The sequence below is a fragment of the Lutra lutra genome, chromosome 12, assembly GCF_902655055.1.
Source record: "Lutra lutra chromosome 12, mLutLut1.2, whole genome shotgun sequence".
NCBI classification, from domain to species: domain Eukaryota; kingdom Metazoa; phylum Chordata; class Mammalia; order Carnivora; family Mustelidae; genus Lutra; species Lutra lutra.
The window spans coordinates 52,224,548-52,801,263 of record NC_062289.1 but is presented as its reverse complement, the minus strand read 5'-3'; positions in this window follow the sequence as shown (position 1 = coordinate 52,801,263).

The window sequence follows — 576,716 nt, the reverse complement described above, 5'->3', positions numbered from 1 at the left end:
AAAGAAAAAGAAAATGTAGTGTTATATATACAATCCAGACTTAAAAAAGAACTTAAAAAAGAAGGAAATCTTCCCATATGTAACAACAGGGATGAACCTGGAGAACATTATGCTGAGTGAATTATAAGCCAGCTACAGAAGGTCAAATACTACATGATTCCACTTATATGATGTATCTAGAATAGTAAAATTGACAGAAACAGAGACTAGAATAGTGGTTGCCAGGATTGAGGGAAGGAGTAAATGTGGACTTGCTGTTCAATGGGTCAGTCATGCAAGATGAGTAAGTTCTAGAGATCTGCTGTACAGCATTGTGCCTGTGGTGAACAGTACCATATTATGCACTTAAAAAATTTGTTAAGAAAAGGCAGTACTAGGGTTGAGTATACTTATCAATGACAAAGTTAAAATCCAAATATAGATTTAAAAACTGATGCATAAATGCTTTTTGAACTGCAGTTTATATTGCTGAAAAACTAGAATCTACATAAATACCCCCAAATAGAAAAAAGATAATAAAACTCTCATATATCTATAAAGTAAATATTACATAAAAAATATTTGCATAGCATCTCTAATGTAAAAGTAGAATATAAATTTAAATGTGATAGTTTCATAACTATATAAAATGCATTTAAAATATAGAAAGAAATACACTAGAATATTCATAACATTTGGCTTTGGATTGTGGGATTATGGATATCATTTATTCTTCTGTTTACTTTGATGAATTTTCTAGATTTTTCCCAGGGGGCATTTGAAATTGTAATTAGGAAAAGTTAACTGTAAGAATGATCACGACCCTCTTTCTGTCCCCTTAGGTAAATTTTAACTTATTTAGTTTCTCTGACCTTTTTGGTAACATCCCACCTTTCTTTTTCTCCTTTATAATAAAAGTCATCTTTATTTATTTATTTATTTATAGATCTAGTTATTTATTTATTTCTTTGAGAAAGAGAGAGAAAGAGAGAATGGGGGAAGGGGGGTGGGTGAGAGGTGGGGACAGAGAGAGAAAGAGAGAGAGAGAGGAAAGAGACTCTCAGATAGACTCTGCTGGTGAAGAGCCTGAGGCAGGGTTCTACCCCAGGACCCTGAGATCACGACCTGAGCCAAAACCAGGAGTTGGATGCTGAACCTACTGAGCCATCTGGGTGCCCCATAAAAGTTGCTTAAAAATGCTTTTGTTCTTGAGGCATCTGGGTGGCTCACAGGTTGGGCATTCCACTCTTGATTTCAACTGGGCTCATGGGTTGGGCCCTGCCATGGGCTCCACAATCAGCACAGAGTCTGCTTGTCCCACCCCCTCTGCTCTGCTCCTGTTCATGTGTGCTTTCTCTCTCGCTGTCAAATAAATAACATCTTTCTTTTAAAAGTTGTTATTTATTTTTTTGATGCAGAGAGAGAGAGAGATAAGTAGGCAGAGAGGCAGGCAGAGAGAGAGAGGGGGAAGCAGGCTCCCCGCCAAGCAGAGAGCACATCGTGGGGTTTGATCCCAGGACTCTGAGATCATGACCTGAGCCAAAGACAGAGGGTTAAACCACTGAGCCACCCAGGCGCCCCAATAAATAACATCTTGAAAAAATGTTTTTACTCTTTCATTTCTTCATCAACTTCAGTTTTCTTTCCCTTTTTTTTCCCCCTTAGTCATTTATCCACCTTTTTGCTATGTTTTGTAATTCTTCATCTTTCCATCTTCTCTGTTATGTCCTATCTGGTCCTTTAAGAAACTTTTTTTTTTTTAAAGATTTTATTTATATTTTTGAGAGAGAGAGAGGGAGCACAAGAAGGAGGAGGGACAGATGGAGAGGGAGAAGGAGACTGCCTGCTGACTGGGGAGCCTGATGTGACACTTATTGCGGGACTCAATCCCAGGACCCTGGGATCATGATCTGAGCTGAAGGCAGAAGCTTAACCAGCTAAGCCACCCAGGTGCCCATCTATCTGGTCCTTTATTTCCTTTCTTATAAAAGGAATATTTCTTCTGGAAGATTCCCATTTTATTGCCTCAAAAATGACTTTGTCTCATTAGAAGGCTTTTTTTCTGTATGTCATATCTGTTAAAGTCTCTACATTATAAAAAGTTAAAAAAGTTCAATATTTAATAAATGCCTCTGTGTGATCTATCTTCTAGCAATTTAAAATTTTCATGTAAGGTTTTTCTATTTTCAGTTATCATTTGGCAAAAACATAATTTAATCTGTATCTTAACACTGCCAAATGTAATTCCTTCCTCAAATATAAAATTATAACATCAAACTTATGGAGGATGTTGAACATTAAATAAAATTAAATAAACAAAAAAAAACTAAGGGGTCACGGGGGCATTTGCCTTTGGCTCAAGTCATGAACCCAGGGTCCTGGGATCAAGCCCCACGTCGGGCTCTCTGCTTGGTGGAGAGCCTGCTTCTCCCTCTCCCTCTGCCTGCTGCTCTGCCTGCTTGTTCTCTTTCCCTGAAAATAAATAAATAAATAAATAAATAAATAAATAAATAAATAAATGGGGTCATGGTTATACATCTGTGTTTCATAATCTTTTATAGACATATTTGAAGAGATGATTATATATAGAATTTCTTTTGACTTAAGCTCTTTCTCTCTTCCCCAGCCTGTCCACATTTTCAATAAAATTTTCTTTGTTATTATTTTCCTAATTCAAATTCATTCTTTGTGATCACACTTAGAAGGTCAAGGAAACAAAATGAGCTTTCAAATTATGCAGCTTTCCCCCTTTGTGTTCCCTCTTTATAGTTTGTTTCCATAGGAAATATCAAGTGGACCTATGTAATATTTGGTCACGCAGTCAGAACTTTAGGGAAAGAAGATTCAGGCCCATTGGTTCAGGTTTAAGGAGTGGCAAAGCCCACCCTGCAGCCTGGTTTGTGATGTGAATACTGTGCAAACAACCTATGGAGCATAGGAGTGTGCTCCATAGGGTAGAACCTTCCAACCCTCCTTGACCTATTTCAGTATATTTCAGCCCAAAGATGGAAATTCACTGTCACGGTCCTCTCTGAAGGTCCGCCAGGGCAGGTCCCTGGGACAATGCAGGGCTAAGTGTTGGTGAAATTTATCTTTTTTTCTGTATTTGGTTTTGTTCATTGGAGGCTGATGGAACAACAGGACATCTTGCAGCTTAGATTTACTGACACACAGGATATTTCCCTTTGAGGGATACAGAGGTTAGGGAAAAAATATGAATTGAATTTATTTTGTTCCACATCTGCCAGTTTATAGCTACTGCTGTAAGAAAAGCCTTTGATAGACAATAGCCAGGGAAAATTCCTACACTTCTGGGCTGTTTCCAACTGGTCTCTTGGGGAGAGCTGTTAATAAATCCTTAGATAGGGGTGGGGAGGAGAGGACACTTCCCTGTCACATTAAATATTAATTTAAAAGTTGATCAAGGCAGTTCAGTAGCAAACGTGTTTCTCAGTCTCCTGAAATGTATGCCCTTGCTGCTGATATATTTTTTTCTTTTTTTTGTAGTCACTGAGAACTACAACATAATCACAGAATTCCTTTTTGTTTATATTCAGCAGAGTTTCTGGGCTTCTAAAGACCTGAATCCTTCTGTCCTCTGTACCTTCTCATATACAAATCACCACAAAACTAAATTTAAAAAATTAAAGCACTAAAAATAATCTGTGACTATGCAGTCTTAGTGGGGATATGAAGGCTGCCCCAGATAGGGGTTCTGGAGCTTTCTTCACCATGAGAACACTTCCTTAGGAAACTTGGTCTGATTGTGAAATATCTTTTCCTATGTCTTCTAGCTTCAAAAACTCTCTGATCCCATGGGAGAGATCAGCTCTGAAAGAAAGAAAATGGTTTTTGGCTTACTACAATCCATCTTCTTTTCTCTCTCATTTCTGTTTCTTTGCTCCCCTGCATGACTCTCCTGTTACACACACACACACACACACACACACACCCCCCTCATTGCATACAGACACACAGTTACCATGTACACACATATCATGTACCCAGACACCCTTGTAGACATCACCTATACATATATGCACAGATACCATGTACATACACATACATATCCTACAGACACACCCATATACATGAGTAAACCTTGGATTTAGATTTTTGATATATATTAATATATATTAATGGCTTTTACTGATAATTTCTATGTTTTGTGGCATTAATGTAGTAACATTACTTGGCAATATTTGATATCATCAGAGAACTCATATAGATCACACTATTTTCTCTAGAACTCCCTGGTTCTATATGACTTAATGCATATTCTCTATTAGGCCGTTATAATTAATCAGGAGGCAGGACTAAAAGTGGAAAAATGGAAAACTTGAGTAAGGAAGCCTGACTATATGAAGACTCTGTTTTATTATGGCTAATGTCCAATAATCAGAACTCTAATGAATTTCCTAATTCTTTCTAGTTTAACTCAGTATAGAAAAAAAGTATTCTGAGCTTGGATCTGTACTGCAAAATGCAAAATATATGGAATATAAGATCATTTGTGACATTCAAACTGAATGTTAACTGATTACCACAACCTTAATAAGGGAGGATCATTTCATTTCAAATATTGTTATTGTTCTTGGTGAAGGAATGCTAAAAAGAACTTGAAAAATAAATGTGTTGATTGTACGGTATAATAGAAGGTGGTTTGAAAAAAACCTAACAATGATAATTATAGATTACTAAACTGTAAGAAAAAGTTATAATGTGCTGTAAAAATGAGATAGGTAGAAAACTATCAGGAGAAGAAAAACAATATGTGAAATCTAATATAAACTTTAGAAGAGCAAGAACTTACTTGGGACCATTGTGACATATAAATAAAAGCAAACAGAATTTTACATCATCATCTCTTTTTAAGTGAGTGATAGTGGAATGAAGAAGTATTTCCAATTGGAATTAAGATTATCCTAGATTTTATGAAAAGACTGGAAGTAATGCTTTAATATAAAATCCTCAACGAAATGTGGTGAATTCTCTTTCAGAAAGAAATGGATATTTCAAATTCATTGAGTTTTTGCAATATCTGTATATACAGTTTTCTAAACTTAAAACATATTACATGAAGTTTTTAAAATTCTCTTTCTCTCTAAAATGCTGAAATGTTGGGGTTTAATTTTTGCTCTTGAATTATGCAAAGCTGTTGACCTTGGTTGCCAGTCCACAGAAATTTACATAATTTGCTAAGTAGAATAATGGTTGTCATTCAAATGATAATGTGGAGATTCTTCTATCTGATCACAATATTTTCAGAGTGAAAGAAACATTCAACAATTGCAGGTTCAGAGTTCTAAATGTGACCTTCAGTGCAGTGGTTTCATTCAGCTTTAGTGCATAAAGTTTTCCATTTGCTAGGTTTAGGTAGGTTTGGAAAAAAGCAAAAAGAGAATTTTAATTACGAAGTAAATTGAAAACAAGATTTTTTTTATATTATTAGTGCACAAAGCTCTTAAAAATCATAAATAGCAAAAACCAGGAAGAAAAGCCTATTCCATCTTGAACACATTTGTCTATATGAGAACAAGTGAGGACATAATTTTTGGTTGTATTCTTTTATTTTTTTCAGTCTCTGACTCTATATTTAAGAGTTTGGATTCCAATTGATTTTATGCTAAATTGGGGGAAAGTGTGTTTAAGAATGATGAGTGATTTTTGTTATATGAAGTCCAAAGAGGCTCTCACAAAACCCAGAAAATATGTTTCCATATTTTGGGGAGTTTTCTTTCAAATAAAATTGAAATAATAAAAGATAAAAACTTTCGAAAAGGCTTTCACTGATTGAAGAGAAGTTTGAGGATTGAGGAGGAGGATAGTAGAACAGTGTGAATCATATTTTGAATTGTGCACTATTACAAAGGGATACAAAGCAGCTAGCATGGGTGTTGCTCTTTGAGAAATTAGGAGAGCTGTATCCAAATCTTAGGTCCTTTGTTGAAGTTTTGGGGATATTTAAGAGGTAATCTAACTTTTCACTGTCTGAGTTGTAAATAATAATGCTGGTGTTGGAATGAGGGTGCTTTAACTGTGACATTTACTGCTCCATTGATCACCAGAGTTTATCTGGCAGATGTACCAAACGTGGCAGCTGTTCACAGTTTTCTGTGTGTAGGTCCCTCAGAACAGTGTCACATGCAAAAAGAATACATTACATAATCTTTTCTCTGAGAGAGTGTGTCAGTTTGAGTTAGCTAGGTTATGCTCTGGTAGCAAACAACCTTAGGATTACAGCATCCTAAAATGACTCTAACAAGGCTACTTGAGTGGAGAACGATAAAGTTAAGTTCAGTCAGAAGGAGTAATAGAATAAAATAATGGCAAGGGAACTTAAAGCAGCCAAGTGGTAGAGGATATTGAGTGCACTTTTCTTCTGGTGCCATTGGGATGACATTTTGCTTCTCTCTGGTACTTACTAGTAGGGTAAAATAAATAATCCCTAGTTTCATTGTCAATAGCCCAAAGTATTTTAGGGGCACAAGGGAAATATAATGGTGATGACTAGGGAAACTTGTTTATGATCATCATATAACTTTCATTTTTGGTCTTTAGAGTTAATTCTTAAACAAGATGTATTATATCAACTATCTTCTAGGAGCTGAGTATTCTCTTCCATGAAGTCAAAGGGATTTCTCAATCATTTTGAAATTCAAGTCAGTAATAAATGATTTCCTCCAAAGGACCCAGGGAAAGCCAGATTTTAGTCCTACCTTTCTTTTCCTTTTATATTTCTATTCTATGAAGTAAATCCCTTTATGGTAATGTGAACTAAGCACACACTATAGCTATCTCAGACTGTCAAGGGTATGAAATGGCAAAAACTAAATTCTGTGCACTGAATAAAAGCAGAAAGACGAATTTATTGCAGGGCTTTTCAGCTCCAAGCCAAGAAATTCAAGTCTATGGGAGCAATGAGTTTTGAGTTGCTTACAATACTAAGGGATTTTTATGGAGTAAGTGAAGTTCTTTGGTTTTTTCAGCTGAAGCCTAGGGTCTTCTTCCCTATTTGGATTGGGGTAGCTAAGTCAGGGAAACAGGAGATCCAGAAATGGTGTGGACGGATTTGGTGTTTGGGTCTTGGCTGGTGTCCTCTGCTGGTTTCTGAGAATAGCTGTAAATTTCTGTAGGGTTGGTTAAATTTCCTTTATGTGACTGCATTGACCATTTCCATTTGTCATTGACATAAGTAACTCCATTTTGGTTTGGTTCTACAAAAGTAACTAGGATCTGGACCAGAACATACTATGCATATAGCCCCAAATTAGTTTATAACATACATAATAAGAATATATTGACCTATCTGTATTTTCATTTTTTTTTTTTAAATAAAAACCACATTGCTAATGTCCTAGGAACTACCTCTTTCCCTATGCATTTAAAATGGATGGTATTCATATGGCTCTAACGTTTGAGTATGTTGGAAAACTGGTTGCATCCCATGTTTTCTATATAAGTGACATCTCTGTGTAAGTGTCTTTCTGAACTGCAGCAATTTCTCTCTTGCATTCTAGAAGAGAAATAAATTTGAATCATAAAAAAAATTCTTGAGTGCCTAGCACATACTAGGCAGTTTAGTTGGGATCAGGAATGTGTATTCTCCAGTTGCTAGGAAATAGCATTTCTGTACATTTGGTAAGGAGAAGGGATACAAAGGCATATTTGAGTGAGATTAACTTGATTCTGACTGCTTTCAATAAAAGTTGAAATATGTGTCACAGGCAACTTTATAATTTTAATAGCTATTCCTTAGTTTTCAGTTGTTTTAAATCATCTATTAAACCCAACAACTTGTTAGTATTTTACTGCAGTTCATTTCAGTTGCAAAAAACTTTAAAAAATTGGCAGTCTATTATGGTAAAGAAAATGATATCATTTTAATAATTAAATACACCAATCAATCAATTCAGTTCTTACAGAAGGTTAAAAAAAAAGAGTAAAACTATGTATATGTAATAGCCAACATCCTACCTAGAATAACTACTAAAGTACATATCTGGTTGATAATGGTCTTCAATAAATATTTTTAAAAATTTTAATTCCAGTGTAGTCAATATACAGTGTTATATTAGTTTCAAGTGTACAATATAGTGATTCAAGAATTCCATACATCGCCCGGTGCTCATCATGATAAGTGCACTCTTAATCCCTTTCACCTATTTCACCTATCCTCCACCCACCTCCCCTATGGTAACCATCAGTTTGTTCTCCATAGTTAAGAGTTTTTGGTTTTTCTCTTTTTCCATGCTTCATTTCTTAAATTCCAGGTAGAAGTAAAATCATAGGCTATTTGTCTTTCTCTGACCGACTTATTATACTTAGCCTTATACTCTGTAGTTGCATCCATGTTGTTGCAAATGGCAAGATTTCATTTTCTTTTATGGCTGAGTAATATTCCATTGTGTGTGTTATATATATATATATATATATATATATATATATATATATATATCCACCACACCTTTTTTATCCATTCATCTATGGATGGACACTTGGGCTGTATGCATAGTTTGGCTATTATAAATAATGCTGCAATAAACATAGGGGTACATACATCTTTTCAAGTTAGTGTTTTTATATTCTTTGGGTAGATACTCAGTAGTTGAATTACTGGATCATATGGTAGTTCTATTTTTAATTTTTTGAGGAATATCCATACTGTTTTCCAAAGTGGCTGCACCAGTTTGTGTTCCCACTAACAGTGCAAGAGGGTTTCTTTTTCTCCACACCCTCACCAATACTTGTTTCTTCTGTATTCTGTTTTTGATTTTAGCCATTCTGACAGGTATGAGGTGATATTGCATTATAGTTTTTTAAAAGATTTATTTATTTATTTTAGAAAGAGAATGAGAGAGCATAAGTGGGAGGGGCAGAGGGAGAAGGGGAGAGAAACTCAGGCAGACTCTGTGGTGAGCGTGGAGCCCAACGAGGGGCCCAGTCTCATGACCCTGAGATCATGACCTTAGCCAAAACCAAGAGTTAGATGCTCTACTGACTTCACCCAGGTGCCCCTCACACTGTAGTTTTGATTTTATTTCCCTGATGATAAGTGATGAGAAGCATCTTTTCATGTGTCTGTTTGCCATCTGTAGTCTTCTTTGGAGAAGTGTCTGTTCATTTCTTCTGCCTATTTTTAATTGGATTACTTATTTTTTGGGGTGTCGATTTGTATAAGTTCTTTATGTATTTTGGATACTAACTCGTTATTAGATATGTTCATTTACAAATATCTTGTCCCATTCAGTAGGTTTTCTTTTAGCTTTGTTGTTTCCTTCACTGTGCAGAAGCCTTTTATTTTGATGTAGTCCCAACAGTTTATTTTTGCTTTTGTTTCCTTTGCCTCAGGAGGCAGATCTAGAAAAATGTTGTGGTGGTTGATGTCAGAGAAATTACTGCCTGTGCTCTCTTCTGTGGTTTTTATAGTTTCAGGCTTCACATTTAGGTCCTGAATCCATTTTGAATTTATTTTTGTGTATGGTGTAAGAAAATGGTCCAGTTTGAATCTTTTGTGTGTAGCTGTCCAGTTTTCTCAGCACCATTTGTTGAAGAGACTATTTCCATTGCATAATCTTGCTTCCTTTGTCAAATATTAATTGACTCTATAATTATGGGTTTATTTGTGGACCCTCTATTCTGTTCTTTTGGTCTCTGTGTCTGTTTTCTTGTTAGTACTATACTGTTTTGATTACTACATCTTTATAGTATCTTCTGATATCTGGGATTATGATACTCTGGCTTTGTTTTTCTTTTTCAACAGTGCTCTGGCTATTTGGGTGTTTTGTGGCTCTATACCACAAATTTTAAGATTCTTTGTTCTAGTTCTGGTGAAAATGCTATTGATATTTTGATAGGGATTGCATTAAATCTGTAGATTGCTTTGGGTTGTATAGACATTTTAACGATATTTGTTTTCCAATCTATTGAGCATGGAATATCTTTCTTTCCCTTTGTTTGTGTCTTTCTTTTCTTCAATTTCTTTCATCAATTTCTTTCAATTTCTTCATCAGTGTTTTGTAATTTTCAATTTCTTTCATCAGTGTTTTGTAATTTTCACAGTATGGAAGTCTTTCACCTCCTTAGTTCAGTTTATTCCTAGGTATTTTCTTTCAATTTCTTTCATCAGTGTTTTGTAATTTTCACAGTATGGAAGTCTTTCACCTTCTTAGTTCAGTTTATTCCTAGGTATTTTAGTATTTTTGGTGCAATTTTAAATGGGATTGTTCTCTTAATTTCTCTACTACTTCATTATTAGTGTATAGAAATTTCTGTATAGGTCTTCAATAAATAATGAATGTTATTTTATGATAATATTAAATTTATAGAAAGAGTTTTCCTTTAATGATGGTAGATTTTTTTGAGTAGGCAAATATTTTTTTGTTTCAAAAATAGAGCTATTGAGGTATTCTTTCTAAAGTGCCCATTGTGCCCATTGACAGTCAATCTCCAAAACGGGAAACCACTGCTCCCATCCCCCAGCCCAGGAAACCACTGATGTACTTTTGGTCTCTCTGAGTTTTTTAAAAATGAAATTATTATTATTATTTTTAAAGATTTTATTTATTTGAGAGAGAGAGAGAATGAGAAAGAGAGAGCATGAAAAGTGGGAGGATCAGAGGGAGAAGCAGACTCCCTGCTGAGCAGAGAGCCTGATGCGGGCCTCCATTCCAGGACTCCAGGATCATGACCTTAGCTGAAGGCAGTCAGTCGCCTAACCAACTGAGCCACCCAGGTGTCCCTTTAAATGAAATTATTAAATTTATGATATAAATGGTATAAAACAACATGTAGTCTTTAGGGTCTAGTTTCTTTTACAAAGCATAATGTTTTTAGTGTTCATCTGTACGGAAGCAAAGTAGTTTGCTACTTTTTATTGCTGAGTACTATTTGATTTTATTTATTCATGCAGTAGTTGATAGACATTTGGTTTGTTTCCAGTTTTTGGCTATTATGAATAATGATGTAATGAATATTCATGTAAAAGTCTTTGGAGAAATGTTTTTATTTCTCTTGGGTGGATATCTAGAAGTGGAATTGTTGGGTTATTTGACACAATTATGCTTAACATATTTTTAAGAAACTACCAACCTGTTTTATGAAAAGCTGTGTCATATTGCATTCTTACTAGTGATATTTGAGGGTTCCCTTTTCTCTGTATCCTTGCCAACACTTGTTATTTCTTATCTTTTTGATAATAGTTACTCTAACAAGTGTGAAGTGATAGCTCATTGCAGTTATGGTCTGCATTTCCCTGATGATTAGTGATTAGTGATGTTGAGCATCTTTTCATTTAGATACAAACTGGCCATTTGTATGTCTTCATTGGGAAAATGTGTATTCAGGCCCTCTAACCATTTTTAAAAATTAAAAAAATTCTTTTAAAGATTTTTTTTTAAAGATTTTATTTTATTTGTTTGATAGACAGAGATCACAATAGAGAGGCAGGCAGAGAGAGAGGAAGGGAAGCAGGCTCCCTGCCGAGCAGAGAGCCCGATTCGGGGATTGATCCCAGGACCCTGGGACCATGACCTGAGATGAAGGCAGAGGCTTTAACCCACTGAGCCACCCAGACGCCTCTACCCATTTTTTTTTAATTGGAGTTTTATTTTATTTTTTCTACTGAGTTGTATGAGGTTTTTATATATTTTGGTTATTAACCTCTGATTAGATATGATTTGCAAGTACTTTTTCCATTCAGTAGGCTGCATTTTCATTTTTGTAATATTTCTTTTGCTGTAAATAAGCCCTTTAGTTTGATATAGTTCTAGTTTTTTATTTTTGCTTTTTTAACCTTTACTTTTTGTGTCAATTCCAAAAACTCATTGCCAAGATCATTGTAAAAGAGCTTACTTCCTATTTTTTTCCCTAGGAGTTTTATGATTTCCAGTCTTACATTCAAGTCTTTAATTATTTTGAGTTGTTTTTTATGTGGGTGTGGTATAAGATGCTAGTTCAGTTTCACTCTTTTGCATGTGGATATAGTTTTTCCAACACCATTTATTAAAAAGATTGTTCTTTCCACATTTATATTCTTGGCTCCTTTGTTTAAATTAATTGATCACATATGTGATTGTTTTCTGGGTTCTCTGTACTGTTCCATTGGTCTACATGTCTGTTTTTATGCTAGTACCATACTGTTTTGATAACTATAGCTTTGTAATATTATTTGAAATCAGGAAACATGATGCCTCTAATGTTGTTCTTTCTTAAGATTGCTTTGGCTATGTGGTATCTTTTGTACTTCGATACAAATTTTAGGATTGTTTGTTCTATTTCTGTGAAAAATGCCATTGGAATTTTGATAAATTTTGATAAAAGTTGATGAAGATTGTATTGAATCTGTAGACTGCTTTGGGTAATATGGGCATTTTATCATATTAATTCTAATCCATGAGCATGGGATATCATTCCATTTATTTATGTCATCTTCAATTTTTTTTCATCAATGTCTTAAGGTTTTTAGTTACGGATCTTTCATGTTTTGGGTTAAATTTATTCCTTAATCATTTATTCTTTTTGATACAATTGTAAATGGGATTAAATTTTTTTTTTGGTAGTTTGTTAATAATATATAGAAATGCAACTGACTTTTATATACTGATTTTGTATCCTGCTATTTCACTCAATTTATTTATTAGTTCTAACAGTTTTTTTTTGTGGTGTCTTTAGGGTTTTCTATACATAATGTTACCTGCAAATAGGGACAGTTTTACTTCTTTCATTCTGATTTGGATGCCTTATTTCTTTTTCTTGCTTTATTGCTCTCACCTTTGTTATGTTGAGGTACATTCCTATACTCACTTTGTTGAGAGTTTTATTATATTGAAATTTGTGAAGTGTTTTTTCTACATCTACTGAGATGATCTTTTTATCTTTCATTTTACATTATATTGATTGACTTGTGGAGGTTGAACTATCCTTGCATCCCTGGAATAAATCCCACTTTATCATTTTAAAATGTGTGTTAAAAAAATGTGTGTTAATTTGGTTTGCTAATATTTTGTTGTGGACTTTTGTGTCTATATTTATCAGAAATATTAGCTTATAATTTTATTTTCTTGTAATGTGCTAATCTAGCTTTGGTATTAAGATAATGTTAGACTCATAAGATGAGTTTAGAAGCATTCCATCCTCTTATATTTTTGTTAAATAATAATTTTTAGGGCTTCATTATACATTATCAATTTATTTTTAGCTGTCTACTCAAATTTTTAAATATTCACTCTGGAGTTTGTAATATGTATTTTTATTTACTATAATGTCTTTTGGTATACAATGACTTTTTCTATTAAAATACTACATACAAACATTTCTAACCAATAAAGCTTCCACTCGGTTGACTAATCTGATTATCGCGTGGGGAGTATATTCAAAGCTTATTTAGTTTTCTGCCCATATTTCTTGGGTCTTTCCTGTATCTGTGGTATCTCCCCAGCTGCCTTTTTATGCTTTTCTTATTTGAGGTTCCCTTAGTTAAATATCTGATTCACTGCTTGTTCAAACTAGGACTGCAACCTCAAGCTAGCAAGGTTGTAGGTTTCCCTAGCTTCTTTTCTTCCAGCTTTGCCATGTGTAGTTGATAAAATCACAGATTTTCTTCCATCCCTCAAGTTGGTGTTACATCCTCTATGGCAATAAAGCTGTGTTTTTTGAGACCTGTCTTACACTGGTAAAGCTATTGCTTTTGCCAGATGACCTGGGTGGGGGCTGAGAAGATGAATGAAAACAACCCCAGGAAGAAGGACACTGACTTTGGCTGTTCTTAATGAAAGTTTGAGTAGCTTTTCAAGAATAAGATCTTCTCAGTTTGTTTGGTTTTGATTGATTTTCAGAGCCCTGACATACTTGTATTTGTTCAGTTTTGCATTATAATTTTTTTTTTGAAAGGATTCACTGATCTCTTAACACTATTAAAGCTGGAAGTTCTGAGGTGCCTGGGTGGCTCAGCCTGTAAGTGTCTGCCCTCAGCTCAGGTAGTGATCCCAGAGTCCTGGGATCGAGCCCCACCTCAGGCTTCCTGCTCAGTGGGAGGCCTGCTTCTCCCAATCCCACTGTTTGTGTTCCATCTCTTACTTTCTCTCTCTCTGTCAAAAAAAAAAAAAGCTGGAAGTTCCATATATATTTTCTTTTTAAAAGATAGTCATATGCTTTAAAAATTATTTTTAGGGCCTTAAAAAAGATTTTAATAGTTTTTTTTTTTAATTTACTGCTAGTAACATTGTCTTTGGGGAATAATTCTATAATAGTCACTTGGTTAGAAAAAACTTAACATGAAATTTATTTTATACAAAGGCCATACTGGTGCTCTTATGTTGAAAGTTAAGAATGATAAAATTAATAAGTTCTTAAAATACTTTTGAAGAAATAGAGATTAGGACCCCCTAGCATATATGATACAGAGGGTTGTTTTCTTTTGACTATTCCCATTCATCTTTTACAAGAAGTTTATCTAAATCCAGCTTAGATGGTGCAGCCACTCTGGAAAACAGTATAGAGTTTCCTCAAAAAGTTGAAAACAGAGCTACACTATGACCCAGCAATTGCACAACTAGGTATTTACCCCAAAGGTACAAATGTAGTGATCCAAAGGAGTACCTGCACCCCAGTATGTCCACAATAACCAAATTAGGGAAAAGCCCAGATGTCCATCAACAGATGAATGGACAAAGATGTGGTATGTACACACACACACACACACACACACACACAACTGAATACTACTCAGTCATCAAAAATGAAATCTTCACAGACCTATACCCCTGGGGATAAAAAGATATTATATGTTTATAAAAAATAAAATTAAAAAAAAATGAAATCTTGCCATTTGCAATGTTGTGGATGGAACTAGAGGGTATTATGCTAAATGAAGTCAGTCAGTCAGAGAAAGACAGATACCACATGATTTCACTCATATGTGGAACTTAAGAAATAAAGCAGAGGATCACAGGGTAAGGGAGGGAAAAATAAAAAGATGAAATCAAAGAAGGAGCTGAACTATAAAAGACTCTTAATCATAGGAAACTGAGGGTTGCTGGAGGGAAGGGGGTGGGGAGATGGGGTAATTGGGTGATGGGCATTAAGGAGGGCACATGATGTAATGAGCACTGTGTATTATAAAGGACTGATGAATCACTGAACTCTACCTCTGAAACTAATAATACACTATATGATAATTAATTGAATTTAAATAAAAAATAGCTTAGAAATCATACAATTGAGTAAATAGATAATATAAGATGGTATGAAAAGAATGTAGAGGAAGATTTGGCAGTAATATCCAAGTACCCTAACTAAATAGTAAAATACTGATGTTATGCATACATATTAAATTTAAGCCTAATTTTTAGTGGGTTAAAATCTGAAAAATTTCCCAAACTAGGCTACATGATTTATGGGTCAGTTGCAAAGAGGGTTATGGGGTTGGGCAAATGGGTGAAGGAGAGAGAGAGAGAGGGAGATACAGACTTCCAGTTATGGAATGAGTAAGTCATGGGAATAAAAGGCAGAACATAAAGAATACAGTTAACATTTTGTAATAGTGATGTAAGGGGACATATGGTAGCTACACTTGTGGACATAACATAATGTTTAAACTTGTCAAATAACTAAGTTGTATCCCTGAATAAAATAAAATTTATTTATTTATTTGACAGACAAGAGATCACAAGTAGGCAGAGAGGCAGGCAGAGAGAGATGAAGGGAAGCTGACTCCCTGCTGAGCAGAGAGCCCAATGCGGGGCTTGATCCCAGGACACTGGGATCATGACCTGAGCCGAAGGCAGAGGCTTTACCCCCTGAGCCACCCAGGCGCCGCTCAAATAATTCTTTAAAAAAGATAAAACACTTGTGAAAATGAACCACACAATAAAAAATAGCTATCCAGTCAGTTAGAAATGCGTAGATAAGATATATCTCAGCTATGGAAACATAGTACAGTGAACATAGTTTGTAAAAAGGATCACACTGTCCTGAAGTGTCCTCTGTGAGTGTGTGTGTGTGTGTGTGTGTCTTGGACCTGATAGGTAGAACTGGATAATGAGGCAATCTTTCCACTCCTTGTGGAAAAAGGAAGAGATTTAAAAATAAAAAGTATAGTTTTATATCTCATCCTCATTGATTAATAAAAAAGTAATGTTTTGAATGATCCCTAGTGAGGTTTGAGAGCCTGATGTTATCCAAATAATAACTGCTATTTTTTGAACCTAAACATCACTTACTACCTCATACTATTATATGTTTTATTTTTCTGTAAGAAATGGATCAGCTCTTATGATCTGGGAAGTGATTTTTTTTTTTTTTACATTTAGAGAAATAGCTAATTTACAAATGGATTGATGGGAAAAAACTTTATATCATTTTCCAGTATTTACTTTAGAAATATTGTCTTTACAAGAACTTATTGCTCAGCTCTCTTGAGGGTTGGGATAACCTTTTTGTATGGTTTTATCAATTTAACTGTTGAATTCCTCTTTTAGTATTTTCTATTTTTAGATGCTCTTTATGCCTGTTGAATCATTAGTGAGTATATGGCTGTATTTATTAGGAAAAACTTTATGAAATTGCCAGTATTTTATGATATTTTTTCCACAAAAAATGTCAATTTTGTGAAGTTCAGTCAAGAACATATTATTTATCAACAAGCTCCAATCCTACTTGGGTGTTTTAACTTTCCCTAGGACTCAATCAAAGGCTAGAGTGTCTTTCATTATCTTTACTTACTCATCATTTTCCTTTTCTCTCAAATGCTTATGTTTAACTCGTAGTGTATCTTAGATCTGGTACAAATATACTTTATTTCACTAGGTATACATGGGTATAAGTTAAATAATTTATTTGTAATCTCACAATAGAAAATTCAAACCTTTACTTGAACACAATAACATTTTAAAAGTAACTTCCTTTGTGCATTTGTAATGTATCTTCCCTATTGTATTTCTTTTCTTTCTCAAATCAGTGCTGTCTGTCTTAGATTTTACATTTCTTGAGAGGAAGTCCTCTTCTATGAACTCATTCATACTACTGTAATTAGCCAAGATCCTTAGTGCCAACCAAATATCCAGGAGTCTATCAGGATAGTGTGTACAGAGTTGGGTGAGGCAGCTTAGTGGGAATAGAGAAAGGGGAAATTTGGTCCTGTTTCAATTCTTGGAGTTTAATACTTGTATGATCTAGTTGAGAAAAAGGCATACAACATGTAATAAGAAAAATCACCCATGAGAAGTCTTTGGATGAAAAACATTTTTGGAAATTTCTTAAGGGCTGAATGTACTAAGAATATGAGTTTTTAAGGAAGGAACAGAAGAGGTAGAGTTTCTTTTATGAAAAACTCAGATTTCACAGAAAAGGAAGCTGTTATCTGGTAAATTCACTGGCCACCATCTGACTCTGTTCATTAAAAGAGTAATCCAAGCAGAGGAACCTGCTGGTTGTAGCAAAGGTTGGAGCTCAGTGAGTTTTAGGTTCTTAGCAGGATGTAAGCAGTCATATTCCATGTTCCCAGACACATAAGGTCAAAGAGGGACATGTTTTGTTGATCTGCTCTGGTGATGCTTGCAGCCCGAGGGTCAGACTAATGCCTGGTTTTGGTTTTTGGTTTTCTTACAGAGAATCCAAATTTAAAAGAAGTTTGTGAAAGCACAGCTTTAACTGCAAGAGACAGATCAATATGAAGCTTGATCTGATTTGAGGAATTTACAGTGTTCTCATTTTTATTATTTTAAAATTTGTATGAGGGAACTTTACTTGGTTTCTTGGTAGGAAAAATTATATATATCTATGTATCTCATATATATAATCGGATATCTATAGAAAATATATAATAAGATATATAGACATGGATATATAAATGTGTATATGGTATACTGGAAACAATGAAATGGAGTTGATAATTCTGGTTTAATTTTTTAGTATAACTCTGCATTTTAGTTCAAATATCTTTGAACTTTAGCTTTCTATATCTCTGAAAAGTCTCATTTAATCATAGAGTTGAGTGAAATCAAATGAGATATTTATTTAAGAGGATCCTATATACAATGAGAGATATGTTAGTTATCCCTGATGCAATCTAGAGAATTTTACTAGAGATCTACTACTGTGGAACAAAAGTGGAATAAAAGATCTGCTACTGTGCTCAGAGTAGCTGGCAATATTTTTCTGTTATGCTGCTATAATTCTTGGTAGTATGAAAATGAAAATTTAGGTATTGTAGAGCTGCTTAATTGTTTCATACTTAGTCACTCCTCACTTTCCCCAACCACACCCACTGGAAAACTATAGCGATATGAGACATTTTCTTATCGGTAACTGGAAAGGCACATATCAAATAATTTAATTTGATTCAAATCAACATTTTTGAGTTTCTAATATAGTGTCACAAGCTACACTATTAGTGAGTTAGCACTTTGAACTGGGACATTTTATATGTAGTAGTCCATTATTAGAATTCAAACAATGCATCTTTTGGGTGAATAACAGTATAACCTGTGATTTGTTGATAATACTATGTGGAGAAGAAATAAGATTTAAGATGATATCATCCTTGTAACTTAGAGGTATGGTTACTCTTCTACCTAGCCTTTATTAATCTAAACCCTAATCTTGAGGTTTGGATTCATTAAAATAGAATGACAACTTTATATTATTCTAATATGATCACTTAGATACCAGAAAATAATATATAACATCTTAATATAATTAACTGTATCTTAACAGGTATTAGAAAAAAAGTGGATCAATTGCAGCAATATCTAGAAAATATTTCACTAACTATAAAATTTAATTAAAGTCTTCAATTTATAAACCCTTTGCTGTACTTTTCTCATATAGTCTCTTAAAGTAAATAATAAAACTTTAAGATTGGCAAACCTCAGAGCAATAATTAAGAATCTGAAAGCATTAGGAAAACACCTCAAATTAAAGTTGGTATGATATTGACGGAACATAATAAACCAAGTTTTTGCCAGCAAACTCAATGGAATATCACAAAAAGAGAAGTTCCACTTAAAATTTTCTTATTCCAGGGGCCACTGGGTGGCTCAGTCAGTTAAGCTCTGACTCTTGATTTCAGCTCGGATCATGATCTCTGGGTTGTGAGATTGAGACCTGTGTCGGGCTATGCACTGAGCTTGGATCCTGCTTAAGATTCTTTTTCTCCCTCTCCTTCTGTCCTCCCCCTGCTCTATCTAAGTAAGTAATCAATCAATCAACTAAGTAAGCAAGTAATCAATCAATCAATCTTTAAAAAGAAAAAACCCCAAACTTCCTAATTCCAAATCTCCTTCTACCAGCCTTATTTCCCTTCTTTTTCTTGCAGGCAAAAATACTTGAAAAATTGCTCAGACTGAGTTCTGTTCTCATCTTCCATTTTCTTTCAACACACTGCGATCTGCTACTGGCCCCATCACACTTACATTTATTGAGTGGTTAATATTTCCTGGGCATAGTCCTAAACAATTTACATGTATTATCATTCTTTCCTTACAGCAATCTAGTAAGTGTTCCATTTTGCTTATACTGAAATTGCTCCAGAAAAATTCACTGTATTTGTTAGTACTATTTGGTTACTGATGAGAGAAGTAAACTCAACCTTCCTTAAGTAAAGAGGATGTATTGAGTCTTGCAGCAGAATAGTGCAGGACAAGATTGTTTTCAGGTAGATCAGGAATTCCCCTTTCTCTCTAGGGTCTGCTTTTTATGTGCTGTTTTCATTCTCAAACAGGAACTCTCTATGCAGTAGCAAAGATGACTGATAATAGATACAAGCTTAAATTAGGTCAATTTATCAGTCTTGGTGAACAGAGAGTGCCTTGATCCCAGAAAAGCATCCAGATCTGAATTTTTTTTTTTAAAGATTTTATTTATTTATTTGTCAGAGAGAGAGAGGGAGAGCGAGCGAGCACAGGCAGACAGAATGGCAGGCAGAGGCAGAGGGAGAAACAGGCTCCCTGACAGGCAAGGAGCCCGATGTGGGACTCGATCCCAGGACGCTGGGATCATGACCTGAGCCGAAGGCAGCTGCTTAACCAACTGAGCCACCCAGGCGTCCCCAGATCTGAATTTTATTGGTCAAGCTGGCATTATGTGTTTGTCTGTGAAAACAGGAGAAAACCTTATGACATTGGGTTAAGCAAAACTTCTTAAATAAGATACCTAAAGAGTGATCCACAAAAGAAAAATGGACACATTGGAACTTTTGCTCTTCTCTTCATTCTAACTTACACCCATTCAGCATTTGGTATTGATGGCAATTCCTGCTTTGTTGTGACTTTCTCCTCTTACTTTACCAGTTCATTTTAAGAGAAGCTGTTATTTATTTTTGGGTCCCAGACACTATACCAGAGAGTGGGTAGAAAATATGTAGGACAGAGTTATGTTCAATTCCCAGCAAAAATTAGCATAGTCAGTTTTTAAATTTTAGCCACTCTAATTCGTCTTTCCCTAATGATTGAAGATACTGAACATCTTCTCATGTGCTTATTTGACAGCCGTATATTTTATTTGGTTAAGTGTCTATTGAAATATTTTACCCATTAAAAATTTGGGTTGTTTTCTACTTTTCAAAAATTTAACTGTAGTTGACATACAGCATTATATTAGTCTCAGGTATACAACATAAAGATTTGACATTTGTATATATTGTAAAACGATCACCCACTGTAAGTCTATTTGCCATCTGTCACCATACAAAGTTAGAAAAATATTTTTTTCTTCTGATGAGAACTTTTAAGATTTATTTTCTTAACAACTTTCAAATTTGTAAAATATCATTGACTGTAGTCACCATTCTATAAATTATATCCCAGTTACGTACTTATTTTATTTTATAACTGGAAATTTGTATGTCTTGATCTCCTTCACCAATTTCATCCACCTTCCCACACCCCTCTCTTTTGGCAACTACCAATTTATTCTTTGTATCTATGAGTTTGGCTTTGTTGTGTTTGTTTCTTCATTTATTTTATATTTTAGATTTTTTTTCACATAAATGAGATCATACCATATTTTTCTTTCTCTCTCTGACTGGTTTCACTTAACATAATATTGTCAAGGTCCATCCATGTTGTTGTTAATGACAAGATTTGACCCAGATTTCTGTGTTAAGCCATTATACTATATTGCTGATCTTTGTACCAAATAATAATTTTATTGCTTCTACACCAATAGGACACAAGTTTTAAACATAATTTCTTAGTTGTGAATGATTTATAGTCTTTATTAATCTTTTCTTGCTCAGTCCCCTTTGTGACCACTTGGACATATTTTCTGTGATTATGTATAAAAGGGATATTAATAAATGTGTTAGTTTCCCAGGACTGGTGTAACTAATTACTACAGTCTAGGTGGCTTATAACAATGAAATGTATTTTCTTACAGTTCAGTAGACCAGAAGTCCCAAATCAGTTGTCAGCATGGTTGGCTCCTTCAGGAAACTCCAAGGGAAAGATCTGTTTGATGGCTATCTCAGCTTATGGCATTCCTTGGTTTATAGCCATTATCACTCTAATCTTTGCTTCTATTTTCCTACCACATTCTCTGTGTTTCTCCTCTGTGTGTCTGTCTGATATCTCTCTGCTTTTCTCTTATAAGGATTTCAGTCACTGGATTTAGGACCCACCCTAAATCCAGGATAGTCTCATCTTGAGATCCTTAATCTAATTTTCTGCAAAGTTTCTTATTCTACATAAGTTCACGTTCTGAAGTTCTGGGTGGACCTTGAATTTTTGGGGGACACTATTCAGTTCACCACAATTGACCTGTATTGGACAGAAGTACTTAAGTACGTTTTCACTGGCATTTTTTTTTCACCCCTCTCGCATCCTGTTTTTTCCCCAAAAGAATAGATGGTCCATTTGATGGTCTCAAAAACTCTGCAGGGATGAGTGGTGAAGGACAGAGCAGGGTCTGGGCCTTTAGCAGACCTGTTGCCATAGAACAAACAAATAGCCAATCAGGTTTCCACCTGTTATACTTCATAACCACTCCCCCTTAAATGGCAACATGGAGTAAATGCTGCCGGTTGTTGGGCCATTTTTCTTCTGAGGAGGTACAGGTAGGATGGACAGGGTAGTTGTGTACTACAGAACAGATGTAGCTGTGGACACATGTCCTAAAGGAGTCAGTCTTATTGGCATTATTCAGAGAACCTAACTACAAACTTGCCTAAATATATATATATATATATATATTTGAATATTTATATATATTCTGAATATATGTATTCAGAATATATTTGGCTTAAAGCAACATTTGGGTCTAGTTATATATCTGTTGTCAAATTTCAGCTATCTTCTGAGAAATAGTAGTCATAGCTGTTAAGAAAGGGATTGTGACACTTTTTAGAACGGAAAAGGAACTAATAAACCTTATGTTACCATTATTATTATGATAGGATTTAAAAATTAACAGAGGAGCATAGACCTGAAAATATGATGCTTTGAAGACAAGGCATACAGGAGAAGAGAGTAATATAGATTAGGAGGATAAGAATGAAAGTATGAGACTATAAATGAAAGAAAGGGCCGTAGTGGATTTTTAAGATTATTTCAGTAAATATTTTGTTAGAAAAGTGAAAGGATAATAAAGAAAAATATACACATTTAGATAAATGTCTCCCCTGTTAATAACAGAAGCTATAGTTTTTTATGAACCTTTTTAGAAGTGAATATCAAACCGATGGTTTTTGGTGGTTGATATTCACTTTTCTGAATATATAGATCCACAAAATACCTTGAATTGTTTTCTGGCTCTGATTTCTAGTTTTGAGTATACCAAAGAATATTGAAAGTTTGTACAAAAAAAAAACAAAAACCAAAAAACAAAACAGAGGTGGGGGCTTAACGGCTGGTTCTAGGAAAGGAAAAAAAATGGGAAACTCCAGTTTCATAGAACTATCTACATCTTTAAGTTTGTATGTTAGGATTTATTTTATATCACAGGAGTCCTAGTGGAGCTTGATGTAAATTCAGCCCAAGATTCCTGTATGTGTGTTCTATTTCTATAGTAAGGAGAGGAAAAAAGTGTTAATGATGACAATTTACAAGGTCCAATAAGTGAGTCAGTGATATTTAGGAGATGAGTAAATGAAAGAAAATAGAAATGAAGGAAAGTATTCTCCAAATATGAAGTAGCTTAGTATTATTGTATCCCAAACACTCAAGATAGGAGAGATGACCTGGGAGCCTGAATTATTCTCTGATTTTTATCCTTCATAGAGGTCTGATCTTGGATGATATTATTAGAGAATACCCTCTGGTGAAATAAATATCAAACCTTTCAGTTACAATGTCTCCCACAAAAGCTATTATTCTCTTTTATTCTGTTGTATTTGTTGTTCTTCCTTTCTCATTAGAGTGGCTAACCATAAGCTCTCTTTGCAATTTACAATAACGATAATAATTTATAATTTCCATCAGGTGCATACTGATTGGGATGCAGGATCTTAGGGCATTTTCTGACTCTTGATTCTTTTTTTTTTTTTAAGATTATTTATTTATTTATTTGACAGACAGAGATCACAAGTAGGCAGAGAGGCAGGCAGAGAGAGAGGAGGAAGCAGGCTCCCTGCTGAGCAGAGAGCCCGATGCGGGACTCGATCCCAGGACCCTGAGATCATGACCTGAGCTGAAGGCAGAGGCTTAAGCCACTGAGCCACCCAGGCGCCCGTGACTCTTGATTCTTATGAAACAGAGATCTCAGCCTCAAATTCAAGTGAATCTCAGGAAATCTTTTTCTATGAAGAGTTGGGAGGAGAGAGTAATAGTATTTCAGGTACTACCACCCAAGGTTACCACCTAGACCCTTCATCAGCCTTTTTGGACTATAAGAAGGATTTTAGGAGGGCAACAGCCTCTTTCTCCTTATCTTCCTTCATTTTTATCATGTCAGTGGAAAGGAAGATACTATTACTTTAGAGATTGCTTACACTCTTTCACTGATTATTTTAAAATTCTTTTTTAACAAACATCTACATTATGCTCTTGTAATGTTTTTTTGTAAGAAGCAAATATTTAGATCCATATATTTTACAATTGTCTTTATTATGGTATGTTATTTTATTTTTACTTCTGAACTAAAAGCCATATGTTTATTAATTGTTCATTTTTTAAGTTTAAGTTGTTCACTTATGCTGTTGTCCTTAATGTAAATTGTATCTGTTCTTTAAGACACTTCTAGCATGTTGATGTTATATAGTTTCTAACAGGAGTAGAGACTACATCTTTCTTTTCTTTTCTTTTTTTTTAAACTATCAGTGTTTATTGGTCATCTCTCACGGCCATTTCACTATATTAGATGTAAACTAGAGAGGTGTACTGAGCTATCAAGGATGTGGTTCCACCTAAATCTGAAAAAACAAGTGACCTTCATGTACTTTGCTTTATCTGATCACCACTGCCATACCTGTGATTGTCCTCCCACTTCCTGGGACCCCAACCAACATTTTCATCGTGTCCACTAATACTTACCATATCCTTCATGCAGTCTATTCCTTTGTGCACATGCTGTACCTCTTTCCTGGACTGCTGGTTCCAAGAGGCAGGGACTTTGTTTATTTCCTCTTCCATTCTCTGTAACCTCTGACACAGGACCTAACACTAACTAGGTCTCAAAATACTTAGCGGATTATATCATCGTCAATGCTCTCCTTCCTGAGACTACGTCTCTTTTAAATGAGATCTGTCTTCAGTTGTAGAGAAGGCTATATTAGAAATGTCCATCCTTGGACATATGCTATGTATAGAAGGAAGTAGATAGTAACAAAGGAAATTAACTGGAAGGCTGTGAAGAAGATACATAGTTGGTAGGAGGCTGGGAGGTTTCTTCTGAAAAGTTTGTTCTTAGAGGTAGCGGCAACTGAGTTACCTTCTCCTCTGATCACAACTTTGTATTAAAAGTCATGGATATATATGGAAAATATAGATCAGAATTACTCAATGCCCATGAACCATTTGTTACTGGCCTCTGGCAAGATAAATAGAGAAATAATGAATAAACACTTAGAAAATTTTGCAGCAGCATGATGTTGCCATGATGTTCAATCTTGGCAGTCAAGCCTGTATCAGTGGCTGTGTCTCATTGAATGGGTGTACATTAGTTTGCATGTTAATATACTCACATGTGTGAACTGTGTACCAAGTCATGTGTAGTGACAGATTAGAAATAGTAATAAAAAAAAATACTGGTCCTTCCTCACAGATAGTTGGAAAACACAGATATTGATGACACTGTCTCTGCTTTGCATGTTTTTAAAATTTCTATTAACCAAAACCTTACAAGCATGCCTGAATCCAGCTGCAATTAAGTGGCTTGAAGAGTACCTCCCAAGGAAAGTAGCCACAAGTTTTGTTGACAAATCTGTATGTAAATAGAGTACTTAAGTACTCATTGAATCACCAGAAAAGAAGAAATGAGGACAGGGACTCACTGCAAAAAACAAAATGAAAGTAATCTGAAGGATGAAGTTTATGCCTAAATATGAAATTTCATAGATGACACATAGATAATATTCAATAATACAAAATGCTTTGAAAGTAACACAGAAAGTGCCATACATGATTAATTCCGAAGTCTTGATGCTGAAAGAGATTGTGGCATAGGATTAACCTGCCTCTCCAGTGCTACCTAAAAGAGAGGCAGTGTGGTGTAATGATGTCAATCTTAGGATAGAGGTAAAATTTTTTTCTTGTTTTCCGAGCTGCTTGGCATTTTCTTGTCTAGCAAAAGACACACTGTGGAGATTCTGCAGAAATTATTTACAGTAGCCACCTGGTTTGGTGACCTGAAACCAAGCATCTTTCTCTGACAAAAATGACATGAGAGAAACACTTCACATTGAAAAATGGTCGAAACCAGGTTTTGATCCTCTTACTAACTAAATTGGAAAAATGCAATCATTGCTTTTCAAGTAAACCAAGAGAAAACTTTGTACTTCTCCAGGGCCTGCTTTATGGGCAAAGGTTGTACATTTTACTTCTTGTACTTCATATTAATCTTTTAAAAAAACATACTGCTTATTATTTATTAGGCATTTAAAAGTGCTTCTTGTATAGATGATGTTATCAATGCATCATTAATATAGCAGAAAGACCCCCGGGCCATAGTTTAACTTCCCAGGCTCAACATTGCCAGTTGCTGGGTAGTGTGACTTTAGGCAATATTTAATCTCCTTTTCTTTGATTTTCTCATTTATAAAAAGATAACAGTCTTTTGCTTAACAATGGATTGCTTTGAAGAGTCAAGTTGCTTGATATTAATATGGGTTTTAAATAATAAAATATTGTAAAATATGAAGGAATAAAAACATGGGTAGATGGTTTTTTGCAATTTCATAATGCCCTCTGAAACAACTAAGTTAAATCATTCCATTCCAAATGAACTAGAGCTAAAATAGAATGTAACTGATAAAAAATAAATGCAAACCAAAGTAACAATGATTTTGCATAACATTTGCTAAACTTCTTTATTTCAGAACACTATTACTTTAGGAGTTTTTATTTTTATTTTTTGAGATAATTAAAGATCTTATATTGGGATGCTTTGCTCTAATTTAATTAAGTATGTCATATGGCATCCACATGAAAGTAATTAGAGTAACTCTTATCTTGCATCATGGTAGCATTAAATACAGTGAACCCTCTTCAGTAGAGAAGCACCAAAATAGAAATAAGTAAATAAACATATTTTTGATAAGCCAGAATAAAATTCTTCTTAGTATAAATGTAAACTCTACCAATAAAGGAAGTTGGGAGATTAAAAGAAAAACCTTAGTTTTAGGAATTAGTGAGTTTCTATTTAGGAACTAGTGTTTTCTCTAGGAAGAGACACTTTATTTAGCAAATTTACAATGATAAGGCATAACTTTTTATAGAGTAATTTTGACTTATACTTTGAACTTTGGTACAGCTTACATAAGAAACCAGAACGCCTAAAGTTGACAGTTTTAAAATGCCCATTTCTATTTCTAATCTTATAAAACTCTAGTACTTCAGGATAAGAGAGATATTTACATATGCTTAAGGTTAGTATGATGCTATTAGTCAAATATAAAAGTAGAACTTTACACTTCAGTAAGGAAGAACATCCAGAGATGATGTCTTCTAAATGTAACCACATTTTTCCCATTAAAAGATGAGGAACTTTTCCTTCCGTGGAAATAAGGTGGTTTGTGTAAAAAAAGAAAACCCGTACAAAGAAGTATAAAAATTATATGGTAGACAATGAAATTATTATAGGAAGTGGGAATACTTTTATTTCTCTCACTATCTATAACACTAAAATGAGCTCATTTTGAGCACATTCTTAATTTAGTATCTGCAATAATGGAAAATGATAGAGTCTTTCCTGCAACAAAAGCTCTTGCTGTTAAGAAACTTACATAAAAGGACTGCTCCTGACGCAAGTGTTGAAAACAAGAGCTACATTATTCCTTGGATTTGGGAATGGGGTATTCTTGTTAAAGTTTTTGGTTAGCTAAATTTGAAACTTTGGGCAAGGAAAAGTACTTGTGCATTTTAGATAGAAGAAAAAGGAAGAGGAAAGATGACAGAGAGATTGAGAAAGACCTATTTGTTGATTATGATAAGGTTAAATTTCCAGAGGCTTCTGTTTGATATTCAGTTATATTCTCCAAAAGATCCAGGTTCCTTGTGATTACTAAGTCATTGCTTTTGATTTGTTCTTATTTTATTGCTTCAGTAGGTCTCAACTGCCTTTATTCTCTGACTTTTAAAAAAAAATATAAAGTATATGGAAATAGTGTGAATCAGGTCAGAAATGTAGAGTAAGACTGTGAAAGAAATATTGATGCCATACAGAATCCAGAAGAATATTTATAAATGAATTTATTTGAATGTGTCATAAAGTTTTAACCTTCAGTTCTATTTTTAAGTATAGCAGGACACAACCATTAAAGAAAATAGCACCCAAGGCACACTAAATTTCTCCTACAAAGATGTAGCAAGTCAATAAAAATTTGAACTTGAATGAGATTGATCAGTCATTGGTCAGTGAAAAATAAAAACATCTCAAAGTTCTGAAATAAATCCCTAAGACAAGCAAACAAAAGTAAATTAAACTTTTGTTTTATATCCTAATACAAAGCATTTGGGGGGCACCTGGGTGGTTCAGTGGGTTAAAGCCTCTGCCTTCGGCTCAGGTCATGATCCCAGGGTCCTGGGATGGAGCCCCACATCGGGCTCTCTGCTCGGCAGGGAGCCTGCTTCCTCCTCTCTCTCTCTCTCTCTCTCTCTCTGCCTGTCTCTCTGCCTACTTGTGATCTCTGTCTGTCAAATAAATAAATAAAATATTTAAAAAAAATAAAGAAAACAAAGCATTTGGAATCCATAGACAACTAAAATAATTTTTTAAAAAAACTTTGAAACTTAATGAAGGTGAAAGAGCTATGTATGAAGCAGTGATGAAACAGTGGGGAAGGATTAGAGGTATTTAAGAATAATCTCTTGAGGTCTCATTAGTGTTTAAAGAGACCAAAATTCCTCTTAGTTTCCAGAAATCATGTGACAGAGCTTGAAACTGCTTAACTGAGTCTAAAATATGTATTATCAAAACTGCGATAGGGTTGTTTTCACTTTTATAGAAATATATTAAAAATGTTATATGTATTTACACAGACCCAAAGGAGCACTTGCTATCTAATTGATCTTATTTGAAAGGATGACCTGAAGAAAGGGCTTTACATTTCCTGATTTCCCAATAGACTTACATATCACAAATATTTTCTGTATGGAATATATTATTACTGGTTTGTGCCCAGGGGGATCATCATAGCATATGCAGGTGCTTTTAGAAAGACTGCTAAAAATTCAGCTGTGGGATAGGGTGGGGGATCACTCAGTGCCTAGGGTTAGAAGCCTCATGTTGTAAGGAAAGAGAACCTTCACCTGGTACATGTATTTAGGCAGAAGCCATTCTTAATTTGGGAGAGGTTGATATTTTGAAGTCCAACAGATACACATCTGTAAACAGCATACATCTGTACTTTGTTTTGGTGAATCCTTTCCTAGCATTTCTCTGTCTTTTCAGTTGTGTTGGTTCTTTTGTTGCTTTGTTAAGGGAGAGAGAATTCTTTTCTCAAATGTATGATTTTTGGTGCAAGCCAAGAATGTTTCCAGACCTTCCGGCACTCAGGATGCAAAGATGAAAACTGGCTCTGCTGACAATTCTGGCATGGCTAGTCAAGCTATTAAGTAGCAGCTTTTGGATCTTTGAAAATAATGTCTGTCTAAAAGGTTATATAAGAGGAATGCGTGATTTTTTTCCTTCCTCAGTGTTTTCACATCATGTAAAGTTGCCGTCAGAATCATATGATGTGAATTCATGATGCTGTATTGAAATGGTGTGGAGGCTGTGTAAAAATCCCACCCCTCTGTTTTAACTGTATAAAGTCAGAGTCAGAAGAAACAATAGTGAAATGTATTTTCTGAGCATGTGTATTTTATTCTTAGGTTTTGATATAATACAACTGCTAAATATTTTTTGTTGTTGTATTAAGTCTCTGCCTCAAGGCTCCTGTTACATCTATCTTATTTTGCCTTAGGTATGTATATAGAAAATACGGAAAGTTTATTTCATTTTTTCTTTTTGGAGACAGAAAACTATTCAATATGTAATATAAGTATAATGAAAGATGAAAATCAATTATACATTTGTTTAGTATGGTGATAAATCTGGTATAAAATGTTTGATGATTTAAATATCTCAATATTCTGTGTGGTCAAGAAAAGAATTATACAAAGTACTCCCCTCTTTTTTTTTTTCTGCTTTTGTTTCCTATAGTACCTGCTAGCTTTTTATGAGGGAATTGCTTTAAAAGTTTCTGTATAGGAATAATATATCTTTTAAATAACATTTACGTTCCCATTGAAAAAGTAATACATTCCCATAACTTCGGAAAACCCAGAGCTTTTTAAAGAAGAAAATTATAATTACACTCCTCCCACTGGGTAGATATAATCCTTGTAGTATTTTACCCTCTCTAGTCTTTTTAGTCACTTGTAAAATATAAATCTGTGTATAATGTGCTTTTTTATTCATAGAACGTATAAAAATTTATATGAATATTATATATCAGAGTTGAGTTTATATTTGTATATCTATATATTTTTTAATCTTTTTTTGTCCATTTAAAGTCATATTACTGTGGTGGATTAAAATGATCACAGATTCTCCTCCCACTGAGAGATACAATCTGTTTTCCCTTCCCTTGATTGGGGAACTGGTCCTGGAAATTGTTTTGACCAATAAAATGCAGCAGAAGTGATGTCGTGTAACTTTTGGAGCTAGGCTTTAGTGGATCTTAGCTTCCACATTTGCTGCTTGGAACTTTTCCTTTTGGATTCCAGTCCCCATTCTCTGAGGAAGTCTAAGGAACCTTATAGAGCTGTTCCCTTTCCCTCTCTCCTGGAGGAGAATGAAGGGCTAGGGATATGAGAGAGGCCACGTTGGCTCTTCCGGCTGTCCCAGGATCTCAGCCATATTTAACCTATAGAACTGTGACAGATATAAACGGTTGTTTTAAGGCATTTGGTTTTAGGGTGGCTTGTTATATAGCAACATAACTGAAGTAGTCATAAATATTTTTATGTCATTGAAAACTTTATAAACATAATTGTGATGGCCTCAGAATACTGCATTAATATATTCACTACAGTTTACCATTTCCCTACTGCTAGACATTTAAGGGGTACTCATTCTTCTCTATTATACATAATGCTACAAAATAGCATTTTTATGAATAAATCTGAGGAAGTAATTAGGATTATTTCCTTGACCTGGATGTCTGGAAAGGAAATTATTTCTTCAAATAATGTCAATTTATAAGAACATCATTGAAGATTTCCAAGTTGTTTTCCATAAATATTGGACAAAGTTGATGTTGCCTTAAACTGAATGCTTACAGTATTTCTTTCACTGTAGCTGAAAACAGGCATTTAGGAAACAAAGCCATAAAAATAAAGGAATAAAAAAATAAAAATATTTTGCTAATTTGATTGGAAAAAATGATATTTTGTTTTAAATTACAATTGTTTCTTATTGAGGTTAAAATTATTTAGATATTTAATAGCTCCTTTCAATTAAGTAATTATTGAATTGTGAATTAATATCATTTACCACTAAAATTGTGGTATTGGCATTTTTCTCATTGATTTGTAAGGGCTTTTTGTTTTTAAGGATGTTAATTTCTTATGTTTCTGGCAAATATTTTTTAAGAGCAAATTTTTACTTTATCATTTTGTTTGTTGTGCTTTTACATTTATGTAAGTTTAAAATTTTATTTATTTGTATTTATCCACTTGCTTTTATGTGGATAAATTTTATTTTCCATTGCCTTTAAATTTAAGTGTTTCTTCTAGCACTGCATTTTAATCATTTAGAAAAATATGATACATATTCCAAGTAGTTAGATATTTTTAAACTTCTGTTATTTCTCTCTTTCTATTCCTTTTTTGTTTTTTGTATTTCCTTTAGTAACTTGTTCTATATCATTTGTACTTTGTGGGAAATTGAAGTTTTCTTTGTGGCCTAGTCATGATATATTTTTGTAAACATTTGATTTATAGAAGCACTTTCCTTTTCTGAGGTTACAAAGTTTAGCATATTTAATGTAAACTTATTATATGGTTCAGTTCTTTTATGCCCTTATTTATTTTTTATTGAATTGATTTGTCATAGATTGATAGTAGTGTATTAAACTACCTCATGATTACATAACTGTCATTTCTACTTTCACTTATAAGTTTTCACTTTATATACTTGGATATCATGTTATTTAGCACAGAGGATTTGTGGGTTTGTCTCATTAATTCAACATATATCAAGAGCTAGAGATAATAAGATGTAGTCACACCTTTTGGAGAACTCACAGAGTAGTGGGTAAACATACCAGGAGATATGAGGACAATATAGAGAAGATTACAAGAGACATGAGGGGATGGGCAGAAACCTATAGGGGGAGGAAGAAGAGCATCATTTAGTCAAACAAACTCTGCCTTATTGAATGATTTCATCTTGAATTCAACTTCATTTCATAATTGTGCCACTCTTTTATTTCCATTCTTTTTTAAGCTGCATGTAACTGGATTGTCTTTTAAAACTCAATATGAAAGTCTGACTTTCAGTAAAAGAAATACTGAATTCATTTAACAAACATGTATTGAGTTCCTATAATGTGCCAGATACTGGACTAAGCCTGGGGATAAAATGGCAAAGACATCAATGCTTACGAGGCTTCACTTCACTGTAGGAGAGGCAATTAAATGAACTGACAAAGTATCAATGGAACGCACACAAGGAGTTCCTAACCTAGATATAATCTTGAATGCTGAAAGGTAAGTAGGAGTTGTCTATTAGGAGAGGGAGACAGCTGGGTGTTTCAGACAGAAAATAACATATCCAATGGCCAAGAGCTGAGAAAGAACATGACCCATTCTAGGACATGTAAGTAGCTGACTATGAATGAAATACCTTGATGGGAGTGTGGGAATTGAGAGGAGCTAGAGACAGATGGTCAGATCAGGGTGGACCTATAAGGAGGCTTGCTTCTTTCAGAAGATTCTCCAGAGCCATTTTATTTTATTTTTATTTTTTTTAAAGATTTTATTTATTTATTTGACAGACAGAGATCACAGTAGGCAGAGAGGCAGGTAGAGAGAGAGAGGAGGAAGCAGGCTCCCTGCTGAGCAGAGAGCCCGATGCGGGACTCGATCCCAGGACCCTGAGATCATGACCTGAGCCGAAGGCAGAGGCTTAACCCACTGAGCCACCCAGGCGCCCTCCAGAGCCATTTTAAGTTGTTGAGTGATATGACTGGATCTGCTTTTGAATGATTCTTTTGGTGATAGTGTGTGGGAATGGATAGGATCAGAGTTACTGGAAGTAGATGGGCCAATAAGAGATTGGAACAGTATTTCAGTAGGGGAAAATGATGGAGTGGCAATTAGGATGAAAAAAAATGGACTGATTCTAAAGATACCAAAAAATAGAATCATTAGGACATAATGATTGATTGGATATGGGAGGTTAGGGAAGACTGTCAAGGCTAATAACACCCTTTTCACCACTGTTTCTGTCCTCCAAATTTGAGAAACTGGGAGGATGGTGGTGCGATTCATTTCCATGACAAATATTAAAGGAGAAATTCATTTTGGTATTTTGGAAAAGCAGGGTTTGAGGCACTTGGAGGATACCTAAGTGGAGTTGTCTAACAAACAATTAGCTGTAGGCTCTGGAACACAGGATAGAGCTCTGATATGGCAATATAGGACTGTCTAGTCAGTGACACAGAAGTTGGAGCTGAGTCCTTGGAGGAGGAGACAATCACATAGGTGCAGACAGAAGGAAAAAGGACTGAGAATTCTAAACCACTAGTGATTTTTGTCTTTTATCTTCTTACTTTATTTTACATTTCCTACCTGATATCTTTGCTTTTTCATTTTTTATGTGGATCCTTAATAGATTTTGGTTGCATGGAATAGAAAACCATTCAAGGGGCGCCTGGGTGGCTCAGTGGGTTAGGGCCGCTGCCTTCGGCTCGGGTCATGATCCCAGGGTCCTGGGATCGAGCCCCACGTCGGGCTCTCTGCTCAGCGGGGAGCCTGCTTCCTCCTCTCTCTCTGCCTGCCTCTCTGCCTGCTTGTGATCTCTGTCTGTCAAATAAATGAATGATATCTTTAAAAAAAAAAAGAGGAAAACCATTCAAGTTATCTCAAATATATGAAGAGTTTTATTGAAATGAGAAAAAAATGGGATTCTTAGCTGTATAGGCAGTCCTCTGGGAAAAGAAGATATCCTGGTACAGCTGGACCAAATAGAGATTGGACCTGGATTCTGGAGGGTTTTTTTTTTTTAATATTTTATTTATTCATTTGAGAGAGAGAGAGCACAAGCAGGGAAAAGGGCAGAGGGAGAAGGAGAAGCAGACTCCTGGCTGATCCCAGGACCTGGAGATCATGACCTGAGCTGAAAGCAGATGCTCAACCATCTGAGCTACTTAGGCACCCCTGGATTCTGGAGGTTTTACAGACCCAAGCAGTAGAAAATCTAGTGTGGTCACTTGGATACTGCCATTATTGGGCCCAGCTACTATCAAAGTCTCTGCAATTCTTTGGATGTCTTCTTGCTTCTCTTCTTTTTATTAATTGACTTCCTTACTCTATTTTGTATCTTCTCTTCTCCCTAATAACTCTAACTATGCCTAGTTTATGCTACTCCATAACAATTCAGTTTTTACTCAAAGTCTCTTTCAGCACAGCTTCTAGATTACTTATTGATTAAAATTGCCTGAATATTTCTGTAATTTCAAATTGCCATTCCAGAAATCAAGAATCAGATAAATTCAGATTGTCCTTATTGAAACAGAGCTTTTGTCACTAGGTATCCATGAGGAACCAGACATTCTCATGTATTCATGGCCTGTCATATACTGGCTCTCAGTTTCTAGTTCCTTTTAAAATCTGTTAGTGAATGCTTACTCCTGTGTATATGACTCTTTATGAGAGAGAGAGAACATTAGGGAATATCAGGGTATTTTACAGAGAACTTTTGAAAGGTTAGTGATATTGTAGAAATAGGCTATATCCAAACTTAGACCTTACTAAGGAAAGTTTCAAAAAATTTTATATTACTAAATTTATGGCTCTTATATCTTATCTCATGTTCTCTCACTTACCCCCTACCATCTTCATAACAACTCACATTCCATAATGAGTAGTTATCAATTGTCAAAAGAAATAGGATAGGAGGACTCTGATATTTTGTCTTTTAGAGGTCTTAGATTTATTTTTTCTTCCATCATCACATAAGGATTATTTCACCAATTTAGGCAGTTAACTCCATGATGTGCAACTATTCTGGACTACCTAGGACGTACCAAAATATGTTAATCTTTACAGTATATATTAAAGACTTCAAATTGCTGAAATTTTATATACCAACCAGGGTCAAACTAAATAATAGTCAAGAGGGCCTGAAAACGCTACCGAGGGAAAATGCAAAATCTAGGAAAGGGCATTATAAGATAGAGAGTTGGAAAAAGAAAAGGAGATCATTAGAGAAATTAAGGAAGATATAAAAAAAATAGAGATCCTGTGTTCATGGATTAAAAGATTTAATATTTTTAAGATGTCAATTCTACCCACAATGATCTATAGATTCAGTGCAGTCCCTATGAAAATTCTAATGTTTTTTGCAGAAATAGAAAAATCTATCATAAAGGTCATAGGGATCTCAAGGGACAATGAATAGCCAAAAAAATTTTGAAAAAGAAAAAAGTCAGAGACCTCACACTTCCAAATTTCACTACATACAAATCTACAGTAATCAAAACACTAAGGTCCTGGCATACAGACAGACCTATGGATCAATGGAATAAAATAGCAAGCCAAGAAACAAACCCTTTTGTAAATGGTCAAATGATTTTTTTTAAAGATTTTATTTATTAATGTGACAGACAGAGATCACAAGTAGGCAGAGAGGCAGGGAGAGAGAGGAAGGGAAGCAGGCTCCCTGCTGAGCAGAGAGCCCGATGCGGAGCTTGATCCCAGGACTCTGGGATCATGACCTGAGCTGAAGGCAGAGGCTTTAACCCACTGAGCCACCCAAAAGCCCATGTCAAATGATTTTTGATAAGGGTGCCAAAACTCATCAATGGGAAAAGGACAGTCTTTTCAACAAATGATGTGTGGTTTAGAAATTCCACTTATGGGTGCACACTCAAAGGAATTAAAAGCAGGACTCAAACTGATATTTGTATACTCATGTTCATAGCAGCATTATTTGCAATAGCCAAAATGTGGAAGCAACCTAAGTGTCCATGTTTGGATGAATGAACAACCAAATTGTGATAATATCCATACAATGGGCTAGTATTTAACCTTAAAAAGGATGGAAATTCTAGTACATGTTACAACATGCATAAACCTTGAAGACCTCATGCTAAATGATATAAGCCAGTCACAAAAGGACAAATGCAGTAATGATTTCACTTACATGAAGTACTTAGAGTAGTCAAATTCATAGATAAGAAGTAGAATGGGGATTTCTAGGAGCTGAGGGTAATTGGGAATAGGGTTATTGTTTTAAGTGGATAGAGTTTTAGTTTCCCAAGATATAAAGAGTTCTGGAGATCACTGGTAGTGTGAAAATACTTAATGCTACTGAATTGTACACTTAAAAATGGTTAAGAGGATAACTTTTTAATGTATTTTATCACAACTTAAAAAAAGTTGTAAGTTAAAGCTCAATGACTTTTAGGTTTGGAGAAAGAATGTCAAATCTGTGGTTATGACACATAGAACAAGGAAGAGTAGGAAATTAACTTTTTTTTTTTTTTTGCCATTCTGTGTAGTTCATACTAAAAATCCTCAGAGTATTAAACTTTTCCATGATTAAATTAGCCCTTTCAACAAACAACAGAGAGTAACACAATTGCCAAATAGCAGGTCACATATTCTGCCAAGGGCTGCTCATCACAGGATTTTTGGCAGGGTGTATTACCTCAGAAAGGAAGGATGTGTGTGTCAGGCACCATGATGGGTGCACTGTGGAGAACAAGGCTTTTGGGGTGGGAAGGAAGATTAAAACATGTATTTTGGGGTGCCTGGGTGGCTCAGTGGGTAAGCCTCTGCCTTCGGCTCAGGTCATGAACTCAGGGTCCTGGGATGGAGCCCAGCATCGGGCTTTCTGCTCAGCAGGGATCCTGCTTCCCCCTGCCCAGCCTGCTTCTCTGCCTACTTGTGAACTCTCTCTCTGTCAAATAACTAAATTTTTAAAAATCTTTAAAACATGTATTTTAAAACAAAAGGTATTCAATATGGATATATTAAAAATATACATAGGCGAACATATTAATAAGAAAAAGTTACTCTCACATTCTTCACAGTCCAGGGAGCCTTGGTTATACATCCATTTAGGACCCCCCCCCCATTTATCATCTTTATTTAATAAAAAGATCTTAGTGTAAACCTCTAACTTATAAAAAATTTAATAATATATTTTTATTATCTTTCTATGTGAGAAAAAAGTTTTTAATATTACTATAATTGGTTTGTTCCACATGGTAGGGACATACCACCTTTTATGTAGTAAGTCTCCATCTTTGGACCTATAACTTACCTAATGGTTCACTGGTAGCATGATCTGCTTTGCATCTTAGAAAGATCATGACAGTGGTTTTTGGTCAAATACAACTGTGCAATGTCCTAACTCAGTTCATCTTGGGTAAATCACTTAACTTTACTCAGCCTCATTTTCTTCGTTAAAAAATCATCATCATCATCATCATCATCAAGCTAATACTTGTTAAAAGCTTATACACCAGATATGGGGCCAAGTGGTTTAACACGCATTGTTGTTTGAGCTTCAAAGCACATGAAGTAGGTTCTATAGTTATTACCATACTACAGGTGGGGAAACTAAGCTTAAGTTCTTACCCAAGGTCATACAGCTAGTAGAGTGGGGATAATGCTGCTACAGAGTTTCTGTGTAGACTGACTGAGTATATGCAAATGTACTTTAAAAACTGACTCTGTGTAAACACTGAAATGACTCTGATAGTTCTCACTAGGGAAATAAAATAGTGGCTTGAAGGTTCAGAACTTTTGTTTTTGTTTTTGGGATAAAAATGAAGTTTCTGAAACATATTTCATATCACTGCCTAGCTTAAATACAGGCAATAGCTTCCTGTGGTTGATGGGATTAAACATCTTTGTGGGAATTCACAGTTTGCCACTGAATGGCCCTGACAATTTACCTTTGTAATTGACTCACTTTTACTCATTCTTTATGTCCTAGCCAAAATGGATTCCTATTATTTTCTGAACATACCAAACTTTCCTTCATTGTCTTTGTGTGTGCCTCTCCCTGTTTCTGGAATATTCTCTTCCAGTCTCTATTAATATAATCTAAAATTTTCTCAAGTTCCATGGTTACCAGGAAATTATTTCTAATACCTGTAAGTGAATACACATTTCCACTCTTGTTATTATAAATTGACATTTACCTCACTGTGCCTATTTATGTCTTGATATGTAGGCTCATGTACAACCCATTTTTGTACTTCTTTTAGAGCCTGAGATTTAAAAATTGGAGGAATGTTTGGGTGCCTGGGTGGCTCAGTTAAGCATCTGCCTTCAGGCCAGGTCATGATCACTCTGGAATGCAGCCCCACATCAGGCTCCCTGCTCAGTGGGAGTCTGCTTCTCCCTCTCCCTCTGACTCTGCCTGTTTGTGCCCCATCTCTCTCTGTTTCCCCCCTGTCAAATAAATAAATAAATAAATAAATAAATAAATAAATAAAATGCCACTGTGAGGGTATGTATGTATATTTGTGTGTTGGGGAGTGCTGGGGAAAAGGATGATTCATTTAGTTAATTTCTTTTAACCAGTACTTTGATTATTAAACAATCCATCTTACAAATTTTGACTTAGGAATATTACTTCTTTCCACTAGAAAAATCAAAAGCAAAAAATACTGTCAATTTGATGTAATTAAAATTTAACCCACTTTAGCCCATCCAGCCCAACCCAGGCCAGTCAGGCAATTGGACTTGGTTTTTCACTAATTATCTTACAATTTGTAGCAGTAAGGTTCTATAAGAGAGAAAACTTTTCCAAGTTTGCCTATATCATACGGTAATGAATGGACAGAGCATGGGCTCATTACATTTGTACCACTTACACCAGCAAGCTTCCTAATTACTTACAGAGGATACATATGCTCCATTCCTCTTTGACCTGTAATTTTGCTCAAGGACACACACACATGCACCTTTTTCTTTCCCTATTACCTGCTTGTCTCAAAAACCCCTTTAGAGAGAATTTATTTCTGAATTTGGTAATGTGACATCTTTTTTTTTAAGGACTGAGGAGATCATTGTAAAAAGTTTTCTAGCTCTTAGTGGGGAAAGATAAAGGAAGAAAAAAATTTCCAAAACTGCATAGAATCAATGCAGGAAATAATATTAAGTAAAAATTTTTAGTATTGGCTATCTTTTCACTATGTGAATTTTTTAAAACATATTTGGTATATACATATACTTTAAGTTATTTGTTGTTTATCTGAAATTAAAACTTAACTGAGAATTCTGTATTTTATCTGGCTGCCTTAAGCCTGAGTGTCCTCCTAGCATGGCAGAGTATTATCTGAGAGAGGGAGAGAGCACACCCAAAACAGAAGCCACAGTCTTCTCATAACCTGGTATCAGAAATGACATGCCATCACTTCTGCCATGTTCCATTTATCAGAAGTGAGTTACTAGGGGTACCTGGGTGGCTCAGTGGGTTAAAGCCTCTGCCTTCAGCTCAGGTCATGATCTCAGGGTCCTGGAATCGAGCCCTGAATTGGGCTCTCTGCTCAGCAGGGAGCCTGCTTCCTCCTCTCTCTCTGCCTGCCTCACTGCCTACTTGTGATCTCTGTCTGTCAAATAAATAACTAAAATCTTTAAAAAAAAAAAGTGAGTTACTAAGTGTGGCACACACAAGAGGAGGGGAATTAACTTCTTTCTTATGAGAAAGGAAATATGAAAGAATTTGTGGATGTGCATTTAAGAACACAGCTGTGGTTTCCTGACTTGTTAATTTTAGCCATTCTGACTGGTGTGAGGTGATATCTTATTGTGGTTTTGATTTGTATTTCCCTGATGCCGAGTGATTTGGAGCACTTTTTCATGTGTCTGTTGGCCATCTGGATGTCTTCTTTGCAGAAATGTCTGTTCATGTCCTCTGCCCATTTCTTGATTGGATTATTTGTTCTTTGGGTGTTGAGTTTGCTAAGTTCTTTATAGATTTTGGACACTAGCCCTTTATCTGATATGTCATTTGCAAATATCTTCTCCCATTCTGTCAGTTGTCTTTTGGTTTTGTTCACTGTTTCCTTTGCTGTGCAAAAGCTTTTATCTTGATAAAATCCCAATAGTTCATTTTTGCCCTTGCTTCCCTTGCTTTTGGCGATGTTCCTAGGAAGATGTTGCTGCGGCTGAGGTCGAAGAGGTTGTTGCCTGTGTTCTCCTCAAGGATTTTGATGGATTCCTTTCTCACCATTGAGATCCTTCATCCATTTTGAGTCTATTTTCGTGTGTGGTGTAAGGAAATGATTCAATTTCATTTTTCTGCATGTGGCCGTCCAATTTCCCCAACACCATTTATTGAAGAGGCTGTCTTTTTTCCATTGGACATTCTTTCCTGCTTTGCGAGGATGCGGAGAAAGGGGAACCCTCCTACACTGTTGGTGGGAATGCAAGCTGGTGCAACCACTCTGGAAAACAGCATGGAGGTTCCTCAAAATGTTGAAAATAGAACTACCCTATGACCCAGCAATTGCACTGCTGGGTATCTACCCTAAAGATACAAACGTAATGATCCGAAGGGGCACGTGCACCTGAATGTTTATAGCAGCAATGTCTACAATAGCCAAACTATGGAAAGAACCTAGATGTCCATCAACAGATGAATGGATAAAGAAGATGTGGTATATATACACAATGGTATACTATGCAGCCATCAAAAGAAATGAAATCTTGCCATTTGCGACGACGTGAATGGAACTAGAGGGTATCATGCTTAGCGAAATAAGTCAATCGGAGAAAGACAACTATCATATGATCTCCCTGATATGAGAGATAGGAGATGCAACATGGGGGGTTAAGGGGGTAGGAGAAGAGTAAATGAAACAAAATGGGATTGGGAGGGAGACAAACCATAAGTGACTCTCAATCTCACAAAACAAACTGAGGGTTGATGGGGGGAGGGGGGTTGGGAGGGGGGTGGGATTATGGACACTGGGGAGGGTATGTGCTATGGTGAGTGCTGTGAAGTGTGAAAACCTGGCGATTCACAGACCTGTACCCCTAGGGATAAAAATATATGTTTATAAAAAATAAAATTAATAAAAAAAAAAAGAACACAGCTGTGGGAGAGCACACAAAGGAATGTAAGCACCATGCTCTATTGCACTAGGCATAGTGACTGGCCCAGTGGTGAGCACATGTCCAAAATTCTACCACATCAGACTATTTCTCTGGTAGACATTGAAAAGGAGAAGTTGTCTTTCCACTGGTTTGGTTAACGTGGGTTGTAGAAGACTGAGCTGTTGTTGACCATTTTTTATTCCAATTGTAAGACTGAGCTGCTGTTGACCATTTTTTTTTCCAACTGCACATCTGCAGTTGAAAGAGGATATGGCCGATACACAAAGGCAAGCATAGTGTCAAGGTGGAAAAAAAAAAAATGAAAAGAGCAAGACCTCAGTCAATATCATTTGATTTCCTGGATCTAGTTGTCTCTGGACATTGGAGTTTTATGTGTTGATTTGGCAAGAGTTTTAAGTGAAAACCAATGCTTTTAAAATTTTATGTAATAATAATAATTACAAATGTGAAAAAATAAATTTTTTTGCTAAAAATCACTATTTTTAAATTATTTATTTATTTTTTATTTATTTTGTTATGCTCAGTTAACCACTGTATAGTACATCATATGTTCAATGATTCATTAGTTGAGTGTAACACCCATGCTCATCCACAACATGTGCCCTCCTTAATGCCCATTACCCTCTTACCTCATCCCCCCACTCCCTCCCCTCTGAAACCCTCAGTTTGTTTCCCGGGGTTCATAATCTCTCATGGTTCGTCTCCCTCTCTGATTTCTCCCCCTTCAGCTTTCCCTCCCTTCCCCTATGGTCCTCTGTGCTATTGCTTCTGTTTCACATATGAGTGAAACCATATGATTATTGTCTTTCTCTGCTTGACTTATTTCACTTAGCTTAATTCCTTCCAGTCCCATCCATGTTGATGCAAATGGTGGGTATTCATACTTTCTGATGGCTGAAAAATATTCCATTTTATGTGTATGAACCACATCTTCCTTATCCATCTGTTGAAGGGCATCTCAGCTCCTTCCACAGTTTGGCTATTGTGGGCATTGCTGCTGTGAACATTGGGGTATGTGTGCCCCTTCTTTGCACTACATCTGTATCTTTGGGGTAAATTCCTAGTAGTTCAGACTCTGGGTCATAGAGTAGCTCTATTTTTAACATCTTGAGAACCTCCATACTGTTTCCCAGTACTGGTGGCTGTACCAGCTTGCACTCCCACCAGTAGTGTTAAGAGGGTTCTCCTTTCTCCACCTTACACCAGTTAGAAAATTGCTTTTTGAAACCACGCACTATTCTAGGCTCTGGGTTTACAGAAGTACATCAAACAGATTATTCTTTGCTTTCAGACAATTACAAGTCTGTCTCTAGCTGGGTTGTATCTTCTGAATCTTAAACTATCTTAAACTGGCTACTTAATATCTCATGTTGGATATCTCAAATTCAATGTATACAAAATTCAATATCATCTATTAAACCCAATTTTATTTCCCTCATATATTCCCTATCCTGATGACTGGAACAGTTATCATCTATTTAGCCATCAAATCCAGAAAATGGTAATTATCCTAGAATAAGTATCCTTTCTGTTACTTCCCTCCACTTTTACTGGTATTTTAGATTCTATGTACTTGGTATCTCTTGAATCTATTCATGTATGTTCCTTTGCTTCCGTCTGTTTGTGCCCTATTTAATTCTCATCTAGATCATTACAATAGCTCTCTAATGTTTCTTTTTCTTCTCTCTGATCTCTCCCCCTTCTCATCACTCAAACCATCCCGAGCACTGGTAAAATACAAGCCTGACCATGACACTCCACTTTTGAAATGGTCCAAAAACATTCCATGATTTTCAAGATAAAGTGTCTCTTCTGTTTAGCATGTAAATCTCTTTATTATCTGGCTCTTACTCACTCTTCCCTCATCTTTAGGTATCTGGAACCACTAGCATTGTTAAGATTAGGTCATCTTCTGTCATTCTCTCATGACTTCCCACATGCTCTTCCTTCCACTTGGAAAGGCTTTCCACCACCTGTTTTTTTAAATTAATGTGTACTCTACCACCAAATCCCAGCTCCAGATCACTTTCATTGAAAAGAGTAATGGGGCTTCCAGTCTGATTTACATACATTTTGCTACCCTAGTAAGGACTGGAATAATTACCTTACCTAACTGCCTACCTGAATAGATAGTGAGATTCTTGAAGTCAGGACTCTATCTTGTTCCAACTTTGTACTGAATGAATTGTTAAGGTTTAGTCACCAATAACTTTGTACTTGATACTTACCAACTAAAATATCTTAAAATTTTAAAAGTTCATGATTCAAAAATAATTTAAATAAATGCATTAACAAATACATGTCTTTTATTTTTTAAATGAGGTGCTTTGTTGTAAATAATTTAAAGTTATTCTAAAGTGTTAATCTGTGCCTGGTTTGGTGATTCCCTGGTTGCTCAATCCATTTTGTAGACATTTTCCCAATGTTTACTGATAATGTCTTCTAGCTGTCTGTTGGCACAAATGCTGAACATCATGGAAACAGGAACCAATGCTATAAGAACACAGGATAAATGACCACATAATAAATCACCTTATTTGCCTCCTACGCTGAGGAACTGGGGGACTAAAGGGAACTAAAGGTTGCAAGATGAATCTTAAGCTCTTTGAGCAAAAGGTAATATAGTAAAAGATGTTTTCTTTTACACTTTGACAGCAGAAAGTTTTTGTTTTCATTGAGAATTACAGTCATTATAGATAGCTCTAATATTCTTTATTATAAATTTTTAATCAGTTTTTGATCTGTACCAAATTGGCAAAAAATCTGCATAAACTTATTAGATTCTTAGGATTACCAGTAAGTTTGCAAGAAGTTTATTTCTGAGTTATGACTTTTTTTTAGGTGAGGTGAGCAAAATAAAATCTCTACTTATAGTCATCTTTACCAGAGTTGACGTGAATGGCATGTAAATCATATATTTATAAACCATGGGTGGAAGAGCCAAGGAAATGAAAGTGGGAGGACATATAAACTAAAAATGGAGAATTTTTGATATGCCAGAATCCCTCCCTTTTGCAAGATAAATGTACCTACTGAATCTTTATGTAAAATAAACAAGAATCATTTTAAATACTTTTTTTTTCTGTTTATGAAAATAACTCATACATCATTGGCAAAATGCGTATAGATGTTCTTTCCCATTAAAAAGTGGAAAATGCCATGGTTGGAGCTAAAGAGTATTATGCTAAGTGAAACTAGTCAGTCAGAGAAAGACAAATACCATACGATTTCACTCATATGTGGAATTTAAGGAAAAAAAATAAGCAAAGCAATAAAAAGAGACAAACCAAGAAACAGACTCTTAATAGAGAGAACAAACTGAGGGTTACTAGAGGGCAGGTGAGTAGGGGGAATGGGTGAAATAGGTGATGGGGATTAAGGAGTTTATTTGTTGTGGGGGAGCACTGAGTAATGTACAGAATTGTTGAATCAGCATACTGTACACCTGAAACTAATATAACACTGTATGTGTACTATGTTCTAATTAAAATTTAATAAAATTTTAAAAATAGGGAATGTACTGATACCATTTTTAAAAGTACTCGAGAAGAAATACAGCAATAATATAACATTAATAGTGTTTAGATTTCTGGAAAAAGAATTAAATATATTTTTTTAAAAAGACAAATATGGTTTTACTTGGGAAAATGAGAAATTACTGATGTCTTGCTCAACCAATGGAACCCAAATAGTATGAACATTGCTTCATCTAAGAGAGTAGTGTATTAGAAATCAGTTGACTCACAATTCTAGGTGGATCACATTTGGCCAAGCATTGACAAATGTCTCAAATACCAAAATAAAAACTAAATAATCACTTTTAAAAATATAATAATCACATTTTTAAACCACAGTGTTCCACCTTTATTGTTTATAGTTTGCAACTTGACACAAAATCATTTGGTTAGCCTTCAAGCCAAAGCTTTTAAATATATAATATATGTATATATTTGTGGGATATATATATATTCATATGTATATATGATTTTACATATACCACATATATTTTACATATAACACATTGAAAAAACTAGGCATAAAATAGTTACTGTTGATATTAACAGCAAATTGTGGTGTGTAAAAGTGAATCCCAAATAAAGTTTTATCCTAGAACACTCACAAAAATTGGGAAATTAAATGTTTTAAATGAGACGTAAAGTGATATTTTGAATTCAAATGAGTGTTCATATCCATTGAAATTGTCATTCAACACTTTTTACAAACTTTGCCCTAATTTTCTTTTCATCTGGATAATTATATTCACTTGATACTCTACTGAATATATTTAAAAAATAATATGCTGGATGTTCTTAGTCATTTACAAGAAGTATTATACCCTGTAAGACAAAAAATTTAATTACAAGTTAAACTTTAAGAAAGTAAATTCTCATTGTTTTATCATTGGTAATATAGTATTATGTTAGAATTCAGAAGATGAAAAATCAGAATATGTTTTATTAAAAATTTTGAGAAGTCTTTACATTTAAATAACTTAGAGATGACAAGCTGTTAATATACTTTTTTCAGACTTCTCTCACTTATGACTGTGACAGACATCATGAATTGATTATAGCACTCTTTTTCCTAGGCCGGTACTGAGCCTCACATTTTTTTCCCCCAGGATTCAAGGCATCATTACCAATCAACTGGATTAGGTACGTGAGATGAAACTTCTTTGCCATTCTGAGATAGGCAGATCTTTTTGGCAAAGGAAATGAAAAGTCACAGAGATGATATGAGTTGGCTCAAATCATATCACAACTCTGTAACTACAACCCAGATTGGCTACCTTTTGGTTTCCTGAGTCCTTTATTTCCCAGTTTATATTATATTCCTTTTGCTGTATTTACTTTTTAAGCGGTTTCATATAGAATTCTACATATAGCATTCATACCATAAGTATTTTTGAATGATTGGCTCAATACTAAGCATAAAGTCATTTTTTTAAAAAAAATTTATTTATTTATTTGACCGAGAGAGATCACAAGTAGGCAGAGAGGCAGGCAGAGAGAGAGGAGGAAGCAGGCTCCCCACCAAGCAGAGAGCCCAATGCAGGACTTGATCCCAGGACCCCAAGACCATGACCTGAGCTGAAGGCAGAGGCCCAATACACTGAGCCACCCAGGCACCTGCATAAAGTCATTTTTATTAGAAACTTAGTGAAGCATGTGGTGCCTGGGTAGCTCAGTTGGTTAAGCGTCTGCCTTCACCTGAGGTCATTATCTCAGGGTTCTCGGATCAAGCCCAGCATCAGACTCCCTGCTCAATAGTCCCTCTCCCTCTGCCCTTCATTCCCACTCATGCTCTCTCTCTCTTAAATAAATACAATCTTAAAAAAAAAAAAGTGAAACATAATTGCTAGGGTAGAAATCATCAGATGAATACACTTCTGGGTGAATACAGATTCTGAGATGTTGCTTATTACAGAAAAAAGGAATACTTTAGTGATGGACAGAGTGCTTACCTTTACTTCTAGAGAAAGTGAAGCTATGCAAATCTAGGAAGATTTTTTTTGAAGGCAAGAATATACAAAATGGGAAAGCCTAGATAATAAAATTTTAATTCATTTATTCAACTGTGTGCCGATGAAAAAAGTAGATAATAGTTTCTGTTGAATAGAAATGTAATGAATGGAAGAAAACAGCTTGGAGAAAAAAAGCTATTTACTTACAATATAGTTAAATATTTGTTGAATGGATGAAATATTGTTGAGGAGGATGTAAAGTAGGTGAGTGATCATGAGGGGATGGGGTTGGTTAGGGAAAATTTATGCTATTAAGTGGATTTTTAGCCGTAAGGTGATTGTTTTCTCAGGGAAATATCCGCTTATAATGAATGTTTATTGAAGCTCACATTGATGCATTTTCATGTCAGAGAAGCCATCCTTTCTCTCACCTAATTGCCTTGGCTAGAACCTTTAGTACAATAATGAATCGAAATGTCCTTGTCTTGTTCTTGGTGTTAGGGGGAAAGCATTTAGCCTTTTATCATGAAGTATGATGTTAACTGTTGGTTTTTAATAGATGTCTTTTATCAGGTTGAGGAAGTTCTTTCTTTTCTATTCCTAGGTTTTGGTGAATTTTTATTTATTTATTTATTTTTTGATTTGTGGCATTTTCTTTTTTTTTTTAATTAATTTTATTTTTTTTAAACATATAATATATTTTTATCCCCAGGGGTACAGGTCTGTGAATCGCCAGGTTTACACATTTCACAGCACTCTTGGTGAATGTTTTTATCATGAAAGGTGCCTAAACATTTTTCAAATGTTTTCACTGCATCTCATGTGATTTTGATTTTTTATTCTGTTGATACACATTAGCTGATTTTCAATGTTAAACTAACATTTCATCCTTGGGATAAATTCCAGTTATAATTTATAAGGATATAATTTTTTATAGGTTGCTGGACTTTGCTAGTATTTTGCTAAGGATTTCTACATCTGTATTCATGGATTTCTTGAGATGTCTTTGGTTTTGGTATCAGGGCAATACTGGCCTCATAAAATGAGTTGAGAAGTATTTCCACCTCTTCTTTTTTTGGAGCTGCTTATGAAAAAAGAAGTGTTAAATCTTCTTTAAATGTTTGATAGAATCTCCTTCCAGTTGCCTTTTATTATAAGTGGCATTGTTTCTGAGAGCTTCCTAAAGCTTGAACTTCTCCATGTTCTATTAAAAATGGAGTCATTTCCTGTGGGAAAAGATTAGAAGATATCTATTTTGTAGCTTCTTTCTTCCTGGAGGCAAAATTCATGAACTAGGGCTCTGAAACTGGGGGTATAGACTGTGGCAAGCTTCTCTCTGAGTGACACCCCACTCTATAACTGAGTGGCTGGTGGAGGGGTGGGCAGCAGCGTGCGATCCTTTGTCTGTCCTGGCATAGAACCATTGTCTTCTGAGCAGAGAAAGAGTGGTCTGGTCCCCAGAACTCTTAGAATGTTGTGGCCAAGATGCAACCTCTGTTCCACAAGTTGGCCTGGGTAGAAGGGAGCGTCCACCTCTCAACCACATTCACCTGTAATTTAGTCTCAGCAGTGGGTGGCTGGTGGCAGGATGAGAAATGTTGATATCCTCTTCTTCCTGGGAGAAAAGCCCTCTAACTAGGAGCTAGGGAGGGGGTGGGGAGGAGCTCCTAAAACATTTCAAACATGCGGAAAAATAGAGGGGGGGTTTCACATGTATTAACATTTTGCCAATAGGCTTCAGAATTATTTTTCATAAAGAAATAAAATGTCACAATAAAGTTGATGTTTTCTATGGATTTATATAGAGTATATTTAAAATATATGTGAAACCAAGAGGGAGAGGAACATAAGGTTTTCTAGCATCTGAGCTTTCTTTAGCATTACCATAAATGAGTCCAGTTTTTTAAATCTAACAAAAACAAACCAATTAGAACCACTCCCAGCTGCTAACACGTTGGCTCTAGGATCTACATTATTGTCCACCTATATCAATAAGTTCAGCCCTATCTAAAACCATGTTCCCCCTCCCTGGCTCATCCATATCCTAATGCTGTCTACTGAGAGAGACAAACACTCACTCACGAAGGCTTTGAGTACTACCTTGGTGAGAGGCGCTTCTGCATATTTAAAAATTCCCAAATCGTGGGGTTCTCTGTAGGCCAGGTGTATGTATAGGAAATGCTGCGTTTGAAATGGCATCCCCTATTTCAATGGTATATGGATTCTTAGTTTGCAGAGGTCATGTGTGTAATAGCACTTACATTGCTGGTGTGGTTGCCAAAACAACATCAGTGGGGAGTGGTAATGGAATGTTCTGACCTACAGCTATCTGTGTGGTTAACTGATTTTTAAGATCAAATAAGTAGACCCCCTGCTTAGTTCTCCTGAATCTTCATAACAGAAAAAATTCTCAGTCTTACTTGGGAAACAATGATAGAAACACTTGGCTTCTCAGCCAATTTTCAGAATTAAGTCAATTCACACACACTCTGAATAAAGTGTTGGCACTGTACCTTGAAGAAAGATCTTACAGTAATAACAGAAGTTTCTTCCCAGCCTTCCCCAAAGAGACCCATTTCTATTTACTAGAAAAAGTTTTCTGGGAAAACAAAAACATCCAGACCATTCACGGGTTATTATACTAAACAATTTCTCCAAGAAAGCAAAATTTTATGGGCCAGTGGTCAGATTGTGTCTTGTGGATCAGGTAACATGTGGAATCTCCTCAAGATGGGCCTGGCTTATTTATATGACAGCTGGGTCTTGGAGGATATTGTAACCTTAATCAGGTGAACTCCAATGGCTACTCCTAGAGGTAACCTTTTTTTTTTTTTTAATTTTAAAGAAACCAGCATTTGGTTCTTGACAATTGGTACAAAGTTATTGATCTCCCAAATGGCATTTGACATTCCAAATAGAGAACACTAGAATTTATTGTTTTTTTTTCTCTCTTGGAAGAGAAGCAGGACACCTTTATTTACTTGTCTCGGGGATTACATTAATGCTATGATTCTGTGTCCCAATTTAGTTCTTGGGGATCTTAATGATCTCACTCTTCCAATGGGACTTCCTCACAGGCTCACTTCATTGATGCTATCACATTTATAGTATCTTAAGCACAGGAAGAAGCAAATTCTCTGATTGTTTTGTTAAGACATACTCCAGCCAGAACCTAATAAATTAGTGATGCTACCCCATCAGTGAAATTTCTGGAGTGTTATTAGTTTGGGCATGTTGAAATTTGCCTTCCCGTGTGAAGTTTTGCACCCTACACCCCTATCACTATAAAAGGAAGCACAATACTTGGAGGCATCATTAGAAAGCGAAGATTATAAATAATTTGGTTGTGCTACTCTGACACATTTACACAATGACCTAAAAAGCTGCCAGCTTTGAATAGGGTCCAGAACTAGAAGAGGTACTCCAGCTTGTCCAGGCTACATTCCAAACATCTTTGCTCTTATGAGTTAGTGGATTCAGTGGTGCTAAAAATGTCCATGGAAGACTAGGTTACTGAATACAGTCAGTTGCTAGCTCTAATAATTTTTTTATAAGAAATTGAACTCTTTATTGAACATCAAAGCTAACATCAAATGTTTATTTAAAAAAATAATGGCACCTGCTTTGAAGAGGTTGATGATCTACACAGGATTTACAACTGTAGGCTGACATGGGACTACACAGTATCTCACAAAGTGGAAATTCTGCAAAAGACCTCGCAACAAACATTTCTAGTTTCCATTTTTGGAATGGAATTACAGTAGAGGTCACTATTAGAGTACTCACTATTAGTAGAGGTCACTATTACAGTAGAGGTCACTAGGGTTTAGATGAAAGGGTATGTCCTTTTTGGTAAGTAACTGTTTTCCATTTGAAAAGCTGCTCTTGGCTTACTGTTGGCCCATTCAGATAATAGGATTCAAGAATCCAAATTTGGATTCCAAATTTGGGACATCAACTGATCATACAGCTGATCCAGCCCATTATGATTAAGTGTTACCTGATCCCCAGTACCATAAAAACCAGCCTCCTAACTGCACTTCACCACGAAATGGATGTTATTACATACAGTACCAGAGTAGAGAAAGTCTTGAATTATGAATTACAGGAGCAGGTGGCTTATATTTCCAGCCCGACTACACTGCCAGTTCTTCTGTAACCCAAAGAATATTTCTCATGGGGAGAGGAATTGAGTGAGGAAGAAATAAAACCTGGTTTGCAGATGGTTCTGTCTGATATGCTGGTATTAGCTAGAAGTAAACATCTGTGTCTGACCCATGGCTGATTTTAAAATGAAGCACAGAAAGGAAATATCCCCAGCAGGCAAAACTTTGGTACATTTCATTGTTCAGTTGGCTTGAAAAGAGAGATGGACAGAGCTAAGGATCTGCATTGATTTATGGGCAATGATTAATGATTTGTCATGATGTTCATTATTAGAAGGTGCAATATTGGAGTAGGGTAGACAGAGAAGTTTGGGGAAAAGGTATATTCCTGGAGTTCTTGGAATGGGTTTACGGTGTGAAAATACCTGTGATCCTGTGACTTCTCATCCATAACACCCGTGAAGGAGGATACAGTGAACTGCCCTTTTGTTGTAGGTTATCTATTTTCCATTTAGTGCTTACTCAATATGCTATTGAATAAAGGGCTATGGTGGTGAGGACAAAGATTATACATGAATACAACGATATGACTATTCCTAACCAAGGCTTATCAGCTTCCTGATTATCTAAGACATTCAGTCCTGAGCTTCCAATATGTTATTACATGCTAGGATATGTTGAGCATACTAAATCCTTTACATAACTGAGGAGAAAGTTTGCTCTTACTGTTATAGACAATATATTTGGAAACTGAACTTACTTTCCCTGCCTACCATCTTCTGTTTGCATTAACATGGATGGACATACTAAATCACAATATCCTACAAAACACCGTTTTTGATCAAGAAACTCATTTTACAAAAGCAACAGGCTGATGCTCATGGTGTTCACTAATATTACCATGTATTCATCTCATCAGACAATTAGCCAGTTATGGAAACAGTTGAGAAGCTGGGTACTCTGAACCAGCAACCATTGTTCATGGCTGTTTCTGTTATAAGTAGAATATGTGGATTTAGAAATTAAGGGTTAGAAATGGAGTTAACTATCACACTATTATATATAATTATATATTTACAGTTTTCAACGTAACCTCTCGGCAACTCTTGAGTCCTGCAGGCTTAAGGGTTTTAGAACCAAGAGAATAATGCTTCCAATATCTTGTTGATGATTTAATTGAATTATAAGCTGATTGCTCTATGACCATTTTGAGATTGAATGCCATTGGAGAAATAGGCAAAACAGAATATTGTACTCTTGGCTGGGGTAACTGATTATAGATATTATGGGGAAATAGTTTCTCATACACAATGTGGAAAAGGATGAGAAATTACACAATCCAAGAGATTCCCTTGATGCTTCTTAGTAATGTTATGAACAGGAGTAAAATTTTCCATAATCACCTCCATACAGGTAAGGCAATAAAGGGCTCAGAAGCCTTCAGATTGAAGGTGTGATTCATCCCATCCTCTCTAGCCAAGGTGATACTTAGTGTAAAAGGAAAATAGAATAGATGGTGGAGGGAAATAGTTATAAATACCAATTATAGCCTTATGACTAATTGCAGAAATAAGGACTATAATATAGACATTGGATTTTTTCCTTGAGTGATTACAGACACACTCACACATACATTTAGTGTTTGATTTCTTTCCCATATCATAACTGATTACTGCTGTTGTAATTTAATTGTATGTTTAAGAATATAAAAATGCATAGTCATATACTGAGTGGAAGAAAGTATTACACAGAGATCCTGGAACTGAAACTGCATACAAGTTGAATGAGACTTTGGGAGTTGTGATTGGTCTTTTTGTTTGTATGAAGAATAATTTCAGTATGTTGGTTGAGAGTATTATTATTATTATTTGAAGTGCAGTATTAAAGAAGGGTGTATTCTGGGCGATATAGTGAATAGTCATCATTTTATTTTTCTGACTTCTAGTATTTTTTTTTGAACACTGTAGAAGTATGCTTTTGTTGTATAAAAAATCACCCCAAGATTTAATGGCTTAAAACAACAACTTTATTTCCTTACAATTCTGCAGGTTAGAAATTTAGATTAGGCTCAGCTGAGATGGCTCATCTCTGTTCCACACTGTATCAGTGGGAGTCATTCATGCATTTGTGCTCGGCTGGATGGTCTTCTCACTGCCTGGAACTTGGCAGGACCCATGTAAGTAACTTACCTCTATTTTACTTCCTGGCCAGCAGGCTGCCCTGAGATTATTCCCATGGTGGTGGCGGCAGAGTTTCCAAAAGCAGTAAAAGAGGGCAGTTGTTATGTATGAGCACATTTCCAGCCTTTGCTCGCACCCTATTTACTAATGTTTCATTGGCTAAAGCAATCACATGGCTAATCCTCAATTTGAGGGATAGATAAGTAGACTCCCGTCCTTAATTGCAGTAACAGTTAGTTATAAAATATTAGGAAGAATCTTTAGCTATTTTTGCTGTCTATCACAAACACACCCTCAGTAGAAATTAGAGGCTTTCTAGCCTTTCCTGTGCTGTGAGCTAGGACCGAGCCTCTTCCAGTTAGGTGCACCCTGAGCTGACTTTCCATCAGGCTTCGAAGATAGTGGCTCGAAGAATCAAGCAGCATGTTAAATCCAGTTTGAAAGGTGGAGGCATCCTCATCCAGTTTTCAGAGGCAGAAGTGGCTAAGGCTCTAGTGGTATCATTCCAGGGTCCAACTCTCGTGGTGGTGGTGATTTGATGTTTGCTGTCTGCTCAGTGGCTATAGAACTGTTGCCTTCTTTGAACCAGTTCCGAGCTGTAGTTCGAGGCTTTTTTTTTTTTTTTTTTTTTTTTGGCCTGCTGAGTATTCAAACCTGGTTCTAGGGTCTTCATGGAGATTTTGTGTGAATTACCTAACAAACTAATAAATTTCTTTTCTAAATATATATATTTAGATTGAATTGATTTCTACTGTTTCCCATTAAAAATCTTAACTTATATGATCCTTCCATATCCCGTTACTTATCTTCCTTCTCAGGGATAATAACCATCCTGAATGGAGTATGTTTTTATAGATTTATTACATAAATATGCATACATAAAAATATATAAATACTTTAGTATATGTCAAAACCTTATCTTATTAGTAAAATACTGTGTATAACATTCAGCAACTTGCTTCTTCATCCAACATCATGGTTTAAAGAATTATTCTTTTTGATATACTTGCTGGGTATGGTATCTCATTAAAATTTTCTTTTGTATTTCCCTGGTGATTTCCCTTTCCTTATGTTTATCAACATTTATTTTTATTTTTGTCAAATGGATAAATAAATGCAGTCTATGCAGATTATTTTTACTGACTTGAATGATGGACTAACATATTTAGATTTTTATCTTCTCCCATGTTTTTTCCCCATGATTCCTATTTTGCTATTCCTATTTAAGAAGATAGGTTTTTTTGGGTTTTGTTTTTGTTTTTTTTTTAAAGTGGGGGAAAGGGACAGAGGGAGAGATAATCTTAACCAAGCTCCACACCCAGTGCAGAGCCTGTCACAGGGCTCAATCTCAAAACCCTGAGGTCATGACCTGAGCCGAAATTAAGAGTCAAACGCTTAACTAACTCAGCCACTGAGGCACCCCGAGAAGATAGTTTTTATATTTCAGTCAGCTCTTAAGTTTTCCTCAGAGAAGGATTAATTTGAAATGGTGGATTGATTCTTACTGGAAGTGGATGTCTCTATATATTTATTAAAATTTTCATTTCTCTGATTTTGGTAATGCCAATTACCAATCTGTTCTCTGCACTTAAGAGTTTATTTTTTGTTTTTGTTTTTTTTTTTAGATTCCACATATAAGTGAGAGTCATATGGTATTTGTCCTTCTCTGTCTGACTTATTTCTCTTAGCTTTTTGAGAGTTTGTTTATAATGTATCTTAGTGAAGATCTCTTTGGATTGAATCTATTTGGGGTTTTTGAACCTCATGTTCCTGGATGGCCATATCTCTCTAGATTTGGGATATTTTCGTCATTATTTCTTTAAATAAGTTTTTGTTCCCTTTTTCTTCTTTGGAACTACCATAATGTGAAAATTGTTTCACTTGATGGTGTCCCACTATTGACATATGCTTCCGTTTTATTACTATTTCTTGTTTCTCCTTTGACTGGATAATATCAAGAGGTCTGTTTGCAGCTTTCAGGTTCTTTCTTCTGCTTTATTGAAACCTTGTTGAAGCACTCTATTGCATTTTTCATTTCATTCATTGAATTCTTCAGCTCCGGAATTTGTTTGGTTCTTTTTTATGATTTTTATCTCTTTGTTGAACTTCTCATTTTGTTCATGTGTTATTTTCCCGAGTTCATTGAGTTGTCTCTGTTTGTTCTCTTGAATTTTGCTGAGCATCCTTAAAATAATTATTTTGAATTCTTTTTCAGGTAGCTTGCAGGTCTCAATTTCTTTGGGATCAGTTATGGGAAATTTATTTTGTTCTTTTGGTGGTATTGTGTTTCCTTTCTGTTTCTAATGGCTTTGTACTTATGCCTATGCATTTTAGGGAAGAATTATCTCTTTCAGCCTTTTGGGATTGGCTTTGGTAGGGAATGGCTTTCACCTGATGTTATCTCTGAGGGCACCAGCTGGATAGGGTGCAGCATTTCTGGTTCCTGGAGGTCACCAAGGCATAGTCTCTGTGCAACTCAACTAGCCAAGGTCATTGTTGGCAAAGAATGAGGAGGTCTTCAGTGGCCAAGAATGTGGGGGTCCTGTGGGTCGCTGTGGTTACTAGGGCTATTGGGGTCCTCAGAGGCAAAGGCTGCTGGGAGCCTTCTGTTTTCCCTTTTTGTCTGTGGGAGGAAGTTCTTGCCAATGGGATCCCTTTTGATGTCAGGTCTGGCATGCTACCTAATGACTGCAGAGCCAGGGTCCTGGGATCAAGTGCACATGGAACTACCACAATGCCTGGAATCTGGGGCACAGGCATACTTGTTGTGGCATGGTGCCAGTGTCTGAGCTGTGGGTGTAAGCACATCTTCTGTGGAACTGTGGTCTGGGGCTCTGAGGCTCTCTGGAGTGATTTGGGCCCAGAGAGAGACATGCATCAGTAGCATGAGCCCTGGGATGACAGAGTGCAATGGTGGTTTGAGCCTAGGGGTCAGGGTGTAGTAACAGCATGCCCTGGGGATGGTAGGTGAGAGTCCTGACTTTGTCCTCAGCATGCAGAGTGCAGAGCAGATTTGCCTTTATTATGCTAAACCAAATTCCTGACTCATGGCACAGGGCAAAGGCACACTCTGGTGTTGATGGCTCAAATCCATGACTGAGACCTAGGGACAGGGTACAGAACAGCATCAGTGTAGCCCAGTTGTTTAAGGGCAAAACCCCAACTTGGGACTTAGAAGGTGTGATACACAACAGTGACAGCTGGGCGTTATTGTTGGTGGGTCAGCATGACTTGGGACCTGAGGACAGGGCACAGAGGAGGAGGAGAATGCAGCCCTTGTTATAGGGGATCCAAGCCCTGCTTCAGACCTCGAACAGGGTACAGAGCAGTGGTAGCTCCAGTCCCGTGGATGGTGAGGTGCTGTGGCATCCTGATCCAAAAAACCTGCCATAGTAGCTACTGGGGTCCCTGGAGCAGGTTTTACAGCAGTGACAGCTCTAGTCTTAAGAAGGAGGTACAGCAGAAGGAGACTCTAGGGGTCTTCACTAGTAAAGGCTGAAAATATCCACAACAGCGAGGCTTGCTGGGATTCTCCTGCTCTTCCCTGGGGGCAGAATTATTCTAAGGGAATCCTTCTTGGCACTGAACTACCATCAACTACTGGGGTATGGGGAGATGAAGGCAAAATGCTTCTCATGCTTTTCCTAGATGCCACCCCTGGTTTATGCTACCGTTTTTGTTGTTGTGGGGGTGTGAGTGTTGAGACCTCCTATTCTGCCATCTTACTGATGTCACCTCCAGCAACTCTGAATCTTTTCCCTATCTTTATAGTTTTGCCTTTTGAAGAATGTCATATAGTTGGAATCATACAGTAGATAGCTTTTTCATATTGGTTTCTTTCACTTAGTACACATTTAAGGCTCCTCTGTATTTTCCCATGGCTTGACATCTCATTTTTTTTTAATCGCTTAAAAATATTCTATTGTCTGGATGTACCACTGTTTATTCATTCACCTACTGAAGGGCATATTGATTGTTTTTATGTTTTGGCAGTTATGAATAAAGCTGCTATAAACATCCTTATCCAGGTTTTTATGTGGACTTAGGATTTCAGCTCTTATGGGTAAATATCAAGGAGCACAGTTGATGGAACTGTGTTTAGTTTTGTAAAAAACTGCCAAAATGCCTTCTAAAAGAGCTGTTCCATTTTTGCATTCCCACCAGCAATGAATGAGGATTCCTGTTGCTCCACATCCTCACTAGCATTTGGTATTAAGAGTATTTTGGATTTTGGCTATTCTAATAGGTATGTAGTGGTATCTCATGGTTATCTTATTTTGAAATTCTCTAATGACATGATGAGGAGCATCTTTTCATACACTGATTTGCCATATGTGTGTCTTCTTTGATTTGGTGTCTATTCAGATCTTTCGTTCATTTTTAAATTGAGGGTTTTTTTACTGTTGATTTTTAAGAGTTGTTTGTATGTTTTAGGTTGGTAATCGTCCTTTATCAAATATATTTTTAAAAAAGATTTTATGTATGTATGTATGTATGCATGTATTTATTGTGATGTTAGTCACCATAAAATATATCATTAGTATTTGATGCACTGTATTTGTGTATGTATATATGCATGTATGTATGTATTTATTTATTTTAAAGAGAGAGAGAGAGAGAGAGCAGGGGGAGGGAGAAATAAAGCAAACAATTCTCTGAGCATGGAGCCTGATGCGAGGCTTGATTTCAGGACACTGAGATCCTGAGCTGAGTTGAAACCAAGAGCGGATGCTCAACTGACTGAGCAACTCAGGTGCCCCATCAAATATATCTTTTGCAAGTATTTTCTCCCAGTCTGTGTCTTCTCTTCTCGAATGAGAAGAGAAGACACAGACTGATAGTGTCTTTTGCAGAGCATCAACAGGCTATATTCTGGTAATTTCAGCCAAAACATACAGTAAGTCTTCTGCACATTTAGCCTCCAAAGATTGGTATAAGGTGAAGATTGGTATTTGTGTGAAGGAATAAGAGATACCTGGCAGGTCTCTGAGAGACTTAGAGGAAAAGAGAGTGAGTAATGGGGACTTTTACCTTTATTTCATGTGAGTGACTTATATATCCAGGACATAGCAGACCTTCAGGTATTTCGGATTGAGAAAGGAGAAGAAAATGATCAACAGAATAAGGTACCAGCCACTTGGTGTAATTGGTTCAAACCCAGTACTTTCTGTGTGGCCTTACTGTGTGACCTTGTTACAACTTCTTCATCCCTACAGTAGATGGGCATTACCTATTTTCCAGGGTTGCTGTTGGGAGTAAATGATATAGATATGTAGTGGTACATGGTTCAGTGCCTAGGCTGTGACATGTGCTCCCCATGTTAGCCACTGCTCATCTTTCCTTCTTTCCTTAAGAGTCCTCATTGTGGAGAGATTCAAGGCTACAAAATGATTAGCCATTAAAGAAATTTATGAGTGATCCCATACCAGTTTTAAACATACATAGGGATTCTCAGTGACCATGTGTGTTATATACATGCGTGTCTTTATAAAAGAATAATTCTACTATATGTCCCTTCTATTAAATAGTGTGTGGACCAAAAGGTACATTTGGAAAGAACCACTGAGGATACAAAACCTAGTTTTAATAAAACAAGATTCTGGATGACTGGAAGGCTGAAACAAAACTAGTAGTTCCAAAGGTCATGATAAATGATTTAGGAAAGTAATCAAAATGGCTTAGCAAAGCAATGCTGTCATTCTTCATCTTAATGAATCTCTTAAAGAGTAAATAAAAGGAGAAAGATGAAAGTAATTATTGACTGTGTACCTAGTTATTGAAGCTGCTGGTATCTCCAAGGAATACAGTTCATAAAGCCGAGGCTGTAGGTGAATATACATATATGTCACACAGCTGCCTCAGCCCTGGGAACTACGTATCGTGTTTACATAGTGAGTGTACAAATACTTATTTGAATGAATATGTTATGTAGAACTCTGGCCCTCTGTTACACCCTGCTCAGTTTATACAGCTATTGTCTTGGGAGTTAGGAGGGCTAGAAAGAACCTGGCAGTAGGTGTCAGAGACTTGAGTTAGCTCCCATCTCTACCATTCCTTTCTGAATAAGAAGGCATCGAATGTCCTGGCCTGACATTGAACAACAAAAGGCATAGAGGAGACAAATGAAGGTAAAGTTTTTAGAAAGCGTTTCAAAAAAGGAAGATGAATGATCCACAATATTATTATTATGAGAAATATAATAAGCACTCTTTCTATGTATATTGTGTTAGAGGATGGCTTATTGGTGCTGATCTTTTTTTTTAAAGATTTATTTATTTATTTTAGACAGAGAGAGAGAGAGAGAGCGAGTGAGCGTGCGAGCGTGCATGAGTGGGAGGGGCAGAAGGAGAGAGAATCTCAAGCAGACTCTATGCTGAGCAGGGAGCTGACATGGGGCTTGATCTCATGACCCTGAGATCACGACCTTGTAATTGAGATCTGAGCCCAAATCAGCTTAATCAACTGAGCCACCCAGGCGCCCCAGTGGTGCAGATTTTATTTGCATCAACCCAACAGGACACTCTTAGAGCTGAGGGGTCTCTGATCATTTTAGTGGTTGATGAAGAATATACAGATCAGCCTTACCATTTTGTCACTTTGACCAGTGCAGCTATTAAATCATCTATTCTAGTAATTGTAACTCATTATATAATGATCATATTACTTTACATTTTTAATTTAAAGGCACTCATAAATTCTGTCATGAAAACATTATGAAGCCAGTATGGAAGTGTTATTTCATATATCAAGAAAAAGTGTTTTATATATATGTGTATAAATATAAATTATATAAAATAGGTTATGTAAAAAGTTATTTTATATATGCAATTTTTAAAAACAAAATGAAGATACAGTACTGTTTTGTTACCATATTTATTTTACTTACCAGTGTAAACATGAAAGAACATGAATAATATTCATGTTCTTGAGTATTCTCCCACATTATTGGTATAGGTTTTATAGATTCTGGAATGTGGATATACCAGATAAACCATACACCATATTTGTTTATTTAATTAAACTCTATACCTGGACACATAGGTCATTTTCATTTTTAAAATAAACCTGTGCCCAATATATTTATAATTAAATTTCTCTTTCCTAGAATTGACTCCTAGAAGTGATATTGATGAATGAAGAATCAGAGCAATTTTAAGGCGGAAAAGTTTTGGATAAACCTGAAACTTTTAAAGAAATTGATGTTAGAAACAATGAAGAATTAACAAGAACAATGGAAACTTTTTTTGAAGAAGGGACAGCTGTAAAGATCAGAGCAGGATTTCATGTGCCCAGAAAAGAGCATTGTTAATACAGCCCATAGGAATTACTCAGTCTAGGTTATGATTGTAAAAAGAGCATTTTTTTTTAGATCTTCTTGAAATTAAGGGAGTGGATTTAAGACTAAAAAAAAGGATGTGCTTTTCCCAGTGATAAAGCAACTATGTAGATGTAGCTTTTGTGGTGGACTAGAGGGCTAAAGGGGATGGTTTGGAAAGTTTCCTAGAAATCATGGGGCAACCTATCATGGGCTACATCTTTCCATACTATAATAGTTCTGACTCATGTGGAAGCTATAGGAAGAGGCATGTTTTCCTAGTGACTATGACTGTAAATTATTCTTTGGAGTAGAGATTTTAAGAAGCCGATGTTTCAGACCTTAACCACACAATGCAACAGAATTGACCTTTTTCAGAATGATGATTTTATTTTATTTTTGTAGGGGAGGATCATTTTAGGATTGGTTTAGACGTTATATATCCATCTTATTGCAGTTGATTCAATTCTGTTCTTAAAATGTTGTTTTGGATTGACTGTTCTTCAGGCATATTTCTCTGTCTAGACATAACCTAAATGGCAGACAGCAAGAGGCTCTGTAAATATCACTTGTATCTGCAAACCCGAAGGCAAGCTGGGGCCACATATCTGTCATTTCTGTCACACTTACACAGAAAGTATGTCAATTTCAGCTTCCCTCAGCCCATCTCAGAGTCAAGCCCTAAAGAATTTCAGCTGGAAAAGTGACTACATTCAGTCTTTGTGTCAATACTAACCAAATCTCTAAGGATATTTAGCACCTTACCTTCTCTAGGAGGTGAGATGAGGGATCAGTCAAATGTCTGCTGTTTGAACTTCTTGAGAAGCGACAGCCTCAGCCCCTCCAATATCCTCAGAACCCCTAAGTTTTATCCATGCTATATACTTGGGATAGAACTTGAATTCTATTTGTGGCCCTAGCAACCTTACCCTGAAAGACTAAACTTATTGTTCCAGAGCCTAGCTGTTGGCTGACATCTTGCTTTATTCTGGCACATAACCTTTAAACCAGGACTTGGCCACTTATAACCTGTCTTTAGGCATTGTATTGTCTCCTGCTGCTTTGATCTACATTCTCACCATATTAGACCCTTTCAATATTGATACTCACCTGTATTAGACCCAGGGCACCAGCACCGTGTTGATTAGTATCTGCTAAGCGGCCATAAAGACTTTTACTTTATTTCCTTTTGGTCTTTGTCCCACCCATTGTGATATATTCTTATCTCCCCTTCTGTTGGCTTTTGAGATTTCAACACACCAAGTAGCAGAGGCTCAGCAAGTTATACTAATGACGATAAGGGCATATAGTAGGAACAGCACACTGTTTTAGTTGCCCCACCTTGTAAATATGAAAATGAAAGATTAGTTTATTTATTGGAAATAATGCAATATTCATTTTAAATGACTGCATTTTCTGCATTATTTTCTATCACCAGTTTACTTTTCCATTGATGTTGGAAACAGAGTAGGAGGCTGTTTTTTTCTTTTTAACCCCCTTCTGTATAATTACCTTTTGGCAGGTTACAGCTCTTTACAATAGCAGTCTGGAAATGCTAAAGGTTTGGCAATGGAAAAAGTGTGAACTGTGTTTAATTTCGTTTGCTGATATTTATATATTTTTCCTAAAATGATAGTCATGAGGAGCTATTAAAGGGAAGTATACTATTCACTTGGGAGTACCTGAATCTAGGAAGTGCCATTTAGGCCAAGTTGGGTTTATACTTCTCCAGACCTTGCTATTCCATTTTATTTTAGTGGTAAAGTCTTTAAGATGAGGGGCAGAGGAGGAGAGAGAGAATATGATTATGTCTATATCTTATAAGAATACATTCATTGTTAAGTAAATAAAATCCAGATGATTAAAATAATTAGAATTTAGTGATAAAAAGCATTCAGATGTAGCATTTTACATTTTTATGCCTCAAATCAGTATTGCCAATATATTTTGTACTTGAAATTGTTTAAATTGAAGGTAAGCATAATAAAATTCTCATCACTTTCAGTGAACCCTGTACTTAGTCATGTACTCTGATTAGGTAATGCTTTCTCTATGGTAAAAGCAAAGTTTGACTTAATGGAAAGGGTGCTGGTATTAAAGTTGGAATATTTGGGTTTGAATCCAGGTGGCTCTACCTACTAACTGTCCATTTATATGGGGTAAGTTATTTAATCTTTTCATATCTCAGTGTCCTCATCTATAAAACAAGAACAGTAATAGTTACCTCACTAGGTTATTATGGGAATGAAATTTGAAAGTAACTCATGGTAGGTACTTTGTGTGCATTTCTTTTTTCAGTTTTTAGAAATGTTTAAGCAAAGATAGGACAACACAGAGCAGGGTGTAGTGGAAAATTTTTAGGTGACCTTGAAAGTCATAACGAACCTTAATATCTCTTACCAGTGGTTCCTAAATGGACGTTTGTTGTTAAACAGTTTTTCATTCAACTCGATTATCTGGGCATTTATTATGATACTCCATTATGTTCTTGGTTGGTATACACAGGGAATGTGTGTATGTGGAGGATGCATTTGCCTCTTTTCTGCATTGCTTTCTTGCTCCCACAGTGTACTGCTACCTTCTGTTTATCTCATTTGGGGCTTGTCCCTTATCTCTGTCTCCAGTGGTATATTCTCCAGTGTCCTATGGTTTTTCCTTACTAGGGTTCACTCCATAATCTCTGAAGTAATACCTAGCTCAGAGGTTGCTGTGAGGTTAAATGAATATATTAAAGCACTAGAATACATTAGAACAGTGTCTTGGGATTAAGTAAGTGCTTAATAGATTTTAATTATTATTGTTTCTGCCCAGTCTGCTTAGGATCGGGCTTATTCTATTGGGTTGGCCTCTTCTGTTCAGTTTTTTTTCTGAGCAGGACTCCTTGCTGTCTCTGACAAATTCAAGAAAGATCATAGCAAGATTAGAGTCTTGGTATTTGGGTTAAAAACATCATTGGAACTGTCCTTTGTTAGGTAAGAAGCTACAAAGTTATCCATTGGGCAAGCATATTCTATACATGAAAGTATTCATAAGTAAAACATCATTTTCACTTTGTCACAGGTATTTATTTTGTTATACTTTTCATATTTTTAAGTTTTATAATCAATTTGTATATCCATATATAAGATATCAAAAACAGAAAAACTCCAGAGAAAAAGCATCCATGCACAATAATGTTCTTCTCATTCCCCATATAATTCAGTTTATTTCTAACAAGAACATCAAAGTTTCTTACCATGGAAGAGTGACCTTTTGAAAAAAGACCCGACAACCAGATAAACTACACATCATTTACAGAAGGATTCAGTGGAATTTGCTCCATCTATTTTCCTATCCTCTAGAGAAAATTATTCATTCTAGAAGGGCACAGGTGATTGAGGAGGGAAGACTCAGATGGAAAAGAGACAATGCTTTGAGCTGTGGTTGTGAAAAAGTGTCTAGACCTCTGGATTTTCACCTATGGAGTGAGGCAGTTGTACTAGATCATTTTAAAGGAACTTTCCAGGTCAAATAGGGTGAGCTCTACTGTGCTAAGCTGTACCATGTCTGTGTTGTTTAGGTAGAAATTCTAAGCTCACTACAGGACTACAAGCATCTTATAGATGAGTCCAGGAAGTTCAGTTCACTAGTCCTTGGATCCTCAATATTAACTCAATGCCTGATCAGTCTTCTAGGCTTCATACCTGCTGAGATATTCTGTAGTAGAGGTGTCTTACTTTCCAGGGTTTCAGTGAGGGACAAGGTAATATATTTAGAAGTGCTCAGAGAGTTGCAAAGTTTGTCTGTTTTAATGTAAGGAGAAGTTGTAAAATGAAGGAACCTAATACACCAAGAATATTTGGAGCTGGAAGAAAATATTATTTATAGTAGAGGACACAGGTTGTAGAGGTAAAGTGACTACCCAGTAAGGTAGCTGGTGGCTGACAGATAACAGAAAACAGGGTGTTATGATCCTGAATTCATGAAATTGCAGCTTTCAATTAGTTAATATGAACATTTATAAAAGAGAATAAAGCAACATAAAGGAAAAGAGGTTACTTACACCAATATAACAGCTCAGTGGGAGCTATTGCAATATTTGCCCTTAAGAATTTTAATTAAATAAGTAATAGTCATTTTACACAAGGACACTGCACTGTAAATCAGGTGCTCTGTAAAAGTCAGAAATATGATTCCGAATGTGGGAATAGTTTTACTCTTATTATTTAGATGCTGACTTTTACCTTATCGTGGGGGCTCTTTGCTTTTATTTACCCTCACTGACTTGTTCTCATATATGCAGAAGATACCTTGGTTTTGTAAGAAATGAACCAGGCTCTCAATTTGCCTCACATATCAATGTGTATTTTTAGCTCAGTCACTGAGAAGCTGAAACATATTTACTTGTTATAAATACAGCTTATAAGTGAAATGCTTGAGAATGTTTTAGCTCATAGGGTCCAGAAGAGATTTTTTTTTCTTTAAGATTTTATTTATTTATTTGACAGACAGAGATCACAATTGGGCAGAGAGGCAGGCAGAGAGAGAGGAAAGGAAACAGGCTTCCTGCTGCGCAGAGATCTAGATGCGGAGCTCGATCTCAGGACCCCGGGATCATGACCTGAGCCGAAGGCAGAGGCTTTAACCCACTGAGCCACCCAGGCACCCTGGGTCCAGAAGAGATTCTAATAAGTTCAGGAACATGCTAGAAAAAGTGTTCATGTTGTATGTGGACATGTCTTTAGGGAGATCTGAATTTTCAAAATTTAACCACAGGTAATGAGCATTGGTGTTCATTATAGTCAAGCTGTCTTTGAAGTGTGGACAATTTAAGTGGGAATTGGCATTAAAGCGAAATAGCAGATGAACACTCAGAGATCAACTAGGAATAGAAAAGGGAAAAAGGAAGAATTAAGCACACTCTTCCCATGTATCTTTTAAAATAATGGCTTATTCTTATAAAAAAGCATGCTCATTTTAGAACATTTAGAAGATACCAATAACCACACAGAAAAAAGGAAAAAAAATTCCTGCAATCTTCTTATCCAAAGCTAAAAACGACATCCAATTTAGTGTGTAATCACTCCCCTGGTTGTTTTCTGTATATTTAAGCAGTATGTATAAACAAACATGAAATATTCCTCTTTCATAATCAGGTTTTTCTACCTACAACACCATGAGTCTACTTTCATGAAGTTAAGTACAGTATATTTTTTAAGCCGCATACTAAACAGGATGCTTTAGGGTCATCAAAACCAAATATCACATTTAAAACTTGATTTGTAAAATGCCTTAAATCTAATTCCTATCAAGGCCCTACTTTGCTTAAGAGATTTTACATAAGAGTGCGTAAGAGATTTTACAATGGTGATTTCATTATAATGTGGTACTTCAAGATATATATATATGTATATATATATATATTTTTTAAGATTTTTTAATTTATTTATTTGACAGAGAGAGATCACAAGCAGGCAGAGAGGCAGGTAGAGAGAGAGGAGGAAGCAGGCTCCCTGCTGAGCAGAGAGCCCGATGCGGGGCTCGATCCCAGGACCCTGAGATCATGACCTGAGCCGAAGGCAGCGGCTTAACCCACTGAGCCATCCAGGCGCCCCATTCAAGATATATATTTTTTAGGGTAATGGTTTGGATCCGTATTGGGACTGGTGATTTTAAATTCATAGCACTGGTTTTCAGGCATACTTATATTCAGAACCAAGAAGTAATAAACCTTTTTCCCGGAAGCATTCTCTTTATTGTCTTTCCTTCGTAAGATAAAGAGAAGTAGGAATTTTAGAACTTCTAGACAATGCATTGTATAAAGCAGGTTAATGGAGTTCTCTGGATTATGATGTAGGGCATATTGACTAAGGCACCTAACTCAGGGACTCCTTTAAAATGTCTTTATGGCTTTGAGGAACCGTGAATGGGCTGAGCCAGCACTATAAACACTAAAACTTTCCTATATTCAGGATACTATTACTGAGATAAAGCATCACATTTTTTTTTTAAAGATTTTATTTATTTGTCAGAGAGAGAGGAGAGCGAGCGAGCACAGGCAGACAGAATGGCAGGCAGAGGCAGAGGGAGAAGCAGGCTCCCTGCCAAACAAGGAGCCCGATGTGGGACTCGATCCCAGGACGCTGGGATCATGACCTGAGCCGAAGGCAGCTGCTTAACCAACTGAGCCACCCAGGCGTCCCAAAGCATCACATTTTTGGGACACCTGTGTGGCTCAGTGGGTTAAAGCCTCTGCCTTCGGCTCGGGTCATGATCCCAGGGTCCTGGGATTGAGCCCTGCATCAGGTTCTCTGCTCGGCGGGAGCCTGCTTCCACCTTTCTCTCTGCCTGTCTCTCTGCCTACTTGTGATCTCTGTCAAATAAATAAAATCTTTAAAAAAAAGCATCACATTTTTTATTAAAAGAACTAAATATCTGAAAGAAAAGAAACAATATGGTTTTAATTCTGATGCATGACATAGAACTCATTTCATTTTTCTCTAAGCTGGGAAATTTTTACTAAGATTCCTGCTAAAATAGTGAAGGAAACAATTATGTAAAGATGTAAAATAATTTTACCATAGTTGGGTCATCATGCATATGTTCAGGCATTTATTTATTCAAATATATTTATCCAACATCTAGTACATGTCAGGCTCAGCTCAATCTTTGAGTAACACACTTTAGAGAGAAATGACCCTCCTGTTAATGTATGTTTATAACTCTTCTTAGAGTATTGTGCTTATTGTTCTAAGCCATGGTATTTTGGTGACTGGGTGATGGAGGGAGCTGTTCTCATCAGAGGGTGAAATCTTTCATGGTGTCCGCTACCTGAGGAAGAAATGGTCTCTCAATTTGGTTGATCTGATGTGCCCTTTGGAAAACAGTCCTTAATCTTGAAGAAAGTAGTAAGATATTTAGGAGAGAGGGGAGCTGGTGAGTTGTACTTTGGGATGTGGTACACTCCCTTTGCTGAAAGATAGAATTGTCCACAGTGGTGAAGACCCATAAGCTGGACTCCATTTAACTTCCTCAGTAACTGTGACTGACTGTACTCACAGCATAAAATGAAACACCACTAATTATCCCAAGTGGCCTGCAAGGTAAGAGGCATTTTACTTATTTTCACATGAGGAAACTAGCTTTAAGAGAGAGAAAACAACTTATGAAGGTTCAGTTGCAGAATGTAAAAGTCATTCTAGCTATTTTAAATGAAAAGGGATTTAATAAGTTTAGGTATTTACAAAATTATGGAAAGAGCTAGAGCATCAGTCCCTAACCTGGGCCTCCTGGAATGACTCCCAGAACACTAGCATATGACTGTCTGACCAAGGAAACTGCTACCTCTAATACTTGGGCAACTGGGAATCAGTTGCTGCTTCAAAACTACAGTGTCTTAGCTGTGATTTGGGGGTATAGATGCTGATATCAGAACTAATAGCTCCAGAACCAAGCTGAGCCTTCAGCACCTATATTAGCAAAACTTATAACCTGCACCCTGTCTCTCAATAGTCACTAAGCTGGTCACTCAGACCCTTTGTTAATTTGGAAAACCAAATTCCTATGATCCCTATATTCCTATATGCTATCAGAAATAGTAGGAGCTGCAGAAATGGCTTCTGGAGATGCCTGTATTCCAAATTTCCCATGAATGCTTCATACTGGTAGAACCTAAAGCACATCCTGAACACTAGTTGCAAGGAAACCTGGGAGAAGAGGTTTTTAGATCAAGAAGTCAAATGGAAAGGATTGTAGAACAAATGTCCTGCAACAAATGACTATACCTATCACAAACAGGGAACTGTTATTTGGATTCAGGCTTGTCGAAGTTTGATGCCCTGGGTTCTCTTCACTATACCACACAGGCCAATTTGGAATGATTATGAAATTCACTTAGAAGACCCTGGGGACTATTTCTATTAATTTCTAGTTAATAAGAGGGAACCATTTGATCAGGAAGTACTTGAATCAGACCCAAAGAAAGTTACACAGCCTGTCTTGGAGTTGGAAGCCTATGGGTTAGACTCCTGAGTTGGAATAGACTGAGAAGCCATAATCATGGTCTGGCTGAAAGAGAGAAAGCATAATGAGGAAAGCTGGGATATTCTGTTTAGTCTCAAGGGGAAACACTTTCTGAGCATAGAGAATTTGTAAATATCTAGGGCCATTGGCAAGCCACTTAATACCATTCTCTACAGAAAAAGAAAATTCTATTTATGGAAAAGTCTTAGGAGATAGTGGGCAATTTGGCTTGCTCCATAAAGAGCTAGGGAGAAGCTGAGATCCTAGAGTATTAGGGTATTTCATTTACTCTTGAGGTCCAAATTTGATATAGTAGCCATTACTGAGACTATCCAAAGTAAAAAGAATAGGTACAGATTTACATGGATGGAAGCAGAGATTCTTCTAATATTTTAGTCCACTTATTTTAAGAAGGAGGACTCAAGGTGGAGGTATGAGTTCTCTTGTTTCCTGGTATTGTTGATCAATTCCCATTTACATAATGAACTATGCCAAATTAAAGAGATACTGCTTTTGGCTCACATCCTTCTTCTTCATGGAATACTTATTTCTTTACTAGTTCAAACTTTAGACCATTCAGAATTTAGCTCAAACTCACTGGATTATAACTACTTGCAGGACCATGGAGTTGATAAACCACATTTTCAGTGCCCAGCACAATATTTGGAACACTTATTACACATTAAGTATACTGTTCCCTTCAAGAATTCTGACCCAGTTGAGAAAGAGTAAATAAAAGAAGAAAAATTTATTACTTATAGAGGCTAAATTCATAGGTCATAGTGCATTGGGAGAAGCATATGTTCCTGCTAATCTTACTCTCAAAAGAAAAATGGGCAGAAATGAGTGAAGTATGGACATTTTTTCTTCTCAAATTAATTAATTAGGTAAGTCATTCTACTTCCAGGTATGGAATTGGGAAAAATCTAGGAGTAAGGGGAAAATGTTCTTCTTTTACATGGGTACTGAATAGAAAGTTTTAATGTGAGTGAATGAGTGAATGCATGCATTTCTGAATGAATTATGGAAGTATCAACAGCATCTCTTTCTCGACTCAATTTTTCCTGGGAAACAGTAAGCTAACCAGCCTTCAGGTGGGATGGTTGTTCTTGGGATCACCCTGGAACTGGATGATAGTCCCAAATCTCACTCACTTTCAGTGGCTGACCCATTTTTGCCCGAATCCCACTTGTTAATAGCTATCCAAAGCCTGGAACCTGGCTCTGAATCTTGGTCTCTGGACCAGGGAACTTGACCTTGTCACCCTGAGCATGCTGGGGGACTATTTTACAGTTTTATAGTTTCTAGGCTCTATAAACTTCCTCTAAATTACTAGATTTCAGATCTAATCATCTGATATTAAGTAACTCAGCTATCCTGAAATATTGGTATTGTTTCCCTATTCATTTTTACCCTGTAAATATGAACTTCTGTTATTATTACTTATCTTTTGGTACTTGATATATACCCCATGCTCTATGAATGTCAATATTGGACTTGACTCTTTTTCACACCATCCCATCCCTAGTTGCGGGATAATAGGCTTCTGTTGTTGCTTTTATTCAGTTTGTTTGGGTCTCCTAACTGCATTGCCTACCACAAACAGTTTTGGGTTGAGTCAATTATAATAGTTATCTTTAAGTTAGGTTTCAAGCTCCTGCAAAAGCAGGGATCATGTTTGATACTTTTGTAAACTCAGACACTTAATATTTGGTGTTATATGTATAAAGTAATGTTTGAGGAATTCTGCTACCAACTGCCCAATAACAGTAAATCCCTGAGTAGCCTTTAAGTAATGTCAAGACAAAAAGCCTTTAAGTGCAAGGCATGATGGACACAGCCAAGAGGAGCCAAAGCTAAGATGACTGAGGTAGATGATAAATCACTAACAGAAAGGTATACTTTCATTAATTTGCAAATGTTACTTATGTGGTATCTCTTTGGTGCTCAAACCAAGGAACAGGCAAGAAGAGATAAGGGAGGAAGGGAAGTGGTAGGGAAGGTAGCCACAATTATGGAGAGCCTTTACTTTGCCATATGTTATTTAATTTAATCTTTGCAATAACTCACTGAAGTAGGCACAATATTTATTTTTTCATTTAAAGACAAAGAAATTGAGGATTAGTGAGGTTTGGTAATTTGCCTGAGATCATCTTCACATGGTTTTGGTGGAGCTGATATTCCAGTCTTTATGTTTGGCTCATTTGGGGTTGACTTTTCTTTCTCATTGTTAATTGATCTGTATATGAGGATATCTACTGTTGTTATGTTTTTGGCCTTTCTATACCCCTTGCTTCCTCTAGAAGTTACTGGTTAATTCAGGAGCAAGATTTCAGTTTCTTTCTTTCTTTCTTTTTTTTTTTTTTTATTTTGGGAACTAGCTGCTTATAGGAAACAGAATTCTGCTTTGCTCCTCTGTGCTATAGCTTTTACAGGGGTAGTACCTAGAGCACAGCCTGGTATTGGGGAGTAAGTCTGTCATATTCTGAGGCTTGGTTTCAAGAACCCCATGGTTGTCAGAACCTAAGTCACATTCATGAATCTCAGTGATATCAATATTAAGACTGATATTTGATTATTCATTTATCTATACCTTTTCTGATTATTTTGGTTCAGAAGTAAGCTGAAAATAAAAATGGCTTATGTTTTGACTCCAAACCATATTCTTTTCCCTATATAAAGCTAAAAAAGTAAAATTAAACATAAAGATACAAAAAGACAGTAAATAGCAGACATGAAGTTGGAAAGAGAAAGAAAAAAATAAAACAGTTCAGCTGTTGCAAGAAATTCAGAGGAGAAATAATCAATTCCATATATCATGATCCCAGAGTGCACAGCATAGCACAATAATTAATGTTCATGATGACAATCCTTGATCCATCAAGATAAATTAAATTATGTCCAGCAGATTTTCTTTTCTTTACCTCAGCTGGGGAAGAATGTGTAATACATTTTAGAGAGATTGATTCTTTTGATAAAAGAAATGTCATTTTACTTATATTTGCTGGACTATCTAAGGAATACCATTGTGAAAATACTTAAATATAGAAAAGCGAAAGGAATTGTTTAAGATTGCTTCTTAAGAATACCTTGTCTTGGAACACTGCATCAAATACTAATGATGTACTGTATAATGACTAACATAACATAAAAAATAATAAAAAAAGAAAAATTATAAATAAAGTTCTCCAAAATACTTAAAAAAAGAATACACTCTCTTTTAAATTAAAGATTTTATCACAGCATCTTCATTTGCCTACTCCAATTTGCCTAATCAATATTAATTTTTAAAGTTTTATATTAATTGGTAAAATCAGCTTAAGTGCCTGCTTTTAACACTGTGGATGAGTTGTGCCTTGTTTTTAAGCAAAATGTGTAAAGCATCCATCTGGATTTAAATTAAGCTGAATCTTAGGGTTCAAGCTCATCAGACTTACATTATAATTAAATAAGTTCACAGTAATGGATAAACAATGTTATATTCATCCCAGAACATGGATCTTTTAGTTGGCACTGCAGGAAGGAAAGGCGATGTTTAGCAGGAGATGGTGTGAAGGGGATGTCTTCAGGAGATGGTGTGAAGGTGTAAAATTCACACTAAGAGACCCTGCATGGTGGCATTGTGTTGAATCTTGTCAGAGTCCTGGACTGGAGCAGACTGAGAGAGGCTGACCTCATGCTAATCATTCCCAAGAGACTAAAACACACAAAGCAGACTGCCAGCTTGTCAAATCACAATGGAGTAAGGGAAGATGAGGAGGAATATTCATAACCTTATATAGGGGTACCCACTCAGTTGCATTAGGATGCCTGGGGGACCAAATTAAAAATTTAAAGGTTTTTTGGTCAACATGGAATTAAAACAAAGGGAAATAGGTAATCTTGAAGATTTCAACCAGCTGATGGTAAGGCCTGTTGAATCATCCCTGAGCCACAAAGGAGTTACAACAATTTGTGGTAATATTTATTAATCATGTTGTCAGGCACATTATAAATGCTCTGATTATATTAATTCATAAATCCTTCCAGCAGCTCTAGGTGGTAACCTTCTAGGACATGTCCTCCCCACTAAGTAGTTGAGAAAATGTAAGAACCGGTTTAAGGAACTCTACTGGGGTTATACGGCAGGAGAGTTTCAGGGTTGGATTCAGACGTAGGAAAACAGAGTCCAAAACCAACATTTTTAAGATTTATGCTATTTTATCTTTCTAGGGGTACTTTGTTTTAACTTGCTTTTGTGTGTCTCTCTCAGGGTTGTGTTGAATAAACACTGCCAAGTTCTCATTTCTTCTACTTGCCATTTCCATGATCCAAGCTCTCCACTGTGATTTTGTTCTTAGAGTCTTCCTCTAGATAAATTACAACCACATGGATGTTACTGTTTACCAACTTATAATCACATTCTAGTTTTTTCAGTCTGAGTGTTCATCCAGTCCATTTGGATTGAGTGTTAGGTGTTTGCATTCATTTATACAATGATTAGATTACTCTCAAAGGAGCTGAGAGTCTTGAAGCTCATTTCTTTTTAACTGTGTGTATATTTTACAAGCTTTATTGAAACCTGATTTCTGTTACTTTTAAGTTCTTGAGAATCTAGTAGAACATGCTTCTCATTGTTGCTGTCATATATCACAAATAATTAATAGATAAAATATTGATGGAAGAGTCTCAGAATGGATTATAAAACTATTTAACTTTTGACAAGTGGATGTATTATTAAGAATCCCCAAATGCCCAAACTTTTATAACTTTATTGAATGTTAAGAACTGGGACTGACAAAAAATCTTGTCAAAATTTAATTTTTTTTTTAAAGATTTTTTATTTGTCCATTTGACAGACAGAGACCACAAGTAGGCAAGGAGGCAGGCAGAGAGAGAGAGGAGGAAGCAGGCTCCCCGCTGAGCAGAGAGCCCCATGCGGGGCTCGATCCCAGGACCCTGGGATCATGACCTAAGCTGAAGGCAGAGGCTTTAACCCACTGAGCCACCCAGGCGCCCCCAAAATTTAATTTTTTATTTGCACTTAGAGATTGTCTAAGAATAGCATGGAAGAGGATTTTATATTTGTGGGTTTTGGTATGATCAATTCCCCATCATTAATCATATGAATCATGGCTGTAAAATGAGCCTAAAATTCCCCTCCCAATGTATTTTATGCTCTCCTGTAAGTGTAGAGGTAACCTAATATTAGGTTGTATTTCAGATCCTCTGAGAAGTTCCTTGAGATCCTTGGAAGGAAGTTCCTTTATAAAGTCTCCTACTAAGTATTTGAGACAGCCACTTATGAATTATTATGTGCTGACAACTTTATCTGACTGTACCAAAAGATGTGGGGTGGATTATGAATCAGCTTATGGAGAGGCAACTCAATTTTCTAGACTGTCAATTATTTTTAAGACAGGTGAGGTCATATAACAAATAACCTTGCTCCTCCAAAATCCCATGTGGATGCTCTGACGTTCTGAAGTCTTTACTGGATTTTCCTGCCTTGGCAGTAAACTGTCAAATGTTCAGCAAAGTCAGTGTGTCTTGGCAGAGTGGCAGGGCTGGCTGACACACACACCAAAAGGAGGAACAGGAGGGGTTAGGGAGTTCTTTTTTTTTTTTTTAAGATTTTATTTATTTATTTGACAGAGAGAGATCACAAGCAGGCAGAGAGGCAGGCAGAGAGAGAGGGAAGCAGGCTCCTCACAGAGCAGAGAGCCCAATGCGGGGCTCGATCCCAGGACCCTGAGATCATGACCTGAGCCGAAGGCAGAGGCTTTAACCCACTGAGCCACCCAGGCGCCCCGGGTTGGGGAGTTCTAACCTTCTATACAGATGTGAGGCCTGGATTATGCCCTGGCTTCCATTCAATCTTTGGAGATGTTTCAATTCATAAATTATAAATATTGTATATTGCTGCACAGGTCATGAGAGAACAGCAGATAATAATTCTAAGACCATTATTAGAAGAAAGCAATCCTTTGGGAGAAGGGGAGGTTGGATGAGATACAAAGAGGGAGAATTAGAAATGCATGTAATCCAGAGAGGCTGAAGTAATGCTGATGACAGAGTTTGGAAATGTCAGCAGCAGATGGGATCTGCCATCATTTGCCAACTACAGACTGGTTTGGTCCCCATAACAAATGCATGATTCCCTTGGAGCAAAGGGTAATTTCACAAACCAATAGCAGAAATGTCTGAGGAGTTTGAAACTGCTGAATAGCTATTTAGCCATAAACATACCCTGTTGGGAGAGATGTTATATGAGAGTAAGATACAAACAAGGAGGATACACAATGGAGCTAGCTAAAGCTTAAGAATTATGTGAGTCTTGTTTAAAGGTTCCTCAAGTCACAATTATAAAATATTACCTTTTAATACTCTCTTGGGTTACCTATTTTTGAATGGAAATAATCTGCCTTCGTGTTTGGAGAATCTGTTTTCAAGCAATAGCCCATAAATTGGTTTCAAAATAAAAAATAAAAAAATAAACTCACAGTAAAAAAATGATGTTTTCCAAGTTGGAAGTATATAATTTTCACATCTTATGATATACCATCTTTTTCCAGGTGGATTGGTGATAGATAATGTAAATCCAACCATTATCTGCCTAAAGCTATCAACTAATAGGCAAACAAGTCGATCAGTAGGCAATAAAATTAAATTTTGTAGTTTGATTTGTTTCTAAAAGAGTAATTTTTTTCTGTTGGACCTAAGTTTGCTTGAAGAACTCTGGTTATTACTGAAACCATGAAATCAGGTGTTTCTATACATGTAGGAAAATGACCTCAAAGCCTAAAAAATACCTGCATTTTTGGTCAAGAGTCAGCATTTCTTTTATTATTTTTTTTAAATTTCTTTCTTCTCTTTTTCTTTCTTCCTTCCTTCCTTCCTTCCTTTCTTCCTTCCTTCCTCCCTTCCTTCCTTTCTTTTTTTTTGAAGTAAGCTCCACACCCAGAGTGGAGCCCAGTGTGGGGCTTGAATTCATAGCTCTGAGATCCAGACCTGAGATGATATCAAGAGACAGATGCTTAACTGACTAAGCCACCCAAGTGCCCCAAGATTCAGTGTTTCTTGAGTCCTGGATTAAGCACTGAAGCTTAATTCAAACTAGTTGAAATTAATAAATTTATATATTTTAATTGATTACTTTTACAATCAGCAAAGTGCTAAATAATGCAACTTATTCCCATATTACTGAGAGCAGGAAAGGAGAAGCTTTGGGGATGAGACTATTTCAACTTTGCTACTTCTTACGTTCATCAAAACTGAGGCAGACACTAGTGGCGACTCATTGCAGTTGTGTGAGAACACAATGATTTTCTGCCTCAGAGCAGACTAAATGGAAGCACAAAATTTATACTGATTTGTTCCAAAAAGAATTTGAGGGGATCGAGACAAATGTCACAGGAGGTTGATAGTGACATAGCAGAAGGGTATCTCAGACATGTGGCAAAACTCCATGCTGAGGGGGCGCCTGGGTGGCTCAGTGGGTTAAGCCTCTGCCTTCGGCTCAGGTCATGATCCCAGGGTCCTGGGATCGAGCCCGCATCTGGCTCTCTGCTCAGCGGGGAGCCTGCTTCCCCATCTCTCTCTGCCTGCCTCTCTGCCTGCTTGTGATCTCTCTCTATCAAGTAAATAAATAAAATCTTAAAAAAAAAAAAACCAAAAAACTCCATGCTGAGGAATTGTGGAATGGGTTCCTGGGTGAGGCAGGCAGTTGATAAAAGTGATCTTTCCTCATGGAAGCAAAATTCTTAGTCTCTTATCTGAGGTTCTAGGGGCAGAATTGCACAGTCTAGGGGGAATGTTAATTGTTGTCAAGGTCCCAGGTCACACAGGCCAAAGGACTACACAGATTGCAGGAACAATAAGTTTGAATAGCCCTGATATTTGTTTGGAGAAGTCTATTCTCAGCCCATTTAGTTTTAGGGGGGCTGATCCCACCATTAGTTCTTAGGATGGGCCTTTATTGGCAAAATGCTATTCCCCTGGTCACAGTTTAGGGATGAAAATGGGCCCAAACAGTGGGGCTTTTTATGAGGTTCTAGGATGAAAGCTACTTTTTTTCTCCTACACTCAAATAGGAGAATAAGATGGCTGCAGCTGTCTGGTTCCATGATTCTTTGCATGACATCAATAGTTTGGAGGACTTCGGAGCCAAAGAATGGAAAGCAGGAATCAGATCCTGGTCACGTTGTTGGAGCTCCAGCCTCAATCTTTGCTGAGGCAGGAGTAAAACAGGTTTGTTGAGGAGTGTCCCTAGTGAAAGGAAAAGAGAAGAAATAAGATTGGTCCAGGAAAGCTGATGGACAACAGTACAGACCTGACGAAGCCTCTGAAGCTCACTAGAAGAGTGTCCCATTGCGCAGAAATACCCAAGTCCTCGTAGCAACACTTTGCTCAGTCACTGACTATGGGCAAACCGGGGAAGAGCAGGACCTCTTCCTTGCTCAGTCATTGGCTAGGGGCATGCCTGGGGACATGGTCATGGCTCAGAACCTGAGGTTGACCTCACAGGATCCGACAGCTGAAGGTTGTTAACTGACCACATTCCTCACAGGTGGGCAGCCACTTCTTTCTCACGGGGTGATCAGGGATGGGCATCACTGTGTCTACCAAACAAACTATTGCAAAAGCAAAAGCCATCCATATAATTCAATGGTCCAGTCTACCCCCGTTAGGCTGGATACTGAAATGTAACTGAAAAAGTTCTGATTGAAAGAGAAAAGCTGGGGTTTCTGTTTTAGGGCAGCAGATCAGAGCATGCCTGTGCATCTGAGATTCAGGAGCTCATATGAACCATTGATGAGCCTGGGCAGTGAAGCCAGATATCACATAGGAAGAGGTTTAATGGTCAGCACATGATGAGAGCTGGGGAAAGAAGCTCTTGTATTTCCAATCACAGTCCGGTTGGCTTGGTCCCCTGTTCCTTTCTATGCCTATGTCTGCCTGGGTGATTTCAACATTCATGTGGATGACCTTTCCAAAAGCTAACCTCACAGCTTTGACCTCAGCTAATGTTAGTGGTTTCTACCTCAAATCCAATTTAGCAATTGACCCCTTAGCCCATGCTCTGAGTTTTATCAACTGTCACCGGCTTACCTGACAAATCTTAGACTCCCAAGAACTCATTTTACAATCACACCCTCTAATTCTTCCTTCTTTTTCACCCTTTTCATAATCATATAGACATATAGACATTGTTAGATTTCTGAATTATTCTCTCCTTTTTTCCTTCTTGTTCTAATCTTTAGGCTATTTTTGGCTTCACTTCATTTGGCCCAGCATGGAGTCCATGTGTACTTGTCTCTGCACTCCTTCCTCTCTCCAACTTCAAATGTGAGGCTGTCCAGAATTCCACTCTCATTCTGTTTGCTCTTCTAGTATGTTATGTTCCTATGGTTTCCACTCCATTTGTTCACAGATGAATTTCAAGTCTATCTTAAGTGTAGTTTTATTTTTTTATATATCAGATTGGCAAAAAATCCCAAAGCTTGATAGACCCTTAAAATGAGATTGTAGGACAGCAGTTTCTCTCATATATTTCTGGGGGAATGGAAAAAAAAAAGTACAACGCTTTTGGAGAGGAAACTATCACCATGTAGAAAAATTGTATATGCATTTACCTTTTAACCCCAAAACTCTACTTCTAGGTGTTTAACCTAAAAACAAAGGCTAGAATCAAATGCAAAATGACATATTCACAAGGTTTTTCACTGCAGCACCATTTATAATAATGAAAGACTGGAAATAATTCAGTTGTCCCTTGTTGACAGGAGATTAATTGCACAAATTATGGTATATAATGGAGTAACATGAAGCTATAATTTATTTCTCAGTTTCTTTGAAATGTTGTAGAATGAGTTAGTATAGGCTATAGATAATCATACAAGTAGTCATGTTTCTATTTCATATCACTCCAATGAGAAAAATTCTTTGACAGAAGTATTGAATTATATATCAGCTAAAGAAAGCAGAACTGAGGAAAAAGTAAGGTATGACTTGGGGTCATACATACATAAATCACTCATTTTCTGTGGATCTCAGTTTCCTTTACTGGCAAATGAGTGGGTGGGTCTATGTGATAGCTAAAGTCCTTCCACCTGTCAGATTCTAATATTTTGTGGAAACAATTTTGACTGAATGATTTAGATTTCAAGGCTGCTTTGGAAGGATGCAATATGGGTTAGTAAGATGAGAGAGTTTAACTAGTATGGAATTGAAAACAGAATCAGTTAAAAGTAGATACCAGGGCCCAAGAATACCATGGAATATACTCGGAAGAGGAAGCCAAAGTTAGAGACATCGTGGGAAAAATGAGAAATGAAGTGATAATTTATTTGGAGAGAACCAGGTATTACAGTAGAAAAAATAGAGGAGGTAAGAATAATTTATTTATTCCATCAGATATGTGTTGGGAATCCTTTATATACCAGAGCAGTAGGCATTGGGGATAAAAATATATTAAAGAATTTATCCCTTTCTTGAGGAGCCAATAATCTCATTATGGAGACACATTAACAAATAATTACCATAGTCTAACAAATGTTTCATTGGAATAGAGAGATCACTAATGTTGGATATTCACAAAGTCAAAATGATCTTATAAAGTAGCAGATTTGTGAAGGAACTTATATCAAAGATAACACTCTAGTCTAACTCTATAACTAGATTTACTCCTTAATGCTTTTGACAAGTTATTCACACCCCAAATTTATAAAACATGCTAAAATAGAAATTTCTATGATTAAATTTATTTACTAATTTAACAAAATGCATGCAATGCCAAATTTCCAATTTAGGACCGAACCTTATTTTAATTTTCTGTGAAAGATGGGAAGAGGAGAATAAAACCCTTAAAAATTAAATATAGTGATTGCTGGAACAATCTTCACCAAGCCCAGCCAATAACTTGTTATATTCTAAATACAACTTGTCATCTGTGACAAAATTCAATTTTGAGAATAAGTGAGAATCCATTTCAATTTTCAATTGTTTTGTAAACTTGAAAACCAAAAGTTTATGGAAGGTTTTTTTTAATATTTACTTTGTGTCAGGTGATAGGGAATTTTATCCTTTGTGTCCCTAGAAGATAGTAAGATTGATGAGTTGTTCATGCAAGTAATCAGAATCCAGTTCAGACACTATTAAATAACGCATTGTCTCTACTTGCTTTAGCTTAACATGATTTTACCCCTAGTCATTTCTGACTGATACCCACAAAGAAATTTAATTCATTGATCTTATGCCTCAAAGAGCAAATCCATATGGTAATTGTGTGATGGTTAATATATTTCTTGACTGGGGGCGCCTGGGTGGCTCAGTGGGTTAAGCCGCTGCCTTCGGCTCAGGTCATGATCTCAGGGTCCTGGGATCGAGCCCTGCATCGGGCTCTCTGCTCAGCAGGGAGCCTGCTTCCTCCTCTCTCTCTGCCTGCCTCTCTGCCTGCTTGTGATCTCTTCTGTCAAATAAATAAATAAAATCTTTAAAAAAAATATATTTCTTGACTGGTAATTGACTTATTATTACTGACTTACAGAAATTCTCAAATTTTTTTTGTATTTTGGAATTTAAAATGCAATATTTATTTTTCAATGTAAAGAATGAACAATGTTTAAAGTCTGAGGTAGAGGACAAAAACATAACGAAGAGAAAAATTAAAAGAACACAGAGATTTTAACAGTGTCAAAAACATTCTCTTACTAATCAGTGGTTAGCTACCTACAGCCAAGCAAAAATAAAACGCTTTAATGTAGCCAAGTTAATGTAATCAAATTTCAATTACAAAAAATGCAGGTGAGTTTAATTTGTCCTTGCCAACTGCCAGTTTTTACTAGACATGCTTCCTTTTTTAGGTTACAAGAAAATATTTTGAAAATTGTGTTTCTGTGACCCTAACTACATAGCTCTGTTATTCACCAAATAAAATAAGTAGGATTTGATGGCTGGAGGGGGGACTATCTGCTTTTATAGAATGAAAAACCAATTCAGTACAGTCATCTTTGGAGAAATATGTCTGAAATGAAGAGACAGATGAGATGAATCAGTTCTTAAACTTTGCTGGCCTCTTATTTTTGCATCTTAAATTAAGGTATAATTTACATGTAGTAAAATGCTCACATCTTAAGTATTGCCACTATAAGACCAAGAAAGGATAAAGAGAGGCGCCTGGGTGGCTCAGTGGGTTAAAGCCTCTGCCTTCGGCTTGGGTCCTGGGATCGAGCCCCACATCGAGCTCTCTCCACTGCAGGAAGCCTGCTTCCTCCTTTCTCTCTCTGCCTGCCTCTCCCTACTTGTGATCTCTGTCTGTCAAATAAATAAGTAAAATCTTTAAAAAAAATAGGATAAAGAATATTTTCATTATTCCAAAGTTCCTTTTTGTGCCTTTATTATTAATAAGACTTTCTCCCAAGAGATAACTATTTTTCTTGACTTCTGTCATGATCAGTTAGCTTTATCTGTTTTTGAATTTCATATAAATGGATTGTTCGGTTCTCTGATGATTACTTTTTTAAAAAAACCATGTCTGTATCATCAATACTAATTATTTAGGTGTTACTGTATACCAGACATAATACTTCAAACTCATAATGTTCTCTTTCCAATATTATATTTCCTGTATCATAATTAAAAGTGGATTACTTTTGTTTAAGTTAAATGATTCTGAATTCAAATGAGATGTGTATGAAACAGTTCATTTTGTTGGAATAGAGCACCCTGGCAGATCTGGGGCATGAACTAGGTTAGCTCATGGACAGAGGGGCTCCCTGTGCTGGGGGGCATTGAATCATGGATACTTTTCTGAGTCTGGGTCACTGGAACAGAGCGTGCATTAGGATTTGTTTCCAGAAATGGGGTCACATGGTGTGGTTTAAATTGTGGGAATAGGATAAAAGTCCATTTAAGGGTCAGGGATGAGTGGGCAGAATGCGATATGCCTCAGAACTGCAGTCTCTAGGTCTCCCTGTGACCATTCCTTCTACCAAATGTCGCTCTTAGTCCTTCTGCCTGTAATGGTTGGTACCAGCCTACAGGGGGAGGTCGTTGGCTTCATCCTCTGGTTCTGGGAGGTGACACACAAAAGTTAGAAAAAAGCAGGTCCAGCCTTCTTGCAGAATCTGTGAGATCTAAAGGCCTGGCTCCTGGATGGGGCATATATATCCCTCATTACCAGGCTGTGTTTTGGAGGCCTTCAAAGCCAGCATTCTGCTAGATGCATTCAAAGTTTCAGGCAACCAGAACTCTGTGCAAACTGCTTCCTCTGCCTGTATTGCCCCTACCTGTTTACCAACCAAAGTAAATAGTAATAATATTGAGAAAACAGGCTCGGATGATTGTCCTATGGACTTGCATCTGAGCTCTGTATCTCTCTCTCTCTGTTTTTTTTTTTTTTTAAGATTTTATTTATTTGAGAGAAAGAGAGATAGCAGAGCAAAAGATAGAGAGTGCACAAGAGTGGGGAAGCGGGGAGAAGCAGAGGGAGAGGGAGAAGCAGACTCCTTGCTGAGCAGGCATCCTGATGTGGGGCTTGATTCCAGGACTCTGGGATTATGACCTGAGCAGAAGGCAGACGCTTCACTGACTGAGCCACAAATCACATTAACTTTGTGATTTTGGGTAAGTTACTTTACTCCTCGAAGTCTCATTTCCACCATTTCTCAGAGAGTGAAAGAATAGTACTTACCTCATGGGGTTTAATGAAATAATCTTTGTAATTTGGTAGAAGTTCAAGCTGGTTACCATTTCCACTGGATGGAAAAGAAAAAGGGAACCAATTAAATTATGAGCCCTTAAAATTTAGCTAAAAATACTCTTTATTTGGAAGCCTTCCCAGTTCCCACCAGAAAGAGTAGTTTTCTTTTTTTCTCTGATGCTTCCCGCACTTTTTTTTTTTTTTAATAACAATTTCTTTTCTAACTGCTCCTCTGGACACGACTACCTGAGGATAAGAATTGTGTCTTTCACGTGTTTAGTTCTAGTACCATCATGGTTTCAGGCACATAGTGGACACTTAGAAAATATTTGTCAGATGCGTGAATAAAGTCCGTTATTTGGCAATTGTATGTTGCATACTGTTTGTGTTTAGTAGTTTTCCCTTGGTGCAGGATCCACGTTCAAGATTATTTTGGAGGGAAGGAATGATTTTCCATGAGTCCTTCAAATTTACCTGTCAAACTACTCTACCTATTTTAAATTCACTCAGCAATCAATATTGACACAAAATTACTATTTATGAAATTATTCTCCATTGGAAGGCTCAGCAGTGACACTGAAAATAGCTGTAACTTAGCAATTCAGTAGCATTTGTCTTAGTGAAGGAGTTACTAGACATAATAACCTTTAGTTTCAGCTGACACCACACAACCTGTGTCAGACTTCTGGGATGAAGATTCACATAGAAACCTGGCTATTAATTTCATGTTATACTTTCACTTTTTTCATGAAAATAAAAGTTTAGGTTCTGACTATAAGTCAGACATCTTGAGAAACGAGGCTAGCAAAACAGGAAACACTTCCACCCAGAACTCTAACTACAAGGTTCTTTTGGTATTAGATTATTTATATGGTGACCAAAAAAAAAAAAAAAAAAAAGCCTCCCTGTGTGCTCACGAACAAGGGAAGCAAAATGAATGCTGTGGGCAATTCCTGTAATATTGTTAACAGTCTCCACTCCTCCTTGGCTTTTCCTGATATTCTTTCTAATTGAGAAACACAAGTGTCCTCTATGTGCACCAACACACTAAATTCTAAAGAAAAAAAACACTGACCCCTGAACCGATAAAACTCTAGGCAAGTGTTAATGCAGCAACTCAGCCCTCAATCCCCATGGCAACCAGGACCTTATAGAGCTGATATCCCAACTATCTCTCTCACAGCATTATGTTTTATATTCTATTATATTCAGGATAAAAACACACTTCAGATCATGTATAATCATCCGTGCTTTAGGGGAAATTTAAGCAATCGCCATTTAAAAAACCGTTTAATACATTTTTGATGTAACAGTCATCTTAGTTCACTATGATTATCCTGGAGACATAAACTGGATGGAAATGAAAAAAGGAATCAGTTCAAATGATCTTTAGTTCTTAAAGAAGATACAGAGAAACTTAGAAGAGATTTATAAAACTTTATCTTGGTACCATGATGGCAGCTTTTCTAGAAAAAGATGTAGGAAGTGAGAAGAATTTGTGGAATAAAGCAGGAAGTCCCTTCTCTGCTTTGTTGTGATAAATTGTTCAAACTTGTCCATTTTAACTATAATTATTGAGAATTCTTGGTTCTAAGCAGTCTCTGTTTAAGAATTTCTTAACCGGTTGGTAATTACTTTTGAAATAAAAAGAGATTTACTTATTAAAATTTGGTTTAGATACTCCATTTTATCGTGGTAAAAGCTGCATAACATACAGTTAACAATATTAATCATTTTTTTAAAATTTTGTTTTATTTTATTTTTTTTCAGTTCCAAAATTCATTGTTTATGCACCACACCCAGTGCTCCATGCAATACATGCCCTCCATAATACCCACCACCAGGCTCACCCACAATATTAACCATTTTTAAGTATATAGTTAAATAGTAACCATATGCACATTGCTGTGTAACAGATTTCCAGAACTTTTTCATCTTGCTAAACTGAAACTCTATGTCTATTGATTAATAGCTCTCCTTTGTCCCATACCTGTAGCCCTTGGCAACCCCCTTCCTACTTTCTGTTTATAGGAGTTTGATTACTTTTGATATTTCATATAAATGGAATCATGCACTATTTGTCTTTTTATGACTGGCTTGTTTCACTTAGTATCCAAGTATTCAAGGTTCATCCATATTGTAGCATATAACAGGATTTCTTTTTAACACTGAATAATATTACCTTATATGTATAGACTACATTTTCTTTATCTATTCATCCATTGATGGATATTTAATTTACTTCATATACTGGCTATTGTGAATAATGCTGAAATGAACATGGGTGTGCAAATATCCCTTTGAGTTCCTGCTTTCAAATCTTTTAGGTAAATATTCAGAAGTGGGATTGTTGGATTATATGATAATTTTATTTTTATTCTTTTGAGGAATATCTGTACAATGTGTAAGGGCTTTGATTTCTCTATATCCTGGCCAAAGATCATTATTTTCTTTTTCTTTTCTTTTTGATAGTGATCATCCTAATTGGTGTGAGGCAGTATCTCATTGGTTTTGATTTGCATTTCTCTGATGATTACTGGTTTTGAGCCTCTTTCAGTATGCTTGTTAGCCATTTGTATATCATCTTTGGAGAAATTTCTATTCAAGTTCTTTGCCCATTTTTAAATCAGTTTATTTGTTTTTTGGGAGGTTGTTGATTTGTATGTGTTCTTTATATATTTTGGGTATTAATCCCTTAGCAGATATGTAATTTGTAGTATTTTCTCCCATCCTGTAGGTTGCCTTTTCACCCTGTTGATTGTATCCTTTTCCATGCACAAGTTTTAAAATTTTGCTGTAGAGCCATTTGTCTATTTCTGCTTTGTTTTCTGTACTTTAGGTGTCATATTTAGGAAATCATTGCCAAATCCAAGGTCATGAAGAATGCCCTTGTGTTTTCTTCTAGGACTTTTAGTTTCAGGATTTACATTTAGGTCTTTAACACATTTTGAATTAATTTTTGTATATGGTATAAGGTGAAGGTCCAGCTTCATTCTTTTGCATAATGCTATCCAGTTTTCCCAGCACCAGACTATCCTTTCCTCATTGTGTAACATTGGCATCCTTAGCAAAGATCATCTGACTATATACATGAGGTTTATTTTTGGGCTCCATATTCTTTTCCATCAGCCTACATACCTTTTTATGCCAGAACCATATTGTTTGATTATTATAGATTTGTAATATGTTTTTCAACCAGGAGGTAGGAGTTTCCTGACTTTGTTTTACTTTTTGAAATTTGTTTTATCTGCTTGGTATCCCTTGACATTCCATATACATTTTAGGATGGATTTATTTTTTATTATTATTTTTTTATTTCTGAAAAATATGTCATTGGGATTTTAGTAGGAATTGAACTGACTCTGTGCAAGTTTTAACCTCCTTGGTTAAGTTAATTCTGAGTATTCTATCCTTCTTGATGCTGTTGGAAATGAGATTATTTTGTTAATTTTCTTTTTGATTTGTTCATTGTTAGTGTATAGAATCGCAACATTTTTGTATGTTGATTTTATATTCTGCAACTTTGCTGAATTTGTTTATTAATTATAACATTTTTTGTGTATATGGAATCTTTAGTTTTTTTCTACCTTTAATATCATGTCATCTGCCAAAAGTGGTAATTTTACTTCTTCCTTTCCAATATGGATGCATTTTATTTATTTTTCTTGCCTAATTGTTTTAGCGAGAGATTCCAGTACTACACTGAATAGAAGTAGTGAAAGTAGACATGCTAGCCTTGTTCTTGCTCTTTGAGGAAAAGCAGTCAATTTTCCGTCATTGCATGTGCTGTCAGCTATAGTTTTTCATATGTAGTCTTAATTATGTTGAGGTAGTTTACTTCTGTTCCTAGATTGTTGAGGGCTTTTTAAAGAAAATCATTACAAAGTGTTGAATTTTGTTAAATGATTTTTCTGCATTAGTTAGGAAGATCATTTCATTTTTGTCCTTTACTTGTTAATGTGGTATGTCAGATTGAGTGATAGTCATATGTTGAACCAGGCTTGCCTTCAGAGAATAAATTCCACTTGATCAGGACACAGTCCTTTTATTTTTATTTATTTTTATTTTTAAAGATGTTATTTATTTATTTGAGAAAGTATGAGAGGGCACAAGCAGGGGGAGTGGCAGGCAGAGGGAGAAGGAGAAGCAGGCTCCCTGCTGCAGGGAGCCTGATATGGGACTTGATTCCCGGACCCTGGGATCATGACTGAGCTGAAGGCAGCTGCTTAACCAGCTGAGCCACCCAGGCATCCTGCACAGTCCTTTTAATATGCTGTTTTTTGATTTGCTAAATTTTGTTGAGGATTTTTTTCATCAACATTCACCAGGGATATTATTCTATAGTTTTCTTGTAGAATTTTTGTATTGGGGTAATGTTGGCCTCATAAAATGAGTTTTGAAGTGTTCCATCCTATTCAGTTTTTGAGAAAGTTAGATGAAGATTGGTGTTAATTATTTTTTAAATATTTGATTGTATTCTCCAGTTAAGCTGCTTGTCCCCCGGCTTTTCTTTCTGGGGAGATTTTAGACTAATGATTCAATCACTTTACTAACTATAAATCTGTCCAGGTTTTTTATTTCTTTTTTAAAAATTTTAACCTTTTTTATTCAAAGCACAATTAAAAATTTTACCTGGATTTTTTCTCCTTTTCTTTGATGTATGTTGTAAAGGTTTAAGGTGTAACATATAACTTGTTACATCATTATCTAAAAAGAATAAATGATAAAGAATAACATTATATAAGCCAAGAAATTTGTGCTAAGAAGCATCACAATCAGGGGTTGGCTAACTTTTTCTGGACCGGCAAGATAATAAATATTTTAGACTTTGTGGGCCTTAGAGGCTCTTACAGTTCTGTTGTAGTGCAAAAGCCACCATGGACAACAAATGGGAGTGGCTATATTCTAATAAAATTTATTGACAAAAATTAGGTTGACAGGCTAGATTTGGTGGTGGCAGTACTGGTTTACTGGACCCAAACATAGATATTTAAAAATAAACTTGTAGACGGAAAGATCACTTTGAGCTTAGATCATGCTATAAACAGTAGGAAAGAAGTTCAGATTTAAAGGTTATCTTCAGTAACAATGAAACTGATTGTAGTGAGCTCATTTTCTCACAATACCTTTTATATGATGTTGTACTGGCTTATTTTTTCACAATGCTTTTTATATGCTTTTTTTCCCTATGAATAGAAAAACCTGACCAAGCTTTAAATAAATGCCTCTTCAACATGTCTAAATGTACCCTTACCAAATGTCAGGTTAAGTGTCAGGAACTAGAGTAGGCTGATACCATATCAACTTCCTGTTTGGTGGATTAAAAAGGTTAGGGTGTTCTTATTTTAACATCAATACCCCAGATGCATCATCTGTGAATGAGGTTTCTCAAAAACACTAGTTAACAAGTAAAATTATACTAAAAAGAAAGCAAGTCTATTTCAAGTTTCCAGAAGTCAAAGTAAACATCATGAAGCTTTGCTTTAACCTGTTGCATGTTTGGTTCACATATTCACCCATTTCTGTACTCCAAGGAAGAAAGTGGACAGGGTTGGTTTCCTCTGAAAGAGGTACTGATAGATGAGATCAAACATATTAACTCTGTATTTGTATTTTTAAAGTTGGAAGCATATTAGAAAAAATGGATATTTTTCTCTGCTTCCCATCTTGAGCATTAGCAAGACTCAAAAGCCTGCTAGAGTTATCTGTTACTTTCCTTTCAAGTGGGTGCTTAATCTATGTTCCTTCTGGCTTCCTGGGTAAAGTTGGTTTAGGTATACGGCTGCTCAGAGTACTAACCTGGGATACTGTAACTTCTTAAATGGTTTCTGGACTTCTTTTACGTGCTTTTCAGATGGTATATTGTTGTTAAGTTGGTGTCACTGTGGAGGAATGAGGTTTGTGACTTTCAATTTTGCCATCTTGCTATCTGAAGGCAATAAACTTGACACAGACTCAAACTAGAGAAAATTCTAGAAGGTTGTAAATAAATGACTACCATTTAACCCTTCTAGCTTTATATTAAAAACAACCAGAGATGCTGTTATAGATTCACATGTATGCATAGATAGTAATGGAGAAGAATTATCTAACAGGGCAAAAGTGAAGTCTTTTCCATACTTACTTAATTTCTTTCTCAGGGAATCAAATGTCATACAAGCATCTTATAATTAATCTTCACATCTCTTGACTTTCCCTGTTATTCTGATTAACTGGAATCAACAGTGCATGCTAATTATATAGGCAGATGAAGTAGGCTGTATACCAGTGGTTAACAGTCATTATGAGTTCCCAGCCTGGCTTTAACATTTGCCACTGTGTGACTTTAGGCAAGTTCATAACTTTTCTGTGCTTCATTTTTTTCCATCTGTAGAATGGGTCTGGAAAACAATAAAACACATTTCCTTGCTGAGTAATAAAGTTTTTAATGTGTTAAGGTAAAAAGAGTTTGAAATGTAGAGATTAATCAATGAATCTGAACTATTATATTTTAGGAAAATCTGGTACAAGTAGAAAGGATTCAGTTTACTTAGGGAGAAAAATATATATTTGAATTCTTCTGGGAAACAGAATAAAAAGTCAGTAGGCCATGGTGTAAAATAAAATCAAATATTTCTAATATGTGAAAACACTTCAATGATTTTCAGCCTAGAAACTATTGAACCAGTATATTTGACTATAAATACTTATCATCTATCTAAATATAGGGGAGAAATCAAATCAAGCCTGTGCTTAGGCAATTACAGTCTAGTGGGGGAAGACCAATATGTTCTGAGAAAAGGTAAATAGAATATTAAGTCCCCAAATGAGTGGAAACTTGCAATAGGCATTCTGTGAAACAGAGAATATGGTGAGGTGGAGTAATATGGGATAGCCTCATGGAGGAAGACAGTTCTAAGCTTGGGCAACTTGATTAGAGAAGAGAAGATTCTTTATGTGAGGGGCACTGTGGTACAAATAAGCAAAGAGATTTATGAATATCAGTGAACATATTAATCACCTGGAGGGCTTGTTAAAATGTAGTCTGATGCCACAGCTTAGGAAGGACGCCAAGATTTTAACCAGATTTCAGGTGGTATTGAGGAACAGCAGGAAAAGAACTTGTATTTGAAAGACAGTGAGAAGAGATTACAGTGGTGTGAATATTGAGGATGCTATTTCAACAGTCTAAGCACAAAACGATGAGGGACTAAATTGAGATGGAGGCAGTGATATTAAGAAGGAAATAGCTTTCCTAAAAGATTATTGAAAAAAGAAATGGAAAATAAGTAATTTGCTAAACATATAGGGGAAAGTGAGAAACTTTAATGACATACTTTGACTAGGAGCTGAATTGACACAAGTGAAGTTAAGAAGAGAACTGGCTTGAGGGAGGAAGTGATCGACATGGTTTTTAAGTTATTGAATTTGAGGTAATGGTGTGGTATTTAAGAGGAGAATAGGCGGGCTGGAATTCATCTGTGCAGAGGTGATAGCTGGTATTATAAAGAGAGAATTTTAGTGACTAATGATATGGGCAGAAGAATTGAAGACTGTATTTTTGGAGATGGGCCCATTTGGTAAAAGGAAAAGGGAAAGGTGAACAACGAGCAGTAAGAATGGACCTTGGATTTCAGAATATCTGAAGATAGGGAAAAATGCTGTCAAGATTTTCATCACATGTTCTACCTGAAGATGAGAAACTAAGAGAAACAAATCAGAAGACAGAATTTTATTCAGTTTATTAAATCAATAACATTATTTTTGAATTTTTAAATTAAAAAAGTGTTTTATACTCAAAGGAGAAAAATTTGAAAATTTAGAAAAACAAAAACCACAAGGGCAAAAAAAAAGTGTGGAAGACAAAAATAGGAACAAAGAACAAGGACAACAAATAGAAAATAGTAACAAGTATGGTAGATAGTAATCCAGCTACATCAATTATTACTTTAAATGTTAATGGTTTAAACTCCAGTTAAAGGATGGAGATTGTCAGAGTGGATTAAAAACAAGACTCAACTCTATATTATCTACAAGAAACCCTTTAAATATATTTCAATATAAAGACACACATAAATTAAAAGTGAAAGATAAGACAAAGATAGACCATGCAGGCTATAATCAAAAGAAAGCAGGAATAGCTATATTAATCCTAGAGCAGACATTAGAGCAAGAAAAGTTATTAGGGATAAAAAGAGACATTACATACTGACAAAGTGGTCAGTGCTTTAAAAGACATAACAATCCCTCATGTGTTTGCCCCTAATAACAGAGTATCAAAATATGTGAAACAAAAGCTCATAGAATTGTAAGGGGAAATGAGCAAATCAACTATTAAAATTGATTATGAAGTTGGAGACTTTAACACTCTTCTATCATAAATGGACAGATCCAACAGGCAGGAAATCAGTAAGAAAATTGTTGAACTCAACATCACTGTCAATCAACTATATACAATAGATGTCTATGGACTACTTCATCCAACAACGGCAGATTACACATTCTTCTCAAGCTCACATGGAACTTTAATCATGATAGATCATTTTCTGGGCCAAAAGACATGCCTTAACAAATGTAAAAGAAGAGAAACTATACAATATCTGCCCTTGGACCAAAATAGAATTAAACTAGAACTCAATAATAGAAAGATAACTGGACAATTCTAACATACATGAAGAATAAACAACACAATTCTAAATAAGATATGATTCGAAGAAAAGATCTCAAAGCAAATTAAAAAACATTTTGAAGAAATTGAAAATGTGGGGCTCCTGGGTGGCTCAATGGGTTAATCAGCCTCTGCCTTCAGCTCAGGTTGTGATCTCAGGGTCCTAGGATTGAGCCCCACATAGGACTCTCTGCTCAGCAAGAAGACTGCTTCCCCTTCTCTCTCTGCCTGCCTCTCTGCCAACTTGTGATCCTTCTCTATGTCAAATAAAGAAATACAATCTTTAAAAAAAATTGAAAATGAAAGTACAGCTTATTAGACTTCATATGATGTACTCAAAGCAGTGCTTATAAGGAGATGAATAGCATTAAATGCAGAAAATAGAAAAGAAGAAAGATCTAATACAATAATCCACGTTTCCACCTTAGGACTAGAAAACAAAGAGCAAGTTAAGTCCAAAAGGAAGAAAGTAAATAATAACAATTAGAGCAAAAATCCATGAAACTGAAAATAGGAAATCAATAGAGAAAAATCAACAAAACCCAAAACTAATTATTTATAGAGAGTGATAAAATCAATAATAAAATCAATAATTCTAGTTAGGCTAACTAAGAGAATAGAAGATGCAATTTACTAATATGGAAAATGAAAGAAAGTACATCACTACAGATCTCATGGACATTAAAAATAGTAAAAGAATTCTATGGACAACTGTATACCCACAACTTTGATAACTTAGATGAAATAGGCCAATTCCTAGAAAGACACAATCTGCCAAAACTTATGCATGAAGAAATAGGCAATCTAAAAGAAATTGAATTCATATTAATAACCCAAAATAGAAAACACCAGGCCTAGATGAGTACATTGAATTCTACCAAACATTTAAGGAAGAAATTATAACAACTCTGTAAAATCTCTTTCAGAGGATGAAGGCAAAGGGAGATTTCCTAACTAATTCTCTGTGTTCAGTGTTACCTTAATACAAAGATGACAAAGACATTACAAGAAAATTACAGACCAGTAATATTTCTTGAACATAGATACAAATATCTTCTCTACAATATTAGCAGAATGAACCCAACAATGTGTAAAAGAATTATACATCATAAATAAGTGGCAATTATCCCAAGTATACGAGATTGGTTCAATGTTCCAAAATCATTTAATATATTCTATCACATTAATGGGCTGAAAAAAGAAAAATGGCATGTTCATATCAATAGATGCAGGAAAACACTGAAAAATCAAACACCCACGCATGATTAAAAACTCTCAGTAAAATAGGAATAGAAGGGAACTTCCTCAACTTGATTAAAAATGTCTATGAAGGGCGCCTGGGTGGCTCAGTGGGTTAAGCCGCTGCCTTCGGCTCAGGTCATGATCTCAGGGTCCTGGGATCGAGTCCCACATCGGGCTCTCTGCTCAGCAAGAAGCCTGCTTCCCTCTCTCTCTCTCTCTGCCTGCCTCTCCGTCTACTTGTGATCTCTCTCTGTCAAATAAATAAATAAAATCTTTAAAAAAAAATGTCTATGAAAAACCTACATCTTATATCATGCTTAATAATGACAAATGTGGGAAGCTTGCTACCTAAGAATGGGTACACTCATCACATCCTCTCATCACTCCTTTCAACAAACTGGAAATTCTAGCTAATGCTACAAGACTAGCAAAGGAGGGGCGCCTGGGTGGCTCAGTGGGTTAAAGCCTCTGCCTTCAACTCCGGTCATGATCCCAGAGTCCTGGGATCGAGCCCCACATCAGGCTCTATGCTCAGCAGGAAGCCTGCTTCCTCCTCTATCTCTCTCTGCCTGCCTCTCTGCCTACTGTGATCTCTGTCTGTCAAATAAATAAAATCTTTAAAAAGAAAAGACTAGCAGAGGAAATAAAAGATATACAGATTCAGAAGGAAAAAATAGTCAAAAACTGTATAGGTGACATGATCATCTATGTAGAAAGTCCAGGTCCTCTTGGAACTAATAAGTGATTATGGGAAGGTGGAAGGATACAAATTTAATATACAAAAGTCAATCTCTTTTCTATATAGCAGCACTGAAACAGTGGAACTTAAAATGAAGTATATACTATACTTTTTACATTGGGGCCCCTAAAATGAAGTATTTAAGTATAAACATAGCAAAATACATAAGGTCTATAGGAAGAATACTACAAAATTCTGATAAACTAAATCAAAGAATGACCAAATAAATGGAGAGATATTCCATGTTCATGGATAGGAACACTCAATATTGTCAAATTGTCAATACTTCCCAACCTAACCTGTAGATTCAACAAAATTCCAGTGTAAATTCCAAAAAGTTATTTTGTAGATATCAAAAACGGATTCTAAAGCTTACGTGGAGAGGCAGAATAACCAATTTGGTATCGAAGGAGAAGAACAAAGTTGGAAGACTACTACTCAACTTGAAGATTTACTATAACGCTACAGTTATCAAGGCAGTGAGGTATAATAGACAAAGAAATCAATGGAACAGAATAGGCAGCCTGTAAACAGACTCACATAAATATAATCAACTAAACTTTGACAGAAGAGCAATGCAATGGAGAAAAAAAAAAAAGGAAGGAAGGAATATAGACATAAACCCTACATCCATCACAAATTTAACTCTAAGTGGATCATAGACTTAAATGTAAAAGTAAAACTGGTATTTCTGGAAGATAATATAGGAGAAAGCCTAGATGACTCTGGGCAGGATGATATCATTTTAGATACAGCACCAAAGGCATAATCCATGAAAGAAATATTAGATGAGTTTGACTGTATTAAAATTCAAAACTAATGCTCTTGAGAGACAAGGTCAAGAGAATGAAAAGACAAGTCACAGACTGGGATAAAATATTTCCAAAAGACATATTGATAAAGGATCATTCAAAATGTAAACAGAACTTTTGAAACTTAACACTAAGGAAACAAACAACTTCATTGCAAATGGGCTAAAAATCTGTACAAGCCCCTCACCAAAGACATAGAAATAACAAGTAATCATTTGAAAAGAAGCTCCTTGCCATATGTCATCAGGGAATTAAAAATTAAAACAACAATGAAATACTGCTTACATGTCTCCTGAAATGGTCAAGATCTGGAACACTGAGAGCACCAAATGCTATTGTGATGTGAAGCCATAGGAAGTCTAATTTGTTGTTGTTGGGGATGCAATATTGCCACTTTGGAAAACAGTTTGGCAGTTTCTTATAAAACTAAACATACTCTTACCAAAAAATTGGTCAGTTATAACTCCTTCGTATCCAACCATAGGAATCAAAATACTATGACTACATAATAACCTAGACAGCAACTTTCTTCACTGCAACTTTATTCATAATTGCCAAAGACTTGGAAGCAACCAAGATGTCCTTCAGTAGGTGATTGGGTCAATAGCCTGTGGTACATCTAAACAATGGAACATTATTCAATGCTAAAAAGAAATGAGGTGTCAAAACATGGAATGATACAGAAGAATGTTAAATACGTATTTAAGTGAAATAAGCCAATCTGAAAAGGCTACATATGTATGATTCTAAGTATATGACATTCTGGAAAAGGCAAAACTATGGAGACAGTGAAAAGAAGGGTTTTCTAGGGTTTAGAGGTAAAGAATGATGAACAGGCAGAACACAGAGGACCTTTAGGATAGTGTGAATAGACTCTATATGCTATTATAATGATGGATATGTCATTATACATTTATATAAACCCATAGAATGTACAACACCCAGAGTGACTCATCATATAAACTGGAAACTTTGGGTGGTAATGATGTGTCAGTGTAGGTTCACTGATTGCAATAAATATACCACTGTGGTGTGGGATGTTGAATATAGGGGAGGCTGTGTGTTTGGGAATAAGAGGTATATGGGAAACCTCTATACTTTCTGTTCAATTTTGCTATGAGCTTAAGATTGCTCAAAATATGAATTAGTTAAAAAATTTTTTTAAAAATTGAAAATATAGAAAAGCATGAAGAAAATAAAAATTAAAAAAGATTTTAGAGAATTGTTATAGTGTTCAATTTTTTCTTTTTTTAAAGATTTTATTTATTTGACAGAGAGAGAGAGGTCACAAGTAGGCCCAGAGGCAGGCAGAGAGAGAGAGAGAGGGAAGCAGGCTCCCTGCTGAGCAGTGAGCCTGATGTGGGGCTCGATCCCAGGACCCTGAGATCATGACCTGAGCCGAAGGCAGAGACTTTAACCCACTGAGCCACCCAGGCACCCCTATAGTGTTCAATTTTAATACGCAGGGGAACCTGCCTCTCTGTCTCTTGGTATCTCTCTTTCTCTCTGTGTACAGTCTTCTATACCTTTTCTCTGCAAATATAGATATTTTTCACAAAGTTGGAGTCATGCTGCCCATACATTTTGTGTTTCCCTTTAAAATATATTTTGAACATTTCTTCCATGACATTAAGCATTCTATTATAAAATGCTTTTATCCCTATTATAAATATGCTTTTTAGCAGATAAACTCAGTTTGTGTGAAAAATGCAGGAAAAAGAATCTAAAAAGGCAATAAGATCAAGTAAAGATTTTGTTCAATTTAGGAGTAACTGGGACATGTTTATGAACATGTTTATGGGACATGTTTCTGGGAAAGAATCCATAGGGTGATTGAAGAGAAATATTTATTTATGTATTTATTTGTAAAAAGATTTTATTTGTTTGTTTTTCAGGGAGATAAAGAGAGGGAGAGTGAGCAAGCACAAGCAGAGGGCGTGGCAGGCAAAGGGAGAAGCAGGCTCCCCGCTGAGCCAGGAGCCTGATGTAGAACTCGATTCCAGGACCCCGAGATCATAACCTGAGCTGAAGGCAGACTCTTAACTGACTGAACCACCCAGGTGTCCTGAAGAGAAATATATATTGAATGAATAAACAAAAGGCAAAGGTGGGAGGGGAAGGCAGAGAAAGCTTGGTTATAGGACAGTGGGATTTAGCCTTGGGAGGCAGCAGACATATTTTCAGATGGAAACAGATGTACTTTGAGTGGCATAGTTGGAGAGATGACCAAGGTAATGCTCGCTGATATTGATATTTGCAATTAACTAAGGGTAAAGTCATCTTTCAACAAAAGGAAAAAGAGAGGGCACCTGCGTGGCTCGGTTGGTTAAGCAGCTGCCTTCAGCTCAGGTCATGATACCAGGATCCTGGGATTGAGTCCCACCTCAGGCTCCTTGCTCAGTGGGGAGCCTGCTTCTCCCTGCCTGCCATTTCCCCTGCTTGTGCTTGCTCTGTGTCTTGCTAGCTTGCTCTTTCTGTCAAATAAACAGAATCTTAAAAAAAAAGGGGGGGGGGAAGAGAAGCTAATTTCAAATGATAATTCAAAGTTGGCATTGTTCCTGATGGTGGAAGATTAAATAATTAAAAAGGAGATGAGGCCATCATAATATTGTATTACTTCACATGAACTTAGAGCACTTGGAAATATAAATGTTTCCATAGGTGTTGCGGAGCATTAGTGACCACAAAGATTTTATTTAAATACATTATTTGAACTGGCTTGTCCTTTTTTCACACTACAGGTTCCTAAAATACTCTCAAAATGTATCTAAAGTAGAAATTCTTCATTTACTGGTATAGTTATGAGGAAAGAGAGAGAAATATGTTTTATTCTTGTGTAACTTTTAATTTTTATTTTCTCTGTAGATGTGTAATATTCTGCCCTCTTATCTCTACATAGAGTCATAAGGCTCAGACTTTTCAAGGAAATTGTTATTTAATTCAAAAGTTTTAATTTCTTACTCAGAGCTACATAGCAACAGACTTAAATACCAGCTGTTTAATCTTTTTATTTTTTCACTTTAGTTGGTATGTAGGAGTTAATAATGAAACATTTCTGCACTTATTAATTAAATATAAGCTGAGAAGAAATGGGTATTTTCCACTCATTTCTCTGTAATTTAAAAATTTGTGTTTGTTTTTGCTGTATGCTTATGATGATTCTGTAGTCATGGTAGTAGAATATTTCTGGTACAATTTATTCTGTAAGTGTCAGCCCAAACCATCAACTATGACCCATCCACCACTGACATTGAAAAAAGGAGACTCCTGTTCTATTCTCAGTTCGGCCTCCAATTAGCCATGTGGTTTTGGGAAAGTTATTTATTTTCACTTGCTGCTTTGCTAAATGAAATGATTTAACTTGATTGTTTTTATAACTTCATTCAAAGTCCTGAATTTTGTATATGTATTTAAATTTGTGTAGTGGTACATCAGAATAATTAGAAATTGTGGTAATAGACTGATTGCCATGATCCTACTGTGTAGATTTCATCAGTGGGTGTAGTGGAAACTGACCACTGAAGTGAATCCTGAGGTGGCTTCAAGAGTACATTACTATTGAGAGTGTTGGTCTTGTAAAGGTAACCTGTGGTTTTAGAGGTCAACTATGCAAAGTTACTTATATTATGAATATGCTTCTTTCCCTGCCAGATAATCTTCGTATGATACTCCTGAATATAATTGAAAAAGATCACATAGTACCCAGTAATCCTACGAAACGGTCACACTGTACTAAAGGAAATTAAGGCAACAAGAGCAATTATTGAGTTACAGCAGTGAAGTAGAGGAAGAGGTTGAAATGACATTTCCAATTTAGAAATTCTATTTATAGTCCCTGGAACCTTCCAAGACTGCTCAGTTTTGGACTTACATGTTTTAAACATATTCTAAACTTCAAAGCAAATTTTTTTGAAGAACATTATGTAGTTCTGTTCATTCATTTGGGCTTATCCAGTATTCAGGGAAAACATACTGATATTTTTGGGGAGAATCCCCTAAAATATTTTCCCTACATATTAAGGAATAGCTGGATGTTTTACTTACATTTGGTGACTTATTGACCACATGATTCATTTCAAACAAAGAGCTCAGTGAGGCAACTCTAATTAAGTAATTTTAGAATACAATCCATATTTGAATATATTTCTGTCTATAATTTCTCTGGAACAAATGCTATTTCTGTTGTTAGTATGAAAACAGATGCCTCTTTTATTCCAGGAAGATAAGCTTGCAGAGAAAAGTGATCAGATGATGAAAGACGTGTTTTCTAATATGCTACTGTAATAAGGAAATTCATGTAATCAATCAGTGACATATACTGGGAACTCTTACATCTATTAAGGAACAGGAGACCAGCTGCATATAATCCCAGATTACTCCATAAATACTTAATAACACGTTATATCATCTGGCTATTTTCTTCACAACTGGTTAGTCTGGATCTGATTTGCAATTGTGTCACAATTTTAAATTCACATCTGTCAGAACAAAAGTGCCTTTGTCTTTAAAAAATCAAAGAAAATAAGGAGCCCACCAGAAATGGATGTCTTACCATTTTATAATTTTAGGAGGTAGAATAACAGGGAAAGCTCCTCTGTGGAATTTCTTTCAAAGGAATTGAAATAAGATGTAGAGAATAATTTACTTATCAAATTATTATTGTACATGCTTTCAGGAAACTCCCATGGTAAAATGAGTAAATAAATGAAAACAACTATTTTTTTTTTTTCATTTTGTCAGTGTACCTACTCCACTGGGATTGCCCTCCAACCAGTCAGCTTGTCAGGAAATAGAAAGGAAACAGGGATAGGAAGACTTACAGACTTTCTTACCATTTCTACATCAGAGTAGTGTTATTATTAATATTTAATGTCTGCAAACTGTGGAAATGCCTGGTCTCTTAATACCTCACTGTAGTGCCAGGAAAACTCACAAAGTCAGTATCATTTGTCTCACAAAACTCTCATTTGATTTTTGGAGGTTAAAAAGCCCAATGGAAGCAAAAGTTTCAGAACCTTCTACACTTCCTGGAATTTAAATCATTTAACAATATACAAATTAAATTACTAAACAATAATGAAGGCAGGGAACCCAGAGTAATTGATAAATTGCCACTCATTTAGTTTGTTCCATCCAGTTAAATCTAACCAATCAAAAAACTCAGACTGAAACATTAGTTTGCAAATTACCACAAACCAGCCAGCTGGACTTGAAGGAGCATCATAAAAATTTGTCTCATATATTTTCCTGTGGGTCTAAAATGTTTTCCTAACTGCTTGGTAAGCCTTGGGACAGACTCTCCAGAATCTAATTGTCTCTTTGTGTTCCTTTTAAAGTTGAATGGAGATCTGTTTGTCCAAGTACCCAGAGGGACATTTTGCCAGGGGCATTAAAGTTCTGCCGCTCATGGGCCATGCTTGAGGAATAGTTAGGCAGTGGGCTACCAAATGGAATAAAGATGTACTATATTTATGAAATAAACAGTCATAGGCTGGAGAGTAGAACATGTGAGGGCATTTGGCACATACCTGGGGTGGAGGCTCAGTGAAAAGCAAATGTTATATCTAGAGTTTAGTGCTATCAAAATTTTTTCACTTTTTATATATTTTTTTCTCCTTTTCTCCCTAGTGGCTCCAGTTGGAAATTAAATCCAGTTCTAAAACATGCACTGAGTACCTCCTGTTCAAATTGCATCATGGTTGATACAAAGTAGAAGAAGCCTGCTCTTTGATTTTAAGGAGCATGCAATCAAATACAGGAGCAAGTGCTTATTTAAGTGAATAGAAAGGGCAGTGACTAATCATTAAGTTGTATGCAGTCTTGATGTTTTAAAAATGGTCATGTGATTCAAGCTAGGCCAATGAGTTGCTTTCCTTGGAATTTAGACTTTGTACTTGGATAACTCAAAGGATTTGACTGAAAGTCTTTCATACTGACTGTACTAGTTTTCTGTTGATAGTACAACAAATTACCCAAATTTGGCAGCTTAAAACAACACAAATTCATTGTTTTCTAAGTTCTGGAGGTTGGAAGTTTGACACAGGTTTTGTTTGGCTAAAATTAAGATGTTGATGGGGCTATGCTTCTAGAACCTGCATGCATTCCTTGGCTCATGGCTCTCTTCCTCCCTCTTGTAAGTGAAGGGCAGGACAAGTCCTTCACATGTTGCATCTCTCTGTCTGTGCTTCCGTCATCACATCTCCATTTTTGACTCTGCTCTTCTGCCTCTCTTCCACTTTTAGAGACTCTTGTGATTACCTTAGGCTCAAGTGAATAATCCAGAATCATAGTTAAGATCAATTGAGTAGCGATCATTATTCCATCTGCAACCTTAACTCCTCTTGCCATCAAAGGTAACATATTCACAGTTCTAGGGAATAGGACATGGGTAGGCTTTGATAGGGGCATTATTTTGCCTACTGTATCAACCCTGTGGCCTCACCAGCCCTTCTTCCCAGATGCTACCCTGATTGTTGTCTTTTCTGAGAACTGGTTTTTGAATTTTCTTCTGATTCTGTTTAAACTACTTCTTGTCCTTCCAATAAATATGTTCTTTTTGCTTATTTTAGCTATAATTGACTACTTTCACTTTTGAACAAACAACCCAAATTGATGCACATGCTCGTTACACTCTAACTGGTAAGTAGGGCAGTTACCAATGAACTAATTTCAGTCTTGTTTTCCTTTTGTTCTTCCTTTTCAATGCTCTCTTTTCAGTAAAATTTTCCACATTAAGGTGATGAAGAAGGCTGAAGCTTACCACACATCTCTTTTAAGTTTCCATGAACAGGACTTGATAATACTTGTTCATGCAGAAAAGATGGGCTAAATTAGGAAATATTAAGAACCAAGAATAGAAAATAGTCTTATTCAAGTTTAAAACCTGTAACTGAGTACCTAGAGTACTGAGGAATTTAGAAATTTCTGATTGTGTATCTATTGGATTAAAAGAGATATGAACATCAAAATTGATTCAGCAACCCAATATCATCTTGATCTTATCTGTTCTTAATTTTATGCTGCACTGCTTACCTATGATACTAATATAGCCATTTAACTCTCTTTTTATTAACGTTAGCATAATATATCATTTTACATTTTTTTGTGGTATCCTATTTGTGTTTATTTAAAAGTGATTCTTATAAGCAGAAAGTAGTTGAGTCTTGCTTTTTTAAATCTAATCTAACAAATTCTGCTTTTTAATTGGGATGTTTATACCATTTCTGTGTGATGGGATTATTTATATTATTAGGTTAAGTCTGTCTTGTTATTTATTTTCTATTTGTCCCAGCTGTTATTTTTGTTTCCCTTTTTTTCTTTTCCTACCTTCTTTTGGACTAATTGATTTATTTCTATAATTCACTTTTTCTTCCTTTATTGACTTATTAACTATAACTCTTTATAATAATGTTTTATCATTTCAATGGTTGCTTTAGAATTTATAGCAAATATGTTTAATTTATGATGGTCTAACTTCAAGTGACATCGTGCCACTTTACATATAATATATGAATGTTATAGTAGTATTCCCATTTTCCCACTCCTGGCCTTTATGATATTGCTATCACACATTTTACTTTTATATATACTGTATACTGTAAACCACATATTACATTGCTATTTCTTTTTAAAAGAGATTTAAATTATAAAGAAATACTTATATATTTACCCAAATAGTAAATATTTTCAGTGTCTTCATCCTTTGTGTAGATCCATTACTGCATCTGCTGTCATTTTTCTTCTGTTGAAGAATTTTCTTTACTATTTCTTCATAATGAGTCTACTAGTTATGAATTATTTCAGTTATTTGCCTTTGTTTTTGAGAGATACATTTCCTAGACATAGAATTCTAGAGTGAGAGGTTTTATTTTCAGTATTTTAAAGATGTTACTTCCCTTTTTGTTTCTGCTATTTCTGATGAAAAATCTGCTGTCTTCTTTTTTCCCCCAAGTTTTTATTTAAATTCTAGTTAGTTAACATACAGTTTAATATTAGTTTCAGGTATAGGATTTAGTGATTCATCTCTTAAATCCAATGCTCATTGTTCATCACAGGTACTCTCCTTAATATGCATTTAACCTATCCCCTATCTCCATCTCCCTATCCAGTAACCCTCAGTTTGTTCTCTATAGTCAAGAGTCTGTTTTATGGTTTGCTTCTCTTTTTTTCCCCTTATGATTGTTTGTTTTGTTTCTTAAATTCCACATATGAGTGAAATCATATGGTGTTTGTATTTCTCTGACTTATTTCTCTTAGCATAAGTCTCTAGCTCCATCCACGTTGTTACAATGGCACGATTTCATTCTTTTTGATGGCTAAGTAATATTCCATTGTATATATCTTCTTTATCCATTCATCAGTCTGTGGACATTTGGGCTGTCTCCATAACTTGGCTATTATAGATAATGCTGCCGTGAACACTGGGGTGCATGTATCCCTTCAAGTCAGTATTTTGGTATCCTTTGGGTAAATTCCTAGTATTGCAATTTCTGTATTGTAGGATATTTCTATTGTTCACCTTTTGAGAAACCTCCATACTGTATTCCAGAGTGGCTGTACCAGTTTGCTTTCTCACCAACAATGTAAGATGGTTCCCCTTTCTTTACATCCTCACCAAGATGTGTTATTTCCTGTGTTGTTAATTTTAGCCATTCTGACAGGTGTGAGGTATTATTTCATTCTAGTTTTGATTTGTATTTCCCTGATGATGAGTGATACTGAGCAACTTTTCATGTATCTACCGGTCATTTGTATGTCTTCTTTGGAAAAATGTCTATTTACCTCTTCTGCTCATTTCTTAACTGGATTATTTGTGTTTTGGGTTTTGAGTTTGATAAGTTCATTATAGATTTTGAATACTAACCCTTTATCAGATATGTTTTTGCAAATATCTTTTCCTCTTCCAAAGGTTGCCTTTTAGGTTTGTTGATTGTTTCCTTTGCTTTGAAGAAGTGTTTTTTGTTTGTTTGTTTTTTTAATCTAGATGAAGTCCCAACCATTCATTTTTACTTGTTTCCCTTGCCTCTGGAGACCTAGCTAATAAGAAGTTTCTATGGCAAATGTCAAAGAGGTTACTGCCTTTGTTCTCCTCCAGGATTTTGATGGATTCCTGTATCACATTTAGGTTTTTCATCCATTTTGAATTTGTTTTTATGTGTGATCTAAGAAAATGGTCCAGTTTCATTCTTCTGCATTGTTGCTGTCCAGTTTTCCCAATATTTTTTGTTGAAGGATATTTGATATTCCACTGGATATTCTTTATTGCTTTATCAAAGATTAGTTGACCATATAGTTGTGGGTCAATTTCAGGGTTTTCTATTCTCTTCCATTGAACTATGTGTCTGTTTTTGTGCGAGTACCATACTGACTTGATCACTGCAGCTTTATAATATAACTTGAAGTCTGGAATTGTGATGTATCCTGCTGTTCTTTTTTTTTTTTTTTACAAGACTCCTTTGGCTAGTCAGCCTCTTTTGTGATTCCATATAAATTTGGGGATTCTTTGTTCTAGTACTGTGAAAAATGCTTGTGGTATTTTGATAAGGATTACATTAAATGGGTAGATTGTTTTGAGTAGTATAGACATTTTAACAATATTTGTACTTCTAATTTTTTTGTGTCTTCTTCAGTTTCTTTCATAAGTGTTCTATAGTTTTCAGAGTACAGATCTTTTCCCTCTTGGTTTAGATTTATTCCAAGGTATCTTGTGTTTTTTTGATGCAATTGTAAATGGAATTGATTTCTTGATTTCTCTTTCTGCTGCTTCATTATTGGTGTACAGAAATGCAATAGATTTCTGTGTGTTGACTTTGTATCCTGCAACTTTACTGAATTCATTTATAATTTCTAGCAATTTTTTGGTGGAGTCTTTTGAGTTTTTTATATAAAATATCATGTCATGTGCAAATAGTGAGTTTGACTTCTTCCTTGCTGATTTTGATACCTTTACTTCCTTTTGCTGTCTGATTACTAAGACTTCTCGTACTATGTTAAAAATAGTGGTGTGGGGCACCTGGGCGGCTCATTTGGTTAAGCATCTGACTTTGGCTCAGGTCATGATCCCAGGGTCCTGGGTTCAAGCCCCACTTTGGGCTCTTTGCTGAGTGGGAGCCTCCTTTTCCCTCTCCTTGCCACTCTCCCTCCTTGTATTCTCTCTTTCTCTGTCAAATATATAAATAAAATCTGCAAAACAAAACAACAAGAAACCCCCCAAAGCAGTGGTGAGAGTAGACATCACTATTTTGTACCTTTGACCATAAAGGAAAAGCTCTCAGTTTTTCCCATTGAGGATGATACTACCTGTGGGCTTTACACACATCACATTTATGATGTCGAGGTATATTCCTTCTATCCCTATTTTGTTGAGGGCTTTTATTTATTAAGAATAGATGCTATACTATGTCAAATACTTGGCTGCATCTATTGAGTAAATCATATGGTTCTTATATTTCTTTTATTAATGTGGTATATATCATATTGATTGCTTTGCAATTATTGAACAACCCTTTCCACCCAGGGATAAATCCCACTTGATCATGGTAAATTATTGTTTTAATGTATTATTGGATTAGATTTGCTAGTATCTTGTTGAAAATATTTGCATCCATGTTCATCAGGGATATTGGCTTGTTGTTCTCTTTTTTAGTTGGGTATTTGTCTGGTTTTGGAATCAGGCTAATGTTGGCCTTGAAGAATGAGTTTGGAAGTTTGGAAGTTTCCCTTTCATTTCTATTTTTTGGGAACAGTTTGAGAAGAATAGGTATTAATTCTTCTTTACCTGTATGGTAGAATTCCCCTGGGAAGCCATCTGGCCCTGGACTTCTATTTGTTGGGAGATTTTGTTGCTTTTGTTGTTTTGTTGACTATGGGTTTACAGTATAGCTTGAACTCAGGCATTATGATACCCCCAGCTTTGGTTTTCTTTTCCAACATTCCCCTGGCAATTTGGGGTCTTTATTAATTCTTTCAAAGAACCAGCTCCTGGTTTCATTGATTTGTTCTGCTGGTTTTTATTTTTGTTGTTGTTGTTATTTCTTTGTTTCTATATCATTTATTTCTGCTCTAGTCTTTATTATTTCCCTTCTTCTGCTGGCTTTAGACCTCATTTGTTGTTTTTTCTAGCTCCTTTAGGTGCAAGTTTAGGTTGTGTATTTGAGACTTTTCTTGCTTCTTGAGGTAGGCCTATATTGGTATTTACTTCCCTCTTAAAACTTATTTTGCTGCATCCCAAAGTTTGCGGACTATCATGTTTTCATATTCATTTGTTTGAATGTATTTTTTAAATTTCTTCTTTAACTTCCTAATGTTTTTCAGTTTGCTGTTTTTGCACTGCCTGTGTCCAGGTTGCTTGTCTGGAGCAGTTCAGGTTGGCTGAATTTTAGAACTCTGAACTTTAGGGACCTAATATAATAGGGACCTATGACTGTCTTCTGAGGGAAGGTCCTGCTTCAGAGGGATTGATGCAGGTTTGATCTAGAAGGGCAGTCACACCAGAGCTCAAAAGTGTGGGATTTGGAGCAGAGCACACTAGTCAGTTTCCAGGTTATCTTCCTTCAGCAGGTGTCTCTGTACCTATGCTAAGGGATAGAGGAGGGAAATGGCACCCACTGGCTCTTTTATCCCTGCCAAGGCATTGCTGCCTCTCTCAGATATGCTCCAAGAAGAAGGAACCATCTCTCCCAGCTTCTTAGGTGATCTTCAGATCATGCGGTCTGCTCCAGGTTACCTGCCATCCATCTCTACAGGAGCCCTGCTACCACCCTTATGGCTTTATACTATAGCCAGGTCATAGTCCTCCAAGACTCCAGTCTTTAGTCCTGCTGGTTGCAAAAACTCATGAAAATCAGTCCTCTTGTTTTCCTAGTCAGTAGATTTGAGTAAATGTTTTCCTTGTCAGTAGCTTTGAGGAAATGTTTTCTTTATGCAATCCTCTGTGCGCTACTCTCTCTGTCTCTCTGTCTCTGTCTCTCGTGTCCCAGGGGCCTGTCTCTGCAGTTAGAGCTCCCTCCTCTCCACTGCACCCAATTGTGTGTTTTTTTCTGTCAGTTCTCAGATCAATTTCTTGGGCATTCAGAATGATGTGATATTCATCTAGCTATGTTAGAGGGACAGGCAAGCCTAGGGTCCTCCTACTACTTCACCATCTTAGCTCCTCCCCGCTCAGTCTGCTGTCTTCTTATCCTTCTTCCACTTTATGTAATGTGTCCCTTTTCTCTGGATGCTTTGAAGATTTTCTTTTTTATCAATGGTTTTGATTTGATTCTCTCTATAAATGGTTTTGACTACTTGTTGTTTTCTTCATGTTTTTTCTTCTTGGAATTTGTTGAGCTTCCTGGATCTGTTGGTTTATAGTTTCCATCACATTTGGAAAATTTATAACTATTTATTTATTTATTTTAAAGATTTATTTTTTAAAAATTTATTTGACAGAGAGAGGGAGAGAGAAAGCACAAACAGGGGGAGTAGCCTGCAGAGGGAGAAGAAGAAGCAGGCTCCCTACAGAGCAGGGGGAGCCCAATATGGGACTCCATCCCAGGACCCTGGGATCATGAACTGAGCCGAAGGGAGCTGCGTAACAAACTGAGCCACCCAGGCGCCCCATGGAAAATTTATAACCATTTAAACAAGATTTTATTTTTTAGAGAAGTTTTAGGTTCATAGCAAAATTGAGGGTACATATTCCTATTTATTCCTTGCATCCCTGCTCCCCCGAGAGCCTCTTCCTTAATCAACATCATTATTACCGCCTCCCAAGAAGTTGTACATTTGTTATAATTGATTAACCTACATTGATACATCATAATCAGCCCAAGTGCATAGTTTATGGTTTATTCTTGGTATTGCATATTCTGTGGGTTTGGGCAATATATAATAACATATACCCATCATGATGGTATTATACAGGTATTTTAGTGCCCTAAAAATCTTTGTGCTCTGACTATTCATTCCTGTACTTCCCTTGCCCTCCCCCCACAATCCTGGAAATCACTGATCTTTTCACTATCTCCATAGTTCTGCCTTTTCCAGAATGTCATATGGTTGAAATCATAGAATATATAGCCTTTTCATATTGGTTTCTTTTCCTTCAGTTATATAGGCATGTAAAACTCATCAAACTTTTCATCGCTTGAAGCTCTTTCTTCTTTTTTAACATTGAATTTCATTCCATTTTTTAACATTGAATTAACACCTAATATATCTATTCACCTACTGAGGGATATCTTGGTTGCTTCCAAGTTTTGGCAATTATGAATAAAGCTGCTATAAACATCCATGTGCAGATGCAGGTCTTATTTAGAAGTGTGGTGTTTAAGGTCCTCATGTTTGAGATTTTTCCAGTTTTCTTTCTGTGATTGAGTTCTAGTTTAATTTCATTGTTGTCTGAGAGCAGACATTTTATAACTTCTCTTTTAAATTTGTTAAGATGTGTTTTATGGTCCAGAATGTGGTCTACCTTGGTGAATTTTCCATTCAAGCTTGAGAAGAATGTGTGATATGCTATTGATGGATGGAGTAACCTATAGATGCCAGATATATCCAGTTGGTTGATGATGTTAAATTCAGCTCTGTCTTTACTGACTTTCTTCCTGCTGGATCTGCCCATTTTTGATAAAGTGGTGTTGAAGTCTCCATCTATGATAGCCGATTTACCTATTTCTCCTTGAAGTTTTTGTTTCATGTATTTGATACTCTGTTTTTGGGAGTGTATACATTAAAGATTGTTATGGTTTTTGGAGTACTAACTCCTTTATGATGGTGGGATGTCTATCTATAAATACTTTTCTTCCATTGATGTCTTTTCTGTCTGAAATTAATGTCTATCCCTGCCTTCCTTTGATTATTGTTAGCATGGTATATCTTTCTTCATCCCTTTATTTTTAATATTCATGTGTTTTTATATTTAAAGTGGGTTTCATGTAGATAACATAGATGTGGGTCCTGTGGGTCCACTTGACAATCTCTGTCTTTTAGTTAGTGATTTGGCCAATGATGTTTATAGCGATTATTGACATAGTTCGATTAATATCTACCACATTCATTACTGTTTCCTTTTTGTTGCCTATGTTATTTTTCTCATTGTCTTCTACTAATTTTTCTGCCTTTTGTTATTTTAATTGAGTATTTTATATGATTCCATTTTCTCTTAGCATATTGGTTATACTTCTTAAAATTTTTAATGGTTGCTATAAAGTTTATAATATATATTTATAGTTCTCCAAGTCTTCTTTCAAATAATACTATATGTCTTCATGGAGAGCATGAGTACCTTATATTACTAAAATCATCCTAGTTTCTCCCTCCCTTCTCTTATATCATTGCTGTCATTTATTTTATTTATATAAAAGCATATGTAAATATCCATTAAAATGTACAAAAAATGCATAATCAAATACATTTTTAGTATTATCTTTTAAAAAACTTATCTGTTAGATAAGTTAGGAAAAATAAGAGTTAAATTTTTTTTTGTTTAAGTTCAGTTTAATTAACATATACTGTATTATTAGTTGCAGAGGTAGAATTTAGTGATTCATCAGTTTCATACAACACCCCATGTTCATTACTTTAAGTGCCCTCCTTAATGCCATCACCCAATTACCCCAAACCCCATCCCACCTCTCCTCCAGCAACCCTCAGTTTGTTTCCTATAGTTAAGATCTCTTATAGTTTGCCTCCCTTTCTGTTTTCATCTTATTTTCTTTTTCCTTTCCTTCCCCTATGTTCATCTATTTTGTTTCTTAAATTCCACATAGCAGTGAAATCATATTCTTTGATTGATTTATTTTGCTTAGCAAGAAAAATAAGAATTTTTATTTTGCTTTTACTTACTTATTCTTCATTGCTCTTTCTTATTTTATGTAGGAACTGTACTTGATGCATGTACTCTCTGACCTATAGTATTTTGTCTCTTTGAAGAACTTCTTTTAATATTTCTTGCAAGGCAGGTCTACTGGAAACAATTTCTATCATTTGTGTTTTTGAAAAAGTCTCTATTTCTTTTTCTCTTTTGAAGGATAATTTCACCAAGTACAAAATTATAGATTGGTGGTTTTTCTTTATCAATACTTTAAGTATTTCATTCCCTTCTTGCATTAATGATTTCTGAGAGGTCAGATGTAATCCTCTCTTTGTTCCTTTCTATATAAGGTCTTTTATTCATCTGACTTCTTTCAGAATTTTATTCTTTATCTTTGATTTTCTGTAGTTTGAAAATGATATGCATAGGTGTAGTGTTTTATGCATGCATCCTGTTGGTATCTTCTGAGCTTCCTGGATCTATGGTTTGATGTCTGACATTAGTTTGGGGACATTCAGTATTGTTTAAAATATTTCTGTTTTTTCCTCTTCTCCTTCTGGTATTTGTATTACACATATGTCATTCCTTTTGTAGTTGTCTCACAGTCCTTGGATATCCTTTTCTGTTATTTTTTTTTAAGATTTTATTTATTTATTTGACAGAGAGAGAGAGAGAGAGAGAGCACAAGCAGGGGGAGTGGCAGGCAGAGGGAGAGGGAGAAGCAGGCTCCCATGGAGCAGGGAACCCCATGAGGGACTCCATCCTAGGACAACAGGATCATGACCTGAACTGAAGGCAGTCGCTTAACTCACTGAGTCTGTGTTCTGTTTTTTGTTTTCAGTTTTTATTTTCTTTGTTTTTCAGTTTTTGAGGATTCTTTTGATATATCCTTTAGCTCAGAGATTCTTTATTCAGACATATTTAGTGTACTAATAAGCCCATCAAACATATTCTCAATTTCTTTTACAGTGTTTTTGATCTGTAGAATTTCCTTTTGGATCTCTATTAGGATTTCCATCTGTCTGCTTCCATTGCCCATCTGTTCTTGCGTGCTGTGCACCTAATCCCTTAGGTTCCTTAACATATTACCAACAGTTGTTCTAAATTACTGTTCTGATCATTTCAACATCCCTGCCATACCTCTTCAAACTGTTTTTTGCCTTTTGGTATGCCTTGTAATTTTTTCTTGGTAGCCAGACATTATGCACTGAGTAAAGGGAACTATTGTAAGTAGGCTTTTATAAAGTGATGGTGAGGTGTTGAGGGAAGAGAAACAGTTTATAGTCTGGTGATCTCAGTCTTTTAGTGAGTCTGTGCTTCTGGATTGTGAACTTTGCAAGTGTTTCTCAGTTTTTTTTCCTCTCCCTGTAGGTAGAACAGGATGGTTAGTGTGAACTAAATTTGGGTATTTCCCTTTGTCCAGGTCAGTTATGCTCTGATAGTTCCCTAGCAGGTTAAGCTCTGGTTAACTGTTTTCTCTTGAGGTCAGACCCTATTGGGAAGAACAGATTTCTCTCACATATTTCAAAATGGTTTCTTTTCCCCTCTCTCTTCTGAAGCATGAGGATATTTTTCTCTGAGAATCTGGTCAAGTCCCTGAAATTAATCTCATAATATTTTGGTCTCCCTCTTATGACTAGATCCCCATTTTAGCTAATGTTTCTTAAAGATTTGTTTATCTATTTTTTTTTTTAGAGAGACAGAGAAAGAGAGAGCACACAAGTTGGCGGGAGGGGCAGGGGGAGAGGGAGAGAGAGAAACTCAAGCAGACTCCTTGCTGAACATGGGGCCAGATGCCAGGATCAATCTCATGACCCTGAGATCATGATCTGAGCCAAAATCAAGAACTGGACACTTAGCTAACTGAGCCACCTAGACACTCTGAAGTTTTTAACTCTTAAACTTAACTCTTAAACCTAAACTTCTTTTAACTTTTAAACTCAGCCTCCAACAATTCATCAATTGTGGTTCAGGTTTTCCTACCCTAGCCCTGGTTCTTGTTGTGGTTTCCACTTATGAGTCTCTGCTATGATAATCCACAACCCCTTATATTTTCCTGTCTCTCCAATTTTGGGAGCAGTAGCTTGCCTTGTGTCCTTCCTTCTTTTGCAGATCCAGGAAGAATTGTTGATTTTTCAGTCTGTACAGCTTAGAGGATTTGAGGTAAAGCAATGATTCATGCCTCTTATTCTTCCTTGAATCTGCTTTTAAAAAAATGTAATAGAGGAATATTTAGAATGACAAGTGTTGCTGTTGAAATTTGGGGCCTCTTTAAATATGTTATGGCCTTTAGGGGGGAAAACTTTTTTTATTTCTGTAATAAAGAGACATAAATCTGAGAGGGGCTGACCTTAGTTCCTGTGGTTCTGGGGGTCCCTCTTCTGTACCTTCCTCTTTGGGAAGGAAGAGTCTGTGGGGCCAGGAAGCCATATCCCCAAATAGAATATACCCAGGGTAATCAGGACCCTAAAATCCTCTGATCCAATGGCTCTGAGATTCCAGGGCCTATGTAGGCTCCTTACATCCATTCATCTCCTAAGGGTAGACCACAGCTCTGGTGTGCACACATGCTAGGTCTGAGAGACGGCCAAGAGCTAACAGAGCTTGAATTTGAGGCCTAGCATATGCATACTATGGGGAGTCTCACAGTACTGGGTGGTATAGGAGGAGAAAAAAGTAGAAGAGCTGATGAAAGTCTTCTCTTCCCACACCGCCATGTTCTACTGAGGGAGTCTGTGAAATCTAAATTTAAACCTGGACTGCCATATTATGAAAGTATGTTTTTAAAGATAGGTTAATGGAAGCTCTTTTATTTAAAGTTCTGTTAGTTATAGGGATGCCTGGATGTCTCAGTTGGTTAAGCATCTAACTTCAGCTCAGGTCATGATCCCGAAGCCCTGGGATGGAGCCCCTAGTTGGGCTCCCTGCTCAGTAGGAAGCCTGCTTCTCCCTCTCCCCACTCGTGCTCTTGCTATCTCTGTCACAATCTCTATCTCCCTCTGTCAAATAAATAAATAAAGTCTTTAAAAGAAATAGAATTCCGTTTTAACTCTAAGATATTCAGACATATAGAAATGGGCCTTTATTTGTACCCTTGTCTTGGGCTCCACAAAGGTTAGGTGTGATCCTCCTAGAATAAAAATCAAATTTCCAGAGCTTTCTTTCAGTAAAGAATTTCAGAAAGGAAGATGGATGGATCCTCTAGTGTTCTTCCTCTTCTTGCCATTAATAAGGGTTGTAGGTAAATGGCTAGACCAATAATCCTGAATACAGTTAAGTTTAGTGAGTGGGTAGCCTTTCTCTAAGCTTTTCTCTAAGAAGATTTTATAAAACAAGATTTTAATGTGCTCTGAAAGTGGTCCAATCAGTTTGTGTTTGCCATATTTTCACTGGGAATGTGAAGGAAAGAAGGGATCTCCAGTGAGGGGTGCTACAATAGATAAAGAATGCTATTGATCACTTCAGGAGGTTCAAAGTAACTTTTGAGTATGTTTTGGCTATATTTCAAAGGACTGCTCTTTTATTTTAGCAACATGATTATGCTAGTTTTTAGCTGTTCTTCTGCCTTAAAGTAGCTTAAAAATTCAGACCATTTAATAATCTGACATAGCAACCATCTGTTAAAAGCTACATAAATGTATGTGCATAGTTTTGTTCCAGTTCAATGGCTTACCACTTACTATTCTTTTTTTTTTTTTTAAGATTTTATTTATTCATTTGACAGAAAGAGAGAGAGAGATTACAAGTAGGCAGAGGCAGGCAGAGAGAGGAGGAAGCAGGCTCACCGCTGAGTAGAGAGCCCGATGCGGGCCTCGATCCCAGGACCCTGAGATCATGACCTGAGCCGAAGGCAGAGGCTTAACCCACTGAGCCACCCAGGTGCCCACCACTTACTATTCTTAACACAACACACACCTACTTACCAAACAAAAGAATTTTATGAAATCTTATCCAGAAACTTCAGATATCTCACCTGATCTTTAACTGAAAAATTAGTAAGAAGTATAATATCTGGCCTAAAAAAATTGGTAGTATGAAATGAATGTAATTTATTTCTGAGATTTTGCTTCCAGTTAGCTTGATGCTTTGTTGAAATGTAAAAATAAAGAATAATTAGTAGTAAGTTTCAGTGACATTTAAGTACTTAGGTAAAGGCAAGGTTAAAGTAATTTTAGTATAGTAACATCAGGGCCTTTCAAGTCAAGAGGATCAGTTTAAAATGACAGTATGGAATCTGGAAACAGGAGATTTGGAATAGATTCCGGACTTTGCCACTTAGCTTCTCTGTGACCTTCAGTTTCTTTCTCTGAGGTTAATAAATACAGCCTATATCTTAGGATTGACTTAAAGATTAAGTAAGACAATTGTTTAAAAAGTACTTTAAATTTTGAAATTTACATTATATTATACAAATCTCAACCTTAATAATGCTGCTCTTTCAGGTGAGGAAGAGAAAAGAAAAAACTTATAATAAGCACTATCTGTGGGATTATTTTCCTTATTTAATAATTGAAGACATAAAGTAATCTCAGGATCACAGTTTGTGAATCTGTCTAATTCTGAAGTATGTATGTTCTCTCTCAGTACCACTTAGTAATTTATATTTTCATGTATTATCTTTTCTTGGACTATATTCAAGAGAAATCTCCCTTCCATCTTCCCTTCCTTCCTTCCTTTTAATATGTCCAGGGTCAAAAATACCTTTTTAAAGTAGACTGAGTCTTAAAGGATGAATATGTTACCAAGGCGACAGAGGATGAGAGAGAATTTAAAGAGAAGGAAAGAAATTTGCAAATTCAAAGACTTATGAGAGGTCATGTTGTATTCAAGGGATTGTCAGCAATTTAGTATGATTTGTGCTCATATTCTGTGTATGTGTGAAAGGAGGGGCTGAGAAGTAGAAGGAGTTATAAGGGATGAAGCTCAAGAAGCTGGGAGGGGCTCAATCAAGAGGAGACTTGTAAGTCATTAAAACTCGAGAATGGATCCTTTTAGGGCTGGGGAGCCAATAGGGATCCTCCCCGCAAAGTTCTTCAGAAAAAGGTCATTGCAGAGTTATGCATTTTAAAAAGTATTATTGGAGGGGTATTGATTACATTTCCACTATTAATTCTCACAAAGTGAATTTACTAAAGCTTACCACATCTGACCTAGAAAAAGAAGATACAGAAGATACAGTTTAAAGGTCATTATGCCCAGTGGTCTTTTTAGGTTTCTACTGTGTGGTCTCTGTGAAAGTCTCTCAGCCTCTTAGTATTCAATTTCAGTTCTGCCAAGAGTACACCTCAAATTCATTTTCTGGCACCATAGTTCTCTTTTGTAGTCAACTTTCATTTCCTTCAGCTTTTTTTTTTTTTTTGGTTTACTTCATTTGAATTCATCCTGGCAATGATGGATCATTTTGGCATCAAAAAAAGTAAGAAATCATTGTCCCAGTGAAAAATGAATTCCTATTATTGGAAATAAATATGAATAGTTGATGAGTCCAGTTGCGCAGGGGATTTGTAGCATACTCAAAGGCTTGAGAGGCTAAATATACAAATGAACAATGGTCAGACATCTATTAAAATAGAACTCTGGCTCACAACCTGTAGCAACCAGTCAACGATGCCAAATCACAGCTTCTGTAGCAATCAGCCCCAAATGGCCAGGATTTGATCAATAGCTGACAACTTCTCTAATTTTTAATCCCACTTTCAATGTAATAAATAACTGGAGAAAGGCTATATCTGTTCTCCTACCCAATCTCATAGGATCCCCCACTTCTAGTTAGCCCATCCTGAGCTTTCCCATGCTAACAGCTTCCACTCAGGGAGTGCCTGACACCTCCTTTTTCCTATGTTCTCCCACTCCTCTGTCTGCCTTTGAGTATCTGTCAAAATGCAAATGATGGAGGCTCTCTCCTTTGCTATATCAAGATTGAAGAAAGAGCCTTTGCTCCTTCTCATTTGGGTGGCCTTCATTGACTTCCATAGGCTCCTTCAGTAAAGGGATATTTGCTGACTTAGGTGGGTGGTTCTGGGCACAGAAAGCTTCCCTGCAGTCTCCCTGGTTACAGTATCTTATGTAAGTATTTGAAGGGATTCTTTAAATTTAGGTCCTGTTACAAAATGATTAAGAGAGACAATTTAGGGTGATACAAACTTTAATACTTCATGAAGCATATAGCCTCCTTTTAGAAGACTGCAAAATGAGGTAGAAGACAAGAAGCTTTTGCAGGATAAAGAATAAAGAATAAGGAAGAGAGAAATAGAAATACATGATTGGGTGGGGTCAAATAGTCAGCTTTGTTTGGGATGACAAGGCCCAGAGCTGGCTTGGTGTTTGGAGATTGGCTGACTGGACATACAGTTGACCTTTGAACATGGATTTGAATTGCACGGGTCCACTTACATGTGGATTTTTTATAGTATAATACTGTAAATGCATTTCCACTTCCTTTGACTTTTTTAGTAACATTTTTTACCCTCTAGCTTATCTTACTGTAAGAATACTGTGTATGATTCATATAACATACAAAATACGTGTTATTTGACTATTTATGTTATTGATAAGGCCTCTGGTCAACAGTAGGTTATTAGTATTTAAGTTTAGGGGTAGTCAAAAGTTATATAGATTTTTGATTCCCCGGGGGATTGGTTCCCCTAACCACTGAGTTGTTTAAGAATAAAATGTACTGGCTTTCTGGTCAAACAAAGCATTTACAGGGACACAAAATTTATCAAGTTACAGTTTGCTGATGTGGTACTTAAAGTAGGAGCAACTCCATCTTGGGGCTAGAAAGTTATTCAAACAGCTTTATAATCACAACAAAAAAGAATAAATAAGACTGAATTTATACTTTGAAGTAAACTGCATGTGTCAATCAAATATGGTAGTAACCCTAGTCCAACTTCACTAGGGGATTAGAGAATTGCTAAATTTCTACCCTGTTCTGTCTTGATTCTTTTCTGTCTTTAATCTGCTCTATATTCTCTGTTGGCCTTCTGGCTGTCTTACACCAGATCTACTCTCCTTAGGTGCTCTCTGGCAAAATGCTGCTCCCCTGCCTTGTGCTTAAGAATGGCTTCTTTCTGTGACTGATGGTAATAGTGGTAGGGTTATGGAAAAGGAAAAAAAATCAACATTAAAAACCTTACTGTTTGCTTTACCTAAAAAAAAAATTGTTTCCCCACTCTGTAGAAATAACTGATAATTATTTATTCTCTGGCCCTGTTAACTGTGGAATTAACTGTAGGATTCTGAGATTTTAAAAAACTCTCCAAGGAGGGCATGTGTTATGATGAGCACTGGGTGTTATATGCAACTAATGAATCATTGAACACTACATCAAAAACTAATGATGTACTATATGCTGGCTAACTGAACATAATTAAAAAAATGTCTACCCTTTGTGGGTTATAATATGGGTTTCTCTAATTCTAAGAGATCCTTATCGTCCTCATATGATTTTATCATTTCATCCCCCCCTCCTTTCTTCCTCTACCCTCTGGTTCCTATTTCTGTCTTTTCTATCTCTCCTCCTAATTCATCATATACAGATGTTGTATTAGAAATCTGTGTTCTCACATACAGCTAAAAAGTGTCAGTGTGTGAAATAGGGTATTCTACTTGACCTAAGGCTGACAATTCTGTGATAATTAAAACTGAAAAACATTTGCCAGAGGAATTTAAAAAGCTATAATAGACTATTATTCTGTGCTCTTGACAGTGAAAATGTGGTTGGTACTTCTAGCTATTGAAGAGTTTTCTGGTTTCTGATTACTTTTTTTTTTTAAGATGAGAGCCCCCTGAGGGCAAAGATTGTGTCTTCTAGGCTTAAAGAAGGAGTGGAATTGCTAAGAATATAGAGGACATATGCTTTGCTTTCTCAACATGTCTTTCTTTGACAAATCACATTTTACCCATTTTTTGGTGCTTCTTGTAAGAATTGAAAACCAGTAACTTTGTCTTTATTCCTAACAGTTATCACCCTTTCCCTTATTTCAGCCACAGGAAAGGATACAGGACAAGCTTTGGCCAATCAGAGTATCCCAGTCTCTTGCCACAGTCATTGGTCCTAGGGACAATCTGAAGGACAGGCAGAGGACTGGTAGCTCCTGAGGGCAAGGCCATGTTAGCCATTCATATGTATATTCATGGTATATAGTGTGGCATTTGGTACAGAGTTGGTACCACATGAATGTTTAAGGAATAAATCTTAGAGATGACTGGAAGCTGTAGGGGCACTGAAGTCTCCCTCCCTGGCACCAAAGTATTTCTTTTCTCATATTTTCTCCATATCTGCCTACAGTGTTTTTTACATTGCTCATCTGAATTGGCATTTTTGCTAAAATCTCAGTTTAGAGACAACTACATTACTTTACATTCTTTTTCCCTTGTTGCTGATTGAAAGAGGAAAAACTGCTGAACTTAGAGGTTTGGCTCTTAACCAAACCAACATTGTTGGCCACATTGTTGGTGTTCACTCAGTGACTGCTCTCTTAGGTAGGGAGAGGCTCCTGACATTTCCTCCCACCCTGTCCAGTTCTAAACACCAGCCTCATTGTCTCCCAAGCCTTGGAGTTTGCTGGTGTCCACACACTGCCTCCCACATTGCTAATCAAACTGAAGATAAAGTCCTTTTGTGGCTTCTACTTTTTTACCTACATCACAGATTAAATTTGTTTGAAATTTTAAGAATAGAGATTATTCTTTTCTGTTTTTAAAATAAAGATTTATTTATTTATTTTAGAGAGCTAGAGAATAGGCAAGCACACCTGCACATGTTACTGGGGGAAGAGGCAGAGGGAGAGAATCCCACACAGACGCATACTGGGCTTAGAGCCTGAGGCGCTCCATCCTATGACCTATGAGCTGAAACCAAGAGTTGGGTGTTTGACTGAGCCACCCAGGTGCCCTAGGAGAATATTCTTTAGCACACAAGGGTACTTTTTATAATTTCTTACTAACTTCCTACTGAATCCAATTTCAGAATGACCCATTTGAATTTTTTTTGTCTCTCATCTTTATGCATTCGATAGAAATTTCAAGACTGAGAAATGGTCTAGAATTATGGAGGGATGAGGAGCTGACTGTGAGCCTGTTGTTGGAGAGAATTAATATCTAAGGTTAGGGACTGTTGTAATCCTTCATTTTAACACTGATTCCCAGGGTCTTGCATAGTGCCTAACACAGAGCTGATGCTCAGTCTTAGTCCTCATATTACTTAACAGGTTTTACCATATACACATTTTATAGCTGAAGATACCTGGGATTGGAGGGGGTATAAATGGATGCTGTGGAAAGGCTTTGGATGTAGAGATGCTGGTGGTGTATTTGAATTCTGCTGTGTTCTGTGACTGTGATATTAGTCAAGTCCTTTAACTACTCTGTTGCAGTTGGCCTATTTGTGAAGTTGAGATAATAATAGATAGTTTGCAGGATCATTGTGAGGATTAGGAATAACAAGTGCAAAGGGCTATATTAGACAATAATTGGGACTTTTAAGGTCATCCAGCCACTGAGTAAAAGATCTAGTAATCAAACCCAAATTTATCTAGCTCCAAAGCTGAAAGAAAGACTGAGGTCTTAAAGATACCACTATCTTGTTAATACAACATTTAAATTTAATTTGTGTGGTCCTGCTGGATGAGAATGTTTTGCAGAGATCATGATATTTACATTCATGGGCTGTTTATCTTAGAGGATAATATAGATTAAAGCAGCTCTTTGTGTTGTGGTGCTCTTTTAGGACTTCATGTTTTTTAATTATCATTTAAATCATGTAGGTCTATTTTCTGCATATAGCGGTAAATTAATCTATTGTTTTCTAATAGAAGCATTACAGAAATTAACTTCCTTTTTACTCTCTGGGTCCTATGTCTGAGTTCAGTGTTTTCTTGGCATTTCCTTAGAGAGCCTAGGGTCAACTAAATGGAAAACCAGTTGAGTATCACAAATTGAGACAGAATGCTATTTCTTTGTAGTATATGTATACATTTAGGAAGGGATAATGACTTTTTCCCAAATAAAGATTATAAATCAATATCCATTAGGATACAAAAAAGATTTTCTGGTTATGCTAGATACCAGTATAATTGTTCTCAAAGATAATTTAATAAATAACTAAAATTGAATCTGTGCTGACTCCTAAAACCTTACTTGGTGACTTGGAAGGCAGATCTTTAAAATTGTATGAAACAATAAAGACTCCAGTGTTCAAGCAATAAGCTTGTCAGATAACTACATCATATAAAACAATCAAGATAAAACAATTCTTTATTATAAAATTTATTAATCAGGAAATAGGTTTTATATGCATAAATCAAAGATTCACTTTACACATATTTTGATCCTTCATAAATTCTTTGTTCCAGAAAATATATTAACCCTTTTAAGTTTTTCCTGACTGAATTCTAGGAAATGTTTATCCATGTGATCTATTGACATTTAAAATGTAATATTAGGCACCTTTCCCTTTTTTAGGCACTCTTTTTATTTTATTAGGCACTCTTCTCTTTTTTAACCCACGATAATTATCTCAATGGCTGGAAAAGTCTACAAGGTAAAGTAGGAAAGAGTATCTAAAAAATAAAAGAAGTTATATATAATATATATGTCATATATATAATATATATAATGTTAATATGTATAATATATATATTAAAAACCATTAGTTTAATGTAAGTTGGTGGAATTTTCAGCTAACAAATCAGATTACAAATAGGAACTGAGGACCTATTGTATGCAATCCATTGTGCTGGGTACTGTAGCAATAAGAGATGAATAAATTATACTTATTGTCCTCGTGAACTTTGATCTAGTTTTAGGGACAAGATGTAAATTTACTAAAATATGACTGTGTAGTAAGAAATTTTTCAATGCAAGAAATGTTACAAAAATTGGATAAATATGACAAATTGCCAAATGTGTGTATGACAGCAAACAAGAAGGATATCCAGTAAGGCTTTACTATGAGAAGTCTTCTTGAAGAGGAAGAATTTGAATTAATTTGAAGTGTAGTTGGGTTCCAGACAAACTGAGAGGAGACATGGTGATGGTTAGATTTAACTGTTGTGTTTTGATTAGGCAAAGGTTCTTGTTACCAGCATAAATATACCTAAACCTTTACCAAAATTTTATGACCAGATTTTGACATTATTCTATTAGCAAATTATAATTTCTCTTAGGTGTGATTTAAAAATATTTGAAAAATTGTGTTGCATGCTTTTTTGTATATTTTTTATCTGATTATAAAAGTGATTTGTGCACATTATAAACTATAAAATACTGAAAATCATAAAGAAAATGTAAATACTCTCTCACTTCTACCACTTAACATTTTGGCACATTTTTTCCTGCTAGTTTTTCTTCGAAAATATGTATTTTTTTCTGATAATAAAAGTAATAATATATTCTTATTATAAAAACCCGTTACATAAATAATACACAGAAAGTAAAAATTTCATTTGATGACCACACTGATATTCCTAGACTGGTATTAACGATTATAGGACAAAATTTTTATTTATTTTTATTTGAAAGATTTTAGTTATTAGAGAGAGAGAGAGAGCACGAACCAGGGGAGGGTTGAGAGGGAGAAGCAGACGCTCCGCTGAGCAGGGAGCTGAACATGGGGCTTGATCTCAGGGCCCCGGGATCATGACCTGAGGCAAAGGCAAATACTTAACCGAGCCACCCAGATGCCCCTAGAACAAACTTTTTAAAGGTTGCAAACTCAGTGCAGCAGATTTTACAGTAACAGGGAGTGGTGGGGACTTCAGGATGCTTGAGAATGCACACTCCATCTAAGGTGCTTGATTTTAAACTTTGCTTAACAATGACCAAATAAAATACACAACTAGGCTAATTTGGTCCTGCAGTACCCTGTTTTGGAGTACCAATGTAGATAAAACAGTATCAACATTTTATAACTTTATCCTTTTGAAAATTATATAAGAATATCTCACATCATTGAAATTTCCTTTGTAAATGTATTTTTTAGCCTTATATTTATCAAATCATTAAATTATTATTTACTTAAATGTTTTCATTCTACTATTGTTAAAACATTTCTGTTTTTCAGATATAATTATTAATAAAACTTTGTATACCTGGCTCTATAGCAGGAACCTCAACAGCCTCAAACTGAATATATTACCATTTCTGCTTAAACTGTTCCTTTATCAGTGTGTTAATGTATTACAGTGTAGTGGAAAACCTACCATATAAGTTCCTATGCAGGTTCTGGAACCTTTCTGAGGTTTATTTTTTGGGTGGTGAGTGGATGGAGGTAGTACCTATATTTCTCCTAAATCTATTAGAAAGCAGTCCATTTGTGCTGCGTGGTTCCCTGTTCTTTGTCTCATCTCCTATGGCTACGTTACACATCCCTTAATTTACTTCCTTCTCTCCCTCTTCATGCAGTGCCACTCTTCAAGAGCATTATTACTCATAGCAGGTTTTATAGCACAATAAATACTTTAAATTAAATATTTGGACATCTCTATTTTGCTGTGATGTGGCCTTACCTGCCATGGGTATTTCCTACTGGTAGACTTTCCCTTTAAGCCCCCATTCACATCTTTGCTCTTGTTGCTGTTCCCAGATTCTGTAAATACCATCCAACAAAGTGCCCGAGGATAATCTAAATTAGTCTTCCTTCCTTGTACATTGGAATTCAACGTTTCTTTGTTTTCCTCTCTCTCATTCATAGTCAGATGCTATACTAGGCTTGGGGAGAAAATCATGAGTAAGACACAGAGCCTTTACCTTATGGAGTATATACCTATCTCCTTACCTCTCTTGGATCTGTCTTATTACCATTGCTTGTTTCTAAGTCATCATCCTCTCTTTGTTTTGGTAAGAAGCCTTCTAGGTGGTTGCTTGTTTTCACTCTTGCTCTCCTTCAGATCTTTTCTTTTCTTTCCCTTTGCTTTTACTGTGGCAAGGACAATCTTTTAGAAATGAAAACCTACCTTGAATCTCTTTGATGGTTTCCCACTACATTTAGGATCAATAGTAAAACTGTTTAAATGATTTTCAGGGTGCTCTGTGATCTACTCTTGTCTATTTTGCCTGACTCATAAAAGTCATTCTACACTTGTCTCACTCAAAATAAATTGGATATTTGTTAATGCCATAAATCTAAAATCTGCCATATCCCTCCCCCCACCCCACCTGGCCCCACTATGCTATCTGCACATGGTTCTCTTGATCTGAGCTTTCTTCTACTGTATCTTTGCCTGGCTGACTCAAGTCCAGTTATGAACTAGATCTCCTCCAGGAAGTTTTTCATCAAAGCCTACATCCCTCTCCTATAGTCTCTAAAATAGTTTATATTTTCCATTTCACACTTAAAATTGTTTCCTAAAAACATTTTTAAGATAATGTTTAGATTTGGCATTTGTCTGCTTAAGGGTTTGAATACTTTATTAACTCTTGATACACAAAGTTAAATGATGTTCAAATGATGCTCATCATTAAATGATTCTCAAGAAGATACATTTTTTAAGGAGGATTTTTAAAAACTTGTATTTGATCTTGGGATTTTTTTTAGATCATCTGTTTCTTGTTTAATACTGAAATCACTTCTTGCTGCATTTGTATGTATATGAGAACATTTAATATATAGATATATGATTTATAATGTTTTAAGAAATGCAGTTTTTCTGTGAAGTAAGCTATAGTTGCCCATATAGCAATAGAAACGAAGAATAGATTTTCACTTAACACACATGTCAATTAAAAATCCTTCATTTTGAGCAAAATAAGTCAATCAGAGAAAGATAATTATCTGATATGAGGAATTTGAGAGGTAGATAGGGGGGTTGGGGGTAGGGAAGGGAAAAATGAAACAAGATGGTATCAGGAGGGAGACAAACCATAAGAGACTCTTAATATCACAAAATGAATTGAAGGTTGCCCCCAGGGGAGGAGGGTAGGGAGAGGGTGGTTGGGTTATGGACATTGGGGAGGGTATGTGTTGTGGTGAGTGCTGTGAAGTGTGTAAGCCTGACGATTCACAGATCTGTACCCCTAGGGCTAATAATACATTATATATTAATAAAAAAAATCTTTCATTTTTCATTAACTTAATTTGTTATACCTATGGGTGTAAGAATAGAATTTTGTAGCTGTTTTCTATAACTTTTTCAATGTTGCTAGTCTGTTTTCAAAAATATAATTTTCAAAGACTGCTTAATATTGCTGGTGGTCAAAATAATCAAAATTTATTGCTTCATTGCTGAAAGATTAGATTGTTTCTAGTTTTTACTGTTATATATAGTGCTGAGATAAACATCTTCATGAATATACATATCAATAATTTTGTATTCTTGTCTAAATATAATTTCCTACAAGTTAGATTGCCAGTTCAAAGAGCATGGGTATTTTTATTCCTCTGGATTTATTTTGTCAAGTGACTTTCCTAAAAGAAGTGAAAACATCATCATGGTTAAAAGCCCAGAACCTGGCACCAGATAGCCTAGGTTTAAATTGTTTTCCCAACTTTCTAGCTGTGTGATCTGAGGCAAGTTAATTAACCTTGTCTCAATTTCCTCATCTGTGTGTTACAGATTTGTGAGGATGAAATATGTTAATATATGAAAAGTACTTAGAAAACTCTTGGCCTTGCACCAGTAATATATGAAAATATGAATTTCATTGAATTTTTACTCATCTGGGTTTTACTTAATAAGCCCATTTTTTTAATAAATGAAAAATGGTTCTGCTTTTGATTTACAGCTTAAAAAATTATTTTTTCCCATTAAGAGTTTTTTTTTGAACATCACTTTGGGGAAAATGAAAATGGCTAGGTACTGGACATTCCTAAAACTTGTGAGTTTCACTGAAATAAAGATCTCCTTTAACTTTGATGATGAAACCCTTTGTGAGCTCTTGAAGGTCAGTTCCTTAATAGGGAGCACGGAGTGCAAAGGTATTCTTGAAATCTTATTTACAAGTAAGTTAAAAGCAAATCATGTCTTTCTGTTGGAGTTAATGTAGAGCAGGAAATCAGCCATAATACTTGGGTTGCTAAAATGTAACATAGAGGCTGCTGGCTGAGATGGAAGGTTTTGGAGAAGGGCAAGGCCTTTGGAATGTTGAGGCCTTTGAGACCACTTTGCTGTTGAAATGTGTTGGGGAGTTGCCTTCCCCAAGTCTTTCAACTGCCTGGTGATCTAAGAGATGTATGCATTGTTCCTTAGGCTATGTTTAGCAGAATCTGCAGATCAGCTTATTTTTATCTTTCCCCTAAACAGTTCCTCCTAGTTTCAATAAGACCCCTTGTCACAAACTGTGGGGGAAAAAAAAAATCCCTTGTCACATTTCACTGTGCTTGAGAAACAGTGATAAGGATTTGTGATTATCCTGAAGGACCAATAAAAGCGGAAGCAAAGAAGAGAAAGGGGTCTTCAACTCTGAGCCTTGACCCCCTTGCCTTCTCCTCTCTTTCACAGCAAAGTTTGGAGTAATCTTTTTTTCTTTGGTACAGGGATTGCTGCCCATTTCCGGCATCTTTCTAACCAAGTATTTGTGGAATAATGTTTACAGGAACTCTTGGTAGTTTGAGCTTTAATAAATCTAACAGATTGAAGGAAAAACTAACAGAGATTTAGAAGAAAAGACTTGGAGATGTTGTGGGAAAACAAACAAGTCAGTTATTTTAGTTTGATTTTTATATGTGCTCTTAACTTCTCCCGTGTATTTGTGCTCCTACTGTATTGTGTTTTGTGTGACTTGTTTTTCTCCCCAACTGAAGCATTTAAAAAAAACTAAAGATTTTATGAGGGAATAATGGAATCACAGTATTTGGTAGTAGAATTAGATAGCTATTTAGGAAGAATGTAGCCCAGTGGGCTATAACAGGGCCTGCAGACAGGATAGGAGGAAAAAGGTAGAGCATTTTTTTTTTTTGCTAAAAATCTCCTCTGAGCATCAGTACACAGAGAAAAGACATGCTATCATTTTAAAGTGAATGTTTGGAAGGCAAAAGCAGTCTGCAAGGTGATTATCATAGACAATGAACCAAGATGAAAGGAAGGAAGGAAACAAAGAAGGAATGGAGGGAAGGAGGAAGGAAGGAAGCAACGGTTGTCTTCCATATTATTATGTATTCCAGAAAAAGGTGAGGAAAAATGATAGGGAGTTTTATAGATTTGTAGAATGGCAACGTCAAATTGCTCTCTAAGATCTTGTGAAAATTTTGTCTGAAATGTCCTAGTCTGTAGCTTAAGGAATGTGTTACCAATCTGGAAAAATCTTACTGAGGCAGTTCCTATGTTGCTAAATACTCAGTGGGGCAGCATCACTGAGTGATGATAGGTTCATAGGTGAACTTTACTGTTCTATGGCATAAATAACAACTTCAGGTATTGAAGGGGTTTGTTCCAGGTTTCCTGAGATTCAAATAGAAGATGAACTCTGTTTAAATGGGGGAAAAGCCCGAAAGAGTTTCAGCAGGTTGGGCCACAACATCTGTAGACTTGGTTTTTCCTTTTTGCTGTCTTATAGAAGAAAGAGCAGGAGTTGCTGGGGCTGGGTGCCATGTCTCTGCAGTCCTGAGAGAATGAGAAGTGAGTGTGGGAGCTTAAAGTGGAGGAGCAAGTCAGGAATCAGAGGAGGACAGGCACATAACTGGGAGAAAGCATATTTTAAAACCCAATGGCAGACAGCAGGGCAGTGATGAAAGGGATTGTAAGTGTTGTCCACCAGGATAGACAGATCACACATTCAAGGCAGGCAAGAGAGTTGGAGAAAGCAATCAGCGGTGGAATTGTCACAGGACTTTCTGTTCCTGACAGGGTTTGATCTTGCCAGAGGCTTCTGCACATTTTGTGCAGATTTGAGGGAGAGCACAAGTGCCAACAGACCTTTCCTCAGAATATCATTTGAGCATTATGAGATGGCCATTGTAAATAGAGGAACTATTTCCAAAACTATGCTGCAGTAGGCAGTCTAGCAGGGGCACTCTGAAAGGAAGCGTGGTGAGAAGACAGCTTGTCTTGATGTTAGAAAGCCTGGGTCTGGTCCTGCACTTGCCACACACTAGCTGTATGACATGAAGGTGAACTCTGAATCTCAGTTACTTAGTTTTCAAAATAGGGATATTAATATACCCACACAATAGATTGGAAGTAGTATGGGGGGAAATGTTTTATACTACTATGTTATTAATAGTAGCATACAATACCTGATCTTGGATTTTAGTGACCAGAGGTTGAATTTATTTGATATAAATTTTTATTCAAGGTATGTCTAATTGCTACTTAATCAAGTTTAAATGAAGGAAAAATGTACAATGTGAGGGGGAGTGCCACATGTGAAGACAGGGCCCAAAGGGTCAAAGATCGGGGTTCAAGTTCTAGCTCTGCCACTTACTAGGTTGAGGGGTGTTAAACATGTTGCCTAACCTCTGAGATTGAATTTTCTTCATCTGAAAATAAGGATAATATATGGGTTGACAAAGCAAGCACTTGAAAATAAGAATAACTATAAACCCTTTAAATACTTTGGGGGATTGCTGATGGGCTTTCCAAGGTGGGTTTTCTAAGGGGTTATTACAATGGATGTTACCCATGAGTCCCTGGTGGAGTGAGGTTTATCTGGATTTCCCTAAACACAGGTGAGAGATCAATTGCCAGAGCAAATAGGAGGCTTCAGCAGCAGCAGCAGCAGCAGCAGCAGCAGCAGCAGCAGGTATAATGAGTATGTGCTTAGGTACAAAGAGCAAGTGGCTAACTTAACTCTTCCTTGGCTGATATCATGCTGTATTCTGCTCTGTCCTCTGAGATCCTTTTGCTGTAAGAAAACCCGTCTTAAATGGAAGTCCACCTTTGAATAAACTCAATTTTTGCTTTATTAAAAATCTAACTGCTGTATACTTAACTTACCACTTAGTTTCTCACGAAGTGAAATTTCTGAAGACCATATATTTTCTAGGGTTAGCCCAAGGTATATACTGCCCTTGATTTAAAGAAATGAGAAACAAAGCCAAAGTCAGAACAAACAGAAGCAGGGCTTTCACTTCTGTAGGTTTAGAGTATCCAATTCCAAGATATTTGTTCATTCATTGCTAACTTCCCTTGCTTATTATTTGGTTTCCTGGTGAGATTCATAGGGTTGTCCTAGCTTATTCCCTGAAGGTTTACATTCTCTTTTTTTGGTTGAGCACATTTATTTCTTTAGAAGCATCTCTTTTGTTTTACATAGCTTCAAATGGTATTTCTAACTGTCTTCTGATCTGTTGCATTTTTAAAGGAAAGAAATATTGTGTTAAAGGTGAAGAGACTCGGAAGCAACAGAACATACGTAATTTATATCAAAGAGGGGTTGGTAAAACCATCTCTGGGACCAATAGATTTTAATGTGTCTGAGAAAGCTCACATGTTTAGAATGCAACTGCATAAATGTTCTTTTAGATTTGCAAGCTCAATCAATTTGCTTAGATATTTTTAGATAAGAGAACTATATGTGTCTTTCATTTCAAAAACACAAAAGTAAAATCAAAAGTGGGTGCTTGTTACTTTGACTTTTTTTGTCTTTTAGTGGAGATTAGAGCAGACACTGTGTGGACAGGACTGATTGCAACTCCTGGCAGGGTCTGTGCCCAAACCCATATCTACTTCCTGCCTCAGGACTCTAAACAGAGAAGAGTGGCACAGAAGCAGTCAAGGAGATTTCACATTCCTCAGCCTGTGGCCCCAGTAGAAATGACTGAGAGTAGCACTAGAGAGGATTTAAGAACTCATCTTGGACAGAAATTGAGCTGGAGATGAGGATGAGTGTGTGTGTGTGTGTGAAGTGGGTGAGGAGTTAAACACTTGCTCTCAGAGGTCATTTGCACTGAGTACCTACTAAGAGTGTTTTATATGCACAATTTCATTTAATCCTCATTATAACCCTGGGAAGTGGTTTTTATTCATCTGTTGAGGGAGATGAAGCCCAGGGTGATTGAGTAACTTGCTCATGGTCACACAGCTAGTAAATGACAGTGTACTAGTTTCGGACTTGTAAGTCCTTGTCTTTCTGTGACACTGCTTTATGGAAGCTCAAGAGCTGTTTGTCCTTCTCTAACCCTTGTGATACTTTTCAGATTAGAAGACAAGAAGTGGATTTCCTCTCAGGCAGAGGAATGGGTCTTCCAATTATACATTGTCAAGGTGTTATCACCAAACATACAGTCTCCCTTATGATAGAGAAGGTACCTCTGGTATAGTACTCAAGGATCTGAACTGCCATGATTGATACAATGAACTTGTCATGCCATCTTCTTGCTTCTCCTGGCTTTGTCACCTGAGCCCTGGAAAGTCATTTTTCAATTCTCCCCTATCTGGCAGACTACCCCCTACTTATTCTTCAGGTCCAAGTTTAGATATAATTTCCTTGGTTGGTACCATCTCCAATACCAGTCTGGTTTAGGAATGTCTTTTACTTTTTTACTGTTGTCCCAGGACATCTCACATCCTATTATAGTTACTTACTTTCCTACATACCCTGCTAGCTTTTTGGAAGAGGAAAAATGTCCCTGTGCTCTGTTGTAATACCAGGAACTAACATACTGCATGGCATATCACAGACATGTAGGGTATCTGAATGTAGGCATAACAGTGTCAAGACTAGCTGGGGAAGAGGTGTCAAAACCTTGCTATGATCCTAACCATTCCAAGTGATCATAAGATCTGAGTAGAAATAGTGTGATCACTAAGTTAACACAGTGTCAAGACAGATTCCCTACTTCTCCTTCCCACCAGATGGCTACCCTAAACTCAGTAAATATTGAATGACATGAGGAGCTGTTTAGATGTACAGGGAGACAAAAGTATGGACTCCGTCACTGAAAATTCCTTTATCCCTTCCCTCCCCTCCCCTTTCTCTCTCTCTCTCTCTTTTTTTCCTTTTATAGGACAACCCAAAAAGAGACAGGAAAGAATTATTGGTTCTGACTTAAATATTTATTAATTTTAACTTAGAGATTATTTAAAAATATCTGAAGACAAAAATAAAAACCAGTATTAATGCCAATATCCTAAAATGGGTACACATAGATTTTTATTTGATGCAATTAACAGCTTCACTTGAACAGGGATGATTATTATTATCAATAGATGCCCTCCCACTGAGCACCGAACACCACTAATGCTAGCAAAATAATTACTAAGAATTAAATTCTTTGGGTATTAGAATTAGTGTTTTGGCCCTAGTTAAGTGGTTCTAGTTATATGGTTCAATAGTCTAGGAACATTTGGGATTCTTAGTTTTGTTAGAGGTAATATCTTTATCTCCTATGTACAAATAATAGTTTATATAAAAATTTCTTCAGTGAAGAAATTTATAAATAGTGTCTATGCAACTCAGTCCCACTCATTACCCTAGATTAACTGATTTTTCCCCCCATGCATCTTTAATGTTCTCTTTCTGTCTTCAACGTTAAACTTGTGAGAAGATCCTTGTCATTTCCTAGTTCAGAGAAAGGTAGTTTACTTTCTGATAGTAACAGAAATGCAGGAGCTAGTGCATGGAAAGAATAAAAGGAATAGGAGAATGTAGAAACAATCTTTAGGCATTAAGATGCCATCATCTTCGAATAACAGTTGAATTACTGCAAAAATCAAATCCTCAGCAGAATGGAGGGCTATGAATGGATTTTATTACACTGCTGGTACTGCCAATCATAGTTTTATAACATAGCTTTAAGGTCCTGTTTAAAATTGTTACTCTCTTAAACAATCTATAAGAGTGCACCTATAATGTACATATACAAATAACATAATACATGAAATTAATGTTACATAATTTAATTCTCAATATTATATACTTATAAATATAAAGAAATTTTATAAAAGTAGATTTTGCTTTAAAGAAAATCCCATGAATAGAGTAACCACAAACATTCTCTTGCACTGTATACTTGCTGTAAGTAAAGAATGAAGGACAGGGCATACATATCCTCAAAATTCCTAGAGAGGCTGTAGAATCCCTGAGCCACAGTTGTTCACTTGACCAGGTTTTCTTTTCTACCCATATCAGTATTCCTTTTAGAGTTATCTATAGGGACAGTGATATCCAAAGGGTTAATGTTCAGCAGGATGTGCTAATTGGTGCATCTATGGATCTGGGTATTATAGTCTCAAGGGTTTCCTCATCAGTCTTCAAGATTGAAGGTCTGGGGAAAATCAGTACTCTTCTGACAGCACCACCATCCCGCCAGTGGGGAGAGGAACAGTAAACAGAGGTGAATTTGACCACTAACACTGGGGTTCAGAAGTGGATGGAAGCAGAATCAAGGGGTAACTGCCCCATGAGGACAATGAGAGTGATCTTAATGATTCAGAAAACCATGAATTTTGATTTTGTAAATTGAAGAATTGACTTTTTTTCCACCTTGGATTCAGAACATGGAAATTGATAATGTTAATGGTCAATTAGGAAACTAACATCTATCATATTTCCAGAGATGTGGAGAAATGACATGAAATTTTACATGCCATTAAAAATTCTCAGATTCAGATGTCCCAAGACTTCCCCTTGGCACACCACCAATTTTTCAGAACATGTTTTTCCTTCACTGACTTTGTCAATATATTGGCTTGAATTTTATCTGGTAGAAGCTTGTAACTGCAGGACAGTGTCTCCTTTACTTTTATAATATATTGTCTTCCATTTTTTCAGTTTTATTATTATCCTTGAATGGTGTACTATAAGATTGATTCAGAATGCCACAGCCAATGGATGGCATCCTTTCAGTTTGACTTGGTATGGCATAGCAGAGCACCCTATAAAAACAGAGTGGTCAATGTCTTCCTAATTCTCTGCTCAAATGGGGCTGTCAGTTAAGGAATCTAGTTACCACTTAAGAGACTATGGTATGGGGGTCAGGAGCTGGTTCTTGGGGGTTGATGTGTATATGAATATAATATCCCAGCTCTGTGTTTCTTTACCCATCTTCCATAATGGGGCACACACTGGATCCTGGGACCAGTCAGCTTAGTCTACATTTACCTCTGATGGCAAATTTCAGTGGCTTACAATGTTCAAGGTTTATTTCCCACTCTCATTTCATTGAACATTGGCTGCAGCTTTGCTGTCCCAAGTCACCATTCCAGGACTCCCAAGTTATAGACAGTTCATGTGTGGCACATAGTGGTGTCTTGGCATAGAGAAGGAAGATGGAGTAAATCCATGATGGCTTTTAAAGTGCTGAGATGTGATTCATGTTACTTTCTCTCATTTCATAAGACTTGGTCAGTGTGGGAAGAAGTAGCCCTCTTGTACAGAAGGGCCAAGAAGGCAGCAGTTATTCACACAATAAACTACCACAGACTTTCTCCAATCTTTTAATCTCCCACCTCACTCTCATGTACCAAGGATTCTAGTACTGTGTAGCTACTTGCACTTTGCGGGTGCACCGTGTTTTCATGACATTCCATGCTTCTCCACTGTCTAGGATCACTCTTCCCTTATTCATCTGGTATCTTTCATTTTCTTTTAAGTGTGATCTCTCCTGGGAAGGCTTTCCCAATCCTTTCAAGGAATGTGAAGTACTCTTTCCTCTCTCCCACTGGTCCTGGGATGCAATTCTATCCTACTGCTTTTTAACCATATTGGATCTCTTTTCCTCAGACTGTGAGATTCTTGAGGACAGGGTATATGTCTTGTTCACTTCTGATCTTCAGTACTTAGCTCAGAACCTGTCATGCATTTGGCACTCAACATTTTATTGAAAATTAAACAAACAAATAAATACATACAGTAATACAAAAACAGATGTAGAAAGAAATTTTCCACCCCAGTTCTTGTTTACACTAGTGCTCTCAAACTCTCTGTGATACAGGACTATGTTTAAAATGTATAATTTGATGCAAATCTGTACTTTTGAAAACACAGTAAAAATAAAATACTGGAAGAATGACCGAGTACATGTTAGATTGCTATCAAAGTTTCCAAATGCTTACTCTTGGTTTCTCTATTTATCTCCTTGAAGACAAGTAACAAACACTTCGTGGTCTGTAGACTCTGCTTTGGATAGCACTGTAGCACTGGTAGATTATTTTATTGATTCAAAGGTATTTACTGAGTTCCCTTGTGTACCAGGCAATGTTTGAAGTGGAGGACATTCAGCAATGAACAAGACAGACAAATATCCAGCTCTAAAGAGCCTACCTGCTAATAGAAGAAGTGGACACTATGCTAGCAGACAGTTCAGTAAATGATTGTATGATTAGCACTATGAGGGAAGCAAAATAAAGTAATGAAATAGAGAATGATTGGGTAGAAGGGACATTTATGAGTGGTCAGAGAAAGTTTCTCTAAGAAGGTAGCATTTAAGCAGACACCTGAGCTTTCTAGGCAGAGAGAACAAATGATGTTAAGGTCCTGAAGGAGGAACAAGTCTGAAGCAGCCAAGGAACTGAACGGACAGGTGTGACTGGTATTAATAAACATGGAGAATCCTGTCAGAGAACGAGTCTGAGAGTCAACCAAGGCCGATCACACAAGACTTTGCAGACCATAGTCAGATGTTCTGATTTGATTAAAAGTGATATGGAAGCCATTGTAGGATTTTAAACAGCATATATCATGGTCTGGTTTGCATCTCAAGCAAATTTTTCTTCTTAAAATTAGTAATCATCAGAAGAATGCAAATCAAAACCACAAAGAGATTTCACGTCATACCTGTTAGAATGGTTATCAGCAAAAGGCAAGAGAAAACAAGTGTTGGCAATGATTTGGGAAAAAGGGAACATTTGTGCACTGTTGCTGGGAATGTAAATTAGTTCAGCCACTATGGAAGACAGTATGGGGTTTCTTCAAAAAATTATGGGATTCCTGGGTGGCTCAGTTGGTTAAGTGTCCAGCTCTTGATTTCGGCACAGGTCATGATCTTGTCGATCTCCATGCTCAGTGGGTAGTCTGCTTGAGATTGTGTCTTCCTCTCCCTCTGCCTCTCCCTCCTGCTTGCTGTCACTCACTCACTCTCTCTCTCCCCTAAATAAATGAATGAATGAATGAATGAATGAATAAAATATAACCACCTCATAATCTAGCAATCCTACTTCTTGGTATATGTCCAAAAGAAATGAAATCAGTGCCTTATTCACTGTAGCATTTTTGACAATAGCTAAGATATATAAACAACATAAGTGTCAGTCAGTGGATGAATGGATAAAGATGTGGTACATATATACAATGGAATGTTATTTCAACCATGAGAAAGAAGGAAATCTTGCCATTTGTGACAACATGGATAGACCTTGAGGACATTATGCTAAGTGAAATAAGCAAGACAGATTCATATGGTATCACTTGTATGTGGAATCTAAAAAAAAGTCAAACTCATCGAAATAGAAGAAAAGTGGTTGCCAGGGGCTGGGGATGGGGGAGGTGGGAGAGCTTGGTGAAAGGATACAAACCTTTAGCTATAACATGAATAAGGCTTGGGGATTTAATGTATAACATGGTGACTGTAGTTGATAACACTGTATTGCATGATCGAAATTTGCTAAGAGAGAACTTAAATATTCTCTCTCACATACAAATAAATAAATTAGTTAAATATGTGAGTTGATTGATGTGTTAATTAACTAGATGGGAGAAATCCTTTCACAATATGTACATATATAAAGACATCACAATGTACACTTTAAATATCTTACAAATTGTCAATTGTACCTCAAAAAGTGGGAAAAATAAAGCAAATTACTCTATTTATGTGGCAAATGGATTGTATGGAGAAAAGGAGACCAGTTATGAGGTTCTTGCAGAAGTTCGTATGAGTGATGGAGAAGGCTGCTCTTGGGCAGTAGGTGTGAAGGTGAATAGACGTTGACAGATTCTGGATGTATTTTGGAAAGAGAGAGGATGAGACCCACTGAAGGATTAGATATATTGGGTGTGAAGGAAAAGTAGAAATCAAAGATGACTGCTAGAGTTTTAGCTTGAGTAACTGGGTGAATGAGTGAGGTAGGGAAGGTGGGAAAGATACAGTTTAGTTGTTAGCAGGCATTAGGCCTAACAGAAATTCATGTGATGTTTCTCCATTAAATATGTTTGCAGTTAGGTTTTAGAACATGGCCTTCATCAAGTTACAGAAATTTCTTTCATTTTATTTTTCTGAGTGATATTTTAAAAAATTATAAATAGATGTTGAAGTTTATTTATGTTTCTTACAAATTTTGTAAAGAAGTGATTTTTCTTTTTTTTTAGTTGAGACAAGTTTTCTGTTACCTTGAATAATTTTGTTATGTTGAATCAACATTGCACTTCATGGTAAACCCTCTTAGTCATGATTTATAATGACATGCTGTACAAATAATTGGAATATACACATTTGAACACATACAGAACTCATTTATAAAAATTGACCTCATTTTAGATCATAATTTTAAAGAATGGCTATTATTCATTTTGTAATGACAGTGCATGTGGATTTGAAAAAAAAACAAAAAACCCAAAATGTTAATAGGAAACTCCACTTTGGTTTGAAGAGATGCTTACAAATAATTTAAATGAACATTGTAAAACAGAGATGAAAGTACTACACATCAACATTTGTGCAATGTGGTTAAATGAACAGTTTATGGAAAATTTATAGCCTTTAATGCTTTTATTACAATTACTGGCTTGTTGATTTTAGACTCACTAGATATCAAAGGTTTAGGCCTAAAGCATTTGTAGGTGGGCCTGCAACTTGCCATAGATTCTAAGGGAAGCCTTTATTTGATTAATTAATTTGTTTATTTAAACCTCTATAGAGAGGGCTTTGTAGCAAATTCTCCTTGCTGTCTTCCTCTGGACTTTTTCTTGTTATTTTTTCATCTTATCTTTTCTCTGAGAGACTAGTTGGTCCAAATATCAACTTTAGCTAACGTGGTCTCTAACCAGGCTGGGGACTTGCTTAGGGCCTCCCACACCGAACCTAGATAATTGGTGGGAGGGAGCATATATACATATATATGTATATACTCTTGAGATAGCTGATGGTTTCAGTGTTTATTTCTCTGGACTGATGTTCTGGCTTCGTACCTGGCCTCATATTTTTTTCTTTCATTCCTTGCAATCCCATCCATTTATTTAAAAAGTTATTTTCAAGATTTTTTTGAACACATAAAAGTGTTATGTAGTGGGAAGGTTTCAATAATTCTCTTCTGCCCTATTACCAGAAACTTCAGTCTACCCCAGTTTATTTAATACATACTGTCTTTCAGTTCTAAATATTTTATTATTTTCATTATGATTTCTTCTTTAGTGTATTTCACAGTGTGACTGCTTTTCAGCATGTGAACATTCCTCCCCCCCTTTTTTATTGGATTTCATTTTTATTGCATTGTGACAGTATAATTTGGTTTGTATCAAATAGTCCCTTTGGTATTCATAGAAATTTGATTTAAGGTTAGTGTGCTGTCAGTTTTTATAAAAATGTAATTATTCACTTCAAACATGTTTTCTTAATTGTTAGGTATAGAGTTATATACATGCAGAGCTTTTTTTTTTTTTAAAGATTTTATTTATTTATTTGACAGAGAGAAATCACAAGTAAGCAGAGAGGCAGGCAGAGAGAGAGGAGGAAGCAGGCTCCCTGCTGAGCAGAAAGCCCGATGTGGGGCTCGAACCCAGGACCTGGGATCATGACCTGAGCCGAAGGCAGCGGCTTAACCCACTGAGCCACCCAGGCGCCCCCATGCAGAGCTTTTTAATAATGTGCTCAAATCTTTATACATGTTCTAATTTTTGTCTTCTTGATCTAACAGTTGCATAGAGACACATACTAATATTTCCCTATGTGATTGTGGATGTGTTAATATCTTCTCTTTTTTCTGCCATGTTTTCATTCATGTATATGAGGCTTTCTTCTTAGGTCTCTTACTGGACATTTTTGATAATTTTACTTCAAAGAAACTGCATCATTAACTCATTTGCTATTCAATTTCCTTTTCATTTCTGTCATTTTTAATCTCTTAGATTTTAATTTTAATTTTAATCTCTTAGAACCTTGGTTCATATATTCTACATGATTTTGTACATTTCTGGAGGTTTGAAATGGAGGGTTTTCAGATTCTAGCTTTCCAGAACCTGAAGTTTGAAGATTCCATTTAACCTGTGGAACTGAATGAGATCACTTAGGGAGATTGTGAAATTAAGGATAGTGGAGGGCTGATTCACAGAGAACCTGTGAGGATGGAGATACACCTGAGTATGGCCTTCTTCTATTCTAGGATCTCTGCCTACTCTTCTCCTTAGAGGGTTCATAAATTCCCAGGCATGTAAAAAACAAATTAAACAGAAGTAATAAAACAGAGGTGAGTCTTCCACAAATACTCATTAGTATCTTACCCAAGTATAAAATGTAATAAAAAGAATATTGAAAAGTATTATGTATTTTGTGCACCAAGGCAGCTTGTTTTTTCTTGTTTATAGAACTGTGTCAAAATCATTCTTTCTTTTATTGAGTGTTAAGTTTAAGGAAAACTTCTATTGCTGGCATTTTATAAAAGTAATGTGATGCCTACTTTCATTTGTTTTATATTGAACCCTCTGGCAGAAGACAGCATAGTCATTGTTTCATGTCAATCTTCAAATAGGCAGAGGAAAAAGCAGAAGGATTTTGAACTAGTATTCTCTGAAAGAAAGTGATAGAGAAAATGGCAAAGACATAAAAGAAGAGCAGATGTGCAATTTGGGGATTTACATTTTACAAACTTTAGGGATGAGAAAACTTGAAAACATTAGGGTATATCTGAAAAGTTCTGAAAGATTTTAGAGATCTACCAAACTGCCTGGGCCAAAATAAATTGACCAGAAATGTTATGATATTTTCTTTTACAGTATCTCAAATGCTTCTGGAATTCCCCAGATGTATAATCACATTGTGAGGAGACAGGATTAAAGACAAAAAATTTTCTAAGGACGTAGAGTCAAGGAATAATGAATAAGTGAACTTTGGAAAGAGTTGAGGCAGCCAAAATGCCGTGATTGATAGTTTTTCTAATGGGAGAATACCTACAAGTTGCTTCAAAAATTAAAGGAACTTTTTTTTTGCATTTTGCAATGGCTGAGTTTTCAGGCAAACAAATCAGTTCTTCAACATTCTTAATATATTAGACCCAATCTGCATATGGTTAGTATCAAAACAAATTACTGAACGATAATTAAAATGTTCAATTTGGAATGTGTGCAAAAAGCCATCAGGTCTAGAAAGCAAATGAAACATTGAAAAAATGGTAATTCTACCCAGGTATTATAGTCTATTACAGACCATCTCTAAAGAAAAACAGTATTCTGAATTTTTAATTTTTCTTAGCTTGACATCTGAGCTGCTAGTATTTATTTCACTATTAAAATATTTGCATGGTCAACTCATATTTGACAAGGGAGTGAGCCAACAATAATAATCCATGGGAGAAAAGACAGTTTCTGCAATAAATGGTGCTGGGATAATTGGGTATTCACACATAAAAGAATGGAACTGGGTCCATATCTTATACCACTCACAAAAATTGACTTAAAATGGGTTAGACTTAAATGCAAGACCTGAAACCATGAAATTCCTGTAAGAAGTCAAAGCTTTTTGTCTTAAGTTTTGGTAATGATTTTTTTGGATATGAAATCTGTAGCACAAGCAACAAAATAAAAAATAAAGATAAAAATAGAGATGGCCCATTTTAACTAGGTATACGCCGATTTTTTTGTGAAATGAGACCTGATACCGCTGCTGCTAGAACTGAGGCCCTGCAAATTCCTAGGTTGGGAGACACAGTGTAGGCAGGGATTTTGGCTGGTCTTCCTGGGGAGGGGGCCTGCCAGGCTGGGACTGAGGCAAGTATGACTGGGAAGGGCAGTTGCACCAGAGTGCAAAGTGGGCAGAGCTTGGTGTGAGCAAGTTAGGTAGTGAGTGTTGGTCATGTGCTTGTTCCTGCAAGTGGCCCCATGTGTATGCTATGGATGGGGGAGGGAAATGTTGCCTGCCAGATCCTTTGTTCTCCAAGATGTCTTTCCATGAATGCTGTCTCTCTGGGAAAAGCTCCAAGATGAGCAAATAACCTCCAACGTGTGCTCCAGGTACTCTTCAGGTTGCTGTTTCCATGGTGTAGGTGTGTGGGCTGTTTGCCCTGCCTTCTCTCCAAGAGCAACCCCAATGCCCTGTGGGCTGTCCCATAGCCAGACATGCTGATCTTTAAACTCCATGCTTTAAGCTCCACTGTTTGCATGATCTCACAAAATTTGGCCCTTCTCGCTTTCCAAGTCAATTGCTGTGGGGAGTCATTTTCCCTGTGGGGGCCCACCTGTGTGCTAGTCTGTCCTTTACACTTCTCTGCGACCAAGGCTCCCTCCTTACCATGGCAGCCATGATTTGTTTCTCTCCAAAATTTCTCTCACATTCTACCTTCTTTGATGTGGCCTCTTCTTTGCTTTTAGTTGTAGAGTTTGTTCTGCCAGTCTTTAGGTTGATTTCTAGGATATTTAAGGATGATTTGATAGTTATCTACTTATATTTGTGGGACAAGGCAAGCCTAGGGTCCTCCTACTCCACTGTGATCTTCCTCTCCAGTAGTCAAAGGGAACTCTTGTGCACTGTTGGTGGGGATGTAAAGTCATACAGCCTCCATGGAAAACAGTAATGGATGAAAGACCTCAATGTGAGACAAGAATCCATCAAAACTCTAGAAGAGAAAATAGGCAGTAACGTCTTCTACATTGGCCACAGCAACTTCTTTCAAGACAGATCTTCAAAGGCAAGAGAAACAAAAGTGAAAATCAACTTTTGGGACTTCATCAAGATAAAAAACTTCTGCACAGCAAAGGAAACAACAAAACAAAGCAGCAACCCATGGAATGAGAGAAGATATTTGCAAATGACATTACAGATAAAGGGCTGGTATCCAAGATCTATAAAGAACTTCTCAAACTCAACACCCCCAAACCAAATAATCTAGTCAAGAAATGGACAGAAGACATGAACAGACACTTCTCCAAAGAAGATATACTAATGGCTAATAGACACATGAAAAAATGTTCAACATCATTAGCCATCAGGGAAATTCAAGCCAAAACCACTCCTTATCCTATATTCTCTCAGTGAATGATAGCCTTTTCTGCCTAAATTAAAAAAAAAAAAAAAAGAAAACCACCTAGCTTTCATCATTAAATCTTGCTTCTCTCTCACTTCTGCCCCTGTCAATCATTAGGTATGTTATTAACTCTGAAATATACTTATTTTTCTCCATTTTTGACTTCTCCCAGTGAAGTAGGTACCATTACTTTTGTGCCTGGACCACTGCCAAAATTTCCTTATTAGTCTTCCTTAATCCTGCCTTCCCAGAATGGTGCTCTACTATGCATATCTGGTCATGTCACTTCTTTGCCCAAAACTGCTCATACATTTTTTAAGGTCGTAATGTAAACAACAAAACTATTAAAGAAATAAAAATAGAGAAGAATATTTAAAACATCTTATAGTGATAGAGGCTTTAATTTTTTATTTTTTATTTTTTTTTAATTTTTTAATTTTTTTTTTCAGCATAACAGTATTCATTATTTTTGCACCACACCCAGTGCTCCATGCAATCCGTGCCCTCTACAATACCCACCACCTGGTGCCCCCAACCTCCCACCCCCCACCCCTTCAAAATTCTCAGATCGTTTTTCAGAGTCCATAGTCTCTCATGGTTCACCTCCCCTTCCAATTTCCCTCAACTCCCTTCTCCTCTCCATCTCCCCTTGTCCTCCATGCTATTTGTTATGCTCCACAAATAAGTGAAACCATATGATAATTGACTCTCTCGGCTTGACTTATTTCACTCAGCATAATCTCTTCCAGTCCCGTCCATGTTGCTACAAAACTTGGGGATTCATCCTTTCTTTCTTTCTTTTTTTTTTTTTTTTTTTTTTTTTTTACAGCTTTATAAACATATATTTTTATCCCCAGGGGTACAGGTCTGCGAATCGCCAGGTTTACACACTTCACAACACTCACCATAGCACATACCCTCCCCGATATCCATAACCCCACCCCCTCTCCCAACCCCCTCCCCCCATCAACCCTCAGTTTGTTTTGTGAGATTAAGAGTGACTTATGGTTTCTCTCCCTCCCAATCCCATCTTGTTTCATTTACTCTTCTCCTACCCCCTCGACCCCCCATGTTGCATCTCCTCTCCCTCATATCAGGGAGATCATATGATAGTTGTCTTTCTCCGATTGACTTATTTCGCTAAGCATGTTACCCTCTAGTTCCATCCACGTCGTCGCAAATGGCAAGATTTCATTTCTTTTGATGGCTGCATAGTATTCCATTGTGTATATATACCACTTCTTCTTTATCCATTCGTCTGTAGATGGACATCTAGGTTCTTTCCATAGTTTGGCTATTGTAGACATTGCTGCTATAAACATTCGGGTGCACGTGCCCCTTCGGATCACTACGTTTGTATCTTTAGGGTAAATACCCAGCAGTGCAATTGCTGGGTCATAGGGTAGTTCTATTTTCAACATTTTGAGGAACCTCCATGCTGTTTTCCAGAGTGGTTGCACCAGCTTGCATTCCCACCAACAGTGTAGGAGGGTTCCCCTTTCTCCGCATCCTCGCCAGCATCTGTCATTTCCTGACTTGTTAATTTTAGCCATTCTGACTGGTGTGAGGTGATATCTCATGGTGGTTTTGATTTGTATTTCCCTGATGCCGAGTGATATGGAGCACTTTTTCATGTGTCTGTTGGCCATCTGGATGTCTTCTTTGCAGAAATGTCTGTTCATGTCCTCTGCCCATTTCTTGATTGGATTATTTGTTCTTTGGGTGTTGAGTTTGCTAAGTTCTTTATAGATTTTGGACACTAGCCCTTTATCTGATATGTCATTTGCAAATATCTTCTCCCATTCTGTCAGTTGTCTTTTGGTTTTGTTCACTGTTTCCTTTGCTGTGCAAAAGCTTTTGATCTTGATAAAATCCCAAAAGTTCATTTTTGCCCTTGTTTCCCTTGCCTTTGGTGATGTTCCTAGGAAGATGTTGCTGCAGCTGAGGTCGAAGAGGTTGCTGCCAGTGTTCTCCTCGAAGATTTTGATGGATTCCTTTCTCACATTGAGATCCTTCATCCATTTTGAGTCTATTTTCATGTGTGGTGTAAGGACATGATCCAATTTCATTTTTCTGCATGTGGCTGTCCAATTTTCCCAACACCATTTATTGAAGAGGCTGTCTTTGTTCCATTGGACATTCTTTCCTGCTTTGTCGAAGATGAGTTGACCATAGAGTTGAGGGTCCATTTCTGGGCTCTCTATTCTGTTCCATTGATCTATGTGTCTGTTTTTGTGCCAGTACCATGCTGTCTTGATGAGGACAGCTTTGTAATAGAGCTTGAAGTCCAGAATTGTGATGCCAGCAACTTTGGCTTTCTTTTTCAATATTCCTTTGGCTATTCGAGGTCTTTTCTGGTTCCATATAAATTTTAGGATTATTTGTTCCATTTCTTTGAAAAAAATGGATGGTACTTTGATAGGAATTGCATTAAATGTGTAGATTGCTTTAGGTAGCATAGACATTTTCACAATATTTATTCTTCCAATCCAGGAGCATGGAACATTTTTCCATTTCTTTGTGTCTTCCTCAATTTCTTTCATGAGTACTTTATAGTTTTCTGAGTATAGATTCTTAGTCTCTTTGGTTAGGTTTATTCCTAGGTATCTTATAGTTTTGGGTGCAATTGTAAATGGGATGGACTCCTTAATTTCTCTTTCTTCTGTCTTGTTGTTGGTGTAGAGAAATGCAACTGATTTCTGTGCATTGATTTTATATCCTGACACTTTACTGAATTCCTGTACAAGTTCTAGCAGTTTTGGAGTGGAGTCTTTTGGGTTTTCCACATAGAGTATCATATCATCTGCGAAGAGTGATAGTTTGACTTCTTCTTTGCCGATTTGGATGCCTTTAATTTCCTTTTGTTGTCTGATTGCTGAGGCTAGGACTTCTAGTACTATGTTGAATAGCAGTGGTGATAACGGACATCCCTGCCGTGTTCCTGACCTTAGCGGAAAAGCTTTCAGTTTTTCTCCATTGAGAATGATATTTGCGGTGGGTTTTTCATAGATGGCTTTGATAATATTGAGGTATGTGCCCTCTATCCCTACACTTGGAAGAGTTTTGATCAGGAAGGGATGCTGTACTTTGTCAAATGCTTTTTCAGCATCTATAGAGTATCATATGGTTCTTGTTCTTTCTTTTATTAATGTGTTGTATCACATTGATTGATTTGCGGATGTTGAACCAGCCTTGCAGCCCTGGAATAAATCCCACTTGGTCGTGGTGAATAATCCTTTTAACGTACTGTTGAATCCTATTGGCTAGTATTTTGGCGAGAATTTTTGCATCTGTGTTCATCAAGGATATTGGTCTGTAGTTCTCTTTTTTGTTGGGATCCTTGTCTGGTTTTGGGATCAAGGTGATGCTGGCCTCATAAAATGAGTTTGGAAGTTTTCCTTCTATTGCTATTTTTTGGAACAGTTTCAGGAGAATAGGAATTAGTTCTTCTTTAAATGTTTGGTAGAATTCCCCCGGGAAGCCGTCTGGCCCTGGGCTTTTGTTTGTTTGGAGATTTTTGATGACTGTTTCAATCTCCTTACTGGTTATGGGTCTGTTCAGGCTTTCTATTTCTTCCTGGTTCAGTTGTGGTAGTTTATATGTCTCTAGGAATGCATCCATTTCTTCCAGATTGTCAAATTTGTTGGCGTAGAGTTGCTCATAGTATGTTCTTATAATTGTCTGTATTTCTTTGGTGTTCGTTGTGATCTCTCCTCTTTCATTCATGATTTTATTTATTTGGGTCCTCTCTCTTTTCTTTTTGATAAGTCTGGCCAGGGGTTTATCAATCTTATTAATTCTTTCAAAGAACCAGCTCCTAGTTTCATTGATTTGTTCTATTGTTTTTTTGGTTTCTATTTCATTGATTTCTGCTCTGATCTTTATGATTTCTCTTCTCCTGCTGGGTTTAGGGTTTCTTTCTTGTTCTTTCTCCAGCTCCTTTAGGTGTAGGGTTAGGTTGTGTACCTGAGACCTTTCTTGTTTCTTGAGAAAGGCTTGTACCGCTATATATTTTCCTCTCAGGACTGCCTTTGTTGTGTCCCACAGATTCTGAACTGTTGTGTTTTCATTATCATTTGTTTCCATAATTTTTTCAATTCTTCTTTGATTTCCTGGTTGACCCATTCATTCTTTAGAAGGATGCTGTTTAGTCTCCATGTATTTGGGTTCTTTCCAAATTTCCTCTTGTGATTGAGTTCTAGCTTTAGAGCATTGTGGTCTGAAAATATGCAGGGAATGATCCCAATCTTTTGATACCGGTTGAGACTTGATTTAGGACCAAGAATGTGATCTATTCTGGAGAACGTTCCATGTGCACTAGAGAAGAATGTGTCTTCTGTTGCTTTGGGATGAAATGTTCTGAATATATCTGTGATGTCCATCTGGTCCAGTGTGTCCTTTAAGGCCTTGATTTCCTTGTTGATCTTTTGCTTGGATGATCTGTCCATTTCAGTGAGGGGAGTGTTAAAATCCCCTACTATGATTGTATTCTTGTCGATGTGTTTCTTTGATTTTGTTATTAATTGGTTTATATAGTTGGCTGCTCCCACGTTAGGGGCATAGATATTTAAAATTGTTAGATCTTCTTGTTGGACAGTTCCTTTGAGTATGATATAGTGTCCTTCCTCATCTCTTATTATAATCTTTGGCTTAAAATGTAATTGATCTGATATAAGGATTGCCACTCCTGCTTTCTTCTGATGTCCATTAGCATGGTAAATTCTTTTCCACCCCCTCACTTTAAACCTGGAGGTGTCTTCGGGTGTAAGATGAGTTTCTTGTAGGCAACATATAGATGGGTTTTGTTTTTTGATCCATTCTGATACCCTGTGTCTTTTGATTGGGGCATTTAGCCCATTAACATTCAGGGTAAGTATTGAGAGATATGAATTTAGTGCCATTGTATTGCCTGTAAGGTGACTGTTATTGTATATTGTCTCTGTTTCTTTCTGATCTACTACTTTTAGGGTCTCTCTTTGCTTAGAGGACCCCTTTCATTATTTCCTGTAGAGCTGGTTTGGTATTTGCAAATTCTTTCAGTTTTTGTTTGTCCTGGAAGCTTTTAATCTCTCCGTCTATTTTCAATGATAGCCTAGCTGGATATAGTATTCTTGGCTGCATGTTTTTCTCATTTAGTACTCTGAATATATCATGCCAGCTCTTTCTGGCCTGCCAGGTCTCTGTGGATAAGTCTGCTGCCAATCTAATATTTTTACCATTGTACGTTACAGACTTCTTTTCCCGGGCTGCTTTCAGGATCTTTTCTTTGTCACTAAGACTTGTCAATTTTACTATTAGGTGACGGGGTGTGGACCTATTCTTATTGATTTTGAGGGGGGTTCTCTGAACCTCCTGGATTTTGATGCTTGTTCCCTTTGCCATATTGGGGAAATTCTCTCCAATAATTCTCTCCAATATACCTTCTGCTCCCCTCTCCGTTTCCTCTTCTTCTGGAATCCCAATTATTCTAATGTTGTTTCGTCTTATGGTGTCACTTATCTCTCGAATTCTCCCCTCGTGGTCCAGTAGCTGTTTGTCCCTCTTTTGCTCAGCTTCTTTATTCTCTGTCATTTGGTCTTCTATATCGCTAATTCTTTCTTCTGCCTCATTTATCCTAGCAGTGAGAGCCTCCATTTTTGATTGCACCTCATTAATAGCTTTTTTGATTTCAACTTGGTTAGATTTTAGTTCTTTTATTTCTCCAGAAAGGGCTTTTATATCTCCCAAGAGGGTTGCTTTAATATCTTCCATGCCTTTTTCAAGCCCGGCTAGAACCTTGAGAATCGTCATTCTGAACTCTATATCTGACATATTACCAATGTCTGTATTGATTAGGTCCCTAGCCTTTGGTACTGCCTCTTGTTCTTTTTTTTGTTGTGAATTTTTCCGCCTTGTCATTTTGTCCAGATAAGAGTTTATGAAGGAGCAAGTAAAATACTAAAAGGGTGGCAACAACCCCAGGAAAATATGCTTTAGCCAAATCAGAAGAGATCCTGAATTTGAGGGGGGAGAAAGGGGATAAAAAGGGGCTCAGAAAGAAAGGAAGAAAAAAAAACTATTAAAAAAAAGAAAGCCGATAAAGAAATAAATATAAAAAGAGGAAAATATATATATATATATTAGATAAACTATTTAAAAAACGTTAAAAAAAAAGTAAACGGTAAAAGTTAAAAAAAATTTAGCAGAAGAAGAGAAAAAGAAAAAAAAATTGAAAAAGAAAAAAAAATTAAATTAACTGCAAGGCTAAAAAATCATGGGGAGAAAGCCATGAGTTCCGTGCTTTGCTTTCTTATCCTCTGGAATTCCGCCGTTCTCCTTGGTAGGTGAACTTGGTCCTGGCTGGGTTTCCCGTAGATCTTCTGGGGGAGGGGCCCGTTGTAGTGATTCTCAAGCGTCTTTGCCCCAGGCGGAGTTGCACCGCCCTTACCCCGGGCCGCGCTGAGTCATCTGCTCGGGTTCGCTTTCGGGAGGTTTTGTTCCCTGAGCGCTTTCCGTAGAGTCCGGAGGACGGGAATAAAGATGGCGGCCTCCCGGTCTCCGGCCCAGAGGAGCCGAGAGCCCGGGGCCCCACTCCTCAGTGCGCCCTCAGAGAACAGTGCCAAATGACTCTCGTCACCCTGGCCTCTGGCCGCGCTCCGAGCTGACCGAGCCTGCGACCGGTTCAAGGCAACCCTGAGCTGAGAGTCACTCCTCGGCTCTGTCTCTGCAGCCGGCTTCCCCGTTCTAATACCGGTAAGCTCTGCGACACTGAGACACCCCCGATCCTTCTGCGACCCTGCGGGACCTGAGGCCGCGCTTACCCCGCCTGGGCTTCACCCCAGTTAAGCCTCTGGAGCGATGTCCCTCAGCAGAACAGACTTTTAAAAGTCCTGATTTTGCTCCGTTGCTCCTCCGCTCGCCGGGAGCCGGCCCCTCCCCCTGCGGTCTATCTTCCCGTCGCTTTAGATTCACTTCTCCGCCAGTCCTACCTTGCAGAAAGTGGTTGATTTTCTGTTTCTGGAATTGCTGTTCTTCTTCTCTTCAATCTCCCGTTGGATTTGTAGGTGTTTGCAATCTTTAGATAAGCTATTTAGCTGATCTCCCGCTACCCGAAGTAGTCTCAGCCTGCTACTTCTCCGCCATCTTGACTCCTCCCCCTGATAGAGGCTTTTAAAAGCAACCTAAAAAACCAAGAAGTCAGAGGAGGAATGTTAATTGTATTAAGCATTCCTGATTCATCTTTTGTTATTGTCTGTTAGCAACACTGCAATGTGTTGGCTCATCTTTTTTCTCTGAAGGAGTATGCATGCCATTTGTGGGAAAATATAGTGGGAATCAGACTACCTAGGCTCTGTATGGGCATATTATTCTTATCAGAGTGATGAGGTAGGTATATTAGTAAAAACTAACTACCTCTTAGTAAGAGTTACTCTGTGCCATATGTTTCATGCACACGAAGAACTTTGTATCACATAACAAAGTCAGGTGTACATGTTATTATAACAGGTCAATGAAGCTGAAGGAGGTTAAATACTTTTTCTAGTCACCTTAGCTTTTCTGTGCATCATTTGTCACATTGTTTCCTGATGATGACTGTTATGAGCTGGATTGTGTTCCCCAAAATTCCTATGTTGAAGCCCCATTCCAAACCTCAGAATGTGATTCTATTTGGAGATAGGGCCTTTAAAGAGGTGATTAAGTTAAAATGAGGCCATTTTGGTGGGCCCTACACCATTCCCACTGATGTCTTTATAAAAAGAGGAGATTAGGGTACATAGAGAGACACCAGAGATGTACAAACGAAGAGGAAAGATCATGTGAGGACACAGTGAAGGAAGTGTCTTCTTCACGACAAGGAGAGAGGCCTTAGAAGCCAAGCCTGCCAACATCTTGATCTCAGGCTTCCAGCCTCTACACCTGTGAGAAAATAAATTTCTGGTAAGCCACTTATGGCGCCCTGACAAACTAAAACAATGATGAGCTGATGTTGATTTCTAAGACAGTATTCATCATGCTTCATTTTCTGAGGAGGCCATATCCTCCATGCTGCATTTTTCTCAAGGAGGACAGGATATCCTCCTTGTTCTATCCACTCACCTGCTCCAGGATGCTCATCTACCTTACACTCCCCAGGACTGCAGTCAGTCAGTACCCACACCCATTATTGTTTTGTCTCTGGGACCAAAGGTGATATAGTTTAAACAAATACTGAAAGGATTTAGCATCAAGTCCTTTTTGAAGTCTGGGAGTGGGAGCTTCTGCTAATAACTGCTATTTTTCTAATGCTCCTGCCTCTCTGAGTGATGAATACTTTCACCCCATGGTTCTGAGCTGCACTCACTTAGCAACACTCTCACTCCTACTCCCTAATATTGTGGTCATCAGAGATTACATCTGCTGTTTCCTGAAGTTGGGCTTACTTCCCGGCCTTTGCTTTAGCCCTGTGAAACTATGTCTTTCTAGGTTGCAGGCTCTTCCATTCTGCCTCATCCCACTGTCAACAGTCCTGGGATTGGTCATGTTTTTAGATGAAAAGCCTTTGCATTTCCTAATCCCTTTGGTCAGAAGCTTGTTCAGCCCCTTCTTTCATTAACACCAGCTCTTCTTTTAGATCTAAGCTCAAATTGCTCTTCCCTATATCCCTATCCCTCTCCCAGACAAGGCTTGGTTCTCCTACTGCTACTTTCCTTCATAGATCTTATCTCCATTTTTGTTATACATTTCTTCAATTATTTGATGTATATCTCTTTCCTTCAGTAGGCTGTGACCTCAATAAACCCAGTGATGAATGCCATCTTATCCCCAATGGTTACCACCAAGGCAGCCATATAGTAGGTAAAAAAATTAATTGAATGATGGGGTGCCTGGGTGGCTTGGTGGGTTAAAGCCTCTGCCTTCAGCTCAGGTCATGATCCCAGGGTCCTGGGATTGAGCCTCACATCGGGCTCCCTGCTCAGCGGGGAGCCTGCTTCCTCCTCTCTCTCTGCCTGCCTCTCTGCCTACTTGTGATCTCTGTCTGTCAAATAAATAAACAAGATCTTTATAAAAAAAACTAATTGAATGAAATGGATGAATTAGGACTTTTATTATTGGCCATTTACATTGTATCATATAGACTTATAATTCTAATCTCTTATTTCCTAAGATCTCTAACTCACCTTCTTTTCTTTTTTTGTCATCTATTGTCACATTGTGGCACATCTCCTTTGGCCAGCTACTACACTACATCTTGATTGAAATATTTCAAAAGTTTATGCTCAGAAGATGATCTATAATTTTCTATTGCAAGCTTCTACTTAGGCTGCTACAGTCATTTACTCTCTTGTGCCTTTGGAGTATTTTTTCCCCATAGAGCAGATTCATGAAGGAATTTTATTAGATTTGATTTTACAAGGGGAAACAGTTCTATTTGGTTTGCAAGGAAGCCAGTAGACTCAGGTTGATTAAAAACCTCTTTTACAAAGTGCAGTAGCAAGAACGGAAAATGTAATAAAGCTGAAATCAGAGACATAACTTTATTTTTACTTTTTAGTATCACTATAATTTCCCTCCTGGAGATTGCTTCATTGAAGAATAGTTTAATCTACTTAATATAATGACTGATTCAGGCCAAGATGGCTGACATGTTCCTGCTACTCTCAGTAGCAGAGTAGAAGCATATTACGATGCAAGCCGGACCACTTAGATTTACTGTGTGGCAAAGGTACTAGGCCCAACAGGGCTGAACATCAGGTTGACACTGAAGGCTGTGTGGGCACTGCTGAAGAAATTAATTTCTTAGCTGACCAGAGACCTCGGAAAAAGCTTTCATTGTTTTCTTTCTGCGTGTGGGAGAGAACCTTAATTATGTAAGCCATCCTGAACTGTGGGCAGTCCCCCAGGAATGGCCACATCCTGATCCCTGTGCTATAGACAGAATGTTTGTTTCTTCAATACTCACATGTTAAAATCCTAACTCCCAATATGATGGTATTAAGAAGTGGTGCTTTGGAGAGGTAATCAGGTCATGAGGGTAGAGCCCTCATCAGTGGGATTAGTGTCCTTATAAAAGAAACTTCAGAAAGCTCCCTCACCATTCTTTCTCTCACCTACCCTCACTGTGAGGACATAGTGATGTAAGGACCTATTTTATATTTTTATATTTTAGCAAGAGGCTTTCATTGAGGTTAAACAAAAACCTTGGTTTTTAACTCTTAAACTGTCCCTGCTTCCCTTCACCCAGGGGATTCACTTAAAAACAAGTCCCGGAAACCAGCTCCAGGTAACAAGCCCAGATACAAGGGTGGGTCAGGCCAGGTGGAGACATCCGATCAGTGGGGGGATGCTTACTGTCTCCCTGGTTACCAAGGAGTATGGGCCCTGCCCTTTGGGAGCCTTTTGGGGGCCAATCCCAACCAAGTGATAGGCTGGGTCGAATGTCTACTAGGGTAAATTGTAACTCAATTGGTCACCTAGCATCACTGTGGAGTTTCCTGTGTGTGTTACAATCTCATTGGTCACCTGTGCGTGGCCAGGCCTGACTGCATGGCCTTTGCCCTTAAAAGCTAGACTGAAACAGAGAAGGGTTGTCCTCTCTTGTAAGAGGTGTGTCCCCAAACGTTCAGTTAGATTCTTGATGCTTGGCGTGAAATAAAGCTTTGCTTGACCTTCGCTTTCTATCAGTCTTGTTCCTTTAATCATGGACCCATTATTGGGGCATAACAGTGAGAAGATGGCTGTCTATGAACCAGAAAGCAGGCTTTCACCAAGCTCCTGTATGTGCATTCCTCTTCACTCAGTTTGCCCATCTCCCCCTATTTATGGGTCTGTTGTTGTCATCTCCTCTCTATTTATGGGTCTGTTTCTACTTTTTGTTTGTTTATTCATTTGTTTTTTAGATTCTACATATAAGTGTAATCATATAGTGTTTGTCTTTCTCTGTCTGACTTGTTTCACTCAGCATAGTACCTATCAAGTCCATCCATGTTGTTGCAAATGGCAAGATCTCATCCTTTTTTTTTTGGCTGAGTAATATACCATTGAATATATATGCTACATCTCCTTTATCCATTCATCTATTGTTGAACACTTAGGTTGCTTCCATATCTTGACTCTTATATGTAATGTTGCAATACACAAAGGCTGTATTAGTGTTTTTTTGTATTCTTTGGATAAATAACCAATAGTGAAATTACTGGGATCACATACTAATTGTATTTTTAATTTTTTTCAGGAAACTTTATATTGTTTTCTACAGTGGATGTACTAGTTTGCATTCCCACCAATAGTGTACAAGAATTTATTTTTCTCCACATTCTCGGCAACACTTGTTATTTCTTGTTTTTTTTTTTTTTTTTTTTTTTTTTTTTTAATTCTTACCATTCTGACAGCTGTAAGGGGATGTCTCACTGTTGTTTTAATTTGCATTTCCCTGATTAGTGATGTTGAGCATCTTTTCATGTGTATGATTACTGATTTTATTTATTTATTTTTTAAATATTTTATTTATTTATTTGACAGAGAGAGATCACAAGCAGGCAGAGAGGCAGGTAGAGAGAGAGAGAGAGGAGGAAGCAGGCTCCCTGCCGAGCAGAGAGCCCGATGTGGGGCTCGATCCCAGGACCCTGAGATCATGACCTGAGCCGAAGGCAGCGGCTTAACCCACTGAGCCACCCAGGGGCCCCTGATTACTGATTTTAAATGTTAATTTTGTCTTGAGTCTTATCAGTATGACACTGAACTCGGTTTTTTTTTTTTTTTTTTTGTCCTATTGTGCTTGTAGCATGGTTTCTGCTCATAATTCTAAACATCATAGTTTCTGGTTAATATGAATGGTTAATATTTAGTTACTTTGGACATAACTGTAGGAGATGGACTACTGACTTAAATCTTACCTGACTTGAATATCATTGTTATTTATGAAGGGTACCTATTTATGAAATCGTGGCATTGCATTTCAAGGACTCAGGATCCAGAATTACATAGACCTAGGCTTAAATTCCATATTGCCATGTATAAGCTATGCGAGTTTGGGAAACTTACGTCACCTCTCTTGCTTTTTTAAAAAATATGATTAACAAGGAGTGCCAGTTCTATAAAGGATTTGTTGGGAGGATTAAATAAAACAATGCATTTGAAAGAATTAGCACAGAGAAAAAAGTACATGCTATCTACGATGATGTGTGAAGATGATTGCATAGACAATGCTCAGTTACAAAATAATAGGAGAGGCATGTGGCAGGAAGTGCTTTATGTCTCCCAGTATCTACCCCACCTTTTTAGTCAAATGAACTTTGGTTTTTGGCTGACACATTGCTATTAAATTTTGTCCAGTATCCTTTGCACATAAGAGTTTCTTTGAGTTGGGGGAGGTAGAAGAATATTTTTATTTACTTTCTTCCTTTTGCTAATTTGAAAGACATGTAAGATGCCTGGAGCTTCACTTTCTATCTTGGGGTATTTGAGCAAGGGCTATGCTTGGAGATAATCACATGCAGAGGTAGAAGCAATGGGAATCCTTGACTGTCTCAGTAAACTTTCACACCAACCAGGACTTAGAGAATGAAATAAACTTCTAGATTATTTAAGCTACTGCTTGAGTTTTCTTTCTTCCTTTTCTTTTTTTTTCTCTTTTGTTACATGCAATTGAATAGAATCACAGAACATTATTACTTTTTAAATCAAAAAGCAGATTTTATTCCTCTAAGACATTTCTCAAATCTCCAGAAACATCTTTTTTTTTTTTAAGATTTTATTTATTTATTTGACAGAGTGATCACAAGTAGGCAGAGAGGCAGGCACAGAGAGAGGAAGGGAAGCAGGCTCCCCGCTGTGCAGAGAGCCTGATGCGGGGCTCGATCCTAGGACCCTGGGATCATGACCTGAGCCGAAAGGCAGTGGCTTAACCCACTGAGCCACCCAGGCGCCCAACATCTTTGTTTTAAAGACAGAAATTGACCATGGTGGGAGGGCTAAAATAAGGGTGTAGATGATATTGAACAAATTGGAAAAAATGAGTTTCCTAAGAAGGTAAATTCAGTTCTAATGATGTGCTGATGGAGTCCCTCTGCAAGTAACACTGGGGACAAAGAAGGAAGGGATGGGGAAAACCAACACAGAAAGCTTGGAGAGTGAGAAGGTAGCATAGGTCAGATGAGTTTTGGCAGGAACACTCTATAGAGTACATGTCCAGTTGAGAATATGAGTGTAACGGTGTGTATTCATTTCCTTCCTATCATAGTGTGTTTTTTTCTTTATCTCTGGGGCTTAGACAAAGCCCTGGTTTGTGTGCATTATTAGTCTCTTATAAGATGGTTTCTGGGTTTTTTTTTTTTTTTCTTGTTTATAGACTTGTTTTTTTTCTTGTTTATGGTACTGACAAAGGGCATATTTTCATTTTTTCAAGTATCTTTTTTTTTTTTAAGATTTTATTTATTTGTTTGTCAGAGAGAGAGAGAGAGAGAACACACACAAGCAGGCCAAGTGGCAGACAGAAGCAGAGAGAGAAGCAGGCTCCCTATCGAGCAAGGAGCCCGGTGTGAGACTCGATCCTAGGATCCTGGGATCATGACCTGAGCCAAAGGCAGCCACTTACCCAACTGAGCCACCCAGGCGTCCCTCATTTTTTCAAGTATCTTTAAGGGATCAGGGTGGATGAGTTGTAGGCCACATAATGTAGGTAATGCCAGTAAGCATGAACCGGCTGTCAACTGGAGCCTGGTTATTATAGAAATAAATTCCATATGAAAGAACAGAAAATCTTTAAAATTGAGAGGTAATTGGTGGATAATTGTAATAGAATACTGGGTTTTATTTAGTTGAAAATGAGGTGTAGAGACAGGGATGTGGAAAGTAGACCAGCTCTCTTTTTTATTTCCTCTTTCTTTCTTTCTCTTCCTTCCTTCCTTCCTTCCTTCCTTCCTTTCTTTCTTTCTTTCTTTTTCTTCCTTCCTTCCTTCCTTCCTTCCTTCCTTCCTTCCTTTTTAAATTATTAAGCTTAGAGTTTAAACAAAGGAAAAGAGAAAATAAGCTTCAATTCTGGATTTTTGTGTCATTTTTTACCATGGGTAAATATATCTACTTCAGCTGTAATGATTGAGTCATAGTTTGAGCTTCCTTTGTAGCTATTTGTAAACAAATAGAATTAATTCCCAGCTTCCAGGAAACTATATATAATTTCTGAAGAGGAAAAACACATCGGCCTGTTCTTACTATATATATATATATATATATATATATATATATATTCCCCCCCCTTCAGCCTCCCACCTCTCACCCCCCAAACATTATACAAGTAGAAATGATAGTTCTTCCTGTTATAATAGCATGGACTCTAGGTCACTCAATTTGTGCTTTCTTTCAGAAGTGACTCTCCAGGGGAGCTAAAATTCAAATATTTGTACAAACATTTGAAAAATATTGATGGAGAAATTTAAGCAAGGATGTAAGAATATATGATTTTACAAGCTTTCAATGATAGTGTATATCATTCAAAAAATTTAAAACACAAGAACCAGTTCCTTTCCCTTTTAAATGACCTATGTTCCAGTTTTCCCCAAGATAGCCTTTTGTGGTCCCAGTTTCTCATTTTCAATTCACTCTACCATTTTTATATTGCCAGTCTCAATTTCCACAATGTTGTCAGCATGAACACATCTCAGAATCTCTGATTCACTCTCCTTTTTTTTTTTAAATAGAACTTTTATTTGGGGATTAATAAATATTCATTAGACATTGCTCATCTACTTGTTTTGATGCTTTGAAGAAGTATACCTTGGTAAGTGGACTTATGATGCATTTCTTTTGGGGAGTTCCATTTGAAATCAAGAGTTATTGAACAAGAGGGATGACCAGCTTTCACGGAATTAGTCTCAGTTGTTATTTTTCATGTGAGGATTATTTATTTTTTTAATTTTTTAAAAAAATTTTATTTACTTATTTGTGAGACAGAGAGAGAAAGCACAAGCAGGCAGAGGCAGAGAGAGAAGCAGGCTCCCTGCTGAGCAAGGAGCCTAATTTAGGACTCGATCCCAGGACCCTGGGATCATGACCTGAGCTGAAGGCAGCTGCTTAACCAACTGAGCCACCCAGGTATCCCCCATGTGAGGATTATTATACTGACTTTGTCATCTGTGCCTTTTAAGGCTTAGAGCAATAAATATTTTAAAACAACTTTATGGAAAATGAAACTATGGAACTCCCCATACTGCATCTGAGAGCTGATATGGCATTTTATAAATAGGCATATGATGTCTAAATTACTTGTAATATAAACTGAAAGCATACTTGGCTTTTATAATGGTTATATATGATCTAGAATTATAATTATGAATAATGTATTGAGTTTTGTTGTTCTCTATGATTGCCTACTTTGTTATGCAGGGAGGGATTTCCACTATAGTGTCCCACATTTGAATTGTTTAGTATCTTTTTGTAGCAGCTGTCCCCAGAATTATATGAGCTCACTGAGAATATTCATAGAAAATATAAAACCTTACTCTCTTTGCTTAATGAAGATATAGTCTAAGAACTTTCTTCAAGCATTGGCTCATAAAGTGTATATGACCTGGATCTCCTGTTTTAGACAAATCTTGGTCAAATCACAACTTTTTGTATCATTGATACTTTTTCAACAAAGAAGAAAATATTTTATTCATCACCTGGAGTTGAGCAAAGTTGAATTTTTATAAAAATAGGACAAAGCATTAAAAAGGGTGGGGCTCACTATATGAATCACTCAAACATACTTTGTACAGTATTTAAGCCTTCTAGGTTCCACATATATCTGTGTTATCCTTAGTCTCTACTAGGTTCAGGGCAAGAGTTGGTTTCGAGGACTGTGTAAGAAGAGAATAGACTTTGGAACCACCATGCTAGGTCAGGTGGCGGACAACATTAAGGTTGGCTTATGGCATAACACTTTATATCTTCTTTTCTTTATGGCTCAGTAGGCTCCAGAATCTGGACCAGTGCTAGTGTATAGGTAGAATTGGATAGCTCCTGCCATGGAGGTTGAAGAAACACAGGGCAGGAAAGTAGTCTAGTGATGGTACTTTTTGGGATATGGGATGGTGGTGATGGTGGTGAAAAAAGAAGTAAATGTCTTCTGTCCCCCATCCTCTTCCAGGCCACAATTGCAATTAGGTACATGTAGATCAAAGCATTAGATTTATTATTGACAACCTGGGTTAGAGAAAGTGGTTTATGTCTTCAGACAAATGAGATTATTAATGCTCCTCTGCATTAGATTTGAGGTGGATTGGATATAGAAGATGGGTGGGAAAGAGGAAGCAAGAATAATTTCTAAGATATAACCTTATACGTCAACTATACTTCAATTGAGAAAAAGAATAATTCTGAGGTTTTTGGCTTGGATAATTGGATAGATGCTGGTGGTGTCCTGAGATAGGAAAGGTGTGAGTTTTAGAGAGCATGGGAAGCAGCAAGAATTCTGTTTTGGTTATGTTAATTCCAAGGTGCCTATATAACTAGTATGTGGAAATATCAAGCAGAAAGTTAGCCTTTGATATGACAACTTGTGCTAGTTCTTTATGGTTTAAGGAATTCATGAAGTGCAGAGAATAGCTGAATTTCAGAACCTGAAAAATACCTTAGAAGGCATGTAGTTTATTTTATCTGCATTCAGATTAGTGCATGTCTCACTGAGTATAGCCAACATGCTAAGATTATGACCTCAGTTGTAAGATATCTAGCTCCTTGCTGAGCAGAGAGCCCCATGTGGGGCTCGATCTCAGGACCCTGGGATCATGACCTGAGCTGAAGGCAGAGGCTTAACCTACTGAATCACCCAGGCACCCCTCAATTATGAATTTTTAATGGACACATTTTCTCCCCATATGCCAAATTATCTTCTAGTAAGCATTTCAGTCACTGTTTGAAATCACAGATAGCAAATAGTAGTTTAGGCATTAAGAGATGATGTAATAAGACAGTAGGAAGAAGTATTTATTTTTAATTCTTACTTCTAAGGTAGTTTCTCCCATCTTCAACGAACTATTCCCAGATTAGAAATGAAGAAAGAGAAAATAAGAATATGTGATATTTCTCTTACTTGATAACTATATATTTGTAGCCATTATATTTTGGGTCTGCCCCCATGAAACCTGTATATTTGAACCAGTTTTCCCTAAACAATTAACCAAATATTTGATTACTACTTCTTGCAAGACAGTGGACTAAACATACTATTCTGAAAAGCATTCAGACTTTGATTAGATGGCTAAATGAAATTTGAAGACTGAAGAAGAGAGAGAAAGATTATGAATCAGCTATGAAGTAAGGAAGTATTCTTGGTATACCTAGGAAGCTGGGAAGATGCTTATCCCAAGAGGACATGGTTGTGCTCCACTCCTCTGCCCCATCTTATGTTGCCTATTTTGTAGGCAAAAGATAGGACAGGCTAGTTGAAGAGCAAAAAGTAGAGAGTATTTCTTTTGCAATAAAGAGGAAATTCTGAGACATTTTAGTGTCAGAATGATGACTGAATTAGAGAGAGATGAACAATTCAAATGTTTTCCCTCATAAATCTCACTCGGAGCAGAAATAGAAGACAGATAGTTTCACTTAGAGACAAGACTACACCAATCCTAAGAGACAGAACACATTGATACCAAAGTGACAAATGCAATTTCAGCTATAAGAAAGCTCTGTCATATGCCAGCTGAGCCAATGACTTGGCTAAAATATGGGAAAGAGTAAAAAATTGAAATGAAAGCTCTAGCAGAGGGGGAAAAAAAAGGTTTGCTGAACAAAAGGTGAAGTTAACTCAAGTAATAAAGTCCTGGACTAGTGCTTTCCCCCTTAGTTGCTTCTAACTCTCATGTAGCACAAAAAAGCACCTTGCTTTTTTTTTTTTTTTTTTAGATTTTTTCAATGTTTTCTTTTCTTTTTTTAAAAATTTTGTATTTCTTTTCAGCATAACAGTATTCATTGTTTTTGCACCACACCCAGTGCTCCATGCAATCCGTGCCCTCTCTAATACCTACCACCTGGTTCCCCCAACCTCCCACCCCCCGCCCCTTCAAAACCCTCAGCTTGCATTTTATACTGACTTGTCATATAGCTGTTTTTAAGGTAGAATAAGAAATTTTTAAAAGGATGAAACATATAGAAAATTGTTGTGAAGTTATATTGCCTGCTTCTGCAAAGGATCAATCCTTGACATTTAATCTCTATATCAGTTCAATGTCACTGTAGGTCATTTATACCTATCTTTATCAATAATACCTGTCTTAGGTTGAAGCTACATGGTAGAGATTTTTCCTACTGCCAAATTGTGAAACAGATACAGTTTTGTTGTGGTTTCCATTTCTTCTTCACTGTCTTTTGGATGCCAAGTGCCTCATTCATTCATTTATTTGTTCAGTCATAAAACTTTTATTATGGCTATGTGCAAGACACTGTTGATTGTTAAGATGCAAATTGAGAGAGGTAATGATATGATGGATGTATATAGCAAGTGCAGGAAAACATGAAGAAGGAAGAAATGAACTTGCTTATGATTCTCACAAAACTGGTTTCATTTGCACTTTGGTATAATTCCATTCACTTCTGACAATTGACAGAAAAGGACTCTAACAAAATGAGACAAAATGTAAACTATTAGGGATGCTGCTAATTGCCTTTCTCACTGTACTTTTTATGCGGCTCCCTAGAAGATATTCCAATTGCTGTTAATACTAAGAACAGAATAATTGGTAAAATTTTATTTTATGGATAACAAAAATACCGTAATTGACAAGCTTCCATTTACCAAAAATCAAGCATAGTATATAGGTGATTTGTGTGTCCGCCTATCTGTCATCTCTCCTCCATTTTTATCTATCTCAGTCTAGATTCACTGAATACCTTCATATGTTTGTCTTTTATTTTCACTTAAAGTATGACATATATGTAGAGAAGTACCTGTGGTAAAAATAAATGTCAATGAATTTTCACACCGTGATTTCACACTAGGAAGTCGCCCATTATATCTACAATTTTACATATTGTTATAGTCTTGTTCAGGCTGTTAAAATACCACAAACTGTGTAGCTTATACAGTAAGAATTTATTTCCTATAGTTTTGAAGGCTAGAAGTTTGAGATCAGGGTGCCAGCAGGGGCAGGTGATGGTTCTCGTCTGAGCTAGACATTTCTTGTATCCTTACATGGAAGTAGGGGTAAGGGATCACTGTGGGATCTCTTTTGTAAGGGACTAAGTCTATTCATGAAGGCTCTACCCTCATGACTTAAGCACCTCCCAAGGCCCCCACCTCCTAACATCATCATCTTTGGGGATTAGTTTTTTTTTTTTTTTTTAAGATTTTATTTATTTATTTGAGAGAGAAAGAGTAAGCGAGAGCAAGGACAAGCAGGGTGGAGGGCAGGGGGGAAGTAGGCTCCCTGCAGAGCAGGGAACCCAGTGTGGGACTTGATCGTGGGTCTCTGGGATCATGACCTGAGCCAAAGGCAGATGCTTAACTGACTGAGCCACCTAGCTACCCTAGTATTTCATCATATACATTTTGAAAGGATGTAAGCCTTCAGACCATGGCACATATATTGACATAATCCTTTTCATATCTTTTCAGTGTATTTAGGTTCCCTTTCTATATTTGGTTATTTATGTCTAGAATTCTAATTTTTGTTTTAACTAATGCTGTTAGGAACTTACAAATTTTATTTGTTCTTTCCAAAGAAACAAGTTTTTACTTTATTAAATGTTCTCTGGTTTATGTTTGTTTCCTATTTAATTTCTGTTCTTGTTTATTTCGTTTCTTTTTTGGGGGGGAATAAATTTGCTATTTTTTTTTCTTGAGATGGATTTAGATCATTGATTCTTCAGTCTTTTCTATTACAAATGTATTTAAGTCATTTTTAAGTTTACTGTTAAATAAACTTTAGCCGAATTTCTCAAATTTTGATATATAGTGTTTTCAATATCATGATTTCAAAATATTTTAAAATTTTATTGCAATCTGTTTTTTGGCACATAAGTTATTCAGAAGTGCTTAATTTCAAAATATTTAGGAATTTTCTGGTTAAGTGTTGTTGACTTTTAGTTTAAATTTCTTTTGGTCAGAGAAAATATTTTATATGATTTCAAATTTCTAAGTTTTGTTGAGGTTACTTTAAGAAATAGTTTATGGTCGATTTTGGTAAATAATCTGTGTGCACTTGAAAGGACTATTCTGCAGTTGTTAGAAATATGGTCTCTACATGTCAGTTAGGTTAATTTTTAAACTATGTTACTAAATCCTCTATATGTTTATGAATTCTTACCTCTTTTACTATTGGATACTGATAGTGGTGTATTAAAATACACTACAATGATTATAAATTTGTTTGCCTTTTTAATTCTGTCAGTTTTGTTTTAATAATTTTGAGGATATGTTAGGTATATACAATTTATAATTTTACCAATGGATCAAAACTTTTGTCTTTAGGAAATTATAGGCTTAAAGAGAAGATTTCCCTATAGTAAAAAAACAAGTATTACAGTTAGGCTGTTGCATAGAGTTCACAGGAGTGAAATGTGGAGAGAATAAAAAAGTTATTGGATATTTTCTGTGAGGGGGTGATATGAGCAGAGCTGAGTTTTAAGAATCTTAATGTGGCTGGTTGTGTCATGCAGCGTGGATTGCATAGAAGACAGAAGCAGAGTGAGGGTGTTGGAGCTTGTTGTGGTAGCTTAAGTCAGTGTTGCCCAACAATGGTTAATAATTCACTAGGTGGCTCATTCTAAAGAAGATGTTGGACTCTATTTATATACATTAATGGAGAAGTTAATTATTTGAATTTTTCCTTTTATGTGGATCAGTTTGAAAGCCTCCGAGTTTCTATCTACTGAACATGTGAAGAAAGTAATGGAAAGCAGGTAAACATGTTTATGACTCAGTTACTCAGATTTGTCATTCAGTTTTATCCTTAATCATATGTTGATTAATTCATACCCATAGTTGACCATTGCTTTAAGTCAGGACACAGAGAATGTTTACATTGAAATATAACAGTTTAGTGAAAGGCATACATTATAATATGCAAAGTCATTGCAAGGTGATTTTTTACAGATCTGTAATTTCATGAATTTATAGCTAATCAGAGATTTTATGTTGGAGATCAAAATCTCAACATTTCACTAAACAACATGAAAAAAAATATAGTGATAATTACATTTCATTTATCATGTCGATTATTGGGAATAATGACTATTCACTGCCTTAACATCTTATTTGTAGAGAAGTTCTTATAAGCAGGATGCTGAGAACATATTTCTCATCTTGCTATATAGAAACAAAATAATTATGAAAATGAGCCAGTTTATTATTTTAAATATGAGATTTACAAAAGTGATATCAGGAACTATTTTAAAACCTATTACTGATATTATACCACATGGTACATTTCAGTGCAAAAATTTAAGGTACAATTCATTCCCAAACTAAGTATAATTATGAAAAATTGACTGTAAATTTCATCAAAGGCCCTGTTTGTAACTATATTTCTTAACTCAGTTGGTGGAATAAGGGCAAAGGTCTGAGAGTTGTGCTGTGCATAAAATGCACTTGTTCCGGTATTTACTGGTCTGGGACAGCTGTATTTCTTAGTATACTTTACTCTTTAGGTTTGGAAGTTATATACAATATATTGGTAATACAGAGGCTGATGATATGTCCATGATGGAGACAAATGGTCCTTGTCACATATCCACTTAGCCTATAGCCATTCCTTTGAAAGGCTTATCTCCTCTAGAGGGATTAGCTAACTTTTGCAAAAAGTCTGTTGTGACCCTCTTTCTTCAAATGTTATCATTTACAACCACATACTTCTTGGTGAGATTTCTGTTCTAGAGTGTATTGCTGATCTTTCTGTTGTGTCTGGAAACGTCTTATTTGCCAGGTATATAATTACAGGTTATAGTAATATAACAGTTGTATATATAGTATGTATGTAGTATATATAACATGTATATATAGTATATATATATTATTATATATATATAATATATATAGTAGTATATATAACATGTATATATACATAATATGTAGTATATATAACAATATATAATATTGACAGTTTTAGTCTTCCATTGTTTTAAAGATATTCTTCCACTGTGTATTTGCCTCCATCGTTTCTTTTGTTTAGTCAGCTGTAAGTCATATTTATGTGCCTACAAAGTAGTGTGTATTTATTTTTTTTTTGGCTACCTATGAAATCAGTTTGTCTTAATTTGTAGCAGTTTTACTCTAATATGGAAAGGTATGTTTATCTTATGATTTATCCTGATTGTAGATTATCACACATGTTGAATATTTGCCTTGATGTATTTCGTCATTTTGGGATAACTTGAGTTCATTATCTTCTCATATTCCCTCAATCTCATTATTTATTACTGTTCCCTTTTGGGGGTTCCTTTACATATATGCTAGAATTTCTCAGTTTCTTTTGTATCTGTAATGTTCTCTATTATATTTTAGTTTTCTCTGTGCTTCAGTAAGGATATTTTATACTGCCCTATCTTCCAATTCATTAGTTCAGTATTCCACTGTATTCTATCTAATGTTATAATTTTTATTCAGTTTAAAACTTAGTTTTTCACTTTTAGAATTCCAATTTGATATTTTCATGCATTCTTCATCATATACTTCTTTGAAACTTTACCTTTTGGCAGGTAGTTTAAACAGAAGAAGAGCACTTTATTTTAACCAGGGAAAATTTGATTCAGTGCTGTACTTCAGTCCTTTTAAGGCATGATATATTCTGGTTTGCCCTTACTCTTATGGTGTAGTCTTCTAGGGGTCCAAACTGAAAATCTGAGATAATAAACCAGGACCCATTTACCTTGATGGGCCCTGAATTCCAATTCTTACCTCTCCAGCTCCACGAGACTATCAAATGTTTTATTTAGTTTTTCAACTTCTTAGCTAAGTTATTTTGGAAGGACATCTCCAGCACACATCCATGTTGTTTAGAAATAAACAAATGCTTTAAAGAGAAAAGCAGCAGTAAAATGTCAGTGGTTAACTTTAATGTTTTTCTTTTCTTTTTGGATCTTGGCTTCAGGCTGTTTTGGTAACTTTCTGAAGGCTTCAAATATATTTGTGTGTGTATATGCGTGTAGTTGTTCTTGATAGATTTGTATGCTACTAGAACCGTCACTGTCTTTTGTGTCTTTTATCTGTCCTTGTGAGCTACCTCAAATGTTTTCTCTAACAGAGTTAGATTGTAGAAATGCAAAGACAAATCTATAATAAGTAAGACAGTATAATATTGCTAGAAGGATAGGCAGGTAGTACAGTAGAACAAAATAGGGTACAGAAGTAGATTCATAAAAACAGTTGATGGATTTCTGACAAAGGTGTCATGGAAGTACATTTGGGAAAGGATGATATTGTCCATAAAAAAATGCTGTGTTAATTGGTTGAAATAAATAAAAAAAAAAGTCGACAGTTACTTCACACCACACACAGAACTCAATATTAGAGTGTAGACATAGTTTTTACAGATATAACTATAAAAATTCTTCTTTTAAAGATTTTATTTATTTATTTGAGAGAGAGAGCATGAACGGTGGGTGGGGAGAGGAGCAAAAGGAGAGGAAGAAGCAGGCTCCCCACTGAGCAGGGAACCTGATGTGGGGCTCAATCCCAGGACCCTGGGATCATGACCTGAGTTGGAGACAGACACTTAACTGACCGAGCCACCCAGATGTCCCTAAAAATTCTTGAATAAGATATCTAAAAATTCCTTCATGACCATGGCATAGGCAGTGATTTCTTAAGCAGAACACCAAAAGCCTAAATGATGAAGGAAAAACATTGTAAAACCTCTTAAAAACAACAAAATGTAACAAAAAGGAGATGATATTTGTAATGGATACAAATGGATATTTATAATGATAAGACTTGTATCTCAAGAGTAAAGAAGTCATACAAATCAATAAGAAAAAGAAGAAATACAATGAATAAATTGACTTGAATGGGAACTTCACAAAAGAGGATATCCAAATTGCTAGTAAACATATGTAAATTGCTTTACGTCACTAGCACCCCAAAAATCCAAATTAAAATTATGCGAACTGTGCCCTCAAGAGGATCAATAAAAAGAAAAAGATGGAAAACATCAGGTACTACCTGTTGAAAAAGGTATGGAGCAACTGGAATTCTTGAAATCTGCTAGTTGGAATATAAACTGCTAAAATCACTTGAAAAAACTGGTAGCATCTCTAAAGCTGGATTCCATTTAAATAAAATAAAGAACAAGTAACACTAACTATTGTGTTAGAGGTCAGAATAGTGGTTACCTTTGGGGTATAGTGTTTTGGAGGGGGCATATGAAGGGCTTTTGGTACTGATGATGGTCTGTCTGGATCTGGGTGCTGGCTATGAGGGTCTTCACTTTGTGAAAAATCACTGGGTAGTGAACTTTAAAATTATGTTATTTTGTTATGTATGTTATACTTCAAGAAATTTTATTCAAGCACAGATTATAAATAAGTACCATTAACAGAAAATAATTTCAGTAAAGTTTCAATATAGATTTGACATTTGAATTATAATTTGAAGAATCCTTCTGAGTTCTCCAGGCAGATCATTTCAAGCAAAAGGAAACATCATTGTAGTAGTGCCATAACATATTGCTACTTTCTCTCCCTCTTCTCTACATTCCATCCTCCCTTTAAATTTACCAAGCTAGTATATTTTTTCTTTGGAGACCACTTACTCCTACATAGTTTAATATGTTAGTATACATATGTGGGTTGTAGATTTATTATATTCTAAAAATTAATTGATTTGGAAATTCTGATATCTAGGCAGACAGGTGGGGATTTTTTTTTTTTTTTTTAATACAAGAACCTCTTTAAAATAACACAATATAGGGCATGGCCTGTTTAGCTCACATCAAGGATGAATTTCTACAGTGCCTGACGTGTTGCCATACATAAATAGACATTTTCAAATACTAAAATATACTAAATAGCATTTATCATCATTAGCTTTCTCTCCAGAAAGGTCTCAACATATTATTAAATGAATAAATTTTACCATTAGGATCATCACAATGTTTACTTCACTTGCAATGACTTATTAATAAAATCCAGATTTTTCCCAAAGACAGTTTAAGGAAGTAAAGTAATAAAGCCCTATAGCTCTTGTTTAAAAATTGCAAAGGAACATTAACATCATATAATAGAATAGATCCTATTATGGAACCTATTGATGGTTTTGAATTAACTTGATTTTATTAATAATTACAGAATTGTAATTATTACAGAATATACAGAATAATTACAGAATTGTAGGAATGGAGAGTTTTGTTTTGTTTTGTTTTTTCTCAGTTTGTTTTCCTTGGTTGGAAATAAGGGCATTATGTAAGACAACCAGGTTCATGGTGTTAGAATTAAAGTGTCAAAGCCGACACTTTGATCTAGTTAAAGAGCGATTCATTTAAAATAAGCTTCTTTAGAGCTAAGATTCATTAAATAGAAATAACCTCAAATGGGATCCAGAGGTTTGTAATATATATCTGCTTTTCTGTGCATACTTGCTGTACTCAGTTTACTTTTCTTCTAAAGAATCTAATTTTGCAGGGTAATTTGACCTGATGGGGGCAGTGTGGGCCTTTCAGTCTCGGAGTCTAAATCCTTTCACAGGAGAAGTTTAAGTGAAAAATGCCCTATGGTGCTCAGAGAAAGGCTGTAATAGGCTGCTGAGGACTTTACAGGCACTGATTTGGCAACTCACTTATGAACAAAACCAAAAAGGGATCAACATGAAAAATCAAAGTTTTGTCAGGTTTTCCACAGTCCAGTCGAAGAGCTGCTTGTCAAAAGATTATTTTGTAAAGCTATCTAATAGGCTTTCCCAAGCCTTTCTTAATGCCGTCAAAACAGAGATAATGAAGTCTCCCCAAAGATCAGCTTTAAGAGTAGTTAATGGATTTTTAGGCATTCCCTGTAGTCATGATTTGCTTATTAGAAATATATAGTTCTTTGCACATGTGCTTGTCTTTATCTTAACTTCTTCGATTAGAATGTGAGCAGAAAACTCTCTGTTGCATTAACTTGGGAACTTTGCTTTTCTGAGCACTATCACTCCAGCCAGGGCTATTCTGAGTGTGTGTGGGAAGCTCTAATGATCAGTCTGGAAAGCTTGTTTTTTTGCCTTTGTCTAAGACAAATATATTTTCTTTTTCAGCTTTTTGGGCATGAGGTAAAAAGGAAAATGGACTTAATGTAGGCAGCACCAGGCACCTCTGTGTCCTCATATTCCCTTCTTATAATGCCTTATTACCATGGTTCACACTGGCCAGAAATGCCCATTTGGAGTCCACTAATTTTATTTTCTGATGCAGAAAGGACAAGACATTTACTGAAATGAAATGCTGTCTCTTACTCCAATTCCTATATACTTTCTGAAATAATTTTAACTTTCAAATGATTATCCTTATCAGGACTCATCTGTTTATAGGTTAAGGGTATATTTAAAAAGAAACAAAAACAAACTTTTTATCGGGACATCTGGGTGACACAGTCTGTTAAGCATCTGACTCTTGGTTTCTGCTCAAGTTGTGATCTCAGGGTCACGAGATGGAGCCCCTGTGTGGGGCTCTGCACATAGCACAGAGTCCGCTTGAGACTCTCCCTCTCTCTGTCCCTCCCCACTGTGCACTCTCTCTCTCTCAAATAAATAAACAAATAAATCTTTTAAAAAAAAAACCTTTTTGTTGTGAAATAGAAGAGATGTGCAAATGCATAAGATAAAGATATACAGTGTAATGGCTTATTACGAAGGAAACAAATAGGTTAGAAAAAAAAAAGAACATTATCTGTATCCTAAAAGCCTACCTCATGTGTCTTTCATATCATTAACTCCTTTCTTCACTAAATGTAACTAATACTCTGTCAATCACTTCCTTGCTCATCTTTCTTCTTTCTTCCTAAGCATGCACTCTAGGGATTCTTGTCCTGTAATTCTTGGCAGTCTTGTGGCTCTCCAATGCCTCTAAACATTTTAAGCATTTAAGTTTTCTAGTTGTCTTTAGTTGAAGGGTCAGTTTGTACTACCCAGCCCAACATTCTGGGAAATCAAACCTCGTTTATTTTTTAATTCAACAAATATTTACTAACTGCCTGCAACCTGGGTACTATGCAAAGAGCTTGGGATATAACTGGGAATAAGAGAGATGTCCTTCCTGTTCTAGATGGGAGTTGTAGTCCATTTGGGGGGTTCATACAAGTAACCATTACAATGCTGAACTTCTGAGTTCTGCACAGCTATGAAGTGACATTAAATAAATCATACTGAAATAGATAGGGATTCTGAGGTGCCTGCCTAGAAAAGCATATCTTGGGATAAAGTCGCCCTAGGTCTTTAATCTCCTTACAATTTCAACCTGTTTCAAAATGGAAGCTCTTTTAAGTATCGGTTTCTAGTTCTCTTTCCTAAAGCATTTCTTTTACAGAAAAGGAACTTGCAGAAAACCTTGGGCCTCCTCAGATAACCTGTTTCTATAGCCCACCTTGCAAGTGCATAAAATCAGGAAGTCAAAAGCCACAAGCATGAAACCGAGTCCAGGGCCCAAATTATAATTGGTGCTCCTGCAAAGACTGGACCAGACCAATCAGAGCCACCATGGACCCCAGTCCTGACCTTTCATTCTCCCTCATTATAATGCTAAAGATCATGACCCAGGTGGGATACTTAATTTGCAAAAGAAACGGTATGTAAAGAAGCATGTTCTGTCAACTGCACCTGTGTGCCCAACTTCCAGTATTTCTCCATCCCTTCATGCTTAGATGTCTCTCCTGTCCTGCCTCTGCTTTCAAAAACTGGGGAACAGCTTACTACCTCTCTTGCTGACTCCCTCATGCCTAGGCTTGCAATAAACCCTATCCACACCATCCTGGGCCTCATGTCTGTTTCTACATTCATGAGTCAGAGAACCTCAAGGTCGGTAACAATTTCATGAAAATAAATATTAGACAATACACTAACGTTGATTTTGCAGTAACACTTCCCTTTATAATAAAATTCATAATTGGATTTTTTACAGTGTTTTAGAATTTCAAAATACACACACAGACACACACACACACACACACCCATTGGGACTATTTAGAAACACCATTTCGAGTAATTCTAATATTATAATCAGGATGTGTTTGAGCTGGGAGGTCTTCATTGCTATGCCTGATGGAGTAGTAGGGTTTGTTGACTGTGATTTCCTCTCTTAGCCTTGCCATTTCACTTGCTGTCATTTTCTTTTTAATTTTAATCTCTTCAGACTTCTTTAGTATCCACTGTCATTTATCCCCTTAAACCCTTTGCCAATCTCCAAGTCGATCCTGCAGAAGTCCCTGTGATTTTTGTGAGTATCTGGGTCTTGATTTTGGTGTTTGTGAAGAGCTGATAATTGTTTAAGCTCCATGTCAGTTTCTTTCTTACTAATAGCATTCTCCCTGAAATTATGCTCTAATGTTTCTCTCTCCCACTATGTCAAGGTTTCTCAACCTAGAATCAGTTTACCAGTCATGTGAACCCCCTAAAATTTTGTGCAGAATATGACTTCCATTTGAACTTACTAATTTTCCTAGAAATGATATATTTTTAAGAGCATTTTTTTTATTATGGAAAACTTTGAACAAACAGGAAGTAGAATATAACCTTTCCACATACTCATTATGCATGAATATTTGCCACTCACTTTTTTTTTATAAATTTAACTTCTTTATTTTATTATTATATAATTATGTTTACTTTTGTACATAGATTATTAATGTCAAACATTTACAAATGCATCAGGTTGACATTGCCACTGTTATTTCACCTATCACTATTTTGTTTTTCTGGAGTATTTCAAAGGAAATCTCTGACATAATCATTTCTTTCACAGAAACAAGTATGCATCTCCAACCGTTAGTTTTTCTTTTCTTACATAACAAAATAGACACTGATTCCTTAAACTCATCTAATTCTAGCCAATATTCAGATCTCTTTGTTTCATTTATATCTATTCAACTTTTTTTGAGTGAAATATTTTTAAAAATTATTATCAAGCAACTTTTTAGGGAAGATTAAAGTTCACAGCAAAGCTGTCAGAGATTTCCCCATGTATCTCTGGTGTCCCCTTTATCAACCATTAGTTACAACTGGTGAACCTATGTTGACACATCATAATGACCCAGAGTCCATAGTTTATATTAGGGTTCACTCTGGGCGTTATACATTCTTTGGGTTTTGATGAAAAAAAAAAAATATCACTATGGTATCATACAGAGTATTTTCACTGCCAAAAAATTTTCTGTGATCTGCTTATTCATGTATCTCCCCTTGTCTCCCATGTGGCCCTGCAACCACTGATCTTTTTACTTCTCCATGGTTTTGCCCTTTGCAGAATGTTATATAAGTTGGCATCATACAAGTATATAGGCTTTTTCAGGTTAGCTTCTTTCACTTAATAATAGACATATGTGGTAACTCCATGTGTTTTCATGGCTCAATAGCTCATTTCTTTTTAGTGCTGAATGATAGTCCATTGTCTGAATATTGCACAAATTATCCATCCACCTACTGAAAGACATTTTACAAGATTTGGCAATCATGAAAAAAGCTGTTATAAACATCTGTGTGCAGGTGTTAGTGTGGACATAACTTTTCATCTCCATGGGGCACATAAGGAGTACAGTTGTTGGATCATATGATAAGAGTATATTCAATTTTGTAAGAAACTGCCAAACTGTTTTCCAGAGTGGCTATGTCATTTCCCATTCCCACCAACAATGAATGAGAGCTCCTATTGCTCCACAACTTTGTCAGCACTTGATGTTGTCATGTTCCATTCTAAAAGTTGTTCAGTGGGTTATTTCATTGTTGTTTTAATTTGCACTTTCTTGATGACAAATGAAGTGGAGCATCTTTGCAAATACTTATTTGCCATCTGTATAACTTTGATGAGGTGGACTATTCTATTTTATAGTCCAGTTGTTTAAATTAGAATTTAAACATAGTTTACCATTTGTCTGATAAATATGTGAAGTCTCTTTATTTTGTAACTAATCACCTCCCCCCCCATTTTGCTATTAAGTTGTTGGAGAAACTAAATTATTTGTTCTATACAACATCCCATAGCCTGGATTTGAATGACTAATATCTCGTATTGTCATTTAACTTCTAATTCCTCTGTCCCTGTATTTCTTATATACTGTAATCCAGTTGTAAACTGGTGGATAGTGTCTAGGCTTGATGTGATTTGTGTATTATAATTGCTGCTTTTAAAATAAAATTTTACCAAAAATATTAAAATCAAATCAAATTTTAAAAATCAAATTTTGACCTTCAAAAGTTTAAAAACACTGTAATAGATGCAACTATAGTTGATATTCATTATTCTATTCTTTTTTAAATAGTCAAGTAAAAATACTTACTTTTTCAGAAAAAAAGGATAAAAAATTTCATAAGCATGTCTGAAATGTATACCAAAATTAAAAAAACCAGCAATTATGCTTTTAGATCTAAATATTATCCAGTTCTGGAGTCTTTTGTGTTTTTCATTTTCCTTTTTTTTTCAGCTTTATTGAGGTAAATTGGCATATAAAATTGTAAGATATTTAAAATGTACATTATGGTAGTTTGATATACATATATATTATGAGAGGAGTCCCTTCCCCCTCCCCAATCTAGTTAGTTAATACATTTAATACCTCACATACTTTTTTTTGTGTGTGTGTGAGAACAGGTAAGCTCTTCTCTCTTATTTCATATTACAATACAGTGTTATCAACTATAGTAACCATATTTTACATTAGATCCTTGGGTCTTACTTATCTGTAGCTGAAACTGTATACTTTTACCAGTCTCCCTATTTCCACCACTTCCCAACTCCTGGCACCAGTTTCTGCTCTGTGTTTGTGTGAGGCTGACATTTTTAATTCCACATATAACTGGTACTATGTAGTATCTTTCTCTGTCTGATTTATTTCACTTAGCATAATGCCCTCAAGGTCAGTCATTTTGTTGTAAATGATAGGATTTCTTTTTTTTCCCCCATGGCTGAATAATATTCCATTGTATATATAAACCACATCTTCTTTATACATTCATCCTTTGATAGACAATTATGTTATTTCCATATCTCGGTTCTTGTGAATAATGCTATAATAATTATAGGAATGCAGATATCAGTTTAATATTTAGTTTTATTTCCATTGGATATATACTCAGAAATGGAAGCTGGGTCATATAGTAATTCTATTTTTCATTTGAGGAAACTTAATATCATTTTCTGTAGTGGCTACAGCAACTTACAGTCCTACAACAGTGCAAAAGGGTCCCTTTCTCTCCACATTCTCACCAACACTTATTTGTTGTCTTTTTGATGATAGCCATTCTAATAGATATGAGGTGATAGCTCATTATGGTTTTGATTTGCATTTTCCTGATGATTAGTGACGTTGAGTATGTTTTCATGTACCTGTTGGTCATTTGTTTGTCTTCTTTGGAAAAGAAGACTATTCAGTTCTAGTCAGTTCTTCTTATCAGATACATGATTTGCAAATATTTTCTCCCATTCTATAGGTCGCTTTTAATTTTGTTAATTGTTTCCTTTGTGATACAGAAGTTTTTTAGTTTGATGTAGTCCCACTTATGTTTTCTTCTAGGAGCCTCATAGTTTCAGAGCTTCCATTAAAGACTTTGATCCATTTTCAATTTTTTGTGTATAGTGTAGGGTAAGTGTCCATTCTTTGCATGTGACTATACAGTTTTCCCAACACCATTTATTGAAGAGACTATTCTTTCCCCATTGTATATTCTTGGTTCCTTTGTTGTGAATAAATTGACCATATATGCATGGGTTTATTCTGGTCTCTGTATTTTGTTCTATTGATTTATTGTCTGTTTTTACACTGATAGCATATGATTTTGATTGCTATATCTTTGTAATACAGTTTGAAATAAAAAAGTGTGATACCTCCAGGGTTGTTCTTTCTCAAGATTGTTTTGGCTGTGGGGGTTCTTTTGTTCCAGAATTCATTGTTTATGCACCACACCCAGTATTCCATGCAATATGTGCCCTCCATAATACCCACCACCAGGCTCACCCAACATCCTACCCCCACCCCTCCAAAACCCTCAGTTTGTTTCTCAGAGTCCACAGTCTCTCATGGTTTGTCTCCCCCTCCAATTCCCCCCAACTCATTTCTCCTTTCCATCTTCCAATGTCCTCTCTGTTATTCCTTATGCTCCACAAGTAAGTGAAACCATATGATAATTTACTTTCTCTGCTTGACTTATTTCACTCAGCATAATCTCTTCCAGTCCCGTCCATGTTGATACAAATGTTGGGTGTTCATCCTTTCTGGTGGAGGCATAATACTCCATTGTATATATGGACCATATCTTCTTTATCCATTCATCCATCCAAGAAGGGCATCTTGGTTCTTTCCACAGTTTGGTGACTGTGACCATTGCTGCTATGAACATTGGGGTACAGATGGCCCTTCTTTTCACTACATCAGTATCTTTGTAAATACCCAGTAGTGCAATTGCAGGGTCATAGGGAATACCCAGTAGTGCAACTGCAGGGTCATAGGGAAGCTCTATTTTTTAATTTCTTAAGGAATCTCCACACTGTTTTCCAAAGTGGCTGTACCAACTTGCATTCCCACCAACAGTGTAAGAGGGTTCCCCTTTCTCCACATCCTTGCCAACACATGTTGTTTACTGTCTTGTTAATTTTGGCCATTCTAACTGGTGTAAGGTGGTATCTCAATGTGGTTCTGATTTGAATCTCCCTGAGTATTCACAGTTGCTAGTTTAAGGATTTTAGTCTTTGTCCATTAGTCCAACAATTGTATTATCTTGTCAGTGATGTCTATTGAATTTTTTTCATGTGAGTTAAAATTTTCTTGGTTTACCATATGACTGGTATTTTTGGATTATATAATGGAAAATTTGAATATTACATTTTGAGGCTCTGATTTGGTAAAATTTATGGAGAATATAGCTTTTTTTGTTTTAGTAGGCAATTGATTTAATTAGATTCAGGCCACAGATCCCTGTGTACATTCTTGGGGTACGGTTTCAATGTCAGTTTAGTTTTCAAAGCCTTTGTAATACTCTTCAGATACGTTCTGGGTGTATACCACCCAGTGGTCAGTCTGGAGCCTATGCAGTGTTATGCAGTAACTTCTTTGGTGTGCTAATTAGAATTTGAGCCATACAGGTGCAGGTTAGGAATGAGCTCAGGAGTTTATATGAAGTTGCTTTCCCAAACTCTTTCCTCTCCATAATTTTGCAGGTGCCTTTTGATTCCCTGAGCCCCTTTTCTTGGTTCTCTGTCTGGGGCTTTAGTGACACCTCTCTGTCATGTACTTTTGTGATTGGGCTCACATTCTGGTCTAGTAAGATGGAGGACAGAGAAAGAAAAAAAGCAACATGATTTTGTCCTATGCTCTTTTAATTGCAGGTTTGCAGAATAGGGAATAAGGTTTCTTGCTTTAGGCATTTGGGCTCTTGCAGGATCTTATAACAATTACTGTCAATTCTGCTATGGAATTTTTGGGGGGCTGAAACATGGCAGAACAAAGAAAAATAAACTTTTTGCCACCTTGAGCCTTAAGAGTTTCCTTTCCCACTCTTCAGCCAGTTTAGAGTGCTTCTCCTGGAGCTCATTCTGTTTATGCCACAGTGCTTACTTGTGGGGTTTCAGGCTTCACTGAATTCAAGTCATAGGCTGTTAGAGAAGAAGAATGGTAAATTCACCACTGATTCTGTAGTATTTCACATTCTGGTATTCTTCTTTGATGTGCTTGCAACTATTTACTTTTAGAGTCTCCAAATAGTTGTCCAACATATTCTTTCTGGGTTTTATAGTTGTATTCAATATGAAAGAAAGTGAAGCATGGTTATTCCTTTTCATATTTATTTACTTATTTATTGAAAGATTTATTTATTTATTTGACAGATTATGAGAGAGAGAGAGAGAGGGCCCATAAGCAGGGGGAGCAGGAGAGGGAGAAGAAGGCTCCCTGCTGAGCAGCTAGCCTGATGTGGGGCTTGATCCCAGGATCCTGGGATCATGACCCAAGCTGAAGGCAGACAGTTAACTGACTGAGCAAACCAGGCACCTTCCTTTTTATCATTAACTACAACAATTTTATTTACTTTTAATTAATTTAAATTTAAGTAGCCACTGTGGGTAACTATGGTAGTGGCTACCATATTGTATGGCACAGTTTTAGAATGACTAATTATAAAAGCAATTATGAATTTCCCAAATTCATTAAACTCCACCATTTGAGTTCTCTAGAAGAACTAGAATATGCCTAGTGGTCAAATTATTAATCAAATTCTGTCAGGAGACCGTGGACATCATTTCTAAAACAAAGATGAATGCTTTAAAAGCATGAGACAAATTTCATGATTTTCATAATATCATGTTTATAACTAGAAACATCAAAATCACTGTTACTCTTAACTCAAGAGTATATAAAGTATAGAGAAAGCAGGAAAATTTGAGTTATTCATTTGCATTACCAGAGAACAATTTGATAATAAAGCAGCCATCTAAATGGCTAGATTTTCATGTAACTGAGCAGAAGAAACCATTCAGTATTTTATTTGATAAGATTTTAGTAGTTTCCTAGTTGTTTCATCTGTAACACAAATCTGCAAATACATATAAAAAGAGGCAGTGAGTGTTTATGTGCCCTAATTTTAAACCTAAACTTTGTTTTATGTAGAAATTTTAGTTATAAAGGGAATTGCTGATTAAATGTAGATACTGTTACAATTCTGGTTCCTAAACCCATATTTCCTATAAAATAAATTTTCCTTAGCAAATTGCAAGGTGGCCATAAAACATGGTAGATGATAGAATTCACTTTATTTTTTGGATGCTGCTTAAATTTTTTTTTTTCAATATTGTAGCCATGCTACAGTGTTTTGGTGAAGAATAAAACTGAAGAACTGTTCTATAATGATTATTATGTACTGTTAGTAATTAACCCCTGAAGGAATTGATGGCAAATCCAGTTATGCTGAATTCTGGGCCATAATTTCAGGCATTCTGGTACAGTTTAAGTATTATATTTATGATTGTATATTCCTTAACTATAGTCATGTTTTATTATCATATTTATTTTCCTGTTGTTTAAATGGAATCAAATACATAATTAAAGTCAGTGATGATTAAATATCCATCTCTACTGTAAGTGATTTAGGTAAATCTAGGAGGAATAGATGTTGTCTCCTCCTGGATATCCATTGTTTTCATTTTGATGTTGAAAACATGTCCCTATTTTCATTTCCATTTGTCTAATTTAATTTTGTATAGAGAGTTTGGTAGAAGTAATAAGAAAACAGAAACCTTCCACAAATGTTGATTCTCATTTTGTTTCTCAGTATTTCTATATTAATCAAAATTTATTTTATAGTGATATATAAATTGCCTTGACAGTTATGGAAGCCTAAGTAATACATATATGGGAATGATTTTATGGAGCCAAAAGATGGTCCTGTGAATCATAAGTCACACTCAAAGATTTTTCTTGGGAATGATTAAAGAAGTTTCCAAATTTTGGAGCTTTGGAAACCTGAAATTACCCATAACCAAAATATGCCTGTTTTCCAGGAGCACTACTATTCTCTTCCATAAGTATTTGCTGAGTGACTACTCTCTTGTAGACACTGGGGATATTACAATGAACAAAACCTGACAAAATTTTGTTTTCATGAAACTCACACTATAGTTTCTCTGCAATTTATGCCTTTGGGTAATTTGAGATTGATTGTTGAACGTGATTGGACTGGGTACCATAATTACTAATGATCTGGGAAAAATTGCTACCTACATATGTGTATTACAACTCCTGAAGATTAAGCACATTCTCCTTACTACATGTTTTGGATAGTTTCAATATAGATGTTCTTGAATATATTTTGTTTTATTTTAGTACAGGTCATTTTACAAAATGACCCAATGTGACTCTTTTGGTCTCTCTCATAGCCACAGATCTTTCTGATACTGAAGGACCTCATGAAAACCCATAAATAAGGTGTTTTTTTTCCTTAATACTACACAAGTAGTATGTGTATAAATATATAGGTACAAGACAAGGGAGGTACCATTACTCAAAATAAAGTGGTCCTGAGAAATAAGAGATGCAAGAGGATGAGAAATTCACATAAGGTAAACTATAATCATTTTTGCTTTTATTCATCTAAAGGGTACTTGTGACCCCAATTTACAATATGAGATGGATGGGGGATATTTCAACACACATCCACCAGTTCTCTGGACACCTGTGGTTGTCTTGTAATTCAACTCAATTCTGACGCTATCTACCCAATAGAGGATCAGATTCCACAGGTTGAGGGCTCGTCTCACTGTCCTCCCTCCATACAACCCCCTATCACCCACTTCAAACGCCAGTTGCAAGACCAGGTTGTCATCTATATTTCTGACTGACGGGCTATAAATCAGAGGTTCCTACAACCCCTTCCTTGGGTTTGATTAATTTACCAGAGTGCTTCACAACACAAAGAAACATTTTACTTTCTAGATCATTAGGTTAATTATAGAAGGATATAACTCAGGGACAACCAGATAGAAGAGATATATATGACAGTGGTTGGGGAAAGGGTGAGAAACGTCCATGCTCTTTCGGTGCACCACTTCCCCCAAATCTCCATGTATTCACCAACCTGGAAGCTCTTTAAACGCTGTCCTTTTGGATTTTTATGGAGGTTCCATTACATAGGCATGAATGATTAAATTTTTGGCCATTAGCCTTTGACTCAACCACCAGACCCTCTGCTCTCCCCAGAGATCAAGGAGGTCAGGTTGAAAGTTCCAACTTTCAGATGACAGGCTTGGTTCTCCTGGCAGCCAGCTCCCATCTTTAGGTGACCTTGGGGGATTCTGAAAGTCACCTTATTAACATGACAAAATATATCTTTATCAGTCTCAAAACTTAGAAAACTCCAAGTGTTTTAGAAGCTGTATACTAGAAACAAAAACTAAACATATATTTCTAATCATAAATCACAGAATCACACTAACTAATGGTGATTGTCCTTAGGTTTTTAGGACACTAACTGCCCCTAAAAATGTAAACACAGGTGCGCCTGGGTGGCTCAGTGGGTTAAGCCTCTGCCTTCGGCTCAGGTCATGATCTCAGGGTCCTGGGATCTAGTCCTGCATGGGGCTCTCTGCTCAGCAGGGAGCCTGCTTCCTCCTCCTCTCTCTCTCTCTCTCTGCCTGCGTCTCTGCCTACTTGTGATCTCTCTCTGTCAAAAAATAAATAAAATCTTTAAAAAAATGTAAATGCAATATAGTGCTCTGTCAAGATGTCTATGTTGTTTTTTTTTAATAAAAAAAAATTTTTAAAGATTTTATTTATTTGACAGAGATCATGAGTAGGCAGAGGCAGGCAGGGAGAGAGAGGGAGAAACAGGCTTCCTGCTGAGCGGAGAGCCTGATGTGGGGCTCGGTCCCAGGACCCTGAGACCATGACCTGAGCCAAAGGCAGAGGCTTTAACTCACTGAGCCACCCAGGTACCCCAAGGTGTCTATGTTTTAAAGTCAGTTTATTCCTTTGGTATGAAAAGTAGTGAATCATGTGACATTCTAGAAGTTTGCTTAATTCACTAAATCCTGACATGGAAGATAGCTTATTAATATGTATGCCTACAGGAGAGCCCTGAGAGGTTAGAGAATTGGAGATGGTGTTACATCATGTGGGAGTGAAGATGGTTTTCTCATTGCTAGCCTGCCCCTTTGATCTCAAGATGACAAGGAGGCTGTGTACCCTTCTTTTATAATCTGTACATTAAAAGGAAAAAAAATGAGCAGATAAATCTGGACTTGGACATTAGAGGAAGGTTCAAGCAGATAGGACGTTCAGGTCAAGAAGCACTGATGGCAAGTACCAGTAAGCTGGCTGTGTGGTTTTGAGGACTAGGTTAGGATGCACATTTTTGGAAATCTTTGACTAGGGAAATAAGGTAGAATTCTTAATGTCGGTCTTATAGAGGTATTGGGCAAGAAATGAAGGCACAGACCTAGGGCAAAATAACAATAACTTCCAATAATCTGGCTACTAGAAGGAGGGTATGATATTCCAAAAATATTATTTTTGGATATCTATCCTATACCAGATACTGCTTTACTGAAGAAAATAGGCAAAGTGACTGGCCCCATGGAGCTCAGTTTTAGTGAGGGGAGACAGAAATTAAACAAGATGAACTTTTGAAATAGTTGGCATTTTTGATGGTGCTATAGAAAAAAAAAAACACAGAGAAGAAGATAGAGTGCCATGAAAGAGATATGTACGCAACTTCAGTGTGGTAAGGGAGGTCTTCACTGCAAAGCTGATATTTGTGAAGGGTACAAGAGTAGAGAGTGACCAGCCTTGAGGCAGATCATGGTAAGCTTCTTTTGGGCTTTTTAACAGTTACTTTAGTATAGATAGGAATAGTCTCAGTGTTTGGGGTAGTAATGAATCTTGGGGTTCTTAAGTGGTTCCAGCTTTGAAGATTAGAAGCTCTGATTCATGGAATTGAGAAATACTGCTTATTACACAACTGTGAAGAAGTGAGAGGATTTAAGAATCCGTTTGAGGATCTGCACCTGTTCAGATTAGGATCTGGTTTCCCTGGGAAATGAAGGACCTGGAAAAAGGATACTAGGCAAATCATTGAGATTTAAGTTAATAGCTGGGATGAAGGAATGGCTAAATCAGAAAGACTAGAAGCAAAATGAATAAAAGGGAATCTGCAGGAATAGCTTCCTGTGCTCAACTTGTTACCGAGGTTATTAATCTTTGCCCCTCCCTGCCCCAGATAGATCTTTCTGGAGTATAAAACACAAATTTTTGACATTTATGGGTTATACAATCATCTCTTAGCAGCAGATCCACATGCTTGAGTCTGTGGGTAGGGTTGGCAGATAAAGTATAGGATGCCTAGATAAATTTGGATTTTAGATAAACAATAAAAAATCTTTCACTAAAATATGCCCCAAATATTACATGTGGTATATACTATAGTAAGTATACACACACTCAAAATTTATTTTTTATTTTTCTGAAATTCAAATTTAATTGAACATATTTTCTTTGTTAAACCTGGCAGCCCTTGATTTGAAGCTCATCTAGAGGTCCAGATCTTGGTGGGCCACACTTTGAAGTATGTGGTGGAAAGCAAGACCTCCTTCTTCAGTAGCATTTTGGTTCTTAGAAATATTAGCATCCTCCACATCTGAGGTTTTAAAATGGAACTTAGGGACTTTTGAAAACTGTAATATTTATAGCAGTGGTGTAAGTAATGACTGGTGATTAATTCTATTCCTCTAGAGCAGCATTTAAACTTTTAACACCCTATAACTTATCTAGGAAATATAAAATCAGAGTGGTGGTAAGAGTCCTGAGCCATATCTAATGGGTCTCCCCTTTATCTTCTGTGGTAGCTCCTAAGGCATGTCTGTGAAAACCTGGGACCCCTTGGTATTTACTTGGAAAATCACCGCTTTAGCATCAAGAATTGTCTAAAAAGATCATCATTAAAGAAAAAAAATCCTTTCTACTGAATTTGGGATCAAACATTCTAAATACTTGGGGGTGGGGGGTGAAGGACTCTAAAGGAATGAGACAATTTTTATAAAGAAAAGAAATTTAAGTGGAATGTATTTCTAATGATAAGAATGTCTGGGAAAAATATATTAACTTGGCAGGGAGGGGAGCTCCATCTCCCCACCACCCACACTTTTTTTTTTGCCATGCTATCTCTCATTATAATGCCCAAGTTATTTTTTTCATAGGGAATTAGACCCTATTTTATTCCTAGCACAAAAGATGTAGCATGCGTTTTCATTTGCTTTTGATTAAAGTCTCACCCATTTTGAGATCTGCAGATAATTACTGGAAGAGTCAAAGGTCACTTAAGAATACTGAAATAACATCCAGACAATACATATGATATTTTAATTAATTTTCTATCAGTTCTTTTCTTTGTGCTGTTGTCATTGTTGGACAGTTTAAAAGCCATATGAATGTACTTAATTATAGTTGGCTGTGGAGTGGGCAAGGCTATGTGGAAAATGCTATCTCGAGGAGTCAGATTTATATTGTGATTCTTAGAATTCACTTTGAGAATAATGTGTTAGAATCAAGTGTACTCCTAAATCAGAGTTGCCATCTTTATTTCTGACTAATTTTCAAGTTAAAATGCTATGTAGATTTGACATGGGATGTATTATCACAGGATAGGCCTTGGTGATCCTAATTTAGGCAGAACTCAAGCTTTGGTCCTAGGCTGCCCCTTGCCAGTATTCCTCCTATATTCTTTCCTTCTCTACATATTTCTTCCTATCCTGTTCTGTCCATTTCTTTTCTTTTCCTTTCCTTCTTTTCTTTCTTTCTTTCTTGCTCTGTAAGTGGTCTTATCCATTCCTATAAATGTCCCCTTTTTCTCCACCCAAAATTAATATCCCTAGTACTTGACTTACCCTTACTATTAGCAACTAGAGTATGGGCAGGTGGGCTTGGCAAATCAGATGCTGGTGCCTGGATTTGAACTGGAGATTAGTGACTCAAAGAAGCAGGGATAGTAGAGATTTTATGTGGGTGGGAATAAGCAGCATCCGGATATATATCCGGGGGGCAGTCTGAACTGTGGTACCAGTGGCCATATTCAGCATCTGGGGCCAGCAATGGTATCTACCAGGGCCTCAGAAGAGGAAAATTAGCATGATTTTTACTGTTCTTGGCTGACCAACATTTTGTAGTTTTTTTTTTTTTTTAATTTTCTCGGTGTGTTTCTGCAAACTTCTTAGAAATTCCATGAGCTGTCCAATATCTTTTCAATAAATCTCTTTTCTACTTAAATTAACCAGAGTTGGTTCTTATTGTTTATTGATTGCCATGATACTCAGATTCATAATTTTACCCCAGTATTCTTTTCTAAGCTTCAAATCCAATGCCAACCTAAACTTTTCACTTAATATCTTACATTGGAGTTATCTCACATTAATGTGTCAAAATATGAACTTGTATTCTTCTCCCTGGCCTAATATTTTCTCCAGTCTTCTGTGTTCTACCCTTGACTCACTCCAGTTAGGTTGGCATCTTTTGGATGGTAGATTGTTCACTTCTATGTAGCTGCTCCAGGCCGGAGACCAGCAAATAGCCAGAACAACTGAGTGGGAGAATGAAGACCCTCTGAGAAGGGATCAAAGTTAACTTCTCAAGTTGCTGCTTCAGTTGTATCTGATGATGTGTCTGTGTCTCTCAGTGTTACCCTGCAACACCCACGCACACCCCTCCAGGATGGCTTCATGTGACGCCTGTCTTTGCTGACTGTGCCGCAGACCCATTGGTCATTTTCAGGTTCTTGAACATGCCAAGTTCTTTTCATTATCAGGCCCTTACACAGGCTGTTCACTGTTTTAGAAAGCTTTTCTCTTCATTTCACTAACTTCTTTCTATCCTTTAGTTTAAATAGTATTTATTTGTCTTCTCTGATCCCTAAACCTAAATTGTCTTCCTGATATCTTTTATTTTCCCCTACACAGTAACTAGAACAAGCTTTACAGATTTTTTTTATGGATTACAGAAAACATAGTCAAAATATTTTATTTGAAAGTCTGTATTTATTTGGTTCTATATTTATTGGTTTAATGTCTTCTTCCTCCACTAAACTACATGATTCCTAAAGGTAAGGACATTGTTCATTCTATTCATTGTATCCTTAGCACATGCACGTGTGAGGAACATGTGGTAGATACTCAAGAAATATTTTTTGGAACAATATAATAAATAAAGGAAATGTTGGGAGATGTTGAGGAGGAGAGGATCAATTACCAACAGGAGAGGATAAATTACAAGGGAAGTGTCATTGTTCCTGCCCCTTAATTAATTGATCAAATTATGTCCTTACCTCATGAAGAGGATTCTTTTTGAATGGTAGCATTGCCAGTTCAAGGCAAATATAATCTGGTCTATCATTATATTGTAAACTTCTTTGCCTTCCTTAGCCCTGTCGTATGGTACAACCAAGGAATGCTAGCCCCCCAGGAGGCCTCCTCTCTTAGCCTCTCTCAGTGTTCATTAACTTATCATCATTTCTGCTGCTCTTCTTGTGTGCTTATTTGTCTAATGTTGCTGAGGGCAAGGTTTTAGTTATATCAGCTGGGTATTTCTTCCGCAGCTACTACCTATTCACTACCTTGCACTACTATCATTCTTAGCAGCCTTCCTTCTCAGGTTGTACTGGGGTTCATTTTTCACCTTCATAAATGCTTTTACTGATGTGGATCTTTCCAGAAATGCCAAGGACCCTTCTTATTTATTGGAAAAGGAAAAAAAAAATCTGTTGATGGTATACAGACATCTGGGTTCTGCCAGTTTCCTTCCTTTTTTCAGATCCATAATGGACTTAGAAGACAACCCACTTGTGTCATGGTCTTCCTATTTCCCATTATGGGTTTTTACTTTCTACTCATTCAGGAATAGGTAAGAAGAAGAAGTGTGAAGTACGGTGTCCCCTTGATTCCTCAGCAATAAAGCTTTCTCCATGAGGTAAAACATTGGTAAAATTGTCTTTGGGCAACTGCTCTTTTGGGAAGCCACAGTATATACCTATTTGCTAGTCATCCTAATAGTCTGACCATTCTGAAATAGGAGAAATCCTCTTTGCTGCCATATTTAGCCTTGTCTTATGCTTTCAGTTTCTAGGCAAGCATGTAGGTCACCTGAGGCCTTTTGAAACATAGCTCCTTCAATCCCTGAACAGCTCCAGAGAAATGAATTATAGGTATGGACAGAGAGTTTAATTTATCAGATTCTTGGAAGCTTGTTGTCCTTTTACAACATAACTCAATGACTTCTGCTACTTTTTTAATATGAAGAAAAGAATTTTCTGACAAAGAACTTGTTAGGAATGTCCAAAACCTATGGAAAGGCTTAGACTGAAGAGAGGTTCTTCTGATTTAGTTGGTTTGCAAATTGTTGGGGCACAGCTCTCTCTGATGATTATCCAAATGTTGGAATCTCACTAATGCCCACTTCTTAAAAATTGTAGTGATATACCCTTTAATACTCAGGATGATGATTTGAATAATTGCCTTGAACAGAGAGTACTTCTGAGGAATGAGTGATTGTGAATTTTAAGTCTTGAAGCTCCTAAAACTAAAAAAAAAAAAAAAAAAGTGATCATAATACATTTTATTCTAACTACTCTAATCAGTATTTTTATGGATTGTATTTTTTTTTGCTCATTAAAATTGTGATTAAGGGACCTGGGTTGCTTAGTCGATTAAGTGTCTGCCTTCGGTTCAGGTCATGTAGTGACCTGACCTCTCTGTGTGTCATATAAATAAAATCTTTAAAAAAATTAAAAAAATAAATAAAAGTTTAAAAATAAATAAGTAAATAAAAGCATGTTTAAGTTTGTGATACCGACACTGGTGGGGAAGGATAGTGACAAGGACCACCCAAAATAATGATGTACTTTAAAATCACTGAGATGAGATGTTTTCCATCTTAGAGTATAGCAGGCCTAACCTATCTTTTATGTTTTGCTTGGGCTGACATTTTTTTTTTTTTTTTTAAATATTTTACTTTTCTTTATTTATTTGAGAGAGAGAGACAGAGAGAGCATGAGCGAGGAGAAGGTCAGAGGGAGAAGCAGACTCCTTGCGGAGCTGGGAGCCCAATGTGGGACTCGATCCTAGGACTCCAGGATCATGACCTGAGCTGAAGGCAGTCGCTCAACCAACTGAGCCACCCAGGTGTCCCAACTTGGGCTGACATTTAAACAGTTAATAATCTGGGGTGCCCAGGTGGCTTGGTCAGTTAAGTGTCTGCTTTCAGTTCAGGTCATGATCTCAGGGTTCTAGAATCAAGCCATGCATAAGGCTCTCTGCTTAATGGGGAGTCTGCTTTTCCCTCTCCCTCTCCTTCCTCCACTTCCCCCACTTGCGTGCTCTATCTCAAATAAATAAATAAAATCTTAAAAAAATTTATAAGCCTTGAACTTATGCTAATGAGTGCTAAAGTAAATGTCATGCAGGTCTTTTGTGTTCTCAACTCACAAGCTCCCCTACTTTTTCCTGTGTTGAGCCTTTTACCATTTCCTCATCTTTCTCATAAGACTTTGACTATCAACCATTCTCTCATTGGTCTTGGCATATTCAGTTTTTACTTTCTTTTGATTATTTCTTCTAAGCCTATGAATATACACACTCCAATATCCCCAAATCTGAAACATTACACACACTAATTCTTTTAAACCTGATTTCTCTTCAAGTTATCTCAACTCTCTCATTTTTTTAACTGCCAACCATTTTGAGATCATGATATATACTATCTACCTTCACTTCTTCATATTTTACTCACTTTACAAGCATTTAAAAATTATTTTTGCCCTTACTTCTGTGTTAATTTCCTAGGCTACTATAACAAATCACCACATACTTGGTGGCTTAAAACAACACACATTTATTTTCTTACAGTTCTTAAAGATAATGTTCCAAAATCGGATTCACTGGGATGAAAGCAAGTTGTTGGCCGGGCCTTATTCCCTCTGGGGACTTTAGGGAAGAATCTGATTCATTTCATTTTCAAGCCTCTAGCACTGTATTCTTTGCCTGTTGTAGCTCCTAGTGGCCATCTGTATTCTTTGGCTCTTGGACTCTTCTTCCATCTTCAAAGCCCATAATGTAGCATCTTCACATCTCTCTCTCTCTTTCTCTCTGTTAATGTCATTGCTTTATTTTCTCTCTTCTATATTAGCTTTCCTTTTGCCTCCATTCTCTAAAGATTCTTGTGATTACATTTAGGGTCCATCCAAAGAACCTAGGATAATCTTCTCAATTAAAAATCCTTAAATTAATCACATCTGGAATTTTGGGGGACCATTGCCTGCTACACTGTTCAAAAAATCAGTTAATCAGATTCCTGATCACAAACGTGATGGCATTACTCACCCTTCTTTTCTGTCTCTGTGTAGCGTTTAACAGTGACTCTGGCTTCTTGAAGCACCCCTATGTCTTGCTTCTGTATCAATACTCCCATTTCTCTGACAACCATGTTATGTCCTTCTTTTCCTCTCACTTCTAAATGTAGGTTTTCCTAAATATTCTCTCCTTAATTTCTCCTTTCTTGCTTTTTTTATTACCTTCCTTGACCATCTCATCCATACCCATGACTTCTTACTCTTCATATCCTGGTTAGATCCTCTTCAGGGCTCTGGCTCTCATTTATAGGTGCATGCTAGACTTCTTTCAGGCAGACAACCCCAAGGTTTAGTAATGAGACTGAATTCATTACCAAGTTCTCTAAATGTCTTTTGCCACCTTAATCAGCATTGCAGTTAAGGACTCTGGCATTCAGAAGAATAACCAAACCTCTTTCTCTTTCTTTGTCTTGGCCCTTACCTTATTTCAGGTCCTAATTGCTTCTGATATGAACTATATCAGTAATTTCCTAGCAGATTTTCCTCCCTGTGATTTTTAGCTGTTCTTTGCTTCTGGAATCAGGTTTCTAAAGCCTGACTGTAATGAGTGTAAATTTTGCATTAAAAATTCTCCCCTTCTCCCTATCTGTATGTTCTGACTAAAACCCAGATTTATGAGGGATGCCTGGATGGCTCAGTTGGTTAAACATCTGCCTTTAGCTCAGGTCATGATCCCAGGGTCCTGGGATGGAGCCCTGCATCAGGCTCCCTCCTTCTCTCTTTGCCAAAGGCCCCCCACCATGCTCTCTCTCTCTCTCAAATAAATAAATAAATAAATAGAATCTTAAAAAAAAAAAAAAGCAAACCAGAGTTGTGGCCTTCAAGGCTATCTCCAACTTGATTTCAAGTTGCAGATATCCTCACTTATGCACATATCCTCCAGCTATGTATTCACTTTAGGTCCTGACATAACCTGCCAAATGTGCAGAGTTCATGTCTCTATGTCATTGTTTATTGTATCCATTTCCTCATTTTTCTTTATGACAATCTCACAGTGCAGTCCTCCAGGCAAAAATATGCATGATAGCTAAGTATATTTTAAATTTAAATAATTATTCAATATTCTCCTTGCTTTGCCATTGCATAGAGCTAGAATTCTCTAATGGGCTTCAGTAAGTAATGCCCTTATCAAAATTAGAGGTCTTATCTGAATTTTCTCTTAGTGAAGGGATGGTGCCACTTAGCTAAAGGCCTAGTTTAAATCATTCATTTCATTCGTTCATTCTTACTCTTATACATTAATTCTACAACTCTTTATTGAATGACTACTATGTGCTGGACACTGTTCTAGGCACTGGGGAATAAAACAAAACAAAACAAAAAACGTAATATGGTCTCTGCCTTTCTGGAGCTTACAGATTAGTGAGGAAACAGTATTAATGAAATACACCAAAATAAAGTCAGTGACATCTGTGTCAAGTACTAAGAAGAGGAGCACTTTTGCTGGAGTGTATCAGTGGGTGCTGACCTAGTCTGGGGTTCATAAAAGGCTTCCTTGAGGAAATAATGAATGAATAACAAAGGGGAAGAAGACATTCTCAAAAGCTCTTATCCACATTTTTTTAAGTTTCTAGTTTTTATTTAAATTCCACTTAGTTAATATGCAGTGTAATACTAATTTCCGGTGTAGAATTCAGTGATTCATCACTTACATACAGCACCCAGTGCTCATCACAATCAGTGTCCTCCTTAATACCCATCACCCATTTAACCCATTCCAGTACAAACCTCCCCTCCCTCAATCCTCTGTTTGTTCTCTATAGTTAAGAGTCTGCTTCATGTTTTGCCTCTCTTTTTTCCCCTCTTGTTCATTTGTTTTGTTTCTTAAGTTTGACATATGAGTGAAATCATACGGCGTTTGTCTTTCTCTGACTTACTTATTAGGCTTAGCATAATAGTCTCTAGATCTATCCATATTGTTGCAATGGCAAGAGTTCATTCTTTTTGATGGCTGAATAATATTCCATTGTCTGTGTATACCACATCTTCTTTATTCTTTCATTGGTCTGTGGACATTTGGCCTCCTTCTGTAATTTGGTTGTTGCAGATAATGGTGTTATAAACACTAGGGTACATGTATCCCTTTGAATTAGTATTTTGGTATCCTTTGGGTAAATGCTTAGTAGTGCAATTGCTGGATAATAGGGTAGTTCTATTTTTAACTTTTTGAGGAGCCTCCATACTGTTTTACACACTGGCTGCACTGGTTTGCATTCCCACCAACAAGTGTAAGACAGTGCCCTTTCTCCACATCCTCGCCAACATCTGTTGTTTCTGTAAAAAATTAACAAATTTTAGCCATTCTGGCAGATGTGAGATGATATCTCATTGCAATTTTGATTTGTATTTCCCTTCTGATGAGTATAATTGAGAATCTTTTCATGTGTCTGTTAGCCTTATGTACGCCCCAATAGACATTGGAAAAATGTCTATTGCTGTCTTCTGCCTATTTCTTAACTCAGTTATTTGTTTTTTAGGTGTTGACTTTTGTAAGTTCTTTATATATTTTGGATACTAACTCTTTATCAGATATATCATTTGCAAATATCTCCTCCCATCCTGAAGGTTGCTTTTAGTGATTGTTTCCTTTACTGTGCAAAAGCTTTTTATCTTGATGAAGTCCCAATAATTCATTTTTGAATTATTTAATTAATTTATTTCCCCTTGCCTCTGGAGATCTATCTATTAAGAAGTTGTTGTAGGCAATGTCATAGAGGTTACTGCCTGTGTTCTTTAGGATTTTGATGGTTTCCTGTCTCCTATTTAGGTCTTTCATCCATTTTGAATTTATTTTTGTGCATCGTTGTAAGAAAGTGGTCTAGTTTCATTCTTCTGCTTGTTGCTGTAAAATTTTTCCAACAACATTTATTGAAAAGACTCTTTTTTCCATTGGATATTTTTTCTTTCTTTGTCAAAGATTAATTGATTATATAATTTTGGGTCCATTTATGGGTTCTCCATTCTGTTCCATTGCTATGTCTTTTTTTTTTTTTTGTGCCAGTACCTTACTATCTTGGGGATTACAGGTTTGTAATAGAGCTTGAAATATGGGATTATAATGCCTCCCTCTTTGCTTTTCTTTTTCAGCATTACTTTGACTATTCCAGGTCTTTTCTGGTTCCATACAAATTTTCAGATTGTTTTTTCTAGTTCTTTGAAAAATGCTTGTGTTCTTTTGATAGGGAGTGCTTTGAGTGTGTGGATTTCTCTGGGTAGTATAGACATTTTAACAATATTTGTTCTTCGAATCAATGAGTATGGAATGTCTTTCCATTTCTTTTGTCTTCTTCAATTTCTTTCATAAGTATTATATAGTTTTCGGAGTGCAGATCTTTTACCTCTTTGGTTAGGTTTATTCCTAGGTATCTTATTATTTTTGGTGTTGTTTTACATGGGATCAATTCCTTTATTTCTCTTTCTGCTGCTTGATTATTGGTATATAGAAAAGCAAGGGATTTTCTGTATGTTGATTTTGTATCCTGCAGCTTTATCGACTTTGTGTATCAGACCTAGCAATTTTTTGGTGGAGTCTTTTGGGTTTTCTACAGAGTATCATGTTGTCTGTAAAGAATAAAAATTTAATTTCTTCGTTGCCAATTTGGATGCCTTTTATTTCTTTTTGTTTTCTGATTGCTGAGGCTAGGACTTCCAGTACTATATTAAATAACAGTGGTGAGAAGGGCCATGCCTGACTTATTCCTGACCTCAGGGGAAAAGCTCTCATTTTTCCCCATTAAAGATGATATTAGCTGTGGGTCCTTCACATGTGGCCTTTATTATGTTGAGATATTTTCCTTCTATCTCTACTTTGTTAGGGTTTTTATTGTGAGTGCATGCCCTACTTTGTCAAATGCTTTATCTGCATCTATTGAAAGGATCATATGGTTCTTGATTGATTTGCAAATATTAAACCACCCTTGTAACCATTCTTGTAACCAGGAATAGATTCCACTTCATCATAGTAATTCTTTTAATGGACTGTTGGGTTTGATTTACTAGTATTTTGTTGAAAATTTTTGCATCCATGTTCATTGGGGATATTCGCCTATAGTTCTCTTTTTTAGTGGGGTGTTTGGTTTTGGAATCAGGTAATGCTGGTCTCCTGGAATGACATTGGAAGTTTCCCTTTCATTTCTACTTTTTTGGAACAGTTTGAGAAGAATAGGTATTAACTCTTCTTTAAATGCGTGGTAGAATTCCCCTGGGAAGCCATCTGGCCCTGGACTTTTGTTTATTGGGAGATTTTTTTTTTTAAGATTTTATTTGATTTTTATTTGACAGACAGAGATCACAAGCAGGCAGAGGGGCAGGCAGAGACAGAGGGGGAAGCAGGCTCCCTGCCGAGCAAAGAACCTGATGCGAGGCTTGATCCCAGGACGCCGGGATCATGACCCTAGCCGAAAGCAGAGGCTTTAACCCACTGAGCCACCCAGGCGCCCCTATTGGGAGATTTTTGATTACTGATTCAATTTCTTTGCTGGTTATCAATTTGTTCAAGTTTTCCATTTCTTCCTCTTTCAGTTTTCATAGCTGATATGTTTCTAAGAATTTATCCATTTCTTCTAGATTGTCCAGTTTGTTGGCATACAATTTCTCATAATATTCTCTTATAATTGTTTGTACTTCTGTGGTATTGGTTATAATCTCTCTTCTTTCATTCATGATTTTATTTATTTAGGTGCTTTCTCTCTTTTTAAAAAAATTTTTTAAAGATTTTGTTTATTTGTCAGAGAGAGAGAGAGAGAGAGAGCGAGCGCACAAGCAGGCAGAGTGGCCAGCAGAGGCAGAGGGAGAAGCAGGTACCCCGCTGAGCAAAGAGCCTGATGCAGGACTCGATCCCAGGACCCTGGGATCAATGATCTGAGCCAAAGGCAGCTACTTAACCAACTGAACCACCCAGGCATTCCTCTCTTCTGTTTTTTTGTAAGTCTGGCTGGGAGTTTGTCACTTTTTAAGATTTTTTCATAGAATCATTGATCTGTTCTACTGGTTTTTTGTTGTTTCTATATCATTTATTTCTACTCTAGAAATTATCTCTTTATTTTTTCCCTTCTGCTTTATTATTTCCCTTCTGCTGGCTTTAGACTTCATTTGTAGTTCTTTTTCTTTCTCCTTTAGGGGTAAGGTTATGTTATGTATTTGAGATTTTTCTTGGCTTTTGAGATAGACCTGTATTGCTGTATACTTCCCTCTTAATGACTGCTTTTGCTGCATCCCAAAGGTTGTGGTCTATTTTGTTTTCATTTTAATTTGTTTTCATGTATTTTTGAATTTCTTATTTAATTTTCTCATTGACCCAGTCATTCTTTAGGAGAACGTTTTTTAGCCGCCATGTATTTCTGGTCTTTCCAATTTTTTTCTTGTGGTTGACTTCAAGTTTCATGTGTTGTGGTCTGAAAATATGCATGGTATGGTCTCCATCTTTTTTGTACTTGTCGAGGGCTGATTTGTGACCCAGTATGTGTTATATTTTGGAAAATGTCCTATGTGCAGTCAAAATGAATGTGTATTCTATTGCTTTAGGATGAAATGTTTTGACTATGTCTGTTAATTTCATCTGGTCCAATGTGTCACTCAAAGCCATTGTTTGCTTGTTGATTTTCTGCTTAAATAGTTTGTCCATTGATGTAAGTAGGGGTGTTAAAGTCCCCTACTATTATTGTGTTATTGTCAATAAGGTCCTTTATGTTTGTTATTAATTATTTCATATATTTGCGCACTCCTAGTCGAGGGCATAAATATTTACAGTGTTAGATCTTATTATAGGATAAACCCCTGTACTATGATGTAGTGCCCTTCTTCATCTCTTCTTAGTTTTTGGTTTAAAATCTAGTTTGTCTCATAGAAGTATGATTGCTTCTATGAGTATGACATCCATGTGCATGTTTAATATTTCTCCATTTTCTCACTTTCAATTTGCAGGTGTTTTTAGGTCTAAAATGAGTCTCTTATAGACAGCATATAGATGGGTCTTTTTTTTTGTAATCCATTCTGACACCATATGTCTTTTGATTGGTATTGAGTCCATTTATATTCAGAGTAATTATTGATAGATATGAATTTAGTGCAATTTTATTACTTGTTTTGTTATTGTTTCTGGAGATTTTCTCTGTTCCTTTCTTGTTTTTTGTCACTTTTGGTTTTTAGTACTCAAAGAGTCCCTTTTAATATTTCTTGCAAGGCTGGTTTAATGGTCATGAACTCCTTTAGTTTTTGTTTGTCTGGGAGACTCTTATCTCCCCTTGTATTCTGAGTGATAGCCTAGCTGGATAAAGTATTCTTGGCCACATGTTTTCCCGTTTTGCAAGTTGAGTACATCATGCATTCTTTTCTTGTCTGTCAAGTTTCTCTGGAGAGATCTGCTAACCTTATTTGTCTTCCCTTGTAAGTTAGAGACTTCTTTAGTCTTGCTGCTTTTAGGACCTTTTCTTTATCTCTATATTTTGCAAATTTAACAGTAATATGTTCTGGCGTTGTCCTGCTTTTGTTCACTTTGATCAGAGTTCTCTGTGACTCCTGCATTTGGATGTCTGTTTCCTTCTCCAAATTAAGGAAGTTTTCAGCTATCATTTGCTCAAATAAACCTTCTGCCCCCATCTTTATCTCTCTTCTTTTTCTGGGACTCCTATGATATGAATGTTACTATGCTTTATGGAGTCACTTAGTTCCCTAAGTCTACCTCTGGATTCCAACATTTTACTTTCCCTCTTTTTAGTTTCATTATTTTCCATAATTTTATTATCTATATCACTTATTTATTCCCCTGCTTCTTCCATCCTTGTGGTCATTGCATCCATTCAGTTTTGAATCTTGGTTATTGCATTTTTCAGTTCAGCCTGATTGGTTTTTAGATCTTTTATCTCTGTGGTAAGTGACTCCCTGGTGTCTTCTATGGTTTTCTCAAACCCAGTTAGTGTCCTCATGATTATTGCTTTAAAATCTGGATCAGTCATATTACTTTTTTTTTTTTAAATTTTTTTATTTTTTCAGCATAACAATATTCATTATTTTTGCACCACACCCAGTGCTCCATGCAATCCGTGCCCTCTACAATACCCACCACCTGGTGCCCCCAACCTCCCACCCCCCACCCCTTCAAAATTCTCAGATCGTTTTTCAGAGTCCATAGTCTCTCATGGTTCACCTCCCCTTCCAATTTCCCTCAACTCCCTTCTCCTCTCCATCTCCCCTTGTCCTCCATGCTATTTGTTATGCTCCACAAATAAGTTGAAACCATATGATAATTGACTCTCTCTGCTTGACTTATTTCACTCAGCATAATCTCTTCCAGTCCCGTCCATGTTGCTACAAAACTTGGGTATTCATCCTTCCTTTTTTTTTTTTTTTTTTTTTTTTTTTTACAGCTTTATAAACATATATTTTTATCCCCAGGGGTACAGGTCTGTGAATCGCCAGGTTTACACACTTCACAACACTCACCATAGCACATACCCTCCCCAGTATCCATAACCCCACCCCCTCTCCCAACCCCCTCCCCCCATCAACCCTCAGTTTGTTTTGTGAGATTAAGAGTCACTTATGGTTTGACTCCCTCCCAATCCCATCTTGTTTCATTTACTCTTCTCCTACCCCCTCAACCCCCCATGTTGCATCTCCTCTCCCTCATATCAGGGAGATCATATGATAGTTGTCTTTCTCCGATTGACTTATTTCGCTAAGCATGATACCCTCTAGTTCCATCCACGTCGTCGCAAATGGCAAGATTTCATTTCTTTTGATGGCTGCATAGTATTCCATTGTGTATATATACCACATCTTCTTTATCCATTCGTCTGTAGATGGACATCTAGGTTCTTTCCATAGTTTGGCTATTATAGACATTGCTGCTATAAACATTCGGGTGCACGTGCCCCTTCGGATCACTACGTTTGTATCTTTAGGGTAAATACCCAGCAGTGCAATTGCTGGGTCATAGGGTAGTTCTATTTTCAACATTTTGAGGAACCTCCATGCTGTTTTCCAGAGTGGTTGCACCAGCTTGCATTCCCACCAACAGTGTAGGAGGGTTCCCCTTTCTCCGCATCCTTGCCAGCATTTGTCATTTCCTGACTTGTTAATTTTAGCCATTCTGACTGGCATGAGGTGATATCTCAAGGTGGTTTTGATTTGTATTTCCCTGATGCCGAGTGATATGGAGCACTTTTTCATGTGTTCTCCTCGAGGATTTTGATGGATTCCTTTCTCACATTGAGATCCTTCATCCATTTTGAGTCTATTTTCGTGTGTGGTGTAAGGACATGATCCAATTTCATTTTTCTGCATGTGGGTGTCCAATTTTCCCAACACCATTTATTGAAGAGGCTGTCTTTTTTCCATTGGACATTCTTTCCTGCTTTGTCGAAGATGAGTTGACCATAGAGTTGAGGGTCCATTTCTGGGCTCTCTATTCTGTTCCATTGATCTATGTGTCTGTTTTTGTGCCAGTACCATGCTGTCTTGATGAGGACAGCTTTGTAATAGAGCTTGAAGTCCAGAATTGTGATGCCACCAACTTTGGCTTTCTTTTTCAATATTCCTTTGGCTATTTGAGGTCTTTTCTGGTTACATATAAATTTGAGGATTATTTGTTCCATTTCTTTGAAAAAAATGGATGGTACTTTGATAGGAATTGCATTAAATGTGTAGATTGCTTTAGGTAGCATAGACATTTTCACAATATTTATTCTTCCAATCCAGGAGCATGGAACATTTTTCCATTTCTTCGTGTCTTCCTCAAATTCTTTCATGAGTACTTTATAGTTTTCTGAGTATAGATTCTTAGTCTCTTTGGTTAGGTTTATTCCTAGGTATCTTATAGTTTTGGGTGCAATTGTAAATGGGATGGATTCCTTAATTTCTCTTTCTTCTGTCTTGTTGTTGGTGTAGAGAAATGCAACTGATTTCTGTGCATTGATTTTATATCCTGACACTTTACTGAATTCCTGTACAAGTTCTAGCAGTTTTGGAGTGGAGTCTTTTGGGTTTTCCACATAGAGTATCATATCATCTGCGAAGAGTGATAGTTTGACTTCTTCTTTGCCGATTTGGATGCCTTTAATTTCCTTTTGTTGTCTGATTACTGAGGCTAGGACTTCTAGTACTATGTTGAATAGCAGTGGTGATAACGGACATCCCTGCCGTGTTCCTGACCTTAGCGGAAAAACTTTCAGTTTTTCTCCATTGAGAATGATATTTGCGGTGATATTTTTCATAGATGGCTTTGATAATATTGAGGTATGTGTCGTCTATCCCTACACTTAGAAGAGTTTTGATCAGGAAGGGATGCTGTACTTTGTCAAATGCTTTTTCAGCATCTATGGAGAGTATCATATGGTTCTTGTTCTTTCTTTTATTAATGTGTTGTATCACATTGATTGATTTGCGGGTGTTGAACCAACCTTGCAGCCCTGGAATAAATCCCACTTGGTCCTGGTGAATAATCCTTTTAATGTACTGTTGAATCCTATTGGCTAGTATTTTGGCGAGAATTTTTGCATCTGTGTTCATCAAGGATATTGGTCTGTAGTTCTCTTTTTTGTTAGGATCCTTGTCTGGTTTTGGGATCAAGGTGATGCTGGCCTCATAAAATGAGTTTGGAAGTTTTCCTTCTATTTCTATTTTTTGGAACAGTTTCAGGAGAATAGGAATTAGTTCCTCTTTAAATGTTTGGTAGAATTCCCCCGGGAAGCCGTCTGGCCCTGGGCTTTTGTTTGTTTGGAGATTTTTGATGATGTTTCAATCTCCTTACTGGTTATGGGTCTGTTCAGGCTTTCTATTTCTTCCTGGTTCAGTTGTGGTAGTTTATATGTCTCTAGGAATGCATCCATTTCTTCCAGATTGTCAAATTTGTTGGCGTAGAGTTGGTCATAGTATGTTCTTATAATTGTCTGTATTTCTTTGGTGTTCGTTGTGATCTCTCCTCTTTCATTCATGATTTTATTTATTTGGGTCCTCTCTCTTTTCTTTTTGATAAGTCTGGCCAGGGGTTTATCAATCTTATTAATTCTTTCAAAGAACTAGCTCCTAGTTTTGTTGATTTGTTCTATTGTTTTTTTGGTTTCTATTTCATTGATTTCTGCTCTAATCTTTATGATTTCTCTTCTCCTGCTGGGTTTAGGGTTTCTTTCTTGTTCTTTCTCCAGCTCCTTTAGGTGTAGGGTTAGGTTGTGTACCTGAGACCTTTCTTGTTTCTTGAGAAAGGCATGTACCGCTATATATTTTCCTCTCAGGACTGCCTTTGTTGTGTCCCACAGATTCTGAACCGTTGTGTTTTCATTATCATTTGTTTCCATAAATTTTTTCAATTCTTCTTTAATTTCCTGGTTGACCCATTCATTCTTTAGAAGGATGCTGTTTAGTCTCCATGTATTTGGGTTCTTTCCAAATTTCCTCTTGTGATTGAGTTCTAGCTTTAGAGCATTGTGGTCTGAAAATATGCAGGGAATGATCCCAATATTTTGATACCGGTTGAGACTTGATTTAGGACCAAGAATGTGATCTATTCTGGAGAATGTTCCATGTGCACTAGAGAAGAATGTGTATTCTGTTGCTTTGGGATGAAATGTTCTGAATATATCTGTGATGTCCATCTGGTCCAGTGTGTCCTTTAAGGCCTTGATTTCCTTGTTGATCTTTTGCTTGGATGATCTGTCCATTTCAGTGAGGGGAGTGTTAAAATCCCCTACTATTATTGTATTCTTGTCGATGTGTTTCTTTGATTTTGTTATTAATTGGTTTATATAGTTGGCTGCTCCCACGTTAGGGGCATAGATATTTAAAATTGTTAGATCTTCTTGTTGGACAGTTCCTTTGAGTATGATATAGTGTCCTTCCTCATCTCTTATTATATTCTTTGGCTTAAAATCTAATTGATCTGATATAAGGATTGCCACTCCTGCTTTCTTCTGATGTCCATTAGCATGGTAAATTCTTTTCCACCCCCTCACTTTAAACCTGGAGGTGTCTTCGGGTTTAAGATGAGTTTCTTGTAGGCAACATAGAGATGGGTTTTGTTTTTTTATCCATTCTGATACCCTATGTCTTTTGATTGGGGCATTTAGCCCATTAACATTCAGGGTAAGTATTGAGAGATATGAATTTAGTGCCATTGTATTGCCTGTAAGGTGACTGTTATTGTATATTGTCTCTGTTTCTTTCTCATCTACTACTTTGAGGGTCTCTCTTTGCTTAGAGGACCCCTTTCAATATTTCCTGTAGAGCTGGTTTGGTATTTGCAAATTCTTTCAGTTTTTGTTTGTCCTGGAAGCTTTTAATCTCTCCTATTTTCAATGATAGCCTAGCTGGATATAGTATTCTTGGCTGCATGTTTTTCTCATTTAGTACTCTGAATATATCATGCCAGCTCTTTCTGGCCTGCCAGGTCTCTGTGGATAAGTCTGCTGCCAATCTAATATTTTTACCATTTTACGTTACAGACTTCTTTTCCCGGGCTGCTTTCAGGATCTTTTCTTTGTCACTAAGACTTGTAAATTTTACTATTAGGTGACGGGGTGTGGACCTATTCTTATTGATTTTGAGGGGGGTTCTCTGAACCTCCTGAATTTTGATGCTTGTTCCCTTTGCCATATTGGGGAAATTCTCTCCAATAATTCTCTCCAATATACCTTCTGCTCCCCTCTCTGTTTCCTCTTCTTCTGGAATCCCAATTATTCTAATGTTGTTTCGTCTTATGGTGTCACTTATCTCTCGAATTCTCCCCTCATGGTCCAGTAGCTGTTTGTCCCTCTTTTGCTCAGCTTCTTTATTCTCTGTCATTTGGTCTTCTATATCGCTAATTCTTTCTTCTGCCTCATTTATCCTAGCAGTAAGAGCCTCCATTTTTGATTGCACCTCATTAATAGCTTTTTTGATTTCAACTTGGTTAGATTTTAGTTCTTTTATTTCTCCAGAAAGGGCTTTTATATCTCCCGAGAGGGTTGCTTTAATATCTTCCATGCCTTTTTCAAGCCCGGCTAGAACCTTGAGAATCGTCATTCTGAATTCTATATCTGACATATTACCAATGTCTGTATTGATTAGGTCCCTAGCCTTTGGTACTGCCTCTTGTTCTTTTTTTTGTTGTGAATTTTTCCACCTTGTCATTTTGTCCAGATAAGAGTTTATGAAGGAGCAAGTAAAATAATAAAAGGGTGGCAACAACCCCAGGAAAATATGCTTTAGCCAGATCAGAAGAGATCCCGAATTGTGAGGGGGTAGAAAGGGGATAAAAAGGGGTTCAGAAAGAAAGAAAAAAAAAAAGAAACTATTAAAAAAAAGAAAGCCGATAAAGAAAAAATATAAAAAGAGAAAAAAAAATATATTAGATAAACTATTTAAAAAACGTTAAAAAAAAGAAAACGGTAAAAGTTAAAAAAATTTAGCAGAAGAAGAGAAAAAGAAAAAAAATTGAAAAAGAAAAAAAATTAAATTAACTGCAAGGCTAAAAAATCATGGGGAGAAAACCATGAGTTCCGTGCTTTGCTTTCTTTTCCTCTGGAATTCCGCTGCTCTCCTTGGTAGGTGAACTTGGTCCTGGCTGGGTTTCCCGTTGATCTTCTGGGGGAGGGGCCCGTTGTAGTGATTCTCAAGCGTCTTTGCCCCAGGCGGAGTTGCACCGCCCTTACCCGGGCCCGCGCTGAGTAATCCGCTCGGGTTTGTTTCGGGAGCTTTTGTTCCCTGAGAGCTTTCCGTAGAGTTCCGGAGGACGGGAATGAAGATGGCGGCCTCCCGGTCTCTGGCCCGGAGGAGCCGAGAGCCCGGAGCCCCACTCAGTGCGCCCTCAGAGAACAGCGCCCAATGACTCCCGTCACCCTGGCCTCCAGCCGCACTCCGAGCTGACTGAGCCTGGGACCGGTTCAAGGCAACCCTGAGCTGAGAGTCACTCCTCGGCTCTGTCTCTGTAGCCGGCTTCCCCGTTCTAATACCGGTAAGCTCTGCGACACTCAGACACCCCCGATCCTTCTGCGACCCTGGGGGACCTGAGGCCGCGCTGACCCTGCCTGGGCTTCACCCCAGTTAAGCCTCTGGAGCGATGTCCCTCAGCGGAACAGACTTTTAAAAGTCCTGATTTTGCTCCGTTGCTCCGCCGCTCGCCGGGAGCCGGCCCCTCCCCCCGCGGTCTATCTTCCCGTCGCTTTGGATTCACTTCTCCACCAGTCCTACCTCTCAGATAGTGGTTGATTTTCTGTTTCTGGAATTGCTGTTCTTCTTCTCTTCAATCTCCCGTTGGATTTGTAGGTGTTTGCAATCTTTAGATAAGCTATTTAGCTGATCTCCCGCTACCCGAAGTAGTCTCAGCCTGCTACTTCTCCGCCATCTTGACTCCTCCTCCCAAATCTCCCCTCATATTACTTTTGATTATATCCCTGGCCATGACCTTTTGTTGTTCTTTCTCTTGGGATGAATTCCTTAATCTTAGCATTTTGTCTAGGTCTCTGTCTTTCTGTTTTAGGAAAGTCTGTTATGTTTCCTGCCTCTGAGAGTGATGACTTTATGAAGAAGACAGTATATACTATCCAGAGCCTGCTGCTGGAAGTGTCTCTGGTGTATGGTGTGTATACTCTGCTGCTGTGTTTTGGCTGCTCTTTCCCTCCCAGCAGTCCTCTGCAGGGTTTCTCCTTGCCTGCAGTGGGGAGTGTTTGGACCTTGGCCAGAGTTTGGCAAGTTTTAACTAGGTATGCTCTGGTTAGCTTGTTATTAGAGACCTGATGCTATTTCCACTACAGCTGAAGCTTTGCAGAACTTTATGGTCAGTAGATATGGTGTGTGCAGGTATTTGTGTTGGTCTTCTGGCAGAGGGGAACAGTGTTCTGGTTCTCAGGGACACTTGCCCAAGCAACGTGGCACCTGCAGAGTGCAAGGGGGTTGGGCTTGGTGTAAGTGGTTTAAGCTGCCACTGTTGGCAATGTGCTGAAGTTAGTGTGTGGTCAGGGGCTGGATCAGAACAAAATGGCACCTGCCAGCTCCCAGTTCCCTTGAGAGGATAATTCATGTTTGATGCTGTCCAGCAAGCCCTTCCAGAAGAGCAAAAAATCTTCCTTCATGTGTCTCAAGTGTCCCTGAGATAACTTCCTTTAATCTCTCTATGTCTGAGCCATCTGCCTGTCTGGCAGGTCAATGTACCTTGGGGGTATCCCAGGCAGACCACCTGAGTTTTAAAACTCTGAACTTAAAAAACAAAACAAAACAAAACAAAACAAAAAAACTTCTGAACTTTAGGGACTTAGCATTACAGGGACCTGCACCGATCCTGTGAGGGAGGGTCTTGCTGCGCTAGGATGATGCAGGTTTGTCCCAGAAGGGCAGTTGCACCAAAACACAGGATCATGGGATTTGTGGTAAACACAGGAAAGAGCCAGTGTCTAGTTTAGCTGCCCTCAGCAGGTATCTTTGTTCCCATGCTGGGTTGCAGGGGAGGGAAATGGTGACATCTGGCTCTTTTGTCTCCAGAGAGGCAATGCCACCTCTCCCAAATGCACTCCAAGAAGTGGGAACCGTCTCTCCCAGTGCATCTCAGAGGATCTGCAGATCCCATATTTTGCACCCGGGGCTATTTGCCTTCCTTCTCCACAGAAGCACAGCAGTGCCTTCAGGGCTCCTCACTGGTCATGCTGCAGACCTCTAAAATTTCAGACTTTAAGCCCCGCTATGTTATAAAGTGTAACAAAAGTCAGCCCCTTACATTTTTCTAGTCAGTGGCTTTGGGGCAGTATTTTCATTGTGCAATCCCTTCTATGCTCCTGTCTCTTTGTCTCTCTCTCACCCTTCTTCATGACCAGGACTCCCTCCTTTCCACAGCATCCGCAGCCCATTTCCCCCACAAACCCTGTCTCTGCACCTCCTACTTTCAAAGTGTGGCCTCTTCTCTCCCTCTAGTTGAGTAGTTTGTTCTGTTAGGCTTCAGATCAATTTTCTAGGTATTTAGAATAATTTGATATTTATCTCTCTGTGTTTCAGGGATGAGGAAAGCCTAGGGTCCTCCTACTACTCCACCATCTTATCTCCTCCTGCACATATACACATATTACAAAGAGATTAATTGGGAGGAGAAAAACCCACCTCAAATATCCACTTAAGTACTAATTGGGAGTGTGCAGATTATTAGATGTAGAAATTATATCCCTTAAATGTACCTATGATGACATAAAGCTTTGTTAAGGCCAAAAGTGGCACTAAGAGGGAACAGTACCTGTAATGGGTGCACTGAGGTGTAAAATTCTTTATAATGCTGTTTGAGATCCCATAAATAGCCATGTGAGAAAGGTTGATATGTTTTCCTTTTCCAAAGTGTTTCCAAAGTGTTCCATAGACACAATTCTTACTTCCTCAGGAGCACCTGGTTTGCTTATTGTTTACTCAACGTTTACAGAACAACTTGTTCTCTTATATCAGTTTTTCTTCCCTTTTAACCCCTGAGATCAGAGAGTTAAGTGTTAATTACGCTCCATATTTATTATCATAATCAGTCATAATCAGTGTACAAGATGTCTCTTTCTTCATTTTATTTTATATTTTCCCCCATCTCCCTCGATTCTTCCTGTTCCACTGCCCACCTCACATATCTGTTTAAATATACATGTATTCTATGCAGTGAATCCAAACAAACTTGCTATCCACCCCAAGATGCTATTCATTTCCAGTCTTACAGGTGAGAACTCTATTAGTTGGTGTCAGGGATCCCTCTTCTCGGATACCTCTGGATACCACCCTGCCTCCATCCATATTGCCACTTTTCAGTGGTTCAAACATTTGCTATTTATTTCCTGCTCTATTGTAATTGATCTCCCTAAGTGGTCTTCCTAACTCTAGTCTGATTTGCCAAATGCAGCCAAAATGACTTTTCTAAAACACAAATCTGGTGATATCACCCCTCTGCTTTAATATCTTCCATTGCTCTGTTTTTTGGTGAAAGTCCTTAGAGTGGTGTCAAGGCTTCTTCCATTCTCACCCCTGTCTGCAGTCACTGTCCCTTTTCATAAACACACAATGCCTATGTATTAAGCTACTTGGCAGCCCTACAGATGTACCTCTTGTTTCTTGCTTCTGTACCTTAGTATGGTGTTCAAAATGCAAGGATGAACAGAAAAAATTATTACAAATAGAAAATCTAACAATAGAACGAAGACACAGAGGAGAATCATTTGTTTTAAATCAGTATATTTTTAATCATATGCTGTTTATTTTAAACAAATAACAGAACCTGTTGGTTATAGTGATGAAACATTAGGACTGTTGACATTGATATTTAAGGATATAATGAAGAGCATGAAATTCTGATAAATCTTCAAATTTAGTTTAAAATAATTTGTAACAAGTCTATAATTTGGCAAACATGTAATAAAAATTCTTATATAAGTGAAGCAAAGTCTTGCCAACAAATGTACAGGAGTGCCTGGGTTATACTGTCAGTTAAGTATCTGAGTCTTGGTTTTGGGCCTGGGTTGTGATCTCAGAATTCTAAGATCAGGCCCTGCATGGGGCTCCAAGCTCAGCATGGACTCTGCTTGAAAATTTCTTTCCCTTTCCCTGTGCCCTTTCTATTTGTGCTCTCTCTCTTTCTTTCTCAAATAAATAAATAAATAAATCTTTTTAAAAAGGGAAAAAAACAGAAATGCACAGAAATGATCATATTCTTTTTATGATTTCATTGATTGGTAATGAGTATTTTCAGCCTCAGTATGTTGCTTGCCAGTTGTATCCTGAGACTTTATCTTTCATTTGGTTATTTATAATCAAAACTTAAAAATACAAAAGTAGGTCGGGCTGGACCCGGCGCCGGAGCGCGCGGCCCGGAGCGCACGTGCCAGGAGGCACTGAAGCCTCGGGCCTGGGCCCCTAAGCGGTCCGTCGCCGCGGGCCGGCGGAGCAGGCGCCCGGGAGCCTGCGCGGAGCCCAGAGGGCGAGCGCGAAGAGAACCTTCACGGATCCCACAGTAAATGTTGTGACTGTTCTTCGGATCAGGATGTAAACATCATAGTTGATGCTGTAACTGAGAAGAGAACCTGGTTCTTCAGAGAAAGTGGCACAAACAAGATAGAACAAGTCCGTGACAGCTCATCCTTTGGGGAATCCGTAAGTGACGGGCACAGAATAGGTACAGCACACCGTGCTCTGGCACTGAACCTCTCCTAGTCTCCACGTCCCTCACAAGAAGGCTCTGCGGTGAAGTGACTTGGAAACTGCTGGATGTGGCCTGCGTGTGGCAGGAAGTCACGGAATGTGCTAGAAGCAGCCTCTTAGTGCAATAGCCTGAAACAGAATAGAACAGAGAGAAACAGAAAAGCTTAGAGTGCATCACACCCAAGGGATGTAAAGAATGTGTGCATGTGTGTGCATGTGCACATCCAGCTCAGGTCTCCATGTAAACTGTCACGGGTTTGAAAGCCGCTTCCGCACTAGGATTGTGCCCGTGGAATCCACAGACTGGTTTCACAAAACCCTTCTGAGGTAGATGCTAACTGAATCTACATAAAAAGAGTAAGGAGTTCGCCAAGTTCATATAACTGATAAATGTTGGAACAAGGATTTTCAAAGAGCTACTCCAGGGACACCTGGGTGGTTCAGATGGTTGAACATCTGCCTTTGGCTCAGGTCACGATCTCCAGGTCCTAAGATCGAGCTCCACATCGGGCTCCCAGCTCAGCACGGCATCTGCTTCTCCCTCTGCCTCAAACCCTGCTCTCTCTCTCTCTCTCTCTCTCAAATGAATTAATAAAATTAAAAACAAAAACAAAAACAAAAAAACCAAAAAGCCAAAAATCCAAGAGCATCTCGAGCCCCAGAGTCCATCATCCTGACCTATATGTTATACTCTCAAAAGCCTAAAGGGAAATATTTAGAAACAGCCTAATGTCCATCAATAAGAGAATAAATAAACATAACCATAAAATAGGAAAAAAAATACAAAAGTAATTCTGTTGAATTTTCTAAAGGCAAAAATTTCAAATAATGAAAACATTTTAAAATTTATTTTATTTTTATTTTTATTTTTTTAAGATTTTTTTTTTATTTTATTTGTCAGAGAGAGAGAGAGGAAGCACAGGCAGACAGAATGGCAGGCAGAGGCAGAGGGAGAAGCAGGCTCCCTGATGAGCAAGGAGCCCGATGTGGGACTCGATCCCAGGAAGCTGGGATCATGACCTGAGCCAAAGGCAGCTGCTTAACCAACTGAGCCACCCAGGCGTCCCTAAAATTTATTTTTAATATTGAAACACATGCATATTTTATTTAATGTGCATTTTAACATATGCTGACAACCTAAATGTTAGCAGGACTGCTAGAGATGGATGAGGAACTCCCTTCTGATTTGGTTCCCCTGAACTGAGTTCAGAAATGCCCTTGGACCAGGGTGGAGTAGACTAGGTTTATGCCTGATGTACTTTATGTCCTGGACTCTATGGTCCTGTGTTATGTTGATAACCCTGAGAGAGATAGAGTAACCATGGGCCAGGTTGATATCCTTTTAGCCTACCTGTAGCAGCACTGTGTCTCTAGCCTTGATCTTCCTGGAGAGGAATAGTGATCTTTTCCAGAAGGTATGGTTTGACTGTTGCTCAGCAAAATACTGTCAGCAAACCTGGGCTTCCAGGTGAGGACCCTGTTCTATGGGATGTTGCTGATTACTCTGTTGTGGACCTTGGCTGCTCTGGCTTCCTTCAGTATCCTTTGCTATAGAAACCCTGTTGGACTTATTCACATGATGGCTGGATCTAGCTTCTCTCTGAATTTGAGTCTACCATCAACATGATCAACAGAGTGGTGGAGCATTATAATGTAATTTAAAAACATTTGGATTGGTGATGCCTGGCTGGCTCAGTCAGTGAACATATGACTCTTGATCTTGGGATGATGAGTTCAAGACCCACTTTGCGGGTAGGGTTTACTTAAAAAAATTTAAAACATTTGGGTTGAATAATGCTTTCTCTCTTTCTTAAAAGATTTTATTTATTTACTTGAGAGAGAGAGAGAGAGAGAAGGAGCAGTGGGTGGGGCAGAGGGAGAGGGAGAAGCAGGCTCCCTGCTGAGCAGCAAGCTGCACATAGGGCTCAATTCCAGGACTTCAAGATCATGACCTAAGCAGAAGGCAGATACTTAACTAACTAAACCATCTAGATGTCCCAAATCATGCTTTCTCGTAATTTAGAGGTGTGTGTCATTTTTTAAGTGTTAAGAAGAATTGTGCTCTAATTTGAAATTTTAAGTACTTTAGAATTAAAAATATATTTATTTAAAATGGAAATACATATTTTTATTTAAAAATCACTTCTACACCAAGCAAAAGTGATTATTTAAAGTTCCAATGTGGGGTGCCTAGGTGGCTCATTTGGTTAAACATCAGACTCTTGATTTTGGCCCAGGTCATGATCTCAGGGTCATGAAATCAAGCCTTGTGTCAGGCTCCATGTTGGGCATGGAACCTGCTTGGAATTCTCTTTCTTCCTCTCCCATTGCTGCTCCCCTCCGCTCATACTTGCATGTTCTCTCTCTCTCTCCCTCTCAAAAAAAAAAAAAAAAAGTTCCTATGGGGATAGACAAAAATTATTTAGGAATGTGAAAGTACTCATGATTCAAAAAGTTGGGAAATGTCAATTCAAGGGAGAAGGAGTTCTATCCTTAACTACCCTGTTCTTGGTGGGAAATGAAAGGAGAACATAGAGATGATAGATCTTTCAACATGACCAGGTTTTATAAACATGTTGGAAAAAAATTCAAGGGATGATTCTGCAGAGGTAATTAGTGAGATTAGATTCCAGAATTCTTCTCCCTATATTTTTTGTACAGAAGCAATGCTAATTGAAAATTGTTACTGTGGACTCAGCCCTATGTAAACAGATCATAATATTGCTCTTACAAATTCAGTGAGCTTCCTTTCCTAAATGTGATTTCAATTTCAAGGAATTTGGCAGAAATAACCAGCATTGATATAATATTATTAATGTCCATTATAATAAATTATTTTCACTGAGGTTAAGTGTGTTTCCAAACTTCATGCTTCCATCTATTTTTAATACTTTATGAAAATTTTGAAAATATCATTTTAAAATAATAATGAAATGAAGATACCAGTTAGCAAAAGGATACCTTGCAAAGTTAAATTTTTTTTTTAGGGCCCTGTAAATTGGCCTTATGGTGTGGAAAGATCAGAAATTGGAAGCTCCATCTCTGTGAGGACCTGAGATTCTAATCGGTCAATATAATATTTTCACACTTTTGCTTCACCTAGAACTAGAGATTGTATTTAAAATGCTCTCAGAACAATTCTTTTCTTCCAGGAAATAAGACCCAACTTGTAGAAAACTCCACAGCTAATGTTCAGTCCCTGAAAGTAAAAACCTTTTACTGAGGACAGTGATGCAAGCTGTATCATAGCTCTTGATGAGAAAAAAGCTGATTTCTATGTTTAAGACTGGAGACTTGGCAATAGGTACTGGTAAGAGTGGAAAGAGGATGGCAGCCAATGACTATGTATTCTAATCGCAAAATGTACCTGTTAAACTTTGACTGAGAAGTGACAAATCCTATAAAATTCATTAGCTACTCAAAATTATCATCCCTTCTAATCTGCAGGAAGGAATAGAAGAGTAAAGAGCCTAATTTTGTCTTTCTCCAGACAGGATATACCACTTAAGGGATTCTGAAAATCCAGAATCAGTCTGGGAACCAACCACGGCTTGTAGTTTTAGGGGAGAAAGGGTGTGGAATGTTTGTAGTCCTTCCTGAAATTAAGTGAGACGAAACCCAGCCTTATCCTGTTGTTGTACACACAAATTCTTCCTAAAAATTTGCCACTATAATCCCCTGTCTTAGCTGGAGAAATGATAAATTACCTCAATCATTCTTCCATGTTTTCTACTTTTCCCTCTTCTACACATCAGTAATGTTCCTATCTGCTTTCACAATCCTTTACCATGTTAGTGCCATTTAGAACGTTAGATTGAGATTGCACTAATTAGACTTTTGATCAAAATAGCAGACTGATCTCATGTGAGTCACAGAAAACAGAAATACTAGATAAATATTTTAGAACATGCATGAAAACCATAAAAAGATATTTAAAAGATACAGTAAAGTTTAAAAGCAAGATAGGGAATTTCTAGATGCCAGAAATGAAGTAGGACTCTCTAGTGGTTAAAAGAAGTTGAATCTGCATGGTACATCCCAGATACAGGGGTAGAATCTTTAAAGGAATCTTTAAAGGAAATCTTTGCTAACCAATTCGCTGTTGTGACTAAAAGTGAGCTGTCCACTCTAGGCTGATTGAGTGGAAAAAAGACAATGAAACACTAAGATTTCCATATATTGATGTGAAGGCCATATTTGTGACTATCTTATACCCCTACTTTGGGGACCTGAGGTAGGTTTGATTTTGTAATTCCAGTTTCAGCTCCATAGAGCTCCCAGAAAATTTTGTTTTCCTTCTATTCCCTGAGATGTGCCCTGTAACTTGTACCTTTCTGACCATTATCAACCTTTTTTTTTTTTTTTAAACTTTGCAGCTTTAACCGTACCAAATCTTTTCTTGAGGCACCTGGGTGGTTCAGTTGGTTAAGCATCTGCCTTTGGCTCAGGTCATGATTCCGGGTCCTGAGATCGAGCCCTGCATTTGGCTTCCTGCTTGGTGGGGAGACTTCTTCTCCCTCTCCTGTTCCCCCTACTGGTGTACTCTCTCTCTCTCTGTCAAATAAATAAATAAAATCTTAAAAAAAAATCTTTTCTCGGGCAATCTGTGGCCATTATCACTTCAAATATTGCTTCTGCCCAAATTTCTTTTATCTTTGGGCCTTCAGTTATAGACATGATGGAGTTTTTTCACTATGTCCCATATGTCACAGTGAAAAAACTCCATCATATTCTTTCCTTCATTTTTCATTTCCTTTTCTCTCTTTGTGCTTATATATTTTCAAATGACCTGTCTTCCAGCTTTAATAATTCTCATATGTTTTCAACTGACCTGTCTTCCAGTTTTAATAATTCTTTCTTTTGCATGTCTGATATATTGATAGTCATACCATTGTATTCTTTTTTTTTTAAAGATTATTTATTTATTTATTTGACAGAGAGACAGATCACAAGTAGGCAGAGAGGCAGGCAGAGAGAGAGAGAGAGAGAGGGAAGCGGTCTCTCTACTCAGCAGAGAGCCCGATGCGGGACTCGATCCTAGGACCCCGGGACCATGACCTGAGCCGAAGGCAGAGGATTTAACCCACTGAGCCAACCAGGTGCCCCCATACCATTGTATTCTTAAGTTTAGTTGTTAAGTTTTTTCAAGTCTAGAACTCTTTTTTAAAAATTTTTAATTAACATATAATATATTATTAGCCTCAGGGGTACAGGTCTGTGAATTGCCAGGTTTACACACTTCACAGTACTCACCATAGCACATACCCTCCCCAATATCCATAACCCCACCACCCTCTCCTTACCCCCCCTCCCCCGGCAACCCTCAGCTTGTTTTGTGAGATTAAGAGTCTCTTATGGTTTGTCTCCCTCTGGATCCCATCTTGTTTCATTTATTCTTTTCCTACCCCTAAATCCCCCACGTTGCATCTCCACTTCCTCATATCAGGGAGATCATACAATAGTTGTCTTTCTCTGATTGACTTATTTCGCTCAGCTTAATACCCTCTAGTTCCATCCACATTGTTGCAAATGGCAAGGTTTCATTTCTTTTGATGGCTGCATAGTATTCCACTGTATATATATACCACATTTTCTTTATCCATTTATCTGTTGATGGACATCTAGGTTCTTTCCATAGTTTGGCTATTGTGGACATTGCTGCTATAAACATTTGGGTGCACGTGCCCCTTTGGATCACTACATTTGTATCTTTAGGGTAAATACCCAGTAGTGCAATTGCTGGGTCATAGGGCAGCTCTATTTTCAACTTTTTGGGGAACCTCCATGCTGTTTTCCAAAGTGGCTGCACCAGCTTGCATTCCCAGCAACAGTGTAGGAGGGTTCCCCTTTCTCTACATCCTTGCCGGCATCTGTCATTTCCTGACTTGTTAATTTTAGCGATTCTGACTGGTGTGAGGTGGTATCTCATTGTGGTTTTGATTTGTATTTCCCTGATGCCAAGTGATGTGGAGCACTTTTTCATGTGTCTGTTGGCCATCTGGATGTCTTCTTTGCAGAAATGTCTGTTCATGTCCTCTGCCCATTTCTTGATTGGATTATTCGTTCTTTGGGTGTTGAGTTTGATAAGGTCTTTATAGCTTTTGGACACTAGCCCTTTATCTGATATGTTGTTTGCAAATACCTTCTCCCATTCTGTCAGTTGTCTTTTGGTTTTGTTAACTGTTTCCTTTGCTGTGCAAAAGCTTTTGATCTTGATGAAGTCCCAGTAGTCAAGTCTAGAACTCTTTTTGATTATTTTCCCAGTTATCTTAAAAAATCTTCATTTTGTCATTTATTATCATGAGTTATTAATTATAGATTTGTAAAATTCCATCTCTGATAATTCCAATAAATATCTGACCTTTGAGTCTGTTTTATTGCTTATTTTTCTTTGGATACTGTTCTTGATGTGCTGGGTGCTTTTTATTGAACATTGGACATTGTGTATGATACACTATTGAGGCTCCAGATAATGTTATCTTCCTCTTGTCTTTATCATCTAGTGGGCAGGAAAAGTGGTGGCAGATCACTACATTAATACAAGCAGGGATTAAACTGACTAAAGTCTTGGCTGGAGTTTTATTGTTGTTTTTCCCTCATTCCCAGGGTTTAGACCACCAGACTCAGTAGTTGGTGTATTTGTTAAAGGTCTTTTAAATGACATTGAACTCTACAAAAACATCAAAGATCAAATGGATCCTGCTTCAGTAGGGGTTTGTTTATCAGATTGCTTCCTACTTCTTCCCACACTGCCCAGCTTTAGTCAGGTATTCCAGTGACCTGCTCTAAGCCTTGATGGTACATTTTAATCATATGGAAAAGCTTTTAAAATTACCTATGCCTAGGTGTCTCCCAAGACCAAGTAGAATATCTTGAGGTGGGAACCTCAACAACAGTATATTGTAAAGTTCTCTAGGTAAATCAAAGTACAGTCAGGGTTGAGTGCTGATTCCATGAACTTCTGTAGTTGCCATGGTGGGATTGGTTTCTGTGGAGTCATGTGAAATAGAATTACACAGTCACCCATCAAAATACTCTTTCTTTTGTGACCTTAAAGCTTTTCTATTTGCTTTGTTTTATTTTTGGGGTTTCGCCAATCCTATTTATTTCACAGATATTTACTTAACACCCTTTCTTTGCCAGGACTATGCTACAACAGTTTAATATATATTTAACAAGATCATCTTTCTTTTCTTAAAGGAAGAAAAGAAGCTTACAATCTAATGGATAGAGATGAACTCATAAGCAGTGAATTCACAGTGTGAGAAGTCCTGTGACAGAAATAGCACAGTGTGAGGCACCTGAGCTAGTCTTAGGGGATGATTGGCTTCCTGGAGGAGACATGATAAAGAGGGTGGAATAATTCAGACAAAAAGTAAGACAGAAAGAGGGGAAAATGACACAGATAAAGGGAACAGTGTAGGCACATTCTTGAGGCAAAAAATATAAGGCACATTTAAGGAAGTGCATGTTCTCATGACCACGTTATTTCTCCTCCCTTTTAGTCATTTGCCACTAGAAGAGTTATGTTTTCTTTCTTTTTTTTAAAGATTTTATTTATTTATTTGATGGATAGAGAGAGATAGTGAGAGAGGGAATATAAGCAGGGGGAGTGGGAGAGGGAGAAGTAGGCCTTCAGCCGAGCAGGAAACCTGATGCGGGACTCCATCCTAGAACCCTGGGATCGTGACCTGAGCAGAAGACAGATGCTTAACAACAGAACCACCCAGGTGCCCCTAAGAGTTATGTTTTCTGATTTCATTGGCTATATATATATCTCACTTGTTCTCTGCTATTTGTGTGTCTCTAGATTTTTTTTTTTTTTAATCTATCTGAATTCTGAATGAGTCAGTTTGGGCTAATTTTTTTTTTTTTTTTTTGCATGTGCTTGTCTAATTTGCCACTTAGGTGCATGTTTTACTTTTCTTAGATGTTATCTTGTTCACATATGGCTCTTTGAAATTATTCCTAATTCATTGCTGTGATACAAGTTGTGCATTTTTATGTGCTGGACATATTTCTAGGTACTAGTAATACACTGGAGATGTAGCAATAAACCAAAGAAGCAAGAGTCCCCAGTCTCAGGGAACTTAAACACTAATTGAAGATCATTCTTACCAACCTCTGGCCACTGATCATAAAGTATGTTTTCAAATCTTCCCATTAGGTTAAATTTCTAATCTTGTCTAGCATTTCTCATCTTGACTTTGAATTGTACATGCATGATCTACTGCTATTTGTGTTCTTTATGAGAAAATGTTTCATGTGTCCTACATGAGCATGGAGGTATCATCTAGAGATTTTATAGAGCCAATAAACCACAGCTTTGGTTACCACTTGTTTTTATAAATAAAGTTTATACCTACACGGCCATGCCCATTAGTTTAGGTATTATGTATGGCTGTTTTCAGGCTTCACCAGCAGTTGTGTGGTTATAACAGAGATCACATGACCTGCAAGCCTGAAATATTTACTATCTGGCCCTTTAAGAGGGTTTGTCAATCCCAATCTATTCTTGATCATTTAATTTAGGTTTTTAACACAGTGCTCCTGAACCTTCATTCTATGATCCGTTATTTCTCTACTTTAGTAGGCATGTAAAGCTAAAGTAAAGTTTCAACTAAAGGGGAAAAACTATGTAAATACAATGTGCATATACTTTAATTGAAAAATACTTTATTTCTAAAAAAAAAAATTGGCTGTGGCAATTTCTCAAAATAAGATAGTGAAAATTGTCCTATCAACTGACTCTTCCTTTCATGAATGATTTCTCTGTAGCATGTGATACTGTTTGATGGCATTTTACCCATAGTAGAACCCAGACAGCAGCACAGTAGAATTTGAAAATTAAAATTACTCTTTGATCCATGGGTAACAGAATGGATGTTGTGCAACCAGGCATGAAAACAACATTATTCTCATTGTATATCCCCATTGGAGCTCTTGGGTGACTGGGTACATTGTCAATGAACAGTAATATTTTGAAAAGGATTGTTTTCTGAGTAGTAGGTCCCAACAGTGGGGTCAAAATATTCAGTAAACCATGTCAATAGACATGCTGTCATCTAAGCTTCGTTGTTCCATTTCAAGAGCACAAGAAGAGTAGATTTAGTGTAATTCTTAGGGGCCCTGGAATTTTTGGAATGGTAAATATGCATGGCATTAGCCCCTATGAGAGCCAACCTGTCCTTTAAAACTTTGAAGTTAGGCATTCTCCTATCTAGCTATGGAAATCCTGGATGTCTTCTTCTTCCCATAGAAGGCTGTTTTGTCTACACTGAAGATCTGTTGTTTAGTGTAGCCACCTTCAGTAATGGTCTCAGCTACGTCATCTGGGTCACTTGGTGCAGCTTCTCCATCAGCACTTGCTGCTTCACCTTGCACTTTGATGTCATGGAGGTAGCTTCTTGCCTTAAACCTCATGAATCACCCTCTTCTAGCTTCCACATTTTCTACTACAGCTTCCTTACCTCTCTCAGCCTTCACAGAATTGAAGAGAGTTAGGGCCTTGCTCTGGATTAGGTTTTGGCTTAAGGGAATGTTGTGGCTGGTTTGATCTTTTATCCAGACCCCTGAGACTTTCTCCATATCAACAATAAGACTGTTTTGCTCTCTTATCATTAGTGAGTTCAACTGGGTTAGCACTTTTAACTTCTTTCAAAAATTTTTGTTTTGCATTTACAACTTGGATATTTGGTGCAAGAGGCCTAGCTTTCAGAAGCCTCTCTTGGATTTGGACATGCCTTCCTCACTAAGCTTAATCATTTCTAGCTTTTGATTTAAAGTGAGAGACATGTGTCTCTTCTTTTCACTTGAACACTTAGAAGCCATTTAAAGATTATTAATTGGCCTAATTTCACTATTTTTGTGTTTCAGAGAATAGGAAGGCCTGAGAAGAGGGAAATGATGCAATAGCTGGTTGGTGAAGCAGTAAGAACACACATAACATTTATCGATTAAATTCATCATTTTATATGGGCACAATTCATGGCACCTCAAATAATTGCAGTAGTAACATCAATTTACCATAATAGATATAATAAAAAGGAAAAAGCCTGAAATATTGCAAAAATTGCCAAAATGTGACACAGAGATACAAAGTGAGCAAATGCTGTTAGAGAAATGGCCCCGAGAGACTTGCTCAATGCAAGGTAGCCATAAACCTTCAGTTTGTCAAGACTTCAATATCTGTAGAGTACAATAAAACAAAGAACAATAAAAGTAGGTCGGCCTATCTTAGGATAAAGAACAAATTTGGGCTGCTATTATTGCAAATTTGCTTAGTTTGCGAAAAAGCAGTGTGGTCTCAGTACAGTGGCTGCTGAGAGAAGAGATGGCAGGCATAGGTAGATGCTCCTCCCAATTAAGGAAACTATGCCACCACTCCTCAGTGAGCTTGTTCTCAGCTCATGAATCCTAGAACACTCTGGTATTTTGACTAGGCCAAAGGAGAAAAACCTTAAATTTACCTCTCTGCCCTCAGGAACCATGAATGTCTGCAGTGGGATTTGCAACACCAAATGTTGTGTTCTAGGAACATAATTTTGGCTGGATTAACTGCCCTAAGAGGGCAAAGATTGCCGTATTTTCTAAACTTAGTGGGTGTTAGGTATGGAACATATATAATATTATGTGTACCAACTTTTTGGATTTTGAAGATAGTGGGACACAGAGAAACTGAATTTTTAATTCAGAGATCCAGTAACCACACACATTTCCAAGAAAGATAATAACCCAGACAGCAGCTGCTGAAAAAACTCAGCTATACTCAGGTTCAGAATAAGACCCCTCTCTCTATGCCTGAGAAGAATAAAAGCTTTTGAAATAATGATAATAATGATTATAGGACTTTAACTTGAGAACTTTGGATTATAGTTTCTTTGAACTTTTACTTACAAGGACAAGAAAATTTTATTTGTGCTATGATGACTTTGGACATTAAACTCACAGAAGCAAGGCAATTTGATTTTGGATTGAATTGCTTTGGACTTTAAATCCTGTGGACTTTAACTTGTAAGGAAATTTAATTTGGGAACATTAATGTCTATCTAGGAAATTTACAATGGATGGTAATTTTTATTCAAATATATGGCTCTTATGTGTGTTGGCACTTTTTAGTGGTGTGTCTTGATGTTTTTATTCAATCTCTTTGAAAACCTTTGATGACCTATGTTGGATTTGGCCAGACAACTTGAAATGAGAAATTTAGACATTATATGACCTTAGGGTTAATTTAACTGGTGACCATTTTTAGAACATTCTAGGGGAAAAATCAGGACTGTTTACTAGTGTTATCAGGGGACCCACAAAACAATCATGGCCAGTACTGGGGAAGAGGGCTCATGAAGTTGGTACAGAACTGTCATGATAGATTTCTGATCCTTTGTCAGAGAGGAATAACTGCTGTCCTAATTGACTATAGGCCGAATGATTTAACCGGAAAAATAGTTATGGAATTTTAGGGATAAATACTTCTTAGCCTCTCATGTCCCCATGTAGAGGTGCTTCCCTAGAGTAAGTTTCCTGACCTTTTGTCCCATGGAGCAGGAGTGAATTTCCTGGTAAGCGATTGACCATTATTGATGGAAGTTTCTCAATTGGGGCAGAGCTAATCTGTTACTGGAAGTTCTGTTTTCTCTTTCTCTCTTTCTGCGCTAGAGCAGACTTTTGTGGTCTGTGTACTTAAACTTTGTTGTTTTAGACTTGCAGAGAGTGTTGGCAAGCCCTTTCTGTTCTTAGGCCTAAGCCACATTCTACAAATATTTGTGTCAATAATAAAAGTGATATTTTGATTTGCGTTCTGTTTACCTCTCAATGGGTTTAGAACGTGTGCAAGAGAGAGAGGGGTGTTATGTATTTGACACATCGAGTTCCCAGCTCTAGACTTTGACTTTGCTGAGCCCTGATCTTCTGGCTTTATTTCCCAACTTGATCTATGGCCTACAACTTGATCTTTTTTTTTTTCTATAGTATATCATCTGCCAATTAGTGTCAATAATATAGACATGATTGCACTCTTCGTTTGAAATGAAATTCGCTAAAAATTACCTAGGAAATATTAACAGTAAGGTGGAACAATGTATTGGAGTTGTGTAAATGGATGAAATAAACTGATAGGATGCATTTGGAAGCCTTTGGCTATTAGATATTGTGCAGATAAACCATTCTATTTGGGTTGAATTTCCCACTTTTTATCCCAAAGTTTTGTATCACATAGATGGAATAAAAGAACATCGGGTTTAATTACAGCAACTTCATGGTTGTAAATTCTCATATCTCTAATCTAAACCCACCTGGAGAAACTGCCCACATGCCGAGGTTATTGCTTTTTAGTTTGTTTCTGATCAACTTTTATTACTTTAAGAAATGTCTGCATCCAAACTTTATAGATAGCACATTCCACATAAGACATATGTGGGTATAGTTCTTAATGTCCTTTTGTAACTTCTTGTTTCCTTTCAACCTAGAAAGTAAGTCATTTATTTTCACATTGAAGAAAAATAACATTAGGTTTTCATGTTCAAGAGAATTTTATAGTTGCTAAAACATACTTCTAATTCTTTCTCATTCACTACACACTGTTTGGGGGATACTGCAGTCTGAGATTTTTATCTCTCTTTGAGTATATTTTTTAAGCATCATGTTTTAACATGTTTTAAATTATGTGTTTTCATGTCTTCTCAATTTGTAATTTGTTGGAATTAAATGAAAGTCTTGGAATTATTTTATGTAATATGTAAATAAAAACACATGAATTTATTTGATTCAGGTCACAGTAAAAAAAATTAGTAAAAACTAGTTATCAAGTTATAAGTGGATATTTTTTATCTTTGTTTTTTTCTATTGCTGTTGTGGATACCAAGGGCCCAGCTCCAGAAATATTTAATTTCTGAATTTTCTTCTTCAAATATTCAACAGTGTAGAAGTAGTTTTTAAGGAATGATGTTTCATTAATTAGCTAGCCATAGCCTTTTATCTGTTCTTGAAAGAGTGGCAGATAGACTTTATATCTTTTAATGTATCTATGAAGAATTTACCTTGAAAGATGGAAAAAATATTTCAAAGGCAAATATAAAACACGAACTGGTAAATCTAGTTCTCTACTCAAGGGAAACTAAAAGCTTGACAGATTCTTTGTTGGCTACGTTATATTTTCAACTGATAATAAGAAAATACAGATGAAAGAACTATGATTTCATGCAAGTCATGAACAACGTTACCATTTATTTGAGAAACATAATGTCTTTTGTTCAATGCATGAGTCTTATTACTGTATAGTTGTCTTTGTAAACATAGTGTCAGTGTATCTAAGAGCAAGAAATAGTTTTGTTTCTACAGTCTCAAATGCACATCATCCTTTTGATTTTCTTCATTTTAATGGGTTTTGAAATAATCATTGGGAAGTGGATCACAGCTGTAACTGCCAAGATGCAATTTGGTCAAAGAAGCTGTGTAGCTTTCATCTGTAATCAGAGCTGGCAATCTCAGAAACATAAAGATCTCATGTTTGCTGGGTGAGTACTAATAAAAACCACCAGAAGAGTTCAAACATCTATTTAATGCATGAGTTCATTTGGAGAACTATTCAAGACCAACTTATCAGGTGGTAGGTTAATGTTGAACATGATGAATACACACCAGCAGACCTATACACTGTCTATTTTCTCTCCTTGAAACAGTGACAATATTGCATCACTCTTTCTCATTATTTTTGGAAATACTGAAAACTGAAACACATTAGAGTGTCTGCTGCACTCCCAATTTGAACAAATTAGTATGAAAATGCCTGTCTCAGCTACGCATCAATACGGGAAGAGATGAGGGCTTTTATTTTTAGTAACCTTCATTTAACTATAACATATTAGTAGAAGTGGATAGGAAGAATAGCACTTAGTTAGATGGCTGCTGAGACCAGTGGGATAAGCTTCTAAAAACAAACAATGCTTTCAAATGGAATTAAAAAAAATCAATGCTTTAAGAAATTTAATTCAGTGTTAGAGTAAGTAATGATGGCAAATATAATAATGATGACAAGATGACTAATTGATGTCTTGGGGTCAAATAGATCTGAGTTCAAATTCAGGTTCATCCATCTCCTACTAGCTATATAACCTTTGATTAAGCTAATTAATTTTCTTAACATTTCTTTATCTATAAAATGGGACTAGATTGTATTTTTTTCATTGTGGGGCAAGGATTGAGACAATGTATAAAAGTGTTTCAGTACTATGCTTGGCACATAGCAAAAATCCAATGTTGGCTAAAAATGATATTAACAACAGTGATAAAAATGCTGGCAATAATAAGGAGCAGAAAGGGTTGGAAGGAGTACTCTGGTTTTAGGGGGCAGTAAGATTTATGGTGTTTCAAGATACTAAGATAAGATGCATATTAGTGATTTAGGGAAATGAAATCCAGTGTGGTGAATTTTGTATTTTAGTACCTGGAATTTCAGTCTGAATCACCAGCCCTGGGGATAGTGCATTCTCAGACAGAAAACCTGGTGACCTGTTTCTGAAAAATTAGAATAGTGGCAAGGATGGGATAGCGGAAGAGGTATAAGGACTCAAGTCATCAACTGACAAGGGGGAGGGTATTTTTTCATTTATGTTATTATCATTCTTTAGCTTTAAACTTCTCAATGAAATGAGATTACTTTGATGACTCAAAGAAAAAAAATGACCAAAAAAAGGTAAATAAATAAAAGGGAAATAAGTGACAGGCTAAAACAGAGGAATGAAAATATATTTTAAATGTTAGGTTATGTGCCTTAGTGCTTTTAATGTAAATACATGATATTTAGAGAAAATTTGAAGTATAGTTGTTCATTGCTTCAGCATTTCTACAGGCTTGTGGTAGAGCTCAGGAATGTAGATTTTTAACAAGCACCACGATTATTCTAACTCTCATGTCCTTGGGCCACACTCTGAGAAACACTGTCACGGACTTTATTACTTAAAGCAGAGTCCATGGACCAGCAGTCTCAGCCTCCCATGGAAGCTTGTTAGAAAGGCAGAATCTAAGGCTCCATCTCAGACTTACTGAATCAGAATCTGCATTTTAAAAATGCCTTCATGGTTTGTACACACACAGTAACATCTGGGAAACTCTGATCTAGATGCTTCTCAGTTCCTCAGGGACACTATGCTGACATAGGGGCCACAAATCCCCAGTTGTGGTGTGTCTGGTGGCACCTGGGATAGCCAACAGTTTTTTGCTTTCCTAAAGATGGAATGTTTGATCAATGACCTGATCCCAACCAGCTCTGGAATTCTTAGATTTTAAAAAGTATTCTAATATCAATTTCACCTAATATTAGTTTTTTTAAAAAATTTTTCTTCATCTTATTTATTTTCCCAAGCACCTTTCATTTCTCTGGTTTCCTTGTCAGCTTATACTGAGCTCCTTTTCAGAATAAAGCCTCCAAAATTGGACTTGATACCTTTCTTTGCATATAGTGAGAATTAATTCCTTCATATTTCCTCCACTCCTCATTTAGTTCAGAACTCATTTCTTTTTTCTTTTCTCTCCTTTCTTCAAATGTTCTCTGCCTGGCTTGCTATTTTATTCTTATTTTTTAAAACAAAAATTGTTCATGAATATTTAAAAAAATCACCCAACAAATAACCCCCAATAATGACTAAAACAAACATTTAACAGATTTTTCATAAATAAGATATAAGCCTAACAGAAAATATATGCACTTATTAATGAGTCATCACAAATGAGCCCAACCGCTGCTTTGTGGGTAGTGCTGAGGCTGGGCAGATACAGACAAGAAAACAGCAATCTTGTGGAGATTTCAGGTATATAAACTGTAAAGTTCTTTTGTTACATAAAAGTAGAATTGTAAGTCCTAGGAAATCAAAGTTCTAGGAAAATCTATCAATTATTCCACCAAAATAATGTTTTCTCTTTTCTCTCTTATTTTTTTCTTTCTTTTTTCCCCCTTTCCTTTTTCTTTTTCTCCTTTCTGCTTCTTCTGTCTCCCTTTCTTTTTTTGTTCCTTATCATTATCATATTGTTCTTTTTCCTTACAAAGTAATGGTCACAGAGTCACACATGCAATATAAGACAACTAATGAATACTGCATCTTGTTTTTTAAGTACTTAGTAATGATACTTTGATCACCCAGAACTCATAAAATTTGGATTGGATGAAATCAATTATGTGGACATCCTCAATAGAGTGAATTTTGTGTTTTGCACTTTTAAGCTCTGCATATGATACTTCTGATTCAGAGAGGGTTCTAAGGAGCAATCCATAGTTCTGAATTGCAGCTGGTTTATCACACTCAAGATTAATATATTATCTACTCTTACTGTTCTTGCAGCTATTTAAAAAACTTTTCTCAAAACTATTTAAAGAGGTTAAAATATTTAAAGTGACACATGTATTATCTATTTTACTGTTCTTACAGAACACCCTTTTCATTTAAAGAATGCAATGTGATATCCATAAGGGAGTTTAAAATACTTGAGATCATGAGGAATTTAAAAAAAAAAAAAGAAAGACAGAGAGATAAGTTTCTTCAGGGAAAAAGCAATACAGAAATTAACAGTAGTGGTTTCATAGAAACAGATCCAGCCAAATTCTTGTTTTGTGGAATGGCAAATAGAATTCCCAGTTCTTGGGAGGGGAGATAGGGGGCAGACTCAAATCTGGCGTACTGGGGAACTTACCAAGTTTCACTGATTCTAAGACACATATATTCCCCCACATTTTATCATCTCTAAATTAAGATAGCTCTGACACCAGATGGTCTGTTACTGTTTAACTGGTAGCACTTACCTCCTACCCCTTTTCCTAGTGGTACATAAAATAATGGTGTGGTTTACAGACAATGGCTATGGAGGTTCAGTGAAGGACAGATAGAGTGGTGATTTCAGTGATACTTAGATACATGCCAGCCCCTGTCCAAAATACTTGAGGATTTCAGCTGGTTATGTTGCTGATGCCAAAAATGTTATTAATAGAACTTAATTTACTTTGTAGCCTTTAACCAGGGTTGGGCACACATCAGGTTGTATCATTCACCTATTTCTTTGTTTGAATGTGTTTCGCAGAACTTTGGATTGTTGTGTTCTTTGCAGTTAGGTTTGCTAGCATCATCTATTGATAGGTGCTAGTACATGATCATGCCTTATGTCCACCCTGTTTCTGATCCTAATTTTTTAGCAACAGAACTGTATTTAGCTTTAAGTGGCAAGACCCATCTTAGTTAACAACAAGGCTACCTGAAGAATGAACAATGCTGTAATTAACAAATCTTTGCACTTATCAGAATCAAAGGATTCCACACCTGCTCCTTTGGTCACAGACTTACAATTTGTTCTTACCACTGGATTCTTGAGGTGTGCTTCTCTCAGGTTAAGCCTGTACCTGAGATGCTCTCCACCACATCTGAAACTATAGAGACTTTTGCTTGTCTGTACATCTTAAAGCGTGATGTTGAATGTTGGTGAACTGAGTTGTTGCTTTTTCAAATTGTCAGTCTCTGTGCCCCACACTGGAAATTTTTATGTTGGAAGAAGTCTCTTTTATATCTTTCTAAGTAACTACGAATTTTGATGTAGTTTAAAATAGAATGTAGAGAATATATATACCTTGGAGAGAAATTGCTGCATCATGGCTCTTGTGTACATTCACTTTAGTAGATATTGCCAAGTTGTTTTCCACTCTGGATTTACCAGCAGTATATGAAAAATTCATTTGTTCCATATCTTCTCAGTCTTTGGAATTGTCAATCCTTTTCATTTTGGCTATTCTTGTAGGTTGTAGTGGTATCATTGTGGTTTTAATTTGCATTTGATTAATGATTTATGTACCAGTTTAAATGGTAATTTGAATAGAATCCCCCCATTCACATCTTTCGTATGTTTCTTTTTTTTCTACTTAGTTGCTCATTTTTTAAATTGACTTAAAGAAACTATAGAAAAAATTTTTTGTTATATATGTTGCAAATATTTTCTCCTGTGTTATGGCTGGTCTTTTTATTCTCTTAATGGTTCCTTTTGATATAGCCAAATTTGTTAGTTTCCCTCTTTGTTTAGTGCTTTTGGGCTTCTTTTTAAGAAGACTTCTCCTATATTGACATCATGAAAGTATTCTCTGACATTATCTTCTGGAAGCTTTATAATTTTACAACTTATATTGAGATCTACATTGCACCTTGCTGTGGATCCTGACCTGTGTCACCTATCCCCTGTCCCTTTCCCCTATCCATTCCCCTATTCATTCCCTTTCCCCTGTCCATTCTCCCTTTAGGACCTTCTTCCAGGAGGATGCTGAAGTCTTTTTTGGGTATAACCCTGAACCCCCCTCCCAAAAAAGCCGCCTTACCCAAAGTTCTCTCCCTTCCCTAGGGACAACCTACATTCAGTGTCTGCTAAATGGATGGTAAAAATGTTTGGCCCCTTTGCTTAAATTGTGGACAATTTTGAAGGGTCAATTCAGCTTGGAGCAACTCATGTGATTGGTAGATGGCTTTGCTACAGCTGCATTGCAGTTCAGTCTTTACTTGGACTAATCTTCTTTTTTACTCCCACATAAATGTTGATCTTAATTGAGGACATGCCCCGATAAACCTGTTGCACACAAATCTTCATATCGTGGGGAATCTAGCCTAAAATGCAACTTGAAATGATGTTTATAAAAGGTGTCAAGTAAGGTTGTTTAGTTTTCCCTATGGATGCCCAGGTGACCTAGTGCCACTTATTGAAAAGTGGTTCTTTTCCCTTACCCTGCAAAATATCATAAATGTAGTGGCCATATTTGTCTGAGCTCTAAATTCTCTTCCATTTATATATGTATATTCTTGGGTCAACAAATATTCTTGGGTCTAAAATTTTGATGTGTTGATATTCTGATAGACTTGTTCTTTTCTTTTCTTTTTTTTTTAAAGATTTATTTGACAGAGAGAGATCGATCACAGGTAGGCAGAGAGGCAGGCACAGAGAGAGGGGGAAGCAGGCTCCCTGCTGAGCAGAGAGCCCGATGTGGGGCTTGATCCCAGGACCCTAAGATCATGACCTGAGCTGAAGGCAGAGGCTTAACCCACTGAGCCACCCAGGTGCCCCGACTTGTTCTTTTCTAATAATAGCAATTCTTAGCTTCTTCAATTGTTACACAAGTTTTAGAATCATCTATCAAATTCCAAAAAAAATCAGTTGTGATTTTATTTGGGTTGGATTAAATCTATATATTACAATTTAAGAGAAAGAACATATTTCAATATCAGGTCTTTGACCTATGTACATTGTGTACCCTTCCATTTATTTTGTTCTTCTTCAATGTCTGTCAGTAAGGTTTTATAATTATCTGCATAGAGTTATTGCACATCTTTCAGTAGATTTATTATTAAGTATTTTGTATTTTTATGCTATTACAGATGTTATATATTTAAAAATATATTTTATTTTTCATTTATGGCTGGTACACAGAAATATGATTGATTTTCTGTGTGTTGACCTCACATTAACTGCCATGCTCCTCACTTATTGACTTTAGTAATTTATTTGTAGACTTTTAAATATACACACTCATTTCACTGTTAATAATAGTAAGTTTTTTTTTTCTTTGCAGATTATTATTTTTTTTAATTTTCAGCATAACAGTATTCCTTGTTTTTGTACCACACCCAGTACTCCATGCAATCCGTGCCCTCTCTAATACCTACCACCTGGTTCCCCCAACCTCCCACCCCCCGCCGCTTCAAACCCCTCAGATTGTTTTTCAGAGTCCATAGTTTCTCATTGTTCACCTCCCCTTCCAATTTCCCCCAACTCCCTTCTCCTCTCTAACTCTCCTTGTCCTCCATGCTATTTGTTATGCTCCACAAATAAGTGAAACCATATGATAATTGACTCTCTCTGCTTGACTTATTTCACTCAGCATAATCTCTTCCAGTCCCGTCCATGTTGATACAAAAGTTGGGTATTCATCCTTTCTAATGGAGGCATAATACTCCATAGTGTATATGGACCACATCTTCCTTATCCATTCATCTGTTGAAGGGCATTTTGGTTCTTTCCACAGTTTGGCGACCGTGGCCATTGCTGCTATAAACATTGGGGTACAGATAGCCCTTCTTTTCACTACCTCTGTATCTTTGGGGTAAATACCCAGTAGTGCAATGGCAGGGTGATAGGGAAGCTCTATTTTTAATTTCTTGAGGAATCTCCACACTGTTTTCCAAAGTGGCTGCACCAACTTGCATTCCCACCAACAGAACACTCATGAAAGAAATTGAAGAAGACACAAAAAGTTTCTTTTTTAAAAAATTTTCTAATCATTATCTTTCCTTGTCCTGTTTAAGACCTCTATTAATTAATAGAATTCATGTTAGTGGTCATCCTCAATCTTGTAAGAAAAGTTTTCAGGTTTTCACCAATAAATATGATGTCTTCTGGAAGTTTATTTTCAAAGATATAAGTGTTGGTCAGTTTTTGTTTGCCCATCTATATTTATTCTCTGCCATCTCCACTCTCTTTCCTTGGTGCTTGGAAGCTGATTTGTGTGGACAGTGTCAGTAAAGCTCCTTTAGCTCCTGTAGTCCCACTGGGCTTAGCCAATAGCAGATTGGAGTATTTGTTCCTAAGGCTTTCTCCTGCCAGGAACAAATCCCTTCCTCCCTTTTTCCAAGTGCAGACAGATAGGTGTGCCATGTGCAGTTGATAACATTAACAAATTGCAGTCCTCTGATTGTGAGTCAGATAACCTCTATTCTGATAGTCACCAGGAAGTTGAAATGACATTCACCTCAGTCATTATGGTGAATGGTTGCCATATTTTCATCTTGGACTTCACCCTCTTAGACAGAGTCTCAAGTCTATCTCTGAGATAGACTTCTTCTAGCTGGGCTGCGGAGCTGGAAAATATTGTAGACTTGACTGTCAGTCTGAGGGACAAGTGGTATGGGGAAGATGGAGCATGTCTAGGAGGACCTGGGATCTTGATTTAGTTTAAAGGGTGCTCAGAATAGATTTCAGGAGAAAGAAAGATGACATTGGAAGATCCCTGTTTTTCTCTGGCCTGGTCCTGGTGGTGGTTGAAGAATTAAATTATGTGCATTTCTTTTGTTGACGTTGATTTGGTGACTATTATTGGAGAATTTGCTTAGCTTTCCTATGGTTATTTTTATTTATTTTGTAGTTATAATTATTAAATAACTTTTTTTAGCTCTTTAATACATCTCCCATTAATTATATTTTCCCATTTCTGGGACCGTATGTTGGTGCTCATTTCATCCTTTGAATAACAAATGGCTTGGCTAGGTAGCCCGACTGAAGCAAGTGAGGTGCCTAAAGACCAACTACAGTGACAACAAATGATGTAGTGACAGGGACACTGGCTATGCAATCAGAATTTGCATTGGGTTAATTCCTCTTCTTCCCCTGATACCATTTTTCATTTGAAATAGAAATAATGCTGCCCTATTTATCTCCCAAGATTGTTGTGAAGATCATATTAAATGGTATAGATGACAGTACTTGCTAAATTTCCGGTTCTAAAGGGATGTTAGGAGTTATTATTTTATCTAACCAGAAGGATAGGGAGAAGTAGGAGAAAGTTTTGACAGTTTATAGGTTAGAAATATATTCTTTGCATCAGTTTCTATTGCTTTGGTCCTGTTTCATTTTCCACTATATTCCATATATCGGCAACAGAAAGGTCCATTTCCTGAGGAGGTAGGAGGCCAGCTTGGGCATCTATGAGTTGTGATTTGATAGAGGCCCTGGGAAATTACCTGTATCACAGGGAAGTGTTTTCATGGTACCTGGGAGTCATTATCATCTCTGCTAGCTCTCTCCAGGTACTTAGTTCCATATGGACAGAGTGTGATAAAAATTGTGTTTCTGGGAATTACTGTACACAGATGTTCTCATGTATAATTGCTCCTAATTAGTCACTTGACGTTCAATAACACCTAAACCTTTTGGAGCATTCAGCCATTCTTGGGAAGAAATTATAGGTGCCTAAGAAGGAATCTTGACCCCTTTCATGATATTACCCATTTCATGAGCTCTGTAGACTCAACTTGTGATTACCTTTGATAGTGTGAGAATAAAATCAAAGGATCTCTTGATATCTTTCCATGAACTTTGACATGTGGGGGAGTAGTTTTTAAGGTTTAGCAAGTATTAACTGACTATTATGTGCTAGGGCATTACTTTGTACTAGGGAGAGAGAGCTAAGAACAGTTCTGCTCACTCAAGGAGCTCATGGTCTAATTTTACCCTTGGATGACTATAATAAAAAATAGGGGACCAGGACCATATGAGGAGCACTCTGTGAAGTGAGGATATGCTGACAGGTTAAGGACATCTTAAGAAAAATTTTTACGATGCACATCTTCTGAAGGGACCCTAGAAAGGGGCTCTTGCTTATGACTACATCTTTATTGGATATTAATCTTCTTGTAATGTTAAAAATAATTTCACTTGATATTGCTTATTTCCTTAGGCACATATATTCCTGTATATCCAGACCATTTTATGGAGCTTTATAAATCTCTGTCAAATCAGGGACTAAAATCACTTTAGCATTTTGTATTCTGAGCTACCATTTTCCATTTTAGAATTCATAAAAGTCTTTGATTCTTTTAAGACCAGAAAGTATCTTCCTTCAAGCAACAAAGAGCTATTTCCAAATATCCACAGTGACATTACAGGACATGTCTTTAACATTGTTTAGAAGAGGTTGTTGGGGCCATCTGTGTATTATTTTAGGGCTTGTAGTCTGTCAGTTAATGGTGCCCTTGTTCCTTCCTTTACATACTTTTTGGTATAATTCTCTCAGAGGTACTCTGCGGCTATCTCAGCCATGGTACTCCTGGCACAGGCTGATGTCTTTGAACTGCAGAGATCTGAAAGCAAGAAAGTTTATGTGATGCTCAACTAAGAGTTCAGGAATTCTCTTCTGCACTCATCCAAAATTTTTGAAACTTCTTTTTAATAACCAGCCTCTTAAAATATTGGGGAACATCACTGGTTTTCTTGATGCTTTGCACTTTACAATGTATCTTTTAAAGAAATAGGTTAAGATGTGAATTCTTAGATACTTGATGTATTATTCAGAACAAATTCGTTTGAAGGTGCATCGAGACCTTACCATCGGAGCTGCTTTTTCATGTTTCCTTTGTTTTAATTCACTCAGTGTTTGGGTCTTAGAGTCTAGAATTCATGGTGATATGCTTATCCTGTTGGGGAAAAAATGCGTTTTGAAATATCATTCAAAAAAGCAGAAGCCTTGCTCCTTTTCCTTTGTAGCCTTCATTTAAAGAACCTACTTAATTGAGCCTTCTTGGAACTGTCTTGTGACCTGAAATCTATGTCTGAACTGCTTCAGAACTCCCTGTACACTCTGCATCATTTAACCATTGCCATAAGCCAGGGCAAACAGACTCTCAGGATCCCACATTGTTATTCATGGAATAATGGCACTCATATCCTCAGAAGGGTTAAAATATTCCATGGGACTCTTCACACCTGGAAATTATTTCCTAATCTTTAAAAATTATACTCAATAATAATCTGGAATTTGGAAACCTTTGTAATTCTGTCTTTTGCATATTTGACTAATACCTTTGTCTGGTCAGGTTGCTATAACAAAATACCACAGATTGGGCAGTTGAAACAACAGAAATTTATATCTCACTGTTCTGGAGGCAGGAAGTTCAAGATCAAGGTGCTGGCAGATTCAGCGTCTGGTGAGAGCTCTCTTCCTGGTACAGATGGAGGCTTTCTTGCTTTGTCCTTACGTGGCCTTTTTTCAGTGTGTGCTCATGGGGAGACAGAATGAGGTCTCTTGTCTCTTCCTCTTTTTATAAGGACATTAATCACATCATGAGGGTCTCACCTTAATCATCTCCCAAAGACCCCACCTCTAAATACCATCACATTGGGGGTTAGGGCTTCAACATACACATTTGGAAGGATATGGGGAATAACACAAACATTTAATCTATAGCAACTAGCAAATAAAATGAAAGAGAACAAAATGAAATGGAGTCCTCATGTGCAGAAGTTTCTGAAAAAGTTGAATTGGACATAGCAGAAGAATGAAGAATATGCCTCATGGATATCAACATTGAAATGTTATGAAGTCAGGCTCAAGCAGCCTTCAAAATGTGTTTTGTTATGGCCCAGCATGGAGGCAATGCTTTTGACCTTGGTTCTTACTTTGCAAAATGATATATCCAGAACAGTATGATAACAACAACAACAAAAACCCCAAAAAAACCCCAACCCTCTGTGTTGGCTCCTTGCCTGAGAACACAACCTTGGAGTTATGTTGGCAAATCAAAGCAGTCAGCATGACGTCAGAAACCATGCTTCAGTCTGCAAGAGGTGATTGTGAATGGGAACAGTCACCAGGATCATTACACTAAGTGAAACCCATGCAATCTGACTTCCTGTGTGATAAAGAAAAACTGGTGGAAGCTGGATCTTTTCCCTCAAACAATGTGCCTGCCACCCACTTGGCTCTCTGCTTCCTTACAATAACATGTATTTGAGATGAAAAGTATAGATTGACTCTTTGCACCTCATTAAGCTCATCCTTCTGTCTTCCAAGCAGGAGTTTATGATAACTGGTAACTGCCTGAAATTTTGTCACAATCCACTGAATAAGTAATTTCAGTTTTTCAAAAAATACTCATAGCAGTATTGTATGAAAAATTTTATAGCCAAGTTTTGGCTTTCTTCACAAGGTTTCAGTGGTATAACCTGGAAGTAGCAGGGTTCAATCATTTCCACATTTGGGGTGTGTGTGTGTGTGTGTGTGTGTGTGTTGTGAGCGGTGGTTACGCTGTCCTGATACTTGGGAGTCATGGAAACAGCATGATTTGACTTGCTAATATATAAAGAGATATACAATATATATTATATATATTAATATATAAAATAGTAGAATTTAACAGAAGGATAATGTGGAAAAAATTCTGTCCTTGATTTTGCCTCTTCCTGTTTTGTGAACTTGAAAAAGTCACTTGGTTATTCTGATCTGGAATTCAATTTCCTCATCTATAAAAAGCAGGCTTGGATTAGACAATGTCTCAGCTTCCTTCCAACTCCAAACTCTAGTATGCCATGACTTTACCATTAAAGTCAAAGCTTCATGGAATAAATATGAACTTGGGAATCAGACAAACTTGGGTTTTTATCCCTGCTCTGTTTCTTATTTGCTGTGTGAAACTGGGGAAACTTCACCCTCCTAATGGCTCATTCCTTCACTTTAAAATAGGAATTCCAGCGTTCCCTTAGCATGGCTGGGAGATCTAAAACTATGTCAGATAGGTAGTATGGTACAGAGTAGGTGCTCAAAATTGGTGGTTATGATTATTAGTATTCTGAGAAAGATTGCTGTTCTTTCAGTTTAGCAGTGAGACTCAGGTAGAACTGAGCTTGGAGTGTGTGGTTAAATAAGGTGATTATTGGAAAGGAAAGATATCCTGGTAAGTGGTTTGTGACTCTGTTAATATTTGTGAAGTGTTTAGAATTGGAGACCCTATGTGTTTTATTTATTTTTGTTCTTCTTGATTGTTTAAGAAGGTGTTTCAAGTAAGGGCCCCCCTGTCTGTCTGCTGTCCTGTTCCCCGGCTGTCACAAAAGTACCTCAAGATTTATATGAGAATGATCAGTCCCACGAGTCACATAAATCCTATTTATTTACCTCTTTAAGTAGCTCCATTTCTTATGACACCTGAGCTTTATTCAAATTTTTGACACTTTATTGTTGCCCTGTGAGTCCACTCCACTATTAATAAATAATAGTTTTCATTTTTTGGCCTCTGATTATGCTGCTGCTTTTATTTTTATTATTTTATTATTTTATTTATTTATTTTATTATTACTTTATTTCCATTTTCACAAAAATCCTCCAGCACTTTTGTTACATGTTCCAGATGAAGAAACCAAGGCTTGAAAAGGTTGAGTGGATTATCAAATATTATTCAGCCTTGAATTTAGGGGAAATTCATGACTGTTTCTAAAATTTGGGTTGTTCCTACTAAGATTTACTACATCAAATCAAAACAACCATTCATTTTTTTTCTGTTTTTGTTTGTTTAAGTCATAAATTAAATTGAACTAAAGAGTTTGATATTCTGTACTTTGAGAAGTTTTCAGCTCTCTCTGAGAAAGCTAAAAACACTCTTTATAGGTTGTCTCCAAATTATCTTAAACATTGCTAACTGGAATCTTTTGCCAAATCAACTCCATTGTAGAGATGAAAGAAAAATATTTAAGTATTATACAGTAAATTGGTGGCTGAATAAGGATTCCAATTTTGGACTCTGAGTTTCCCATCTGCTCTTTAATCCCCAAGCTACCTGAGTTCTAAATTTATATAGAATCTGAATCTATATTGGTCTTAGAATAAAAATAAGAAAGGGAAAAAGGTACAGATTTAATAATGCCAGGGATTAGGATTTTAAACTTTTTTTTTTAACCTCAGAGTACTTTTTAGTTAGTTTTATACTTTCTTTGCCTCAAAATATAGGCAATTTTTTGCAGTTTTTTCAATTCATTACTATACATCATGTATTTTTAATGCTAATCATATTCTTTATGGCTCTTCACAAATCCTTAAAAGCCTGACTTGAACATAAAAGACAAAATGTAGATGAAGTCTATGGGTATCATTTGAGCTCTGTACATCCACATTAAAAAGGCTGTAATAATGATTATGAATAAATGCATTCAAGGAAGAGAAAGATGACAGACAGAACTGCCACTTCAACTAATAGAAGAAAATGATCAATGCCAACCCTGGTAGGTAGCAATAACAATAACCAATCCAAAGTATCAGAAAATTCCAGTGAATTGTAAAATATGGACTACTTCTTTTTGAAATATTTCCAAAACTTTTATTAGATTGAAAATGTGCTTTTCGAACAGGATTTTGCCCTTCTTTTATTTTTTTTAAAGATGTATTTATTTATTTATTTTTTCATATTTGCCAAAATATTTTTTTTATTAATTTTATTTTTTATAAACATATAATATATTTTTATCCCCAGGGGTACAGGTCTGTGAATCACCAGGTTTACACACTTCACAGCACTCACCATAGCACATACCCTCCCCAGTGTCTATAATCCCACCCCCCTCCCAACCGCCCTCCCCCCATCAACCCTCAGTTTGTTTTGTGAGATTAAGAGTCACTTATGGTTTGTCTCCCTCCCAATCCCATCTTGTTTCATTTACTCTTCTCCTACCTCCTTAACCCCCCATGTTGCATCTCCTCTCCCTCATATCAGGGAGATCATATGATAGTTGTCTTTCTCAGATTGACTTATTTCGCTAAGCATGATACCCTCTAGTTCCATCCACGTCGTCGCAAATGGCAAGATTTCATTTCTTTTGATGGCTGCATAGTATTCCATTGTGTATATATACCACATCTTCTTTATCCATTCGTCTGTTGATGGACATCTAGGTTCTTTCCATAGTTTGGCTATTGTAGACATTGCTGCTATAAACATTTGGGTGCGGTTCCTCAAAATGTTGAAAATAGAACTACCCTATGACCCAACAATTGCACTGCTGGGTATTTACCCTAAAGATGTATTTATTTATTTATTTATTTATTTATTTATTTATTTATTTATTTATTTATTTATTTATTTATTTATTTATTTATTTTTAGAGATAGGGAGAGTGCAAGAGAGGAGGAGGAGAGGGAGAGAGGGAGAGAAGCAGACTCCCTGCTGAGCATGGAGCCCAATATGGGGCTTGATCACACAGCCCTCAGATCATGACCTAAGCCGAAATCAAGAGTTAAGATGCTCAACTGACTGACCACCCTGCCACCCTGGATTCTGTCCTTCTTATGCTGCTTATAAGCAAGTGGTTTATAAACTAGAGATCTAGAAAACATACATCAAGCACAGTGTATCAATCTGGTTTCTATAGCAGTAATGCAATGTAATGAACAAACCCTAAATCTCATTGGCTTAACATAACAATTTCTTATTTCTTATTCCTTGCTCTGCTTGTCAGCTAGTGTGGTTCTGTCCCAGGCTGCAGGCTGAGTTCAAGTCTGCTCCAAAGATCTTTTGTCCTAAGGTCAGTAGTTATTTGAGTTACTTTTTCTTCTCATGGAGGATGTCATAATGTCAAAGGGGGCAAACAGATGCATGTGATGCTTATAGCTGGGAATTGACCATTTCACTTCCACTCACATATCAGGGAACACAGCTGTCACATAGCCGAGCCCCACTTCACTGGCACATTAAAATATTTGCTATGGTTCATCTCACAGTGAACCATGATAAAGATATGGAGGGATGAAACATTGAACAAATAAAATCCAGCACATGTAATGGCTAAGTGAAGCTTTCTGAAGACACCAAGAAATTAGACCCATAAAGTTTATAACACTGATCCGTGCTGTTTCTACCAACACTGGGACTTGACTGTTGTTTGTTGACTTCTCTGAAAATCCCAAGAGAAAAGGCGATGAGAAGGGAAATGAAGTTCCATTTGGTTGAGAGACTTGCATTCATGGCAGCAGAGATGATTTATTGAGATGTGCTACAGAATCAAGTCAGCCCCAGAATGTTGGAGTCTGTCTCTGAGTCTGTCAGCCCATGAGCTACTTTGCTCATTAGCATACGTACTCCTTGATTGCCTCTTAAGTTCGTGGCATGGAGCTTGGTGCTTTAGAAAAAAAAGGGAAGTAGTGAAAATTAGGAGAGAATTGAATAAATCCAGGTAGGAAAAGATGGTGTTTTGTAAAGGGAAAGTCAGGAGAGAATGGATGGGGTAAAGAGGGTTGATATTCAGGCACTAATGTTCCTGAGGAAGGAAGGAAGGAAGTTAGGGAATACCTACATAGGGGAGGAAAAAGATCTTTTTCCTTTGCCCTTCTAAATGAAGAGGCCCCAGATTAACAAGAGAAAAGCATACACATTTATTTAATGGAAGTTTTATGTTAGCTGGGAGCATTCATGAGGAGATGAAGGACTGAGGATGTGGTTAAACCTGAGTGTTTTTGTGCTAGGTATGATGAAGAGTCATGGAAAAATGTGATAAGACAGAAAAAAGTATGAGCTTAATGCAGTTCTGGAGAAACTGTGAGCACTGTTCATTTGGATTGCTTTTGGTGTTTCCGTGTCTTCAGAGATAAGGATACTCCTTTCCTGTTGGGGTAGGGAGGGTACCTCTCACTTGAGGTTGTGTGACCTGTCAGAAAATCCTGCCTGCACTTATCTTCTCTCCAATTCTTACAGCTCGAAATACTCAGTAGGCCAAGGTGCCAGATTTGGGGATAACTTGTCCTGAGTGCTGTCACCCGTGATTAGAATGGGAAGAGAGTGGTTCAGTCACTTAGCAAGTATTTACAAATATCTTTAGTATGCCAACTCAGGAAATATATCATGTGTCAGGAATACAAAGAAGAAAGACCCAGTCCTTACCCTCAAGTCTCTGAGAGGGGAAGTCATACAAGTGAACAGACAATTATTAAGCAGCCTTTTAAGTTCAGAGGTAATGGTAAACAAAAAGTCCTTCAAGAGTGCAATAAAGGCCTGTAGTGAAGACCTCAGAAGTTAGTAGAGACTTCTAGGAGCCACTGACATTATGCCAGGGTCCAGAAGGGCTTTAGATCATGACATAGGCTTTAACATAAAAATATAAGTGATGGCAGAGGAACAAAATTTATAAATAGTGGTAATGATCAAGGAATCTACGGTATTCCAAATTTATTTTATTTTACTTATTTATTTTTAAAGATTTTATTTATTTGACAGAGGGAGAGAGAAAACACAAGTAGGGGGAGCTGGAGACGGAGAAGCAGGCTTCCCACTGAACAGGGAGCCTGCCATGGTGAGGAGCCTGGATCCCAGGATGCTTGTGACCAGGACCTGAGCCAGAGGCAGACAGTCTTAACCACTGAGCCACACACAAACCCCAAGTATTCCAAATTTAAATTGAGGAGAGTGGAAGAAGGGATGGCAAGTCTGAAAACTTGGGGAACAAGCTGTGGGGGCCAAACCCTCCACTTCTCAGGCAGAAACCAGAAGTTGTGAGTTCCCTTCCTGGTGTGTGTTGCTGTGCTGGAGGTGGGGTTTATAGCAAGATTGTGTCTCAGCCTTTCCTACTCATTTTGATGTGCTTTTTGTTTGTTTGTTTTATTTGTTTGTTTTACAATTTATCCAGTGTTTTTAGATATAAGCTAGTTTCTGGATTTTTTTCACAGGTAATTGTTCCATATGTAGCTTTGGTTTTGGTGTGTCCCTGGGAGGGACTGAATTCATAAGCCTGCTATAGTTGCTGTCTTGAACCAGAACTCCTTTTGAAGTCACATTCCTTTTATTTATTTATTTTATTTATTATTTATTTATTGTTTATTTGCTTATTTGTGTATTTATTTATTTATCTATCTATCCAGTGTAATTAACATAAAGTGTTACATTAGTTTCAGGTGTATAATATAGTAATACAACAATTCTATACATTACTCAATGCTCATCATATATGTACTCTCTAATCCCCATCGTCTATTTCATCCCCTCCCCCACTTCCCTCCTGATAACCATCAGTTTGTTCTCTATACTTAAGAGTTTGTATTTTGGGGATGGCCGGATGCCTCAGTGGGTTAAATATCTCCCTTTGGCTCAGGTCATGATCTCAAGGTCCTGGGATCAGGCTCCTTGCTCAGCAGGGAGCCTGCTTTTCCCTCTGCCTGTTGCTCCCCCTGCTTGTGCACTCTCTCTCTCTGACAAATAAATGGATAAAATCTTTAAATAAGTGTCTTTTTTGGTCTCATTTTTCTTTGTTTGTTTTGTTTCCTAAATTCCACATATGAGTGAAGTCATATGGTATTTGTCTTTCTCTGACTTACTTCATTTAGCATTATACCCTCTAGATTCATCCATGTTGTTGCAAATGGCAAGATTTTATTCTTTTTTATGGCTGAAGAATATTCCATTGTATATATACCACATCTTTTTCGTCCATTCATATATCAGTAGACACTTGTGTTGCTTCCATATATTGGCTATTTTAAATAATGCTGCAATAAACATAGGGGTGCATTTTTTTGGAATTAGTGTTTTTGTATTCTTTAGGTAAAAATACCCAGTAGTAGAATTATTGGATCATAGGATAATTCTACTTTTAATTTTTTTTTTTTTGAAAACACAGAAAGGGAAATTAGAGAATCGATTCCATTTACGATAGCACTAAGAACCATAAGATACCTGGGAATAAACCTAATCAAAGAGGTACTTTTAAATTTTAGGAAAGCTCCATCCTGTTTTCCATAGAAAGTCACATTCCTTTTAAGTGTTATCTAAGATACACCCTGCCTCTTCAAGTGGTTTGCATATTCAACAAGAAGCTTGGTGTGTATTGCTCTTACCATTTTTTTTTTTTTTTACACATGAGATTTAGTGGAGTGGTATTGAAATATATTAGAGGTAAATGTAAGTGAATATAGTGAAATGGGTGAAAATGTGTTTTGTCATAGGTCTCTTTTAGAAAGATGCAGAAGAGTAAGCAAGCAGACATTTATGAGGCAAAAAAGATTATTAAAAGGAAAGTTGAAACAGACATTCATTTTTTATAAAGATGAATGGTGAAAATTATATAAATGAAACTAAATAAAATAAATGCAATTAATACATAGTAATATAATGTTAGTTTTAATAATCATACTTATAACAGTGACTCAATATATAGAAATCTTTTCACTGCTAAGGTCTTCAGAGATTGGCTTACACTCTTGGCAAGCATGCCATGGACTTGAATGTGGTTGTTTTCTGGGGTAACATGAATGTAACATAAATCAATTCGCAGAAGAATTTTATTATAGTTCATGAACATTTTTTTGTGGGACATAGTCTCAAATATATTCTGAGGAACATAAGGAAGGTCTTATCAAACAGATGGAATAAATATAGAAAAGTCTATTACTTTAAATAAAAAAAAGCAATCACTATATTGGAAACTGAATTGTCTGAGAACACATTAAACATATGAAAGAACTGGGCATTAATTAAATGCTGGTGTACAGGAGATATTAAAGATCTCATCCATGATAGCCTGTTTTATAGCTTAGCCTTTATTATAATATTGAAGGAAAAATGTTTCTATATAGGAACAAACAAACCCAAAACTTCCCACCCACCAATCTAATAAAAAAACAAAAACCAAATAGTCCTGTTGACTTTTTCCTGTTTTGTTTTACCATATCTTTTGAACATGGGGACTTAAAAGATATTTAGTGAATAAATAAGAAAAGGAAGGGGTGGTTAAAAAATATAGTAAGGAAATAAAGCATGAAATGAAGGTTTGGTGGAGATAATCTGTCTTAACATGACCTTAAATATGATCTTCCTACAAATTGAGAAGAAAAAGGGTTTTTTTGGTAGATTTCCGGACCTATAATTTAAAACCTCATTACATTAATATTTAACCACTTCACTTCACATCTGGGTTGCTTTTATTTCTCTCTGAATTTGAGCTGTTATGGCTTGAAGTTTGAAATATCATAAATATTGTGGTTTTAGTGCTTTTAGTTTCATAGCTATAAGTATGTTCAGAGTGCTTTTTCATTATGGGATAAGTTTATTGGGAATCTTCTAAATGCTTAATCATAGCTCAGGCAGCTTGAGGGGATTTTGAAAAAAATGAAAATAAATACAGAAAAATCTGGATAAAGGGGACACAATGGACTTAAAAATGTCAGAGACTAAAAATTTAATGAAAGGGAACACTTAATGTTGGATGGTTTGGGGCAGATTATAGAATCTTTACCATATGCAAATAATAGATATTTTAGTACACAGAATTGTGAACTGGCACAATTTGACAGCATGACCCTAGGATTTTGGAATATCTTGTGCCATCACCTCATTTGATTAATGAGGAAACATGAGAGCCTTTCCAAAGTCACAGAACTATTAGTGTGAAGGCCCTAGATTTTCCTTTTGTAATAGGTATAACATCCTTTCCTAATATGAACAGTTGGGTGAGAGACACCTGACTTGAGCATCTCCTAACATTCATCAAATACTTTGTAGGGGCTCTTGGGAGATTACTTCTCATATGCATGTCTAATGTCCTTGCCTGTAAAAATAAACATATTTTTTTTCTAAAAAACGCTAAAAAATTATAAAAATTAATGGGGAAAGGGCTCTAAAAAACACTGTCTCTTCTTTGCACAATTAAGAGATTAATTGAACCAGATGATAGCAAACATTACTTCTCCTTCTAAAAGAGACAGACCCACAATTCCTGAAAAAATGAGAACTTTTGTTTTCACTTTTCCTTGCTAACTTGAGTTCATCCTTCCAAACTCAGTACTTGGGAGTCAGCTCTTCTTTTCGCTCTTGGTAGGGGGTGGGTACAACTACTCCAAGCCCCCACAGTCACCTGTGCCTACTGCTCATAATTTCCTTGCTATGTGTATCAGTCTTCCTCCATTTAAATTTCTTTGATGTCGGATGCTATTTAATTTAACTTTGTAACCCAAATGCCTTGCACAGTATTTGGAACTGAGTAGGATCAAAACAAATATTTGTCAAATCAAAGAAAAAAAACTAAGATGTTTTCAGCATCTGAGTTTGCTGGTGACAATGGGCTAGCACTTAGACATGATGGTCAGTGTATGTGAGATTCTAGATTATTAAGGTAAATTTTAAGTGTAGAACTATCTCCCCTACCCTAGAATTAGATTTGAACTAGAATTGCCATTTGACCACCTGTCAAAGAAAAATTTCTGTTTAAAGTCAATTGTTTATATATGGTGGTAAATGGAGAATAAGACAGAGAAGGGGATACATGATCAAAGATAATAGAAGGGGAAAGGAAGGTGAGTTCAGGGTAACACTATTTATATGAACTGAATTTATAATCATCATTGCAATTAATATCATGATAATTATTTGACATCAAATTGTCACTAACATTTTTATGGGTATAGTAAATGCATTTATTCATGAATAGTGCCTATTTTCATCAGTTTTCTAATAAGCAAGGAAATAAATACATGCTTTATTTAACTTAATTGAATTTCCAGTTATATGTTAGAGTTATATTTAAAATGTAACCAGAAATTAATGCCAAGTAGAGAGAGGAGTTGAAGGAATTAAAAGTAAAAATTATGATGTTTAAAAAATACTCTTTTCTAGGGCTCAAATAAAATAAAGGTGATAAAAGCTAATGTATCATTGAAGATTCAATATTAATTGTAAGGACTTGACTCTTCACTGACTATTGAAGTAATTTATTAGAAAATAGATCAGACTGTACCACAGAGAAGGAAATTTTCAAGGCATCAGGTGGTAGTTGGACAGGATGACCTTTATTGTCCCTTCCAACCCAGAGATTCTGTAAATGGATGAAAACCCAATAATGAGGAAGGTGCTAATGACACACCATAGTGCCCTCTATTTTTAAAATGAATATTTTAAATGTCAATATGTTATTTGTTTTCAATGCCTGTAACTTTTATCATAAAAAAATTCATGTTACCATTTCTCATTCAAGCTTCTAATGATAGACTGTGACCTTTTTCTGGGGGGAAAAAAAAAAGGCAAGTCTGTCTGAATTCTTGTTACAAAGAAGTAATGCAAATGAAAGAGGTTCCAATTCCCCAAAGGCTGCTAAATGACACCCTCCAAGTATAACCTGCTGGTCTCCAGAGGGTAATTAAATTGCAGATCAGGAATATATCTGTGATTTATTTTAGGAGACCAGGCTGGAGAAAATAAAATACACCTGACCTTTAAGTTTTTAGGTTTGTAGGGGAATTATTAGTGAAGTTAGTTGTGACTCTAGATTTTCAGTATTTGGTAAGAAATTTCTATCAGGCTACAGTGCCGTTTGCTCTAATGGAATCTTAATGGTAAATTATAAACATAGAATAAGAAACTATACTGAAATTGCCCCAATAGTTTGCTGCACTAAGTGGAGCTATTATGACCCATTTATGAAGAAGTGTCCTTAAAATTTGTAGTTGTCTGTGCACATTGGCAAATAGCAATATGAAACTGATCAGGATAGAGGAAGTCCCTCCAAACGTGGCAAATGGGCAGAGGAGAGCAATCCTTAGGTGAACTAGTTTCTACTATCTGTTTTTGGTCAACTTTACTAAACTTTACTAAAATGTTTATATTGCACACATTGGTTGATCTTTTAAAAGAGTTTAAAATGTTTAATTTTATGAACTTGACATTTTGCTATTTTATTCTCCTTCTTAGATCAGAGTATTTGGTTAGACGCCACCTTTAGCTCATTGAATATGAAAACTTTATTGTTTTTTTTCGTAGGTGTGTGGGAATCTATAATGTAAATTTGGAAGCAAATTTTTATTTTACTAAATCCATTGAAGTTTTTCTTTGTAGGTGGCCTAGGGGATATGAGGAGGGAGATTAAGAAAACAGATGTTTGCAATTTAAGGACACATCTTACAGATAGCAGCTTGCAGAACTTTTAGGTGTGGATGACTTCTTTGCATGTTACAGGATACCAAATCAAATATTGGCTTTAGGAAAGAGAATTGTGATTTCAGTAAATCCAAGTTTTGAATCCATTTAGTATGGGATAGATTAAAAAACTGAGCATTCTCCATCTTGAGTTTAAGAACAACAGAATTCTGCATGTTAAATTCCTTTCACGGGAAACTGAGTCCATGAGATAACTGTGTGTGGAACGTGAAAGAGAGGAGAAAATTAGGGAAAAATGTCAGTCTTTTTTTTGTAAATAGATAACAGGAATGAAAATAATTAAAATTTAATATTTAATTACAGTCAGCCCCAACTCTAGCCCAGCTTAATAGACTTGCACAGTTCTGACCTGATGTGAGTATCAGGAGGAAAGGGTATATTATGGAAGATGGTAGCTCTGGGGTACTCCTAATTTAACACCCAAGTGTTCCTAAGGGGGAAAATTGAAATTGTAAGAAATGTAATAGAAATGCAAAAAAATAAGCAAAATAAACTATGTAAATTGTGAAACATACTCCACAGCTCAGTTTACTCTGTGATAAGGTAACAGTTACAGATTTTCCATCTAGCTAATAGAGGGATCTACCTCATCATGTTAAATGATCTCTGTCTTCTTCCCTTACAATTATGGTTTTTTTTCATGCTTACATCTATGTTCTAAGTGAGAATGTCCAAATTAAGCTACTGCTGTTACTGATGTTGCTTTAGCTCCCACAAAGGAATCTAGCACTTCCTATGTGATAAGTCTGGACTAAAGAAAGCCTTTACAAAAATTTAAGTTCTTTGACTCTCTCAAAAATCCTATAAAGTCAGTAGTTTCATTAACTTCCTTACATGATTGAGAAAACAGAGGCTTAGAAGGGTTTGAGGCAGACAGTTCAGCTGCTTAACCCATGTCTTAACTACTGTTCCATAGTTCCTCTAATTTTAATGACATTTGTCTGTAGAAGATTTAGAGGTTTAAAGACCCTTGTCTCAACCTCACTGTCAAGACTCAGTCTGGACCTCTGCTCCTACGATGCCGTTTCCTGGCTTGTTTCATACCATACACGACATCTTACACTTGATTTCTGAGCCTGGCTGTCATGAGAAGACTCTGTGCTCTCCTCTTCCCAGGTTGAACCCATAATGTATGTAGTCTATTAATTATTAATTAAACAACTATTTGCATGCCTGCTATTGGATGCTAATTTTGGAGTCCCCAAAAATGGGTAACACCCAGCCCCTGTGATTAAAAAGGGGAAGTGAAGGGACAGGAATATAACTTAACAATAAAGTTATTGTTATTGTTCATTATCTTCTTATTGAAGAGGAGTTTGTTGGTATGACATCCAGACTGCCTTATTTTTTTTTTAATTTTTAAAAAAGATTTTATTTATTTATTTGACACAGAGAGAGAGAGAGATCACAAGCAGGCAGAGAGGCAGGTGGGGGCGGGGTGGTGGGCAAAGGAAGCAGGATCCCCGCTGAGAGGAGAGCCCAATGCCGGATTTGATTCCAGGACCCTGAGATCATGACCTGAGCCAAAGGCAGAAGCTTAACCCACTGAGTCACCCAGGCACCCCTGCTTTAAATCAGACTGCCTTATTTTTTTCTGGCAGATGTTCTGCTTTAAGCTGCTTATGCCTTCCTAGCTTGACTTTTTTTTTTTTCTTTACTTATAGCTCTAGGATTGCATTGAGATTCATTTACTAGTTTTTTCCCCACCTGTGTTTAGAACCAACTGATATGGACATAGAGATCCAATACATGGAGATAAATGTTTTATAATGTCTATAAAGTTATCTGGAGATTGTATCTGAGGTCAACCAAATGAGTTTTTGAATACACCCTCAATGCAACGGGCAGCTCTAGGAAACCACAGACCAAAGGGCCAGGCTCCTGCTACTGCACAGTAGGGAGAAGACCGTACATATTCTCTCATCTAATATACAGATCATGAAGGATGCAGGAGAAGAGCTGGGCATGGCTGGTTTATTCTAACACCCACAATTAGAGGGAAGGGTGAAGGGTGGTAGAGAGAGCCCAGAATAATCATCTAGTGGAGGTTTCACTGCACAGACACATGAAGAGCAAGAAACAAAGGTTCCCTCCAACACATGAGTTTGGATTGAAAAATGTGGTTAAAAGATCTCAATCAAATGAAAAGCCATATACAGAAATAGGCAATTCTTATATAGGGAGTTTTCTTTTTTTCCCTCTCTTTTTTTTTCCAGATTTATTGAGGTATAGTTGACAAAATCATAAGATATTTAAAGTATACAGTAGGATGATTTGATTTATGATACATTATGAAAGCATTTCTTTCACTGAATTAGTACATCCATCACTTTATATATTAACCTTTTTTTTTTTTTTTTGGTGAAAACATTTAGGTTTTACTCTCTTACCAAATGTCAGTTTGTACAATATAGTGTTACCAATTACAGTCACCATGTTATATATTAAGTTCCCAGACCTTAGTCATCTTATAACTGAAAGAAAGTTTATACTCTTTACCAACCTCTCCCTGTCCGTGGCAACCACTTTTCTTTGATTCTGTGAGTTCACCTTTTTTTGTTTATTTGCTTTAGAGTCTACATATAAGTAGTACCATGTGGTATTTGTCTTTGTCTGGCTTATTTCATGTAGCATAATGCCTTCCAGTTTCATCCACGTTGTCACAAATGACAGGATTTCTTTCTTTTTAAAGGCTGAATGATATTCCATTATGTCTATGTATATATACCACACTCCCATATTCACTGCAGCATTATTCATAATAACCAAAGAAAGAAAACAAACTCTTCATTTGTTAATGGATACTTAGGTTGTTTTCATACCTTGGTTATTGTGAATAATGCTGCAGTGAACATGGGAGTGCAGATATCTCTTGAGATAATGATTTTGTTTCCTTTTAGTATATAACCAGAAGTAGAATTGCTAGATCATATGGTAGTGATAGTTCAGTTTTCAATTTCTGAGGAAACTCCATACTATTTTCCATAGTGGCTGTACCAGTTTACATTACAGGGAGGCTAGTTTTATAATGCAGGTCCCAATGTTGTAGAATGCATCAGAGATAGAGTCCCAGAAGAGGTGACACTAGTTGACTTTTGAGGAAGGAAGATGAGTTTGCTGGGTCCAGACAGCTGTTTACTGCCAATCCTGCATTGATAAATTCACCACTAGGTGGACTTTACTACCACAGCCTTTTCGATTCCAAGCCAGGTCTGAGAGTAGGGTGATAGCTTACTTCATCCCTTGAGTGTGCTCATAGAATGTTATCCTGTTCTTGGAGGAGTTTATCCATCATGGAGCCTGTCAGATAGTTTGGTAGGCTTAGCATTTCAAATTTATATGAACTGAAAGCATTGAGAGGTTTGGAGAATAAATCCACATTTCTTAGTTTTGTTTGGCATTTTGAAATCCTTTGCCAGAGCAGATTAAAATTACATTTACCACTTGGATTCATTATGCTGACTTTTTCGTGAGGAATTATTCTTTTTGATAGTAGTGTGCAATAGTTTTTAAGATGTTTTCCTATACATTAGTTCATTTATCTTGACAGCAAATCAATAAGACAAGGCAATAGTTCTTTTCTCCATTTTACAGAAGTGGATGTTGACATTAGAGACGTTAAGGTGTATCTCTTAGACCAGTGCTGTCCCAAAGAAATCTAAGGCAAACCAGATATTTAGTTTTAAGTATTTTGAGTGCCACATTAAACAAAGTAAAAATAAGTAGGTGAAATTAATTTTAGTAATATATTTTATTTAACCCAATGTGTCCAAATGTTGTCATTTCTGCATGTAATTAAACTAAGAATTGTTAATGAGATACTTTATATTGTATTTTTCTTTCTCAGTCTTTGAAATCCAGTGTGTAATTTATACTTAAAGCAGGTTTTAATTCAGACTAGCCACATTTCAGGTGCTTACTAGCCGTAAGTGGCTACTGGGTCTACCATATTAGACACTACAGACTTCAATAAAAACTGTACTGCTGGGGCGCCTGGGTGGCTCAGTGGGTTAAGCCTTTGTCTTCGGCTCAGATCATGATCTCAGGATCCTGGGATCGAGCCCCACATTGGGCTTTCTGCTGAGCAGGGAGCCTATAGCCTCCCACACCCCCCGCCTTCCTCTCTACTTGTGATCTCTCTCTGTCAAATAAATAAATAAAATCTTAAAAAAAAAAAACCAAAAACCTGTACTGCTGCCTTTTCGACTATACATTGTATTGACCTACTGTTAGTCTGACTAATGGAGTAGGGTTGTATTTTCAAGAGTTGTGATAAATCTAAATAACTTCATATACAAACTTCTTGTTGTTTTCCCTGAGAACATTATTTACCTTTGTATCACTTGATTATTTCCACAGATGTGGTCTGTGTGCCCTGGAGTAGTATTCCCTAATAGAGGAATTGACAGAAACACACAGATAATGAAAAGAGCTCTAATCAACACTCCTTGAGCAGCCAGTTAGTAGTGAGTAAGTTCACCTTTGTATGTTAGGAATGAGAGAGCCTACCCAATAATCTCAAATTTGTGTGAAAATGCTTATATAAATGGATTTGCATAAAGAAAACATTCTAAATGAAATTAAGAATTTACATCTAATCTTCCTCTGGCATCATTCTTTGTTTGGCCCTACTATTTTCAGTCTGTGTAGGCCAAAATTTCATTTCTATTGATTGTTTAGTGTGGGTGGAATAGGTTGGCAGGCATTTTTAGTGACTAAATGAAAGATATGCCTTCATGAGATTCATCCTCTGTTTTCCTGAAATAGCAACTCTACATTTTCCAGGTAGCTAAACGGAAAAATCTTAGCCACTCTAGACAGCTGCTTCAGAATTTTATTTCTGTAGAGATTCAAAGATCTGTAAATCTTAGATTTTCAGACATGTAAGCATACATGTATGCTTGATTCTAGGGGGCTCTATTCCTTCCCTTCAGAAAACCAAAACCAAAATAAAACAAACAAATCCCAAATACTTTTGTTGAAAAAAACTTCCAGAGAGAGAACATTTGTAAGCTCCATATAAAATAAGAGCCCAATGTTATCCAGTCCTTCAGGACTAATTACTGAACTTTACTTTCTCTTAGTGTTTATTCTACAAAGCTGGCCTTTTGTGCCATTGCCAACCATCTGTAGTCACTTGCTCAAACTAATGCATTTCATGAAATCTCTAATTCCCCTAATTAGAGGTAACATTTTCTTCTCCTGGTTCCCATAATACTTTGCTTATATATTTTTTATTAATAATTTTATGAACATATAATGTATTATTTGCCCCAGGGGTACAGGTCTATGAGTCGTCAGGCTTACACATTTCATAGCACTCACGACAGCACATACCCTCCCTAATGTCCATAACCCAGCCACCCAATCCCTACCCCACACCTTCCAACAACACTGTTTGTTTTGTGACATTAAGAGTCTCTTATGGTTTTTCTCCTTCCTGATCCCATCTTGTTTCATTTTTTCCTTACCTACCCCCCAAGGTCCCCTGCACTGCCTCTCAAATTCCTTATATCAGGGAGGTAATATGATAATGTCTTTCTCTGATTGACTTATTTCACTCAGCATAATTCCACCAATGTCATCACAAATGGCAAGATTTCATTTTTTGATGGCTGCATAGTATTCCATTATATATATACACACCACTTCTTCTTTATCCATTAATCTGTGGATGGACATCTAGGTTCTTTCCATAGTTTGGCTATTGTGAATATTGCTACTATAAACATTTGGGTGCATTTGCCCCTCTGGATCACTACATTTGTATCTTTAGGATAAATACTCAGTAGTGCGATTGCTGGGTTGTAGGGTTGCTCTATTTTCAACTTTTTGAGGAACCTCCATGCTGTTTTTCAGAGTGGCTGCACCAGCTTGCATTTCCACCAGCAGTGTAGGAGGGTTCCCCTTTCTCTGCATCCTCGCCAACATCTGTCATTTCCCAGCTTGTTAATTTTAGCCACTCTGACTGGTGTGAGGTGGTATCTCATTGTGGTTTTGATTTGTATTTCCCTGATGCCAAGTGATGTGGAGCACTTTTTCATGTGTCTGTTGGCCATGTGGATGTCTTCTTTGCAGAAATGTGTGTTCATGTCCTCTGCCCATTTCTTTATTGGCTTATTGGGTGTTGGGTGTTCAGTTTGAGAAGTTCTTTATAGCTTTTGGATACTAGCCCTTTATCTGATATGTCATTTGAAAATATCTTGTCCCATTCTGTCAGTTGTCTTTTGGTTTTATTGGCTGTTTCCATTGCTGTGCAGAAGTTTTTGATCTTGATGAAGCCCCAGTAGTTCATTTTCACCCTCACTTTCCTTGCCTTTGGTGATGTTTCTAGGAAGAAGTTGCTGTGGCTGAGGTTGAAGAAGTTGCTGCCTGTGTTCTCCTCAAGGATTTTGATGGATTCCTGTCACACATTGAGGTCTTTCATCCACACACATCTATTTTTGTGTGTGGTGTAAGGAAATGGTCCAGTTTCATTTTTCTGCATGTGGCTGTCCAATTTTCCCAACGCCATTTATTGAAGAGACTCTGTTTTTTCCACTGGACATTCTTTCCTGCTTTGTCGACGATTAGTTGACCATAGAGTTGAAGGTCTATTTCTGGGCTCTGTATTCTGTTCCATTGATCTATGTGTCTCTTTTTGTGCCAGTATCATACTGTCTTGAAGATTACAGCTTTGTAATAGAGCTTGAAGTCCAGAATTGTGATGCCATCAAATTTGGCTTCCTTTTTCAACATTCCTCTGGCTATTCGGGGTCTTTTCTGGTTCCATATAAATTTTAGACTTATTTGTTCCATTTCTTTGAAAAAAATGGATGATATTTTGATAGGGATTGCACTAAATGTGTAGATAGCTTTAGGTAGCATAGACATTTTCACAATGTTTGTTCTTCCAATCCATGAGCATGGAACATTTTTCCATTTCTTTGTGTCTTCCTCAATTTCTTTCATGAGTACTTTATAGTTTTCTGAGTACAGATTCTTTGCCTCTTTGGTTAGGTTTATTCCTAGGTATCTTATGGTTTTGGGTGCAATTGTAAATGGGATTGGCTCCTTAATTTCTCTTTCTTCTGTCTTGCTGTTGGTATATAGAAATGCAACTGATTTCTGTGCATTGATTCTATATCTTGACATTTTACTGAATTCTTCTATGAGTTCTAGGAGTTTTGGAGTGGAGTCTTTTGGGTTGTCCATAAGAAGTGTCATATCATCTACAAAGAGCAAGAGTTTGACTTCTTTTTTGCGGATTTGGATGCCTTTATTTCTTTTTGTTGTCTGACTGCTGAGACTAGGACTTCTAGTACTATGTTGAATAGCTGTGGTGATAGTGGACATCCCTGCCATGTTCCTGACCTTAGGGAAAAGCTCTCAGTTTTTCCTCATTGAGAATGATATTTGCTGTGGGTTTTTCATAGATGGCTTTGATGATATTGAGGTATGTGCCCTGTATCCCTACACTTTGAAGAGTTTTGATCAAGAAAGGATGCTGTACTTTGTCAAATGCTTTTTTAGCATCTACTGGGAGTATCATATGGTTCTTGTTCTTTCTTTTATTATGTATCACATTGATTGATTTGCGGATGTTGAACCAACCTTGTAGCCCAGGAATAAATCCCACTTGGTCGTGGTGAATATCCTTTTAATGTACTGTTGGATCCTATTGGCTAGTATTTTGGTAAGAATTTTCACATGTGTGTTTATCAAGGATATTGGTCTGTAATTGCCCTTTCTGATGGTGTCTTTGTCTAGTTTTGGGATCAAGGTCATGCTGGCCTCATAAAATGAGTTTGGAAGTTTTCCTTCTATTTCTATTTTTTGGAACAGTTTCAGGAGAATAGGAATGAATTCTTCTTTAAATGCTTGGTAGAATTCCCCTGGGAAGCCGTCTATCCCTGGGCTCCTTTCTTGGGAGATTTTTGATGACTGCTTCAGTCTCCTTACTGGTTATGGGTCTGTTCAGGTTTTTTATTTCTTCCTGGTTCAGTTTTGATAGTTTATACATCATCCATCTCTTCCAGATTGTCAAATTTGCTGGCGTATAGTTGCTCATAATATGTTCTTATAATTGTTTGTATTTCTTGGTGTTGGTCGTGATCTCTCCTCTTTCATTCATGATTTTATTAATTTGGGTCCTTTCTCTTTTCTTTTTGGTAAGTCTGGCCAGGGGTTTATCAGTATTATTAATTCTTTCAAAGAACAAGCTCCTAGTTTTGTTGATTTGTTCTATTTTTTTTTGTTTGTTTGTTTCTATTTCACTGGTTTCTGCTCTGATCTTTATTATTTCTCTTCTCCTGCTGGGTTTAGGCTTTCTCTGTTGTTCTTTCTCCAGTTCCTTTAGGTGTAGGGTTAGGTTGTGTACTTGAGACCTTTCTTGTTTCTTCAGAAAGGCTTGTATTGCTATATATTTTCCTCTCACGACTGCCTTTGCTGTGTCCCACAGATTTTGAACCATTGTGTTTTCATTATCATTTGTTTCCATGAATTTTTTCAATTCTTCTTTAATTTCCTGATTGACCCATTCATTCTTTAGAAGGATGCTGTTTAGTCTCCATGTATTTGGGTTCTTTCCACATTCCCTCTTGTGACTGAGTTCTAGCTTCAGAGCATTATGGTCTGAAAATATGCAGGGAATGATCCCAATCTTTTGATACTGGTTGAGACCTGATTTATGACCCAGGATCTATTCTGGAGAATGTTCCATGTGCACTCGAGAAGAATGTGTATTCTGTTGCTTTGGGATGGAATGTTCTGAATATATCTGAGATGTCCATCTGGTCCATTGTGTCATTTAAGGCCTTTATTTCCTTGTTGATCTTTTGCTTGGATGATCTGTCCATTTCAGTGAGGGGAGTGATAAAGTCCCCTACTATTATTGTATTATTGTCAATGTGTTTCTTTGATTTTGTTATTAATTGCTTTATATAGCTGGCTGCTCCCATGTTAGGGGCATAGATATTTAAAATTGTTAGAGGGGCGCCTGGGTGGCTCAGTGGGTTAAGCCGCTGCCTTCGGCTCAGGTCATGATCCCAGGTTCTGGGTTCGAGCCCTGCATCGGGCTTACTGCTCAGCAGGGAGCCTGCTTCCTCCTCTCTCTCTGCCTGCCTCTCTGCTTACTTGTGATTTCTCTCTGTCAAATAAATAAAATCTTTTAAAAAAAATTGTTAGATATTCTTGGTGGACAGAACCTCTGAGTATGATATAGTGTCCTTCCTCATATCTTATCATAGTCTTTGGCTTAAAATCTAATTGATCTAAGGATTGCCACCCCACTTTCTTTTGATTTCCATTAACATGGTAAATTGTTTTCCACCCCCTCACTTTAAATCTGCAGGTGTCTTCGTGTCTAAAATGAGTTTCTTGCAGACAGTGTATTGATGGGTTTTGTTTTTTTTAATCCATTCTCATATCCTTTGTCTTTGGATTGGGGCATTTAGCCCATTTACATTCAGGAAACTATTGAAAGATAGGAATGTAGTGCCATTATATTGCCTGTAAGGTGACTATTACTGTATATTGTCTCTGTTTCTTTCTGGTCTACTATTTTTAGGGTCTCTCTTTGCTTAGAGGACCCCTTTCAATATTTCCTGTAGGGCTGGTTTTGTGTTTGTAAATTCCTTTAGTTTTTGTTTGTCTTAGAAGGTTTTTATCTCTCCTTCTATTTTCAATGATTACCTAGGTGGATATAGTATTCTTGGCTGCATATTTTTCTCATTTGCTGCTCTGAATATATCATGCCAGTTCTTTCTGGCTTACCAGGTCTCTGTGGATAAGTCTGCTGCTAATCTAATATTTCTACCACTGTACGTTAGAGAGTTCTTGTCCCAAGCTGCTTGCAGTATTTTCTCTTTGTCACTAAGACTTGTATCTTTTATTATTAGATGATGGGGTGTGGACCTATTTTTATTGATTTTGAGGGGGATTCTCTGCACCTCCTGGATTTTGATGCTTGTTCCCTTTCCCATATTAGGGAAATTCTTTAGTATAATTCGTTCCAATATACCTTCTCTTCTTCATTTGGAATCCCAATTATTCTAATATTGTGTTGTCTCATGGTATCACTTATCTCTCGAATTCTCCCCTCATGGTCCAGTAGTAGTTTTTCTCTCTTTTGCTCAGCTTCTTTATTCTCTGTCATTTGGTCTTCTATATCACCAATTCTCTCTTCTGAGTCATTTTTCCTAACAGTAAGAGCCTCCATTTTTTATTGCACCTCATTAATAGCTTTTTTGATATCAGCTTGGTTAGATTTTAGTTCTTCATTTCTCCAGAAAAGGATTTTATTTCTCTAGAAAGGGATTCTCTAATATCATCTGAGCCTTTTTTGAGCCCAGGTAGCACTTTGAGAATCATCATTCTGTCCTCTAGATCTGACATATTACCAATGTCTGTATTTATTAGGTCCCTAAGCTATCGATACTGCCCCTTCTTCTTCTTCTTCTTCTTTTTTTTTTTTTTTGTGGTGAGTTATTCTGCCTTGTCATTTTATCCAGATAAGGATATATGAATGAGCGAATAAAATATATGATAACCAAATCGGAAGAGACTCAAAACCAGGGAGAAGAAAGGGGAAAAAAAGAAACAAAAATAAAAAAATTAAAAATAAAAAATTATATATATATATATATATATATATATATATATATATATATATATAATAGGCTGGTGAATAGAACAGAGCCACCCACTTGGTTTTGGGTGTATTTTGGTCTCTTAGAAGAATCTACCTCCCAAAATTTTAAAGAAAGAAAAACTTTTATATATACCAAAATAAGGGTAAATATGATGAAGAGAAGGAATAGACTGTAAAGATGAAAATTATAAAAAAAATTCTAATAAAGGAATTGATAAGATAAGTTGGTTGGAAAAAAAAAGGGGGGGAGAACATGCATAGGCTGGAGACTAGAACAAAGCCCTGTGCTAGATTTAGGGTATATTTTGATCTATTAGAAGAAATTGTTTCCCAAAATTTTTAGAGAAAAAAACCTGTATGTATACAAAAAATGAGGTTAAATACAATGAAAGGATTAAAATATGACTATAACAATGAAGGTTTAAAAAGTTTTTTTTTTTTAGAAAGGTATTGTTAAGATAAACTAGTTAAAAAACCTTAAAAGAAGAAAGAGGAAAAGTTAAAAAGAAGAGAATAAGAAAAAAAAATTAAAAATATTTTACTTTGCAAAACTAAAGGATCATGGGGATAAAGCCATGAATTCTCTGCATTGGTTTCCCCTATCTCTGGAGGTCTGCTCTTCTCCTTGATTAGAGAGCTTGGTTTTGGCTGGATGTTCTTGCTGATCTTCTGGGGGAGGGGCCTGTTGCAGTGATTCTTAAATGTCTTTGCCCAAGGTGGAATTGCACCACTCTTTCCAGGTGCCAGGTTAAGTAATCTGCTCGGATTTGCTCTCAGGAGCTTTTATTCCCTGAATGCTTTCCATAGAGCTCCACAGGAGGAGAATGAAGATGGCAGCCTCCCAGTCTCTGACCTGGAGGAGCTGAGAGCTCAGGGCCCCACTTCTCAGTGTGCGCTCAGAGAAAAGCAGTCAGTCCCTCCCATCTGTCTGGTCTCCTGGCGTGCTCTGTGCTCACCTGGCTTGTGACTGAGCATTTCTATCTCTCACAGACAGCCCGATTTGGAGTCTCCAAACTCAGCAGATTCCTACCATGCTGCTCCTCCCGGAGGAGAAAGGTGAGTCTCTCTGGATCTACCATTTGTGGGGTACCTGCTTGAAGAGCAGTGGTCTGACTGTGCCTTGGATCACGGTTTAAGGGAACCCCAATCTGAAAGCTCAGTCTTTGGCTCCATCTCTGTAGCCATTCCCCCACTCTGATACTGGGAGCTCTGCCACACTCAAACACCCCTGATCTTTCTGTGACCCCCCAGGGACCTGAGACCACTCTGTGCCCTCAAGGCTCCACCCCCACTTAGCCTCTGGAGAGATGTGCCTCAGTGTAGCACACTTCTAAAAGTTCTTATCTTGTGCTCTGCTGCTCCACCCCTTGCCGTGAGCCAGCCTCACCCCCATGGTCTGTCTTCCCATTGCTTCGGATTCACTCCTCTGCACATCCTACCTTTTAGAAGGTGGTTGATTTTCTGTTCCTAGAATTGCTGCTTTTCTTCTCTTCTATCTCCTGTTGAGTTTGTTGGTGTTTGGAATGGTTTAATCACTATCTAGCTGAACTCCTGGGACCTGATGTCATTTCAGTCTGCTACTCCTCTGCTATCTTGCTTCTCTCCCTACTTTGTTTCTATTTCTGCTATAAAAATAATTGCCTTGTTTTCTATGTTATATTAGGTTGATCCAAATGTGAATGCTGTTTTTGTAGATTAAAAAAGTTCACTTTCATATGCTTCAACCTACTGTAATTAACTTAAAGAATTCTCAACACATACACACACACACACACACACACACACACACTCTCTCTCTCTCTCATACATATCTGTGGGGCAGAATCTGTCTCAGGTTAATTTCTGAATATCCCATAGCAATCTTGGCCATAGTAGCCCTTGAATAAAGGTTTGTTGAATTGAATTGAATGTAATAAGAATGGAATGGATGTTGGGGAAATAGAATCATATAAATCATCATCTTCTCCATAAAACTCATAGGTAGCATGTGCCTTGCAGGTTTTAAATTTCTAAGAAACTGAGAGCCTTCAACCTGATGCTCTGATATGTTGATTTAAGTAGAGAATATCAAAAGAATTGGAAGTAAACAAATTCCAGAATTTAGAAAATGCTAGTTATAAGCAGGGAAGCTATTGTATTGCTGATAAATGGGTTGTATGTGCGTGTGCTATCTTTCTTTAAATTTTTTTTGGGGGGAGGTGAAATCTTTAACAAATGGAGAGTAAGAAACTCTTCCTCATGCCAAAAACAATTGGTCTGAACAATTTGGCAGACTAAACTGACAATGGACAATTATTTATTTGTTTATGTGTGATAAAGATACATAGAGAAACCATGTGTTATTTTAATATTCTAGTTTTATATTGAGTTTTAGTGAAATAATGATTCAAAAAACCAGGCAGTTTCAAAATCTGTAAATTATTCTTTGAATTTGCTAATTTTCCTGTGTACACCTGTTCAGCAGGTGTGACTGGATTGTGACAGTAGTATTTCTTTACATATCTGTGCCAAAGACAATTTCATTAGGCATTCAGAAGGAAGAAGCATCTGTGGATTTGATGTATCTGACATGAATTTTTTATATGAAGAAATCTAGTCAGTTTGAAATTCAAGGTCTCTGAATTCTCAATTAGACCTTGGTCTCAAACTGTGGCTAAACAGAATATGAGTCAAATTGTGTAAGATAAAGTTCATACTTTGTCTTGGGCAGTTATATGTCACTTCATGTGGCGATGGAAAGAATATTGCAGTAAATGTCAAACTTGGGTTCTGGATATGCTGCCGAAATTTTCCTTTAGAAATGAAGAAATATTTCACAGCTGCTGGAGATGGTACCAACAGATGCCCCTCAGTTCTTAGCCTTTTTTGGGAAGTGCCATGACAGAGATCTACATTGTCCAAGGTCATATCCCTTCCTGGAGAAGCCTTCATGCTATGAATGTCATTGTGGAGGTATAAAGTTCTATACTTCTCATTCCAATTCAGAAGGGTCATTTAAGCTTCAGAGCCGCTGGGGTTGAGGTGGGGTAGGGAATCATCTGAGTTGAGTTTGGATTTGTTGAAGCCAGGTTCAGCCTTTGCCCAGTCCTGTTTCATTCCCTCCTCTTCCTTTATGCAAGGATTGATCTCAAGAATTTTTCCAATAGATTTCTTGTATGCTCATATCTGTCTGAGTCTATTATGTGGAGCCCAGTTCATGACAATATCATATTAGGAGAGAAGAAAAATGTTCTGAACTGATAGAGACTTAAATAAGACTTAATGCTAAAGAAAATTATCAAATTACCAATTCCTTCCATAGTATTGATAAGAGACCCAGATGCCATGAGTCACTTGTCCATGGTTGCTGCTACCACAGCAGGGACTTGACTTCACAGGGTCTTACTGTTTTGGTGCAGAGTTGATAAGAGGTTCTGCCTGCCCTTTGTGTTTCTGTTTAGCTAGTGTGATGTTACCTATATATCTGATCTAGAATTGCTCCAGCAGATCAGCTCAATTGAGTGATTTAATAGATCCAGAAAATTCTCCAGAGGTAATGTCTAAATTTGAGTTTGAGGATCTCCTGAAATATAGAAATATAGCTCTGATCTTTGGAGTTTATTGCAAACAACTTGAAATCCAGTCATTCTAGAGTGTTTTGTATAAGGGATATCTAGGTAGAATCAGAATAACCTTAGGACCACTTGATACAGATTGGGGTCTTCTGGGCCCATTACTGGAGAGGTCCAGTTCCCTGGGCTTGCTTTTGTAGTTTGCTTCAATATAGTATAAAACTTAAGGGTATTTTTTTTTTTTTGTCCTCCACATTTATTTGAATAACGTCCATGTGACATAGAACAAGTGATTCAGGGCTAGTTTTCTCACTGCTACCATTCTGTATGAAGTGCACCTACTGGAGACAGTCTCCTATTTTGCACTCCCTCTCTTTTTCGTTCTCTCTTCTGTGTTTTGAGTCTTTTATAATTGCCTTGGAAGATTCTTATTAGTTGTTGCTTTAAAAATTAGTCCAATTATTCTGAATGAGCCATCATTTCTGTTGTGAGAAATTTAAGAGAATAGTCAAGCTTATCCTAAATAGACCTGATATTCTGCTGCCATTGCCAGTTTCACCAGTCTGGTAAAAAGAAACTGAGAATACTGAGCCCAGAAAGCAGATGTAGGGACTTGGAAGAGTATGGAGAAGCATGATATTCTCTTTACATTTTTTAGGTGTTATACTTAGAAAGGGGAAGCAAATACATTTTTTTCTATGTTCCTCAAGAGAGCAGAAATAGGATTAGTGGCTAGAAATTAGAGAAAGACAGAGGAAGCACTTTCTAATAAATATTGTCTCAGATTGAAATGGTCTGTCTTACTAATGAGTGCCATCTGATTAAAGTTATCTGAGGTATGTATTTGAGACATTTTCTCTTGGATGGAGAACTTGATGGGGTAGAGCTGTATGTTGGTGCTCCCCAATGATCATATCTTCTCGTATCTATACCCTCTGCTATCCTCTTGCATAGTAATGCTAAGCTCAGCCACATGGCTTCTTCTTGCCATTGGGAACATGGGCAAGCATGAGCCAAGCAGAGGCTTTTGAGTGCTTTTACATTGAAGCTTGTCATTTGGTAACATTCCTTCTTGGGGCAAGGCATTGTACCACAAAGAAGCTTGGGCTGGAATACTCAACAATGAGAGACTGTTGGAGGGAGGCTAAATTCCCAGTTGAATGCAGCTACATGGGTGATTCTGTACCACAGAGAGCAGAAAAACTACCTAAGCAAGCTTAGAACCATAAGAAATAATATGTTGTTATTGTAAGCCAATAAATTTCAAGGTGGTTTATTATGCAGGAGTACCTAGTGGAAATACTGAATATATTATATTATCTCTGGTGTCTTTCCCAATTCTTATGCTCTCCAACAAATTATAAATAGTGGGAGAAAGAACTTGAAAAAGCATATGGTAAGAGCTACCCTCTGAGATACTGTGGTTCATTCCTTCGCCATGGGGAAATATACATTTAAACCATCTCTACTTTGTGACAATCTGACAAGTACATTAATATCTCCCACAAAAGGATCACCTCATCCATCCTCCTGTGCTGATTAATCCTGATCGTCTGGCAGATGGTAAGGATATAGGGATGGTATTCTGGCTTCAAGTTGAGATGAGAATGAAGATAGCAAAATCTCCCTCAAATTGTCACATTTCTGAAACTTTAACAGATGTTACATGTAGTTTAATCAACATTGATTGATTCCACACACTGTTTTCTCATCTATTAAATGAGGTTTCCACAGCCAGTTAGTGGGAGAAAAGGAAAAGTTAAGCAGAGCACTGGGTGTGGTACATAAACAATGAATTCTGGAATAAATACTGAAAAGAAATAAAATAAAATAAAAAAATATAAATCAATGTGTCCATTTTAAAATTAATTAGATAGGATTTTATATTTGCCTTACAAAATATATTTGCTTAATAACTGTTGTTTACTCTTTTTAAGAAATTCTTGCTAATCAAAGCTTATTTTCTGTCCTTCCCACTAGAGTTACAAACCAACAGTATAAGTGGGAAGATACAGATCATCCTCGATGTGTTTGATTTATTTTGAATGTTGACAAATTCACAGATCAGAGCAGCAGTTTGATTCCATATGATTCCATGTTGATGCCAATATGGAAAACCATGATAAGGGTAAGCTCAACACATTGTAGTTTGCTTGTATATTGTACCTTCACTTATTTACTTTTGAGCTAGTGAGAAGATATGTTATTCTTGCTGTTAATTGTTTACTTAAGTTGGGTGATTAGTACTTTCTCTAGTGTGCCCATCCCATGTTTTGGAATTCCTTAAAAGCTCTGTTATAAACTGGGTGTTAAAAATACTGCTGTGAGTAGTGCCTGTGTTTAGTTAATCATGGCTGGTGTAGTAAGGTTCCAAATTTGGCCCATGAAAAGGCCAGTGTCTGCTAGTTCCTGACTCGCAGCTGAGCCATAACCCTGATTTCACCTCATGAGTGGAGCATTTGCCATTTCAAGGGAAACAAGATGGGACCAAGGATATCTTTGATATATAGTCATTGCTCCTTCTGGAAAAGCACCTAAACACAGAGGCCCTGTTTCAAATTTGAAGCATACTCCATGAGATAAATTAAAGCAATATGTTATAGCACATCTTGCAGAGGAAGTGTGAATGGGAAACTGAAATAACAAGAGGCAGCTTGTTCCTTTCCTCACAGGTTAGTGAAGGATAGTTGTGACATTGTCCCATGCATGCAATATTGGCATCAAGACTCTGAGGGGTACTTAATAGAGTGCAGGGGTAGGGATGTTGTCCAAACTGGGAGGGTAGAAGCTCCCTTTTGTTAGGTCATGGTCTATTCTAGGAGAGAAGGCTCAAATGCCAACCTCCAAGCCTCCCTGGTGCTTGAGCTCCATTCTGCAGCAGTCTGGCATTGTTTGGACATTCTTATGGAGTCATTCAGGGTCATGTAAAACTACATTTCCTGTGATGTGTCTATTTTTTTCATAAGATTACTGTCTGCAACCAAAGTGAGAACCCTATCACCAATAACAAAACACTATGGTCCCATTTTCTTTCTTCTAAACGCTTTCCGACTGAGCAAGAGTATGACTTGGTTGGTTAACCCATTGCTAAGGTAGAGAGTGAAAAAGTATGGAACTTTGTGTGTATGTGCATGTGTGTTTAGGAGGTAGGGAATGTGAAAGGGCAGTAGCTGTTGTTATTCATTGTAAAACCAGTCAAAGTTTGTACATTTCTAAAAGAAATATCAGATGTTAGATTCTTTACATCACGTATCTTTAAAGTCCAGTTTATCTTTGTCTGAAGGGAAAATGTGTTATTTTAACTGCAGAGTTCACACTAAAGGAATATTAAAAATAGCTTGAAAAGAATAAAATAGCTAATATTTATTGCATGCTTATAATATTCCAGATACTTTACTTATATTAACTAATTTATTCTTGTAGCAAACCTATATGATCCTATTATTGTCTATATTAACAGCTGAAGAAACAGAGGTGTAGAGAAATTAATGGACCAGCTCCATTCTGGCAGACTAAAGATGTCCACAAATTCTTTAATGCTCTTCCAGTGAGAGGAGTTCCCTCCTCTTGAGACTCATAGGCTCTGTGTCTGCTTTCACTAATATAATATGGCAAGAGTAACACTTTGCCATTGGGTCCAGGCTTTTAAGGCTTTGTTTGGCAGCTTCCACCTCCTTTCTCTTGGAGCACTTGCTCTTGGAGTCCTGAGACACATGGAAAAGTCTGATGGCCTTGAGGTTATCATGCTGAAAGGAGGCTGAAGGGAGCCAAGTGGAAGGGCCATGCACAGAAGGACTGATGCTCAGTGAGCTCCCAGTTGTCATGGCTGCAGCTCCCAGCTGTTCAAGTCATCACCTGAAGCCACAGACGTCATGTGGCTTCACAGATGACCATTTTCTGCTGTGCTGTCAGAATTCCTGACTCACAGATTCATGAGTAAAATAAATGATTAATTTAAACCACAGAGTGTGGGGGTCATTTGTTACATAACAGCAGATAAGCAGAACAGTCAGACAGCTATTATGTATACAACCCAAGTGGATTTCACCCAAGTGACCTGGCTCCAGAGTTCATGTGCTTAACAAGTATTCTATAAAATGCATATGTTACCCAGGATGTTGTGCTATTTTAGTCCAAATAGCAACTCTCCCACCTCTGCAACACACTATATGGACTTTTTTTCTTTAGCCTGCTTTATTCTCCTTCAAAACCCTGCCACCACCTGACATCTTCTGTCCTGTGTTCATGCTTGTTTAGTGTCCATTTCTCTACCCTCCCCCACTCGAATAGATGACCCAGAGGTTTGTCTGAGCTGTTGACTGCTATATCCCTAGCACCTAGAATAGTGCCAAGCATAAAGAAGACAAAATATTTTTGATTGAATTAATAAATGATAGAAATATTTCATTTAAAGTGAGTAAAATGGGAAATGCCTTTTGCTTCAGTCACTTGAGACATTCTGTGTAGCTATTCTGGTTTACTCTTCAGCAGGGAGAAAGGAAAAGGTCAGAAGGAGAGGGTCTTGTGAATAAAATTGGTTGATATATTAACCTCATAAGACAATTACCTGAGTCTCAACCAGGCTAGGAAAAGCAAGAATGGCAAACAGTAAAAAAGCAATTGTGACAAGCTGCATGTTATTGAAGACGATATTTTTCCTGGCAGTAAATCTGATAGTGAAATCTGCAGTGAGGATGTGCAGCAAAGTGCCATCCTGTAGAAGTAAGCTGCTCCCTGGCGTTGGCTCAGGTATGACACCATTCCACTAGGAAGAATTTGAGTAACAACGGGATGGCCTCTAAGAGTTCCATTGGCTGGAATAATTAAATAGGTTAAACTAAATTGAGTAAGAAAAATTATTTTGTGGACAATAGAAAAAAGATAAGAAAACTAGACCTTTCTAGAAACCCTAGAGCAAAGACTGACCTCTTCAGATTCTAGTGAGGTATTAGGAAAATAAATCTAAATGATAGTCACCAATAACACATGGTAAGTTGAAAGTATGACATAAGTGATGTCCTATTATTACAGCATAACTTTGAAGGAGATTTTGTAAGTGACTTAGGGGAAATGAACTGTTCAATGTGGAGATGGTGACAAGTTGGGAGATGCCTACAAATAGAACCTCTCATCAAGGGCTTGCTGTCTGTTTCATGTGTTAGTCACTCTGGCTTCTAGAAGAAAGAGTTAAGCCTGAATGACGTAAAAGATTTAACACTTTAATGAATGATAACAAGATAAAAAGGTGATCTCACTGAGAAGTTATCAGCTTCTAAATCAATTGAGGGGACTGAAGTTAGATCAAGACAAAATATATTCAGATAGGTGTGCTGCAGTGGGAACTGGGAAGCTGTTCTTCATAGGGCGTGGGTGACTATTAAGCTCCCTCAGGAAATTTAAACAATTCTCTGTGGGCACATAACTCACGTTTCATGGTGTGAATTCTAGAATTGTTTTCCAAAATTGGCACATAAAACCAAAGCTGTAGCAATAGTCTAAAATTAGGAGAAGAGTCACTTCCTCTAAACATAAGTATCCAGTTCAACATTTATGAGAAAAGAGAAGATGGGTGACTGAAAATCTAAAGGTTATGTTTTTCACATAATGAACTGAGTTATTTTTTTCTAATTACACACTTTATGTCAGATAAAATGGTAATAATGAAGTACAGTTTGCAAAAAGTGCCACATGTTTTACTAATTCTGTGGTCTGGATAAGCACTGATGAAATGTAAATGTCAGTGCATTGGGCCAAGAATTGACAATTGATTCACTAGAGGGCCACTTTTTTATTTACTGCCATCAGAGTGTCTTAAAAGGCCTGATCCTCTTTCATTTATATCATTTGTTTTATTTAATCTCCAAAAGATAAGAGCCAAAGCAAATGTTTTTAAAATGAAGATAGGAATATTCTAGCATAATTATCATGCATATGGTTCCATAAGTATTTTAAAACATCTGTGATTTGTGTTTTTTTTTAATTTTACCAGAATATTGGCATCTGATTGAAATGATTTTGCATATTCTTATATTCTTATTCCTTACTGATTAGTGGTTGTTGCTACTGTCCCAAAAGGAAACAAAAAGCCTATTAAAAAAGAAATTCGTTCCATTTGTATTTGTAGTATGAACAATGATGGCACAGTTCATTCTGGGTGTTATTTATTAGTCTATTAAGTATTTGTGGCTGAGTAAGGACAATAAACATTGACTATATTGCTTTACTTGCTTTAACTCATTTGATTCTTGTATCAATTTACCCCTATTTCATAGATGAGAAAATAGAGGTATGGAGATGTTGGGTAACTTTGCTGAAGTTGGGAGCTAGTAAGTGGCAGAGCTGGGATTAGACTACAAGGAATTTGATTTGTAACCCTGTCTGTGCCCATAAGCCCTAGGCTAGGATGCTTCTCAAACCCTGCATGTGGTAACTTTGCATTTTGCCTTGTAAGTCTTTCAACTGAATTAGTATATCAGTGTTGAAATAGTGTCAGTTCATTTATTAAAGAGTAAAGGCCTTTTCTTTCTGTTATGCCCTTGATGCGAAGAATACCAGAATTAGTATTTTATGGCTCGTTTGGAAGTGACTTGTAAGAAATAGATTTTTTTAGGTTGATATGATGTCAGTGATGGTGGCTGGGTTGGGGGGAGGGAGAGTGGAGGAAAGATGGCCTATCCATAGCAGTTCGTCAGAGAGGCAGTGACTCAAAGTGACATTTTAGAGTGTCACAGAAGAGTTCATATGTACTCCTGCTACATATAATGAGTGTTATAGAAAGAAAAATAAATAGGCAGGTTGTGAAGCCTGTGTTGTTTTATGTAGTTGTAAGGAATATGGATAAACTAAAATATTATTGCCATTTTGCAGATGGAAAAATTGAGGAGTAGAACGTGCTTTAAGATGTTAAAAGAAATTAGAAGCTGAACCAGTTTGAGAAACAAACATTTAGAATTATATAAAATTAGAATTTGAGAGATTGGATTACAGTACCCACCCATCTCATGTTATAAGATGGGAAAATGAGGCTTGGTGGTTTTCTAGGTTTTCTTTTGAATGTGTGTATATATTTGTGTATTTATATACCTTACCTTGTTCCCCCAAACCCATGAATACAAGTACAGCACATAAGGGCTTTTAAGGAAATTATGGTAAAGAGAAAATAAAAGAACAATAATCTATAATGACAGGTGAAGTTAGAACACCAAATGCATGTTATGAGTTCCCAAACACTGTTGGAGGGCAATCTGGCTTTCAAATTTCTAGCAGCAAACACTAAGACAAAAATAGGAGCCACAGTGTCCATGAGATAAAACATCAGTTTTTCAGAATAGCACAATTATTCCTGGTTCTGAGCCTTTAGAGAATTTATTCTAAAGGACTACGTAAAGAGGGGTATGTTTATAAAATGAGCAATATCCTCAACAATAAATACCATAAGCTTCATAGGACTGTTTCTTTACCATCACTTTGTGCAGGCTATTGGCAGAGTAAATCAGTACAATGTAGCAGGAGAATTTTATGAGCAGCTAAAGCAATGTAGGCCACATATGAAGGTGTCCCAATGTTTTCTCAATGATGAATTTTCAAGTTTTTGAAGACATACAGACAACATACAATTCAGGCAGTTCCGCAGAATACATATTTCTCCCAATAAGACTTTTAACTAAGTACTGAGTAGCACTGAGTTTGGCATTATCCTCTGAAGTAGGTGTTTGGGAGGTAGTCTGTGAATGCACACCCACATACCTGTAAGCATCAGAGTTCTCTGAACTGAAGGAAGGTTTGCCACACTGTAGGAGCTCTTGTATTCTCTTTTGCACATATTTTTCCCACTATAATATTTATACCTTATCTTGCTGATAATGTATTTTTCCATGTGGAATTATGGATTTGCATGTGTTAGAGTAGGAGGCCACTCAACTCCTTAGAGTGATGGATTGAGCAAGTACTGAGGAGAAAGCCAAGATTTCTCCTAAAAATAACTTTAAGTCTATTCCAGCTCATGAACAGATGGGTGACCAAGGCCCTCAAAACATGGCCACAAGAATTTTAGTTTGGAACAATTTCAAAGTGGGTGTTAACAAATGCCCATCATGGCCATAAAAATAAACCTCAGGAAGGGATTCATAGAACATCTAAACATTGAGCAATGTAATTTCCTACAGAATGCTCCTAGATAAAATACTCAAAAAATATACTCCTAATGCCTGAATGAAGGGTGTCCATCCATAACCACGTAGAGATCCATACAAATGCACCTATGGTGGTCATGTGGCCTGGTCTGGATAATGCCTTTTGTCCTGGCATGATTCCTAATAGTATCTCTTTTATTGTGAAAAGTATTCTGGCTCCTTTAATGCCTTTTGGAAACATTTGTAATTATAGAAGATGTTTACTGAAAGTCTTATGCTAATGTTAAGCATTTTTATAGAAATTTTGCTTTCATGTTTCTTACTGGTTCTGTCTACTGAAATTGGGGAGATGATGAAATGAAAATGATCATTAAAAATCTTTAAAAAATAATGCAAATTTTAATTTGAACACAATGTTGAAGACCTTTAATTTTTGCGTGTGTGTGTGTGTGTGTGTGCGCGCACATGTATTGCACTAATTGTAAACTTTAGAAGCATTTCAAGTGTTGTAAAGATTCACTGCCATTGTAAACGTCCTGGAATTGCCCATTTGTTTCTGAAGATGTAATTAAAGCAAATGATGTATTTCCATTGGAAAGTTTGTGTTGACCTTATAATGGTATATTAATCCCCTAAATGTTAAATAAAAGTGTAACTTCTGGGACACATACAACAACATATTCTGGGTAAATTATATGATCACACTACTCTTACCTGATTCTTCATTTGGGAAGTCATTGCCAAGGAGAAACACAGAGAAGCTGCAATCATACACAATTTTTTTACTGAAGTATAATTAACATAGTGTTATATTAGTTTCAGGTGTACAATATAATGCTTCAGCAATTCTGCACATTTCTCAGCATTCCTTTTTAATGATGGCCATTGTTAAAACCATGATCAGCCATACCCTGTATAGAAAACTAACTTGAGAAACCAAGGCTTCCAATTTATTGATGAAAGCTTGCCATACAGTTGAACTAACCATTAAGGAATTTGTGGACAGAAGGGGTAGCTCTTTAAAACAATAAATGGATCACATCCTGAATACTACTAGATCATGTATATATATGTGTATGTGTGTGTGTGTGTGTGTATGTGTATATATATATATATATATATATATATGAGGAAAAATTTGAACCCATAGCTTGGAGTGTTCCTTGAGCAATTCTTAAGTGAAGAATCTTCCCCCAAGAGGTAGCTTTATATAGACTCAACTTTTAAAAATAATCTGCAGTACAATATGAGGAAGTACTGTCCTAATACAATCCCAGAGGTAGCTGGGTTTACAAAGTTCAGAGCAACTGACCTTGGTTTGTCCAGCTGGGACAAGTATACATCCTAAGGATCAACCTGAATCTGAATTTGAATAACCTCTTTAACCAAATTTGTACTTTAGTGACTTGTTTCACATTAAGTCCTATTGTTATATCTAGGGGCCAAAGTCAGGCCTTTCAGCAAGGATTTATTTACCCAAATCCTTTCTAGGCACAGAGATTTAAAACTACAGAAAGAAATCCTGATTCCCAAGTGTTATGACTCAGTTTCCTGTTACAGACGCTAATAAAACTATAATTGTGAATGTGCTAAAATGTGAAGCGATGCGTTTGAATTCTTCCCACTGGTGGGGAAACCACTTGTAATTACTTTCCAAGGACCTTCAGCATTTGTACAAGGAATTCTACTGAGGTAGAATTGATCATCCCTGTTTTGTGTGCCCACTGCATCTTCCACTTATAACTGTTATTTGTATCTTTCACAGTCAAATATTAAAGTATTTGTATATCCCATCTCCTATCAGACTTTGAATTCAACAATAGCAAGGCTGTGCTTTTCCAACACTTAGCCCAGAGTCTGTGTTGAATAAACGGGAGGCTGTGTTTTATCCATTTCTCTAATATATTTAAGTAGCATTTTTTTAAAAGTCTAAAAGGTTCTGTGACAGACAGCCACCACTTATATTTACTACATATTAGTTTTTCATTTTGCTTCAGATAAATATATTTTTAAGGAAATAAAAGCTTACAGCTATAATGAAGTCTCCTTTCTCCATCCCACTGGGTTATCTTCCCAGAGATAACCATGTCTTGAAGTTGACTGTGCCATTTCTGACACATATTTTTCTTCTTAATTAATATGCCTATGTGTATCCATAAAAACAGCATTGTTCAAAGTGTTTTTAAATTTTACATAGTGACATCCTATAAATCTTCTTACAACTTGCCTTATTAATTTGATATTTTGTTTTCAATATTTATCTATATTGATACATATAGATGTAATTCTTTCATACTAACTGCTGTATTCTATGATGTGATTCCACATGGCTTATTTATCTATTTCAGTATCGCTAGAAATATTAAGGGTGTTTTCAGATTCCCCCAGTTATGAACCATGCAGCAGTAAACACCCTGGTACATATCTTATTGAGTACATATGTATTTGTAAGGTATATAAATAGTAAAAGGAATTTCTGGATTTTCTGGCTAGTCACATTGTTAGCTTCTAATGTGGTGTAGTAATTTACACAACTACCAGCAGTGTATGACTCTTCTTATTTCAACATCTCACTATTCTTGGATAATCCAACAAAATTTTTGTCAATATGAGAGGTGTGAAACATCTCACTGAGAATTAGTGAGACTCAAAATCTTTTCATTTGTTTATTATACATTCATCTTTCCTCCTTTGTGAATTGCCCGTTTATGATCTTTTCCCATTTTTCTTTTCTTTTTCTTAAAAGATTTTATTTATTTGAGAGAGAGGAAGAGCACAAACAAGCAGGGTGAGGGGCAGAGGGAGAAGCAGGCTCCTCACTGAGCAAGGTGCCCCACAGGGCTGGACCCAGCAACTCTGGGATCATGACCTGATACTTAAACCAATTGGGCCACCCAGGTGCCCCTCCCATTTTTCTATTGAGTGGTTTGTCTTTTGTTATTGAGTTTTAGGTATTTATTTGTGTATTCTTGATCTAACTGATCATCAGTTACATGGAATGGAAACATATTTCCTAATCTGTAGCTTGTATTTTAACTTTAATGGCTCTTTTGTCAGACAGGGATTTTAATGCAACTAAATTTCTAGGAGTTTTCCTTTATTCGTGGGATTTTTGTGTCTTGATTAAGACAATCTTTCAAACATAGAAACAAGGCATATTATCTTCTAGAGCTTTTAAAGTTTTGCTTTTCATACGTGTGACTTTAATACAGCATGAATTTTCAGCATGAAGGAAAGATGTAGTTTTATTTTTCATTCAGATAGCATTTTTTTTTTCATTGCACCATCCTCCATTCAGTGATTTGAAAGTCACATATCATACACCAAAGTTTCATATAATAGCTCTTGATTCTCTTCTCCTGACTTATTTATATATCCCTGCCCCAAAGCCTTTCTAATTTTGATAATTTTAACTCCTTCAGTGTGTTATGCTGTCTGGTAAGGCAAGTTCCTTCCTTTATATTCTTTAAAATTACCTTGACTATTCTTGGCCTCTTATTCTTTAATATGAATTTTAGAATTATCTTTTCAAAATCAATGAAAAACACTGTCATGGTTTGGAAAGGATTATACCAAATTTATGAACTAATTCTAAAAGAATTACTATATAGGATTTCCATATCTATGACCATGGTCTCTTTGTTCATTTAGTTTCTACTTTTAATAAAATTTTGTAATTTTTTTGTTTCATAAAGGTCTAGAATACCTTTTGTGAGACTTATTTATAATTTCTTACAATATTTGTTAGTAGTATATAGAATCCTTAAGAGTTAAATTTTCTGATTAGTTGTTTATAAAGTATAATAGTTCTGTTTATCCAAAATAAGTAAATTCTTAGAGACAGAAGGCAGATAGGTGGTTGCCAGGGGAGGAGGTGAGGGAAAATGGGAAGTGACTGCTTACTGGGAATAAGGTTTTTTTGGGGGGTGGTGAAAATGTTTTAGAACTTAGGTGGCAATTGTATAACATTGTGAAAGTACTAAATGCCTCTGAATTGCACACATCATTAAAATGGCTGATTTTATGTCATGTGAATTTCACCTCAACTAAAGAACAATATACCCAATATTAAATATTTATTAAGTTCTAAAACATCTTTGTCATCCCAAGAGAAAACCTCAGATTCAATTAGCAGTCACTTCCCATCTTCCCTTTACCTCATCCCTTGGCACCCACCTGTTTGCTTTCTGTCTCTATGAATTTACTTATTCTGGATATTTCATATAAATGGAAGTAACTAATATGTGACTTTTTGTGTGTGGCTACTTTCACTTGGTGTGTTTTCAAGGTTTATCCATGTTGTAACATGTATCAGTACTTTATTCTTTTTTAGGGCTGAATAATTCCTTTGCATGTATATATCATATTTTGTCTATCTGCTCAACTCTTGAGGGACATTTAGTATGTTTCTACATTTTGATTATCCTGAACTGTGCTACTGTGAACATTTGTGTACAAGTATTTGTTCAGTGTCTGTTTCCAGTTCTTTTGGATACATGACTAAGAGTGGAATTGTGGGTCATAAGGTAATTCTTTTTGACTTTTTGGGGAACTTCCAAAGTGTTTTCCAGACTGGATGCAACATTCTACATTTCCAACAGCATGTATGGGGGTTCCAGTTTTCCACAACTTATTATTATTGTTTTAATTATAGTCCTTCTGCTGGGTATGAAATAAATGACATATATATTTTAAAGATTTTATTTATTGGACAGAGAGAGAGATCACAAGTAGGCAGAGAGGCAGGCAGAGAAAGAGGGGGAAGCAGGCTCCCCAACAAGCAGAGAGCCTGATGCGGGGCCCAATCCCAGGACCCTGAGATCATGACCTGAGCCGAAGGCAGAGGCTTAACCCACTGAGCCACCTAAGTGCCCCTGAAATAAATAATATCTTACTGTGGTTTTGATTTGCATTTACCTAATGACTAATGATGTTAAGCATCTTTTCAGGTGCTTGGCCATTTTTATATATCTTTGGGGAAAAGCCAAGTCAGGACTTTGCACATTTTTAAATTGGTTTGTCTTTGTATATTCTTTCCAGACCCTTATTAGATATATGATTTGCAAATATTTTCTCCTAGTCTCTAGGTTTCCTTTTCAATATAGAGTGTCCTTTGATACACAAAAGTTTTTTTTTAATTTTAATGAAGTTTAGCTTATCTGTTTTTTTCCATTGCTTGCATTTTTGGTGTCATATTTAAGAATCCATTGCCAAAACCAAGGTCTTCAAGATTTACCCCTGTTTTCTTCTAGAGTTTTATCGTTTTAGGTCTTACATGTGCTCTTGCTTTAGGTGTTGATTTATTAAATTTATTCTACAGATGAGATGACTTGATATGGTTTATCAATCTGATTCTCTTTTAAAGTATTATCTTTTGCTTAACTACTATATTTAGTTTTAACTTTAATGGCAAATTTTATTGTCTGAAATTTACATATTCCTTTTTTCATAGCATATTTCTTTATTTTATTTTATTTCCCATTCCATATTAAATATCCTTATTTTATTTTTAATGTAATTATTTTTGAGCATTTGCTAATTAGTATATTACATCAGCTTCTTGGTTGTGCTAATCCTCTTAGTTTTTGTGCCTGCTAACTCTCACAGTAAATTGTTTCCTTGAGTAGTTTATAATTTTTGCATTGTGAATTTTTTCAGCTGTAGTTATTATTTTTCATCAATCCTAAGGGTTGTGAAAGTGCTTTCCAGAGCAGTCTTATTTTTGCTTTAGACAAATGTATGAAGAGTCTCACCAGACTAGGACCATTTTTAAAAATTTATTTCTTGGTTGAGGAGTTTCACACCATTTATGATACCTCCTAAGGTGTCAATTCAGATTTGATGTCTGTCTTTGCTCAGAGGCTTGCACAGAGACTCACTTCTTTGCATAATGTGGTTTTCTAGTCCCCTCTGGGGGTCCAGACTCTCTAGGATACTAGATTTTGGTAGGCGATCTCATAGATGAACAAGAGTGGTGAGAGTGGGCATCCTTGTCGTGTTCCTGATCTCAACGGGAAGGCTGCAAGCTTTTTCCCATTGAGGATGATATTTGCTGTGGGTCTTTCATAGATGAACAAGAGTGGTGAGAGTGGGCATCCTTGTCGTGTTTCTGATCTCAATGGGGTAGGCGATCTCAGCATATTTCATAGCTTCTTCTTTTTAGTGTTGTGTTAAAGTCCCAACTCCTCGCTCATAGGGTCTATATCATCATCTGAAATCCCCCGAGTCATTAAAGTTCCCTCTCTCAGCTTTACAATTCTGACTTTAAGTTACTCTTTATTTCTGGTACTTGAGGATTTTAATCACTTATTTAACAGATTTCTATCAAGCATCTACAACATGTCAACTACTGTTCTAGAAGTTGAGCCATCTCTGATTAATTAGACATATTTCCATCTTTATAAGTTTATATTCTGGCAGTACACAGATTAAAAAATAAACTTACAATAAAAAAGTAAATTGTATAGAATCTTAAAAAGTGACAAGTGATATGGGGGAAAAAAGAAGAGCCAGATAAAAGGATTGGGAAGAGTGAAAGAAGAGAGGCAAGGTGGAGTGTGAAGTAGTGTTTTAGGGGTAAGCTTCATAGAAAGTTAAATTTGAGCAAAAGTTAAATGCAAATGATGTGAACCCAGCAGTTTTCTAGAGGAATAGTGTTTCAGATGGATGAAACAGCAAAGTAAAGGCCTCCATATGTGAGGGAGTTGCTTCATGCATTCTAGAAGTAATGTGGATGCCAGCATCACTAGAGCTGGTTAGTTAAGAGGGAGGGTCCTAGGAGATGAAGCCAAAGAGACAAAGGGAGAGGACAGATCATGTAGAGCTTGAAAACTCTTGTAAAGACTTTGGGTTTTAGCTTGAGTTGTGAAAAGAGTAGCAACATGATCTGATTTAGTCTCTAAGAAGATTGCATTAGCTATGTGTTGAGAATAAACTGTAGGGGTCAAGGGTAGATGTAGGGAGATCTTTTGGGAGGGTACTAAAGCAATCTGGGAACAAGATGATGAAACCTAACCAGCACAGTAGCTGAAGAAGTACTAAGAAGGAGCAAGCAGCAGTTTCCTAAAGGATTGGATATGGGCTAGGAGAGAGAAAAATTAAAAAAAAAGAGTTAAAGATAACTCTTTCCTCTCAGCTCAGCTATGTATGTATAATATTCATTATCATTATTTCCTTAAATCTAGCAGTCCTCTTTGATCTTAGGGGCAGAGTAGGCCTCTGTTACTTCAGCTAACTATATTCTAAGACTGGAAGCCAATGAAGTGAGTTTTAAAAATATCATCTTCTGTTTAAATGTGCCTTTAAACATTTTGTTGTATATTCTTAGTAGTTTTGGAAAGTCCAAGCTCTTTAAAGAAAGTCTTTGGGAGAGCTGAATTGTTTGATCCTTTTGTGATGCAGCTAATGATGTACTCACTGCAAATGGATGGGAACAACAGCAGGTAGCTCTGTGATGAGAAGGGTTCTTAATCCCTTAGATACTTCCTGGCAAAGAAACAAGTATTTGGACAAAAATATAGGCAGGGTTTTCATCTTGATGATTGACATAATGCAGATATAGGGGTTTTCTTTTCCTTTGATTTTCTTTCAACAAAAGGGAAAAAAAATCAGTTCTTATAAAGGCTTTCTTTCATTAGATAACAGAGTTCTTTCACTTGAGAGAATCAGCAAAATATTCCATGGCAATAGGAATTTTTGTATTTATCATTATTGCTTGGTAAAACAATGAATGAGGAAACCAGATAATTTGGGTCAAGGCATTACCCAATGGAAAAAAAAATCAAAATCTTTTATAGTCTTTGTCTTGAAAAATTCAAGAAAATTCATACTTAGAACCTAAAGTGGATGTAGCAAGATGATTTTACTCCCACAATATCCAATTCCATTTTGTGTGAGAAATTCATTTCAGTTATTGGTCAAAAATGTTCGCAGAGTAAAATTGTGGACATGGTAGCAGATACACACCTCTTCATGAGAAGTGTGCAGTGACCACCCTTTCCTATAGACATTAAGTAAACATTGATTTTCTTACTTTGCTTTCCAGGGCTTGCCCTTGTTCTGTTTCCCTATTGCACTTGAGATGAAAAGGGATCAAGGCAGGGGAACTTCTTTTTCAGAGTGTTGCTTATTTCAACGGGATGACAAATAATGTAATATTTACCCAAAAGAGTTACTCTTCTCAAATCTCTGAGGCTGACTAAAATTTACTGTTTATTTGAAAAATAATTTTGATCTCCATGGTGCCTATAAATACCCCTTGGTATCCTCTTATTTTCCCTTAAGGACATGGCTCCCAAACTTTACCTTGGGTCCACCCCCAGAATTCTGATTTAGTTGTTTTGGGTGGGGCTCCAGATTTACATTTCTAACAAGTTCCCAGTGGGTGTGGGTATCCAGGTGTTACTAAGATGCTGGCTTGTGGAATTCCTAAGTCCTCCTCTTCTTTAAGGAAGGAATTCAGTCGAGAGACTGGATAGAGAGTTAAAGTAGCAAGGTTTTGTTTTGTGTTGTTTTTTTTAAATTAAGCAAAAAGTAATAGTACACTACAGAGAAGTTGGAGCAGGCTGACCCAAAGATGGGTATCAGTGTCCTGAGTTTCTCACTGTATTCTTTTATGGGGGTTTGTTTGGTAGCCTTCCTCTCATCTTGTTACTATCACTCTACCTTTGGATCCACCTTTGTTTCCTCCCCTCTAACCTTTGCCCAAGTTTGTGTTATCTTTCCATGAACACCTATCCACAACCCATGGGGTAGGAGGTTGAGGAGCAAATTGTAATGCAAATAGTATTATAATGATATTATAATAGCCTGGGGTTACTAGTGGACAAGGTCTTTCTTAAGTGCACATGGTCTACAGTTGGGGTAATCCTATAGCTCATATCTTCTGCTCTAAAAATTGTATTAAACCTCAAAAGGGGTTGGTCTAATGGAGACAGGGCGGTTTCTGGGTAGAAACCGGGTGGGGGCAATTGTCTACCTGGCATTCTCCTTTCTCCCCTCCTGCTCATGTCTATCTAACTGCCTACTCTAACACAGGAACCATCCTTTGACTGCCTCAAGTCAGTGGTTTTCAAGCTTACTTGTACCTTCAGTACCTTGGAGAGCTTTAGAAATTCCAAGTAACTGACTGCACCCCAGGCCAATTAAATCAGAATTCTGGATTGTGTTGGGGGGTGAGTCCTGGAATCAGAATTTTTAATGCTTTCCAATATGTGCACAAATATGGGACCTCTGTCTTAAGGTCAGCTGACTGGCAGCTGAATACCCTTGACATAACGATTATCATTAATCTGCCTGTCCACCTGGGCTAGTCTCACCAGCTCTCCATCAACTCCTCTCTGAAGTCAAAGTCTTGTGTGAAATTAGAAATAGGACAGCACTATGCAAATATAGAACTCTTATCATCAAACTTGCAGCAAACATTTTGACATGTATGGATTTAACAAAGGGTAGAAATTTCTCCATGTGTCACTTGGTGTGAAACTAAAAATTAATTATTGGAGCTGAATTTTGCACAATGGTATATAATGAAGAGGGAAAAGATACTCTTACTTTTAAAATGTCTTTTTGGACTATACTGAAACATTATGATATAACCCAGGTTCAAAAAATCAACTTTTGTGAATATTTAAACTGTTTTATCGAGAACCAACTTAAAATGGACTAACTAATTATAACCTGATTTTATTTAAGCATCAGCATTAGGTTTCTGTTTCTTTGTCTTTGTTGAGGTTATCAGAAACATTCTCATCAAAAATACCCTTCTTGGGGCGCCTGGGTGGCTCAGTGAGTTAAGCCTCTGCTTCAGCTGAGGTCATGATCTCAGGGTCCTGGGATCGAGCCCCGAGGCGGGCTCTCTGCTCATCAGGGAGCCTGCTTCCCCCTCTCTCCCTGCCTGCCTCTCTGCCTACTTGTGATCTCTCTCTGTCAAGTAAGTAAATAAAATCTTAAAAAAAAAATACCCTTCTTGACATTGGTAGCCAATTGTAATATATAAAATTATAGATAAAAAAGTATAGTTAGATGAAACCATAGAATGCTTATAGACCATTCTGAAGATAAATTAGTCAAGGATAGGTCTCTCAGAAAGGGTTCATGCATGAATTCACTAGCCCCAGGATCCAGCACAAAAATAGCAGTTTGAATAGGACCTGGACAACTTATGAAGGAAATTCTTTATCTAACTTTAAATTTTCTGCCAGAGGGACAAGAATCTATTGGGATACTCTCCAGGGACAGAGGCACTGATGGGCACCATTTTTATTTTCTCCCTCTACCTTGCTAGTGCAAGCATTAGCAAGAACCATTTTTACACTCTCCTAACCTGCTAGCAACAGTGGTTGTGCCCATTCTAGCACTGCTCCTCTGGCCCCACCAAAGCTGCCAGTTTTTAGAACTGTTGCCAAGGGGATACCTCCAAACTCTCTGGCCTGGAGTCCATTAGACTACAAATGCTTTCCCACAGAACTGTATATATTTGCATACCTTAAAAGTGGCTGCCTAAGGGACTAGCTTCCAATCAGCCTGAATCTAGGTGCTTACTGAGATCCCTCCCTCAGTAACACTCACAGATCTTGGCACACAATTGAGACCTATCATGACTGGGACCTTTCAAGAGTAAATCAGGCTGCTTAGACAATCACAATTTTGAGAGACAACCAAGAGCTAGGGCACATTTCGGTGATAAGGTTTATCTCCCGCACAGGACCACCCCTTCAAGACGGAAAGATAACAGTTTTGCCTAATACATAGGGGAAAAAAAAAAAAAAAAACCACACACAGAGTCAAGCAAAATGGAGAAACAGAGGAAACTATTCCATATGAGAATACAAGATAAAAATACCAGAAAAAAACCTTAATGAAATGGAGATAAGTAATTTGCCTTAATCATCAAAAGATGGTCACTGGACTTGGGAGAAGAATGGATGAACACAGTGAGAACTTCTCGAAGAGATAGAAAATACCAAACAGAAAGTCATAGAGATGCATAACAGTAACTGAACTGAGAAATATACTAGAGTTTCAACATCAAAACTAGATGAAACAGAAGAAAGGTGACCTAGAACAGTAGAACTTAACCAAACAAAGCAGGAAAAAGAAAAAAAGAATTTAAAAAAGTGAAGCTAAATTAAGCGACCTGTAGGACAGCATAAAGTGGAATAACATTCACATTATAGAAGACAGAGAGAAAGTGGCAGGAAGTGTTTTTGAAAAAGTAATGGCTGAAAATTTACCTAATCTGTGGAATAATTCCAGACATCCAGATTCAGGAAGCCTAGGGAGCTCCAAATAAGATGAATTCAAAAGAGTTAATATCTCTTAATCTCACAAAACAAACTGAGGGTTGATGGGGGGAGGGGGGTTGGGAGAGGGGGGGCGGTTATGGATATTGGGGAGGGTATGTGCTATGGTGAGTGCTGTGAAGTGTGTAAACCTGGAGATTCGCAGACCTGTACCCCTGGGGATAAAAATATATGTTTATAAAGCTGTAAAAAAAAAAGAAAAAAGAAAGGATTAATACCCAGTTTTGTAGCAACATGGATGGGACTGGAAGAGATTATGCTGAGTGAAATAAGTCAAGCAGAGAGAGTCAATTATCATATGGTTTCACTTATTTGTGGAGCATAACAAATAGCATGGAGGACAAGGGGAGATGGAGAGGAGAAGGGAGTTGAGGGAAATTGGAAGGGGAGGTGAACCATGAGAGACTATGGACTCTGAAAAACGATCTGAGAATTTTGAAGGGGTGGGGGGTGAGAGGTTGGGGGCACCAGGTGGTGGGTATTGTAGAGGGCACGGATTGCATGGAGCACTGGGTGTGGTGCAAAAATAATGAATCCTGTTATGCTGAAAAAAAAAATTAAAAAAAAAAAAAGATAATTCAAACTGTTTCCATGTCCCCTAACTTATTGAAGGTATTTGTCTATTCCCAGTATCACTGAATAGGTATATGAAGATTGTTGTTATTCCTTCGTTCATGGCATAATGGAGCTTTTACTGTGTTCCAGGCACTGAGGATGTAGTGATAAACGAAACAGATATAGCCTCTTCTAGTATGAAATGAACAAGTCACAGGAATAAAAGATATACCATAGTGAATATAATCAGTGGTATTATAATAGCATAGTATGGTGACAGATGGTAGCTACACTTGTGGTGAACATGATCTAACATATAGAGTTGTTGAATCATTGTGTTTATAGATCTGAAACAAATGTACCATTGTGTGTCAACTATACTCAGATTTTTATAAAAGAGACAGAGCCTCTCCCTAATATAGTTTGGAAATATTAAGCAAATTATCATATCAATAAAATATGTAATTAAGCATGGTAATAATCACTCTAAAGAAAGGTCAGGGGACTCATGGGAGAATAACAGAGATGAGATTTAGGTGGAGAGGAAGGAAAGTCTTTTTTTTTTTTTTTAATTTCTTTCAGTGTAACAGTATTCATTGTTTTTGCACCACACCCAGTGCTCCGTGCAATAGGTGCCCTCTCTAATACCCACCACCTGGTTCCCCCAACCTCCTAACCCCCGCCCCTTCAAAACCCTCAGGTTGTTTTTCAGAGTCAATAGTCTCTCATGGTTCACCTCCCCTTCCAATTTCCCTCAACTCCCTTCTCCTCTCCATCTCCCCTTGTCCTCCATGTTATTTGTTATGTTCCACAAATAAGTGAAACCATATGATAGTTGACTCTCTCTGCTTGACTTATTTCACTCAGCATAATCTCTTCCAGTCCCGTCCATGTTGATACAAAAGTTGGGTATTCATCCTTTCTGATGGAGGCATAATACTCCATAGTGTATATGGACCACATCTTCCTTATCCATTCGTCCGTTGAAGGGCATCTTGGTTCTTTCCACAGTTTGGCAACTGTGGCCATTGCTGCTATAAACATTGGGGTACAGATGGCCCTTCTTTTCATTACAGCTGTATCTTTGGGGTAAATACCCAGTAGTGCAATGGCAGGGTGATAGGGAAGCTCTATTTTTAATTTCTTAAGATATCTCCACACTGTTCTCCAAAGTGGCTGCACCAACTTGCATTCCCACCAACAGTGTAAGAGCATTCCCCTTTCTCCACATCCTCTCCAACACATGTTGTTTCCTGTCTAGCTAATTTTGGCCATTCTAACTGGTGTAAGGTGGTATCTCAATGTGGTTGTGATTTGAATCTCCCTGATGGCTAGTGATGATGAACATTTTTTCATGTGTCTGATAGCCATTTGTATGTCTTCATTGGAGAAGTGTCTGTTATAATATTTCTAAGAAAAGACCTGATAGATGGGTGAGGCCATTTAATTAAGCTTTTGGAAAACTCAGTTTTAGGCAGGCAGAGAGAAGAACACACAGGAAAGCACAGGAGAGAATAGACTTGGCTTGTTTCAGGATCAAAGTGAAGGTCTGTGTTGTTGGAATGCAGCAAGCAGAGAGGAAAGTTGAGGCTCCACATGGAAGCAGAGGCCAAGTTATTTGAGGATATAGAAGCCCATGTTGAGGTTTTAATATTTTATTCCAAGTTTATTGTACTTTGAAAGAACATTGAAGGCTATTGAACCAGGGAGGTAGATGGAGTATATGATCACACTGGCTATTGCATGGAGAATGAATCAGAAGCGGTCAAGAGAGGAATTGGGTAGCAAGTTAGGAAGGAGACAGTCAAGGAAGACTGACAAGGTATACCATAAAGGGAGGAAGATAATGCAAACTGAAAAAATTAGGTGTGTTCGACTACCAAAGGAAGGAGCAAGGGCAGGAAGGTGAGAGATTAAGCCATCAATGCCATTTAAACTGAATAAGGATAGGGACACCTAGGTGACTCAGTTGGTTAAATATCTGACTCTTGATTTTGGCTCAGGTCATGATCTCAGAGTTGTGAGATCAAGCCCCAAGTTGAGCTCTGCACTCAGTGGGGGGGGGGTCTGCTTGAGATTCTCTTGCTCTCCCTCTGCTCCTCCCCGCCAACCACTTGCATGTGCGTTCTCTCTCTCTCTCTCTCTCTCTCAAATAAATAAATAAATAAATAAATCTTTAAAGAAATAAATAAACTGAGTAAGGATAGAAGTGAAAACCATAGGGACTGGCAAGAGAAAATGAAGTGTTCCCTGTGTCTGAGGACTGTTAAAGGAGATGCACTTGAGCAAAAGAGGCAGGAAAATAGGTTATGGTCAGACTATTGATTTTGGTTGGCTGTGATGTGTTCCTGTTGTGAAATTTTGGAAAGCAGATTGTTGAGGTAAAACAGAAGAAAATATAACTGGAAATAAAGAGGTCAAAGAATTAATTTAAGGGCATTAGTAATGTCATCTATGTGGACATTAAATTGTCTGGGATGATGGAGGGAGCGAAGGTCTTCAGTGAATGAGGGAGAATGCCTAGGAGTTCAATAAACTACATTGAAAATAAAGAAGAGATAAGATTGCCAAATGGTAAGCTCAGGGGAGGAGGGAATTTGCACTGGAAGGGGAAGTGATGAGCTGGAAGAAGCAGTGGGGAGTACAGGAGATACTGATTATAAGCACAGTGAGAGATAAGAGGAAAAATGGCCTCCATTTTAGAGGGTCTGGGGAGGCAGTGCCCTCAGGGGACATCTAAGATTCAATTAAACCAGGTGGGTAGTGAAGAAGAGGTTGAAGATTCAGAGGGGTCTTTGGTCATAGAGTAGATCCCTGAAGGGGAGAGAATCTTAGATAGAATAGAAAGGATTCACAAAATTGCAGTGTGTAGTCAAATGGAAGAGCCAAGCAAGAAGGGTCTTTTGGTAAGTGCACATGAGTGTTAGTGTGAGTGTGAGTGTGCATGAGCCATCAGTACTCTGTGCTGGGTTGCCAACCCTGAAGTCTGAGTGAGCACACCTGTTGGCTGTAGTTTTAACTCCAGTTGTCTCCAACAGGCCTCTCAGTTTGAGAGTAAAAGAAGTCAATGAAAGTTGTTTCTGGTGGGTGTCTGTTCTTTGAAAACTAACCTAAATCTCTCCTCCTGGTCTCATAGGAAAAGCTACATTCTATTAATTTTTCAGTGTAAAACAAGTAGAAGAACAATGTAAAAATAATATTGTATTCAGAGCACTTATAGAGAAAAGAAATTAACATTTTAAACTGTGAGATAATGTACAAGAAAACTGAACATGTAATTAGAGGCATGGTGAACACTTGGTTACAGTTCTCAAGTTTATTTTACCAGTTCTTCTGGATCATAATTATAGAACATTTTGTTTCAGCCTAGGAGACAGCTACATTCAGCCCAACAACATAAAATGTAGTTTTCATAAGGTGCCATATATACAAATATATATGCACTTCATATGATTCAAAAGGAGTGTCATAGTTTAGGAAATAGTTTTCAAGAATGATTAAAAAATAGTCCCAGGGATAGAAAAGAACACTTCTAAATAAACCTCAGGGTAATTCGATGAATATTTTGCTATTAAGAACATTTTCTCACAAACTACTCTTTTATTGTCTAAAATAAAGAAATTACATGGAAAAGATGAATTGCAGTTTATAAGGCAAGAGAAAATTGACTTCATCTATCACTACGCCACCTTTCAGGAAGACAGGAATTCCAGATGCTTTAGAATAATGAGCCAAAGGTGGGAGAATGTACAGCATGTTCAATGGACTTGAAGTCATTTGCAGAATGAGAGCAAAAGTTCAAGTTGAGAGAGCAAAATGAGTGAGAGATTATGCTGGATAAATAGGTGGGAGTACCTCATGACAACTTTCTATTTCTTGCTGAGAAGTTAGTCTTATGAGGACCATGAGGTCTAACTATTGGCTACTAGGCAAAGGAGTGGCATGGCCAGAAATATATCTTAAAAATATCTGTGTAATAGCTGTGTTGAAGGTGCCATGGAGGGAGACTAGGAAGAAGATGGTTAAGATATAGTAACTGGAGGAAGAAATGATGAGGGCCTAAACAAAACAATGGTGGTGGAGGAGGGACAGAAATGTGAGACAGATTTGGTAAGTTTTGAGGATGGCCCCACCACTTGTCTAAGGACCACAGACTCAAGTCAAGTGCAGAAGACATTTGATTCCTGAGTCTTTCTTCCTTCTTATTATCTTGCTAAGTTATCCCTTCCCCTTTAAAAAAAATTTTTTAGGTGTTGAGTTTGATAAGTTCTTTATATATTTTGGTTACTAACCTTTTATCGTATATGTCATTGGCAAATATCTTCTCCCATTATATAGGCTGCCTTTCAGTTTTGTTGATTGTTTCCTTAACTGTGCAGAAGCTTTTTATCTTGATGAAGTCCCAATAATTCATTTTTGCTTTTGTTTCCCTTGTTCTGGAGACATGTCTAGTAAGAAATTGCTATGGCTGATGTCAAGGAGTTTGCTGCCTGTGTTCTACTCTAGGATTTTGATGGTTTCTTGTTGCAAACTGGTAAAGCCATTCAGAAAAACAATATGGAGTTTCCTCATAAAGTTAAAAATAGAACTACGTTATGATCCAGCAATTGCACTACTTGGTATTTACCAAAAGGTACAAAAATACTGATCTGAAGGTATACATGCACCCTAATGTTTATAGCATCATTGTCAACAATAGCCAAATTATGGAAAAGGCCCAAATGTCCATAGACTGATGAATGGTTAAAGAAGATGTGTTTGAGGAGTTAAGATGGTAGAGTAGAGGTGGATCCTGGGTTTGCTCATCTCTCAAACACAGCTGGATTGATGTTAGATTATTTGTAATACATAGGAAATTGATCTGAGGATTGGGAGAATGATCTGCACAGTTGGAAGAGGAGAGCATGGTAAGTGTGAGGTGTATGGGCACAAACTGAGGGAGAGAAAAGTCCCATCACCGTAGAAGGCAGGAGCCCTTTCCATGGAGAGAGAAAAGGAAGAGATAGAGAGGGGGAGAGAGAGTGGCATGTCAGTTACATGCAAAAAAAAAACCAAACACCTCCCCAAGACCACTGACTAGGGAGTAGAGGGAACTGAGTGTTGCAGATTTTAGCAAGCAGTTGCAGAGTTCAAATTCTGAGGTTTTAGAGGTCTGAGACATTAGTCAGAGTTGAGCTGGAACATGTGCTCCTGGGGAAAAGGAGGGCACAGGCCTGGGAGTGGACAGTCTGGTGTAAGGATCCCCTGGGTTGCACTAGGAGAGAACATTACACTTCCTGGAGTATATATGGAAGAGGGTATATTGCCTCTCTGAGGACAAAAGACTCTGTAGGCACCACTGAGTGGCTGTTCCTTGGCAGGGGACAGAGGTGCTCAGAGGACAAATAACCTGGTTGCTGCTTTTTGCTGTGCTTCAGCATAGGATCTGGGCACCTGTGCAAATGTGTGACTATTTTTCTGGGATGAAATGGCACAGACACAGCATGGTGAAAGTATTCTCTGGAGGAGGGGATGGATCCATACCATGCCCAGTCCTTTAAGATTTGATGTTTTGAATCCCAGCCACATGCCAGAGATAAAACACAGGAGAGCTATGGTGTTGGGCACACCAACAGACCTGGGCACAGATAGGGTGAAGTTAGAGCTCTGACGGAAGCCTGGGACACAAAAGGGGAGGTTGTTCACTTTTCTGTGAGGGCCGCCTGAACAGCGGCAAGCACAGGATCTGCTGTCCAGAGAAGGAGAGAGAGTGTGGTAGCACCATTTCCCCCATTGCCATCAACAGGGTCAGACTTCAGTAAGCAACACAGTGTCCCCAGTGGAGGTGGGAGCTGCTTATACTAAACCCCACCCTTCTGTGCCTTGCAAGTGCATGGTTACAAGGGCTGGTCTGACTGTGAGCCAACACAGCTTGCAACTCCCCCAGAAGACCCCCACAGGAACACCCCATGAACCAGGTCTGCTGATCATAGAGTGCTCCAAAGCCTTAGCTTCAGTCCTGGTAGAAATATGACCAGGCTTATTTTTTCTCCTTTGGAATTAGGTTTATAGTTTTTTCTTCTTTTGTTTGTGTTTTGGTTTCCTTTTCACTTTCCTTTCTTTCTTTTTCTTTCTGTATTTCTTAATTTTTTTAAAATCAGGCTTTATTTAATTTTTAAAAAAATTTTTATTTATTTTTTTAAATCTCCTTTCAATGTTCCAGAATTCATTGTTTACACACCATGCCCAGTGCTCCATGCAATATGTGCCCTCCAGAATCAGGCTTACAGTTTTTTGTTTGTCTGTCTGTTTTTGTTCCTTTTCATTTTTGGGGGGGTGGGGTGGGTGGGATTAGACTTTTCTTTCAGTTTTTCTTTTTTTCCAGGCTTGTTTTAACAAACAGACCAAAGCATACCTAGTTAAAGATCCAAACCCTCCCCACTGCAAGCATGGTATAACTCTGAAGGACTGACTGTGGGAAAGAGCAGCCAAAATGTAACAACAAAAGGCACACAGCATACAACAGAAACACTTCCTGAAGCACTAGGCGCCGGACAGTATATATGCCCTTCTTAATACCGCATTACTTTCAGGAACTGGAAACATACAAAATGATGATTCAGAGGAATTCTCCCCAAAAGAAAAATCAAGAAGAAATCACAGTCAGGGATTGTCTTAAAACAGCAATATGTGTGAACAAGAATTTAGAGCAACAGTCATAAGAATACTTGTGTGGCTTGAAAGAAGCTTAGAAGAAACCAGAGAAACCCTTGCTGCAGAGATAAAAGACATAAAAGCTAGTCAGGCCAGAATAAAAAATGCTGTCACGGAGATACAAAGCCAGCTGGATGTAATCACAATAAGAATGGAAGAAGCAGAGGAATGAATAGGTGATGTAGATGATAAAATTATGGAAAATAATGAAACTGAAAAAAAGAGGGTAAATAACTTTTAGGTCATGAAGGTAGACTCAGAGAACTCAGAGATTCCATAAAGTGCATAATAGCTATATCACAGGAATCCCAGAAGAAGAAGAGTGGGAAAAAAGGGCAAAAGGTCTGTTTGAACAAAGTATAGCCAAGAACTTCCCCAATTTAGGGAAGGAAATGCATTCAAGTCAAAGAGTCACAGAGAACTCCCCTTAAAATCAACAAAAATAGGTCAACACCAAAACAGATAGTAAAACTTGCAGATTACAGATAAAAAGAGAATTCTGAAAGTCAGTAGGGACAAAAGGTCCTTAACCTACAAGGATAGGCATATAAGGTTAACAGCAGATCTGTCCACAGAAACTTGAAGGACAGGTAACAGTGGCATGATATAGTTAACATGCTAAATGTGAAAAATACACAGCCAAGATTAGTTCATCTAGCAAGGCTGTAATTCAGAAAGAAGGAGAGAGAAAGAATTTCCAAGACAAAAATTAAAGGAGTTCCTGAACACTAAACCAGCTCTGCAAGAAAAAATTAAAGGGGATCTTATGTGTGGGAAAGAAAGACAAAAAGCAACAAAGAATACAAAGGAACAGAGACAATCTACAGGAATGGCAACTTTATGGGTAATACAATAGCACTAAATTCACATCTATTGATAATTACTCTGAATGTAAAGGGACTCAATTCTCCAACCAAAAGACATAGAGTATCACAATGGATTAAAAAAATGTGGCTTATAAGCAATATGCTGCTTATAAGAGACTCATTTTAGATCCAAAGTCACCTTCGGACTGAAAGTGAGGGTTTGGAGAACAATTTATCATGCTAAAGGACATCAAAAAAGCTGGAGTAGCCATACTTAATTATTAGACTAGATTTTCAGCTAAAGACTGTATCGAGAGATGAAGAAATGCACTGTATCATAATAAAGGAGTCTATCCAACAAGAAGAACTAAGAATTGTAAATATTTATATCTCCATCTTGGGAGCACCCAAATATATAAATTAATTAACAACAAACTCATAGATAATTGTTTTAATTACAATATTACAGTATTAATTACAATAATACTATTATTGTATTAATAGTAGGGTACATTAACACCCCACTCACTGCAACGGATAGATCATCTAAGCAGAAAATCAACAAGGAAACAGTGGCTCTAAATGACACACTGGATCAGATGGACTTAACATTCAGAGCCTTTCTTCCTAAAGCAGCAGAATACGTATTTTCTTCTAGTGCACATGGAACTTTTTCTAGAATAGATCACGTACTGGGTCACAAGTGAGGTCTCAACCAGTAAAAAAAGATTGAGATCATACCATGCATATTTTTAGATCACAACAGCATGAAACTTGAAGTCAACCATGAGAAAAAATTTGGAAACCACAAATACATGGAGGTTAAAGAATATCCTACTTAACTGTGAATGGGTTAACCCAGAAATTAATGAGAAACAAAAAACATTCATGGAAGAAAATGAAAACACGGAAGTCCAGAACCTTTGGGATGCAGCAAAGGCAGTCATAAGAGGGAAGTATATATTATTATAGGCCTTCAAGTCTCAAATACATAATCTAAACTTACACCTAAAGGAGCTGGAAAAAGAACAGCAAATAAAGCCCAAAACCAGCAAAAGAAGGGAAATAATAAAGATTAGAGTAGAAATAAATGATGTAGAAATAAAAAAGGCAGTAGAACACATCAATGAAGGTAGGAGCTGACTCTTTGAAAGAATTAACAAAATCGATAAATCCCTAGCCAGACTTACCAAAAAGAAACCAGACAGGACCCAAATAATTGAAATCTGAATGAAAGAGGAGATATGACAACCAACATCACAGAAATAAAAACAATTATAAGAGAATATTATAAGCAATTATATGTCAACCAGTTGGGCAATCTGGAAGAAATGGATAAATCCTTAGAAACACATAAACTACCAAAACTGAAACAGGAAGAAATGGAAAACTCAAACAGACTGATAACCAGCAAAGAAATTGAATATGTAATCTAAAATCTTCCAACAAACAAGAGTCCAGGTCTGGATGGCTTCCCAAGGAAATTCTACCACACATTTAAAGAAGAGTTAATACCTCTTTTTCTGAAACTGTTCCAAAAAATAGAAACAGAAGGAAAGCTTCCAAACTCATTCTATGAGGCCAACATTACCTTGATTCCAAAATCAGACAAGACCCCACTAAAAAGAGGATTACATACCAATACCCTTGATGAATGTGGATGCAAAAATTCTCAAAAAGATACTAGCAAATCAAATTCAAGAGTATATTAAAATTCACGATCAAGTGGGATTTATTCCTTGGCTGTAGGTGTATTTCAGTATCCTCAAATCAATCAATGTGATATACCGCATTAATAAAAGAAAGGATAAAAATCATATGATTCTCTCAATAAATTAGAAAAAACATTTGAAAGAACACAGCATCCATTCTTTTTTTTTAAAGATTTTAATTAATTAATTAATTAATTAATTTATTTAATTTATTTATTCTATCTCTCACATAGAGTGAGAGATAGAACACAAGCAGGGGGAATAGCTAAGCAAGAAGGAGAAGAAGACTGTCCATTGAGCAGGGAGCCCAAGATGGGGCTTGATCCCAGGACCTTGGGATCATGACCTGAGCAGAAGGCAGATGCTTAACTAAGCCATGCAGGCACCCCTATAGCATCCATTCTGGATAAAACCCCTCAATGATGTTGAGGGAACATACCTCAACATCATAAAGGCCATATATGAAAGTTCCACAGCTAATATGATTCTCAACAGGGAAAAACTGAGAGCTTTCCCCCTCGGGTCAGGAACACAACAAGGATGTCTACTCTCACCACTGTTGTTCAGCACGGTACTGGAAGTTCTAGCCATAGCAGTCAGACAACGAAAAGAAATAAAATGTATCCAAATTAGCAAGGAAGACGTCAAACTCTCCCTCTTTGCAGATGACATGATACTCTATGTAGAAAAGCCAAGAGACTCCACCCCAAAATTGCTAGACTAACATAAGAATTCAGCAAAGTCACGAGTTATAAAATCAATATACAGAGATCTGCTGCATTTCTATACATTAATAATGAAGCGGCAGAAAGAGAAATCAAGGAACTGATCCTGTTTATAACTGCACCAAAAAACCATAAAGTATCTAGGAATAAACCTAACCAAAGAAATAAAATATCTGTACCCTGAAAGCTATAGAACACTTATGAAAGAAATTGAAGAAGGCACAAAGAAATGGAAAAAATATTCCATGTTCATGGGTTGGAAGAACAAATATTGTTAAAATGTCTGTACTGCCCAGAGCAATCTACACATTCAGTGCAGTCCTGATCAAAATAACACCAGCAGTTTTCACAGAGCTAGAACAAACAATCTGAAAATTTGTACAGAACTAGAAAAGACCTGGAATAGCCAAAGTAATGTTGAAAAAGAAAAGGAAAGGAGGAGCCATTGTAGTCCCAGGCTTCAAGCTGTATTGCAAAGCTGTAATCCTGAACACGGTATGGTACTGGCATAAAGACAGACACATAGATTAATGGAACAGAATAGAAAACCCAGAAATGGACCTACACCTACAGGGTCAACTAATCTTTGACAAAGCAGGAAAGAATATCCAATGGTTAAAAAGACAGTCTTCAACAAATGGTGTCGGGAAAACTGGACAGCCACATGCAGAAGAATGAAACTGGACCACTTTCTTACACCATATGCAAAAATAAACTCAAAATGGATGAAAGATCTAAATATAAGACAGAAAACCATCAAAATCCTAGAAGAGAAAGTAAGCAGCAACCTCTTTGACATTGGCCATAGCAACTTTTTACTAGACAGGTCTCCAGAGGCAAGGGAAGCAAAGGCAAAGATGAATTATAGGGACCTTGCCTGTAGAAAGCCCTTCTGTACAGCAAAGGAAACGATCAACAAAACTAAAAGGCAACTGATAGAATGGCAGAAAATATTTGCAAATGATGTGCTGGATAAAGGGCTAGTATCTAGAATCTATAAAGAACTCATCAAAATTAACACCCCCCCCCCAAAATAATCCAGTTAAGAAATGGGCAGAAGACATGAATTGGCATTTCTCCAAAGAATACATACAAATGGCTAACAGACATATGCAAAAATGCTCAAAATCCTTATCAGGGAAATACAAATTAAAACCACAGTGAGATACCATCTCACACCTGTCAGAATGGCTAAAATTAACTCAGGAAATGAGATGTTGGCAAGGCTGTGGAAAAGGGGAACCCTCTTACACTGTTGGTGGGAATAGAAGTGGGTGCAGTCACTCTGAAAACAGTATGTCAGTTCCTCAAAATGTGAAAAATAGAGCTACCCAACAACCCCCCAATTACATTCCTAGGTATTTATTCAAAGAATACAAAAATGCTGATTTGAGGGCCTCATGCACCCCAACGTTTATAACAGCACTACCAATAAAAGCCAAATTATGGAAAGAGCCCAAATGCCATTCATCAGTATATATATACACACACTATTTATTTATTTTTTATTATTTATTAATAATATTATTCAGCCACCAGAATGAATGAATGAACTGCATTTTGCAGTGATGTGGATGGAACTAGTGTATGTTATGCTAAATCATTCAGAGAAAGACACAGACATTTGATTTCACTCATACGTGGAATTTAAGAAACAAAAACAGATGAACATAGGGCAAAAAAAAAAAAAGAGGCAAACCATAAAACAGACTCATAACTATAGAGAACAAAGAGAGTTGCTGAAGGGGAAGTGGGTAGGGGGGATAGGTTAAATGGTCATGGGTATTAAAGGAGGGCACTGGTTGTGATGAGCTCTGGGTGTTATATGTAAGTGATGAGTCACTAAATTCTATACCTGAAACTAATATTACAACTGTATATTAACAGGAACTTAAGTAAAAACTTGAAATGACAAAAAATTTTAATTTAATTTTATGTTTTTAATCTCTTCCTCTTGTACAGAACCCTGAGTATAATATCCTGATAGTGTTTTGTTTTTTTTCAGCAACTCATTCCTTTTCTTTTTCCTAACATGTATGAATACCATCAATACTCCCATTGTTTTAAAAGAGTACCGGCCTTGGAGCGGCTGGTTGCCTTGTTTGGTTAAGTGAAGATTCGTGATTTTGACCTAGGGCATGATCTCGGGGGTCAGGAAATAGAATCTGGTGTCAGACTCCACGCTCAGCAGGGAGTCTGCTTGAGCTTCTTTCCCTTAGCCCCTTCCCTGACTTGAGGGTGTGTCTCTCTCTCTAAAATAAGTAATAAATCTTTTTTTTTTTTTTAAAGAATACTGATCTTGCACAGGATTTGTGAGGTCCAGAGGCTAGTTCATTCTTGAAAATGGGGTAAGATATATCTGTGTTGAGTTTTTCTGTAAAGTCCTTGAAAAAGTCTGAAAATGCTTAATCTCTGTCTTTCTACTGAGCTTTAAAACATCTAAAGGAAGGGATAATAATAATAAACACTTTTTAAACATTTATTTGAGGAAATTATTTAAGTAATTTCTGCACCTAACATGGGGCTTGAACTCAAGAGTTGTATGCTTTTCTGACTGAGCCAGCCAGGTACCCCAAGCACTTTTTTACAAAATGGTTTTAAAATATGTTGACTCACTGGGATGAGTAGTCACAGTCCTATGAAAAAAGTACAGACTTCATTGTACAAATATAGAAATTGAGGCACAGAGAAGTTAAGTGTATTAAACAAGGTCACACAGATAGTTAGTTGCCACTTGCCTAAGGTGAGTTTAGAGGTAGAAAGCCAGGATTTAAACCCAATCTGTGTGGCTATTAGTTTCCAGGCTTTTAAGTATTACACCATGTCACCTCTCAATACTTGTGGTATGCTGTAATAGCTAGAGAGGGGAATTTCTTATGTGAGAGAAATTCCTAAGATGCTTATCTGCTAGTCAGAGGTGAGAATCCTATATTTAGATCAGGGTCTTTGGAGATTGCTAATATTTTACTTGTTATCCCCAGTGGGGGTAATGATTTACTATGGTTACCTTTACTCTTTGTTGTTCTCCTGCCTCAACTAGCTAGCTAGCCATACATTATCCATCTGTCCATCCATCCTTCATCTGTCTGTCTATCTAGCTATCTACCCATCCGTCATCTATCTTCTAACCATCCATGCAACCATATTCATATATATTCCTTGGCTTCTATGGTCCATATACTTCATTTGACTCTTTAGCATAGTTAGATCATTTAATTCTGGAAGGATTATAACACCAGTATTTTATGGATGGAGAAACTGAATCTAAGAAAGAGATTCAGGTTATTAAACCCCCAAACAAGGTGTGTAGTCAAATTTATCTGATCCCAAAGTACATACTCTTTCTCTTTACAACATAGTTCTTAGGCTAGGTCATTTGATTTTTGGCTATTCTACTTATTAGACTACTTTATTGCTGGTTTAAGGTCTTTCCAGATAATCCCTGTAATTATCTTTAAAGAATATTTGCAAATTCATCTTTGTTTTTCCAAGTGTTGATTATGAAAACTGTAATATACTAAGAAGAAAACCTATTCCATACAGGCAAGTACATGTACAAAACCTGTGGGGGATACTAAAGATAAACTTTACTTCTGTTTCAGATGGATTATATAGGCCCTTGTTCTTCCTCTTATTCTGTGAGAGTTTTGAGTAAAATCAGTGTAGAGTGGAGTAGCAGTGTCTGTGTTTCCATGTACAACATAATTAGGCTGTTAAACTCATTTTAATGATAATATGCTTACTCTGTAATCAGTTAAAACTCCATTTCAATGACATCCTATTAGAATGGTGCGCCTTGCTTTATGTAGAAGGATTGAATGATTTAAATAAGGCATATCACCTTTTTTGTCTCATAATCATGATACCTGATGTATCACTCAGACTGTCCAGTTGCTGTGGCAATAAAAAGTATTGAAATTTCATACTGATAAAAGGAATTAAACGTTTTAAGACATACAGTTTTTTTCTTTGAGCTGTATTTGCTGCTCAAGCTGATGATAAAACCAGTTTGCCACATAATAACCAAGACAGGTAGTATTATCTATACTCATGGCACCTGTACAGGTAAATTACCTTGCTAAAAATAAATAATAATGCAAAAATGAATAAACTTAGTCACAGTTAGGTCTCATGCATAATAGGATTAAAATGAATTGCTTGTTCATTCTCTACTACACTGTTTTCATAAATCTTAACTGGAGAAGGACTCTTGAGTTTTCAGAAGAATGCCTTTTCAGGATTTCTACCTGTCATTGGCTAAAAACAATGTTCACATAAATAATTTGTTTTCCTTTCTTTCTTTTGGAGGAGGGGAGAGAGTGAATTTCCTATGGTTCAATTCAGAATTTATTAAGCACTTTCTCTTTAGTGATAAAAGAACTTGACGTCATTAATAGAGATGATCTTTACATTTTGTTCCAGAGTAAGGCATTTACTAAAATTAGATTGTAAATTCCAAATGTGTAAACACATCTTGGGATTTTTATATAACTGTACTCCTGCTCTGCTTGCTTATTGGTATTTATGTCTGCTAACTCCTGCTAATTGGTTAATGTTTGTAAAGTGCTTTTGAGATGAAAAGCTAATGATCACTTTACTGTAGGAGGGTGTGGGTGGCTGCCCTGACAGCTTGCTGAGAGTGTCTGCTCGGGGATTGATGGTGAGGGTTTGCTGTGGGCTCTGGGATAATGAGGAATCCCTGAAGAGTTCTATGTTCCTGTTCCCCAAAAACTTTTGAGTTCTGTTCTCCTGGTATTGCTAAGTCAGTCTGGACATGATAAAATCATCATTCCTGCAAAGCTGTGAGAGGAAGGCTCTTCAAAGACTTTGTACCCACTTTACCACTAGAGTTTGCTCTGATGCAGTTGGATGGTATCTATATTCCAATATGAAAAAGCCATAATAATAATAGGAATACATAAAAGTTCAAAAAAACTGTTGATCTTAAAAATTAGGGCCGTATGTTTTATTATTTTATCTTTTTTCTCCAGTTACAAGCCTAATGGGAGCCACATTTTTATTTCTTTATTTTCATGTTTTGAAATGTAGGACATATATTTGTAAAAAAGTTGGCTAAGAAAAGCATAATTGTTTTTGAAATGATAAAAATTTCCACCCATTTCTACAACAGACCTGTAGTCAAAGGGAAAATAGTTTTTTAAACACTGAAATTAATGGGGTTTTTGTTTGTTTGTTTGTTTGTTTGTTTTTTGCTGTGATTACTTAATTTTCTGTTATGGCTTAGGAATGGTACTTAGAGTTTCTATGCATTGAAAATGGGATTTTTTTTTTGGCTTTTAAAGAATAAATATTAAGTAATATTAAATGATCATATTGATTTTCTTTTTGTTGGGTTTATGCCTGCTTTTTGTAAGATCTATTTCTTATGTTCCTGGGTCTCTTCTAGTCTTACACATTAGCGTTCCATAGTCACAATACTGGTTCACCTGCCTGACATCACACTTCCTCTGGGGGCTCTCTCCTGGGGTTTGTACAAATGGTCCAGTAGAGGAAAGTGGTGTCCAGAGGGAACCACCCCATTTCCCAGATTCCCTCACAGAGACAAAACATTTTCCAGTTATTTATTTTTAATCAGCTGGTAATCACTGCACTATTGAGAGTAAGTTTTAAAAGTGACCAAGCAGATATAAGTCCTGCAGCACATAAAATTGACCCCTTAGCATGGAGCTATTCTGAATTTTGCCCCAAATAGTACATTTCTGTACCTGTTGTTTTAAATGGAGATCTGTTCTGAAGCTCTGGCATCCTTAGCAAGGTTCACTTCTAAGATCTTAAAAGTTTTAAAGCTTCTTATAGAATTAGAAAATGCTTCAAACAGAGTAACTAGGAATACAAAAAAACTAAGTAAGAAATGCTTACATCAATTTTTATATAGTCAGGAAAAATTAGAGAAACAAAATGGCCCTAAATATAGACTATTTGGACAAATTATTGCACAACTATTTAATGTGGTATTGTGCCACCATTATGACAATATGGGGAATACTTACGTTATTATATAAAGTAAACAAAAAACAGAATAGAAAACTAGTTATAAAATATGATCTTAACTATTAAAATATTCATGGAAACTGCTTGGAAGGAAATATAGCAAAACACTAAAAATAATTGTTTTCTTCCTTAATGATTACTTCACATTTTTATAAGTTTTTATCATGAACAAGTGTTTTACTTTTTTAAAGTAGATGCTTAAGACATACAAAAGTGTAGAGAATGATATAAAATAATAGCCTTGTATCTATATGCAATTTTGCATGCTTACTTTTAAATCTCATTTGCTTAGATATTTTCAGTTTTTTGTTTGTTTTGTTTTTTGAGAAAAAGCATTTAATTTCTCTGTCTTTTTTTTCCTGGAGGTAATCACTATTCTGAGGTTTGTGAGTTTTATATTTTCATTACATGTGTAAGCATCCATAAACAACATATAGTATTATGTGTATTTTAAAGTGGTAGACATATCATTCTGCAATTTGTTCTCTCACCTATATACATATTTTTAAAGATTTTATTTATTTATTTGACAGAGAGAGATCACAAGCAGGCAGAGAGGCAGGCAGAGAGAGAGGAGGAAGCAGGCTCCCCGCTGAGCAAAGAGCCCGATTCGGGGCTCGATCCCAGGACTCTGAGATCATGACCTGAGCCGAAGGCAGCGGCTTAACCCACTGAGCCACCCCGGCGCCCCTCTCACCTATATTTTTAAGATTTATTCATGATGACAGATGGAGAGCCAGCTTGTTATAAAATTATATATATGGGGCACCTAGCTGTCTCAGTCAGTAGAGCATATGACTCTTGATCTCAGGGTTATGAGTTGAAGCCCCATGTTAACCTGTAAAGATTACTTAAAAAATATAAAAATCTAGGGTCCTGGGATTGAGCCATGTTGGGCTCTCTGCTAAGTGCGGAGCTCACTTCTCACTCTCCCTCTACTTGGGATAAGTCATAGAAAATGCCTAAATGATTATTAAAATGATGGGAGAATACTCAACTTTGAGCCTAGGCTAAAACATTGTGTGCATCCATTTTAAGGGGGATAAAAATTTGCGTTAAATGTTATCTCTTAAACAGGAACGATTTGCTATCACACCTATACATTGCTTTGAGAACAAAAAGTTTTCAGCAGAGCAGGCGCCCTGGGCTATAGGGAAAATATTGTCACCTGGGAGTTTCTTATTTATTTCTTTTTACAAATAATGTTACTTCTGTAGTCTGTGATTCTCCTCCTTGCACTTATCATAGTTTATGAGTGTAAAGGCAGAAGTCTATATCCTTAATATAAGAGGGCTTACCAAGGTCTAATAAGTAAGTAAGTATGTAAGTAAGTAAGTAAGTAAATAAATAAATCTTTGGAAAAATAAAATTAAAACAAATCTTTTAAAAATGCTATTTAGGGCGCCTGGGTGGCTCAGTGGGTTAAGCCGCTGCCTTCGGCTCAGGTCATGATCTTAGGGTCCTGGGATCGAGTCCCGCATCGGGCTCTCTGCTCAGCGGGGAGCCTGCTTTCCTCTCTCTCTCTCTCTCTCTCTGCCTGCCTTTCTGCCTACTTGTGATCTCTGTCTGTCAAATAAATAAAATAAAAATCTTTAAAAAAATGCTATTTAGGATTCCATTGTATTGATACACAATCATTTATCTATTCATCCTCCCAGTAATTCTCCAAGTAGTGTACTTCTCAAATTTGTTTTAAAATTTTTGGTCTTATAAAATGCTGCATTTAATATTCTTAAAAGTCTTGTACATTTGAGAGTCTCTCTAGGGTATACTTAGAAGTGGCATCATTGGGTTTAAAAATATTTATAACTTAACTTAGATTTTACTGAATTATTCTCTAATTTATAATCCTAACAGCTGAATACATGAATTACTGTTTTCTGACATTCTTGTCAATGCTTGATATTGATAAATATTTGCCAAATGGATAAATAGAAAATAACATTTTTTTAAAAGATTTTATTCATTTATTTGACAGAGAGCGAGAGATCACAAGTAGGCAGAGAGAGAGTGGGAAGCAGGCTCCCGCTGAGCAGAGAGCCTGATGCAGGGCTGGATCCCAGGACCCTGGGATCATGACCTGAGCCGAAGGCAGAGGCTTAAGCCACTGAGCCACCCAGGCACCCCAGAAAATAACATTTTTTAAAGAGTTTTTGTTTGCCTTTCCCTGTTTATTAGACTTTAGGATTTACTTTGATGTGAAGTACCTCTGAGAATGTAAGCAAATGTTGAGAATGTTGGAACAGAATGAAAGAGGATCTTGGGTCATGATGAATTTATAGAGTTGCAATTTTAAATCAGCACTGACTACATCAGGATTTCTTTCAAGCAGGGAAAAAACCCTGCTATTTTGTTTAAGGCACCATTATTTATGTTTTCTGTAACATAAAGCCATATTTGATTATAAATGTACATAGTATTGTGTCTTCACTAGCATTTTGGTAGAAGTATTGTCTTTTTCTTAAATTTAGGAGAAAATTCTTCCAGGTTTCACTATGAAGTTTGTTGTTTGCTGTGGTTTTTGTAGACACCTTTTCAAACATGTTTCCATTCTTTTCCTGGTTCTCTAAGAGTTTTTATTATGAATGGTTATTGAATTTCATTTACTGCTTTTTTTTCTGTGTCATGTCATAAAGATCATAAAATAAGTTATACCTTTTTATCCACTAATGTGATTACTTACATTAATAGAAATTTCTAATATCTTATCTTTCTAATATGTTTTTTCACTTCTGGGATAAACTCTGGTTAGTTATAATAAACTGTCTTTCAGTGTACTATTTTAGTTTTAAAAATATATTGCTTAATTTGATTTGCTAATAGTTCTGAGTTATTCCTATAATCTTATCTGTAAAACTGCCTTGGCCAGGGATATTTTGGTGGGTTAAGTTCAAATTATTTTTGAGTTGTAGTTAAGATTCAGATTCCTTAGTGGTTATACATTTTTTCATTTTTTATTTCTGCATGAGATAATTTTGCTATTTTTAATTTTTTTGGAAAAATTTTGTATTTCTAACTTTTCCTATTTTTAGTATAAAGTTGTTCCCTATAGTGTCTAATTCATTTTTATTTATATTTTTATCTATCCCATGTTCACTGTTGTTATTTTTTTATTTGTGCATTCTCTATATTTATGTTGGGAGACATCTCACAGGCATGTTCATTTTCCTTAGTTTTTTTATTTTTAAAACATCTTTCCAATTTTATTGAGAAATAATTGACATGCACCACTGTATAAGTTTAAAGGGTCCAGCATGATGGTTTGACTTACATATATTGTGAAGTGATTACCACAATAGGTTCGGCTAACATTCTTCTTTTCATATAGATAGAATAGAAAGAGAAGAAAGGAGAAAAAATACAGGAAAACAATTTTTTCTTTGTGATGACAACTTTTACGATTAATTATCTTAAAAACTTTCTTGCAACAGTGTTAGCTGTAGTTATCAGGTTGTACTTCATTCCTCTAGTACTTATTTCTCTTATAACTGGAAGATTGTACCATTTTATCACCTTTCTCTGATTTCATCTGTCCCCATCCTCTGCTTCTGGTAACCACAAGTCTGATCTTTTTTTCTATGTGTTTGTCTTTGTTTTTTTGCTTGTTTGCTTTTGGTTTCACATATATATGAGATCATATATATATGTCTTTGTCTTTCTATGTCTGACTTCATTTAGCATAATGCCTTTAAAGTCTATCCATTTGTGGCAATTGGTAGGATTTCCTCACTTTTTATGGATGGATAATATTCTGTTGTTTATGGATACCACGATTTCTTTATCCATTCAGTTACTAATGAACACTTAGGCCCTCAGGGATCTTGATGTCCATTTCTCTCCCCAGATTTGGGAAGTTTTCAGCCATTATTTTTTTAATTATACCTTCTGACCCTTTCTCTTTCTCTTCTCCTTCTGGAATTCCCATAATGTGACTATTGCTTCTTGTCATTGTGTCCTATAATTCCTATAGGCTTTCTTCACTCTTTTTCATTTTTTTCCTTTTTTTCCTACTGACTGGATAATTTCCAATGTCCTTTCCTTTAGGTCACTAATTCTTTGGGATGGTTGAGTCTACTTTTGAAATTCTCTATTGAATTCTTAAGTTCAGGTATTGTATTTTTTGTGTAACTTATGTTGTATTATAAGGAATGGATAATGAGCAAATAAACATAATAATTTGAGAAAATTTTAAGTTTTCAGAAAGTAATGAAATAGAATTATTTGACAGAACTGAACTTGATTGAATATGGAGATGCTACCTGAAATAGGACAGCCAAGGAAGGCTATCTGAAGGGATCATATTTAGACCAAAACTGAATGAGAAGCTGCCATATATAATTATTTTTTGAGTGATTTTTTATTTATTATTATATATTTATTATGTTTAGTTAGCCACTGTATAGTACATCCTTAGTTTTGTATAATACCCAGTGCTCATCACAATGTGTACCCTCCTCATTTTTTTAACTCTAGGCTTTCTTTTCTTCCTTTTTTTAAAAAAATGATTGTTATTTCCTTGATGAACTTCTCATTTTCTTTGTGCATTATTTTCATAATTTTGTTTAGTTGTCTGTGTTTTCTAAACTTCCTTAAGAGGAGTATCCTGAATTCTTTGTCTGAAATTCATAGATCACCATTTCTTTAAGGTCAGTTATTGAATCTTTATTAGTTTCCTTTGAGTGTCATATTTACCTGATTTTTTGTGATCCTTGATTCCTCATATTGGTATCTGCACATTTGAGTAATTACACTACTTTTCCAGACTTTACAGGTTTGCTTTGGCAGAGACAGTTCTTCACCAGTCAGTTCAGTCTGGGTTTCTGGGTGAGTCTGTCAGTAAAGTCCATGAACAGGTAGGACCTACTGTTATCACATAGTTTGCGGCAAGGCAACTGTCTAAGCTCTGGGGGCAAGGCAACTGTAAACTCTGAAGACAAGGATGGGTGGGTGTGCCCTGGTTGAGAAGAGTTGGAGAAGACTGCTGTACTGGTGTCCTACCCAATTGAGGCTGTAGGATGGGCTCCACTGTTGCGTGGATTCTCTGGTTAGACTTATTAGATAGTTGGAACTGAGTACTACATTCAGTAGTAGATGGAGCTATGAATTAGCTTCCCTGCCCTGGAAGAGCAGCAGGCTAGGACCCAGGGCCTTATAGTTCATTGTTTGGGGACCTCAGCATGCAGTCAATTCTCTGGTCATGTGAGGCCACTGCTCTTGATCTGTTGATAGGGAAATCATGTCCTATGCTCTCTGTACAAGTGCCACTGTAGGGCTATTGAGTGGCTACACAGCTTTCCCTCTGCTCTGATTGGGTTTCCTAGTCAGACAGGTTGAAGGCTATATTCAGCACTGAGAAGGGCTATGAACTATATTCCTGCCTGGGTGCAGTGAGAGAAGCAGCTCTAAAGCCAGGAAAGGTGTTTGTTGTCTTAACTCAAGTTGACTCATACCCCAAGTTCTCTTGTATGAACATGGCTACGGACTTTGAAAACTATCAGCTTTGCTTGTCTACCTTGTGGCTTAAATGATACTGTCTGCAAAACTTCCAGGATAGTCTCCAGCTTTTCTGGTCAGATGGGGTCAGAAAACATTGTCCACAGTGGGTGGGGCTATGTCTCAGCTTCTTGCCTGGGTATGGGCAAACCAGGCTCTAGTATTTCCTCTTTTGAGAATCTAAATCAGGCAGACCTGCACCCCACCAACTGCCCTAGTCATAGTACACTCCTGACTTGGTTCTACAGGTGAGCAAAACTGTGGGATAAGATTACTAATTGGGCACTATAGGTATCAGTTTCGTCTGCCAAGATCCCTGTACTGGTTGTTGCAAGCTCCTCCTCCCTACTCCATCAAAGTCAGATTTTTGGTAGTTGAGCCTCCCAAATTCCCCATACAATCCTTTGTTGTGTGATTGGAGTAGGGGCTCCCACAAAGTGGCTCCCAATGCTGGGAGAGCTGGTTGTGCCCCATCCCCAGGTTCTCTTTTCCCACTGGAGGAGCTGAAGGCAAAGGGGGACCTTTCCCTGTGGTACTGAACTGGCCTAGGGGAGGGGCAATGAAGTCAATGTGTAGCTGCTTTTCTGACTCTTCTAATGCAGTCTGCCTTAGTCTCTGTCATGCAGGGGTTCTTCAACCTTGCTGAATGTTCTAGGATTCTCTCAGTGGTGTCTTGTTCTTGAATAGTTGTTAGATGTTTTTGTGAAGGGGCAGTGAAGTGAGGAATGAGTTATATTGCCATCTTGGTGACATCTAAAACTTTTTTTATTCCACATCCTGTTTTTGTTTTTTTATTTCATTAAATCCTGTGAGTTTTCTTATTTTTTACTTATTCAGGGCTTATCTTGTTGCTGTTATCTGGCCTTTTGTGTTGGATGCTTAACTCATTTTTTACCCCTAATATATGTATTTAAACAACACATGTTACCTGTGAAGAAAGGGGTAGCCTGAGTAGAAGAATGAGACCTCCTTCAGATTCCTGTGTTAAGCAACCCCCTGGAACTGGAGTCTAGGGCATAGCAGAAGGTGAGGCTAGGTCCCAATTATGAAAGACCTTGAATGAAATATTTATCCTCATTTGTTTCAGAGATTTATTTCCCCTAAGGTTAGAAAAATGACCTTTTTCCCCACTTTATCTCTTTATTTTTTAAAGCTATACATAATGATTTATCAGTCCACCCATACCCACAGGAGATACATTTCAAGAGACCCAATGGATGTCTGAAACCACAAGTAATACCAAACCCTATATATACTGTTTTTCTATACATATATACCTATGATAGAGTTTAATTTATATATTAGGCATAGTAAGACACTACCAACAATAATTAATAATAAATTAGAACAATTATAATAATAAGTTATATGAATCTCTCTTTTTCAAAATATCTTATTGTACTGTACTTACCCTTCTTTTACTTGTGAAGATGTGAGATAATAAAAGGCCTACATAGTGAGATGAGATGAGGTGAGTGACGTAGGCATTGTGATGTAGTGTTAGGCTACTATTGACATACTGACAATACATCAAGAGGAGGATATTCTGTTTTTGGACCACTGTTGACCAAGGGTAACTGAAATAGCAGAAAGTAAAACCATGGATGAGGGGGGATTGCTGTATTAGGTAATTAAGATTAATTAGGTAATAAGGTAATTAAGATGCCCCAAAATAGCATACATTGAATAGATACAGGATTTTGGTCCGGTTTCTGCTTAGACGTGTGAAGGGAAAAGCACCTATACTCTGAATTTCTTTTTTTTTTTTTAATTTTTTTTAATTTTTTTATTTTTTCAGCATAACAGTATTCATTATTTTTGCACCACACCCAGTGCTCCATGCAATCTGTGCCCTCTACAATACCCACCACCTGGTGCCCCCAACCTCCCACCCCCCACCCCTTCAAAATTCTCAGATAGTTTTTCCAAGTCCATAGTCTCTCATGGTTCACCTCCCCTTCCAATTTCCCTCAACTCCCTTCTCCTCTCCATCTCCCCTTGTCCTCCATGCTATTTGTTATGCTCCACAAATAAGTGAAACCATATGATAATTGACTCTCTCTCCTTGCCTTATTTCACTCAGCATAATCTCTTCCAGTCCCGTCCATGTTGCTACAAAACTTGGGTATTCATCCTTTCTTTCTTTCTTTCTTCTTTTTTTTTTTTTACAGCTTTATAAACATATATTTTTATCCCCAGGGGTACAGGTCTGCGAATCGCCAGGTTTACACACTTCACAACACTCACCATAGCACATACCCTCCCCAATATCCATAACCCCACCCCCTCTCCCAACCCCCTCCCCCCATCAACCCTCAGTTTGTTTTGTGAGATTAAGAGTCACTTATGGTTTGTCTCCCTCCCAATCCCATCTTGTTTCATTTACTCTTCTCCTACCCCCTCAACCCCCCATGTTGCATCTCCTCTCCCTCATATCAGGGAGATCATATGATAGTTGTCTTTCTCCGATTGACTGATTCGCTAAGCATGATACCCTCTAGTTCCATCCACGTCGTCGCAAATGGCAAGATTTCATTTCTTTTGATGGCTGCATAGTATTCCATTGTGTATATATACCACACCTTCTTTATCCATTCGTCTGTAGATGGACATCTAGGTTCTTTCCATAGTTTGGCTATTGTAGACATTGCTGCTATAAACATTCGGGTGCATGTGCCCCTTCGGATCACTATGTTTGTATCTTTAGGGTAAATACCCAGCAGTGCAATTGCAGGGTCATAGGGTAGTTCTATTTTCAACATTTTGAGGAACCTCCATGCTGTTTTCCAGAGTGGTTGCACCAGCTTGCATTCCCACCAACAGTGTAGGAGGGTTCCCCTTTCTCCGCATCCTCGCCAGCATCTGTCATTTCCTGACTTGTTAATTTTAGCCATTCTGACTGGTGTGAGGTGATATCTCATGGTGGTTTTGATTTGTATTTCCCTGATGCCGAGTGATATGGAGCACTTTTTCATGTGTCTGTTGGCCATCTGGATGTCTTCTTTGCAGAAATGTCTGTTCATGTCCTCTGCCCATTCTTGATTGGATTATTTGTTCTTTGGGTGTTGAGTTTGCTAAGTTCTTTATAGATTTTGGACACTAGCCCTTTATCTGATATGTCATTTGCAAATATCTTCTCCCATTCTGTCAGTTGTCTTTTGGTTTTGTTCACTGTTTCCTTTGCTGTGCAAAAGCTTTTGATCTTGATAAAATCCCAAAAGTTCATTTTTGCCCTTGCTTCCCTTGCCTTTGGTGATGTTCCTAGGAAGATGTTGCTGCGGCTGAGGTCGAAGAGGTTGCTGCCTGTGTTCTCCTCGAGGATTTTGATGGATTCCTTTCTCACATTGAGATCCTTCATCCATTTTGAGTCTATTTTCGTGTGTGGTGTAAGGAAATGATCCAATTTCATTTTTCTGCATGTGGCTGTCCAATTTTCCCAACACCATTTATTGAAGAGGCTGTCTTTTTTCGATTGGACATTCTTTCCTGCTTTGTCGAAGATGAGTTGACCATAGAGTTGAGGGTCTATTTCTGGGCTCTCTATTCTGTTCCATTGATCTATGTGTCTGTTTTTGTGCCAGTACCATGCTGTCTTGATGATGACGGCTTTGTAATAGAGCTTGAAGTCCGGAATTGTGATGCCACCAACTTTGGCTTTCTTTTTCAATATTCCTTTGGCTATTCGAGGTCTTTTCTGGTTCCATATAAATTTTAGGATTATTTGTTCCATTTCTTTGAAAAAAATGGATGGTACTTTGATAGGAATTGCATTAAATGTGTAGATTGCTTTAGGTAGCATAGACATTTTCACAATATTTATTCTTCCAATCCAGGAGCATGGAACATTTTTCCATTTCTTCGTGTCTTCCTCAAATTCTTTCATGAGTACTTTATAGTTTTCTGAGTATAGATTCTTAGTCTCTTTGGTTAGGTTTATTCCTAGGTATCTTATAGTTTTGGGTGCAATTGTAAATGGGATGGACTCCTTAATTTCTCTTTCTTCTGTCTTGTTGTTGGTGTAGAGAAATGCAACTGATTTCTGTGCATTGATTTTATATCCTGACACTTTACTGAATTCCTGTACAAGTTCTAGCAGTTTTGGAGTGGAGTCTTTTGGGTTTTCCACATAGAGTATCATATCATCTGCGAAGAGTGATAGTTTGACTTCTTCTTTGCCGATTTGGATGCCTTTAATTTCCTTTTGTTGTCTGATTGCTGAGGCTAGGACTTCTAGTACTATGTTGAATAGCAGTGGTGATAATGGACATCCCTGCCGTGTTCCTGACCTTAGCGGAAAAGCTTTTAGTTTTTCTCCATTGAGAATGATATTTGCGGTGGGTTTTTCATAGATGGCTTTGATAATATTGAGGTATGTGCCCTCTATCCCTACACTTTGAAGAGTTTTGATCAGGAAGGGATGCTGTACTTTGTCAAATGCTTTTTCAGCATCTATGGAGAGTATCATATGGTTCTTGTTCTTTCTTTTATTAATGTGTTGTATCACATTGATTGATTTGCGGATGTTGAACCAGCCTTGCAGCCCTGGAATAAATCCCACTTGGTCGTGGTGAATAATCCTTTTAACGTACTGTTGAATCCTATTGGCTAGTATTTTGGCGAGAATTTTTGCATCTGTGTTCATCAAGGATATTGGTCTGTAGTTCTCTTTTTTGTTGGGATCCTTGTCTGGTTTTGGGATCAAGGTGATGCTGGCCTCATAAAATGAGTTTGGAAGTTTTCCTTCTATTTCTATTTTTTGGAACAGTTTCAGGAGGATAGGAATTAGTTCTTCTTTAAATGTTTGGTAGAATTCCCCCGGGAAGCCATCTGGCCCTGGGCTTCTGTTTGTTTGGAGATTTTTGATGACTGTTTCTATCTCCTTACTGGTTATGGGTCTGTTGAGGCTTTCTATTTCTTCCTGGTTCAGTTGTGGTAGTTTATATGTCTCTAGGAATGCATCCATTTCTTCCAGATTGTCAAATTTGTTGGCGTAGAGTTGCTCATAGTATGTTCTTATAATTGTCTGTATTTCTTTGGTGTTCGTTGTGATCTCTCCTCTTTCATTCATGATTTTATTTATTTGGGTCCTTTCTCTTTTCTTTTTGATAAGTCTGGCCAGGGGTTTATCGATCTTATTAATTCTTTCAAAGAACCAGCTCCTAGTTTCGTTGATTTGTTCTATTGTTTTTTTGGTTTCTATTTCATTGATTTCTGCTCTGATCTTTATGATTTCTCTTCTCCTGCTGGGTTTAGGGTTTCTTTCTTGTTCTTTCTCCAGCTCCTTTAGGTGTAGGGTTAGGTTGTGTACCTGAGATCTTTCTTGTTTCTTGAGAAAGGATTGTACCGCTATATATTTTCCTCTCAGGACTGCCTTTGTTGTGTCCCACAAATTCTGAACCGTTGTGTTTTCATTATCATTTGTTTCCATAAATTTTTTCAGTTCTTCTTTAATTTCCTGGTTGAACCATTCATTCTTTAGAAGGATGCTGTTTAGTCTCCATGTATATGGGTTCTTTCCAAATTTCCTCTTGTGATTGAGTTCTAGCTTTAGAGCATTGTGGTCTGAAAATATGCAGGGAATGATCCCAATCTTTTGATACCGGTTGAGACTTGATTTAGGACCAAGAATGTGATCTATTCTGGAGAACGTTCCATGTGCACTAGAGAAGAATGTGTCTTCTGTTGCTTTGGGATGAAATGTTCTGAATATATCTGTGATGTCCATCTGGTCCAGTGTGTCCTTTAAGGCCTTGATTTCCTTGTTGATCTTTTGCTTGGATGATCTGTCCATTTCAGTGAGGGGAGTGTTAAAATCCCCTACTATTATTGTATTCTTGTCGATGTGTTTCTTTGATTTTGTTATTAATTGGTTTATATAGTTGGCTGCTCCCACGTTAGGGGCATAGATATTTAAAATTGTTAGATCTTCTTGTTGGACAGTTCCTTTGAGTATGATATAGGGTCCTTCCTCATCTCTTATTATAATCTTTGGCTTAAAATCTAATTGATCTGATATAAGGATTGCCACTCCTGCTTTCTTCTGATGTCCATTAACATGGTAAATTCTTTTCCACCCCCTCACTTTAAACCTGGAGGTGTCTTCGGGTTTAAGATGAGTTTCTTGTAGGCAACATAGAGATGGGTTTTGTTTTTTTATCCATTCTGATACCCTGTGTCTTTTGATTGGGGCATTTAGCCCATTAACATTCAGGGTAAGTATTGAGAGATATGAATTTAGTGCCATTGTATTGCCTGTAAGGTGACTGTTATTGTATATTGTCTCTGTTTCTTTCTGATCTACTACTTTTAGGGTCTCTCTTTGCTTAGAGGACCCCTTTCAATATTTCCTGTAGAGCTGGTTTGGTATTTGCAAATTCTTTTCAGTTTTTGTTTGTCCTGGAAGCTTTTAATCTCTCCGTCTATTTTCAATGATAGCCTAGCTGGATATAGTATTCTTGGCTGCATGTTTTTCTCATTTAGTACTCTGAATATATCATGCCAGCTCTTTCTGGCCTGCCAGGTCTCTGTGGATAAGTCTGCTGCCAATCTAATATTTTTACCATTGTACGTTACAGACTTCTTTTCCCGGGCTGCTTTCAGGATCTTTTCTTTGTCACTAAGACTTGTCAATTTTACTATTAGGTGACGGGGTGTAGACCTATTCTTATTGATTTTGAGGGGGGTTCTCTGAACCTCCTGGATTTTGATGCTTGTTCCCTTTGCCATATTGGGGAAATTCTCTCCAATAATTCTCTCCTATATACCTTCTGCTCCCCTCTCTGTTTCCTCTTCTTCTGGAATCCCAATTATTCTAATGTTGTTTCGTCTTATGGTGTCACTTATCTCTCGAATTCTCCCCTCGTGGTCCAGTAGCTGTTTGTCCCTCTTTTGCTCAGCTTCTTTATTCTCTGTCATTTGGTCTTCTATATTGCTAATTCTTCTTCTGCCTCATTTATCCTAGCAGTGAGAGCCTCCATTTTTGATTGCACCTCATTAATAGCTTTTTTGATTTCAACTTGGTTAGATTTTAGTTCTTTTATTTCTCCAGAAAGGGCTTTTATATCTCCTGAGAGGGTTGCTTTAATATCTTCCATGCCTTTTTCAAGCCCGGCTAGAACCTTGAGAATCATCATTCTGAACTCTATATCTGACATATTACCAATGTCTGTATTGATTAGGTCCCTAGCCTTTGGTACTGCCTCTTGTTCTTTTTTTTGTTGTGAATGTTTCCACCTTGTCATTTTGTCCAGATAAGAGTTTATGAAGGAGCAAGTAAAATACTAAAAGGGTGGCAACAACCCCAGGAAAATATGCTTTAGCCAAATCAGAAGAGATCCCGAATTGTGAGGGGGGAGAAAGGGGATAAAAAGGAGTTCAGAAAGAAAGAAAGAAAAAAAAAAGAAACTATTAAAAAAAAGAAAGCCGATAAAGAAAAAATATAAAAAGAGAAAAAATATATATATTAGATAAACTATTTAAAAAACGTTAAAAAAAACGGTAAGAGTTAAAAAAATTCAGCAGAAGAAGAGAAAAGAAAAAAAAATTGAAAAAGAAAAAAAAATTACATTAACTGCAAGGCTAAAAAATCATGGGGAGAAAGCCATGAGTTCCGTGCTTTGCTTTCTTCTCCTCTGGAATTCCGCCGCTCTCTTTGGTAGGTGAACTTGGTCCTGGCTGGGTTTCCCGTTGATCTTCTGGGGGAGGGGCCTGTTGTAGTGATTCTCAAGCGTCTTTGCCCCAGGCGGAGTTGCACCGCCCTTACCCGGGGCCGCGCTGAGTAATCCGCTCGGGTTCGCTTTCGGGAGCTTTTGTTCCCTGAGCGCTTTCCGTAGAGTTCCGGAGGACGGGAATGAAGATGGTGGCCTCCCGGTCTCCGGCCCGGAGGAGCCGAGAGCCCGGGGCCCCACTCCTCAGTGCGCCCTCAGAGAACAGCGCCCAATGTCTCCCGCCACCCAGGCCTCCGGCCACGCTCCCAGCTGACCGAGCCTGCGACTGGTTCAAGGCAACCCCGAGCTGAGAGTCACTCCTCGGCTCTGTCTCTGCAGCCGGCTTCCCCGTTCTAATACCGGTAAGCTCTGCGACACTCAGACACCCCCGATCCTTCTGCGACCCTGCGGGACCTGAGGCCGCGCTTACCCCGCCTGGGCTTCCAGTTAAGCCTCTGGAGCGATGTCCCTCAGCGGAACAGACTTTTAAAAGTCCTGATTTTGCTCCGTTGCTCCGCCGCTCGTCGGGAGCCGGCCCCTCCCCCCGCGGTCTATCTTCCCGTCGCTTTGGATTCACTTCTCCGCCAGTCCTACCTTGCAGAAAGTGGTTGATTTTCTGTTTCTGGAATTGCTGTTCTTCTTCTCTTCAATCTCCCGTTGGATTTGTAGGTGTTTGCAATCTTTAGATAAGCTATTTAGCTGATCTCCCGCTACCCGAAGTAGTCTCAGCCTGCTACTTCTCCGCCATCTTGACTCCTCCCTCTTTACTCTGAATTTCTTAAGAAACCACAGTACTATTTTCCATAATGGCTGTTCCAATTTACATTCCCACCAACAGGGGACAAGTGTTCCCTTTCCTTCACACCCTTGCCAATACTTGTTATCTCTTGTCTTTTTGATAATGGTCATTCTAACAGGTGTAAGGTGATACTTCATTGTGGTTTTGATTTGCATTTTCCTAATGCTTACTGATGTTGAGGACCTTTCCATTTACCTGTTTACCATTTATATATTTCCTTTGGAAAAAATATATATTCAGTTCCTCTGACCATTCTTTTATCAGATTGTTTGATTTTATTTTTGCCATTGAGTTGCAGGAGTTCTTTACATATTTTGGATATTAACCCCTTATCAAATGTATGATAGAGAAACTGACATTTTACAACTCAGTAGATGCCTACATTTGGGTTTTATTTTGATTTCTTTAAAGTCCTTGCTATATGTCTGATTTTCATTTAACAGTTGACTTAGCTAATGAAACAAGAATTGACCTAATTGATTTATTCTAATGTAATTGTATTGGAAGAAGTAAGAGTTTTTGAAATTCTGTGCATAAAAATAACTCAGGGATATTATTTTTAGTGATGCCATAAAACAAAATACTAGGAACTTTATCCCTGAATGAGACAGATATAGACTTAGTCAGGCTCTGCTGTTTTACTATGACAACTTCACATCACATACTATTTATGCTACTTGTGATTTTCTGAAAGAGATGCTAATAAGACTTGCAAATTAATGTGCTTAGCATTTTACTAAAAAATAATGATTTCGTTCTTCACCTTTATTTTAATCACTGCAGAGATATTAAAAGGAACAAGATGGGGAGCTTTCACTAAATTGGTGAAGCTTATTAGAATACTTTCTAGACTAGTGTGAGGTAAGAGGAAGAAACTAGAAGGCACAATTCCAAAGTCTTTTAATATTCATTTATAATTATGTGTATGCTAGACCCAGAAATTCATAGGAAAGCATTCATTATTTTATTTATTTATTTATTTATTACTATTTATTTATTTATTCTTTATTATGTTATGTTAGTCACCATACGTACATCTTTAGTTTTTGATGTAGCGTTCCAAGAAAACATTTGTTATTCTAGTCTTAGTTTTAATTAAAATTTTAAGTGAGTGTGACCTTTTATTGCATGCTAGTCAGTTTTTACTTAACCTTTTGTTCTTTCATTCAACAAATCTATTTCTATCTATCGTTCTACCTCTACTGGGCATTGAATTGAAATACAATGAAACATAATATGTGGTTCCTTTGATCAGTGCCTTGGTGTTTTATACTTTTGCTTGCCTAGATTTTGGTACCTAGGTCATCTTTAAAATGATTTATCTCTGATTTGAATTTGTGAACTGCAAATGCACCCAACAATCTGATCACGTGTGGTGTTTCTGCAAATGTGAATAAATGAGGATTAACTTCATGTTACCTACTTTAGTCAGACCCCTTGCAGATCTGAAGCTAAATTGCAGAAGTGGATGGGTGATACATCAGTATAGTGCTTTACTCATATTTCTTTGTCTTCAATATTTAGAGGTCTGAGTATTTTAGAAATAATGTGAATTATGAAAAATAATAATTTTTCTAAGATTATTTTTGGTAAACTTGTAGGTTTAAGTCCACTTAATGCAATTAGGAGGAAGAAATTGCTGGATTTCTTAAAGCTTTACAAAAGGTGCTATACTAGATGGAATTCAAAGCACTGAAATGTAATTGAAATTGAAAGTCTGAAGAGAGTACTGTGTGGTGATTTTAGACTCTGAGAAACAAAAGACTTATTGTCTCAAATGAAGTTATTCCATTAAATAGGTCTTTTGACTTTAGTTTTTAGAAGGAGAACCAGAAAGATATTTTTTTTCAAAAACAGGGGAAGAAAGATAACTCAGAGGAAGAGCAAACCACAATAATAATATGTAACAATAATAATTAATTAAGAGAGGAAATTATTACCTGAAAACATTGACCATGAAAAATTTAGCTAGCATTTCTCACAGCAGTTTCAACGTTGAGTACAAAAGAAAAGGTATTTAGCTGTGGATTTTGAAACAGAGAGGAATCACCAAATCTAAAAGTGGTATTTCTTAAAATATTTTCCATTCACTTAGCAAATTTTTATTAAATGTTACCATTTATCAGTCTCTACATAAAGCAGTTCCTCTCTTAAGGAACTCCTAAGGGCTGTTTTAGGTTCACTGAAAAAGTGAGCAGACTGTATAGAGAGGTCTTATTCACTCTGCCTACCCCCCACTATCAACATGGCTCACCAGAGTAATATATTTTACAGTTGATGAACCTGCATTGACATATCATTATAACCCAGATTCAGAGTTGGCAGTTTACCTTAGGGTTTGCTTTTGGTGCTGTACCTTTTATGGGTTTTGAGAAATGTATAAGGTTACAGTATCATGCAGAATAGTTTCACTGCTCTAAAAATCTTCTGAACTTCGCTTCTTCAACCTTCCCTCCTCCTTATGCTCTTATGTTTTAAGTCATATTAGACGTCAGTGTGTGGTTAAATTTCCATTTTGCTGAAAATTTGAATGTGCATTAAATATGCAGAGAATATACTTGAAAGCTAGTCACTAATGTATATTTACCAAGGTCAAGAGCTTCATATAGATTGTTATTGCTCATGTTACAGTTTAGTAACAAGTTTTAGTAACAAGTTATCAAGGTTGAAGCTTTGCTGCTATGGAAGTTCCCCATTGTAATTAAGTTCATTCCTCAAGTCTTTCAGTAAGTCATCAAGAGTAGAGAATATACGTAAATAGTGCTTTGTCAGGTGAACAGACAAACATATATCAACTTATGGGATAGATTATTTCTATTTTAGCACAGCAAATTATTTCCTTTTTAATTTGTCACAATGAAAACTTACCTGGTATCTATGGCTGAAGATCTTTGACTTGAAAGCCATCACCTGCATCTGGATCTAATCATTTTGGGAGATGTAAGTGTGTGTGCATGTGTGTATGTGTGTGTGTACATGTTCAGTAAATTTTCAGCATCTGAGATCAAAATAAGAAAGAAGTAAACCAGCTGGGGAGTGGGCAGGAGGAGATGGCAATGGATTTATTTTTTAATGATTAAAAAAAGAGAGAGCAGTAAGGAGATGACAGAACCAAATGGGGGAGAGAAAAATAAATTAGTAGAGACGCAATACACAGGTGCAGGAGGAATCGGGTCATTTTTGGATCAATGCAGTGAAAAGTGGCTAATGGCATCAGGGTCCTCATGGCAAAAACAACTTTTTTCTCTAATGGGGACCTGAGGAGCCCAGAGTAGTGATGCATGTCTGTGTTGCTATTACTCACTGACTTTTCCCCCTGTCTGAGAAATAGAGGATTCTCTACTCATTACTTTATTTTGATTTTAACCAAGGCCAGGAATCTGTTAATTTATATGGGGTGGTTTATTTATTTATTTATTTTTAGCTTCTCTCCCCTGCTTATAAAGATTATTAATGTTTCAGTTTAAGCTACTTAGTCCGGGGTTCCTAATTTAGACACCTCACTAGAAAACCTTTGAAAAACCTTTCCCAGGTGGGCAGAGAGGTTTGATGGATTAAATGTCAAATTTCAGTCTATTGATGTTTATGGAATAAACTGGTCTTCAATAATAAATATTTTCTGGGAGCTGAAGAAAGTGCATGAAGCATTAGAAACCACGGAACTCAAGTGTTAACATTGATCTTGCCACATTTTCACATAATATATTTTAGAAAATATTTTTATTTCTCATAACTAAAGTGATGTTTTGGGGTCCATTTTCAAATTTGTACAACCCATACTCTTTTGTTTCCTGATTTGAGGGGAAAAAAAGGTCCAGTAAAGAAGATAAATTAGATAACTAAGATCCATTGCTATGATGCTATTTGCATGATCTTTTTTTGTGGGATGAGGGGTAAAACACTGTTTGACAATATATGTTGAATATTCTTTATAACAATATAGCTTTTATTAGAATATCAAGAAATAATGATTTAGAGCTTCTGAAAGGTTCTGTTGGATTCTTACCAGGGCTTGACAAATAAATGGCATTCATGAATAATTGTACTCTAAACATATGGTTTTTGAGTTTATTGATATTCCTTGATATCTCTTTGACTTTTAGCCAACTACCTGCATTTTTATTGCTTACTTTGGAGCCTTTGTTTCTCATTTCAGCCATTATCAGCACAAATGCAAAGAACATCTGAGGAGGTGGGGAGGAAAGAGAAAACATAAAAGAATGACAATTCAAATAAGACATGTCATAGTCTAATTCTGCACTAGAATTAAGTTGGGTTATATGAACTGGCAATTTCTAAAACTGTTTCCGTGGGAGCGTGTAACCTGGGTTCCAAACAGATAAACTACAGACAGGATTTAGAGTGTGGTAATGGTGATGGGAGCAGGGTTTGGTCTTTGTAAGGATGGGTGGCTCCTCTTATATTATTATTATTATCAAGGTACCTGTCACACTATCTAGTGATTATTTACTTGATACTATACTTCATTAGACTGTTAGCAATAGGGCTGTCTTGTTTTTTATGCCTTTGATGCCTGGTAGAGCACCTGACACACAGTAGGAATGAATACTTGTTTTCCAGATGAATGAATGACAGGAGCAGAAAAATCTCTGCATCTAAAACAGTCATAAACATAATAGCAGTAATAATGCTAATGACAAAGCTAGCAGCTAATACTCATTGATAGTTAACTACGGCCCCGCCAACTCTTTGAAGTAGTTTTATGTATTAATCACTTAATCTTCACAATAGTTAAATAGTATCATTATACCAGTTTTACAAATGAGGAAGCCAAGGCAGAGAGAGCTACTAAGCAGTTTATACAAGATGTCTCAGCCAAAAAAAAAAAAAAAAAAAAAAAAAAAAAAAAAAAAAAGTAAGTGCTGGAACCAGGATTTGAATCCCAAACTTCTAGCTCCAGAGACCATGCTTATTTTATTTACCACCGCAGTAAGCAACAAGCTCAGTACCCCTGCTCCCAGCCCATTTGTTTCAGGTTGTTGTGATGCAAGCAGACTCTACTCTTGTGCTAAGCTATGGTCAAGACTGCAGTGGAGCTGACTTATAAAGATGAATGAAACATGGGAAAAGGTGATTTGGTACAGGAAGAATTTCAGTCATGTGGTAGAAGAGAGACCCGGATGTAAGCACAAACTGTGGGTCTGCATACCCCTGAATTGGTTGATTTCTGCCTGTAGCCAGGCTTTAAAGACCATGGACATTCCTGTGAGCCTCTGGGAGGAGCTAGGGAGACAAAAGAGGCCCCATATAACCTTTGCACCATTTATCTGCTAACTTGGAAATAAGCTGAAGTGAAAGCCGCTTTCAACTGAATTCAGGTTGTCCTCATCCCTAGTCTTCCATCTTGTGCCAGGTTCTGTATTATGGTCAACTCTTTTCTGAGCAATTAACTTAATACCTGTCCCTTGTTTCCCTCATTTGTAAAATAGAGATAATATACTCCCTACCTTACAGGATTATTGTTGAGATTAAATGGGTTAGTATACATAAACCTTTAGAAAACTGCTTGTCACATTATAGTAAGTGCTCAAGAAATATTAGCTCTTATTCCTATATGACTTTATATGCTTGAAACTTCAATTTAACTGAATTTTTAGCACTTGGATAATTCCAGTTCAACTAAAGTCATGGATAATTGTGATCTGAAAGTCACATTATCTCTGTTTATTCTGCCCTGAGCTGGAAAATAAAAAAGTGAAGGAACAAAGCACTAGATTTTATGATAGTGGAACTCAGGCTGAGTGAGATCAGTGGACTTCTTAGACATCATATAGATAATCAATGCACGATTACTGATGATCAAGCCTGATAAAGAATTCTTAGGCAGTTACTCTAATTGGAGTGTGCTGGTGGCATGTGTGTATTGTGTTAGAATGAATGGTAATAAGCATGGTGAGATTCTGGAAGAAAGACCTGAGAAGACACATGATGAATTTTCATGTCTAAGATGACATGTAGCACAGATTTTTGTCATGACTTTTACTTACTCTTTATGGCAAAATGAACTCTGTATACCTTATGGAACTCACTGGTTGATGATTACTAATAAAATGCTTTCTATCTGATGCACAGGGAGAAATGATTTGTACGACCTATTCTGTCTCAGTCTCCAGAGTTTTTTTGTTATGCTTGTTTGTTTTGTTTTGTTTTGGACTGAAATTCTTTTTTTTTTTTTTTAAGATTTTATTCACTTACTTGACAGACAGAGATCATGAGCAGGCAGAGCGACAGGCAGAGAGAGAGGAGGAAGCAGGCTCCCTGCTGAGCGGAGAGCCCGATGTGGGGCCCGATCCCAGGACACTGAGATCCTGACCTGAGCTGAAGGCAGAGGCTTTAACCCACTGAGCCACCCAGGTGCCCCTGGACTGAACTTCTTTCAGAGAAGAAGGAAATCCCATTTTACCAGAGATTTGCCATTTGGTTTCCATAGAGTGAAATGCTAGGAACCATTGAGTCGCTTGAGTTCCAAGATATCTTAGGGACCAGCTGGTCTAAATCTTACACTTGACTGATAAAAGAGGTCAAGAAAGCTTGAGGAATTTGAGCGAAGTTATACAGCTGGTGGGAGAAGAGAGGTGGCAGCCTTGGCCTGGTTTGATCCCAAGTCCCATTGCCTCTGCTACTCTTGCTCCTGTTGCTTGAGAATGATTTCATGTGAAGACTGTTAGGGAGATTGTCCAAATGACCATGACAGTTGTGTCTAAGGATCATCCTGACAGCTATATGGGATTCCAGACACTTCCTTTTTCATCACTCCTTACCTTGGAATTTAGTACCTTTAATTGACCAAATATTTGGAAAATTAAAGAATTTTGAAAATTTTCTCAAGGTGGGTAGTTTAAATAGCAGTAGCAGTTTCTTAGTTAGTTACATTTTGGAATTTTTGAAATAAGGCCAAAAAAGAGCATTAATAGGGCTTATGTTTCTTATTTGTATAGTTTAGAAGTTGGCATCTTTTGGTACCTCTGCCATGCATGGCACTCAAAGATATTTGAGTGGGAATGCTAGGGTCTCAGGAGTATCAGTTTATGCTCCTTGGGAAGTTACAGGAATTTTAGAGCATTATTAGGCTGTTGGAAACAATGCATAAGATGACACTTGAATGAGAAGAAGGCAAGGGCATGCACCTTCAGGAAGACATTTTGGGTTAGTTAAAAATTTAACCCTAGAGATAGGAAAAAAAACAAATTCCCCAGGTTGAAACATTGATCTAAAGTTTGATGGAAGGTCTGAGAATACTTTTGGTGTTTCATTGGTATGTCATCTATGACTGGATGAGTCAGGCTGCCATGTGGGAGTCATTGGGGAAATAAGAGGATCAAGGACAGAAGCAGCAGCAGAGGTAGGCAAGAGGTGGTACCAAAATGGTACCAAGGAAAGTAACACCACTAACTCTAGGTATAGAAATAAAACTTAAGAAAAGCATTTGAGCCACATGGATATGCTCCATGAAAGTGATAGGAGTTGGGGCTTCAGTGTCTTTACTGCATAGGGAAGAAGAAAAAGGTCCTAAATGGTTTCTGAAATTGATGTGGCCAGGCAAGGCAAGTGTAGTTCCCTGAAAACCTGTTGAGTCAAGGATGGGAGACAAGTTACCCCTAATGAAAACAGTGCTTTCTTCTCCTGGGATTCCTGGCTTTCCCTCTCAGAGGACTATGCTCCCTTTTTTGGAGCTTGCTGATCAAAATTTAATGTGTAACCTTACCAGATAGCTTCAGGTTTTAAAAAATGAATTAAATAAGTAACAAATCCCTAAATAAGAAGTATGAACTGAAACTGTAGAATGATGTAAAATATGATTTACCTTTTAGGTCAGAATATCTTTTTCAAAATGTTGTTCTTCCTTGCTTTTATTTTTGTTAATTATTTTAAAACATATAATGTATTATTTGCCCCAGGGTTACAGGTCTGTGAATTATCAGGCTTACACATTTCACAGTACTCACCATGTCACATACCTTCACCAATGTCCATAACCCAACCACCCGCTCCACAACCCCCCTCCACTCGGTAACCCTCACTTTGTTTTGTGAGATTAAGAGTCTCTTATGGTTTGTCTCCCTCCTGATCCCATCTTGGTTCATTTTTTTCCTTCCCTACCCTCCAAACCCATGCTCTGCCTCTCAAATTCCTCATATGAGAGAGAGATCATATGATAATTGTCTTTCTCTGGTTGACTTATTTCGCTCAGCATAATACCCTCTAGTTCCATCCATTTCATTGTAAATGGCAAGATTTCAATCCTTTTGATGGCTGCATAGTATTCCATTATATATATATATATATATATATATATATATATATATATATGTATTCCACTTCTTCTTTATCCACTCATATGTTGATGGACATCTAGGTTCATTCCATAGTTTGGCTATTGTGGACATTGCTGTTATAAACATTCGGGTGCACATGCCCCTTCGGATCACTATGTTTGTATCTTTAGGGTAAATACCCAGTGGTGCAATTGCTGGGTCATAGGGTAGCTCTTTTTTCAACTTTTTGAGGAACTTCCATGCTGTTTTCCAGAGTGGCTGCACCAGCATGCATTCCCACCAACAGTATAGGAGGGTTCCCCTTTCTCTGCATCCTTGGCACATCTGTCATTTCCTGACTATTAATTTTAGCCATTCTGACTGGTGTGACATGATATCTCATTATGGGTTTTTTTTTTATCTTACTTTGTTTTATTTCTTTTCAGTGTACCAGCATTCATTGTTTATGAATCACAATCAGTGCTCCATGCAATACATGTGTCATTTTGGTTTTGATTTGTATTTCCCTGATGCTGAGTGATGTGGAGCACTTTTTCATGTGTCTCTTGGCCATCTGGATGTCTTCTTTGCAGAAATGTCTGTACATGTCCTCTCCCCGTTTCTTGATTGGGTTATTTTTCTTTGGGTGCTGAGTTTGCTAAGGTCTTTATAGATGTTGGATACTAGCCCTTTATCTGACGTGTTGTTTGCAAATATCTTCTCCCATTCTGTCAGTCGTCTTTTGGTTTTGTTAACTGTTTACTTTGCTGTGCAAAAGCTTTTGATCTTGATGAAGTCCCAATAGTTCATTTTTGCCCTTGCTTCCCTTGCCTTTGTTGATGTTTCTAGCAAGAAGTTGCTGCGGCTGAGGTTGAAGAGGTGGCTGCCTGTGTTCTCCTCAAGGATTTTGATGGATTCCTTTCTCACATTAAGGTCTTTCATCCATTTTGAGTCTATTTTCATGTGTGGTGTAAGGAAATGGTCCAGTTTCATTTTTCTGCATGTGGCTGTCCAATTTTCCCAACACCATTTGTTGAAGAGACTGTCTTTTTTCCATTGGACATTCTTTCTTGCTTTGTTGAAGATTAGTTGACCGTAGAGTTGAGAGTCTATTTCTGGGCTCTCTCTATTCTGTTCCATTGATCTGTGTGTCTGTTTTTGTGCTAGTACCATACTGTCTTTTTTGTTTTCGTTAATTTCTTTTCAGTGTAACAGAATTCATTGTTTATGCACCATACCCAGTGCTCCATGCCATATGTGCCCTCCATAATACCCAACACCTGGCTCCCCCAACCTCCCACCCCCTGCCCCTTCAAAACTCAGATTTTTTTTCAGAGTCTATAGTCTCTCATGGTTCACCTCCCCTTCCAATTTCCCTCAACTCCCTTCTCATCTCCATCTCCCCATGTCCTCCATGTTATTTGTTATGCTCCACAAATAAGTGAAACCATATGATAATTGACTCTCTCTGCTTGACTTATTTCACTCAGCATAATCTCTTCCAGTCCCGTCCATGTTGCTACAAAAGTTGGGTATTCATCCTTTCTGATGGAGGCATAATACTCCATAGTGTATATGGACCACATCTTCCTTATCCATTCGTCCGTTGAAGGGCATCTTGGTTCTTTCCACAGTTTTGGCGACCGTGGCCATTGCTGCTATAAACATTGGGGTTGCAGATGGCCCTTCTTTTCATTACATCTGTATCTTTGGGGTAAATTCCCAGTAGTGCAATTGCAGGGTCATAGGGAAGCTCTATTTTTAATTTCTTAAGGAATCTCCACACTGTTCTCCAAAGTGGCTGCACCAATTTGCATTCCCACCAACAGTGTAAGAGCGTTCCCCTTTCTTCACATCCTCTCCAACACATGTTGTTTCCTGTCTAGCTAATTTTGGGCATTCTAACTGGTGTAAGGTGGTATCTCAATGTGGTTGTGATTTGAATCTCCCTGATGACTAGTGATGATGAACATTTTTTCATGTGTCTCATAGCCATTTGTATGTCTTCATTGGAGAAGTGTCTGTTCATGTCTTCTGCCCATTTTTTGACATGATTATATGTTTTGTGTCTGCTGAGTTTGAGAAGTTCTTTATAGATCCTGGATATCAACCTTTTGTCTGTAGTGTCATTTGCAAATATCTTCTCCCATTCCGTGGGTTGCCTCTTTGTTCTGTTGACTGTGTCCTTTGCTGTGCAGTTTGTGCATTTGATCAAGTCCCCAAAATTGAAGTCCCCAAAATTCATTTTCGCTTTTGTTTCCTTTGGCTTTGGAGACATATCTTGAAAGAAGTTGCTGTGGCTGATACCAAAGAGTTTACTGCCTATATTCTTCTCTAGGATTCTGATGGATTCTTGTCTCACGTTGAGGTCTATTATCCAGTCTTTTATACATTTTGAGTTTATTTTTGTGTATGGTGTAAGAGAATGGTGGAGTTTCATTCTTCTACACATAGCTGTCCAATTTTCCATTTACTGAAGAGACTGTCTTTTTTCCACTGTATATTTTTTCCTGCTTTGTCAAAGATTATTTGACCATAGAGTTGACATATCTGGGCTCTCTACTCTGTTCCACTGGTCTGTGTGTCTGTTTTTATGCCAGTACTATGCTGTCTTGGTGATCACAGCTTTGTAGTAAAGCTTGAAATCAGGCAAGGTGGTGCACCCAGTTTTGTTTTTCTTTTTCAACATTTCCTTATCAATTCAGGGTCCCTTCTGCTTCCATACAAATTTTAGGATTGTTTGCTCCAGCTCTTTGAAAAATACCAGTGGAATTTTGATTGGAATGGCATTAAAAGTATAGATTGCTCTAGGCAGTATAGACATTTAACAATGTTTATTCTACCTATCTAAGAGCATGGAATGGTCTTCCATCTTTTTGTGTCTTCTTCAATTTCTTTCATGAGTGTTCTGTAGTGCCTCGAGTATAGACCCTTTACATCTTTGGTTAGGTTTATTCCCAGGTATCTTATGGTTCTTGGTGCTATAGTAAATGGAATCAATTCTCTAATTTCCCTTTCTGTACTTTCATTATTAGTGTATAAGAAAGCAACTGATTTCTGTACATTGACTTTGTATCCTGCCACATTACTGAATTGCTGTATGAGTTCTAGTAGTTTGGGGGTGGAGTCTTTTGGGTTTTCCATATAAAGTATCATGTCATCTGCGAAGAGAGAGAGTTTGACTTCTTCATTGCCAATTTGGATACCTTTTATTTCTCTTTGTTGTCTGATTGCTGTTGCTAGGACTCCTAGTAATGATGTTGAACAAGAGTGGTGAGAGTGGGCATCCTTGTTGTGTTCCTGATCTCAACAGGAAGACTGTGAGCTTTTTCCCATTGAGGATATTTGCTGTGGGTTTTTCATAGATAGATTTTATGAAGTTCAGGAATGTTCCCTCTATCCCTATACTTTGAAGAGTTTTAATCAGGAACGGATGTTGGATTTTGTCAAATGCTTTTTCTGCATCAATTGAGAGGACCATGTGGTTCTTCTCTCTTCTCTTATTGATTTGTTCTATCACATTGATTGATTTGCGAATGTTGAACCATTCCTGAAACCCAGGGATGAATCCCACCTGGTCATGGTGGATAATCTTTTTAATGTGCTGTTGGATCCTATTTGCTAGGATCTTGTTGAGAAACTTAGCATCCATATTCATCAATGATATTGGTCTGAAATTCTCCGTTTCAGTGGGGGTCTTTGCCTGTTTTGGGGATCAGGGTAATGCTGGCTTCATATAAAGAGTCTGGAAGTTTTCCTTCTGTTTCAATTTTTTGAAAGAGCTTCAGGAGAATAGGTGTTATTTCTTCTTTGAAAGTTTGGTAGAATTCCCAGGGATTCTTTCAGTTCCTGGGCTCTTGGGTTTTGGGAGGTTTTTGATCACTGCTTGAATCTCGTTACTAGATATTGGTCTTTTCAGGTTGTCAATTTCTTCCTGGTTCAAAGGTAGGGTAACTGAGGCAGAAGATAGAATTAGTGATCTAGAGGACAAACAGATAGTGAAAAGGATCAGGAGGAAGCCTGGAATAAACAGGTTAGAAGACGTGAAAACAGAATTAGGGAAATAAATGATGCCATGAAACATTCCAATGTCAGAGTTATTGGAATCCTTGAGGGGGAGGAGAAAGAAAGAAGACTAGAAGATATAGTGAACAAATTCTCCACGAAAAATTTCCCAAACTCACAAATGGAACCAGCGTTCATTACTAGAGGCATGTACTAGAGGCAGAAAGGTTTCTCCCCAAGATCATAGAATCTCGAAAGTCCTCGAGGCACCTAATAGTGAGAATGAGGAATCATAATTGTGGAGAGACTCTCTTGAAAGCAGCTAGGACAAAGAAGCTCCTTACGTACAGAGGAAAGCCCATCAGAATAATGTCAGACCTGTCCACAGAAACCTGGCAAGCCAGAAAGGGCTGGCAAGTCATATTCAGGGCACTAAATTAGAAGAACATGCAGCCAAGAATACTTTATCCAGCAAGACTGACATTCAAATGGATGGAGAGGCCGGCAAGACTTAAAAGAGTATGCGACCGGGGCGCCTGGGTGGCTCAGTGGGTTAAAGCCTCTGCCTTCGGCTCAGGTCATGATCCCAGAGTCCTGGGATCGAGCCCCGCATCGGGCTCTCTGCTCTGCAGGGAGCCTGCTTCCTCCCCTCTCTTTCTCTGCCTGCCTCTCTGCCTACTTGTGATCTCTCTCTCTCTCTCTGTCAAATAAATTAAAAAAAAAAAAATCTTTAGAAAAAAAAAAAAAAGAGTATGCGACCACCAAGCCGACACTGCAGGAAATATTAAGGGGGATTATAGAAAAGAGGAAAAATCCTAAGAATATCATTGAACAGAAATATATGCAGACAATCTACAGAAAGAAAGACTTCAAGGTAACATGATGTCAGTAAAAATGTATCTCTCAATAATCACTGTCAATGTGAATGGCCTAAATGCTCCCATAAAACGACACAGGGTTGCAGATTGGACAAAATGATAGGACTCATCCATATTCTGTCTACAAGAGACCCATTTTGAACCTAAGGATATACCGAGACAGAAAATGAAGGGATGGAGAAGCATCTTTCATGCCAGTGGGCCTAAAAGAAGGCCAGGGTAGCGATTCTCATATCAGATAAATTAGATTTTAAACGAAAGATTGTAGTCAGAGATACAGAAGGTCACTACATAATTCTTAAAGGGACTATCCACCAAGAAGATCTAACAATTGTAAATATTTATGCCCCCAATATGGGAGCAGCCAATTACATAAGAAAACTATTAATCAAGATAAAGAGTCATATCGATATGAATACATTTATAGTAGGAGATCTCAACACGTCTCTCTCAGTAATAGACAAATCATCCAAGCAGAAAACCAATAAAGAAACAAGAGCATTGAATGACACATTGGACTAGATGGACCTCATAGATATATACAGAACATTCCACCCTAAAACAACAGAATACTCATTCTTCTCAAGTGCACATGTAACCTTCTCCAGAATAGACCACATACTGGGTCACAAATCAGGGCTCAACCAATACCAAAAGATCAAGATTATTCTCTGCATATTTTCAGATCACAATGCTTTGAAACTGGAGCTCAACCACAAGGAAAAGTTTGGAAGGAATTCAAACACCTGGAAGCTAAAGATCACCTTACTTAAGAATGCTTGGATCAACCAGAAAATCAAAGAAGAACTTAAACAATTCATGGAAACCAATGAGAATGAAGACACTTCGGCCCAAAACCAATGGGATACAGCAAAGGTGGTCCTAAAGGAAAAATACATAGCCATCAGAGCCTCCCTCAAAAAAATTGAAAAATCCAGAATACACCAGCTGTCTCTGCACCTTAAAGAATGGGAGAATCAACAACAAATTAAGCCAACTCCACACACAAGAAGGGAAATAATCAAGATTAGAGCAGAGATCAATGAGATAGAAACTAGAGATACAGTAGAACACATCAATGAAACTAGAAGCTGATTTTTTGAAAGAATCAATAAGATCAATAAACCATTGACTACACTAATCCAAAAGAAAAGAGAGAGTACCCAAATTAATAAACTTATGAATGAAAAGGGAGAGCTTGCTGTTCCTTTCTCAGCTACTACTTTTAGGCTCTCTCTTTGCTTAGAGGACCCCTTTCAATATTTCCTGTAGAGATGGTTTAATGTTTACAAATTCTTTTAGTTTTTGTTTGTCCTGGAAGCTTTTTATCTCACCTTTTATTTTCAATGGTAGCCTAGCTGGATATAGTATTCTGGGCTGCATGTTTTTCTCATTTAGTGCTCTGAGTATATCATGCCAGTTCTTTCTTGCCTGCCAGATCTCTGTGGATAAGTCTGCTGCCAATCTAATATTTTTACCATTGTACGTTACAGACTTCTTGTCCCGGGCTGCTTTCAGGATTTTATCTTTGTCGCTAAGACTTGTAAATTTTACTATTAGGTGATGGGGTGTGGACCTATTCTTATTGATTTTGAGGGGGGTTCTCTGTACCTCCTGGATCTTGATACTTGTTCCCTTTGCCATATTAGGGAAATTCTCTACAGTAATTCTCTCAAATATACCTTCTGCTCCACTCTCTCTTTCTTCTTCTGGAATCTTAATTATTCTAATGTTGTTTCGTCTTATGGTGTCACTTATCTCTTGTATTTTCCCCTCGTGGTCCAGTAGTTGTTTGTCTCTCTTTTGCTCAGCTTCTTTATTCTCTGTCATTTGGTCTTCTATATCACTAATTATCTCCTCTGCCTCATATATCCTAGCAGTTGGAGCCTCCATTTTTTATTGCACCTCATTAATAGCTTTTTTGATTTCAACTTGGTTAGATTTTAGTTCTTTTATTTCTCCAATTAGTACTTTTATTTCTACAGACAGGGTTTCTCTAATATCTCTCATGCCTTTTTTGAGCCCAGCTAGCACCTTGAGAATCGTCATTCTGAACTCTAGATCTGACATATTACCAATGTCCATATTGATTAGGTCCCTGGCCTTCAGTACTGCCTCTTGTTCTTTTTTTTTTTTTTTTTTTGTGGTGAGTTTTTCTGCCTTGTCATTTTATCCAGATAAGAATATATGAAGGAGTGAATAGAATACTAAAAGAGTGGCAAAGACCCCAGGAAAATGTGCTTTAACCAAATCAGAAAAGACCCCAAATTATGGGAGGAAGAAAGGGGGTTAAAAGGAGTTCAGAAAAAAAAAATTAAAAAAAGAAAAAATATAAAAAAGAAAATGTATGTATATATATTAGACTGGTGACTAGAACAGGGTAACCCACTTAATTTTGGGGGTATTTTGATCTCTTAGAAGAAACTACCTCCCAAAACTTTATAGAATAAAAAAACATACATAAGGGTAAACACAATGAAGGGATGGAATATGACCATAAAGATGAAAAAAATTTTTTTTTAATTTCTAAAAAAGGAGTTGCTAAGATAAGTTGGTTTGGAGAATAAAGAAAAAGAAAATGGAGAGAATTTGCTCAGGCTGGAGACTAGAACAAAACCCTGTGCTAGATTTAGGGTATATTTTGATCTATTATAAGAAGTTGTATCCCAATTTTTTTTTAGAAGAAAAAACCCTATGTGTATACAAAAAATAAAGTTAGATACAGTGAAGGGTTAAAATATGACTATAATAATGAAGGTTCAAAAAAGATTTCATTTTTTTTTAAAGATTTTATTTATTTATTTGACAGAGAGAGATCACAAGTAGGCAGAGAGGCAGGCAGAGAGAGAGGAAGGGAAGCAGGCTCCCTGCTGAGCAGAGAGCCCGATGTGGGACTCGATCCCAGGACCCTGAGATCATGACCTGGCCAAAGGCAGCGGCTTAACCCACTGAGCCACCCAGGTGCCCCAAAAAAGATTTCATTTTTTATGAAAGCTATTGTTAAGATAAACTAGTTAAAAAAACGTTAAAAGAGGAAAGGGTAAAAATTATTAAAAAATTAGCAGAAGAAAAAATAAAATTAAAAAAAGTTAATTAACTTTGCAAGACTAAAGAATCATGGGTAGAAAGCCATGAATTCCATGCTTTGCTTTCTCCTCTTCTGGATTTCCGCTGTTCTCCTTGGTAAATGAACTTGGTCTTGGCTGGATTTCTTGCTGATCTTCTGGGGGAGGGGCCTGTTGTAGTGATTCTCAAGTGTCTTTGCTGGAGGCAGAATTGCACCACCCTTGCCAGGGGCTGGGCTAAGTACTCTGCTCGGTTAGGGTTCGCTTTCTGGAACTTTTGTTCCCTGAATGCTTTCTATAGAGTTCCGGAGGATGGGAATGAAAATAGTGGCCTCCCAATCTCCAGCCCAGAGGAGCCGAGAGCTCAGGGCCCCATTCCTCAATGTGCCCTTGGAGAAAATCGCTTAATCACTCCTGTCTCCCTGGCCTCCACTGTGCTCTGAGCTCACCCAGCCTGTGACCAAGCATCTCTGTCTCTGGCACGCAATCCCACCTGGAGTCTCCAAACCCTGTGCTGTTCCAGGGGTTTCTCCCTGGATCTTTTAGGATCCCTGCTCACAGAGCAGTGGCCTGTGTCATGGATCACAGTTTAAGGTAACCCCGAGTTGAGAGCTCACTCCTTGGGCTCTCTCTCTGTAGCTGGCTTCCCCGCTGTAATAACTGTGAACTCTGCGACACTCAGATACCCCCGGTATCTGAGGGCCACACTGTCCCCACGTTGGCTTCACCCCGGCTTAGCCTCTGGAGCGATGTCCCTCAGTGGAGCAGACTTTTAAAAGTTCTGATTTTGTGCTCCAGTGCTCTGCCGCTTGCCTGGAGCCAGCCCCTCCCACCACGGTCTATCTTCCCGTTGCTTTGTATTCACTTCTCTGCCGGTCCTACCTTTCAGAAAGTGGTCGATTTCTGTTTCTAGAATTGCTGCTCTTCTTCTCTTTGATCTACTGTTGGATTTGTAGGTGTTCAGAATGGTTTGATAAGCTATCTAGCTGATCTGCCACCTGATGTCATCTCAGTCTGCTACTTCTCCGCCATCTTGACTTCCTCTCCTATTACCAATTTTCTTAAGCAAAGTGCAACAAAGTCAATGTGCCCTTTTTAATTTATAGAAATGCATATGTTCATTAAGGGAGGAGTAACATCTGCATATCATCTCAGAGACCTTCTGTTTAGGAATTCTTGCTTTATTCTATTTGTGTGTGTGTGTGTGTGTGTGTGTGTGTGTGTGTGTGTGTGTAACTGAGGTCTCTGGGTAGATTGGTAAAACAAGAGAGATCTGTCCCTCTGTACCTTACCAAGTGAATATTATAATTGGATTTCACCATGGGCCCAGAACTTTGATCTAGAGAAAGTAATGAAAAGATCAGCATATTCCTGGAAAATTCACTTAGTGCTCCCTAAGGTTTTTGAGCTGTGGGCTATGTGTATGTGTTGGGGAGGGCTCGTGTACATCTCTCTGTCATTCTCCCAGACATCAAGTAAACAATTCTGTTTATCATTTGTACAATTAATGATAACCACGTTTAAGCAAATGACTGGAGGCAGCTAGGATGGTATGTAGATATTGCTAAACATTGTATATGGTGAGGGGAAAGGGATTGAGAAAACTTTTGATTATTTCTCTCATTGACTTGGAATTTTTGTGTATGGCTTTGAGAAGAATCAAAGTTAGGATTTTTACGGAGAAGTGAATAGATAATACCAAGTTTGATGAAACCATGAATAACTATACACAGCTAAGTAGCTCAGGTCTCTAGACATGCAAACACTTTTGAAAAAAAAATTGTACAAAGGGTCAGTAATTTGAGATGGTCAACAAACATTTGAATTGCAGTGATTTTTGCATCATGACTGAGTTCCACCACAATTTAATCTCACGTGGTCCTCCATGAATAACACATAAGATCATTCCATAGAGCTGATCTCCACACCCCAAAACCCTGATCTCTTGCACATCTCATGCTCTGTTGCTTCTTGGCTATTGGACAGCTTAATTCAGTCACTTGTCTGTCTCCTAAATGTATTATTGGTGTTAGCAGTTTGCACTCATGATTCATTACTCTTCGGGGTGGATGGTATGGACTGATTGTATCTCTCCAAAATTCATGTTGAAGCCCTACTTTGATGGTGGAGCATTTGGGAGGTAATTAGGTCTGAGGGTGGAGCTTCCATGATAGGATCAGTGTCCTGATAAGAAGAGGAAAGAGCCAACTCTCTTTCTCTCCACCATGTGAGGGTGCAATGAAGAAGATGGGTGTCTATTAGCCCTCACCGAGAACCTGACCTTGCTGGCAACTTGATTTCAGACTTCTAAACTTCAAAACTATGAGAATTAAATGTTTGTTGTTTAAGCCATCCTGTCTATGATATTCTGTTATAGCAACCTGAACTAAGACAGTGGTTTCTTCTTGAACCCCTTTCTACTCTAAAATATCTTATGCATATATTATCTATGCATGGTATTTTCCTCTCTAGCTTTACTTCTATTTGAGGCCCTTATCCATTATTCACCAAATGAAAGGTCATGTTATAAAATTTGTTTCCAGATTTGTGGTATTAATGCTTAGAATTATGTCCTTCTCTGGGATGGAAAGTGTCTAAAGACCATGGAATTATTGTTTCTGCTCAAGTGAACCAAAACCTTGCTGTATTCTGCACATTGTAAAGTGAACCAAAAGCCTTGTTGCATTCTATACATTATAGTTGACTCATTTCTCTGTACCTGACTTGCTGTCTGTACCCTCCTGGCTCTTCTATGTCCATGTGAAATAATCTTTAATCATCTCATCATACACATGTTACAATTCACCTCATATTCTTACTTAGTTTTTCTTTTTCTTTTTTTTTTAAAGATTTTATTTAATTTTTTGACAGAGAGAGATCACAAGTAGGCAGAGGCAGGCAGAGAGAGAGAGAGGGAAGCAGGCTCTCCGCTGATCAGAGAGCCCAATGCGGGACTCGATCACAGGACCCTGAGATCATGACCTGAGCCGAAGGCAGTGGCTTAACCCACTGAGCCACCCAGGCGCCCCTTTACTTAGTTTTTCAACCTAAACTGTAATCTCCTCATTTGTGTTGTCCTAGATTGGCTTTTTTAATGTAGTGCAACAATAATCTCTCCTAGAATTTACATGCTTAGAGGCATATCTGCCAGGATTTTGAATATAGATACATAATTTCTTTCAGATTTCTATCATATCTCTATGTGTATTAATTTTAAAATCTTTGGATCTCTATAGATCTAGATTAAATTCTGAATCTGCCACTTATCAACTGTGTGAACTTGGGCAAATTGCTAACATTCTTTGGGCCTCAATTCATTTTCTTTAAATGTTTTATTTGTGCATAGGATTATCTTGAGAATTAAGTATGATATTTATGTAAAATGCTCAGTACAATATCTGGTACATAGGGCACATGATATGTGCTCAATAAATGTTAGCAATTACTAATATTTTTGTTATGGTTCTTAATAAATGATGTTATGACCTTATGATAATGGAAATTAATAACATCAATATAGTAACTAGCAGGGTGTGGTGGACATTGTGTCCACAAATATTTGGTTCTCTTCTCATTCTGGGTGTACTGGAAGGTTAAAAGTCCCAGTCTCTTGAAGTTAAGCATGACCATACCACTGACTTTTGGTTAATGAAACATTTGAGAGCTGGTATGTGACTCAATATTATTCTCTCATCTCTTTCTCTCTTTGTCTTGGTTATTGGATAATCATTTATTGATAAGGCTGGGTCAACTCGTAGAACACTGAGTTTAAGCCATTTAGATTTTGGTATTATTACCAAAGCACAATTATCTTACTGTGACTTATTTACAAAGTCAGTGCAGAAAAATTTGATATCATAGGTGATTTTTTCTTGACTGAGCTTGCCTGCAAGGAAAGTTAGAATTTCAGCAGTGGTCAGAGGAACTAAATTTAGGATTGGGCAGCCAGTGATTTAAATGTATCCTAAGGACTGTGGTTACCACATGCTTCATCTGAGCTGGCTCTCATAGCAGAGAGTGATTCGGATACTAAGCTAGGACAGGTGCAGCCACCACCTCAGTTCTGGGGAGAACACTATCCAGTCACTGGAGGTACAAAGAAGAGATCCAGCTCCTGGGAAGGACAAGCCTGCAACATGTAACTATCTATAGAAAGGGCTTCAGTGAAGAATTCTAGCCCCAGTAGGTGACCCAGGATACCTATAAAAAAAATTGAGGCAGAAATCCAGTTCTTGAACTTGGTAAATATGGTGGGTTTGTGGCAGAGGGGCAGAGTTTGATAGAATGGAAAAGAAAGAAATGCTGAATATTCTCTCATTTGGAAGAAAATACTAAAATGTTGCATTGTGTTTTAAAAACTTTAAACTCAAACTATTAGACAAATGAAACCCAAAGTGCCTGAAGAAGTAGTCACACAATTAAATAGTCATCAATTAAACCTAGTATAGACCTCACTCTTGAAATTTCATTATGGCTTGTGAAAATTTTAGTAATTAAAAAATACTGTAGTGCAGTAATTAAACATGAAATAGTATAGCTTGAAAAGGAGAAACTGAACCCTGTCAGAAAATGATCAGGTCATAAAAATTATGAATTTTATATTGCAGCTATGCCGAAAGTTTGAAGAAAAAGAATCCTTAGGGATTTTTACTTGTCTGTCAGGAAGAATAAACTGATGGAGTGAACCATGCCAATTTAAAGGTTTAGTGAGCTGTAGCAAGAATATTGTCAGAAAAAATGGCTGCATGTTATGTGGGAATGCCACCTCCTTCAGATGTCTTATAAATTGCTCCAGGTCTTGCTGCCATGTGGGTCCTGATGAATTTTTTTCCCCCTTTTCTCTCGTTCTTTCTAGACAAATATGACATCTATTTTTCCGAAGTTTGTTGAAGAAATTTTTACTGCTGCTGCTGCTCATTGGTATAATTTCTGAGGTTCCTAGGGACCAATGTTGGGGAAACTGTAGCAGGTGCACAGAAATGAAAAATACCCAGTAACATAGCTTAAACAGGATACAAGTTTATTTCTTTCTCTCATAAAAACGGTATACAGTGGGTGTGCTGGCTTCCTGGCCAATAGGGACCCAGGATCCTCTGAGGCGAAGCTCTGCCATTTTAGTTGGCCTTGTCTTCAAATTCATCTCTCGTTGCAGGCCATGAATAGGAGAAAATACAGAAGGGCAAAAATATGCTTTTCCCATTCCATCAGCTTTCATTAAAGGAAGCATTTCTACTCTCATATTTCATTGGCTTAGAATTAGACACATTGCCATGCCCAACTACAGGGGAAGGTAGAAAATGCAGAATTTAATTCCAAGCATCAGGTAGGATTTTCTACTACTTTGTCAGTGAAAACCCAAAGAATAGATATCAGAAGCCAGTTAGCTATCTTTGCCATAACGACCAAAGCCACTGGCACAAGTGCTATTGAGAATTTTATTTCAGTGTCCCAAAGCTTTTTATCTTCAACCAAAATAATATTTTTTATCAAAAAATACATATTCATTATATAACACATGGAGCAAAAGTGACAAAATTTTTTATTACTTTTTTTTATTACAAATTTTTTTTGTCATTTTTTATTTTATTTTATAATTTTTTTTATTTTTTATAAACATATATTTTTATCCCCAGGGGTACAGGTCTGCGAATCGCCAGGTTTACACACTTCACAGCACTCACCATAGCACATACCCTCCCCAATATCCATAACCCCACCCCCCTCTCCCAACCCCCTCCCCCCATCAACCCTCAGTTTGTTTTGTGAGATTAAGAGTCACTTATGGTTTGTCTCCCTCCCAATCCCATCTTGTTTCATTTACTCTACTCCTACCCCCTCAACCCCCCATGTTGCATCTCCTCTCCCTCATATCAGTGAGATCATATGATAGTTGTCTTTCTCCGATTGACTTATTTCGCTAAGTATGATACCCTCTAGTTCCATCCACGTCGTCGCAAATGGCAAGATTTCATTTCTTTTGATGGCTGCATAGTATTCCATTGTGTATATATACCACATCTTCTTTATCCATTCGTCTGTAGATGGACATCTAGGTTCTTTCCATAGTTTGGCTATTGTAGACATTGCTGCTATAAACATTCGGGTGCACGTGCCCCTTCGGATCACTACGTTTGTATCTTTAGGGTAAATACCCAGCAATGCAATTGCAGGGTCATAGGGTAGTTCTATTTTCAACATTTTGAGGAACCTCCATGCTGTTTTCCAGAGTGGTTGCACCAGCTTGCATTCCCACCAACAGTGTAGGAGGGTTCCCCTTTCTCCGCATCCTCGCCAGCATCTGTCATTTCCTGACTTGTTAATTTAGCCATTCTGACTGGTGTGAGGTGATATCTCATGGTGGTTTTGATTTGTATTTCCCTGATGCCGAGTGATATGGAGCACTTTTTCATGTGTCTGTTGGCCATCTGGATGTCTTCTTTGCAGAAATGTCTGTTCATGTCCTCTGCCCATTTCTTGATTGGGTTATTTGTTCTTTGGGTGTTGAGTTTGCTAAGTTCTTTATAGATTTTGGACACTAGCCCTTTATCTGGTATGTCATTTGCAAATATCTTCTCCCATTCTGTCAGTTGTCTTTTGGTTTTGTTCACTGTTTCCTTTGCTATGCAAAAGCTTTTGATCTTGATAAAATCCCAATAGTTCATTTTTGCCCTTGCTTCCCTTGCCTTTGGTGATGTTCCTAGGAAGATGTTGCTGCGGCTGAGGTCGAAGAGATTGCTGCCTGTGTTCTCCTCAAGGATTTTGATGGATTCCTTTCTCACATTGAGATCCTTCATCCATTTTGAGTCTATTTTCGTGTGTGGTGTAAGGAAATGATCCAATTTCATTTTTCTGCATGTGGCTGTCCAATTTTCCCAACACCATTTGTTGAAGAGGCTGTCTTTTTTCCATTGGACATTCTTTCCTGCTTTGTCGAAGATGAGTTGACCATAGAGTTGAGGGTCCATTTCTGGGCTCTCTATTCTGTTCCATTGATCTATGTGTCTGTTTTTGTGCCAGTACCATGCTGTCTTGATGATGACAGCTTTGTAATAGAGCTTGAAGTCCGGAATTGTGATGCCACCAACTTTGGCTTTCTTTTTCAATATTCCTTTGGCAATTCGAGGTCTTTTCTGGTTCCATATAAATTTTAGGATTCTTTGTTCCATTTCTTTGAAAAAAATGGATGGTACTTTGATAGGAATTGCATTAAATGTGTAGATTGCTTTAGGTAGCATAGACATTTTCACAATATTTATTCTTCCAATCCAGGAGCATGGAACATTTTTTCCATTTCTTTGTGTCTTCCTCAATTTCTTTCATGAGTACTTTATAGTTTTCTGAGTATAGATTCTTAGTCTCTTTGGTTAGGTTTATTCCTAGGTATCTTATAGTTTTGGGTGCAATTGTAAATGGGATGGACTCCTTAATTTCTCTTTCTTCTGTCTTGTTGTTGGTGTAGAGAAATGCAACTGATTTCTGTGCATTGATTTTATATCCTGACACTTTACTGAATTCCTGTACAAGTTCTAGCAGTTTTGGAGTGGAGTCTTTTGGGTTTTCCACATAGAGTATCATATCATCTGCGAAGAGTGATAGTTTGACTTCTTCTTTGCCGATTTGGATGCCTTTAATTTCCTTTTGTTGTCTGATTGCTGAGGCTAGGACTTCTAGTACTATGTTGAATAGCAGTGGTGATAACGGACATCCCTGCCGTGTTCCTGACCTTAGCGGAAAAGCTTTCAGTTTTTCTCCATTGAGAATGATAGTTGCGGTGGGTTTTTCATAGATGGCTTTGATAATATTGAGGTATGTGCCGTCTATCCCTACACTTTGAAGAGTTTTGATCAGGAAGGGATGCTGTACTTTGTCAAATGCTTTTTCAGCATCTCTGGAGAGTATCATATGGTTCTTGTTCTTTCTTTTATTAATGTGTTGTATCACATTGATTGATTTGCACATGTTGAACCAACCTTGCAGCCCTGGAATAAATCCCACTTGGTCGTGGTGAATAATCCTTTTCATGTACTGTTGAATCCTATTGGCTAGTATTTTGGCGAGAATTTTTGCATCTGTGTTCATCAAGGATATTGGTCTGTAGTTCTCTTTTTTGATGGGATCCTTGTCTGGTTTTGGGATCAAGGTGATGCTGGCCTCATAAAATGAGTTTGGAAGTTTTCCTTCTATTTCTATTTTTTGGAACAGTTTCAGGAGAATAGGAATTAGTTCATCTTTAAATGTTTGGTAGAATTCCCCCGGGAAGCCGTGGCCCTGGGCTTTTGTTTGTTTGGAGATTTTTGATGACTGTTTCAATCTCCTTACTGCTTATGGGTCTGTTGAGGCTTTCTATTTCTTCCTGGTTCAGTTGTGGTAGTTTATATGTCTCTAGGAATGCATCCATTTCTTCCAGATTGTCAAATTTGTTGGCGTAGAGTTGCTCATAGTATATTCTTATAATTGTCTGTATTTCTTTGGTGTTCGTTGTGATCTCTCCTCTTTCATTCATGATTTTATTTATTTTTTTTAAAGATTTTATTTATTTATTTGACAGGGAGAAATCACAAGTAGGCAGAGAGGCAGGCAGAGAGAGAGGAGGAAGCAGGCTCCCCGCTGAGCAGAAAGCACAATGTGGGGCTTGAACCCAGGACCTGGGATCATGACCTGAGCCAAAGGCAGCAGCCTAACCCACTGAGCCACCCAGGCGCCCCTCATGATTTTATTTATTTGGGTCCTTTCTCTTTTCTTTTTGATAAGTCTGGCCAGGGGTTTATCGATCTTATTAATTCTTTCAAAGAACTAGCTCCTAGTTTCGTTGATTTGTTCTATTGTTTTTTTGGTTTCTATTTCATTGATTTCTGCTCTGATCTTTATGATTTCTCTTCTCCTGCTGGGTTTAGGGTTTCTTTCTTGTTCTTTCTCCAGCTCCTTTAGGTGTAGGGTTAGGTTGTGTACCTGAGACCTTTCTTGTTTCTTGAGAAAGGCTTGTACCGCTATATATTTTCCTCTCAGGACTGCCTTTGTTGTGTCCCACAGATTCTGAACCGTTGTGTTTTCATTATCATTTGTTTCCATGAATTTTTTCAATTCTTCTTTAATTTCCTGGTTGACCCATTCATTCTTTAGAAGGATGCTGTTTAGTCTCCATGTATTTGGGTTCTTTCCAAATTTCCTATTGTGATTGAGTTCTAGCTTCAGAGCATTGTGGTCTGAAAATATCTAGGGAATGATCCCAATCTTTTGATATTGGTTGAGACTTATTTTAGGACCAAGAATGTGATCTATTCTGGAGAATGTTCCATGTGCACTAGAGAAGAATGTGTATTCTGTTGCTTTGGGATGAAATGTTCTGAATATATCTGTGTTGTCCATCTGGTCCATTGTGTCATTTAAGGCCTTGATTTCCTTGTTGATCTTTTGCTTGGATGATCTGTCCATTTCAGTGAGGGGAGTGTTAAAATCCCCTACTAGTATTGTATTATTGTCGATGTGTTTCTTTGATTTTGTTATTAATTTGTTTATATAGTTGGCTGCTCCCACGTTAGGGGCATAGATATTTAAAATTGTTAGATCTTCTTGTTGGACAGTTCCTTTGAGTATGATATAGTGTCCTTCCTCATCTCTTATTATATTCTTTGGCTTAAAATCTAATTGATCTGATATAAGGATTGCCACTCCTGCTTTCTTCTGATGTCCATTAGCATGGTAAATTCTTTCCACCCCCTCACTTTAAACCTGGAGGTGTCTTCGGGTTTAAGATGAGTTTCTTGTAGGCAACATAGAGATGGGTTTTGTTTTTTTATCCATTCTGATACCCTGTGTCTTTTGATTGGGGCATTTAGCCCATTAACATTCAGGGTAAGTATTGAGAGATATGAATTTAGTGCCATTGTATTGCCTGTAAGGTGACTGTTATTGTATATTGTCTCTGTTTCTTTCTGATCTACTACTTTGAGGGTCTCTCTTTGCTTAGAGGACCCCTTTCAATATTTCCTGTAGAGCTGGTTTGGTATTTGCAAATTCTTTCAGTTTTTGTTTGTCCTGGAAGCTTTTAATCTCTCCTTCTATTTTCAATGATAGCCTAGCTGGATATAGTATTCTTGGCTGCATGTTTTTCTCATTTAGTACTCTGAATATATCATGCCAGCTCTTTCTGGCCTGCCAGGTCTCTGTGGATAAGTCTGCTGCCAATCTAATATTTTTACCATTTTACGTTACAGACTTCTTTTCCTGGGCTGCTTTCAGGATCTTTTCTTTGTCACTAAGACTTGTCAATTTTACTATTAGGTGACGGGGTGTGGACCTATTCTTATTGATTTTGAGGGGGGTTCTCTGAACCTCCTGAATTTTGATGCTTGTTCCCTTTGCCATATTGGGGAAATTCTCTCCAATAATTCTCTCCAATATACCTTCTGCTCCCCTCTCCGTTTCCTCTTCTTCTGGAATCCCAATTATTCTAATGTTGTTTCGTCTTATGGTGTCACTTATCTCTCGAATTCTCCCCTCATGGTCCAGTAGCTGTTTGTCCCTCTTTTGCTCAGCTTCTTTATTCTCTGTCATTTGGTCTTCTATATCACTAATTCTTTTTCTGCCTCATTTATCCTAGCAGTGAGAGCCTCCATTTTTGATTGCACCTCATTAATAGCTTTTTGATTTCAACTTGGTTAGATTTTAGTTCTTTTATTTCTCCAGAAAGGGCTTTTATATCTCCCGAGAGGGTTGCTTTAATATCTTCCATGCCTTTTTCAAGCCCGGCTAGAACCTTGAGAATCATCATTCTGAACTCTATATCTGACATATTACCAATGTCTGTATTGATTAGGTCCCTAGCCTTTGGTACTGCCTCTTGTTCTTTTTTTTGTTGTGAATTTTTCCGCCTTGTCATTTTGTCCAGATAAGAGTTTATGAAGGAGCAAGTAAAATATTAAAAGGTTGGCAACAACCCCAGGAAAATATGCTTTAGCCAAACCAGAAGAGATCCCAAAGTGTGAGGGGGAGAAAGGGGATAAAAAGGGGTTCAGAAAGAAAAAAAAAAAGAAACTATTAAAAAAAGAAAGCCGATAAAGAAAAAATATAAAAAGAGGAAAAAAATATATATCTTAGATAAACTATTTAAAAAACGTTAAAAAAAATGGTAAAAGTTAAAAAAATTTAGCAGAAGATGAGAAAAAGAAAAAAATTGAAAAAGAAAAAAAAATTAAATTAACTGCAAGGCTAAAAAATCATGGGGAGAAAGCCATGAGTTCCGTGCTTTGCTTTCTTCTCCTTGGAATTCCGCCCCTCTCCTTGGTATTGAAACTGCACTCCTTGGTAGGTGAACTGGTCCTGGCTGTTTTCCCGTTGATCTTCTGGGGGAGGGGCCTGTTGTAGTAATTCTCAAGCGTCTTTGCCCCAGGCAGAGTTGCACCGCCCTTACCCGGGGCCTCACTGAGTAATTCGCTCCGGTTTGCTGGGTTTGCTTTCGGGAGCTTTTGTTCCCTGAGCGCTTTCCGTAGAGTTCCCGAGGATGGGAATGAAGATGGCGGCCTCCCGATCTCCGGCCCGGAGGAGCCGAGAGCCCGGGGCCCCACTCCTCAGTGCACCCTCAGAGAACAGCGCCCAATGACTCCCGTCACCCTGGCCTCAGGCCGCGCTCCGAGCTGACCGAGCCTGCGACCGGTTCAAGGCAACCCCGAGCTGAGAGTCACTCCTCGGCTCTGTCTCTGCGGCCGGCTTCCCCGTTCTAATACCGGTAAGCTCTGTGACACTCAGACACCCCCAATCCTTCTGCGACCCTGCGGGACCTGAGGCCACGCTGACCCCGCCTGGGCTTCACCCCAGTTAAGCCTCAGGAGCGATGTCCCTCAGTGGAACAGACTTTTAAAAGTCCTGATTTTGCTCCTTTGCTCCGCCGCTCGCCGGGAGCCGGCCCCTCCCCCCGCGATCTATCTTCCCGTCGCTTTGGATTCACTTCTCCGCCAGTCCTACCTTGCAGATAGTGGTTGATTTTCTGTTTCTAGAATTGCTGTTCTTCTTCTCTTCAATCTCCCGTTGGATTTGTAGGTGTTTGCAATCTTTAGATAAGCTATTTAGCTGATCTCCCGCTACCCGAATTAGTCTCAGCCTGCTACTTCTCCGCCATCTTGACTCCTCCCTCCACAAATTTTTTTTATTACATTTTTTTCTCTAACTATACCATGGGGAAGTAACACTATTGACATCTTGGTATATATCCTTTCATTATTTCATATATATTTATGTATCTATGTGTCTATTTACATAAACTAATGAATATATATTTATATATAGTATATTATAAATATATAAATACTGATACATATAAATATACATGTAATTGGACCATAAAATATTATTTTATACATTTTTTACTTGTTAACATTTCCTTATATCAACAGTTATTTTGTGGAACAGAATTCAAAACTTTTTATTGGTCCATAGTATTTTATTATATCAAAGAGTTATCTTGATTTATTTATTTACTTATTTTACCTTGACTAATCTAAATGATACCCAAATATGCTATAAATATACCTGATGTACTTTTTATTTGATGATGAACATTGTGTTTTTATTTGTGTCCATTTTGGATTAATTCCTTAGTATGCATCATTAACAATAGAACTGTTTAGGCATAGATTTTATATTTTGACAGCTTAATATTATGTGTCACACTTATATACTTGTATTTAGATAATTTTTATAACAGAGTATTTAGTAAATCTAAATCTAAAAACTTAAATTTATGATACCTTATGAAACAAAAGGAATTTACACAGGCAGGTTTTTATTTTTTATTCTTGAAGATTTATTATTTGACAGAGAGAGAACAAAAGCAGGGGGAGCAGCAGAGGGAGCCTGATGAGGGACTCAATCCCAGGACCCTGGGATCATGACCTGAGCCGAATGCAGCTGCTTAACCTACTAAGCCACTCAGGCACCCAACTCAGGCAGGTTTTTAAAGCCTACTTTAGAGTGTTAGTGTTTATGAGTTTGTCTTAAAAATAACAGCACAACAGAAAAAAAAAGATGACAGCAGCAGACACTTCTAGCATCATTACCTTTCATAAGATGTAAGTGAATCATGAATTCTATCTTAATATTTCTTTTTGATGTCAGCATTAAATAAGATATTTTCTTTCTTGTGTAAGGAAGTACTGACTGTGTTTATGTACACTGGAAATTACCACTTACCAGTAATGCAACAGAGAACATGGGACATTGTATATGACTGTGTAGGGGAAAACGACTCCTTTGCGGGGCATTGTTCTTAGCATGTGAGAAGACATCATTTTTTTCTGCCTTGAATTCAGGCCTCTGTCATTAGCTTCAGATTGAGTGGGGGAATGCCAGAGACAAAAACACCTCCTTTATAACCAATTCAAACTCACTCTTAAGACACTTAAAAGACCAACTTAGAAAAGTCAGACATTTCAAAGTAGGCTGCTTATAATTGTCTTTGGTATATCTTATACATCTTCTTAATTAACAACTTGGAGAAAGCTAATCACCCAGGGATCCTCAGAATAGTTTAATTGTTCATAGAAGGACCAAAGCCCTGAAGGTCTTTCTAAAAAGAGAATGCCGAATGTGTGTATTTGACTAGCAGGGGGTTGAAAGAATTTTTAAAGATGTGGTTATTAATATGGACAAGGGAAGAAAAGGATCTACTCAATAATTATAATTAGAAATTTGCATTTGGGAAGAAATCCTTAAAATTTGCTTAGTATTCCCTTTGCATGATTTCATCCCAAATGAGCAATTTAACAAATCTCATCCTTGAGAAGTTATTCATTTTTATGGGTTGGAATATGCAGCATTTACTCCAAGAATCTTCTATTTTTTTTTCAAACTTTGAAAGAATCACTTTATAGTAAAACTTCCAATTAGGACATTTGCATTGAAAGACATGATGCATTTTCTTTTTCTTAAGATGCCCCAGAGATAGAATGAGGGCTGTTTATTGAAAACTGTTTCTGGATCAAATCCTTCATGTGTGTTGCTTCTAATCGTCACAACAAATCTGCAAGGGAGGGGTCATTATTATTCTTTTATAAATGAGGAAACTGAGTTTCAGAGAGGATAGAAATTTGTGTCATGTCTCACAGCTGCCACATGTCAGAGGTAGGACTAGAATTTAGGGCATTTAGGACAAAGGAACCAGGATGATTCCCTAAGGAAGGTACTGGCTGTTGGATGGAGAAAATAAAAGGGACAACTGCATTGAATGACTCTTGAAAAGTACACATGAAGGTAAGAAAACCCACAAAACTTCCAAGGATTACTTCTGTGTTTGTTATTTATTATTGAAAACAAAAATCTTGTGAAAAGGAGAAGGTTCAGAATCAAATATTAGTCAATGCATACACTATTAGGATTGAAAAGGACAATTGGCATCTTAAATTTCTAGAAATTATATGGTCTTGAGCATTTATTCTGATTTGATCTATCTGCAAAATAGAAACATGTTTTGAGTTAACTGATGAAATAATTGGTTAGTTTTCTTCTGAGGGCCTCATTATACTTCCAGGTTTATAAGAGGGTCAGCTTAACACTTACTGAAGGTTCCAAATGTATCAAAGCTAAGTAGATAAGAACTTAAAACAATTTAGGAAGGAATACTTTGAACAAGATGGGAGTATAAATAGCATCATACTTTCCTGTAGGGCTTTTTATTCATTTGTAATGTTCGAATGCTTATTGGGTATCCAGAGTGCAGTGTGTAAGGAGTCTGATATGTTTAATTCTTTTTTTTTTGAAGATTTTTATTTATTTATTTGACACAGAGAGATCACAAGCAGGCGGAGAGGCAGGCAGAGACAGAGGGGGAAAGCAGGCTTCCTGCTGAGCAGAGAGCCCGATGTGGGGCTTGATCCCAGGACCCTGAGATCATGACCTGAGCCAAAGGCAGAGGCTTTAACCCACTGAGCCACCCAGGTGCCCCTAATATGTTTAATTCTTCAGAGGCAACATTGCTTAGTGCTTATAGTCTCCTAAGCAAGGTTTCCTGGGTGCAAATCCTGAAAGCCTGAATCAACCATTCAGCAGTTGTGTGTGTTTTTTAATGAATAATTTAACCCCTCTGTGCCTCGGTTTTCTTATCTTTAAAATGAAGCTAATAACAGTACTTTTCTCACAGGGTTCTTATGAGGATTATGTGTGTTAATATTTGTGAAGCATTTAGAATACTTTAAAATAGATAGTGAGTGCTATGCAAGTTTGATACTTGTTTTAGGAGACAGTGTATAAGGCTGGATACTTGGGTGAACAAGAAAACTTCACTCATACCACAAAATTCTGAAAATGCAATGCAGCAATTTCTTCCATTTCTTTAGTGTCAAAGAGGTGAAATGATAACTTTCTGTGGTGATATGATCGCGTTTAAAAGAACTCAATTCAAACACAATTTTGGAGGAATTAGAAGTCTTTAGGATGTTTTGAAATCGGTTTCCTATCTCAGCTTGTGGTTCTTAAATTAAGGAGGAGGTAGAGTGAGATTAAAGCTTTGACCTTTATAATATCAAGAGCAAAGAATATATCTTAAATAATTCCAGAGAAAAATAATAAGAGAATTGAAACTGCATCTCCTTCTCAATAGATTGACATTGTGCTATAGGACAAGGAGGCTAGTTTCAAAAATTTGAAGGAAAATTATTTTAACCTAGAATTCTTTACCCAGTCAAATTTTAATCAAGTGTACTAACGAGATGCCATTTTCAGATAGCCAGAGGCTCAGAAAGCTGACCTACCATACTTCCTAAGCTGTAATTTAGAAGTTACATAAAGATGGGCTAGAGCGAAATGAGGAGCAAACTAAGAACAACATATGGCAGCTGGGGAACATTTGATCTCATTCAGGAGAGTAATGAAGCACATTCCCATGATGATGACTGGGCAGTAGGCCCTGAGGACCATTGGTTCAGGGTGAGCAGGAGTATAGAGGACCCATAGGGAGGAAACTATGAAAAAGATTTTAAAGAAATTTGGTAATCATTATGAGAGACTGCATCTGTTAAGGCTGACTTTATAAAGAAGAAAGATTGGCAATTAGGAAAAATTTATAAAATATAGTCATTGCTCTTTTGGTCCAACATTGTGTTTTTTTCTTCCTTATCACTTCTTTCTTGATTATGTTGTTGGCTTCTCTATGGTACATTCATTGAGGTAAAGCGCTCTGGCTCCTCACTTTTCTGTACTGGGAGTGCGGTGGAGGTGAACTGGTCACATCCCCCTTCATAAAGCCTAGAAGAGTTGCATTGCCTCTTACTCAAGCTAAGATGGGCCAAATTTGGTATGTGGCAGCTACTGTAGCACTCACCAACCATAGAGAAAATTGATGGGATATCTTGTTATCAGAATGACATCTTAACAGGAGGCCATCTGGTGACTATCTTGTTAACAGGATGACAAACTGGTTAGTCTTTCGTTCAGAAAAGAACAGCTTTCCTTCCTCCCTCCCTTCCCTCCCTCCTCTCCCTCTACTCCTTCCTTCCTTCCCTCCTTTTCTTTCTTTCTTGCTGTTTTTCCTAGAGAGAGTGTGTGTGTGTGAGCACACATAAGCGTGGGAGAGGGGCAGGATCCACACCCAGCATGGAACCCGATGCAGGGCTCCATCCCAAGACCCTGAGATCATGACCTGAGCCAAAATCAAAAGTCTGACCAGCTGAACCACTCACCTTAACCAACTGAACCACCAAGAACCAACTTTTCTTATTCACATCAGGCAGCTTCTTTATTGCAAAGGGTATAATCTGTCATTGCAGTGAACTAAGACTTTGTTTTAGATAATGGCTTTTTTCATGTGCTTGCTTTAGATACGCTGCTGTACCACATGCTTTCAGTACACACTTCCATTTTCATACTGTGATCTTGTTAGCAGCATGCACTATTTTAAAATTATAACTTGATTAAATTTTCATTAAGCTAAAAAATTTAGACTATGCATCATTATATTTGGGCTTTGAGGTATTTCTTTATAAGTAAGAACTGAATCATTATATCAAAGAACACATTGAATACAAGATGCCAAAAATTGTATTCCATATTGAAATATCTTGAGTTCTAATGATGACTCAACCATTATCAGACAATCAGTTATATATGATCTTTTTGCAATCAGGAAGGTTCAGGAAAGATGGCTAGAGGTGCATAATCTTGGAACTTTAATGTTTTCCTCATCATTTTCCCATAAGTTGTTTGGTCAGGTGATAATAGCTTCTCCCAGAAACTGGCTTTAGCTCTATATTTCAAACTTCCAAAGAAAATCATATAATAATTCTTATGAATTATACCAACTCTGACCTTGAGAAGCCTATTTTAAATATGACAGAAAAGCTTCAGGTGACTAGTTCATGAAGTATCACTTAGTTTATCCATTTTCTCCCTTTAAAGGATTTGCATTACTTCTTGGTGCAACCTTGTAATTAATTTGTAATTATTGCTAAAGAATTAAGGAGAAATTAATGTTCCAAATCTAAATTAAAATGAGTAAGAGATATCTTTTCTGAGAGAAAGAACTCTGCTATACTAACTGATACTATCAGACATTCATTATCAATCAGTTATATTTCTCTCATTGTGAGAGAAACCTGATTGCTGACAGAAATAATGGTAATCTTATTTAGTAAATGATTTTTTATTAACAAAAGCAACAGTAATAAAAAAACAAACACCATAGAGAAATTGAAAGCACATAAGAAAAACATGCTGTTAACCTTGTCCCAACAGAAAATCAATAGCGGTGATACAATTTTTTAAAAAATATTTTATTTATTTATTTGAGAGAGAGAGAGAGAGAGGGACAGTGAGAGAGAGCATGAGCCAGGAGAAGGTCAGAGGGAGAAGCAGACTCCCCGTGGAGCTGGGAGCCTGATGCGGGACTCGATCCCGGGACTCCAGGATCATGACCTGAGCTGAAGGCAGTTGCTTAACCAACTGAGCCACCCAGGCACCCCAATAGTGGTGATACATTTAGGTCAGTGGTCTAGCAGTGTAAAAGGATGGGGGATAACATTTAGTCCTCATTTATCCAGGGACAGAAAGAGTAAATTGTTCCATATCTTTCTATATTTCTTCTTAGAAACTTGATTTTTTTTTTTAATGAGAGAAGAGTTTTCCTATTCGAATGGCAATTCTGCACATGTGTAACAGGCAGTGTTTTTCTGCCTTCTTAAAATAACCTTCTCAAATGCAATTAATGTGACAGAGACCCAATTAGAGGCAAATTAAGTGAAGTGAAGGTCAGAATGTAGAGGACCTGTGATACATGGTTGATGAGATAATAACAAAGATTTGGAGGGATGACATCACTTTTATAAGCATCAGTTTGGAGTCTTCTCACTTAGAGAAGAATAAGTGGATAATAAATTATAAGCTGTCTTTAGGACTGACATCACCAACATTTATCCAATCTACTGTTTATCTGGCCCTGCCATATTCTCACTTTGGTAGTATTTCTATTAACTTACATTTTAAGAATCAGGTGGTCCCTGTTTTCTGATATAAGTCCAAGAAATTGATATTCTGAAACCTATCAGATTGCCATCAATTGAAACTTTGCTTTATATTTACCTGAAATCAACAGCACAATATTTAAAATATTGTATCAAGTAGCTTACATCCTAAAACTGTTACTATTAAATACTAAGATTTCTCTAAAGAAGTGATTTTTTAAAATATTTTATTTATTTATTTGACAGAGATAACAAGTAGGCAGAGAGGCAGGCAGAGAGAAAGGAGGAAGCAAGCTTCCTGCTGAGCAGAGAGCCCAATGTGGGGCTTGATCCCAGGACCCTGGGATCATGACCTGAGCTGAAAGCAGAGGCTTTAACCCACTGAGCCACCTAGGTGCCCCTAAAGAAGTGATGTTTTAAAGCAATTAACTTTTTTATCTTTTTTGTCAAAATGTTAAGATATTAGTACTAGAAGTGATTTTATTTTTTTATTTTTTTTTAAAGATTTTATTTATTTATTTCACAGACAGAGATCACAAGTAGGCAGAGACAGAGAGCGGGGGAAGCAGGCTCCCTGCTGAGCAGAGAGCCCGATGTGGGGCTTGATCCCAGGACCCTGGGATCATGACCTGAGCCGAAGGCAGAGGCTTTAACCCACTGAGCCACCCAGGCGCCCCTAGAAGTGATTTTAAAAATCCAAATCAATCTTCTAAATATTTCCTGTTTCATGAGGTTATATTTCATGAGGTTAGAACTTTGGGAATAAAATAACTGTTTAATTTTTGCAATTATAGTTTCTTTTTTCTGTAATTTACTACTCCTTTTTTTTTTCTCTTGTTTTGCTTTCAGTAAGTATTTTATTTTTTAATCTCCCTTTTATCAGATACTGTTGGCTTCCTATCTGGCATCCAAATTCCCTCTTCCTTCCTGACAACTAAATGCTGATTTCCCAAAACGTTAGAGAGAGTCAACCTATCTCTAGGCCATATATAACCGTAATTAATTTAGTGATGTTTATCCTACCTCCTTGCAATTGGCTGGCTTGAGAATGGGCATTAAGATCTAGTTTGGGCCAATGACATAAAAAGGGATGTCTTGTCAGAGATTTCTAGGAAAAAATCTTACAGGATTCAGAAAACATGCCCAGAGAAGTAATAAAGCACACTGCTATGATGACAGCTATGCAGTAGGCCCAAAATTTGAATAAACCATGGAAGTCCAAAGAGGGATGCTAAGAAAAATGGTTTGAAAGAATTTGGTAATGTCCTTGAAAGATTAGCTGTACTAAGGCAAACAATAGAGAAAAAAAGATAATCAGAAAGTACTTGAAAAATGTATTCTGTGTCTAATGAGCTCAAAGGCATCACTAGACATCTCTTTTGAATCACTTCCTTCTTGATTATGCTGTCAAATTTTATGTCACCCATTTACTGAAATAAACCACTCTAACTCCTCACCATTTCTAAATGTTCTTTATACTCTTCTAAGAAGTGATCTGTTTTTCTGTTCTTAGATATAGTCTGGTTGTAAGGTCAGGAGCAGCTTTGACCACTTGTGTAGTTTCCTGAAACCTAAGTCAATGTGGGGAAGACAGCAATGGCAAAAGATTCTTAGGGAGACCTAGAAGAGTCCTGTGTCCTGTCCTGGGTCTGCTTTAGGTTTATTGTTATGTGAGATAAACAGTCATCTTTTCATTTATTCCAATTTGACTCTGGACTTTTTGTTAATTGTGGCTAAAAGATCCATTCACAGAAGCAAGCCCTCATTGAACTTTACAAACTACATTAATATGCTATCTAGAGGGGAGAATTAAGTCATAAAGACAGTCATGTAGGTATGTGAGGCCCATCTCCTTTATCCCAGTTTCTTGAAGTCCTTAGGCTAATTGGAAATAGGGGCCCTCTCTGTTGCAACAGCTTTTTCTGAGCCCCTCCTATCAAGATAAATACACTTGTTTTATGTCCTATCTTCTTAGGGCTTAGTTCTCTTGGTTTTATACTTCACCTCTGCTTTCTAGATGATTCCATGTTTTAAGTACCAACTATACACTGACACTTTCTAATAAACTGCTCCAACAAGGAATTTTCCCGTGAACTCTATACTCCTATCTCCTTGAATCAACTGATTTCTTGACATCTCTACTTGGGTTTCTGATAGACAGCTGAAGTTCAGAAAGTCCAAAAACCAAACTCTGACTCCTTGAACCCTCAAAGAAATTTGTTCTGCCTTAATCTTCTTGCTTAAGGCCAGCTCTTTCCTTCAGTCTAAATACCTATGAGACATCTCTGATTATTTTCCTCACACCCTACACCTGATCCATCAACATATTCTGTTGCCTATATCTTCAAAATGTACCTATAACCAGATCCCTTCTAATGGCTGTGTACTACTGCTCTTTACCCTGCTCAGACTCTCTTTGGTAAGTGCAGATTGGTCCTACTCTCCATTCTGCTCTCTACTATCCTTCCCTTCTAATGCATCTTAACCTTGTAGCATTCCCTGGGGCTTGAAAAAGCAGGAGGGTTTCCATCTCCTGGGCATTTTCTGTACTCTTCCCTCAGCCTATAGCTCTTTCTCCACCATAACCAAAGTCACCCTCTTAGTCCCTAACTTCCTTGAGGCTTTTACTCAAATGTTAATGAGTAGTGAGGTTTTCCTTGGCTCTCTTTTTGACATTACATTTTCTCTTTGGTCCTCAGACTCTTTGTGTCTGCATGATTTTATCACCATCTGGCATACTATATATTTTATAGATATATTGCTTTATCATATGTTTCCCCCTTTATAATATAAGTTCCATGAGGGTAAATATTTTTGTCTGTTTTATTACTGTATCTCCATTGACACACGATAGGTACATAATAAATATGTGTTTAATTAGAGAAGTAATCCCTGTCTCTAGGAAATAACTAGCCTGATGAGTGAGTTTTTGCTGGTAAGTGCCAATGGTAGCATACTTAGGTTTTAATCTCAGAGACAAACCTTAATATGCCTAAATATTTAATTTAAACAAAGGCTCTTGAAGTCAATATTTTAACAAAAATCCATGATTTTAATAGTGTATATTTCAGTAGTTATGAGAAAATGAGCCTTGCCTTAAACTTTGTATCTTATAGCATTCTTTCAGTTGTAAGTAATAGAAACCCAATTCAAATTAAATAATAACAAAGAATTAGCTCACTTAACAGAATTCTAGGTATAGGGTTTTGGTCAGGGTTCTTATAATCTTGGCTTTATTTCTGTTTCCCAAGGATCTCTTGTTTCAGTCTTCTTCCATACATTGACTTCTTCAGGCTGGTAAATTATCTGTAGACATTATGGCTTCATATCCATGTATGACAGTGTTCAGAAAAAGAGGGAAGGTTGTTTCAGAAAAATTCTTAGAAGAGTCAGAAGGAATTTTCATAGCAGTTCCCAGAAAACTACTCCTCAGGTACCACTTGTTCAATGAAAGTCACATACCCATTCCTGAAATTGAAATATTGGCAAGAGATTTGGGATATCTATAGCTATTAAGCTTATTCCAAAGAGGGGAGGTGAGGAGCTTCTCCTGAGGCACATGGGATTTCTGGAAAAGTAGAGGGCTTAAGAGCTCCAGGCAATTTTGATTCTGTGAGGTAGGAGGAAGTGGGGAGGCACCCAAATGTCAACTGTATCTTTTATATCTTATGGACCAATTATTACCACTTTTCCAGCTTTAGGAACAAGTTTATGATCTTCATGATAGTAGCTATAAAGTGTTCTCATCTTTAGACTTCCTCTGAAATTCATCTGAATTGCTGCTATGTGGGTGAAGAATTTATTTTTCCCCTAAATGAACTCAATGTCACCTAAAGGGGTTTTAATTTTTATTTTTTCAAATGCTTTGAATTATGTAGCTATTGCCATATGAAGTGTGAAATGAATTTATTAGCTCTGAAAATTATAATTGCATATTGTATATGTTATTGATATGTTTTAGTTTTATTATAATAAAAATGCATTTAAGGTTATGAAATGAAAATGAAATAGATATATGTTTTCTCATCCTGAAAATTATATTGTATATTCTTTTTTGAAAGAGTATATTGAGGGGTGCCTGGGTGGCTCAGTGGGTTGAGGCCTCTGCCTTCAGCTCGGGTCATGATCCCAGGGTCCTAGGATCAAGCCCCACATCGGGCTCTGCTTGGCAGGGAGCCTGCTTCTTCATCTCTCTCTCTCTGCCTACTTGTGAGAACCAGATTCAGGTTTCATGGGAATTTTCCAGGTACTTATAAATCAGTTAAAGTCTCATAGGCTTCCATTCAGCATCATTTGATTATGTCTGCACATAAATTTGACAAGGTGTTTTTGTCTTGGTTTCACACAGCAAGCCCTAGAAGATTGGTCTGGGGGGAAAGAATTCTTCCTGACTGCATTGTCTGTAGCTAAAGCTGGGACAAGACCATTGCCACATCAGGCATTGGGGTCATCAGAATTAAAATGGCAAGCACTCAGACTATAAAATGGTGGAAGGCTGTCGATACAGAGCAGAAGCATTCTCTCTGGGTCTCTTTCTGGAAGACGGATTTGCATACCCCGCAAATCCTATCTTCAGTTTTGGTGAGCTATCCTCTTCTGTGCTGAATTTAGATTTGTCTACAAAAATCAAGTCTTTATACAGAAGGGAAGCAGAGATTAGCCATCTTCAGTCCACTAAAAGATTCCTTTGTGGGATTTCTCTCTGTAAAATCTGAGAATGAGGCTCTTGCTTTGTCTTTGTTCTTTTTTTCTTTTCTTCTCCTCCTTCCTCCTATCCTTCTTCTTCACCTTCTTCTTCCTCCTCCTCTTCTCCTTCCCCTCCTCCTTCTTCTATCTTTTCCACCTCCCCTTCCTCCTCCTCCTCTCCTACCCCTTCCCCTTCTTCCCCTTTTCCTCCTCCTCCTTCTTCTTATCTCTTCTTCTTTCCTCTTCTTCCCCTTTTCCTCTTCCTCCACCCCCCCTTTTTTTGATGCTACTTTGAAATATTAGGTAGACTAAAGTTGACAATAAGGATTCTTCCAATCAATAAAAGAAGAGTTAGTACCAGTCTAAAACTCATTCTTGAGATGAGTCCAGTCAAGCTAAACTCTCAGGCTTAGTATAAGAGACAGAAAGACCTGCAGTCTAAATAGAATGCTCCTAAAATCATGTTTTTATATTAAAAGGAGTATTGTTTTGGAAGTAGTCTAATAGATTTCATTTGCCCTATTAAGACCACCTGTTGTATCTCCTAAGAATTCTCATTGAGAGATTTTGGGAGATTCATTGAATTAATAGAATAGAATTAATTGTGAAAGTTAAAATTTTTGAGAAAATCATCTCCTGTATCTTGTGATATAGGGAGTTTGTTTGCAGGACTACTAAGTAGTCATTCCATAATGCTTTGTTGGAAGAGGTGACTGAATTAAACATTATGAATAGATTGAATGGTACGAGACATATGATAGCATCATTACAATAATTCAGTTGATGCAAGAAGTGGACTTGCTGTTACTCTTCAAGAGAATTTTGACTTGTGGCACAACTGGATTGTTTAAGTATCAGAAAATTATTTTGTGAATCAGTAGAGGATCTTTGTAGGAACAAATTCAGGGAAGATCCTTGCCTGATTAGGCCACAGTTTATCTCTGCAAAAGATGGCCAAACACTACATATTCTCCTTTATGAAGGCAAATTAAAAGGATATATACATATACATACCTCAAAAACAGATAAATTGATAGCATAATAATATTTTAAGGTTTGCCAATCTTGAGTCTGCTGAACTTTTTATCCTTGTCTTAGCTAGAACATATTTTGATACTAACTAATTGCAAAGAGACTTATATTTTAAGATATTTAGAGGCAGAGAGTCTTATAAATCTTATAGTCCCTCTTAAATGTAATATCCCCTCCACCCAATAATGTACCTTTAATCTATAATACTTCTAGTCTTCCTTATGCCTATTATGGGCCCCAGAACTGGCATTGCTTTTTGGTGGATTAAAAGGCAAATGGTTGAAAGAGCCAAACCCCTGGGAAGAATAGTGAGATACTTTTAAAGTATAAGATGCAGGAGATTCCCCAAGGCAAGACTATGGATCAGGAAGAAAATCTCTTTCTGTCTCATATTTACCTTATTTGGAATGCAAAAAGAAAAGTCATTTCCCAATATGTTTATATGAATTGTGCCAGCACAATTCCTAAATGAAAGATAATTTAAATAGGTGATATGTGTATGATACTCAATATTTCCCAGTTTAAACAGTGTCTTAGGTCTGCATAATCTATTATCTATTAATTTCATTTGTTCCTGTGATAACAAGAAATGTCAAATGAAATAACAAAGACAATAAACTAGATGGAAAAAGATAAAGAGGATAAGAAAAATTGTGATTAGTTATGAAATTAAACATGAAATAAAAATAGTGGAAGTGCCATATAATTAAAATAACCAAATTTACATAAAAGCCAGATAGATAGGCACTAGGATGTAACTGCTATAAGGGCAGAGATTATATTCCTGTAGGTTACTATTACATCCCTGGCAGTTAAATAAATATTAATGAAAGGAAAGAATGATATTATAGAATACAATCCAAATGGATTAAAAGGAAAATAGTCAATGTAATGTCTTTATGTAAATGGATCTCAACCTACTTTTTATTATCACTCTCCACCCCCAACCAAGGAAACTTCTTAAATATTTTTTTCTATTTATCCCCACTTTCCATGAAAGTTTAAAATCACAGATATACTTTATATCTGTTCATGTGCTATGATCCTTTGCAGAGCCATAAACCACTGTGATAGATAAGTTGTTTTTGTTTGTTTGTTTTTCTAACCTCCCAAAACCAATTTTTGCCCCCTCATAGAGACTAAAATATCATCAAAATTCCTTTCCACGAAAAATTAATGCTTTATGGAAAAAGTATTTTATCATGAACATGGCTTGGAAGTCAGAAAATGCTTGAATCTGCTCCTGAGCATATGGGGAAGTTACTCAAGCTCTCTGAATCCCAGGATAATAATATCTACCATGGAAGTTTGTTTGTTAATTTCTACATTGTTAATGTAAAAATGCCTGCCACTCTTGCTTATGAATTATCACTGCATAAATCATATTTCTCTTACATGCAGTGGTATTTTCAAGAAATTGGTGAAAATGTTTAGCAGATAAGCCAATCAATAGTTTCTCTAAAGGATGGTACTTCCCTGAGAAGACCTCTAAAGTGTACATTTTAAACCATGAGCTGAAGAGCAAAAACAAAACCTGTGGATTCCTGCCTTTTGCCTTTTCTCTGATTTTAGTCTCAGTCTAAATTGATGTGGGATATGGGTCCAAAGTGAAACATCTGTAAAACCCTTTCAATAATGAACTGAAGCCGGGGCGCCTGGGTGGCTCAGTGGGTTAAGCCGCTGCCTTCGGCTCAGGTCATGATCTCGGGGTCCTGGGATCGAGTCCCGCATCGGGCTCTCTGCTCAGCAGGGAGCCTGCTTCCCCCCCCCCCCCCGCCTGCCTCTCCATCTACTTGTGATCTCTCTCTGTCAAATAAAGAAATAAAATCTTTAAAAAAAAATGAACTGAAGCCTAATATGTGAAACAGATTAGCACTCAGTGAGTGACTGAATCCGGTGGAAGGGTTCCACTTACTAGCCCTCAAGACCCTTCTCCAGAATCCCTAGGGTTCTAGGAACAAACTGGAAAACTATTACGTTGTATGAGCCCTTCTAGTCTTAAAGCTTAAAGACATTGATTCATGTATAGTTTGTGTGTTGGGTTGAATTTCGGGTTGCTTCCATGTTCCATGTTTTAACATGGTTGATATATTTAGAAACAAATGAGAAATCAAAGTAGTTGGGTTACTTTATGAAATTAACCTATTGATTTTTTTGGTCATATATTAAAAACTTTTTTAAAAATTATTTTTATTAACATAAAATGTATTATCTGCCTCGGGGGTACAAGTCTGTGAATCATCAGGCTTACAGATTTCACAGCACTCACCATATCACATACCCTGCCCAATGTTCATAACAAAACCATCCTATCCCTACCCATCCCCCTCAGCAACCTTCAGTTTGTTTTGTGAGATTAAGAGTCTCTTATGGTTTGCCTCCCTCCTGATTCCATCTTGGTTCATTTTTTCCTTCCCTACCCCTCACAAAACCCTGCCATGCCTCTCAAATTCCTTGTATCATAGAGATCATATGATAATTCTTTTTCTGTGATTGACTTATTTTGCTCAGCATAATACCCTCTAGTTCCATTCATGTCATTGAAAATGGCAAGTTTTTCAATCCTTTTGATGGCTGCATAGTATTCCATTGTATAAATATACCACATCTTTTTTTTTTAAATTTTTTATTTTTTCAGCATAACAGGATTCATTATTTTTGCATCACACCCAGTGCTCCATGCAATCCGTGCCCTCTACAATACCCACCACCTGGTGCCCCCAACCTCCCACCCCCCACCCCTTCAAAATTCTCAGATCGTTTTTCAGAGTCCATAGTCTCTCATGGTTCACCTCCCCTTCCAATTTCCCTCAACTCCCTTCTCCTCTCCATCTCCCCTTGTCCTCCATGCTATTTGTTATGCTCCACAAATAAGTGAAACCATATGATAATTGACTCTCTCTGCTTGACTTATTTCACTCAGCATAATCTCTTCCAGTCCCGTCCATGTTGCTACAAAACTTGGGTATTCATCCTTTCTTTTTTCTTTTTTCTTTTTTTTTTTTTTTACAGCTTTATAAACATATATTTTTATCACCAGGGGTACAGGTCTGCGAATCGCCAGGTTTACACACTTCACAGCACTCACCATAGCACATACCCTCCCCAATATCCATAACCCCACCCCCCTCTCCCAACCCCCTCCCCCCATCAACCCTCAGTTTGTTTTGTGAGATTAAGAGTCACTTATGGTTTGTCTCCCTCCCAATCCCATCTTGTTTCATTTACTCTTCTCCTACCCCCTCAACCCCCCATGTTGCATCTCCTCTCCAATATACCACATCTTCTTTATCCATTCATCTGTTAATGGGCATCTAGGTTCTTTTTTTTTTTTTAAGATTTTATTTATTTATTTGACAGAGAGAAATCACAAGTAGGCAGAGAGGCAGGCAGAGAGAGAGGAGGAAGCAGGCTCCCTGCTGAGCAGAAAGCCCGATGTGGGGCTTGAACCCAGGACCTGGGATCATGACCTGAGCTGAAGGCAGCGGCTTAACCCACTGAGCCACCCAGGCGCCCCCAGCATCTAGGTTCTTTCCATAGTTTGGTCACTGTGAATATTGCTGCTATAAACATTCGGGTGCACATGCCCCTTTGGATCACTACATTTGTATCTTTAGGATAAATACCCAGCACTGTGATTTCTGGGTCATAGGGTAGCTCTATTTTCAACTATTTGAGGAACCTCCATGCTGTTTTCCAGATGGTTGCACCAGCTTGCATTCCCACCATAGTGTAAGAGGGTTCCCCTTCTCTGCATCCTCGCCAACATCTGTCATTTCCTGACTTGTTAATTTTAGCCATTCTGACTGGTGTGAGGTGGTATCTCATTGTGGTTTTGATTTGCATTTCCCAAATGCTGAGTGATGTGGAGCACTTTTTCATGAGTCTGTGGGCCATCTGGATGTCTTCTTTGCAGAAATGTCTGTTCATGTCTTCTGCCCATTTCTTGATTGGTTTATTTGTCCTTTGGGTGTTGAGTTTGATAAGTTCTTTTTTTTTTTAATTTTTTTTTAAATTTTTTTCAGCATAACAGTATTCATTATTTTTGCATCACACCCAGTGCTCCATGCAATCCGTGCCCTCTACAATACCCACCACCTGGTGCCCCCAACCTCCCACCCCCCACCCCTTCAAAATTCTCAGATCGTTTTTCAGAGTCCATAGTCTCTCATGGTTCACCTTCACTTCCAATTTCCCTCAACTCCCTTCTCCTCTCCATCTCCCCTTGTCCTCCATGAGTTCTTTATAGATTTTGGATACTAGCCCTTTATCTGATACGTCATTTGCGAATATCTTCTCCCATTCTGTCAGTTGCCCTTTGGTTTTGTTGGCTGTTTCCTTTGCTGTGCAAAAGCTTTTGATCTTAATGAAGTCCCAATAGTTCACTTTTGGCCTTGCTTCCCTTGCCTTTGGTGATGTTCCTAAGAAGAAGTTGTTGTGGCTGAGGTCGAAGAGGTTGCTTCCTGTGTTCTCCTCAAGGATTTTGATGGATTCCTTTCTCACATTGAGATCTTTCATCCATTTTGAGCCTATTTTGTGTGTGGTGTAAGGAAATGGTCCAGTTTCATTCTTCTGCATGTGTCTGTCCAATTTTCCCAACACCATTTGTGGAAGGGACTGTCTTTTTTCCTTTGGACATTATTTCCTGCTTTGTTGAAATTTAGTTGACGATAGAGTTGAGAGTCTATTTCTGGGATCTCTATTCTGTTCCATGGATCTATGTGTATGTTTTTGTCCCAGTACCATACTGTCTTGAAGATTACAGCTTTGTAGTAGAGCTTGAAGTCTAAAATTGTGATGCCACCAACTTTGGCGTTCTTTTTCAACATTCCGCTGGTGATTCAGGGTCTTTTCTGGTTCCATATAAATTTTAGAATTATTTGTTCCATTTCTTTAGAAAAAAAAAAAAGGATGGTATTTTGATAGTGATTGCATTAAATGTGTAGATTGCTTTATGTAGCACTGACATTTTCACAATACTTGTTCTTCCAATCCATTAGCATGGAACATTTTTCCATTTCTTTGTGTCTTCCTCAATTTCTTTCATGAATACTATATAGTTTTCTGAGTACAGATTCTTTGCCTCTTTGATTAGGTTTATTCTTAAGTATCTTATGGTTTTGGGTGCAATTGTAAATGGGATTGACTCCTTAATTTCTCTTTCTTTTGTCTTGCTGTTGGTATATAGAAATGAAAGTGATTTCTGTGCATTGATTTTATATCCTGACACTTTACTGAATTCTTGTATGAGTCCTAGCAGTTTTGGAGTTGAATCTTTGGGGTTTTCCACATAAAGTATCATATCATCTGCAAAGGGAGAGAGTTTGACTTCTTTACTGATTTGGATGCCTTTCATTTCCTTTTGTTGTCTGACTGCTGAGACTAGGACTTCTAGTACTATGTTGAATAGCAGTGGTGGTAGTGGACATCCCTGCCATGTTACTGACCTTAGGGGAAAAGCTCTCAGTTTTTCCCCACTGAGAATGATATTCACTGTGGGTTTTTCATAGATGGCTTTGATGATATCGAGGTATGTGCCCTGTATCCCTGCACTTTGAAGAGTTTTGATCAAGAAAGGATGCTGTACTTTGTCAAATGCTTTTTCAGCATCTACTGGGAGTATCATATGGTTCTTGTTCTTTCTTTTATTAATGTATTGTATCACATTGATTGATTTGCAGATGTTGAACCAACCTTACAGCCCTGGAATAAATCCCACTTGGTCGTGGTGAATAAACCTTTTAATGTACTGTTGGATCCTACTGGCTAGTATTTTGGTGTGAATATTCGCATCTGTGTTCATCGTGGATATTGGTTAGTAATTCCCCTTTTTAATGGGGTCTTTGTCTCATTTTGGGATCAAGGTCATGGTTGCCTCATAAAATAAATTTGGAAGTTTTCCTTCCATTTCTGTTTTTTTGGAACAGTTTCAGGAGAATAGGAATTATTTCTTTAAATGTTTGGTAGAATTCCCCTGGGAAGCCATCTGGCCCTGAGCTCTTGTTTGTTGGGAGATTTTTGATGACTACTTCTATCTCCTTACAGGTTATATATGGGTCTGTTCAGGTTTTCTATTTCTTTATATTTCCAATTCTTCTTGGTTCAGTTTTGGTAGTTTATACGTCTCTAGAAATGCATCCATTTCTTCCAGATTGTAAAATTTGCTGGTGTATAGTTGCTCGTAATATGCTCTTATAATTGTATTTCATTGTTGTTGGTTGTGATCTCTCCTCTTTCTTTCATGATTTTATTTATTTGGGACCTTTCTCTTTTCTTTTTGGTAAGTCTGGCTAGAGGTTTATCAATCTTATTAATTCTTTCAAAGAACAAGCTACTACTTTGTTGATTTGTTCTACAGTACTTTGGGTTTCCATTTCATTGGTTTCTGCTCTGATCTTTATGATTTCTCTTCTCCTGCTGGGTTTAGGCTTTCTGTGTTGTTCTTTCTCCAGTTCCTTTAGTTGTAGTGTTAGGTTGTGTATTTGAAACCTTTGTTGTTTCTTGAGAAAGGCTTGTATCACTATATATTTTACTCTCAGGACTGCCTTTGCTGTGTCCCACAGATTTTGAACCATTGTGTTTTCATTTTCATTTGTTTCCATAATTTTTTTCAATTCTTTGTTAATTTCCTGATTGACCCATTCGTTCTTCAGTAGGATACTCTTTAGCCTCCATGTATCTGAGTTCTTTCCAGCTTTCCTCTTGTGACTGAGTTCTAGCTTCAGAGCATTGTGGTCTGATTTTATGCAGTGAATGATTCCAATCTTTCGATACTGGTTGAGACCTGATTTGTGACCCAGGATGAGATCTATTCTGGTGAATGTTCCATGTGCAGTAGAGAAGATTGTTTATTCTGTTGCTTTGGGATAGAATGTTCTGAATATATCTGTGATGTCCATCTGGCCCAGTGCATCATGTAAGACCTTTATTTCCTTGTTGATCTTTTGCTTGCATGATTTGTCCATTTCAGTGTGGGGGGTGTTAAAGTCCCCTATTATTATTGTATTATTGTCAATGTGTTTCTTTGATTTTATTATTAATTTGTTTATATAATTGGCTGCTACCAAGTTAGGGGTATAGATATTTAAAATTGTTAGATCTTCTTTTTCGACACACCCTTTGAGGTGTCCTTCTTCATCTCTTATTATAGTCTGGTTTTAATCTAATTTATCAGATATAAGGATTGCCACCCCAGCTTTCTTTTGATGTCCATTAGCATGGTAAATTGTTTTATACCCCCTCACTTTAAATCTGGAGGTGTCTTTGGGTCTAAAATGAGTTTCTTATAGAAGCATACTGTTGGGTCTTGTTTGTTTGTGTTTATTTATTTATTTAATCCATTCTGGTATCTTTGTCTTTGGATTGGGGCATTTAACCCACTTACATTCAGTGTAACTATTGAAAGATATTAATTTAGTGCCATTGTATTGCCTGTAAGTTGCCTGTTATTGTGTATTATCTCTGTTCCTTTCTGGTCTACTAATTTTAATCTCTCTCTTTGCTTAGAAGACCCCTTTCAATATTTTCCATATGGCTGGTTTGGTGTTTGTAAATTCTTTTAGTTTTTGTTTGTTCTGGAAGCTTTTTATCTCTCCTATTTTCAGGGAAAGCCTAGCTGGATATAGTATTCTTGGCTGCATGTTTTTCTCATTTAGTGTTCTGAACGTATCATGCCAGTCCTTTCTGGCCTTGCCAGGTTTCTGTGGATAAGTCTGCTGCCAGTCTAACATTTCTACCATTGTACATTACAGACCTCTTGTCTTGAGCTGCTTTCAGGATTTTCTCTTTGTCACTAAGACTTGTACGTTTTACTATTAGATGGCAGGTGTAGACCTATTTTTATTGATTTTGAGGGGAGTGCTCTGTGACTCCTGGATTTTGATGTTTGTTCCCTTTGCCATATAGGGAAATTCTCTACTGTAATTTGCTATGGTATACCTCCTCCCCTTCTCTCTCTTTCTTCTTCTTCTGGGATCTCAGTTATTTTAATATTGCTTCATCTTATGGTATCACTTATGTCTCCATCATTTGGTCTTCTATATCACTAATTCTCTCTTCTCCCTCATTTATCCTAGCAGTAAGAGCCTCCATTTTTTATTGTACCTCATTAATAGCTTTTTGATTTCAACTTGGTTAGATTTTATTTCTTTTATTTCTCCAAAAAGGGATTTTATTTCTCCAGGAAGTGTTTCTCTAATATCTAATATCCAGGAAGTGTTTCTCTAATATCTAATATCTCTAATATCTTCATGCCTTTTTTTGAGCCTAGCTAGCACCTTGATAATTGTCATTCTGAACTCTAGTTCCTACATATTACCAATGTCTGTGTTGCTTAGGTCCCTAGCTATTGGTCCTGCCTCTTCTTCTTTTTTTTTGTGGTGAGTTTTTCCACCTTGTCATTTTATCCAAATAAGAACATATGAATGAGAGAATAAAATACTAAGAGGGTGGCAAAGACCCCAGAGAAATATGTGCTTACCAAATCAGAAGAGACCTGAAACCAGGGGGAGAAAATAGGGGGAAAAAATACAAAATGAATATATTTATATATTTATATTTATATTAGACTGGTGAATAGGACAGAGCCACCCACTTGATTTTGGTTGTTTTCTGGTCTCTTAGAAGAAACTATCTCCCAAAAATTTAAAGACAGAGAAACTTATATATATTCGAAAATAAGTGTAATGATGATGAAGGGATGGAATATGACTGTAAAGATGAAAATTAAGAAAAATTCTAAAAAGGGAATTGATAAGTTGGTTGGAAAAAGAAAAAAAATGAGGAGGGAATGTTCTCAGGCTGGAGACTAGAACAAGGCCATGTGGTAGATTAGGGTATATTTTGATCTATTAGAATAAATTGTATCCCAAAATTTTAAAGAAGAAAAACCTGTATGTATACAAAAAATAAGGTTAAATACAGTGAAGGGATAAATATGACTATAACAATGAAAATTTAAAAAGATTTTTTTAAAGTATTGATAAGTTAAAATAAAAAATGAATGCTGGAACACTGAAAAGAAATAAAATAAAATGAAAAAAGAAGAAGAAGGTGAAAAATTAAAAAAATAGAATTAGAAAAAATAAAAAAAAATAATTTACTTTGCAAGACTAATGGATCATGGGAAAAAGCCATGAATTCTTTGGTTCCTTTCCCTTAGCTCTGGAGTTCCACAGTTCTCGTTGATCAGTGAACTTGGTCTTGGCTGATGTTTCTGATGATCTTTGGGGGAGGGGCCTATTGCAATGATTCTCAAATGTGTTTGCCTGAGGCAGAATTGCACCACCCTTGCCAGGGGCCAGGCTAAGTAATCTGCTCAGGTTCGCTCAAGGATCTTTTGTTCCCTGAATGCTTTCTGTAGAGCTTTGGAGGATGGGAATGAAAATGGCAGTCTCCCAGTCTCTGGCCTATAGGAGCTGAGAGCTTGTGGCTCCACTTCTCAGTGCACCCTCAGAGAAAAGCAGTCAATCCCTCCTGTCTCCTTAGTCTCCAGACACACTCCGTGCTCACCTGGCCTGTGACCAAGCATTTCTATCTCTGGCACACAGCCCCGTTTGGAGTCTCCAGACCCAGCAGATTCCTGCCATGCACTCCCATGCTGCTCTTCTTGAAGAAGAAGGAGGGTATATCTCTGGATCTGCCACTTGCTGGGTCCCTGCTCGAAGAGCAGTGGTCTGATTGTGCCTTGGATCATGGTTTAAGGTAACCCTGAGCTCAGCACTCACTCCTTGGCTCTGTCTCTGTAGCTGTCTTCCCCACTCTGATACCTGGCAGCTCTGCCACACTCCAACATCCCTGATCTTTCTGTGAACCTGCCGGTCCTGAGACCACACTGTCTCCGCAAGGGCTTCACCCTCGCTTAGCCTCTGGAGAGATGTCCCTCAGTGGAGCAGACTTCTAAATGTTCTGATTTTGTGTTCTGCTGCTCCACAGCTTGCCAGGACCTGGCTCCTCTCACTTCAGACTATCTTCCCATCAATTCGAATTCACTTCTCCATACCTCCTACCTTCCAACAAGTGGTTGATTTTCTGTTCCTAGAATTGTTCCTCTTCTCTTCTATCTTTTGTTGTGTTTGTAGGTGTTCAGAATGGTTCAATAATTATCTAGTTGAACTCCTGGGACCTAACGATATTTCAGGCTCCTACTCCTCTGCCATCTTGCTTCGAGAGCTCAAATTAAAAACTTTATAAGAGAAAATAACTCAGTTATAGGCAATGGTTTTATCTTATTCTACTGCTTGCTAAGAAGGAGCTTCAGTAGATAAACTTTACAACCTAGCTTCCAGTATAAATATTGAATTCAACAGTTTAGGAAAGCTTCAACTCTAAATCAGGAAAGATTATTTCGGTGATATTTTCTCTCTCTTTCTAATTAAAAAAATGGGAAAATTCCTTCATTAATTTTTCTCTTCTTACATGAATAGCCACAACAAATCATATGATGTGGAAAAGGGTGAAAATTGTAAGACAGTATAGGTGGCACAGTGGTTGACATTAAACTGCTGGTGATGGGATAGATATGCACCATCATGAAACTCTCTTGCTGATACATGTTTTTCATCTTTCACTATGTTTTTTTTTTATGTTTTGTATAGGTTTGTTTGTGAAACTACTGCATAATGAATACTATATAGGAAAGCACTTCAGTCATGATATATGGTAGAAAACAGTCTTTACAGCTAGTGAAAAATTATGCCAAGGTCTTCATTAAGAATAATGTAATAAGTGAAAGTCTTCACAAATGAATTTTTCTTTTTGTTTCAAGGTAGTATTCATGCCAGGTTTTCCATGAATCTTTTAGGAAACTAATTCTAATCGTAGTTGACTGGGTTTTCACAGGAGTGGCAAATAGTAGTAAGGAGTTTTATATAGACATATAATTAATGATTTATAAAAATGTCATAGATAATAGACACATGGCGAAATATATAACATTTTGAATAATTAACAGTATATGAGTAATGGCCTTAGATGTACAGACATTACAAAGATGAAGAGAGCTTGTTGTTGAAACATTTTCATTAGTACAAACAAGTCTGTTTCTTGCCCACAGATGTGCTAAGTATAAGCATGAGCCAATGCATTGCTGTCTTTCTTGAAGCAAAATTTGTTTTTGGTAAGTGACAATTTCTATCCAGTTTCCAACTTGTGAAATAAAATTTCTTGAGTTCTACACAATTTTTCCTTTTCTGATAGGGTCCATGTATATCCCTTAGGTTTGTAGAGATCTTTGTAATCTGAAAAGCACAAAAAATGTGCTTGTTTTAACATTACCAAGATGAAGAACTATTTCCATTATTCTGAAATGATACACTTCTTTCACAAGAATGATAATAATAAGACATGCTACTAGACTTCTAGGGAAAGCAACATTCTTCAATGGTAGAAGGATAAACTGGCAAAAACATCTCTAACTTCTCTTTGTTCACTCTCCCTTGAATAGAAAGTGTGTATTTTTGTTTTTCTGTTTTTTCAAGATATTGATGAGAAAGTTTCTTTTTTCTAGCTATGAGCTTTTTGCAAATCAAGGTTCCAAAAGAAAGGCAGTGCCAAAATCTAGCAATTTGACATTCAGTAGACTAACCAATAAAATCATTTAAAATTAGCATTGGCATCTTGACTTTATTCTGGGCTGTCTCTTCATATGTTCAGTACTCTATACATTTTAAATAGTAGATTTTAAATAAATATGTTAATGGTTAAAGAGAGAATCAAGATCTAGGAAACAATGATGCCATGTCTCCAAACGGCTGGCAGTAAACTGAGATAGTTGTTCTTGGGGTGGAAAAGGGGGCTGGTAATTACTATTCATAAGCATATGGCATATGATCAGTTTATAAAATACTTTTCCAATATTGCATGTGACATTGTAAATCCAGATTCCTGAATAAGAATGAGGAATAGAGAAATGGGAAGATTTTTACAAGAAGCTTTTCCAAGAAAATATTTAAAAAATTTAAAAAAATATAAACTTCCACATATCCTTGAATGGAGGCACAAGTTCCAGATTAGTGGATACTTTAGGTTGATGACTTTACATCTGGAATGAAGATAAAAGTGGGGGAAAAGGTACCTTTCCCCAGGTGTTCTTGTTTTTGTCACATTGGTCATTCAGGATACTCAATGTAAATCATCCACTTTTTTTTTTTTAATTGAATTTGGAATCTATAGGGGTGGGAAGTCCAGACATTTAAAGACCCTGTAACACAATGAAGATCTGGGAAATAGGATTTTCTACATGGAACTGGATTGCTGTGGCACTAGTTTGGGCATAGACCAAGAATGGTTACCAGCAACTTAGAATAGTCCTTACTAGTCAGATAAAATTAGATAGAAGTGGTATCAGATACTCCAGTTTATAATCTACAGTGCTCTTTGATAGAAAATTCAGTGGTGATATAGATGTTCTATATCCACTACCATGTGTGGCTATTGAGCACTTGATTTGTGCTTAGCGTGTTTAGGAACTGAGTTTTAAATTTAAATTTAATTGATTTAAATTTAAATAACCACATTTAAGTAAACTACTGTTTACTGTATTGTATAGTACAGAGTTAGAAAGATGCTCATCCTTAATCTAGTTCTGAATTATGCTTTCGCTACGTGTTGAGACAACAATTCATTATCTTATTACAGAGATTACTCCATGGTAATAGGAACAAAAATTTTTAAAACAAAGAAACAAAAAGGAAACATAAAGCCTTTCTGTGTCCAAGACTTAATTGCCTCATGCCAAAATTGTGAGTCTATTTATTCACCTTCTAGTTGGTCTTGGAAAGTCCATCTGTTCTCTGGATAAAGCATGCGTTTAAAAAGTTAGTTAACAGAACATTTCAGGGGTGTCTGGGTGGCTCAGTGGGTTAAAGCCTCTGCCTTCAGCTCAGGTCATGATCCCAGAGTCCTGGGATTGAGCCCCGCATCTGGCTTTCTGCTCAAGCGGGGAGCCTGCTTCCCCCGCTCTCTCTGCCTGCCTCTCTGCCTACTCGTGATCTCTGTCTGTCAAATAAATAAATAAATAAAATCTTTAAAAAAAAGAATATTTCATACTTCACCTGTTTGTGTTATATCAAACTCAGAAAATTTTTTAGAAAATTATAATTTATTTCAAGAGAGAGATACAGTAGTATTCTTGAAAATTACCCCAAAGATACAGATGTAGTAAAAAGAAGGGTCATATGCACCCCAACATTCATAGCAGCAGTGTCCATAATAGTCAAAATGTGGAAAGAGCCAAGATGTCCTTCAACAGATGAATGGATAAAGAAGATGTGGTCCATATACACAATGGAATACTACTCAGCCCTTCAAAAGGATGAATACCCAACTTTTGCATCAGCATGGTTGGGACTGGAGGAGATTACGCTAATCTCCTGAAATAAGTCAAACAGAGAAAGTCAATTATCATATGGTTTTACTTATTTGTGGAACTTAAGGAATAGCATGGAGGACATTAGGAGAAGGGAAAAATGAAGGGGGAGAAATTGGAATGGGAGATGAACCATGACAGACTATGGACTCTGGGAAACAAACGGAGGGTTTTAGAAGGGAGGGGGTTGGGGGGATGGGTGATCCTGGTGATGGGTATTAAGGAGGATTTGGATTGCGTGGAGAACTGAGTGTTATATGCAAACTATGAATCGTGGAACACTACATCAAAAACTAATGATATATGGTATGGTGACTAACAAAACACAAAAAAATAAAAAAATTAATTAATTAATTAAAAAAAAGAAAACATTATTTAAAAAAGTAACTCAGACACTGTGGCTTCTGTGGCAAAGTTCCCAACCATTAGTCTATAGTGATTTTGTTTTCATTGTGGCTGATTATTCTTTTTCATCTTCTTTTCCTTCCCCCATTCTTAATTTCTACAGGTACAGAATGAAGGCAATATGGCTAAATATCCTTACTCTTGCACAGACGATTCACCAGGTAGGTAATCTTGAAGATGCCCATTTCCACTTTCTTCTTCCCCTCCCCTCTTCTTCTTCTTCCTTTCCTCTTCCTACTTCTTTTTTCTTTTCCTTTTTCCCTTCCTCTTCCCCTTCCCCCTCCCCTTTCCCTCCTCCTCCTTCTTCTTCCTCTTTCTTTTACCCTTCTCTTACTACCCTTCTTCTTCTTGCTTCTTGCTTCTTCTTTCTTCTTCATAGGACAGTTTGGATGCTCTAGAATCTATCCTTGATGCCAAGATGCCAAAAAGAATGTACTTGGGGCTGTTCTGTCTACACTACTGCAAGATAAGGATATCACTTTGTCTCCTTGAGGTGAATTTACCTGAGCTGCTATCAAAGAGGTAGGTACAAAAGCTGCAGGAACCACCAGTGTGATGACTCAGCTGAGACAGTTTTTAACCATGTTTAGTGCACAGGTTCCATAGGTCAGAAAAAGCACAGGACTATGGTTCTGCATAATGGTACCCTGCCCATGATGTCAGGGAAGCTTCTGGAAAATTCTGCAGAGTTCACAGTCACCAACATCTCAAGACTGAAGATTTACTCAGTGAACCATTTTACACGCCTTGTTCTGGTGAGATATCTTCTGCTTCTCATTGTAATCAAAGGAAAGTCATGTTCATGGTGGTCTAATCTTACAGGCAGGCCTAGTTGAGCAATAGGTTAGAAGATACACACTCCCTCTGTTATTTCTTAAAAATAACAGGGTTAAAATATAGTAAAGTGATCCTAATACAAAATTTTAATTGCACATTTAATTAGAATGCACAATTTCATATAAGGTAAGTTACGCATTTTCATGAATGGTTTAGAGTTACTGAATGCCTGGGATTCTGGAGGCATTGGGGATTTGTTTCCATATGCATGTGTTCATAGCATTTGTGATATGTTTCTTGTCATTTCTTGTCTCTAATGCATCTAGAACAACAACCTTGAGATATTTAGGAACATCTTTATGATTTTACTGCTCTATTTATGTTACTGTCCCACTAGAATGTGAGCCTTGTATAGGCAGAAGCTTCATCTCATTCAGGATGGTTTTCCTATAAGCAGGTGTGTTATCTGTCACAAATTTGAATGAATGACTGAAAGGATAGTAGTAGATTGAGCAGAATATCATCAATATTCTGATATTTATAGGAATTTTTAGAGGGGTATAACTGAGGACTACAATAACATAGGTGAAATTCCATGAAGGTAGTTATTTGGAGCATTTGCAGAAGAGTATATTTACATGGGGACCATTATACAATTTAAAGAGGTGAACCAAATACCCTCCAATGCCTCCTCTGTTTTCATTGTTTTAAGTGACCAGGGTTTTTTGTTTTTATGTTTTGTTTTTGTTTTCTGCATCTCGTAGCACTCTTTAAAATGCCAAATATATCATAAAAAATAAAAATGTGTGCATAATCACTGCAATGGTAATCTATAGATTCTATTGGACGATCTTTTGGATAGTAGACACTCTACTGCTTTTCTAATTTTCTGCTAAAATCCTAGCCTGGTTTCTTCCTTTCCAAATCTTATACCTTTTATTTCTTCCTTTGTTCTACTGCACAGTGCAAAATCTGCAGTTCACTATTGAAAATATATGGTGTTGGAATGCATCCTTAGCTGATTCTACATTATAAAGAAAATGCTTTCAATATCATATGTTAAAGATAATGTTTGCTGAGGGTTTGTTATACTAAGAAAGTTCCCTTCTATTCTTATTTTTTTAATACTGTGAATTAATATTGAATTTTATAGGATGTATTTCTTGTATCTGTTGAGGTTATAATTGACTTTTTAATCTGTAGTTGATTACTGTGGTGATATTCAGTAGTTGATTTTCTTATGCTAAACCGACTGTTCATTTCAAGATAACCTTATTTGGGCTCTATTTGATATTTTTTATACATTGCTACAGGCAATTTACTGGTAGTTATACATTTTTGTCCCATTAATATATAAAGGTATGTTTTAAAAATTCACATGTGAGAAAAATTTCATTTTTTAAATAATTTTTAAGTGATTTCTAACTTAATCGCTTTGTAATTGTGCCTGTCATTAATTTGTTGGCAATTAGTTTCTGGCCTGGCATTTAGTAAATATTTTTAAAGTTTTTGTTTTTTTTTTTCTTTAGGGGGAGGGTGGAGAGGGGCAGAGGAATAGAGAGACTCTTAAGCAGAGAGCCTGACACGGGGCTCCATCTTACAACTCTGAACTCATGACCTGAGCCAAAATCAAGAGTTTGATGTCACTCAGGTGCCCCCTGGCATTTAGTAAATTTTAATAAATACTTGATTTGTGCTGAAAAGAAAATTATCATCTCTAATTGTTGGATGTACTTTCTATATGTTCTTTGGATTAGGCTTGTTAATTATAATGTTCAAATGTTATAGATTTTGCCGATTATTTCTGCCAACTTAATCTATTAAACCCAGACATGTCTAATTGTTTTCCATTATGATGTTGGAATCCATCTCTCATTGCAGAGCTATTAATGTTGGATGATGAAGTTTGAGGGTTTGTTATTAAATGTGTAATGATTTAGAATTATTTTATCTTTCTAATGAATTAAAACTTAAGCAGTTACTTTTCTTTGTTCTAGTAATACTTTGAAAATCTATTTTAAAAAATGCATATATATATATAATTATAATTATATTTATATAATACTAGTTTTGGTTTGAGCACAAACGTGGTATATATTTTTCCATACTCTTACATACAAACTTTCTGTGTCTGTCTAATAGGGCATTTGTAAGTGACTTATAGTTAGATATTATTTTTTAAAACTTGGTGAGATATTTTTGTTTCTTTTTTTAAGATTTTATTTATTTATTTGACAGAGATCACAAGTAGGCAGAGAGGGAGGCAGAGAGAGAGACGGGGAAGCAGGCTTCTTGCTGAGCAGAGAGCCCGATGCAGGACTCAATTCCAGGACCCTGGGATCATGACCCGAGCTGAAGGCAGAGGCCCAACCCACTGAGCCATCCAGGCGCCCCTCATTTGTTTATTTTTAAAAGATTTATTTATTTTAGAGAGAGAGAGAAAGATAACAGCGGGGGGAGGGGTAGAGATAGGGAGAGTCTTAAGCAGAATCCATGCTGAGTGCAGAACCTGATGTGGGGCTTCATCTCCCAACCCTGAGATCATGACCTGAGCTAAAACCAAGAGTCCAATGCTTAATCTACTGTACCTACCCAGGCTCCCCAAGTCTCTGTCTTTTATAATTACTGATGTACTTGGACACATTTCTCCATCTTAATTTTTACTTTCTACTTTTTGACTTTTTTAGTTTCATGTTTTACTTCCTTCTTGTCTTCATTTGAATTGTTCTATTTACTTTGGGTCTGTCTGTTTCATTTTGTTGTTGTTGTTGTTGTTGTTGTTTTCCTTATTGGTTCTCCATTTTTATACTTCAGTATTTTGGAAATTACACTCCATATGTATATTTTTAAAATAATTATCCTAGATAGTTTCATATGCACAGTGTCTGAAGTTGATAAATATATACTTTCAAATTATTGGGATCAAAAAATGCTTTAACTCTAAGAATAATTCCCCAGATAAATTATAATCTAGTTGTATCTAGTGTTTTTGTAAAATCTGTTATTTCAATGTGATACACTAGACATTATTATTCTTAAAACCATGTTTTATAGATTTATCAAAATCACTACCAACTATTCCCTATTTAAGTGAGGAGAACTTTTAGAGTTTTCTTTTGTGAGAATTGTGATAAACTTTTAGTTTTCACTTGGACGAAAAAAAACCAAAATTTCATTATTATACTTGAAAGATAGCTTTGCTTGTATAGAGTTATAGGTTGACATTTATTTTTTTCTAGGTACATTAGGAAATCTTCCATTGCTTCTGTTCTCTATTGTAGCTGTCAGTTCAAAACCATTCCTTTGTCTCAGGCTTCTATAGATATCACATTCCCATTTTAGTGTTCTACAGTTTCATTAAAAATGTCAGATAATTGGGGCTCCTGGGTGGCTCAGTGGATTAAAGCCTCTGCCTTCGGCTCAGGTCATGATCTTAGGGTCCTGGGATCCAGCCCCGCATCGGGCTCTCTGCTCAGCGAGGAGCCTGCTTCCCTTTCTCGCTCTGCCTGCCTCTCTGCCTGCTTGTGATCTCTGTCAAATAAATAAATAAAACCTTAAAAAAATACCTTCTTTTAAAAAAATGTCAGATAATTAATTATATAAATATAGTTGTTTATATATCTGTTGTTTAAGGTAATCAGCGGGTTTCTGGGATCTGAGGTTTTATGTCTTTCCATAATTTAGGAATATTATTTGTTTTTATTCCCTTGACTATTGCCTTATTCTGATTTTTTTCTACCATATCTTTTTGGTTCTCTGATTAGACATATCTTAGACCTGCCCACTGCATCCTAACCCTTTTTTATTTTCCCTATTTTTGTATCTTTACAGGATAACTTCCCTGCATCTAGATTTTAGTTCAGTAAATTTTTCTTCAGCTGTGTCTAATGTTTATCTCAATCTGTCAGCTGAGTTTTACATTTTACTTTTCATTTTAAAAAACTGTATTTAATGTATTTCAAACCTTATTGTTTAATTTTTTTTTTTAAAGATTTTATTTATTTGACAGAGAGAGATCACAAGTAGCCGGAGAGGCAGGCAGAGAGAGAGAGAGAGAGGGAAGCAGGCTTCCTGCTGAGCAGAGAGCCCGATGTGGGACTCTATCCCAGGACCCTGAGATCATGACCTGAGCCGAAGGCAGTGGCTTAACCCACTGAGCCACCCAGGCGCCCCTTATTGTTTAATTTTTATACTCTGTCCTTTGCTTATAATTTTAATAAATGCTTTATTGAAACATGTGAAAAATACTCATTTTTACATTCTCTTTTGGTTAAATTACAATACCTGAAGTAATTGCTAGTATCATTTTTGCTAGATTTCATGAATTTTTCCTTGTTTGTTCACATATTTCATGACTTTTCTTTATGAGTTCATATTCCTTAGAGCTTCAGCTGTGATAGATAATTCTTTGAAGCCTGAATATACTTGCATTCCTCTGGAGAGCATTTCCATTGGCTTCCACAAATTGCCTGATATCATTGCCAATTTGCGACCACTTGCAAATCTGTGTTGACCACATGGATAGTATGAATGTAGGCTGGAAAACTTCAGATTTGAGGGCAAAACTGGGCTTGCAAATTATCAGGGAGCCTTAGAAAAGCAAACTTGCTGACTCTTAGGTCTATTTGATATCTTTCACTTCCAAAATCTCAATTTTATGCAGAAATCTTCTATTAGACCCTTCACTTTGGATAGTTCTTGATCTTATTATCTATTTCTCATGGTCTGCACTGCTGTCAAAACAGAAGCTGAAATTATCGTGGTTAAGCAGATGCTTCCTGGGGAAAAGCTGGCTTTGGGCCTTTTTTATTTCCCAGCTATTTTCCTTTTCTTTCTTTTCAGTTTCTGAACATTCTTTACTTTCTTGCTCTTAGGAAATCATTGAAAAGGGTGTTTTCAATATATTATTAAGTGTTTTAAGTTATTTTTATTTTTCAGGATACATGGGGTGGTTGTCACAGGAATTGAAATCATTTTCTGAAGTCTCTGGGAGAGGCATCCTGTGACCAAATGCCTTAGGAACCACTCTGATGCATCATGAGAGGGTGAAGGCAAAACACTAGTGGGTTGGCTGATATTCTTGAAAATCAGTTCAGCAGTGTTAGAGATTTTTATTTAATTAGAGCAAAAATACCCCCAAGGAGGACACTGTAAGATTGCAAGTGTGAGATGCAAACATTAAATGTAGGATCATAGCCTCAATATAAGTTGCTCGGTCTAATTTGTAGAACTGCACACTTAGCTGCTTTTTAGTTTTTCTTTTTGTATATAAGAAATTATTTGAGTTAAAATATTCTTTGAATGCACATTTATTTGTGGCTCATCGAAAACAGACTTAACATGTAGTTTTCAGTTATGAAACCATAGGGCATTGTATTGACCAAACATTATTATTGACCAAATAATATTATATCAACTTATATAATATTGACCACACAAAGTTTTTGGACAATATTTTCCATGGCATTATGGCTCAAGAAAACCAGATATTTCACCCTGCAAATTTGCAAACTTGAAGCTACTGTGATTTGTGATACTGTGGTTATTGCTGTGGACATTTCTGTGGTTTTTAAAACTTTTTTTGTTCTCTTTTTTAACTAAATAGTAAATTTTCAATGGGGCAGGGAAATAAACAGCAGGTACTTATGAGCTCCAAATATAAAAAATATTCTTTCAATAGAGTTAGACTGTCACTACTACCTCATTATTAAGAGTCAAATGGGAATGTTTGTTTCTATCAGGGGAACTCTCTCTCGACCTTGTTTACTCTCTTTACATTAATTATTTTCATACAGAGAATCTATAATAGGTCTTCTCAGGCAGCTCCAGGGGCCAGACTCAGCTGTGGAGAGAAACATTCCCAGAAAACTGGTGGGCACCTTGGGAGGTATGCTAGCTCTTTCATAATAACAGAGTACTAGTTAGGGCATCTTCTACATTAAAGACATTTTTTTTCCCATTGTGATAGTAATAGAAATATTCATTAACCTTCAGATTTTCATGTGGCATTGTTTAAGGTTATATTATATAATGACCATTGTTGTATTATTATTAAGGCATAGTTATTAAATCTGTTTTGAAACTGGTAGGATATAATTGTAAGTAAATGTGAATGATTTCCATGGAGATAGAATTTCTATTTCATGGTAATATTAAGTAATGAAATCCTTTCTCTAACTTGGAAATATTAACTCCATTGATTCCATGATACAATTCCAAGATGACCATTTTCTTTGAATGGATGGGAAATCTAAAGCATGCAAAATGGATAGGCAATGTGGAAATACCCCTGTAATAGAGAAAACCTTGCTTCTACTCCTGGATCTGCAGTATGTTAATGGTGTGGCTGTGAATGAATCAGTAAATCTCTCTAAATTTAGGTTTCTCATCTATAAAAGTTCGGATTAACACTGGTCATGCAGTAGTTAGGAAAAAGAATTTGGGGAAGTTAGAAATAAATTTGAGTACTGAATTTGCCAGCTACAAACTGTGTAAATATGAACAAGTTGCTCATTCTCTTCAATACTCAATGTTCTTATCTATAAAATGGAAATAATTCAGTGTCTGGATTATCAAAGGGATTTGTTCCTTTTTTCCTATACAAATGCAAGTCCATCCTTTTTTTTTTTTTTAACCCCTTCATTATTCCTCCTAGATATTAGGCTATCATCCCACCTTGGGTGGAGCCAGAGAGAATGAGAGAACTGGGTTCTTTATATTTAAGTTCCTTTCCAGAAACTTCCATAATGTTGGCCCATAGAACATACAAAATAAATATTTGTGGAATGGTAAATGAATGAAGTTTCTTACACACAGATAGAGTTAGTAAGTTAGGGACCTTCTCTCCTTGGCTAATCAAGACTTTATTTCCATGAAGGTTAATCTAAGAAATAGCATGAAAGCTTTGAGATGAGATTAAAAATTCTATTTCCAGTTCTACTTCTATTTTCTAAATTGAGTACCTTCTCCTCATTGGCACTGTCTATGAATAGATAATCTATTTGGCTCTTTATGAATGACCAATCCTTACACCATGGGAGACTTATGATTATAAATAAAAATTGACTTCAAAATTACATCAGCAATTCAAGCATCTTATGGTGTACTAAAAAATAGATTAAAGTAATTATCATCAGTATGCCATTTTAAGCTGTAAGAAAAATGGCCACATTGTCAGTTTGATAAATAATGCTGGTGTGAGAGAATGTGCATGTTTTAATTTTATCCTTTGGAGCTGCAAACCCACATCCACTTAAAAGTAGTCCAGGATGATACAGCAGGCTTGTTATTTGCCAGGAAATAAATCATTATCATCTCTTTTAATAAAAGTGCTGATGGCCATTGTTCAGTAACCCTTCTGCCTAAGTAACAGGTCTGCGGCTTCAACAGAAGGTTGTAACTGATTATCAGCACTATACAGTCTTATTAAAAAGAAAACTGTATTAAAAATAGTACTGAGGGGCTCCTGGGTGGCTCAGTGGGTTAAGCCTCTGCCTTTGGCTCGGGTCATGATCTCAGGGTCCTGGGATCAAGCCCCGCATCAGGCTCTCTGCTCAGTGGGGAGCCTGCTTCCCTCTCTATCTCTGCCTGCTGCTCTGCCTACTTGTGATCTCTCTTTCCCTGTCAAATAAATGAATAGAATCTTTAAAACAACAACAACAACAACAACAAACCAAGAAAAATAGTACTGAGATGTAGGTTTAAGATATATGGGAGATGTTGCCTGCTCACAGTAAATAGTCCTTATACTGGGAAATACCCCCAGGCAAATTTCTTGATGATCTTAATGCACTCTCGATCAAGTCTAAAATAGCTTCCAAAAAAAAAAAAATAGCTTCCATTTCAAACTATGCATCAGTTTTAATAATGACATTAATTTTTGCTTGGAAAGAATTGAGACATCATTCAGCCTGCTCTCTTACTTCTATAAAGGACATACTTACCACTTTGGTATCAGGAAATTAATTTTGTTTTTGAAGTTTCCAAGAAAAAAGAGATTTTACAACTTTCTGGAACTGTAAATTACTGGCCTGGGTAAAACGAAGTCGCTCCATTTTGTAGTTAATCCTGGCGTGTTTGGCAGATAGGAGAACCAGCAGGCCTCCCCTTTGGCAGGCTCTCCTGCCTCCAGAACTGGGAGGCTGAACTGCCATTACACATTTTTTGCAACATCTCCAGATATGATACTATTGTTGGCATATTAGATGTGCTTGATATATCTTAATAATACATAAAATTTCTTCAGAGCTTTCCTTCTTGGAACCCTGGTTGGCATTGAATAATATTGTACGTTGTTTTTTCTGGGAAATAGCCTCTGATTCTCTGGGATTTGCATTCAAGAAGTTTGCTTGGGAGTTTGTTAATTGGAGTTAACACCTGTGAGAGATTATGGACATGTAATTGGGCAGAAGGAGATGTGAAATGAGTTGCAATTGCAAACTGCATTCTAACTGATTGACAGGCTTCTCTGGAGCTGGCATTGACCTCCATTGTTGTCCTGAATGCAGACAAGGGGGATAAGCCAATGTACCTATATGTGTAGCAATTATTGGATGCTAACTGCTCCTGGAAAGGGAGCAAACATGGGGAAAGACATCTACTTCTACTGAATTAGGTTTCTAGACAGGTCACAGATGTGAATCATCAGCTGCCAACATTTCTAGAAGCTGACAGAATAAGATTTTTAGTCCTAAAAGGAAATCTGGTGGCACACTATAGCATCTATCACAAGTAAACATGTGTACCATAGTATCCACTGCCATAAACATTTGTTGAATGAATTAACTGTTACATTTTTTTTTTAAAGAGTTGCTTTCAACAGGATGGGGGCAAGAAACAACTAAATACCAAAAAATTCATTGTGGTTGGAATGAAGGGGAGGGGGTGAGGAAACAGCTTGATAGTGAGTGATACACAGGAAGAGTTTGGATTTTATGATATCTATATAATTGACAGCAGAGGAAGGAACAAGAATTGTCATGACAAAGGGGCAGATAGGAGACTGAATACTCAAGGCTGACCATGCCATTTTCTGTTTATAAGACACAGTGATCTGATTTTTGTTTTTCATCTCCATCTTATGCCATGATTCCCTTTATGGCATTTGTAGATACACAACATACATCTTAACATTTACACTTTTTCTCCTATAACTTATTTCATCTACAATGTCTTCTCCATCCCCACAAACTGTCAAACATTTATCATTAAGTAAAGATTTAGATGGAGGATCCACCCTTCTTGAAGCTGTTTACTCTCTTCCCTGTGTTAGGTAGAATTTACAGCCTCTTCCTAACAGTGGTCTTTGTTTCATGTTCGACTCCCCTGCTCAAACTGTAAACTCTTCAAGAACAAGCAGTCATATATCTCTTTGATACTACCAGTTGATATGTCTGGCAAATGATGACTACTCAGAACTGTTTTGGTTGAACTATTGAATTGCATAATACTTGGACAGGATTCCAGTTGTAGAGAGGATTCAGGGGATGTTGTAATTTAGCAGAACATAATACTCAAGGGGAAAGAAAAAGGGAATATCTAATGAAATTTTAGAAAATAGTTAACAAGGCTTGTTAACCTGGGCTAGGGGCTTATGTATTCAGAGGTAGTAGATTTGGAGAGGACCTTGAACACCTGGATAAGAAGCTCATGGTTAAATATTTTAGCTAATGGTTTTCCAATATGGGCAAGCATCTAGATTCTCATTTAAAGAATGAAAAGATGACTTATCAGGTATACTAAAGAATGAGTGATTGAGGTATCACATCAGTTAGGTAGTTACTGCAATTACCTGACATAAAGTAGGAAGGGACTTACCTCAAATGGGCACTGTAGCAGACAGATACTCTAGAGGTACCCTGAATATCCAGATAGGTCAAAGGTAGGGCAAGCTGGAAATGGATCGTGGGAACATGCAATACACAATGCAGAAAGATAGTGAACAGGTGACAAGAAGAAGGCTGTGTTATCTCATGGTGAGCCACCTACAGATTATCCTACACTTCACCATCTGGAAGGTCTGCTTGCAGGTGGGTATGACAACAATTCAGAGAACTTGCAGGCAGTAGGTAGAGTCTAGCAAGCCAGATAGCAGTAGAGAAATCTGGCAGAAGTAAAGATAAGCCAACCATAATATCAGGATTTTGGAGACCGAATCCAGTCGATGGGATTACCGGAGAGAACAATTTAGGGGGACTAGTGCTCTAGGACTCTAATACTCAGTGAGGCCCTGGGACTGGGTTTCAGTTATTGAAATTAGTGTACAAGGTGTGAATGTGATCACAGTAATAGGCAGCATTAGATGTGTGAACTTTGTTCTTATCCTTTGTAGAGCAGGAGGAACATCCAGTGACTCTTGGCAATGAAGGTCTTCTTTTAAGGATACCTAGAGAAGAAAATAGGAAGATATCCATAGAATTACTAGTCTGACAGAAATACTAGTTACTCAACAAAAGTTCTAGTAATTGTCACCTCAGGAATGGTTATTGTGGATCAGAGAGACTCAGCCACCTACTTATTTTCCTCCTGCCATTACTGAAAATCATCACTGCTTACTGCTTTCTGTCTGTGTGTCTCATCTTTTAGCTTCTACTACTGACTCTTAGCTCTTCTGAATGCTTCATATGCAAACTTCCCAAGAAGAGCTCCAGTTGGCATAGTCAGTATTATAACAAGTTGGCAAAGCTGTCTCATAAATATACTTAATGGGTTACTGACAAGCTGATAACCTGGCTGCCATTGGTCAGATGCCATCACTGGTCAAGACAGCTGTGGTATTGGTGTTTGTATTGGATTACTTGGGGATTAATGGTTAGCTTCCTTTTACCAAGGGCAGTGAAGGTGGCAGGTATAAGGTCATACTGGACTCTTCTAACCCACAATAACAGGAGTGGGATATCAAAACTATAACAACAGGAAGCCTGAGGGTATGTTGACTGAGAGTTCCAAAAAATTATACCCAAGATAGTAGTGGCAAGTCATAAGGCATGTAGTTTCCACAGGATTTGTGTGAGAAACATTATAAAGAAGACTTGGAGGGGTTTAGCTGCAGAGTAATTTGGTTGACTTGTCTCACATGTCCCTTTCTTACAGAATAATCTCTGAACAGAACCTTTTAAAAAGGTTTTATGCATTCTAGAAGAACTAAAAGAAATCTCTGAGAATTGAAGTATATATGCTGTCTCTTATTTTCTGTACTATATGAAGTCTGCAGTAAACAAAAGTTCATGAAAAAATAACGATTCCTGGATAAATCAAATGACAAATTTGGGTAAAAAAAATTCATGGATCAATCAGTAAGATTCCAAGAAGTATAATACAAAGCCAAAAGTAAATATGTTTCATTTACATAAAAAACCCATGAGATTTTGAAATGCAATTTTTCTATGTTAGAGTGAGCCAACATAGGCAGATCCAAATCTACTTATTAACACTTTGAAATCCTGTAAAGTGTAAAGGACTATCATAGTATTTAAGAAAATGGAATTGTTAAATTTGAAATGGACCAAACAAATGAAAATTTTAAGCAAGAACTTTAAGAAGAAATGACAAAGCATTTTTTCATTGTTCCCAAAGAACAATACACCTAATTTCTCTACATCACTTTATGATTAACAAAACTCTTTGCATTCCTTATATTACATGATCTTTACCAAAACCTTTTGCATATAAGAAGATTATAGGTTCAGGAAACGTGATTTGTCCAAGGCCGTATGGCTACTAAGTAGCTAAACCAGACTTTGAGTTCAGAACATCTTTAATCTGATTCACTGGGTCATTCCCTGCCCAGGAAGAGTAGATAAAAGGAGACATAAAGATAAAGTATTAGCAGCATACTAAACTGTTTCTACTGCATTAATATGAGTTGAATTTAATGGTATTCAGGGATTTTCCATAAGTGAAATTGCATTACTTTTAGTTCCCTGTGCTGCACAGCAGCTACCTGCCTTCTTGGGATTCTTTCTCAAGAGTACCAATAATTCCATCAACATGACCCAGATGCCAGACTTGGATTATGATCTTATAGTGATAACAATATTATTAAAATGTATTTTGTAATTTATAAAGATTTCCATATATATACCATTTAGACACGAGCAAGTCCCTTCATATCCACACACTCCTCCTAAATGGTAGCATCTACTCAAGTTTAAACAAATAGGACAATACTATGTGTACACTGTCTTTTAATGCATTTAAAAATGTTTCATGATTATGTGAATGTATTCCTTTCAGACTTAACCTCAGTACTGTCTCTCTTTGAAATTTTCATATAATATATATGTACTCAGGCTATATTGAGCTTTCAAAATGAGTTAGAATCACTTTGAATGTTAAAATGATCCAATATTCAGGGGGGGGAGGAGTCAAGATGGCAGAGAAGTAGCAGGCTGAGACTACTTCAGGTAGCAGGAGATCAGCTAGATAGCTTATCTAAAGATTGCAAACACCTACAAATCCAACGGGAGATCGAGAGAAGAACAGCAATTCTAGAAACAGAAAATCAACCACTTTCTGAAAGGTAGGACTGGCGGAGAAGTGAATCCAAAGCGACGGGAAGATAGACCGCGGGGGGAGGGGCCGGTTCCTGGCAAGCGGCGGAGCAGCGGAGCACAAAATCAGGACTTTGAAAAGTCTGTTCCGCTGAGGGACATCGCTCCAGAGGCTAAACCAGGGTGAAGCCCACGCGGGGTCAGCGTGGCCTCAGGTCCCGCAGGGTCACAGAAGGATTGGGGGTGTCTGAGTGTCGCAGAGCTTACAGGTATTAGAACGGGGAAGCCAGCTACAGAGACAGAGCCGAGGAGTGAGCTCTCAGCTCGGGTTTACCTTGAACCGGTTGCAGGCTTGGTGAGCTCAGAGCGCGGCCGGAGGCCAAGGTAATGGGAGCAATTGGGCGCTGTTCTCTGAGGGCGCACTGAGGAGTGGGGCCGCAGGCTCTCAGCTCCTCTGGGCCGGAGACGGGGAGGCCGCCATTTTCATTCCCATCCTCCGGAACTCTACGAAAGTGCTCAGGGAACAAAAGCTCCGGAAACCAAACCCGAGCTGATTACTCAGCCCGGCCCCTGGTAAGGGCGGTGCAACTCCTCCTGGGGCAAAGACACTTGATAATCACTACAACAGGCCCCTCCCCCAGAAGATCAACAAGAAATCCAGCAAGGACCAAGTTCACCTACCAAGGAATGCAGTTTCAATACCAAGGAGAGCAGCTGAATTCCAGATTAGGAGAAGGCAAAGCACGGAACTCATGGCTTTGTCCCCATGATTCTTTAGCCTTGCAGTTAATTTAATTTTTTTTTCTTTTTCAATTTTTTTTCTCTTCTTCTGCTAAATTTTTTTTTAACTTTTACCCTTTCTTTTTTAACGTTTTTTAACTAGTTTATCTAATATATATATTTTTTCTTTTTTATATTATTTCTTTATTCGTTTTCTTTTTTTAATTGTTTCTTTTCTTTTACTTTTCTTTTTTTTTTTTCTTTCTCAACCTCTTTTTATCCCCTTCCTCCCCCCTCACGATTTGGGATCTCTTCTGATTTGGTTAAAGCATATTTTCCTGGGGTTGTTGCCACCCTTTTAGTATTTTACTTGCTCCTTCATATACTCTTATCTGGACAAAATGACAAGTCGGAAAAATTCACCACAAAAAAAAAGAACAAGGGGCGCCTGGGTGGCTCAGTGGGTTAAAGCCTCTGCCTTCGGCTCAGGTCATGATCTCAGGGTCCTGGGATCGAGCCCCACATCGGGCTCTCTGCTCAGCAGGGAGCCTGCTTCCCCCTTTCTCTCTCTGTCTGCCTCTCTGCCTACTTGTGATCTCTGTCTGTCAAAAAAATAAATAAAATCTTAAAAAAAACAAAAAAGAACAAGAGGCAGTACCGAAGGCTAGGGACCTAATCAATACAGACATTGGTAATATGTCAGATCTAGAGTTCAGAATGACGATTCTCAAGGTTCTAGCCGGGCTTGAAAAAGGCATGGAAGATATTACAGAAACCCTCTCTGGAGAGATAAAAGCCCTTTCTGGAGAAATAAACTAAAATCTAACCAAGTTGAAATAAAAAAAGCTATTAATGAGGTGCAATCAAATATGGAGGCTCTGATTGCTAGGATAAATGAGGCAGAAGAAAGAATTAGCGATATAGAAGACCAAATGACAGAGAATAAAGAAGCTGAGCAAAAGAGGGATAAACAGCTACTGGACCTCGAGAGATAAGTGACACCATAAGACGAAACACATTAGAATAATTGGGATTCCAGAAGGAGAAGAAAGGGAGAGGGGTGCAGAAGGTATATTGGAGAGAATTATTGGAGAGAATTTCCCAAATATGGCAAAGGAAACAAGCATCAAAATCCAGGAGGTTCAGAGAACCCCCGTCAAGATCAATAAGAATAGGTCCACACCCCGTCACCTAATAGTAAAAATTACAAGTCTTAGTGACAAAGAGAAAATCCTGAAAGCAGCCTGGGACAAGAAGTCTGTAACATACAATGGTAAAAATATTAGATTGGCAGCAGACTTATCCACAGAGACCTGGCAGGCAAGAAAGAGCTGGCATGATGTATACAGAGTACTAGATGAGAAAAACATGCAGCCAAGAATACTATATCCAGCTAGGCTATCATTGAAAATAGAAGGAGAGATTAAAAGTTTCCAGGACAAACAAAAACTGAAAGAATTTGCAAACACCAAACCAGCTCTACAGGAAATATTGAAAGGGGTCCTCTAAGCAAAGAGAGACCCTAAAGTAGTAGAACAGAAAGGAACAGAGACAATATACAGTAACAGTCACCTTACAGGCAATATAATGGCACTAAATTCATATCTCTCAATAGTTGCCCTGAATGTTAATGGGCTAAATGCCCCAATCAAAAGACACAGGTATCAGAATGGATAAAAAAACAAAACCCATCTATATGTTGCCTACAAGAAACTCATCTTAAACCCGAAGACACCTCCAGGTTTAAAGTGAGGGGGTGGAAAAGAATTTACCATGCTAATGGACATCAGAAGAAAGCAGGAGTAGCAATCTTTATCAATTAGATTTTAAGCCAAAGACTATAATAAGAGATGAGGAAGGACACTATATCATACTCAAAGGATCTGTCCAACAAGAAGATCTAACAATTTTAAATATCTATGCCCCTAACGTGGGAGCAGCCAACTATATAAACAAATTAATAACAAAATCAAAGAAACACATCGACAATAATACAATAATAGTAGGAGACTTTAACACTCCCCTCATTGAAATGGACAGATCATCCAAGCAAAAGATCAACAAGGAAATAAAGGCCTTAAATGACACACTGGACCAGATGGACAACACAGATATATTCAGAACATTCCATCCCAAAGCAACAGAATATGCATTCTTCTCTAGTGCACATGAGACATTCTCCAGAAAAAACACATCCTCGGTCCTAAATCAGGTCTCAACCATTATCAAAAGATTGGGATCATTCCCTGCATATTTTCAGACCACAATGCTCTGAAGCTAGAACTCAATCACAATAGGAAATTTGGAAAGAACCCAAATACATGGAGACTAAACAGCATCCTTCTAAAGAATGAATGGGTCAACCAGGAAATTAAAGAAGAATTGAAAAAATTCATGGAAACAAATGATAATGAAAACACAACGGTTCAGAATCTGTGGGACACAACAAAGGCAGTCCTGAGAGGAAAATATATAGCGGTACAAGCCTTTCTCAAGAAACAAGAAAGGTCTCAGGTACACAACCTAACCCTACACCTAAAGGAGCTGGAGAAAGAACAAGAAAGAAACCCTAAACCCAGCAGGAGAAGAGAAATCATAAAGATCAGAGCAGAAATCAATGAAATAGAAACCAAGAAACCAATAGAACAAATCAATGAAACTAGGAGCTGGTTCTTTGAAAGAATTAATAAGATTGATAAACCCCTGGCCAGACTTATCAAAAAGAAAAGAGAAAGGACCCAAATAAATAAAATCATGAATGAAAGAGGAGAGATCACAACGAACACCAAAGAAATACAGACGATTATAAGAACATACTATGAGCAACACTATGCCAACAAATTTGACAATCTGGAAGAAATGGATGCATTCCTAGAGACATATAAACTACCACAACTGAACCAGGAAGAAATGGAAAGCCTGAACAGACCCATAACCAGTAAGGAGATTGAAACAGTCATCAAAAATCTCCAAACAAACAAAAGCCCAGGGCCAGATGGCTTCCCGGGGTAATTCTACCAAACATTTAAAGAAGAACTAATTCCTATTCTCCTGAAACTGTTCCAAAAAATAGAAATAGAAGGAAAACTTCCAAACTCATTTTATGAGGCCAGCATCACCTTGATCCCAAAACCAGACAGGGATCCCATCAAAAAAGAGAACTACAGACCAATATCCTGATGAACACAGATGCGAAAATTCTCACCAAAATACTAGCCAATAGGATTCAACAGTACATTAAAAGGTTTATTCACCACGACCAAGTGGGATTTATTCCAGGGCTGCAAGTTTGGTTCAACATCCGCAAATCAACCAATGTTATACAAAACATTAATAAAAAAAGAACAAGAACCATATGATACTCTCAATAGTTGCTGAAAAAGCATTTGACAAAGTACAGCATCCCTTTCTGATCAAAACTCTTCAAAGCATAGGGACAGAGGGCACATACCTCAGTGTTATCAAAGCCATCTATGAAAAACCCACCGCAAATATCATTCTCAATGGAGAAAAACTGAAAGCTTTTCCGCTAACATCAGGAACATGGCAGGGATGTCCGTTATCACCACTGCTATTCAACATAGTACTAGAAGTCCTAGCCTCAGCAATCAGACAGCAAAAGGAAATTAAAGGCATCCAAATCGGCAAAGAAGAAGTCAAACTATCACTCTTTGCAGATGATATGATACTATATGTGGAAAACCCAAAAGGCTCCACTCCAAAATGCTAGAACGTGTACAGGAATTCAGTAAAGTGTCAGGATATAAAATCAATGCATAGAAATCAGTGCATTTCTCTACACCAACAACAAGATAGAAGAAAGAGAAATTAAGGAGTCAATCCCATTTACAATTGCACCCAAAACGATAAGATACCTAGGAATAAACCTAACCAAAGAGGCTAAGAATCTATACACAGAAAACTATAAAGTACTCATGAAAGAAATTGAGGAAGATACAAAGAAATGGAAAAAGGTTTCTTGCTCATGGATTGGAAGAACAAATATTGTGAAAATGTCTATGCTACCTAAAGCAGTCTACACATTTAATGTAATTCCTATCAAAGTACCATCCATTTTTTTTTCAAAGAAATGGAACAAATAATCCTAAAATTTATATGGAACCAGAAAAGACTTCGAATAGCCAATGGAATATTGAAAAAGAAAGCCAAAGTTGGTGGCATCACAATTCCGGACTTCAAGCTCTGTTACAAAGTTGTCATCATCAAGACAGCATGGTACTGGCACAAAAACATACACATAGATCAATGGAACAGAATAGCCCAGAAATAGACCCTTAACTCTATGGTCAACTAATCTTTGACAAAGCAGGAAAGAATATCCAATGGAAAAAAGACGGCCTCTTCAGTAAATGGTGTTGGGAAAATTGGACAGCCACTTGCAGAAAAATGAAATTGGATTATTTCCTTACACCACACACGAAAATAGGATGAAAATGGATGAAGGACCTCAATGTGAGAAAGGAATCCATCAAAATCCTTGAGGAGAACACAGGCAGCAACCTCTTTGACCTCAGCCACTGCAACATCTTCCTAGGAACATCGCCAAAGGCAAGGGAAGCAAGGGCAAAAATGAACTATTGGGATTTCGTCAAGATCAAAAAGCTTTTGCACAGCAAAGGAAACAGTGAACAAAACCAAAAGACAACTGACAGAATGGGAGAAGATATTTGCAAACGACATATCAGATAAAGGGCTAGTGTCCAAAATTTATAAAGAACTTAAGAAACTCAATACCCAAAGAAAAAATAATCCAATCAAGAAATGGGTAGAAGACATGAACAGACATTTCTGCAAAGAAGACATCCAGATGGCCAACAGACACATGAAAAAGTGCTCCATACCACTCGGCATCAGGGAAATACAAATCAAAACCACAATGAGATATCACTTCACACCAGTTAGAATGGCTAAAATTAACAAGTCAGGAAATGACAGATGCTGGCAAGGATGCGGAGAAAGGGGAACCCTCCTACACTGTTGGTGGGAATGCAAGCTGGTGCAACCACTCTGGAAATCAGCATGGAGGTTCCTCAAAATGTTGAAAATAAAACTACCCTATGACCTAGCAATTGCACTGCTGGGTATTTATCCTAAAGATACAAACGTAGTGATCCGAAGGGGCACGTGCACCCGAATGTTTATAGCAGCAATGTCCACAATAGCCAAACTATGGAAAGAACTGAAATGTCCATCAACAGATGAATGGATAAAGAAGATGTGGTATATATACACAATGGAATACTATGCAGCCATCAAAAGAAATGAAATCTTGCCATTTGCGACGACGTGGATGGAACTAGAGGGTATCATACTTAGCGAAATAAGTCAATCAGAGAAAGATAACTATCATATGATCTCCCTGATATGAGGGAGTGGAGATGCAACATGGGGGGCTAAGGGGGTAGGAGAAGAGTAAATGAAACAAGATGGGATTGGGAGGGAGACAAACCATAAGTGACTCTTAATTTCACAAAACAAACTGAGTGTTGACGGGGAAGGGGGGTTGGGGGGGTGGGGTTATGGACACTGGGGAGGGTATGTGCTATGGTGAGTGCTGTGAAGTGTGTAAACCTGGTGATTCACAGACCTGTTCCCCTGGGGATAAAAATATATGTTTATAAAAAATAAACAAAATAAAAAAAATTTTAACTAAAAAAAAAATAAATAAAATAAAAGAAAATAAAAGATACCTTTTCACACTTATCATATGATCTCACTGATATGTAGAATTTAAGAAACAAAAAAGAGGATATAGGGGAAGAAAGGGAATAAAGAAAACAAAATGGAAAAAAAAAAGATCCAATATTCAATATGTAGTTATTGAGTGATTCCTCTATGTCAGGCACTGTGCTAGGCATTGAGGCTATATAATATGAATGTTACAGATGTGACTCTGTCCTCCTAGGACTCACATTCTGCCAGGTGAGTTAGACATCAAATACATAAGTAAATACTTAAAAACATGGTTTAAAGTTATGAATGAAATAAACTGATTTCTGTAATAGAAATAAATTTGATAATGTGTATTCAGGGAACTTCTTTTTCAGTGGGTGTCAATTAATTTAAGTTCTGAAAGAAGAAATATCTAACGGTCAGGATAAAGAGATTCCAGACAGAAGGAACAACTTGTGTTTGCTTCTGAGATGGGAAGTGGGAGAGCTTAAAGAAACCAGCATGGCAGTCACTAAGTGGGAGTGGTGGTGGTGGTGGTGGTGGTGGTGCTTGTGGGCAGGTCAACAGGCATGCAGAATCCTTTAAACTATGTAAGATATTGGATTTTAGGTCTTGTTGGAATCTGTTGGAGGATTTGTAGGATATTTAGAATTATGATATTCATTATATCATGAGGTAAATTTTCAGAGGTCCAGCAAGTTCCAGGAATGGGCACTGGGCTGGACAAAGCAGTGAAGTTGTCTGGAATTTCAGAGTCTCCAGCAGGGTTGCCCTGGCAGAGCCAGGTCTCCAAGTCCTCAGCCACAGTAGGAGACCTCTTTGGACTTGAACCCAGTGTCCTCCATTATTCCCTGCTGTGCAGAGAGATCAAAGAATGAACCATATTCCTTTGGGTTCAAGTAAAGGGACGCAGGACAGAAGTCTGGCTCAGGAGAAAACCCAATTATATCAAAACTTCAAAAAATAGAATTGTTCTTCAGAATTTATAGTGTTACTATCCTCAAAGCAATATTTATATGAGCTGTGTGCTGAGTCAAATGGAATTAAAAAAAATATTCTGATGTTTATTGAAAGTATTTTTCCTTGTTAACATCTGATTTGTCACAGATTTCTACTGAGGTTTTATTTTTTTCCCTTTTCAGTGTTCCAGAATTCATTATTTATGCATCACACCCAGTGCTCCATGCAATACATGCCCTCCATAATACCCACCACCAGGCTCACCAAACCCCCTACCCCCCTCCCCTCCAAAACCCTCAGTTTGTTTCTCAGAGTCCACAGTTTCTCATGGTTCATCTCCTCCTCCAATTTCCCCCAGCTCCCTTCTCCTCTCCATCTCCCATGTCCTCCATGTTATTCCTTATCCTCCACAAGAAAGCAAAACCATATGATAATTGACTCTTTCTGCTTGACTTACTTCACTCAGCATAATCTCTTCCAGTCACAACCATGTTGATACAAAAGCTGGGTATTCATCCTTTCTGATGGAGGCATAATACTCCATAGTATGTATGGACCATATCTTCTTTATCCATTTGTCTATTGAAGGGCATCTTGGTTCTTTCCACATTTTGGCGACTATGGCCATTGCTGCTATGAACATTGGGGTAGAGGTGGCCCTTCTTTCACTACATCTGTATCTTTGGGGTAAATACCCAATAGCGCCATGGCAGGGTCATAGGGAAGTTCTATTTTTAATTTCTTAAGGAATCTCCACACTGTCTTCCAAAGTGGCTCTACCAACTTGCATTCCCACCAACACTGTAAGAGGGTTCCCCTTTCTCCACATCCTCTCCAACACTTGTTATTTAGTGTTGTTAATTTTGGCCATTCTAACTGGTGGAAGGTGGTATATCAATGTGGTTTTGATTTGAATCTCCCTGATGGCTAATGATGATGAACATTTTTTCATGTGTCTGTTAGCCATTTGTGTGTCTTCTTTGGAGAAGTGTCTGTTCGTGTCTTCTGCCCATTTTTTGACGTCATTTTCTATTTTGTGTGTGTTGAGCTTGAGTTCTTTATAGATCTTGGATATCAGCCCTTTGTAGTGTCATTTGCGAATATCTTCTCCCATTCCATGGTTTACCTCTTTGTGTTGTTGACTATTTCCTTTGCTGTGCAGAAGCTTTTGATCTTGGTGAAGTCCCAAAAGTTCATTTTCACTTTTATTCCCTTTGCTTTTGGAGACATGTCTTGAAAGAATTTGCTGTGGCCAATGTCGAAGAGATTACTGCCTGTGTTCTTTAGGATTCTGATGGATTCCTGCCTCACATTGAGGTCTTTTACCCATTTCAAGTTTATTTTTGTGTATGGTGTAAGAGAATGGTGGAGTTTCATTCTTCTACACATAGCTATCCAATTTTCCCAGCACCATTTATTGAAGAGACTGTCTTTTTTCCACTGTATATTTATTCCTGCTTTGTCGAAGATTATTTGACCATATAGTTGAGGGTCCATATCTGGGCTCTCTACTCTGTTCCACTGGTCTAGGGGGCACCTGGGTGGCTCAGTGGGTTAAGCCTTTGCCTTCAGCTCGGGTCATGATCTCGGGGTCCTGGGATCAAGTCCCACATCGGGCTCTCTGCTCTGCAGGGAGCCTTCTTCCTCCTCTCTCTCTCTCTGCTTGCCTCTCTGCCTACTTGTGATCTTTATCTGTCAAATAAATAAAATCTTAAAAAAAAAAAAAAGAATCTGTTCCACTGGTCTATGTGTCTGTTTTGTGCCAGTACCATGCTGTCTGTTGATCATGGCTTTGTTGATAATAATTTCTGATGATTGTTTCTATTTCCTTGATGTTAGTTGTGATCTCTCCCTTTCCTTCATAATTTTATTAATTTGTGTCCTCTCTCTTTTCTTTTGAATTAGTTTGGCCAATGGTTTATCGATCTTACTGATTCTTTCAAAATATCAGCTTCTAGTTTCTATCTCATTGATCTCTGCTCTAATCTTGATTATTTCCCTTCTTGTGTGTGGGGTTGGCTTAATTTGTTGTTGATTCTCCAGTTCTTTAAGGTGTAAAGAGAGCTGGTGTATTCCGGATTTTTCAATTTTTTTGAGGGAGGCTTGGATGGCTTTTTATTTCCCCCTTACAATCACCTTTGCTGTATCCCATAGGTTTTAGACTGAAGTGTCTTCATTCTCATTGGTTTCCAAGAATTGTTTAATTTCTTCTTTGATTTCCTGGTTGATCCAAACATTCTTAAGCAAGGTGGTCTTTAGCTTCCAGGTGTTTGAATTTCTTCCAAACTTTTTCTTGTGGTTGAGTTCCTGTTTCAAAGCATTGAGGTCTGAGAATATGCAGGGAATAATCTCGATCTTTTGGTATTGCTTGAGTCCTGATTTATGACCTAGTATGTGGTCTATTCTGGAGAAAGTTCCATGTGCACTCGAGAAGAATGGGTATTCTGTTCTACTGGGATTTTTTTTTTTTAAGATTTTATTTATTTGACAGAGATCACAAGTAGGCAGAGAGGCAGGTAGAGAGAGAGAGGAAGGGAAGCAGGCTCCCCGCTGAGTGGAGAGCCCGATGCGGGGCTCAATCCCAGGACCCTAGGATCATGACCTGAACCGAAGGCAGAGGCTTTAATCCACTGAGCCACCCAGGCACCCCTCTACTGGGATTTTTAATGAAAATTTACTTAACTATTAAAGGTGGCTGGAACAATGACAGCAGCCAGGACAGGCTAACTCTGAAGAAAGACTTTTTTTTCCAGGTTTTCATAACATTCAAATTCCAAAATTTTCCACAATGTTTAAACCAGTGCAAGGACTCCCTTGTGTATCAGTTTATTCTAACAACTAAAGTAAAGATTTGTAACTGTGGAAGCCAAAGTGCAAAAATAATTAGTGGGCTTTTCAGAAAAGTAACTCAGGTGTTATTCAAACTGACTTCAGGTGATTTATATACACAATCTATGTATGACTTTTTGTGGTCTCTGATGAAAGTTACCAGGATGACCATGAATTTTTGTTAATGACCATGTATATTTAGGTTTATTTAATACAAAGCTAGCTCTTAAAGAGCTTTGTCACTAGAAAAATGGAGTGGCATGGATAAATGAAAGAAAACTATGTGTTCACTCATAGTTCAAATTTGCTTACCTATTTTTAGCCCATCCCATTCTCAAAAAAAAAGAATGTAAACAAAACCCCCAAAACTTTTGCCTTCACAAATCCATTCTAGACTGATTCAGATTTTCTTTTCAAGTTATTCCCGAATTATTCCCTAATATTTTTTTAAAGATTTTTTAAATTTATTTATTTGACAGAGAGATCACAAGCAGGCGGAGAGGCAGGCAGAGAGAGAGGAGGAAGCAGGCTCCCTGCTGAGCAGAGAGCCCGATGCGGGGCTCGATCCCAGGATCCTGAGATCATGACCTGAGCCGAAGGCAGCGGCTTAACCCACTGAGCCACCCAGGCGCCCCCCTAATATTTTTAGTGAAGGTTTAAATAGGCAATGAACCAGCTTCTCATTTAGAAAGAAAAGAAACCAAAGATGAGGGAGGGGGACAGAAAGAGACTATTACAGTCTCTTAGGGGTGACCATGATAGGCAGATTTCTGCCTCCTGGTATTCACATCTCTGTGTAATCCCCTTCTCTTGGGTGTGAACCCTCCCTGTCTGGCACCTTAATTACAGCCCTGTGAGAAACCCTGAATCAGAGGACTCAGGTAAGCTCTGCCCTGGTTCATAACCCATACAAATTATAGGATAATAAATGCATGCTCTTTTTAGTGACTAAATTTGGGAGCAATTTATTACACAACAGTATACAATGAATATAAGAGCTTTTAAAATTATTCCCATAAACATGCACCCTGTCTATGCTCTATCCCAGTAACTTGGCACTATACCATAGATTTTTAAACATTTGACCATATTCCCCAGGAGATCTTGATATAATCACCTCTCCTGTTCCTATCCTCTAACCACTTGAAAGCCACTGACTCATCTTTATACTCAAAAATAACAACTTCAGTGATTGAGAATGTATGGTACAAGAAGGCCTCCATATTTGTGAATTGAATTTTGTGTTTCTAAAAGTTCTGGTACATGGCATACCTATTTACACTCTGTGAATTGTTCTAGGTATATGGCTTACCCACATACTCTTTAACAGTGTGATGAAAGAATAGTAATTTTATCATGGTCAATGAGAAGAAATAATGAAATAGACCAGTAGGAAGTGGAGAAATGGGAGAAAAGACTGATAAAAATGATGAAAAGTAACAATTTTGGAATTAGGAAATTCTGGGTTTCAGCATATAATAGGCTATGTGTAAGTTCCTATGATTTAGGATGAAATTATTCAACCTTCAAGGTCCTCTATTTTCCTCATTTATATAATGGGGAAACAATGTAAGTGAAGGAACCCAGCATGTGAGGACCACACAGGGAATGGTGTTTTATATCCTTTCTTCCTTGCAGTGATACAGGACAAATGTATGAGTGGGAGAAACAAAACAGTCTTTTCAGCAATTGAAATTCTTTCCTTTAGCCATTTCATAACATGCTGGGTTTTTTTTTGTTTTGTTTTGTTTTGTTTTGTTTAATGCGGGTTCTGAAGCTCACTTGTAGTTTTCTCACATCTCAGGCCAGCATGATGTAGTGGCCAATGGATCTTGCTTTCACTGGGATCTCTAAATTTAATCTCCAATGGATGGAATATATAAACCAATTTGATTTTAGGAAGACAACTGTATTCATATAAAATGAAATTTCATATAAATGAAAGAAAACTATGTTTTCACTCATAGTTCAAATTCATTTACCTATTGTTAGCTCATTCTATCCTCAAAACAAAGAACATAAACGTACACAATTTATGAATCTTCATCAGTTTCTTCTCTATATTTTGCATCTCTCCCTCACCTTTTCTATCCTTGTATCTTAGAGGAAAGAGCTAACATAGCCTGGTTTTGTTTAGCTATGCTGAATGCTAAAGATATGTAGCTGGAATAGAGCTGTGATTAAAGGCAAGAAAACCTTAATGTATTCAGGTAGGAACAAGGTTTAACTTGGATAAAGGAGTTTTCTCCACATTATATCTTACTAATATCATGAAAGCAGTGGATTTGAAAATTGGGCTCTTCTGAGTGAAACATTGCCCAACCCGTCCTCCAAAGACTTTCAATGTGTAAGTGGATAGGGAATGTATTTTAGAGCTTTTGTCAGACTCTCTTTTATGTCCATGAGTAAATCCTCTCACAGAGTGGAACAAACTGAAAGAAATACAACCCAGGTTTTCAGAGGCAATAATTTCTAGTTAATTTGGAGAATTCCTTCACTGCAGAGATCTTGAGCTTATCCAAAGATCTTTGCACCCTTAAGGGCACTATTCCTAACTATGGGCTCATTACTCTTCCTTCAGAGACACCTTCATCTTTGGATTTGTTCCAGAGCACCCCTGCCCTCCCACAAGAAGTTCTTTGGGGCTAGTTTTCTGGTACCAACTCTTTCTTTTAATTTCAGATTTTCTGCACATTTGTTCAGGGAAACTTGATACTCAGCTTCCCATTTCCCCTTTACCTAGTTAATTCCACCAGGTCCCCTTTTCCTTTTGCTCCCTAGCCTCCTTTCTCTGAATACAGTCCATCCCTGCCTATCCCAGTCCCAGTTTTGGCCTGCCTTTCACCTGGCAGGACAGAGCTGGTAGAAAATGGAGAGTTGGATCTTTGCCTTAACCAGCTGGCCAACTCAACCAGTTCAACAGGGAAAAAGTATTTATTGCATGTTCTTAGACGAAAAGGTTTGTTTGCCTTTTAGAAAGATGGTATATATTTTTAACTTCCCCATTTGCTCTGTAAACTTCTTTAGATCACACTGTATTTATGTTTGTATCTCCCAGGGTACCACTATATATAGCTTTAATTGTGTTGTGTTAAATACATGTTTTTCTTGAATGAGATTAAGAGAAAGAAAAGGAATTGAAATTAATGGGGGAAACTTAATTTATCCATGGCCAGGTATCTTTCAAGTAACAGAACAGATAGCAGAACGTAGGGCTGTTTGACCCGAAGACTTTACATTTCTTTTTACAACATGCTACCTCACCATTTTAGCTGCACTGCTGTGATAATGTAAGATACTTCTCTCTGCAATTATTTTTATTATTAAACCCTGTATGGACATAGCTCATTAGGGGACAGTGGCAGTCTGAAGAAAATTGCAGAAAGATTAAAAAGTAGGGGTGCCTGGGTGGCTCAGTGGGTTAAGCCTCTGCCTTTGGCTCAGGTCATGATCTCAGGGTCCTGGGATTGAGCCCCTCATCAGGCTCTCTGCTCGGCAGGGAGCCTGCTTCCTCCTCTCTCTCTCTCTCTGCCTGCCTCTCTGCCTACTTGTAAGATCTCTCTGTGTCAAATAAATAAATAAAATCTTTTAAAAAAAGATTAAAAAGTAGATTTATCAAAATTGAATTGGAGGAAACAACAAATGTGTTGGATTAAAGTCACTTTATATTTTCTGTTTTTGATTCCTCATTCACTTCATAAAGAACTTTGTCAAATTTTGGGAATAACACTGACAATGTGTTAATGTAAATAGGATGTAAGATATAATGATGCTTCTGAGTATAAGAATTTTGATGATCTAGGAAGATTCTCATTTTATTTTATATTCTCATGTAAAATAGTGATATTTAAAATCTTATTACCCTTTAGCAAAATCTGACAAAAATAGCCATTTTCCTTACAACAAGTGTTCATTTTTTAATGAGGAATGCTGCTTATATATAAATGAAGCATACTCAAAAATGACAAAAACATTGCTAAATAGTTAAAATTGGAATTACTGGAAAATGAGTTTAAGACAAAAATGAAAAATGGGAAGTAAACTATTTTTAAATATTTTATAAATTATAAAAGTACTCCTTGGTCCAGAAAGTTACTAATACATTAACCAGTAGTAGTTGAAAACTTTGACTAAAATCTGAAGAAAAGAATTTTAAATTCATGAAGGCCAAATGAATGGAGTTGGACAATGAATTACAAATTTAAAAAACTGTTTGAAAAGAAAACCCAAAAAATGCAAAAAGATTCAAAAAGCAAAACAACATATTTTTTTTGCAAAAAAAAATTCTAACGTGGAAAAAAAAAAGCTTAAGACTATAAACAAAATTTAAAGACCATTTTGTCTTGTGTGAAATTTACTAGACTTAAAAAAAAATCACTGAATAAAAAGAGCCACTTGAAATCTATCAACTGTTTGGAACACTTGAAGCACAGTTTCCTTCCTTTGTGGAACCTGTGGTTTATAAAGTGCCCCTTTTGTACTCCTCTGAACTTTCCTCTTTGAGGTGGGCTCATCTAAATGCTAGGGATTTTTTTTTTTTTTTAAGATTTTATTTATTTATTTGACAGAGAGAGATCACAAGTAGAGAGGCAGGCAGAGAGAGAGAGAGGGAAGCAGGCTCCCTGCTGAGCAGAGAGCCCGATGCGGGACTCGATCCCAGGACCCTGAGATCATGACCTGAGCGGAAGGCAGCGGCTTAACCCACTGAGCCACCCAGGCGCCCCAATGCTAGGGATTTGTAATGCGAGTTAGGTTGTAATTACATCCCTGGTTTTGTTCCGAGTAATCCACTATTTTTTTTTTAAAGATTGATTGATTAATTGATTGATTGATTGATTTTAGAGAGAACTCACAAGGAGTGGGAAGGGCAAAGGGAGAGGAAGAGAGAATCCTCAAGCAGTCTCCCTGCTGAGTGTGGAGCCCTACTTGGTGGCTCCATGCTGGGACCCTGAGATCATGATATGAACTGATACCAAGAGCCAGCACTCAACTGACTGAGCCACCTAGGCCCCCACTATTTTTTCTTTCTAACTGCTTAAATTCCATTTCAAGGTAATTATGATGGAAATTATTTCTCCTTCTGATCTTTTTATTTGTTAGGAACTTCTGTCCTCCATGACTTTTGTGCATGTGGTTGAAATAGATAGATCTAGTCCTAGAACCTTGTCTGTGCTCTGACATAATTTCAATTCATTTCAATCCTAGAAGACTTCTTTCTGTTTCACAAATTCCATGCATATTTTTTCACCTATCCATTTTCTCTTTAAGGAGTCTTTTAAGCTTCCTCTTACCTTCTTGAATAACCTCCTACTTCAGGCCAAGGATCACAGGAAAGAGAAGTCATGTGACTTTTATCTGATAATGGCATAAACCTCGTTTGCAGACTACTTTCCCTTAGGAACTTCCTAATAGTATGTGACTTTTAGAACTTTCATTGATAAAGCTATTTTTTGAAATATTCTAATTATTTTTACTTCATATTGTTAAATGAAAACTAAATTTATCTGATTTAAGCTGTATGGATTAAAATAAAGGTAATTGAGGGATGTGATGATGAGATTCTTATGGCTCAAGTAATTTAGAGATGTAAAATTTAGTGAATAATGCTCCCAAACAGATCTATTTTCCATCCTATTATCTCTCATGATGATAATGGAACAAGGAACTGTTAAAAGAAAGCTTATAAAATTTCCCATTGTTCATATTCCCATGTAAATCTTACTGGAAGAGGTATTGAGGAACATTATCAGAGAATGTGGAGGGTAAGGAAAGAATAATTCATCTTCCCTTCCTAAGAGGTAGAATTCATAAACAAAACCTAATCTGCCTGAGAGGGAGAATGGAACTTACTGATGCTGAAGGACAATTACAGTCCACTCTTTTGGTTTAAGTATTCATGAGTCAATATCATTCTGCTAATCAAGTTATTAAAATAAGTAATAAAGGAATGAATAATTAGTCCTCTAATTTGTCAAACGTAACACCAACCTGGTTATTATGTACCTTGAAATAGATATTACCTTTTAAGCAGTCATTCTAGATATTACATAAGCTGGGTTATAGCAACTCTTAGCCACTGAATTTTCAGAATTTTAAGAAAAAAAGTGGGTAAATAATTGGACATAGGTAATTGGGTTAAATATTATACCCAAGCCTTTTCTAACTTAGTAAAGCTTTGGGTAAACCAAGATTATGCATTGAGTTTATTATAAAAGCACAACATAAATTCAATTAGGTTAAAACTCCTGACTTTTTTTTTAATAGAGTACATGTTTCTAAAATGTGGAAAACAGTATGGAGAATATGTTGATATCTGTTGTTTTGTGTGTTGTCTACCTTGCTACTGCTTTCTTGTACTGATAACTACAGTTTATGTACATTTTTTGAGTAAATTCCTCATAGTAAAGATTCATTAATAGTTTTAAAACATAGTGTACTTATGTCAAAAATTACGAGTTTGGGGAGCCTGGGTGGCTCAGTGGGTTAAAGCCTCTGCCTTTGGCTCAGGTCATGATCTCAGGGTCCTGGGATCAAGCCCCACATCGGGCACTCTGCTCAGCAGGGAGCCTGCTTCCCTACCTCTCTTTCTGCCAGCCTTTCTGCCTACTTGTGATCTCTGTCTGTCAAATAAATAAATCAAATCTTTAAAAAAATATAATAAAATAAAAATAAAAAATCAGTGAGATTAACCAGATTATTAATAATAACTTCCATTAGTTTTCTCATGCATTTCATCACATGTTATGTTATTGAAGCTTTAAAAGATGGAGCCGATTACTGACTTTAGGTGCTATATAGCTAGCAAGGTGTCATTACAAATACTTTAAGTCAAAGCTAAGAAAATCAGACCTATAAAATGGTAAATCTGGGCAACTTAAGCCTTTTAAATCTATCATTTGTTATGCTTCAATTTGACTTGGAACCAAACATTTGCAATTCATTTTTAGATCTTTAATTAATTGCATTAGTTAGACAAAAAATGTTTCCATTCCATTTAAGAAAACATCATTTGGTATCTCCTTTTTAATCACAAATATAGAAATAATGCTAAAAATAGATATTAGTGTATTTTTTTAACTGATCTTGATGTTTGAGAGTTTGAAGGGAAGACTATTGGAAAATAATCACCTAATCAGCAATCAATATGATCCTTCTATGGAATTAAATAAAACTTACAAAACAAAGAGCCTTAGCTCTAACAATTTATCATTAAATTAAATATTTTTTTTATTTTGAAAACTATTTAAGAATCTATAGTTGTTAACAATGTTGTTTATTCTTTATTAGCACAAACATGATGGAGATTCCCTAGCGGATTAAAGTTTCCTTCCTTTAGAATTATTTATTAAAACAAAGTTGAAAAGGTACTAGAAACCAGATCCCGAAAGAAAGGTCCACAAAGCAATAAAAAGTAATGAACTGCCAATAGAATAGCAAGCATGAATGTGGTTAGAAATAATCATTCAGCCATGCTGCAGGCTCCCACCTCAGAGATGGCAGAATCTGTTTAGACCAGAGCATGACAGATAAACCTTCAACAGATTCTTGCCCTCATTCCTAGATGCCCTCTAATCTGTCTCAGGGCAATCAGATCTCAATTTTACAGATGCATTAACCTTTATGGGTATAGTCTGTGTATATGAGGGAGGGGTGAGTCAGCTTCCCTGATACCAACACAGAAAGGATTTAGTATGTCATAAAATTCAGAATATTTTTTTCTATCAGTCAAGATAGGTTAGGATATATTGCAGTAAGAAACAATACATTTCAGTGGATTAAAATAAGAAGCTTTAATTCTCATTTATACAACATACCAATCACACATTCAGTAAGTGTTCTGCTCCATGTTGTCCTCAATTTGGGAACCTGGTGTCATAGATATAATCCGGAACATTACTATTCTCTGGCAGAGGGAAAGAGACCATGGCGAGTGGAATACTGACTCTTCTTTATATCTTCTCTTTGTTTGCTGAGAATTTCCATTTTACATTTATTTTTAAAGTGTTCATGATTTTTTTCTCAAGCATTTTAATAAAAATCACCTTAAAGTCTTGTTAGATAATTCCAACATTTGTGTCATCTTAGCTTTGGTGTGTGCTAATTGTCTTTTTCCATATGAGCTTTTTGTGATTCTTTGTATATTGAGTAATTTTGTATTATATCCTGGACATTTTGAATATTAAGTTGTAAGACGTGGGTCTTGTTTAAATCCTACAGAGAAGGTAGAATTTTTATATTAGAAAAGTTATTAGGTTCAGGCCTTAAGTTCTGCTCTGCCTTCTGAAGACTATGGCTCCAGTTTAAGTTTAGTTAGCTTCAGATATGTCCAGGTTGTTTTCCACCCCACCTTCAGTCAGTGACCTGGGTGGTTGTTTACCCCTTAGTTCGGTTCACAAAGTCTTGGTATGCTAATTAAGATCAGTTCCTTGTATAGAAGGCTCTGAGATGAGCCCTGGAACACAGAGACAGCTTTAACGGGGTTGCTTTCATGAACTCCTTCCTCTCTGTTACTTCCTTAGTATTTTCTGGCTCTCTAGGTCTCCCTTTTTCAGGATTCTGGCCAAAATCCTGAGCCTTTAGTTGCCCCACTTAGCTGAACACTTTTGTGTTTGGGCTTACCTCTGTACCCAGCCCACAAAAGGACAGAGAAAAAAAAGTAATGGACGGTCCTGCATTCTTGGGATCTTAGCTTCTTCTACCCCTCTCACTGGTCACCACAGTGGGATTGCTTAGGGAATGGAATGTGAAAGAATGTAAAAAAGAGAGAGAGGAGTATAAGGGAGGGTTTCCATGTTCTTTTTGGGTGTTAGAAGCTCCCCGTTTTGCTTCTGAAGTCAGAATTGGAGGTTTTTTCCTGTGGCTCTCTTTGTGACATAGTGCTTACATCTACTCTGGGATGATACTGGGAGAAAAATGGTAAGCCCGTTGTAAATTCAGTGGTACTTCAAATTCTTTGTTCTTCCCCAGTGTGCCTGCTATAATTTACTTTATAGCGTTTTTGAATAACTACTCCATGATTTCTGTTCAGGTTTTGTAATTGTATCAGGGGTGAGAAATGGGTGGGGTATGCTTACTCCATGTTACTGACTATTGGATCTAATATTAGCTCTTAAAGCTTTCACCCAGAAATGACACGTTATTTCTATTCACATTTTATTGGGCATAGGAAGTCAAATAGCCATACCTATTTTCAAAGAGGAAAAGAAATGCAACATTATTACATGTTCTGAAGGAGAATAAGAGGTATTTGGTAAATAGCACCCATGACTATCCACAGTGCAATAGTTTGGACCTCTAGAATGAACTTCTTCTTGAACCAAACCCAAGCACCAATTGATTGTACCTAATCTAGAAGTATAATGATTGTCTTGAAAGCATAAGTATGGGATTCTATACCATCAAAATCTACGGTTATCTTTGTGGGACCATCTATAGTCTAACTACTTAAAAGAAGAGCCAGTGATGGTATGCTCCATTTGTATAATCTTGAATTTATATGTTGGTACAAGGTAAAGAAATGATCCAAAGATGGGATCAAAGGGAAAAATATCTGTATTATTGAATATTAGCTGGAAATAAAATACAACTTAGAAAGCACAGTTTAGTGGAATAAACTTGTGATAGGAAGTCATACAGATCTATTGATATTATATGTTTTCTCAAACTAGTCAATATTACAGTTTAATTAAAATTGATTCCAGAAACCTCCAAAGGAGATTTTGGCACAGTATATCTATGATGTTTCATATCAATCTGTTCCTATCCTGCTAAGATTAATTAAATTTCTTCATTTTTCCTAAAGTAAGTTATTTGCTTCCACAAAAATAGAACTTTCATTTTATTTGACTTAGGCACAGAGTTCAGTTCTAAAGTTCTGCTTCACTGGAGAACTATTTAGAAACAGAAAGTTGTGACATAATCTCTCAATAGCCTGGAGAAGGTATAGAGCAAGGATTTAGATCTAGTTTCCAGGTAATACAAAGGAAATATGTAACAGCAAGTAGTTCTCAGTGAACTTATATTAACATGACTCACAACAAGAAAATCATTCAATAAAATATGCTGAATGGGAAATGATTCAGTGAAAATATTATTCAGAACAGGCAATTACTGAGTGAAGGTATTACCCACAGAAGACAATTACTCAGTGAAAATATTACAGGGAGCAGGCAAATATTCAATCAAACATTTGACAAGGAGAGCAATTATTCAATAAACAATCATATAATTGTACCCAATGGAGCATGCCTGCCATACAGTGTACAAATCATTTGCAGACACTCAGGATGATGTTCTGACTGTTGCAAATGTGGATAATTTATGGTTCTCATTTGTCATTGTTGAGATAATTTCATTTCAGTTTTACTTTCAAGTGGATACCATTAAAAGTGTGTACAACCATACTAAAAATCAATTTTTCAAATAATCCTATTTCAAAATTTTTTGTCTCCTTTCATATCATTCTCTTCTTTGTCCTTTCTCCATCTTTTTTTCCTCTTTCTCTACCTGATTCTTCCTGTATCTCACTGTTTTCTCCTTTCTCTTAATATATTTTAAAGAGTAAGTCTGAATATTAAAATGCCCACATTTATTATTTAATCTTCTCTCTGTAAATCACTCATGAATATGTTTTCTAGAAGGAAACATCACTAGGAGTTATTTATCACACACTGATGGATTACAGGTATAATTTGCAATGTAAGACCAAGTGAGAATGTAAGTGTACCTTCAGGAAGTTCACAGGCTAAAATGGTAACAGTGGATGAATCAATGAATACATACTTCAACCATCAACACTACTGACTGCTTACTCTCTGTCAGTCACAGTGCTAAGAGATACATACAAATGACAGTTCCTATTCTTAAGGGGTGTGTAGACTAGTGGTAGAACTGGTTCACAAACCAAAAAATGTCAACAAGATATGGTAATTGCTGAGAGAGGTGTGCAAAAGTGGATGGGGGAGCAAAGAGTTGAGTTCAAGATAAGCTACCTTGAGGTATTGGATCCTGAGCTGTGTGGAAGAAACATGAATATTTAACCAGGTAAAGAAAGATGAGAAAGGAGCCTTTTGCCAATCAAACATATGGTAAGTATGGGGACTCCAAGTAGTTCAGTGTCTCAGCATGTGATATGAAACTGGGTCAGTGGTAGGAAAGGAGGCTGACAAAATATGTACATGGGAAGATCAACGCACAACAAATTATTACTCCTCCTTTACTTGTCTTTAAAAGTCTCTTGCTATATATTGTCTTCTCCCTTTTCCAGTTTCTAAAGGAGGATTAAATATAGTTGATTTTCCTCATCTACATTGTTACAGAGAGGATTGAAAAGTGCTTGCTTCAATACATGAAGAACAGTTTCAGAGTGGTGAATAACACTGGCAATGCATGGAAAAGAGGTTGAAAGATAAGATCATAGAGCATAAAGAACTGAATCTTGTGACATAACACACCAGCTACTGCTATATTTTCTTAGGGTCCAACAGGGATAGCCATCATTCAACTTGCTTGATAAAAAAAAGCTTGAGGAGGGCTATATGGTCACCAGCTGTCTTTGCATCTAATATTCCTTAACCTTCTCTTGGTAACTGCATAGCCAGTGCCCTGCTGGGGATCAATTCTCCTCAGGCTCACCAGTATGATTTGTGCAGCACAGACTCCCATTCCCAGTTCCAGGGGTTCATAACAATCAAGGTTTCCACTTTTTGATGGTATTAATGACTTCTTTTTATCCATGGGAAACATATAACCCCTTTAATGGCCACAGGGAGCCATTTTTTAGGGCTCTGAGGAAAGGAAGCTTTCACTTATCTTCTGGAGTATGTAGAGTGTTGGAGTGAGGCACAAGTGCTGAGCTGTCTTTCTATAGTAGGGTGGCTAGCTTGAGAAGAATGCCTACACAGGGCTTCCACACCATGGCAGAGCATGTGGGCATGCAGTATATTTTAGTGCCCTGATTAAGCCATTAGGAAGCCATCTCTCTGTCCCTTGAGTTTTTCAGACTATGCCAGCTAATGTGTTTACTTTTTCTGCTTAAGCTTGAATTGGATTTTATGTTTTGGGAAACCAGAACACTCTTGACGGAAAGGCTGAAAAATTGAAATGGTTTGTCAGGTGGCTGCAAAATATTTGTTTAGTTACATACTAAACTAATTAAACTAAATAAATGAATCTGCTAAATTCTCCATCAATAATGGCAGTTGCTTATGTATGAATGACCCTTTATAGTTGCAAACCCTTTTTGCATACATTATCTTGCTTCTTCATAATAAATATTGAAGGAGATAGTATTTACCTCTTTTGTTTTCAAGGAATTAATTGTTTACTTGGGTTATGCAAAGCATGAGTGTCTTGGGCACAAACTCAAGCCTTCTAAGTACTTTGAAGGCTTTCGCTAAGATACTTTTACATCTTTAACTATCATGTGCACTTCAAAAACTCACATTATACTCTACATTTTTGTAGCTTTTAAGAGGTGAACATTAAGAAAAGTGTTCCTCCAGGTTTCTTATTTGTAACTGTGACATTTAGAGATTAGTGGAATAGAATGATAGGGAGGAGAGGATTGTTTTTAAAATGCAATTTTAAAGTAAAATTATAAAAAAAATTTTAAAGTGACTAATAAAAAATAAAAGATAGTTTATTAGAAATAGGAAATTTCAAATTTGCTTTTTGGTCTTAACATAATCAATTGTATTTAACCCTTGTGCTATTACAGTCTTGAATATAGCCTCATTCTCTAGGTCACCAAAGTCTGTCACTTTAGAATTATTTATTTATTTGTTTCTTTGTTCATTGATTGATTGACTGATTGATTGGTTGGAATCTCTTTATTTGTCTTCCCTTTTAGAGAAAAAAAACACCAGAAAAACAATCTTTTAAAAAACAAATACATTTTTTTTTAGAATTGTCAAAAAAATGTTTGGAATTTTTGCCTTTGTTGTTTTATTTTTTCTCTTGATATGTAATTTACATATAACATATTAATTTCAGGTGTACAGCATAATTATTTGATATTTGTATATGTTGTAAAATGATCACCATAATAACTTTAGTTAATATCCACCATCATACATGGTTATAGAAATGTCTTTTTCTTGTGATGAGATCTTTGAAAATCTATTCTCTTAGCAAGTTTCCAATATGTGATAACAGTATTATTAACTATAGTCATTATGCTGTACATTATCTTCCTGTGGCTTATTTTATAATTGGAAATTTGTACCTTTACGTTAGTGTTTTTCTATTGCAGTACTTGATATTTAATTCTCCAAATGTTCTTGATATAGTTCAGTTCTTGGGACAATCATTACCCTCATGAACTCTTTCTGCTTCTCATAGATATGGTTTCCCCCCAAGAAGTTCTGGCTGGAGTCATAGGAGAGCTAGACAAGTCCTATTGGGAACCTTCTATAATCAATTTAAATTTTGGGTCTGTTTTCGTCGAAATAAAAATCCTGGAAAGGTAATGCATGAGACTTTACAGTTAAAAAATAATAAGTATTTTCCTTTTGAATAAAAGTGTAGTTGTTTCACGTTTACTCAATGTTAATCATATCCTTAGGGACTAGAGAGAGGTTCCTTAAAGAGTCGCTCCTGTCTTAGATCATCATATTAACAGGAGAATAAAATACCCTTGCAGAAACAGAATAAAAAGACCTCTTTTCTCACTTGAACCTCATCTAAGTATATCAAATATAATATACAATACTTCAACTTGAACTTTAATAGTACCCTCTGTGAAATTTTGATAATATTTATTCACCTTTTGCCCTGGCAGTTAATTACTCACTTATGCATCCTTTCTCCTCTGAAAAACTTGTGACCTTACTAAAAGCATAGATGAAACTTTTAAAAATCTTGTTATTCTATACCTCCCTCCTGAATACATAGTATAATCCATCATATTATTAGATGTTCAGTGTATGTCTGTTGATGATCTTGGAAGCAGATCTGCACCATATTGGTCCAAAGCATTGCATTTGCAGTTTGTTTTAAAAGGAAGAAATACAGGGGCACCTGGGTGGCTCAGTGGGATAAAGCCTCTGCCTTCAGCTCAGGTCGTGATCCCAGGGTCCTGGGATCGGGCCCCGTATCGGGATCTCTGCTCGGTGGGGAGCCTGCTTCCTCCTCTCTCTCTCTCTCTGCCTGCCTCTCCACCTACTTGTGATCTCTCTCTCTCTGTCAAATAAATTAAAAAATCTAAAAAAAAAAAAGGAAGAAATACAGATCAAGTTCTAGTGTGATGATGGTAAACAGGTAAACTGATATTGCTAGTGAAAATATAAAAAAATATGAATATTTTGGAAAGCAATTTGGCTCTTATGATGTGTGAGGTGAGGATCTTTCAGGATCCATAAAAGTATTGAACTTTTTGGCCCTGCCATTATATTAATAAAGATTTTATTCTAAGGAAGTAATTACTCAGTGGAAAATTATGTCAATTTATTCAACAAACAATTATTGAATGCCAGCTATATGTCAGGTACTATTGTAGATACTTGGCCTCTGTCATTCAACAAAATGGACCTTATATTCTAATTGACAGTGACAAATAATAAATATAATAATTATAAATGATTAAATTAAACAAGATACTTGGTAGTAGTGAGTGCTTTTGAAAAAGAAGAGTGGAATAAGGATCAAGAATACAGAATTAGGGACTAAAATTTTAAATGGAGTTTTGGGATAGATCTTATTGAGAAAGCCATATGTAAGCATTGCAGAAAGAGATGGTTACCACATGATATCTGTGGGAAGATGATGAGCAACAAATACAACAGTGTTAAGGTGGGAAAATGGTTTGCATGTTCCAGGAAGAGCTAAGAGAGCAGTTGAGGGTGATGGAGTGAACAAAGAGGAAAGTGTTAGAAGGTTAAGTTGGGGAGGTTAAATGGGAGCCCAGATCATGTACAGCCTTGTTGGCCTTATAAGGAATTTGGCTTTTATGTTGAAAGAAATGAGGATCTATTGCAAGATTCTGAGAAAAAAAGAAAGTGGCCAAGATCTAATTGACATTTTAAAAGGATCACTCTTGGGGCGCCTGGGTGGCTCAGTGGGTTGGGCCACTGTCTTCGGCTCGGGTCATGGGATCGAGCCCCACGTCAGGCTCTCTGCTTGGCAGAGAGGCTGCTTCCTCTGCTCTCTCTCTGCCTGCCTCTCTGCCTACTTGTCAAATAAATGGATAAAATCTTTAAAAAAAAATAAAATAAATAAAAATAAAATAAAAGGATCACTCTTGTTTCTTTGTTGATAACAGACATAAACAGGAAATGAATGAGGTTAGGTAACTAGCTCAGAAACATGGTAGGCTGAATAATACCTCCCCCCAAGATATCCATATCCTAATTCCTGAAGCCTGTGAATGTTGGCTTATGTGGCAAAAAAAGATTCTGTGGATGTGATCAAATCAAAGATACTGAGATGGGGAGATTATTTGGGATTATCCTGGTGGGCACTTCAAATGCAACCACATGTATTCTTCTAAGAGGGAGGCAGAGGAAGATTTGATCACAGGCAAGAAGAGGGCCATGTGATGGAAGCAGTGTCAGAGACAGAAGACATTCTAACACTGGCTTTGAGTATTAAAGAGGAGGCCATGAGCCAAGGAACACAAAGAGTTCAGCTCTAGTTGCTGGAAATGGCAAGAAAACAGAGAAGGCAAGAAAATGATTCTTACCTACAGCCTCTTGAGGGAGTACAGTCCATTGATACCTTGATTTTGGCTCAGTGATAGTAGTGTTGGAGGTATGGCCTTAAGAACTTTAAGAGAATAAATTTCTACTATTCTAAGCCACCAAGTTTTGGTCATTTGTTCTAGAAGCCATAGAAAATTATTGTTCTTACCCAACAAAGAGATGATGGTAGTTCAGACAAGGATCATAAGGAGCTGGAAAGAACAACTGCATGGTGAATAGGTTTTATATGTGAAATAAATAGGATTTTTACTCAGATCAAAAGTGGGATATGAAATAAAGGGAATCAAAAGTAGCACCAAAGTTTTTGCCTAAACAACTGTTAAAATTTTACATTGGATGAAAATTTCCATATCGAGGTTTTTCTAGGGGCAACCAGGAATTCTATTTGAAGCATACTGGATTTGAGATTTTTTTTTTTAAGGTATCTAAGTGGAGATTTGAATAGGCAGTTGGATATAAAAGCATGGAGTCTGGAAGAGAGATCTTCGGCCCATGATACAAATTTGAGAGTTATTGACACATATTTGGCACTAAAAGCCATGAGATGAGGTGAGATAGTCAAGGGAGTAAATATAAACAGAAAAGAGAACTAAAGCCTGATCCATTGGGAACTCCACACTACAGGCTTTGAGGGAAGCTCTGTGTGTGAAAATAACCATTGTAAGGATGTTTACAGAAAATGTGTGAATAATATTAATGTCCAAAAATAGGGGAATGTTGGGGCACCTGGGTGGCTCAGTGGGTTGGGGCCTCTGCTTTCAGCTGGGGTCGTGATCTCGGTGTCCTGGGATTGAGCCCCGCGTCAGGCTCTCTGCTCGGTGGGGAGCCTGCTTCCCTCCTCTCTCTCTCTGCCTGTCTCTCTGCCTAGTTGTGATCTCTGTCTGTCAAATGAATAAATAGCAAATCTTTAAAAAAAAATAGGGGAATGTTTATGTCACCCTGGGTACACCAATTCAATGGAATTATCCATTCACTAAAAATAATTAGTATGATGACAGTGGAAGTAATTATGACCAATTATTAAGTAATATAAAATAGAACTCAAAATGAATATATAATTTTAAGAATGAATATGAAAAGGCATTTTATAAAATTAATACTGTGGTGTTAATTTTTGGTTTCTTATACTGAGGAGCTTTCCATTTATGTTTTCTATAATGCACAAAAGCCCCTGTGAGATAATACTGAATAACTTCATGGTCTTTATTTAGCAATAATATAATGGAAAACACATTGAAAAGAATTAGTGAAACATTTTAAAATCATATTTCTTTTGAATCACAGTCATTTTAAAAGCATTTTACAATATGGCATATAAAACACAATTATTTATTCTAGATACCAACTATTTTTGTAGTTGAAGGAATAGACATGGTAGTAAGTCAGTTACCTAATGGTAAAATTTGAATTAGAACTATTCTTTCACATTACTGCCTTAGGGAATCTGACTGTATGAGTGACCTAACAGAGCTGCTTGTTTGTGTTACTTTAATGATAGGCCTGAGTATGAAATTAGACTAATAGGATAGGCTGCTCTTGCCTTGTGCATATAGTATTCAGTTGCACAGTAGTATTTGACCCTGAAAAGATCTCAGATCTTTGGGGTTTCACTGGAATAGCAGTGCACAGGAAATTTGTGTCCTTGAAGTCATGATGGAAAGGAAAATCTTTGCTGTTCTGCTTTTAGTTGGTAAGGATTTTCAATTACTTATATGAAAATGACTCATCTTATCAATTAAAGAAATTATTGGAAATAATAAACTAAGATAATTTTTTTCAAATACCAAGTCACTCTCCACTCAAACTCTTATTTTCATCCTATTTCTTAGTGTTTGTGTATTTTCTACACTCATAACATTATAAAATTTATAGATTTTTCAGTATAAAGATACAAATTACATCATAGATAGTGAAAGATTGTATTAACAGGGAAAGTAGAATCATATATATTAAGTCAAGGTTTAGTTGAAATGCTAAAAGTCCGCTTTAAAAGGATCAAAGTTCAACTTTCTTCAGATTTATGTGAATTTTTAAAGTTGGAATGCTTTTGTTAAATGATCCTCTAAACTACTGCTTTCCCCCCATCCTGTTGCTGTAGAGACTCTTATAGCTTAATGAAAGCCATCTTCCTTGTGAAAAGAGGAAAAGGGAAGGAAAAATATTGATGTAAACATTAAACAAGGAACATGACCTATGAGATGTGGATTTGATAATGGAGATTTTTGAAAAAGATGATCAAATTTTCAAGAAAGATGATCTACTTATTTTTGATTTCTCAGAAATAGGAATTTAGGCTATGCTAGCCATGAATTGGTTTCTGTTATTTTAGCAATATGGTAGAAGTTTAATATTACGTCAAAGAAAGAAAAAGGAGTCTCTTAGCTGTTTAAGTATTTTAATGCCAAACATCTGCTTTATTGATTTTTCACTAATATAATTTTATTAAAAACCCTTAAAAATTCCATTGCTTGAATTTTATTTTTCCTACAAGCTGATTTGTAATATGTGGACATAGATTTGACTTGAAAGGGTAGCTGGAACAAAAATGCTTAGCATTCAAAGAGAAGAAAATTATGTTATCTCTAAGGAAATACACCCATGATTTAGAATCTCTTGTAGTATTATAAAGCATCACCCAAAAACTTGGAAGATTTCTTTAAATTTGAAAAGCAATGATAGGATTTCCATTTCTGGCTCTGATGAAGTTTCTTGTGGAAATCCTGCCAAATCAACTAAGAAAGCCAAATAAAATATAAAAAATAACTTTTCTTTGAAGACATCAGACAGCTTCTAGGATAACAAGACTTAAGGGGACAAAATCTTGGGAAAATAGGATTCATGCACAAATATGAGCTGATATTCTATAGCCACTTTTATTTTTAAGGCATTGTTGATATTTGGTGCAGGCCAAGAGGCTGGGAGTTCCAACTAAAGGTTCGGAGGACTACTAGTAAAAGGTGGAGAGGAAAAAACGCAGATACTAGCAGGATACAGAGAAAAAAACTGTAGAGACGTAAGATTCTAGCATCTCAATGAGAAGAGATAGGTGAACAGCTGACACCAACAACACTGATTTTTCTGTCAGTACATCTGTATAGTTCTAAAACTGTCTGTGGTCAGCTAGGGAGAGTAAGAAGCTAAGCAGAAAGCCTTTGAGATGCAGACTAGGATTGATAGCAGTTTTGTGGTAAGGATTAGAATTAGGACATTCCAGAGAGAGAGACTCTGACGAATACCCAGACTCTCCATGGGAAACAGTAGAGGGTCACTTCCTATGAATGAACTCAAGATAATGGCAATCATACCTCAAGAGAGCTAAGTTCTCAGTGGGATTAAGGTGATTGGCATCACACTATGAACTACCAAAGGAAAAGTTAAACCCTCTGTATAGGAAGATAACATGGTTCATAACTTCTATAATTTTTCATACATAATGTCTTCCATTTAGTTAAGAAATTGCCACACAGGCAAAATGACAAGATCACATGACTAGAAACTAAGAGAAAAACAACATACCCAATGGTGATCCAGACATTGGTCAAGGACTTTAAAATTTTTGTGATTAACTTGTGGGTAAATATATGGAGAGGTAAGAGTGAAGAATTCACCAGAGAACCAGTGAAATGGAAAAAAAAATCAGTTTGAAATTCTAGAAGCGAATAACACAATAACTTAGGAACTCAGTATTTGGGTTTAATAGCAGACTTTGACAGAGAAGAAGATATGGTTAGTGAACTGGAAGGTAGGTTAATAGAAGCACAGAATAAAAAGGATGAAAAATACAGAAAACTTGTAAGAGTCTTATGGGACACAGTGAAAAGATCTAACATAGTTAATGGAATCCCAGAAGAGAGAAGAAAAATAGTGCAGAATTGATATTAGAAATAGCTGAGAACAGTTCAATATAGGTGGAAGATATAAAGCTACTGATGGAAGAAATGCTGCAAACCTCAAGTATGAGGAACATAAAGAAAACCATCACACTTAGACATACATAGTCAAACTGCTGAAAACCAAAGACAAAAAAAAAAAAAAATCCTAAAAGCAGCTAAGACATTCAGAGATTAAAAACAAATAAATAAACAAAACCCCAAATATCTTTATGGAACAAAAGATTGATATTGATTTTTCAGTGGAGACCATGAAAGCCAGAAGAAAATGGTATAAAATATTTAAAATACTAAAAGAAAACAACTTACAACTAAGAATTTTCTATTCAGAAAAAAAATTACCTTTAAAACTTCAGTTGAAATCTTTCCAGAAACCAAAACTGAGAGATATTATTAAGAGACCTATACTAAAAGAAATACTGAAAGGAATCTTTTATCCAGGATGACTTTTAAGCTGTTGGATCCTCAGAAATGCAAGAAATACTTAAGAGAAACAGGAAAGATAAATATGTAGGTGAACATAAGTGAATGTTGATTTGTAAACAAAAACAATAAAGTCTTGTAGAGTTTTGAATACGTAGTATTAAAATACACAACAATAATGCAAGAGTGAGGAAGTAGGTCAAAGGAATTAAGATGTTGTAAGTTACTGGTCATGAATTAATAATTGTATTAGAGAAAAATCAAAGATTGAGGGCACCTGGGTGGCTCAGTCATTAGGCATCCGCCTTTGGCTTGGGTCATGATCCCAGGGTCCTGGATGGAGCCCCATATTGGGATCCTTGCTTGGCAGGAAGCCTGCTTCTCCCTCTCTCACTCCCCCTGCTTGTGATCCTTCTCTCACTGTCTCTCTCTCTGTCAAATAAGTAAATAAAATATTTAAAATCAATCAATCGAAGATTGTGTAATCTCTAGGATAGCCACTAAATGAAAAATGAAGCAATGTAAATAGTTTGCCTTTGTCCTGGTCACATCCTTGGAAGAAGGAATGACAAACTGTTGGTGATTTCACATGGGGAGCAATCTCAAAAACAAGTGGCTTCTCAGTAATTCATTCAAGATCATAATGATCATGATTAGACAGCTTTTAAGGGCATGAGCTATGAATCCAAAATGTAAACTTTAAAGAACACTGATATGAGCCAGAACTTGGGAGATAGGACCTGAATTTGACATTCATTATAAGACTTTAAGGTTGTAGGGTAGCATGGTATGGAAGACATGGCTAGTTGCATATGCAGTGTCCACTTTTCCATTTTTATGTATTTTATGCAACTCAGATGCATATAGATATTCAAAATATTCACTTTTCCAATTTCCTTTACCTGAGGGGAGTCAGTTCTGACCTTCAGATTTAAAATAAAAATCTACTCAAGATTTTTGGGAAAGTATCTATGTTACCCTTTCTTATTCTTCCTCTTCATCCAGTCTGAGTTGAGTATTGCCATCTGGAGAGTAACAGCTATCTTGAGATGATGAGGACAAAAGACACATGCTAAGGATGGCAGAACAGAAAAACAAACAGAACCTGGGTCTTTACTGATATCTTTAAGCAGTTAGCTATGCAAGACATGATCTAACCTTGAAGAATTCTTTTTTTCTTATTAATTTTTTAAAATTTCAGTGTAGTAGACACACATTTTTAAATGTATGTATGTATGTATGTTAAATGTATGTTAAATGACACACATTGTTTCAGATGTACAGTTTAGTGATTTGACAGTTTATACATTAGGCTCTGTTCACTACAAGTATAGCTACCCTCTGTCCCATTCCATCACTCTTACAGTATCACCCACTGTATTCCTTATGTTGTGTTTTTTATTCCCATGACTTAGAAATTCCATACTCTCTCTCTCTCCCCTTTACCTGATTTGCCAACCCCAAGCTTCCTCCCCTCTGGCAACCATTAGTTTCTTCTCTGTATTTTTAGTTCTTATTCTGCTTTTTGTTTATTCATTTTTTAAGATTCCATTGATGTGTAGAATCATATGTCTCTGTCCATACCATTCTGAATGCGTCTGACCTTGTCTGTTCTCGGAACCTAAGCAGGATTAGGCCTGCTTAGTGCTTCGATGGGAGATGAGTAGAATCATATGCTATTTGTCTTCTTCAGTCTGATTTATTTCACTTAGCAAAACAACCTCTAGGTCCATCCATGTTGTCTCAGCAGGCATAGTCTCATCTTTTGTTATGAGTATGTAATATTCCATGGTATAAATATACCACATTTTTCTTAGCCATTTGTCTATTGGTGTGCAATTAGATAGCTTCCATGCCTTCCCTATTGTAAATAATGTTAAAATAAACATAGGGTGTCTATATCTTTTCAAGTTAGTGTTTTCACTTTCCCTGGGTAAATACCCAATAGTGGAATTATTTTATCATATGGTATTTATATTTTTAATTTTATAAGGAACATTCATGCTATATTCCATAGTGGGTATACCAGTTTGCATTTCCACCAGCAATGCATGAGGGTGACTTTTTCCTCCACATCCTTGTTGAAATCTGTTTTTTCTTGTCTTTTTTATTTTAGCCCTTCTGACAGGAGTGAAATGATATCTCATTGTGGTTCTGATTTGCATTTCCCTGATGATTAGTCATGTTGAGCATCTTTTTCATGTGTTTGTTGGCCATCTTTATGTCTTCTTTGGAAAAATGTCCATTCAGTTCTCCTGTCCATTCTTGTTGTTGTTGTTGGGTTGTTTTTCTGGTGTTGATTAATATAAGTTCTTTATATACTTTGGATATTAACCCCTTATTGTATATATCATTTGCAAATATCTTCTCCCCTTCAGTAGGTTGTGTTACGGTTTTGTTTGTTGTGCAAAAGCTTTTTATTTCAAGGTAGTATCATTTGATGTAGTTTATTTTTGCTTTTGTTTCCCTTGCTCTACGAGATAACTAGAAAAATATTGCCATGGTTGATGTCAGATAAATTACTGCCTGTGTTCTATTCTAGGATTTCTATGGTTTCAGGTCTCATGTTTAAATCTTCATCCATTTTAAGTTTATTTTTATGTATGGTGTTCAAAAGTAGTCCATTTCACTCTTTTAAATGTAGCTCTTCAGTTTTCCAAACACCATTTATTGAAAAGACCTTTTCTTATTGTGTATTCTTGTCTCCTTTATCATAGATTAATGGACCATGTAAATGTTGGTTTATTTCTGGAATGTTTATTCTGTTCCATTGATCTCTGTGTTTGTTTTTGTGTCAATGCCATTCTGTTTTGATTACTACAGCTTTGTAGTGTATCCTGAAATCTGGAATTGTGACACCTTCACCTTCACTCTTCTTTCTCAGGATTGCTTTGGCTATTTTGGGTCTTCTGTAATTCCATACAAATTGTAGTATTATTAGTTCTAGCTATAAAAAAGCTATTGGTATTTTGATAGGTATTGCATTGGATCTGTAGATTTCTTTGGGTAATACAGACATTTTGACAATATTAATTTTTAATATATAATATTATAATATTATTCTAATCCATAAGCATGAAATATTTTTTCACTTATGTCATCTTTAATTTCTTTCATCAGTGTTTTATAGTTTTCAGAATGCATGTCTTTAACCTCTTCAGTAAAGTTTATTCCTAGTATTTTATACTTTTTGGTGTAATTGTAGATGGTGTTGTTTTTAAAATTTCTCTTTCTGCAACTTTGTCATTGGTATATAGAACACTACCGATTTCTGGGTATTAAGTTTGTATAGGGTCACTTTATTGAATTTGTCTATTACTTCCAGTAGCTTTTAGTGGAGTCTTTAGGATTTTCTATCTATAGTATCATGTTGTCTGAAAATAGTGACAGTTTAACTTCATTTGCCAATATGGATGCTTCTTATTTCTTTTTCTTGACTGATTGCTATGGGTAGGACTTCCAGTAACATATTGAATAAAGTACTGAGAGTAGACATTCTTGTTTTGTTCCTAACCTTAGAGGGAAAGCTTTCAGTGTTTCACCATTGAGTATGATGTTAGCTGTCTGTTTTTCATATATGGCCTTTATTATGTGGAGGTATGTTCCCTCTAACCCCATTATGTTGAGAGTTTTTATCCTGAATGGATGTTGAATAATTAAAATGCTTCTGCATCTAGTGAGATGATTATATGATTTTTATATTTTGTTTTATTGATGTGGTATATGATGTTTGATTTGCAAATATTGAACCATCCTTGCATCCTGGGAATAAATCCTATCTGATCATGGTGAATCTTCTTTTAATGTATTGTATGTGGTTTGCTAATATTGAGGATTTTTGCATCATTATTCATCAGAAATATTAGACTGCAGTTTTCCTTTATTGTGATGTTTTTGTCTTGTTTTGGTATCAGGGTAATGCTGGCCTCGTAGAATGAATTTGGAAGCTTTTCTTCCTCTTCCATTTTTAAGAATAATTTGAAAAGAATAGGTGTTGACTCTTCTTTACATATTTGTTATAATTCACCTGTAAATCCACTTGGTCCTAGATTTTTATTTTTTGGCAATTGTTTGATTACCAATTAATTTTGTTACTTATAACCAGTCTTCTCAGATTTTTTTATTTCTCCTTGGTTCAGTTTTGGAAGATTGTATGTTTCTAGGAATTTATTCATTTTTCTAGGTTGTCCAGTTTGTTGGCAAATTATTTTTTATAGTATATTTTTATAGTCCTTTTTTTGTTGTGGCAGTTTTACTTCTCCGTTGTTTCTGATTTTACTTATATATGTCCTTTCTCTTTTTTTCTTGATGAGTCTGGCTATGGGTGTGTCAATTTTGTTTATCTTTCTAAGGGACTAGCTTTTGGTTTCATTGATTTTTTTCCATTGTTTTAGTCTCTATGTTATTTATTTCTGCTTTGATCTTTATTATTTTCTTTCTTCTATTCAGCTTGGCTTTTATTTGTTCTTTTTTATTTTTTTTCCTATTTCCTTTTGGGGTTTGGTTAGATTGTTTGCATTTTTTCTTTTTTCTTGAGGTAGGCCTGTATCACTATATACTTCCCTCTTAAAACTTCCTTTGCTCTGTCCCAGAGATTTTGGACCATTGTGTTTTCATTTTTATGTCCATGTATTTGTTTATTTCTTCTTTGATTGCTTCATTGACCTGTGGTTGTTTAGTATCATGTTTAGTCTCCACATGTTTGTGTTTTTCCCAGTTTTTTGGTTGTGATTTATTTCTGGTTTTATACTGTTGTTGTCAGAAAAGATGCATGGTATGGTTTTAGTCTTCTTAAATTTATTGAGGCATGTTTTATGGACTAACATGTGATAATTTCTGGAGAATGTTCCATGTGGACTCCAAAAGAGTATGTATTTTGTTGTTTTGGTATGAAATGTTCTGTGTGTGTGTGTGTGTGTGTATGTATATATATATATATATATATATATATATATATATTCTGTTTATATCTATTATATCTATTATGTTCATCTGGTCCAATATGTTATTTAAACATATTTAACATAGTTTCCTTATTAATTTTCTGTTTGGATGCTCTATCCATTGATGTAAGAGGAAGGTTGATGTCCCCTACTATAATTGTATTACCATCAGTTTTTCTCTTTTTGTCTATTACTGTTTGCCTTTTGTATTTAGGTGCCCCAGTGTTGGATGAGTAAATATTTGCAACTGTTATAATCTCCTGTTGTACTGAGCCCTCTATCAGTATATAATGCCCTTCTTTGTTTTGTGTTACCATCTTTGTTTTAAAATCATTTTGTCTGATATAAGTATTCCTACTCTGGCCTTTTTTTTTTTTCTACTTCCATTTGCATGGTGCATTTTTTTCCCCATCCTTTCACTTTCAGTCTGTATCTGTATATAGGTCTGAGTTGAGTATCCTGTAGGCAGTATGTAGATGAGACATTCCACCATTCTATGTCTTTCGATTGGAGTATTTAGGTCATTTACATCTAAAATAATTATTTATAGATAAACTTATTGCCATTTTTTTATTGCCATTTTTAAATTTTGCTTTCTGGTTGTTTTTGCAGTTCTTCTTCCTTTCTCCTTCTGTTGCTCTCTTTCTTTGTGGTCAGTTAGCATCTACAGTGTTTTATTTGGCTTTCTTTCTCTTTGTTTTTCTGTATCAGTCATAGGTTTTGGGTTTTTGGTTACCATGAAGCTCACATGTAAAATCCTAAGTAAATAGCAGTCTATATTAATTTGATTGTCATTTAAGTTCAAACACATTAAAGAAAAAAAGAAAAAAATCCTCTTTTCTCTTTCCCCCTTCTCTTTTTTTTTCACTCCTTACTCCACATTTTATGTATATATTATCATATTTTACATCATTTTATTAATAATTTTCTTATGTCTAATTATGGCCATTTCTTTTCCACACATTTATTGTAAAACTAATTTAGTGATAATAAAAGCCTTCACCTTCTGTTTGTCTGAAAAACTTTATCTCTCCTTCAAATCTGAATGACAACCTTGCTGGGTAGAGTATTCTTGGTTGCCTCTGTGTGTGTGTGTGTGTGTGTGTGTTTTCCTTTCAGCACTTTGCATATATCATGCCACTCTCTTCTGGCCTGCAAAGCTTCTGCTGAGAAATCAACGGAGAGCTTATAGGTTTTTCCTTGTAGGTAATTGTTTGTATCTCTCTTTTTAAGATTTTCTCTTTATCTTTAACCTTTGACATTTTAATTAATATGTACATGGTGTAGACTTCCCTGGGTTCATCTTGTTTGGAACTCTTCATGTTTCTTAGACTTGAATATCACCTATTTCCTTCCCTAGGTTAAGGAAGTTTCTAGCCATTATTTCTTCAAATAAGTTTTCTATACCTTTCTCTCTTCCTTATTCACGAACTTCTATAATTCGAATATTTGTTTGCTTGATGTTGTCTAAGAGATCTCTTAATTTATCCTCATTTAAAAAAATTCTTTTCTCTTCTTGCTGTTCAATCTGTGTGCTTTACATTACCTTGTCTTTTAGATTGCTCATAGGTTCGTCTGCATCCTCTAATCTACTGTCGATTCTCTCTAATGTGTATTTTATTTCAGTTATTGTGTTCTTCAACTCTGATTGGTTCTTTTTAATATTTCCTATCTCTGTTTTAAAAGATTTATTTATTTATTTTAGGGATGGTGGGGAGAGGCAGAGGGATAGAGAAAATCTCAAGCAGACTACCCACTGAGCATGGAGCCCTATGCAGGTATCCATCCTATGTCCCTGAGATCATGACCTGAGCTGAAATTAAGACTCAGATAGATACTTAACCAGCTGAGCCACTCATGTGCCCCAATACTTTCTGTCTCTTTATTGAAGGTCTTACTGAGTTGTTGCATTCTTTTCTCCAGCCCAGTAAATATCTATATGATCATTACTTCAAATTCTTTATGAGGCATACTGCTTATCTCTCTTTCATTCAGTTCCTTTTCTAGTTTTTTTTTTTTTTTGTTGTTGTTGTTGTTGTTGTTCTTTCTTTTGGAGCATATTCCTCTATCTCCCCATTTGGCTTGACTTTCTGTTTTTGTTTCTGTGGATAGGTGAAGCAGCTACTACCTTCTAAATGTGAAGGAGTGGTCTTGTGTATGTGTGCAGACTGTGTGTGTTTGGTGACTTCTGCTGATTGCATACAGCTGTGAATGTACTCTTTTAAACCATGACATGTTTCTGTTTCTCTTGCTATTCTCTTGCCATTCTCTCTATCTTTGTTTAAAGTTACTAAATGTAACTGTTTAGTCAGCTCTCAGTTCTTCTTCAGGAAGAATTGTTCTGTTAATAAATGTAACTGTGTGCATTCCATGGAGGAGATGAGTTCAGAGTTTTCCTGCATCGCCATCTTGAATCCTGCATAGAGAATTATTATATGAAAAAATACATCACTATTTATTCAGTTGACTGTACTCTAATGTTCTGTTTTTTAATGTTAAATGCCCTCATAATTCATGTGCATATTTCCATTATCAAGGCCAACTTTTTACCCTGACAGTCAAGGTTAACCACAGTCTGGTCTACTTTAATTATCTCCTCCAACACGTCTCTGCTCCTTCCAGTTTCCTTCACTTTTTTTGTGATCCTCTTCATTGAAGAGCAAAAGACACATCTGTTTCTCTTCTAACAAATTATATGCATAATTTTAGGTTTCCAGTATTCATCCAATACTTTTCTGTTTCTGTATCTTGGCTCAGCCTTTAAAAATCTCAACCAATATTTACATCTTGCATACACAATGATTAGCATTAAAATCCCTGAAATGAAAATGACCTCTATATCTGTTTTTTGAGCAATAAAGAGATGGAGGTCTTGGGTAATGATTTCTCACATTTCAAATGGAGAGCTCCAAATTAATTTCAATAGATTAGATTATGATAGAATACCAAATTAATCCCGATATGTCAGTTATTCAAAACATAAAGATTTATTTCTCACTTGGGCTGTATGTCCACTGTGAGTTTATTGGGCCCTGTGCTCCATGTGATCACTTGGGAACTCAGGCTGATATAGGTTGTACCATTTAGAATATAACTGGCAGTCAAGGTAGGGGAATGAAAATACAGTCATGTACCATCTTTTCAGTGCTTTGACTTGGAAATGACACATATCCTCACCTCTCTTGGGCTGTTGTTCACAACTACTCATGTGACCCTACCAAACTACCAGGCCTGGGAATGTAGGATAGCAGAAGAATCTTTCGTGAGCTCTCCAAAAGCTCCAACAAGCAGAATGAGCACTGGAAGCATGAAAAAGGAAAGAATAATTAGTTGTGTCCTAGGGATCTGTGGAAAAGAGGAGAACTTGTGTGTCTGTGTTGAGAGGTGATCTCCGTTTAGCTGTAGAAAATCTTGAGTGGTTCTCCAATATAGGTCAATAGGGCTGATTACTAGAAATATAAGCTGAATATTCATAGACCTAGAGCTCAGGTTGTCAGCAACAGAGATGACATTCGGCCCATACCAAGCCTTAGCTAGAGCGTTGGGGCATGGATAGAGGTAGTTGTTGCACATCAGTAAGGTCAATGTATGTGCCTTTACTTCTCTCTCTGAACTTGCTTTTCACAGGCAGCAATATGTCCAAAAGATGCAAAAGTGGAACGTAGGGGGAAACAAGTGTCCTGAGAATGCTGAGAATTATCAGTGAATAATCTACCTTCTTCCTAGAACATTATGTTCTACCTAGAACAATTGTACTAAATGTAGTCTCTTATTTCACATGAAATGTTTTAACCGTAACTCTACATAGAAGTTTCAATTTTAAATCTACATTGAACTTTATTTTGGAAAACATTATAGGATTTCATTTTATCCTCATAACCACTCTATTTAGTAGGTACTATTATGCTAGTCTTACAGATGAAAAACCAGAGGCCTAAGGAGATTGCTCAAGTTTGAAAGGCTTAACTTTCTGGCTCACACATTTCAATCCAGTTTTGTCTGTTTTCTTCATATTGAAGGAGTTTTCAAATTAGGCTATAAATTCCAATGTCTCTTAATGCTGATGAGCCAAAACACTTGAGCTTTTCAGCTAATTTTAAAAATGAGTGATTGCTCACATATCTTTCGTGGTGTATGCCTTTGACCATCTTAGACTTCAACAAGTTTTGCTGGGTAAGTGCTGGCTGGCAGTTGCAAAGTTCCCCAGGCTCTTGTCTTCAGGTGAGAAGATGATTATACCATTTGACAAATGTGATATCTGAACTTAGCACTCAGGAAAAATGAGTGTTCACAGTGGCAGGGCAATTTGAATATTATGTAGGTGTTCTTGTGGGCTGCAAGCACTTTATTACCAGTACCAGAATACTAACTTACATATGTGCATATACTGGCATAGAGATTGCAGAACAGTTGAAAAATGGAAGCATCCTCCATTGCTAACAAATCAAATGTAATGAGGAAATATTGACAAAATTAAAATTACTTCCCCTGCAGTGAGTTAAGAAATTGAAAGTTTTCTTTCTCCCTTACTTCTTTCTCAAACTTAATTTTACAACAATTTTGCTCTGCATTAACAAAATACTCTTCACTTTAAATGTAATGGTTTCCATTGAAAGTACTGTTAGAAACTGGAATACTTTATTTTATAATCATGGTACAAAAAGACTAAAAAATTAGATCTTATGTATTTACATTTTATTCTTATTTTTTTTTCACTTTTATATGCCTTACTGTGTCAGGTTATATGCTTTTAGTTACAAATAAGAGGGGGTGGAATACAAACTAGCTTTAATTACATGGAAATGTATTGGTTTACTTCAGAGCTAAAACAGGCTTTGGATGCAGTTTGATGAGGGCTTCAGTTCCATTTCTCTGCTGTAGTTTATTCATTACTTTATCCATGTGATGGCTTTACCCTCAGACTGGCTTCTTTGTTGGTAATAAAATGTCCTTAACTTACATGCACAAATCTGTAAAAAGAAAGAGAGAAATATTTTCTTTTTCCAAACAAGAAACAAAAGATTTCATGTTTCTCCCTCTCGAACCTGGAATAATGCAGTGTACTAATTAGCTTAGGCCTGAATAATTTCTTATCTCTGATTCTACCACTGTGACAAGGAGGATCATTTACCACTAGAGAAGGGGGTAGAGAAGATAACGCTTGAAACATAGCTGCATTTCATTTGGAGAGGGATGGCTTTCCCAAGCAACAGTCTGATGTTTGCTGGGAAGAGAAGAGGAAGGAATAGACCTTGCTTGCATAATGAATACATGCTAAATATACCCATTGATGGTACTTTTTAGGGTCAAGAAATTTTATTTCCACTGAGATAAAATACTGTCATGAAACATTTCATGTGGTGGATTCATTTCCAGAATAAAAAGCAAATACCTATACACTTTATAAAATATTTATCTGAGCTAAGGATGGTTAGGGCCTCTACAACCCATGTTGTATCAAGTGTAACCTAGGGGAACACCTGTAAAAAACAGAGGCAGACAGGGAGAAAAGCTCATTCCTGGTCATTACAGTATTCTGTAGCTTCTGATTTCAGTCCTCCTCTTGGGTGATACCTCTCAGAATGTCTTTGGTAGTCTCCCTTCAATTCATCCACGCATGAAGTATTAATCATGGCTCTTGTGACCTCCTACGTATTCTGTTTCTTTAGAGCAAGATCACACCTGCTTTGGCTCCTGAATATTCTGAATGAACTGCTTATTCATTTCTGCCTTACTTACTTACTTACTTACTTACTTACTCTTCTGCCTTACTTCCTACCTCTATCTGGCCTTTGTTGACTGCAGTAACTTGCTATTCCACAGGGATTAAATTCTAATATTGTACAAGACATTGAATTTGTATGTTCTTGTATAACATAGAAAGATTCTGCGTCCGAATTCCTGGTAGCTGTGATTATAGATAACACTCCTCTAACTCTGTTATGTTATGGTTGACCTTTATATAGTGAAGTTATCTAGGTGGGCCAGATCTGATACATGAGCCCTTAGAAGCAGAAGCAGAGAGCTTTTTATTGGCCTCTGGCAAGGAGGAAGTAAAAAAAATCAGAGGAATGTGAAGCATGATAAGGATTTGATATAGTGTTACTGGCGAAGATGGAGGGGGCCTCATGCAAGGAACATTGAGTGAATCTAGGAGTTATGAAAAGATCTCAACCAGGCAGAAGGGAAACAGAACCCTCAGTCCAACAACTATAAGGAATTGAATTCTGCCAAAAACCTGAATGAGCCTGGAAGTGGATTCCAGGTTAAGATCCTACAGCCTCTAAGTAAGATCCAAGATCTCAGCCTGACTAAATCTGGATTTTGGCCTTGTGATACCTGGAGCATAAAACCAGGCTAAGTGTACCCAGATATCTATGTACAGAACTGTAAGCTCATAAATGGGTATTGTTTTAAGGCTATTAAGTATGTTATGAATTCATATAGTTAGACTGAATACTTCATGAAGACAAAAGCCTTGAGTACCTTGTGATTTTAGTAAGTGAATGGAGCTGCTTAAGGTGGTTGGTTCCCATATATGTGAAGACAAATTACAGAAGATGTGATCAAATAACAGAAGATTGTACAAGTGGTGAGAAAGTCTTAGTCATGGAAAATGATTGGTTTCATGAGCAGTTAGACATATATCTAATCCAAGTGATGAAGTTTTAGAATATACGTGAGGGTCCGTGGATTGGAGTCCGGAGCTGACAACCAAGAAAAAATTCTTGAGGCATCTTTGGTGCAAAATGGTGATTTATTAAAGCATGGGACAGGATCCATGAGCAGAAAGAGCTGCTGCCCTGGGGTTGTGATGGGTGGCAGGTTATATACAACAGGGTTGGGGGAGGTAAGGAAAAAAGGAGGTTTCAATAGAACTTTCATATGCTAAAAAGGACCTACAAGATACTCTAGGTGAGGCCTTGCCATTTTCAGGTTAAACTTGTTTTTCCCCTCTAGCAAGGTATTTGACATAAGACGGGAGATTCCTGGAAGAATGTCACACATGTCCCACACAGGAGTGAGGGGTGGGGTGGAGGTTGCAGGGTGTCAGCTTCTGCCTGTCCTCAGCTTGCCTTCTGTTCTCTCATCACAAGGGCATTGCTCTTCTACCATCATGCCTTTTAAAAAATATTTTATTTATTTATTTGAAAGAGAGAGAGAGCATGAGCAGGGGGAAGGGTAGAGGGAGAGGGAAAAGCAGACTCCCTGCTGAGTGGGGAGCCCAATGTGAGGCTCAATCCCAGGACCCTGAGATCAGGATCTGAGCTGAAGTTAGACATTTAACCGACTGAGCCACCCAGGTGGCTCCTACTATCATATTTTTCTCCCTGATTTGAATTGTCCTCCAAATATGAATGGTCTGTCCTTTTCCTTTCCAGTTGTTTCCCCTATGGAGTTCCTGACCCAGTATACATGAGTAATGTTGACCCATTTTAGCTTTACTTTCCAGCTTGAAGTAACTATGACCCCAACAAATAATTCCAATAGCCTCCAAGGTTAAATCTAACACTTTTTATAACACTTTATTTTAATTCCATTTCATACTGTATTAGAACAGTCCAATCCTTCAAGAATATTATTTTAATGCAAACTCTCAGGAACTCCTGACATTTGTCATTTTATTTTATTAGTAAGTTAACTATTGTGATTAATTTACTCTAAACACATCAAAGCATTTCTTACTAGGAAATTGGAGGAAGTGGGAGTTAAAAGTAAAACCTTGAAATTAGACATGCCAAGGAAGTTTGAATGAGAGTAAATCAGCCAGTGCAAAATATGCCCGGCTACATCATAATTCTGATGATGTCATGATAAAAGAATAGAAAAAAGGCACTATGCATTTCCTTCTTTGAATTCTGAGTTTAATGGGCCCTTGCATTTCATTATTTCATTTCTGTATATTCATACTCTTATACTTGTGAGCTTTAAACTTATCTCCCACTAGGACAGTAGAATTTTTTTCCAACTTATTATTGGAAATTTACATTCTTATCTCCATCTACAAAGCTAAATATATTAGTGGATCATAACTTAGGATCTATTATAAGGTTATAGATAGTCACAATTAAGCATCCTTGGGAGTTCTTTCTGCATGCAGGGGTAGTTTACATTAATTGTGATTTGAGAAATAAATTATAATGGAAAGAAATTTCCTTCCATACCAATCATGTGGAGGCTGGTAGAGACTTTCATTTAACTATTGAGGAAAGTGAAACAAATACCTTACAGAGCTTACCCAAAACACACTGTGGTGTCTATGACTCAGATAAAGGCAATCTGATTTAGACATGTTCTGAGAGCTAAGGTCTGAAATGATAATTCTGCTATTCTATAAGTGGGCAGAGGGCAGGGCTAAAGGAATCCAAAACTCTTTGTGGCAATAAATGTCCTCTCTATCTAAACAAATTCTGCCTTGTTTGAATGTAAGCAAACAACAGCAAGAACAAAGAAAGCAACTTACAGAATATGGAAAAGAAACAACAACAGTATAACAAAAGAAAATGGGAGTAGCATCATCTGGAAAACTCAAGAAGAACATAAACCTTAAACAGATCTAATGAGAGATTAAAAGAACATTTTAGATGACTTGTATCCTTCACAACATGAAAAAAATTATGAAAATGGAACAGAAAGCCAAAGAAGAGAATGGACTTGGATTAAAAAAAATGTTGAAAATGAGACATATGAAATAAAAAGTACCAAAATGAAAATTAAAACACCAAATCAGAATTGAAACCATTATTTCAGTTAGGTGCCTAATTGTTTCTGCACAAAATTGAATTAATTATATGGAGGTTGAGTTGACAGTCTTTCACAGAATTTACAGTGCTACAGTGGAATCATTTCTCTGAACTAAATAACACTTTCAAGTACCTCTTTCGGTATATGGGGCAGGATTTCAGAGAAGTAGATTTGGAACACTGGCCATGGAGTAAAGAAGGAAGTCAGCAGGGGAGAGCTATAATCCCACCAATAGAACAGAAATACTTGAGAAGGCCACACTCGAAGACCCAGGCCCACTAGAAGATAGAGACTTAACAGATTATAGAAAGCTGCACTTCTGTCCCATCCACCACCACACAAACAAGCCTCTAATATAAAAACAGTGGTTTATACCTGAAAGACAAAGACTCAGAGGAATAGAACAAAGCCCATAGATGTGAAAAAACCAAGTTCATTAGAGGAATTTCAAACCTCTGATGTTTATAGCCATAATAGACATCAAACATAACCCAGCTCCTGGCCAGATTAAATCTTCACACACAAGGCTTATGTAAACTTAGTACATACTAAAGATAGAACATGTTCAATTTTCAACAAAACAATTAGAAAAAAATTCCCAAGAGAAGAAAAAATACTATCTAAAGAGACAAGTCATCAGAATCAGTTCTAGATATGACATAGATGTTGAAATTATCAGCAAAGAACTTAACATAATGATGATTAGTATGCAAAAGACTTTAATGGGAAAAAAAACATACAGCTTGTAAATCAAATGGGTATGGTCCACAGAGAGATGGAAATTATAAGAAAGAACAGAAATTCTAGATATTAAAACATGGTAACAGAAATGAAGAATGCACAGGGCATCTGGGTAGCTCAGTGGGTTAAAAACTCTACCTTTGGCTCAGGTCATGATCCCTGGGTCCTGGGATGGAGCCCTGCATCAGGCTCTCTGCTCAGCAGGGAGCCTGCTTCCCCCTCTTTGCCTGCCTCTCTGTCTGCTTAGCTTGCTTCCCCCCCTCTCTCTGCCTGCCTCTCTGCCTACTTGTGATCTCTGTCTGTCAAATAAATAAATAAAGTCTTTTAAAAAAATTCTAAAAAAAAAAAGAAGAAGAAAGAAATGAAGAATGCTAGGACACCTGGGTGGCTCAGTAAATTGAGTCTCCAACTCTTGATTTTGGCTCAGGTCATGATCTCATGTCATGCGATTAAATCCCACATCAGGCTCTGTGCTCAGTGCAGAGTCTGCTTCAGATTCTCCCTTCCTCTCCTTCCCCCTCACTCACTCTCTTTCAATTTCAAATAAATAAATAAAATCTTAAAAAAAAAAAGAAATGAAGAATGCATTTAATGGACTTAGGAGACTCAAGCTATTTAGACCATGTAGAAATTTCTCAAATTGAAATGCAAAGAAAAGGAGGGGGGGAAAAACCCCAGACAGAACATTTCAGAATAGTAGCACAATTTCAGTTATAAAATAAATTAGTCCCAATTGCATAGGGAAACTCTATTTTTAATTTCTTGAGGAATCTCCACACTGTTCTCCAAAGAGGCTGCACCAACTTGCATTCCCACCAACAGTGTAAGAGTGTTCCCCTTTCTCCACATTCCCTCCAACACATGTTGTTTCCTGTCTTGCTAATTTTGGCCATTCTAACTGGTGTAAGGGTATTTACCCCAAAGATACAGATGTAGTGAAAAGAAGGGCCATCTGTACAACAATGTTTATAGCAGCAATGGCCACGGTTGCCAAACTGTGGAAAGAACCAAGATGCCCTCCAACGGATGAATGGATAAGGAAGATGTGATCCATATGGAGTATTATGCCTCCATCAGAAAGGATGAATACCCAACTTTTGTAGCAACATGGACGGGACTGGAAGAGATGATGCTGAGTGAAATAAGTCAAGCAGAGAGAGTCAATTATTATATGGTTTCACTTATTTGTGGAGCATAACAAATAGCATGGAGGACAAGGGGAGTTAGGAGAAGGGAGTTGGGGGAAACTGGAAGAGGAGGTGAACAATGAGAGACTATGGACTCTGAAAAACAATCTGAATGGTTTGAAGAGGTGGCGGGGTGGGAGATTGGGGGAACCAGGTGGTGGGTATTAGAGAGGGCACAGATTGCATGGAGCACTGGGTGTGGTACAAAAACAATGAATACTGTTATGTTGAAAATAAATTTTAAAAAATGATGATAAAAAAAATAAAATAAATTAGTCCCAGGGGTAAAAACTACACCATAGTGAATATAGTTAATAATATTGTAATAACTTCGTAGAGTGACAGATGGTAACACTTACCATGGTGAGCATTTGTAATGTATATAACTATCAAATCATTATGTCTACATCAGAAGCTAACATAATATTTCATGTCAACTATATTTCCATAATAACTAATAATAAATTAATTAAGTCAATGAAAAATAATAGTGGGACAATATCAAAAGGTATAACATAAACATAATGGGAATATCAGGAGAAGTAGGAGAGAATGGGGAAGAATAAATATTTGAGATAATAAAAACTGAGAACTATACAAATCAATGACACACATAAAATCACAAATCCAGGAAGCTCAAAAAACAGTAAGCAAGATAAATGCAAAAGAAAAATCCACACTTTGGCTTATTATATTTATACTGTAGAGAGACAAAGAGAAAGTCTTGAGGAAAATGAAGGGAAAAAATATCTTCTCTATAGAGAACAAGGATAAGATTATGGCAGCCTTCTCATCAGAAAGCAAGAAAAGAGTGCAATGAAATCTTTAAAGTGTTGGCAGAAAAAGCAAAGCTAACCTGCCAACTTAGAAATCTATGCCCAGTGATATTATCCTTCAAAAGTAAAGAATATATAATGAGTTTCTCCAGCAGACAAATTCATTACAAGGAGACTTATCCTTCAAGGAATGTTAAAAGAAGTTCTTCAGGCAGAAGATAAATGTTATAACTTGGAAGCTTGATTCTATAAAAAAGAAGAGAAAGAATAAATGAAGGGAAAAAGAAAACATTTTATTTTTATTATTCTTTATTGATCTGAAGGATAATAGTTTGATGTGACATTGGTAAACAATGACTGAAGTAAGTCAAACAATACAAGAGCCTGAAGGGAAGAACTGGGAAAACTGTTTTATGGTAAGTGTACCATACAAGAAGCTGTGGAGTGTTCTTTGAAGGTGAACTTTGATTATTTAATAATGTATATTATAAGTCCTGGGACAGCCACCAAAAGAACTAAGCAAATGAGCATAGATGATACACCAAGAGAGGAAATTAAATGGAATCATGCAAAATATGAAACCAGCTCCAACTCTTAAAAAAGAAGGGCATCAGGAAATTTGTACTGACTCTCCCTCTTGTGTGTGTCTGTCTTCTGATGTTGCTCTAGCCCACTACCACTGTTGGGCTGATTATTTTTGTCTTTTATTTCTCTCTCTTTTTAGTGGGAGGACATAAAGCATAAAATGTGCTATTAATTTTGAGTTAATAAATGTCTATGAGAATCTTTCCAGTCATATATATTTTGTATCTAATAAGACACTTCAGTAAAACTTGAAGAGACTAATCATACTCATAGATCCTATTGAACCTCTACACTACCACCATCACCAAACAGAGAATGAAGAGGAAAGATGAAAAAAAGTATGAGAAGATAATGAATAAGGAGGACAAGAAGCAGAGAGTGGCTTGGGAATAAATAAGTGACATATTCCTGTATTCCTGAGAGAGACCTAACAATAACTGAAATAGAGGCAATGTTCAAAGATACACTGTAGTTCTTTGAATCTAATAAATAAAAAGATTTTAATGTTTCTGATATTTGTTTGCATCTTACAATCAATTTCCACAGAAATTTGCTAGTCAGAGAAAGGAATGTGTTCCAACATGATTATAATTGCATTCACAAATGCCACCTGAACTGTGCAAAATCCTGATTAAATTCCAGTTGGATTATCTTCACCAATAGACAGCATGTGGTCGAATTTATAATTAAATTTTGTCTTTAATTTTTAAAAGTCTTAAAAACTCTATCAGTGATACTGTGTTAAAATCAAAGTACAATATATTCCTGGAAAGTTTAGGACATAAATTAAAAATTATAGGTAATGCAAACTCTCTCATAGTATATCAGCTTCAAAGGTAGAAGAGATGACTTATATGATGACTTACTCATACCACACAAGAATTATTAGACAAGTTCATAACATTTATCTGTAAAAATGTCAAAGTTCCTCTTAATAGGTGGTGTTTTATTTCTAGGAATTAAGAAGAAATAAACAATAGAAGCAACAAGAAAACCAACTATGAGTTTTAGCAAATGGCAAATGCAAACAAGACTCTAATAGGTTTGTAATACCCAAAAAGTTTTCTGTCAGTTCTAAATATGATGAAGAGATAAAGATACGCATGAGTTTATTTTTTCTGTCTCAATGCTGTCTGTAGTTATGCACTATTAAAATACTTTAGTAGGTTGGTAGACTGCATGTCAAGAAGTCTTGGATTCAAAATCTGATTGAGTTACATCTGGCTGCTAACCATGGATGGGTCTCTGCTGCTCTTTTTAGCCATCCAGGATTCCACAGGCCGCAGAGTCCAGGAACTGTGTCCTTGAAATTCTCTAGGTTTTGACATCTTTCCTTTCATCAGCAATTCTTCTGTGTTGAGAGTATATCCCTCTGTATCATGGGCAAATCACACAGTTTGGTTTATTTCCCTGCTTTTTGAATCAGCTAAGGTTTTGGTGGAAAATCAAGAGAGAAAATTTTGGGCCCCATATATTGGTACTGCAAACTTGTTAGTTATTTTTCTCTCCTAATAGAGTTGATTTGATAGATTGCTTATACTCAGTGTAACCAAAATTTAAGATAAAAACTCAGAACCATGTATGACCCCTCAAAAATCGTTCTCTAAAAACATTAAGCTGTGTACTTTCAACAGAGATAATATTGTCCTCAAAGTGGTAACAATTTGGATTTGGGGAAAGGAAAAAAAAATCTTGCTTTTTTAATGTATAAGTACAGATATACATACAGTACATAAATAGATATACAGCATATCTATGGTATTAAAATTTAATTGGGGTGAGTTATGATTAAGGGATATATCTAAAAATGCTCCATAGAGGGTCAGTATTAAAGCAATGACATTTCTTCCTCCCCCTCCTCCCATATGCATTATTTTGTTTTTGCAAAGAGAAAAAAGGATGTAAAGTTTATTTAGTTTATCTATAATGCAGTCTGTGCCTACATGTGGATACACCCAGATATCTGAAAAGGTAAAAAATAAAAATTGACCAATCATCTTGGTATTTGACTTTGAAAGTTTCAAATGTTATTACAATATTGAAATTTGAAGACAAGCCACAGACTGGGAGAAAACATTTGCAGAAAACATAGATGATGATGGACTGTTATTCAAAATATACAAAGAACTGTTAAATTTCAACAATAAGAAATGAACAACTTAAGTTAAAAATGCGCAAAAACCTGAACAGGCACCTCATGAAAGATATATAGATGAAAAGTCATATTTTTACCACATGATTCAGCACTTGGATTACTTGGTATTTACCCAAATGAGTTGAAACTTATGTTCACAAAAAAACTCAACATGAATGTTTATAATTGCCTTAATTGTTTAATAATTGCTTTGTTCATAATTGGCAACACTTGGAAGCAACCAAGATGTCATTCAGTAGATGAAGTATAATATGTGGTACCTTCAGACAATAGAACATAATTTCACACTAAAACATTATTCATAACAGTTAAGATATGGATACATCCTAAGTGTCCATCGATAGATGAATGGATGAAAAAAATGTGAATGGAATATTATTCAGCTATAAAAAAGAATGAACTATTGTTAATTGCAACAACAGGGATGGACACTGAAGGCATTATGCTAAGTGAAATAAGTGAGAGAAAGACAAACCCCATATGATCTCGCTTATATGCAGAATCTAAAAATAAAAAAATAAAAAATAACCAAATTTATAGATGCAGAGAACAGATTGATGGTTGCCAGAGGTGGAGGAGGGGGTTGGGAGAAATGGGTGAATTGTTTTTTCTTATTTGTTTGTTTGCTTATTTTAGTTTAAGTAAATAGATTTTTTTAATTTCTTATTTTTTTAAAGTTAATTTATAAAAAAATTTTTAATTTACATATAATGTATTATTAGCCCCAGGGGTTCAAGTCTGTGAATCACCAGGTTTACACACTTGACAGCACTCATCATGGCACATACCTTCCCCAATGTCAATAACCCAACCACCCTCTCCCTACCACCCTCCCCCCTCAGTTTATTTTATGAGATTAAGAGTCTCTGATGGTTTGTCTCCCTCCTGATCCCATCTTGTTTCATTTATTCTTTTCCTGCCCCCCAAACCCTCCATATTGCCTCTCAAATTCCTCATATCAGGGAGATCATATGATAATTGTCTTTCTCTGATTGACTTATTTCACTAAGCATAATACCCTCTAGTTCCATCCACATCATTGCAAAAGGCAAGATTTCATTTGTTTTGTTGGCTGCATTGTATTCTGTTGTATATATATACACCACATCTTCTTTATCCATTCATCTGTTGATGGACATCTAGGTTCTTTCCATAGTTTGGCTATTGTGGACATTGCTGCTATAAACATTCGGGTGCACATGCCCCTTTGGATCACTACATTTGTATCTTTAGAGTAAATACCCAGTTGCGATTGCTGGGTCATAAGGTAGCTCTATTTTCAACTTTCTGAGGAACATCCATGCTGTTTTCCAGAGGGGTTGCACTAGCTTGCATTCCACCAACAGTGTAGGAGGGTTCCCCTTTCTCCGCATCCTGGCCAGCATCTGTCATTTCCTGACTTGTTAATTTTACCCATTCTGACTTGTGTGAGGTGGTATCTAATGGTTTTGATTTGTATTTCACTGATGGCAAGTGATGTGGAGCACTTTTTCATGTGTCTGTTGGCCATTTGGATGTCTTCTTTGCAAAAATGTTTGTTCATGTCCTCTGCCCATTTCTTAATTGGATTATTATTCTTTGGGTGTTGAGTTTGAGAAGTTCTTTATAGTTTTGGATACTAGCCCTTTATCTGATATGTCATTTTGCAACTATCTTCTCCCATTATGTCAGTTGTCTTTTGTTTTATGACTGTTTCCTTTGCTCTGCAAAAGCTTTGGGATCTTGATGAAGTCCTAATAGTTCATTTTTGCCCTTGCTTCCCTTGCCCTTGGCAATATTCCTAGGAAGAAGTTGCTGCAGCTGAGGTCAAAGAGGTTGCTGCCCGTGTTCTCCTCAAGGATTTTGATGGATTCCTTTCTCACATTGAGGTCCTTCATCCATTTTGAGTCTGTTTTCATGTGTGGTGTAAGGAAATGGTCCAGTTACATTTTTCTGCATGTGGCTGTCCAATTTTCCCAATGCCATTTGTTGAAGAGACTGTCTTTATTCCATTGGACATTCTTTCCTGCTTTGTTGGAGATTAGTTGACCATAGAGTTGAGGGTCTATTTCTGGGATCTCTATTCTGTTCCATTGATCTATGTGTCTGTTTTTGTGTCAGTACCATATTGTCTTGATGATGACAGCTTTGTAATAGAGCTTGAAGTCTAGAATTGTGATGCCACCAATGTTGGGTTTCTTTTTCAACATTCCTCTGGCTGTTTGAGGTCTTTTCTGGTTCCATATAAATTTTAGGATTATTTATTCCATTTCTTTGAAAAAAAAATGGGTGGGATTTTGATAGGGATTGCATCAAATGTGTAGATTGATTTAGGTAGCATAGACATTTTCACAATATTTGTTCTTCGAATCCATGAGCAAGAAACCTTTTTCCATTTCTTTGTGTCTTCCTCAATTTCTTTCATGAGTACTTTATAGTTTTCTGAGTACAAATTCTTTGCCTCTTTGGTTAGGTTTATTCCCAGGTATCTTATGGTTCTGGGTGCAATTGTAAATGGGATTGACTTCTTAATTTCTCTTTCTTCTGTCTTGTTGTTGGTGTAGAGAAATGCAACTGATTTCTGTGCATTGGTTTTATATCCTGACACTTTACTGAATTCCTATACAAGTTCTAGCAGATTTGGGGTGGAGTCTTTTGGGTTTTCCACATGTAGTATCATATGATCTGCAAAAAGTGAGAATTTGACTTCTTCTTTGCCAGTTTGGATGCCTTTAATTTCTTTATGTTGTCTGATTGCTGAGGCTAGGACTTCTAGTACTATTTTGAATAGCATTGGTGATAATGGACATCCCTGCCATGTTCCTGACCTTAGTGGAAAAGTTCTCAGTTTTTCCTCCATTGAGAATTATATTTGCAGTGGGTTTTTCATAGATGGTTTGATGATTTTGTGGTATGTACCCTCTATCCCTACATTTTGAGGAGTTTTGATCAGGAAGGGATGTTGTACTTTGTCAAATGCTTTTTTAGCATCTATTGAGAGTATCATATGGTTCTTGTTCTTTCTTTTATTAATGTCTTGTATCACATTGATTGATTTGTGGATGTTGAACCAAACTTGCAGCCCTGGAATAAATCACATGTGGTGGTGAATAATCCTTTAAATGTACTGTTAGATCTTATTGGCTAGTATTTTGGTGAGAATTTTCGCATCTGTGTTCATCAAGGATATTGGTCTGTAATTCTCTTTTTTGATGGGATCCTTGTCTGGTTTGGGGATCAAGGTAATGCTGGCCTCATAAAATGAGTTTGGAAGTTTTCCTTCCATTTCTATTTTTTTGGAACAGTTTCAGGAGAATAGGAATTAGTTCTTCTTTAAATGTTTTGTAGAATTCCCCTGGGAAGCCATCTGACCCTGGGCTCTTGTTTCTTGGGAGATTTTTGATGACTGTTTCAATCTCCTTATTGGTTAAAGGTCTGTTCAGGTTTCCTATTTCTTCCTGGTTCAGTTGTGGTCATTTAGATGTCTCTAGGAATGCATCCATTTCTTCCAGATTGTCAAATTCACTGGCGTATATTTGGTCATAATATGTTCTTATAATTGTTTGTATTTCTTTGGTGTTGGTTGTGATCTCTCCTTTTTCATTCATAATTTTATTTATTTGGGTCCTTTCTCTTTTCTTTTTGGTAAGTCAAGTCAGGTGTTTATCAATCTTATTAATTCTTTCAAAGAATCAGCTCCTAGTTTCATTGATTTGTTGTATTGGTTTTTGTTTGTTTGTTTGTTTCTATTTCATTTGTTTCTGCTCTGATCTTTATGATTTCTCTTCTCCTGCTGTGTTTAGGCTTTCTGTGTTGTTCTTTCTCCAGCTCCTTTAGGTGTAGGATTAGACTGTGTATTTGAGACCTTTGTTGTTTCTTGAGAAAGGCTTGTGCTGCTATGTATTTTCCTCTCAGGACTGCCTTTGCTGTGTCCCACAGATTTTGAACCATTGTGTGTTCATTATCATTTATTTCCATGAATTCTTTGAATTCTTCTTTAATTTCCTGGTTGACCCATTCATTCTTTAGAAGGATGCTGTTTAGTCTCCATGTGTTTGGGTTCTTTTCACATTTCCTCTTGTGATTGAGGTCTAGCTTCACAGCATTGTGGTCTGAAAATATGCAGGGAATGATCCCAATCTTTTGATACCGGTTGAGACTTGATTTATGACCCAGGATGTGATCTATTCTAGCGAATGTCCCATGTGCACTCAAGAAGAATGTGTATTCTGTTGCTTTGGGATGGAATGTTCTGAATATATCTGTGATGTCCCTTTGGTCCAGTGCATCATGTAAGGCCTTTATTTCCTTGTTGATATTTTGCTTGGATGATCTGTCCATTTCAGTGAGGGGAGTGTTTAAGTCCCCTCCTATTATTGTATTATTGTCAATGCGTTTCTTTGATTTTGTTATTAATTTGTTTATATAATTGGCTGCTCCCACATTAGGGGCATTGATATTTAAAATTGTTAGGCTTTTTTGTTGGACAGACCCTCTGAGCATGACATAATGTCCTTCCTCATCTCTTATCATAGTCTTTGGCTTAAAATCTAATTGATCTGATATAAGGATTGCCACCCCAGCTTTCTTTTGATGACCATTAGCATGGTAAATTGTTTTCCACCCCCTTACTTTAAATCTGGAGATGACTTTGGGTCTAAAATGAGTTTCTTGTAGACAGCTTTTTGATGGGTTTTGTTTTTTTATCCATTCTGTTACCCTGTGTCTTTTGATTGGGGCATTTAGCCCATTTACATTCAGGATAACTATTGAGAGATATGAATTTAGTTCCATTGTATTGCCTGTAAGGTTACTATTACTGTATATTGTCTCTGTTTCTTTCTGGTCTACTACTTTTAGGCTCTCTCTTTGCTTAGAGGACCCCTTTCAATATTTCCTGTAGAGCTGCTTTGGTGTTTTCAAATTATTTCAGTTTTTGTTTGTCCTGGAAGCTTTTTATCTCTTCTTCTATTTTCAATGATAGCCTAGCTGGTTATAATATTCTTGGCTGCATGTTTTTCTCGTTTAGTGCTCTGAATATATTATGCCAGTTCTTTTGTGCCTGCCAGGTCTCTGTGGATAAGTCACCTGCCAATCTAATATTTTTATCATTGTATGTTACAGACTTCTTGTCCCAGGCTGCTTTCAGAATTTTCTCTTTGTCGCTAAGACTTGTAAATTTTACTATTAGATGACGGGGTGTGGACCTATTCTTATTGATTTTGAAGGGGGTGCTTTGTGCCTCCTGGATTTTGATGCTTATTCCCTTTGCCATATTAGGGAAATTCTCTCCAATAATTCTCTCCAATATACCTTCTGCGCCCCTCTCTCTTTTTCTTCTTCTGGAATCCCAATTATTCTAATGTTGTTTCATCTTATGGTGTCACTTATCTCTCGAATTCTCCTCTCGTGGTCCGGTAGCTGTTTGTCCCTCTTTTGCTCAGCTTCTTTATTCTCTGTCATTTGGTCTTCTATATCACCAATTCTTTCTTCTGCCTCTTTATCCTAGCAGTGAGAGCCTCCATTTTTTATTGCACCTCATTAATAGCTTTTTTGATTTCAACTTGGTTAGATTTTAGTTCTTTTATTTCTCCAGAAAGGGCTTTTATCTCTCCCGAGAGGGTTGCTTTAATATCTTCCATGCCTTTTTCAAGCCCGGCTAGAACCTTGAGAATCATCATTCTGAACTCTATATCTGACATATTACCAATGTCTGTATTGATTAGGTCCCTAGCCTTCGATACTGCCTCTTGTTCTTTTTTTGTGTGTTGAGTTTTTTGCCTTATCATTTTATCCAGATAAGAGTATATGAAGGAGCAAATAAAATACTGAAAGGGTGGCAAAGACCCCAGGAAAATGCACTTTAACCAAATCAGAAGAGACCCTAAATCGTGGGAGGGAGAAAGGGGATAAAATGAAGTTCAGAGTGGCGCCTGGGTGGCTCAGTGGGTTAAGCCGCTGCCTTCGGCTCAGGTCATGATCCCAGGTCCTGGGTTCGAGCCCCGCATCGGGCTTTCTGCTCAGCGGGGAGCCTGCTTCCTCCTCTCTCTCTGCCTGCCTCTCTGCCTACTTGTGATTTCTCTCTGTCAAATAAATAAATAAAAAATCTTTAAAAAATGAAGTTCAGAAAAAAAAAATTAAGAAAACAAGAAAAAATATATAAAAGAAAATATATATATATATTAGATAAACTAGTTAAAAAACATTAAAAAAGAAAAGGGTAAATGTTAAAAAAAATTAGCAGAAGAAAAAAAATAAAACTAAAAAAAAAATTAAATTAACTGCAAGACTAAAGAATCATGGGGAGAAAGCCATGAGTTCCTTGCTTTGCTTTCTCCTCCACTGGAATTCTGCTGCTCTCTTTGGTAGATGAACTTTGTCTTGGCTGGATTTCTTGTTGATCTTCTTGTGGAGGGGCCTGTTGTAGTGATTCTCAAGTGTCTTTGCCCGAGGCGGAGTTCCACCGCCCTTACCAGGGGCTGGGCTAAGTAATCTGCTCGGGTTTACTTTCGGGAGCTTTTGTCCCCTGAACGCTTTCCGTAGAGTTCCGGAGGACGGGAATGAAAATGGCAGCCTCCCAGTCTCCAGCCTAGAGGAGCCGAGAGCTTGGGGCCCAACTCCCCAGTGTGGCCCCAGAGAAAAGAGCCCAATCACTCCCATCTCCCTGGCCTCTGGCCATGCTCTGAGCTCACCCAGCCTGCGACTGGTTCAAGGAAACCCTGAGCTGAGCGCTCACTCCTCGGCTCTGTTTCTGTAGCTGGCTTCCCCACTCTAACACCTGTGAGCTCTGTGACACTCAGACACCCCCAATCCTTCTGTGACCCTACAGGACTAGGGCCATGCTGGCCCCACGTGGGCTTCACCCCAGTTTAGCCTCTGGAGCGATGTCCCTCAGAGGAACAGATTTTTTTTTTTAATTTATTTTCAGCATAACAGTATTCATTGTTTTTGCACCACACCCAGTGGAACAGACTTTTAAAAGTCCTGATTTAGTTCTCTGTTGCTCCGCCGCTTGCCGGGAGCTGGCCCCTCCCCCTGCAGTCTATCTTCCCGTCACTTTGGATTCACTTCTCCGCCAGTCCTACCTTTCAGAAAGTGGTCGATTTTCTGTTTCTAGAATTGCTGTTCTTCTTGTCTTTGATCTCCTGTTGGATTTGTAGGTGTTTGCAATGGTTTGATAAGCTATCTAGCTGATCTCCTGCTACCTGATGTCATCTCAGCCTGCTACTTCTCTTCCATCTTGACTCCTCCCTGGTTTATTATTTTTATGTAGTAAAATTGTCAAGTATGTATTCAAATGATACTCACCATGGTCAATGGTTGTGGCCCTGGGATTGTGTAATGGTATTTAGGGGATTTTTCTTTTAAATATGGTATTTTGTTTCTATATTAAAAAACAGAAATATGACAAAATATTAAAATTTGACACTTAGTGGGTGAGTATACGTGTTCATTATTTCCTAAACTTTACTGTAGCATGAAATACAATCTAATATTGATGACATTTAAAATAAATTCTTTTTTTAAAAGATTTTATTTATTTATTTGACAGAGAGAGAGATCACAAGTAGGCAGAGAGGTGGGCAGTGGGGGGGAGCAGGCTCCCCACTGAGCAGAGAGCCTGATGTGGGGCTCAATCCCAGGACCCTGAGATCATGACCTGAGCTGAAGGCAGAGGCTTAATCCACTGAGCCACCCAGGCTCCCCTAAAATAAATTCTTGATTATATTTTTGTACTTTTTAACTTCTCAGAACATTCATTATCTTTCTTAGTCCCCAAGTTATCAACTTTCTGAGTTTCCCTGAATCATCTAATGTTGATAGATTTTGTGATATCTGCATTTATGATCTTATTTTTATCCTTTTATAGATGTCATAGTAGCATTTATATATAATTATAATATACAGTATGTTGTAATATATACTATGGAAATATAGTACTTACATATGGCAATATACTGTATACATATAACAATATAAATATACTGTAATAATATTGTAAACTTCTATTTATGGAAGATAAAAATTTCCTGTTTTTCCCAGCAATTTAAAAAGCTTTTTAGTTGTAGGGATAAAAACACATGCAGAAAATGTACTGGTATTATGTAAAGAACAATATCTTCAACAGAGTTGAGTGTAACACCTTAGAAGCTCCCTGCATGGCCCTTTACAATTAAAAATCCCTTTTTAATTACAAGGAGAACTGTTATCCTGACTTTTATATTAATAATCTCTTTATATTTATTTATCTTTTATAGCATTTAATTATGCAGCAGTAAAGACCAGTTTTACCTGCTTTTGAACTTTATATAAGTAGAACCACACATTTTTTTGTTCTGATCGTGCCTATTTTTATTGTAAGAGTCATTCATGTTGGGTTACATAGTTGTTGTTCATGCACTTATGTTCAGGAATATAACATTACATGAATATATCAAAATTTATTTAAAGTCTGTTGATAGTGTTTAGATTTTATGTAGCCCAATATCCTTACAAATGCTTGGCATATCAGACTTTTACAATTTGTCATTTTTGTGACTATTTTGAGGTAACTTACTTATGTGTTTATTTTTGAGGTTTAATTTACATTGATGTGCCCTGATGAACTTTTACATGTGGACAAGCCTTTGTCCAGATCAACAAATAAATTATTTCCAGCATCCCTGTAAGATCCTCACAGTTACCCCAAATGTAACCACTAGTTATGATAGAAAGTTTTACTGTGTTTGACCTTCATATTCACATAAATTAACTATACAATTTGTATTTTTTGCAACGGCCTTTTTTTTGTTTAACATTTTGTCTGATATTTACATGTTTTTGGATGAAGCAGGTGTTCATTCTCTTAATTTTTGAATCCACAACTTATCCACTTTACTATTGATTGACATCTGAGTTAGTTCTAGTTTTTATCTCATACGAATAAATCTCTTTACACATTTTGGTGCACATCTTTTGGTGAATACAACTAAACATTTATTTGCATATACACCTAGCGGTGGAAAGGTTAGGTCATAAGCTACACATTTGTTTAGTAGCAAACAGTGACAATTTTCCAAAAAGGCTGTACTAATTCATACCTCCACCAGCAATTTATGAATTCCACCTGCTGTACATGGTTAGACAGTCTTGGTATTGTCAGTCTTTATAATTCTAGTTACTCTGGTGGGAATATAGTGATATCTCATTATATTCTTGATTTTTTAAAATTTTTATTTATTTATTTGAGAGAGAGAGAGAGATCACAAGTAGACAGAGAGGCAGGCAGAGAGAAGGGAGAAGCAGGCCCCCAGCTGAGCATAGAGCCTGATGTGGGGCTTGATCCCAGGACCCTGAGATCATGACCTGAGCTGAAGGCAGAGGCTTTAACCCACTGAGCCACCTTGGCGCCCCTCATTATATTCTTAATTTGCATTTTCCTCTTCATATGTTCATTGGCCATTCATATATCCTCCTGGTTCCTCTTCAAGTGTCTTTTCAAGTCTTTGTCCTCTTAAAAAAATCTAGTTAACAGTCAATTTTTTATATCCTTATAGGAATATTTTGTATATTTGGGAATATAAATCCTTTGTTAAAGATGTATGATGCAGGGGCACCTGGGTGGCTCAGCCATGAAGCCTCCACCTTTGGCTTAGGTCATGATCCCAGGGTCCTGGGTTCAAGGCTTGCATCAGGCTCCCTGCTCAGTAGGAAGCCTGCTTCTCCCTCTCACACTCCCCTTGCTTGTGTTGTCGCTCTCTGTTAAATAAATAAATAAAATCTTATTTTAAAAAAGATGTATGATGCAATTATAGTCTGTGGCTTGTGGTTTTACTCCCCTATCTTTTGATAAATTAATGTTCTTAATCCTTATAGAGGCCAATTTATTAAACTTTTCCTTTAGTGCTTTTTATGCCTTTACAAAAATATTTGCCTACCACAAGATCATGAAAGCATTTTCCTATGTTTTTTACCTAAAGTTTTATGGTTTTAATATTCACATTTAGATCTGGAATTATTATTGTGCATGTTGGAAGGGTCAAGATTCATTTATTTCCTTATACTGGACCTGGCACCATTTATTGAAAATCTATCCATTCTCCACTAAATTGAAGTGTCACATTTGTCATAAATCACTGTTACAAATTTAATTGCTATAGCTTTTAGTAAATTTTGAATCCTGCTGTGTAAGTATTGTAGCATTTTCTTCCTCTTCTTCAAGATTGCAAAACCTATTCTTGGCCCTTTACATTTCCATTTAACTTTGTATATCAGCTTGTCAATTTCCACAAAAACTTTTTTGAGATTTAATTTGCAATTTCCTCAAACTAGAGATGAATTCAGAGACAACTGACATCTTTACAATATTGTATTTTTCAGCGTGCAAGTATAGCATTATTTTTCTAGGTCTTATTAAATTCCTCAATAATATTTTATAGTTTTATAGACATATAAAATATAGATATATTTTTCATTAGATTTATTACTAAGTATTTGATACTTTTAGTGCTAAATAAATAATTTTATTTTCTAATTAGTAGTGCTGGTATAAAAACATAAAATTAATAATTTTGCTAACATATATCTAGAGAACTTGCTAGATTATTCTTTTTAATAATTGACTTCAGATTTGTTGAGATACCCTATATGTCCAATCATTACATCTGTAAATAATGATTATTTTATAACTTCCTCTTAAAACCTTGTACAGTTTTTGTTGTTGTTGTGATCGCTAGGAGCTCCTGTCTCATATTCAATGAAATTGATATTGGTGGGCAAACCTTTCTCTTTCTAGATCTCAAGTTTAAACTTTTTAATATTTTAAGTATGATGTTTGCTACAGGCATTTTATAGATACTCTTCATCTATAGTATCTACCAATAAACCATGGCTTAGTTAGGATTTTTTTTTTATCATGCATACATATTGAAATTATTATATATAGATTTTTCTTCCTCTATGGAGATATTCATTTTTTTCTCCTTTTTTTTTTTCATTAATGTGGAAATTTGCATTGATTGATTTTGAATGGTAAATCTACTTTGTTTTCTTGGAATAAACCCAACTTTATCATGATACAGTTTCCTTTTTGAATATCATGGACTGGATTTGATTAATAATAATATGTTTAGAATTGTTGCATTTATGTTTATGAGAAAAATTAGTCTATAATTTGCTTTTCTGATGATATGTTTGTCATATTTTGCTAGTAAGGTTATAACTATTTATAAAATAAGTGTAATTTCTTTTACATAAGTTTATGAGAATTCACTAGTGAAGTTATATGGGTCTAGAGATTCGTTATGAGACTATCTTTAATTATAGCTTTATTTTCTTTAATAGATATTTCATTGTCTTGTAATGAAACTTTAGATCATTGATATTAGTCTCTCTTTTTTTCCTTTCTATATGTATTCATAAATTATATATGATATTTATAAGTCTTTCAAGCACAACGTTCCTGCTTCCCACAGATTTTGGTGTAGGTGTCCCATTAGTATTTAGTTTAAAATATTTTCCAATTCTTAATGTTAATTTCTTTTATTCATGGGATATTTACAAGTACAATTGTTAAAGAACTTACATGATTTTAAACTTTTGGGTATTTTGAGATTTATGATCCAGTAGATGGCCAAGTCTAGTTAGATAGTCCATGAACAGTTGAAAATACTTTAAGGTAACTAAAAATCAGATTCACAAGACTCAAATAAGCCCCCACCTGCTTTCCAGGGAAATAGTACTAGATAATTATTTAAGATGAAATGTTCATACAAGAAGGAAAAGAGATTTGTTAACCTATTTTTTTATAGAAGACCATTGTAAGTCTTTAGAACACTTCACCTCTACCACCCCACATTTTTGTGAATGTTTTCTTGCTTTTTAATTCTCCCCTCCACCTCCTTTTACATACCCACAAACATTTATACAATATTTTTTATATAGTTTTAAATTTCTAGAGAAGTACAAGGACTTCTCATATATACCCTTACACAAATTCACAAATTTTTTTCCATTTTGCTTTTATCATTTTTTCTCTCTATATATTGCAAGGATCAATCTACCTATGGTCCCTCTATGGTGAAGTTCTCCAGTGTTCCTAATGGAGACCTGTGGTGTTCCCTAAACCATCTCTGTCAGGGTCCTGAGCCAACTCATCTATCTTTACAGAGTTCTGAGGTTGCTGAAAGTTCTCCTTTCTGACATTTGTTGCTTGGCTTCTTGGCTGCTTGCTCTGAGCAGTTTAATAAGAACATGCCTTTACTGGAAAATGAGTTCCAAGAGTAATTCTGACTTCACAGTGTCTCCCCCTTATAAGGGATTTTAGCCCTTCATGTCTTATTTGATATGGGAACCCCAACTCTATCCGAATATCTGATGGTTTCTCTAGCTTTAGCAGCCACCCTCAATCCAGTCTCTCTCCTCTTGCTTCTCATTATGGATTGGCCAATGACCCAAATAGAAAAGCTGATTTATGAACTAGAGCTCAGAAAATTTCTTTCTCTTCAGTCTGACTGCTCAGATCTGGCTGCCTTGATATCTTCTGATGCCACCAAACATATACTTGTATTTTATATTGCTTTAATTTTTTTTCCAGTGGCAGCATGAGCCTGGTACATAGCTGAGTTCAAATGCCTTACCTTCATATTTCTAACAAACATGCTTAAGGCTTTTTATTTTTATTATTTTAAGGCTTTTTTTCAAATCGTATATGTAGTCTACTCTCTTTCTACTACACGAAGTGAAGATTTATTGTTTAAAGCTTTCCCTTACAAAAATGTATACACATCCCTATTCCCAATACTTTACTAATATGTATATATATTTAAATAATATTTAATAAATATTTAGAGTTTATTATAAGTATAAAATATTTTCTCTTGATTCATGCAATATATAATGATTCCACTTCTTTTTATATACTACTGTATGTTTTTTCTAGACTTAATAATTGCATCTACTTATTTTTATGTCTTTTGATCATTAATTATTTCAGTTCCCTATGGGTGCTGTAACAAATGACCACAAACTTGGTGTCTTAAAATAGTACAGATTTATTCTCTTACAGTTTGTGAGGCCAGATGTATAAAATCAGTTTCACTGAGGTAAAATCAAGATTTTAGTAGGACTGATTCTCTCTGGATGATCTAGGGGGCAATGATTTCTTTGCCTTTTCTAACTTGTGGATTATATCTACATTTCTTGTCTCATGACTCTTTCCATCATTCTAACTTCTTGCTTCTGTTGTCGTATCTCCTACTTTCTAATCTGACCATCTCTATTTCCTCTTTTAAGAACCTATGCGGAATACTTGGGTGGCTCAGTTGGTTAAGTATCTGACTCTTGATTTCAGCTTAGGTCATGATCTCAGAGTTGCGAGATGAAACCCAGCAAAGGGCTCTGTACTGCACATGGAGCCCACTTAAGATACTCTCTCTCTCCCTCTGCCCTTCCCCAACTCTCTCAAAAACAAAACAACAACAACAACAACAACAACAACAAAAACCTTTTGTGATTATATTTAGGGCCTATCCTAACAAACCAGGATGATCTCACCATCTCAAGATCATTGATTTATTCATATCTATATGTCTCTTTGGCCCTAAAAAGTAACAAGATATTCACAAATCCCAGGAATTAGAAGTAGGTATCTTCTGAGGGTCGATTATTTAGCCTAGCACACTAATTCAACTTCAAACTGTCTCATTAAAATAGGCCTGTCCTTTTAATAATGTCAGTCATATCAGGAAGGTTTTTGATTTCATTTTATTCTTGCATACTTCTTGCAGTCCCCTGTTTACGTGCTTCATTCTCTATTCTGGGTATGCTATTGCTGGCCTGGTCTCTCTTTTCCATCATTTTGGAAACACCATTTACTTTTCTCTCCTTTTCCCTGGATCTCATGCCTTCTCTTTCTTGATTAGTTTCCTTATTTTGGTTAAACAAGTTTTTTAGCAACTACCTGAGAAAGAGTCCATAAAAAGTAAATTTTTTGTGCCTATACATATCTGAAAATGTCAGATATATCGTTCTTTCTTCCAACTTGATTGACAATGTTGTGGAGACTTCTGCTCTCCGTGTCTACTTCTCCTTTGTTACCTAAGATGACAATAGGGTGACAAATCCCAGACCCTTTGCAATTAGGTAGGGTCTTGCTATCAGTTTTGGAGGTGATATGTCATTTCTGATCCAAAGGATTTGAGAGCCAGTGCAATCTGTTGACTGTCTTTAGTCATTTGCCGCAGCTACACTGGATGCCATAGATTGAGATGTTGGAGCCTCATATGAAACAACTCATCCTTGTGTCATTGAGTCACTGTTTCTAAGAAAGCTGTCTGGGAGAGTTGCCCAACTTGAAGAGGTCTTTGTATGAGTAATAAAAAAATTTAGGTATTTGACTTTTGAGATATGGGGATTATTTGTTACCACCAAATAACCCAGCCTCTTCTCACATAGGTGAGCATGAAATTTGAGATTTCAAGTAGATTTTCCTGGTCATTTAAAAAAAGTATTTCTCTGTTTTCTTTCAGCTTCCAATGTTCTGATAAGGAGTTTAAGAGTATTAAGATTTCTGATTCCTTTATAGAATTTGCTTTCGTCTCATCAAAATAGTTTAGAGTCTTCTTTTAATCCGCAGTTTTCAGAAATGCCATGAGAATATCCCTTGTTGTGAGTTTTTTCCTTCAGGGTGTGGGCACTCTATAGTCTTTTCATCCTAGAAAATAATTTCTTTTCAGTCGTAACAAATTTTACTATACTTGAAAAATATTTCCGTTTCATCTTCTTTGTTCTATCTCTCTGGAACTTCATGTAGCTGGATATTATATCTCCTAGATTAATCCTTTAATATTCTTATCTGTGTTGTTCAATTTCCCATATCTTAATATTTTGTTCTGGAATATTTTTTTCAACCTGATGTTCTAAATATTTCATTAACTTTTTTAAAATTATTTTTTATATTTTAATTTCCAAGAGCATTGTTCTTGCTTTATGTCTGTTTCTTTTTTGGATAGCATTCTCTTTTTATTCTATGGATGCAATATTTTATCTTCTTGAGGGTGTTATATAGTTTTATAATACTCTCATCTATTCTCCTTTATAATTTCAATACTCTAATTCATTTTTTGTTATTTGTTCATGTTTTGTTTTTGAGAAGTTATTCACCTTTGCATTAAAGCCCTTCAGCAAATATTAACTGTCCATTTGTATTTATGAGTAAGGTGCTGAAGCTGATAATTTACTTGTTTAGGTAGGAATTAATGAGTGGCTGGCTTCAGTTATAAGTGGTGAAATGAGACTGGATATGTGGTTTAACCAAAAATAAACTCTATAAATATATTCCTGCTTTGGTGCTATAAGCTGTTTATTGGCTTTTTGAAACTGAAGTGTGAGAATATTGTGAAGCTATTAGAATTACTTTTATCTTTTTTTTAAAGTAAGCTTTTGTCAAGTGTTGCCAAGTCCAAATCCCTCTGATTCAACTTGTCAGAGAGTAAACATCTAGGTTTTTTGGGGGAATGAAGAAGGAGTAATTATCTGTTGCCCCCATTGTAGGAAAGATAATCCGGGGTTCTATTTATTTAAATTGTTTTTGAACAATCCTCTTATTTTTAATTCTATTTGAATGCTTCAAAGATAGTTGATATCTCCAATTTCTGAGCATGTTTGGAGTTCTGTTTTGAGAATAAGTATGTTTCTTGGCCTCTTCACCTTCGTACGAGTATTCATCCCCTCCCTTCCCCAAATCTATACTCTTGGCTTCCAACTTTCCAAGCTTAGCTAAGACAGCTACTGCTACTTTCAATTTATTTTCTGGCTTCTGTAATTTTGTTGATCTCACTCTTTGGCTCTAGTGTCTTTTTCCATTAGCTTGTGGATATTCAGATTGGTATGCTTCAAGTGAAGTCACCTGACTCCAGTTAGTCACTGTACCTTTTGTGAATTTGACATGGTATCCTCTATATTTCACTATTCTTTATTTCTTATTCTCAGTGAAATCTTATTTTTAAATGTTAGGCAATAAAATCTTACCTTCCCTTTTCCATAAGATATATTTACCAAGGAAGAAGTTATAGATTTCCAGGACTCTGATAAAACCCTGTGATTTCCCACAAGATGACTTTGTAGTGAGTAAGTAGATTAATATACAATGATGGGCAGGTGTCAGGAGTGTTCTAATATATTCATGGACATAATGTGATGTCTGTTGCTTACCATATTACTCTGAAAAATAGGTGTGTTCTATTTGTAGTGATTTTTGTGTTTGTTTTTTTGTAAATCCTCCACCTCCCTACTCACTCCTCCCCTATATACACAGACTACATCCGTAAAGGCTAATGCATCTGTATAATTGAGATCTGATTGCCCTGAGATAGATTAGAGGGCATCTAGGAATGAGGGCAAGAATGTGTTGAAGGTTTATCTGTCATGCTCTGGTCTAAATAGATTCTGCCATCTCTGAGGTGGCAGCCTGCAGCATGGCTGAATGATTATTCTAACCACATTCATGCTTGCTATTCTATTAGCAGTTCATTACTTTTTATTGTTTTGTGGACCTTTCTTTTGGGATCTGGTTTCTAGTACTTTTTCAACTCTGTTTTAATAAATAATTCAAAAGGAAGGAAACTTTAATCTGCTAGGGAATCTCCATCATGTTTGTGTTAATAAGAATAAACAACATTGTTAACAGCTATAGATTCTTAAATAGTTTTCAAAATAAAAAAAGGTATTTAATTTAATTTAATGATAAATTGTTAGAGCTAAGGCTCTTTGTTTTTGTAAGTTTTATTTAATTCCACAGAAGGATCATATTAATTGCTGATTAGGTGATTATTTTCTAATAGTCTTCCCTTCAACCTCTCAAACATCAAGATCAGTTTTTTAAAAAATACACTAATATCTATATTTAGCATTATTTCTATATTCATGATTAAAAAGGAAATACCAAAGGATATTCTCTTGGATGGAATGGAAACATTTTCTGTTTAAGTAATGCAATTAATTAATGATCTAAAAATGAATTGCTAGTGTTTGGTTCCAAATCAAATTGAAGCATAGTGGATGATAGATTTAAAAGGCATAACTTGCCCAGATTTACCATTTTATAGGTCTGATTTTCTTAGCTTTGACTTAAAGTATTTGTAATGACACTTTGCTAGCTATATGGCACCTAAAGTCAATAATCTGCTCCACCTTTTGAAGCTTCAATAATATAACATGTGATGAAATCCATGAGAAAACTAATGGAAGCTGTTATTAATTTTATTGAAAAGTAAACGTTTAGCTCTTTTGTCATGCAATAATGGTCTCCATTGTCTCTTTATGGTCATGGGCAAATCACCCCAAAGTTAACATATTTCATTTTAGGTGAGGGCGTAGCAAGCCAAATCAACTACTTTCTGTTGATTTCAAGTGTTATATTCTTAAATAGAATTCTTGTAGAAGTAGAGAACTTATGGATAATTAATAAAATTTCTATTTGGCCTTTAATCAGAGCTTACATTTCTTCATCAAGTGAGAAAGATTCCAGTATTAAGTTCACCTTCATATAAATGTCAAGTAAATTTTTGTCATGTCTCATTGTTTAAAATTTCTCTCATATCTTAGAATCAACAAAATATTTTTCATGGGATATTTTAAATGTATTGTTTATTAGATTTATTTCTATTTTGAATAAAGAATTTAAGTACTTCAAATGAACTGCTTTTGAAGGAGTAACCATGTCATTTTTATTGAGTATGACCTCTAACTTCCTGGCTAGATCAGGCTGTCAGGGATGAAGCAGAATAAAAAAGTAAGGGAAAGACAGTCCTCCAGATTCTTGTAGTTAGGGTCTGTGACAGAGGGGATTTGCTCAGAGCTGCTTTCTGGTTTGAGCATGGACAAGTGAAGGGAGGCGTACTTCCAGAGTATAGGAAGTAACAAACACTGATTGTATAAGAATGCTTTTGAAACACCGAACATAGAATCCTGAGATTAATGTTTGCAAGGAAATCATGATTTAACGGGAAAAACAAAATGTTTCAGTTTTGTATTCATAAAACATACTTATTCATTAACTTGCCAGAGCTAGAATTTCTTCATTTGGAAAAGGGAGAAAATCATGCCTAATTTACAGCGTAGTGTGGAATTTAACTTAGCATGGGAAAACTATAGCACAGCCTATGGCACTAAAAGGCTCTTCCCATCCACATATTTCCAACACTTGGGTTGCACTGTAAATAATCTAATCTCAGACTATGGAGTTACTTGCTTTGTAGCTCTGGACAAGGCACTTAACCATACTGGACCCACAGTTTCCTGATGTATAAAAAGGCAATTACTAAAATATATTATATGTTTATAAAAAATAAAATAAAAAAAAATTCTAAGGAAAAAAAAAAGGCAATTACTAATCATATCCCTGTGACAGAGAATCAGAGTGTTAAAAGAGAAAATCTGTATTAGAAGTTTAGCAAAGAGGTTGGAGGAATTAGAGCTTCTAAATATAAATGTTTAGTTAAGAGTGATTTCAGGGATGTGTTGCCATGTATAGTAAGAAAACTTTTCAAACATTGCAATATTAAATGAACATGAGGAAGGGAAAGAATTATTGACTCAATGTATCAATCAATCTAAACAATAATATTGATGGAAGTTTATACATTTAGCTCTTAGTATTTGCTACATACTATATTCATTTAATCTCCATTATGATTCTATCAGATAGGTACTATAATCTCTATTTTGTAAGTTATAAAACTAAAGCAAAGTGTTAACCTTTTTCAAGGTTAGACAAAAACAATAAGTAATGGAGTCAGGACTCAAACACAGTCTGTGTTTAGAATCTACATTTCAAACCCTATGCTCTATTCCCTCACAAAAGTTGTTCTGATTCTATGTGTCTGGAACAGATTCTCTGTGTACTGAAATGTTTACATGATGATTTTATAAAAGTGGAAAATCATCAAAACGGGGTGATGTAAGAGGTCAATACAAATGAGTTCAAAGTGTAATAATGAACAAACAAGAATATTAAACGCATTGAAATCACAACTAAATTAAAATTATGACCTGGGGGCGCCTGGGTGGCTCAGTGGGTTAAGCCGCTGCCTTCGGCTCAGGTCATGATCCCAGGTCCTGGGTTCGAGCCCCACAACGGGCTTTCTGTTCAGCGGGGAGCCTGCTTCCTCCTCTCTCTCTCCCTGCCTCTCTGCCTACTTGTGATTTCTCTCTGTCAAATAAATAAATAAAAAAAAAATCTAAAAAAAAAAATAAAATAAAATTATGACCTGAAGAACAATTACAGTTTTTTTTAAGTTAGGTTTATTGAGGTATAATTTACATAGAGTAGCACTGGATCTTTGTAGGCATATAGTCTGTGTATTCTATCAAACCAGCACTGCAATCAAAATAAGAAGAGTCTTTCATTTTTTTTCACCATTATATAAGATGTTAGCTATAGGTTTTGCATTATCAGATTAAGAAAATTCTCTTCTATGCATATTTGTGGAGAGTTTTTATAATGATTATTTGGGGTTATGCCAAATTTATGAATTTTATTTATTTATGAATTTATAATTTTATTTATGAATTTATGAATTTTATGAAATTTTATGAATCTAGTTGATCATGAAGTTTGTCCTTTTTGGTTTATTGATATGATAAATCACTTTGATTGAATTGCTCTTGCATTCCTGAGACAAACTCCACTTGATCACTATTTATTTTTCTTGTCATATATTGCTAGATTTGATTTGATAATATTTTATTAAGAATTCTTTAGATATGTGGGATTATGGACATTGGGGAGCGTATGTGCTATGGTGAGTGCTGTGAAGTGTGTAAACCTGGCGATTCACAGACCTGTACCCCTGGGGATAAAAATATATTATATGTTTATAAAAAATAAAATTTAAAAAAAAGAATTCTTTAGATATGAGAAATGTGGATTTGTATTAATTTCTCTTGTGTTTCTTTTCTGTTTTTTCTTATTAGAATAATTCTGGCTTTGGAGCACCTGGGTGGCTCAGTTGGTTAAGTGGCCAACTCTTTATTTCAGCTCCAGTCATGATCCCAGGATCCTGGGATTGAGCCCCATATCTGGGGTGGAGGTGGTTGGCACTCAGAGTGGGGAGTTTTCTTCAGGATTCTCTCTCCTGCTCTGCACCTCTCCCCTCTAAAATAAATAAATAAATCTTTAGGGGGAAAAAAGAATAATTCTGGCTTCATGTGTTGGGGTATATTCTTTCCATTTCTATTTTCTGGGAAAGTTTTCATAGACTTGGTATTGTTTCTTCCTTAAACGTTGATCTACTATAAAATATTGTACTTAAAGTCAATAATATATTGTATACTTAAAGATTTTCTAAGAGGGTAGATCTCATGTTACATCTTTCTATCACAAAAAATTGTTGTAATTTACCAGTGAAGCCATCTGGGCCAGAGGTTTTCTTTATCAAAAGGTTTATAACTACAAATTCACTTATTTAATAGATATAGAATATTACATCTCAAGGAATTTATGCATCTCATGTAGTCTTGAATTTATTGGTAAAGGATAAAATTCACTCCAGTATTGTCCTTTTAATGTCTATATGATCTGTAATGGTGTTACTCTTTCACTCTTGTTACTTATTTTTTGTGCTTCTCACTTTTTAGTTTTTGAACAGTTTGGCTGAAATAGTATTCTTGTTGTTGCTTCCAAAGAATGAGAGGGAATACAGTTCATGTATCTTAGCTGTTATTTTACACCATTCATATTGACATTTGAATGACTTGGATGCATTGACAATTTTGTGTTTTATTGAGGTGATTATAATAGTATAGGAACTTTTTTTTTAAGATTTTTTTTTCATTTGTTAGAGATAGATATAGAGAGAGAGAGCACAGGCAGACAGAGTGGTAGGCAGAGGCAGAGGGAGAAGCAGTCTCCCTGCTGAGCAAGGAGCCTGATGTGGGATTCGATCCCAGGATGCTGGGATCATGACCTGAGCTGAAGGCAGCCACTTAACCAACTGAGCCACCCAGGAGACCTGGTGATTTTAATCGTAAAATAGAGCTTTTGATTTCATTGTTTTTGTTTGTTTTGTTTTCAGTTACATTGATTTCTGCTGTTTTTTTTTTTTTATAATTTCCTTATTGTTTTGGCTTTAGTTTGCTCTTTATCCAGTTTTTTTTTAAAGATTTTATTTATTTATTTGACACACACAGAGAGAGAGAGAGAGAGAGAGATCACAAGGAGGCAGAGAGGCAGGCAGAGAGAGGGGGGAAGCAGGCTCCCCGCTGAGCAGAGAGCCCGATGCGGGGCTCGATCCCAGGACCCTGGGACCATGACCTGAGCCGAAGGCAGAGGCTTTAACCCACTGAGCCACCCAGGCACCCCTTTATCCAGTTTTTTAAGGTTGAATTTCAGATCATTGATTTGAGCTCTTTCTTTTCCAATACGAATATTTAATGCTATAAGTTTCCTTCTAAACTGCTTTAGCTGCATCTCAAATTTTTTTCAGTTTTGTCGTTTTCTCTCTTTTTTATTCAAAATATCTTCTGATTTACTATATAATGTCATCTTTGACCCATGAATCATTTAGAAATGTGTTTATAGTAGGCTGAATGATGGCCACCCAAAGATAAAAGGTCTTAATTTCTGTAACTTGTAAATGTTACCTTATAAAGAAAGTGGGATTTGCATATGTGATTATATTAGGGATTTAAATATAAGAAAATTCTTTTGGATTTTTATTATAAAATTTCTAAGTTTAATCCCAAGTATCCTTATTAGAGGTGGGGGGTGGGTGAGATTTGATATACACAGAAGAGGAGGAAGAATGTGATCATGGAGATAGAGATTGGAATGATGGGACCACATGTCAAGGTAGCTACCAAAAGCTGGAAGAAGTGAAGAACAGATTCTTTCCTAGAGCCTCCAGATAGAAGGTGGCTCTGCAGATACCTTGATTTTAGATCAATGAAACTAATTTCAGACTCTGGCCTAAAAAACATTGGGTATATCCAGTACTGAAAAAAAAAAAAAACCATTCATTTGTGAAAATATTTTTTACAGTTTAAATAGATTAATGTGAAAAACAGAATGAGGAAGTAATTTTTAATTATAAAATATTTTAAATATTCAGGTACAAATAGAGGGCAATATAATAAATAGCCATATGCCCATAATCCAGATTTAACATCTGATATTTTTTTAAAATAACTTTACTGTAGCATAGTGAATCAATAATTCTATACTTATGCAGTACTCACAAGGGTAAATGTAGTTACCATCTATCACCTACAACATCATTATAATATTATTTACTATATTTCCTATGCTGTATTTTTCATCCCTGTGACATATTTATTTTATAACTAGAAATTTGTACCTCTTAATACTCTTCACCTATTTTATCCATCTCCCACCTTTACCCTCTGCCAACACCAGTTTGTTCTCTGTATTTATGAGTCTTTTTCTGGTTTTTGTTTGTTTCTTTGTTTTGTTTTTAGATTCCACATATAAGTGGAATCATATGGCATTTATCTTTCTCTGTCTGACTTACTTCACTTAGCATGGTACCATGTAGACCTATCCATGTTGTCATGAATAACAAGATTTCATTCATTTTTATGGATGAGTAATATTCCTTCAGAGATATAAAATCCACATTTTGTTTATCCATTCATCTATCAGTGGGCACTTAGATGGCTTCTGTATCTTGGTTACTGTAAATAATGCTGCAAGAAATAGGAGTGCATATATCTTTTCAAATTAGTCTTTAAATTTTCTTTGGGTAAATACCCAGCAGTGAAATTTTTGGATAGTATGGTATTTCTATTTTTTATTTTTGAGGAAGCTCCATGCTGTTTTCCGTAGTGGTTGCACCAGTTTGCATTCCCACCAACAATGCACAGGGGTTCCTTTATCTTCACATCCTCCCAACACTTGTTATTTCTTATCATTTTGATAATAACCATTCTGAGGGGTATGAGGTGATATCTCATTTTGGTTTTGACTTGCATTTCCCTGATGATTAGTGATGTTGAATTTCTTTTCATGTGCTTATTGGCCATCTCTATGTCTCCTTTGGAAAAATGTGAGTTCAGGTCCTCTGTCCATTTTTTAATCAGATTATTTGGCGGTATTTCGTGTTGGGTTGTGAGTTCTTTATATATTCTGGATATCAGCCTTTTATTGGATATGTCATTTGCAAACCTTTTCTCCCACTTAATATGTTACCTTTTTGTTTTGTTGCTGGTTTCCTTTGCTGTGCAAAAGTTTTTATTTGATGTAGTCACAATAGCTTACTTTAGTTTTTGTTCTCTTGTTTGAGAAGACATATCCAAAAAATGTTTAAGGTCTGTGTCCAAGAGATTACTGCCTATGTTGTCCTTTAGTAGAAGTTTTATGGTTCCAGGTCTTAAGTTTAGGTCTTTAATCTATTTTGAGTTTATTTTTGTGTATGGTTTAAGAAAGTGATTTGGTTTCTTTCTTTTGCATGTAGCTATCCATTTTTCTCAGCACCATTTCCTGGAGAGACTCTTTTCCCCAGTGTATATTCTTGCCTCTTTGTTCTATATTAATGGACCATATAACCCTGTATTTATTGCTGGGCTCTCTATCTTGTTTCTTTGATCTATGTGTCCTTTTTTGTGTTGGCACCATACTGTTTTGATTATTACAGCCACTATTACAAAGTATGTCAACTATATTTAAAAAATAATTGGGGTACCTGTGTGGCAAATCATTTCAGCGTCCAACTCTTGGTTTCAGTTCAGATTTTGATCTCAGATTGTGAGATCAAGCCCCATGTCCGTTTCCACACTCAACATGGAATCTGCTTAAGACTATCACTGTCCTTTCCCATCACTCTATCTCTAAAATAAATGAATAAATCCTTAAAATGATTAATTTAATTTGTTGATCAATTTACTTAATTAATTAATTAAAAGTAAAGGAGATTTTCTTCAACTTGGGTGGGCCTGATACAATGAGTTCAAAGGACCTAAGAAAAGAATTGAGGCTTCCTTGAAGAAGAAATTCTGTCTTTGGACTATAACTTCAGCATATGTTTAAGAGTTCCAGCCTCCCTTTCTCACCTGCTCTAGGGATTTCAGAAGATTTTAGACACCCTAACAGCTATGTAAACCAAGTCTTTGTAATAAACAACTTAAAATATAAAATAAATAAATACAATTTTTTTGCACATTTTAAAAATATTAAATATTATTGATAGAGGGGCACCTGGGTGGCTCAGATGGTTAAACATCTGTCTTCAGCTCTGTCATGATCCTAGGGTTCAAGGATCAAGCCCCATGTTGGGCTCTGTGCTCAGTGGGGATACTGCTTCTCCCTCTCCCTTTGACTGTCTCTCTCCCTCTGTGTCAAATAAATACATAAAATCTTTAAAATATATATCATTTATAGAATTGGAGTTTAAACTATAACACTTTCTATCTTAATTCCATTTCTTCTTTTCTGGAGTTAGCCATTATCCTGGAGTTGATGATACACTTTTGTTATTTTCAATATATGTATTACCCTTAAATAATATGTAAAATTATTTTAAATTTTTTTTTGGAATTTACATAAATTGTATCATCTGTATGTGTTCTTTACGTACTTGGTTTATTTTCTTGACAATATATTTTTTGAGATTTACTCCTGTTGAAATATGTGGCTCTGGCACATTCATATTAAGTGCTATAAAGAAATTATTACATATTTCTATCACAATTTGTTTATTCATTTTTCAATTGAGAAGATATTTAATATTTTTCTGACATGATAGATGTAAAATAATATTTGACTATTATTTTAATTTTCCTTCCTTTGATTACCAGTGAGGTAACCCATGTTCTATGAATTGCTTATTATCATATTTGCAATTTTTTCCTTTTATTTATAAGATATTGTAAGATATCCTTATTGTGGATAATAACCTTTTAATGGCTCCACAGTTTAAAAATATCTCCTCATTCAGTATCTTATAATTGAATTTTGTCCATGAATCTCTTTTTTTTAAAGATTTTATTTATTTGTCAGAGAGAGAGCGAGCGAGCGAGCACAAGCAGGGAAGAGGTACAGGTAGAGGGAGAAGCAGCCTCCCTGCTGAGGAAGGAACCTGATTCAAGACTTGATCGCAGGACTCTGGGATCATGACCTGAGCTGAAGGCAGATGCTTAACTGACTGAGCCACCCTAGCGTCCCATCTATGAATCTGTGAAACTCGTCATTCCTCTTGTGCATTTTATGTTTTGTTTAAGATTTTTATCCTCAGACTCCAAGTTTTAAAGTTTTGCCTTTCCTTTTTAAATTACTAATCTATCAAAAAATAAATTGTTAATCTATCTGGAATTTATACTTCTTTATACTAGGTTATGAGTCTTATTTTTTCCCTGCATGTGCATCCAAATGTTCCAGAACTGTATTTGAATAGTTTATACTTTCTCCTGCTGCTTTGTAATGACAGTTACAAAATTCTTTTCACTGTGTGAATCTGCATCTAATCTCCTTTTTCTGTCCTGTTCTCAGTGCATCAGTGCCAATTACTTTGTTCAGAAAGTTTTATATCTTAATAGTGACTTGATATTTATACTCTTTATTTTGCTTATTCAAAATATTTATGACTACTCTTGGGGCCCAGTCTTCTATATGAATTTTGGGATCAGCTTCAAGTTCCATGGGCAATCTTTTTGGCATATTGATTAGGATTACATTAATACGGAGAGTTGATAAATGACTTCTGTAATTTCAAAGTAGTGAACATAGAAATGATTTTTTTGTAATATAGGTAACCACTGTTATTTGACATAGAAATAACTATACTTTCTATTCTTTCTGTTGTTGACAAAAATTACAAACACTGCTTACGCTATCCGTGTTTGTAAACTATGGGAAGATTGTTAACTTTTATTAGAGGTAAATTGTTTCTCCCAGCCCACCTCATGGACATCCCTAAATTCTACCAATGGACAACCCTAGGGTGAAGAACCTCTGTTTAAATAGCTTGTCTCCCCACAATTGAGTCTATTCTTTTTCCCTATATTTCCTCTCTGGAGTTTAGGAAGAGACAGCACAGAACTAAATCAGAGGTCTTTAAGTGTTCAGAAGTAACAGAAGTTACTGGACAAATTAGTGATTTTCAAGATGGAATTGGTAATTTCTCCAAAAATTCAGAAGAAAATGGTAAATACATGAAATCATGAATGAAGGGATGAAAGACTTAAAGAACAGAGAACTAAACCACAGATACAAATACAGTTTTCATATACTTACATAAAATCGTTATCATATAAAACTACAAGAGATCTAAAGTACATACACTTGATACAAATAGAAGGTGATTGATACATGATGTGGTGCAAAGAAGCAATGCTCAAATAAGTTACAAGAAATTTCTAAACAACTTAAGTTTTCACATTGAAGGGACTCTCCAAATATAAAGCTGAAATAATTATATTCACACATTGACATTTTTACCATTTATCCCAGGATTAAAAAATAATTCCACAAGAATAGAAGAAGAAATAAATAGTATATTTTCCATGGAAATATGAAAATTGGGACAACATATCTCTATTAAAATACATATATCCATATATATATATATATGGATATATGTTTCCAGATGAAAATGATGCAATGTCTATAAAATTTTTAAGGAAAAAAGCTATGAGAAAAATTTCTGCATACAGTAAAACTATGAAGTTAATGTGTAAAGAAGTTTAAAGACACTGCCTCTTTTGGAACTTCTAGCAAATAAAGGCTTCAAGTTTAATCAGTAGATCCAGATCTTCAAATTCAGACCCCTTACTATATACTGAACTTCTACATTTTATTCTTTCAATGTGTCTTCTTGGGGTCTCATGTACATTGTTTTGCCTCAACTTATCAACAATTCAAGACACTGATTGATTTTTCTCACTACACTAAACTAATATGAAGTCTAGACATTGTGGATTTCAGCATGAATTCTCTGTGGAAAACTTGAGGTAGTTTGAATTGACACTACAGATAGAATTTCTGGAAATTATCTTTTTAATGAAAGATTTATGGCAATACATATCCCTTCATCTTTCCCACAAATGTTAATGACAATTGCCATGTGTATAGACTCTAAACCATATGTTTGAGTTTGGGTTCCTCAGAATCAGTCCTTTTGACAAAAATTGAAGTTAAAGCACTTATTAGGGAAATAATCTGAAGCTGGTATCAGGGACTGGGGAAGTAAGCCAAAAAAGCAAGAGTAGTTAGTAAGAGGTACATTATCAGCTAGTACTGCTGTTGGTAATTAGACCTTAAGACTTTGGGAGAACTCTGGGACTCCTTGTTTGATATGTGCCTACAATCATGAGTAGGGACTTGGGATTTTTAAATACCTATGCCATCAAGTATTGTTGAAGGTTGTTCCTGGGTGGTGAGGGAAGCTTAATTTTTCTGATAGTTCTGACATACTCTGTAAGGTAGAGGAGAGCTCTTTTTTTCTGGGGGAAGATAGACAGTTGAAAGGTCTCTGTGTAAGGCTCAAGGGATATAGTTAGTATGTCAATGGCATTTACTACAACATACTTTGGGCAATTGGTGAGTGGACATATTAATTAGGTATTTTAGGTACTTCTAGCAAAATGTGAATGTCAGTATAAATTTAATGTTTCTACTGGCAGGGTAGAAGATTTAGGATACTCAAGATGGTGAGGAGAATTAAAAAAAAATATATATACCTACAGCCATGGCTTATAATGCCAAAGCCAGAGAACATTTTTGTTATAGTGGTGAGGAAGGCTAGTCAAAAAGACCATATGAGTTAATAATCAGATAATAATCAGATAATTAATAATCAGATAATAATAGTACTCAAAACACCACCTCAGATAAAACTATATATTATGATACATGGTGATAAAAATAGCAAACTTTATTTCAGAAGTTTAGAAAAGGGGAATGCAATGTTTTAGAATGAATCATTTTAATTAATTTCCAGATATACAGAGGAAGACAGATTTATGATAACAAGATATCAAAGATAAAGTGTGAAGAAAATTCTGCCTATAAAATATAGAGAATTCACAGAGGTGTAGTTGTGCAAAGGTGGTGAGACTGTTGGGAAAGTTACAATGTCAAGGTAAGACTGAGAGAAATGTCAGGTGATTTTTTTTATCCTTTCTAACTTATATTACTAAATGTATAGTCTTATGCATTGAAGACTGTAAAAATGCCTGATTTTTTTATGGATCATGGACAATAGACCAAAAAGGCTAGATAGTTCTAAGAAGGAATCAAAAATTTTGTATGGCAATTGAATTAAAATAATTGATGTTACTGCCAGTGCTTTTTAAAAAAATTAACATATATTATCATACAGTTTCGCTTATTTGTGGAGCTTAACAAATAGCATGGAGGACAAGGGGAGTTAGAGAGGAGAAGGGAGTTGAGGGAAATTGGAAGGGGAGGTGAACCATGAGAGACTATGGACTCTGAAAAACAATCTGAGGGTTTTGAAGGGGCAGTGGGTGGGAGGTTGGGGGAACCAGGTGGTGGGTATTGGAGAGGGCACCGATTGCATGGAACACTGGGTGTGGTGCAAAAACAATGAATACTGTTACACTGAAAATAAATTTAAAAAATAAAAAAGAAGAAAAAAAACTGTTGACAAGACCATGTCAAAACAAAAAAAATTAACATATAACTGGTGTTAGGTGATATCTCAATGTGGTTTTAATTTGAGTCTCCCTGATGGCTAGTGATGATGAACATTTTTTCATGTGTCTGATAGCCATTTGTATGTCTTCATTGGAGAAGTGTCTGTTCATATCTTCTGCCCATTTTTTTTAATTTTTTTTAAAATTTTTTTTATTGTTTTTTTATTTTTTTTTCTGCCCATTTTTTGATATGATTATCTGTTTTGTGTGTGTTGAGTTTGAGGAGTTCTTTATAGATCCTGGACATCAACCTTTTGTCTGTACTGTCATTTGCAAATATCTTCTCCCATTCCATGGGTTGCCTCTTTGTTTTCTGGACTGTTTCCTTTGCTATGCAGAAGCTTTTGATTTTGATGAAGTCCCAAAAGTTTATTTTTACTTTTGTTTCCTTTGCCTTTGGAGACATATCTTAAAAGAAGTTGCTGTGGCAGATATCGAAGAGATTATTGCCTATGTTCTCCTCTAGGATTCTGATGGATTCTTTTCTCACATTGAGGTCTTTTATCCATTTTGAGTTTATCTTTGTGTACGGTGTAAGAGAATGGTCAAGTTTCATTCTTCTACATATAGCTGTCCAATTTTCCCAGCACCATTTATTGAAGAGACTGTCTTTTTTCCACTGTATATTTTTTCCTGTTTTGTCGAAGATTATGTGTTGGAGGGGATGTGGAGAAAGGGGAACCCTCTTACACTGTTGGTGGGAATGCAAGTTGGCGCAGCCACTTTGGAGAACAGTGTGAGATTCCTTAAGAAATTAAAAATAGAGCTTCCCCATGACCCTGCAATTGCACTACTGGGTATTTACCCCAACGATACAGATGTAGTGAAAAGAAGGGCCATCTGTACCCCAATGTTTATAGCAGCAATGGCCACGGTCGCCAAACTGTGGAAAGAACCAAGATACCCTTCAACGGATGAATGGATAAGGAAGATGTGGTCCATATACACTATGGAGTATTATGCCTCCATCAGAAAGGATGAATACCCAACTTTTGTAGCAACATGGACGGGACTGGAAGAGATTATGCTGAGTGAAATAAGTCAAGCAGAGAGAGTCAATTATCATATGGTTTCACTTATTTGTGGAGCATAACAAATAGCATGGAGGACAAGGGGAGTTAGAGAGGAGAAGGGAGTTGGGGGAAATTGGAAGGGGAGGTGAACCATGAGAGACTATGGACTCTGAAAAACAATCTGAGGGGTTTGAAGCGGCGAGGGGTGGGAGGTTGGGGGAACCAGGTGGTGGGCATTAGGGCACGTATTGCATGGAGCACTGGGTGTGGTGCAAAAACAATGAATACTGTTATGCTGAAAATAAATTTAAAAAAATTAACATATAATATATTGTAGTGCCTTTTTGAGGGCCACATCTGTTAAGATATATAGGGGTCCTGATTTATGGTATTTCACTTTGTTGTTGGTTGAAGAAAGAATTACACTCTAATATAACTCCTTAGTGTTTGGGTATTGATGATTAGGGCCACAAACATCATTCTTGGACCCAAGGAGTGGAGAAGAATTTGGATTAATTTCAGTTTTTGATGATTTTATTCTGAATAAGGATAAAATTAACATTGTCTTTTGGCAAGAAGTAAAAAGCTAATTGAAACTGGAGAGGCTTAGAGTTAGAAATTAAACTCAAACCCAAGTCAAAAATATTATGTAAATTAATAACCTGTTGAAATACAACTTGTGAATGGTATTCTATGAGCTGTTGGGTTGAATATACCCATTCCTGGAAACTGGGACTTTTGTCGTTTTTATTGCATGCCATTATTTTACTGGGATCTTGTCAAACCAGATGAACATTCTTCTTGGTCAAATGCAGGAATTTAATATGACCTCAAGGACCCCTGCAGCCATCAATAGGAAGAACTGAGGTGGGGATGTGCCAGGAGGTCTTTGGCCTTAGTTAAACTAATTTAACTAAAGCAAAGAATTGAAACAATAAAGTAAGTTGTGTTCAGTCCATAGAGTTCCTACTATATCGTGAGAATTTTTGTATACTCACTACTTCATAGTATTTTTAAATCAGAGTACTGCTATAGATAGTCTTCCAGAATCCTAAATATAGAGGAAAATTTGTGATTGGATGGCATTACTCTGAATTATTGAGGATGTAAAAGATAGGTCATTTAGTAATGAGGAAGCACGTCCTGATAGGAACATGTGGTTTGGTGTGTGGTGAGGGTTTCCTGTTCTGCTCCGATTTCAATCAGAGAACGAAATCACATGAGTAGAAGACTGGGAAAACAGTGTGATTACTATATAATTATTAGTTATTTTGTCTTAAATTAAAAATAAATCTTGGTCTAAACTCCTTATGATTCATGTTGGTCTTTTGGAGTTTTGAGACTTTTTATAATTCTCTGCTTTTTAAAATTAACCAATTAATCAATTTAGGGCAGGGAAAAAGAACAAACCCCTTTTCTGATTTTTGGCCAAGAATTTCTCCTAAATGATGTGCAATGATAAAATTGTAATCATTTCTATAATGTATGTTCATACTTTCATTTTCCCTATTCTCTAATTTGCTGAGAACCAACTTAGAAAAAGATTTCATATGAATTATTTTATGCATGTTGAAAAAGTCATTTGAAATAATTTACATGAAATATGGGTGATGTAGGAAAAAAATTGAATGATAGGATTTCTAAAAATCCCACATTGTTTTTGGCAGAAGCAATCAATTCTGCAGATATTTTGAAAATAAAGGAAAAATATGAGACAAAGAGAAGCGTGTTTTAAAATAACATATCATGCAAATGATGTAACATACTTGCTTGAACCCAGCTAAAGACATAGCAAAACAATGAGACAAAATTGATTACAAATAAAGAAACCAAGAAAAAATAAAAAACTATATTATAAGATAGTACTTTCTTTTTAAAAATAAGGGTTGTCTGATGTCTTAGGGTTGTCCAGAGAAATAAAACCAACAACATATATACATGTATGTGTATATGACACAGATCATTAAAGGACTTAGCTCATATGGTAATGGAGGCTAAGAAGTCCCATGATTTGCTATCTGCAAGCTGGAGAACCAGGAAAATAGGTGGTGTGAATTCAGTTTGAATCTGAAGCTCTGAAAATCACAGGTTGAGAAAGGGGGTAATGGCATAAGTCCAGGTCTAAGGCCAAAAGCCTGAGAACCAGGAGCAGTCGTGTTGAAGACAAGAGAAGGTGAATATTCCAGCTCAACCGAAAAAGCAAATTCCTCTTCTTCTACCTTTTTGTTCTCTTCAGACCCTCAGTGGATTGGATGATGGCCTCTCACATTTTCTTTACTCAGTTTACTCTTCCAACTGCCAACGCGTTCTGGATACACTCACTAAGGCACACTCAGAAATCTTGTTTTACCAGCTGTCCTGTCACTTTGGTCCAGTCAAAGTGACACATAAAAGTAACCATTATGTCTGAGATCATTCTGATATCCAATTATAAAACACTGGATATTTCTTAGAAAGATAATAAAAGTTACTCTGGGAACTTATATTTATATCCTACACTGAGAACAGAAATATCTGACTCAAAGACATACACTAAAACATATCTTCTGTTAGGATGTCATTGGGTGGAAACATAAGGAAGCAGGGTTACAGTACAATGGCTTTCATGAGGTGGTGGTGGAGGTTGTAGGAAGACAATCTGGCCAAAAATTCACTAGGGAATTAAGGGGAAAGATGCTCTAGTTTGGACAGGTTTGTTTCGAGTGGGGTGATTCTTTGAGTAAAGGCCCAATTGATGATAGTAATTTAGAGGCTGCTCTGTTTCCTGGAGCAGAAGCTCATATAGAACTCCAGACATTCTTCTTGTCTACTTCATAGGAAACTGCAGGGAACTTTTCTTTCCCCTGGTCATGGGGACTCACCAATGCTGTGATCAGTGAAGGGCTTAGCCAGGCAAGCAATTGATTCTCTCCCTGTTCATAGACACCACAAGCTAATATTTCTTACTTTTGCTTTTGATCTAGCTGGATCTTGTCTTCTTGGAACTACTATTGGTTTCTAAATTCGATTTCCAGCTCTCTGGCATCCTTTTTTCTCTTTGGAAACCCACACATGAATCCTGACATGATATGGGCAACTGTGTGCCCATAAAGGCTAGCAAAATATTCTACCTCTAAATATGCTCCTTTTATACCTGCAGTGGGCATGCTGGCATGGCCAGGATGCTTGGAGATTGCAGGAAAGCAAGACGTCTCTAAAACCTCCAATCATTTCAAGATTATTTAGGAATATTTTTTGGTTACCAGTAACAGAAATTAAACTCAACTTAGCTAATAAATGATAGACAGTAAGTTTTTTATAGTGATAACTAGAGTACATTCTGTAATCTAGGATCCAGGATGAGACCAAAAAAGGAACTGGAGCAATATATGGGGACCAAAATAGTTATTGTTTTCTATATCTTTTTCAATGTCTCCTTGTATATCAGATTTATTACTTATATACACTTAATAAAAATATGAAACATGAAAAAGTTACAGGAAATAATTTCTTAGACAACTATAAACCCATCACTATGAATTAACTTACAGTATCATTTTGTGGTATTTGTCTAAAGCCCTTCTGTACCTCTATTTAGAATAATCACTAATTTGATTTTTTTTTCTTTTTTTTGAGGACTGGCAGAGATTGTATATTCAGAACTTGCTAGAGAGTCAGCCTCCATCACCTGTGTTTTGTCAGAGACTCAAAGGCAGGTAGGGGAGCAGGAAAGTCGTATAGTAGAAAAAAGGGAAAACTTTAGCTATGCCCTGATTAGAGGCTGTTGGCATGGGGAAGCTACATGTAGACAAGCTACCTAGAAGGGGGTGTTCTATGTATTTTGTTAAGGGTATATAGTTGGCTCGCCCCGAAGAAGTGAAGGCTGTGTATTTTTATATCATTCTAACATACATACCTGTACTTTACTATATAGAATGTTATAGATACTAAACAACATTTGGTGAACTTAAATATTACATAAATTGCATCATTCAGATGCCCATCTTTTTCATTTTCTTTTTTCTTCTCACCTGTGCTGCTTTGGATTTCTACGTATGAGTTCTGCATATCTATAGTTTATATATTTTAAATAACCAATAATATCTGTCGTAAGAATAAGCTTTAGTGTATATTCAGTTGTATGCTCTTGCAATTTTTTGTGTTTTCAGAGTGCTGTGGTAAACATCTTTGTTCATCTGTGTGTGTTCTCTAGGGAACATTTTAGAGTTTTAGAATTAGAACTGCAGACTCATAGATTTTGTGCCTCTCACCTTCGGGTTTACTGGGTGTTTCTAAATTGTTCTCTGAAATGACTCATTGGTTTACCTTTCCACTAGTAATGTTCAAATTTCTCCAATTCCACATCCCCATCCAAATTAAATTTTTTTTTGCCCATTAGAAGGAAATTAGGTGATATCTTGCTTTTATTTTCTCTGCCCTGATTTTGAATGAAGTTGAATATTTTCATATGTTTATGAAATAATTCATTAGTCAAAGAATACACCGTATTGGAAACTGGAAAATGGTAGAGCAAATCAACAATGGAAGTATTACATATTAAAATAAGTAGGGCTCAAAGTAGCAGGGAGAGGTAACTTTTTTGCTTTTGTTCTGAGTAGAACAAAGAGATTCTCCCCTGTGAATTCTGTTTCTGCAAGTCTGTGCTTCACATGGATTCAAGTTTAGAGTGTATACTAACTACCTGGTCCAGGAAATCTATAAGTCCTGAATGTAGGGGTAGGGGTGGGTCAGTCTCCAGGAGAATTTGGGATCTTTATTTCCTTCTCATCCTTGTTTTTGTTATCATTTTCCAACTTTATTGAAATAAGCATATAACATTTGTGTAGGTGTAAAATGTGTTGATTTAACACAATTGTATATCACAAAATGATTGTTATAACCTTCATCATGTCATATATACCATTTCTTTTTTGTGGTAAGAAATCTTAAATAGTGCATTATAAATCTCATTGCCCTGATCTTGGCCAAGAGTCAGCATACCCGATGTCCAGGTGTGCCCAGAGATAAAGCTTGAGCTTTCCTGTCTAGCTGACAATTGTTTTAACTCCACCCTTGGTATGTCCCATAATGGGGGAGTGGGAGGTAAGTATGGTGGAAACAGGCACTTCCCTGAAGAGGAGGGGCTTCTGGGCCCAGGCAATGTGACCACTGACTTTCCAAACTTAGGGTTATTCTTTAGGCACCTATACCCAATCTTGGCTCTTAAAAAGAATGGAATGCAAGGGCCAGGAAAGAATTCCATATATGTAATCAGAAGAAATTCCTATCATTCTCTTTTTCTGGGCCAGAAAGACTAATAACTTCAAAGGACGGTATCAGCCTCTTCTATGCATATGTCCTATCTGTAATGGTTGATGGTATCTGAGTCTATACAGAGGAACCCTAAGGCTTATAGAAAGTATAAAAGGAGGATTCTGTTCCTTTGATGCCATGTTCCCTACCAGAACTCCCAAAGGCCCTGAGTCCCTGGACCTGTTTCCATAGCTCTTGGTTTGCTCTCTAGCTCCTGGAAATAGCTTGTTTACCTTCTCCCTGACCTCACAGACTGTTTCTGCTGAGGCCTTCCCCACCCTCCCACCCCCCCCGCCCCAGCTTGGGCTCATTTTTAAATCAGAACAAAACTCTTGGAACACTGGTTATAGCCTGCTGTGTCCTTCAAGCTATTATACAACTACTTTGGCTTTTCAAAGCTTTTAAAGTTAACTAAAAAGGAAGAAAACAAACAGTGTGAAACAAGAAGGAGGAGGTGTAAAATTTCGAATAGTTTTTGAAAAGACAAAGAATAGGGTTGATGCATGGATTTCAACTTTAGTACCAGAGTAGACCAATTGATAATGTCACATGCAACAGTGGAAAGAACACAATTATTGATTAGCAGTGAACAATAACTGATTGTTTGAGATGACAAAGGCAAGAACAATAGCTTCATCTCTTATTAGTATTGGGCAAGCATGGTATTTACTATTCTAGTATATCATTTTATGCACTCTTCATAACGACCTTGTGATGAAGATACTATTGTAAGATGAGAAAACAGAGGCTTACTTACGAATATTAAATAACTTGGCATCACACAGAGGTTTTGTTATGTGATAGGGAGGGATGGTAGCACAAATGTCATGCATTTGAGTTGATCTTTGGGTTTTAAATTAACTATAAAATGAGCTATACTTTTTATAGGGGTTGAGAAATTATAGCCAGTGGGCCAGAGATGGCCTCTGCTTGTTCCTGTAAATAAAATTTTATTGGTACATAGCTGTACCCATTGATGTACATATTATCTGAAGTTGCCTTTCCCACTACAGCTGTAGAGATGAGTACTTGGGACAGAGACTCCGTGGCCTGCAAAGTCTAACATTTACTGTCTAAGCCTTATAGAAAAAGTTTGCCTGGCCCTGCGGTGTTGTTCAACTTTCTTTAAAGCCTTTTGGAGACACCTCTACACACAAGGTAGTTTCCAGGATTCCAGATAAAACATGTTTCCTGAATGTACAGTCATTACCAGTCTACCTTGGCCATGACTCCATTTAATCTCCTTATCCAGCTATGTCACTCCAATTAAACATGGGTTTAGAGAGGAGCTGGGGAAATTAATACAAGTATTCTTGGGACCTGAAGTGATTATGTTAGTTAAAATTCTCTTTTCTACAAGTGTTAAAGAGGAACAACAAAAGTAGCAAAACTGAAACTGAAGTAAACTTTTTGCATGTCTCCTTTAAAAAAATTGTCAGAGAAATTTTTCACAGGAAGAATCACAAGTAAGATTGCTCATTTTAATCACTAGGAGATAAACGGAGTTTTTTATAGAAAGTGTGAGAGGATATATAGGATGAAGGACATTTCATTGGGTGACTGCCTAATATTTGGATATGCCAATACTAAGTTTCCTCATCCCTATGTAACACTTGAATGGGCAGGAGGCAGGTGGAGGGTTGGGTGAAGGGAGAAGTTTCCATTTTTCAATCAAAATGTCTTCTTTGACTACCACTCTTCTGGGAAGTATTCCTATACTGACTGACCACTTTGCTACCTAGATATCATAAGACGGATATACAATTTTATAATCTGGCACCTGGTCATCCTCTTCTTCTGGATATTCTCTATCTTATACACTACGAGGTTAGTTTGATGTTTCTGTACCCTCAGTAGTCATGGCATGCACTCCCCAGTATCCTGCCATTATTTAGTAAAACTGGGTCTAAGATATCATTTGCATTATATCTGACTTTTCATTTTGAAACCTGTGACCACATAGCCTTTAAGAGTTCATTGAAGAGGCCCACAGGATAGTTCTATCAGTTTTTTGGTTGCCTTTTCTGTTATTTCCTTCCCAGGAAAGGCAGATTGTCATATTGGACACATGGCTTAGCCTTCTCACACCCTACCCTACGTAACTGGGCATGTAGTAGTTCTGTGCCATCTTGAGCTCACCATTGTCTCAGGAAGAGAGTCAGAGAGGCCTTACTGGGATAAAATCATATAATACTTCTCCTGTAAGGAGTTTGTTGATATGAGTCACTTCCTACTCTCCTATCTTCTCCCTTAGTGAAGTCTGCCCCCACCTGAACAAATTCCTCCAAGATTGTTAATAACCAGAGGCATTTTCCCGGGTGACAATATCAGGCTTCACCTCCTTCCTCCAACTCTCCTGTTCATGGTGGATCCCTGAATAGGAGATCCTCAAGAATTTCAAGAGTTCTCATTTTTTCTTTCTGTCAGAGAAGTCTTTCCTATCCTGAGATAGTCTCTCTAACATGACTGATAACTGCCAAAAGTATAAGCGATCATTAGGAGCAAGTGTTAACTGGTAGATTCGTGGGCCAACTCAACCATGAATGTGATGTTCCATTTGGAACATTTCCATTTGAAAATCTTGTAAGTAAGAGGTAAGGCTTTTTGGGGCATTTATTTTTCACCACTCTTTCATTTCAAATGAAATAGTTTTCATTTCTTCCTTCTTTCTTCCCTCCTTCCCGCCCCCCCGGCTTTCTTTCTTTTTCAAATAAAACTGATCTAATATCCTAAGAAGATAAAATGACTTTCTCAAGATCACATACCTCATCAGGAACACAACTGAAACTAGAATCCAGCTTTTAAGTGTTGTCATTTATCTCATATGACATATTCACCATATGATCTGTGTAGTACATAGTTTCTTATACCTCATTCCACTATCCATTCTTGCTAATCAGTTCTAGTTCAGATTTTCCTTTACTTCTCTTTGCAGAGTTGCAATAGCTTCCTATGGGGGTCACATTACTTCTAATTGCTCTCCCCTTCAATTCATCATGACTCTGCTGCCAAATTAACTTCCCTAGAGCACCATTTTGATTCCAGACTCCTTTGCTTAAAAACCAAAATGACTCAGTTTTACAGAACACTCCTTAAACTTCTGTTCAAAACTTTTCACACTCTATATATAGAGAGTATGTCTTTGTATACAACAGCAATTGACTCATAACATGTTGTAGAAAGTGACTGCATGCCCATGACAGCAAGTAGGTATTTGGGAGACAATGTATTTGGATGTGAGCAGTGATATCTTAGTGTCTTTATCAGCTGCTACTTGTTGTTGTTATGGTTGTGGTTGTTCTTTTTCTTCTTCATCATTTAAAATAAAATAGTTTATTTCCAACTTTGTCTTAAAAGGTTGTGTTTTTTGCACTGAGGGGAATTTCAAAAATAACCATTCTGCTTATTCAATAGGCATGAAGCAATAAGGCTTATGGGAATTCGACCATGTTTTGTAAGTCACATATTTATTTTTATTAGTATTTTCTATGATTTAAAAGTTCTTCACATTCTAGGAAATTTTAAAATAATACAGATAATAGATACATGAAATTAAAAATCACTCATTATTCACAATCTCAATAATATCCTTAGATTTTGTTAGTGTTTTGGTGATATTACATGTAGATATATTTCCAAACTTCAAGTATTCCAAGAGGTAGAAAGTCCAGAGATACAAATAAAGTCATAGTAATAGTTATGCCCAGTTTTTGTCACATCTGTCTAACCTATACAGCTGCAGGGACTAAATCCTCTACCCAGTAGGACCTTTGTTTCTAGTATTCTGGGGAGTTTCTAGAGTTATGTGTTCTGAAAGTGAACATGAATCACTGCCCTCACTGCTCTAGATTATTAGTGGGAGCCTTTGGGGACATGCCGCAAGTCATTATGCTCAATAGCTTTAACAATTGAAGTTTCCGCCATTCTGGAGTAGTCTCACAGCAGAGTTCTTCGGAGCGCAATTTATTAAACAGGTGAGTCGACTTGCTTTATTTGGAGAAGAGGACTGATTTGTAAATGAACTTTTCTTCTCCTTGACAATGAGAACAGCACGTTGCTCCATTGGGAAAAAAATCTATTAGCATCCATCATTCAAAATTCAAAATCTCTTCAGTCTGGTGTTCATCCCTCTTGTCTAAATCTGATTTTTATTGATTTAATCTGAAAACTATCTGATATACTATCTTAGTGACCATAATTTTTATTTCTTGATGTTTAGTTGTTTAGATATGCCTCTGTTTCCACAGGCTAGATACTAATTGCTTTGATTAAACATTGTGGATTCCTATATGAAGAAGTTCCTATTGTGAAGGAAGTATGAGACAATGACATACAAAGGCACAAAGCAGTACTTGTTGAATGATAAAATTGACAAAATTATATGTGTGCAGAAACTGGATAGAGTTTTCTATGCTTAATTGCCACAATCCTTTATGAACAAGACATATACATGTGGGTTGAATAAAATACTGACAGAATTAGGACTCAAGATTGGTTAATGACCAGGATGCTGTTGGTGAGAACTTTACCAACTTCAAGGAAAATGTATAGTGCTAAAGTACTCTGGCCTGGTGGGCTCTGATTTTGCTTTCACTGAGAATAAAGACACTGGGGAACACAGGTCAAATTTGTACATGCTGTGAAAATTTGATGAGTGGTTGAACCATATCCAAAAGGATGCTGTCAATAATCAAATAAATAAGATAATTGTGAAACTCTAATAGGATAACATTGAATAGGAATAGAGTTCTTAGCATATGCTCTAAAGGGCTTTTTCATAGGCATAAGTTAGAACAGGCATAACTTACCTGAAGAGCTTGTAGAAAATGCCTGGGGTTTTGGTTGCTTTAAATATCTGTGGGGAGCAAAATGCCTTACCAACTGTCATGAAAATCTCAGGTGTCATCAGTGAAAAGTGTTCAGATCAAAGGAGATTACAGCCAACTTAGTGCTAGACAGATCATAACTGGAATATTATGTTCTGATCTGGACACTGCACTTGATGTGTGATGATGAAAGGCTAGAGACAATGATCATGAACTAGCTTAAAAACCAAGAAACATTAGAAAAACATTAAATGGATGGATCTGAGCTTGCAATACAAAAAAATTAGTGAAGACAATTGTAGCTGTCTTCAAGTATTAATACATGAAATGTTTATTCTATATCACTCCTGAGAGAACAGAGAAACAAAATAATAAACATGTATTTAGTACCTATCATATACCCAGCTTGAGATAGCTTATTACACGTGTATGTATATAATTTCATTAAAATTTCACAACAACTTGGGGTGCCCAGCTGGCTCAGTTAGAGGAGTGTATGACTCTTCATCTTGGGGTTGTGACTTTGAGCTCCACATGGGGTTGGGTGGAGATTACTTAAAAATAAAATCTTTAAAATGTTTTTTTTTTTTCCACAACTTTACAAGGTAAAGTATCTTATAATTTAGAGTCCTGAGACTCAGAGAACTTTAGAAGCTTCATCAAGGTAATATGCATAGTTCTGGGATATAAAGTTAGAACAGTAGAGTGGATTCCATGGTAAACATCTGATTCTCTGGGAAAACAACTCCTCTCATCCTCAGTCTATGGAGTTTGAGAGCATCTGTGTTTCCTTCTGAATCCAAAAGGTGGGGGAGGGGGGCACGTTGTCCTGTTCTGCTCAATCAGAATGTAGGATCAGTGGCTCTGAATGACTTAAACCATGAATGTGGGATCAATTCTAGGGCCTTTGATCATTGGGAAAGAGTCATTCTAACTTTTCACTGGGATTCTTGAAGGCTAAAGACATAAAATATAAGCTACTTCAAACAATTTGGCACCATGAGGCAAAGATTGGTGCTTGAAAATGGTGCCAATTAGAATGGAAAGCAGAACTTATAAGGCCATGCTAATCACCTGAAATGTGGTTTAAATTTATTCTTTACTATGTATGTGAGGATGATTCCATCATCATCTTAATTTTGTAAGGGAAAAAACAAAGGTATGACAATATTGAGTACCCAATGTTATTCCTAGCAGAGCCAGAATTCACACCCAACTTTGCCAGATTTTTTAGATTCATTGATTACCATCTCTCTTTTTTTAGATTTATAGCTAGTTTAATTATTTTTTAATTATTTTTATTAACATATAATGTATTATTTGCCCCAGGGGTACAGGTCTGTGAATCATCAGGCTTACACACTTGACAGCACTCACCATATCACATACCCTCCCCAATTTCCATAACCCAACTATACTCTCCATACCCCCCAACCCCCCAGCAACCCTCAGTTTGCTTTCTGAGATTGAGTCTCTTACAGTTTGCCTCCCTCCTGATTTTATCTTGTTTGATTTTTTCCTTCCCTACCCTCCAAACCCCTCACTCAGCCTCTCATTCCTTATATCAGAGAGACCATATGATAATTGATTTATCTGATTGACTTATTTCGCTCAGCATAATACCCTCTAGTTCCATCCACGTCATTGCAAATGGCAAGATTTCATTTCTTTGATGGTTCCATAGTATTCCATTGTATATTTATACCACTTCTTCTTTATCCATTCATCTGTGGATGGACATCTAGGTTCTTTCCATAGTTTGACTATTGTGGACATTGCTGCTATAAGCATTCAGGTGCACATGCCCCTTTGCATCACTACATTGTATCTTTAGGGTAAATACTCAGTAGTGTGATTGCTGGGTCATAGGATAGCTCTATTTTGAACTTTTTGAGGAACCTCGATGCTGTTTTCCAGAGGGGCTGAACCAGCTTGCATTCCCACCAACAATGTAGGAGGGTTCCCCCTTTCTCCGCATCCTCGCCAGCATCTGTCGTTTCCTGACTTGTTAATTTTAGCCATTCAAACTAGTGTGAGGTGGTATCTCACTGTGGTTTTGACTTGTATTTCCCTGATACTGAGTAATGTTGAGCATTTTTTTCATGAGTCTGTAGCCATCTGGATGTCTTCTTTGCAGAAATGTCTGTTCATGTCCTCTGCCCATTTCTTGATTGGATTATTCATTCTTTGGGTATTGAGTTTGATAAGTTCTTTATAGATTATAGATACTAGCTCTTTATCTGATAGGTTATTTGTGAACATCTTCTCCCATTCTGTCAGTTGTCATTTGGTTTTGTTGACTGTTTCCTTTGCTGTGCAAAAGCTTTTGATCTTGATGAAGTCCCAATAGCTCATTTTTGCCCTTGCTTCCCTTGCCTTTGGCGATGTTTCTAGGAAAGAGTTGCTGGGGCTGAGGTCAAAAAGGTTGCTGCCCGTGTTCTCCTCAAGGATTTTGATGGATTCCTGTCTCACATTGAGGTCTTTCATCCATTTGGAGTCTATTTTTATGTGTGGTGTAAGGAAATGTTCCAGTTTCATTCTTCTGCATGTGGCTGTCCAATTTTTCCAATGTCATTTGTTGAAGAGACTCTCTTTTTCCATTGGACATTCTTTCCTGCTTTGTCGAAGATTAGTTGACCATAGAGTTGAGGGTCTATTTCTGGGCTCTCTATTCTGTTCCATTGATCTATGTGTCTGTTTTTGTGTCAGTACCATATTGTCTTGATGATGACAGCTTTGTAAATAGAGCTTAAAGTCTAGAATTGTGATGCCACCAATGTTGGGTTTCTTTTTCAACATTCCTCTGGCTATTTGAGGTCTTTTCTGATTCCATATAAATTTTAGGATTATTTGTTCCATTTCTTTGGGAAAAAAAAAGGATGGTATTTTGATAATGATTGCATTAAATGTGTAGATTGCTTTAGGTAGCATAGACATTTTCACAATATTTGTTCTTCCAATCCATTAGCATGGAACCTTTTCCCATTTCTTTGTGTCTTCCTCAATTTCTTTCATGAGTACTTTATAGTTTTCTGAGTACAGATTCTTTACCTCTTTGATTAGGTTTATTCCCAAGTATCTTGTGTTTCTGGGTGCAATTGTAAATGGGATTGACTCCTTAATTTCTCTTTCTTCTGTCTTGCTGTTGGTGTATAAAAATGCAACTGATTTCTGTGCATTGATTTTATATCCTGACACTTTACTGAATTCTTATATGAGTTCTAGGAGTTTTGGAGTGGAGTCTTTTGGATTGTCCACATAAAGTGTCATATCATCTGCAAAGAGTGAGAGTTTGACTTTTTTGCTGATTCAGATGTCTTTTATTTCTTTTTGTTGTCTGATTTCTGAGGCCAGAACTTCTAGTACTATGTTGAATAGCAGTGGTGATAGTGGACATCCCTGCCATGTTCCTGACCTTAGGGGAAAAGCTTTCAGTTTTTCCCCATTGAGAATATTTGCTGTGGGGTTTTCATAGATGGCTTTGATGATATTGAGGTATGTGCCCTGTATCCCTGCACTTTGAAGGGTTTTGATCAAGAAAGGATGCTGTACTTTGTCAAATGCTTTTTCAACATCTATTGAGAGTATCATATGGTTCTTGTTCTTTCTTTTATTAATGTATTATAGCACATTGATTGATTTGCAGATGTTGAACCAACCTGCAGCCCTGGAATATATCCCACTTGGTCGTGGTGAATAATCCTTTAAATGTACTATTGGATCCTATTGGCTAGCATTTTGGTGAGAATATTCACATCTGTGTTCATCAAGGATATTGGTCTGTAATTCTCCTTTTTGATGGGGTCTTTGTCTCGTTTTGGGATCAAGGTCATGATGGCCTCATAGAATAAGTTTGGAAGTTTTCCTTCCATTTCTATTTTTTTTTTTTGGAACAGTTTCAGGAAAGTAGTATTAATTTTTCTTTAAATGTTTGATAGAATTCCCTGGAAGTCCACTGGCCCTGGGCTCTTGTTTCTTGAGAGATTTTTGATGACTGCTTCTATTTCCTTACCGGTCATGGGTCTGTTCAAGTTTTCTATTTCTTCCTGGTTCAGTTGTGGTAGTTTATATGTCTCTAGGAATGCATCCGTTTCTTCCAGATTGTCAAATTTGCTGGCCTATAGTTGCTCATAATATGTTCTTATAATTGTTTGTATTTCTTTGGTGTTGGTTGTGATCTCTCCTCTTTCATTCATGATTTTATTTATTTGGGTCCTTTCTCTTTTCTTTTTGTTAAGTCGGGCCTGGGGTTTATCAATCTTATTAATTCTTTCAAAGAATCAGTTTTTACTTTCATTGATTTGTTCTACTGTTCTTTTGGTTTCTATTTCATTGGTTTCTGCTGTGATCTTTGTGATTTCTCTTCTCCTGCTGAGTTTAGGCTTTCTTTGCTGTTCTTTCATCAGCTCCTTTAGGTATAGGGTTAGGTTGTGTACTTGAGACCTTTGTTGTTTCTTGAGAAAGGCTTGTATGGCTATATACTTTCTTCTCAGGACTGCCTTTGCGTGTGTCCCAGATATTTTGAAAAGTTGTGTTTTGATTTTCATTTGTTTCCATGAATTCTTCCAATTCTTCTTTAATTTCCTAATTGACCCATTCATTCTTTAGTAGGATGCTCTTTAACCTCCATGTATTTGAATTCCTTCCAGCTTTCCTCTTGCGATTGATTTCCAGCTTCAGAGCATTGTGGTCTGAAAATATGCAGGGAATGATCCCAGTCTTTTGGTACTGGTTGAGACCTGATTTGTGACCCAGGATGTGATCTATTCTGGAAAATGTCCCATGTGCACTCGAGAAGAATGTGTATTCTGTGCTTTGGGATGGAATGTTCTGAATATATCTGAGATGTCCATCTGGTCCAGTGTGTCATTTAAAGTCTTTATTTCTTTGTTGATCTTTTGCTTGCATGATCTGTCCATTTCAGTGAAGGGGGTGTTAAGAGTCCCCTAGTATTATTGTATTATTGTCAATGTGTTTCTTTGATTTTGTTATTAATTTGTTTATATAATTGGCTGCTCCCATGTTAGTGGCATAGATATTTAAAATTGTTAGATCTTCTTGTTTTACAGACCCTTTAGGTATGATATAGTGTCCTTCCTCATCTCTTATTATAGTCTTTGTTTTTTTTTTAATTTTTTAATTTTTTTATGTTTTTAAAGATCTTATTTATTTGACAAAGAGAGATCAGATGTAGGCAAAGCATCAGGCAGAGAAAGAAGGGGAAGCAGGCTCCCTGCTGAGCAGAGAGCCCGATGTGGGGCTCGATCCCAGGACCCTGAGATCATGACCTGAGCCAAAGGCAGAGGCTTAACCCACTGAGCCACCCAGGTGCCCCTAGTCTTTGGTTTTAATCTAATTTATCTGATATAAGGATTGCCACTGCAACTTTCTTTTGATGTCCATTAGCATGGTAAATTGTTTTCCAACCCCTCACTCTAATTCTGGAGGTGTCTTTGAGTCTAAAATGAGTTTCTTGTAGACAGCATATTGATGTGTCTTGTTTTTTTATCCATTCTGATACCCTGTGTCTTTTGATTGGGGCATTTAACCCATTTACATTCAGGATAAGTATTGAAAGATATGAATTTAGTGCCATTGTATTGCCTGTAAGGTGACTGTTACTGTGTATTGTCTCTGTTCCTTTCAGGTGTACTACTTTTAGGCTCTCTCTTTGCTTAGAGAACTCCTTTCAATATTTCCTGTAGGGCTGGTTTGGTGTTTGTAAATTCTTTTAATTTTTGTTTGTCCTGGAAGCTTTTTATCTCTCCTTCTATTTTCAATGACAGCCTAGCTGGATACAGTATTCGTGGCTGGATATTTTTCTCATTTAGTACTCTGAATATATCATGCCATTTTGTTCTGACATGCCAGGTCTCTGCGGATAAGTCTGCTGCCAATCTAATATTCATATCATTGTATGTTACAGACTTCTTGTCCCGAGCTGCTTTCAGGATTTCCTCTTTGTCATTTAGACTAGTAAGTTTTACTATTAAGTGATGGGGTGTGGACCTATTTTTATTGTTTTTGAGGAAGGTGCTCTGTGCCTCCTGGATTTTGATGCTTGTTCCCTTTGTCATATTAGTGAAATTCTCTGTTATAATTTGCTCCGATATACTTTCTGCCCCTCTCTCTCTTTCTTTTTCTGGAATCTCAATTATTCTAATATTGTGTTGTCTTATGGTATCACTTATCTCTCAACTTCTCCCCTCATGGTCTAGTAGTTATTTGCCTCTCTTCACTAAGCTTATTTATTCCCCATCATTTGGTCTTCTATATCACTAATTCTCTCTTCTCCCTCATTTATCCTAGCAGTATGAGCCTGCATTCTTGATTACACCTCATTAATTCCTTTTTTGATTTCAGGTTCGTTAGATTTTAGTTCTTTCATTTCTCCAGAAATGGCTTTTATTTTTCCAGACTGGTTTCTCTAATATCTTCCATGCTTTTTTCGAGCCCAGCTAGCACCTTGAGAATCATCATTCTGAACTCTTGATCTGACATATTACCAATGCCTGTTTTGATTAGGTACCTAGCTGTTGGAAATGCCTCTTGTTCTTTTTTTTTGTGTGGTGAGTTTCCACCTTTTCATTTTATCAAGATAAGAATATATGAATGAGAGAACAAAATACTAAAAGAGTGGCAAAGACCCCAGAAAAATGTACGCTAACCAAATCAGAAGAGACTCCAAACCTGGGGGAGAAGAAAGGGGAGTTAAAAAAAAAAAGTCTAATATATGTGTGTTTATATATATACACACATATATTAAACCGGTGAATAGAACAGAGCCATCCACTTGATTTTGGGGTGTATTCTGGTCTCTTAGAAGAAACTACCTCCCAAAATTTTAAAGAAGGGAAAACATATATTCAAAAATAACGTTAAACATGATGAAGGGATGGAATATGGCTGTAAAGATAAAAATTTTTTAAAAATTCTAAAAAAGGAATTGATAAGATAAGTTGGTTAGAAAAAGAAAGAAGAAAAAAAAAGGTGGGGGGAGATAATGTGCTTAGGCTGGAGACTAGAACAAAGCCCTGTGCTATATTTAGGGTATATTCTGATCTATTAGAAGTAATTGTATCCAGAATTTTTTTAGAAAAAAAAAAAAACCCTGTATGTATACAAAAAATAAGTTTAAATACAATGAAGGATAAAATATGTCTATAATAATGAAGGTTTAAAAAGATTTTTTTAAAGAAAGGTATTGTTAAGATAAACTAGTTTTAAAAAGTTAGAAGAGGAAAGAGTTAAAAAATTAGAATAAGAAAAATAAATTTTAAAAAATTTAATTTAACTTTGCAAAACTAAAGGGTCCTGGGGAGAAAGCCATGAATTTCATGCATCGCTTTCCCCTATCTCTGGAGTTCCACTGTTGGGTGAACTTGGTCTTGGCTGGATGTTCTTGCTGATCTTTTGGGGGAGGGTTCTGTTGTAGTGATTCTCAAATGTCCTTGCCAGAGGCAGAATTGCCCCACCCTTGCCAGGGACCGGTCTAAGTAATCTGTTCAATTTCGCTCTGCGAGCTTTTGTCTCTGAATGCTTTCCATAAGAGCTCTGGAGGATTGGAGTAAAAATGGTGGCCTCCTAATCTCCAGCCTGGAGGAGCTGAGAGCTCAGGGCCCCACTCCTTAGTGCACCCTCAGAGAAAAAGGGTCAATCCCTCCCGTATTCCTGGTCTCCGGCTGCACTCTGGGCTCACCCAGCCTGTGACCGAGTGTTTCTGTCTATGATGCACAGCTCTGTTTGGAGTCTTCAAACCCAGCAGATTCCTGTCTCCAGAGAAGGAAGGTGAGTCTCCCTGGGTCTGCCACCTGTGGGGTCCCTTCTCAAAGAGCAGTGGCCTGAATGTGCTGCAGATCATGGTTTAAGGTAACCCTGAGCTGAGAGCTCACTCTGGGCTTTGTCTCTGTAGCCAGCTTCCCCGCTCTGATACCTGGCAGTTCTGCCACACTCAGACACTCCCTGATCTTTCTGTGACCCTGCGGGACCTGAGACCACACTGTCCCTACAAGGGCTCCACCCCCGCTTAGCCTCTGGAGTGATGTCCCTCAGTGGAGCAGACTTCTAAAAGTTCTGATTTTGTGCTCCTCCGCTCTGCTGCTTGCTGGGACCTGGCCCCTCCCACCACATTGAGTCCCTGACAAACTCAGTTTCAAATCTTGGTGCCCCCATTAGCTGTGTGACCTTAAGCACATGTATTGCTTTTGTGGCCTCAATTTCTTCAACTGTGAAATAAATATATACTTTCCAAATCATGGTAAAGATGAAATGAGCTAATATGTAATGTAATTGGCATGGTCTAAGTACATTATAAGTGTGCCCTCAGTGGAGCAGACTTCCAAAAGTTCTGATTTTGTGTTCCACTGCTCCACCACTTGCTGGGAGCTGGCCCCTCCCCCAGCAATCTATCTTCTCATGGCCTCGGATTCACTTCTCCATACATCCTTTCAGAAAGTGGTTGATTTTCTGTTCCTAGAATTTTTGCTCTTCTTCTCTTCAATCTCCTGTTGAGTCTGTAGGTGTTCTGAATGGTTTGATAACTATCTAGCTGAACTCCTGGATCTGATGTCATTTCAGTCCCCTACTCCTCTGCCATCTTGCCTCTCTCCCTTTGAGTACCATCTTTATTTTCACTTTGAATTTGCAAATCAAAAGAAAACTATGTGCATGATTATACTGCAGCTCTCTACCTAATCATGTCTTATTTAATTACGGAATTTAATGTTTGATGGATAGATTAATATACTAACAATTTAGGTGGGAATGCAAAGTTAAATAACTATTCAGAGAAGCTTTATATTAGAGTCCAAGAGGTCATTTTTTAAAAATTAAATTTAATTTTTTTCAGTGTTCCAAAATTTATTGTTTATGCACCACACCCAGTGTACCATGCAATACGTGCCCTCCATAATACCAACCACCAGGCTCACCCAAACCCTACCTCTCCCCTCCGAAACACTCAGTTTGTTTCTCAGAGGCCACCGTCTCTCATGGATTGTCTCCCCCTCCAATTCCCCCAAATCACTTCTCCTCTCCATCTCCCAATGCTCCACAAGTAAGTGAAACAATATGATTATTGACTCTCTCTGCTTGACTTATTTCACTCAGCATAATCTCTTACAGTCCCATCCATGTTGATACAAAAGTTAGTTATTCACCCTTTTTGATGGAGGCATAATTCTCCATTGTATATTATGGACCATATCTTCTTTATCCATTCATCTGTTGAAGGGCATCTTGGTTCTTTCCACATTTCAGTGACTGTGGCCATTGCTGCCATGAACCTTGGTGTACAGATGGCCCTCCTTTTCACTGCATACGTATCTTTGGGGCAAATAGCCAGTAGTGCAAATGCAAGGTCATAGAATAGCTCTATTTTTAATTTCTTAAGGAATCTCCACACTGTTTTCCAAAGTGGCTGCACCAACTTGCATTAATTTCTTAAGGAATCTCCACACTGTTTTCCAAAGTAGCTGCACCAACAGTGTAGGAGGGTTCTCCTTTCTTCACATCCTCTCCAACACTTGCTATTTAGTGTTGTTAATTTTGGCCATTCTAACTAGTGTAAGGTGGTATCTCAATGTGGTTTTGATTTGAATCTCCCTGATGGCTAATGACGTTGAACATTTTTTCATGTGTCTGTTAGCCATTTGTGTGTCTTCTTTGGAGAAGTGTCCAGTCTTCTGCCCATTTTTAGATGTGCTTATCTGTTTTTTGTGTGTTGGGTTTGAGGAATTCTTTATAGATCCTGGATATCAGCCCTTTGTCTGAATGTCATTTGCAAATGTCCTCTCCCATTCCATGAGTTGCCTCTTTGTTTTGTTGCCTGTTTCCTTTGCTGTGCAGAAGCTTTTGATCTTGATGAAGTTCCAAAAGTTCATTTTCACTTTTGTTTCCTTTGCCTTTGGAGACATGTCTTGGAAGAACTTGCTGTGGCCAATGTCGAAGATGTTACTGCCTATGTTCTCCTCTAGGATTCTGATGGATTCCTGCCTCACGTTGAGGTCTTTTTTTCCATTTTGAGTTTATCTTTGTGTATTATATAAAAGAATGGTCGAGTTTCATTCTTCTACATATAGCTGTCCAATTTTCCCAGCACCATTTATTGAAGAGACTTTTTTCCACTGTATATTTTTTCCTGCTTTGGCAAAGATTATTTGACCATAGAATTGAGGGTCCATATCTGGGCTCTCTACTCTGTTCCACTGGTCTATGTGTCTGTTTTTGTATTAGTACCATGCTGTCTTCGTAATCACAGCTTTGTAGTAAAGCTTGAAATCAGGCAACGTGATGCCCCTAGTTTTGTTTTTCAACATTTCCTTAGCAACTCAGGGTCTCTTCTGATTCCATACAAATTTTAGGATTGTTTATTCCAGCTCTTTGAAAAAAGCATGTGGAATTTTGATTGAGATGGCATTGAAAGGCACGGATTGCATGGAGCACTGGGTGTGGTACAAAAACAATGAATACTGTTATGCTGAAAATAAATTTAAAAAAATGATAAAAAAAAGAAAGTATAGATAGCTCTAGACAGTATAGACATTTTGACAATGTTTATTCTTCCGATCCATGAGCATGGAATGGTCTTCCATCTTTTTGTGTCTTCTTCAATTTCTTTCATGAGTATTCTATAGTTCTTCGAATACAGATCCTTTACCTCTTTGGCAAGGTTTATTCCCAGGTATCTTATGGTTCTTGGTGCTATGGTAAATGGAATTGATTCTCTAATTTCCCTTTCTATTTTTTCATTGTTAGTGTATAAGAAAGCAACTGATTTCTGTACATTGGTTTTGTATCCTGCCACATTACTAAATTGCTATATGAGGTCTGGTAGTTTAGGGGTGGAGTCTTCTGAGTTTTCCATATAAAGTATGTCATCCATGAAGAGAGAGACTTTGACTTCTTCTTTGCCAATTTGAATACCTTTTATTTTTTTCTTTCTCTCTCTTTTCTGATTTTGGAAATTTGTTTCCTCCTTCCTTCCCCTCCCTCTCTCATTGTTTCCTTCTCTTCGATTTATTTTTCTTGTTAATTTTTTTAGCTTCAGAATGTCAACATTTGTCATAAATGTTATTAGAAAATATTCAAAACTGGAAAAAATGGGTTTAGGTTATTTCTGGCTTAAGTAAGAAGGTTGCATTCTTCTTTAAGGTCATTTTTGATGTTCAAATATTTAATAAAGTATATGTATGCAGGTGAAACAATGAAAAATTAGTGCCTCAAACCTATAGAATTTCAGCTAAAACAAGAAAAGAATTTATCAAGGACCTCAGCTTCTATACGAAAAAGTGAGGAAGATAAGAGTCTATTAAAACCAAAGCAAGATCAAAGAAAAAATCAATGGTATACAAAGTAGGGGGGAAATTAAAAATAAAAGGGAATATCAATGAGGCCAAAGCTGGTTTTTTGAGAAGTTCAATCAAATTGGTGAACCTCTACAAAGACCTCTCAGGAAAAAAAAGATAAAGAAAGATAAAGAGATGGTTAAGATAGAGAGCTAGGGACAGAGGTGAGAGAATGAGAGGGAAAAAGACAGAAAAGTGGAGGAGATGGGGGAAGAGAGGGAAAGAATGAGAGAGGGAGGGAAAGGAAGGAGGAAACAAATTTCCAAAATCAGAAAAGAGAGAGGTGATATCAGTACAGATTCTACAAATATTAAAAGAATAATAAGAGAATATTATGAACGACTGTTTGCCAATAAATTTAATTAGATGAAAAATAAAAAATACCAGAATTAATACAAGAAAAAAATGAATAATCTGAATTGTCCTATATAAACTAATAAAATTAAGTATGTAGTTAAAATCCTTCCCACAAAAGAAAAACAAAGCAAAGCAAAACAAGCAACAAAACAAGCAAACAAACAAACCAAAAAAAAACCCCTCTAGGCTCAGAAGATTTCACTGGTAAACCAAATATTTAAATGGAAGTAATATTAATTCTACCCAAAAATCCCCCAGAAAATTAAAGAAGATGGAATGCTTTCCAGTTCATTCCATGAGGCCAGAATACTCTGATATCCAAATCAGAAAGAGAGATATAGGAGAAATGTAGAAGAGTTTTCTACATGAACATAGTTGTAAAATTTCCTAATAAAAATTTGGCAAATCAAAGTCAATATTATATAAATCACATGTCATGACCAAATGGGTTTTACCCAGGATTATAAGGTAGTTTAACATTTGAAATAGATCCTTGTAACTCAGTATACTCAGAAACTACAAAAGAAAAGTCAATATGATTATTTTATGTTGTTTAATAAAATAACTTATCAAAATCCAACATCTACTCTGATTAAAACCCATAGAAAACTAGGAATAAAAGGGAATTTTCTCAACTTGATAAAGAACATCTATGAAACCCACAACCAACACCATACTTAATGGTGAAAAATTGTATACTTTCTTCCTAAAATTAGAAATAAGGTAAAGACATTTTACTGTAAGTTCTAGTTAGTGAAAAAAATAAATCAGAGAAATGAAATAAAAGGAATTCAGATGGGAAAGCCAGAGATAAAACTCTTTATTCCCAGATGAAATAATCAACTATATAGAAAAGCCAGGGGAATCTACAAACAACACAAAACAAAATAACCCCACAACTACTTTGACTAAAAATAAGTGAGTTTAGCAATGTTTCAGGATAAAGGATCACTATACAAAGATTTTATTGTATTTTTAATATATGAGCAACAAACAATCAAAACTTTAAAAATATAATTTTACCGTTAAATGATGTATAATGCCTATACATTGAAAACTGTAAAGCACTGCCAAAAGAATTCAAAGACCTAGATAAAAAGAAAGATATAACATTATCAGGGGTAGGAAGACTCAATACTTTTAAAATGTCAGGTATTCCCTGGTTGATCTAAAGAATCAATGCAATCTGATTGAAAATGTTAGAAGCTTTTTCTTTTTTTTTTTTAAGTAGAAATTGTTCTAAAATTCATATAAATATAAAAAGGTCTAGGAGTAACCCAAATAATTTGAAAAAGAACAAAGTTGGAAGACCTTTTTCAAGACAAAGTTTCAAGACTTATTTTTTAATTTTTAATTTTAATTTTTTTTTTTGAGAGGGAATCTTAACCAGTTTCCAGGCTTAGCATGGAACCCGATATAGGGTTCAATCTCACAACCCTGAGATCATGACCTGAGCTGAAATCAAGAGTCAGACACTTAACTTACCTGAGCAACCCCAGGTGCCCTCAAGAGTTATTTAAAAGCTACAGTAATCAAGACAGTTGTAGTAATGGCATAAAAATAAATAAATAAATAAATAAAACAAAATAGAAAATCTAGTAATAGGGGCATCTGGGTGGCTCAGTGGGTTAAAGCCTCTGCCTTTGACTCGGGTCATGGTGTCGGGATCCTGGGATGGAGCCCCACATCAGGTTGCCTGCTCAGTGGGGAGCCCTCTTCCCTTCCTCTCTCTCTCTGCCTGCCTCTTTGCCTACTTGTGGTCTCTGTCTCTCAAATAAATAAATAAAATCTTAAAAAAAAATAAAGAAAGAAAATCTAGTAATAGATTCACACATATGGACAGATGAGTTTTGAAATAGTTTACAAGGTCAATTGTAGAAAAACAGTTTTTTCACCAAATGGTACTGGAACAATTGTATACCTATATGCAAATAGATGAACTTTGACCAATGCTTTACATCACATTATAAATATGAACTAAAAATATGTCATAAAGAAAGAAAGCATATGAACTTTGCAATTGATGCAGAAAAAGCATTTGAGAAAATTTAAATGATAAAAACACTCAACTGGGTAGGGAAACCTTCTCAATATAATAAAGGCCATCAGAGTGATATCATCATCATGACAGCGTAAGGCAGTTTTCCTTTAATAATAAAAGTCATAAGTAAAATCTCACAGCTAATATCATACTTAATGGTGAAATACTGAAACTTTCCCCCTAAGATCAGGAACAAGACAACCTTCCCCCTTCTGCTACTTCCTTTCAACATACAACTGAAAATCCTAGTCAGAGCAATTAGGCAAGACAAATAAGCAAAAGACACCCAGACTGGAAAGGAGTAAAATGTTATCTGTTCACAGGTGACATAATCCTATATGTAGAAAATTCCACCCCCCCAAAAAACCTTGTAAAATTAGTAAATAAATTAAGCAACTTTGTACGATACAAAATCAGCACCCAAAAATCAGCTGTGTTTCTATGTAATAACAATGAATTATTTAAAAAAATTTTTTTAATCCTGTATATGAATGTTCATAGCAACTTTATTTTTAATAACCAAAGACTAGAAATAATTCAGATGTTCACTCCTGCATTAAAAAAATAATCTTTCTAAAACAGAAACTTAATTTAATATTGAGGAATCTTGTTCATGATTTTGTACTTGTTTTGTAGATGGTCTTATAAGTACATTTTGAGTACATGGGAAGAAAATTCATTCAAGAGTCAGTTGTATTACCTTGGATAAAATTTGGGAAATATATGTACTGAAGAGCCAATTTTTTACTTTGTTTTTGATACCAAGACAAATATTGTAACCTCCAGGTTTTCCTTCCTAATTGCATTGCTAAATGCATGGTTTTTGTCTTTTCTCCCTATAATATTATATAATACATGTATTCACCTTGATAATATTATAATCAACTATGAATCAATTGTTCTGTATCATTTCATTTTAAAGTAATCACAGCTATTTATATAATTATTAAATGCTTGTATTAAATAAAATTTTATAGTTTTCTATCCTAAAACTTAATATAATTTTATAGGAAAAGCCATATATTTCAGAAAAGTAATACATCGTAAGTAGCATATATGCAATAGTGGGATCTCATTTGCTCACTGGGTTCTTATAACTGGGCCATGGTTAGCCTTTTTTTTATACACTGTATATTATACTGTATATTAGATACACTGTAAACAATATATTTAGGTTAAATCATTCACTTTAAATCAGTTTCTTTTGCTCTTTGTTGAGTACAGTATGTCCCTAACAAAACAGACCATCTTCCTGTATCTTTTTCCTCTGCCTTGTTCCCTTTCTTTTCTAGATAGAGTGAATTATGTAGAAACTTGTACAATTTTATCCCGTATTTTATATTTAAAAAATGAATTTTATTTGACAAAAAGGTGGATGGCGAAACCTTACTACCCAGTATGTAGGGTTTGAAGCTCATTAAAGTCTGGTGGCTTCTGAATTAACCTGTGGGTCCCTACAGTGATGGAAATTGCTTCTTTCCAGTATTATTGACTGACTGAGCAGGTGATAACTTGTTTGCATCTTTTGAACAAGTTCATTAGTTTCCCATAAAGCCTGTTGCAGGTAAACACTCCAATATTTAATTAGCAGTTTTTCTTTGGTGAGCTTATAAACAATTACTGGACTTTCCATTTGTGTTTAGGACTCAAATGTTTCTTATGGCTAGATTGACTCATCTCCAGTCAAAGGTGTATGCCTGACAGCTGCTATTAATAACTATTAAAGCAACTGCCTATTTTTTTAAGTCTAAAAATAAGATTCCATCAATCTTCAAGATTAACTACCAGGCCAGCAAATGTTTTAAGCCTCTGCAATCCAACTCTTCAATTTGCTACCACTTACCTGAATCTTCTGTGTCATTGCCCAATAAATTGAAGCAACATATAAGTTGTTAAAATTTTCTATACTAAGTACATACATATGTTCCATTGACAATAACCTGGTGCAAGTGGACATACAGTTTCAATACATCTTGAGTACCTGCCACCAACTTGTCCCTAGGGATACCAGGGTTACTAAAAACATAGTCTTTGCCTTAAAATAATTCCCAGTGTAGTGGAGGAAATAGGTAAGCATTTAACCATAGTACATTTTTAAAAGTCTTTAAATTTTTCATAAGACTCAGAGGAGTGAGACTGAAGGATGGTATATACTGAATAGTGGGACTTTGAACTAATTTCTTTCTACTACTTGTAAAAGTAAAGCTGTAAACAAGAGAACCACATAACATTGAAAAAACAGTTTGAAGAAAGAAGATAGCAGTATTTAAAAGTGGTGCTTTGTATGAGCCTCTACTAAAATGGAGAGATATTTAAAGAGGATTTTAAGAAAGTTTTCTGCGTGAGGCTTCCTCTCAAAACAATAAAATCTACGTTAAGTATTTAAACTGTTTTTTAAGGATTCTTGTGTTGAACTTGTATTTCTTTTGAATATTTACTCAGATTGTCCACTTTAGACTAAGCTTTGACATGTATTTTAGAGAATACTGTATTAGATTTTAGACAAGGCAAAAATTTAGTGGCATTTTGAATAAAATCCTTATTCTAGAAACTGAGCTAGAAGTATGCCTTTACAATGACCAAATACTGGAATTACAGTGCCAGAGGTTAGGTTTTAAAAGCTTAAGTGGTATAGTTAGTTTTTGAAATAACCCAAATAGATGGAAATGGCATAGGACTCTCTGGGATTAGAATTAAAATACTGGAAGAATTTTTTTTTCAATATTTAGTTGTACTAGATACAGAACTAAATTTATTCTGAGTTATTATATCAGCTCACTAAATTAAGGGATGCTATGAAACTTCTTTATGAAGCTGTACATTGAAAAGTGTAGGTTTTTTTGTTTGTTTTTTAATCCAATAATCTTGGCACAGAATTTATTAGGAAATTAAGTCTTCCTTGGACAGAGTGTAAGGGGTAGTCTTTCGGTTAAAGAGTTTTACTTGCTCAACCATCAGTTCATGAATCTTCAGGAACTGCCAACTCCTGAGAGCTTTTAAGCCAAGCAGGATTTGGAATGACTGGTATGAATTGTTTGCTATTAGAGGAAAATGAGACTGTTTTACAGACCTTTAAAGCAGGAATCTCAGACTCCGTGCCAACATTGCTCAATGTAAGTTAGTACCGCAGGTGGGTATTTCAAGAGATAGAACTGGAGAACACAGGCCCTGCCCCACCAAAAGCTTCAGCTCCTCTTCAGGTCTAGTGGATAATTGCAGTCATACTGGAGCTGGGGCTTAATTGTTGCTACATCTTCCAAATCTTAAAGAGTAGTTAAAATCCAGCATTTAAAAAACATTAAATCTTCCAATTTTTAAATATTATATTTGAAGAATAGAAATAAGAATTTATTTTTAGCATGGTGTGGATAAATATTATTAGAATCAATCAAGGACATAGGCAGACCAAATCTTGAAGATAATTAGTATATACAGTCAATATTTATTATTTGTGGAAATATTACATGAATTCCATATTTGGGAATTCATCTACTTGCTAAAATTTATTTGTAGGTCAAAATCAGTAGTGGCACTTTCATGGTCATTTGTGGACATGAACAGTGTATTGAAAATTTGAATTGCCACATGCAATAAAGCAATGCTAGCCTTCTTTTTTCAGTTCTTGTAATTCAAATATGTCCTTTCTCTGTGGTCTATTTAGTGCCACAGTTTTCATATTTTGGAGTTTTTGTTGGTGATTTTGCTGTTAAACTGGCTCCCAAACATAGTGTGAAAGTGCTATCTAGTGTTCCTAAGTGCAAAAAGACTGTACTGTGCCTTATGTAGAAAATACCTGTGTTTGATAAGCTTTATTCAGGCGTGAATTATTGTGCTGTTATCTGTGAGTTCAATGTTAATGAATCAACAATTCATGTTAGATAAGGTGTCTCTAAGTAGAAACATGTAAAGCCAGGTTATGTATTGATTTATTCATGAAATATTGTGACCAGAAGCTTCCAGGAAACTTGCTCTGTATTTTATCTAGGGGCACTGGTTCAGTGTTTGCTAGTTAAATCTTGGAGTGACTTTATAGGAAATAACTACATTGAAAACAGGAATCCACTATAATTTTTTGTTATAGCCATGAGTTACTAAACAAAACTAAGCTTCACAAAAATCTCAAGGAGTCACAATTGGTGAAGCCAGTTAGCACTGAGAAGAAATAATGGATCAACGAGTGGAGCTCTGACTCAAGGTACTTGGGCAGCAGTGGGGAGGTCTGAGTGATACAAGTGTCCCTGGCACTCCTGCAGTGAATTCTCCTTTTACACCTGATCCTGCTGAGAATAGGAGAGAAAGATTGGGGCATATTTTTTCACCAATCTGGTAATCCCCAGAGCTAGCCAGAGCTCAAGTCAACTTCTTGTAATTTGTTTCTAGAGGGACTGGATAGGTAAGAGGTACAATCCCTACGTCCTTCTGGGTGTTGTCCTTAGCACTTCCCAGTTCTTACCAGTGTGTTCTGAGGTAAGGGAATCTCCCATCACTCTATCTGTGAGACAATGAAAGAAAGTATTTGTGGGCCAGCCACACTGACAAGGCCAAGGGCAGGGTGAATGCTCCACTTTTTCTCCAGAGTGGTAACATAGACAGTGAGGAGCTGGATTGAAACTGAATTCTAATAATAATGAGTTTGTTCTTGTGGCAAATGCAAATACCTCAGTTGCAAGGTTTATTGGAAGAAAGTTTGTGATTGCAGCAAGGGCAAGATAAGTGTCACTATCCAGAGAGGTAAAAGAGAGGATTGGACTAGTACGTGGATAAATAAAAAGGGGAGTTTTATGCTCAGTCAGACAAAGCTCAGACATGTCAAATCAATATGGAATTTTCTCTTTTCTTTATTCATCTGAGAGATGTATGATAGCTTTGTCAGGGATCAGCAAATTTTTCAGGGCAAGAGATAATGAAATGACTTTATTCCCCCAAATTCCAAACTCTTCCTCTTGAGAAGCAACTAGGTCAGGAGATAAATCATATTTTTAGGGAGATTGAGTATAAATTCCACAAGGACATGAATCATGCTTGTTTTTGTTCACTGTTGTATCACTGATACAATGCCCAGGAAATAGGAAATATTTAACAAATGACAAATAAATAAATAAATACAAATAATGATAATTTTGATAAACTAAGAGTTTCTGTTAATTGAGCATATGGTGTGTGTCAAAAATGATACTAAACAATAGCTTGTATACATTATTCCATTTTATCTATAAGTGTATGAGGTATAATCCTAGAATTCCAGATAAAGAAACAAAGGTTAAATTACACAGACAGATGGTAAGAGGTAGGGTTAGAATTTAAAGTAAGCTATGACCCTATGCTTTAAATTGTCACTCTATAATATATCTAAGAGTGTGAATTACCACCTGTGTGCATGGTATATGGCAGGAGGGGAGAAAATGTATCTTGGATGGTAGCTGTAAATGATGGGATGAAGCTCAGAAAGAGACAAAGGAGGGATATTAATGGCAAAACCAAATTCAGAGCTCCAACTAGAGCTTTGATATGACTCTATAGTGATAAACATAGCAACTTCCCAGGTAGAGCAAAAGGCAAAGATCAATTGAGTCAGATGTAATTGTCCAGCAGCCTACAAAGAATGGCCATTCTTCCTGTTTAAAAATGAAAAGGGCTATCAGGTGAAAAATCCAAACAACAGTTTTTAAGTTCTTATACTCTGGGATTTGATGTTTAAAACAATAATTTACTCTTGACTCATCAATTTAATCTCACTTAGATCAATAGTTAATCAATATCACTTAGCAGTACTTTAATAACTGTGAAAGATACCTGCTTGGTTTAAGTCCCTTTATGCACATCTCTATCACTGTTATATTTATTTAAACTTCCTTCAGGGACACCCGGGTGGGTCAGTTGGTTAAATGTCTTGGCTCTTGATCCTGGGGTCCTGGGATGGAGTCCCATATCAGGCTTTCTGCTCAGCGGGGTGCCTTCTCCCTCTTCTGCCTGCCGCTCCCCCTGCTTCTGTGCTCTCTCTCTCTCTTTCTGTCAAATAAATAAAATCTTTCCAAAAAATGCAGTATTTGTTCCAGACCAGCTATGCCTTGACTAGTGTTTGGTTTATCAAAGATTTGCCTGTTTCTATCAAATCAAGGCATGCCTCGTGAGGTGAGCTTCCTTGGATGGCACATCCCTTCCCTCACTTGAACTGAGTTCTTTTCAGAGCCTCGTTTTCCTTGTCATTTTAAAGTCCCTGGTGGCCACCTGCATAGGAACATCTGAACAACTCCCACCAACATTCTCTTTGGATTTCTGAAACAGAAATGGAGACTTCTAAAGAAGTGCTCACACTGCTGATCTTGTGATGCTTTACACCTGGGATTTGCCTCTCTCTGGCTATAAACTAGGTCAGTTAAACTCTGCCATACTTCTCATCCTGTCATGTTATGCTAGCAAAAATAATAATTTAAGGTCTGCCATGAATTAGGTTATAGTTTTCTTTATATTATGTGCCTTCTCCACTCCTATTTTCTTCCCAGTTTTGTTTTCCCTCCAAACTTATTTTACTATGGTCACTATGAATAATAGCCTGTTTTTTTTTTAATTTTTAATTTTTAATTTTTTATAAACATACAATATATTTTTATCCCCAGGGGTACAGGTCTGTGAATCGCCAGGTTTACACACTTCACAGCACTCACCATAGCACATACGCTCCCCAATGTCGATAACCTCACCCCCCCCAAACCCCTCCCCCCAGCAACCCTCAGTTTGTTTTGTGAGATTTAGAGTCACTTATGGTTTGTCTCCCTCCCAATCTCATCTTGTTTCATTAAATCTTCTCCTACCCCCTTAACCCCCCATGTTGCATCTCCACTCCCTCATATCAGGGAGATCATATGGTAGTAGTCTTTCTCCGATTGACTTATTTCACTAAGCATGATACCCTCTAGTTCCATCCACGTCATCGCAAATGGCAAGATTTCATTTCTTTTGATGGCTGCATAGTATTCCACTGTGTATATATACCACATTTCTTTTTTTTTTTTTTAAAGATTTTATTTATTTATTTGACAGACAGAGATCACAAGTAGGCAGAGAGGCAGGCAGAGAGAGAGAAAGGAGGAAGCAGGCTCCCCGCTGAGCAGAGAGCCTGATATGGGGCTCGATCCCAGGACCCTGGGATCATGACCTGAGCCGAAGGCAGAGGCTTTAACCCACTGAGCCACCAGGCGCCCCATACCACATTTCTTTATCCATTCATCTGTTGTTGGACATCTAGGTTCTTTCCATAGTTTGGCTATTGTAGACATTGCAGCTATAAACATTTGGGTGCACGTGCCCCTTCGGATCACTACTTTTGTATCTTTAGAATAAATACCCAGCAGTGCAATTGCTAGGTCATAGGGTAGCTCTATTTTCAAGATTTTGAGGAACCTCCATGTTGTTTTCCAGAGTGGTTGCACCAGCTTGCATTCCCACCAACAGTGTAGGAGGGTTCCCCTTTTTCCGTATCCTCGCCAGCATCTGTCATTTCCTGACTTGTTAATTTTAGCCATTCTAACTGGTGTGAGGTGATATCTCATTGTGGTTTTGATTAGTATTTCCCTGATGCCGAGTGATGTGGAGCACTTTTTCATGTGTCTGTTGGCCATCTGGATGTCTTCTTTGCAGAAATGTCTGTTCATGTCTTCTGCCCATTTCTTGATTGGATTATTTGTTCTTTGGGTATTGAGTTTGCTAAGTTCTTTATAGATTTTGGACACTAGCCCTTTATCTGATATGTCATTTGCAAATATCTTCTCCCATTCTGTCAGTTGTCTTTTGGTTTTGTTAACTGTTTCCTTTGCTGTGCAAAAGCTTTTGATCTTGATAAAATCCCAATAGTTCATTTTTGCCCTTGCTTCCCTTGCCTTTGGTGATGTTCCTAGGAAGATGTTGCTGCGGCTGACGTCGAGAAGGTTGCTGCCTGTGTTCTCCTCGAGGATTTTGATGGATTCCTTTCTCACATTGAGATCCTTCATCCATTTTGAGTCTATTTTCGTGTGTGGTGTAAGGAAATGATCCAATTTCATTTTTCTGCATGTGGCTGTCCAATTTTCCCAACACCATTTATTGAAGAGGCTGTCTTTTTTTCATTGGACATTCTTTCCTGCTTTGTCGAAGATGAGTTGACCATAGAATTGAGGGTCTATTTCTGGGCTCTCTATTCTGTTCCATTGATCTAAATGTCTGTTTTTGTGCCAGTACCATGCTGTCTTGATGATGACGGCTTTGTAATAGAGCTTGAAGTCCGGAATTGTGATGCCACCAACTTTGGCTTTCTTTTTCAATATTCCTTTGGCTATTCGAGGTCTTTTCTGGTTCCATATAAATTTTAGGATTCTTTGTTCCATTTCTTTGAAAAAAATGGATGGTATTTTGATAGTGATTGCATTAAATGTGTAGATTGCTTTAGGTAGCATAGACATTTTCACAATATTTGTTCTTCCAATCCATTAGCATGGAACCTTTTCCCATTTCTTTGTGTCTTCCTCAATTTCTTTCATGAGTACTTTATAGTTTTCTGAGTACAGATTCTTTGCCTCTTTGGTTAGGTTTATTCTCAAGTATCTTGTGTTTCTGGGTGCAATTGTAAATGGGATTGACTCCTTAATTTCTCTTCTTCTGTTTTGTGGTTGGTGTAGAGAAATGCAACTGATTTCTGTGCATTGATTTTATATCCTGACAGTCTACTAAATTCCAGTACAAGTTCTAGCAGTTTTGGAGTGGAGTCTTTTGGGTTTTCCACATATAGTATCATATCATCTGTGAAGAGTGATAGTTTGACTTCTTCTTTGCCGATTTGGATGCCTTTAATTTCCTTTTGTTGTCTGATTGCTGAGGCTAGCACTTCTAGTACTATGTTGAATAGCACCGGTGATAATGGACATCCCTGCCGTGTTCCTGACCTTAGCGGAAAAGCTTTCAGTTTTTCTCCATTGAGAATGATATTTGCGGTGGGTTTTTCATAGATGGCTTTGATAATATTGAGGTATGTGCCCTCTATCCCTACACTTTGAAGAGTTTTGATCAGGAAGGGATGCTGGACTTTGTCAAATGCTTTTTCAGCATCTATTGAGAGTATCATATGGATCTTGTTCTTTCTTTAATTAATGTGTTGTATCACATTGATTGATTTGCGGATGTTGAACCAACCTTGCAGTCCTGGAATAAATCCCACTTGGTCGTGGTGAATAATCCTTTTAATGTACTGTTGAATCCTATTGGCTAGTATTTTGGTGAGAATTTTTGCATCTGTGTTCATCAAGGATATTGGGCTGTAGTTCTCTTTTTTGATGGGATCCTTGTCTGGTTTTGGGATCAAGGTGATGCTGGCCTCATAAAATGAGTTTGGAAGTTTTCCTTCCATTTCTATTTTTTGGAACAGTTTCAGGAGAATGGGAATTATTTCTTCTTTAAATGTTTGGTAGAATTCCCCCAGGAAGCCATCTGGCCCTGGGCTTTTGTATGTTTGGAGATTTTTGATGACTGTTTCAATCTCCTTACTGCTTATGGGTCTGTTGAGGCTTTCTATTTCTTCCTGGTTCAGTTGTGGTAGTTTATATGTCTCTAGGAATGCATCCATTTCTTCCAGATTGTCAAATTTGTTGGCGTAGAGTTGCTCATAGTATGTTCTTATAATTGTCTGTATTTCTTTGGTGTTCATTGTGATCTCTCCTCTTTCATTCATGATTTTATTTTTTTGGGTCCTTTCTCTTTTCTTTTTGATAAGTCTGGCCAGGGGTTTATCAATCTTATTAATTCTTTCAAAGAACCAGCTCCTAGTTTCATTGATGTTCTATTGTTTTTTGGTTTCTATTTCATTGATTTCTGCTCTGATCTTTATATTTTCTCTTCTCCTGCTGGGTTTAGGGTTTCTTTCTTGTTCTTTCTCCAGCTCCTTTAGGTGTAGGGTTAGGTTGTGTACTTGAGACCTTTCTTGTTTCCTGAGAAAGGCTTGTACTGCTACATATTTTCCTTTCAGGACTGCCTTAATTGTGTCCCACAGATTTTGAACCGTTGTGTTTTCATTATCATTTGTTTCCATAAATTTTTTCAATTCTTCTTTAATTTCCTGGTTGACCCATTCATTCTTTGGAAAGATGCTGTTTAGTCTCCATGTATTTGGGTTCTTTCCAAATTTCCTCTTGTGATTGGGTTCTAGCTTCAGAGCATTGTGGTCTGAAAATATGCAGGGAATGATTCCAATCCTTTGATAACGGTTGAGACCTGATTTAGGACCCAGAATGTGATCTATTCTGGAGAATGTTCCATGTGCACTAGAGAAGAATGTGTCTTCTGTTGCTTTGGGATGAAATGTTCTGAATATATCTGTGTTGTCCATCTGGTCCAGTGTGTCATTTAAGGCCTTTATTTCCTTGTTGATCTTTTGCTTGGATGATCTGTCCATTTCAGTGAGGGGAGTGTTAAAGTCCCCTACTATTATTGTATTCTTGTCGATGTGTTTCTTTGATTTTGTTATTAATTGGTTTATATAGTTGGCTGCTCCCACGTTAGGGGCATAGATATTTAAAATTGTTAGATCTTGTTGGACAGAACCTTTGAGTATGATATAGTGTCCTTCCTCATCTCTTATTATAGTCTTTGGCTTAAAATCTAATTGATCTGATATAAGGATTGCCACTCCTGCTTTCCTCTGATGTCCATTAGCATGGTAAATTATTTCTCCCCCCTCACTTTAAGTCTGGAGGCGTCTTCAGGTTTAAAATGGGTTTCTTGCAGGCAACATGTAGATGGGTTTTGGTTTTTTATCCATTCTGATACCCTGTGTCTTTTGATTGGGGCATTTAGCCCATTAACATTCAGGGTAAGTATTGAGAGATATGAATTTAGTGCCCTTGTATTGCCTGTAAGGTGACTGTTATTGTATATACTTATATATATTATATATATATATACAATATATTGTATATAAAATATTGTATATTGTATATTGTATATATTGTATATCTCTGTTTCTTTCTGATCTACTACTTTTAGGGTCTCTCTTTGCTTAGAGGACCCCTTTCAATATTTCCTTAGAGCTGGTTTGGTGTTTGCAAATTCTTTCAGTTTTTGTTTGTCCTGGAAACTTTTAATCTCTCCTTCTATTTTCAATGATAGCCTAGCTGGATATAGTATTCTTGGCTCCATGTTTTTCTCATTTAGTGCTCTGCATATATCATGCCAGCTCTTTCTGGCCTGCCAGGTCTCTGTGGATAAGTCTGCTGCCAATCTAATATTTTTACCATTGTATGTTACAGACTTCTTGTCCCGGGCTGCTTTCAGGATTTTCTCTTTGTCACTAAGACTTGTAAATTTTACTATTAGGTGACGGGGTTGGACCTATTCTTATTGATTTTGAGGGGGGTTCTCTGAACCTCCTGGATTTTGATGCTTGTTCCCTTTGCCATATTGGGGAAATTCTCTACAGTAATTCTCTCCAATATACCTTCTGCTCCGCTCTCTCTTTCCTCTTCTTCTGGAATCCCAATTATTCTAATGTTGTTTCATCTTATGGTGTCACTTATCTCTCGAATTCTCCCCTCGTGGTCCAGTAGCTGTTTGTCCCTCTTTTGCTCAGCTTCTTTATTCTCTGTCATTTGGTCTTCTAAATTGCTAATTCGCTCTTCTGCTTCATTTATCCTAGCAGTGAGAGCCTCCATTTTTGATTGCACGTCATTAATAGCTTTTTTGATTTCAACTTGGTTAGATTTTAGTTCTTTTATTTCTCCAGAAAGGGCTTTTATCTCTCCAGAGAGGGTTTCTCTAATATCTTCCATGCCTTTTTCGAGCCTGGCTAGAACCTTGAGAATCGTCATTCTGAACTCTAGATCTGACATATTACCAATGTATGTATTGATTAGGTCCCTAGCCTTTGGTACTGCCTCTTGTTCTTTTTTTTGTTGTGAATTTTTCCGCCTTGTCATTTTGTCCAGATAAGAGTATATGAAGGAGCAAGTAAAATACTAAAAGGGTGGCAACAACCCCAGGAAAATATGCTTTAGCCAAATCAGAAGAGATCCCAAATCGTGAGGGGGGAGAAAGGGGATAAAAAGAGGTTCAGAAAGAAAAAAAAAATAAAGAAAAGAAACAATTATAAAAAGAAAATGAATAAAGAAGAAATATAAAAAAGAAAAAATATATATATTAGATAAACTAGTTAAAAAAACATTAAAAAAGAAAAGGGTAAAAGTTACAAAAAATAGCAGAAGAGAAAAAAAAATTGAAAAAGAAAAATAAATTAACTGCAAGGCTAAAGAATCATGGGGAGAAAGCTATGAGTTCAGTGCTTTGCTTTCTCCTCCTCCGGAATTCTGCCGCTCTCCTTGGTATTGAAACAGCACTCCTTGGTAGGTGAACTTGGTCCTGGCTGGATTTCTTGTTGTTCTTCTGGGGTTGGGGCCTGTTGTAGTGATTATCAAGTGTCTTTGCCCCAGGCGGAATTGCACCACCCTTACCAGGGGCCGGGCTGAGTAATCCGCTCAAGTTTACTTTTGGGAGCTTTTGTTCCCTGAGCGCTTTCCGTAGAGTTCTGGAGGACGGGAATGAAGATGGCAGCCTCCCAGTCTCTGGCCCGCAGGAGCCGAGAGCCCAGGGCCCCACTCCTCAGTGCGCCCTCAGAGAACAGCGCCCAATTACTCCCATCTGCCTGGCCTCCAGCCACGCTCCGAGCTCACAGAGCCTGCGGCCGGTTCAAGGTAACCCCGAGCTGTGAGCTCACTCCTCAGCTCCGTCTCTGTAGCCGGCTTCCCTGTTCTAATACCTGTAAGCTCTGTGACACTCAGACACCCCCGATCCTTCTGTGACCCTGCAGGACCTGAGCCACGCTGACCCCGCATGGGCTTCACCCCAGTTTAGCCTCTGGAGCGATGTCCCTCAGCGGAACAGGCTTTTAAAAGTCCTGATTTTGTGCTCCATTGCTCCGCCGTTTGCTGGGAGCCGGCCCCTCTCCCCGCGGTCTATCTTCCCGTCTCTTTGGATTCACTTCTCTGCCAGTCCTACCTTTCAGAAAGTGGTTGATTTTCTGTTTCTAGAATTGCTGTTCTTCTTCTCTTTGATCTCCCATTGGATTTGTAGGTGTTTGCAATCTTTAGATAAGCTATCTAGCTGATCTCCTGCTACCTGAAGTAGTCTCAGCCTGCTACTTCTCCGCCATCTTGACTCCTCCCTCCTTAATAGCCTGTTTTAAATACACACATGTGTTTTCTTAACTCTCCTCTATTCCCATTGATCCTTTGGCAGGAAGGATATCCAGTGCTCTACCCTGGCACAGCCTCCTCGGCAGCCAGCACTCCTGAGTTTTGACTTATTCTCCCATACGTGGTCCTGTAGGAACAAGAGGCAACTATTTTCACATAATGTCATTGTTTTTAGATTGCCATTTGTTCTGTGTGCAAAATCTTATCCTTTTATGAGGTACATGCCATGCAGCCATACTTCCATCTTCCACTCCCTATCTCTGTTGTCTACTGATTTAATGATTAGTTTCTTTTTAAAAAGATTTTATTTATTTATTTGAGAGAGACAGTGAGAGAGAGCATAAGAAAGGAGAAGCAGACTCCTAGTGGAGCTAGGACCCCAATGCAGGACTTGATCCTGGTACTCTGGGATCATGACCTGAGCCGAAGGCAGTTGCTTAACCAACTGAGCCACCCAGGCGCCCTAATGATTATTTTCATAAATCATTGAGACTCTTGGCCTTTGCTTCCTTGTTTTCTTCCTTATTCCAAGCACTCCTCTCTTGCTCTCTTCTTCATGTCTTCTGTATATACATGTGGAAGATCCATCTAATTCTGTAGTTTCGAAGTTTTGTGCTCTCCTCAGTGTAAGCTATTGTATCTTGTTTAACAAATCCTTCTCTCTCCCAAGGTCAGAGAAGTTTTCCTTCTATTGTTTTAAAATATTTTATAATTTTGCCTTTCAGATTTAGATATTCATTACAGTGGAATTGGAATTTATGTATTTTAAAAGGAAGGAGTCCAATTTCACAATTTTTCTATAGGTAGATTTCTAAATGTTCCATTTATTGAAAAGCCTTTCCCCAAGGATCTGAAATTCCAGCTCTATGATGAATGAAGTTCCGTTGTGTATGGGAAAATCTGTTTCTAGGATCTTTGTTTTACTCTATTGTCCAATTTATCTATGCTTGTCTTACTAACACCCTGGTTTAATTATCGTAATTGTTTATAGCAATTGTTGATATTTGTTAAGGCAATTCTTACTCCTTACTCCTTATTATGTTTACAAACATTTGGTAGGGAACTGTAGGCCTTTTTTCTGTACCACATCAATTTCAAAACCAGCTTTTCAGGCTCCTTAAACAACCTGTTGAGGACTATTGGGATTTGACTGGAATGGCATTGAAGCTACAGATTAATTTTGGGGAGAATTGACCAATGTACTGAGACCATCAATCCATAAACATAGTATATCTCTCCATCAGTTTTGTTCTTGCAAATGCCTACCAATAAAGTGTTATAGCTTTCTTTGTATAATCTAGATTGTCTTTAGAAATCTGTTTGATTAATTCCCATATTGTTTGTAGCCTTTGATGCTATGGTGAATAGTATTTTTTAAAATTTTATTTTTGAATTCTTTGTTCTTGGCAAATAAATGTGTAATTAATTTTTGTATATTAATTGTAATCCAGAAAATTTGGTAAACAATTCTAATAACTCATGTAGATTCTTTTGCAGACAATGACAGTATTGTTTCTTTTCTTCCTAACCTTATAACTTTTATTTGTTTTCTGGCCTTAGTGTGCTGACTGGGATTTCCATTATAATTGTATTAGAATTGGTGATAGTTAATACCCTTGTTTTGTTTCCAGTATTGAAGGAACTATTTTGAACTTTGTACTTTTAGGTGAAATGTACTTTGTAGATTTTGTATAGATATTCTTTATCAGCTTAAGGTTGTTAACTTCCTTTGATGCTTTGTTAACAATTTTTACTATAAAAGAATGTCACATTAGGCACCTGTGTGGCTCAGTTGGTTAGGTCTCTGCCTTTTGTTCAGGTCATGATCCCAAGGTTCTGAGATCTAGTCTCTGCATCTGACTATGCTCAATGGAGAGTCTGCTTCTCCCTCTACCCCTCCCCCTACTCATGCTCTCTTTCTCTCTCAAATAAATGATTAAATAAAATCTTGGAAAAAAGAATGACATATCATGTTCTTTTTGAAATATGCTGATGAGTTATATTAATAGAGTTTATGATGTTGACTTGTTTGTATATTCTTTGGTTAAGAGGTTTTACCTGTTTAACATTGTTCGGTTTGATTGCTAATTTACAGAGTTATTTAGGATTTTTCACCTATTTTTATGAGTGAGATTGGCAAGCAACTTTTTTTTCTTTTAATGTGTTAACCTGATTTTGATATTGAAGATTTTGTAGACTCAAAAATAATATTGAAAGTGTCTCCTTTTTTTCTGTACACTGGGGTAATTTGTATAAGATTGGAATTACTCTTTTTCATAATGTCAGTGACTTATTGGTTATGCTTTCATTTTATGTCTATTCCTTTAAATTGTTAAACATATTTAATATTACTATTTTGAATTCTTTGTATTTGCTACTGGGCTTGGTGCAAGCAACTGTGCTTGCTGTTGGACATTGCTAGAGTATCATTATTTAATCATGGAACACCAATCAACCATACAGCCTGTTTCCTATCATGACCTGATGTCATGTTACTCAGTAAGCCATATATGTGGGTCTAAGCAGCAACAATTTATCACCAATTGGCAAGACTATGAAAGACAATGGGCTTAGGCAGATATAAAAGCTATAACTAAGTTGTATGAGTGGGCATTTCAGACACTTTTAGAACCAGCTCCTGTTACATTGCCTCTTCTCTCTGAGTTCATCATAGGGAATATCTTATGACCAGGTGACAGAAGAAAAAAACTCAGGAGATGCGTGGGTGGTGCAGTTGGTTAAGCATTTGACTCTTGGTTTTGGCTCAGGTCATGATCTCGGGGTCTTGAGATGGAGCCCCGTGTGGGGCTTTGTGTTCAGCACAGAGTCACTTGGAGTTTCTCTCTATCCCATCCCTCCCTGCCCCCATGAGTGTGCTCTCTCTCTCTCTTAAATAAGTAAATACATATTTTAAAAAAGAAAAAAACTCAAATCTTTTTAAAAAAGAAAGGCTACAGATAAGTAGCTCTGCAAGAAGTGCTGCTATCAACTGAGAACGGATGACTGTAGCATTATAGTTTAACTCAGATGTGACCCTGAAGGAGAGGAATGAAGTAAAATTTTCCCAATGGGCATATTTGCTTCGTTTGTTTGGAGTGACTTGACAGAAGCATATATCTATAGCATTTTAGGGCAGTTGCTTACAGTTTGATTGGATCATCAGGGATTTGGAGGAAACAGAATTGTAAAATGGGTGACAAAGTCTGGGAGAGGAGCACTTGGAGTTGGCACACTGAGAAGATATTTGTGTCTTTTGTGAATACCAAAAAAGGTCATCTTATTAAGAAAGCTGCTAACAATTAGAATGACAAAATGAAGGCCTCTGAGGATGTCAGTCTTTCATCAACCACCCCACTGTTTGCACAATAGGTCCAGGAATGAAGGGTCATGGTGGCAGTGATGAAGGCTAAGCATGAGATCCACAACATGGACTTCCCTTTCCCTGACCTGGTTACTGCTACTGATGAGGGTCTAATCTGCCAATAGTAAATACCAGTGAGCCCTTAATATAATAACACTCTTTGAGGGGACCAGCCAGTCACCTGGAAGGTTATTGATTACACTGACTTCTTCCACTGTGGAGAAGGCAAACTTTCATCCTCCCTGGAATAGACAATATTCTGCAAATGCATTTGCCTTCTCTGCCATATGCTTCTGCCAGCATCACTATCCCTGTACTCACAGACTACCTAGGCAATATTGCAGTATTCCATGTAGCCTTCCTATGAGTCCAGGGATTTATATCTCAGCAAAGAAAGTGCTTTGGTCATAGCTTAGTTAAATGGCAGTATTTTTTTCTCTCTCAAAGGTTCATAAAATATAGTCTGATATGATGGCATGTTCTGTGGCTATGATAGGACTCCTAGCCATAGACTCATATGACAAGGGCTCATGTTACTATCTCAAATTGCCTGCAGAGACATAGGGAAAGACATAAGACAGATAGAAAGAAGTTGTTTTTGTCACTTGTTCTGTTTTCTTAAGCAATTCACTTAAGCACTCTGGGGTTAATACTAGTTTCCTCATAGTCAGAATTAGGTAAATAATGTCTACATTCACAATAAATGAAATGTTCCTGGCCTTTAGATAGGTACACAGTAGTTTATGGCTGACTAGAGAACATAAGCTTTTTAAACCTTCAGTCTATGATACTATTGTTGCCTATAACAGAGGGTATTTCCTGTGGAATCAATGTTACTGGCTTCAGATACCATCCACTTGCTGTCCAACATGAGGAAATGCTCTCATCTGAATCATCACTGCTTTGTGTTGTTTTAAGTATATTATTCAGTTCAGGAGATAGAAAAAACAACAGTAATTCAAAATTCTTAATCCTCTGATGGATTTTATTTATTTATTCATTCATTCATCATTCTGGAAAGAATTTTTCCTGTAATTGGTACTAGACTGTACTTTGCAACAGAAGAATGATTTAAACACTCCTTGGGAAGCTAAATTCAAGTATTTTCTGTTAGATTTCTCTTTGGGCCTAAATATAAATATTTCCTTGTTGCTATTTTATAGCCATTTTATACTGATCAAGTATATTTTGGCCTCTGACATTTTTCTTGGTCCTATGGAGATGTATTTTGTGCCTCTTAAGAACTATGAGTGAAACAAAAATACAAAACCCCTCAATACACAAGTTTTATTTATTACGAGCATAGAAATAAAAGAGCTCTTATGTAGTAGCATTTTTAATATAGACAACAAACAAAATATATATAAAACATGTTGTGACCCTTTTTTAAAGTGCTGATGTCTTTTAGACAGGTAACATACCCTTCACTTGTGTGCATTAGGTCAGATATTTTTATGATTATTGATAAAAATGTAAGCACGTTTGAGTTTCACTACTTTTTTTTTACCCCTAATGTAAATATCTGAAGTAATTTTTGAGTATGCATCCCTTTATGGAATTTTTGGGGGGTACAAAACAGAGAACAAGTATAAATATGTCTACTAATATATAAGTATAAATAAGTATAATTATACTATGTAAGTATGAATATGTATAAATTAAGTATAAATATATGTTATTAAGTTAAACCTATAAAACATTAATTAAAATTATTTTAAGATAATTTAGCAAATGTAATTTCAAAATAAATTTCTATTAACAAATCAAAATTCTTTAATATCAATTTTGTTCATGTTTGCTTATAATCATATTTTATATTAAGTGACAAAATCATTCTAATGAGGTGTCTTTGCTACTAACAAAGATATTTCAGTGTTTGGTGAACTACCATAAATAGTGTATGCCTGATTTTTACCAATAGAAAAAGTTTTAGAGTTGAATTTAGAGATTTATTTCTAGTTCTGGGGTTATCAGAACATTTGGACAAATAATAATCTCCTTGGACCTCATTATCCTTACTTAAAAGCTGAAGAAGTTATACTAAATGAGTTTCAAAGGCCAATTTATCTCTAAAAACTAAAATGATCTGATAAAAAATGAATTTCACAGCTATTTAGGTCAAGCTAGGAAAAATTACTCTTAGGAAAATATTATTTGTTTGCCTATTGGTATGCCTCACTAGCTTATAAATTTCACCAGGGCAAGACTGTGACATATTTTAGTATGCCAGTGACAAGCATGTCTCCTATACATCCAGTGCTCAGTGAATGTGGAATAATTAGTGTCATTGCAGAAAAAGTAAAACCAGAAAATAGTGTTCTGTTGTGCCTTTCTTTTTTTTTTTCTTTCATTTTATTTATTTGACAGAGAGAGATCACAAGTAGGCAGAGAGGCAGGCAGAGAGAGAGGAAGGGAAGCAGGCTCCCATGCTGAGCAGAGAGCCTGATACGGGGCTCAATCCCAGGACCCCAGGATCATGACCTGAGCTGAAGGCAGAAGCTTAACCCACTGAGCCACTCAGGCGCCCCCTGTTGTGCCTTTCTAAAAGCCTCATCCTTCTACTTAAAAAGGAAACTTAGTGGAAACACACACACACACACACACACACACTTACACACACATAAACACACACACTCTTGAATCTTGTTAAGACTTACAGGATAATGTGAGAAGTTTCAGTTGGCAATTGTTAAGTTAAATCTTAAAGTCTGTGACATTATAAGTGGTGCAAACATTCAATTAAAACTATAAAACCCCAAATTATAAGATCGTGTGTAATTTATTTAAAATACCAGTGTCTTCTAGCTTAATGCAGATTCTTCATCTATTATTAATGAACTAGACCTTTAAAACCACTTGGCAAGACAGTTTTATTGCTGGCTAATTGGGATCCACATTTTAAAGGCATATTTTATATAAAATAGAAAAACTCTACAACTTTTCTGGTACTTGAAAAACAAAGTTTGGTGTTTGTCCATTTAATTATCTTCTTATTCTTTCTATTTCAAGTTAGTTTCCTTCCATTTAAGAGATGTAGCTAACACTAAAACTCTAAATGAATTATTTCTTATAATAAGGAACTCTAATTTGAACCTTTCATCATGAATTTGTGTAGTCGTTTTTCTTTTTCTTTTTTTTTTTTAAAGATTTTATTTATTTATTTGACAGAGAGAGATCACAAGTAGACAGAGAGGCAGGCAGAGAGAGAGAGAGAGAGGGAAGCAGGCTCCCTGCTGAGCAGAGAGCCCGATGCGGGACTCGATCCCAGGACCCCGAGATCATGACCTGAGCCGAAGGCAGCGGCTTAACCCACTGAGCCACCCAGGAGCCCCTGTGTAGTCATTTTTCTTAATATCTCAATGCTCCTGAAAATATGCAGTATACTTCCTGTTCTGCTGGAAAAGTTGAAACACCAAAGATTATTTTTATAGAAAAATGTGTTCCATGTTTTAGGATCAATTAGGAGTTTGATATTGCTGTCTTTTCAGACCCCAACTGCTGTTATCATGAGTTGAATGGCTTTTTCCTTTCAGAGAACATGTCATTTATTATATAGGAGACCTCCCCTATTAATTTCAACTGAGTTGACTCATGAGTAAATATTTCTATATTGTTCTGTTTTGTTGAAGTCACTGACTTCATGATAGACTTGAGAAGAGAACTGGCATTATTTGGAAACAATACTATCATATATACCAAGCAGGCTACTCTTTTCTTGAACCTTATGAATTTTGATGACTTAAAAAATTTGCCCCAAAACTCAATGTGTTCAAAAATTTTTGTAGCTTTATTTTGCTAGCATTTTGTCACAAGGTAAAAAGGATTTTATAAATGAAAAGCTGCAAAGTATTTGTGGAAGATAATTCTCCATGGGTCTCTCATCTTTCTAATCATTTTGTAGGCAAGGCACAAACTGTCTTTTATTCTTGATTATTTTTTCAACAATATTTGGTTATAGCAAAAACCTTGGAAAATAGAGATGGTGTCTCCCTCGGGAGCAAAGAGCAGGCATGCTTGCTGTATACTGTAATCAATGTAATGATTATGTTTTCCTCTTATTGACGAATATAAAAATGTGTTTTTCCTAAGTTCAGAATTCCTTTCTTATAGTGACACCCAGTGTGTGTTCAGATGCCATCTAGTCTTCTCCAGGTCATTTTTTGGAAATGGGAGCTTGCAAAACTGGTGAAAAAATGATGATGCTCTTGCTGCTGCTATTGCAGTAATAAAATATATTTAATAAAATACCTTTATCTCTGACCAGGGATCTTCTGCATTCACAAAACTATGGCAGGATAACTTATCTTGCAAGTAGGGGAAAACTCTCATCCTCCATACTCAGAAAAATTATTGACCATACTCAGAAAAATTTATGTGATTATATTGACCTCCAGTGAATTTAGTCTATAATTAAACTTAATTTTTACCTGAAAACCATACTGTTCTATTTCTCAAGATTCTCTACAATTTTACTCCATTTTGCTCAAACTAATGGTATTATCTAAGCACATATTCTATACCATAGAATTCTTTCTGCATTGTACATTGACCATATCTACTATTTTTCTATGCTTTATTCACATTTCACTAGTTTTCCTCAAGTGTCCTTTTCCCTATGTAACATCCCATTTATATTACATTTACCCATCCCATTTTCTTAGCCTTCTCTGGCTTATGACAGTTTCTTAGATGTTTCTTCTTTTTGATGACTTGGACACATCTGAAGAATACCAACTGAATATTTTGTAGGATGCCCTTCTAGTGGAATTACTTGATATTTTTCTTCTCACTAAAGGGGTTATAAATTTTGGGGCAGAAGATCGAAGAGCTGAAGTGAAATTCTCACCACATCATATCAAGTTACATGCTAGCAAACCTGACATCACTGGTAGTATTAATCTTGATATAATAATATGTAATAATAACCTTGATTGCCTGGCCAGGGAGATGCTTGCCAGGTTTCTCCATTATAAAGTTTCTTTTTCCTCCTTTCCAAACTCTACTCTTTGGAAATAACTCACTAAATGTAGCTAACATTCATGGAAGGAAGGGAAGTTCCCAGTTCCACAACCTTGGTGGAGGGAGTGTATAAACAAATTATTTTTATTTCCTCCATGTGGGAAACTTTTTTCTACCATTATTTTTTAGTGAAGACTTTACTTATACTGGCACAGGCTTGTGAATATTGGTTTATGCTTTGGGTTATAATCCGATAGTATGTTATTTATTTAGTTCTCATTGTTATAGCTTTGGTCATTGGGACCACTTTGAGGAGAACTTATGGATTCTTTTGAGATATATATATATATATATATAATATATATATATATATTCTTCTGGATTCTTTTGACATATATATATGTGATCCCATTTATATTACAAAAATTATAATTTTGGGGGTACATTTCCTTACTTTCTGAACTGTAGGATTCTTTGCCCATTCCTAGAATCAGTCATTTCTCCAAAGATCTTTGGTTTATTTTTAGAGAATGTTATTAAAAACCTAGAATAGGGAGCTAAATAACACTCTTTGCTAATGGGGTATCATTTAGGTGCTGCTTCAGTGGACAGAGCTAAAAATGGCTTACTAATTTCCACCTTTAAACAGTTTTTCAGGTTAGTGTTCCTGAACATCTTTTCCCCCTTATTTACACATATTTGTCACAGTTTTAATATATAGATCAAGTTATAACTCTTTATTGAAGATTTCCTTATCTATGGTATTATTGGCTACCACTCATAACAGTCACAATTCTATTGAAATTGATTCAATTGTTAAAATTTTAATTCCAATATAGTTAACATAGAGCGCTATATTAGTTTCAGGTGTACAATATAGTGATTCCACTCTTCCATACATCACCTAGTGATCATCAGGACATATACACTCATTAATACCCATCACCTATTTAACTCATCTACCCACCCACCTCCCTTCTGATAACCATCAATTTGTTCTCAGTTAAGAGTCTGTTTGTTGGCTTGTCTCTCTCTTTTCTTTTCACTGGCTTGTTGTTTTTTTTTTTCTTAAATTCCACATATGAGTGAAATCATATGGTATTCATGTAAAGATATGGGAAAAAATAATCTTGTAAATTAGTTATCCAAACCTCAAAGAATTTCATGCCAGAATAAAATGAGAAAGCACTAAAAATAGGCTTAATGGTTTAATGTCCTACATCATAGTGCCACTGGACACTAAAGGAGCCCTAATGAGAGAATTGGAAAAATTTTAGATAGTTTCTGAGAAGGCATGGCTTGTATTGTTTTATTAATAATATCAGCAGTAGAATTTTTATTGTCAAAATTCTGTCATTTGGGTAAACAAAACCATTCTGAATTTACACTACTTTAAATAATCAAATAGAATAAAAATGAGGGGCATCTGGGTGACTCAGTTGGTTAAGGATCTGACTTCAGTTTAGGTCATGATTTTGGAGTCCTGGGAGGAGTCCTATATCAGGCTCCCTGCTCAGTGCAAAGTCTTCTTGTCCTCTCATTCTCCTAGTGTCCCTCCCCATTCATGCTCTCTCTCTCTCTCTCTTTCTCTAATAAATAAATAATCTTTTTTTAAAAAAGCATAAAAATGAAATGGGACTTTGGTTTTAGCATGGTGAAGTACAGATATCTTCACCTTTTTCAACACTTGGAGGCCACTCTAAAACAATGAGAATGAGAAAGAAGAAACATATTCGAAAAGCAAAACAAAACAAAACAAAAAATAACTTATATCCTATTTTTCACAAATCTAAGAATCATTCATAATTATGAAATATTTTATATGAAAAAAGTTGCCAAATATAGATTAATAAACATACATGGGTTTAATTTGTCTACTATTTTTTCAGTTTTTATTTAGATATAAGTGACATAGAACATTGTATAAGTTTAGGTGTAGAACTTAATGATTTGGCATCTGTATAAATAATAAAATAATTGGCACAAGTTAACATCCATCACCTTGCAGAGTTATAAATGTGTGTGTGTGTGTGTGTGAGATGAGAACTTTTCAGATTTACTTTCTTAGTAATTTTCAAATATATAATGCAGTACTGTTAACTATAGTCATCAAGTTGTACATTATATCATCAGGACTTCTTTATCTTATAATTAGATGAACTTGCTTATTAAAGAAAATGATTTTAAAATCAGTAAAGACAAACCCAACTCTATGTTCTATTCAGTAGTCAAACTTAAAACACAAAGATTCAAACAGGCCAGAAATAAAGGGATAGGCAAAGGATGTCTTCTATACATAGGAATAATAAGAGAGCAGGGGTTGTAATCACAGCAAGAACAAGATTGAGGCAAGGTAGCCCATTATTTGTATCACTATTTAACTTTGTTCTGGTGTTACAGAGTAATACCACTAGACAAAAACAAATAATTAAAGGCATATTAAGAATTGGAAAAAAGCATGGGGCACCTGGGTGGCTCAGTGGGTTAAGCCTCTGCCTTCAGCTCAGGTTGTGATCTCAGTGTCCTGGGATCGAGCCCCATATCAGGCTCTCTGCTCGGCCCAACCCCCCACCACCCCGGCTGCCTACTTATGATGTCTCTGTCTGTCAAATAAATAAATAAAATCTTAAAAAAAAAAGAATTAGAAAAAAGAAATAAACCATATTTGCTAATGGCATGCCAATATACTTTAATAATCCAAAAAAATCAATAATAGAACAAAATTGCACAATAAGAGAATTTGACAAGAATACAAAAGTAACATACAAAAATTAATAGCATTAACATACACAAGTAATAACCAGTTAGAAAATATAATAAATGAGAAAATTCTATTTATGAGGGCAAAAATATAAGATATTAGGGATAAACTTGGCAAGAAATGTTTGAAAAAACATGAACAAAACTATAAAACATACTGAAAGACACAAAGATGGGCTTAAATAAAGGAAAGGACATCCTTATTCTTTGGATGGTTCAACATCATCAAGATGTCAATTCATTCTGGTTTAGTTAAAATTGAATATAGTTCCAGTGATCTATTTTATGAAGGTAGAAAAATTGAACCTTAAATTCAAATGGGAAAATAGACAAGTTTAGCTAGGAAAACACTGGAGGAAGAGCTACAAGGGGAGACTAATTCTGCTAAATATTAAAACAGCACTACAAAATCAGTATAATTATAACAGTGTAATACTGACTTTAAATAGACAAATCAATGAAACAGAGTACAAGGTGCAGAAATAGACCTAACTACATATAAAAACATAGTTTATTATGCGGGTATTCTCTTCTATGTGTGCTTGTAAAAAATGCACATTTTATAGTTGTTGGAAGTCATGTCATAAATATCATTAATATCTTTTTTCCCAATTATGTTGCTGGATTCTTCTATATCTTTGTTGATTTTTTTGGCTCCTTAATGTTTTAATAACAGGTGTAAACATCTTGAAATTTCCACTATGGCAAAATATTTGTTAATTTTCTTGTATTTCTCAGGGTTTTTGATGTAGTTGAGAGTTCTGACATTGGCACAGAAATTTAGAATTTTTATATAATCCAGATAAGTTGAGCATATTTAACAATCTTCCTTAAGTCCAGTGATTTTTTTTTTTTTGCTTTAGACTCCTTTTTTTTTTTTTTTTGGTATTTACGTAAACTACATGATTTTGGTTTTGTTTTGTTTCTTGTGAATAACATAAAGCTGTATATATTACCTACTGTGCCTTATAAACAGGAGAGCTTGATCTATTTACTCATTTATGATTGATTACAAATAAACAATAGGCTATGATCTATTTCCTTTCCTTTCTGCCATATACTTTTTTTAAAGGTTTTTATTTAAATTCCAGTTAGTTAACGTACAGTGTACTATTAGTTTCAGGTGTAGAATTTAGTGATTCAACTCTTTTATACAACATCCAGTGCTCATCACAACTGCACTCCTTAATCCCCATCACCTATTTTTTTTTCTTTAAAGATTTAATTAATTTATTTGACAGTGAGAGACACAGTGAGAGAGGGAACACAAGCAGGGGGAAAGGGAGGGAGAAGCAGGCTTCCTGCTGAGCAGGGAGACAGATGCGGGCCTCGATCCCAGGATCCAGGACCATGACCTAAGCCGAAGGCAGATGTTTAATTTAAGGACTGAGCCACCCAGGCGCTACCCGCCCCCCCCCATCAACCTATTTAACCCATCCCTCCACCCACTTGCCTTCTGGTCTTGCCATATATTTTTGACTTCTTTTGTCTACATTTTTTAGTTTTCTGCTCTCCTCTCCTTTCTTTTCCTTCCTTTGAGCTAAAACACATTACTCACATTCCATTCTGTTTTATTAAGCTGTTATACTAAAATTTTAATATGCATATATTTTTTTAAAGATTTTATTTATTTATTTGACAGACAGAGATCACAAGCAGGCAGAGAGGCAGGCAGAGAGAGAGGAAGGGAAGCGGCTCCCTGCTGAGCAGAGAGCCCGATGCGGGACTCGATCCCAGGACCCTGAGACCATGACCTGAGCCGAAGGCAGCGGCTTAATCCACTGAGCCACCCAGGCGCCCTTAATATGCATATTTAACTTAGAGTCTAGCCTTAGTAACAATCTTCGCTTTCCTCTTCTCAAATAGTACAAAGATGTGCTTTGCTAATTAGTGCCCATGAATATGTATGGTTTGTTTATTGAGAAAATCGGAATTGCTAAACTGGTTTGAAGAATCCCCAGTTCAGCTTTGCTACCAGATTGTGGTATCAGGTGAATCAGGAGAGGTCAGACTGATGCCTTAAATATTCATCTACAATTGGCTCTGTGGTTGAAGGTTTTACTATTATATTAGATTGTGAACATTTAAAGAGTTTCTTCATTATTCCAACTACATATGAAAGAGATTTCCAATAAAAGGTTTTGAAAACATTATGATTCTAATTAATTAAAGTAACATCCGTTAAATATGAAAAATAAATTGAACAATGTTACTGCTATGATTGGCAGAACGTATAAAAGTTAACTTGTCTCTAAGGTGGAAACTACCTAAGGATCATCGTTTATTAGTTAGGAATGAGCAGGAGATATTTTTTGTGAATGTCATTGTGACTTACACTTGCATTCATTTTTACCTAAGTATAATATTGACAGAAAGAAATTATTATGATGAGAAACATTTAAACTTCTAGTAGAATTCCTATAAAGCAGATTCCATAAAGTATAAAGGAACAGGTTTTGTTATACTATAGTAAAGATAGATTTTTTCTGCTTTTATCTTTACTAAATAAAGATAGTTGGATTTTCTACAGCAGAGAGACATTTCAAAGTCTAACATACAAGAAACTTGTGATAATGACCTGGAAAATGGAATGAAAACTGTGGGCTACTGACACTTTTCTTATATCTATTGCTTCATCTCTGACATTGCTCTTTAATAAGAGATTTTTTTAAATGTCTATACAAGGACTTAGCTATTTCTTTTAACTCTTGATAATGACTACTTTTTTCTTTTTCCTTTTTGTCAAGTGTAATTTCTTTGTTGTGCACTTAACTCAGAATGCTAAATATCTAATTTAGTAAGTCACATATATTCTTATCCATAATTCCTTGATCACAACGCTGTACCAAAAAAAAAAAAAAGAGAGAGAGATTGAGAGAGAAAGAAAAGAAAAAAAGAATTCTGCCAAGACAGAAATATGTTGATTGGATTGTGGATACTGACCACTCCCTCTAGAAAGGAACACAAAATGATCTGACTTAGTTCCTCATTTTTAACTTCCTGTTTAATTTGAGCTTTTATTAGCTTGAATATAATGTATCTTAGTGTGGTCTTCTACATGGTTATCCTGCTCGGTGCTCATTGGGTATCTTGTTTGTGAACACAGATATCAAAATTGGGAAATTTGGGTTATTATTTTGTCAAATATATATGTGTGTATATATGTGTGTGTATATATATATATACGGGCATATGTGTGTGTGTGTGTGTGTGTGTGTGTGTGTGTGTATTTCCCCCCCATTCCATCTTTTCTCTTGTTCTAGGACTCTAGTTACTTGCATGTTAGATGCTTTGATGGTATCTATAATGGGTCCCTCAGGCTCATTCTTCTCATTAGGTATTTCTGTTAACCTATCTTCAGATTCACTTACTCTTACCTCTGTTATCTCTAATCTACTACATGTCTCCAGTGAATATTTTATTTTTATTTAATTTTTTAAAAGATTTTATTTATTTATTTGTCAGAAGGAAAGAGAGAGAGCGCAAGCGGTGTGGGAGGTGGAAGACAGAAGGAGTACCAGCCTCCTCCCTGAGCAAAGAGTCTGATGCTGGACTCAAATCAGGACCTTGGGATCATGACTTGAGCAGAATGCAAACGCTCAACCAACGGAACCACCCAGGTGTCCATCTAGTGAATATTTTATCTTAAATATTGTACTTATCTTTTCTGTAGTTTCCATTTAGTCTTTTAAAAATCATTTGTTTAACTGAAAATTTTTACCTATCTTCTGATTCATTGCAAAACTTTTTAAAAATTTTAGAATTTTGAGAATGGTTATAATAACTGCTTTACAATTCTGAACCATTAATTCCAACATATGGTTCATCTCAGAGTTGTTTCCATCAATTGTTATTTTCTCTTGATACTATATATCATTTTACTGATTTAGCAGCTGTTGCACAGTTTTGAGTTGCATAGTGGACATATGACAGGTTTATGGAGCATTGGATTCTCTTATTTTCCCATGATTAATGTCATTTTGCTTGTTTTCTCAGGCACTTGTATTGACCTACAAACTTGAACTACAAACTTTGCTTCTTAGATAGCAGCTCTGTTCTGAATTCAGAACTGTCGTTAGCTGGGCAGTTTTGAGTTTACTCTAGATATTTGTCATTCTGAGATCAGCCATAGATGTAGGTAGATCGTATCTCTCTAGAGATTACTCTGTCCCCAGTGCCCATGTTTTCCTGGAACCCCAGACAAGAGTAACTGTATTTTCCCACCAATGTCCTTACTGGTTCACATGCCATGCTGACTGTATCTAGGCTATGCTAAAAACAAAACAAAACAAAACAAAAAAACAAAAAACAAATAACAACCAACCAAAACAAAACAAAACCAAGCAACAACACAAAGTTGTGAATACACAGCATGCAACTTCTCTCCTGTATCTATGTGTGACCTATCAGAATCATCGATGCTTTAACTATACTGTGTCACCAGGTAGCTATCTTTTTATATATCCAGTATTTATAGCTGTTATTTGGACAATTTTTGGGGGGTACCTGGGTGGCTCAGTTGTTAAGCAGCTGCCTTCAGCTCAGCTCATGATCCCAGGGTCCTGGAAATCTAGCCCTGCATCAGGATCCCTGCTCAGCGGGAAGCCTGCTTTTCCCTCTGCCACTCCCCTTGTGGGCTTGTGTTCCCTCTCTCGCTGAGTCTCTCTCTGTCAAATAAATAAATAAAGTCTTTTAAAAAAATGAGTTTTTTCAATAGGATCTTATCCATGACCAGAAGTGGAAGTTGTAGAAATTTCAAATATGACTTATTTTCAATACCAGTATTTTAAAAATTTTCTTTGGTTTCTATTTACCCAAGATTTTCATAAATAATAAAGTTTACCCTATTTACCTCTTTTTAAGTAATAAAATTAGGCCTTCTTCTTTTTTCCTCCCACTCCTTTCTGATAGTTTCTAGTTTATTATTCTGTTGTCAAAAAATATATCATGTTCTGTTCTACTTTTTGGAGTTTGTCCATGTGTTCTTTGTGGTATTGAGTTAATTAATTTTTCACAGTACTTTGATAAGATATTAATTTTTCTTATCAGGATATATAAGTTGATATATATCATTATATATTTTATTTGTCTCTCAAAATCCTTATATTTCGTTTACTCAATCTCTTTTTTTGACAGATATATTGACAGGAACATTTCTGTGAATTTCTCTTATACTTCCTTATAGTTTTCTATTGAAATATTCTCATTGATACATCATGTGTTACATACATTTATGACAGATATCAAGTATATTCTCATTTGTAATATAACATTTGTTGTTATAGAATACCCGTTATTTTCTCATTTATGCATTTTCCTTTAACAATTTCATGTATCAAAATTATTATTTCAGCTGTCTTTTTGCTGTTTTTTCTTAGTATGGCTTTTCCATTTTTTGTGATTAGTTTTGTATATTCTTTTTTTGTTTTAAGATTTTATTTATTTGACAGAGAGATCACAAGTAGGCAGAGAGGCAGGCAGAAGTGGGGATGGGGGAGCAGACTCCCTGCTAAGCAGAGAGCCCAATGTGGGGCTCGATCCCAGGACCCTGAGATCATGACCTGAGCTGAAGGCAGAGGCTTTAACCCACTGAGCCACCCAGGTGCCCCAGTTTTGTATATTCTTGATTTTTTTTTTCTTTACTCAATCTGAGAATCATATTTTTAAGTAGCTGGATTTTTTCCATTCATATTTATTTTTTCAATATATTTTTATTTTATATTGCTTTTTAGTTATATTTATCCTTTTTCTCTGTATTGACATTTGTTTGTTTTTCTTCTTCTAATGATTTGAAGCACTTATATTACCTTTTAAATTGTGATAGAGACTACTAGTTGTCATTTGCACATCTGAACTCAGTGGGGCAATGGTCACAGTTAACAACTGTATTACCAGCTTACTTTGCAAATAAATATGATTGTCTAACTTAAGTTCTTGCTGAGGAAACATGGACAGAAGTGTAGTGTAGGATGTCTGGAAAACTTGTAAAATGGAAGAGGGCCTCTACTTCTGTCATTTCTTCTTTCTGTCACTGGAATGTGAATATAATAACTGGATCTTGAGAAGCCTTTCTGGACCAGAAAGTATTATACTAAAGACAGCACAGAAAACATGGAGACTTGGAGAAAAGAGTAATCTCCAAAACAGTAGAAAACATTTTCCTTGTCATCAAGCAACTCCAATTTAGCCTTTGAACTGTCAAGTCTGGATTTTATTTACATTAAAGAAAAATAAAATATTTTCTTTATGTCCCCCCCTTTTTTTAACATTTACCTACTTTGTATAGTAGAGCAAAATTATAGCCAATGCATAGTTATTTTAGTCTTTTAAAAATTTGTACTTAACTCTCTATTCTCTCCTTTTATATTATTCACAGAACTCTTATTTTTTTTAAGAGATAAGAGTTGTATCAATGTACCCAACTAAATATAATATTTGCCTACTTCCTTTGTAGTTAGGAGTAGCCATGTGCTTTAGTTATAGCTATGAAATTTAATTGGAACTCTCCTGGGGATGTCTAGGAAGGTTTTGCTTATGTTACACACAAGCTCTGCTCTTTTCTCCTGGAATGGGGACATGATGGCTGAAGGTACAGCACAGTGGCTCCCAGAAATATGAGAGAAAGGCCAAAGTAATCAGAACTGTTTTGGGCTTTCCATCTTTGTGCAGCTGAACAAAAGCCAGCAACCACTAACGTTGGAGTTCTTGTGTCATGAATGCAATCATATTACTGACATATCTTCACAATTATATATATAATATTTGTATTAAATATATTATATATGCTATATAATATTTATATAATTGGTTATACAGATTAATTCTTTCAGTTTTTTTAAAAATATTTTGTTTATTTATTTGACAGAAAGAGATCACAAGTAGGCAGAGAGGCAGGCAGAGAGAGAGGAGGGGAAGCAGGCTCCCTGCTGAGCAGAGAGCCCGATGCGGGGCTCGATCCCAGAACCCTAGGATCATGACCTGAGCCGAAGGCAGAGGCTTAACCCACTGAGCCACCCAGGCACCCCAATTCTTTCAGTTTTAATGGAACAAATAGTATCTATGCTATTTAAACTTGTCTGGAGCACAAATTTAAAAAACCACTCTGATTGAAAAATATAACACTACATTTACTTATTACAAATAAGCAATAGGAGCAAAATATTTTATAAAAGGGGCTTATGTGGGGTTTTCACACTAAAGAGTTTAGCATTTGGTCTAGAAGGCAAAAATTGGCAAGTAGACAAATGAATTCATAGTTACAAATTTTGATGAGTGCTGTGAAGAAGAAGAAAAATCCATCCCATCATTACCCTTGTGCTCGGCACTGCAATACCCCCCCCCAAACAAATACTTTCTTGGGACCCTGGAATCTTCCTTCACTTTCAACAAGTGAAAATCTAATCTTACCACAGTTTTGCTTATGTGTCCTCATTGGTTCCCCAGTATTGTTAGGAGAAAAGCCTATATTACTAAAATGTCTTTAAATGGCCTTTAAATCCCCGTACAATTGGGGCCCCTTCCTTTTCTCCCCAGTATTCTTTGACAGTAAAACTTGCAATAGAAAGTTACTTTTGTTCTTAAGAATTTAGCAATAAAGTTCTTGTTCTAAGGCAGAAAAAGAAAAATTTGACATTTTTTTAATCCATGTAGTGGAATGATGAGTCACTTGTAACATGTCATCATGCAAAAGCATGTGTTCTCCTAAATGGAAATAAATTCTGTTAAAGTTATGTCAGCTTATCTGGAAAGATCCTCTTAGAGGGTATCAATTGCAACATCCCACCTTTACGAAAAAATTTAATATTCCTTTGAGTTTGTATTCTTTCTATATAACATTGTTTATACAGTTTTCCCAACAGAGATTTCCAAATTGATAAATTGTGAGGGATAAAGCCCATCTGGAGATGCACTGTGATTATTTTCTGTGATGAATAAATAGATGTGTTTGCATTATATCCCTTAAGAAATTATAACCTCAAATTTCAGGAAATTAAGTGGAACTTCTAGGTAGATTTGTCATAAATATTTGAGACTTCAAAAATTATCACAAATATTCATAAAAAGGGGAAACCTAAGATATCTAAAGCAGCTCTGCAAAATGGGTCAGAAAAGTTGCTGCTTAGGAGATGCAGGAATATTTTCTGGTAGAAAGTGTTTCCTGCTGGTTTTGTCAAAAGTTGAAGCTCCTTTTACCCTTCAGGACCTTGGATGGTGCCCTTCCTACTCTCTCAAATCAATATAAAACACAAAACTCTTCAAGTCTTCTTGGTTGGTGGGATATTCTTAAATTCATCTTAACCAAGTTGGAGTTTGAGAGAGAGAGAGTAATTACCAGAACAACACTGTTGAAAGCATACTTTCATTTCAGTGTGGAAACTGCAGAAATAAGCAGCATGCATTTGCTAATGGTATCTGTAATATAATCTTTCAGTTCCTGCTGTCTGACTTATAAACAGCCAACCCTCTGTATATATAAAAGCAAGGTTCTGTGTCCTATACTCCTCTCTCCTTGTACCCTCAGCTGCTGACCTTGTCTGATAACCACTTTTACAGTAGGGATTAACCACATGGCTCTGGCCCGTGGGGTTCCATTGATGTACATAAGGAATATTCTTTTTCTTATTAACGCCTTTGTTTTCTCTCAGGGAGACAATCTGATGTCAAAGTCTCTACTTTTCCTTTGTTTTCATCCCTCACAATTTTGCTAGTTTTCCCTCTGGCAATTATCTTCCCACATAAAAACATCTGCTTTGACTCCCTTCCTCACCTCCATTGGCCACAAATTTCATTCAGGAGAATAATCATAGAATTTCTGATTCCACTCTGTCTATCCAGAACCTGTGGAGCCTGCTCTGGAGGCAAAGAGAGCCCCAGCAGAGATGATCTATGTCCTCTAAGCAAGTACTGTTGGGTAGAACATTCTGTGATGATGGAAGTGTTCTTCAATGTGCAACTATTGAGCATTTCAGATAGGTTCATGTGACTGAGGAAATGAATTTTTAATTATATTAAATTTCAATTTAAATCAAATTTAATAGATAACTAAATGAAAATTTAATTGGAATATAATTTTGATTAGATTGTAATTTTAATTAATTTAAAGGTAAAATTAAATTAAATGGCCACATGTGGCCTAATTGCTACCAGTTAGGCCCTGGTCTAAGGTCTTGAGGGGTAAAAGTAGCTTTTGGTCAAGTTTCTGTCCTGTCATCTTCTCAGTCTTATTATCATTCTCCCTTAAAATTTACTGCAGCTCAGTCGGTCTTTGGTCTTCATATTGGTGATTCTAGGATTACCGTGAAATTAGGACATCTTCCAGGTCAATCCCTTTCCTTTTCTTCTCTGAATCTCATCCATCAAACATTATTAGCATGACATCCACGCAGTTGCAAGACTGAGTCAATTCTCTTTGGAGATTTTTACTTCTTTATGTACATCTTTATCTTTTTAAAACTAATGTCATTTTAGCCTTAAGGAAAACTTTCAGACATTCCAATCCTCAGTTTGACTAGTTTATTTTTTCCTTTGCAGTGAAATACCTACTTGTCACTCTTACCTCCTCCTCTGTTGGAGGGCCTTCTAATTCTCTTCATTTTCTTTTGTGTTTTCTCACGTCATGGTCTACACATAACTGGAAATGGTACCAGCATCATACTGTGACCAGGCACCCACAAATATGGATGTGTGGTCTTGTCACCTGGTGTATGACTCTTCTCTCCTGTTTGCAATTTACAATCTATCCACAACTAGAAGAGAGACATTCCTAGAAGATAAGATTACTGGTTTTTATTAACAGTAATAAGTCCAAATATGCATATTTTAATCCCATAGGTAACCAATAAGAATATGGTAAAAAGACATATAAGTCACATTCAAATAGAGAGGGAAAGTGAAATAATTCAAAATACATAATTAATATAACAGCTAGTAAGAAAAGGAAATAAAACAGGTGACACAAAAAGAAAACAAATAGTAAGATGGTAAAATCCAATCCAAATATATCAGTAATTATACTAAATGTAAAGTAAGTTAATCTCTCATTTTTTACAAACACTGTACTTGTTTTCATTAAAAAAAAAAAGCAACAGAGGAATAGCATAAACTATTTAAATAAGTGAATTTAGGGATACCTGGGTGTCTTAGTCAGTTTAGTGTCAGCTTTTGATGTCAGCTCAGATCATGATCTCATGGTTGTGAGATGGAGCCCTGAGTCTGGCTCCCTGATGAAGGTGAAGCCTGCTAAAAGTTCTTTCTCTCCTCTCCCTTTGCCCTTCCCCCCACTCCCCAGCCATGTGCTCTCTCTAAAAAAAATAAAAAGTAAAAAAAAAAAAATTAAGTGAATTTAGTAGGATTACTAGATATAGGGTCAACATAGAAAGTCAATGGTATCTTCATAAGCTAGCCACAAATAATATCTGAATTAAAAATAAATATCAGGGGGCACCTGGGTGGCTCAGTGGGTTAAAGCCTCTGCCTTCGGCTCAGGTCATGATCCCAAGGTCCTGGGATCGAGCCCTGCATCTGGCTCTCTACTCCGTAGGGAGCCTGCTTCCTCCTCTCTCTCTCTGCCTACCTGCAATCTCTCTCTGCCAAATAAATAAATAAAATCTTTAAAAAAAAAATAAATAAATATCATTTACCATAACCTCAAAGAACATCAAATACCTAAGAATAATAAAATGTATAAGATTTTGTAGTAGTTTGAAAACATGTCTGAAATCCTTTGACACTTCTGCTATTGAAAAATAAAGTTCATGTCTCCTTCCCTTGTATCTTGGCTAGCTTTCATTACTTGCTTGTTACCAAACAGAAGGCCGTGGAAGTAGCAGTCACTGTGAGACTTTGAAGCTGGGTCCCAAACTCCCAGTTTCCACCCGGCTCATTTGAAACGCCTTCTTTCTGGGTGTTCTGTGATAGGATGCTTGTGCTCAGAAACCACTTCCTGAGCTGTGAGAAGCCCAAGCCATGAGAAGTTGCACATAGATGCTCAAGCCAACAGCTCCAGCTGAGCCCTGATTTTCAATCTTATCAGGCCAGGTGCCAGATATGCAAGTAAAGATGATTCCTGAATCTTCCATCTGAGGCCTTAGATGGTCAGGCAGAGACAAGCCATCCTTAACTTGACCTTTCTGAAGTGTCTGAGTTACACGATTCATAAATATAAAAACATGATTGTTTTATGGCACTAAATTTTGAAGCACTTTGTTTTAGCAGGAATAGATAACCAGAATTGGCTTCTGAATTAAAATTTATGAAATATTATTGTGAGAAATTTTAAAAGTCCTTGTTGATGGAATAGAAGACTCAATATTTTAAGCATGTCATTTCTTCCAATGTAGATTGATATTATGAACACAATTCTAACAAAAATTCCAGAAAGATATTTATAGAAATTGAAAAGTTGATTTTAACATTTATATGAAATGCAAGTCCTAAGAATAACCAAAATAACCCTGAGAAGAAAAAATATGGAGATTCTACTAAATCTAAATCTTATGTCTTATCAGATATCTAATATCTAAATCATAATATCTAAATCAGATATTAAGAGCCACTATAAAGCTACTATAATTAAACTAGTTTTAGGTACATGGATAGAACAAGGGAACAGATTTAAAGGGTTGAGAAAAAGATCATACCTACAGGGTTCTCTCTCTCATATGATAAAGGTGACCCTGAACAGCAGTAATGAAAGCTTGGTCTTTAAATAAATGATGCTGGGTTTATTGGATATCCACATGTGGGGGCAGGGAAATTAACTCATAACAAGCACAACAATTAATTCCAGGTAGATTGTAGAGCTAAATATGTGAGGGTTCTAGACGGGGTGGGGCTTACCAAAGGGATAACTCAATTTTTTTTTAAAGACAATTTTATTGAGGTGTTATTGCTGTATAAAAACTTGTACCAATTTACATTCTATTTGGATAGATGGATATATGGACACATCTGTGAAATCATCAGCACAATCTAGATAAACACTTAATGTTAAAAGAGAGGAAAAAGAAGTAAGGGAAAAGCAATATAAGTGGAAAAATGCAAAATGATAGAAATAAATTCAAATATATTGGACATTAAAATCACTAAAAATGAATTTAGCAATTACAGGACTAAATGAGACAAATAAAGCCATGATATCAGTCAGCTATATGCTATGTTCAAAGGTCATGAGTAAAACAAGAAAACAGAAAGATTGAAAGGAGGCAGATGAAAAGAAATTATACCAACTATTAATTACAAGAAAATTATTCAAAATATAGACTTTAAGGCAAAAAATATTACATAAGTAACATATCAATATTACAAATGATAAATAGGAAGATTAGGAGGAATTTATTCAAAATCAACACTTGCACATAACAGTAAAACAGATTCAGGTATGCAAAACTTAAATTGACAAATTTTGAGAACAAATATATACCTCCAAAATCATAATGGAAGAATCTAGGATATCTTTTTCTGTAATTGGTAATGAATCAGATAAAAAATTAGTAAGGGTATCTATGACATAATTAAGTTTGAAAATACTGGCAAAATGTAGAGTTTAACAGACTCTAATTAGAGAATCTACATTCCTCTCAAACACACATTAATCAGTTGCCAAAATTTGTAACATATTAAGCGAGGTGACAAGTTTCAACATAGCTGCAATAAATCGAATATCACACAGACCATATTTATCTCGACACAATGTAATTAAGTTAGAGATCAACAATGCAAAGATAACAAGAGTCTGTATGTTGGAAATCTATAAACAGGTATCTAAATAAATAATTGATCAGAGAAGTCATGCCAGGAATTAGTATTTTATTTTTTATTTCTTGCCCCAAATCTATTTTGATTTCCATCACATTTCTTCAAGTCTTAGGGCTTGCTTCTTATATTTGTGAAAGCATTTGTGGAGGGGCCTAATTGATGTTAAATTAAGCACAGCATACATTAAGTCTCCCTGTTAAAATTTCTAGAGCTTTCTTCTGGAGCAGCTGCCTACTCTCTGGGGTGTGTGTGTGTGTGTGTGTGTGTGTGTTAGATTTCACCTATTACTTTTATTTATGATTCTTTTTAATTTTTTTTAGTTAAACTCATTTAGCCAACACATAGCACATCATTAGTTTTTGATGTAGTGTTCAGTGAGTCATTATTTGTGTGTAATACCCAGTGCTCATCACATCACATGCCCTCCTTAATATTCATCACCCACTTACCCTGTCCCACCCCACCTCCCTTCTGTAACACTCAGTGTCTGGTGTGTTTTCATGCAAACCCAGCTGAAGCCACTGCTAACCATCACTGACCTCTCTTTCCTCAGCTCATGGTGACAGCTTTCTCTGCTTGGGCTGGCTGTCCTATGCGCCTTGCTAGAAAATGCCTCAAGGCTGAAAGCTATTGTTGGCTCAGCTAGTTCTTTTCCCTTCTCTTAGGGAATACAATCCTGTGTTACCTATGGTAAAACATCTAAAAAGAAATTTTATATTTTTATGTACTCTGTTATATATAATTTTTATATAAAAGTATATATACTCTGTTATATATAATTTTTATATAAAAAAGAGAAGAGGGAAGTTATAAAAAGAGGAGAGCCAGTCTTACAGACTGTAATATAGATGAGGACCAAGTGCTATCAAAATTGGGAATAGAACATTTCATATTTTCCACCAGTATATTTTATGTACTCTGTTATATATAATTTTATATAAAAATTTATGTACTGTTATATCTAATTTTATATAAAAATTTTTATATAAAAATTTATAGATATGTACTCTGTTATATATAATGTTTATATAACTTTTATATAAAAATTTTCTAGGCAGTTTGTGGTAAGAGGGCTCATCTTTATGCCACTACATTCCTGCTTAGGACCTTTCAGGTGATCTTAGTGCTGCTTCTGGTTTAGGGCAATCTTTCCTTCTGCTCCCTTTTTGTGCTCATATGCCTTGTCTCTCTCTCTTTAGATCATGGGCAAGCTAACATAGTCTCTTCAATGTGCTTAGTCTTTTACAGAGGAGAGGAGAAACGGACAGAAATTATTTCAGTGTCTTTGCTATCCCCAAAATTGCTGAGTGAAGATCTTTCAAAATGTGTGTGTGTGTGTATGCATGCACACATGTGTGTGTGTGTGTTGGCTGAGGGCCACATAAAGAGAGAAAAACATAAGTTGAAAAACACTTCGTAATTGCAACATTAATAATTTTTTAAAGATTTTTAAAGATTTTTATTTATTTATTTGAGATCAAGTGAGAATAAGAGAGACAGAGAGAGCACAAGCAGGAAATTGGGCAGGCAGAGGGAGAAGCAGGCTCTCCACTGAGCAGAGAGCCGGATATGGGGCTCCATCCCAGTGATCCTGAGGTGAGCTGCAAGCAGACGCTCAACCAATGAGCTACTCAGGTGCCCCACAGCATTTGTAATTTAATATATCTTTCTTCTTTTTTTCCTTTCCTTTCCTTTGTTTGTTTGTTTGTTTTTGTTTGGGTACAGAAGATTCTTGAATATGATGTGCCTGTGATTATTAATTTTATGTGTCAAAATGGGCCAGAGGGTCCTCAGATATTTGATGAAACATTATTCGGGTGTGTCTGTGAGGGTGTTTCTGGATGAGATTAACATTTGATTCAGTAGACTGAATCAAGCAAATTGTCCTCCTTGCTATAGTGCACCTCATACAATTAATTGAAAGCCTGATTAGAGGTTAAAAAACTGAGTAAGAGAGAATTTTTTCTCTCTCTGCTTGACTGTCTTAGAGTTGGGACATCCATCATCTCCTAACTTTGTACTCAGATGAGATCTATACTATGGGCTCTCCTGGGTCTCCAGCTTGCTTACAGCAGATCTTTGGACTCTCAACGTCCATAATCGTGTGTCAATTCCTTATAAGAAATTTCAGCCAAGTTACTTTGGTGTAGTCTTAGTAATTGCTGTAGTCTTTCAGAAACTGCTCTGATTCCTTCATTTCACAATGGAACTACTTTTGGGAATCTGGGGGAAAAGAGAAGAGGGCAGTTATAAAAAGAGGAGACCCAGTCTTACAGACTGTGATATAGATGAGAACCAAGTGCTATCAAAACTGAGGATAGAACATTTCATATTTTCCACCAGTATATCCAACACTTTGGATGAAAAATGCTACTCAACAATATCCAAAGTCATGGTCAATGGAGAAAAGGGGTACATGGTTAGAACTCAAACTTCATTCTGGCTACTTAATGGAGAAAATAATTTTCCAAACTAAGGTTTTAAGACTTTTTGATAGATCATGTTTTCCTTGCATGTACAAAATACATTTTGTAAATGCATGCAATAATATTTTGGGATCTTTATTTGTAAATGTGTTAGTTTTCTGAGATACCACTTTAATATCCTGAAATGTTACCTCTCTTCCTTTGTGTTTATTAGACCCATCTGAAGAAAATCTTAAATTGCATTCCCACTTTGTAGCCTAACTTGATTTTGAACTTCTGTTTCCATTATAATGATTGCTTTTCTGAGGAATCAGTTTTCCCTATATGATTTTCGTGTAAGTACTTCTGTCCAATGTAGAGAAAATATGAGACTGCAACAGAGCCAAGAGGAAAAAAAGGAAATTTAAAAAGAGAATACTTCTTGATACATAAGAGGATGAGGGAAGAACACACTGGACTGGCTTTTGAATTGTGTCCCCCAAAGGTCATATCCTAAAGTCCTAACCCCAGCACCCTAAAATGTAACCTTGTTTGGATATAGGGTCATTGTAGATATAATTAGTTAAGAGGAGGTCAGACCAGATTAAGGTAGACCCTCAATCCAATATGACTAGTGTTCTTATAAAGGGGGAAAATTTGGACACAGATATGCTCACAGGAAGAACACCAGGTGAACATGAAGGCAGGGAGGAAGATGACACATATAAAAGCCAAGGAATGCCCAAGATTCCTGGCCAACCCTGGAAGCTAGAGGCATAACAGATTCTCCCTACAGCACTCAGAGGGAACTAACCCTGCTGGTACCTTGATCTCTGACTTCTAACCTCCAGAACTGTGACATAAGACATTTCTGTTGTTTAAGCCACCAGTTTGCAGTACTTCGTTAGGACAGCCTTAGGGGAGCTCATATAACCAGAATTCAGAAAATCTTGATTTTTGAACTACCATTTCTGTTAACTCTGTGACTTGGACAATGTTGATTAACAACTTTGTGTTTTGATTTCCTTAACTAAAAAATGAAGGAATGTACCAAATGAAACTTTCTGTTTGTATTTTTTAATATAAGTACTCCTTTATATGTAGCTCCCATTTCATCAAACAGAAGATTAAAAATACATGGATTCTGGTGTAGACATTTTATAAAATTAATAGTTTTCACTGTTTCATCAAGGACATTCTTTTTTTTATTTAAATTCAATTAGTCAACATATAGAACATCATTAGTTTCAGATATAGAGTATAGTAATTCATCAGTTGCATTTAACACCCAATATTCATCACATCATTTGCCTTCCTTAATGCCTGTCATCCAGTTACCCCATCTCCCCCACCTACGTCCCCTGCAGCAACCCTGTTTCTTTCCCATAGTTAAGCCTATCTCATGGTTTGTCTTCCTCTCTGATTTCTTCTCATTCCATTTTCCCATCCCTTCCCCTATGATCCTCTGCACTGTTTTTTTTTTTTAAGATTTTATTTATTTATTTGACAGACAGAGATCACAAGTAGACAGAGAGGTGGGCAGAGAGAGAAGAGGAAGCAGGCTCCCTGCTGAGCAGAGAGCCCAAAGCGGGGCTTGATCCCAGGACCCTGGGATCATGACCTGAGCCAAAGGCAGAGGCTTTAACCCACTGAGCCACCTAGGCGCCCCATCTCTGCACTATTTCTTATATTCCTCTTTTTAGTGAAATTATATGATAATTGTCTTTCTCTGATTGACTTATTTCACTTAGTATAATACCCTCCAGTTCCATCCACATCAAAGTAAATGGTAAGATTTCATCCTTTCTGATGGCTGAGTAATATTCCTATATATATATATATATATATATATATATATGTGTGTGTGTGTGTGTGTGTGTGTGTGTGTGTGTGTATATATATATATATATATATACCACATCTTCTTTATCCATTCATCCATTGATAGACATTTCAGTTATATCCATAGTTTGGCTATTGTGGATATTGCTGCTATAAACACTGGGGTGCAGGTGTCCCTTCAGATCACTACATTTGCATCTTTGGGATAAATCTCTACTAGTGCAATTTCTGGGTTGTGAGTAGCTCTATTTTCAACTTTTTGAGGAACCCCCATAGTGTTTTCCAGAGTGACTGCACCAGCTTGCTTTCCCACCAACAGTGGAAAAGGGTTTCCCTTTCTCTGCATCCTGATTTGTTAATTTTAGCCATTCTGATTGGTGTGAGGTGGTATCTCATTGTGGTTTGGATTTGTATTTCCCTGATGCCAAGTGATGTTGAATATGTTCTTGTGTGTCTATTGGCCATTTGTATGTCTTCTTTGGAGAAATGTTTGTTCATTTCTTCTGCCCATTTCTTGACTGGGTTATTTGTCTTTTTGTGTGCTAAGTCTGATAAGTTCTTTATAGATTTTGGATACTAGCCCTTTATCTGATAAGACATTTGCAAATATCTTCTTCCATTCTGTCAGTTGAGTTGTCTTTTAGTTTTGTTGACTGTTTTCTTTGCTCTGCAAAGGCTTTTTAACTCATCAAGGACATTCTTAAGTGGAGCTGACATTTTTGCCTGTGAGTGGGCAATGGCAAAAAAAAAAAAATGTGTATTAGTATAGTTTGGAACCTTGATATGTACTAGCCAGTATTTTTACCCAACATTGTTTTTGCATCACTAGTATGTCTGGGAGTAAGAATTCCTGTCCCTTTCAGAGTCCTTCTAGCCATCTTAAGAATCAAATTGGCATGAGACAGATTAACAGGAGAAAATCAAATTTAACAGTGTACATACGAGAAACCCACAACAGACACAGAAATTCCAAAGACAGACAGTCAGGCAAAATGCAGCATATATGTCATCCTGAATGAAGGAAAAAGGGGGTAGGGCCTGGGACTTCAGAGGAAAGGAATTCAATTGACAGTAAAATGAAAAAGAGTAAGTTTTTGATAAGTGTTTTCTGGACCACTCAGTAACAGTAGGACAAAGAGAAGACTTTGACCACTATGGCCTTGCTTGTTACCTAGATCCTAAAACAAGACAAAGACCCCCACCAAAAAGAAGAATTACAGATCAATATCCCTGATGAACACAGATGCAAAAATTTTCACCAAGACACTAGCCAATAGGATCTAACAGTATATTAAAAGGATTATTCACCATGACCAACTGGGATTTATTCCTGGGATGCAAGGGTGGTTCAATATCTGCTAATCAATCAATGTGATACACTACATTAATAAAAGAGGCAAAGGATCTGTACTCAGAAAACTATAGAACACTCATGAAAGAAATTGGAGAAGGCACAAAGAAATGGAAAAACATTACATGCTCATGGATTGGAAGAACAAATATTGTTAAGATGTCTATGCTACCTAGAGCAATCTATACATTCAATGCAATCTCTATCCAGATACCATCAACTTTTTTCACAGAACTGGAACAAATGGGATGCCTGGGTGGCTCAGTTGGTTGGACGACTGTCTTCGGCTCAGGTCATGATCCCGGGGTCCTGGGATCGAGTCCCACATCGGGCTCCCGGCTCCATGGGGAGTCTGCTTCTCCCTCTGACCTTCTCGCTCATGCTCTTTCTCACTGTCTCTCTCTCAAATAAATAAATAAAATCTTAAAAAAAAAAAGAACTGGAACAAATAATCTTAAAATTTGTATGGAACCAGGAAAAACTCCAGATAACCAAAGGAGTGTTGAAAAAGAAAACCAAAGCTGGTGGCATATCAATGCAGACTTCAAGCTCTATTACAAAGTTTTAATCAAAAAGACAGTCTAGTACTGGCACCAAAACAGACATATAGATCAATGGAACAGAATAGAAAACCCAGAAATGGACCCTCAACTCTGTGGTCAACTAATCTTTGACAAAGCAGGGAAGAATATCCAATGGAAAGAAGACAGTCTCTTTAACAAATGATGTTGGGAAGATTTGACAGCCATGTGCAGAAGAATGAAACTGGACCATTTTCTTACACCATACACAAAAATAGACTCAAAATGGGTTTAAGACCTAAACATGAGACAGGAATCCAACAAAATCATAGAGGAGAAGACAAGCAGCAACCTCTATGAATTCGGCCATAGAGACTTTTAATCATAGGAACAGGACTGAGGGTTGCTGGAGGGGAGGTGGGTGGGGGATGGGGTAACTGGGTGATGGACATTAAGGAGGGCATGTGATGTAATGAGCCATTGGTATTATATAACACTGATGAATCACTGAACTCTACCTAAACTGACAATACACCATAGGTTAATTAATTGAATTGAAATTTTAAAAAATTTTAAAAATACCAAGAAACTCCAAACCCTACCTCCCCTACAAAAACAAAAGTGGCCTTGCTTGGTTCCTTCCTGTCTACAATACCTAGTTCATATAATAATGTAGTGATCTATGGTGATAGCTCTCTTCCTGGAGCAGGTCCTCTAAATTATTAAAAGAGCTTTTCCTGAATCTGTTGGATTTTGATCACTTTTTAACTCAAATTAGTCCTCATGCCAAAGTGGCCCATCTTGTGGCAGCCTGCTGGTGGCCCCCACAGGTGCAAATGTTGACCCAGGGAAAAAGCAAACAAAGTCTTATTATTATTGTAAAATAGTTTCTATCTCATGAGCCACTGGAGGGTTCTTAACATACATTTCTTGTATGTAACCTATGAAATTATTCTATGAGTCATTTTGTAATATATAAAACACATTGATTGAGTTTCTAATTTATTTCCTTAATATCCAAGAATGGAGATACTTTGTGAACAGGAAGAAAAGTCACCATCTGACTTGATGGGGCACTGCAGTACTGGAAGATGTGGGGAGATGCCCCTCAAAAGTTAATGTTGGCTGCACAGGAGAGTTGTAGAACTGAATGGGCAACCCTGGCTATCATTCAGATGGTCAGATGAAGCATTTACCCTTCTCCTAGCAGGAGAGCACCCCAAATTATTCTTGCTAGACAAGATCACAAAAAAGATAGGACCAATTTAGTGCAAATTTTCTCAGTATAGCAGTCTTCTGTTATTGCTGAACATGAGCTAATATACATTTTGAATTATATTCTCAATAAAAACAGAAAAAAATGTTTTGAGAGACCCAATTCCTGAGTTTGAATATTAAAGAAATTTAAAAATTTTGTCACTTGTTACTTTTCATATCTGAATAACTAGCAATATTCACAATTTTTCAGCATTAACATTTAACTCAAAGAAGCAAGGTACAATTACTGTGGAAACACTTAATGAATATTTTAATAAAAACATTTACATTCCAAAGTGGGTGAAATGGTTTTCAGACTGAATCACACATTGAGATTTACTAGGCCTGTGTCTTAAAGGATATAATTATAAAATTCAATTACTTATCTCTCTATATCCATATTTGTCAGAAGACATTTACTATTGGTAATAAAATAATTTAATGCTGCATATAGAAATTTTTAATGGTGTTCACTTGGAAAAATAAATTACTATCAAATACAATAAAATCCCTTTTGGTTTTTGTAGGTAGTATGAATATTGAGTAGCTTTTGTTCTAAAGTCACAACTGAAGATAATTAAGGAGAAAAACAAAATTAATCCTAAAGAAAACTTATTTCCTAATACTGTTTCAATTTTGTTGGTCTTTCATTTACATGCACTTGACAGAGCATTGTTGATGTAATCATTTTTCCAGATGAATGTGTTAAAGGATTGTTAAATAAATGCAGTGTAGAGAAGAATCCACTGCAGAAGGCACTGCTTAGGATGAAGATGTCTATCTCCCTTACTCAATCATCATAAAAGTGAAGTAATTTATTTACATGAGCAGAGAACTGAATTATTTAGAGTATACTATCTTAGAAAGGAAGCAAGAAGGAAAAAGGAAAGGGAGGCGGGAAGAGAGGAAGGATTTTGAGTAATTGTTTCACTCTTCTTAACATCTTTCACTATGTTTACTATAGTACATTGCACGTAGTAGGTGTTGAAATGTTTCTGCATCTCTCAGTGGTTCAAAGAAAATATCAAGCCCATTGGCTATATCTGTAGTTTATTTTAAAACGTGATTATTATTTATGATTTAATACAACTCTACCACCAACTTAGAACTTAAAATCAGAGGACTGATTTGGAATACAGTTAGTGGTGGTTTAGGAGATTAAAAAGCAACTGTCAAAAATAAAAAGAATCAACAGAGCAAAGATGATGAGAGCCAAGAAAACATTAATGACTTCTTATGCTTTGAGAAAATACAAGTTCTGCAGGGATCCTGGCATTTAAACAAAAGACTTAAAGCAACTTTGGGACGCCTGAGTGGCTCAGTTGGTTAAGCCGCTGCCTTCGGCTCAGGTCATGATACCGAGGTCCTGGGATCAAGTCCCACATTGGGCTCCTTGCTCGGCAGGGAGCCTCCTTCTCTCGCTGCCTCTGCCTGCCTCTCTGCCTGCTTGTGTGTACTCTCTCTCTCTGGCAAATAAATAAAATCTTTAAAAAAAACAAAAACTTAGGGGGGATGAGTCAAGATGGCGGAGAAGTAGCAGCTGAGACTACTTCAGGTAGCGGGAGATCAGCTAAATAGCTTATGTAAAGATTGCAAACACCTACAAATCCAACGGGAGATTGAAGAGAAGAAGAACAGCAATTCTAGAAACAGAAAATCAACCACTATCTGAAAGGTAGGACTGGCGGAGAAGTGAATCCAAAGTGACGGGAAGATAGACCGCGGGGGGAGGGGCCGGCTCCCGGCGAGCGGCAGAGCAACGGAGCACAAAATCAGGACTTTTAAAAGTCTGTTCCGCTGAGGGACATCGCTCCAGAAGCTTAACTGGGGTGAAGCCCAGGCGGGGTCAGCGCGGCCTCAGGTCCCACAGGGTCACAGAAGGATCGGGGTGTCTGAGTGTCGCAGAGCTTACCAGTATTAGAACGGGGAAGACGGCTTCAGAGACAGAGCCGAGGAGTGAGCTCTAAACTCGGGGTTACTTTGAACCGGTCGCAGGCTCAGTCAGCTCGGAGAGCGGCCAGAGGCCAGGGTGACGGGAGTCATTGGGCGCTGTTGTCTGAGGGTGCACTGAGGAGTGGGGCCCCGGGCTCTCGGCTGCTCCGGGCCGGAGACGGGGAGGCCGCCATTTTCATTCCCGTCTTCCAGAACTCTACAGAAAGCGCTCGGGGAACAAAAGCTCCCGAAAGCAAACCCAGCAAACCCGAGTGGATTATTAAGCCCGGCCCCGGGTAAGGGCGGTGCAACTCCGCCTGGGGCAAAGACGCTTGAGAATCACTACAACAGGCCCCTCCCCCAGAAGATCAACGAGAAACCCAGCCAGGACCAAGTTCCCCTACCAAGGAGTGCAGTTTCTATACCAAAGAGAGCGGCGGAATTCCAGAGGAGAAGAATGCAAAGCATGGAACTCATGGCTTTCTCCCCATGATTCTTTAGCCTTGCAGTTAATTTAATTTTTTTTCTCTTTTTCAATTTTTTTTTCTCTTCTTCTGCTAAATTTTTTAAACTTTTACCGTTTTCTTTTTCAACGTTTTTTAAATAGTTTATCTAATATATATATATTTTTTCATTTTAATATTTTTTATCGGCTTTCTTTTTTTAATAGTTTTTTTTTTCTTTCTGAACCCCTTATTATCCCCTTTCTCCCCCCTCAGGATTTGGGATCTCTGCTGATTTGGCTAAAGCATATTTTCCTGGGGTTGTTGCCACCCTTTTAGTATTTTACTTGCTCCTTCATATACTCTTATCTGGACAAAATGACAAGGCGGAAAAATTCACAACAAAAAAAAGAACAAGAAGCAGTACCAAAGGCTAGGGACCTAATCAATACATCCATTGGTAATATGTCAGATCTAGAGTTCAGAATGACGATTCTCAAGGTTCTAGCCAGGCTCGAAAAAGGCATGGAAGATATTAGAGAAACCCTCTCTGGAGAGATAAAAGCCCTTTCTGGAGAAATAAAAGAACTAAAATCTAACCAAGTTGAAATCAAAAAAGCTATTAATGAGGTGCAATAAAAAATGGAGGCTCTCACTGCTAGGATAAATGAGGCAGAAGAAAGAATTAGCGATATAGAAGACCAAATGACAGAGAATAAAGAAGCTGAGCAAAAGAGGGACAAACAGCTACTGGACCATGAGGGGAGAATTCGAGAGATAAGTGACACCATAAAACGAAACAACATTAGAATAATTGGGATTCCAGAAGAAGAGGAAACAGAGAGGGGAGCAGAAGGTATGTTGGAGAGAATTATTGGAGAGAATTTCCCCAATATGGCAAAGGGAACAAGCATCAAAATCCAGGAGGTTCAGAGAACCCCCCTCAAAATCAATAAGAATAGGTCCACACCCCATCACCTAATAGTAAAATTTACAAGTCTTAGTGACAAAGAAAAGATCCTGAAAGCAGCCCGGGAAAAGAAGTCTGTAACGTACAATGGTAAAAATATTAGATTGGCAGCAGACTTATCCACAGAGACCTGGCAGGCCAGAAAGAGCTGGCATAATATATTCAGAGTACTAAATGAGAAAAACATGCAGCCAAGAATACTATATCCAGCTAGGCTATCATTGAAAATAGAAGGAGAGATTAAAAGCTTCCAGGACAAACAAAAACTGAAAGAATTTGCAAATACCAAACCAGCTCTACAGGAAATATTGAAAGGGGTCCTCTAAACAAAGAGAGACCCTAAAAGTAGTAGATCAGAAAGAAACAGAGACAATATACAATAAAGGTCACCTTACAGGCAATACAATGGCACTAAATTCATATCTCTCAATACTTACCCTGAATGTTAATGGGCTAAATGCCCCAATCAAGAGACACAGGGTATCAGAATGGATAAAAAAACAAAACCCATCTATACGTTGCCTACAAGAAACTCATTTTAAACCCGAAGACACCTCCAGATTTAAAGTGAGGGGGTGGAAAAGAATTTACCATGCTAATGGACATCAAAAGAAAGCAGGAGTGGCAATCCTTATATCAGATCAATTAGGTTTTAAGCCAAAGACTATAATAAGAGATGAGGAAGGACACTATATCATACTCAAAGGAACTGTCCAACAAGAAGATCTAACAATTTTAAATATCTATGCCCCTAACGTGGGAGCAGCCAACTATATAAACCAATTAATAACAAAATCAAAGAAACACATCGACAAGAATACAATAATAGTAGGGGACTTTAACACTCCCCTCACTGAAATGGACAGATCATCCAAGCAAAAGATCAACAAGGAAATAAAGGCCTTAAATGACACACTGGACCAGATGGACATCACAGATATATTCGGAACATTTCTTCCCAAAGCAACAGAATACACATTCTTCTCTAGTGCACATGGAACATTCTCCGGAATAGATCACATTCTTGGTCCTAAATCAAGTCTCAACCGGTATCAAAAGATTGGGATCATTTCCTGCATATTTTCAGACCACAATGCTCTAAAGCTAGAACTCAATCACAAGAGGAAATTTGGAAAGAACCCAAATACATGGAGACTAAACAGCATCCTTCTAAAGAATGAATGGGTCAACCAGGAAATTAAAGAAGAATTGAAAAAAAATTATGGAAACAAATGATAATGAAAACACAACGGTTCAGAATCTGTGGGACACAACAAAGGCAGTCCTGAGAGGAAAATATATAGCGGTACAAGCCTTTCTCAAGAAACAAGAAAGGTCTCAGGTACACAACCTAACCCTACACCTAAAGGAGCTGGAGAAAGAACAAGAAAGAAACCCTAAACCCAGCAGGAGAAGAGAAATCATAAAGATCAGAGCAGAAATCAATGAAATAGAAACCAAAAAAACAATAGAACAAATCAACGAAACTAGGAGCTGGTTCTTTGAAAGAATTAATAAGATTGATAAACCCCTGGCCAGACTTATCAAAAAGAAAAGAGAAAGGACCCAAATAAATAACATCATGAATGAAAGAGGAGAGATCACAACTAACACCAAAGAAATACAGACAATTATAAGAACATACTATGAGCAACTCTACGCTAACAAATTTGACAATCTGGAAGAAATGGATGCATTCCTACAGACATATAAACTACCACAACTGAACCAGGAAGAAATGGAAAGCCTGAACAGACCCATAACCAGTAAGGAGATAGAAACAGTCATCAAAAATCTCCAAACAAACAGAAGCCCAGGGCCAGATGGCTTCCCGGGGGAATTCTACCAAACATTTAAAGAAGAACTAATTCCTATTCTCCTGAAACTGTTCCAAAAAATAGAAATAGAAGGAAAACTTCCAAACTCATTTTATGAGGCCAGCATCACCTTGATCCCAAAACCAGACAAGGATCCCTTCAAAAAAGAGAACTACAGACCAATATCCTTGATGAACACAGATGCAAAAATTCTCGCCAAAATACTAGCCAATAGGATTCAACAGTACATTAAAAGGATTATTCACCACGACCAAGTGGGATTTAATCCAGGGCTGCAAGGTTGGTTCAACATCTGCAAATCAATCAATGTGATACAACACATTAATAAAAGAAAGAACAAGAATCATATGATCCTCTCCATAGATGCTGAAAAAGCATTTGACAAAGTACAGCATCCCTTCCTGTTCAAAACTCTTCAAAGTGTAGGGATAAAGGGCACATACCTCAATATTATCAAAGCCATCTATGAAAAACCCACCGCAAATATCATTCTCAATGGAGAAAAACTGAAAGCTTTTCCGCTAAGGTCAGGAACACGGCAGGGATGTCCGTTATCACCACTGCTATTCAACATAGTACTAGAAGTGCTAGCCTCAGCAATCAGACAACAAAAGGAAATTAAAGGCATCCAAATCGGCAAAGAAGAAGTCAAACTATCACTCTTCACAGATGATATGATACTATATGTGGGAAACCCAAAAGACTCCACTCCAAAACTGCTAGAACTTGTACAGGAATTCAGTAAAGTGTCAGGATATAAAATCAATGCACAGAAATCAGTTGCATTTCTCTACACCAACAACAAGACAGAAGAAAGAGAAATTAAGGAGTCCATCCCATTTACAATTGCACCCAAAACTATAAGATACCTAGGAATAAACCTAACCAAAGAGGCTAAGAATCTATACACAGAAAACTATAAAGTACTCATGAAAGAAATTGAGGAAGACACAAAGAAATGGAAAAATGTTCCATGCTCCTGGATTGGAAGAATAAATATTGTGAAAATGTCTATGCTACCTAAAGCAATCTACACATTTAATGCAATTCCTATCAAAGTACCATCCATTTTTTTCAAAGAAATGGAACAAATAATCCTAAAATTTATATGGAACCAGAAAAGACCTCGAATTGCCAAAGGAATATTGAAAAAGAAAGCCAAAGTTGGTGGCATCACAATTCCGGACTTCAAGCTCTATTACAAAGCTGTCATCATCAAGACAGCATGGTACTGGCACAAAAACAGACACATAGATCAATGGAACAGAATAGAGAGCCCAGAAATAGACCCTCAACTCTATGGCCAACTCATCTTCGACAAAGCAGGAAAGAATGTCCAATGAAAAAAAGACAGCCTCTTCAATAAATGGTGTTGGGAAAATTGGACAGCCACATGCAGAAAAATGAAATTGGATCATTTCCTTACACCACACATGAAAATAGACTCAAAGTGGATGAAGGATCTCAATGTGAGAAAGGAATCCATCAAAATCCTTGAGGAGAACACAGGCAGCAACCTCTTCGACCTCAGCCGCAGCAACATCTTCCTAGGAACATCGCCAAAGGCAAGGGAAGCAAGGGCAAAAATGAACTATTGGGATTTTATCAAGATCAAAAGCTTTTGCACAGCAAAGGAAACAGTTAACAAAACCAAAAGACAACTGACAGAATGGGAGAAGATATTTGCAAATGACATATCAGATAAAGGGCTAGTGTCCAAAATCTATAAAGAACTTAGCAAACTCAACACCCAAAGAACAAATAACCCAATCAAGAAATGGGCAGAAAACATGAACAGACATTTCTGCAAAGAAGACATCCAGATGGCCAACAGACACATGAAAAAGTGCTCCATATCACTCGGCATTAGGGAAATACAAATCAAAACCACAATGAGATATCACCTCACACCAGTCAGAATGGCTAAAATTAACATGTCAGGAAATGACAGATGCTGGTGAGGATGCGGAGAAAGGGGAACCCTCCTACACTGTTGGTGGGAATGCAAGCTGGTGCAACCACTCTGGAAAACAGCATGGAGGTTCCTCAAAATGTTGAAAATAGAACTACCCTATGACCAAGCAATTCCACTACTGGGTATTTACCCTAAAGATACAAACGTAGTGATCCGAAGGGGCACGTGCACCCAAATGTTTATAGCAGCAATGTACACAATAGCCAAACTATGGAAAGAACCTAGATGTCCATCAACAAATGAATGGATAAAGAAGGTGTGGTATATATACACAATGGAATACTATGCAGCCATGAAAAGAAATGAAATCTTGCCATTTGCGACGACGTGGATGGAACTAGAGGGTATCATGCTTAGTGAAATAAGTCAATCGGAGAAAGACATCTATCATATGATCTCCCTGATATGAGGGAGAGGAGATGCAACATGGGGGTTAAGGGGGTAGGAGAAGAGTAAATGAAACAAGATGGGATTGGGAGGGAGACAAACCATAAGTGACTCTTAATCTCACAAAACAAACTGAGGGTTGATGGGGGGAGGGGGTTGGGAGGGGGGGTGTGGTTATGGATATTGGGGAGGGTATGTGCTATGGTGAGTGCTATGAAGTGTGTAAACCTGGCGATTCGCAGACCTGTACCCCTGGGGATAAAAATATATGTTTATAAAAAATAAAATTTAAAATTAGAAGAAAAAAAAAACAAAAAAACAACTTTAAAAAAACCTTAAAGCTTAAAACCTACAAAACTCAAAGCAACTTTGATGCTTACAGATTGTGGGAGGACAGAAAGTAAGGTAAAGCACAGTTGACATGCCCATCTTGGAGAAGCAGTGGCAAGAGACTTCCAGCACAATCCTCACTTTCCAGGTGTGGAAGTGATATTGACAGCTGGAAATGTGGTGGCAAAGGAACAAAGCGAAGGACAATTTTCTTTTTCTTATGGAAAGTATCTTAAATATTTAATCTTTTGATAATTGCATATTGTTTTGTAATGAGGGTTTTAACCACTCATTTGAATGTATTGAGCACCTACCATGAAGTAAACACTCATTACAGCTTATCCTCCCCATTCTCTCCAAGTATAAACAGTCCTATTGACTTTATGTTTATCTTAAGTCATTGAAAGATTGTAGGCTGAATTGTACAGCCATAAAAGATGAAAAGAAAACACTCAGATATTATAAAAATTGACTTGGCACAAATTTCCTCCCTTTGGAGACCAAAAGTAGTCAATTTCTCATCCCTGATGGAAAAGAAGAGTAAGATATCCTGAATGAGAAAAATAAGTGGCTCTCAATTATATTTACTTTTAACTACATGTATGAACAGAGTGAAGAGCAGACCCAGCAAAGCTAGTTGTAATAAGTACACTATTAGAAGGAAAATATTTGTTTTTTTAGGTGGTAGCAAAAATATTTACAACTATGCAAAAAATGAACACAAGTAGTCTATATGTCTCAAAAAATACAATCTCTACATGCTAATGACATGACAGCAAATATTGAGCAGAAGTAACACACAAAAAAGGGCAGCTATTAATTTACGTATGGCCTTATCTCTAGTTGGCTGAAACCTCTGTGACCTGGGAACAAGAGTTAACTCCAAATGCTAGAAGCCATTCTCAGATGGCACAGGAAATCTACAAGCGATTACATTTCAATAATCACTTATACTGTAAGAGTTACATTTAAAGACTTTGAGATTTCACTTTCATTTCCATGTGCCATTATTATTCTCTCATAGGGCATTTAAGGCATATCTAAGAGACAGGATTTAGAGAAACAAATCCCACTAATTTCTCTTTTTGAAACTAGGTATCCAACCATGAAGGCTGTAGTCATCTATTTAAGACTACAACTTAAATAAAATGAAAAAATACATGCTGAACACATTTCTAGGCATTTCAGGAGAAAAATCAAATTCATAGCACATGTTGCTGTATTCTGGTGACCAACTGTTACCAGAGAAAATCATACCATAGTACAGATAATGTGTACAAATTAATGGTTTTTTAAACTCATTCTGGTCCTCAGTGCAACATGGCAATTTTTTGCAGATTTCTATTTCTCTTTTTCTGTTTCTCCCACATAGGCAAATCCTGATGTATAACAATCCTTTATATGGTCCCCAAACTATCCCTACTGTTCTTTCCCTCAGGAGTTGATTATGCCTTCTACTTCACGGAGAAAGTAGAGGGTCCATCCACATTATTAAATCACAGTATTATTTGTTTTTATGTCATTTCCTTCCTTTCCAGTGGAAACATTTGCCTTTCTTTTTCTTGTGTTTTATATCCTCAGTCCTTTAAGCTCCTACACAACTTAAAATGATCTTCTCTTTCCTAAGGCATTAACTTCTTCTTCATTGTCTTCTTCCCATTTTTCTATTTTAGTATTCTTCTGGGGTGTCTGGGTGACTCAGGGTCCTACTCTTGATCTCAGCCAGAGTCTTCATCTTAGGGTCATGAATTCAGGCCCTGAGTTAGGCTGCATTCTGGGTGTGGAGCCTCCTAAAAAAACACACAAACAAACTAAAAACAAAAAAGCAAGCAAGCAAACAAACAAACAAAAACAACCTCTAGCCACCACTGTTTTCATAGCCATGCTTCTTAAATGCATCATCCATGTCTACTTACTTCAGCTCCTTCAGCCCATTGATTCCTTAGCCTGATATATTTTCATTCTGCCAACGCTATTCTACCCCACACCATCCATGTCAGTGTTCATTTCATCTATCCCCTTTCTCACCTTTGGTCCCATTGAGCCATTCTTTATGATTCAACCTTTCTACTCCCTTGGATCTACCATGTGCTTGTCCAAGTTTCTTCTCTTGCTTCTCTGTGTAAGTCTCCTGTGTGGGTTCTTCTTCTTGCATCTGCAAGTGTTCCTCCAAGGGCCAATTTTAACTTCATTCTCCTCTTAATCTTTACTGGATTTCTCTTCTACCTTGATGGCATTGATAGAGATAGAGAATAGATAGAGATAGAGATAGAGATATAGATAGAGATAGATAGAGATAGAGAACTCCGCACCTTCTTGAGAATTAAACCTATCCAGCCTTCTAGGGCACTCCAGTGAGTATTCTGTAAACTTTTCAAATCCACTTTGTGAATTTATTATCTTGCATCTGAGACTTAAAACTGATCCTTCTTCTTAATGATAGTGTTAATATATTTATGACTAAGATCTCTTGAAGACTATCCTAAATTAATATACATTATCAGTTTTAGCTCCATTTTCAGAGGAGCACAATGAGACAGAAAAACATTAGTTTATCCAAGATTATGTGGCCAGTAAGTGGATGTACAACTCCTAGGCCCATGCTGTTAAGCATGATACCTATGGCACACTATGGTTCACAAGTCTCCCTCTGCCAGTTTCATAGACTAGATTTTCATTATTTCTTATATCTGATCTAGTCCAATAACCTTCTAATTGGTTGTCTCAACTCTAGTTTCATCTCCTTCAAATCTATTCTCCACATGGCTGACAGAGTTATATTTCAAGAAGATAAATATGATCTCATTAAAATCTTTTGATGACTTCCTGTGACCCATGACAAATACCAGGTACACACATGCAAACACACGCATGCATGTATATTAAATATTTATTTATTTACTTCAGAGAAAGTGTACATAAGTGGGGAAGGAGCAGAGGGTGAAGAAGGGAATCTCAAGCAGACTCCCAGCCGAGCACAGAGCCCTCTCTGCTCTATCCCAAGATCCTGGGATCATGACCTGAGCTGAAACCATGATTCAGATGCTTGACTGACTGAGCCACCCAGGCAGCCCCCAAATACCAGATATTTAATATAGATTACAAGATGCTTCAAAATACACTACTGGCTATTATGTCTTATCTTTAGCTGATAATTCACTGACCTCCACTTCTGTAATTTTACTTCTCTTGTTGCCTCTATCTGAGTTGTCCTTCTCCTGTGTCTACCCAAAAAGTATCTCCTAATTTTCAAAGTTGTTGCTCAAATATAAACTTCATGACCCCCTTTATGCATTTTGGGTCATGCATTTCTACCATGCATACTAGATTATACATTTCTTTTTTAAATTGTTGTAACACTTTGTACAAATTTTTTACAATATATGCTAAATTGCTATATTTACTTGTTAACATGTCTCTCTTATACTAATCTGTTAATCCCTGATTTGTTTGTGTATATGTTTTTTAGCCCCAAACATATTGCCCAGAATACAGTAAGTATTTAATGTGCTTTTTATGTGTGGAGGGAAGGAACAAAGAAACGAATGAATTGAATGTCTTTAATATTGAATATAGCAAAGTTAAAGCAGATTATTAAATACATGTTTTTAAATATTTAAAAATGGGAATAATAATTAAAATGCAACATGAGTGGGGAACCTGGGTGGCTCAGTCAGTTAAGCGTCTGCCTTCAGCTCAGATCATGATCCCAGGATTCTGGGATGGAGCCCATCAGGCTCCCTGCTCAGCGGGAAGTCTGCTTCTCCCTCTCCCTCGGTCCCCCTCCCCTGCTCATGTTCTTTTTCACTCTCTCTTACTTGATCACTCTCCCTCTCTCTCAAATAAATAAATAAAAACTTTAAAAAAATTAAAAAATAAAATAAAATACAACCTCACCATTAAAATAAATCAGAATAACATATGGTCACTTCTACTTTTTTAAGAAAGATTAATAGTTTCATAGAGCTACAAAATAAGTGAAGTGAGTTGAAATTCTGTAAGGCATTTGGCCAAGACTATTATTATATCCTTGAAAGTAAGATAGATAAAATTGAACAAAATTTCAGCCTTATAGGGACTCTTTACTTGCATTTTATTCTGATTTTTTTTGTTTCAAATTTTATCGTTAATGAATAAAGTTATAGAAAACAAATAAGTCAAATTGTGGAGTGACATAAAGCTATAAAAGCTACAATACTTAAAAGAACTAAGATTTTAGAATCAGACATACATCTGGATTTAAGTCTTGCTGCATGTACTTGCTTTGTGGGACCTTAATAATAACTGACTCTAACTTTCCTTATATGTAAAAAGGGTATAATACCTAATTTGTAGGGCTTTTGTGAGCATTTACTAGATAAGACTTACAATGCCTGAGAAATTGTAAACTTATTATAATGTATCTCTTAGTTATTATATTAAGGATTATGATTTTTAAGAATCATAATCATAGAAAAATATTCAGTTGGTACTAAAACTAACAATATATAATCTAAACAGGATAATTGTTAACTCGCAAGTCTTAATTTAAATACTAGCTATCATGCACTGCTCTGACTTATTAGCTATTTATATGAGATCAGGGGTTTTGAGTCCAAACTTACTATAAACAAGTCAAAAATGTGGCTTGATTGACATATAGAAGAGTAGAGAACTTAATTTTAGCCTGTATAAACAGAAATATAACATCTAGAACAATTTGCGAGAAATTACCCCCCTCCTGCCATGATATTAGTCAGTCCACAGCTGGTATATTATATTTATATAGGTGCCAGAGAAGTGCGACTGGAAACCATGTTGTGGAGAGCCATTTAGAGATGTGGTGTTAATTCCACCTAAAGGCAGACTTTGGGAAACATTATCACTGTCTTTCCATATTGCAGGGATCATTATGTTAGCTAAATACTATAATTAATACAGCATGACCTGAGACTAGAAAAGATAGATATTTAACATAGGAAAATTTTTGTTCAATGTGAATAAAAAACTTTCTTACGTTTGGGAATTTCCAAACACTGAATGGGCTATTTTCTAAGACAGTATGTTCTTTGTCGCTGCACCCCCAGGAGTGTTCAAAGATTGAGCAATCATCTGTCAGGTCATCACAGAAGTTTATTCCACTAAAATGCAGAGGAAAAAGATGAGCTCTGAGGTCTAATATGTTTTGAGAGCCTGTAAATATTCATAGCCTTACAGAGGTTGCATATTTTTTTAAATTTTATTTTATTCCACTTTTTTCAGTGTTCCAAAATTCATAGTTTATGCACCACACCCAGTGCTCCATACAATAGCACGTATTGAATGGAGGTTGCATGTTTTTAAACTTCTTTTGTACATTAACAACGAAAAAAGATGCATTAGGATATATGTCGTATATTTCTAAGAAGAAGGAGTACAGAGAAAGTTTTCCCCTGCCTGGGTTTATCAGGCTTGGGTTTGATTTCCAGTTCTGTCCCTTGCTATTTTGTGACCTGGAGTTAACTTATTGCCTCTGAATAGTTTCTTATTTGAAAAGAAAGAAATTGATAGGAGTCATTTTAATGAATATTTCTGGAATATATCAGTTCTTAATACAGATCTTTGTTTTGCTTTTAGGCTAGGTGTTGTGGGCATATGTGAAAATTAAATTATAACATTGGAGAAAATTCCCTGACAAATGATTCATTGACAGGTGGCAAATCACTAAGAGTCTGTCACATACATTTCAATACCAGGTGGGCTGCTGAAGACAGCTTTGTTTTCATGGCTAATAATGTCAGCCCGGGCACAAAATCTGAATTCTCTGAATTCAGATCTGAATTCAGCTTATTGGGGAGTGGGGGGTTGGCATACCATTGACATGGATTGCTTAAGGTGTGGTCAGAGGCTATATCTTCATACATCATCCCAGCCTGAAGAGTGAACACAGAATAAACTGGCAGAGTAAATCAAGGCAAAAGCAGTTGAGGGATTTCCAATATTGTTGCTCAAGGGCAACAGTCAAGGGCAGTCAAGGGCAGATATTGCTTAGGTAACCACTCAGCAGGTGACATAGGCTGTGACAGAGTACATGGCAGTAGTAACAACACTGTGAAAGTAAGATGGGCGTGAAATGAAGACATCTGTTTTCTTTCGGAAAGTGTGAGACAATGTGGTTGATAAAGAGGCACTATTTAAATCTAAGGCTTGAGCTTATATATGATAAGAGGGTATTACTTCATGCTCTTCTCAGTCGTTTTTTTCTAGACGTAGAAGTGAGTCTGAGCAAGATTAAATGACTTTTGGAAGAATAGTTAACTCTTTATCTTTTCTGTGATAATTTATTGCATAGTGTAAGTTCTTCACAAGTTGAGCAGTAGGTCAGACGAAGGAAAATAAAGAATTTTGTGTCATTTTCTTAATAATAGAAGCTAATGATATCTTTGGAGAGCTCCCAAAGTTCTGCTTAATTCCTGATTGAACTTGAAGATGGGTTAATCTCTTTGAGTCTCAGTTGTCTCATCTGTGACCTAGAGCTCACTTGTCATTGTGGTTGGTGAGATAAATTATGAGCATATAATCACTGCCTATCTGGCTCATGTGATTCCCTGCAACCCATAATCTCAGAAAGAAAGATTCCTTCTCTCCAAGATTCTATATTATACCTGAAAATCGCACTTTTTCTCTGGGGTATTGACCACCCCTGGACCTAACAGTGCATCTGAGTTATGGGGTTATCACATGACCCTAACTGGTTGGCTTTACAAGGCGAGGAAGCCAGCATGTGATTGACAGTCTCACTATGTAGGAGAAGAGCATTTCCAGGTTAAAAAAAAAAGGTTTTTGTTATAACAGAGAAAGGGAAGTGAGACTGAGCCAGTGAAACAGTAGATAGCCACTGTGATACTGTGATTTATAAGACATATGTATTTGGTCATTTAGATGACCAAAATCTATTTCTCATGTGTATTTGGTTTTTGTTCAACATTCCTAGCTCACAGATCCTATAACCCTTGGAATTTCCAGGGTTCAGGGTGATAAAAGATCTTTTGTTATGTTAAGAAAGGTAACTTTTGGACCACCTCCCATAGGTGTGGCTGGTTGCCAGGAGAACCAATCAGGTGATCAGAAGGTTGGGACTTTCAGTCCCATACCTGGAGAAGGGGAGAGAGCTGGAGGCTGACTTGGCCAATGATCAGTGACTTAATTAACTGTGCCTAGACAATGAAGTCTCTGTGAAAACCCAGAAAGATAGGGTTTGGAGAGCTTCTTGGTCAGTGAACACGTGGACATGTGGGAAGAGTGGCCCCACTCTCTACCTGGCTGTGGATTCTTATCTTTTATCATGTCCTTTCATAAATTAGTAAGCCTAAGTGTTTCCCTGAGTTCTGTGAGCTACTCTAGCAAATTAATCAAACCTAGGGAGGGTGTTGTTGAACTGCCAATCTGTAGCTGTTTGGTCAGAAGCAAATGACCTGAGGCTTGCAAATTGGCCTCCAAAGTAGGGGATGGGAGCAATCTTATAGGACTGAACCCTTAACCTGCAAGATCCGATGCTATCTCTATGTAGAATTGAGTTGAATTCTTGGATACCTTACTGGTGTCCTAGAGTTTCTTGGAACCCATCCCCACAACAGAATTGGGTCTGTGAACACTAGAAGATCTGTTTAAAAAAACAAAACAAAACACAACAACCCTCATTCTGTTACTTAGTATTTCTTAATTTTTATTTCTTTGGATTTTAAAGTACACATTTTCTAAGAATTTCTTGTGTCAAAACAGGGGATCAACCTCAGAAACATATTCTTTCTTCTGGATCTTAAATGATGCTTATTTCTTTTTATGTTCAAAATATTTATCGAACTCATATTGGTTTTTTCCTGTTTTTTCATTGTCAAGTGTTTTCACACAGATAAGCTACATGAATTGCTTTACCCATTTTTCATTCAGTTGGTTTCTGTTCTATTATTCTTTCCACATTGATAACTGAATCAGAAGTTGATGTATACAACTGCTAGAACATACCAGAACATTCCAGATAATGCACATCTGGAATTATCTCCTAGGCTCTACCTCATGTCTTTTTGCTATTTTGAACAGATAGAAAAAATATGAAAAACTACAACCCCCAAATCTCTTGCTTATGGAGTTTTCACTTTTCAACTGTCCCCTACCTCCTCTGAGGATGCTTGCTTTGGAGGGGTGATGGTTCCCAGAATTAAATGTGCCACTACCACAACCAACTTTCTCCAGGACCACCTTACACCACCATCTCCTAAATCACCACTGCCAAAACTGATAATTCCCAATTGCTTCCCACAGTCTGGTATAACAAGAACAAAGAGAGTAAATAAGGGCATAGAGGAGGCAACTTTAAGAGCACCTTCCACACCCAGGAAAAAGAACCAGCATTTCGTTTCTGTTTGCTGACCCAAGGACAGGCTGGGGGAATGGATTAAAGACCTGTTTAGTGGGCTGTCTCGCCAGTTCAATAGCCAAGTAGGACAAAGTTAGAAGTTTCAAATCTGTGTCATTTGCATTACAAGTAATCCTTCCTTCCTTCCTTCCTTTATTTATTTATTTAGTCATAATGTTGATTCTTGATCTTACTTTAACCTTATTTAAATTTATATATTTGGGGTGAGGGTTTGGGATAGTTGTGTTAAGAGCAGCTGGTATGACTCTCTTTTAAACCAGAAAACTAATCCTCCCATAATTTGAAATTTAAAAAAAAATTCAGAATTTAATGATGTTAGTGATCTATGTGTGGTTTATTCTGTAAAATTAAAAAACAAAACAAAACACCAACATCAGAGGTTTTAGAAGTTTTCTTCAAAATATTAAGCACCTAATTGATGAATTTTACTTTTGAGTGGTTCTTTCAAAGTGTTTATCCACTCAATTCTCTCTCATCTTCAGACACAAAGTTATCCTTTAAAATATTTCCTTTAGGGGTGCTTGCATGCCTTGATCAGTTAACCGTCTGAGTCTTGATTTCTGTTCAGGTCATGATCTCAGGATTGTGAGGTGAAGCCCTGCATCGGGCTTAGTGCTCAGTGGGGAGTCTGCTTGAGATTCTGTCTCTCCCTCTTTTTCTGCCTCTCCCTTCTGACTACCCCCCTCTTAAATAAAAACATCTTTAAAAAAAATAAAAATTAAAATATTTCCTCTTTTTCATTTATCTCCAAAGTGAATTTATATACACACATATGTATATAAATACAGATATACATTACAAATGTATACATAAATGCATGCATACATTAGCTTTTTAAAATTCTTAGTTCTTCAACATGTCTTAATGTTTCATCTCATAAATTTTAGTTTAATGCCTCTTTCTTTTAAAATTTTAATCTTTTACCTCACCAGAATTTAGTGTTTTATTTTTCAAAAATAAATTCGCTTTGGAATAATTATTGATTTACACAACATTTGCAAAAGCAGTACAAAGAATTCCCATATTTCCTTCACTTTGCTTCACCTAATGGAAGAACTTACTTAACTATGGACTATTACATGACATGGTACATTTGTCAAAACTAAGCATTAACACTGGTAAATCATATTAATTAAACCGCAGACTGTATTTGAATTATACCAAGTTTTCCACTAATGTCTTTTTCTGTTTTAGAATCAAATGGAGATCACATTGTATTTGGTTTTCATGTCTCCTTCATCTCCTCCAATCTAAGACAAGTTTGCAGACTCTGTTTTTTAAAACATTGATCATTTTCAGGAACACTGGTCAGGTATTTTGTAGAACATTCCTTAGTTTGTGTTTGATTGATATTTCCCCATTATGGACTGGCTTGAGGGCTTCTACAGAGAGCACCATGGAGATGAAGTGCCTTCTCATCTCAGCATATCAGGAGCTGCACGAGATCCACAAACATCACTAATGTTTATCTTGGTCACTTAGTTTAGATTGTGTCTGCCAGGTTTCTTCACTACCCAGTTAAACTCCTTTTCCATTTCCATACTTTATCCATTTTTATGTGGACTTTAATTTTTTTAAAAGATTTTATTTATTTATTTGACAGAGAGATCACAAGTAGGTAGAGAGGCAGGCAGAGAGAGTGGGGGAAGCAGGATCTCTGTGGAACAGAGAGCCCGATGTGGGGCTCGATCCTAGGACCCCGGCATCATGACCTGAGCCAAAGGCAGAGGCTTTAATCCACTGAGCCACCCAGGCGCCCCTAATTTTTAGAATAGTTTTAAATTCACAGCCAGAATTGAGCAGAAGATACAGAGATTTTCCCCTAAACTCTCACACATGCACAGCTTCCCTTATTACCAGCATGGTACATTTGTTATAATAGATGAACCTATATTTTTTCAGTATTATCACCCAGAGTACATAGTTTTTATTAGGGCTCACTTTTAGTGGTGTATGTTCATGGGTTTGCACAAACATATAATGACATGTATCTACTATTATAGTATCATACAGAGTTTTTTTCACTGCCTTAAAATCCTCTGCTGTGCCTATTCATCTCTGCTTCCTCCCACCCCCACTCCCAGCCCCTGGCAACCACTGCTCTTTTCACTGTCTCCATAATTTTGTCTTTTCCAGAATGCTATATGGTTGAAATCATACTTTTTTCTTTGGAAACGAGTCACTAAGTCTAGGCCACATTTAAGGACAAAAGACTTAAGCATCACCTCCTGAAGGAGGTACTATCTACATAATATTTGAAATTTTCTATAGTGATAATTGTCCCTTCTCTCCCATTCATTTAATTATTTTATTTATTTAATCATTTTTTATTAATATCAATGTCAACTAACTTATATTATAATTTGGGATGAGAGCCAATACATTAAAATAATGTGTTGCTCAAATTGTTCTAGCTTTTGCCCACTGGGAGCTCTTTCAAGTTGGCTTCTGTTTCTTTTAGACGGACTTCATTCTTTGTTTCTGGAATGCATAACAATGTATTTTAAAATAATTTTTGCTTCATAAATATGAAACATAAGGGTTGCTATTTCACAGGTCTCATGTCAGGCACTTGACTTACATTTACTCTTTTAATCTTTAAATAATAATTCTCCAAAGAAGAAATTATATTCAACTGTAGATTAAGAAACTGAAACTTATCTTTGTGTAACTGAGCAAAAGTCATATAAACAGTAAATTCAGGATTTAACCTTAGGTCTGTCAGAATTCCTGCCAATCTGTTACTTCTGTAAATTGGGAGAATCATGGTCAAAACTTGAAAACAGGTGACCTGGGATCTATTCCTTTTATCTTTGCAGCAATTTTAGAACTTCATTTTTGGCCTTTTCATGTTTGGGGAATTTCTCTTTTGCCATGTGATTTATATGTTTTACGGCAATGTGGCATTAGGATTGATTAAAGTCATACCTGTTCTTTCATTGTATGCTCTAATAATGAATTCTTCTAGTTCGTCTATTAGCCTCTATTCCTGCTACTGGCTGTTATCTTCATCATTATCTATCATAGCTATACTTGGTATTGGGGTTCGTTCTGCCTCATTGCTTTCACTATTTAGCATTCTAAAGTAGGAAAATTGTTGACAACATATTAACTACTCCAAATCTCAGGGTCTATTTTAGCACATTTTAGATTTACAGGAAAATTACATGATAAGTCACAGATTCAAGATAATTCTCATTTATCCCATATCCAGTTTTAACATTTTACAGAGTATGGTAAATTTAATATAATTATTAAACCAATATCAATACATTATTATTAACTAAAGTCCAAACTTCATGAAGATTTCCTTAGTTTTTTAACATAATGTCCTTTCCAGGATACCTCATTATATTTAGTTTTCATGGCTCCCTAGTTTTTTTTTCAATGTGACAGCTTCCCAGTTTTAGATGACCTTGAGAGTTTTGAAGAGTACTGGTCAGATATTTTTTAGGCTGTGCCTAATTTGGAATTTGTCTAATGTTTTTCTTATGATTATAATAGAGTCATTAGTGTTTGTGAGGAAGATCACAGAGTTGAAGTCCCCTTTTTGTCGCATCATATCAAGTGTACATACTTATTAACATGATATTGCTATGGATGTTAAACTTATCACCAGACCAATAGTGTTTGTCCAATTTCTCCACTTTAAAATTACTCTTTCACTCTCCTCCACCCCTTTCCATTCTGTACTCATAGAAGGAAATGCTGTGTCCCCCACACTTAAAAAATGAGGACTTATGCTTGAGGTCAAGGTATCTACATAATTTGAAATTCTTTTGGAGATTTGTTTCTTTCCCTTCATTCATTCGTTCATTTAATTATTTATTTATAGCACTATGGACTCATGAATATTTTATTTTATGCTTTGGGTCATAATCCAATACTACTTTATTTTGTTGCTGAAGTTTTTCCAGTGTTGGCCATTCTAAGGTCTTTCAGTTGACATCTGGGCCCCTTTGATATATTCCATTATTGTGAATCTTCTGAAGCATTTTCTTACATTTTTGGTATTATAAGATGCCTTAGGTTCATCATTTATATTTCCTGTTCTGATTATAGAATCAGCCATTTCTCCAAGAAGCTCTGGTTCCTTTTATTGGGGGATGGTATTAGAAACCACGATTTGGTCATTGGATTTCTCACTGTTATTGGGATATTATTGCTTCTAGAACCCCTCCACAGATTAGAGCAAGTTAACATATGTATACTGACCTGTGTATATACACATATCTGTAAAATATTACCATATATAGCCATCTGTATATCTCTATTAAGCTAACATGAGTTCATACTGACATGTACAACTATAATCCATTACCACATAGATTATTCCTAACTGTCATTCAAGCCTCCCTGCCATTGCTTGCTTCTAAATTCCAACTCAAACAGCAAGAAACCTGGCTACCATCATCTGTCTTCCATTGACTATACAATTCCAGTATATATGTAAAGCCATACCTAAATTGTAATCCATATTTCCATGGGAAGCATTTTTATCAAGTAGGGTACAATTTCTTTTGGTTTTATACTGAGCCCAGCTCAGTTCCAAAGTTATATAGGTCATCACCTTTTCCCTCAAACCCATCAGTTAGGTTGTTTCATACATTTATAAAACAGTTAAATTCTTTCGTCACATTCTATATTCTATCATGAGAGTCCTCAAACTCCTAAATTATTTTTAAAATTTGCATTCATTAAGGTTCATTATATGTAGCGTACATTTCTGTGGATTTTGACAAATGCACTGTCATACATCCACCATTATTAAAAAAAAACAGTTTATTCTGCAGAGTAGTTCCATTGTTTTTAAAAAATTGACTGAACTTCATACAAATAACTCTCTAATCTTATCCCTGAGCCCGTGGAAAACTGTTCCTCTAGATGTTTCATTATTTTTCATTTTACATTAATCCTCTATGATTTATCCTGGCTTAGTTTTTGTAAAAGCGGTAAAGTCAGTCTAGATTCAGTTTTTGCATATAGAAGTCCAATTGTTCCAGCACCATATGCTGATAAGATAATACTTTGTCCATTGAATTGCCTTTTGCTCCTTTTTTGAAGGTCAGTTGATTATATTTTTGTGAGTCTATTTCTAGCCTGTTGCTCTCTCTATATATTCTTTAGCCAGTACCATACTGACTTGATTACTGTAGCATTATAGTAAAATCTGAAATAAGACAGTGTGAGTCTTACAACGTTGCTCTCCTTTTTCAGTGTTTTGATAGCTAGTTTAGGTATTTTGCTTTTCCATATAAATTCTAGAACCAGTTGTCAATATCTACAAAATTGGGTACTAGGATTTTGATTGGGATTGTGTTGAATCTATAGATCAACTTGAGAAGAATCGGCATCTTCATATTAAGATTCCTAATCCAAGACACAATTCTTGGTGTCTTTTTCTCTTCTTTCTCTTTCTTTTCTTTTCTTCTCTTCTTTTTTTGCTTTCTCTTATATTAAATATTGTATATAATTCATTTTAATCTCATTTCTCAGTATAGAATTAATATTTCCTTAAAAACATTTTTTTCTAGTAGTTGCAGTTGTCATTTATGAAAATCCCAAACTTGTTGGGATGAGGAGGAAATATATTTTCCTCTCCAAATTTTTTCTGAGGTAACAATTGACTTATTAACTTAAACCAATCACATGCACCTATCTATAATCCTGCTGTTCAGAGGAAGTTAAAAAAAAAAAACAACAGAATTCTGTCTGGGGTGGTGGCAGTAGCATCTTGTGTTTAGATAATGTATGGTAATATCAGTGTTTCACTGATGGTGGCTAGGAAGTATAATGGAACTGTTAGCAGTGGTGAACTCCATGTCTTCCACACACACTGGTGGTCACCCTGGTAGCAGAGGTGGTATCCAATGACAGTAGTGGCAGCTGTGCCAGTTGTAATGGCAGAGGCATTTTCACCAGGTTCATCTGATGATGTGATTTCAACTGAAGTTACAGTTACTTGGCTTCCATTGCTTTTGGTCCATTTTCAGAATTGCTTCTTCAGCCTTTGTATTGAGTCTGAGAGATTTCTGGTGTTCAAAGTAATTTAAACAGAACTCTGACAAGAAGATGGGAGCAGAATTTAAAAATAAAGTCTCACTCAATTAAATTTCTAAAGCAAATGGAGAAAAACAGTTTCAGGTGTGCCCTGGTCATGCTTCTAATTGAGTTATCCCATTTGATTTTTTTTAAAGATTTTATTTATTTATTTGACAGAGAGAGATCACAAGTAGACAGAGAGGCAGGCAGAGAGAGAGACAGAGGGAAGCAGGCTCCCTGCTGAGCAGAGAGCCCGATGCGGGACTCAATCCCAGGACCCTGAGATCATGACCTGAGCCGAAGGCAGCGGCTTAACCCACTGAGCCACCCAGGCGCCCCTCCCATTTGATTTTTAAAAGGACTCCTTCAGTTAATTGCCCCCATACTCATTGTGAAGCTTGAACAGATCAATATTAAATCTTTCCAGTAATCTTGTCTGCCCAGACTAGAAGCTATGGTCTGCAATCAGCATCCACAAGTCTGGGTTTGCTCAGAATGGGCAGAATTTGATAGAATATATCTCTGAGTGAAAATAAAATATAAGATGCCCAGTAAATTTCCAGGTACAAAGGGAACTTAATAAATGTTATTGGCTATCAAGATCTGTGGGTTGAGGAAAAAAGAATCAGAACTTTTGAATACTTAAGGCATTTAATACTGAAAAATTATTTTAATATATTTTAAATATCCAAAAGTTACTGTTTTATTGTTTTTTAGAAATATGTCTTCAACTCTAAAGATTCATCTCAAACTTCCCTTCAACTTTCTCCAGTGAGTACTAATTGTGTTCCTGTTGCCAACCAGTTCTTAGTCCTTGTCATTATAGGCTCAGCAGCTGCAAAGGTGAAATGTTTTGACAAATATTGAACGTCATACATTTTATACTGTGGATCAGCATGGATGTTTTTTAGCTTCTTCAGAAGGTTTTGTAATGAAGTTATATTTGGAAGTTTCCCAGTATGGTGCAAAAGCCTCATGGAGAGAGGAAGTTTATAAACTGCAATTCTACAAGAAGAAGAAAGGCCAGCTGCTCATCCTGCATGATTCCTCCTTGAGCTTTTGTATTTTCCCAGCTAGCCCTTTCAAACCTTCTATTTATAAATTTATCTTCAGTATACTGATTGGTGACAAAGACTCCAATTGGCCAGCATATTTTCACACAGTGTGGGGAGAGAAGCCATTTAAAGTCTGAGGTAATATATCAACAACAACAACAAAAATAATACCTGAAAATAAAGGACCATGAAGGGAAAGGAGCATCCTTGACTGTGGTACTGCCAGTCACAAAGTTATAGCCTATTCACTTTACTGAAAAGATGTTCTCATATCCCTGTTTGGTTTTGGTTTACACAAAAATCGATAGGTTAAAAAAACTGCTAAAGAGTTTCATATCTGTAATTTTTCCTCTTAAAGGAAATTTAAAAATAGTGTGAAGACCTTTTTAAAAAATATTTAGTAATTTAGTTCCAGGCTTATTTTATGAGCTAATTGTATATCAAGAAAATAGATAAGAAAATTATATCAGATAATTACTAAAAGTTATTCATTATTAACTAGAACAGTCAACATTGAGAGGCAACCAATTTAATGGAAAAAGATACTTCAGGTTTATTTCCTTAAATATATTTTAGGGTTTTCCATTTCATTGACAATTGTAGTGACATTTGCAAACCCTAAAATTGAATTATGCCAGTTCTGCCTACACATTTGAAATGATCTATGTAAAAGATAACTTATGGGTAATAAATTCTCTTTTCCAGTACTGTATAGAATAACAGCAAAAGCCATACCCTATTAACATTGTTCTCTCGATCTAAGAGTTCAATCTATTGTCAAACTTTAAATTTAGCTATTTAGGGAAATTAAATATTTATTAGGTTGGTTAATGGCGCTTGCTGTTCACCAGGGATTGTGCTAAGCTTTTCACATGTATTAATTCATTTGCTCCTCCCATAACCATCCTAGAGAATAGGTTCTGTAATTATTTTCCTTTTACAGATGTGGAGATTGAGGCAAAGCAAAACAAAATAATTTGGCTAAATTTACACTGTAGGTGGCAGAGAAGGATTTGATTTCAAGAACATGTACTTTTTTAAAGGATTTATTTATTTTGGGGGGGGGGGCAGAAGGAGAAAGAGAGAGACTCCAGGCTGAACTGACCACAGAGCCCAGGTGGGACCTGAGATCACAACTCAAGCTGAAACCAAGAGTCAGACGTTTACCAACTGCACCACTGAGGGGCCCCTCCAGAATATATACTCTTGACCACTCATACTCTATTGCCTCCAATTTTAAAAATTAGACTCATATTCTGTCTTCATGTAGTTCAGATATGGTGCCATGTTTTTTCTAAGAATATTATATGTTGTGTTTTATTCCTAATTTGTCTCTGTAGCCAATTCACCATTTCATACCACCTTACTTTGGCATTAGTGGGAGGCACAATGTAGTAAAGTCAATATCCAATACTAGGGTTTTGCTATTAATGTGTCACCTATGCTTGTGTGTGACTGTGAGTGGCAAAATAACAAATGACAGTGGATTAAACAAATTGCTTACTCTTGCTCATGATGAAGATGACCAAAGGTTGGCAGTCCAGCTCTGGTATGACGGCTTCACAAAATCATTAGGGTGCCTTGTAGGTTGTTGGTTGGCCTTCCTCAGAATGTGGCTTTGATGTCATGATCCAAGATGTTGCTTGAGTTCCAGCCATCATAAGCGAAAGAACTGAAAAATAAGAGCAATAAAGAGTGTTTCCTGAAAATTTACACTTCACTTCTGCTTTTATATTGTTGGTCATAAATGAGTCACAGAGACACATCCAGCAGCAATGGAGGCTGGGATTGTGGTATGTGTTTGCCCAGTCATGTACCCAGCTGGAAATGGAGCTTCTATTAGAGGAGAGAAGGGATGAGTAGAGAGCAAGAGTCAAGAACCGTCCAGTAGTTTCTGCCACATCCAGGGTGTTTGTAACTTGGGAATGGTAAATTTTACAGATTTTCCAATAACTGCATTTTACTGTAGGTTTTTTTTTAATTTGTATTGAAATACAACATTTACTTACCTTAGAATTCTCTTCTCTACACTTAATCAATTCCTTTGGTTGTACCTCCAACATCTTACCTCTTAAACTCTTGTGCAGCTGAAAGATCATGGTTACTATCATTCTCCCCTCCAAAGACCTCTAGTCTGCTGTTATTTTCCCTGCCAGCATTTTCCACTGTGCTTTGGAGTGAAGGAAACGTTTACATCCCTCCTCAGTGCTTTTTGCCTTCTCTTCTGAAGCTAATGATGCCTTGACAATGAAGCCTTGACAACGGAACATCCCGTAGAGAACTTTCCAGTGAAGGACCACTCCTCTTCTTCCCACTGACTTACAGAAGAGGCGAGATGGTCATAGTCTTTCTTTGCATTTCTTTTCTTTTCTTTTTTTTTTTTTTTCGTACTGCCAAATGACTGTATCTCCCAGTCCACACAAACCGATTGCTGTGCCCTACTCACCTTCCAGGGAGCCTCCACTTTTCTCAGTAACATCATCCTGCAGTGACTCAATCTCCTGTCCTCTACTCCTCTCCTGATGATGTCTGCAGAGTGCGTCTTTGCTTATCATGGGATTTTAGACAATGGGGATGTGGATGTTTTTAAGATAGATAGGTGCTGGGAGCTGATGCAGTTTGGAGAAGAGAGATGACTTTTGTTAGTCTTGACAACTATACATTTTTTGAAGTAGGCTTGAAAAGTTGCATACTCCACCCTGTAAACTTGTAAAAACCACATTTGTTAACAAAAAGGACAGAAATTAACAAAAATTAACAAAAAGGACAGAACTTATCTCTGCAAACCATAAAACTATAGACTTTCAGAAACATTGCCATTTGATACCATTTCACTAAGAACACCACAGCCTACTCACGTTTGTGTGATCTGAGTCTCTGATGCATAGATGCCGACTTGTTGAGTTCCACATAAGGGATTTCTGGACACAACATTCCATATTTATCTCCATATTGTATTTTTCTGAGGAAACATCACTCTGAATCTACTTTGCAGCCCAAGACTGATATTAACCTTCTTACACGTTGACCAGCTTTTCTCTGAGCCAAGCACTGCTTAATAAAATTATTCAAACTCCTCACTTCTCTACCCCATCCCCAATTTCTATAATAACCTTATCTATTTGTTTGGGGAGAGGCCTTTCAAGTTTTTTATAGAGTATCTTCCCATATTGTAACAAGACAATAAACCCTAAAGTTTTGAACTACAGGTTCCAGGGAATCATTTCCAGACAGGTTATTATAAACTCCATCCTGGTATTGAAACCATGAGGTCAATAAGATGTCATTGAGTTTGTAAACTAATTCTGTTTAGTTAGCCTAAAACTCAAGGGGTCAAAGCCAATAATCTGACAAGTCCCAGTATGAGTGAAAGTTTCCAGATAAGAATTGTAAATACAGAGGAAGGAAAGAGCAGTGGTAAGTAGATTTTAGAGTCACACAGATATGGATTTCTGTCTTGACTCCTGTCACCAAAATTATGTGGCCTTGGTTTTTACTTAATCCCCTAAAATTTGTTTTTCTTCTCTGTGAAATGGGGAACAATAACACTTGGAGTATTGTTATAAGGATAAAATGTAATTTATTTATCATAGGCTTGAAACATGATATGCTCTCAGTGAGTGATTGTGTTATCCTTTGGTATAGTGTATTTCATTTATAGTCAAATAGAAATGAATTCAAATCTCTGTTTCTGTTTATAGCTTAAAAAAGTCTTGGGCAATTCACTCTGTCTCACTTTACCTTGTACGCAAAATGGGAATGAGTACAAATCTGACACAGTTGTGTTATTGAGTATGGTAATGTAATAGACATGTCTAGGATAGTATCTGGTAAACAGTAGGCATCCCATTATGTTAGCTTTCTTTCTCTCCCTACCCTTGCTTTCAAGTTATGTTTTCAGAAATATGATAAGTGAGGGGCGCCTGGGTAGCTCAGTAGGTTAAAGCCTCTGCCTTCAGCTCGGGTCATGATCCCAGAATCCTGGGATCAAGCCCCGCATGGGGCTTTCTGCTCAGCAGGGAGCCTGCTTCTCCTCTCTCTCTCTCTCTCTCTCTCTCTCTCTCTCTCTGCCTACTTGTGATCTCTGTCTGTCAAATAAACAAATAATAAAAAATCTTAAAAAAAAGAAATATGATAATTGAGCAGAGTACAACTGGAAGAAGATAATATTCAGTAACTATGTATGTGTTACGTGAGTAGGTCTGTTTACCCTGCTCCTCTTCACAGGGGATGCCTCTAACCATCATCTGGGGAGGGGATATTCAGTAGCTGAGCAGTCATGTGTGGTCACAACCCTTCCTGACATAGTGTCCGCTGGAAAAGTGTTTCTGAGTCTTCTGATAACCTCACATATGTGTATGTTGGGGTAGTGTCAGTGATATTTTCCTAGAAATTCCAGATATCAGCTTGATTTCTATTACCCAAAGCTAGGACAGATAAAATAGCCATTGGAAATGTTTAAGCACCTTTTTAATGCAGAGATTCTGGTAATAACTATAATTTACAAAGTAATAGAAGACTGGACACAGGGTCCAGTCTGTTATTGCTCTTTACATCAGCTTGGATTTTAGGCTGCTACATAGGACATCCTATATGAATGTTCTCTTTTTCTTTTTATTATTTATTTATTAATTTATTTATTTAAAGATTTTATTTATTTATTTGACAGAGAAAGAGAGATCACAAGTAGGTAGAGAGGCAAGCAGAGAGCAGGGCAGGGGGTGGGGGAAGCAGGCTTCCTGCTGAGCAGAGAGCCAAATGCAGAGCTTGATCCCAGGACCCTGAGATCAAGACCCAAGCCGGAGGCAGAGGCCCAACCCACTGAGCCACCCAGATGCCCCTCTCTTTTTCTTTTTAGATACTTTTCTTCAATATCCTGATTTTTCCTGTGTCAGTGACCCAAGAACCTTCACTCAGAATTTATAAAGTCTCAAATGCTGTCTCCTATCTTATATATATTCTGTCACTCTCCATGAATCAGTTGTGTGTGTGTGTGTGTGTGTGTGTGTAAAGCCATTAAAAATAGCTTGAAATTAACATTTCTTTATTATAAGGTATCATTTATGTGATTTTATTTTAAAGTTGGAGTAAAGGTATCACTTTCTTATGATCAAAAATATTATTGATTTTTTTCTGCCTCAAAGTTTTCTTTCCATCTTTAGTTTTTGTAGTTGTTGTTGGCTTTGTTTTTGCAACAAATAAGTCATTTATACATTTATTTATTTATTTATTTATTTATTTATTTATTTGATTGGGGGGGGCACGGAGAAGAAGCACAAGCAGGGGAAGCAGGAGAGGGAGAAGCAGGCTTCCCACTGAGCAAGGAGCCAATGCAGGTGATCCTGGGACCCTGGGATCATGACCTGAACCAAAGGCAGACACTTAATGACTGAGCCACCCAGGCACAGCTAAGTTTTTTTAAACAAGGAAAGAAAGACATAGGCCAATGAATCACTTAGGTCATTTATTCCTAATTTGAAAGACAGTTTTTTTTTTTTTAAGATTTATTAATTATTTATTTAGAGATTGTGTGTGAGCAGGGGAGGGACAGAGTGAGTGCATAGAGAGAATCCTCAAGCCATCTTCCCACTGAGCACAGAGCAGGCCCGTTGTTCTCAGGACCCTGAGATCATAACCTGAGCCAAAACTAAGAGCTGGCCACCCAACCAACTGAGTCATCCAGGCACCCAAAGATAGTTCTGATTCCAAAGTATCTTTCAGATACCAAAGAAATTAACAATAACTTCAGAAAAAAATAGTCATATCACTATATATTATAAAATAGCCACTCTGATTCAGGATAATAGATGAGGTCTTCAAGTGAGGTTTTGTGTTATTATTTCAGGAAGCAGGGAACATTTAGTTTATGAAATATCTCCATTTTATAATCTAGCTTATGTGATATTTTCCAAAGAGCCATTCCTCATAAAAGTAGATTTGGGGACTATTTCCGAAAGTGGTCCTTAACAAGAAACATACTAGGCACATGCTCAGTCTAGGATCACTTTATTTTTTTGAATTTAAAAAATTATAGGGATGCCTGGGTGGCTCCATTGGTTAAGTGTCTGACTGGCTCAAGTCATGATCTTGGTGTACTGGTATTGAGCCCCACAATGGGCTCTTTACTCAGCAGGGAGTCTGCTTGTCCCTCTCTCTCTCTTCCTCCCTTTGCCCCTCCCCCAACTGCTGCTGCTCTCTCTCTCTCTCTCTCTCTCTCTCTCAAATAAATAAATTAAAAATCCTTTGAAAAATTATAATGCAGATATTTCAAAATTCAAATGGTACAAAGGGATCTTGGAAGTTCTCCAATCCTTGTGAGCAATTATACAAGATCAGAATCTTGTATATCTTTTGGGTCCACTTTAAACTTAATTCCTGATGTGAGATTCTTCAGAAAATCCAAATTTAAAGTTTGACAGCAAACCCACGTGAGACCCAATGAAGATTTCAATTATCGGGGACTTTTTTTTTTCATGCTGTAATCAACACCAAGACTTGAGTTTCCCTAGAGGGTGGGAAGTGATTTCTTCCCCTTCCCTCACAAACATACACATAACCTTTGAGGGAAGGGGTAAGGGGTCAGGAGGAATGAATTGTTCTATTAGTTTCCTAAATGTAGTGTGTCTGTTTAGTCTTCTATATTTTTAGGACCCTCATGATGAGGAAAAACTAAACTTGACTTTATTTGGTTCAACAAATGGCTTCAAGGATACCTTGACTGTATTACAACCCTTAATTCTCTGTTCCCATTGTCTTATATAATTGTTCTTAGTTTAATTTCCTTTATTTTTTATTCAGCTCACAAATGCATGCAAGAATTTTTTTTTTTTTACAAATATTTCTCTAGTACTGCACACAAACATTTTCTTTTTCTTTTTTCTTTTGTTTTTGGTTGGAAAAAGGGATGTGTGGATTTGTGCTTTCCAACTTGGAAATAGAAATTTTGGTTCTTAATTCTTGATGACCCTTGCATTTATTCATAGACAAGATTTTACAGATACAAGTTTTGGGGAAAAAAGCAACCAATTCAATTCAATGAGTAGAGTTATTTACCCTCTCTGTATCACTATATCCTATCCTTTCTTTTTTTTTTTCCCTCTCTCTCTTGTTCTTGTCTTTCCCTAAAGGTTAAGTTTTAATCCATACTATATTCTTCTACTTTCAAAGAATGTTATTCAGTGACTTCTGTTTTAGAATGTTTAAGGATTATTAATGGTTCAACGTCTTTCTGCTTTATCTATTATTCTTGCCTTATCTTTTTAGCATTATAGCCATAATTACACACAATTTTAATTCACATTACTAATGACTTATGTCAGAGTTTATAAATAGTTATAATAGCATTTAGGATATAACAAATATTATAGCCATATTTTTTGCTTTGAAATATATTCTAATGAATATGTCAGATTCTGACCTATTCTAAAACCAAATTATATACATTTTTATTTATTCTGAGGAAAACAGATGTATATTGATGGAAATTTACAGAATTGGGGTAAACATTAAGAAGGAATAAAAATATCTATCCCATATGAAGAAGAGTCTAGAGTGTTACTGATATTTTGTTTCATGTGTTTCTTATTTTTAAGCACATTTTCGTTCTAAAAGTTGAGATTATTTTGTATGAACTGTCTTTTGCTTGCTTTTTTACAGAGGTAGTGAATATTATCTACATTTCTGGTTTAGTGGTTGCACAGTCTTCTGTTAAAGTATGTTATACTTAGATACTTCAAGCAAATTTCTCTTATTAGAGATTTATATGGTTTCTAATTATTTAGTATTTAAACATTACTTGTGCAATAATTACTTTTGTACTTAAATAATTTATATGTCTCTATTTCCTTAGAATAAATATTTAGAAGTGGTATTCCTGGACCGAAGGGAATTTTAAGGTTTTTGAAATGTCATTTTATCTTTTAATATTTCCCAGAAGTGTAGAAGAATTCACATTTCCTCAAATACTAATAACAATGGATATTAAGGTTAAAAATTTCTCAGTAAGCCAACCATGGGTATTATTACTGAGGTGCGTTATTTTAGTAATTTGCCAAAACCAGAAACTGGCAAAAGTTTAAAATTTATTTGATATCACCTCCAAAGGTTCAGAAAACTCTATGAAACACACCCCTTTTTAAAGATAAATAGCATTTGAAAGTACAGTGCTTATCTTTTTTTTTTTTTTTTTTTTGACAGAGAGAGATCACAAGTAGACGGAGAGGCAGGCAGAGAGAGAGAGAGAGAGAGAGAGAGGGAAGCAGGCTCCCTGCTGAGCAGAGAGCCCGATGCGGGACTCGATCCCAGGACCCTGAGATCATGACCTGAGCCGAAGGCAGCGGCTTAACCCACTGAGCCACCCAGGCGCCCCCAGTGCTTATCTTTTTAATTCTCTCTAAACCCCCTTATGTTTCTTGTGTGTATTTTTCAAATGTATTTGATCATGAATGTAGAGCCCTTATTTATTCTTTCCATTTCTCTGGGCTTCAGCAGTTTGAAAAGTTCCAAATGTTTGGTAGATGCTCTGATTTTTTTTTGTAAGTTTCACCATCTTAGTACATTTTAATTTACTCATGAGGTGGGATTCAAAGAGACACAAAATAGACACAAAAAACACACAGTAGACACACAAAAACTTAGACTCTTGAGTTTTACCTGAGTTTATACTTCTGTCTCAGACACTTACGACTGTAGACCTGGGCAAATTATTAGATTTTTTCTGTGCCTCAATGTCTGTGTATTTAGAATGGATGTAATAATAGTAATTTACCACATACAGTTGTTTGAATAAGTGAATTAGCTGGTAAGTCTAAGTAAAATATTGAAAGGAATACCTGGCATGTTAGTTATTATTGCTACTGTAGTATATTATATCAAGAATGTTAATTTTATAGCATGGAGGACAAGGGGAGATGGAGAGGAGAAGGGAGTTGAGGGAAATTGGAAGGGGAGGTGAACCATGAGAGACTATGGACTCTGAAAAACGATCTGAGAATTTTGAAGGGGTGGGGGGTGGGAGGTTGGGGGCACCAGGTGGTGGGTATTGTAGAGGGCACGGATTGCATGGAGCACTGGGTGTGGTGCAAAAATAATGAATACTGTTATGCTGAAAAAATTTAAAAAAAAATTAAAAAAAAATAAATTAATTAATAAATAAAATCTTAAAAAAAAAAAAGAATGTTAATTTTAAATGGAGAGTCCAGATACTCCATTGGTGCCTCCCACTCTAGAGTTCTGATAATGAACATGTACAAGAATCACAAACTGGTCATTTTACTGGTTTAAGTATCATACACAATAATGGCAAATAATAGCAAAAACTGGCTAAAAATATTTTGGCTCAGGTTTAAAGATGAAGTAAAACTTGGAATATATTTGTCTTTGTCATTATAGTCCCAGGAGCATGTCAAGAGATGAGAAAGAGAGAAAAGATGAGAACTCGTGCTTTGCAAAGCAGGTTCAGGACCATCAATAACAGTAGCAAAGATGGCACTCATGCAGTTACAAGTGGAAAACATCCAGGATGATAGATACAAAAAGTTCTAGAAGAAACTGAGCATGAGAAATGCCTTTTAGAGAATGGTACCTCAACTAATGATGTAGCCTAATATGTCAGATTCTGACCAGTAAGATTGGTCACTATAGTTCTGGGAAGGTGCTGATAATATGCCGAGAGAGGCTGGATATACTCTCTACAGTGTAACCTCGAAAAGTCCTGAAAAGTTCTCCCCTCTGTGGCTTGAGGCTAAAACATGACAAAGGACTATATGCCTCCACTATTTGCACTCCAACAATTTGTAATTTGGCTTTGACGTTATTATAATCCCATGGAAGCCATGGCATAGCCATCACAGAGTTTTACTGTTCACAGTGTAAATATATTGAAAATTCTTAGTCTGTTCTTTGTGCTGAGACCATACAAAAAGTCATGAATGATGCAAGGTTTGGAGTGATGCTCTCCGATGATTTTTGTGTAGCTTTAAGTTTGCTAGTGTTTAATTTCTGCTGCCATGGAAACTGTCAGCACAGTCTCTCAGTGATTTCCTGCAGGCAGAGTGACAACATATCTAAGAAGAGTGATACTGTCTCTTTACCATCAATCAATATTTATTGAACTCCAGCAGCCTGTCTGGAACCATGTTATGAGCTTGCACTGAGATTTGCCCCCCAGCTAGCACATGGTTGAACTAAGACACAGGAGGTCAGACAGGTGAAGCAAAGCAGTTCCAGAATATAGCCAAGAATTAAGGCCATAAATTCTACAGAATTAGAGTGTTAGTGACTAAATAACTTGGGTGAAAATCTGAAAACGCTCTAAATGTCAAGGTACAAACCAAAGGAATTTAGGTTCCATCAGAAATAGTAACATTGGAATTATGTACTTTTAGAATATGCATGTTTGACAGATTCATTTTTCTTAATGTTCCTTATAGTCTTTTCTGTTGTTTGATATTTGAGATTCTTATTCTGTGAGTATCCTTTTGTATTTCTGGAGTCTTTGTTATCTACCAAGCATTCTATAAAACCACTCAGCTAGAAGCATCTACAAGTCAAGGTGAAGCGTCTCAAATAAATCATTCTGTTCAGATTCAGGTCTTAATTCTTTTGCCTCTGTCATAAGCTGTTTTCTTACCTCTTCGTCTGCTATTTTGGGACATGCAGCTTGCTTGAAGAAAGAATCTCCAGGCAGCCTTAGATATGTCCTTTAGCCTTTCCTTAAGTTTGTACCTCTCCAAATTCAGATTTTCGTTCTTATAGTTCACATCTCTTGGCTCTATTGCTTTTTCTGTTTCTTACCCTATGACAAAACAAAAATTAAAGTAAAACAGTATTGAAGGCCAATATCATGCCGTTCCCAAATACTGCTCCTCTAGTCCAGAATTTTCTCTCCTCAACTAACATTAGCATCTTGGTCCTGATGGAGGACCAACTCTTCTATAAGAGTTAAAATGCCTCCTCCTCAGTGAAGCTTTATTCCATTTCCTATGTCTACTTATGTCCTTCCTCCCTCTTTCGACTACACTTAAAAAAAAAACCAATTCAGTTACAACGCTTAATTTATTATATTGCATTTATTTATTTAAATGCCTGTCTCTGCATTTCCCTGAGAGCTGCTAATGGAAGTGGCTACATCTCATATATCCTGGCATCTTCTGTTTGTGCTCAGTGATTGGTATCACTATAGATTTGTTTATCAAAATAATGAAGGATAAAATATAAAATTTAATAAGGAAAATAAAACCATTCTTTGTGTCCTTCCTGTTGTGTTCCCTCAGAATAGTGTACTACTTTACATCTATAACCTACTAGAGGAGTAATTCTTGTTGACTGCATATGTCAGCATATGATACATACTGAACTAATTTATATTAGTTTATATTTAGTCCATTCATAATGTTGAGTTAAAATTGTTAAACACTCACTACATGATACCTGGATCAACCAAATGCTTCAGTGACTCCTATTCTCAGCAGCCAATAGTGACATTTGCAGAAGCTGTGAAATACCACTGTTGCATCCAGAAAGCTTGACAAATACACTTTGCATTTCAGTTTTAGGGAGAAATGAAGGTTTGGCAGTGAAGTAGAATAGTTAGTGTTTTGAGGCTTTCTGCTATCATCTGAATGACTACACCTTTAGTTACTCATCACAATATGCTTATAGGTAGGTTTTAAAAAAAAACTAGTAATCTTCATTTATCAAATGGGGAAGTTGAAGAAAAGGAATGTACATCTGTTCATCTGTGGAAATTTATTAACATTTTAATGGCATTATCATATTCTCTGCTGTAAATATTTTGTTGGTATCATTACCATTTCATTAAAAATACCTAACTTTATTGAGATAAGATTGTCATAGAAAGAGCTGTTTATATTTAATGTATACAACTTGATGAGTTTGGGGTAACTGTGAAACTGTCACTACCCTCAAGGTCATAAACATAGCCATCACCTCCTGAGCTTTCTTCTCTCTTCTTCTTCTTCTTTTGTATTCTTATTCTTATTCTTATTATTTGTGTAGTAAGAGCACAACATGAGATCTACCCTTTTAGAAATTTTTAAGTTATACAACACAGTGCTGTTAGCTATAGGCACTATGGTTGTATAATACATCTCCACAACTTACGTATTTCGTATAAGTGAAACTTTGTGCCCTTTGACCATAACCTCTCCATTACCCACTTCCCCAATCCCTGGCAATCCCATTCTACTCTCTGCTTCTATGCGTGTAATGATTTCATACTCCACATACAAGTGAGATCATGCAGTATTTCTCTTTCTGTCTTTTGTCAAGGATGGGTTAAACAGGGTAGTAGAAAGAAAAACACAGCTTTTCGAAATGTATATGTAATTTCATCAGGTATCTGTGAGGTGTTGGGATAGCTTAACATAGCAACTGAACTCAGACATACTCTATTGTAAAATTAAAGCAATTTCAAAATTAAATGTGACAGGAACTCATTTGCTATTTTGGCTTATTTGCACCATTTTTTCCCTTTACCTGGATAAGTTAACATGATATTATATAGCTTGCTGATGAAAAACAAAGCTAGCACCCAGGGGGAAAAAATGAGAATTAGATGCTAAACCTCAGTTGCTAATCTGTTGCTTAGTTACTACACCATGAGGTTTCCATAGTATATTGTATCAGATCATTAGCTCTGGCACTTACATTTGCAAACCTACCTTTGCTTTGGTCATTTTCCATAATAGTTTTAGAATATTCAGATTTTTTTTTAAAGATTTTATTTATTTATTTGACAGAGAGAGATCACAAGTAGACAGAGAGGCAGTCAGAGAGAGAGAGAGAGAGAGGGAGGGAAGCAGGCTCCCTGCTGAGCAGAGAGCCCGACGCGGGGCTCGATCCTAGGACTCTGAGATCATGACCTGAGCCGAAGGCAGCGGCTTAACCCACTGAGCCACCCAGGCGCCCCAAAATATTCAGATCTTATGTAAAATGATATCAAGCTCCTACATTTCTACTTTACTTAAAAAAATCCTAAAGTAATTCCAAAAAAAAAGCTCATATTTCAGCAAGATTCATAAGAAATGATGTTCCTTATGTTGCATTTCTTAAACTCTAAATGAAAAATAGCAATTAAAATATAGCTATTATTGTGACTTATGATTGTAGTCTTTCAGATCATTCTGTTAAATCATCCTGTTAAATATCTTCAAGCATTTTGAAACATATGTTTGCTGAATGACCATATTTCTGAACATATTGAAAATGCTTCATCACCATATTTTTGCCAGTAGGTTCCAGCATGGTTTATTACCATGAGTTTCCAGCTGCTTCTTTCTCTGAAACCTGTCCTAAGATTCATTATGGAACCTTTTCGCTTAAGGCCTTTGTTTCCCTTCTTTCAATTATATAATTCTTTATTATATGCTATTCTTTATTATATAATTCTTTATTATATTATATGCTATGTAATTCTTTATTATATGCTATTCTTTATTATATGCTATCCTCCTTTTCAATTATATAATTCTTTATTATATGCTATCCATAATACCAAGGTGGTATTATGAATTTAATGACTTGAACAAAGGACTTCTTTTCTTTTTTCACCCATTTTCTTAAATGATTGCTAAGCAAGAGTAGTTATATTTTAGGAAAAGGGAGAATTTGTGAAAAAAATTATTAATCATGTAAGCCAAATGGGGGAAAACATATGACGGTTATGTACAGTTGACACTCAAGGTCCAGCATCTTCTAGCTGAGACTTGTAAACAATTGGTATGATTGACAGAGGGGAAAAGAAAAAAATGGAAGTCTTCCCATAGTCAAGTTTTTAACTTTAAAATTTTTTAAAAATTCAAGAGGCTACTATATGTGTCACCAAAATCACACATAAGTAGTCTTGATAATTTTTTTAAAAAGATTTATTTATTTATTTGAAAGAGAGAGTTGGGGGCAGGGTCGGGGGGTAGAGAGAGAGTGTAAGAGAGAGAGAGTGTAAGAGAGAGAGAGAGAGACTCCTCAGGCAAACTCCCTGCTGAGCATGGAGCCCAATGCAAGACTCAGCCCCAGGGCCCTGAGATCATGACCTGAGCCAAAGCCAAGACTCAGATGCTTAACCAACTGAGCCACCCAGATGCCCCTTGATAAATTTTAATAAAATGTAATATGAAAATAATTGCAGCCAAAGAAGGTAAAATGTATTCATTTAGTTACCAGATGCCCAAGAGTGTCTACTATGTAATAAGAAATTGTCTTAGATAATTGAGTATAAAGTGCTGAGCAAGATGGACAAAGTCCCTGCAGTATAGAGCTTAAAATACAGCTCTTTCAACATTATATGTTGATTTCCACGCCTTTGTCAGCATTTAGGTTTTCATAGTTGTTGACATGTCTAAAGATGCCTGGAGTCTAAGATTTAAAGGGAATATTGGCCTACTTCCACTTTACTTATCTATGAATTTTTTGATGATCTCTTTTAGTCCCTCTTCCACACCAAGAGGGATTTACCATTGTATCATTCTACAGCATATTTCTTTTGGATCTAAGATATGAGAAAAAAAATCTGCAAAAATGAAGGAATAAGAAAAGCCTAGTCATATTTACATTGGAACTTAACATTGAGATATGCTAACTGTGTTTTCTTTGGCGTCTGCTTTAAATTTCTGATCATCAAGGTTACTACTGTTAAGAACTTTTTGAGCAAAAAAGACCCTCCCTTTTTCTAATTCTTCGGGATAAGATTCTTTATCTAAAAGGAAACTTTGAGATCTAAACACCAGTACAGGGTTTCAGACAAATGTGCATTTAGGTTCAGTTTTGAAGTACCTCCTGTGTTGAAAGACTCATTACTTTTCCTTTTTTTAAACATTTTTTGGTCTATTTTTTTTAACAATACTCCTGCTACTGTGGGAATTATTAAGGAATTTATAGAAAAATAAGCTAATAAATAAAGAAAAATAATAATAGAAATACAGTTATTCATTAGTCTCATGATGTTTGCTTTGTTATTCAATAGAATGTCAGAAGAAATATCCATCCTCAAGAAACTCTTAATCAACTTAGAGAACTGAGATATGTAAGCTGTGAAAGTGTAAGATCCCAGATGTTCTGTGACAGTAGTGCCAATTACATTGGGTTACTGTGGTCAGGTAATACCTCACTGAAGACGTGAAATGTAACCTGATCCGTAAGGGCTAGGTAAGAATTAAACTGCTGGATCTTTATGAGTGACATCATATGGTATTGGTTTTGACAGATCCTATATGATGTTATTCAGAACTGGAATATAAAACAAAAAAAGAAAGAAAGAAAAAAAAGCTATGAATGAATAAACAAGGAAAAAGCAGAGTCAGACCTATAACTACAGAGAACAAACCCATGGTTGCCAGAGGAGGGTGGTGAGAGGCTGGGCAAAATGGAGGAAGGGGAGTGAAAGGTACAGGCTTCTGGTTATGGAATAGATTAAATCATGGGAATAAAAGGCACAGCATAAGGAATATAGTCAATGATATTGTAATAGTGATGTATAGAGACAGATGGCAGCTATCTTGTGATGAACATAGCATAAGGTATAAACTTGTTGAATCACTATGTGTACACTTGAAACTAATGTAACATTGTGTGTTGACTATATCCAAATAAACAAACAAACAAAGTGGCAGATCTTTGAGGACAATCAAATTAGTAGAAGCAGGATAGTGAGGATACATAATATTTGTTTAAGAGTCACTAGAAGAATGGTCTGGCATATTAAAAGGTGCCAGGGATTGGAGTATAAATTGTAAACTTCAATTTATAGGGGCTATTGAACTTATATCCATAGATTCTAGAGCATGGGTGAAAGTTGTTGAAAACAGAATGATGAATGATGAATGAAAGTGACGTCAAGCCTATGAGATAAATCAGTGTAGAGCTACACAAAAGGGTGGGTAGGCGGTAATAAATCTAGGGAAGTGATAGTGCTAGTAGACATAACATGGGTTTGAGAGACATTAGGAAGGAAACAAACTGGATGTGATAACTAATTTGGTAAAGGGTGAGATTTGAGAATAATCACCTGAACACATTCAGTAAGTTTACTCTGTCAACAGAAATAGGAAAACTTCAGCCAACCATTACTTCTTTTTAACAGGATTTTCTTAAAATGTAATAATGGGAAGAACATCGTCAGACAAAAAGGATGCTAACTGACATCTCTTTAACCCTTTTCTATTTTCTTTGTGTATTAGCTTTTGTTACTACTTGCTTCTCAATTCAGTCAATAAGGATTAGTAAATGCTACTAAAATTAACATCATTCTTCTCACCTTAAACTGAATATTTTATTAGAACTTCTTTTCCAACCAGTACCATGAGACAGCAAGACTCACAAATGATTCTGTTTGGGGTTTTTTTGAGACTTTTTTTTAAGATTTTATTTATTTATTTGACAGAGATCACAAGTCAGCAGGCAGAGAGGCAGGCAGAGAGAGAGAGAGAGGAGGAAGCAGGCTCCCTGCTGAGCAGAGAGCCTGACATGGGGCTCGATCCCAGGACCTTGGGATCATGACCTGAGCGGAAGGCAGAGGCTTTAACCCATTGAACTACCCAGGCGCCCCCCCCCACAAATGATTCTTAACATTATTGTTCAAGTGACATACACTCTGGTCTTAAAGAATCGAATCATTAATTATCCATTCTGGAGACAGTCCTGACATTCATTATCTTCAAATAAGTCTCTCATGTTCTAATTAATATGCAAAATTGTTTCTGATCTTTGGTAAAAGCTCTGTTTATGTGGATTATACTCTGCTGCAACTCAGACAGATTGGGAACTATGGGGTCTCACTTAATCACACATAAATAAGTGAGGAAGTCTCAAAGAGAATTTAAACAGCTGTCATCTTATTTCAATCCCAAAATTCATTTTAAAACATCATATACTATCTATGATCTTTCAGGACTATGAGTGGAGGATAAACTTTCTAGAGGACATACCTAAGTCATATGGATAGTTTATACAAGTTTGCTAGAAAACAATGTCTTTCTTAGAGAATTGGGAAATGAGCAGTGTTCAATTTTCAAAAGTTAAGCAACACTTTTGTGTTGATTGAGTTGCCTCTTTTGAGAAACAGTTTTGACATATCACATATGGTGTAACTGATACTATTTGAAATAAAAGGTGAGGAATCATGTATAAATCTCTTGGAAAGTGAGTCCACAATAAAGTATAGATTAAACTGTGCTTGATGATAACATGTATGATAGACTTTTGTACATCATGAATGTTTCATTTGTTCAAGGGGAAAAAAATCACTGTTTTACTGATAATTTAAACAAGGAAACACCTCAGTTGCAAAAAGGCTAGAAGATAATTTTCAATAATTATTAATAAAATTTTCTTCATCATTCCACCTTATTAAGTTTTGACATATTAAAAATACCTATATTTTACCAATCCCTACTTAGCAAATAAATGTTTACCTTTTATAAATATGAAAGACACATAGAGCATATGTGATCTAAATATCGAGTCAAATATAATATACTTGCATGATAATAGTAAACATTTCTAGTATATTTGCTGTGTTAGATACTTTACATATGTTATTTTATCTAATCTTTACTGTATACCTGTGAAGTAGGTACCATTATTATCTCTATCTTGTAGATGAGGGAATTAATGTTGACAGACACTAAGAAACTACCAAAGGATGCACAGAAAATGGGAGAAGCAGAAATAGAACCAAACCTCACTAGTCCAATTCTGGAATTAGTGCACTTAATATACTGCATTGTCTTTATTATTCTAGTGATCCTTTTTTTTCAAATTCGTGTTCCATACTAATAAAGGAGTTGGGTTTAATATTCCCTTTCAAATGAATAGTTAAGACATTTTGTTGATGTCCACAATGATAGTACCATTAAGTCATAAAAACTTATTTTTTAAAATTTGAAAAACATAGTTGGCAAAATCTAAAACACTAATATCTAAAAAACACTAATATGGTCATTGAGGCAGGTGAACAAGTGGGAATAGAGATATGTTTCTAGATAACAAAGTCATCCTCCAAAATTATCGGCTCATATAAACACAAAAGGTATCTTGGGCTATAATACATTCCTGTCCTTTGCCTTTTCTGTGACATCCCCCAATACATATTTAAGCAAGGACCAGGGCCATTGCATGAATCTAAAGATTATTTATGGTAAAGAGTAGAGGTTTTTCAGGGCAAATGAAAACATGTGTGTGTGCGTGTGTGTGTGTGTGTGTGTTCAGAAGATGTCTACTAAGTGTTAGAAAGAGGTTATGCAGATTTCTGCAAACCATATCCAGTAACTCTATCACCCAGTATTCAAGTATTCTCATTCCTTTTCATTGTCTTTAAAACTTCTTCCTTACATGAGCCAGCACATTATTGATTCTAATTTCTGAGGTTTTCAAAACCCACCATTTACTAGAATATGGTCCCAAAAGAAAATATGTTTTTCAAAGAGTCAGTTGCAACATTTAACATAGCAATAGGAAATGTTTTATTTATGTATGTATGTATGTATGTATGTATTAGTGACTTTTGAAATTAAATAACCTTTAGAACAAATTGAATTAGAACCCCGTCTCTGAACTAGAAAGAAAGATAATTTTGTTTGGTCATGTTCCCATGGAATTGAAATTTTCTCATTGGAATCATTTTAGAGAGATTATAAAACAAACAAATAAATACATGAGGAGTGAGGAATTGCCCTGTCCTATAGTATTTTTAAAAAAGCATAGCTGTGGGACGCTTGGGTGGCTCAGTTGGTTAAGCAGCTGCCTTCGGCTCAGGTCATGATCCCAGCATCCTGGGATCGAGTCCCACATGGGGCTCCTTGCTCGGCGGGGAGCCTGCTTCTCCCTCTGCCTCTGCCTGCCATTCTGTCTGCCTGTGCTCGCTCGCTCTCCCTCTCTCTCTGACAAACAAATAAAATCTTAAAAAAAAAAAAGCATAGCTGTCCCAGAGGTATAAACAGGTACAGATATGCATCTTCATTTGTATTTAGGTTCCATGATCGAATTTTGGGGCTTGAAATGTCCTTGGTTTTTGGTTTGTGTGTGTGTTTTTTAACCAAACATATTGATTGTGTATATAGATTTCTGACAATAAACAGACAACTAAGTAGTAAAAAATTAAATAGACTTGAATTTTCTCCCTCGCTTTTCTCTGAGTTTGCTCTCCCTTTCTCCTGGAATGCTATCATAGAATTAGATTTGAATGTTCCTTCAGAATGTTCCTTGTCAGAAAATAAGAACATGACAAAGAAGATCTCACAATCCACGACTAGTAGTAACAGATAAAAGCACATTCCAGGAGAAATGGAATCCATCTGGAAGGATTAAGGGCTAGTGGGAAACATTTATTATCTCCTGCCCTCCTTGCTTCTCTTTCCCTTTTCCTCCACAAATTTGTGAGCCCTATTGATGGCTCCTGTCTTCAGATTGGAGAGGCAGTTCTAATTAGAGCAAAAAGTGAATCAAGAGATTCAGTGACACCTTTTTTTTTTTAAATAATTTTTTAAATTTTTTTATAAACATATAATGTATTTTTAGCCCCAGGGATACAGGTATGTGAATCGCCAGGTTTACACACTTCATAGCATTCACCATAGCACATACCCTCCCCAATGTCCATAACCCCACCCCCTCTCCCAAACCCCCTCCCCCCAGCAACCCTCAGCTTGTTTTGTGAGATTAAGAGTCTCTCATGGTTTGTCTCCCTCCCGATCCCATCTTGTTTCATTTATTCTTTTCCTACCCCCCAAACCCCCCACATTGCATCTCCACTTCCTCATATCAGGGAGATCATATGATAGTTGTCTTTCTCGGACTGACTTATTTCGCTAAGCATGATACCCTCTAGTTCCATCCATGTCATCGCAAATGGCAAGATTTCATTTCTTTTGATGGCTGCATAGTATTCCATTGTATATATATACCACATCTTCTTTATCCATTCATCTGTTGATGGACATCTAGGTTCTTTCCATAGTGTGGCTATTGTGGACATTGCTGCCATAAACATTCGGGTGCATCAGCGAAACCTTTTGATCAGTAGCAGAAGAGCAGTTGCTGCGAATAGGTCAGGTGTGACAACAAAGCTGTGCTGTTTGAGGTGTTTGAATGGACTCTGAGTTTCAAGATTCTCACATTCAAAATCTTCTCAAGCCCAAGTTTTCAAATCAACAGGTTTGCAATAAAGCTGCATTTCTTCTAACTAACATCCTAATTCCCTGCTTAATAATAGAACCTTAACTTGAAGTCCAGCCTTCATGAGAACCCCTTCCTTCTGCCAAGAACTTGACCACCTACTGAGGGAATATGGCTGAATAGTGCCCATCTTAGCCTCCCCTTTCCAATCAACCCCACTCCAACTCTGACTCCAACAGTCCTCAGGGTGTGGGCTTCCTACTGTTACCAGGCAATGTGGCTGTGGAATCAAATGGCCATTTCAATGCCCTTTATGCCTCTTCTCTTGCTGCACGCTGCCTCCTGGATCTCGTTTCTACAAGATAACCCCTTAAGCCATGCCTGAGCTTTGAATACCATGAGTTAGTGCATTTCGTACTGTAGTATGCATACAAGTCACATGGGAGGAAATTATGTGTGTTAAAATGCAAATTGTGTTTCCATAAATCCTGTGCAGGGTGGGGGGCCGCCATTCTGCATATCTAACATGTACTCTGTTAGGAACTGTGCCGCTTGTGTATGGGCCAGATTAGTAAGAGTAATGTATTAGATTGCCTGATTGTCTCCGCCAGCTTAGTATCTCATGCCTATCTTTCAGGTGCCTCCATCCTCCTGACTCTTAGAAATGTGTAGCTGAGGAGCTGGCCTTAGGACAATGACAGACCTAGGTACTAACTCCTATTAGGTATTAAGGAGTGCACTGCTTTATTTCATTGTTCAAAGATGCCTGCTACATCTGGCAGGAGTTGACATTGCTCTTATTGTTTTCATTAGGCCGAAAAAACTTTCTGCATGATGGGGATGAAAGTAACTTTATCCATCCCTTTGTTCCAGCCAACAGCCACCTCCAAACTGCCACACTCTCAAGAAAGCAGGCTGCCTCCTGTGATGGGATTAGTGACTAGAACCGGGAGTTCCCTCTTTACATTCTGCTGCTCCTTCATTTGTGAAAACTATAGTGAAAACTATAGTGCACCCCACTGCACTCAGTGAAAGAAATTGTAACTTTCACCAGAAACGCCCAATACTCTCCCTGAGGTTGTGAAGAATTGTTATATTGGATAGATTGACTGCGCTATGGGGCCATATGTCCAGGAATGCCTGAGCCCTTTAGACCATCAGCCACCCGCAAATCTACAGATAAGGAACACAATGTTGCTTGCTTCCCAGACACTGTTTACCTGGAAATCTCAAACATTGTAAAAGAAAGTTAGACAACTTGTGGGTTTTGTTTCTCACTGACATTCTTTTTCCATGGAAAGGAAAGTATCAGGGGCATCTGGGTGGCTCAGTTGGTTAAGCATCTGCCTTTGGCTGAGGTCATGATCTCAGGATCCTGGGATCCAGCCCTGCATTAGGCTCTCTGCTCAGCCAGGAGCCTGCTTCTTCCTCTGCCTCTGCCCCTCCCCCTATTTATATTCTCTCTCTCTCTCTTATACTCTTCTCTCTCCCAAATAAATAAATAAAATCTTAAAAAAAAAAAAAAAAAAAAGGAGAGCTACAGACATTAGTGGATTAAGAAAACACCAGAGAGCAGCAAGCCACTCAATGCCCTCAGCAGCTTTTCTCGGTGGGTACATTTTTCTCTTTCCACAGCAGTGAGAGAACCATTTCATCAGAAATAAAGACTTAGCTAAAAGTTAATGCCATCTGAAAATGGAGGATTAGCATCTATGTTTGAGAGAGGACCCTGAGGCCAATAAGAATTTGCCTGGGTAACAGCTCTGAGTTTGGCAAGGGAATAAGATGACAATGCTGATAGAGTCTGAAACAACTTTTTAGCTTTAAAATAATTACTCCATGGGAAAAAAATGATAATTCTGCTTTTTTTTCATGTTTGGTTCAAAAAAGTTAAAAAGGCTATTAACCATTTTTCTCTACACTAACCTTGACTGAAGTCTTCCTCCTAACATTAATCTTACTGTTTGGAATAGTTTAAATACCTAATGGTATGAAAACTTCTTTACCTTCTTTGCCTTCTGCAAATATACATATTTACATATTAGTATTCTCCTCCATTCTCTGATATTTCAGATGTTTGAAAACTTTAAATATGTCCTGGCCATCACTGAATATATTGATACACACAAAAAAAGCTACCTCAGGTGTTTTTTACCTCAGCACCTTGCTCTTGTGTTTCCCTTAGAGATTTTGTAAAACTGATAGTTGGAGCATTTTTTTATTTTTTTAATAAAAATGAGTTGGAAAAAAATAAGATATCAACTGCCAGCCTGGAGAAGGTGACAGTCCAAGTGTGCAACAGCTGTTCTGAATTGTCTTCCGCTAGCCAAGAACCTGTATGGCCTGCTTTTGGACAAACCTTGAAAATGTTTATTTAAAAAAAAAAAATGACAAAGAAAAACAGAGAGAGAAAATATTGGAGATGTCCTGAATTTCAATAGGGTACGCGCCATTAGGGCTTTTTGCGCTAAAGGATGAACATGTACTGGTTTATGTGAACAAGCCATTTACCACCAGACTGCAATGCCAGTTTCCTCTACTGCAAACAGTGTTCTGTGACAAAAACAAAAACAAAAAAAATTGAAATATATCCAGCTAACAAGAAAAAAAAAAAAAAAAAAAAAAAAAAAAAAAAAATGTTTGAAAATGTTGAAGATGTTTGAAAACTTTAAATATGTCCTGGCCATCACTGAATATATTGATAAAGCACTAATGATATTTCTCCTCTGACAGCCATCTTTTGTCTCTGGGCATGAATCTGGAGTTGAAGTCTAACAGAACCTATCTTCAACCTTAGGTTGATAAATCTAAATCACTTAGTTTACAGCAATCAGTTACTTACTCATTAAACACTATTGTGCGTCTTTTATGTCAGTCACTGTGCTAGGGGTAAAGGTTGGGGGAGACAGGCAGAAAATACAAAAACTATTTCGTTCTTAACTCTCATGAGCTCTCTATTGCTAAAATAAACAGGCAAATAACAGCCTAGTTCAAAGTTTAAGTCTTTGGGATTTCTTGACTATTTTTTACTTTGCTAATACCCATTTTCTTCAGTTATATCACTGTTCAGTTTTACTATAGTCTTCAGCTTTATTGAAGTGTAATTGACACTATAAGATGCTTAAAGTATAAAATGTGATGGTCATTTGTTTTATCATATTTTGAATACTGTAGATGCAGTTACCTAGTTTTAAGCTTTTTCTCAATTATCAATGAGATCTTCTCATGCCTCAGAATCTGCTGCAACTTTACGTATGTGCACACACACACACACACACGCCCCTCTTTCAATGTAAAACATTATAATCTCAAGATAGCATATATGATTATATTTATGCCAATATGTATCTCCTATTTGACATTTAGTATCAACTTGTATCTGGCATGAATTTTTAATTTTTAATTTAATTATATATGTTTACATATAGTTATTTCAACAGATGTAATGAAGAAAGTAGCATGTGTGGGGATGAGTAGCTTGTATTTTCTTTTAAGTCAGTAGTATATATGTGTTTTATAGAATCAACATAAGGTGAATAAATATGTTCATAGAATGTCTTTTTCATTGAAAATGAATTCCTTTTTTTTTTTTTTTTTTTGGAACTATCTTTTTTTTTTTTTTAATTTTATTTTTTATAAACATATATTTTTATCCCCAGGGGTACAGGTCTGTGAATCGCCAGGTTTACACACTTCACAGCACTCACCATAGCACATACCCTGCCCAATATCCACAACCCCACCCCCCCCTCCCAACCCCCCTCCCCCCATCAACCCTCAGTTTGTTTTGTGAGATTAAGAGTCACTTATGGTTTGTCTCCCTCCCAATCCCATCTTGTTACATTTATTCTTCTCCTACCCCCTTAACCCCCCATGTTGCATCTCCTCTCCCTCATATCAGGGAGATCATACGATAGTTGTCTTTCTCCGATTGACTTATTTCGCTAAGCATGATACCCTCTAGTTCCATCCACGTCATCGCAAATGGCAAGATTTCATTTCTTTTGATGGCTGCATAGTATTCCATTGTGTATATATACCACAGCTTCTTTATCCATTCGTCTGCTGATGGACATCTAGGTTCTTTCCATAGTTTGGCTATTGTAGACATTGCTGCTATAAACATTCGGGTGCACGTGCCCCTTCGGATCACTACGTTTGTATCTTTAGGGTAAATACCCAGCAGTGCAATTGCTGGGTCATAGGGTAGTTCTATTTTCAACATTTTGAGGAACCTCCATGCTGTTTTCCAGAGTGGTTTCACCAGCTTGCATTCCCACCAACAGTGTAGGAGGGTTCCCCTTTCTCCACATCCTCGCCAGCATCTGTCATTTCCTGACTTGTTAATTTTAGCCATTCTGACTGGTGTGAGGTGATATCTCATTGTGGTTTTGATTTGTATTTCCCTAATGCCGAGTGATATGGAGCACTTTTTCATGTGTCTGTTGGCCATCTGGATGTCTTCTTTGCAGAAATGTCTCTTCATGTCCTCTGCCCATTTCTTGATTGGATTATTTGTTCTTTGGGTGTTGAGTTTGCTAAGTTCTTTATAGATTTTGGACACTAGCCCTTTATCTGGTATGTCATTTGCAAATATCTTCTCCCATTCTGTCAGTTGTCTTTTGGTTTTTTTCACTGTTTCCTTTGCTGTGCAAAAGCTTTTGATCTTGATAAAATCCCAATAGTTCATTTTTGCCCTTGCTTCCCTTGCCTTTGGTGATGTCCCTAGGAAGATGTTGCTGCGGCTGACGTCGAAGAGGTTGCTGCCTGTGTTCTCCTCAAGGATTTTGATGGATTCCTTTCTCACATTGAGATCCTTCATCCATTTTGAGTCTATTTTCGTGTGTGGTGTAAGGAAATGATCCAATTTCATTTTTCTGCATGTGGCTGTCCAATTTTCCCAACACCATTTATTGAAGAGGCTGTCTTTTTTCCATTGGACATTCTTTCCTGCTTTGTCGAAGATGAGTTGACCATAGAGTTGAGGGTCTATTTCTGGGCTCTCTATTCTGTTCCATTGATCTATGTGTCTGTTTTTGTGCCAGTACCATGCTGTCTTGATGATGACAGCTTTCTAATAGAGCTTGAAGTCCGGAATTGTGATGCCACTAACTTTGGCTTTCTTTTTCAATATTGCTTTGGCTATTCGAGGTCTTTTCTGGTTCCATATGAATTTTAGGATTCTTTGTTCCATTTCTTTGAAAAAAATGGATGGTACTTTGATAGGAATTGCATTAAATGTGTAGATTGCTTTAGGTAGCATAGACATTTTCACAATATTTATTCTTCCAATCCAGGAGCATGGAACATTTTTCCATTTCTTTGTGTCTTCCTCAATTTCTTTCATGAGTACTTTATAGTTTTCTGTGTATAGATTCTTAGTCTCTTTGGTTAGATTTATTCCTAGGTATCTTATAGTTTTGGGTGCAATTGTAAATGGGATGGACTCCTTAATTTCTCTTTCTTCTGTCTTGTTGTTGGTGTATGAATTCCTTTTTAAGATAAGAATGCATCAATGAGTCCTTGCCTCCAACTTTAGATGCACCAACAGCATTGTTCAGAGGCTATACAAGACGGGTAAAGTGTCCGCCTTGGACTTGTATCAGCCGTGGCTCATACTGGACCTCCCTGGGGCCCCAGTTTCTTCTCTCATTAAATGTGCTCAGTAGTGTGTAACTTGCAAGGTTGTTGTATAGATTAAGATGTTGAGGAGTCTGGTAAGGCCTCCTTAGAACATTGAAAGCACTTAGAAGTCAGGATCTCATAAAATTCATGGAATGGGCTGTTTGGGGGCTGCACTGTTCTAGTCCTAGGGTACTAGGGGAGTGGATAGAATTTGGCATACAAACTGTGAACTGGAACCTGTCCCCTCAGTCCCACCTGTTAAACCCTTGCCCAGAGTGGAACTTCAGGTACAGATCCATCTCCCTGCAGGTGTCTCTGCCCATCCCTTCTGCACCCTACACCTTCATGTTTTGGTCATTTCTCTCCTGAGCTTTATTTCAATCCCCAGCTTTGCTTAAGATTTTTAGTTAACCTGCAGTTTGTTAATACAGCTGTTCTCTATTCATCATTTCCAACCTATCAACCCATACTTAAAACCAGGATACCCATGGCCTTGCCAAATGGAAAGGGAATTATTGCAAAATGATAGGAAAATGTGAATGGTTAGCAAAGGAAGCCTTTGTCGGGTTAATAATTTTCTCTTCAATGCTGGCCTCCTTGAATCACTGCTGAAACTATTTGCTGTCACCCAGATTCCCATACTCTCTGATGGCCTTAGGTCTATGATGGCCACAAGATAACCAGGGAAACTGGCCTATGACTACTGTCTTTACTCAGCCTCCCTGCCTCTGCTAATTTGTAGAACCGTCCCACTTTTCCTGGTTTAGGAGGCTTGAACATGGGATGTGTGCAGTAAAGTTTTGTTATTGCTCAAGAGTTTCCATTTTCCTCTTCCTGCCTCCCTCCCTCATTTCTGCATTCCTTCCTCTGAAATTCTTATTTAAAAAAGTCATAGTCGGGCACATGGGTGGCTCAGTGGGTTAAAGCCTCTGCCTTCAGCTCAGGTCATGATCCCAGGGTCCTGGGATCAAGCCCCGCATCAGGCTCTCTGCTTGTCAGGGAGATTGCTTCCCCTCCTCTCTCTCTGCCTGCCTCTCTGCCTACTTGTGATCTCTGCTGTCAAATAAATAAAAATAAATTTAAAATAAATAAATAAATAAATAAATAAGTCATAGTCAAAGTGATATTAATGAATTTCCTATCATAGTACACAAAAAAATATACAAAAATGAGAAGAATAATATTAAAAAGCTGTACATGCTGTGGCTTTATAGGTAAAAATTTTAAATGCTATTTTGCTCTTGCATAGAAATAATAATTACATAGATGTAAAGACATGGCTTCCCCTTTCTCTCTTCAATCTTTCCCCATCCCCTTCCCTATCCAGAATGTTGGAAAGAAAAATAATGGCTAGAGAGAGATAAGCCAGGCAGTTAGCACAGTATAAGAATTCATGGAGGTGTTGCAAGGGGATTTCTGACATCATAGAATTCTCAAGTGTATGGCTGATAAGCTGGTAAGTTTTTCTCCCACAAGGTGTGGGGGAGGAACCCAGCATATTCAAGGGTCCCAAGTCCTTGTGTGCCCCTATTTATCTGCTCATAAGTGGATGGCATCCAAAAAGTAGAAAGGGAAAACCAACATGTATTACTGGCATCATAATGTATAACTTTTCAAGAACTAAATTATCATTTGAGAAATGTGATTTTCAAAACAAGACTATTAAAGTTGAAAAAAGTATTCTAATTTGGGTTTATAAGTGAGTACAAAGGCTAATTGGCAGTAGAACTTAAATGACATTTTTGTGGTGTATTTTTAATCTCACAAGAAACCAGTGAAAATAACTGATGTCAGAAATTGAATCCACTTTATTATTTCAAAATTCAAACACAATCGTGCATATCTGAAATTAACCGAACTAAATTTGAGGTAGAATGAGATGAATTTGATTATAAAGAAAAAACACTTTTACTCAAAAATCCTAAAAAAAAATTATATATACCTTTTTTTTACATATAAAACAAGCAAACAAAAACACTTTAAGATATTGAACCATTCTTCATATTAATGTAAAGGCTTATGGTTATTTATTTGTTTAAATGTGAGGAAGCCTGTTTTTGTTAACCTGGGTGAATGAAATCTATAAGCCTGGAGAGTTCATAACAGTGCCTCACATTTATAGTACCTGTTGCCATGGATACAGCCCCTGTCCCTGCCAAGAACTGTAAAATTGGCCCAATCACTCTGAAAGACTGATCAGTGTGTAGCTGATCAGCACATATACAATATTTTGTAAATTATACTATTTTCATGATTTGGTTTAATGTAAACATGCCTCTACTTAACTAGCTACAGGTTTCTACTACTTTTAGCTTTCTTAGTGGTATAAAAAAATCCACCAAAAGCAATACCTTCTAAGCATATAATTTCTACTGAACTATTCTCCATCATATTCTTATTTTTCTCATAGGATGGTGGTTTCAAAGCATTTGCTTTATAGCTGACATTTCTTTTCAAATGAGATGACATCATTCTGATGTTTGAAATGTGTGTGGTTTAACCCACTGGTGCTAGGAATCAATAGTGTGCCATCAATATAGTTTTGTCTGTAAAGTCTTGGACAAGTCACCACCTCTGAGCCTCCTTCTTAGAATAAACAAGGTAGGAATAATAATATTTTCCAACTTATAAGTCTTGATGAGCATTAAATGAGATAATACATGTAAGTGCAGGCCCAGTCCCTGGCCTAGTGCAAAAGTCATTAAGTGTTAACTATTCATGTATGGGAAGAATCGTTGGCAATGATCTTTGAAACACTTTAAAGCAAACCAAGTAACAAGCCAAGGATATTCATCAGTGGCTACGCATATGAAATATTATTAGCCATGGAAAAGGTCAGAGATGTCTGTGTTTATGGCTTAAATTAGTCATCTGACTTGAGTATTTCTCCTATCCCTCATCAGTTAATTTTGGCTAATTAACCACTCATTCTCACCAAAACGTTTGAGGCAACTTGATTAGTAGCTGTCTAAATACACAGACTCCACTTCCTCTTCTTATTACGTCTATGACCCAAACTAAACTCAGCATGCCTAGAGGCTAGGGACACCATCAATCTTAGCATGAATTTAGCTGTGCTGTGGAAAACATAGAGTGAAAGAAGAAGAGCAGAAATGGACCTAGGTCTACATCATGGATCTGTCTTTTCCTCTCTCTGTGACCTTGGAGACTTCTTTTCTTAAGGGTCAGTTTACTTACCTGTACAGTAAAAATCATACCTTCCATGCTAGTTGTAACAAGAAAATATAATGTACATAAAACTCTTTTTAAATAGCAGATGCTTTATTAATTCTATTTATTACTTTTCGCATTTGGAAAAGCAAAAATTCTTAGTGTTTTCCCTATTCCTATTTCCTTACCTTTAACCCTAACAATTGTAACTCGGCTTCAATATTCTCTAACTGTAATCTGATTAAGTTGAAAAAAAAAAAAACAAAAAACCTTGTAGATCCAATCTCAACCTTTCTGTGCCTGGTAAGCAGCTCCATCCAGTTTCAATGTACTTATTTGTTTTTCTTTCTTTTATCCTAAACAGGATTTTGTTTCTCCCCCAAGTACTATACCTCCTCTCATATTAATTTTTTAATAGTTGCTAGAATTCTAATAGTTGTTTTTCCCAGGAGAAGGGAAAAAGATGTGTCAGAATACGTATTGTATTTGGGAGGTAGTGGGTAAGGTTAGCTCCCTTGGCCATTGAGAATCATTGCCCTTACACAGAAGGAAGTTTAATAAATTAGATATATGTGACTGGGAAATTGAGCGGGAGGAAAGTATGACTGAATCAGCTCTTAAAGATATCCTTATGCCCAGGATACTATGCATTCCGCAATCAGGCAAAAGACATCTGGGAGAGGGAGTCCTATAGAAGAAGATTATTCTTAAGATAGAGGAAAGTGGAAAATTGTGTAAGACCTCAGAGAAACAGAATTCTCATAGAGGAACTCGAGTACTAACTAGAAAACAGAATGATTTGGTAGAAAACTGTGAATGACTGCACAAGTGTGAAAACATGAAGAAAGAAGAAGCAAGTATGTGATCATTTACACTGTAGAATGCATAACCCGATAATAGATCAGAGTGGGAAGTAGACAGAAGAGTATTGTACAAACAGGCTATAGTGGACCATAAGTAGGTAGACAGTCCTTAGTAAAAATGTACACTGCATGCTTTACTTTCATCCAGTTATTCATTTATCATTATTATTGTTGTTATTATTTTTTATTACTTTAATTCCAGAGGATACAAAGAAGTAAGACACTTCTTACTCTGGAGTAACTGTATGGTTGTTAAAAAGTGCACAATTCATGTATAGGCTGTGCTCTATCTTTTAAGTTGAGAGCAGAAAATAGCTTCACAAAGATGCCCACATTTTAGTTTGGTTTTGACTTTCATGGTGATTTTTTTTTTCAAGTGAAAATGGTGAGAAATGTTTTCAGGCTAAGAAGACAATATGATTCAAGTCACAAAGGTATGAAAGTATCTGACATGCTCAGGAAACCACAAAATTCCAGTGTAGCTGTAGAATAGGATTTATTGGGAAAAAAATATGAGAGTAGAATCTAAACATGTAGTTGGAGCCGGATGGTGGTGAGCATTTTATGACCTCTAAGAAGCTCAGAGTTTGCCTTGTGTGAAAAGGGATCTTTGAAGTTTTGTTTTAATCCAAAACAAAAAATGTTCTCTTTTCCAATGATTATGAAAGTGACTTATATTCATTATATCTCAGAAAGATAATCATTATTGCTATTGCCTTTTATCTTCCCAGTGTCTACATTAATTTATACAAAGAGATAATAGAAATAATAGAAGACCCCAAGTTCACTCTCTCTGAGAAGTACACTCATGTTAAAACTACGTGTTTCCAGTGCTTCCTATCTGTAACTGAGCAGATAGGGGTAAGCACACAAAAAATCAGGGTTATAAGATATATGCAATATATAAGCATATATAGGTATATATTAAAAATATCTATAAAAATATTTAAAATACAATTATAGTTATGTAGGCAAGAGATGCTTCAAGCTGGAAGAATCAGAGTATGCTCTGTGAAGAAAGTAACATACAAATAAAGACTGATCCTAACTGTGGAAATTACTTGTGGGGGGCTATGCCATTATATTTTGAATTGTTCCATATATATATGCTGCTGAGGAAATAAAGCCTTACTACACAATGAGTAGTCAGGTTTATCCTCTGCAACTGATGTTCTAAAATTTAAGAATTAAGTCTCAAATTCTACCAGTGGCAGGACTAGGAATTCATTAAATTTTGCCATTCCATCCATTTAGAGCCCCTTAAAAAGGTGATTATAAGAACTATTAAAGAGAAAGGCAGTTTGTAAAAAGTGTCTATTGTTTTTTTTTTTTTTAAGATCATTTATTTATTTGACAGAGAGAAAGAGAGGGGGAAAACGAGCAGGACAGGGGGAGTGTTAAGCAGAGGGGGAGGAGAGGCAGGTTCCCTGTTGAACAGAGAGCCTGACTTGGGGCTTGATCCCAGAACCCTGGGATCATGACCTGAGCCAAAGGCAGAGGCTTAACCTGCTTAACCACCCAGGTGCCCCAGAGTCTAAACATTGTTAAAGGGTACTTTTTTAAAAGACTAAAAATCATAATTTTTTTTTCATTTTATTTTTTATAAACATATATTTTTATCCCCAGGGGTACAGGTCTGCGAATCGCCAGGTTTACACACTTCACAGCACTCACCATAGCACATACCCTCCCCAATATCCATAACCGCACCCCCCTCTCCCAACCCCCCTCCCCCCATCAACCCTCAGTTTGTTTTGTGAGATTAAGAGTCACTTATGGTTTGTCTCCCTCCCAATCCCATCTTGTTACATTTATTCTTCTCCTACCCCCTTAACCCCCCATATTGCATCTCCTCTCCTTCATATCAGGGAGATCATATTAAAAATCATAATTTTTATATAAATATTATAACATGATTATATGTCCAAGATTGTGTTAAACTCATTACATTAATGAAAAAGCAGAAGATGGTAAAACTGGCCTAAAAAAGCTTTGAAGGTGGGTGCTCATAGGCAGATTAGCAATGAAATATTAAAATAAGATAGGAGAGTTTGACAGAAAACTGGTTACAACAAACTATAATTTGGGGATTTATCTCTTCTACCATAATAAAATTATTTGCATCTCTACCAGACAAAAATCTTCAAATTAACCTTTGCTCCAATGGAGTTGTGAAATATCGTAGCCATTGTGAAGCTGACTTAAAGTACAAGCCCAGCACCGAGAGAATACCCAGTGATCTTTTCCTGTTTTCAAGTTCCAGATATTTTTTCTCACAGTGATTTTTAAAGCTCCTTAACATTGACCCCAGTTATCCTTTGTGAAGATTATATAAATATGCTGATTTATCTCTAGTATAGAACCTTTCAAATATAAATATCCATCATTCTGGAAACAAATAATACTGAAAGGCCACACACTTGAGTTTTATTTCCTTGGATCTTAATGCTGTTATAAGAACCACAGCTCAAGCAAAATGTGTTTGGGAACTTGTTAAAATAAATTATTTCTTCTGCATTTTTATTTAGTCAGAAGGTTGAAGACAGATCTCTAACAAACAGCATAAGGAATAAGGTGGAACTAGCTAAATTTCCTTTAAATGAAAATTATTTTACTATGTCTCAGTGGACTGAAGAAGAGGGTATGAGTTGCTGTAATTGGAATATGCACTTTTGATCCCAAGATCCCCTTCACTTAATTCACTCACCAATATATTTGTCTATCAAACATTTTAAAGAAATTGCTATAATCTACTTATGAAAAATGTTAACGATTATAAGATATTTTATCATACTTTAATGAGAATGTTTCAAAATGGTGGTAAATGGTCTTCACTGTGTATTTGACACCTTTAGTCACCTACTTGGTGGCATTTCCATATTTCAGTCCCCTCAGCTTTCCTCAGAAGAAGATGAAACTGTCTTCTCTTGTCAGATGTGGAACAACACCAAAGTGACTAATGAGGTAGTTGGAAATGAGTTGCACAGTTGTGCTCTTCCTCTATAACTGATGTTCGGAAATTTAAATAAGATATCAAATCTCAGATTCTACCCATGGGAAACTACTTATGACTTACACTTTAGAGTATGCTCTTACATAGTGAGGCGTACAATCTCATCATTTATGAATAGGGAATTATGAGTTATTCAGGATCATATAAGAGATCACAGAATATACTTTAAAAGGATACCATTCAAGAAAAAGTATAAATACTATAATTTAAGCTCCATGAGGGCATGGATTTTTGTCTGTTTAGTTCCCTTTTGTATCCCCTAACATCTAAACACTTAAAATAAGAATTGTTCTACTGTTCCTTAAATGCCTGCCACATAGTAAACACTTTAAAAGTATTTTTAAAAATATATCATATCATATCAAGACCCCATTTCATCCAATATATAAAATTCAATGTGAATATATAGTGGGTAATATGCAATGTTGTGGAGTACCTATATCAAGTATTAGGCATCTAATTTCAGAATATTATATACATATTGTAACTACACTTTAATATATATTAATAAGTTAATATAAATTATAAGTTAAATTAATATATTTAATGCCACTTTAATGATTAAGCTCCATTATATTGATTACAGTAAAATATTTTGCTTGGATTATTTCACAGTTGAACTAAATAAATTATTAGATCTCCAATCAATTGCAGTTAGAGTAATTTCTTCATGATGTAGGATGCCCTGACAAATATTTTCTTTTTCATTTTTCTAGAAATAAGTATGCTTAAAAAATCACATTGGGATCTTCCTGAGTAATGAAAACAACCTTTTCTAGAGGCAGAGGGTTATTTGCAAGCCTCACCTCCTAGTGAGGTGGAAGTAATCAGATCCTTAGTATTTGAAGATTTTTTTTTTAAGATTTTATTTATTTATTTGACAGACAGAGATCACAAGTAGGCAGAGAGGCAGGCAGAGGCTTTAACCCACTGAGCCACCCAGGTGCCCCAGTATTTGAAGATTTATAAAGAAAATCTTCTTAGCCCTTTGTAGTGGATGAGTTCAAAGGGAATTATCCGATACCAGCCCTGCCTCATAAGCTATTAGAAGGCCACCCTTTGAGGTGGCAATATATAAGGCCTGGAATCTAGGCATAGGGTCCGATAGCCACTGTCAGCACACACAGAATGTGGTTTTATTTTTATAGAGATACATATAGTCATTTGTGGCAAGATTTGGATCAAAGAATTACAGACTCGGTAAAGGATAACATCCCTTGTAGGAGAGCGAGTGAACCATTGAAAGGCTTCTGACCTGTGTTGTCTATAAGTGGGGACAGGGAGGCAGATCTAGTGCCCAGAACCGTGGGATTAACTAAAGAGAGTATTGGAAACATTTTGGCTAATGAGGTAGGTGGCAGCTCGAGAAACAATTGGAAATACTTTTCAAAACTTTAAACATTTGCTTCTTGAGTTTGTAAAGCAGCAAATCCAGGTTACTCCACAATCAAGAAAGAGCTAATACTTGAATAATTTTTGCAAGTACAAGACACAGAATAAATAGCCCAGTCATATGATTTTCTAAATCTAAAGCCTTCAGGTCAACTGAAATTCATTTGACCCCAACCACCTTCATTGAACCCACATATATGATAAAATGTTTTCTCTTTATTTTTTATTTTCAAATATTCTACCTTCTGCTACTCTCCACCGTAATGAAGAAAGAGTAGTTACACAGACTTACATGAAAGCCAAACAACAGTGGAGGAGACAAAGAAGAAGGAATTTTAATGGGAACTTCAGAACTGTGGAAGACTATGAGGTGTGCAACTAGAATGGAGAATTAATGACTATTTAGAGCCAAACTGCCAACAGGCATCTGAATTTCATTTCATAAGTGAAGAGGCCAGAACTATCCAAGACAAATTACTGAAGGTAACACAAGCACCCACGGGTGACTTTCTATAGTAAAATAAATTTCATGAGTTTATCGGTCTAAATAAAGTTTATTTCTAAGACAAAAGTGAGCCATTGATTCCTGCTTAATGTAGCTCCAGTTTCTCATTTTACTTTGAACAGCACTTCTAACTTTTTTTTTTTTTTAAGAGGAGAGAGAGAGAGTATGTACGCATGAAGGGGGGTTGGGGCAGAGGGAGAGGGAGAGAATATTAAGCAGGCTCCATGGTCAACACAGAGCCAGTCATGGGGCTCATTTTCATGACCCTGAGATCATGACCTGAACCGAAATCAAGCGTTGGATGCTTAACTGGATGAACCACTCAGGCGGCCCTATTTTTTTTTTAACCTATCTTTCAAGTCTCCCAAAACTCCAGAAATCCCACTTATGTGTTGGAAGCTTTTTTCTTCTGCTATTGAGCTAAGAGTGGTGAAGTCTTGGACCCATCAGGCTGCCAGGCACTGGGGACCCTTCCTTTTCAACTATGGTGTTGAAACTGTCACTAGCTCTGTGACTCTTTGTGCTTTGGTTTATTAACACCCAGTTGGATAAGGAACAGCACTTAGCAATAATATATTGGGCAAATAGTTTCATATTGTATAAGAACTCGAGTATCTTTGTGAGGACTTTCCCACTCTAGACTAATTTATCATACTTAATCTTACTCAGAAAAACAGCAAAGTAATAAAAGTGCAGGCAATATATTTATCTGCAGAAAATCCATGATTCTCTTTTTATTCTTTTTCTGTCAACTAGTAGAGGGTTCTGTGGCCAAATTCACTCATTCATTTCTCTAAAACTGTAGAATCTATTTAAATGTCAAATCTGTTAAAATCTTTTTGGAATGATTAGTAATTACATAAGAACATAATTTTCTTATTAAACCCCAGCTTCTAAAGATAAGTGCGTCAATGAAATTTTTAAATAGAATATCTTCCCATTGTTCAGCCTTTTAAACATAGTTGAAAAGTAGAGGCCAATTTTTTACATGTAGTTGAGATATATCAGATTCCTAAATGCATGACCATGGAGGTTTATGTCTTCTTAACTTCTTAAGGCATTTTTTAAAAAGAGATGGAGTGTGCAAGACTAAGGTCTTTTGTATATTTGATAGATTTTATATCTTTAAAATATTCTATTTAATTCATACTTCTATTTCAGTTTATTTGGTATGTTAGGGAATGATGGCTAGAGATAAGGGAAGAAATACCCTTTATTCACTGTGTAGACCTTAGGTAATTAATTATAAGGCAGTGAATTAACATTTCATATTCAAGAGATAGAAATCCGTCTAAATCAGTCTTACAAGGTTGCTCTCTTTGTAATCACGTTCATTAATTTTCCAATACTCCTTCACTGCTTTATCAGCTGCTATGGATACAGTTTCTTTTGTTTCAAAAGTCTATTTAATAGATACCACTCAACTAAATAGGAAAGGGGAATAAAAAAAATTTACTGTGGTCAAATTTGGTCACTGCTTTCTATGGGCAAGATGGTCATATTTGTTTTTTTTTCTTTTTTTATGATTGAGACAACTAACATTGATGACAACCTAGTCCTATGTGTTCATTTCTGAATTTGGGGAACTAAGAAGTACCTCTGTTCCAGAAACAAATCATTAAATAGAATGTACAGATACTTTTTACAGAAAAAAAGATAAAATTGCTTCGCAAGTTGTATACTTTTGTTGACACATATAATGTTATGGACAAGGTGGATTAGATGGACAAGGCTCCAAGGTCCACAGAACCATGATCTATGTTACAGAAAAAACTTAAAACAATTTATCATATCCATCCCGTCTGACGTAAACAATGAACTTGTGAGTAGTAGATGGTCACAAAGACCTGTGGCCTGAAAATGTAATATTCTCCATGGATCTGCTGCCATCTCCATATTTTTTAATTTAGATTAGTTTCATAATACTGTACAACTTTTTTCCATGGAAATGATCCTCAATTTTTATTAGAAACATTTGAAATTATAATTAAAATCTGAATTAATTCATTTTAAATGTACAGCCTGACTTTGGTCTGATCCATACTCATTTTATTTAAGTTTAGAAATATTTATTTATTGGGTTACTTTAAAAAAACAAAAAAGCAACAAAAAACCCAATCACCCTACACTTGAATATTCCTTACTTTAATACTAAGGAATAGCATGTGGATAATTCAGAAAACTCTATTTTTTTTCCATCATAGTGCTAGTTTGTTTTTATTTTCTTGTCTGCTTTGTTAGTACTTACAACAAATACAGATACATATAACTGGTCTGTGTTCTAATAGACAAAAGCCATCCTGTCATTATATGTAAAACATAACTAGATTTCTGTGTAGATTTCTTTTTAATTTTCAGCTATTGCAACTAAGAATAAAATCAGAGTATCAATCCTTTTTCCTCTATTTGCATATATGTAGAAGAAAAGCCCAATTATCTTAAAGTGATACTTATCTAACAATCTGTCCATGATAATAAAAACTCATGTGTGACTTACTGAAAAAAAAATTTTTTTTCAAGGTTAGGTGGTGAAAATTTCATATTTTGGTCAAGTCTTTTAACCTAGAATCATGGAGACAGTCTATGAGAAAGCACAGCTAATTTGTAATTTTACATATACTCTATCTGATTCATCCCCAGATGCGATGAATAGCACCAGTGACCAAGATTGTCTTGTAATCATACCTTGACATAAAGGCGACCAGAAAGTAAATGTTAGTTTAATTAATCTTTACACGGAAAAGAGGCAAATAATACCTCTCTAACTTATTAAGCTTTATATAAAAGGCATGGTAGAAGGAGAAGAGAAAGGACATAAGGATATGCTTTATGTCAATTATAATAGAAGTAATACAATGGGTAATACCGGAGGTGTTAAAACAGAAAACTACAGGTCTAAAATGGAGTCACTTATGTTAACCCCACATTAGCCAACCAAGACTTTATATCTAAACTCACTGCAGTTTCAACCTCTCCAGCCATGTGACCTCTAACCAGCCAAACTGCAATTTCCCAGTCAGCTCGAGGACTTAAGACAGACTTCTTGAGTTCCCCGTAAGAGGGCAGCCTTTCCTTAAACAATACATTCTTTACTAATTTCCTTTTTTTCAGTCCCTTTCTGCCTTTAAAAGCCTTTCCTTTTCTGCAGCACCATGGAGTTCTTTTCTTGTTTGCTAGATAGACGCTGCCCAATTCATGAATTGTTGAATAAAGCCAATTCGATCTTTAAATTTTTGAAAAAATCTCACTTGATTTTTTTACCAGTGAATAACAACCATATAAACATCTTTAAGACTCACAATTCATACTAAAAAAAATAATTTCAGAATCGTTTGCCAGTTTCCATTCTCAGTTATACATCCCAGTGTGCCAATTTCCTTTCATTCTTACAAACATTGGTTGAGTATCTCATTACACAATTAACAAACAAAACTGCTGATCTGAACAATGAAAATACAATATTATGTTCCAGTTCCAGATAAGACCGAGTAAGATGGATCCTTTACCTTCTCTTACCCACTGATAACTGCTATGCAACTGCATTGATCTCTATTGGAAGAGGCTGAGACGTAAATATCAGCAAATAGATAAGGGAAGAATACCAGAATTTGAAGTACCATTGAATTGTTAGCAAGTTTACCATTTATTTTTCTTCAGTAATTCCCAAGGAGTAAGTTCTGTGGTGTAGACAAAGAGTTCCAGAAGCCTTCTAACTCTGGCTTAAGGAACCAGAAGGAAAACCATTAACATACAAAGTGTAAAAATCTCCCATTTTATTCCTTTATTTCTCCATTCTCTCATGTCCTAGCCCCAAAGAAATCTTGGAAGTGTTCAGTAGAGGGGGGATAACTTGAGACACAAATTTCTGACTGGAGGATGAAAAAAGGATATCCCAAGGAACAGAAAGTAATGGGGAAATTATAGAGAAGGAGTTCAGGAAAGTAACTTTATAGTGGTATTTACTAACTTTAAAACTCAACCTGGAGCTATATATGTATGGATCTGAGGCTGATTAGCACCAAAAAACTTATGAAAACTAAACTAATGGGTAGACCACCACCGCGTGCCAACCGTCCAGTGGGCTGCTTTAAAGGGATGGATCCCCAAAATTCTATAGACTTTGAAAACTGAATTGATGTTGGAATCAGGGCCCATGGAAACCGTGCTGGATCTTGCAGCCTAATCTAACTCAGTTGCCAATGGAATAAAAATTATCAACATTTTCCATAGGATTTAAGTTAGAGGTAGAATGAATGAATTAATGAATTTAGATGTAGATGTAGAATTTCATAACATAATATTAAAATTTGCCAGAATATAACTCTAAACCACTCAGAATACAAAG